Source organism: Manis pentadactyla, chromosome 9 (genome assembly GCF_030020395.1).
Source record: "Manis pentadactyla isolate mManPen7 chromosome 9, mManPen7.hap1, whole genome shotgun sequence".
Lineage (NCBI taxonomy): Eukaryota > Metazoa > Chordata > Mammalia > Pholidota > Manidae > Manis > Manis pentadactyla.
In genome coordinates, this window is record NC_080027.1 from 87154442 (window position 1) to 87666545 (window position 512104).

A 512104-nucleotide genomic window follows, 5' to 3' on the forward strand; every position below is an offset into this window, starting at 1 on the left:
AGAAATTAGGACTCAAGCAATATAGATTTAGGAATCACCTCCACAGAATGAAAAGATGAAATTGTAGCAGTGGATGAGACTAGAGTGGGAGAGTAGGGAGAGATGAGGACAGATCCACAGTATGGGAAGGGCAGAGGAGCCAGTCAGAGCAAAAATGTCCCGGTTACCTTTGAGAAATGGGTTAGGAATATATAGAAATAGTCTTCTTCAGTCATTGGTCATTGGCATACTTACTTTATTTAAATATTACTGAAAATAAACTGAAGATTACATATAAGTAGATGATGGAAACCTGAAATTGCTCAATAAAGGATGTGTGGTATCTGGAGAGTTTTAAAACAAGAAGGCAAAATTGCTCTTTGTCTTACAGGATTTAGGTGCAGCCCTACTAGAAAATGGGCATTAGAGTTCCATTCATTCAACAAATATTTATTGAGCACCTAGTATGTACAGGGACTGTTCTAGCACTTGGGCTAATCAGTGAACAAAATAGACAACAACAAAAATTCATTCTTTTATGGGACTCACATTAGAGTGAGAAAACAGACAATCAACACATAAATAAATTATATAGTATATCAGACAGTATGTGCAATGGGAAAAAAAGAATAAAATGATAAAAGGGATTGGGAAGTAGAGTTGGAAACAATGTAGTTTTATAAAGGGTGGTCAGAACAGGTTTCATAGAGATTACACTTGAGAAAGATTTAAAGAAGGCAAAGGAGTTAGCCAGAATATATCTAGAGGAAGAAAGTGCCAACCAGAGACAAAAACCCTAAATTGGGGGCATGCCTGGCAGGTTTGAGAAACAAAGAGGCCAGTATAGCTGGAGCAAAGTAGTTGGCAGGAGGAGGGCAGTAAGAGACAAGGTCTGATAGTTGGAGGAGGAAAGGGAGTGGCAGATCCTGTAGGGCCTTGTAGAAACCTAATGCCATATCTTGCCCATAGTAGTTATTTAGTAAATGTTCGGCCAGTCATCTTTTGCAATCCAGGATTATCATCAATTAGCATTTATCTTTCTGTTTATTAGAATAATGTGTGCTTACTTTATTGCAGGGGCCTCTCGATAGTTCTGCATAAGAATAGGGTAGCAAAACCCTTGCAGACATTAGAGATCAATATGAACACTGTATTACTGTAAACAGAAACAGGAAACAAATGCCAAACATTGTGGCTGCTGAATGACTGTACTAAACATTTCTGAAAAGCCTGCTAGGGTTGGAATAGCACTCATTCCATCATAATCACAAGCTTCATTCTTGTTGAAGCATCTCTACCGTGGGACATGGATCCATATTTCCAGCTAAAGGGCAGTTTCAATGATTAACTTCCTTCCAATTTTCAGGCCAGGTAGTCCCTGCATTACTCCCTGGAGGTAGCGGTAGTGGCATTAACACAGACCTCAAGTGACTGTGGATTTTAGTGCCTGGACTGGCCTCTGAGACTGCAAACCTATTCCAGCTTGCACTTGGTTGCATTTAATAGGTACTGGTTGAATGAAGGAATGAATAACCCTTTCCAACAGCCCTTAAAATACAGACTGTCCACGAACTATGACCACAGAAACAGCCCCATCAAAGAGGAAGGAGACAGAAGGGAGAGACAGGGATTTCTTTAGCAGGCTGTCAATGGACTTTAAGGGGCTGGAGGAAGAACCACTGACAAGGGAAAGATAAGTAAAGGTTCTTGGCTCTTTGTGTCTTGTAAAATCAAATAAGCAGATTTTGTAGCCTCGGGCTAATTTCAGCCTTGGATTTAAACTCAGACCCTTAATTAGGCTGTCTGGTTCTGTTTGAACATCATGTCAAGTAGTCCAAAGTTGTGAGTTGGAGCCTGACTGGAAATTAAACTGTTTCCTGTGCTGAGCTTTGCTTGGATTCTGCCAGCTGGTTAATGGGAGAATGACCTAGAGAGAAAATAAATGGGTAAGAGAGTGTTTCAAAATAAAGGATGCCTGAAACATCTCCAAACACACAACTTATTAAGCGGATCAGTTGAATCATCTTCACATATGTAGAAAAGATACTTAAAGACTGTTTCTTGCCATCAAAAGGACTCCACCACATTTTAAAAAATCATTATGTCCACAGTAGAAATAACTAAAGCTTACTGGACACTGCTGAATGTCAGCACATTACACTTAGAACCTGGTACACCCTCAGCTCTTGATGCTTTTTCTAAATGCCTATGTCACATGGAGTTCCTCATTTTTGCAGGCCTAGGTTTGGTGACAGATTTAATTCAGCCCATAGACCTCCCTATAGGCCACAGATATCTTTTTATCTTAGGTTCCATAGTCTGTTCATGCAATATAAAAAAAAGGCAGTTACTATATTTTGAACATAATTAATATGCCAAAATATGTCCAGTTTGCTACAATTTGAACAACCATCTCCCTACTTAGTTGCAGGTTTTATATCCAGAGAACCAGACAAGAAATGCTCAACTCTTATTTCATCCCCAAGATTTCTTGGAAGGAACAAAAACAAGTTTCAGGCTAGAAATGACCGTACAATCATCTGGGGATTTTACTGATCAGGAAACTGAAAGCCATGGCATTTGCATTACCTGAGAACAGAGTGCTAGTCCTTGACGCTGTTGCTAGAGTCTCATTTGCTGTCAGCCAAATTCTTATTGAGACCTTGGCCATGAGGCCCAGTTCCATTTTACTTTCCCATTTCCTGCTGACATGACTGGACAGTCACAGGTTAGTGGGACTTCTAATGCCTGATTAAATGGGCTGACATTGTCACATGTCAAAATGGATTCACCAAACTTTGTTCTCCCAGAAACATCATTTTTCAAGTAAATGGTATGTGCTCAATGCATTCATTTTTTTCTTCCCATTTGAAAAGTTCTTCCTGAGTGCCTAGTTCTAATGGTTACTACTCATGGCCTGGCCTGTAACCCTAAAGCTTTGGGAGGGGTCAAATCCTACAGGTATAGAGGCTTATGCTTTAAGCTGGATTTCATTGCTTAAAATGTCCTCCTTTACTCTTGGTTGTGAGTTTTTTCAAAAAAGAATGGCGAAGTGAGGGATGGTTGTCCTTGAGCTATTCTTGTTTTTGTTTTAGCAAACCTATCCCTCACCAAAGCTGCAAGAATTATACACTATAGATTACACTCAGATAGCTTGTTATATAAATATAAGAGGCTTCAGTCTTTCTTGCTTTTTTCTTCTTCTTTTTTCCTTCTTTCTTCTTTTTTTTTTCTGGACTCTAAACTCTGTCAGGCTTGGGCAGTGCTTGGCCTATAGTAGAAGATGAATAAATGAAGGAATGAATGGGAGGACTCTGTACATGGTTTGTGGTTTAGAAAATCAACTATTGAGCTTTGATATCAAATTCTATATAGGGTATTGAGACTTGCATGATTCCCAACCTTCCTTGAGAGCTATCATGTCCAAAGAACCTAATAAGGGATCCCCAACTCCCTGTTCTAGCCTTGAGACCTAGTGGATGAGCTATGAAAAGACAGCTGCTTAAAAATAAAAGGAATCTTAATATTCATTTGATCCATTCTCAGAATAACTATGAAACTTGACTAAGACCAAACAGAGCTAATGACAGATCTGAGACTGGAATTAGCCCTCCTTGTCCCCATTCAAGCATTGTTTTAGTACATCAGACAGTTTTGACAGTGACCACCACTGCAAGGCAAAGTGGAGTTCTGTAACAATGCAGTCCTCATAGACCTAGAACCGAAATAGAAGATACATAGAATACATGCATGACACTTCTTTCTGATGCCCAAAGGAGATATCATTAATGATCATGACACTTTTCCCACTGAATCTAGACAGGTCCTCAGGGACCCACCACTAGCCAATCAGAGTTGGCACTCAGTTTGAAGTCTATCTGCTATCCCTCCTCCAGATGAAATAAAGATTTCATAAGCCAGTGAACTGTCTTCTCAAGATGAGCTGAACCTCTAGCCAGGAACTTTGAATCTTTTATTGCTTATCACTGTCCCCATATCCCCAAAGAACTTTGAGGTGATGTCTGCAAGAAGGTTGGTTTCCAAAGCATGGGTCTGCCAGACAAAGCAGGTGCAGTTATTAGTCATGACTCTAAGCCAGGCCAGGTGATTAAGAAAAGCTAAATTTATATTAAATTATCATAAAATCCTAAAATACTGAACATAGTGGTTAAATAATTCCAGAAAGCCCAGTCTCTCCAGTAACATTAAAACCATTACACATGACTGCAGGAGAATCATTTCCATTAGTTTAGAACAGAGAGATTTTGCTTTTTACATAGTAAATCAGTGCTCAAATAGAGAGTTCTCCAATTATGTCCTTTCTACATTCTGAACAGCTCAAGTGCAATAAGATCCTGCCCCCTTTGCAATCAAGAAAATGTCACTTTTCTCCCCACCACCAGCTGTGGGTCTGAGAACCCACAGGGCTCCTTCCCTTATTGCCCCGACAAGTGTGGAATGTCCTTTCATCCTAGGAGTCACACCCCACCTTTCCCACTTCATGTACTAGAAAAGCCATCTTGGCCTGGCCGTCCTGTGTGGGCCCAGACTTTGGGCTGGCTATTGAGAGCAGGGCTAAGGGCTTGGCACCTGTCTCTAGCAGTCTGAGAACTAACTAGAAAAGGGGTGGTCTTATCCTCCTTTTTCAGTCATGTTTGGCAGCTGATTTCTCAAAACCAGGAGACGTTGCAAATCAGCAACCTTCCCCTAGAAGTCCTCACTAGCATTCTTAGTCCCTGTTGTCTTCTCCTGTCATTTCTAACTCCTGGGTAGAAGAGGTCCGGATCTGTCTTGGGCTAGGAAGGCTCCATCAGTGGCTCTGCCTTTCCATTTCTTGCCTTGACTTTGCATCTTGATTTAGCGCTCCAGGTGCCACAAGGCCATGTCAGAGAAAGCAAATTAGACCAAAAAAATAAAAAACATAAAAATAAAGTAAGAGAAGGAGAGCTAGGTACAAGTTTTCAGACAGCAAAAAGTCTCAACTCCCCTGACACTAGCATGAGTCATGCCCTTTGTGCGAATGGGCACGAACCCAGTGATGTCAGCTCAGCATGGAAAGTGTCACTTAGCTGGGAAGAGAGTTGGAATGGGTACTCCAACACTGCAGAGCCACAGGCTCTCTGTCCACTAACTTAGATCCCTAAGCACTTGAGAGAGAACACAGGAGGTTCAACCTCATGAATACTTCCTTTTAGGCCCTAGTTGTCCCAAGTTTCTAACCCAATTGCCCTTCCTGATCATTTATGAAAACTCCTGACCCTTCTTTGAAAAGTTGTTTCAGGATCTCTACACTCAGAATCCCAGAGAATGAGGAGGGAGAGAGAGGCAGAACATTACAGTTCAGGTGATATGCTATCCTTGGTCTTGGCAGCACTGTTTAGACATTGCAGAGACTCAGCCCTCGGGGCCCCACATTCACTTAAGCCATTGGCTCACAACCTGGTTACTTAGGAGGGAATTTGTATTAGCCAGCTGCCGTGAGATAGGGACCTTCAGCCATCTGAAGGTAGCCAAGGTTCCAGACTTTCAGAAGAACAGCTTGAGCCACACCCAGATCTCAGCATCCGCAGCTGAAAAAAAGTGACTCTTAGGATGAGAACAACATCCATTGCCAGCAATAGACACCCCTAAAAGCTTTTTTATATTGCTAACACACTTGAGGCTGGAGTTTTCCCAGATGCCCATCCCAGCTGGGCTGACTCTTCCTTCTCCTCTCAGCCTCTATCCTTCATCTCTCTTTACCCTTGACTCCCTGCCCCAGTCCCCAGTGGACAAGTTCTCTCAGATAAGTGGTCAGACCAGCTTGGATGAGGGAGAGTGCAGTCTTAAATCATCAACTCTTGGGGGGGCAGGCACTGAGGGTACCAGGGGAAGGGGAGGTGGAGCTCTGTACTGATGAGGAGTCATTACTGAGCCTAGTTTCAGGGGCTCAGGATGGAGCGCAAGAGATGAGGTTCATGGTAATCCAGGTCTAAATTCATGGGATGCATCACCATTTCTCATGCACAGGTAGTTATGGACTCAGGAGGACATAGCTCCCATGGGGGACTTGGGAGCAGTTATGGGATGGGAGGAGGAGGAGAAGTATGAGCACATAGGAAGGGGGCCCGTTATATAAATGAGCACAAGGACTGGAAGTCCATAAAGGAGAAGGAATGGGCAGGGAAGGAAGGGAACATGGGCATTTAGACCTGGCTCTCTGAGGAGAGCTTGTGTTCATGTTTCCAGCCCGTGTCTGGCAGAGAGCCTCGTCTTTCAGGAGTGGCTGTGGTATGGACACTGCTACACTCAGACTGCTCTTCCTGCAACAGCTGCTCCATCTCTGTGTCGTCCAGGGAGCCGGAGCTGGCCTGGATGGATACTGTGTCTGTCTTCATGCACACATGATCCCGAAGAAGGCCCCCCCGTGAGCTGCGCAGCTGCTTCAGGTCATCCCACTCAACATCATCCCCAGACAGGAGGCAGATTCCCTCTACAATCTTGATCTTCTCCTTAGTGTGGTTACGGTCAGGCCCACCCTAGTGTGGAGAGTGAAGAGACATGGTCAGTTGGTTGGCTGTCTATCATGGAGAACTGGAAAAGGAAGTGAATTTGGTTAAGAGTGGCCATGAAGAGTACAACAATCCCACAAACAAATGTGGAAATTTGGTCAGACCAAACATGAGTCTTAACAGGAAAGGAGCAGCTATGATAATTATTACCATTATACAGGGAGGAGGGAGAACCATGGCTTCCAGTCCTGAATCAGCCACTCACTGGCTATGTCACCCTGGGAAAGTTATTTAACACCTCTAAAACTCAGCCTCCACATCTGCAGTGTGGGGAGAAAAACAGTATCCATACTTCATAACCAAGTCCCATGAGGGTTAAATGAGAGGATACATGGAATGCAATTAGTAGGTGCTTGACACTTAAGATGCACTAATCACATTAGTTATTATTACTTTGTTACTGTAGTTTATTAATGGGACATGATGCTGACATACATGATCAAAAGCAATTGACAAAAACAATTAAATGTGTATTTATTCAGGATTTTAAAAAACATCTGTGCTCTTTTACTCTTAATTCTCTTCTTTCTAACTTTGTTAAAGGGAAAACCTTTGGGAGGTAAGACAGAAGGGACCTAGAATATCCTCTTACTTGGATTCTAGGTGGCAATCCACTGGAGTCCTGTAACCTATAACCTTTTTTGGGAGGTTACTCTGGCTCTGCTCCCATGAGCCTTGGGGTCATTCCCAAGCAACCTGGTATCATTCCAAGGACAGCCTTAAGTTCCACTCAGGCTTCTCTTTTTATGGATTCCTCGAAGGGTAGCCTTACTGCTGGATTCTGGGAGAAACCAAACAATCTGCTGCCATTGCCAGGAAAATATGGGTCATGGCTTGGGTTCTGTCCCTAGAATAGGGTTCCTGTCAAGAGCCCTGAAACTGCTGCTCTATTTTAGTAACAATTCAATTCCAGTGATATTTGTTAGCGCCTAACTTAAGCAGAACACTTTCATGATTGCACACTATAAAACATGGTCCTCACCCTCTGGGAGTCACAGCTCCCTCAATCAAGCAGAGAGAGACACAGACAGCAGCACCCAAGTTCACACACATGCACGCACACACACACACCCATTCACTCATCACACTCTCCAGGCTGAAATCAGTGTAATATAAGATGCAGGCCACGCAGAGGCTCCAAAACAGAGACATGCTGGGTAAGTTAGAGAGAGGTGGGGGACATTGCACCAGCAATTTGGGGGACACCTCAACACACATAGCAACAGGTACCTGAAATCAAGAGGAAATCAGAAGAGAAAGGGTGAAAGACTATCAGAGGGGTGAAAGAGCTGCTGAGGAAAAAGCACACAACAAAAGAAAGGTCACATAATTTAAAATTCCAACCTATGGCCCTTATTATGGTTCTTTTCTGGGGCATCAGATGTTTTAGTAACCCTAGAATCATCAAGAGTCTTTCTCTCAAAGATATTAATTGAGAAGGGATCTACCCTGTTATCCCTGCAGGTTCTATTCTGGCTTGTAGTGGGAGCTTTTTTAATATGGGGATTCATGGATTCAGAAAACACATGATGATTACGGAAAATGTACTCATTACACAGGGGAGCCTTGTGGATGTGAAGGCAGGTTCTGACTGTGCTGGACAGGCCAAGTGAGTAGACTGATTAGGGCCTCATAAGGGATAATTTCTGATGAAGGTTACAGGATTTTAGAAAAAACAAGCATCATAACAGACTAGGAAAATCTGAAATCCCAGGCTATAGATCCATTATAAAAATGGGACTATTTTTTTCAGGCCTAAACAGTCAGCAAATAATTTTTTACTGAAGAGACAAAGGAGATGAAGAATTCTAGAGAAATCCCTTAAGACTCTGTGATAAGAGGATTGCAAAAAATAGCCATTCCCAGTCATAGGTACCAAAAATTTGGATCAAAGGTTAGAAAAGGGAGAGTCCAGGAGCTCTTAGGTTTTTGGGTGTTGTCTAAGAGTTTGGGGTTGTTTCAGAGGGGCACAGTGAGGGTTCCCCCTTACTGCAGGGGAATGACAATTCCTGGAGGGAAGAACCTATGAGTTTGGGAAAATATCTCCTGGCAAGGAAATACACAATCACATGCTTGAGACCTAAACCTTCTAGAAACTGCTCTATAACCTTGTTCTCTCAGGCTGGTCCTTCAGAGATTCTAGACCTCTCTAGAAACCCAACTCATATTCAAGTCTTCTACTCAGCATCACTTACTGAATTATTCAGGAAACTGGAGCATAATGCTTCCCCCACACACAAAAAAGAAAGTTGAATATAAATTTGAGTTTTTACCTCTTTCCTATAGCACAGTTGATTGTACATGGCTGGTTTTGGGATTGCTTCAATTTTCACTTCCTGAGTGGAAGTTCGGTAGGAGGGGTTGCTGTAGGTCAGGTTCCCCATTCCAGGATCAGTTAACTTAGATTTTTTGTGTCTTTAGGAGGAAAGGTGATGAGAAATTAGTTCAGATCTTTATGGGATGATACCTAGGGGCACTGTAACCCAAGTGTGGGAGGGAGCCTCCAAGATGGCCCAGTGATCCCTGCCTTCTGGTACTCACATCTTCCGAATCCCTGCACCTTGAGTGTGGGCTGGGTGTGGTGGTTCACTTCTGATGAACAGAATACCCCAAAGTGATGAACACTAGATTAGATTACAAAGAAACTTGTGGCTTCCATCTTAGGTTGCCCTCCCTCCCTCTCTCTTATGTTTGTTCTGGGGGAAGCAAGCTGCCATGTTGTAAGTTGTCCTTTGGAAAGGCCCACAAGGCAAGGAATGGATGAGGGAGACCTATAGCCAACAGCCAGCAAGCTACTGAGACCCTCAGCCTGTGAGGAGGTGATCCTGCCAACAGCTACATGAGTGAGCTTGGAAGGGAATCCTTCCCCAGTCACAAGCCTTGAGACAAGACCACCACCCTGGTTGATACCTGGACTGCAGCCCTGTGAGAGACCTTGAGGCAGAAGTACCCCACTAAGCTGCATTCACATTTCTGACCCACAGGAACTGCGAGATAATAAATGGTTGTCAATTAAGTTGCTAAGTTTTGGAATAATTTGTTATACAGCAATAGATGACTAATACACTGAGCTGTAGAGTCAAGACGGATCTAAGTTTCAATCTCACTTCTGTCCCATACTAGCCTGGATCTTGGTGGACATAATCTAAACTTTATGAGCCTCAGATCCTCATCTGTAAAGTGAGTAATAATAATACCTGTATTATGAGGTTGCTGTGGCATTGATACATACTCATTAAAGGGTTAACAGTTACTATCATCGTTACTGGTTGTTACTAGCAGAAGCTGCAGCAGAATCCTGATGTGTGGGAGAAAATACAGAGGGTCATGAAGAGAGGACTCTACAAGGTGATGACACACTCTGCCTTCCCAGAATGCTCCTTGCCCAGCAAGGATATGTCAACCAGTATTGCAGTAAAGGGTTGTGGTTACGTGAAGAGAAAATCATTCCAACTTCAATGGTTTGAAGCAGTACAGAGTAGTGGAAAAATCAAAGATACCAGAGTCAGTCCCAGCTTTGCCTCTTACCATGTGACCTTGGGTAAAATCAGCTCCCTCAGCATCCTAGTCTTTGCAGAAAATTCCCATGAATGGCTGTGGTCATGAAATGAGGAAACTAATTGGGCTGTGACTGGAGACAAAGAGCCAAAATTCAGGTTTCTACTCTTCCCTCCTGCTGCTCTGCACAGGGACCCAAACCTGATGCGAGGTTAGCTGGTCAGAGGTAGATGAGTGGGCTGTGGAGCTTTAGGAGGCCCCAGACATGCAGGCCTGAAGAGAGGCTGATGTTACCTGTACAGCATCAAAGCTGCAATCACCACCAAAATCAGCAGAACACTAAGGAGTCCACCGATGACATAGCTGACATGAAGTCCTTCCCCTAGGAAGCACAGAGAGACACTAGGCAGGGACTTCTAGCTGGAGTGAGGGGTGGGAAGTCTGAGGATGGCTAGGAGCCTCCCTCTCAGAGAAGAGGCCACGGTGGCTGGGGGAGGGGGCTCAGAAGAAAGTTAGCAATCTGTCAGCAGCTCTAATCCCAATTCCACAATTTACTATGTGACTTAAGGTGAGGTGTTTAACTTTTAAGCTTATGTTTTCTTATCAGCCAAATGTAAATAATAAACTCTCATAGGCTGATGGAGGTTAAACGTATGTGTGCATGCTCACGCATCACATATATATGGCTTAACAAATGCCCAGCATATGAAAAGCACTCCTTAAGTGGCAGCTAATATGATTATTCTTTCTATGGATCTAGTCTATGAGAAGGCTGCATCAACCCCAAAGAGTCCCCATGAAGGTTCTGGAAGACACCAGTGGAGACTTACATCTTGTTTTTCAAAACAGTCGGGTGTTCAGGGCTTACCTGGAGCAGCAGGTATGGCCTCATTGGAAGGTGCACAGAGGCCGAGCTGGGCATCATTTTCGGAGCATCTGTGGGGCACAGAAAACTGAATGTGAAGGTGATTTGCATTTAATAAAGATCTTACTTTTCTCCAAGAAAGGGTTAAAGGCTTGTGAATGGGGCTTTCAGATATGAGACAATACCAGATGGGCAATATCAGAAGCATGGAGAGGGCAGAACCAGGAAATACAGAGAAATCAGTGAGTCACTATCTTCAAGATGCTATATCATGTTTAAATGTATTTTAAAATATGCACTCTTTAAAAAGGAGAAGCAGGTTTGGGAGTGAGCTGAGAGTTTGCTGAAAGAATACTAAGTACATCAATAAAAAAACTACAAGGATGAGCTGGAAGAAGCTATCAACCAGGCAAACCTCTGATTGGATAAAGAGTATCACAAGGCCTAAAAAGACCTCAAAAAAATTTGTTTTTTTCCCCCTTCATTTTTTCACAAGAAAATATGCAAGACATCCAGAGGGAGGGCTCAGAGAACTAACTTGGAGTGCTAAGAAGGTAGCTTCTTTGTGGCACATTATGAGCAGGCAAATTAAAGGCATCTCCTAAAAGGCTAGAGAAAAGCTACTTGCAAGCGCAATTGAAACCAAGATACATTGAGCCTTTAAATAGAATTCTGACATAAAATATCTGAGTAGAGTTCAAAAGTTTTTTTCTAAATAAACCTAAAGAAAATCAGATTAACAATAATTAATAGCACTTAAAAGGTAGTGAGAGAGATATGTTATATCTAAGTGTTTGCTTTTCTATATAAATTCTTCTAAAAAGAAAATGGTGCAAAAAGAATGAATTTGATCATATGAAATCTTAAAGTTAATTTTAGGAATATAAGTCTAGAGTTCTTATTCAGATTATTATTTCTGCTTTGGGAATTGGAATCAAGTGTTAATTATCTTTTAAGCTACAATTGATATTAAAAATAAAGTGACAAGTATATTACAATGAAAAACACTGTTCTGATAGAAAACTGTCTAGAAAAAAAGACATCAAAGTAGTAAAGGCAGCAAATGAAATCACTGTCTTGAAAAGATGTATGTACCCACATAAAAGGCAGCATTATTTACAATAGCCAAGACATGGAAACAACCTAAGTGTCCATCAATAGATGAATGGATAAAGAAAATGTGGTATATGTACATAGTATAATGAAATATTATGCAGCCATAAAAAGGAAATTCTGCTGTGACAACATGGATGGACTTTAAGGGCATTATGCTAAGTGACATAAGTCATACAGAGAAAGACAAATACTGTATGATATCACTTATATGTGGAATCTGAGGGAAAACAAACAAATAGATGCAGAGAACAAATTGATGGTTTACAGAGTAGATGAAATGGATAGAGATACAGAAAACAGACTGGTGGGTGTCAGGGGTGGACAATATGAATAAAGGTGGTCAAAAGGTACAAACTACCAGTTATAAAATAATTCCTAGGAATGTAATACACAGCATAAAGACTATAGTTAACAATACTGCATTGTATATTTGATAGCTGCTAAGAGAATAGATCTTGTAAATTCTCATCACAAGAAAAAAAATTGCAGCTATGTGTGGTGAAGGATATTCATTAAATTTATTGTGGCGATCATTTTACAATATTTACATATATCAAATAAAAACACTAACAGTAATTATATATGGGTATATGGCTACTTACTTCTTCTTTAGTTCTCTCTGTAATTCCAGATTATTTTTTTGCAAAGTATAAATAAAAAAATACAGTTGTAAGAATTCTGTAAGTTGAATGTAACACCATATTTCCTCAATTTTAGGATGTACATTTTCTCTATATTCTAATATCTCTGAAATACAAATCTGTATTATAATTGATGGCATCTCACAATTGCTGTTGGTCATTTTTTTCAGTTTAATCTCTCAAATCAGGGTGTAGCTTAAATTGACAGTACCTTCAATTTTACAAAATACAATATTTTATACAGGTTTGAGAATTATTCATGCTTATGCTTGCTTATTAGTAACAGTGTGTGTGTGTGTGTGTGTATGTACATGTGTACATATATAAGTACATATGTGCTTGAGTGCTACAGGTCATTATAAACTAAGGCTTTCACATCCCTGGGGATATTCCAAGTCATAAAACCATAGCCCAGAGATCAATGACTAGGCGGGGTTTTAAGTAAACTGTTGGACAAGACTACATACTAAACCTGTTACATGAGAGCAAATGCAGAAAGAAAGCAACAAGTAGGAATGCCATGTAGGAAATTCTCTCTAAAGCTGCTCTTAAAGCTTCTTGCCCTCAGAGCTAAAAAGAGAATCATTTGCAACAATCTATAAGTCTAAATGTCATCTCCAGTCCCAAATAGCAGGGGCTGATGGCTAATGATGTGATCTATCTCCATCTGCTCAGAATTACCAAGCTAAGACTGTGGTCCTCTCTGCCGGCAGGGGATGGTGATTTGAACAAAAAAAGGACCTCAATCCCACACTAAATACTTTACCTTCCTTCCAGTTCCTCCAGAGATGTGTGTGTTCTGGTGGTAGAAGAACGCAAGGTGGTAGGTAATGTGTTTCGGAGCAGTGGGTTCCGTTCATTCATGCTGGTAGCCTTGGGAACTGGGGGCACCAGGCCAGGTACTAGAGAGAAAAAGAGGACTGGAGTGGGCCACAGAAGCCACAAATCTCTACATATGGTCCAAGAGGAGCATTTAGAGAACTTGACAAAGCAATGTTAGCTGCCCTAATCCTAGGCATCCTCATTAGAGGCCCTTCTTAATATTGTAAATAAAAAGGATTTGGATTCCAATACTAATAACTCTGGATGGGCTAGCTGGCCCACAAAAGTCACAAAAAGAGTAATGCACAGGCCACAGCAGGGATAAGGGAACCAGGAGACCTGAATTTCATTCCTGTAAATGCCAGAAACCAGATGAACCCAGGTCTGTGCCATCAAAAGCTCAAACTTATTGCTCCCAGTCACTCTGCTATTAAAATGACCCCCTGAGGGGGATGCAACCCAGAAGGACAAAGATGAGGCTGCTCGTCCCCTGCCCTTCCATGGACTCTGCTGTTCCAGGGGGCAGCTCAGTCCAACTCACCAAGGGAGCAGGGTCGGCCATCAGGCTCATCAGGACAGGCACACACAAAGTCCGAGGCTCTAGCAAAGCAGAGGTGGGTGCAGCCACCATTGTTCACGCCACAGGCATTTGTCCCTGGAGGCAAAGCAGATGCGTCTGGTCTGGGACAGAAGCAGGTCTCCCAATCTGATGCTTCTCAAAAAGGAGGGAATCTAGGGCTACCCCACTCCCAGGGACAGTAGATCAGGAGGGATACAACTGCAGGGGCTGAAAAGGTCTAAGAGCTTGAAAAGCGAACCAAAAGGCCTCCTGTGCTTCTAATTGTCCTGGTCATTAACAGTCCTTAGGGTGACTAACCAGCCCTACTGATGGTAAGGAAGCAGGCTCAAGAACCAGGAGCCCACCTGTCTGTCGTTGAGGGGAAACCACGATGATATCCATGAGTCCTTCCACGTTTGCCAATACTGTCTCTTTGCTCCGGCCAGAGTACTTGTCAACACGCTGGACCGACTTGGTCTGCCAGTCTGTCCAGTAGATCCACCTGTCCTGCTACTCAATAGGGAAACCCAAAGAAAAGTAAATATTATTCAACAGTCTGACCCCAGTACAGCTGCTGTGCCTCTGCATGCACCTTCCCTCTGTTGAAATGCCCTTTTTGTCTCTTATTTGCCAGGTCAACTTCTGTGCATTTGCACATAGGACATTGTCCAGGAAATATCCCCCAATCCAACGAGAATCCATCATTCTCTCCTCCATGCTAATGTATACCTTGTCCTCACTTCCATAAGTGAGTTTTGACACTCTACAGTCATTGACATTTGACTCTACAGTCATTTGACAACTACATGTCTGTGCGTTGTGCCAGATTCTTCAAGTTCTTCAAAGATAAGAATGTATTTCATTTATCCCTCAATTTTCAGCACTACCACTTAATCCTCAGTCAGTTGACTAAGTGGCTCAATGAATGAGTTCTCAAACCTAGCATATAGGAATAAATTGGGGGGTTCTTCTAAGGTCCCTATTCTTCAGGGCCCTCCCCTCAGAGTCCTAGCCCAAATCTGCTGGTTACTTCTGAGGGCTGCTGTCTTCTGATGCAGTGATCCTGAGATTCTCAGCTAGGGGTGGGGAGGAGCAACAAAGGTGGTTACCCTACCACCCCTCAGTGTACATCAGAAACCCCAGGGGAAACTTACAGATTGAAAAACCATATTCAATATCCTGGAGTTTTACGTTTGCGGTATGGGGGCAACCTATCATTAAGCAAGCCAAAATCTTATTAGTTGTTAGGATCTAATGCAGAATATAGTTAAGTGGAATACAATATAGATCTATCAGATCTATTACATATAGAATATAGATAAGTCCCTTTGTCAAAACAGGACAAAGATTTTTAAATGACTGACAATTCCTGTTTTGGCCCCAGGCTTGGTACATCTCTTCTTTTACTTCCTTGAATTATTTCACAGTGTTAGAACTCTCAAAAATGACAGCCAGTAAGAATTAAAATGATTAGAAAAAAGTATTGAATACCATGTACTGTGCTAATGCTTTGTGTATATTTCAGGAGTAGACTATTATTAAACTCATTTATCATATAGGTAAGGGAAGCTTAGAGAAGTTCAGTATGTTGTCCAAAGCTGTAGTCACTTGATGACAGAACTTGAATCCACAGAGCTGGTATGTTGAAGGTACTTAATAAATACTTAATGACTGGCTGGCTGCCTTAAAACACTGGCTCTTAGCTATTCCACCCTACTGCCAATAAGTGGGCTGTCTGAGCTTGGATGTTGGGACCACAGCATTAGGATCAACTAGGAAACTTAAAATGCATATTGCTGGGCCTAACACTCATGAGGTAGATTCTTCATATCCAGGACCCAGAAACCTGTCTTTGAGAACGACTCCTTCAAATGCTAGGACATGAAGCGGTGGGGCAGGAGAAGCAGGGCACATGATGGCAAGGCTTCAGGACCCAGGAAATACCCCTAAAGTGAGATTCCATAGTATGCCTGCTGAGTAGCAACTAGGGCTGAGACTGCTAACTTGGAACCCCAAGGAAACACCCCCATCAAGGAGGTTTAGTTACCTCTCTCCTGAGCCAGTACCTGAGTGAGAGCAAAGGGGTGGGATACGTGGCTGACCAAGACCTGCCGTAGCTTCCCATTGAGGTCAGCGCTCTCAATCCGGTCCAGATGTGCATCTACCCAGTAGATCCTGTGAAGGAAAGGAGAGAAGGATGGCTGCTCAAAGTGCCTGCCAAGGAGCCCAGGCCTTTGCCCTAAAGAGCTATCTGTCCCTCCCTGCACTGAATTGGCAGGTGCTGTGAGTGCCAAGAAGCACCCTTGATGGGAGGTCATAGTGAGTCCCTAAGCTTAAGAGAGGAAGTTGGTGACTCAAGTGGGGAAGCCAGCACTCCTCTGGGGAGGGGTAGCAAGTCTAATGACTCAGAGGAGCCACCACCAATTTCATCTACAGCAGCTGATCACCTTTTGACTCCTATCCAAGAATCTAAGCCCACATTCTCATTAACACTCCTCAAGCAGAAAACTCGATTTACAAGGACCTCACTGAGGTTAAATGAAGAGGGTATTCCTCTTCTCCGTTCCAACTCTCCAGGTGACTTTGATTCCTTTCCCTTCCTCTGGAGGCAATAGGGGAACTGACTGCTTCAGAAACCCTTATATCTTCTTACCCTGCCTTCTAGCATTTTCTCTAGACAAGGAGTTGCAAATTCCAGTGTCTGAAGGGATCAGAAGAGTAACAAATTTGAAAAATCAGCCCTTAACTGGATGTGGGGGGGGGGGTAGTAAAACCTGTACTCTAGCCAGAGGACATGCTCTGCTGAAGACACTCAAATTAAAAACATGTAAACTAACAACAAAACCCATCTGAGGGTTGAGGAATGACTCAGGAACCCCTGTTCTAAAAATATGTTCCTGCATACTTCTTACTGCTTTCTCTTCCTTAGCTACCAAGGAGCTTTCTATCTTTTTGTTTCCCTTACCTCAGTCTCAACCATCCTCTCCTCTGCCCACCCAATCTGCAGGAGGCTGTTTGGGACAGGATTCCCACCTGCGAGTATCATAGTCCAGGGTAAGGCCATTGGGCCAACCCAGGTCTGTGTTGATGAGGACCTTCCGTTCAGAGCCGTCCAAATTCGCCCGCTCAATCTTGGCAACGTGGCCCCAATCTGTCCAGAAGAGGTACCTGAGATACAACAGTACCATCATTACCAAAGAATGGTGCCAAGGGAAGACAGCACCCCAATATTGAAAGAATACAGGGGACACACTGGTAACATTAATACATAGGCATCCTCCTAGGGCCTCTTCACCAGGCTTTTTTCCCTGGGTCTCCTTTCTGCTGGCCATAAACTTACCCCTTCCTGGGGAAAACAGCAATGGCCCGAGGCTCATCCAGGCTGTTGTTGATCAGCACTTTGCGGCAGGAACCATCGAGCCTTGATGCTTCAATGGTATTTCGGCCTGTGTCTGTCCAATACAGATTCCTGGCCACCCAGTCCACTGCCAGCCCATCAGTGGTCTTCAGCCCACGCCCAATCACTGTCTCCATATTGCTGCCATTCAGGTCTGCTCGCCTTGGGAACAGAGTTGGATGATTAACCAGATTGAGCAGCAATAGACTGAAACCCCCTTAATCCACATTCCCATAATTGGATCACCACTAGACTCTAAGCTCCATAGGAGCAGAGGCCACACATCTATGAGTACATTCCTCAGCATCCAGCACAGGAGACTCAAACTATTTGCAGAATTAATAAGTTATTGGGAGAACAGTGCTTCCTGCTATAAATAGTGGGTGTTTGGGCCCATGTCTTGCAGAAGACCGGTTAATAATTACTCATATACCTTAGGGAAGAGACAAGGATTGCTAAGTGGTGACTATAAGAAAGGCAGACTTCTCAAAACCTACCTGTGCAATTTTACAGAAGTCTTAGACTAGGGAATTCAACCTCAGGATAGGGAACATATCAGAATCAGGTGGGGGATACCTCCAAACTACATATGCCCACCTGCCCCACCATGAGAGTCTGATACACCCCTCAGAGAGAGCTAAGGGGAATGTCCTTGTCTCCACATGAGAATCTCTGCCATGCTAAACCCATCTTGGTTGTAGCAGGGCATCACATTCTTCAATCGTGTTGGGGTAAAAATTGAAAGAATAATAAAAATTAAAATAAAACAAAAAATATTTAAGAAAAACATGACCTTGTGAACAACTACAAGTCTTGACATTTGGCCAGGGCTCCTGTGTTATAGTATAGATACATGGTTTAACTATATGGCCTACTCATCAATGAGTCTTAGGAATCCTTGGAGTTCCTGAAGGGCCCAATGACAGGAGTAGAAGGCCCCCAGCCTGACTTTATCTGTTTGTTTGTTTTACATACTGGGCTTCATTAATCTTTAAATAAACAAAAAACCAAAAGTTGGTAACTCTGCTGCAAGTAATGATACTATAAAGCAAACAAGTCAGGATCAGAACTCACCATCCATGCTGCCAAATTACTCAGTCCCCTTAGAAGTCAGTGGAGACCATAACCTCACCTGTCAGGGATTGAAGTAAGTCTGTGTTCTCTGGAGATTTTAGATACCTGATAACATCCAGGAACACGTCCGTGTAATACACCTTTCCATCCACACTGTCATAGTCTAGGGAGATAACATTGTTGAGCTCAGGAACAGGTACGTGCACATCTGTGTGGTCGCTGGTGTCCAGGGAGATTCGCCGGATGGAGCCTCGGCTGGAGAAGAGCAGATAGGTCTCAGGAGAGGGATCGCAGGTCTTCCCATCTCCCTTCAGCTGGATGCCAGTAGGGCAGGCACAGGAGAAGCCAGAGGGCCGTGGCAAGCAGAGGTGGGAACAGCCACCGTTTCTCGAGCCACACTTGTTAAAACCTGGTGAAGAGAGAAACATGAGCTTTGACACCCAGCCTGGAATATTGTCTGAATCTTACACAGGCCTAGTTTCTTATGTCTGATTCTCTGCTGCTCTAAATGACAGGATTCAGTGCCTGGCATGAATGAGGTAGAAGGTCAAGGGGCGTTTCCTTCCAGGAGTCCTTTGAAGGTGACAGCAACATGTAGTTGTAGTTCCAGCAATGCCCAGAGGAACACAGCCTAATCCTGCAGGACGCTTAGGCAGGTCCCTGTCTCTGTGATTGTAAAGGAATCTCTGTGCCCTGCATGTATCTCTGATGTTGAGATACCCCCAGAAAGCCAGACGCTCTGGTTCACAGACCTAGAGGGTCTTCTCACCCAGTGGCTGTGCCCGGTCCACAGCCTGGATGTCCATGAGACCTGGCAGGTTGGACCTCACCAGGATGACATTGCTGCCCGTACTCTTGTCGGCACGGTGGATGCTACGGGTCTGCCAGTCAGTCCAGTAGATATAGGATTTGAGCAGGGTGAGGCCATAAGGGTGCTGCACAGGTGACACCAGCGTATGACGATTGGCACCATTCAGGTCGGCAGCCTCAATTCGCTGTAGAGAAAGGAAAGGGTGATGGGTGGCTATCAGTAGATTGGAGCTCTCCGTGGAGATCCTGAACAGTACTCTCCTGTCCTCCCAGGCCTTTGGGACACAGCAGGAGCAGTACTCTCACCTCGGTGTGTGCATCAGCCCAGAGCAATTGGGAGTTGGCCTTGTCCACAGTCAGTCCATTGGGCCATCCCAGGTTGTTGTTTATGAGCACGCTCCGATCTGAGCCATCCATTCCAGATCTCTCTAACTTGGCGTTCTCCCCCCAGTCTGTCCAGTACATGAACCTGGGCAAGGAAGACCACTGGCCAGTTATTCCCACAGCTACTATATACTACAGTACTCACAACAGGCCAGGCACCAAGAAGAGTATTTTACATGCAACAAAAAAAGGGGAGTTGTTTAATGAGTATAGGCTTTCAGATTTGCAAGATGAAAAAATTTGGGAGATCTGTTTCACAACAATGTGAAATACTTAATACTACTGAGTCTTACTCTTAAAATGGCTAAGGGGTCAATTTTATGTTACATTTTACCACAATTTAAAAGTGCTTTCCATGTATATCTCATGTAATTCTCATAAGAGCCATAAGGTATGCATTTTCCCTATTGCCTCCATTTATAAGTGAGGAAGCTCAGACGGATGAAGTACTGAACCCAAACTGATAGATATAGCTAATAAGTGGTGAAGGAATTTGAATCCTGGAATTATGTCTCCAAGGCTCATGCTTTTAAACTCTACACTATACTGCCACCCTGAATTAAGTCATAAGGGAGTGCAGCAGCCCCAGGGAGCTCGGTCTTGGTGCTTCTGCAAAGCATGCTTGCTCTCCATTTTCCCCCTTCACCCCAACCAGATCCCCAGCTGAGCTGGCCTATCCTGCTGCCCACAGCCCCAGAGCTAGCTCTCACCCCATCTCGTGATACAGTACAATGGCCCGGGGGCTGTCAAGGTTCTGCCACACCAACACTTTCCGCATGGAACCATCCAGGTTGCCCACTTCAATCCGGTTGGTTCCAGTGTCTGTCCAGTACACTTTCCGGCCAATGGCATCCACTGCAAGCCCATCTGTGGTCTGCAGCCCTGCAGGCAGGAAGTCAAGAGAGCACACTGGCTGCTGCCTTAAAACAGATGGGATATTGCCCCAGCTCTGTAGCTACACAGGTGGCCCCTGGGCTGGGAGCAAGACCCACCTGTGGTGATGACGTCCTCATGCTGTGAGCCATCCAGATAGGCACAGCTGATCCTATGCAGTGTGCTGTCTGACCAGTACACTTTTCCTAGAAAGGGAGGCTTTGCTTAGCCTGGACCCTCACCTCCCCAGGAGGGGACACACACACAGCTGATTCATGCCCTGAGGCAACAGAGCACCTCAGAGAACCCTATATCCTCTAGCAGAGAAAGTTAATGGACATGCAGAAATATCATAATAGGAGAACTCTTGGCAGAGATGGAGAGGAAGGCCTCAAGTCACACCCTCATAACTAATTAGGAAGTGCTATAGAGAACAGTGCAGGGGCTGGGGCTGTGCCACAGAAAAGGGGGAGGGGGGAGGCTCTTAATAGGAGGCAAAGGTGGTGAGCAAGGAAGGATAGCTGTTGTTGTAGGGCAGGGGCAGAGGGCCAAGAGGGAAGGGAGGGTCACACAGACCTTCCCAGGGATCCACACCAATGGCAATGGTGTTCTTCATGGTGATATTGATAGGTACCACCACATCGGCGAAATAAGGGATGTCCAAGGAGACCATGCGTATATCTATCCTCCTGGCGAAGATGAGGAAACTATTCATGCCTGCCCAGGTTGGGAGAGAAGGAAAGAGGACAGTCACCCTAGAACAGCCACTAAGAGGATTTGAAGTAAGGCAAACTGAAGTACATGCCCTGTCTCTTTTCTCATTGTGTGATGCTGGACAAGTTATTTAAATTGTTTTAGTCTCAGTTCCATCATGTGTAAAAAAGACGATAGCAGGGTGGTTGTAGGATTAAGAGATCATGTACAGAAAGCACTTAGCATGGCTCTGACACATAGTAATAAATGACAGGTCTTTACTTATATTACAGAAGTGACCTCTTTGGAGGACCTTTTACCACAAACTTGAAGAAACTTCATGTTAAGCTGAAAAAGGCTTTTCCTACAATCTGGGAGGTGCAATTCATAGCTCCTTTCTCACTCAAATTCCCTAGGAAGTTAGGGTTCAAATATGGCATACCAGCATCCCCTTCTGACATCTGGGCAGCCAGGTCCTGCTTCTGGGACCTTCCAATTAGGGCTGTCAGATAGGTTGTACCGACTGTACATTGACAAAAGTACCACATCCAACAGGGGTACCATTATAGTGTAGATAGCATATGCCTTAATATTTTATTTTACTGATTTTGGTCAGATAGAACTAAAGTGACTTATTCTAACTGAATCAGTATATTTTGACAATTTTCCATCAGAAGAAAGTGAAGTACAAGACAAAGGAGTATCATTTTCTAATATACATGAATACACCATAAAACTAATGTGGCCCTGGAGATTAAAGATGGTGGTGTGAGAGGTGAGATAGAGAACACTTTCCAAAAGCACATATATTATGAAAATATAGTTAATACAACTAATTCTAAAATAGCAACAGGAAAGAAGGCTGCGCCAGACTGCATATAACCTGGAGAACAGAGAAGATCTCACAGAAAAGGGTAGCATACCAAGGCCTTGATCCGGTGGGCCCCAAGCCCTTCTCCAACCCCAGCTCACCAGTGGGAGGAAGAGAAACTGAGTGGGGAGGGGGTGGAAGCCTAGGACTGCTGAACACCCAGCTCTGGAGATCTGCTTTGGGAGCACAAACCTACATTGTATGCTACTCTGGAGATTAGTGGGATTGGAAAGCTAAGACAGGTGTAAAACTTGGAGAGATTGAGATTCCAGCTGTTTGTGGAGGACAGGCATCTGGCTGCTCTGGGACAAAGGAAAGGGAGGCAGTCTGAGACACTTCCTAGCAGCAAGAGCGTTGCTGAAGGGGCAGAGATTGCCCAGAGCTTGCTGCTCAGGAGAAAGGATAAGTGGACAAGGTCGTCTGGGCGTGTTCTGCCCAAAAGGTTAGGAACTTTCAAGAGCTTCAGGCACTCCATGCCCCTGGCTGGCTACTCAGCCCTAAGGCCTCCACTGTGACACGTAGCCTGCTGTACCTTCCTCCTGGCCTGCTGGCACCAGCGCAAACTGGTAGTCCCTGTCCTGGTATCAGGCCAGCCAGAGGGAGGCCATGCCTACAGTGGCTACAAATGGAAAGCACAGACGCTTACACCTGTATGCCTGGCCCACTGGTTTTGACAGTGGACCCAGGCGCTGCAGCCAGGAAGCAGGAAACAGCTCATTCCTCCCCCCAGGCACCAGCGTCACTCCAGTGCGACCCCCAACATCACTCCAGGGGCTGAGCAGCTTCAGAGAGCAGAGTTTCTGGGCACTAAAGGGTACCACATGCAAATATGAAATGTCCAAGGAACCTGGTTCAATGCAAAATCTCATAAACACCAGAAAAAGCACCAAGTGAAACTGAACTCACCAATCTTCCAGAAAGAGAGTTCAAAATAAAAATCATAAACATGCTCATGTAGGTACAGAAAAATATTCAAGAATTCAGGGATGAATTTGGGATGGAATTTCAATCAAAAAGAAATTCCATATCTGAAATGAAACATACAATGGAGGGATTTAAAAGCAGATTAGATATAGTAAAAGAGATGGTAAATAGAATAGAAATTAGAGAAGAGGAATACAAAGAAGCTGAGGAAAAGAGAGAAAAGAGGATCTCTAGGAATGAAAGAACATTGAGAGAACTGGGTGACTAATCCAAACAGAATAATATTTGCATTATAGGGGTACCAGAAGAAGAGAGAAAAAGGAATAGAAAGTGTCTTTGAGGAGGTAATTGCTGAAAACTTCCCCAATCTGGGGAAGGAGATAGTCTCTCAGGCCATGGAGGTGCACAGATCTCCCAACACAAGGGACCCAAGGAAAACAACACCAAGACATATAATAATTAAAATGGCGAAGATCAAGAATAAGGACAGACTTCCAAAAGCAGCTAGAGAGAGAAAAAAGATCACATGCAAAGAAAAACCCATCAGGCTATCATCAGACTTCCCAACAGAAACCTTTCAGGCCACAAGGGAGTGGCATGATATATTTAATGCAATGAAACAGAAAGGCCTCAAACTAAGAATACTCTACCCGGCAATATTATCATTTAAATTTGAAGGAGGGATTAAACAATTTTCAGGTAAGCAAAAGCTGAGAGAATTTACCTCCCAAACTACCTTTACAGTATATTTTGGAGGGACTGCTACAGATGGAAGTGTTGCTAAGGCTAAACAGCTGTCAACAAGGGAAATATAACCGCAGTAAAGAAAGTACAAGAATTAGTTACTAAGCAGAAGGAAAATCAAACCAACTACCCCCAAAGTCAATCACAGGACAGACAAAGAATACAGAATGTGACACTTAATATATAAAGAAAGGAGGAGGAAGAAAAATGAGGGGAAAAAAAGAACATTTAGGTTGTGTTTGTAATACCATACTAACTGAGTTAAATTAGACCATTAGATAGTAAGGGCATTACCCTTGAACCTTTGGTAACCATGGATCTAAAGCCTGCAATAGCAATAAGTACACATGTATCAACAATCACCTTAAATGCAAATGGTCTGAATGCACCAATCAAAAGACATGCAGTCACTGAATGGATAAAAAAACAAGACCCATCTATATGCTGCCTACAAGAGACTCACTTCAAACCCAAAGACATACACAGACTGAAAATGAAGAGATAGAAAAAGATATTTCATGGAACTAATAGGGAGAAAAAAGCAGGAGTTGCAGTACTTGTATCAGACAAACTAGACTTTAAAACAAAGAAAGTCACAAGAGACAAAGAAGGGCATTACATAATGGTAAATGGGTCAGTCCAACAAGAGGATATAACTATTGTAAATGTCTATGGACCCAACACAGGAGCACCAACATATTTGAAACAAATACTAACAGAATTAAAGGGGGAAATAGAATGCAATGCATTCATTTTGGGAGACTTTAACACACCACTCACTCCAAAGGACAGATCAACCAGACAGAAAATAAGTAAGAAGACAGAGGTACTGAACAATGGTATTAGGCCAGATAGCCCTGATGGACATCTACAGAACACTCCATCCAAAAGCAACAGGATACACATTCTTCTCAAGGGCACACAGAACATTTTCAAGAACAGATCATATACTAGGCTACAAAAAGAACCTCAGTAAATTTTTAAAAATTGAAATTTTACCAACCAGCTTCTCAGACCACAAAGGTATAAAACTAGAAATAAAGTACACAAAGAAATGAAAAAGCTCACAAACACAGGGAGGCTTAATAACATGGTCCTAAATAATCAATGGATCAATGACCAAATAAAAACAGAGATCAAGCAATATTTGGAGACAAATGACAACAATAATTCAACACCCCAAAATCTGTGGGATGCAGTGAAGGCCATGCTAAGAGGGAAGTAAATTGCAATACAGGCCTACCTCAGGAAAGAAGAACAATCCAATATGAACAGTCTAAACTCACAATTAACAAAACTATAAAAGAAGAACAAATGAGGCCCAAAGTAGGCAGAAGGAGGCACATAATAAGGATTAGAGCATAAATAAATAAAATTGAGAAGAATAAAACAATAGAAAGAATCAATGAAAGCAAGAGCTGGTTCTTCGAGAAAATAAATGAAATAGATAAACCCCTAGTCAGACTTATCAAGAAAAAAAGAGTCTATACACATAAACACAATCAGAAATGAGAAAGGGAAAATCACTATGGATTTATGAAAGAATACTATGAAAAATTACATGGTAACAAACTGGATAACTTAGAAGAAATGGACAACTTTCTAGAAAAATACAACCTTCCAAAGGTGATCCAGGAAGAAACAGAAAATCTGAATAGACCAATTACCAGCAATGAAATTGAACTGGTAATCAAAAAACTACCTAAGAACAAAACTCCTGGTCCAGATGGCTTCATTGCTGAATTTTATCAAACATTTAGTGAGGACCTAATACCCATCCTCCTTAAAGTTTTTCAAAAAGTAGAAGAAGAGGGAATAATTCCAAACTCATTCTGTGAGGCCAGCATCACTCTAATACCAAAACCAGGCAAAGACACCACAAAAAAAGAAAATTACAGACCAATATCCCTGATGAACATAGATGCAAAAATATTCCACAAAATATTAGCAAACCGAATTCAAAAATACATCGAAAAGATCATCCATGATCATCAAGTAGGATTTATTCCAGGGATGCAAGGATGGTACAACATTCGAAAATCCATCAGCATCATCCACATTATCAAAAAGAAGGACAAAAACCACATGATAATCTCCAGAGATGCTGAAAAAGCACTCAACAAAATTCAACATCCATTCATGATAAAAACTCTCAACAAAATGGGTATAGAGGGCAAGTACCTCAGCAAAATAAAGGCCATGTATGACAGACCCACAGCCAACATTATACTTAATAACGAGAAGCTGAAAGCTTTTCCTTGGGAACACAAGAAGTATGCCCACTCTCCCCACTTTTATTCAACATAGTTCTGGGGGTCCTAACCACAGCAATCAGACAACACAAGGAAATAAAAGGCCCCCAGATTGGTAAGGAAGAAGTTAAAGTGTCCCTGTTTGCAGATGACATGACATTGTATATAAAAAACCCTAAAGGATCCACTCCAAAACCAGTAGATCTAATATCTGAATTCAGCAATGTTGTAGGATACAAAATTAATACACAGAAATCTGTTGCATTCCTATACACTAATGATGAACTAGAAGAAAAAGAAATCAGAAAAACAATTCCATTCACAATTGCATCAAAAAGAATAAAATACCTAGGAATAAACCTAACCAAAAAGGTGAAAGACCTATGCCTGAAAACTACAAGACACTCTTAAGAGAAATTAAAGAGGACACTAACAAATGGAAATTCATCCCATGCTTTTGGATAGGAAGAATTAATATTGTTAAAATGGCCATCCTGCCTAAAGCAATCTACAGATTCAATGCAATCCCTATCAAAATACCAACAGCATTCTTCAATGAACTAGAGCAAATAGTTCTAAAATTCATATGGAACCACAAAAGACCCCGAATAGCCAAAGCAATTATGAGAAGGGAGAATAAAGTGGGGGAGATTATGCTCCCCGACTTCAAGCTCTACTAAAAAGCCACAGTAATCAAGACAATTTGGTACTGTCATAAGAATAGACCTATGGCCCAGTGGAACAGAGCCCAGATATAAACCCAAACATATATGGTCAATTTAAATTGGATATTTTTATTGGTAAACAATGGGGATATAACAGCCTCTTCAACAGCCTGTGTTGGCAAAACTGGACAGCTACATGCAAGTGAATGAAACTGGACTATTGTCTAACCCCATACACAAAAGTAAACTCAAAATGGATTAAATACCTGAATGTAAGTCATCAAACCATAAAACTCTTAGAAGAAAATGTAGGCAAAATCTCTTGAATATCAACATGAGCAATTTTTTTCCAAACACATCTCCTCAGGCAAGGGAAACAAAATAAAAAATGAACAAATGGGACTACATCAAGCTAAAAGCTTCTGTACAGCAAGGGACACCATCAGCAGAACAAAAATGACATATCTGACAAGGGTTAACATCCAAAATATATAAAGGATTCACATGCCTCAACACCAAAAAAGCAATTAACCCTATTAAAAAATGGGCAGAGGATATGAACACACTTCTCCAAAGAAGAAATTCAGATGGCCAACATGCTCCACATCACTAATTATCAGGGAAATGCAAATTAAAACCACAATGAGATATCACCTCACACCAGTTAGGATGGCCAACATCGAAAACCCTAGGAACAACAAATGCTGGCGAGGATGCAGAGTAAGGGGAACCCTCCTACACTGCTGGTGGGAATGTAAAGTAGTTCAACCATTGCAGAAAGCAATATGGAGGTTCCTCAAAAAACTAAAAACAGAAATACCATTTGACCCAGGAATTCCACGCTTATGAATTTACCCAAAGAAAACAACTTCTAAGATTCAAAAAGACATATGCACCCCTATGTTTACTGCAGCCCTATTTACAATAGCCAAGATATGGAATCAACCTAAGTATTCATCAATAGATGAATGGATAAAGATTTGGTACATATACACAATGGAATACTATTCAGCCATAAGAAAGAAACAAATCCTACCATTTGCAATAACATGGAAGGAGCTACAGGGTATTATGCTCAGTGAAATAAGTCAGGCAGAGAAAGACAAATACCAAATGATTTCCCTCATTTATGGAGTATAACAACGAAGCAAAACTGAAGGAACAAAATAGCAGCAGACTCACAGCTCACAGACTCCAAGAAGGGCCTAGTATCAAAGGGAAGAGACTGGGGAGGACAGGTGGGGAGGGAGGGAGAAGGGGCTTGTTGGGTATCATGATTGGTGCACATGGCATATGTGGGGTCACGGGGAAGACAGTTTAGCTCAGAGAAGAAAAATAGCGGCTCTGTGGCATCTTACTACATTGATGGACAGTGACTGCAATGGGGTATGAGAGGGGACTCGATAATAAGGGTGAATTCAATAACCACATTGATTTTCTTGTTAAACCTTCATAAGAGTGTATATCAATGATACCTTAATAAAAAAAAGTACTATTAAAACAAACAAACAAACAAAAAAACTAATGGGGCCCTGCCTCTAATCCTGTCTGTCTGCTCCCTTGGACCTCTCCTCTTTTCTAAACGTTCTTTGTCTCCCCTAAGCCTCTAAAAGCACCAGGATTTTTGGTTTGTCATACCACACTAGAGTTCATGCAAGATAGGAAGAGAGCCACTGCCCCTTCCAGAGAGGTTCTATTCAGGTCTCTGATGCTTAGACTCACCTGGTGAACATGTCTTGCCATCAGTCATCAGGTTGATACCTGTAGGGCAGGTACAGCTGAAGCCACTTGGATTTGGGGACCGAAGACACAGATGGCTGCAGCCACCATTCTCCAAGGCACATGGTGTGGACACTAGGTAGGGAGGAAAAAAGGGTAAGTGGGGAGGATAACAGCAGAGGAAGCCTAAGGAGAAGCCAGTGCAGAGTAAGGCATGCTCACTTGGGGGCCGCTGTCGGTGGAAGACATGGATGTCCATAAGATTCTCCAAATTCTCCTGTAGGGTTTCCCGGTCCAGCCCTGTCAGCCGGTCAGCACTCTGTATACTCTTGGTCTGCCAGTCAGTCCAATAGATGTGCTCTCCATACAGGGTTAGCCCAAATGGGTGAGGTAGCTGGCTTCCAATCAGCACCTGCCAGGGCCCCAGCACTTGTGTCATCCATTAGCAAGGTCTGACTGTACAGAGCAGCAGCCAAGAGCTCAGGCATGGAGTCAGACTATAGTTCTGCCACTACCACCTGCCGTATGACCTTGAGCAAGAGCTGGTAAATCTCTCTGAGCCTTGGTCTGCCAACCAGTGATACGATCATGCCAGTGCCTGGCTCCAAGGATTGTGTGATGATTGTATTCATTACAAAATGAAAAATAGCAACTTCACAGTGGACACCACTTTATCTACACAAAATTAATCTAATAATGGGACAAACCAATGTCTGTGCCTACTCAAGTAGACACACTGAGAACTCAGAACATGACTCCATTGAATGTAGTATTCCTGCCCCAAACACATAATCTGAATCTAATCACAAGGACACATCAGACAAATTAAGGGACATCCTAAAAAATAACTGGCATTAACTCTTCAAAAACACAAAGTTCAGGAAAGACACAGAAAAGAATTATTTCTTTGACTGGATGGGATAAATAATTCTGAAGAAGTATTCCAGATTAGAGATGAAAGAGTAATCATGTCTCTTTTTGGAGACATGACTAAACATAACTGTGATCTGGGATTGGATCCTAGGCTAAAAAAATTTTTTTAATCTATAAAGTATATTATTGGATAATTGGTGGTGAACTTGAATGTGGATGTGGATTAGACAGTAATGAAGTATCAATGTCAAATTTCCTGATTTTGATAATTGTGTTAGGGTTACATTACACAATTTCTTGTTCTTAGGAAATATGCTCTGGAATAATTTGGGGTCAAGGGCAGGATGTCTCCGAGTTTATCTCAGGTGGTTCATAAAAGTAATAATATGCATGTACATATTGTGTAGATAGAATGAGAATGTTACAACAGTGTGGCAAAATGTTATTGACTCTTTCGACTGTTCTTACAACTTTTCTGTAAACTTGAAATTATACCAGCAAACAATAACAAAAATGGAGAGATCCTGGGTTTAGTATGTAGTTGGTGATTAAATTGTGATGGTTATTAGGGAAGTCTGTGCACTTACACTGCCAGTCCACAATCCACACAAATCCCTAGTTTCCTTTCATCATCAAACAACAAGGCTCCCTGCCCACCCCCCCCAGCCCTGGAGGGTAGTCACAGCACATACCCCATGACAGTCCCATCACCCCTGGGTCTTCCGAGATCCTGTTAGCTGCCAGCCAGGGAGTGTTGCCCTGGAGTTTGGCAGGGTTGTGAGAACAGGCCTCAGTGCCACCATTACCTTCCTCTTGCTGCCATCCAGCCCAGCAAATTCAATTGTCTTCATGCCAGCATCAGCCCAGTAAAGCCTCTGGGACCCGTAGTCAATAGCTAATCCATTAGGCCAGGTCAGATTGGAAGAGATGATGATCTGGCGACCCGAGGCATCCATACCAGCTCGTTCAATCTTGGGGCTTGCACCCCAGTCAGTCCAATACATGTACCTGGGCACAGGTAAGAGAGGTCTTATACAAGTGAACACCCAGTGGGAATTCCGGGTGCCTAGGGTTTCAGGGTTTCTGCTTGCAATAGCTGTCCCAGGCCCCTGCCTCAATTCCCAGCTCTATCCTGGGCTCAGAACTGCCTCTGAAAGTCTTGTATCTTCTATCACTATCAAAGGCACCCCAGAGTTTTAATAAAGGCAGAGCCCAATGGCTCAAGGAATATTTAGCAAATAAGGCCTGTTTGGGAATAAAGAAAGAGGGCAAATTAGGATAGGTAATAAGAAATGCTTCCTTGACCAGATGGATTAAATAATTATGGTACATACATTTAACAGAATTTTATATAGTCACTAAGAAGGACAAAATAGATCTATATTAGCAAATGGAAAGATATCCAAGACACACAGCCAAGTTAAAAAAAAACGCAAGTTACAAAACAGTATGCCATTGCTGTATAACCAAAACCACCACCACAAATAACAAATGTATGTATACATGAAGAAAATCTGGAATACCCTAAATAGTTAACAAACTGTTATTGCTGGAGAGGGAATCTTCACTTTCTACAGATTTATTTATTTTTAAACAATAAGTTACTTTTGTAAGCAGATTTAAAAAAAGGATGAAAAATTAATAGGTTTCCTTGTCTACCAAGGAGACTGAGTTGCCTGTGGTTTCTGCTGCCTTGCTGTCTTTGTGCACCCATAAGATTTGGCCACTCTTGCTAAACTCTAGACTTCTCTCTAGCGCTCAGATCTGGAGGGTGGGTGGAGCTTGTTCCAAAGGGGCAGGTGCTCACCCGCCCATGGGTTCCACCACAATGTCCCGAGGACGATCAAGGTTTTCCCAGAGGAGTACTGTCCTCATGCTGCCATCTGTGTTGGCCACTTCAATCCGATCCGTACCTATCAAGAAGTAAGGGGCAAAGATATTAACTCTAGTTTCAGTCATTCACCCTACTATATTCCATGCCCAGTGCAGAACCTGGCATACAGTGGACTCTCAAGACATTTTGTGAAAGATGTGCAGTGGCTATTTAGTGAATTCAATTTTGAGAAGAAATTTAAGGATGTGATCAGCTCCATTTCTTCAAAGAGCAAATCGTTCTTCACCCAAGCAAACACTCTGTCTTATAAATTAAGACAATGTTTCTCAAACTTTAGTGGGCACTACAATCAGAGGACCTTTTTAAAGCACAGTTTCCTGAACCTAACCCTGAGGATTCTGATTCAGCAGGCCTGGGGTGGGGCCCAAGAATCTGCATCTCCAAGAAGTTTCCAGGCAATGCTCATGCTGCTGGTCCAGGGACCACACTTTGAGTAGCTCTGGTTTAAGGCATTCCACTTGCCTTCCACACTCACCTGGCTAATAGAAATAGTCTGTTTTACTAAGACAGTGATGGAAGGAAAACCACAGTGCAGTTTCCTTAACTGAAAGGCCTCAAAACATTCTTGAACATCATCTCCACAACAGAAGTAGCTGTCATTTGACTGGCAAATGCCAGACCTTCAGATGTGAGCTTCTAGCTTTGCTATGCAGCAGCCCCACCACTCTTGATCTATCTAGGACTTCAGGTTGAGACACAAGTGGTCTCAGAGGGGCACTGGGCTCCTTCCACTAAAGTCTGGGATTTTAATAAGAGGAATCCCAGAGAGCCAGACCATGGCTATCCTGTACATACCTGCATCTGTCCAATACAGCTTGTTGGTGATCCAATCAATGGCCAAGCCTGCTGGGCTCTCCAAACTGGTATCCACTACCACCTGGAAGCAGGAAGCAAAGCTGTACAATCACCTCAGCTCTGCGGCCCAAACCTTACCAATTCTCAAGACTGGCAAAGGTAAGGGAAGCCTTTACCCAGGAAAAGGTTGGATTCTACCCTTCCATCTCTGTTCTCCCTGAGGGCCTGGGCCCCTGCTTGGCTCTACCTCCTGTCCTGTTCCATCCCACTTGGCCCTGCTGATGGTGTCAGTGCTGACATCTGTCCAGTACACGTAGTCATCCCGGGAGTCCCAGTCAAGGGCCACAGCACTGCGCACGTCAGCCAGTGGGATGACATCGTCAGACAGGTCCTCTGTGTCAAAGCTGATCCGACGGATGTCCATCCTTCGGGCAAAAAGCAGGAACTTGTCAAGACCTGATCAAAGGCCGAAAGGGGTCTTCTTTTAATGCTCTACATCCAAAAACAGTGACAGACACAGATGCTCACCTGTGTGATACTTGGTTCAATCACATTTCCTGGGATCTGGTGCCCTCTTTCCCTTACACTTCACACCTCAGACCCTGTTGAGCACTGGGCAGCCCATGTGCACAGCATCAGACTTAGGATCAAATGGAAATAGACTCCACCTGGGGCCCAGAAGTGCATCGTGTTTAAGTGTCTGTCGGTTCCTTCTTTACTTTCCTCTTTCTTTGCTCAGTCTCCTCCAGTGCACTGGCTAGATCAGCCCACACCCCACCTCTCTGACCTCTGATTCAGGACTGCTGCAGCTCCACTTATTATCTAGACCCCTTCCTCTTGCTCTTCTCTTGGCAATGTTGGCCAGTAATGAGGGCACTTCATGCTTTTTATGCCCTGTCTCCTTTACTCTCATAGTGACCCTGTGTGGTCCATAGTATTCTCATTGTCATTTTCTAGATGAGCAACCTTGGGGTTAACCAAGGTCAAGTATCTTGTCCAGGATCCCTGGGTTACAAAGAAGCTGGGACTTGAACTCAGGTCTGACTCCAGAGAAGGAGCTATGGCTACTCCCTATACATGTAGCTTCTTTCTGGCTGGCTCTTCTCTGCCCCTTGACCCTATTCTGGTCTGTCTGAATATTTTCCAGTGTATTTTTCTGACTGGAAAGGCACTTCCTGCCTAACTTTATCACCTGCCTTCCTTTAGGCTCTGGGAAACCCTTAAGGGGAAGTTCCTGGGGAAACCTCTTGACCTCACTAGAACAATAAGAGTTGGGGACAAAACAAAGCAAGGAAACCAGGTTCTCCATCAATGTGTGTTGAATGAATATTGCCCAGTTCCTCTAAATAATTTCCCTAAACTCACTCTCTAGAAAGGAGCCAGATCCCAAGAGACTTGAATTTTATTAGAGATAAGAGGGTCAGTGGGTACACAGTGGTAATTAAGAGCAGCTGCTGATGTGTGACAAATTACTCCTAACCCCTTGCTGGTAGTGCCATATGCCTGGATCACTCCTAGATCTCTGGACTATTTTTAGGAAAAGTTGCCTGTGGCTCTGAGTTAGACAGGGCCACCCTCTCAAGGCACTACTCCTGCAGGAGCTTAAAGGAACCTAAAGTACCAGTTCAGGGAGTAACCAGGAAATCCCATTTCCTTTCACTATTTAGACACATATTTATCCAGGGCCAATGTATACAGAGCATCATGAGTAAACCAAATCTTGGCTCTCTGGTTTAGGGGCTGAAAGAAAATCTTTAACAAGGTATAGCTCAAAGTAAAGAGATAGGAAACCTTTCCCCTGCTTTCCAGAAGGGCCTGGAATCTTCTTGCTGCCTATAGATGAAGCATCCTACCAGGTGAAATGGTACACAGGCTGGTTGCAGCCATTCATACACAACTGGGTGGCATCACTGAGCCTTCAGCAACCACTGCTGAACCCTTAGCCCTCAGACCTTGGCTTTGATACAGGAGCTCTCAGCCTCTTAAGTTCTTCCTCTCCAAGGGTTACCTGGGGAGCCTGACTCTTACCCATGATAGGCAATCCCTTGAATTCCTACCCCCATTGCCTCCCACCCACCTTCACAAGGCACACCCATGAGGCAGGTGCCCCAGACCCACTTACTCTGAGCACAGGCATGGCTGCTGATCTTGCGGAAGCCAGTGGGACAGGCACAGGTGTAGTTCTGGCCACTGGGCAGACACAGGTGGGTGCAGCCTCCATTGTTGTCCCCACAGCGGTTTTTCCCTGCTCAAAGAGCCCAGAGCAAGAGGATCAGGTAAGATCAAAGGTTGGCAGAGGTGGTCCCAAGACTAGTGAGTAGAGGTGTAACTAGGGTGTGAGTGACCTGGAGACACTAACTGTGTCTTATTATATTTTATATCTGCCCCAGCTGTAAGCACTGTGAGTACTTGACACATAGGAGATGCTCTATAAATCTTTGCATGACTTAGAGGGGGATAGTGAAGCAGATTGTCTCAATGTTGTACCACCCTAAAAGTCCAACAGAGAGAGGAATTAGCCCATATCAGTGCTAACCTCAAATTTCCATGCCAGAAACAGTGGCAACTATTGACCCCTGCAGGGAACGTTCTCAGAAGCACCAGAGGTTTACCAGGTGGGTAGTTTTTTACCTGCAGGCTGGCGTTGTGGGTGCAAGGTATGGATGTCCATGGGGAAGTGGAGTTTGTTGCGAATGATCTCCTGGTTCTTGCCAGTAAATTTGTTAGCACTATTGATGCTCTTGGTATGCCAGTCTGTCCAGTATAAGCTGTCTTCAAACACTGTGATGGCAAAAGGATGTGGGAGGCCTGGGGAAAGTCCAGGGAGACCTTGGTTCAGACACAATCCCTGGGCCCAGGCCTGGCAACTGCACAAATCTCACCTTCTGCTAAGGCTCCTAGGGGCCAAGATGAGGTAAAGAGGATGAGAGATGGAGGAGAGTGGAGGAAGGGCCTCACCCTGGCTAATGACAGCCTTGCGGTGACTCCCATCCAGATTGGCCCTCTCAATGACATGGTGCTTAGCATCCACCCAGTACATACGACGCCCGGCATAGTCAATGGTAAGGCCGTTGGGCCAGAAGAGATGTGTATCAGCGATGATGCGGCGTCCAGAGCCATCCATGCTGGAGGCCTCGATGCGAGGAGTGTTGCCCCAGTCTGTCCAATAAATAGTACTAGAAAGGGAGAAAAGGAAATGGAGAGACAAGTAGAAGAGGGAGGGTAGGTAACTGGGATAGTAATCAAGCAGGGGGCTTTTATCCATTTAACCCAGGGGACTCCAACTGGTAGGAGACACATGCTGTTTGGTCCATGGAGTGTTTTTTAAAATGTTTAAGCTTAAATGTTTTTAGACAAGACATTTATTAACAATTTTTTTCTGGTATATATGCTATGAACAGGGCACTCTCTTAGGCATTGGGAGTGCAGCACTGAACAAAATGCAAAAATCCCAACCCTTATGGAATTGACAATACTGTGTAATATTAGTTAGGACACAGGCACTTTTTCTTTGTCACAATCTGTATGATTGTCTTTTGTAATTATACACACACACAAACACACTTTATTTCTAAAACAAGATGACCTACAACTCCTGGATCTTAGAGGACACCCCCCCTCAACTGATACATTAAAAATTTCCAAGCCAGAGGCTAAGAACTTCCAATGCAGGAGACTTTTTTCTAATAATAAAAATTATTATTATTATTAATTAGCTTAATACCATGAACTAATAATAAAAATACTAAACACCTACAACTTCTCTAATGTATATTATGCCATTTAAAATGTGTCTCATTTTGGACAGGTTGAAGGGGGTCAAAAGGTACAAACTTCTAGTTGTAAAATAAATAAGTCATAGGCATATAATGGGCAGCATGGTGACTATAGTTAATAATCCTTTATTGCATATACAAAGGTTAAGAGAGTAGATCTTAAAAGTTCTCACAAGAAAAAAACAGTTTGTAACTATTGTATGCTGATGGATGTTAACTAGATTTATTGTGGTAATCATCTGCAATATAAGCAAATACTGAATCATTATGTTGTATACCTGAAACTAAATATAATTTGTATGTTAATTCACCTCTATTAAAAAATGTGTCTCGTGTAATCTTCATACAACTATGAGGTAGGTATGTTTTCTCATCACCAATTTAGAAGTGAGAAAATGGAAGCAGAAAGGCTAACTAGCCCAAGGCCCCAGTTAGTTTCTATAGAGCGAGGACTCAAAGCAGTGTGTGTCTGGGTGCAGAGCCCATGCTGTTAACACCACACTGTGAGAATGTTTCCAAATAAAGTCCAGGTCGCCTGGGGACTGTCCTTAGAGGTTGCAAGAGGGACTTCGGAGCTTGAGACACAATTCACTCACCCCTCCATGGGGTGCAAGGCAATGGCTCGGGGCTTCTCGAGGTTCTGCCATAGCAGCACCTTCCGGTGAGCTCCATCCAGGTTGGCCACCTCAATCCTTGATGTCCCTGAGTCGGTCCAGAAGAGTTTGTCATGGACCCAATCCACAGCCAGGCCCCCTGGTGAAAAGAGGCAGAGGAAATATGTCAGGGATTTAGCCCAGGCTCCTATGTGTGATAGTAACAAGAGAAAACTCTAGCATGAAGCAGTTTCTTGAGCCAGGCTTTTTCCAACAGTTTTACATTTATTAACTTATTTAATCAGCACAGCCAGTCTGTAGGCTAGACACTATAAACCCCAAGAAGATAAAGAAACAGGCACATAGAAGTCAAAGTGATGTGTGTCCTCCTCTCAGCTAACCATATTCCACTTCCTGAATCCTGGCTCCCTGATCCATATCCAGGGTCCCCCCACTGCACTGGCTCCAGGGATTTGTAAATTAGTTTTGCAGAGCTATTTCAGGATTTCCATAAGCATTTGAATCAAATATGCTCAATACCAAATTCTAACCCACTTAACTGCTTATAGAATGGCCTAAGATTATGAGGTGATTTATTGGTTTTTGTAATCTGTAAACCTTTGGATATATTTATCTGGGTTGATCAGAAAATCCTTAATACTAAGCAATCAAAACAAAATTCAGAATTAAACTGGATGCTAAGGTTGATAGACAATTGTAACTGTCATCCATAAATCTCTGATTTCAAGTGATTACATTTATCAAAACAGTCTCATTCTCACTGAGCTAAAAAATGAGTAAAGGTTATAAATCTGAACCTATAAGATCCAACAAATGTATACCAACAAATGTTTTCTGTATTAGAGTTCCATCCAAGATTTCACTGGAAGAGAAAGATATTCTACTGCCTAATATTTCAAGCCACTAGCCTGTTCCTTTCATGGTCGCTTTGCTCATGGTGTGGCCCTGTCTCTCCCCATGGGCCTGTTCCCTACCTGGGCTCTCAAGCCCTGTAGACACAACCTCCTCTACGTTACTGCCATTGAGGTTGGCACGGAGGATCCGGTCCAGGGTGACATCTGACCAGAAGACAAGCTTGCGCCGGTGGTGGAAATCAAGGGCAATGGCGTTCTCCAGGTTGTTGAGCAGCAGTGTGTACTCAGAGCGGTGCGGCAGCACCTGCCGGATGTCGATGCGATTGGCGAACAGTAGCACAGGCTCCGGCCCTGGGACGTGGCATAGAAATGGGGCCCCCAGTGGGCTCCAGAGCCACCCCTGGTACCCCTCAGCCTGCACTCCCAGTACCTCTGACAGGTGGGGCCCTTGCCCACTAGGGCATGTCCCAAGCTGTCAGCATCAGTATTAGAACAGCAGGAGCCTTCAAGTTATACTCTCCCATCCCAGCCCAGAGGCTTTTTCTTGGGTCCCAGAATGCAACTGCCAGTTCCATTTTACCAAGATAGAAAATCTCTCTACCTCAGCAAATCCTGGATCAGGGAAGAATCTGGCTGTCTCCATGCTCAGCCAAATGCCAACACTCCTTACCCAGAGCCTTGCAGCTGCGCCGGTCGGGCCGGAGTTCATAGCCTGCTTCACACCAGCACTGGAAAGCCCCTTCGGTGTTGGTACAGCCCTGACTGCAATACCCCTCCTCAGCACATTCATTCACATCTGTGGAGATGAGCGGCGTCAGATCTCTGTCCTGCCATCCTCCCAACCCAACTCCCAGGCTGACTAGCTGCTTTCCTTCCCACATACCCATTTACTTTCCCACATACCCATCTAGTGGAAGGCTATATAACAGGTAGGTAAGGGCTTCCGAGGTCATGCAGACCTAGGCTGGAATCTTAACTCTGCTGCTCTGTGGCCTTTAGTAAGTTACATCCCATCTGTGAAGTGGGAGAGATAATCCCCACTTCCTGAGGTTACCGTGATGATGAAATGAGGTCGTGTCTGTCAAATGCCTGACCCATAGGGAATAAACCTGGCTACTGCCCCTGCCCAGATCCTGGCCCTGCTCACCATGGCACATATGCCCATCCTCTGTGAGTCGGTAGCCTGTGTGGCAGGTACACTGCACTGTCCCCCGTACCATCTGGCACTTCTGGGTGCAGCCACCATTGTTCACATTGCAGTTCTCCTCACCCATCCGGGGTCCTGTGCCAGCCAAGCCAGAGATGGGAGTTGAGCCCAGACTCCTCCCCCAGACAGCCAAGTTGGCATTCCACCTGGACCACAAAGAACAGCTCCAGAGGCTGCAGAGTGCCTCAGGAGGATCTCTTTGAACTGAATGGGTGGGGTTCAGCCACAAACCATGGGCCAGGCCTGCCCACTGGGGACACTCACGGCAGTTCTGCTGTGGGTTTTCATCACTGCTGTCACCACAGTCATTGACCCCATTGCACAGCTTCCTTTGCCCAATGCAGCGCCCATTCCAACACAGGAATTGGTCAAGGGCACACTGGGGATTTCCTGGATGGGGAGGAAGGGAAGTGGGGAGGGAGGGAGAGTCAGGTCACAGCAGGGCAGGGCTTGGGTTAACAAAGGATGGAAGCCTGTTATTTTCTAGGGGGAGCTGGAGACAGATGAGACTCAAGGTGGGAGGGTTGGGGTCCTAGACAGGAAACAGCTCAGACAGAGCTGGCTGCATGTCTGCATTCGTTTTCTCTCCATGACAGCACACTAGGAAGATGAGGGATGTGGGACAGAATGAGAGTACACTGTGTGTCTGGCACCCTATGTGGCTAGGGGAGTGGGTGTGGGATCTGCTAGCCACAGACAGCAGTCTTTGCTCACTAGGCCAGAGCCACAGGCACTGCTGTGTGTGAGTTAAGAGTGTAAACGGCAACTGAAACTCACAGCCCTGATATTGTATTCCAGGCCATAGGATGAAGGTCAAAAAGTGCCCCTGGGTTTGACCCTGGTAACTGAGAAGGGTAGGAAAGACCCAGGCCAGGGCAAGATCTACTAAAGCATTGTGTTAGCCCAATTGGACAAGCAGCAACTTTCCACCCCATCCTCCAACCTAACTATGGGTTAAGGGGTAGGGGACACCATGGAAACTACCTGTGTTCTCACAGTTCTCTTCATCGCTGTTGTCTGCACAGTCATTCTCCCCATCACAGCGCCATGACAGGCGGACACAGCGGCCTGACCGACAACGGAACTGTTCTGCTGTACACATTGAGGTGGCTGGACAAAGCAAAAGCCTAATGAAAGGATGGCTCTGTTTTAACTCAAAGCTCCCTCCTGCCACCCAACACTGTACTTTATGCCAGGACCCATGCCGTTCTTCTTGACACCAGTGTCACAGTTGGTCTATCTATGGTATCTTTGCACAAATCAGAAAAAGGTGCCCTTTCCTCAAGACATTTTACTGCCATCTGCTGAGAACTGCCAAGATAAGTATATAAATCTACATAATAAAAGAGTATATAAGTCTATTGTGCTACTGGCATCCCTTTGGACATAGGACTCTGTGCAGTGCTCAACCTATACAACTGTACGTGGTGATCCTGCCCAGTCTGTGTTCAAGCTTTACCGGTGGTGGATTTTTGGCTCCACAACCCCTTTCCCTACTTCCAGCCCAGACCTTTGGCGCCAGACCCCACTCACTGCAGTTGCGCTCATCAGATTGGTCATCACAGTCTGCATCACCATCACAGTGCCAGCCTGCGTTGATGCACAGGCCACTGTCACACATGAACTCCCCAGAGCGGCAGGGCTGGTGGGAGGCTGGGGAAACATGACAGACTTCTGTCTCTAGCCAGTCCACAGCAGACCAAAAAGCCACAGCCCAGCACCCTGGTTCCTCCATCTTTGCCCAAGAGGGACTAAGGTATCCAGAAACTCTTCCCTTGAGCTCATGCCCCAGCTGGCATCTGTGCCTTGCTACTCCAGGAATTCCTCCCAGCCTGGCCTCCCCTCCTCCACCAGCTTGCCAGAGCACTCACAGCAGTCAGATTCGTCCGACCAGTCTCCGCAGTCATCATCGCCATCACAGTGGTAGATATCAAGGATGCAACGGCCGTAGGCACACTGGAACTCCTCCAGGTTGCAGGGGGGCGCTGGCACTGCTGAGGCTGGAAGGAAGGTAAGGGTGGGGAAGGGCTTACACTCGGGCCTGGCAGAGGAGAGGGGCCCTGAGAGATAATCAGGTTAAAAGGGACAAGATAATCAGGTTTCATTTGGGAAAGACCCTATATACTCCCATATTCCAGTGGGCCAAAGGGAGATCTGCCTTCCCACCTGGAGAACCTGCTCCTACCCTAGGAGGAACTGCTTCTTAGGAACTACCCTCCTTGCTCACTGTCCATGTACTCTTCAGTCTGGCCCTCAGCACATGGGATGGAGCCCTCTGCCCCACTGCAGTCCACAAGCCTGAGTTCTGGGGCCACTCACGACAGCTTTCCTCGTCAGAGCCATCTTTGCAGTCAGTGTCACCATCGCAGTACCAGTGCTCAGCAATACAGCTTCCATCACTGCAGCGGAACTCCTTGTCAGAGCACTTGCGCATATCTGTGGGGAAACGATGGGACAGCAATCCTGTAGAAGCCCTGCAGACAAACCCTTGCACTATCCTCCCTGACTCCCACCTGCGCAACCCCTAGGAATCTGACCCAGTCCCTCTTAGACCCCACAGATTCAGTGCAGACTTTCTGGGGAAAGCCGAAGCCCTTGGGAGCCTGGGCCTTGGGCTCCTGTGCTGTAGGTCCAGGGCAAGGGGTCCAGACTGCTCTGCCCCTACTCCCCACCCATGGCCAGGCCATCCAGCGGCCAGCCTGCCTGCCTTCCCGGAGCACCCCTCACCACACTGCTCGTCGCTGTTGTCACCACAGTCATTGTCACCATCGCAGTGCCACAGGCTCCGGATGCAGTAGCCGTTCTGGCAGGGGAATTCATCCTCCTCACACTCCCGGGGGGCTGTTGGCACAGAGTGGTCAGGCACTGCAGGCAGTGGGCCCAGTGCCTGGAAGCCCGACAGAAAGCCTGGGGAGCAGAGCAACCAAGCAGCTCCAATGCTGCCCACCGTCTTTCGGGGGCTTATCTGCCCAGGAGAGCTGGTGAAAGGCCAGGACAAAGAGCCAAAGACCTCAGGGCTGACGTGGGCCTGGGGCATTGTTTTCTGATTGAAAATCCCTTCCCATCCCTGATAGAGCCACCTGGCCCTGCCAGCACTCACGGCAATCCTGTTCATCCGAGTCGTCCTCGCAGTCATTGTCCCCATCACACACCCAGGAGCGGCGGATGCACTTGCCATTGTCACAGTGAAAGTCAAGAGGGGAGCAGGTGGGCAGCACTGAGTCCCGGGAAAAGAAGGCAGAAGGGAGTCTGTCTGGTACACTGGCTCAAGCAGGCTCAACTGGCCAGAAATCCTTTCCCAGCACCTTGTTCCAAGTCTCCCCATCTGAATTGCAGTCTTTCCTCACAGACTCCTCACCTGTCCTCAGCTAATGCAGAAGCTAAGCAGAAAATGCAGCTAGGAAGTGAGAATGTTAACAGAGAATGGTGGTGAGGGGGGTTCACAGGGCAGAACAGCCCAAGGAACTCAAAACCTTTGAGAAAGCAGTAAGAAAAGTATAAGCAAGAAAAAGTGTTCTTTTTTTTTCTTTTACTTTGACACATCTGGGTTCAATTTCCAGTTCTAGAACTCGGTACAGATTCACACTGAGCAAGTCAGCCACCCTCTCTGAGCTGTAGGTTCTTTACACAATGGGGATAATTATATTTAGCCTACTGAGGTCTTTTGAGATAAGGTCTTCCTCACAGACTCCTCACCTGTCCTCAGCTAATGCAGAAGCTAAGCAGAAAATGCAGCTAGGAAGTGAGAATGTTAGCAGAGAATGGTGGTGAGGAGGGTTCACAGGGCAGAACAGCCCAAGGAACTCAAAACCTTTGAGAAAGCAGTTAGAAAAGTATAAGTAAGAAAAGTATAAGAAAAGCAGTAAGAAAAGTATCAGTGCTAGATGCAAGTGAGGCATTTGCCATCATCACAATTAGCTGAACTGGTTAGGGTTAATAATCTTCAGGTTGCAGGTTTATTCTCATGAGACTAATTAGCTACCTTCATATGTAGGTGCTACAGGGTGGAGGTTGCACCCTTAAACCCAGACAACTGGCTCAGCACTGAGATTTCCATATATGCAAGACAAGACACCCTAGCCCCTTGTGCATATGTTGCTACACTAGGGGAAAAGGGAGATTTAAAGAAAAAACAAGATTCTTACAAAGTTTGGGTTATTAAAAAAGGTGTGATTATACAGAACATAAATGGAAGGAACACAAAAATAATCTGTATCTGTACATAGTATGCACATTCAAGAATGCACAAATATGCAATAGTAATTCACAAACACATATTCACCTAAATACAGAGATCTTTTGAGACTACCTGCAGTTTCAAGGATATTTTCTTTTTTACTTGTTTAAAAGTTTATTTTATTGGACATATATGCATGGAAGTACAGAAAACACAGAAGGGTTGGAGCCATATATTGGGAAGAAGCTACCTATCTGTCAGTATCTGTCACCCTCGCTAGAGTCCAACACTCTGCGACTGACACAGCAGATGCACAGACTACTCCCTCAGACTTGTTCTTGCTCCCTTCCCCCAGGTCCCTCTTCCACCACCTCCCGCTGCAGCTGCAGCCTGGTGGGGCGGTTCTTACTACATCCATCCTCATCGCTGTGGTCCCCGCAGTCGTTGTCTCCATCACATTGCCACTGGGAGGGGATACAGGTACACTCGCCGAGGGCACTCACTGCACACGTGAAGTGGTTCCGACCACAAGTACACTCGGGGCTGCCAGCTAGGCCTGGGAGCAGGGAAAAGGTACCAGTGAGTGCTCAGCTCCAGCTCAACAAAAGCCCATTCCAGGGGGCAAGGTAGAGAGGCTAGTCAGGGGCGTTGTCACCCAGGGGACCATGGTGACACTGCAGGGAGATGCATACCGTGTAATCATGCCTTCTCCCTTTTCCAAAGCACAAATGCTCAAAAAGATAGCTGACTTTGGGCTCACAGTCTGGGTACCTCCTCTATGACAGGTTTTTGTGCACAGCACCCTCAAAGGCTCAGAGACAAACGATGCCACTTGAGGAGTTGGTGCTCTTGGGGAAGGGGGGCAGGGGGCAGAAGGAGTGATGCAGGGAGCCTCTATATCCTTCCCTCCAAAGAGAGGTTGAGATAGAGATGCTTTTGCCTCTGTCAAGGACTAGGCTCCCCTCGGCTTTGCATCACACCAGGCAGTGTGACGGATGCTGGCCAGGGAGGGAAAGATATAATACTGGAATTGAAATGCTGGAGCCCCTTTAGCAACACAGGGGAGCACAGGCTGCTGTGAGTCTCCTAGTCAGAACTCACTTTTGATGAGGGGGACAAGGAGCAGTGGGGCCAAGGGGGAAGGGACCAGGCCACTTTAGGGCAAAGTGACTGGGACCAGTTAGGGCCTTCCTGTCTGTGGGACAGGCCACAGCTGGAGGAAGGATGGCAGAAGCAGCCCCTCCCGGCGTCTCAGCAACACGCAGCTGGGCTTCCCTACTGAGCATGAGCTATCTGCCTGGCCAAGTCCCATGACCAGCTGTTATGCCCCCTCCCCAGCATGCCCAGCACGATGCCCTGGGATGGCGTGTGAACGGCTCAGTGCCCCTGCTCTACCCTCAACTGGAACAAAGGGTTCTGCCAGGGTCACTCTCCTCCCTCCCAGCATTCATCTAACCCGCTGGGTTGTAGCAGCTGGGAAGGAAGGGGGCCATCGCTCATTGCTCATCTCTCCCCCTTGCTTTCTTCTCTTCCTCTCCTCAGCTGGGCCCTGCCCTCAGGCTGGGCTGGAACAGGGGAGAAATCAGCTCTCAAATAGCTACTGTCTTCCTTTCCTATTTACTAGACCCAGCCTTTCTCTCAGCTCATTTCCTTAATGTACATCCTCACCTCACATTACTGTTACTCAGCCTAGCTTAGGATTTAGGGCTCAGAATTAAATAGTGTACTGCTATCCCCTCCAAAAGCAAGGAGAGAGCCCTAGACCCCTCCCTCTTCACTTCAATCCCAAGGGTAAGTGTGAGCATAAGGCAGGAGCTCCTAACCTGCAGATGGATGGATGGATGACTGGCTTAGCTGGCCTTTGGGATCTGTGAACCCTTGAAACTACAGGCAAATTGTACATTTCTGGGATGAAGGACTACAGCTTTCATCAAATCTTCAACTGAGGCCTTGCCCTCCCCCTCCAAAGGTTAGGGGAGTCAGCTGCCCTCGAAAAGATGCAGGATTTCCTGCAGAAACCAAGGAAATCTGTTTGAGAGGTGCAGCATCTCTATACCTCACAGGAAGGCCTTACTCCAAGCCCAGCACTCCTGCCCCCACCCCCACCCCTAGCCCCCAGGTCTTTCTGCCAAAGTGCAGGACAGAGGATTCTTCCCCAGAGAACCACTGAAGACCCTGCTGCCCCAGCCGCAGCCCTACCCTCTTGGGCCTGTTCTGAGAGCACTGAGGACAGATGGGGGCTTTTTAACTCACACTTTAAACACCAGAGCCTGGGGAACTTTTGTAGTGGGACTAGCTCATCACAATTACAGGTGCTACTTTAGGGAAATCTGGCTGGATGAAACAGCAAAGCGTAAGAATTCCAGAGGATTCCATGCAATGGGGCTCCTCAACATGCAGATCCCCTTCATGGGAGGACTGGTGAAGAGGAAGGAGAAGGCTAAATCAGTGGTTCTCAACCAGGGATGATTTTCTCCCCAGGAAACATTTGGCAATAGGTGATGATGTTTTGATTGGTGGTACTTCTGGCATCTAGGGAATAAAAGCCAGGGATGCTGTAAAATATCCTATAACGTGTAGGCAAACCTCGTTTTATTGTACTTTGCAGATACTGTGTTTTTTTACAAACTGAAGGTCTGTGGCAGCCCTGCATTTAGCAAGCCTATCAGCACCATTTTTCCAACAGCATTTGCTCACTTCATGTCTCTGTGTCACATTCTGGTAATTCTTGCAATATTTCAAACTTTTTTGTTATATTTGTTATGGTGATCTATGATTAGTAGTTATGACTTGCTGAAAGCTCAGACGATGGTTAACATTTTTTAGCAATAAAGTATTTTAAAATTAAGGTATATACTTTTTTAAAGATAAAATGCCTTTGCACACTTAAAAGACTACAGTATAGTGTAAATATAACTTACAACTTTTATATGCACCAGGAAACCAGAAATTCATTTGACTCACTTTATTGCAATATTCATTGTATTGCAGGGACCTAGAATTGAACCCACAATACCTCCAAGGTATGCCTGTATATGTCAGGCCCCCACAGCAAAGAAATTATCCAGCCCAAAATGTCACTAGAAGTTGAGAAATGCTGCTAGCCATACACAGCAGGCAGGAGCAACCCACAAATGAGAAGTTTGAGGTAAAGGGGGTGACAAGAACAGAGATGAAGTGGGGGAATGGGGGAAAGGGGAGAAGAAAAAGCACAGGACCTGGAGCAGACAGATCTGGGCTCTACTGACCAGCTATGTGGCCTTGTGCAAGTCACTTAGCTTCCTAAGTCTCAGTTTCCTCATCTGTAAAAAGGCCATAAGGATTGGATGAGATAAATGTAGACAAAAGCTAACCCTGAGCTTTGGCACACCAAAGATCCTCAATAAATGCACGATAAGAGTGTGCTGGTGTGGACATGCAGGGGCTGACGTTTTCCAAAAGACTGACTTTATGAACCTGAGTGCCACAATTGGGAGAGTAAGAACAGCAGTATTCTGGCGCTGTGTGCAAGTCAAAAGGCATACAACGGTTAAGAGGATCCTTCCTCCAGGGGGTTTTGGTTGTTGTGGTTTCCTTCAGTTTTTAGGGCTCCACCTCCACCTTTGACTGAGTGATAAAAGAAGTCCTGATTTCCCCAAGCAGACTTCAGGAACAAAGCATTCCATCAGGTGGGCATCAAGTTAGTTGCAGGCGGCTGGAGAGTCACAATTTCCCGCATGTCAGAGCAACATCTGAACATCGTCCTGTGAAGGTCAGGCAGCCACCATCAGGCGACCTCATGGCTTGGGCTTTCATACAGTGAACAGACACATTACACTCCAAAAAGCCAGCTCTTCTGGCCGGCTGCTGCCTCTCTGGGATCCTGGGGAGTGGAAGTTCTGCACTTTTTTCTCAAGTCCTGGCTGTGATCATAAAGAACAGCTTTTAACCATTTTTAACTAAAAGAATGGTGAGTGAAGAAAGGAAACAAATGACTGTGGGTGGCAAAACTCAGTCTTCATTTCAAGAAGTGCTGGGTCAGGACACCCAGCTGTGTCTCTGGCCTTGACAGCTATTTGCCAGCCACACACAGCAAGCTTCCTCAGCCTCAAGGGGCTTCTATTTCACCTGGTGCAATTCAGCAAGGAAAAGAACTCTCCCCAAAGTGTTCACTATCCCCAATCATCAAGTCATCCAGCTTTTGGAATTCATGTTAATGTGCTCATAGGGTCTTCCTGAGAGGTTAACCAAAATCTCGTCATTTATACATCTCATCCCCCTCACCTCAACCACCTTACTAATTTCTCACTGCTTTCTTTTGAAGGAAAGAAGGGCAATATTCATCTGGTATACCAGACACAGCATGGCATGGGAGTAGAGAGCATAGATTCTGAGTCAGAGACTGGAGTTCAAATCACTAACTTTACACCTCTGAGCAAGTTAGTTAATGCCTCTAAGCCTCAGTTTCTTCATCCATCCCATACAAGCGGGAATAATAGTAATGGTTCTACCACAGAGGATTTATAATGAATAAATTGAATAATCCATGTAAATTTAGCACAGAAGGGGTATACAGCAAAAACTCCATATAACACAACCATCATTTACTGAGGTCTCCAGATACTTTTCTAAATGCTTTTCATATGCTATGTCATTGAATGCTCTCAACAACCCTGGGAGGTGGCATTGTTATTATTATCACCTCTTTATAGTTGAGGACACTGAGATACAGGGAGGTAACACAGGCACTGGGGTTAGAGCCAGCATTCACACCTAGGCAGGTTGATCCCAGAGCCACTGTTCTTAATCACTTCATTATACTGCCTCCCATTATGCAGTATTGCTATTATGAGAATTTCCAAAACCCTGAAGTCAAAAAAGGGAATTTACAACACTGGGACTTCTGGGTCCCTGTCCTTTACACATTCTTGATTAGCCAATATGCAGTGAGTTTATGGATCTCAAATAGTGACCTCTCCTTCTGGTTACTGCTAAGGATCAAGACCAATTTCCCTTGCCTTGTATAGTAAAGAAGCAGGGACAGTCTGGAGCCCCTGTCCTTTGAATCAGTGCCTCAGTGTTATGTTGGTCCAGAAAGGAAGAGTTTCTGGCAACAAATAATTTTATTTTGCAGTTTCTCTTTATAGTTTGCAAGCTACTCTTCCATACACACTTGCATTGTCATTTAATCTTTACAAGAACCTGAGTAGTTTCTGCAACACCCATTAATAGATGAGGTCACCTGCTTTGGGCAAGGTCATGGGATAAGTAGAAGGGCCATGATGGCAGTCTTGTTCTGACCCATTGGTATTCTTCTCTTAGTATGATCTCAGAATCTGGACTTTCAATAAGCTTCCCAGGTGACACTGATGCACACTCAAGTTAAAGAGGCACTGCTTTCCATCATCCCAGAGAAAGCTGCACAGTGACCACAGCTGTCACGTGGAGGCCCAAGCTGACAGTGCACATACACAGCTACAGAGCAGCCTTTTCAAGTTGAACCAGAAAGAAGAAGACTTAAGGAGTGTCCTGTGAGTGTAGGGGTATGACAGCTACCCCCGTGTGAGGGATTATAATGGGAAAGGGAGGAATTATCACTCATGTAAGTGAAGGATGTTTTTCTTATACCAAAGCTCACCTCTCTCCTCCTGTCCACTGATGGAAATGGTGAGGTTAGAAACCTTATTTAATGAGTATAAGTTATTTGAAATGACCCTAAACTACATCCAGGCCAATCAAGGGATTAATCCACTGATTTTAGTTTCTTGGACAGCCTACTTGGTAAGTGTCTCCCACTGAAAGAGATGCCCATGTAGCAAGTCAAAATTGATGTAATGAAAGGAGTGGCAGCAAGGAGCCACGTGGAAATGGATGTAACATCATTCAAGAGATACCTGGAATCTGAAGAGACCTGGGTACCAATAAACAGCGGCTATTTGAAAGGATACAGCTTGCAGAGAAAACATCAGAACAAATACCAAAAAAGGTAAGGGCAGGGCAGCAGGAGGCCAAGAAGTGAATCCTTTTCTGATGCTGCCCCACCCCTGGGCCCATGCAGCCCCAGTTGAACTGAAGCCCCTACTCCTAGAGGTCCTTTGTGCCTCCTCTTATGGCATAGATTCAGCCCACTTTGGATCACTGTTCACTTATTAGACCATAAGCCTCTAGGCAGTTGGAATTGTATGATACAGAGCTTTGTATTTATATTTACAGTGCATAGTTCAACATTTGGTATGTAGTGGATGATCAACATAAGTTTGTAAAATGAATGAATGAATGAATGATACATTCCTGTAGAGTCCTGTGAAAGCTGGAATCGGAGGAAAAGAGGCCCAGAACTTCAGAAATAGAAGTAGTTATTTCCTTCCTAACCTGTACTCAGGAAAACAAATCTTTTCAAGATGGCTTTCTATTCTGATCCAGGTTAAGTTCATGCCCTTCCCCTGCAAGGGTTCTCTCACTCGCTTTATTATCAGGCTGTGATACTGACATGCAATGACTCTACTTATTTCTGTCCCTAGATCCCTAGAGGCCAGCCATACCTGGTTTGAAAATCTACCAGGTGAAGTCTTCTCCTAGTGATCCCTCTGAAAAGGGAGACCATCAGACATATGATTACTGGTGTCAGCAAGTTCAGCCCTTTCTTGCCATTCTTAAACACGGAAAAGAAGTTCTTAATGGTCAGCTTCCATAGTTATGAGGCAGAAGAGCATAATGTTAAGAATATGAGAACAAAACTAAACTAATTCCTGGCTGTTTGACCCTTGGCATATTATTTAATCTTTTTATTCTTTAGTTTCTCATCAGGAAAATTAGGATAAGAGCCTCTACCCCATAGGGAGGTTGTGAGAATTAAATTAACTAATTTGCAAAAAGCACTTAGCATACTGTCTGACACATACTAAACTCTCAATAAATGACAGATCTTGCTATTACTATTACAGAATATGACTCACCCAGACTGTCTTATCCAGCCACCACATGATTAAGCCCTACTATTTTAAGGCTTGAGATATCTAAAAACCCTACTCTGTGCCCAGCTGTAGTGCCACCCCCATGGATTAAGTTGATGGCATGAAAGATCGATCACAGGAAGAGGTGGAAGTGGGTATGTGGCAAGAGTCCAGCTTTATTGCCTCTGGAGAAGCTCAAGGCACATAGTATCCTCTATCCTTACCTAATTTACCATCAACCCATTCCTAGGAGGCAAATAAAGGACAGGGCATTCAGAACATAAATTACAGGGCAAATTCAGAAATGGATTAGTTTCCTCATTTGCAAAATAGGGGTAATAACAGTACCTATTTCATAGGGTTGCTGGGAGGTTTAAGGGAAATAATGCATAGCAAGTAAGCAACTATTATTATTACTAACCCCATCATGTTCATCTAGATGTGTCCTCTTACTCAACCAAGTAACATAGCTATGATTACTAGGCTGCTTCCATATAGGTCCTCAAAAGTCCACTTAACCTGCCAGGAGTTCAGTCAACAGATAACACAAATCCAATAGGGCTTGAATGTGGTTGTGCTCTGTGAGGAGCTGCTCAAAATACTGTTCTCCTCTCCCCCTTCATCTCAAAACACAAGGCCCACACAGTGGCACCTGGCTTCAGGGAGCAACAAACCACATCTCCCCTTGTGGGGGCTTTTAAAAGCCTCCTTCCATCAAAAAGCACCTGAAAAGTAACTCTTTACACCTTGGGATTCCCTGAGAAGATGAAAGCTGAAAATAGAAGAGAGGTCAGTCTAAGATAAAATACAGATAGTCCCAACCTAGATCTTCTGGTATAGCTTGGATATAAAATATTTTGTTCTAAGAGGTATAGTATGGGTTAAGGTGTTAACAGCTTAGGCTCTGGGTTCAAATGCTGATATTTTACTCACTTGCTGTGTGACAGCAAACTGCTCAGAACCTTAGTTTCTCATCTGTGAGACAGGGACCTAATAGTTCCTACCTCATAAGGAAACTGTGAGCAGTAACTGTGATAATACATGCTGAAACTTACCACAGTGTCAAGGATAGAGCCAGATTCCAAAATGTTAACTGCCCCAGAAGTACATTTGTATTTTTGAGACCACCAGGTTCCAGACTGAGGGGTAAAAATGGTCACCAGAGATTATTCCCAGAAAAGCAGAAATTCTCATTCTGGGGAGATGTATTTTAGAGCCATTCACTTTTACTGCCTCTTTGAACCTGCAGTTGAAATTTCTTGTTTAAACTGCCTGGGTGGTGGGACAGGGAGAGGTAGAAAGAGGAGAGGGGTACTCCCTTTTCTCATTTGCTAGATTATAACCTGGCTTCTGTTTTTTACTTTCCAGAAGGCTGTAGTAAACCCAACAGGGAAACTATCTCTTGTTCTCATCCATGCCCAAAAGGCAGTGGCAGCTGGGCTCCCAAGGCTGGGGCCAAAGAAGGGAACATTTGGAGCATTTCCCCCACCCCAGCCTTGCAGGCCTGGCAGGATGTGCAGCCCCTCAGCTTGGAGAGATCACTGGAGGCACTTACAACCTCAAGTTTCTTCCATTACCTTACTCTGTACCTGCCTGGCCCTAAACCCAAAAAGGTGCTGCCTGGAGCCAGAAGCTTCCCAGCCCCAGAAAACCTCTGGTGATAAATCATGCAGCAGCACCTTTGTGTTGCTGCCTTTCAGCCAGATGGGAGGTTTGCTCCCAGTCTTTTGTTTCAGGCTTTGCTCACAGCTCTGATCCTCAGTTCTCCACAGGGGCGACGGGGGAGCTCTTGTGGGCCAAGTCAGGGCTTGCAGCAAGTCCCAGCAAGGCTTTCCCCAACTGGGTCTCAAATAGTGTCCTTACCCTCTTCATTCTAACCTTAACAAGCATGGAAGCAGGGTATTAAGGAAGCCTGGTCAACCCACTCAGCTATGAGCAAGGATGGGAATGCCTACGTGCAGTGAAAGAATGAAGTTTGCTCAGCAAGGCGTAAGAGGTGCCCAAGGGCACCCAGTATGTTTGCTTCTTGCTAAATTAAAAATGCAGAACAGAGAATGGAGTCAACTGCTAGAAAAGCTACAGAATCAGCTCTTTTTAACAGCTGCTCTTGGTTACAGTCAACTTTCCACAATCCCCCAAAATATCAAATTACTGGCACCAACTTAGAAAGAAGAAACAAAGAGATGACAGAGTCCAAACTTTGGACTTTGGAGCAGAGGAGCTGGGAACTAGGGGCAAGTAATGGGCTTGAGACCCGCATCAATTGTCCCTGAACACTGACAGGATTCCTGATTAAAGATGGTAGTCATGAAGGAAGGCACCTCCTCAATAGCCCAGCCCTCAAACTGGGGCAATTACTACCTAATAAGCTCTGAGGCCTGACTCCTTTGCCAGGCCAGTGGGAGGAAGAGCTTGGAATTCTAAACTGTTCCAGCTACAAGTGACCTCAGCCAGCACCTCTCACCCCAGGTGACAGCAACCTGAGATGCCTGGCTGCATCCCTGACCCACCTCCCAGGACCTCTCCCAGGAGAACTAAGGCAGAGTGGGCTCCCTAGATTCACAGGATAGCTAAACAGAACTCTTTTCTGGAAGTCTGGCCAGGAAGGAATGATGCTTCAGCTTCACTGGGCTGTCAAGGTGGGAAAAAAGGGGCAAGATCTTTAAAAGAGAAAACAAAAAGCCAGTTGAAATGAATGAGGAGCTGAGCCTCCATTTTAGCACAGGTACTACAATGATTTGTTTACCTGGCTCCTATAGTTCAAAGGCAAAAACTAGCTCGAATCCACTTATGCAAGCTTATTAACAAACAGTTAATATCCATCCATGCCCACAGTAACACAGTAGTTTTCAGACTTTGCGTTGTTGGGTTTGAATATACAACTGTTTAATTTAATTTTTACAATATTCTCATGTGATAATTTATTACAACTCCACTCCTTCCCCACTAACAGATAAGGACCCTGAAGTTCAGGGATATTAAGTATTTTGCACAGGGTCACCAAGAAGTTCTGAAGTCAAGATATAAACCCAGGTCTGCCTGTGCTTCTTAATCACTGAGCTATGTATGTGATGATTAGATTAGTGTTTGACATGTGTGTTTGCTGAATAAAGGAACAAATGGATGAGTGCAGAGCCCAGTTTAGGGAATGCTCCTGAGCATACTGGGGAGGAAGCTTGACCCTGCCAGCTCTAAGCTGAAGGGAGAGTGGCAAGCACAGGAGTTCATCACAGCTATTTATAGGGCCAAACCCAGCTCTGCCAGCCAGCCAGTCAGCAGGAAGTCTTGCCTGGGACACTGAATCCCACCAGGCTGAGAAGGGAAGGGCTTCCAATACTTAAGATGAAATGGTAATCTAGACACAGTCTGGGGCCTAGATGTCCCATGCTCCAGCAACTGTGACAAACTTGTGGGTAAGCTCTATCTAGGAATGTAGAGACTTAGGGCTGGAACAAGCTGACAGACCTAGGCGACCAAGGGCATGGAACCATCTCATAATTATGAGATGCTCCCAATCATTAAAAAAGACAAAACTGCTTCTTGAAGTAGTCCCTGAAATTCTGTTCTTATTCAGGAAGCCCCTAGTATTGAAAGGAGAAGCAACATTATCCAATTTCTCCCATTTTCCTTCTTCCTCCCCATCCCCTAACCTCAGCCCCTCTTTTTCCCTCTTCTTAGGAATCAAGATTAGCAGTCAGTTAGTAGAAAGAGTGAGCAAAGATCTATACAGCACTGCGTCCTTGGTGATTTCCTGTGTTCTTTGCTTGCTCACGTGCTTTGTGTCAGACACAGCAGACTTGGTTCCCTTGCACCTGTCATTCTTAATACCATGTGCCAGTCCCAAAGATGTTATCTGATATTCAACAGGGGACAGAAGAGGAAATCCAAAATCAGTGACAAGCCAAGCATCTTTCACAAGTCCAATAAGATCAGTGACAAGGTGAATCAAACACCATGACAACAGCCAGATGGCAAGGAGACCAGTCCCAGCTCTACTCTTTTACACTCATCCTTAGAAACAATGGCCTACACAAGCACTCCTGGACAAACTTTTCAACTTTTTGCTTACTTGGAAGAGACCTGCAAGGCAAACATGGTTTCTACTCTAAATGGTGGTACTGCCCAAGGCCTTACCGCAACCCTCAGGGGGAAGATACCCAGGACTATTACCAGCAATCGAGTTTCCTTTCAAAATCTTTAAGGTTGGAATATTTTGTAGGCTCAGGCCAAAGCCACAGGCTCTAGGAAATGCCCCAAAGACTAGCTGCATCCAAAAAACAGCTTAAACTTTAGTGTCTTGAATTCACTCCTAGCTGAGGTCAGGTCTGCCTAACTGGTCCACTGTGACACACTGTTCTCTCTCTGAGCCCCTGGAACACAGTGTTAGGGACCCTTATGGTGATATTTTTGGTTGAGCAACTGCTCAGTCTCACTGATGGACCATGAATCTGTCCCCTCCAGACCTCCAAGGATGGCTCAGTTATCAGGCTAGGTGAAGTCTGGATCTTCATGCCACTAAGTGTCCTAACGTATAGGGACAGAAAGCCTCCCATGTTTAGAAGTTTCTATTAAACATTTTGTCCTTAAAAAGAACCCAAATTGGTAGTACCAAGAACGTTCCCATCCTTTTTCTGTGAAGCATTAAATATATACAATTTTCTACCCCCATTCTCAATTCAGTGTAGTGTATGCAGTTTTGACAGCTCTGGAGCAATAAAATCCTCTTGGCCAGTCTCAGCCTGGAACCTTCCAGTTCCCCTTTCCCTAGGGCAGAAGGCGACAATCGCCTCTCTGGCTTTGTTGGTATCCGTTTTAGCCCTTTTTTTCAAGCTATGCCACTTCCCTTGATCTTTTTCAAAACTTCCTCCAGGGGGCCAAGAGGAAAGTTCCATCCTCTTCCTTTGCAGCCTGAAGGGGGAACCCCCCCCCAAAAGCACAACTGTCTCTTTAAGGGGCCCATGTGGTGGGAAGAGCAGCTACATTCCTACCCCAGTAGGGTCGCTGTCCCGACACGCCAAAGCGGCTACAAATAACCTTCTAGGAGAGAGCCCGGGAGGGGCAGAGCACAGTTGCAGAGAGAACGTGGGTTCGCCAGGCTACTACTACTCGGGAAGGGAAAAGCGGAGAGCAGTTAGAAAGAGCTCAGTCGGAGTTAGAGAGGGCATGGAAAAAGTCATTAAAACCCATGGGGAGTTGAAGTAACAGACACGAGAACTCTGTTTTGATTTGGGAGGTAAACCAACCTTTAAAATAAGTGCCCGGGCATCTCCACACCCTGCCAAGAAAGTTCCGAAATCTGTGCTTTTTCCACACGAGCTCCTCTGTGTTAAAGAAAGAACCCGCTCAAGGCCAGGGACCACAGACCCCTCCATTCGGAACGCCACCCCCTTCATCGGGGCTGCGAAGAGAACGGGAAGATTTGGATTCCCCGCCAAGTTGAATAGCGGTGGTTGTGAAGAGTTGGGGTTCAAAGATTTAACTTCTTTGATCTTTGGGCACAAACTAGAGGCAGCTGCTAAATCACCGGGTACACCCACGGTCCTAGGCGGCTGCAGAGAAACAGATTCCACTGGAACCCTAATCACACACAACAGTTGAGTACCGGCACCAAACAAGTTATTAATAAGGAGCAAATAAAGCAGCAGTCCTGCCGCCATCAGTCCAGCTCCCCAGAGGGCCACCGCAAGGACTCCGAGATTGTCTTCTGATGTTCGGTGATACCCGCCCCCTTTCCCTCCCGCCCTACTACCACCGCCAGGAGGGAATTGCAGGAGTCTTCCAGCAGTTTCTTCCCTGTGTCCCCTCCTCTGCCGCTTTTCCAACCCGTTTTTCCCCTCCCCCGCTCCGGGAAGAATCCAGGGCAGGAAGCTGATTGGTCGCAGCCAGGAGAGAGAACCCAAAACACTACTAAGAGGAGATGCTGCGAGCGACCAGTGCCCAAAGACCCTCGGTGGGAGCAAGGTCTGCAGTCCGAGGAACTGTTACTCCGGTAGAGAAAACTCCTGAGCTCAAGTATTCAGATTCCAGTGGGGCCCCTCTCCACGATTCGCCTGAGACCCCCAGCCCAGCCCCTGGAAGGAGGGCTATTTACAATTCATGGTTTAGCGGCCATCCTTCCCCGCCTTCCTTTCTTCACACACATTCATTCGCACCAAGGACACAGAGACCCTGGCCAGAAAGGGAAGAAGCCTTCAGCTCTTCAAAGAGCAGAGAGAGAAGGGGAGCGAACGTCTCGGATCTTCCCCGAGCCCGGCCTAGACCCTAGCCCGGGGGAGCTCCTCCACCGCTGCCCGCTCTCAGACACGAGTAGCTGGGACGCCCCTGTTTCCCTCCCCGGCAGGCAATCTCAGGGCTACTGCTTGGAGTTGGGGCGAGGGGGTCTCAGGCTTCAGCATGCGCGGTCCCGCTCTCGAGAGGTGAGTCCTTCAGCCGCGGGACCCAGGGACAAACTTTCCCAGTGGGTTGGTCGGAGTGGGCGCAGCGCCGCCGCTTACCGTGGGCGCAGAGAAGGACGCCAAGCAACAGCGCGCCCCAGGGCCGCCTCATGGTGCTGCGGCCGTCGCCGGCGCTCCCTGATGGCCTGGGGTCCCGCGGGGTCCCGCAGGCTTCGGCAGGACGCTGCGGCTGAGGGAGTCGGCCGAAGATCCCCGAAGGGAAGCGTCCCGGTCCGTGGCGGCGGGCACGCCCCGCAAGTCGCTCTCCAGCCGCTGCTGCCTCCAGTACTGCAGGAGCCAGAGCCTCCCCGCCAGGGGACCGGGGGAGGGTGTCCCGGGCCGGCCTCAGCTCCCGCCCCCGCCCCTGCGCCTGGTCCCGCCCCCAGCGCCGGTTCGGCCCCTTCCCGCCCTCAGACCCCGCCCCCCGGTCCCAGGACCTCACCGGCTCGCACCTCCTGCTTGTGGCCCCTCTCCTCTTCGGGCGGTCCCCACATTCCTAGCCCTCGAGAGACCTCTCCCCTCCCTGTCCCCATTACTACTTCTCGAAGTCCCTAACTTAAAAAAAATATTCTAGGAGCAACTCTTGGATCTCTCTCATTCTAGTTCCCTGCCAGCTGGGAGCACCCCGGCTGACCCAAGTCGCCTGGACATGACCCTGGACCCCCCTACCGGCCCTAACTCCACACTTTGTTGTTGTCTCAGAATACTCAAGGTTTGCTAATGCATAATCCTCTAGGTCTTTATTTGACATCAAACAAGGGAAATCATGGGGCCTAGAGTGCTGTATCTTAACTAGAATTCTGTCAAAATTCCTTTTCTGAGATTTTCTTCTTGTCCACCACACCCTCCACGCCAGTCCAAGCAGCGTTGTTCTAAGGCTAAATGATACCCCCCTACCTCCCCTGTGCATTTACTCATTTCCTGAGGTGGTTGTCTGTGTCCTGTCGCCCCAGCTCAGACTTCCAGAACAGAAAAACAGTTCCTCCCTGCTGTCTTTGTAAACCAGCCTTGTCAGCCTCTTCACCTTCTTTGACTTTCTGATCCTGGTAAGGAAGTTTGTTCTGTCAGTTGTACTTCCCCAAAGACCTCAGCCTCCTCTCAGCTTCAGTCTGTAGGACTTTCCAGCAATTTAACTTTTGGGTTGCTACATGAAGTTATAGACTCTTCTCTTGTCTTAGCTTTGTGGCCTGTACATCTCCCCAGTGCATATTAATAATATGGGTTAATTTCCATTTCTTTATATTGAATCTTGTCTTGTTACTTTTGTCCAAGTCACCGACTTCCATAGGGTCCTATGTATCACTTTTCCCTCCATGCTGGTATGCCAACATTTCCCAGCTTGGGATCTTCTGTGATTTCATTAAACCACTTTTCCTCTTACTAGTAAACAGGCTCAGGAAGACCCAAACTCCCCCTGTTAGCTGAGGGGAAAGTAATTTGGTATAGTGCAAAGGGGGTATTAGGAGATTTCTCCAATGTATAGGTTGACATTTCATCCTTGCTTGTTTTCAAATATTCAAAGGCTTTCACTTCAAATCATCATCTTTGACCAAAGCTAACATTAACTTTGCAACAGCAACAAAAAAAGTGAGGTGCTAATTCCTTCTTCGCCAGTGCTTCTCTATATTGTTTGCCTGGAATTTTTATGCAGATAATATGTGGTTGAACTAGCATCACTGTGGTAACTAAAACTGAGGCATTTTTCTGTGTGCGTAGTTCTTCTTGCTGACTGAAGGTGGCAGTCGAGTCAGGGCAGGTCAGCATGATCTTACTGCTAGGAAAGACAGTCAACCTTTGTGGCCTGTCACCTTAGCCTAAAATCTGAGGAGAAATAACTGAAAAGTAGAGGCTGATTCTCAACACACACACACTCACCGCCCCCCAACATTTTTGGTGCAGCCTTGGTTAGTCTCAGGATTTCAATATATGCTGCTTATAAAGACTTGCTTTTTGACCCATTGAGAAAGACCTTATGATTCTGGAGAACATATTTTTTCCACATGAAAACTAAGGATATATGGTCTGATGAATACATTTGTTCCAAAAAATCCAGGACAGGAAGTCACCATACGTTCAGTGTCAGGGGATTAAGAATTTATAAACACCTGTATGCAAAGGACAGGTTCCTTTCCAGAAGGTATGATTTGTGTTGTTTTTCTGGGGTTGACGAGGAAGGGGGAGGCTGGCTGTCCCTATGTGACTCAGCCTCGAGAGACTGTTTTCTGTGTGCATCCCAAGTCCTCGTCCTCCATGGGTCAGCCCATTTTTGGTGCGCAGAGCCATCCCTGGCTGCTGTGAGTCACTGGGAATATCAATGGGTAGAAATGAAACTCCGTGCACAGTCCCTGCCTGGGTTGCCCCCTGGGGTGAGTTAAGTCTTGGCTGTCAGAAACTGTTCTTGTGCCAGGAGTGCTAAGCCATATTTATTTTTACCAGGTCTCTCAGGCTTTCTTGTTTGGAGTGAGAGATCCTGAAAAGCATGCCAGAATGGGCCATTTGTCTCTCTTTTATTGTCCTCTGGGACATGCCCCTAGAAAAGTTGTAGGGGACTGCCAATTCCAGAGGGGTCTCAGAGGCACTGGTTTCCTCAGAAACACTATCCCTTTCCTTCATCCTTCTAAGACAGACCAGGGAACTGAATTTCCAAAGTCAGAATATTGCCTTGAATTAGATCATCACTAATGGCCTTTTCAAAGGAAACACAGGGAGTGCTACAGACACAATATATAAATGGGCACTTTTGATCCAGTTGGGTTGGTAGAATTCTCTTATAACCCAGGCATCACTCAATAACCTGAATTTCTAAATGTAATACCCCTAAAAGAATAAAAAGCCTGAAGTTTTACACTTTAAAAAAGTGGTCCTCAATCAGAAGTGATTTGCAGACATAGGGCAATACCTGGAGACAGTTTTGGGAATGGTTGCTCCTGGCAAATAATAGGTAGAGGCCAAGGATAATGCTAATGTTCTTGAGCAGGACATCCTTTCTCACAACAAAGAATTATCCAGCCCAAAATGTGCATAGTGCTGAGGTTGAAAGACTCTACTTTAAAGATTAAGAACATGAGTCTGCAAAGAATTCTCCATCTTTTCTCTAGAATCACACTCTTGTTAAGGCAATGGGAATAGAAGGAAGGAGTTCTTAAAACTGTAGAAGGGAAAACAAGAAAAAGCACAGCTAAAGGAGCTAAAGGAATCCTATACCTACCTGCCTAGGGAGGCCTATTTCCAGTATTCATTCACTTAGTAAATAATTATTAAGGGTATCTTATGTGCCAGGCACTGTAGGGTCAGTGGCAAACAGCTGTATTGGGTCCCTGGAACCTAAGTCTGATGGCTGGGTGGGACCACAAGTATGCAGAGGCATTAAAAGAATGATCCCACAAATTAATTTAAAGTTACAAATGATAAGGACAATCAAGGGTACAGGGTTCTGTGAGAGATTTGATATAGATTTGGGGATTCAAGGGAGACCTGTCAGAGGCATTGACACTTATGCTGAGTAAGAGTCATTAAGCTAAAAGTGAATGGGGTCTTCCAGGCAGAAGGAACAGTATTTGTAAAGGCCCTGAGCCAAGAAAGAGTCCATAGGGTTTCTGGAAAACTATTATTAACCTTTATCAATGGGTACTTTTATCTAAGTCCGAGGGGCTACTACTGGAGACTGGGGGTCAATTAGTATAAGGGAATAGTCTGATTTGCATTTCTGTGCTTTTTTTAAATTGCAAACCCTCTACACCACCATTTCTAGCACCAACCCTTTTCCTGTTCCAGTTCAGCAATGGTACTTGAGTCAGGATCTGGGGTACAATGGCTGATTCAGGACCCTGGCCTAACTTGGGCACACCCTGAAAATTGAGACTTCCTAGCACTTTTTTATCTCCTGAAACTTTGGTATTCACACACCTAGCACATATAAGCAGAGCCTCTGCAGCAAATATCTCAGTATATCTTCCTTATGTCAGCAGCAAAGATAAATTTAGAATGGTGGATAAACAAATGGATCAATGAATAAATATTCATTTAATAACAAACATGAATCAAGCATCTATGTAAATGGTTCTCTCTGTTTCCATACTTGCCGCTTCATAATTCTCTGCACAGCAACCAGAGTAACTTCTTAAAAAACATAAATCAGATCATGTCATTACTAGACTTAAAACCTTCCCATGGCTTCCTTTGCACTTAGAATAATACCCATACTCCTCACATAGCCTTCAAGGTTCTTCATGATCTGGCCTCTGCCTACTTCTTAGACTGCTTTTCCTCTACTCATTCTGCTCTAGCTATACTGGCTTTCAGCTACTCAACATGCTATCATTTCTGACTTCCAACTTTAGCATGAGCAGTTTCCTCTACTTAGACTTAGAATGCTATTTCCCCAGACCTTTATATGACTAGTCTGAGCTCAGTGTTACAGCCTCAGAGAAGCCTCACCCTACTACCCTAAGTTGCCTGTTTTCATTCACTGCCTCTATGCTATTTTATTTAGGAGATTGGATAAAGCTTTATGGAGGTGATGGTGTTTAAGCCTAGATCTTCTAGGATTTGTACGAGTTTACTAGCAGAAAATGCAGGAATGTATATTCTAGGTAGAGAGAAGAGCTAATGCCAAAGAAAGGTATAAAAAGATCTCAGTATGTTTGGGCATAGTAAGTAGGAAAATATGGCTGGAGTATTAAATATAGAGGGAAGAGTGAATGTCAAGGTGGCTGGAAGAGTAGGTTGGGACCAGGACCAGGGTGTGAAGGGATATATATGTCTACACATTAAGGAATTTTGCTATATCCTAGGAATGGTGAGTCAGCAACACTTTTAAAGTAAGTAAGTAACATGGTCAAATTTGAGTTTTAGAAAAATAAACTCTTATAACAATGTAGAGGATGGTTTGGGGGAGAAAAAAAAGACACAGTGACTATAGCTTTTTGTTCTAAGATTCTGAAATTTGGGAACTTCCATTTCATATCCTAAGTATATTTAATGATTCATAATGTATTCCCTCTCATCCTCCTGAACAAATTCTCTTAGCTTGCCTACGTGCAGCATTGTCTCTATGCCTTCTGTTAAGTTAGTTGCTTCTTTTCTGGGCCTATTTGAACATATGGTGATCTGTAACACACAGTATTTAGGTGAAGGAAAGATATGCCAGTGCTTTCTAGTTGATTTTTTAATGCCCTTCTCAATGATGCCTTGCGTTTTGTTGACCTTTTTGTTTAATGAATTTGTTTCATGAATTGGTTCCTGAGGCAATCATAAATCCTATGGATTGGATGGCCTTCATTTTGAAATTTGAAAATTTGAAAATATAAAATTAAAATAAGGTACAAGTCTGTAATCACTTTTGAGCTCCAGTTCAATTTTAACCAGGTCCTCTTAACCACTTCCAGATAATGCATTAGTTAGTCTTAACTGTCCACGAGTTTTGTGAACATTTCTTTTCTTTGCAAATTCTCCCAAATCTCTGGTCTGTTGACATTGGGCAGTCCCAAATGACATGTCTGTAAATAGCATTTTAATTTAAACATGTTAATCCCATACAGTGGCAGCACACTTAGTTTCTGCTTTGTGCTTACGGAAGGTGAGTCTTTTAAAAAGGGTCTACAGGCTTAGCATGAATTTCATGACCTGCATTTCCTAGTAGCTACGTTGCCTTTAGCATCTTTTCTGCTTGATGAGTTGGAAAAGCTTGAAGCTTGTCCTAGTTTCTTGAACCTGTTTTATAGCAATAATTCAGCCTACATATTTTTTCTTTCCTTATTGGTTCTCTGAGCTTTAAAACTATATTGTTACATTCATGCTTGCTTTTCCATAGTTTTCACTTCCAGGGAGGATTTACTTTCTTATCAATAGCTCCTCTGCAAAGCCAGCAATGTCTGTTAATTTTCTCTTTATAACCAAGAATTATATGATTAACTGATGTCTCAATATATCCTCTTTCCTGTGTTTTTCCTGATGTTTTAAGTTTGATATTTCCATTTCTTATGCTGTAGCACTGACTCTAACATCTCATGCCCTCTCTGTAGTCTGATTAATTTCATATCACTTGCTTATGTTCAGGATGGTGGAGTTGTCTTCTGACTTTCTGGTTTACCTGAAGTCAGATGACTGTTTAGGTAAAAATTTCAGGAATATGCTATGATAATTTAAGAACCTGAAAACCCATCTAAGTTGAAGGCTGACATTTTTTTCTTAACATTCAACTCAGTCACAAAGTATGACTTTAACCACTCTTACGTATTTCCACTTTTATGAAGAACTGTGTTGTATGCCTCACTGAAAAATTTCCTCTCCCACTGATGTTTTGCCAAAATCTGTTATCGTGTAATCTATGGCAGAAGAGAAATCCAGAAGTAGTGGTTTCTTTTTGGGAAAAAAACAAACATTATCTGAATGCTCATCACTTCTGCTGTAAAAATGCTTTAAGGATTTTCAAGCCTCATTTGCTCATTTTTGTTTTTTGGCTTGTTTTCAAGTTATAATACATGCCTATGATAGCAAATTTTGAGAATATACTATAAAGAAGAAAACTGTAAACAATCAGTAATTCTACCACCAGTAAGGTTACCTGTTATTTCTGTGCAACCACAAACTTTCTTGAAGCCTTAGTCTAGCAAACTCTTACCCTTTTCTTCCTCTTCAATAGACTGTTCAGGATATTAAGAGTAGAAGACTGATTTTAAATATAAGGGTCCTTAGGATTTCTACAGAAGGGATAGAGCTGTAGGAAAAACCTACAGATTGCTCTGGAGATGACATCTTGTTCTTATTTAGCTTTCTTTGAGTCATTAACAGTCAGGCGCCACTGGTGCTGAAACTTATCATTATTATAACCACAAACGGGTTAATGCCCAAACAAAGCTATATTCTTGGGGCTGGTTCCCAGCTCTACCACACAGACCCCAGCAGCAGCACCCTCTAAGTCCCAGGGTAATGCTCCACAGAATGTCAAATGTTCAGCCTGGACTCAAAATTCTCTTCTTTTATCTGGGAGCTTCCAGTTGCTGGCAGGGTAGAGCAAAAGGAAAAATAAATAAATACAAACCAAGCCAACAAAACCTTAAGAAAAAAAAGAGGCTGTCTGGTTTAGTGGTCAGACCACTAGCCTGGAGGTTGGGATAGCTGAGATCCAGTTCCAGCTCTGCAACTGATTGGCTGGATTGTGCTAGACAAGTCGTTTTCCTGACATGTTCCTCAGCTTCCCTACTTACAAAAGAGAGAAGTGCCTTAGAAAGTTTTTATGAGGACAAATGAAATGTTCTGCAAATAAGGTGGCTTTAGGTGGCTTGGAAATAAAATGAAATTGTAAACCTTAATATAAGATTACTATCCTATTACTTTATTAATAATACAGTAATAAGCCATAGATGTGAAAGTTATGAAACTCCCACACCCTCAAGCTGCATAAGGGGAGGGCAGTGGGAAGTGAAGGTGGAGGAAGAAGGCAAACATATTTTATCAAATTTGCAGTACTTCACATCAATAATGAGTGAGTGAATTCATTACCTCAAAATAATACATGCTGCTCCTAGTTTAGCTCTGTCCCTTTGTCCTTACCACATCCAAACTCAGAATGACTCACAGGAGCCTAGAAATGAGACACATATACAATTTTAAGGAAAAGGAAGAATTAAGAGGTTTGAAGCTCCTGCTGGGTGAGGCTAAGAATAGACCACTCAGAACACAAAGAGCAGAAGCTCTTTTTTCCTTTTCCTCTCAGCGTAGGTGGTCCACTGGTTTCCCAGTCATTTCTTGGATAGCATGATTTTTTTTCTTTTTCTTTCTTTTTTTGTTCCCTTTCTTTTCTTTCTTTGTCTCTTTTCACGAGACCTCACCTTGTGTGTCTGTGAAGGTGCGGGATTTAACTAAAACAAGTGAGGAATTGGCTTTTTCTACTAAGTTTTAACTATGACAAGTGCTACAGAGCACTAACCTGTTGTTTTGAATGTAGAGGAGCAAAAGGAAAAATCTGGAGACCTGGTAACTTAAAAACAAATGAATGCTTTCTCCCCTTAAAGGTGAAGTGAACAGTTAGACATATGAGGAAAAAAAATCCAATAGGTGTTCTCCTTTGTGCCCTCCATCTTCTCAAGAAGTGAAGCGTCTTGGTAGGAAAAAAGACTCTTTGGAAGGGTACTAAATAGTAAGGGATAGGAGTCGAAGGAGGGACTAGAGGTAAAGAGAAATCTGAGAGGAAATGTCAGTGAACTCATAGGGAATTTAATAAGCACTTTCTGTGAGGCCAGCCCTGTCACAGGCAGAAAAGACACGTACATTCCTGACCTCAAGGAGCAACCAAGATAATACGTATGTGAAAGCACTTTGTAGCAATTTAAGATAGTAAATAATAGATTAAAATGGGTAATGGGATATTACATGTTCATAGAAATTTGGGAGTGGAAGCTATTATCGTGAGTTTGGATAACAGCTGTATAAAGCGGAAATAGCTATGAAATTCAGAAATTGCGGATATGGAGAGCTGGCAGTAATCCTTCGACACCGGGAAATATGATGGATTCAAAAGGCCTCTCCACCTCAAATTTTTCTCAAACCAATTCTCCTCAATAATGGGAGTCCTAAGAAACCTCGACCGCGACGAAAAAACTGTTCCCGGAACCGGTGTGGCCAGCGTGGCGTTGCAATACGGAGACTGTTTGCGTGACACCTCCTCTGCCTCCCGCCTCTGCTCCCACAACATGGGTGTCATGGCAACGGAAAGAACTGGCGATCTGGGCCGGAAGCCGGAGAGCTGGAGCTTGGAAGCTACTACAGTAAAAGAATGCTGAGTCCGGAGCGCCTCGCCCTACCGGACCACGAATATCTGGGTAGGAGTTTCCTTCAGTTTAGTGGAAGGAAAGAAGCGCAGATGAAATAAACTAGGGGCTTGGAAGGAGGCGGGGTCGGGGTCTGAGTGGGAACTGGTTGGGGCGCAATAGAGAGGGGCGCGAGCTGGGGGAGCGTTCCTGGGCCTAAATGTGTGGGGCCGAGCTAGGAGGAAGACCACGTCGGGCGAGTAAAGAATGCATTGTACCGGCTTAGGCAGTGTGGATTGTCTGGAAAGTGGGATAGGTCGGAGTTTAGAATTGGGGGCCCTTTTGGGGTATTATTGATATGCTGGTGGCGAACTAACCTCGGAACCTGAAATGACTAGTCAGTCATACTGTTAGAGCCACAACTAACATTTTTGAGTGTTTCTTTTACACTAGGCACTATGCTAAGCATTTTATATATATTCTTTATTGAATATTCACAAGAGCCCTAGGGGGAAAGGCTGGTTTCCTTCCATTTTGCAGAAAAACTGAGGCTGAAGAAATAACTTGCATAAATAAAGCCACACATCCAGAAAATGGTAGAGATCAGAACCTAGTTTGCCCACTTCAGAGTTTGAACTCTTGACTAACAAGGCTGTAATTGTAGTACTTTATTCAGCACCTTCAGTGTGTAAGGCATTTACTGGATGAAAAAAGGATGTATGTATGTGTGTGTATATATAATAATTATATACACACATCGAAGATACTTTTTTTAGAGCAATTTTAAATTTACAGAAAAGCAAGCAGATGTTACAGAGTGTTCCCATATACTCCCTTTCTCCTCTCAGTTTCCTGTTATTGACATCTGATATTACTGTAGTACATTTATTAAAATTGATGAACCAATATTGATATATTATTATTAATTAAAGTCCATAGTTTACATTAGGGCTCACTCTGTTTTGTACAAGTACTATGGCTTTTGACAAAAGCATAATATCATGTATCTGCCATTATAGTATCATGCAGAATAGTTTCACTGCCCTAAATATCTTCTGTGGTCTACCTATTCATCTTTCCCCCTGCCCCCCAACCCTTGGCAACCACTGACCTTTTACTGTCTCTAAAGTTTTACTTTTCCAGAATGTTATATAGTTCGAGTCATAAAAGAATATAAATTTAGGATCCCTCCATGTCTTTTCCTGGCTTAATAGCTCATTTCTTTTTATCACTTTATATCAGAATTGTATGGATATAATTATATATATATATATATATTTTTTTTTTAACTAGAAAAACAATTCCAGTTAAAAATTTTGAATTGATAATAAACTGGATTAAAAAATATAAAGAAATTTATAGTGAGATGTCTTCTCCCATCCCTTTCCCCCCATCTGCCAGTTCCCATCCATCCTCAGCCCCTCATTAGCAACCACTATTACTGGTTTCCAGTGTATTCTTCCAGAGTTTAGTTTATTATGTACATAAGGGAGAATATAGTGCATGGTTTTTTCACTTAATATATCTCAGAGTAATTTCGGTGTCAGTACAGAGCTTCTTCATTCTTTTTTATTTTTCAGCTGTGTAATATTTAAATAATTTAACCAATTTTCTATTGGTAGACAAGTTGTTTTAGCCTTCTGCTATTACTAAAAAGAACCCACTTAATAACCTGCAGTTCTGTTCCTTTACTAGTTAAATCTGTAAGGATAAATTCCACACAGTAGAATTGATGCATCAGGGATATATGCATTTCAAACAGATAGATACTGCCAAATTGTCCTTCGTGGGAGTTGTACCATTTTACACTGCTACTAGAAATGTAAGAGAATGCCTATTTTCCCATAATCTTTCCAACAAAATATATTAAACTTTTGGATATCAACCTGTTAAGTGACAGTTGTCCAAGAGTAGATTTAATGTGCATTTCTTTTATGAAGTTGAGCATCTTTTCACCAAGTTTAAGGGCTGTTTGAAAGTCATGCACACACACACACACACACACGTGTGTGTATATATATACATATAACATATAGAGAAGTGTATACATATTTATACACACATAATGTATATAGAGAGGAATATACATCTATATATGTAGAATATGTATATATATGTGTATAATATACAGGGCGATGCACATTTTTATAGAGATTAATTGACCTCATCCATTAATAGCCAAAAGGGCATAGTTATATCACAGATAGTTCTGCATCCAATGAGTAATAATATCAATGTCTAGTAAAGTCAAGACTTCTGGCAAGGATTTACTGTATTTTATCTTATTTACCCAGTACTAAAATCCATGAAATATTTAAAAGCCTAGTCACTTTCTTGGGTGAAGGCAAAATCTGGTGTGCTAAGACCACCACCCCTTAAGATCCAATCACCAATGACCAGATGGTCACCCAAACCTTAAGATCCAATTACCAACGTAGAACACACCCTACCCATACTCCTTAAAAACTCACTTCCTCACCCACGAGCTGCTGCTCCCTCTCTCTGGGGGCAGCCATTTTCTCTTTCAGATAATAAAATCTCTTTAGTGGGCCCGTGTCTCCTGAGTCGTTCTGGGTTAAGGAGGGTCCCGGCGAGATACACTTTCATTGGTGCCGTGACTCAGATGAGGTTCTCCCATTGACTTTGCTCTTCCTCTGGGAATCTGAGCTGCTTTGGGAACCCTCACTGCCCAATCCTCCTCCACAGGCTCACCGTCCATTTCCCATGTCGCTCGTCTTCTCGCCCAACACCGGCCTTCAGTTTGGTAAGTCTCCCCTTCATGGTCAACTTAAATGTCCCTTTGGAACCTGGGAAGTGACTGTTGAGTGTCCGGCACCCCCAAGGCTCCTCCGGGACAGGGAACCCCCACACATGACTTTCAGAGTCACGGTAGATCCCCATAGTCAACCCCTCCCTGCCTCCCCATGGTGAGAATCCTCATTCACTAAGGCCCGGCCTCCCTTTATCGACTTATAAACTCCTGGTACCAGGTACCAAGCCTCCTCAGCGTTTTTGCCTCGACAGCTTGGTTAAAGGTGGTGACGACACCCTAACTGTGTCTGGTCTTCTCCGTGACCTTCTCAATCACTCTGGGATGCCTCAGCGACTTGGGAATGGTCTCATTCTCACCATGGGATCTGGCCCCTCCATTCCCACAAATTCACTGCTAGGGTGCTTACTCAATAATCTAAAACCCCTCCACCTCACTCCAGACCTCAAACCTTTTAAGCTTATTCGCTACTGTAATGAGATCTGGCCACAATATTCCTTGGACAATCAGTCTAAACAGCCTCCCAATAGCTCTTTAGTCCTAAAATTCTCTGCAACTTATACAACTTCTGTGAGTGCATGGGCAAATGGAAAGAGATCTCATATATCCAGGCTTTCTCCTACCTCTGAACAAAGCCTGCACTTTGTCTCCCTTGCAGTCCTAAACATCTTCTTCTCGCTCTAAAAAACTTCACCCTACCACCTACCAATTCCCACCATGTCCTCTGACTTTGGCCCTGCTGATGAACCTCCTCCCTACCAATCTCAAATCCCTACAGCTTCCCTTCAACCGCCAGTTCCTCTCCTGCCCCAACCTCCTTCTCTGCAAGATCAAAATCCTAACACTCCCAGCTCCCCTAGTGCCATTGCAGGAGCTGCAGCACCTCCTCCTCCTCCACAACCAGTTCCCCTTCCCTCCCTCAGTCCTGCACCAAGCCCTCCAGTCACTCGCTATTGAACCCAGATCCTAGCCACACTATGGGAAGTAGCCAGTACAGAGGGCATCACCACGTCCATGTCCCTTTCTCTCTCTCTGACCTATCTCAAACTGAGAAAAGATGAGGCTCTTTCACCTCCAACCCAGCTACTTACATAAAAGAGTTCCAGTACCTAACTCAGTCATATGATCTTACCTTTCATGATATTCACATGATCCTATCCAACACACTTTGGCCCGAGGAGCGTAGGCGAGTCTGGGAACAGGCTAGGACTCATGACGATGAGGTTCACCAAACTACTCCAGCTCATCCAATTGGTGCTGAGGGGGTTCCTGACCAAGACCCTAACTAGGACTGTAATACAGCAGGGGAGTCACCAGTCGAGATCAATTCATCACCTGCCTCATGGTGGGTCTTAGGAAGTCAGCCAATAAAGCCATTCACTACGAAAAACTCCAAGAGCTTATTCAGGATTAAAATGAGAATCCCTCTATGTTCCTAGACCGCCTCACCAAAGCTCTTTTACCATATACAAACATAGACCCTGAGGCCCCAGATGGGAGACAATTATTAACGACCTACTTCTTCACCCAGAGTTTCCCCGACATTAAGGCTAAACTTAAACATCTAGAGAAGGGACCCTTAACTCCTCAGGCAGAAGTCCTGGCAGTGGCCTTCAAAGTATATAATGGAAGAGATGAAAAGGCCCGTAAACAAAAATATCAAAGTTGGCTAAGGCCTTTCAACCTACCCCAACCACTGGGGCTCGGGTATCCTCACTTCCTAAGAAGCAGCCAGGAAGACCTCCTGGTTCATGCTTCAAATGTGGTCAAACGGGCCATTGGGCCAGAGCCTGCCCAAATCCCCAGAAGCCCCCCGGTCCATGCCCTAAGTGCCATCAGGAGGGACACTGGGCTGTTGACTGTCCTCGCACACCGAGAGGTGGCAGGCCATCCAGCTCTAACAGTCCACACATAGACCTTCTGGGTCTGACAACTGATGATTGAGGGGGCCCGGGACTCCTCCACGCGACCACTACCATCACTGTACAGGAGCCCAGGGTAACTATTGTGGTAGCGGGTAGGCCCATCTCTTTCCTTTTGGACACCGGGGCCACCTACTCAGTCCTGAAGGAGTTTTGGGGACATCACTCCCTCTCAAAGTCCTCTATAGTTGGGGTAGAGAGCACACCTCATCAATCTTTACAAACTCCCATGCTTCACTGCATCTTTAGAGGCATTGCCCTCTCTCAGTCCTTTTTGGTGATTCCCCATTGTCCCATCCCTGTTATGGGAAGGGACCTATTACACAAGGTTGGAGCTTCCATTACTTTCGCTCCCGGACCGCGCCTCAACCCCGACTCGCCTTCAATCCCACTTTTACTCGCCCTCCAACCCGCTGCAAACCCACCTCCCTCTCCCTTTCCTCTGCCACCCCATTTGGTCAACCCTGTAGTCTGGGATACCCTCACCCCCTCTATCGCCACCTGCCCCCCCAGTAATTATCAGACTTAAAGACCCTGCCTCTTTTCCCTCTCAACCTCAGTACCCGCTGCCCCTCAAGAGTTTACTGGCCCTGCGGCCAATTATCCAGGAACTTTTTATACAAACGACCAGCCAATTCCCCTTACAACACCCTGATACTGGCTATCAAACCTAATGGCTCTTATAGGCTAGTTCAAGATTTAAGAATTATCAGTGTGGCTGTTATTCCAATCCATCCAGTAGTCCCTAACCCCTATACTTTATTATCCACTATCCCCACCTCTTCTACTTAATTCTCTGTCCTTGACCTCAAATATGCATTCTTCACTATTCTCTTCCATCCCATTGGGACCACTTACACCTTCAAATCCTCCAGTAATCTACTGTACAACCCAAACAGGACTTCCTTACAGCTGCATAAGGTGGCATATGTGCCCTACTCCAAGAACAATGCTGCTTCTACACCAACAAATCCGGTCTCGTCTGGCATGGTGCAAAACACCTCCGTGAACAAGCCTCCAAACTCCCCTAACAATCTGTTCCTTACCCCTTCAATTGGCTCCTGCCCCTCCCAGCCCCTATTACCTTTATTCTTCTTCTTCTCCTTTTCCTTCCCTGCTTCATTCACCTATTCCAAAAATTCATTCAAAATCAAATTTTGAAAATTTCTAACTATACTGTCAACCAGTTACTCCTCCAGGGCTATCAAGGCCTTTTCACGAAGAATAAAGAAACTAGCTAGATGACATCACGAATCATCTCAAGATGCCCACCTTCTCCAAGTCTACAGCAATGGCCTCGCTAACCCCAGAATCTGCACCCCCTTCCTGCGGGAAGTAGCTAGAGAATGAGATTCTATGGCCAGTTCCCCAGAGGCCCAATTAAGAAAAGAAAAAGATGGGAATGAAGGCAAATTCTGGCGTGCTAAGACCCCCACCCCTTAAGATACAATCACCAACAACCAGATGGTCGCCCACCCCTTAAGATACAATCACCAACGCAGAACACACCCTTCCCGTATTCCTTAAAAACGCGCTTCCTCACCCACAAGCTGCAGCTCCCTCTCTCTGTGGGCAGCCATTTTCTCTTTCAGATAATAAAATCTCTTGCGTGAACCCGTGTCTCCTGAGTCGTTCTGGGGTAAGGAGGGTCGTGGCGAGATACCCTTTCAAGCAGGAAGAAAGGAATGTCGGAAGGGAAAGAAGGGAAGAGATTTTTTTAGCATGTTTATTACAATTTTAAAGTTTTATATATTATAAATCTTGTTTCCAAAGATTTAGGAAGTCAATGTAACATCCATAATATTTTATTTTGTTTCCTTTGACAACCCAGCACTTTAAAGTTCTCAGAAAATTTCTGCTAACTTATTGCAAATAGCAATGTTTCCTGGTGTAGGGTGGGTTTGGGAAGATTCACTAATTGTATTCAAACAAAAATAAGTTTGCTTGTCAGGATTTATCCAAAAGAAGAAAAAAAAAACACAAAAAAAGCGTCTGGCAATAAGACAACTAAATATGTTCTTAACCATGTGCTATGATACCAGCAAATAAAAAAATTAATAAGATTAGTACACTTAAAAGTCTTCCACAAAGAAAGAGTCATATGTCAGAACCTCTGCCAAGGCTAGAAGAAACTGTATTAACCTCATGGCTGGAAGGAACCTTATCAGTGACTGTTGGATATGCAGGTACTCTGCCTAGCTGACACCAAGACAAGATTAGACATGCAAGGGATATACTGGGGGAAATGCCCATAGGAGAAAATAGGGAGGGAGCTGGAGGAGGGTGAGAGAGCTGACAGACCACAATGCAGGGTTGACCATGTAAAGAAGATAGAATGTTAGACTGCAATGCAGCGGGATTCTTTAAGCCAGAGTTGCCATTGGAGGAGTCATACATCTCACAGAAGTGGGTCTGTGTCCCACCCAGTCATTGGCTGGGAGCGACATGTGGAAAGTGTGACCTCAGTGTGAAGGTGTAGGATTCAGCTGGGATTGGGAATTAATTATCCTTCTCTCCACAGAGTAGAAGATCTGACATTTACATGTTTGCCTCAGATGTTAATAAATATTTTTATAAAAGTACAGTAATAGTAGCAGCCAATATTTATTGAGCACCTACTCAGGTGCTATAAAAGGAAAGGTATCTTACTCATTTCTGTGTACCCTCTTTTCACAATGTAGACACAACTGCAGCAGCCAGGCATTACTCTAAAAGTTTACATGTACCAGGATAAGTACTATACCCACATTTTGCCAATAAGGAAACTAAGGTTAAGTAACTTCTTCAAGGTCACACAGCTACCCAAAGTACACATATTACTGTAAATAAAACTCTCCCAAATGGCTTATTTTTAAAAGTTACCTTCCTCATTGCCTAACTCTGAGAGATGAGTCCAGTGGCAAGAGGGAACTGAAATTTTACTATCTTCTGATCCATCCTGATTCCTAGAATGCCCCCTTCCTGGCAGAAATGCTAATTAAGCCCTTGGAGTCACCTGAAATAACTCTAGGATGCATGCAAAGATCTATGTAATAGTTGGAACCTCTTTTTTTGGAGTTGTTCAGGGCATTTATAGATTGAAGTTTAACAATAGGGACTCTAGAGTCAGACTTCTGGATTAGATTTGTGCCTCCACAATTTACTAATTAGTTATTTAATATCTTTGTGCTGCAGTTTTCACATCTGTGAAATGGAGATACCAATTGAAACTATCTTCATATGTAAAGCACTTAAATGTTACCTGGCATAATAAGTACTTAATAAGTCTTAGTTGCTGTTGTTAGCTGTTCACATTTGGGGTATCCTAAAGTCAGATTACCCATATTCAATTTAACATACATGCATGTGTTAAGTATCTACGTTGTGAAAGGCAGGTATGCAACGGTAAGTAAGATACAACTCTTGTTCTCAGAATACTTATCTGCAACTTATGAACAGTTTAAGAGCTCCATCCTTAACAGAAAACCAAAGATTACTGCCCTTTGCAGGCAATATTTTGGTTTGTTTTTATTGTCTTAGTTGAGAGAGAAAAACAGGCTATGAAATCAAGAAACCTGTGTTTGAACCCCTGCTTTGCTATGCATCATCACCTACTTGATTTTGTATAAATATATTAGCCTTTGTAAGTCTCAGTTTCCTTATTTATAAAGTGAGATATTAATTACTAAATGGGACTAATAATACCTACTATGAATAGTGGTTGTAAAATTAAATGAGATAAGGCACAGTGCTATAAAAGCATAAAGTACTCAAAAACTATGGCTTTAAAAAAACTATCCAATTTATTGTGATTCCTCTATAAGTATAGCCTCCAAAGGAGAAAGACCATCTATGATCTCCTGGAGTTAATTTCTTATGCCAACCCACAACCAACATTAGTGAGAGTTTCCATGGAAACAGAAGAGGCAATCTGGAACATGAGTAAAGTATGCACCTCACCAAATTAGGGTGGGGTAAAAATAAACCTCACACCTCATGTTTATACTCAGGTCAGCACGTAGGTGGTGTGTTTTGCAAACCTGGGATCAGAACAGGCTGCCCTTCGGCTCTAGAGAGCTCTCCACACCCAGCCGGAGACACAGACACACCTCAGCCTCTGGCAGAAGCTTCCAATAAGTAGATTTTATAAGGCTGGAAATCTTTCAAAGGTTCTGTACTTACTTCCTTACCAGACTCTCTTCTTTCTGTTCAGGCTTAGGCATTAACACAGTTTCTATCATTACATTCTGATGACTGCAGGCATGAACATCATTGAGCTGATTCTGTAATGATAATCCTAAAATCCTAAACCATTCCAGGACATGATTATAGGTTCCTAATCCACAAAGTCATTTGGGAATGGATCAGTTTAACCAACATAATAAAAGACTGTTTTCTTCACTAATGGTCAAAAGGCAAATATAAGCCCTGGCTAGCAGGTAGAAGGGAAAATCTATAGATATTCACTGAATAGGTATCCCTGTTATTTATACCATAATATTAAAGAGGTCTCAGACACACTAACCAAGGAGTACTAAGCTTTGGCTTTTCCTTTGCACTGAATGCCTAGACTTTTCAAGTCTCTGAAAATTTTTTTCTCTATATTGTATTTTCTTCTCTAGACCAAAACATGTAAGTGACTTTATAATTTTTCTTTTTAAAGGAAGAAAGAAAAATCAAAACCCTCCACAGGAATTTAAAATTTTAAGTCAGGAAAAATTTTATTGAATGAATCTGTAGGGCATGGTTTTAAATGGTTGTTAAATTGAGGATGAATGCTTCAAAACAGCATGTCTCTAAAAGAGACCAAATTGTAATGGCCAGGGATTGTTCTCAACTAAAGACAAATGCATTTCAGCAGACTTACACGGTTTGATGAAACTAAGGAAGCCAGTGAGTGTATGATTCTGGCAAAGGCAGTATGGATGTCTAGATGGTGACTGTGACAGGGAGGTAAGACACCTAAATATGCAACATAGCATGAAGAAATGCTTGTCCAGGGTTCAAGCCCTGGGTGGTTGGACACTGAAGTTTTTTCCACCAACTTGAGATTCTGATTCTCTTTGTAAATTCATTCTCAACATTGCCACTGAATTAATCTACCTCAAAAAGCCACTTATGAAGGAGCCACCAACTTCTACTTATCAAAGCAAGAGTATATTAAATATGTCAAGCCATTGAGGTACATAATTTAAACAACAAACACCCAATGAAAGGGTACCTCGCCACGACCCTCCTTACCCCAGAACGACTCAGGAGACACGGGTTCACGCAAGAGATTTTATTATCTGAAAGAGAAAATGGCTGCCCACAGAGAGAGGGAGCTGCAGCTTGTGGGTGAGGAAGCGTGTTTTTAAGGAGTACAGGAAGGGTATGTTCTGCGTTGGTGATTGTATCTTAAGGGGTGGGGGTCTTAGCACGCCAGAATTTGCCTTCATTCCCATCTTTTTCTTTTCTTAATTGGGCCTCTGGGGAACTGGCCATAGAATCTCATTCTCTAGCTACTTCCCGCAGGAAGGGGGTGCAGATTCTGGGGTTAGCGAGGCCATTGCTGTAGACTTGGAGAAGGGTGGGCATCTTGAGATGATTCGTGATGTCATGTAGCTAGTTTCTTTATTCTTCGTGAAAAGGCCTTGATAGCCCTGGAGGAGTAACTGGTTGACAGTATAGTTAGAAATTTTCAAAATTTGATTTTGAATGAATTTTTGGAATAGGTGAATGAAGCAGGGAAGGAAAAGGAGAAGAAGAAGAATAAAGGTAATAGGGGCTGGGAGGGGCAGGAGCCAATTGAAGGGGTAAGGAACAGATTGTTAGGGGAGTTTGGAGGCTTGTTCACGGAGGTGTTTTGCACCATGCCAGACGAGACCGGATTTGTTGGTGTAGAAGCAGCATTGTTCTTGGAGTAGGGCACATATGCCACCTTATGCAGCTGTAAGGAAGTCCTGTTTGGGTTGTACAGTAGATTACTGGAGGATTTGAAGGTGTAAGTGGTCCCAATGGGATGGAAGAGAATAGTGAAGAATGCATATTTGAGGTCAAGGACAGAGAATTAAGTAGAAGAGGTGGGGATAGTGGATAATAAAGTATAGGGGTTAGGGACTACTGGATGGATTGGAATAACAGCCACACTGATAATTCTTAAATCTTGAACTAGCCTATAAGGGCCATTAGGTTTGATAGCCAGTATCAGGGTGTTGTAAGGGGAATTGGCTGGTCGTTTGTATAAAAAGTTCCTGGATAATTGGCCGCAGGGCCAGTAAACTCTTGAGGGGCAGCGGGTACTGAGGTTGAGAGGGAAAAGAGGCAGGGTCTTTAAGTCTGATAATTACTGGGGGGGCAGGTGGCGATAGAGGGGGTGAGGGTATCCCAGACTACAGGGTTGACCAAATGGGGTGGCAGAGGAAAGGGAGAGGGAGGTGGGTTTGCAGCGGGTTGGAGGGCGAGTAAAAGTGGGATTGAAGGCGAGTCGGGGTTGAGGCGCGGTCCGGGAGCGAAAGTAATGGAAGCTCCAACCTTGTGTAATAGGTCCCTTCCCATAACAGGGATGGGACAATGGGGAATCACCAAAAAGGACTGAGAGAGGGCAATGCCTCTAAAGATGCAGTGAAGCATGGGAGTTTGTAAAGATTGATGAGGTGTGCTCTCTACCCCAACTATAGAGGACTTTGAGAGGGAGTGATGTCCCCAAAACTCCTTCAGGACTGAGTAGGTGGCCCCGGTGTCCAAAAGGAAAGAGATGGGCCTACCCGCTACCACAATAGTTACCCTGGGCTCCTGTACAGTGATGGTAGTGGTCGGGTGGAGGAGTTCCGGGCCCCCTCAATCATCAGTTGTCAGACCCAGAAGGTCTATGTGTGGACTGTTAGAGCTGGATGGCCTGCCACCTCTCGGTGTGCGAGGACAGTCAACAGCCCAGTGTCCCTCCTGATGGCACTTAGGGCATGGACCGGGGGGCTTCTGGGGATTTGGGCAGGCTCTGGCCCAATGGCCCGTTTGACCACATTTGAAGCATGAACCAGGAGGTCTTCCTGGCTGCTTCTTAGGAAGTGAGGATACCCGAGCCCCAGTGGTTGGGGTAGGTTGAAAGGCCTTAGCCAACTTTGATATTTTTGTTTACGGGCCTTTTCATCTCTTCCATTATATACTTTGAAGGCCACTGCCAGGACTTCTGCCTGAGGAGTTAAGGGTCCCTTCTCTAGATGTTTAAGTTTAGCCTTAATGTCGGGGAAACTCTGGGTGAAGAAGTAGGTCGTTAATAATTGTCTCCCATCTGGGGCCTCAGGGTCTATGTTTGTATATGGTAAAAGAGCTTTGGTGAGGCGGTCTAGGAACATAGAGGGATTCTCATTTTAATCCTGAATAAGCTCTTGGAGTTTTTCGTAGTGAATGGCTTTATTGGCTGACTTCCTAAGACCCACCATGAGGCAGGTGATGAATTGATCTCGACTGGTGACTCCCCTGCTGTATTACAGTCCTAGTTAGGGTCTTGGTCAGGAACCCCCTCAGCACCAATTGGATGAGCTGGAGTAGTTTGGTGAACCTCATCGTCATGAGTCCTAGCCTGTTCCCAGACTCGCCTACGCTCCTCGGGCCAAAGTGTGTTGGATAGGATCATGTGAATATCATGAAAGGTAAGATCATATGACTGAGTTAGGTACTGGAACTCTTTTATGTAAGTAGCTGGGTTGGAGGTGAAAGAGCCTCATCTTTTCTCAGTTTGAGATAGGTCAGAGAGAGAGAAAGGGACATGGACGTGGTGATGCCCTCTGTACTGGCTACTTCCCATAGTGTGGCTAGGATCTGGGTTCAATAGCGAGTGACTGGAGGGCTTGGTGCAGGACTGAGGGAGGGAAGGGGAACTGGTTGTGGAGGAGGAGGAGGTGCTGCAGCTCCTGCAATGGCACTAGGGGAGCTGGGAGTGTTAGGATTTTGATCTTGCAGAGAAGGAGGTTGGGGCAGGAGAGGAACTGGCGGTTGAAGGGAAGCTGTAGGGATTTGAGATTGGTAGGGAGGAGGTTCATCAGCAGGGCCAAAGTCAGAGGACATGGTGGGAATTGGTAGGTGGTAGGGTGAAGTTTTTTAGAGCGAGAAGAAGATGTTTAGGACTGCAAGGGAGACAAAGTGCAGGCTTTGTTCAGAGGTAGGAGAAAGCCTGGATATATGAGATCTCTTTCCATTTGCCCATGCACTCACAGAAGTTGTATAAGTTGCAGAGAATTTTAGGACTAAAGAGCTATTGGGAGGCTGTTTAGACTGATTGTCCAAGGAATATTGTGGCCAGATCTCATTACAGTAGCGAATAAGCTTAAAAGGTTTGAGGTCTGGAGTGAGGTGGAGGGGTTTTAGATTATTGAGTAAGCACCCTAGCGGTGAATTTGTGGGAATGGAGGGGCCAGATCCCATGGTGAGAATGAGACCATTCCCAAGTCGCTGAGGCATCCCAGAGTGATTGAGAAGGTCACGGAGAAGACCAGACACAGTTAGGGTGTCGTCACCACCTTTAACCAAGCTGTCGAGGCAAAAACGCTGAGGAGGCTTGGTACCTGGTACCAGGAGTTTATAAGTCGATAAAGGGAGGCCGGGCCTTAGTGAATGAGGATTCTCACCATGGGGAGGCAGGGAGGGGTTGACTATGGGGATCTACCATGACTCTGAAAGTCATGTGTGGGGGTTCCCTGTCCCGGAGGAGCCTTGGGGGTGCCGGACACTCAACAGTCACTTCCCAGGTTCCAAAGGGACATTTAAGTTGACCATGAAGGGGAGACTTACCAAACTGAAGGCCGGTGTTGGGCGAGAAGACGAGCGACATGGGAAATGGACGGTGAGCCTGTGGAGGAGGATTGGGCAGTGAGGGTTCCCAAAGCAGCTCAGATTCCCAGAGGAAGAGCAAAGTCAATGGGAGAACCTCATCTGAGTCACGGCACCAATGAAAGTGTATCTCGCCGGGACCCTCCTTAACCCAGAACGACTCAGGAGACACGGGCCCACTAAAGAGATTTTATTATCTGAAAGAGAAAATGGCTGCCCCTAGAGAGAGGGAACAACATCTTGTGGGTGAGGAAGCATGTTTTTAAGGAGTATGACCATCTGGTCATTGGCGATTGGATCCTAAGGGGTGGGCAACCATCTGGTCATTGGTGATTGGATCTTAAGGGGTGGGGCTCTTAGCGTGCCAGAATTTGCCTTCACTACTTGTTCTTTTCTTCCTTCCTTCCTGAATATATAAAGGAAGGCATTACTATAAAGAGTCCTTCCCCAGAGGAAACTTATGCCCTAGGTGGGAGATGGGACACATTCATAAATTACCATAACACAAAGTGACAGTGTTATAAGTGTGGCTATAGGGTGGGTGAACCATGTATGTATGCAGCCTTTTGGGTGCTTTCCCAATTTGGCCAGCAGCTTCTCGGTCACTGCAGGGGCAGCATTATCCTAGGTTGCCCCATCCTAGGTGGCCTTTGGGAGTTGTTCCTGGAAGTCAGCCTAGACTCTGTTTCTTCTGCCTTTCCAAGGATTATGTAATCTATTTAATGGATGTAACAAATATATTTTTGTTAGGGAAAGAAAGAACAAGTGGGCTCTAAGGAATGTTGTTCTCTACTATCCCCATTTCTCCAAGGTAAGTAAATTACAGGTGATTTCAGTGTTTTTCTAGGGTTTTAGAATAGTTATGTGAGTTTTTTACCTTGCTTATCAAATATATATGTAAATACATATTCAAGTAATCTTAAAATCATTCCTCCAAATGTTGTCTAAAAGTTGGGGATCACACTTATTTGTACAAATACCATGTTTGCTAAATGAGTAATTTTAGGAGGCTAAGTAATGAAATTTAAAAATAATAATAATAGTCAATCCCAAGAGACAAATGAACCATTAGCTTACCTCTGTTTCATACTACTGTTTCTATTCTTCTTACCACTTATCACAGATTTTATTTGTATAGTTGGTTATTGTCTGTTTCTTACTAGAATGTCAGCCATTAAGGTAGGCTTATTCTCTCAGTAACTACAAATAGCACAGTGCTTGGTCCAAATTAAGTGCTCAATGGTCTGCTTTAGGTAACAGAAGAATTTCTTTTTGAAAATGAGAAGGAAATCTAGGTCAACAAGTAGTTATTAAATTCTATTTAACTCCTTCCATTGGTGAAAAAAATGATGACTAATGTGGATAAAGTGAAGGTAACTGTGGCCAGGATTCTCACCTGGCCCTGGTCATTGAGCTCACTACACATGTGTGGTCAATGTGTTGTTATTGACTTTATATAAAGAGCCCTGCCCAGTGTTCTGGGAGACATGGTAGCATGGCTGCAAGGCTACAGGAGAGTAGAGCAGAGGCTGGAGTGGTGGCAGTGTTGAGGACAGAGACTGAAATGGCTGCACGGGTAGAGAGACTCAGAGGCAGAGACCTGCTTGCTGCATGCAGACTTGCTCTGAGTGGATGGGATTCTAGTGGTTGACCTGCCACTGTGGAAATAAAACTGGGTATAACCCTTTTACTCCAAGAATGTTCTACTGTCATTTCTTTGGTCACATTAAATCCATAGTGAACTTGCCTGGGGCTGAAACCCATTGGCAAAACGACTGATTAAAATCTGCCCTAGATCCACCCTTCTGGTTTTAAACTGATTATGCCTCTGGTTAGTTTCTTGGTTGGTACCATAGTTTTTATGCTCCAGTAAGATGTAATCCATTTTTTAAAAAATACTATTTCAAGAAGGAAGGAAATTTTCTACAATGTTGGGGCATCTTCATGAGATCTTGTCCTTTAATTAGGAAGAGTAATATGCTTTGATTTATATTGGAGATACCCTTGTAAACTAATCCCTGGGTCCTCTGTGTTGGGATCACCCTTGTACTGCTTCCCTTAGGGGCCTTAGGAGATAGCTCATTCTATGATTGGAATTTCAAGTCAAAACACATTTATCTGAGCAGAATTTTAATGATTTATCAAAGAGGAGAGGGATTTTCCCAAACACATCTGAACTTACCGAATTACTGATCCCATTAGCTATGATTTTTCTTAAGCACCTTTCTTTGAACAAAGCAATTACTGCTGAAATTATTAAATGTATTTTTCATAAAAGTTTTTGACTAAGTTTTGTTTGATATTGGCTTTTACAGAAGCCCTGTAAAAGTAAATATTGTTTGAGAAGGCACTTCAGAGCCCTTTCCTTTTCTCATTGAATTAGCTTTTTAAAAGTGCTATTCTTTGGAGAGAGTAAAAGCCTTTTTCCAGCTGTCCTATTGTGTAGTTCAAGGTCTATTACTATTATCTGGCCCTGAGATTACAGGTAATTATGATAAAACAAACTTCATGTTTCTGTAGTCTCAGACAGAAATCTGTTTGTGCCTAGGCCTTCATATCAGTTGTTTGTTAAATTCAGACTTCTTTCACCTGGGATAGCTGTGCCAACAGAGGTATCTAGCAGCAATAAGACTGCTTTAGGGCCATTTCTTTTTTAAAATCATGTAGCAGAACTCCACCTGTGGCCAACTTACATATTATGTGTGTCTAAATGGGAAAATTATATATTTTAAAATAGGCATATTTGAAACAATAACTTTTTGCATGCAAAATATACCAAAGGCCACATGTTTTTGGCTTTGCTTGTCAAGTGGAGAGGCTGCCAGAACCATCCGGATCCATGGTTCTCATGCCCCAACGTCCTGCAAATTGACATGTAAGTAGACAACACACAAAGAAGCTCAGCCTGTGAGAAAGTGAGTTTGGGTGCTTGGGCTGGCCTCCTTTCTTTGTGTGTGGAGTTCTTTCCAGCTTTACTTCTTCTATCCCATCTTAGTTTTTCAGAAAGGAGAGAGATTAAGTGTCTGATATTTCAGCATGTTAGCTGCACAGGCAACATGAGGCTAGCACTCAGGCCACTGTTCAGCCTGTCATATGAAAGGAATTGCCTTTCAGGGGAGATTATAATTGTGTATGTAGCCACACAAATGCACATTCTGCCTGGAGGAAAATGCACTGAATGGGAGACCTTATGCTGCCACTCAGGTCTCTTTGTGGAGGGCTGCATAAGATTCCCTTACCTGGCATAGTCAACTCTTTTGGGGTTAATGAGTCATCTTTTTGTATGATGCCTACTTAAAAAAAAAGGAAGAAATGCAACATTCCCCAAGTGAGCTGCTTTTAAGGGCCCTGCAGCTTTGTCTAAGAATTTTGTACATTCCTGATGACATCATTTACAATGCTAGTGCACAGACAGTAAACAAAAAGTGATTTAGCATTCAAGCATTTAGACAAAATTTGAAATGATAATAAGCTTTAAAACCAGTGAGCATTTGAGCTTAAACAAGCATGACTGCAATCCTTTTTGGAATGTTGTGGGGAAGTTGAGTTTCCTATGGCCAGGATCCTCACTGAACTTAAACCACCTGATGATGTAACTGGTCTGTTGCTAGGCTACTGCTTCCACACCTTTAGGCAGGAAGCTATTAGTGTGCTATATAGAGAGCTCGGCCCAGTGCTCTGGGCGGAGGTAGAGACGCTAGTGCTTGACCTGCCGCTGGGAGAACAAGCCGGGTAATAAACCTTTTCACCCCAAAGAACGTTTTGCTGTCAGTTTCTTTGGTCACACTGAATCCATAGAGAACTTGCCCAGGGCTGAAACCCATTGGCCAGACAATTGGCGAAAGTCAGTAGGACTCACTGTAGACCAAAGAAAAAGACAAGCTGCTCTTAGGGAGGGGTACTTCAGCGGGCTGCTCCTGTGAATGGGGAAACAGTGGATCATCCCCTAATGGGTATGTGGTCTGAGGTGGCTTGCCTCCTAGAGGACTGGGCCCCACCCCAGGACTGGAGGCAAGTGGAGGTGACACCTGAGGCAGTAGGGGTGGCTCTTGATATAGTAAGCAGATCCTTTGAGAAGCAGAATGCCAGTGAGTCAGTGGGGACTGTGGGTTGGCTGCTTCTCACAGTCTTAAAAAAGTCTACAGAGGAGACCCAAGAAATGGCACCACGAGAACACGAGCTGCAGACTTCTGTGGATTCCCTGAGGAGGGAAATGGCATTTGGTTGGTCACCGACCCCTTTGGGGGCAAGAATTATGGCAAGATATGGGCCTGTGGTCAGACTAAAATAATTAAAGTATACCATGTGACAGGTCATTTGCCACTGGCATCCCCACGAAATGATGAAGCAGATAAATTGGCCCAGATATGTTGGTTAGAAGGAAAGCCTGCCTCTGATGTTGCCCAATGGCTACATCAGCATTTGTTGCATGTGGGGCAAAAGACAACGTGGGCTGTAGCCCGTTGGTGGGGCTTGCCTTTGACCTTCAAGGAAGTTAGTAGAGCTCGGCAGGAGTGTGTCGTGTGCTCCAAAAGGGACTTACACAGAGTTCCACAGCAACATGGGACAATAGCTAATGGGCCTATACTCCTCGTCAGGTGGCAGATAGACTATATTGGGCCTCTACCTGTGTCAGAAGGATATCGGTATGCGTTCACGTGTGTGGACACAGCTATTGGACTTATGGTTGCTTTTCCTACCTGTTGTGCAGACCAGCAGATGACCAAAAGAGGCCTGGAGCATCTCTTTGCTGCCTATGGCTGACCACAGGTAATTGAGAGTGATCAGGGCATCTATTTTACTGGACATACAGTGCAGGAATGGGTGTGACAGCTGGGAATCAAATGGAAGTTTCATGTGCCATACAATCCTACCACAGCAGGCATGATAGGCACAATGGCTTGTTAAAATCTGGATGAAAGTCAGATACCGATAGTCTGTGGGGATGGTCAGTCCACTTATGGACCGTGCTATGGTGTTTGAATGAGAGACCCCCAAAGGGAGCCCTGAGCCCAGTAGACATGTTAACACATATGGCTGCCTCCCCTATACTGCAAGTACAAACCAAGGAAGAATCACTGAGGCTGAGGTTCAGCCACCAGAATAACATCTTGCTGCCAGCACCAACTGCACTGAACCCTGGAGACTCCATTGAGTGGATGTGGCCTTGGACTTTTCGACACATTGACCAACAATGGCTGGCTCTCCTGGCACCTTGGGGACAAGACCTGGAAGCTGGCCTCCTGTGTATTCCTGGAATAACAACAGAGTGGCTGCCAAAGATCACAGTAGTATATCCTGAATGGCCAGAAGGTAGGAGCATCTTACCAGGGAGTTTTGTTTTATCATTATGGCCAGTGCATGCACCTCCAGTAGCACTATATATAGACCCTTCAGTAACCCCCATGGGGAAAGGACTAAAAGTATGGTATATTAGACCTTGAAGGGACCCCCTTTCTGCTACAGTCCTATCACAGGACCACTCTGTTGCATGCATCCTACCTGATGGACAAGATTTGCATATGTTGGTGGCATTAAAACATGTGTCTTATTGCCCCTAAAGTCTTTGTGGATTGGGAACTTCCTCTGGTTTGAGGTTATTATAATTTTTGTTATTAGGAACCTCCTCTGGCTTGAAGATTATTATAATTTTTGTTACCTGTATCAAAATCTTGCTGTATCTTAATTTTTATTATCTCTAAGTTGTTGTTATCCTCTGTTGCTATTATGGAATCTGGTTCCAGTGCTCCAGCTTTCTCACACAGGGACCATTGCAGAAGATTGGAAGCATGTAGATTGTAAGGTGAGAATCCTGGAGGGGTGGAGTATGAGGAAGCTGGGGTTCCTATGGCCAGGATCCTCACTGAACTTAAACCACCTGATAATGTAACTGGTCTGTTGCTAGGCTACTGCTTCCACACCTTTATGCAGTAAGCTATTATTGTGCTATATAGAGAGCTCGGCCCAGTGCTCTGGGTAGAGGCAGAGATGCTAGTGCTCGACCTACTGCTGAGAGAACAACCGGGTAATAAACCCTTTCACCTCAAAGAATGTTTTGCTGTCAATTTCTTTGGTCACACTGAATCCATAGTGAATTTTCCTGGGGCTGAAACCCATTGGCAAGACTAATGTGATGCATTGAAAGATGACTGTAGAGAAAACTAGAAGCTTAACACTTTTGAATATGTAAAGTTCAGACTTGAGTCCCTGGCCTAGTGTTAATCCCAAGCAGTATGTCTAGTCAGTGGGTAAAATACAGGCTACCATGTGAGTAAGTCAGTTAATTCCTTGAGCCATAAAGCATTTCACCTAAAAGAAAGGAAAAGGTAATATTACCACCTACTTCACAGAAATGTTAGAGATTGAGAAAATAAATGTGGAGCTCTTTATAAGAATTTTTTTTGAAAGTAGAAAACACTATTATGATTTTCCTTGATCAAATTGTCCCCCAAACAGTTAATAAAAGCTACCTTGGTGTGGGGTGGGGGGAGGTGCTCAAGATGGTGGCGTGAGTAGGATGGCAGAAATCTCCTCCCAAAACCTCCCAAAAGCTGTATATTTTGAAAATACAGCAAATACAACAATTCTTAAAAGAGAGACCAGAAGATACAGTACAACAGCCGGCTACATCTACATCTGCGAGAACTCAGGATCTCACAAAAACAGTAAGATACAAAGCTGTGACATGGCAGGACCCGAGCACTTCCCCCACCCAGGTCACTGGCGGGAGGAAAAGAATCAGAGTGGGGAGGGAGTGGAAGCACAGGACTGCTGAATAACCAGACATAGTAATCTGCACCAGAAGCACAGACACACATTGCATGGTGTACTGGATATTAGAGAAACGGAAAAGTAAAATCTGAGATGGAGACTGTGAGTGGGTCCCCACAGCCAGGTGCCCTGGGACAAAGAAAAATGGGCACTTTAAAAGTCTTAAAGGAACAAGGGTTTAACAGGTGGAATTCATCTCCCACAAACCACTTCTACAGGGTATTTTAAAGGGACTGCTCTAGACGAAGTACTCCTATGGCTAAATAGATGTCACCAGAAAAAATAGAATCAGAGCAAAGAAAGCAGATCAACCAAATACTAACTAAGGCAAAAAATAAAATCAGCTATCCACAAAAGGAGCTGAGGTGAGCACAACCGAGTACAGAATAAAATGCCTAACATATAAAGAGTGGAGGAGGAAGAGGAAGAACAGGAAGAGAGAGAAATAAAGAATCATCAGACTGTGTTTATAATAGTATAATAAGTGAGTTAAAGTTAGATAGTAAAGAAGCTACGCTTGAACCTTTGGTAACCACAAATCCAAAGCCTGCAATGGCAATAAGTACATATCTATTGATAATCACCCTAAATGTAAATGGTCTGAATGCACCAATCAAAAGACACAGAGTAATAGAATGGATAAAAAAATCAGGACCCATCTATTTGCTGCCTACAAGAGATTCACCTCAAACCCAAAGACATACACAGACTAAAAGTGAAGGGATGGAAAAAGATATTCCATGCAAACAATAGGGAGAAAAAAGCAGGAGTTGCAGTACTTCTATCACACAAAATAGACTTCAAAACAAAGAAAGTAACAGGAGATAAAGAAGGACATTGCATAATGATAAAGGGGTCAGTTCAACAAGAGGATATAATGATTATAAATATCTGTGCACCCAACACAGGAGCACTGACATGTGAAACAAATACTAAAAGAATCAAAGGTGGAAATAGAATGTAATGCATTCATTTTAGGAGACTTCAACACACCACTCACTCTGAAGGACAGGTCAATTAGACAGAAAATATGTAAGGACAGAGACACTGAACAACACACTAAAACAGATGGACCTAACAGGCATCTACAGAACTCTACACCCAAAAGCAGCAGGGTGCACATTATTCTCAACTGCACATGGAACATTTCCAGAATAGATCACATATTAGGCCACAAAAAGAGCCTCAGTAAATTCAAAAAGATTGAAATTATGCCAACCAACTTCTCAGATCACAAAGGTATAAAACTAGAAATAAATTGTACAAAGAGGACAAAGAGGCTCACAAACACATGAAAGCTTAACAACATGTTCCTAAATGATCAATGGATCAATGACCAAATTAAAACAGAGATCAAGGATTTTGTGGAGACAAATGACAACAACAGCACACTGCTGAATTTTACCAGACATTTAGAGAAGATGTAATACCCATTCTCCTTAAAGTTTTCCAAAAAATAGAAATGGAGGAAATACTTCCAAACTCATTCTATGAAGCCAGCATCAGTCTAATACTAAAAACAGGAAAGACCCCACAAAAAAAGAAAATTATACAGACCAATATCCCTGATGAACATAGATGCAAAAATACTCAGCAAAATACTGGCAAACCAAATTTAAAAATATATCAAGAGGATCATACACCATGACCAAAGGGGATTCATCTCAGGGATGCAAGAATGGTACAACATTTGAAAACCCATCAACATCATCCACCATATCAACAAAAAGGACAAAAGCCACATTATCATCTCCACAGATGCTGAAAAAGCATTTGACAAAATTCAACATCCATTCGTGATAAAAACTCTCAACAAAATGGGTATACAGGGCAAGTACCTCAACATAATAAAGGCCACATATGACAAACCATAGCCAACATCATACTCAACAGCAAGAAGCTGAGAGTTTTTCCCTTAAGGTCAGGAATGAGACAAGGATGCCCACTCTCCCCACTTTTATTCAACATAGGAAGGAAGAAGTCAAACTGTCACTGTTTTCAGATGACATGATATTGCTAAAGACTCCACTCCATAACTACTAGAAAAAATATCTGAATTCTGCAAAGTTGTGGTATTCAAAATTAATAATACACCAAAATCTGTGGCTTTCCTATACACTAATGATGAACTAGCAGAAAGAGAAACCAGGAAAACAATTCCATTCACAATTGCATCAAAAAGAATAAAATACCTAGGAATAAACCTAACCAAGGAAGAGAAAGATCTATGCTCTGAAAACTACAAGACACTCTTAAGAGAAATCAAACAGGACATTAACAAATGGAAGCTCTTGGCTAAGAAGAATTAATATTGTCAAAATGACCATCCTGCCCAAAGCAATCTACAGATTCAATGCAATCCCTATCAAAATACTGACAGCATTCTTCAACGAACTGGAGCAAATAGTTCTAAAATCCATATGGAATCACAAAAGAACCTGATTAGCCAAAGCAATCCTGAGAAGGAAGAATAAAGCAGGGGCAATCTCGCTTCCCAACTTCAGGCTCTAGTACAAAGCCACAGTAATCAAGACAATTTGGTACTGGCACAAGAACAGACCCACAGATCAGTGGAACAGAATAGAGAGTCCATATATGAACCCAAACATATATGATCAATTAATATATGATAAAGGAGCTATGGATATATAATGGGGAAATGACAGCCTCTTCAACAGCTGGTGTTCGCAAAACTGGACAGCTACATGCAAGAATGGAACTGGATTATTTTCTATCCCCATATACAAAAGTAAATTTGAAATGGATCAAAGACCTGAATGTAAGTCATGAAACCATAAAACTCTTAGAAAAAAACATAGGCAAAAATCTCTTGGACATAAGACATGAGCAACTTCTTCATGAACATACATCCCCGGGCAAGGAAAACAAAAGCAAAAATGAACAAGTGGGACTATATCAAGCTGAAAAGTTTCTGTACAGCAAAGGACACCATCTATAGAACAAAAAGGCATCCTACAGTATGACTGAATGTATTCATAAATGACATATCTGATATAGGGTTCACATCCAAAATATATAAAGAACTCATGCACCTCAACAAACAAAAAGCAAATAATCCAATTAAAAAATGGGCAGAGAATCTGAACAGACACTTCTCCAAAGAAATACCTCAGGTGGCCAACAGGCACATGAAAAGATGTTCCACATCGCTAATCATCAGAGAAATGCAAAGTAAAACCACAATGAGATATCACCTCACACGAGTTAGGATGGCCAACATCCAAAAGACAAACAACAACAAATGTTGGTGATGATGTGGAGAAAGGGAAACCCTCCTACACTGCTGGTGGGAATGTAAATTTGTTCAACCATTGTGGAAAACAGTATGGAGTTTTTTTAAAAACTCAAAATAGAAATACCATTTGACCCAGGAATTCCACTCCTAGGAATTTACCCTAAGAATGCAGGAGCCCAGTTTGAAAAAGACATATGCACCCCTATGTTTATTGCAGCACTATTTACAATAGCCAAGAAATGGCAGCAACCTAAGTGTCCATCAGTAGAATGGATAAAGAAGAGGTGGTACATATACACAACGGAATATTATTCAACCATAACAAGAAAACAAATCCTACCATTTGCAACAACATGGATGGAGCTAGAGGGTATTATGCTCAGTGAAAGAAGCCAGTCTGAGAAAGACAAGTATCAAATGATTTCACTCATCTGTGGAATAGAAGAGCAAAGAAAAAACTGAAGGAACGCAATAGCAGCAGACTCACAGAAGCCAAGAATGGACTTAACAGTTACCAAAGGGAAAGGGACTGAGGAGGATGGGTGGGAAGGGAGGGATAAGGGGGAAAAAGGGGCATTACGATTAGCACACATAATGTGGGCGGGGGATTCACAGCGAAGGCAGTACAACACAGAGAATACAAGTAGTGATTGTATAGCATCTTACTATCCTGATGGACAGTGACTGTAATGGGGTATGTGGTGGGGACTTGATAATGGGGTGAGTCTAGTAACCATAATGTTGTTCATGTATTTGTACATTAATGATACTAAAATTTAAAAAAATTTTCTTTGATCGAAAAAAAAAAAGCTACCTCACACGTGGCAGAGAGATTTAATTAATATATAAGTCAGATGTCTTAAAGTATTTAATGAGACCTAAAATTGACTCTCTTTCTTGATAGTCAATAAACCACTAACCCTAATGTTTAGCCCCACGATTTACTTAGAAAATCTTAGATGTGCAGTCAGTCTTTTATTTTATTTTCAAGAATTGGCATGGTAGAGAATGGTGAATACATAGAAAAAAATAGGTTAGGTTTTCAGGAAGAATAACCTTGCCTTTTTGCCTTCAATGTTATGCCCACGAATAGCCTTTGGAGTTTTGCTTATCTTTGTTGCTATGACTGGACATAGAGACTGTTATTTATTTATTTATTTATTGTTCTGTTCTTTTTTTTTTATTAAGGTATCATTGATATACAATCTTACGAAGTTTCACATGAACAACACTGTGGTTACTACAGTCACCCATATTATTAAGTCACCCCCTACACCCCATTGCAGTCACTGTCCAATAGCATAGTAAGATGCTGTAGAGTCACTACTTGTGCTGTACTGCCTTCCCTGTGACCCACCTACATTATGTGTGCTAATCATAATGCTGCTTAATCCCCTTCTCCCTCCCTTTGCACCCACTCTCCCCATCCCCTTCCCTTTGGTAACCCCTAGTCCCTTCTTGGAGTCTGTGAGTCTGCTGCTGTTTTGTTCCTTCAGTTTTGCTTTGTTGTTATACTCCACAAAAGAATGAAATCATTTGGTACTTGTCTTTCATAGAGACTGTTTTGACCTCTGCTCTTCAGTTAATATTTGTTTTTGATATCATATGTTAAAGGAGAAACAAACTTATTTAAGTGTTTGATTTGTCTTACATTGTGAACTTTTTCTTATCGTATTTCCTAGTAGTTAAGAGAAAGTAACTATTGTTGAAGGACCTGACATCAGTCTCCCCAGTTGGAAAGTTCTTAAACTCAGCTAAGTAATAAAAACAGCTTCAATGGTTATTTTTAGAGGGAAAGGGATATTGAAAATAATTTTTATATTTAAATGACAGGTATTACTGATGTCTCTTCTTCCACTTTTTTTTTTTCATATTTTCATAAGATTTTAAGCAAGAAACCTGAGAAGTCCCCTCAGGTAACTTTGCAAGTTTAGAATTTCGTCTTTTGCTTCCAAGTATAGTAACATTTGGATAACTTCACTTTCCAGATACCATTTCTATTAAATGACAGAAAATGGGAAGCGCTGTTTCTTTTAAATCCTAAGCCACTAGGCAAAAATCATTTCTTGTACAGTTTTTTTAAATAACAGAGATAATATTACAACTTCTAAATAGTACAATCCCCCAAATACTGTCTAAAGTGGGAAGTGCATTCAAACAGATGTTTTGCTCTGCCAGCTAGAGTCATTCTCATATTGGGGAGGACTGCAGACAGATAGCAATCTCATTCAGTCCTCACAAGATATTTGTGAGTTAGGCATCAGGCTGATCCCCACTTTTCAAGGAGGAAACTGAGATTTAGGTTATATAACTTGCTCAACAAGGTCACTGAGCCAGTAAATGGGGAGGTGAAGCTCGAATGAAGTTTATCTGACTTTAAAGCCTGTGTTAGCTACGGTGCTTTCTTTTAGGTCCTGTTACTTGTAAAGGCCCTCTTTCCTATTCAGTTCAATAAAGGTTTAAATGTCAGAACTTAATATTTTAACATAAATTTCTATAGAATGTGTGATGTATTCCCTAGATTCTTTGGTATAATATATAAAACATAAGTTAACATTGTCTTGATGGTGTGGTATCATTATTTTAGACATCCTTATATTGTGCTGTAGATATGGTATAATGTTTAGTCATGAGGGTAGATGTTAGGAAATGGGGACTTAGAGAACTTAAGTAAATTTTCCAGTTTATATAGATGGCAGCTGTTGGAGCTAAGATTCGTCTGTAGTTCTTCCAATTCCAAATGTAGTGGCTTAAGTACCACTCAATTAATGCTAGTTAAATCTGACTTTATAGCTATTAATTAATGAAAAGAATTTACCCCTATTTTCACAATTCCCCTCTCTCCAGACTAATGTTTCCTACTGGGTCACTAAGCTGTTGAAGTATACTGAAGTTTTGTACTTTAGGTGATTTTGTGCCCTTGATCTTTCAGGATATTAGGGTGATGGCTGAGTTACTGTTTTAAAAGATCCCTCACCCCAATCCCTCCCTGCAGCACTGCAGTGGCTTATTCAAGAGAGAACTTTATTTCTCTAACCTAACCTGGGTCCAGGACATGGAAAGGAGGATCTGCTCTAAGAAGCCACCATAGGATTTCAGGCAAGCAGGAAAGCCATGCCACTTGAAGCACACATGGTTTTCAAGGATGCCTCAGTTGTAGCCATTTCCAGCCAGTAGAAAGGAAAAGGGGAAGGAATAAGTCTAAGGCAAACATCTTTTGAGCAAGTAAGACAGAAGTCGTTAACATCATTTGTACTCACTTTCATAGGTGAGAATTTAATATAAGGCCCCCACTAATTGCAAAGGAGCCTGGGAAATGATATCTAACCAATCATGTGTGCAAGAAGAACAGGAGCACATATTTTGGGGGGTACAAACAATAATCTGCCGTACCTATGTTATTAATCTGCTATACCTATGCCATACCATGTACAGTGGAACTGTCTCTCCCACTCAGGGTTAGGTATATTGTTGGTAGCTGCTTGCCCTTATTCATAGGCAAAGCATGGATGTACTGATTGGTGTTCGACTTTTTCTCTCCTGTCTCTACATCTCAAAATACCAACTTATTTCATCTCTTGTCCCTTTTCTCCACTCTTCTGCCTTTTGCTATCACTGAGCTTGGCTTTTCCTATGTATTACTATTTTCTTTAACTCTGTGTCTCCTGTCATTCTCTTTTATCCCTGTCTTTGTCCTTTGTAAACATTTCCAACTAATCAGACTCATCCTTTCCTGCACTTTAGCAAGCATATGTAATGTTAAGACGTAAGTTCTTTACAATTGTGTTAGTTGCTGGGTATTGGGGTTACTTTGCTGCCAAATTATTTTGATTGGAAGTTAAAGACACATTGTAGAAACCTAAATCTTGTCTCCAGAGAGCTAGTTTTACAGGAAAAAAGATATTTATCTTCCTAAACTGAGAGAGATTGGTAAAAGATTTTGGAAAAACAAGGAAAAGATGGTACCACAGAAAGTGGGGGAAGAATGAGGTTCAAGATGGAGGGAATGTTCAGTAATTATCAGTTGCCTCAGAGAGGTCAAATAAGATCAGAGCTGCTGAGGAGGACATTTTTAGTGACACTAGGTGAGAAGTTTTAGTGGACTAGTTTTAATGGCCAGATGCCATATTTTCTGGGATGGAAGAGTGAATGGGAAGGGCGACAGAGTTGAGATAATAGGTAGGCTAAGTTCATTTCCAGAAAATTAACTGATTAGGAAAAGAGAAGGAGAGGGGGTGATAGCAGGAGTTCAGGGAGTTTGTTGTCATTTCTAACTTTTTAGATGGGAGAAATTTGAGTACATTTATAGGCTGAAGGAAGGGAAGCCATTTTAGAGGGAAAGAGGGAAGATCCAGAAGAAGGAAAGAATGATTAACTGATGGAATACATTTTTAGAAGGGGTGAGAAGGAATTCTGGGATCAAGGGCAGAGGTGCAGTGTTTTGAAGGTGAAAATCAGGGTCGTACGTATCCATTAGGCACTAATGACATTGACATTGTGCCTAATGCAAAAACTGTTTGGAGATCTTTGAAAATAGTTGATAAAAAATGTTTGACCCTAAAATATGGATAAATATTTAATTATATATTTATAAAACATAATTTAATGCCACTTTTATTGTTACATTTATTATGGGCAAACATTTTACTATATTTGAAAGCAATTTATAGGTAAGATTTTTCTTAATTAGTAGAAATTCCCAAATGAGAAACAGATCCTAAGATGGTCTTAAAATGACTCTATAAGGATATTATTCAGCAATAAAAAAGAAGGAAATTCTGCTGCCATTTGCAACAACATGGATGGAGCTTGAGGGCATTATGCTAAGTGAAATAAGTCAGACAGAGAAAGGCAAACACCATATCACCTTACTAGTATGTGGAATCTAAGAATAAATTAGATTCATAGATACAGAGAATAGATTGGTGTTTGCCAGAGGTGGAGAGTGGGGGTTAGGTGAAGTGAGTGAAGGTAGGAAAAAGAAATTTCCAGTTATACAATAAATAAGTCTTGGGGATGTAATGTGCAGCATGGGGCCTGTAGTTAATAATTGTGTATTGTACATTTGAAAGTTGCTAAGAGAGTAGATTAGATCATAAAAGTTGTCATTACAAGAAAAAAATTTTTACTGTGTGTAATGATGGCTGTTAACTAGACTTATTGTGGTGATCATTTCACAATATATACAAATATCAAATCATGTTATATACCTTATGTCAGTTATAGCTCAATCAAAAAGAAAAAGAAGAAAACCCTGAAATTAAAAAGAATAATTTTGTTTGAACAAAGAGATGGAAAGTAAGGATGGTGAAGGACAGAGGTAAGCTTAGAAACAGAGCTGAAGGCTGATGTTCTTTACCTGGCCAAATCTTCTTTGTCTTTGAAGTAAGAATCAAGGGTATCTCCATAGGGAGGCAGAAGTAAAAGAGAGGAAAGTTGCTGTGGGAAAGAAGAAAGAGCTTGACAAGGAACAGCTACAAGAATTTTGAGCTGCATTAAGACATTTGAAGTAAGGATGCATAAGTAAATCCATTTAACAAAAAAAGCAACAAAGAACATTAGTAGGAACAACTTTGACAATGTAAATTGGTAAAAGAAAAAAACATGAAAGTATTATAAAGTAATAATTAGATGAAACAAGATATCACAAATAGTGGGTAAGGAGAGGCAGGTTTTACATAGAACAAAAGTTTTTTTTAAAATTAATGTTTATTTTTACTAGCCACAGAATTTTATTGTTCAAATAGATATAAGTGTTTTAACAAAACATGGCCATACCATACCCCACAAACTTCTCACCTCTAAGTCCCACTCCTCAGAGGGGACTACTTTAAATTTGTCACCATTTCTTAAATATTTTGCTGCATAGTTTAAAGTAACATGATTAAATGATTCTCCCTGATTTTTCAGTTTTAGATATTATCTAATGACTTCCTATGATGGATATATACCCCCTAAATTTTATACCACCTAACTTCCCTCTGTCTATCCTTCCAGTAAAATTATAATTTTTGATTAAGTCAATATTCAGTACTTATTATGGAAATATTACATAGAAGTTAGTCATGTAGTTTACTATGGTTATGTTTCCCATTTTTCCATAGTTTGTTTTTTTTCTTTTTCCTGGAATTAATAATTGCCTTGTCTTTTGTTTGGTTGTTTTTCTATGAATGTATCTCTAACTTACCCTTAAACTCTTCAACAAAAGGTCAGTCTTCTCTCAGTTCATGCAGACACATCAGGTATTCTCTAAGTTTCTGTTTATTTTCTTTAAGACAACTCTCTTGGAGTACCCCTTTACCTAATTTGTCCTCCTGCTCCAGTCTGGCCTAGTTGCTTTCTAAATCCTTTATCCTTATTATGGGTATTATTTGTCTCTCAAGTTATATTCCATATTTTCTGAAGCCTGGTGTTTTCCTTTTTCCTTATACGCTCCTTCTTTTTGTTAGATTGCATACTCCAGTAGCTTCTGGAGAAAGGGTGCATGCAAAATAAAATTTGGGGGATCTTGTGTCTCTGAAAATGTCTTTATTACTACTCTTATGCTTGATTGATGGTTTGTATGGGTGTACAATTCTATGTTAGAGATAAGCCCTTACCTTTTAGCTTTCCATGTTGCTGTTGAGAAATCTAATGCTATTCTGATTTGTGAAATTTCATAAAGATGTCCATTGGTGAGGATCTTCTTTCATTCATTGTCTTGATACTCTTTCAATGTGAACATTTATATTTTTTAGTTTTGAGAAATTTTCTTGAATTAATTATTTGATATTTTCTTATGTCTGTCTCTGGAACTGTTGTTACTCAGACATTGGACCTTATGGAGTCATGCTCAAATTTTTATATATTTCTCTCCTTTTCCATATTTTTTTGGTTGTACTTTCTGTGAATATCTTCAACCTTCTGATCCTGTTGGATTCTAAAAATATCTAGTATTATATTTTATATTTCTATTCATTAATTTGTTTTGTATTCTGAAGTCATGAGGACAAGGTTTTATCTTGCCCTTCTGAGAATACTAATTATGTTATTTATTTTCTTGTTTTGTTTTGTTCACTTGTGTGTTTGTCTCCTGTATTTTTTCTTTTTTATCTGAGTTTCTTTTTTTCTGTTTATTATTTCTGTTGTGTGTTTCATATAAGAAGCTTTCCTGAAGCTTTTGAGGCTTCTGGAATATCTATTCATGTGCTGAGCCGGGGAGGGTCTTACCAATCAGCATGCAGAATTTAATGTAATAATCCTGCTTTTTAGTAGGGTACATTTACCTTCAACCGATCTTGTCTCCAAAGTCCTAGTGTCTTAATTGAGAATAAACCTTTAATATTATAGCTGGGTAGAGAAAGGGTAGTAACTTTGCTATTCAAGCCTGAGAAGAGAATCTAAAAATATAACTACTTCTTATGTAACATTTTCACCCAAGTATATTAGTTATCTCAGGCTACCACAACAAAAGATCACAGAATACATGACTTAAATAACAGAAAATTAATTTTCTCACAGCCCTGTGTGCTGTGAAGTCCAAGATCCAGCAAGGGTTGGTCTTTGGTAATGACTCTCTTTCTGGTATGCAGACAGTTGCCTTCTTGCTGTGTGCTCACATGACCTTTCTTGGTGTGTACATGTGTATAGAGGGTAGCTATCTAGTGTATCTTCTTATAAGAGCAATAATCCTTTTGGATCAGGGCCCCACCCTTCTCACCTCATTTAACCCTAATTACTTCCTCATTCAAAATACAGCCACGCTGTGGATTAGAACCTCGGCAAGTGTGGGCATGTGAATTTGGGGGATACAACATTAAGTCCATACACCAGCCTTCTGTTTTTACCTTTATCTACACCCATGCCTTCAGAGGTACTTGTACTTACAATTCCTAAGCCTTTCTGGTATTATTTAAGATAGTGGACTTGCTTCTTATCATCTTTCCTTAATATAGCCACTTAATATTTACCTTTTTATAGTCTACTACAATAGTTAGTTCTTATTTATCTTAATTTACATCTTCAAAAATTTTCTTAACATCTTATCTGCTGCTATCTCCAACTCTGTTTTTGAGACTGACTTCTTCTGTTGAGATTAGTTAACATATCAAAACTCACCCTTTTAAAGTATAAAATTTTGTTTTTTAGTGCAAGAAAGTGCAATCACCATTAAGATCTAATTCCAGAACATTCTCATCTCCCCAAAAAGAAACCCCATATTAGTTAGCAGTCATTTCCCATTTCTCACTACCCCTAATCCCTGACAAGCACTAATCTACTTTCTGTCTCTGTGAATTTGCTTATTCTGGACATTTCATATAGAACAGTATCATACAATATGTGACCTTTTGTGTCTGGCTTCTTTGACTTAGCCCATTTTTATGGTTCATCCATGTTATAGTATGTATCAGTACTTCATTTCTTTTCATGACTGAATAATATTTGGTTGTATGGATATACCCCATTTTGTTTATCCATCTATCAGTTGATAGACATTTGGATTGTTACCACCTTTTGGGTACTATGAAGAGTGCTATGAACAACTATGTACAGATTTTTGTTTGAACACCTCTTTTTCTTTTGGGTATATAACTAGGAGTAAAATTGCTAGGTCATATGGTAACTGTGTTTAACTTTTTAAGGAACTGCAAACCTGTTTTCCAAACTGGCTTCTCCATTTTACCTACCAGCAATGTATGAGGGATCCAATTTCTCCACATTATTTCCAAAACTTGTTATTATGTGTCTTTTTGATTGTAGCCATTTTTGCAAATGTGAAGTGGTGTCTTAAAGAGATTTTGGGTTTTATTTCCCTAATGACTAATGATATTGAGCATCTTTTCATGTGTTTTTTGGCCATTAGTGTCTCTTCTTTGAAGAAATGCCTATACAAATCCTTTGCCTATTTTTAATTGGGTTGTCATTTTATTGTTGAATTACAATGGTTCTTTATATATCCTTGATACTAGGCTCTTATTAGGTATATAATTTGCAAATATTTTCTCCCATTCTGTGGGTTGTCTTTTTACTTTCTTGATAGCATCCTTTGGAGCATAAAATTTTTAAATGTTTATGAAGTCCAGTTTATCTGTTTTTTCCCTTTAGTTGCTTATGCTTTAGGTGTTATATCTAAGAAACCTAAACCACAGTCACAAAGATTTACACCTATATTTTAATCCTGAGTTTTATAGTTTTAGCTTTTACATTCAGGTCTTTGATCCACTTTAATTTTTGTGTATAACTTGAGGTAGGGGGTCCAGATTTGTTCTTTTGCATGTAGATAATCCAGTTCTCTCATGACAATATGTTGGAAGGACTCTACTTTCCCCATTGAATAGTCTTGACTATTGTCAAAAATCATTTGACCATATATGTAAGAGTTCGTTTCTGAGCTCTGTATTCTATTCTATTGGTCTTTTGTCTGTACCACACAGTTTTGATTACTATAACTTTGTAGTGAATTTTTAAATCAGGAAATATGAATTTTCCAGCTTTGTTCTTTTTCAACATAGTTTTGGATATCAGAGTCCCTTGAGTTTCCATATGAATATGAGCATGGGCTCCTACTTGTTCAGGTTTCAGCTCAGTTGTCTTCTCCAAATAGCCTTTTTTCATCCTTTCTTTTAGAGTAGGTTTCCATCTTACATGTACATCTTTACCATAGTCCATAGTTCTTACTACACTGTATTGTAATGGATTTGTTTGTCTCCTTAAGGACAAAGTACACTTGTTCTATTATTTTTCATTTTCCCAGTGTCTAGCATATATTAGATGTACAATATAATGTTTGAATGAGTAAGTGGATGAAGCATCAACTTAAACAAAACAAGTGTTATTTTAAATTAAAAAATATTAGATTATAACTGACAGTTTTGTAGTACTTTATTGTTTATAAAGTACACTCAGATATATTATTTTGTCTTAACTAACTTATGAAGAAAGTATGATTAGAAGTATCCCTTTTTGATAAATCTGAATATTACAAATAAAGTAAAATTAATATACTTATAAAAAGGACTAAATGGGAACATTTGGAAGTACAAAAATATGTACCTTCTGCAAATATTTTTAATATATAAAACAAAGAATTTTTCAGTGAATAAAGGACATTAATTATATATACTGTATTCTTTCTTTTTTTAGGAAGGTATCATTGATATATACTCTTATGAAGGTTTCAAATGAAAAACATTGTGATTACAACATTCATATTGTCAAGTCCGCCCCATACCCCATTGAAGTCACTTTCCATCAGTGTATTAATATGCCACAGAGTCACTACTTGTCTTCTCTATGCTACACGGTCTTCCCCATGACCCCCACACACCATGTGTACCACTCATAATACCACTCAATCCCCTTCTCCCTCTCTCCCCCTCACAATCCCCCACCACTCACCTTTCATAACAGGTAGTCCCTTCTTGGAGTCTGTCAGTCTGCTGCTGTTTTGTTCCTTCAGTTTTGCTTTGATGTTATTATACTGCACAAATGAGGGAAATCATTTGGTATTTGTCTTTCCCTGCCTGGCTTATTTCACTGAGCATAATACCCACTAGTTCCATCCATGCTGTTGCAAATGGTAGGATTTGATTTCTTCTCATGGCTGAATAGTATTCCATTGTGCATATGTGCCACATCTATTTTTTTACATTTTGGTATCATGTACAATTACACAAGCAACATTATGGTTACTAGACTACCCCAATTATGAAGTCCGCACCACATACCCCATTATAGTCACTGTCCATCAGCATAGTAAGATGCTATAGAATCATTACTTGTCTTCTCTGTGCTATACGGCCTTCCCCGGGCCCCCCCTACATTGTGTATGCTAATTGTAGTACCCCCTTTCCCGCTTATCCCTCCCTTCTCACCCATCCTCCCCAGTCCCTTTCCCTTTGGTAACTGTTAGTACATTCTTGGCTTTGGTAAGTCTGCTGCTGTTTTGTTCCTTCTGTTTTTTTCTTTGTTCTTATACTCCACAGATGACTGAAACTATTTAATACTTGTCTTTATCTGCCTGGCTTATTTCACTGAGCAATAATAACCTCTAGCTCCAACCATGTTGTTGTAAATGGTATGATTTGTTTTCTTCTTATGGCTGAATAATATTCCATTGTGTATATGTACCACCTCTTCTTTATCCATTCATCTACCGATGGACACTTAGGTTGCTTCCATTTATTGGCTATTGTAAATAGTGCTGCAATAAACAAAGGGGTGCATATGTCTTTTTCAAACTGGGCTCCTGCATTCTTAGGGTAAATTCCTAAGACTGGAATTCCTGAGTCAAATGGTAAATCTATTTTGAGTTTTTTGAAGAACCTCCATACTATTTTCCACAATGGTTTAACTTGTTTACATTCCCACCAGCAGTGTAGGAGAGTTCCCCTTTCTCCACATCCTCCCCAACATTTGTTGTTGTTTGTCTTTTGGATAATGACCATCCGAACTGGTGTGAGGTGATATCTCATTGTGGTTGTAATTTGCATTTCTCTGATGATTAACGATGTGGAGCATCTTTTTATGTGCCTGTTGGTTATCTGAATTTCTTCTTTGGAGAAGTGTCTGTTCAGATCCTCTGCTCATTTTTTAATTGGATTACTTGTTTTTTGTCTGTTGAGGTGCATGAGCTCTTTATATATTTTGGATGACAACCCTTTATCGGATATGTCATTTATGAATAAATTCTGCCATACTGTATGATATCTTTTTGTTCTACTGATAGTGTCCTTTGCTGTACAGAAGATTTTTAGTTTGATATAGTCCCACCTGTTTATTTTTGCTTTTGTTTCCCTTGCCCGGGGATGTATGTTCATGAAGAAGTTGCTCATGTCTTATGTCCAAGAGATTTTTGCCTATGTTTTTTTCTAAGAGTTTTATGGTTTCATGACTTACATTCAGGTCTTTGATCCATTTCGAATTTACTTTTGTGTATGGGGTTAGACAATGATCCAGTTTCATTCTCTTACATGTAGCTGTCCAGTTTTGAAAACACAAGCTGTTGAAGAGGCTGTCATTTCCCCACTGTATATCCATGCATGCTGTCGATATTTTGATAGGGCTTGCATTGAATCTGTAGATTGCTTTAGCCAGGATGGCCATTGTGACAATATTAATTCTTCCTACCCAAGAGCGTTAGTGTCCCCTTTAATTTCTCTTAAGAGTATCTTGTCATTTTCAGGGTATAGATCTTTCACTTCCTTGGTTAGGTTTATTCCTAGGTATTTTATTCTTTTTGATGCAATTGTGAATGGAATTGTTTTCCTGATTTCTCTTTCTGTAAGTTCATCCTTAGTGTATAGGAAAGCAACAGATTTTGGTGTATTAATTTTGTATCATGCAAATTTGCAGAATTCAGATATTTGTTCTTGTAGTTTTGGAGTGGAGTCCTTAGGGTTTTTTATGTACAATACCATGTCCTCTGAAAACAGCGACAGTTTGACCTCTTCCTTACCAATCTGGATGCCTTTTATTTCTTTGTTTTGTGGGATTGCTGTGGCTAGGACCTTCAGTACTATGTTGAATAAAAGCAGGGAGAGTGGGCATCCCTGTCTTGTTCCCGATCTTAAGGGAAAAGCTTTCAGCTTCTCACTGTTGAGTATGATGTTGGCTGTGGTTTGTCATATGTGGCCTTTATTATGTTGAGGTACTTGCCCTCTATCCATTTTGTTGAGAGTTTCTATCATGAATGGATGTTGAATTTTGTCAAATGCTTTTTCAGCATCTACGGAGGTGATCATGTGGTTTTTGTCCTTCTTTTTGTTGATGTGGTGTATGATGTTGATGGATTTTCGAATGTTCTACCATCCTTGAATCCCTGAGATGAATCCCACTTGACCATGGTGTATGATCCTCTTGATATATTTTTGAATTCGGTTTGCTAATATTTTGTTGAGTATTTTTGCATATATGTTTATTAGGGATATTAGTCTGTAAATTTTTTTGTGTGTGGTGTCTTTGCCTGTTTTTGGTATTAGAGTGGTGCTGGCTTCATAGAATGAGTTTGGAAGTATTCCCTCCTCTTCTATTTTTTGGAAAACTTTAAGGAGAATAGGTATTATGTCTTGTCTAAATGTCTAATAAAACTCAGCAGTTAATCCATCTGGCCCAGGAGTTTTGTTCTTGAGTAGTTTTTTTATTACTGATTCAATTTCACTGCTGGTAATTGATCTGTTTGGATTTTCTGTTTCTTCCTTGGTCAGTCTTGGAAGATTGTATTTTTCTAGGAAGTTGTCCATTTCTTCTAGCTTATCCAGTTTGTTAGCATATAGATTTTGATAGTACTCTCTAATAATTCTTTGTATTTCTGTGGTGTCCGTTGTGATTTCTCCTTTGTTGTTTCTGATTCTGTTTATGTGTGTAGACTCTCTTTTTCTCTTAATAAGTCTGGCTAGGGGCTTATCTATTTTGTTTATTTTCTCAAAGAGCATGCTGTTTGTTTCATTGATTTTTTTCTATTGTTTTGTTCTCAATTTTATTTATTTGTTCTCTGATCTTTATTCAGTCCCTCCTTCTGTTGACTTTGGGCCTCATTTGTTCTTCTTTTTCCAGTTTCAATAATTGCGAATTTAGACTTTTCATTTGGGATTGTTCTTCCTTCTTTAAATGTGCCTGGATTGCTATATACTTTCCTCTTAAAACTGCCTTCACTGCATCCCATAGAAGTTGGGGTGTTGTGCTGTTGTTTTCTGTTGTTTCTGTATATTGTTTGATCTCTGTTTTAATTCGGTCACTGATCCATTGATTATTTAGGAGCATGTTGTTAAGTCTCCATGTGTTTGTGAGCCTTTTTGTTTTCTTTGTACAATTTATTTCTAGTTTTATACCTTTGTGATCTGAGAAGTTGGTTGGTACAACTTCAGTCTTTTTGAATTTACTGAAACTCTTTTTGTGGCTTGGTATGTGGTCTCTTCTGTAAAATGTTCCATGTGCACTTGAGAAGAATGTGTATCCTGCTACTTTTGGGTGTGGTGTTCTATAGATGTCTGTTTGGTCCATCTGTTCTAATGTGTTGTTCAGTGCCTCTGTGTCCTTACTTATTTTCTGTCTGGTTAATCTGTTCTTTGGAGTGAGTGATGTGTTGAATTCTCCTAAAATCAAAGCATTGCATTCTATTTCCCCTTTAATTCTGTTAGTATTTGTTTCACATAGTTGGTGCTCCTGTTTTGAGTGCATAGATATTTATAATGGTTATATCCTCTTCTCGAACTGCCCCCTTTGCATTATGTAATGTCCTCCTTTCTCTCTTGTTACTTTCTTTGTTTTGAAATCTATTTTGTCTGGTAAAAGTACTGCAACGCCTGTTTTTTCTCCCTATTATTTGCATGAAATATCTTTTTCCATTCCTCCACTTTTAGTCTGTGTATGTCTTTGGGTTTGAGGTGAGTCTTTTGTAGGCTGTATATATATATATAGATGGGTCTTGCTTTTTTATCCATTCTATTACTCTGTGTCTTCTGATTGGTGCATTTAGTGCATGTACATTTAGGGTGATTATCAATAGATTTGTGCTAATTGCCATTGCAGGCTTCGGATTTGTGGTTACCAAAGGTTCAAGAGTAGCTTCTTTGCTATCTAACCATCTAACTTATTTATTATGCTATTATAAACACCATCTGATGACTCTTTATTTCTCTCCCTTCTTTTTATTCCTCCTCCTCTCTTTATATGTTAGGTGTTTTATTCTGTGCTCTTTTGTGTTTCCCTTGACTGATTTTGTGGAAAGCTGGTTTTATTTTGCATGTTCTGCCACCCTACTCATGCTGCCATCTTGAGAATGTACTGTACCACCTCTCCTTTATCTATTCTTCTATGACACTTAGGTAGCTTCCATATCTTGGCTATTGTAAATAGTGCTGCAGTAAACAAAGGGGTGCTTATGTCTTTTTGAATCTGAGATCTTCCTTTCTTTGGGAAAATTCCTAGGAGTGGAATTCATGGGTCAAATGATATTTCTACTTTTAGTTTTTTGAGGAACCTCCATATTACTTTTCACAATGGTTGAACTAATTTACATTCACACCAGCAGTGTAGGAGTTTTCCGCTTTCTGCTCAGCTTCACCAGCATTTGTTGTTTCTTGTCTTTTGGAAGTTGGCCATCCTAACTGGTCTGAGGTGATATCTCATTGTGGTTTTAATTTGCATTCTCCTGATAATTAGCAATGTGGAGCACCTTTTCATGTACTTGTTGGCCATCTGAATTTCTTTGGAGGATTGTCCATTCATATCCTCCACCCACTTTTTTTTCCTATAATTTCTATTTATTTATGTTTATTTATTCAGGTATTATTGGTATACACTCTTATGAATGTTTCACAGGAAAATAATGTGGTTATAGAGAATCTCAAGATGGCATCATGAGTACGGTAGGGGAAATCTCCTCCCAAAACCATATATATTTTGAAAATAAAGCAAATACAACTTTTCCTAAAAGAGTGACCAGAAGATACAGTACACCAGCCAGGCAACGTGTACATTTCCTAGAACTCAACATCTCACAAAAAGGGTAAGATACAAAGCCATGACGCAGCAGGATGGAGCACTCCCCCAACCCCAGCTCACTGGTGAGAGGAAAAGAATCACAGTGGGGAGGGAGTGGAAGCACAGGACTGCTAAATAACCAGCCCCAGTAGTCTGCACCAGGAGCACAGACACACATTGCATGGTGTACTGGATATTAGAGAAATGGAAAAGCAAAATCCGAGACTAAGACTGGGAACAGGTTCTCACAGCCGGCTGCCCTGGGACGAAAGAAAAGTGGGCACTTTAAAAGTCTTAAAGGGACAAGGGTTTAACAGATGGACAAAATTGTACTTACTGGCACACTCAGCCCAGCAGGCTGGGAACTTTAAGGAACTTCAGGCACCCTAACCCCCTGGGTGGCAACACAGCTCCAAAGTCCCTCACGGCGATAAGCAGCCTGCAGTCCACTTCCCAGCACTGGCACTGCAAGTGAACCGGCTGACCCACCATTGCTGCGGAGCAACCAGGGAGTTGCCCCACCCTCAGTAACCACATAGAAGCTTCTCCCAGCATGTGGCTAACTGGGCCAGACCTTGAGGCTGCCTCCTTCCTGCAGTCAACTGACACAGACAGTAGAGACCGGCACAGAGTCCGGAAGGCACAAAGGGTATTTATTCTCATGGTGAACATGCGCTGCTTGCCTGTAATCCTCACCAGTGGCCTAGGCCATCCCAAGGGCTGCCCAGCCCATGGCAGCTCAGGGGATTAACCCAGACGCTGCCCTCTGCACCCATTTGACTGGCATAGGCTGAAGAAACCAACGCAGAGACCAAGGAGCACATAGGGGCTCTGTTCTTGTGAGGAACACACATTGCTCACCTGCAACCACTGCCAGTGCCCTAGGCCATCCCGATGGCTGCCCCACACATGGCAGCTCAGGGGATCAACCCAGAGGCTGCTCCCTGTGTGCAGTTGCCTGGCACAGAGTCCTGAAAGCATGAAGGGGTGCTGTTCACATGGAAGAAAACATGCCTCATGCCTCTGACCCCTTCAAGTGCCCTAGACCATCCCAAGGGCCGCCCCACCCATGGCAGCTTGGGGGATTAACCCAAAGGCTGCTCCCTGTGTGCGGTTGACTGGCACAGGAAGCAGTGATGGGCAAAGTGAACAGCAAGCAGGAAGGTACTTTCTTCTCCCAAATGACACATGTGCCACTCAGTGGTGACCACTTCATCACCATGAAAAGGCAGAAGAACCTTGTTCAAACCAAAATCCCTCAAACACTGTAGAGACAGCCTGGTGAGACCCAAATCACCAATATTCCTGAAAAATAATTCCAATTAAAAGTGATAAGCATGCAGATGGAGCTATAGAGAAATATGAAAGAGCTAAGGAATGAATTCTGGGGGAAGATAACAGAAATGTAACAATTGATAGAAGGGCTTAAGAGCAGACTGGATGATGTGCAAGAGACTGTTAATGGAATAGAAATCAGAGAACAGAAATACAGAGAAGCTGAGGCAGAGAGAGATAAAAGGATCTCTAGGAATGAAAGAATATTAAGAGAACTGTGTGACCAATCCAGGTGAAACAATATGCATATTATAGGGTTACCAGAAGAAGAAGAGAGAGGAAAAGGGATAGAAAGTGTCTGTGAAGAAATAATTGCTGAAAACTTCCCCAATCTGGGGAAGAAAATAGTCTCTCAGACTATGGAAGTTCACAGATCTCCCAACACAAGGGACCCAAGGAGGACAACACCAAGATATATAATAATCAAAATGGCAAAGATCAAAGAAAAGGACATAGTATTAAAAGCAGCCAGAGAGAGAGAGAAAAAAATCACCTACAAAGGAAAACCCATTAGGCTCTCATCAGACTTCTCAGCAGAAACTTTAAAGGCCAGAAGAGAATGGCATGATACATTCAATGCAATGAAACAGAAGGGCCCCGAACCAAGAATAGTGTGACCAGCAAGATTATCATTTAAATTCTAAGGAAGGATTAAACAATTCCCTGATCAGCAAAAGTTGAGGGAATTTACCTCTCACAAACCATCTGTACTGTGTATTTAAAGGGGACTGCTCTAGATGGAAGTACTCCTAAGGTTAAATAAATGTCAACAGAGAAAATAAAAATACAGCAAAGAAAGTAGACCAACAAAATACTAACTAAATGTAAATAAAACCAGCTATCCAGAAAAGCAATCAAGGGAAATACAAAAGAGTAAAGAATAAAACACCTAACATACAAAGAGTGGAGGAGGAAGAACAAGAAGGGAGAAAAGTAAAGAATTGTTAGACTATATTTATAATAGCATAATAAGTGAGTTGTTAGATGGTTAGATAGTAAAGAAGCTACCCTTGAAACCATTGGTAACCACAAATCCAAATCCTGCAATGGCAATAAGTACATATCTATTGATAATCATCCTAAATGTAAATGGACTGAAGGCACCAATCAAAAGACATAGAGTAATAGAATGGATAAAAAGCAAGACCCGTCTACATGTTGCCTTACAAGAGACTCACCTCAAACCCAAAGACATGCACAGACTAAACGTGAAGGGTTGGAAAAAGACATTTCATGCAAACAATAGGGAGGAAAAAGCGGGTGTTGCAATACCTGTATCAGACAAAACAGACTTCAAAACAAAGAAAGTAACAAGAGACAATAAAGTATATTACATAATGATAAAGGGGTCAGTCCAAGAAGAGGATATAACCATTATAAATATCTATGTACCCCACACAGAGGCACCTACATATATGAAACAAATACTAACAGAATTAAAGGAGGAAATAGAATGTAATGCATTCATTTTCAGAGAATGCAACACACCACTCACTCCAAATGACAGATCAACCAGACAGAAAATAAGGACCCTGAGGCACTCAACAACATGCCAGAACAGATGGACATAACAGATATCTTCAGAATGCTACACCCAAAAGCAGCAGGATACACATTCTTCTCAAGTGCACATGGAGCATTTTACAGAAGAGACCACATACCAGGCCACAAGTGTCTCAGTAAATTCAAAAAGATTGAAATTGTACTAACCAACTTCTCAGATCACAAAGGTATAAAACTAGAAATAAATTGTACAAAGAAAACAAAAAGGCTCACAAACACAAGGAGGCTTAACAACATGCTCCTAAATAATCAATGGATCAATGACTAAGTTAAAACAGAGATCAAGCAACATATGGAGACAAAAGAAAACAGCAGCACAAAACCCCAGCTTCTGTGGGACACAGTGAAGGCAGTTTTAAGAGGAAAGTATATAGCAATCCATGCCAGCATAAAGAAGGAAGAACAATCCCAAATGAATAGTCCAAATTCACAATTATTGAAACTGGAAAAAGAAGAACAAATGAGGCCCAAAGTCAACAGAAGGAGGGACATAATAAAGATCAAAGAACAGATAAATAAAATTGAGAACAAAACAATAGAAAAAAATCAATGAAACAAACAGCATGCTCTTTGAGAAAATAAACAAAATAGATAAGCCCCTAGCCAGACTTATTAAGAGAAAAAGAGAGTCTACACACATAAACAGAATCAGAAACAACAAAGGAGAAATCACAACAGACACCACAGAAATACAAAAAATTATTAGATAATACTATCAAAATCTATATGCTAACAAACTGGATAAGCTAGAAGAAATGGACAACTTTCTAGAAAAATACAACCTCCTAAGACTGACCAAGGAAGAAACAGAAAATCCAAACAGATCAATTACCAGCAATGAAATTGAATCAGTAATAAAAAAAACTACCCAAGAACAAAACTCCTGGACCAGATGGATTCACCAGTGAATTTTACCAGACATCCAGAGAAAACTTAATACCCATTTTCCTTAAAGTTTTCCAAAAAATAGAAGAGGAGAGAATACTTCCAAACTCATTCTATGAAGCCAGCATCACTCTAATATGAAAACCAGGCAAAGACACCACAAGAAAACAAAACTACAGACCAACATCCCTGATGAACATAGATGCAAAAATACTCAACAAAATATTAGCAAACTGAATTCAAAATTACATCAACAGGGTCATACACCATGTTCAAGTGGGATTCCTCTCAGGGATGCAACAATGGTAGAACATTCGAAAATCCATCAACATCATACACCACATCAACAAAAAGAAGGACAAAAACCACATGACCATATCCATAGATGTGGAAAAAGCATTCAACAAAATTCAACATCCATTTATGAGAAAAATCCTCAAAAACTGGGTATATAGGGCAAGTACCTCAACATAATTAAGGCCATATATGACAAACACACATACAATATTATACTTAACAGCGAGAAGCTGAAAGCTTTTCTCCTAATATTGGGAATAAGAAAAGGATTCCCACTCTCCCTGCTTTTATTCAGCATAGTACCGGAGGTCCTAGCCATGACAATCAGAAAAAACAAAGAAAGATAAGGCACCCAGATTGGTTAGGAGGATATCAAACTGTCCCTGTTTGCAGATGACATGATATTGTACATAAAAACCCTAAGGAATCCACCTCAAAACTACTAGAACTAGTATCTGAATTCTGCAAAGTTTCAGGATACAAAATTAATATACAGAAATCTCTTTCATTCCTATACACTAATGATGACCTAGCAGAAAGAGAAATCAGGAAAACAATTCCATTCACAATTGCATCAGAAAGAATAAAATACCTAGGTATAAATGTAACCAAGGAAGAGAAAGATCTATACCCTGAAAACTACAAGACACTCTTAAGAGAAATTAAAGAGGGCCCTAATAAATGGAAATTCATCCCATGCTCTTAGGTAGGATGAATTAATATTGACAAAATACCCATTCTGCCAAAAGCAATCTACAGATTCAATGCAGTCCCTATCAAAGTACCGACAACATTCTTCAATGAACTGGAACAAAGTGTTCTAAAATTCATATTGAACCACAAAAGCCCCTGAATAGCCAAAGCAATCCTGAGAAGGAAGGATAAAGCAGGGAGGATCTGGCTTCCCAATTTCAAGCTCTACTACAAAGCCACAGTAATCAAAACAATTTCATTATGGCACAAGAACAGAGCCACAGACCAGTGGAACAGAATAGAAATCCAGATATTAACCCAAGCATGTATGGTCAATTAATATACGATAAAGGAGCCATGGACGTACAATGGGGGAAATGACAGCCTGTTCAACAGCTGGTGCTGGCAAAAGTAGACAACTACGTGTAAAAGAATGAAACTGGATCATTGTCTAACCCCATATACAAAAGTAAATTCAAAATGGATCAAAGACCTGAATGTAAAGTCATGAAACCACAAAACTCTTAGAAAAAAAACATAGGCAAAAATCTCTTGGACATAAACATGAGCAACTTCTTCATGAACATATCCCCCTGGGCAAAGCAAAAGCCAAAATGAACAAGTGGGACTATATCAACCTAAAAAGCTTCTGTATAGCAAAGGATACTATCAGTAGAACAAAAAGACATCCTACAGTATGGGAGAATATATTCATAATGTCATATCCGATAAATGGTTGACATTGAAAATATATAAAGAGCTCATGCACCTCAACAAACAAAAGGAAAATAATCCAATTAAAAAATCGGCAGAGGATCTGGACAGACATTTTTCCAGTGAAGAAAATCAGATGGCCAACAGGCATATGAAAATGTGCTTCACATCTCTAATCATCAGAGAAGTGCAAATTAAAACTTCAATGAGATATCACCTCACACTGGTTAGGATGGCCACCATCCAAAAGACAAACAACAACAAATGTGGATGATGATGCGGAGATAGGGAAACCCTCCTACATTGCTGGTGGGAATATAAATTAGTTCAACCATTTTGGAAAGTAGTACAGAGGTTCCTCAAAAAACTCAAAGCTGAGAAGAATTCCACTCCTAGGAATTTACCCTAAGAATGCAGGAGTACAGTTTAAAAAGACATATGTACCGCTATGTTTATCGCAGTACTATTTACAATAGCGAAGAAATGGAAGCAACCTAAGAGTCCGTCAGTAGATGAATAAATAAAGAAGATGTGGTACAAATACACAATGGAATATTATTCAGCCATAAGAAGAAAACAAATCCTACCATTCGCAACAACATGGATAGAGCTAGAAGGTATTATGTTCAGTGAAAGAAGCCAGGTGGAGAAAGACAAGTATCAAATGATTTCACTCATCTATGGAGTATAAGAACAAAGAAAAAACTGAAGGAACGAAACAGCAGCAGACTCACAGACCCCAAGAATCGAGTAACAGTTACCAAAGGGAAAGGGACTGCGGAGGATGGGTGGGAACGGATGGATAAGGGGGTAAGGGGGCATTACAATTAGCACACATAATGTATGGAGGGAGGCACGGGGAGGCAGTACAACACAGAGAGGACAAATAGTGATTCTATTGTATCTTAATATGTTGATGGACTGGGGTCTTGGTAATGGGGGGAGTCTCGTAAACATAATGTTGCTCATGTAATTGTGCATTAATGATAACAAAATTTTAAAAAGTAAAAGAATAACAATGTGGTTACTACATTCACCTATATTATCAAGTCCCGACCCATAACCCCATTGCAGTCACTGTCCATCAGTGTACTAAGATGCCACAGAGTCACTATTAGCCTTCTCTGGGCTACACTGTCTTCCCATGATCCCCCACACCATGTGTACTAAACATAATACCCCTCAATCCCCTTCTCCCTTCCTCCCCACCCACCCTCCCACACCCATACCTTTGGTAACTGCTCACCCCGTCTGGGAGTCTGGGAGTCTGGGAGTCTGCTGCTGTTTTGTTCCTTCTGTTTTGCTTTGTTATTATACTCTATAAATGAGGGAAATCATTGGGCACTTATCTTTCTTACACGCCTGGCTTATTTCACTGAGCATAATATCCTCCAGCTTCATCCATGTTGTTGCAAATGGTAGGGTTTGTTTCTTATGTCTGAATAGTATTCCATTGTGTATGTGTACCACTTCTTCATCTATTCATCTACTGATGGACACTTCACTTGCTTCCATGTCTTGGCTATTGTAAGTAGTGCTGTGATAAAAGTAAGGGTGCATATGTCTTTTTGAATCTGAAAAGTTGTATTCTTTAGGTAAATTTCTAGAAATGGGACTCCCAGGTCAAGTGCTATTTCTATTTTTAGTTTTTTGAGCAACCTCCTTATTACTCTCCACAATGGTTGTACTAGCTTACATTCCCACCAGCAACATAGGAGGGTTCCCCTTTCTCCATATCCTCACCCCCTTTGGTTTTTTTTTCAGTCTTTTCAATGCTGGCCATCCTAACTGGAGAGAGGTGATATCTCATTGTGGTTTTAATTTGCATTTCCCTGATGATTAGTGATGTGGAGCATCTTTTCATGTGTCTGTTGATCATTGGAATTTCCTCTTTGGAGAATTGTCTCTTCATATCCTCTGCCCACTTTTTAATACTTTTTTTTACTTTTTGGGTGTTGAGGTGTGTGAGTTCTTTATATTTTTTTGATGTTAACCCCTTGTCAGATATGTCATTTGCAAATATGTTCTCCCATACTGTTGGATACCTTTTTGTTCTGTCGATGATGTCCTTTGCTGTACAGAAGCTTTTTAGTTTGATGTGGTTGCATGAGTTCACTTTTGCTTTTGCTTCCCTTGCTCACGGAGATGTGTTCAGGAAGAATTTGCTCATGTTTACAGTCAGGAGATTTTTGCCTATGTTGTCTTCTAAGAGTTTTATGGTTTTATGACTTACATTCAGGTCTTAGATCCATTTTGAGTTTACTTTTGTGTATGGACTTATACAATAATCCAGTTTCATTCTATTATGTGTAGCTATTCAGTTTTGCCAATACAAGTTGTCGAAGAAGCTGTCGTTTACCCATTTTTTATCTGTGGCTCCTTTATTGTATGTTAATTGACCATATATGCTTGGGTTTATATCTAGGCTATCTATTCTGTTCCATTGATCCATGGGTCTCTTCTCATGCCAGTACCAAATTGTCTTGATTGCTATGGTTTGTAATATAGCTTGAAGTTGGGGAATGTAATCCCCACAGTATTTTTCTTCCTTTTCAGGATTACTTTGGCTATTCGGGGTCTTTTGTGGTTCCATATGAACTGTAGAACTATTTGCTCTAGTTCTTTGAAGAATGCTCTTAGTATTTTGATAGGGATTGCATTGAATCTGTAGATTGCTTTAGGCAGGATGGTCATTTTGAGAATATTAATTCTTCCTATCCATGACCGTGGGATATGTTCCCATTTATTGGTATCTTCTTTAATTTCTCTCATGAGTGTCCTGTGGTTTTCAGAGTATAGGTCTTTCACTTCCTTGGTTAAGTTTATTCCTAGGCACTTTATTCTTTTTTGATGCAATTGTGAATGGAATTGTTATATACTGTATTCTTAAATTACAATACAACAATAATTAGAGATAATGAAAGTGTAGTTTTAAAGAACCTAACCATAAAGATATTTTAAAAATTACTTTCTTTACAAGTGAGTCAGATAATACATTTGAGAAATAGAATACACTATTTTATAGCCTCAGCAAATTTAAATCTATAGGCATTTACCAAAGCAATACTTAGAGAAAATTTTATTATAAATATCTGAATTAATAATAAATTAAAAGATAATTAAGTCTATACTTGAAGAATTTAGAAAAGGAGCAAAGGAGAAAACCAATAAAGTTAAAAATGGACTTAAATAATAAAAATAGGCATCTCTGTGTTTAGCTTGAAAGCTAGTACAACCACAGCAGAACCATCAGTTGTTGCTCACAACCAGGCAAAGTGTTGGCCCCATCCACCAGCATACTGGCAGGGGCTCTGCTGAGAGCCATCTAGGAAGCCATACCTGCACTGGACCTTGCAAACAAATGCAAGTGTAGTAGTCATACCAGTCATAGCTGACAGCCAGACAGAGGCCTGGCCTCACCTACCTGCCCACTTGCAGCAGTCATGGCTCAGCTATAATGGGAGGGTGCACACAGCCCACTCAGGGTACACAGCTAGAGTGCCTGCTCTTGGTGACTGGGGTATTGTGCCTCTAGGCACCCCAGCATACCTTATGTACATAAGGCCATTGCTTTCAAGACCAGAAAACATAACTGACCTATGTGATACACATAAACAAACACAAAGAGCTGTGCAAAATAAGGAGTTAGAGCAATATGTTCCAAATAAAAGAACAAGACAAAATGCCAGAAAAATTGCTAACTGAAATGGAGACAATCATCTACCTGATAAAAATTAAAAGTAGTGCTCACAAAAAAAATGCTCACCAGACAGGAGAGAAGAGTGGGTGAACTCAGGGAGGACCTCAGTGAAGAGACAGAAAATATACAAAAGAACAGTTAGAGCTGAAGAATACAATAACTGAAAAGAATAAATACACTAGAGGGAATCAACAACAGATTAGAGAATGTGGAAGAATGGATCAGTGATTTGGAAGACAGGGCAGTGGAAAGCAACCAAGCTGAACAGCAGAAAGAAAAATGAAACTTAAAAAATGAGAAATTGCTAAATGATCTCTGCAACAACTACAAATGCAACAACATTCATATGATAGATGTCCCCTAAAAAGAAGAAGAGAAAAGGGCAAAAGACTTCCCTAACCTGGGGAAGGAAACAGACATGCAGGTCTAGGAAGGACAGAGGAACCCAAGGAGGTTCACACCAAGACACATAGTGGTTAAAAAGGCAAAGATTGGACAGATTGATTCAAGATGGCGGCGTGAGAGGTGAGACAGAGAACTCCTATGAAAACCACAGTAAGTGCGAAAATATAGTTAATACAACTAACCCTAAAACAGCAACAGGCAAGAAGGCTGAACCAGACTGCATACAGACCTTAGGAACAGAGCAGACCTCACGAAACAGGGTAACGTACCAAAGCCTTGATCTGACGGGATCCAAACCCTACCCCCACCCCAGTTCACCAACACAAGGAAGAGAAATGGAGCAGGGAGGAGGTGGAAGCCTGGGACTGCTGAACACCTAGCCCTGGAGATCTGCTTTGCGGGTAGAACCTACATTGGTGCACTGGAGGATGGGGAGCTGGGACAGGTGGAGTACTTGAGAATCATATTCCAGCCATTTGTGGACGATGGGAACCACACATGGACGCTCTGGGACAAGGGAAAGACAGGCAGTCTAAGAGGCTTCCTAGCAGCGAGAGGGCTGCTGAGGGGGCAGGGTTTGCATGGAGGTTGCTGAACAGGAGAAGGGATAGGGGGACAAGATTGTCTGGGCATGCACTGCCCAGAAGATTGGGAATGTTGAGGAGCTTCAGGCACTCCATCCTTCTGGCTGGCTACTCAGCTCTGATACCCCCCACTGTGATACACAGTCTGCTGAGCCTTCCTCCTGGCTTGACTGCACCGATTCACAAACTGACAGTCACTGCACTGGCATCATGCCACTCAGAGGGAGGCCTCGCCTGCAACAGCTAGAGACACAAAGCACAGAGACTTAGCCCTGTGTGCTTGGCCCACTGTCTCTGATCCTGGAGACAGGCATGGCAGACGGGAATCAGGAAACAGTTCTTTCCTCTCCCCAGGCACCAGCTCCGTTCCCCTACCACACCCAACCTCACTCTAGGGGCTGAGCAGCTCCAGAGACTCGAGCTTCTGGGCACTAGAGGGCACCACACAGAAATAATAAACCTCAAAAGAATATGGTTCAGACCAAAATCTCACAAGCCCCAGAAAAAGGGCCAAGTGAAACTGAACTCACCAATCTTCCTGAAAGACAGTTCAAAATAAAAATCATAATCATGCTTATGGAGGTACAGAAAAATATTCAAGAACTCAGGAATGAATTTAAGATGGAGATTCAGTCATTAAGAAATTTCATATCTGAAATGAACACACAATGGAGGGATTTAAAAGCAGTTGAGATGTAGTAGAAGAGACAGTAAATGCAACAGAAATTAGAGAAGAGGAATACAAAGATGCTGAGGTACAGAGAGAAAAAAGAATCTCTAAGAATGAAAGAATATTGAGAGAACTGTGTGACCAATCTGAACGGAGCAATATTCGCATTATAGGGGTACCAGAAGAAGAAGAGAGAGAAAAAGGGACAGAAAGTGTCATTGAGGAGGCAATTGCTGAAAACTTCTCCAGTGTGGGAAGGAGATAGTCTCTCAAGCCATGGAGGTGCACAGATCTCCCAACACAAGGGATTCCCAAAGACAACATCAACACATATAATAATTAAAATGGCAATGATCAAGGATAAGGACAGACTATTAAAAGCAGCCAGAGAGAGAAATAAGATCACATACAAAGGAAAACCCATCACATGATCATCAGACTTCTCAACAGAAACCTTACAGGCCACAAGGGAGTGGCATGATATAGTTAATGCAAATGAAGCAGAAGGGCCTTGAACCAAGAATACTCTACTCAGCAAGGTTATCAATTAAATTTGAAGGAGGGATTAAACAATTTTCAGATAAGCAAAAGCTGAGAGAAGTTACCTCCCACAAACCACCTCTACAATCATTTTGGAGGGACTCCTATAGATGGAAGTATTCCTAAGGCTAAATAGATGTCACCCAAGGGATAGACAAAGAGTACAGAATATGATTCATAACATGCAAAGAATGGAAGAGGAAGAAAAACGAGGAAGAAAAGAAAGAATATTAAGGTTGTGTTTATAATAGCATATGAAGTGATTAAATTAGACTGTTAGATAGTAAGGGAACTACCCTTGAACCTTTGGTAACCATGAATCTAAAGCTTACAATGACAATAAGTACATACCTATCAATAATCACCCTAAATGTAAATGGTCTGAATGCACCAATCAAAAGACATAGAGTCACCGAATGGATAAAAAACAAGACCCATCTATATGCTGCCTACAAGAGACTCACTTCAAGCCAAAAGACATACACAGACTGAAAGTAAAGGGATAGAAAAAGGTATTTCATGCAACTAATAGGGAGAAAAAAACGGGTGTTGCAGTACTTGTATCAGACAAAATAGACTTCAAAACAAAGAAAGTCACAAGACACAAAGAAGGACATTATATAATGATAAAGTGGTCAGTCCAACAAAAGGACATAACTAATATACATATCTATGCACACAACACAGGATCACCTACACACATGAAACAAAGAATAACAGAATCAAAGGTGGAAATAGAATGCAATGCATTCATTTTAGGAGACTTCAATTCACCACTCACTCCAAAGGACCGATCAACCAGACAGAAAATAAGGAAAGACAGAGGCACTGAAAAATCTATTAGAACACATGGACCTAATGGACATCTAAAGAGCACTCCATCTGAAAGCAACAGGATACACATTCTTCTCAAGTGTACATGGAACATTTTCAAGAATAGATCATATACTATACCACAAAAAGAACTTCAGTAAATTCAAAAAGATTGAAATTGTACCAACCAGCTTCTCAGATCACAAAGGTATGAAACTAGAAATAAATTACATGAAGAAAATGGAAAAGCCCACAAACACAAGGAGGCTTAATAACATGCTCCGAAATAATCAATGGATCAATGACCAAATGTAAACAGAGATCAAGCAATATATGGAGACAAATGACAACAATAATTCAATACCACAAAATCTGTGGGATGCAGCAAAGGCCATGCTAAGAGGGAAATATATTGCAATACAGGCCTACCTCAGGAAAGAAGAACAATCCCATTTGAGCAGTCAAAACTCACAATTAATGAAACTAGAAAAGGAAGAACAAATGAGGCCCAAAGTCAGTAGAAGGAGGGACATAATAAAGATTAAAGTAAAAATAAATAAAATTGAGGAGAATAAAACAATAGAAAGAATCAATGAAAGCAGGAGCTGGTACTTCGAGAAAATAAACAAAGTAGATAAACCCATAGCCAGACTTATCAAGAAAAAAAGAGAGTCTACAGTCATATACAGAAGCAGAAATGAGAAAGGAAATACCACAATGGACAGCACAGAAATACAAAGAATTATGAGAGAATACTATGAAAAATTATATGATAACAAACTGGATAACCTAGAAGAAATGGACAGCTTTCTAGAAAAATACAACCTTCCAAGACTGACCCAGGAAGAAACAGAATATCTGAATAGAACAATTACCATAAAAGAAATTGAACTGGTAATCAAAAAACTATGTAAGAACAAAACCCCTGTACCAGATGGTTTCTTTGCTGAATTTTATCAAACACTTACTAAATACCTAATACCCATCCTTCTTAAAGATTTCCAAAAATAGAAGAGGATGGTATACTCCCAAACTCATTTATGAGGCCAACATCACTTTAATACCAAAACTAGACAAAGACACTACAAAAAAAGAAAATTGCAAACCAATATCCCCGATGAACATAGATGCAAAAATACTCAACTAAGTGTTAGCACACCGAATTCAAAAATCCATCAAAAAGATCATCCATCATGATCAAGTACTATTTATTCCAGGGATGCAAGGATGGAAGAACATTCCAAAATCTATCAACATCATACACCACATCAACAAAAAGGACAAAAACCACATGATCATCTCCATAGACACTGAAAAAGCATTTGACAAAATTCAACATCCATTCATGATAAAAACTCTCAACAAAATGAGTATTGAGGGTAAGTACCACAACATAATAAAGGCCATATATGACAAACCCACAGCCAACATCATACTTAACAATGAGAACCTTAAAGCTTTTCCTTTAAGATCGGGAACAAGAGAAGCATACCCACTCTCCCCACTTTTATTCAACGTAGTACTAGAGGTCCTAGCCATGAACATCAGACAACATAAAGAAAGAAAAGGCGTCCAGATTGGTAAGGAAGAAGTTAAACTGTCCCTATTTACAGGTGACATGATATTGTACATAAAAATCCCTAAAGAATCCACTCCAAAACTACTAGATCTAATATCTGAATTCTGCATAGTTGCAGGATACAAAATTAATACACAGAAGTCTGTTGCATTCCTATACACTAATGATGAACTAGCAGAAAGAGTAATCAGGAAAACAATTCCATTCACGATTGCATCAGAAAGAATAAAATACCTGGGAATAAATCTGACCAAGTAAGTGAAAGACTTACACTCTGTAAAGTACAAGACACTCATGAGAGAAATTAAAGAAGATACCAGCAAATAGGAACACATCCCATGCTCATGGATAGGAAGAATTAATATTCTCAAAATGGCCATCCTGCCTAAAGCAATCTACAGATTCAAAGCAATCCCTGTCAAAATACCAAGAGCATTATTTGATGAACTAGAGCAAATAGTTCTACAATTCATATGGAACCACAAAGGACCCCGAATAGGCAAAGCTATCCTGAGAAGGAAGAATAAAGCTGGGGGGATTATGCTCCCCTACTTCAAGCTCTACTACAAAGCTACATAAAACCAGACAATTAGGTACTGGCACAAGAACAGACCCATAGACAAATGGAACAGACTAGAGAGCCCAGATATAAACCCAACCATATATGGTCAATTAATATATGATAAAGGAGCCATGCATATACAGTGGGGAAATGACTCTTCAACAGCTGGTGTTGGCAAAACTGGACAGCTACATGTAAGAGAATGAAACTGGATCATTGTCTAACCCCATGCACAAAAGTAAATTAAAAATGGATCAAAGACCTGAAGGTAAGTCATGAAACCATAAAACTCTTAGAAAAAAACATAGGCAAAAATCTCTTGGACATAAACATGAGCAACTTCTTCATGAGCATATCTCCCAGGGCAAGGGAAACAAAAGCCAAAATGAACAAGTGGGATATATCAAGCTGAAAAGCTTCTGTACAGCAAAGAACACAATCAGTAGAACAAAAAGACATCCTACACTATGGGAGAACATATTCATAGATGTCATATCCTATAAGTGGTTGACATTCAAATTATATAAAGAGCTCATGCACCTCAACAAACAATAAACAAAAAAGCCAATTAAAAAATGGACCAAGGAGCTGACAGACACTTCTCCAAAGAAGAAATTCAGATGGCCAACAGGCACATGAAATGATGCTCCACATTGCTAATCATCAAAGAAATGCAAATTAAAACCATAATGAGATATCACCTCACACCATTTAGGATGGTCACCATCCAAAAGATAAAGAACAACAAATGTTGGCAAGGATGTGGAGAAAGGGTAATCCTCCTACACTGCTGGTGGGAATGTAAGTTAGTTCAACCATTGTGGAAAATAGTATGGAGGTTCTTAAAAAACAAAATGGAAATACCATTTGACCCAGGAATTCCACTCCTAGGAATTTACCGTGAGAATGCAGGAGTCCAGTTTGAAAAAGACATGCACCCCTATGTTTATCGCAGCATTATTTATAATAGCCAAGAAATGGAAGCAACATAAGTGTTCATCAATAGAATGGATAAAGAAGATGTGGTACATATGGACAATGGAATATGATTCAGCCATAAGAAGAAAACAAATCCTACCATTTGCAACAACATGGATGGTGTTAGAGGGTATTTTGCTCAGTGAAATAAGCCAGGCTGAGAAAGACAAATATCAAATGATTTCACTCATCTGTGGAGTATAAGAACACAGAAAAAACAGAAGGAACAAAACAGCAGAAGACTCACAGAAGCCAAGAATGGACTAATGGTTACCAACGGGAAAGGGACTGGGGAAGATGGGTGGGAAGGGAGGGATAAGGGGAAAAAAGGGATATTATGATTATCTTATATAATGTAGCAGGGCAGGGGACATGGGGAAGGCAGAATAATGTGGAGAAGACAAGTAATGATTCTATAGCATCTTACTACGCTGATGGACAGTGATTGTAATGGTGTATGTGGTGGGGACTTGATAATATGGGGAGTCTAGTAACCATAATGTTGCTCATGTTATTGTACATTAATGATTCCAAAATAAAAATAAATAAATAAATAAAATTTCAGCAGTACAAAGCACCAACTATAATTCTCAGGACCTAGGGATATTGAAGTCAAACAATTTGATACAAAATGAAATCCAAGCCCCTATTTGGAATAATCCTCATTAAGTAATGTTTCAAAACCTTAAAAAAAATAAGGCAAAGATTGGAGATAAAGAGAGAATCCTAAAATCAGGAAGAGAAAAGCAGACAGTTATATACAGTGGACACCCCATAAGGCTATCAGCTGATTTTTCAGCAGAAGCTGCAGTTGAGAAGGGTGTGGCATGATGTGTTCATAGTGCTGAGAGGAAAACATGTACCACCAAGAATACTCTACCTGGCAAGTTTATTATTCAAAATTGTAGGAGAGATAAAGAATTTTCTAGAGAAATAAAAGATAAAGGAGTTCAGATCAATAGGACAGAATAGAGAGCCCAGATATAAACCCACATATATGTGAGCAATTAATATACCATAAAAGAGCCATGGATATACAGTGTGGAAATGACAGCCTCTTCAATGACTGGTGTTTGCAAAATTGGTCAACTATATGTAAGAGAATGAAACTGTATTATTGTCTAACTCCATACACAAAAGTAAGCTAGAAATGGATCAAAGACCTGAATGTAAGTGATGAAACCATAAAACTCTTAGAAGAAATCATAGGCAAAAATGTCTTGAATATAAACATGAGCAACTTTTTCCTGAATGCATCTCCTCAGGCAAGGGAAAGAAAAGCAAAAATGAGTAAATGGGACTACATCAAGATAAAAAGCTTCTGTGCAGCAAAGTATACCATAAGCAGAACAAAAAGGCATCCTACAGTATGGCAGAATATATTTGTAAATGACATATCTGACAAGGGTTAACATTCAAAATATATAAAAAACTCACATGCCTCTACACCCAAAAAGCAAATAACCCTATTAAAAAACAGGCAGAGGATATGAACAGACACTTCTCCAAAGAAATTTATATGACCAACAGGCACATGAAAAGATGATCCATATTGCTAATTATCATGGAAATGCAAATTAAAACCACAATGAGCTATCACCTCATTCCAGTTAGGATGGCCAGAATAGAAAAGACTAGGAACAACAAATGAGGGCTAGGATGTGGAGAAAGGGGAACCCTCCTATACTGCTGGTGGGGATATAAATTAGTTCAGCCATTGTGGAAAGCAATATGGAGGTTCCTCAAAAAACTAAAAATAGAAATACCATTTGACCCAGGAATTTACACAAAGAAAACAACTTCGCAGTTTCAAAAAGACATATGCACCCCTATGTTTATTGCAGCACTATTTACAATAGCCAAGATATGGAAGTAACCTAAGTGTTCATCAGTAGATGAATGGATAAAGAAGATGTGGTACATATACACAATAGAATACTATTCAGCCATAAGAAAGAAACAAATCCTACCATTTGCAACAACATGGATGGAGTTGGAGGATATTATGCTCAGTGAAATAAGCCAGGTGGAAAAAGACAGGTATGAAATGACTTCCTTCATTTGTGGAGTATAACAGTGAAGCAAAACTGAATGAACAAATCAGCAGTGGATTCAGACTTCGAGAAGGGACAGTGGTTACCAAAGGGAATGGTTGTGGGAGGGCAGGTGGGGAGGGAGAAAGAAGAGAATTAAGGGGTATTATGATTGGCAAACATGATGTGGTGGTGATCATGGGGATGATAGTGTAGCACAGAGAAGGCAAATAGTGACTCTCTGGCATCCTTCTACACTGATGGTCAGTGACTGCAATGGGGTGTGGAGGGGACTCAATAATATGGGTGAATGTAGCAACCACATGGTGTTTCATGTGAAACCTTCATAAGAGTGTATATCAATAATACCTTAATAAATAAATAAATAGAATATAATGACAATATTGCTCTTCTAATTAAAAAAAATTAAGGTAGGTGACCTAATAAGATTGCTGTCAGCTCCATGATTTTATAATCTAAAGAAAATGAAAGTAAAGTTTCTTTGTTTTTTCTTTCTCCCACTAACATCATTGAAATTCTACTCAGTTTAATATTTTCCTTAAATTAGGTCCATTAATAAGGCTTTCTACTGGTTCATTTTGTTTTGGGAAGATGAAGTATAAATTCAGAGTAGTAGAAAAGAATGCAGTGATTTCATTCCCATGTTTGTTAAACATTATAAAAGCAAAATGTTCAGGCAGAGAAAGACAAATACCGTATGATATCACTTATTTGTGGAATATAAAAACAAAGCAAATGGAAGGAATAAAAGAGCTTTAGACTCAGGTGTCTAGTGGGTACCAAAAGGGAGGGGAAAGGGAAGAGGCAGGGGCTGGGGCAGGAAGAGGGATAAAAGGGAACAATAGTTCACAATCACAATATAAGTTGATCATGGGACTGTTGAACCACTGTGATGTACATTTGAAACCAACTTAAGATTGTATATTAATGATACTAAAAAAAAAGTAAAATGTTTACTTTTGCTTAATAAGATTTCCAAATAGTTTTGGAGAGTAATGTATCCTTCTCCCCATAATCTAATGGGGAAATTAAATTGAGGGGTTAAACACCTTGCATAATGCCCCAAGGAGTCATCTGTAGGACAAGGAATAGAAACCAGATCTCATTTAAAGAGACTTTCTTGCTTAGGCTATTGAGCCTGGGTACCTCTTTGTGGGATGGCAGTGAGGCTGGGATCAATTCAATGTGTAAGAACTGCACTGAAGATCAATTCACCTTTCCTTGATAAGTCAGATTATTTGAGCAGTATAAATTTTCTAAAGAGGGACTTCTGGAAGCAATTGCAGAAGTGTCTTATACCAACAACAGGAGGAAATGGATAGAATCTTACCTAGGTTGTCCAAAGAGAAGTGACCATTAGAGAGTAGTTCTACTTCCCCTTTGCTACCTCTTACTTCATGTATGGCCCCTCCTCTGTTCACTTTCCTCTCTAGTGCAAAATGTAGGGTCTGAGAAGGAAATGGTGCTGTTATCAGTTCTAAAATACAACAAAATGTTTCCTGAATTAGTAAGTGGAAAAAATAATTTTAAAAAGTTTGATATAAGTTTCATGAAATACAATATTTTGATGTGTGGTCTGTTTTGTGATGATATTTTTATCAATTGATTAGTATTAAACATGGTCATCTTGAATTTTTAACATTTGTCTTAAGAATTATCCTAATTCTTGGAGCTAGAGGGTAATGCTCAGTGAAATAAGCCAGGCAGAGAAAGACAAGTGCCGAATAATTTCCTTCATCTGTGGAGTGTAATGATGAAGCTAAACTGAAGAAACAAAACAAGAGCAGACTCACAGACTCCAAGAAGGGAGTAGTGGTTAACAAAGGAGAGGGGTAGGGGTGGGTGGGGAGGTTGGGAGGGAGAAGGGGATTGAAGGATATTATGATTAGTACACATGGTGTGTGGTGGGGGTCACAAGGAAGACAGTGTAGCACAGAGAAGACAAGTAGTGACTCTGTGGCATCTTACTACACTGATGGACAGTGACTTCAGTGGGGGTGTGGGGGAGACTTGATAATATGGGTGAATGTAGTAACCACATTGTTTTTCATGTGAAACCTTCATAATATATCAATGATACCTTAATAAAAATAAAAATAAAAATTATCCTAATTCTGTGATTCAGTGGAAAATATTGATGCTCATGAGATTAAGGTTCAAGTTTTTGCCTTACCACAGACAAGTATATGACCTTGGGCAATTTCCTTATTTGTAAAATGGAGATAATGGTCCCAGCCTTATCTGACTCCTAGGTTGGTTGCAAGGTTCAATAAGATAACGTATGTGTAAGTATTTTGTAAATTTCCAGGGCCATTACAAATGTTTTTGTTCAATTTATGAAAGTCATTGAGACCTTACCCTGTTTACAAAATGGCAAGCATTGAAGCTAGCAGTACATGTTTTCAGATCTCTTCAGGTGTTAGGTTAGTGTCTGGAAACACTCTATCCTATCCTAGCATGCACTAAACTAGATCCATGAATAGGCCAATAAATATTAGTTTGATCCCTTCACTAATGCTTTTGGGAAAATATGTAGTTGACATTAGCATATAACAGAAAAAACTAAAATAACATGGGTTAAATAATTTAGAAGATTATATCTCTTCTGTGGAAAAGAAGTCTGAAGATAGATAGGCAGTCCACGTATGCTATGCTCTGAGGTATAATCAGAGAATCAGGCTTCTATCTTTTTGCAACAGCATCCTAACCACGAATTCCATCTTTTACCTTATGATCCATAAGGAATGAAGGAGCAATTATCCTCTGGGGTAAATAAGGGACAACTCTCATTTGAATCAATTCCATTTAAATGCTTTGTATAAGACCCACACAATATTGTGCTTATATTTATAGCTTAATCACATGACTGCAGTCTAGCTGCAAGAGATGCTGAGAAATATGACCTTTATATCAGTGGCTGTGGGCCCCCCTAAAACTTGGAGTATATTTCTAAGGAGGAAGAGTTTGCTGGGGTTGGCAACTAGCAGTCTACTGCTACTGGTTCCAAGTTAAGTATGATCAAGAGTGCCCTTAGGGCAATCTGTGGGAAGACCTAAGGGATTTCAAGTCCTGTGAAGAGGAATAGTATGTTCAATGGAAATGTAGGAGGACAAAGAATTTTTGGGTCAGGGGACTTGATGGGTCATCATTGTGAAAGAAAACTGACCAGGTGCTCCTGGGAAGAGAAATGTGGGTTCTGGGTTTTGTTTTGTTTTTTAACATGTAGGCCATGAACTCCCAAGAGCACTATAGATGAGGCTTAGGGGGTTCTTGAGTGCTCTAAAATTGTATACAACTTATTAAATTATATCCATTTTTCTAATAGAAAGTATTTGCAGCTTTAATTAGACTCTTACCATGACTTAACCAAAAAAGCATTCTTTTTTTTTTTTTTTTTTCCACATGAGAAAAATAATGGCATTTTATGATGGGGAAAAAAACAAGCCCTGCTCCAAAATGATCTTGTGTTCCATTAGTTATTTCACAGCTCTATTTTAGGTGGGTACTTTTAGTGGATATGAAAGACGACATCAAATGAAACAGTTGTGTTTTGTCCAATTTTAAGGCAAAATGCAGAAATCCCTTTCAAAAGTAGTATGTACTACAAATCATTTACTCATTCATAGTCGTCCTCACATGGGGGTTTAAGAAAGGCCTTCTTTGTGGAAAGGAAACAGCAAACCACCCTAAGTTTAATAATGTGACCTTCACTACAGGCACAGCAGTTATGGCAAGAAAAGAACTCTTTCTTTCATAAAGGAGACAGGGGTGGTGGCAGCAGGACAGATAAGGAAGGTTCCCTAACTTTGTTTATATAGGTAACCTGGTTACAAAGAATAGCCTAGCCTTGAAGAGTAAGAGAAAACCTACACAGCAGATACCATGTTGCTGAAAGAGGCATGGGAGGAAGGGCTGTCCCCAGGCAGCCTACGTAAATGCCTTGGGGAATGCAGGTCACATACCAGAAATGTCTTAGGCCCCTTTTTTCTTTGTGACAACAATTTTGCCATTGAGGCTCAGCTCAGATAAACCTAAAATTGGGCCTAAAGAATAAAATACAGGGAAAAACTAAAACCATGAAAATACATTTTTAAAAAAAGTTTTCAGGTGTAATACACAAAAACAAATTTATCTTAAAAAAAATCAAGTATCACATCCATAGACTATTCCTAATTATAATTACTTTTTAAAGAAACATTTGCCTTTGTTTACAAATACAGCAGCAGGTGATAAAATCTAATGTCTCAAGCAGATTTCTTACAATTCATAACACAAATGTCTGTCTCAAATCACACCTTAGGCGGTTTAACTTAAAATGCATAGACAATTACATACATTAAATATCATTAAGTCAAATGAAAAAAGTCACAATATCAAGGGGAAAATACAGAAAGTCTTTCCAGGGCACACATTGAGTCAAGTTTCCTTAACACCAGGTCAGTGTCTGCTAAGCAAGCACAGGCAGTGAAAGTGCCTTTAGGAAGGCGGGGGGCAGGTGAGTGAAGAGGAAATTATCCCATTGCTTGAATAGCTGCACTGACAAACACCACAGTCTTGAAAATTCATTTATCTTAAAAAAAGGTATCCCATATTTTACTCTTTAAAATGGCCACAGGCTGGTCTATAATTTCCACCAACAGCAATACTAAAATATGTTTATTTAGGTAAACTAGTAACGGGTTGACCAACGAATTCTCCAATGCCAACCCCACCTAGACCATAACCTCTGGGGAGGCACTCTGTCATCTCTGATCTCTGGCATCTGGCAAACCATCTGGATCAGGGACATTGAAGTGTCTGTTGAATGAATGCAGATTTTCAAATATTTTCAATAGCCAGAAGCTTGCGTGGCATCTCTTTAATACTGATTATTTTATTGGCAATTTTTGTTTCACTTGGCAGAATTCTGAAAATAAAAAGTATCCGTCTTCGCTACTAAATACTGCTTTATGAAGACTAGTCTTCTCTGAAAGGTACCCACCATTCTCTGCGAAGTGCAGTTAATCAATGGATCCATCCCAATCCAGCGTTATGCTTTTCAAAGACTTTACACATGAAAGTCTGTGCTTAGATTTAATTTCTAAAGTTTATGACCCTGACATTTTATAAATCTAGCGCTAGATTATTCAGGTTGAGGAAGAGATTGGCACTAATCATGGAGAAGTATAGGCAACTGACTTATATGCAAACTAGGCACAGTATTTTAATTGAAACTTTGAGTTCTGTTCATCTACACAGTTTCAAATGCTGCATATTTGAGTACAATAGGCAGCACTAATTATTTGTGAGGTAAAATATCATGGGCAAAACTGACTTTTTTCCTAGAAAATATTCCAATATTCATTGTAGTGGTGTGACAAACCAAAGCCAAAAATTATTTCTTTTCTGCCTTTTTATGATTCTCTACTGAAAACAGTAAACAGTAAAACTGACAAAGGAAGAAGCCCTTAGATAACTAAAAAAAAAAGCATTGTCTACTCCTGAATAATCAATATATTACTCTACACAAAACAGGCCCATGGAATCAGAATTGTAAAGACCGATCTTCAAAAGCATGAAAAGCTGCCAGGCCGGGTACTTTACTCCTTTAAGAAGTCCCGATCTTGAGAACTGAGTGTGTGAATGAAGACCTAAGGTCTTGACTTTTTCATTGTCATATTTAGGTTCAATATTTCAGAATCTAAGCCTCCAACTCCAGGAAGATGACTCTTCATTACATCTCAATTATCTCCATCAAACTTATCTTAAAATTCTTGCTCTTAAAGTCTAAACACCAGCATATTCCATACTTCATATTCCCTGAAGACCAAATATCCTAACAAGCATATTCCATAAACCAATTTCAGCCCAGCACTTGTTTTGAAAGTATTCCCTTGAAGAGAAAAAAACCTTCCTACATTTCCTCACTCCTCCACTGAAACAACTGCTTCAAAAAAGCATTCTTAAAAATGAATGATAAAGACTCCAAATGATTAACATGAAGAAAGAGTCACATTTTAGTGGTCGTGCAGTGGGTGAATTTTCAGACCAAGCTAGGTTTCAATCAAGGCAGAAGTAGGGGTGAGAAAAATGTTTAGAGTGAAAGGGACTTGCCATCAGAGAAAGTTATAAGTATTGGTTTGCCATTACTAGCTGTGTGACCTTGGGCAAGTTAATAACTTCTCTAAGCCTCAGTTTCCTCAGCTTTAAAATGGGGATAATAAATATCCTAAATGGTAGTTATGGAGATGATGAGATGAGATAATGCAGGCTGAACATATAATACCATCATGCTTGGCATATAGGAGATATTTGGTGAACTTCTCCCCTCACAAGGTTTTAGATTTTCTATATTTATTTTGAGGCTTTTACTGTATATTTCACCTTGAGGGATTGTCCTCAGTAAGTCCATCTTCAGAGAACTGTTCAGTGATAACCACACTCAAGATCATATCTTATTAAGTGGTTAGTTTAGAAGTTCTTTCCCATGTAGATTTGCAAGCAGGGTGTATACAAAGCACACAGTGGACTTGTTGCCTGGCAGCACGTGCCCCTGAGTGGCAGTACATGGCTTGCATTGTAATGTTGTTGGTGCAGGGGCCAGCTGGCAGAACATGTACTACCACATGGGCTAGGGACTCCATTCCTCAACAGAACAGCAGCCAGCACTAGGGTTAACAGAAAATGACAAACCAAGCATGGATGAGGGAGGCGCCAGCAGAGCAGCGGGATGTCCTTTGATTTGCTTCTGTTATTTGCATGTCTTTCTTCTGATGTCTGTGAAATGTTCAGAATGACAAAGTTTTTAAAAGACCTGGTGACTCTGCCTGAAAAATGTGAAAAACCTTCCATTTAAAGACCTATTATGTCCAGCTAGCCTGCATTTTCTATATCTTTTTCTTCATTTTTTATTAATGCAAACATTTGCATGAAGACAGAACCTTTGTTTCTTTAAGAGTTCATCTGCTGCTGCTGCTTACTGGCCCTGCCATGCAAGAGTACAACAGAATCTTTGTTATGCTTTCAGCAAAGCTGTTTATGAAGGGTGGCTTACTGAGGACTGCTTCCTGTGCTTCCATTTTGTCTACAAAGAAAAAAAGAAAATAGTTCTTAGGAGTGCAAAGAATTTGGACTTTCTTTTCATTCAAGTCTTGGATGTTGAAATGACAAGTAGCCCCCAAATTTGTGAGGAGCTGGTAATTGCATCAAATGCATTTTTTCACTTTACTTTGAACATAATGAGGCTTTTAATAACAATAGAAGGAACAAGTGCTTTCTCACTAGAATAGAGAGAAGGAACAATAAAAAGGCAACAGAGAGGTTGAGAACAGGACAAAAGTGGCTTCCTGTAAGGACCCTAATATTGTAACAGAATGTGTTTTGCTACTTAATGTTTCCCACCTGGGAGGCACAGTCTTGAAATGAATGAGTCAAAAAAGAATAGCACCACGATGTATAAATAATGATACAGCTTATGTATTCATTCAGTAAATATTTGAGTGACTGGTATGCGGAAGACACTGAATGGTCTTGAGTTTTAAAGGGAATAAAAGATAAACAAGTCATGGTACCTATTTAAGAAGTAATGTGTCTAACAAAGAAGACAACACGTGTGTAACAGGAATAACTCAGTATCAGGTAGAAAGTACTATTGAAAATATAGAATATAGGTGTTTATGGTGTTCAGGAAAGGGAAGATTGCTTCTGGCTGGGAGAAAGTCAGGGAAAGCTTCATGAAGAAGGTGGCATTGAACTGAGCCTGTTAGGAAAGGTAGGCTTGGACATTGCAACATTCCTGAGTGATGAGTCAAAAATTATGTTGATCAGGTAAAATAGATAGATCCAAAGTATATTTTTATAGGGTATTTGGTGTTTTACACTATTAATTTAGATGATATGTTAAGTATTGGCATGAGTTTCCTATGTAAAGCAAATTAGGGCCTCTCTCTCTAGCCTATGCTCTTCCAATCATTTACCCCACATGACTTGTATGTACTGTGGCCTAGGCCTCTGGGGGATCTAAAAATATCTACAATGGCATCCTTTACTTTCATAACAAAAATAGAAACTCAGAAGGATTATTGAGCATTATTACAGCCATGTCTCATAAGCAGGGTATAAACATAATTCTGGGTGGGAATTTGACATGTGAGATTCATTTGAAAAAGAATTCCCACCTTCTTACAGAGGCAATATTAACCAGGAGAAAAAATATCAGGAATTCTAAGCCCATGAGTTTTTAGCTGCTTTAAATTAGTACTCTGCTGTTTCTTTCTGCCATTAGGTTTAAATGAGATCCTACTATTATTATATAGGTTGTGTTGTGAGTGCCAACTAATTTTATGAAATAGTTTGAATGTAAAATGCCAAGTAAATGATGTTATTGCATTGGTACCTTGTTGTATTAATATCATTTATTTGTATACTCATAGGTAAATTGCATATTACCAAATATAGTTGCTGATAATCTGAAAATGGTTTGCCCCAAAGGCTACAACCTTTAATGACTATATAGCACAATTGATTTTCACCCTGTGACTTTACTTCTCTGCCTGACATAACATGAGTGGCACATGATTTACTCCATGCTTGTCAGTTTATAGAGTTTTTTGGAAATTAGTTTTATGAATGTTTATGGAGTTGATGTAACTATCTGCTCTATGATTAACTTTTTGCAAAGCTATTGTCATGACAGTTTTTACTTGGGTTCTTCATGTGTCCCATAGATTGTAACTGTGGGAAATTTAAGTGCTACTTTAGAACTCTCTAGTATTCAGGCAGTACACTTTATTGTGGTCAACTAGCTGAGTGCTTCATAAAAGTTTAGACATCTGTAAAAGACTCCTTGAGAAAAAAAAAAGATTTCTGTAGCTTCTTGCACTTGAAATTACAAGATTCCAACATACTAATTCTTTATTATGAGATTCAGGCTGAAAATACTGAAGCAATAAAATTTAAGTACTTAACCTTAATTGACATCCCCAAAATATTTTTAAAATCATCAGTTTTAGGAAGAAGGGAAGAGGGAAGAGGGAAGGATTCATGGTTGACTAGAGACTGTTTGAATGTCAAGGCACTCAGCTTTGCACAGCTGTTGACTTGTACAGTACCTCTATTGGTGGAGGAAAGTAGACTTTAGTTTTTCATCCTCTACTTTACATAAAGATCGTTAGTCACCTCTTGTTTTCTGGTTGTCACAGGTGATGTTAACATATGTGCAATGCTTTGTTTGCCCCTGGCATGTCTTTTAGTATTTGAGTTTGTCTAGCTGTGTAGCAGCACTGTGGTGGTTTGGATACCCAAATGTAATGTATTAGTTTTGTCTGTTTTATAATTAACTATTAATATAAAAGGCCTTTCCTTAATTTGTAAATTTGTTCTTAGAAAATTCATAAGATATATGTCATGCTGCAGAGCTATTTAAGGGCTGCAATATAGTGCAGTGCACACCAAGAGCCTGGATTCAAATCCTGTCTGTGATGCTTACTAGCCCTTTAACCTTTAGGTAAATTATGTATCTGAATCTTAAAAGTACCCATCTCATAGGATTGTTAGGAGAATTAAATTAATACTCAGAATATGCTATCTTGCACAGAAAGCTTAATAAATGTTGGCTTCCATTATTATTATATTTGTCAGTTAAATTACCCTTACACAGACCCTGTAATGATCAAAAGCTATTACAGGAGGGGGCCTCCTGCATTCATATTAAGGATGTTTCTCAGGATATTGATCTGCAAGGTGTGTTTTCATTTAGTTATTTTCTGAGGGCCAAAAGTTAAACTTGACACACAGCTGTTTTATATTAAGAGCTAGTTAGTGTTCAGAGAGGCCTGATTTTGGGTTAACACTTCTACATTATTTTTCTCTACTGCAAGTTTTAAATTTCTTTTTTTGTATTATACTCACTGTGTTAATTGTGAACTCAGGATTTTGGTGGGACATTAGCTTAAACTAAAAATCGTACTAGAGCAAAATATGGGATAATAGATTTGTACACTTGGAGTAGAGAAGACCTGTTTGAACAAGACAAAAAGCACAAAAGCTACAGATAAATACTTCAATTATATCAACATTTAAAACTTATGCACAATGAAAGATACCACAAACAAGTTAAAAGAAAAGTTATACAGCAGATGTATATATTTGCAGTAAAAGTAGAATTAGAAAAAACTACAAATCAACAAGAAGAAAAAAGAAAAAAGATAACCAGAGGGAAAAGTGGGCAAAGGATAATAGTGGATTGTAAACGGAAGACAAATAAACAAGAAAATATGCTTAATTTTATTTATAATTAAGAAAACTAAACTGTAAGAAGCTATTTTATACTGTTAAATTGACAAGATTACGAAGTATTAGACCAACGATAGTAAAAACATATATTCTTTTGGCTGGGATGAATGTAAATTGGAATAACCCTTTGTAAAGCAATTGTGTATATTTAAGAAAACATGAAGATGTGGAGAAAATGGAATCCTTGTGCACTGCTGGTAGGATTGTAAATTGGTACAGTCACTATGGAAAATAGTATGGAGAATCCTCAAAAAATTAAAAATAGAACTACCATATGTTCCAGCAATTGCAGTTCTGGGAATATGTCTAAAGGAAACAAAAACACTAACTCAAAAAAAAATCTGCCAGGCTTTCACTTTCTCCTTGCATTATAGCTTTTACCTTAGCCAAATTGGTGGGGTGGCGTGCCGCCGCTCGGGGACCTGCCATAAGAGTCTGGCGGTAGACTCGGAGCCGCTCCCTACCTTATGCGTTCCCAAAGCCCCAATCTGGTCTATTCAGGGGGAAGCGCTCGTTGATCAGGTTCGGCAAGGTTGTCACCCATCCGTTGTCGCTGGGGACATTCTTTCTGGCCTCAGTGAGGATTCGCTTGCACTCTTCAGTAGTGAACAAGGTCTTAAGGAGCTGCTGACAATCTTCCCAGGTGGGGTTATGTGTATGCATGACAGACTCAAATAGGTCAATTAGACCCCTTGGATCTTCAGAAAAGGGGGGGTTCTGAGCCTTCCAGTTATACAGATCACTACTTGAAAAGGGCCAATAGTGGTAAGATCGCTCCCCATCTGGGCCAGTACCTCCCAGGGCCCGTACGGGTAGAACGGGTGCCCCAGCTGAGGTGGAGGAGAATGGCTCCTCTTCTGGGGTCTCTTCCCAGTGCCTGCGGGGCCTTAATCCCCTTGCTGGGTTGGGGCTGGGGGGCTGACGGGGAGACAGATAAGGGGGCTAGGGAGGGGCGGCCGCCTCAGGTTGGAGCGGTGCCACAGGCACATATGGTGGGGTCGGGCAGATTCTTTAAGATCTAGGTCTATCAGGGAGGGGTACAGGTCCGACTCTTCCTGTAAGACAGGTTTCTTGGACAGGTCCCCCAGGAGTTCTGAGCGGGCCGTAAGAGTGGACGCAGTCAGGTGGTTGGGGGCCTGAGAGATGGCCAGTACCTGGGGGGGAATCCTCCAGCTTCTTGGGGACAAATGGTTTTAGCTAGGAGGGAGGACTTTCCACGAAAGCCTGCCACATCAAAAATATAGGGATATTGGTCCGGGTGGCCCTGTAATCTGGGCCGGCTGATCACACCTTGGACTTTCTTAATAATGTCCAGGGAAAAGGTCCCCTGGGGTGGCCAGCCCACTTTAAAAGTAGGCCATTCTGCAGAGCAGAGGATATCAAACTTACCTTTTTTTACTTCCACATCATAATTGTGAGCCTTGGTGTGGATCTCAGGGAAGTGGTTCAGGAGCAGGGTCTTAGGTGTTACTTGAGCCTCCCATTATTATTACAAAAAGAAGCCAGGAAAAAACAAGGGACACAAAGCAAGCAAACATACAAATTTGAACTGAGTTTTCAAACACCCACTGGCTGGTCAGCCACACTACATCCACAGGCGCCGTCTCAATCACAACCCTCAGAATCCTTACCTAGCTGTCCAAACGGCATCCACTACAGACATCATTCAGGCACCATCTCATCGGGGACGTCTCCCATGACTTTCAGTAATGGAGCCTCCAGGGTCATAACCCGCTCCTTCCTTTCTGTGAGAATTCTCAATTGGGACTGGGCAGAGACCTGTTTCAGTTTCTCCGGTCGAGGACCTGTTTCAGTCCTCCCCTCTTGGAGGTGGCCAAACCTCCTTCTGCGGCTTCTGAGCAAACCTCGGTATTAGAGGGTCGTCTGTCTCCCTGAGGAGGGGTCCACCGATCCTGGACGAGCACCCAATTGTTAGGGTCCAGAGTCGACCACCTCTCAAATAGACAGAAGACACTCATGATAATGCAAGTCACACAGCGAGGTTTTTTTCCAGCTAGCTGGGGTCCAAGTGTCTGCCCGATGCAGCGGGTTTCAACAAGGACCCAGAGCACTCAAAGCCAGGGGTTTATATGGCATTTTCAAAAAGCACTTACTCACGGTAATTTTCCATAATTTTTGGCTTGTGCCACATCCTGGGGGTTAAGCAAGAGCAAGATAAGACCACTCCTCAAGTGTTAGGGTGGTTTCGCAAGATAAGCTGACCAGTGTCACAGCCACCCAGAACCTGGTGTCCATGATTAGCTTGTTCTTCAAAACCTGTTTTATCAAGCCTTACCCAGTTCCTCTTCTCCTGAGTCATGCACTCAGAAATGGCTTCTTGGCCCTTAAGATGGCCATTTACAGGTCAAAGTCAGAGGATGTAGTGGTGTCTGATTTGTTGGAGGGTGAGGACTTTAAGGCGAGTAGGTGTTCAGAATTGCAGGGGAGACAGAGAGAGGACTTTGTTCAGAGGTAGGAGAAAGCCTAGATATATGGGATCTCTTTCCATTTGCCCGTGTGCTCACAGAAATTGTGTAAGTCGTGGATAATTTTAGAATCTAAAGAGCCATTGGGAGACAATTTAGACTGATTGTCCAAGGGATAAAGTAGCAAATAAACTTAAAAGGTTTGAGGTCTGGAGTGAGGTGGAGGGGCTTTAGATTATTGAGTGAGCACCGTAGCGGTGAATCTGTGGGAATGGAGGGGCCAGATCTCATGGTGAGAATGAGACTGTTCACAAGTCACTGAGGCATCCCAGAGCGACTGAGAAGGTCATGGAGAAGACCAGACACAGTTAGGGGGTCGTCACCATCTCTAACCGAGTGGTCAATGCAAAAACACCAGGGAGGCTCGGTACCTGGTACCAGGAGTTTATGAGTAGATAAAGGGAGACCGAGCCTCAGTGAATGAGGATTCTCACCATGGGGAGGCAGAGAAGGGTCCACTATGAGGATCACCCGTGGCCATGAAGGCCATGGCTAGGGGTTCCCCTGCCCCAGAGGAGCCCTTGGCAGTGCCAGACACTCAACAGTCACTTCCCAGGTTCCAAAGGGACATTTAAGTGGACCATGAAGGGGAGACTTACCAAATTGAAGGCCGGTGTTGGGCGAGAAGACGAGCAACTGGGGAAATGGATGGTGAGCCCGTGGAGGAGGATCGGGCAGTGAGGGTTCCCAAAGCAGCTCAGATTCCTGGAGGAAGAGCAAAGTCAATGGGAGAACCTCATCTGAGTCATGGCACCAATGAAAGGGTATCTCACCATGACCCTCCTTACCCCAGAACGACTCAGCAGACATGGGCCCCCACAAGAGATTTTATTATCTGAAGGAGAAAATGGCTGCTCCCAGAGAGAGCAGCTTCATGGTGCAGAGCGTTGTGCCTTTTATGGGGACAGAGTGGAAATGTACCGCTTGGCTTGTTACCTTGGGGGCAGGTTGGAATGTTTAGAGATAAGGTGAGGCAAGTTCCGGCAAGTCTAGACATGATTTTCACTGGCCTACATGCTTGGGACCATGGGGTAAATGGAGGATAATGCACTCACTATATTCTTATACAGAGGGTGTAAATAATTAAGTTCAGAAGTCTGTTAACTTTTTAAGCCATTACGCTATCTATTTGTAGTTCACAAGATCAAATTCTATATCATGATAGTGATTTATAAATGATATTCAAGTTGAAGCTTTTAAACACTTTTACATGACAGTTTGTGGCTTAACAGGGTTACTTTTCTTATCTCAGAGAACAGCCTTATTTTAATTTAATTCAGTATTTGTGTCAGTGAGCATCTGAATCTCAAGAGGCTTCTAAGACTAAAATATGTCCCAAAAGGACTCTGGCAAGGGAGGAAAAAGTCAGATTTCAATTTGAAAATATGTATATACTCTGCTTTTCACTTACACTGCTATTGCTCTAGTGTGTATCCATTAATATCACATAGAGTATTCATGTGAATATTTTTCCAGTGTGACTTGTTTATTCTAGTTTAGAAACTGTGAATTAAGTAATAATAATAAAATGAATTGCCTCACTAATGTAGATGGAAATTCTAGGCCCCGAGCAAAAATTTCCAAATGGAACCTTTTATCATTTAATTGCAAAACAAACAGCTAATATCTTGAGGGTATTTATGTTTGGGAAGAGAGTAAAATGAAATAATTTTGGACTTTCCCCATATAAATTAGAGCCTCCTAGAGTAATTAGAGCCTAAATTAGAGTAAATAGCAGTTAGTAAGTGAATGTTTCCTAAAAGTTTTAAGGCTATAGCTGAAATGGGCTTATGATTGTGTGTATTACTATATGTGTAGGGTTTTATAAAGCTCCAGAATCCTTAAAGATAATCTGTAAACATTCTTGGTCAGATGAGCAGAACTTTAAATAAGTGAGTAGAGTGCTATACTAGGTTGGTCTTTTGGTGTTCATTAATGTTGAAACCCTATTGTCTCATGAGTTTGCAATGTCTGGGAGGGGTACATAGTAATAACTAAGAATAACAACAATAATAAAAATGGTAGCTAATATTTATTGCACACTTGGCTATATGCTAAGCACTATGCTAAGATTATTACATATATTATTTTACTTAATCCTAACTACAACCTTAGGTAGTAAGTACTATTCCTCAGTTTTACATAAGAGGACAGAAAGAATAGGTAACTTGCTTGAAGTCACACAGTAAATAAGTGCCAGAGCTAGAATCAAATCTGGGCCAGAGCACATTCTTAACCATTGCAGCAAATTGCTATGTCATTTTAATCTGTAGAATCAATATGTAGGAATAATAATATTATCATTAATATGTTACGTTTTGTATATATAAAATATTTTCTCAAAGAAGTAGTTTATTATTAGAGAAATCATTTTTAGTGTCATACCTATTTTATAGCAGGAGTGACTGGGGTATAAAGAGATTATGCCATCAGCAAGAGGTGATTCAACAGAACCAAGATGTTTCTGACTCACAGTAGCCTTTGTAAAGGAATGCAGGAAACACCCTAGAGCGAGAGCCACCCAGTTTCCATACCCTAAGGGGGACGAAACTCATGACAAGACGTTAAGGGATGTTCGTGCAAAGGTCAGGCAAGCGGCGGGTCCCCGTTTCAACTTTATTGGTTAAAGCATGGGGTGTGTTTTAAATTCATTGGTTGTGGTAATGTATGAGCTTTGGTGTAATGGCTGTGGAAATCCTATATAATCTATACCTAAAGTTGCTTGGGGGTCGACAGCTCAGACTCGACCTGCGTGTCAGGGGAGGTGCTGTCAGCCCCAGCTAGCTGGCTGAATAAAGACTTTGCTTAGATTTACATCTCCGTGCCTGCGTGGCTTGTTCTCTGGAGAAGCCCCGGAGTCCCGAACCCTAACATTTTGGGGGCTCGTCCGGGATCCGAGCGACTTCCCGGAGAACAAGGGATGGCTGGAGGCAAGGTCTGATTGTCCGGACGGGGCAGTGTAATTCGAGGTTCGCCCCCTCGTGTCTGCATAAATCCAGTATAAAGCGGGAGTCGCCATCCCGTGTCTGGTCTCGGGTTAGTGATCCCGAGTAAGGAAGTCCAGGTTGGTAGTCCCGGCCCCCAGGTTAGTGACCCTGGGTGAAGCCCAGGTAACCAATTCTGGCCCTAAGGTCCAAGTGATTCGGCCTTAGGAAGGGAAGTCTGATCGGCAGGAACCTGGTGCCCGAGGAGGAAAGGATCGAGCTCGTCACCCTGTGGCAGTCCGAGTGGACGCCTTTCGGGAGAATCACAAGAGTTTTTGAGGATCCTGAAAGTGGTGAGTGTGGTGCGCACCAGAGTGAGAGAAGGACCGGTCCGAGTGAGTGCGATCAAATGTGGTGTGTGTGTTTGGTGTTATTGTTGATTGTTTTATTGTGTATTGGTTTATATTTCCTTTTGCGCTTTTCCCTTTAAGTTTCTCTTACTCTGAGGCTCTCCTGTTCCTGTTCTCTCCGTTCCTCCTTTCTGCCACTAAATCATTCCCCTGTGGTTACGGGTCGGGCAATTAAGAGCCATTAGGGCGCCCGCCGCTGGAAGACTCCCATGACAGAATAAGGGGGTCACAGCTGCGAATCCCAGATAAATTCGCGTCCCCCGCAGAAGAAAAACTGTGCAACGACAGGCACCCGTCCACAAGCACATACACCAGTCATCATCTTGTTTAAAGGGGCACTTCTACTTTTCGCCTTTTGTCTTCCTTGCATTATTCACCATGGGCCAGACTCAGGCTACTCCTAAAGGTCTGATCCTTTCCCACTTTCCAAAGGTCAAGGAACAGGCCCTAAATATGAGTCTTAGTATCAAGAAAAGTAAGCTTGATACCTTTTGTTCAGCCGAGTGGCCCTCCTTTGGAGTAGGCTGGCCGACCCAGGGGTCTCTTTCCCTAGACCTTATTGGCAAGGTCAAGGCAGTCATCTCCCAGCCAGACCCTGAGGGCCACCCTGACCAGCTTCCCTATGTTCTTGTCTGGGAAAATTTGGCCAAGAATCCCCCTTCCTGACTGAGGCCTTTTTTGGTGAGGAAATTTCACACTGACCCACTAAAAACCTCTGTCTTAGTTGCCCCTGTCATAGAGGAAGATCTAAAACCCCCTGATCATAGGGCCAGAAACCCTGTGCGCCCGAGTGCGCCGCCTGTTCTCCCTGACAGTTCCCCCCTCTACCCCCCTCTGCCGATTGAGCGGCTACCCCCGTATGTAGGAGAAGGGGGTGAAGCTGCCGGAGGGGTAGAGAACGAGGTTGGGGAGCCCAGCAGGGATCTGGTGGCCACAGCTTCCCCAGACTCTTCAGCAGGAGAAGGCAGGAGACTGGAAAGAGCTTCCTCACGCTCTCCCGCCCTGGCTCCACGCTGGGCACCAGGTAGAGTGGGAGGAATGCAGTTGAGGCCTCGAGGGGTGAGGGAGCAAGAAGGGGAGGGCCCCTCCTCCACCTCAGAAGAAGCAGTACCAGTTCTGCCCGTGCGTGCCATCAGTGCAGGCGGTCCAGGCGGAGCTCAGCAATATCAGTATTGACCCTTTTCATCTAGTGACCTTTATAATTAGAGGACTCAGAACCCTCCCTTCTCAGAAGACCCCAAGTGTCTTATAGGTCTGGTAGAGTCCATTATGTTCACCCATTGTCCCACTTGGGACGACTGCCAGCAGTTGCTCCGCACCCTCTTCACAACAGAAGAGCGAGAGCGCATCCTCAATGAGGCCAGGAAAAATGTCCTCGGAGAAAATGGAAGACCTACTACCCTCCAGCCCATCATTGACGAGGCGTTTCCACTTACACGCCCAAACTGGGACTTCGGGACTGCAGAAAGTAGGGAGCGTCTCCGGGTCTACTGCCAGACTCTGATGATTGGTCTCCAGGCGGCCACCAGACGGCCCACTAACCTAGCTAAGGTAAAAACTATTGTTCAGAGAGAAAAAGAAAGCCCGGCCACGTATCTGGAGAGGCTGTTTGATGCTTACAGGCAATATACCCCCATAAACCCAGAGGCAGAGGAACACAGATCAGCTGTAGTCCTCTCATTCATCAACCAGGCAGCCCCTGATATCCGGAGGAAACTCCACAAGCGAGATGACTTAGGAGAGATCTCTATTAGAGAAATGCTGCAGCAAGCGGAGAAAGTCTTCAATGCTAGAGAGACTCCGGAAGATAGGGAAGAAAGGCTGAAGAAAGAGAAATGGGAAGTGCAAGAGAGAAATAGGAAGGAAGACAGAGAATTTCAGAAGAGGGAGAACAAGAAGCAGAAAGAGGAGATGACTAAGATATTCTTAGCTAGAGTAGAGGGGAGCCCTAGATCTCCTAGAAGAAAGGGACCCCGCCCATCCTGGCTAGGACGAGATCAGTGCGCCCTGTGTAAGGGGTATGGGCACTGGAAAAGAGAGTGCCCCAAAAGGAAGGAACAAGGAGGAGGGAACCCTGTTAAGACCCTGCACCTAGGAGAGGAGAATTGACGGGGACGGGACTTGGCACCCCTCCCCAAGTCCTGGGTAACCGTGTGTGTGGAGGGGACTCCTATTGGGTTCATGGTAGATACGGGGGCACAGTATTCAGTTCTCAACCAAGCCCATGGTCCCCTAAACCCAAGATGCACAAGTGTAGTCCAGGGAGTAACAGGGTCCAAGAAATGTGCCTGGACTACTAATAGAAAAGTAGACCTAGAAAGACATCAAGTCTCTCACTCATTCCTGGTTGTACCCGAAAGCCCCGCACCGTTACTGGGCAGAGACTTATTGACCAAGGTCGGGGCGCGCATTCATTTTGAACCCGAAGGGATAAAGATCATGGACAGAGAAGGGCAGTCCTTACAACCGGTGCATGTGCTAACCCTAACCCTAGCCAACGAGCATCGCTTGTTTCAGGCAGATCAAGAAAAGGGGGGCCAGGAAGAAATAGACTCTTGGTTGCAGAAGTTCCCTTCTGCATGGGCCGAAACCGGAGGAATTGGTCTAAGCTCTCCTCCGGGCCCCGGCCTTATCTTTGCCAGACCCAGAAAAACCCTTCATCCTGTTTGTAGATGAAAAGAAAGGAGTGGCTAAAAGAGTCCTGGCTCAGCAGCTAGGCCCATGGAAAAGACCTGTGGCCTATTTGTCCAAGCGACTAGACCCCGTGGCCTCCAGATGGCCACCTTGTCTGCGTATCCTAGCAGCCATTGCTCTACTGGTAAAAGAGGCAGACAAGCTCACTTTTGGCCAGAACTTGAGAGTAACAGCCCCACATACTGTGGAGGGGATCCTCAGGCATCCTCCAGGAAAATGGATGACGAATACAAGACTCACCCACTACCAAGGGCTCCTACTAGATTCTCCACGAATTGCCTTCTCCGACCCTGTGACCTTAAATCCTGCCACCCTTCTGCCGGACCCAGATCTGTCGACCCCCATCCATGACTGTAGAGACATCCTCTCCGGAATTATCCAGATGCGAGCAGACTTGAAAGACACACCATTACCAAACTGTGAGCTAAATTGGTACACAGATGAGAGCAGCTTTGTGCAGGAAAGAGTCAGGAGAGCAGGGGCAGCGGTGGTGACCCATGAGAGGGAAGTAGTCTGGAGCGCAGCCCTGCCCCCTGGCACCTCAGCACAGAAGGCGGAACTTATTGCTCTTGCTGAGGCCCTGGAGAGAGCAGAAGGCAAGCGGGCCAACATCTACACAGATAGCAGATATGCCTTTGGCACTGTCCATGTCCACGGTGCCATTTACCGGGAAAGAGGATTCCGCTCCGCAGAAGGAAAGGAGCTGAGGAATCTACAAGAAGTCCAAAGATTACTGGCTGCTATCGAAAAACCGAAGGCAGTAGCAGTTATACATGTACCGGGCCACCAATCAAAGAAGACGCCTGAGGCCATCGGCAACAAACATTCTGATGCGGAAGCTAAGAGGGCGGCGCTCTCGGACTCCCTTGTACTTGCAGCCCTCAAGGTACCCATACCTGAACTGCCCATCTTGCCACCCAAACCTGAGTATTCCCCTCAGGATCTTGAGTGGATTAGGAAACAAGTCTCGGGTAAAATGTTAGAAGAGAGAAATTGGAGTAGGGACCAAGAAGGTAGATTGATCCTGCCAGAAGCATTAGGACAGTACATGCTTGCTAATCTGCATAAGTCCACCCATCTAGGCTAGAAAAAACTGCTCAGCCTTTTCCACTCTGCGCAGTTGGTGTTTCCCCACCAGAATGAGGCAGCTCGTCAGATCACGAGAGAATGCAGCAGCTGTGCAATGCTGAAACCAGCCCCAAGAGAGCCCCACCCGACAGGTACTCGAGAAAGGGAGAGGGCTCCCGGGAGGAGCTGAGAAATAGACTTCACCGAAGTAAAACCAGGGAAGTATGGGTACAAGTATTTGCTAGTTATAGTAGACACCTTCTCAGGGTGGGTAGAGGCTTTTCCAACCAAGCATGAGACAAGCCAGGTAGTAGCAAAAAGATTAATTGAAGAAATTATCCCCCGATATAGGGTCCCTGAAGCCATAGGTTCAGATAACAGCCCGGCTTTCGTTAGCAAGATCCTGTAGGGACTAGCCCAGGCTTTAGGGGTAGATTAGAAGTTACATTGTGCTTATAACCCTCAAAGCTCTGGGCAGGTAGAGAGAATGAATCGGACCTTGAAGGAGACCCTTTCTAAATTAGTATTAGAGACTGGCGGGGACTGGGTGACCCTCCTTCCCTTAGCCATCTTCCGTGCTCGAAACTCCCCCTATGTACATGGTTTAACTCCATTTGAGATAATGTATGGGGCTTCTCCACCCATAACTCGGCGAGTACAGCTTTCCGGGGCAGGGGACCCGGCCCCTGACTACCTGAATGTGTTGCAAGCTCTCGCTAAAATGCAACAAGAAATCTGGCCCCTGATTAGAGCATATTATGAAGGCGGGAAGATTCCGAGCCCGGAACATGGCATAGTCCCAGGGGACATGGTGTGGGTCAAGAGACACCGAGTGAGGACACTTGAGCCCAGGTAGAAGAGACCTTACGTTGTATTGTTTACCACCCCCACTGCCCTCAAAGTAGATGGTATCGCTCCCTGGGTGCATCACACCCACGTTCGGAAGGTCCTGCCTCATAAGGATCCAAGAGCCCGCGAGGAGGAGTAGAAGGTGCGGCAGCATCCTGCGAATCCTCTAAAACTACACCTAAGCCGAAGATGAAAGGGATCCTGCTGATAAGCGCCTTAATATGGACTTTCGAGGGAACCACATCTGTGAAGCTGATTCCAGAACCCGCAGGAAGACTGGGTTTGGGTCCGTCCGAGTTAGATAACCCCTTGTGGGAGATGGTGCAAGCAGTAGCAGAAACTCTGAACCACCCCACTCCCTCCTTCACTGATCCCTGTTGGTTATGCTACCCAGGTTCACCCCCCTTCTATGAGGCAGTCGGGATAAATGGCTCCTACACTATCAATGACTCCTATCCCACTCCTTGGGACAGGGGACCAAAGAGACTTACGATCGCTCAGGTCTCAATCGCTGGTACATGTGTAGGCACAGTCCCTACGGCCCAGAGTCAGTTATGCTCCTCCTATAATAACACCACGTGGGAGCCAGAAAAGTGGATTATACCCTCCTCGGGTTAGTGGCTCTGTTCAAAGGCAGGCCTCACCCCGGCCCTATCCACCCTTGTGTTCAATGCTAGCAGTGAGTTTTGTGTGCTCGTGGCCATTCTACCTCGCCTAATATATCGTTCTCATGAATCCCTCCTTTCTTTTTGGGAAGAAGTGCCGAGCCCCCACCGGAGAAAGAGGGAGCCTGTTACTGCCCTGACAATTGGGGCCCTCTTCTCCCTAGGGATAGCAGGGGCAGGCGCTGGGGTCACAGCTCTTGTAACTTGGGAACAGTGGCTTACAGCCCTGAGGCTGGCAATTGATAGGGACCTAGAACAACTCCGACAGACAATGTCAGACCTGGAGCAATCCCTCACTTCCTTGTCGGAGGTGGTTCTACAGAACCGAAGAGGCCTGGACCTCCTGTTCTTAAGAGAAAGTGGGCTGTGCGCAGCCTTAAAGGAAGAATGTTGTTTCTATGTAGACAAAACAGGTGCAGTAAAAGACTCCCTGGCCAAACTGAAGAAAGATCTAGAGAAGAGACGTAGAGAATATGAAAGTAGTGAAATCTAGTTTGAGTCTTGGTTCAAATACAAACCTTGGTTCGCTACCCTCCTCTCGGCCATTGCAGGGCCACTGGTCATCCTGCTGTTGCTGCTTACGATTAGCCCATGCATAATTAACAAGCTTGTTAAGTTTGTGCGGGAAAAGATTGACACTGTCCAACTTTTAGTCCTTCATCAAAGGTATCAGGCCCTAGATGCCGCTGTGGAAGATTCCTCAGTTTAGTCAAGAAAAGGGGGGAATGTAAAGGAATGCAGGAAACACCCTAGAGCGAGAGCCACCCAGTTTCCATACCCTAAGGGGGACGAAACTCATGACAAGACGTTAAGGGATGCTCGTGCAAAGGTCAGGCAAGCGGCGGGTCCCCGTTTCAACTTTATTGGTTAAAGCATGGGGTGTGTTTTAAATTCATTGGTTGTGGTAATGTATGAGCTTTGGTGTAATGGCTGTGGAAATCCTATATAATCTATACCTAAAGTTTCTTGGGGGTAGACAGCTCGGACTCGACCTGCGTGTCAGGGGAGGTGCTGTCGGCCCCAGCTAGCTGGCTGAATAAAGACTTTGCTTAGATTTACATCTCCGTGCCTGCGTGGCTTGTTGTCTAGAGAAGCCCTGGAGTCCCGAACCCTAACAGCCTTCACTTGTGTGATTCATACAAAGAATATGCAGTGTTTACTTATATTTTACTTAGATTGTTCAGTTCAGCATGTTGAAGTTATAAGTGCTTATCTTGGACAGTGATGCTATATGAGCAAGACATGGACACTTAGGCCTTAGTGTGAATTTCAGAACAGTACAGCCTTATGGGTACATGTTAGAAAACTTAATCCAGGTCTTGTATGGAAACCAAGGCAAAGCATAAGAGAAAAAATCAGCCTGAAATGGTTTTCCTTTTCCAGAGGGCAGCTAAGGTGCCGAGATATCTTTGCCTTCCGGGGGCACAGGTGTGCAGTTTTTTTCCTTTAATCACCCACATAAATTAAAGCCTATTCCTTCACATTTAAAAAATAATATAAAACAACACTCTCCATGTTTTATTGCCAGGCAAGAGCTTTGAACTTCTGTCTCACTGAAGTTTGATAAACTGCAAGGATTTTCCAGGATTGGGTGGTGCCCTTAACCACGGAGGGAACATTGAACTGATAAGAGCTGCAGGTGAAGGAAACCACCAGAGAGAAGCAATTAGAGAGAGCTCTTCTTACAAAGCTTGTGTGAAATTCTTTGCAGGGACAAACTTCTCCCTGCTTTCTGCTGGTTCTTTTAGCTCCTTCCTTTCACCCACAGATAAAAAGAGCACCAGGGCTTTCTGTTTCCACTTTGTGAACTAGGAATGGTGGGGTGGTTCTTTGTAAAAAAACCTTGACATTTGGGGACAAGTTCTGACTTCACACAAATGCTGATTTGCCTGCAGATGGGGACAGGGCACACGTACACATACACATTCACACACTCATGAATTCACATAGGCACAAATGGACCACATCTCATGATTTTTCTGTCAACATACTCCTCTGCCTTTGTACTCTGTATAAAATAGAGATCACATTTACTTCCAAAACCAATTATAAGAATGTCAGTGATGAGGCAGTGTGGTATAGTGCAAACAGCATGGGTTCTTTGTATGATACAAAACCGTGGTTTGAGTCTTAGTTTCTCTTCTTACTGGTTGTATGATCTTCAGCAAGTTATTTTAACTCTTTAAATCTCTGTTCGCCCTTTTGTAAAATGGAAGTAATCAAAATACCTATCATAGAAATGTTGTGAAGATGAAAAATAACACATGTAAAGACATTTCTTTTTCTTTTTTCTTTGCTTACCACCCCCCCTTTTTTTGGTGCAGAGTTTGTCTTCCAGAAAATCCTCCTTTTTTCCAAGAAAGACAAAAGTACTTTGATTCTAACTACTCTGAAAACTTTTTTCCCTTAAAGGACTTTCACATTGATTTTTAGTCCCTGGAGGTAGGGAGGAGAAGCAGCAGGAAGTAGAGTTCTTTCATGTCTACCTCAAAAAACAAAACAAAACAAACAAACCAATCCTGTCGTAACTAGGTTTATTTAAATCGTAAAAGCACTTATCATCTAAGGAAGAGATACTTTTGTAAGATCAAGATGAGTGGAAGGAGCAAAGGAAAATACAGAAATGAAAATATAGCTGATTTTAATATTAGTTTGGCCATTTTTCTTCCCAGTTTAACAAATACTTAACTATAAAACAATTGACGCCAGAGATTGGTGTGTACTGTCTCAAAACTTCACTCTCAGTTTTTACTCTCAGTTTTGGCCATTATTTAGAGAAATTGTTTTACAGTTGGATGAAATGTTGATGAAAGACTGATTTTGTTCTCACATGTTTTTGTTGATAGGTGGTTGGAGAATGTTTGCAGTTGTTGATAGTTGTTAGCTTTTGGAAGCACTCGTATCAATAAAATAAGTCATGGAATGTAAACAGATCATTCATCTGGACTTTAGGTTGGTGCAAATGTGATGAAACCTTAGGTCACCACTGTCAAATGAAGAAGACTCTTGCATACAGCTTGGGTAGATAGACTCTGTTGATTTATAATTTTCACTAGGCAGTCAGGACAATTGGAATAGTTTTTTGAAGTACCCATTTTTATAAATTTTTAATAACTCCTCCATATTTTTCTGAGGGATGAAACTATGAAAGAGACAAATGTCCATCTTAATAGCAACTTTATGGAATTGCCTTTTGGCAAGGATATTCACTACTTTTGTTTTGTTTTGTTCTTACTACTCCAGAAGAAAGTTTTGTTTGTTTGGTTGGTTTTTTAAGAATTTTGGATGGTAAATGAAAACACTAAATTGGAAGTTTCTATGTGAAGGTGCCAGGATAGGATACCATTGTTATACCTAGAGATAAAATTCAAGGAAGGAGAACAAAAGCATTTGAATACCTACTATATTAGAAACTCTAGCCCATGTCATTTACTGAAGTAACCTACCTCTCCATAACCCTTTGAAGTAGGCTTTTAAGAAAATACATTATCAGCAAACCAGACACTGGTGTTTTACAAGCATTATCTTATTTAATTCTCATAACCCTATGATGTAGGAACTAATAGAATTATTATTACAAATAGTAGTAGTATTATTATCCACATTTCACCATGAAGAAATAGTCTTGAACTGTAATTTGCTCAACATCACACAGCTAGGAATTGGTTTGGCTGAGAATGGAACTCTGATCTCTCTGAATTCCAAAGCCCAACTTAATCTCATAGTATTTAAGCACCAAGGGAACATGTTAAAAATCACTGGGCTCCAGTTACAAATTTAAGGTCATTAAGTCTGGGATGGTGCCAGATTATAAATCTGCATTTTTACAGAATACCTCAAGTGATTCAGATCAAGAAGTTGGTTGACCATACTTTGAGAAAGAGTTAAATTATGTTTCCATACTTCATGAACAAGAAAACTGATGCAGATTAAATAACGATCCAACATTAAGCTACCAATGACAGTCATGATTCAAACACAGATCTGTCTAATTCTAGTTTTAATAATCCTTTATTACAAGTTTATTAAACAATGATTAAGTCACATTTATGTCAATAAATGCAGAAAACATTGATAAATTGAGTCCAAGAGATCCCTTTTTAATTTATTGAATATAGTAGATATACAATATAATACTGGTTTCAGATTTACAACATAGTGATTAGACAATTATTTACATTACTAAATGCTCACCATGATAAGTGTAGTTACCATCTGTCAACATACAAAAAAATTACAGTATTATTGGCTGTATTGTCTGTGTGGTACTTCCATCCCTGTGACTAGTCTATTTTATAATTTGAAGTATGAATCTCTTTTTTTAAATTCATTTTATTATCATTAATCTACAGTTACATGAAGAACATTATGGGTACTAGACTCCCCCTTTCACCAAGTCCCCCCAAACAAACCCCATTACAGTCACTGTCTATCAGCATATTAAGATGCTGTAGACTCACTACTTATCTTCTCTGTGTTGCACATCCCTCCTTATGCCCCTCCCACATTATACATGCTAATTGAAAGGCCCCCTTACTTTTTCCCTGCCCTTATCCCTCCCTTCTCATCCCTCCTGCCCAGTCCCTTTCCCTTTGGTAACCATTAGTCCATTCTTGGGTTCTGTGATCCTGATACTTTTTTGTTCCTTCAGTTTTTCTTTGTTCTTATACTCCACATATGAGTGAAATCATTTGGTACTTGTCTTTCTACGCCTGGCTTATTTCACTGAGCATAATACCCTCTAGCTCCATCCATGTTGTTGCAAATGGTAGGATTTGTTTCCTTCTTATGGCTGAATAATATTCCATTGTGTATATGTACCACATCTTCTTTATCCATTCATCTATTGATGGACAGTTAGATTGCTTCCATTTCTTGGCTATTGTAAATAAAGCTGCGATAAACATAGGGATGCATCTGTCTTTTTCAAACTGGGCTGCTGCATTCTTAGGGTAAATTCCCAGAAGTTAAATTCCTGGGTCAAATGGTATTTCTATTTTGAGCTTTTTGAGGAACCTCCATACTGCTTTCCACAATGGTTGAACTAATTTGCATTCCCACCAGCAGTGTAGGAGTGTTCCCCTTTCTCCACAACCTCGCCAACATTTGTTGTTGTTTGTCTTTTGGATGGTGGCGATCCTTACTGGTGGGAGGTTATATCTCATTGTGGTTTTAATTTGCATTTCTCTGATAACAAGCGATGTGGAGTATCTTTTCATGAGTCTGGTGTCCATCTGAATTTCTTCTTTGGAGAAGTGTCTGTTCATATCCTCTGCCCATTTTTAAATTGGATTGTTCACTTTTTGTTTGTTGAGGTGCATGAGCTCTTTATATATTTTGGATGTCATCCCCTTATCGGATCTGTCATTTATGAATATATTCTCCCATACTGTAGGGTACCTTTTTGTTCTACTGATGGTGTCCTTTGCTGTACAGAAGGTTTTCAACTTGACATAGTCCCACTTGTTCATTTTTGCTTTTCTTTTCCTTGCCCGGGTAGATATGTTCATGAAGAAGTCACTCATGTTCATGTCCAAGAGGTTTTTGCCTATGTTTTTTTCTAAGAGTTTTATGGTTTGATGACTTACATTCAGATCTTTGATCCATTTTGAATTTACTTTTGTGTATGGGGTTAGACAGTGATCCAGTTTCATTCTCTTACATATAGCTGTCCAGTTTTGCCAGCACCATCTGTTGAAGAGACTGTCATTTCTCCATTGTATGTCCATGGCTCCTTTATCATATATTAATTGACCATATATGTTTGGGTTAATATCTGGGGTCTCTATTCTGTCCCACTGGTCTGTGTCTCTGTTCTTGTGCCAGTACCAAATTGTCTTGATTACTGTGGCTTTGTAGTAGAGCTTGAAGTTGGGGAGTGAGATCCGCCCCATTTTATTCTTCCTTCTCAGAATTGCTTTCACTATTCAGGGTCTTTGGTGTTTCCATATGAATTTTTGAACTATTTGTTCTAGTTCGTTGAAGAATGTTGTTGGTAATTTGATAGGGATTGCATCAAATCTGTATATTGCTTTGGGCAGGACGGCCATTTTGACTATATTAATTCTTCCTAGCCAAGAGCATGGGATGAGTTTCCTTTTGTTAGTGTCCTCTTTAATTTCTCTTAAGAGTGTCTTATAGTTTTCGGGGCATAGGTCTTTCACTTCTTTGGTTAGGTTTATTCCTAGGTATTTTATTATTTTTGATGCAGTTGTGAATGTAATTGTTTTCCTGATTTCTCTTTCTATTAGTTCATTGTTAGTGTATAGGAAAGCCACAGATTTCTGTGTGTTAATTTTGTATCCTGCAACTTTGCTGCATTCTGATATCAGTTCTAGTAGTTTTGGGGTGGAGTCTTTAGGGTTTTTCATGTACAATATCATGTCATCTGCAAATAGTGACAGTTTAACTTCCTCTTCACCAATCTGGATTTCTTGTATTTCTTTGTTTTGTCTAATTGCCATGGCTAGGACCTCCAGTACTATGTTGAATAACAGTGGGGAGAGTGGGCCTCCCTGTCTTGTTCCTGATCTCAGAGGAAAAGCTTTCAGCTTATCACTGTTCTGTATGATTTTAGTTGTGGTTTTATCATATATGGCCTTTATTATGTTTAGGTACCTGCCCTCTATACCCATTTTGTTGAGAGGTTTTATCATGAATGGATGTTCAATTTTGCCAAATGCTTTTTCACCATCTATGGAGATGATCATGTGGTTTTTGTCCTTCTTTTTGTTTATGTGGTGGATGATGTTGATGGATTTTTAAATGTTGTACCATCCTTGCATCCCTGGGATGAATCCCACTTGGTCATGGTGTATCCTTTTGATGTATTTTTGAATTCGGTTTGTTAATATTTTGTTGAGTATTTTTGCATCTACGTTCATCAGGGATATTGGTCTGTAATTTTCTTTTTGGGTGGGGTCTTTGCCTGGTTTTGGTATTAGGGTGATGTTGGCTTCATAGAATGAGTTTGGGAGTATTCCCTCCTCTTCTATTTTTTGGAAAACTTTAAGGAGAATGGATATTATATTGTATGTCTAATAAAATTCTGAGGTAAATCCATCTGGCCTGGGTTTTTGTTTCTTGGGTAGTTTTTGATTACTGCTTCAATTTCTTTGCTCGTAATTGGTTTGTTTAGATTTTGTGTTTCTTCCTTGGTCAGTGTTGGAAGGTTGTATTTTTCTACAAAGTTGTCCACTTCTTCTAGGTTTTCCAGCTTCTTAGCATATAGGTTTTCATAGTAGTCTCTAATAATTCTTTGTATTTCTGTTGGGTCCGTCGTGATGTTTCCTTTCTCATTTCTGATTCTGTTGATGTGTGTTGATTCTCTTTTTCTCTCAATAAGTCTGGCTAGAGGCTTATCTATTTTGTTTATTTTCTCAAAGCACCAGATCCTGGTTTCATTGATTTTTTTTCTATTGTTTTATTCTTCTCAATTTTATTTATTTCTTCTCTGATCTTTATTATGTTCCTCCTTCTGCTGACTTTAGGCCTCATTTGTTCTTCTTTTTCCAATTTTGATAATTGTGTCTTTAGACTATTCATTTGGGTTTGTTCTTCCATCTTTAAATATGCCTGGATTGCTATATACCTACCTCTTAAGACTGCTTTTGCTGCATCCCACAGAAGTTGGGGCTTTGTGTTGTTGTCATTTATTTCCGTATATTACAGGATCTCCATTTTAATTTGGTTGTTGATCCATTGACTATTTAGGAATGTGTTGTTAAGCCTCCATGTGTTTGTGAGCCGTTTTGCTTTCTTTGTACAATTTATATCTAGTTTTATACCTTTGTGGTCTGAAAAGTTGGTTGGTAGAATTTCAGTCTTTTGGAATTTACTGAGGCTCTTTTTGTGGCCTAGTATGTGGTCTATTCTGGAGAATGTTCCATGTGCACTTGAGAAGAATGTGTATCCTGTTGCTTTTGGGTGTAGAGTTCTATAGATATCTATTAGGTCCATCTGTTCTAGTGTGTTGTTCAGTGCCTCTGTGTCTTTACTTATTTTCTGTCTGGTGGATCTGTCCTTTGAAGTGAATGGTGTGTTGAAGTCTCCTAAAATGAATGCATTGCATTCTATTTCCTCCTTTAATTCTGTTAGTATTTGTTTCACATATGCTGGTGCTCCTGTGTTGGGTGCATATATATTTATAATGGTTATATCCTCTTGTTGGACTGAGCCCTTTATCATTATGCAACATCCTTCTTTATCTCTTGTTAGTTTCTTTGTTTTGAAGTCTATTTTGTCTGATACTAGTACTGCAACACCTGCTTTTTTCTCCTATTGTTTGTATAAAATATCGTTTTCTGTCACTTGACTTTTAGTCTGTGCATGTCTTTGGGTTTGAGGTGCGTCTTTTGTAAGCAGCATATAGATGGGTCTTGGTTTTTTTTATCCATTCAGTTACTCTATGTCTTTTGATTGGTGCATTCAGTCCATTTACATTTAGGGTGATTATCTATAGGTATGTACTTATTGCAATTTCAGGCTTTAGATTCGTGGTTACCAAAGGTTCCAGGTTACTTTCCTTACTATCTAAGAGTCTGACTTAACTCCCTTAGTATGCTGTTACAAACACAATCTAAAGGTTCTTTTGTATTTCTCCTCCTTTTTCTTCCTCCTTCATTCTTTATATATTAGGTATCAAATTCTGTACTTTTTGTCTATCCCTTGATTGACTTTGAGGATAGTTAATTTAATTTTGCATTTGTGCCATAATTAGCTGTTCTACTTCCTTTGCTGTGGTTTTATTACCTCTGGTGACAGCTATTCAACCTTAGGAACACTTCCATCTATAGCAGTCCCTCCAAAATAGACTGTAGAGATGGTTTGTGGGAGGTAAATTCTCTCAGCTTTTGCTTATCTGGAAATTGTTTAATCCCTCCTTCAAATTTAAATGACAATCTTTCCAGATAAAGTAATCTTGGATCCAAGCCCTTCTGCTTCATGGCATTAAATACATGATGCCACTCCCTTCTGGCCTGTAAGGTTTCTGCTGAGAAGTCTGATGTTAGCCTGATGGGCTTTCCTTTGTATGTGATCTTATTTCTGCCTCTGGCTGCTTTTAACAGTCTGTCCTTATCCTTGATCTTTCCCATTTTAATTACTATGTGTCTTTGTGGTGTCTTCCTTGGGTCCCTTGTGTTGGGAGATCTGTAGATCTCCATGGCCTGAGAGACTATCTCCTTCCCCAGATTAGGGAAGTTTTCAGCAATTACCTCCTCAAGGACACGTTCTATCCCTTTTTCTCTGTTCTTCTTCTTCTGGTATCCCTGTAATGTGAATATTGTTCCACTTGGATTGGTCACACAGTTCTCTCAATATTCTTTCATTTTTAGAGATTCTTTTTTCTCTCTGTGCCTCAGTGTCTTTGTATTCATCTTCTCTAGTTTCTATTTCATTTATTGTCTCCTCCACCATATCCAACCTGCTTTTAATACCCTCCATCGTGCTCTTTGACAATTGGATCTCCATCCTGAATTCATTCCTGAGTTCTTGGATGTCTTTCCTTACCTCCATTAGAATGTTGATGATTTTTATTTTGAACTCCCTTTCAGGAAGAGTCACGAGGTCCATATCATTTAAGTCTTTCTTGGTAGTTGTATTAATAATTTTACTCTGGACAAGGTTCCTTTGGCATTTCATGTTTGTATGTGGCGCCCTCTAGTGTCCAGAAGCTCTATTCTGGAGTTGCTCAGCCCCTGAAGCAATGTTGGTGGTCGCAGGGAAGCGGTACTGGTGCCTGGGGGGAAGAAAGAGGTGTTCCCCGCCTCCCGGCTGCTGTGCCTGTGTCCACTGCCTGGGCCAGTGAGCCCATCACAGAGGTATAAGTTTTTGTCCCAAAGCAGCCGGATATGGATCCCTGTATTCCACAAGCAGCCGGAATCCCAGTCTCACCAGGAACTCTGCCTGTATTAACTTTCCAACCTGGTAGTCGTGCGAGTCTCATGAAAGCACCATGAAATGTAGGTTTGTGCTCCCAGAGCAGATCTCCGAGCTAGGTATTCAGCAGTCCCAAGCCTTCCACTCCCTCCTTGCTCTGTTTCTCTTCCTCCTGGTGGTGAGCTTGGGTGGGGGAAGGTCTCTCGTCCCATGGAGCCACAGCTCTGGTACGTTACCCCGTTTGGTGAGGTCTGCTCTTTTCTCCAGGTGTATGCTGTCTGATGCCATCCTCTTTCCTGTTGCTCTCTCAGGATTAGTTGTGCCAACTATATTTTTTAACTGTATCCAGTTTTAGGAGGAAGCCTCTGTCTCTCCTCTCATGCCACCATCTGTAATGAAGTATCCCATGTTCTTTTTTTTTATTAAGGTATCAGTGATATACACTCTTATGAAGGTTTCACATAATCAACATTGTGGTTACCATATTCACCCATATTATCAAGTCTCCCCCACACCCCATTGCAGTCACTGTCCAACGTAGTAAGATGCCACAGTCACTACTTATCTTCTCTGTGCTACACTGTCTTCCCCATGACTCCCCCACACACAGCATGTGTGCCTATCATAACGCCCCTCAATCCCCTTCTCCCTCCCTCCCCATTCATCCTCCCCTGCCCCTGCTCTTTGGTAACCACTAGTCCCTTCTTGGAGTCTGTGAGTCTGCTGCTATTTTGTTCCTTCAGTTTTGCTTTGTTATTATACTCCACAAATGAATGAAGTCATTTGTTACTTATCTTTCTCTGCCTGGCTTATTTCACTGAGCATAATACCCTCTAGATCCATCCATGCTGTTGCTAATAGTAGGATTTGTTTTCTTCTTATGGCTGAATAATATTCCATTGTATGTATGTACGACCTCTTCTTTATCCATTCATCTACTGATGGACACTTAGGTTGCTTCCATTTCTTGACTATTGTAAATAGTGCTGCGATAAGCATAGGTGTGCATATGCCTTTTTGAAACTGGGCTCCTGCATTCTTAGGGTAAATTCCTAGAAGTGGAATTCCTGGGTCAAATGGTATTTCTATTTTTAGTTCTTTGAGGAACCTCCATATTGCTTTGCACAATGGTTAAATAATTTACATTCCTACCAGCAGTGTAGGAGTGTGCCCCTTTCTCCACATCCTCACCAGCATTTGTTGTTGCTTGTCTTTTGGATGTTGGCCATCCTAACTGGTGTGAGGTGATATCTCATTTACATTTCCCTGATAATTAACAATGTGCAGCATCTTTTCCTGTGCCTGTTGGCCATCTGAATTTCTTCTTTGGGGAAGTGTCTGTTCATATCCTCTGCCCATTTTTTTTGTTATCATTAATCTGCAATTACATGAAGAACATTATGTTTACTAGGCTCTCCCCTACACCAAGTCCCCCCCACAAACCCCATTACAGTCACTGTCCATCCCTCTGCCCATTTTTTAATTGGGTTATTTGCTTTTTGGGTGTTGAGGCATATGTGTTCTTTATGTATTTTGGATGTTAACCTCTTGTCGTATATGTCATTACAAATATATTCTCCCACCCATGTTCTTATTATTTACCAAGGTTGATTACTTATAACACCATTAACTGAAATTTTCATGGTCCTTAAACTTTTCCAGTGACTTTTAAATATTAAATAAATACAGTTTTTGGTTTTTTGGGGTTTTTCTGCAGTCCCATCATCCACACTTTAGGCATGGAATAAAAACTTCCTGTGATAAGTTTCTGAAACATTCAGATGTGGGAGAGGGTAGGAGGAGGTGGGAAGGAAAGAATTTACAGGTGTATCTGTTAAGTGGTTCTAAAGCTCCACATCCCCATCACTGAAAGAGAAGGGTTGATGTTACTGCCAGTTAGATGGCAGTAAGTCACATTCTGCACTGCCTCCCATTCTACCTTTTGAGACAATAGCTGTTAGGGCCAGCAGGTTTGGCTTGTTATCCTGCCTGAGGGTTTTAACCCCAGGCAAGTTCACTATGGATTCAGTGAGAATGAAAAATGACAATGAAACATTCTTGTGGTAAAAGGGTTTATACCTGGCTTTTCTCTCACAGCAGTTGGTCAAGCACTAGAATCATGTCTGCATCCAGCAGTCTACAGGTCCATAATCCACCTCCATCTCTGCCTCAGCACAGAGCACTGGGTTGAGCTCTTTATATAGTGACTCAGTCAATAATAGCTTATTGCCTACAGGTGTGGAAGTATTAGCCTAACAGTAGGCCAATTACATCATCAAGTAGTTTAGGGTCAGGTGAGAATCCTGGTCAGAGGAACTTCAATTTTCTCCACATTTGCCCATTCTAGTCTACTTGTTGGGGCTGAACCAACACCTTGATTAACTTTTATGGCTTCCTACTGAGCTTGGGAGGGCTTTTATTTAATTAATTAAAGTATCATTGATATACAGTCTTATGAAGGTTTCACATGAACAACATTGTGGTTTCAACATTCACCCATATTATCAAGTCCTTAGCCGCCCCATTGCAGTCACTGTCTGTCAGTGTAGTAGGATTCTATAAAGTCATTACTTGTCTTCTCCATGCTCTACTGCCTTCCCCATGACCTACCTATATTGTGATTGCTAATTATAGTGCCACTTAATCCCCTTCTCCCTCCCTCCACATCCACCCTCCCCAGTCCCTTCAGGAGGGCTTTTATTTTATTTTATTGTCTCTCACTTTCTCTCTTTCTGTTTTTGCAGCCCAGCAACATGTCCTCACATACATGGAGGATGCAGTGTGCCAACTTCTAGAGAACAAGGAAGATATTAGCCAGCATGGCATTGCCAGGTTCTTTACTGAATAGTAAGTACATGAGTGCTTTGCTAATAATGCAAGCCCAGAGGAGGTACTTGGAAGCAGACACGGTACAGGAAGAATCAAGCAGGGACAATGCTGATTATGTAGTGGCAGTGACTTAGTTTTGGTAGTTTGGAAGAAGGCTGCCCAAACATGTTTTGCAACATGCCTTTAGTGAAGCTAATTTTGTCCACTGATAAGTCTCATGAATGGTCATGACTACGGTCTCTCAACAACTGCCTCTTTGATCTATTAGATCGTTTTTAGGTCCCTCTTATACTTTTTAACTTTATCCATTATTCAGAATATTCACTCGGACTTCCTTTAGTCAGTGTTCCTTTAACCTGTGTTTTACATAGCTGGCTTTTCTCATAGAAATCCTTACGAGTATCATCCTGCACAGTTTTCTTTCTGCAGGCTGCTGTGTCAATCTTTTAATGATTAAGGGTATTTATGCAGGCAGGTCTTTCATAGATTATATCTTTGAAGAGTCATGTTTCTTTTTAAAATATGCCTAGAGTGTGTAAAAATCATGATGATTACTACTTTTTTTATATCACAGAACTATTTTTAGGCTGAATGAGATAATCAATTTAAAACACATTGTAATGATAAAAGGATGTACTAAATAAATACAAAACATTTTTATTACCAAAATGGCATCACATATTTATATAATCATTTTGATTCTCTTTTTTTTCCCCCTGGTATTAGGAGCATTCTAAGAAAGGATGAGTAGCCTTTTACAGGCTTCTGTTTAAGGTGAACCATAAATTCAAGTCCATCCTCTTTGAAAATGGATTGTTTTTCTTTCTGTTCTCCAGAGGTTCCTTGAAAATTAGGCAGTTAGTCCAATGGCTTAAAGTTGTTTTGCTATTAGAGGAATTCTTGACTCCCCAGCTCTTTTGCTGAGCTATATAGTCTTAAGAATAAAGTCTAGATTTCTTATGGCTTGGCTTGGAATTTCAAGTTCCTGAGGAAAAAAGGCTTTCTATGAGCAGAGCAGCTCCCTTCTCCCAGTCTTGTAAAGGAAGAAGAAATAGAGAAAGGAATCTTACAAGCTGAAGCAAATGAGTTAGGCAGAAAATAAAGACAAATTGGATAGTCTTGCTTGCTTTTAGAACTGACAGCCCAAAGGGTCAAATTTCTAGGCCATTCAATCTGTACCAATTATCTTGAGGCTCCTTGTCAAGTGAAATATTATTCTTCTGGGGGCAATACTATTCTGGCTTTTCTCATTTTATTCCACCCCACCCCCTCCATCTCCTTTATAAGTTTTTTCCTCCTGTAACTGGTTCCTTAAGGGTAGGCATCATTTCTTATTCATCTTTGTACTTATTAACACTAAAGAGATGTTAGGTAAATGTTTATTGAATCTACAACTGTATCTGTATTTTAAGTTATTGCATACTATCTACTCTTTTTTTTCTTTTTATTAAGGTGTCATTGATATACACTCTTATGAAGGTATAACATGAAAAACATTGTGGTTACTATATTCACCCATATTATCAAGCCCCCCCACCATAGCCCATTGAAGTCACTGCCCATCAGTGTAGTAAGATGCCACAGAGTCACTACTTGTCTTCTCTGTGCCACACTGTCTTCCCCATGATCCCCGCCACACCAGTTGTGCCAATCATAATACCCCTCAATCCCCTTCTTCCTCCCTCCCAACCCAGCCTCCCCTACCCCTCCCCTTTGGTAACCACTAGTCCCTTCTTGGAGTCTGTGAGTCCACTGCTGATTTGGTCCTTCAGACTTGCTTCGTTGTTATACTCCGCAAATGAGGGAAATCATTTGGTATTTGTCTTTCTCTGCCTGACTTAGTTCACTAAGCATAATACCCTCTAGCTCCATCCATGTTGTTGCAAATGGTAGGATTTGTTCTCTTTGTTATGGCTGAATAGTATTCCATTGTGCATATATACCACATCTTCTTTATCCATTTATATACTGATGGACACTTAGGTAACTTCCGTATCTTGGCTATTGTAAATAGTGCTGTGATAAACATAGGGGTACATATGACCTTTTGAATTTAAGAACTTGTTTTCTTTCAGTAAATTCCTTGGAGTGAAATTCCTGGGTCAAATGGTATTTCTATTTTGAGTTTTTTGAGGAACCTCCATATTGCTTTCCATAATGGTTGAACTAGTTTACATTCCCACTAGCAGTGTAGGAGAGTTCCCCTTTCTCCACATCCTTGCTAGCATTTGTTCTTCCTAGTGTTTCTGATGTTGGCCATCCTAACTAGACTGAGGTGATATCTCATTGTGGTTTTAATTTCCATTTCCCTGATAGTGATATGGAGCATCTTTTCATGTGCCTGTTGGCGATCTGAATTTCTTCTTTGGACAAGTGTCTGCCCATTTTTTAATAGGGTTATTTGGTTTTTGGTGTTGACGTGTGTGAGTTCTTTATATATTTTGGATGTTAACCCCTTGTCGGACATGTCATTTACAAATACATTCTCCCATACTGTAGGATGCCTTTTTGTTTTGTTTATGGTGTCCTTTGCTGTACAGAGGCTTTTTAGCTTGATGTATTCCCATTTGTTCATTTTTTATTTTGTTTCCCTTACCCAAGGAGAAGCATTCAGAAAAAAGTTGCTCGTGTTTATATTCAATAGATTTTTGCCGATGTTTTCTTTTAAGAGTTTTATAGTTTCATGACTTACATTCAGGTCTTTGATCCATTTCTAGTTTACTTTTGTGTATTGGGTTAGACAATAATCCAGTTTCATTTTCTTGCATGTAGCTGTCCAGTTTTGCCAACACCAGTTGTTGTTCATACTATCTACTCTTATTCTTGATCTTGTTACTAATAAGGATACTATCTTCTGTCTTTTTTGTTGATTCTTTCTGATAAAGCTCTATATTCTGCCATTTAAGAAGCTGTGTACTAGCAGAGGACACCATCAGCAGAACAAGAAGACATCTTACAGTGCGGGAGAATATATTTGTAAATGACATATTTAATAAGGGGTTAACATCCAAAATACATAAAGAACTCACACACCTCAACATCTAAGAAGCAAATAACCCGATTAAAAAATGGGCAGAGGATATGAACAAACACTTGTCCAAAGAAGAAATTCAGATGGCTAACAGACACATGAAAAGATGCTCCACATTGCTAATTATCAGGGAAGTGCAAATTAAAACCACAATGAGATATCACCTCACACCAGTTAGTATGGCCAACATAGAAAAGAGTAGGAACAACAAGTGCTGGTGAGAATATAGAGAAAGGGGAACCCTCCTACACTGCTGGTGGAAATGTAAACTAGTTCAACCATTATGGAAAGCAATACGGATGTTCCTCAAAAAAACTAAAAACAGAAATACCACTTGATGCAGGAATTCCACTCCTAGGAATTTACCCAAAGAAAATAACTTCTCAGATTCAAAAAGACATATGCACCCCCTGTGTTTTCACAGCACTATTTATAATAGCCAAGATATGGAAGCAACCTGTGTCCATCAGTAGATGAATGGGTAAAGAAGATGTGATACATATACACAATGAAATACTATTCGGCCATAAGAAAGAAACAAATCCTATCAATTGCAACAACTTGGATGGAGCTAGAGGGTATTATGCTCAGTGAACTAAGTCAGGCAGAGAAAGACAAATACCAAATGATTTCCCTCATTTCTGGAGTATAACAACAAAGCAAAACTGAAGGAACAAAATAGCAGCAGACTCACAGACTCCAAGAAGGGACTAGTGGTTATCAAAGGGGAGGGGTGGGGAAGAATGGGTGGGGAGGGAGGGAGAAGGGGGTTTTGGGGTATCATGATTGGTGCACATGGTGTGTGGGGGGTCACGGAGAAGATGGTGTAGCCCAGAGAAGACAAATAGGGACTCTGTGGCATCTTACTACATTGATGGACAGTGACTGCAATTGGGTATGGGGGGGACTCAATAATAAGGGTGAATGTAATAACCACATTGTTTTTCTTGTGAAACCTTCATAAGAGTGTATATCAATGATACTTTAATTTAAAAAATAGAAAATATAAAAAAAGAAGCTGTGTTCCTAATTACAACCCTTAAATAGAATTCGTGCCTCATATCAAATTTACCAAGTATCATAATTCTTCCAAGTGGTAAAGATACCTCAAGACAAATGCTGGGCATAGAAGCCACAGGGCATAAATATGCAAAGAAGTAAAAAGCTAACCTTTTCAAACAATAAGGCTTCTTACTCACTTACCAACTTTACATTTCCCTGTATGGCCCTGGAAGATGACTGGTTAGCCAGAGACGGGTAAGATTCCTCAAGGGAGGAACAACCTAAGACAGGCAGTCGCAGGGGGGCCATCAGGTGAGAAATTGGGGATCAACAGAGGTGAGGCTTAGAACCTCACCCCCCCTGTTCTGAGAGAAATCTTCTGCATACGTGGATGTTTTATTGCCCTTGTCTAGCTTGGATTAACACATAGTCTACAGGCACACACCTGATCATCTACATTTGCTCTCTTACAACACTAAGTTTTCTACCTTTATCTTACATCTACCTACCACTTCAGCATTTTATTAAAAATAATAATAATAAAGAGAGAAATTTATATGTATCCACATATAAATCAAGTATAAAAATCAAATGAGTATTCATATTTGAACTGTTTATAGTTCATAATGCATGAGCAAAACCAAAAGTTTCTGTGATGACTGCCCTTGTACTGTTCACCATGTAACTTATTCACTATGTAAGAATTTGTTCTCCATGTAAGAACTTGTTCGTTATGCTTCAGAAGATTGGAGACTGACGAAAATTAGGCTTGGAGTGGATTAATGATTGTGCATTGAGCATTGACTCCCCTATACAGAATTTTATTGTTGTTAACAACCATTTGATCAATAAATATGAGAGATGCCCTCACAAAAACAAACAAAAAAAAGTACACACTTCCAATTGTAAAATAAATAAGTAACCGGGATGTAATGTATAGCATAAGGAATATAGTCAAAATATTGTAAAACTTGGTATGGTGATAGCTGGTACCTAGAATTATCATGTATATAAATGTTGAATCACTGTGTTGTACACCTGAAACTAATGTAATGTAATACTGTGTGTCAACTACCCTTCAATAAAAAATAATTATCTACAAAAAAAAAGAAGCTGTGTACCATGTATGTAACACCTCAAAAGTGAACCTCATTGGTCTATGTAACTAATACTGAACTCTAGAGTTCCAGTGATTAGAGATTATGACTATTTCAGAATGTTATCAAATGCTGTTGATTATAGCTTTTATCTACCAATGCATTGTTGAAAAAAATCAAGATTTTCCACAGTGCTGATAGAAATTTCTTGCCAAGTGAGCTGTTCTTGAAATTACATTACATATGTGAGTGGCATATACCTGACACTTCTATAACTCTAAGACACCATATTGGCCTGAACCAAATTATTTTGAGGTGAACTAGCATCAAAGCTCCAAAATCCTTTAAAAAAAAGTGTTTGAAATATGTATGTATAATAGAATGGGAAATAGTTTTCCATGGACATGAATGGTAGAAGCTCCTGATTTTACTTTGTGAATTTTATTAATCTAGTGAAAATTCTTCTTTCTCAGGCCTCAGGTTTATATTGATTTACACAGCATAAGAAAAAGAGCACTGCCGTAGAAAGAAGAGTTCCTTATTGTTAGAAGTTCTCATTTGGTTTCTCAAAAACTAAAAATAGAAATACCCTATGACCCAGTAATTCCACTTCTAGGAATGTACCCAAAGAAAACAAAATCACTGATTTGAAAAGACACACGCACCACTATGTTTACTGCTGCATTATTTACAATAGCCAAGATATGGAAACTACCTAAGTGTCTATCAATAAATGAAGGGATAAAGAAAATGTGGTACATATACTCAATGGAATATTATTCAGCCATAAATTTTAAAAAATCCTGCCATTTGCAACAGCATAGACCTAGAGGGTACTATGCTAAGTAAAATAAACCTGGCAGAGAAAGACAAATACCATATGACTTCACTTATATGTGGAATCTAAAAAAAAAAATGAATAGAGTCATAGACCAGAGAAGAAACTGATGGTTCCTATCGTGGAGGTTGGGGGGAAATAGGTGAAGGGGATAAAGAGGCACAAAATTCCAATTATAATTAGTCACAGGGATAAAATTCAGCATAGGGAATACAGTCAATGATATTGTAATATCTTTGTATGTAGGTAGATAGTAACTACACTTATCTGGGTGAGCATTTAATAAGTAGATAGTGTCAAAGCACTATGTTGTATGACTGAAACCAATATAGTATTGTATATCAACTATACTTCAATTTTTTAAAAAGGACATCCTCACTCTACAATCTTAGGGAAATTTCTGAAATTTTCTGGGTTTCAGTTGCCTCATCTATAAAATGGGTATAATAAAGCCTATGTGCTAATGTGGGATAATTATACAATAAGCAATTTTTATCAAACTCATACTCTGTCTCAGCCACTATAATTCTTTAGAATAGATATTATTATTATGTCTGTTTTATAGATAAGGAAACTGAAGCTCAGAAGTTAAAATAACTTCTCTAAGTAAACAAACTAGTAAGTGAGAGTAAGGAATCAAGCCTTGTCTGCAACATTTCAAAGGCCACTATTATGTACCATCTCCAAATCACTGTACTGCTAAATGTTCCTGGAGTCCTAATCAGAAAATACTTTGAGTTCTCTTCTAGCTATAATTTCTAAATTCTTTGAAATTTCCTTATGACCTGTATACCACAAAGCTTTTCACATAACCCTATGGTGACTTCAGTTCATTGCCATTTATATGTTTAGCATTGGCCTTTCTGAGGGATACAATTGGAGCTGTCTCTAAAAAATAGGAAACATGATTTTTAAAAAATACATTTCCTGTGTACTTCCAGCTCTCAGTTTCAAGTTCATACATTGAGATTTTTCATACATTTCATGATGGATGATTTACATTTACACAGGATATAAGTCCTCACTGAAATTGTTTTTGGAAGGCCTTTCTGCTGATTTTCTTCTATGGATCTGCTTGCCTTTTCACCTATGCTGTCACTCCTTTGTTGTTGGTGTTTTCCAACAAATCCATGATTGTTCCAGCAAATCTGAATAAGCTGTAAACATGAGTAGCTAAACTGTACTTATCATGTATGTCTGCTAGACTGTCAGATCTTTAGATTATATTCCTCTGGACACTCTTGAAAGAAGGATACTAAATCCCAGAGGATTTTCTTTTATGTTATATGCAATCTCTACATGTGAATGTTGTCTTTCAAACAGTGGAAGCTAAAAGGAATGAATATTTAGAGGTGCTACTCTAAGAATACACCAAGTCACGGGGAAGGCAGTATAGCACAGAGAAGACAAGTAGTGACTCTAGAGCATCTTACTATGCTGATGGACGGTGATGCAATGGGGGAATCTAGTAACCACAATGTTGCCCATGTGATTTTATATTAATGATACCAAAAAAAAAAAAAAGAATACACCAAGTGTCACCACATGGTCAGGACTTCTGAAGAAGTACATACAGGAAAATTAGGCTGGAGTGAATGTAACTGAGAAACTGCAGGAGAGTGTGACCAGGTTCTTATGGTAAAGATAAAATGAGAAATGTGATTTTTCTAAAGAGATATTGGAAAATAATGATGAGAGAAAAACAGCCTGGAATCTGAGAATTCCTATCAGAATTGGGAACCTTTCTTCACAGGCTAATTTCATAGCTACAGCACTGTGGAAATGAGGGAGCTAGAACTCCATGTACTAATATAGAAAAGAATGATAATCTGTGGTCTTGTTTGGCCCAGGAAAGCTCACTCTTATGATCAAGTGTCTTTTTTTTTTTTTTTTAATGACAGTTTTTAGCTTCTTGGATAAATTTTCCTAATGACCGTCTTAGTTGCAAGTGATGCTGATTACCATCATTGATGGAGACTTATTTTAAGAATATGTGAGAATACATGCTAAGAGGAAGTATATTGCAATACAGTCTTACCTCAGGAAAGAAGAATAATCCCAATCGAACAGACTAAACTCACAGCCAATTAAATGAGAAAAAAAAGAAAAAATGAGGCCCAAAGTCAGTAGAAAGAGGGATATAATAAAGATTAGAGCAGAAATAAATAAAATTGAAAAGAACAAAACAATAGAAAGAATCAATGAAAGTGGGAGCTGGTTTTTAGAGAAAATAAACAAAACAGATAACCCCCTAGCCAGACTTATTAAGAAAAAAAGAGAGTGTACACACATAGACAGAATCAGAAATGAGAAAGGAAAAATCACAACGGACACCACAGTAATACAAAGAATTATGAGAGAATACTATGAAAAATTTTATGCTAACAAACTGGATAACCGAGGAGAAATGGACAGCTTTCTAGAAAAATACAACCATCCAAGACTGACCCAGGAAGAAACAGAAAATCTGAATAGACCAATTACCAGCAAGGAAATTGAATTGGTAATTAAAAAACTACCTAAGAACAAAACGCCTGAACCAGATGGCTTCACTGCTGAATTTTATCAAACATTTAGTAAAGACCTAATACCCATCCTCCTTAAAGTTTTCCAAAAAGTAGAAGAGGAGGGAATACTCCCAAACTCATTTTACAAGGCCAGCATCCCTCTAATATCAAAACCAGGCAAAGACACCACAAAAAGGAAAATTACAGACCAATGTCCCTGATGAACATAGATGCAAAAATGCTCAACAAAATATTAGCAAACCAAATTCAAAAATACATCAAAAAGATCATCCATCATGATCAAGTACAATTTATTCCAGGGGTGCAAGGATGGAACAACAATCGAAAATCTACCAACATCATCCACCACATAAACAAAAAGAAGGACAAAAACCACATGGTCATCTCCATAGATGCTGAAAAAGCATTTGACAAAATTCAACATCCATTCATGATAAAAACTCTCAGTAAAATGGGTATAGAGAGCAAGTACCTCAACATAATAAAGGCCATATATGACATACCCACAGCCAACATCATACTTAACAGCAAGAAGCTGGAAGCTTTTCCATTAAGATTGGGAAGGATGCACACTCTCCCCACTTTTATTCAACATAGTTCTGGAAGTCCTAGCCATGGCAATCAGACAACATAAAGAAATAAAAGGCATCCAGAAGGACGTTAAAGGAAGAAGTTAAAGTGTCCTTTTTTGCAGATGACATTATATTGTACATAAAAAACCCTAAAGAATCCACTTCAAAATGACTAGATCCAATATCTGAATTCTGCAAAGTTGCAGGATACAAAATTAATACACTGAAATCTGTTGCATTCCTATACACTAATGATGAACTAGCAGAAATAGAAATCAGGAAAACAATTCCATTCACAATTGCATCAAAAAGAATAAAATACCAGGAATAAACATAACTAAGGAAGTGAAAGACCTATACTCTGAAATCTACAAGGCACTCATGAGAGAAATTAAAGAAGATACCAATAAATGGAAACAAATCCCATGCTCATGGATAGGAAGAATTAATATTGTCAAAATGACATTCCTGCAATCTACAGATTCAATGCAACCCCTATGAAAATACCAACAGCATTCTTCAATGAACTAGAGCAAATAGTTGTAAAATACATATGGAACCACAAAAGACCCCGAATAGCCAAAGCAATCCTGAGAAGGAAGAAAAAGTTGGGGGGATTTCGCTCCCAAACTTCAAGCTCTTCTACAAAGCCACAGTAATCAAGACAATTTGGTACTGGCACAAGAACAGACCCATCGACCAATGGAACAGACTAGAGAGTCCAGATGTAAACCCAACCATATATTGTCAATTAATATAGGATAAAGGAGCCATGGATATACAATGGGGAAATGACAAACCCTTCAACAACTGGTGTTGGCAAAACTGGACAGCTACATGCAAGAGAATGAAACCAGATTATTGTCGAACCCAATACACAAAAGCAAACTCCAAATGAATCAAAGTTCTGAATGTAAGTCATGAAACCATAAAACTATTAGAAGAAAACATAGGCAAAAATCTCCTAAATTTAAACAGGAGCAACTTTCTCCTGAACACATCTCCTCGGGCAAGGGAAACAAAATAAAAAATGAACAAATGGGACTACATCAAACTGAAAAGCTTCTGTACAGCAAAGGACACCATCAGCAGAACAAAAAGGCATCCTACAGTGTGGGAGAATATATTTGTAAATAACATGTCCGACAAGGGGGTAACATCCAAAATACATAAAGAACTCATACACCTCAACACCCAAAAAACAAATAAACCAATTAAAAAATGGGCAGATGATATGAACAGACACTTGTCCAAAGAAGAAATTCAGATCACCAACAGGCACATGAAAAGATGCTCCACATCACTAATTATCAGGGAAATGCAAATTAAAACCACAATGAGATATCACCTCACACCAGTTAGGATGGCCAACATCCAAAAGACAAAGAACAATAAGTATTGGCAAGGAATTGGAGAAAGAGTAACCCTCCTACACTGCTGGTGGGAATGTAAACTAGTTCAACCATCGTGGAAAGCAGTGTGGAGGTTCCTCAAAAAACTAAAAATAGAAATACCATTTGACCCAGGAATTCCACTCCTAGGAATTTACCCTAACAATGCAGCAGTTCAGTTTGAAAAAGACATATGTACCTCTGTGTTTATTGCAGCACTATTTACAATTGCCAAGAAATGGAAGCATCCTAAGTGTCCATCAGTAGATGAATGAATAAAGAAGATGTGGTACATATACATAATGGAATATTATTCAGCCATAAGATGAAAACATATCCTACCATTTGCAACAACATGGATGGAGCTAGAGGGTATTATGCTCAGTGAAATAAGCCAGGTGGAGAAAGACAAGTACCGAATGATTTCCCTCATCTGTGGAGCATAAGAACAAAACAAAAACTGAAGGAATAAAACAGCAGCAGACTCACAGACCTCAAGAATGGACTAACAGTTACAAAAGGGAAAGAGACTGGGGAGGGTAGGTGGGAAGGGAGGGAAAAATGGAATAAGGAGCATTAAGATTAGTACACATAACATGGGGGGCAGGGCACGGGGAAGGTAGTATAGCACAGAGAAGACAAATAGTAACTCTATAACATCTTACTATGCTGATGGACAGTGACTGTGATGGGGTATGTGCTGGGGACTTGATAATGGCGGAATGTAATAACCACAATGCTGCTCATGTGATTGTATATTAATGGTACCCAAATAAAAAATAAATAAATAAATAAATAAAGGTAATTTTCAGTAAGTAGAAAAAAAAAGAAAAAGAATGTGAGAATATAAAACAGTATTCATTCTTGTGAATTCCTTCATTCAGTAATTATTTTTGAGCACTTACTAGGTACCTGTGTGAACCAGGCAACAGAGATACAATGGTGAACCTGACAAATAAGGTAGTTACCATCCTTAACCTAGAGGTTTAGTGAGAGAGGTAATCAACAAGTGAACTGATGGTGATGACAATACATAATAGTTAATAAATAGTTCCTATGTGCCAGACACTGTTCTAAGCATGTAACGTGTTATTGCCTCATTTAATTCTGGGTGGTATATTAGTATTCTCTTTATTTTACACATTAGGATATTTAGGCAAACAAGAGCAACATTCCCAAGGTTACACAGTTGATAACTGTAACAAGATAAATAACAGAGAAATAACTTTGGGTAATGTAACACATAGTATGGCCAGGAAGGCCTCTTAGAGGAGTTGGCATTTGAGGGCTTATTTGCATAGAATGATTGGCTCATTCCATCAGAAAGCGAAGTTATCTTGGCTCAGGTAACTGGCCTTCTCTTCGTCTATCTTTATTACCTAGGCTTTCTGTGCCAAAAATAGATAATTTGACTGATTTTATTTGCTGCTATTCAAAGTAGAATACCCTTAAATAGGCAGTGGTCTTAGAATGCCATCTTACAGGAAATTATCTGCTCCCATACACTGCTCATATAATAAGTGAAAGCAATGAAATAATCAGTCACAAAAATTATGTTATCTAATATATAGGTCATCACAATTCAATTAGGAATTTGTATACCTTTTTAATACACTCTTGTAGTAAAAGGTACCAGCATTAAATTTCTTTTTTCTTGTTTTGATTAGAATAAATCATAAATTGTGAATATGAATTATGAACTTCACTCTTCAAGAAAAAAAGATTCCAATAGTGCATATTCCTAAATCACTTATGATGTGATTCTAATGAAAATAATCCATGTTTATAAAGTATGTTATTTCTTCTTTTTTTTAAACAGGTACTCTAAACCCGGTGAAAGATTGACCCACTTCTGTCCTAAGTAATCTAGCACAATAAGAGTGTAAACTTTCAATTCTAAAGTCAGCAGATCATTTTAGGATCATCCAGCATCTAGCATCTACGTGATGTTTTGGGTTCTTCTTGTGACCATGGTATCACAGGAGCAGATGTGGAGCAACAAGAAACATATCAGAACAAACCAGGACATCACTAATTTCCAGGCTCATAGCTTTGAATGAGGAATGAACTTAGACTTCTCTGAGCCATGTCTGCACCATGTTTTCCCTATTTATTGTTGTTAAAATTGAACCAAAATGTGGTGTGGTGAAGTAATGTTGACTAATCCTATTATAGGCTGCTTCAAAAGAGGGAATGCTTCTCCCTGCCCCCACTCTCCTCATCTTTATTCCACAGTTTAGTTCTTAGCTGGAGTTGACACATAGTAACAGAAAATTACCCATTTTTCATTGTCAGCATCTGGATTCTCACAGACTCAGATAATTGCCAGAAATAGATTTTGCCTTGAGCTAAAGCAATCCTATCCTCGCTGTTATTGGTCCAGGCACTTTTGTTAAGCTGTCATTTGTGAAATCTGTAGAGGATTCTGGTTCTTTTCTATATTACCAGAGGTACCCTATAGCAAAAGGATTCCAGGGAGACAGAGTGGTGAGTTTAGAGTCATCAAAATCTATTGAAACTTAAAAATCCAAGTTTGTTGAGGATATAAGAAACTGCTTATTTTCTTGGAATCTAGCTCACTTCTTCAGTCCCTTTATGTTTTGATTACAGGAAACCATCCAGCAGCACTTGACCTGCTAACTGAGGAAGCCTTTCACAGCCCACTGGTCTCCTGACTCATTTAGAAATCAGAGTTGAGGTTATGGACATAATAATTGGGACCAGATTCTCCCTGTCAGGAAAGACCTTACTTCCCTGCCATCTCCCTTGTACAAGTTAGGAAAAATTCCAATAGAGAACAGAACTCCATCCTTGGCTGAAGTATTCTCAAGACCCAGTGATATTTTTGTTTCATCGGAGCTGCTTTTACAGCTAGCTAGTATAAAACTTAGGTGTAATTCTTCACACTAAAATACTTCCCTTTAGAGACATTACTTGATTTATTTTAATCTGTAAATAATATCAAGAATCTTTACTTGGTCCAATCTAAGCCCTGATATTTCTTATTCCACTACTCTTGTAGTTCCCTGATGACTCCTCTGGCAATCAGGTAGACACACACAGATCTGAATTAACAGATCAGTAGTGCTAATAGTAAGGTAAAATAGCTCACCAGAAGTTAAGAAACTTTATTTCATCAACAATAGAACAATTTAAATTCATCAGTGTTTTTAATTTCTTCCATGATTTGCTCAGAACTCTAGAAGATCTGTGGTGCTGGTGGCACAGGACTGGCACAAGAACAGGAAAGAATGACACAATCTGGCACCTTTAACTAGGTCTTTAATGAACTGGGTTGGGGAGCCGGGGCAAGGGTAGGGGAAGGAGGGGACATAGTTAGGATTTTGGCAGATGCACAGAGGTTCTTCTTCCATGAGAAAAGTGAAATGAAAGTCAAATGATGCTTCTGTTATTATGATTTGCTAAAATGTTTGTCTGTCTTTTAGTTTCCAGCCCCATGGCAGGTATATGCATTTTTATAGTCAATGACTTCCCCACAAAACCTGAGCCAGTCAAGTCTATCCAACAAAACAAATTGTTTCTCAGGATCCCTCAAGAGGGGTCATGTCCAACCAATTTCCTGTCTGAGGCCATAACTGTGATTCCTTTCTTTAACAATCAGATGTGGTTATGACCAGTATAGTGGAAACTATCTTAACAGGAAATGCCATGAGCATGTAAATTAATTTTAGAACACGTTGATCCAGGATTGCTGAGTTCTGGGGCTGCAACAGTAGGCAATGCTGTTTCCTGAGTGGCCATAGAAGCATCCTTGAATTCATCCCTTTGTCATTAAATAACATCAAAAACAAATGTCTGCTAATGTCCTTGTGTTACATTTTTCGAGTCAAGATCATTGCTAGGGATAATAAAAACTATCCCATAGGGTTGTAGTACAAATCAAGTGAAATGACATGTGTAAAATGTCTGGCTATATATAATTCATTTTCATTATATCTCATTCCCCTTTAGCTCTAGTTTTCTGGGAGTCTTGCTTCTCTCTCACTTCATGAATCTCTTAGAAAGTGATAGTCTTCCTCTTCTTTCTCTTTAAATGGTATCAGAGTTGAAGATCTTCAGGACTTTTTAGTTTCTCTTTTTTTCTGTAATATTTTTTGCTTACCCTGAATTTTGTATATATATTTTTTGAGATTAAAGACTTTGGATGGTTCCCTGCATGACTATTAACTGTTTAGTGTTAGCCACTTCACTCATCATTTAGTTCATTCAGAGAATAGCCTAAGAAAGCTTTTCTATCCTTTCCCCCCACCCCCACCTATATGCCATTTCCTCACTTCCCATCTTTATATTCTTTTCTGTGGCTCCAAGATTTAAAAATTCAATGTGTAATGGGAAACCTGAGCCAGTCAAGTCTATCCAACTTGTATTTTCCTACTCTTAGCTCTAGCGATACAGTGATGTGCTCAGGGTAATAAAAAGCAGACATTCTCTGCTGAGGTCAGTGCTCCTCACACCGGCAGCCTGCTCCAGGAAGCTGTTTATCTGTACTTTTTGAGCCAAGCTTCAGCCTCCAAACAGTTGGAATGTATTGAGAAACTACAGAACCCAAAGAGAGAATGTTAGGAGGTTCCGGACAGAGAGAGTGTATTTACACCACACAAGCTGCAGTTTATATGTGTAGGGATAATTGTTCATCTGCACACTCTCATACTTCACCTTCTCTGCAATATATATGCCCTCTCAAGAGGCTTTAAACAAAAAAACTGTACTGCTGTGTCCAAATTGCCCTGAACATCCACTAACTTGCCATAAGGAAAAAAAGCTATCACAGAAAATTTGATGTAAAAACCAACTTTTTAAGGTAGTGTTTTTATGAATCAAATCTGATGTTTAAAAATCTTAAACCATACATACAGGCCTGATGGCTAAAGCATCCCAAAACACTTTTCCTTGCATGGTTTTCCCAACTAAAATTTTTTCTTCATGTCTTCACCAAAATTCCAAGTATCATTGTACAGCCTCAAATGTAGCCTATAGCAATAGGAATATAAGATATGGTCACTTGCATATAAGAGGATGTAATCTGGTTGATGAGATAGTGCTTATTGATTAACAAACAATTAGAGAACAATTCAAGACCTTACATCATAATAACATTAGGTTGTGCTCTGAGATCTGAGAATAAGGAGAAATAATGGGTAAAGACATCATAGAGGAATTTGTCTTTAACTTGTGTGATTATTAATTTTATGTGTCCACTTGATCAGGCTAAGGTATGCCCAGATAGTTGGTAAAACATTATTTCTGGGTGTGTCTGTGAATGTGTTTTCAAAAAGAGATTAGCATTTGAAGTAGTAGACTGAGTAAAGATTTTCCTTCACCAGTGTGAGTGGGCATAATCCACTTTGCTGGAGGCCTGAATAGAGCAAAAAGGTGGAGGAAGGATGAAGTTGTTCTTTTTGCTTGAGCTGGGACATCCATTTTTTCTTGCCCTTGAACATTGGCCTTCCTGGTTCTTGGCTTTCAGAGTTGGACTAGAAGTTATGCCATTGTGCCCTCTGATTCTTGGGCCTTTGGACATGGACCAGGACCATTGACTCCCCTGGCTCTTAGGCCTTCAGACTTAAATTAATTATGACACTGATTTTCCTGCTGGTTCTCCAGATTGCAGATGGCAGATCATGGGACTTCTTGGTCTCCATAATTACAAGCCAATGCCATAAATCACATAAGCTAAATTTCCTCTCGTGTATATATATGTATATATACATATACACTAATGTATATACTATTGGTTCTTTTTCTCTAGAGAACACTAACACAATCCAGAAAGGTGAGTAAAATTTTGGATAAGCAAAAAAGAAAGAAGTATTTTTAATTTTTATATGGCATGAAAGCACTCTAGCATGGTGGTTAAGAACACAGACTTTATAGAGTCAGATCTATGAGGTCCTGCCACTTACTAGCATGTGATCTTGGACAGGTTGCTTAGCCTCATCTATAAAATAGGGAGACTCATATAAAATATACAATTTCATGTTACATGATTATCAGAATGATATGAATGTAAACATAATGAATATAAAGTGCTTGGTATTCTACCTGAGATATACTAAGTGTTGAATAAATAGCTATTGCTACTGTTCATTCTTTCAACAAATATTTACTGAGTACCTTCGTGTTAGTTAGTGAGCTAGTCTACTAAGGGACACAGCAGTGAATAAAACTGACAAGAAATCCCAGCCTTCATGGAGTTTACAGTCTCAAATTAGCTTTCATTCTGAAACTGTATTACCTTTTTTTCCTATTGTAATTTTATACTTTCAAAAAAATTGCAAAAATAATATAGCATTCCCATATTCCTTGCACCCAGCTTCCACTAATGTTAACATTCTGTGTAAATAGTATAATAATGAAAATAAGTTAATTGAAAACTATTAACTAGAGGCTTTATTTGAATTTTCACCTTCATTTTTGAAATGCAATTTTTTTCTGGTATAAATTCTAGGTGGACAGTTATTTCTTTTTTTTTTTTTTTTTAAATAATTATTTTTTATTGAAGGGTAGTTGATGCACAGTATTACATTACATTAGTTTCAAGTGTACAACACAGTGGTAGAACATTTATATACATAACTCGAGGTTCCAGCTATCACCCTACCAAGCTGTTACAATATCTTGACTATATTCCTTATGCTATACATTACATCCCGGTTACTTATTTATTTTACCATTGTAAGTCTGTCCTTTTTTTTTTTTTTTTTTTTTGTGAGGGCATCTCTCATATTTATTGATCAAATGGTTGTTAACGACAATAAAATTCTGTATAGGGGAGTCAATGCTCAATGCACAATCATTAATCCACCCCAAGCCTAATTTTCGTCAGTCTCCAATCTTCTGAGGCATAACAAACAAGTTCTTACATGGAGAACAAATTCTTACATAATGAATAAGTTACATAGTGAACAGTACAAGGGCAGTCATCACAGAAACTTTCAGTTTTGCTCATGCATTATGAACTCTAAACAGTCAGTTCAAATATGAATACTCATTTGGTTTTTATACTTGATTTATATGTGGATACCACATTTCTCTCTTTATTATTATTATTTTTAATAAAATGCTGAAGTGGTAGGTAGATACAAGATAAAGGTAGAAAACATAGTTTAGTGTTGTAAGAGAGCAAATGTAGATGATCAGGTGTGTGCCTGTAGACTATGTGTTAATCCAAGCTAGACAAGGGCAATAAAACATCCACGTATGCAGAAGATTTCTCTCAGAACAGGGGGGGTGAGGTTCTAAGCCTCACCTCTGTTGATCCCCAATTTCTCACCTGATGGCCCCCCTGCGACTGTGCCTGTCTTAGGTTGTTCCTCCCTTGAGGAATCTTACCCGTCTCTGGCTAACCAGTCATCTTCCGGGGCCATACAGGGAAATGTGAAGTTGGTAAGTGAGAGGGAAGCCTTATTGTTTGAAAAGGTTAGCTTTTTACTTCTTTGCATATTTATGCCCTGTGGCTTCTATGCCCAGCATTTGTCTTGAGGTATCTTTACCACTTGGAAGAATTATGATACTCGGTAAATTTGATACGAGGCACGAATTCTATTTAAGGGTTGTAATTAGGAAGGAAGAAGAGAAGCTATAGAAGTAGCAGGCGGAAGAAAACATGGGAAGATTGATTATTTCTTTGGCATATCTTCTTGTAGAGTACTTCAGCATGAATAGGTTTTAAGCTACTACTTAAATTGCGCACACACATTAACATAATAGGAGTATAGTTACATAACCAAAGCATATCTGTAATTACCAGCCATCTCCAGTGAAACCAAGAAAACCAGTTAGGCACCTTAGGCATTTGTGAAAACTTATCTATGACATGGTGGATATTGTCCAACTGAACTTGAACAGTCTGAGAGAAATCAGACAAATTAAAACAACCCATTCCTGGTGAATGTTCACATCCCTTATGTTCTTTTAACAGTAAATAGTCTGTAGTTGTAAGATTTTGGAGTGCTACAATTTGCACTTCTCCTAATTCTTGATTGAGTTCCAACAGTATAGATCCAGTCAAATTTGTTGTTTTACTGTATGCACAGGCCAGCTTAGATATCTCCTTCCTCATTCCCATGGCAAGTCCAGGAACTGGTGGGATGAGTGCATCTACAGCTGTAGCAGTGCGTGGATCTTTGTTGGGGTTTTTTGATGATCATCTTCTGGCATGAGTCTTCCAGAGAGTGCAGATGTTGGACAGTTATTTCTTTTAGCACTTGGAGATGCCATTCCATTATCTTTTGATTCCCAATGTTTCTGTTGAGAAGTCAACTATCAGTCTTACTCTTAAACCTTGGGAAAATAATCTCTCCTTCATCTCTGGCTACTTTTTGGCTATTTTTCCTTGGCCTTTTTTGGTAATTTTACTATAATATGCCTAGCTTTGCTTTTCTTTATACTTAAGCTATTTGGGGTACCTTGATGTCTTTTATCAGTTTTGGAGAGTTCTCAATTTTTACCTTCTCAAATTTGTTTCTATTCCACTCTCTTCACTCCTTCTCAGATTCCAATTACACAGACACTGCAGTTTTTCATAGTATCTTCTGTCTCATGCACTATTCCACATATTCATCATTTTGTCTTTTATGCTTCATTCTGGATATTTTTTGTATATTCTATGCTTCATCTGGATATTTATCATTCTGGATATTTCTTTTCCAATTCATTATTTCTCTTTTCATTTACATTTAATTTGCTATTAAACCCATCTACTGAGTTCTTAACTGCAATTAGTTTTGCTTTTTTCTGTTTTGTGTATTTATTACCCTGGCACTTTTAATCAGTCTGTTTTAAGTACAAAAAAAGGAAAACAGAAATTGTGCCTTGGGGAAACCATGAATGATTGAAAATTAGTTTAAAGAAACCATAGAATTTGTTTACTAGTATTTCTCATATTTCTCTTAGTCTTGCCCCACACAGTTCATCTTCATTCTTTCCTATTTTTATTCCCAGTGGCAAAGATTTTTATTAGCTTTACTTTCTATAGTTTATTCCTATAATTTATTGTGAAAACCTTACATAGTAGTTTAAATATGCTTTTTTAATTTGTTTTTTAAATAGTTAATTTTTTTAGAGCAGTTTTAGGTTCATAACAAAATCGAGAAGAAGGTAGAGATTTCCCATATATCCCCTCCCCTCAAAAGTGCATAGCGTCCCTCATTATCAACATCCCACACCAGAGTGGTACATTTGTTATAGTCAGTAAACCTACACTGACAATCATAAATCACCCAAATGTAGTTTACCTTAGGGTTCAATCTTGGTGTTGCATAGTCTGTGGGTTTGACAGATAACATATATCCATCATTAAAGTATCATTCATGAATTATCATTGCTCTAAAAATCCTGTGCTCTGCCTTTTTATCCTTCCTTCCCATCTTAACCCCCAGAAACCACTGATCTTATCACTTACTGTGTTCATAGTTTTACCTTTTCCAGAATGTCATACAGTTGGGGTCACACAGCATGTAGCCTTCTCCAATTATTGTATTTTTTGTTCAAGAATTGCTATTTAGGATTTTTTTTACTGGTTCTCTTCATTAGGAGATCTTACCTTTCATTTACTTGAACACAGTAAATCATAGTTATTAAAAAGTCCATAATTTATTATCTGGATTCCCTATGGGTCTATATCGATCATCTAGTCTATCTCTTGTTTTTTAACTCCATTGTCTTATCTTATACTATACTTTTTTTTCTTCTTTAGATGAGTGTCATACATTGTATACAAAAAATTATAGAGACATGAGCCCTGAAATGATATTAGCTTTCTTCAGAGAGGATTTATGTTTGCTTCTGGCAGATTAGCCTAAATACTAGCAATCTGGATTACCTCAGTCCAGTCAGGAGCTGAAATCATTTTAAGCTAGGCTTAAGTATCACTGAGGGCTAGTATTTCCAGGTGTGGTGTTTACCAGAGCCTTAAGGATTTTACAGAGTCCTCTTCCCGAACCTGGGTGGGTCCTCAAGTCCAGTTTTTTGAACACCAAGCTTCAAAAATCATTTGAAAACTCAAGAACTTAACATTTATTCAAAATTATCACCTGCTTCACCTAACAGCTGCCTCTTTAGGGACTGGCAGAAGCCCTTGGAACTACTAGTGAGTGTAATAAAACTTTGTTTTTGATGTGGTGATGAGTATAAATGATATTATGAGATACCTGGAACAACTTTAATGTGATATAAAAATATCTGATATTTCTGTTGTTGACAAAAATCATAAGTACAGCTAATTCTACTATGTTTACATTCATAATTGAAGGAAATACTAAATTTCAGTTAGGGGTTAATGAATATAAAGATGTAAATTTTTTCCTATCCAGGTTTGTGGGTCCCTTGAATTCAATTCATGAATTCTTCTGTTTAAAATTCCTGTTCATTGGGAAAAGTGGCACCAAATGCTGGGCTCACCTTTTTGGGTTTTATTCTCCTAAACTGGCTTTGACATTCTTCATTGCCTTGGTGGCTCTTTGATGATTTCAAACTTCTTTTTAATAATTCATCCAATTTTTATTATCCAGGAAACTTAGTCTAAATATCCTAGTCTACTAATGTAAAAGGAAGTATTTTGGAACTTTCATTCTAGTGGAATATAATGGTATTAGATGAAGTAGAAAATATCATATACTGCAAGGGGTCATAAAGGAGTCTAAGTAGTCTATGTTGAAAACCAACAAGCAGGAAATATATCATAAAAATAGGACCAGTCTGTGGAAGGCTCAATTATGTTGGAATAAGGAAAAAGAAAAAGTAGAAAAATCATACCTTGATAAAGGCTGAGAAATAAACTCAGTGCTTGGTTTTCTCTTAATTTTAAAAACTCAGTAACCATTTATTAAGCACCTACTATATGCCAATCACTGTGCCAGACATGGTTCCACAAGGAATTCACTGTCATTCTCATGGGAGGTAGAGATAATAACTGTTTACACACCAGAAAAACACCATTATACTACACTGCTTGTGGACCTACTATATGCTAGACATTATACTAGTGAAGGATATAAGATGAAGAAGCCAATTGAACTCTTGGAACTTATAAACTCAAGAAGAAAACCAGACATAAGTATAACTATTAAGATGCGGTTAAATAAATGCCAAGAAGAATTTCAGGCAACATGTTTTGAGATAAGTGGAAGGAGAGATTTATTCTGACTACAAATTTTGAGGAAAGCTTCTTGGAATATGTAGTTCCTCAAATGGTCCTTAGAAGATGAATGATGGAGAATGGGAACTGAGTTGGGAAGGGGGAGCATATCTAGCCAAGGGAAGAGCATGAGCAAGGGCACAGAGGTTTGATATTCTCCAAGAATGACAAAAGGTCTATAGTCAGTGCTGTAGACCTCTTGAGCTGTGTAACTCTGGGTGAAAAATTCCAGGGAAAAATACCTCTAAAACCGAAATCAGTCAAAGGGAGAAATAAAGTTGAGAAACTCTTTTATGACAAGTACCAAATGATTTCCCTCATTTGTGGAGTATAACAAAGAAGCATAACTGAGGCAACAAAACAGCAGCAGACTCACAAACTCCAAGAAGGGACTAGTGGTTACCAAAGGGGAGGGGTGAGGGAGGGCAAGTGGGGAGAGAGGAAGAAAGATAATATCATTCCAGGGCTCATGTCTCTATAATTTTTTGTATACAATGTATGACACTCATCTAAAGAAGAAAAAAGTATAGTATAAGATAAGACAATGGAGTTAAAAAAAACAAGAGATAGACTAGATAATAGATATAGACCCATAGGGAATCCAGATAATGAATTATGGACTTTTTAATAACTATGATTTACTGTGTTCAAGTAAATGAAAGGCAAGACCTCCTAAAGAAAAGAACCAGTAAAAAAAAAATCCTAAATAGCAATTCTTGAATAAAAAATGCAATAATTGGAGAAGGCTACATGCTGTGTGACCCCAACTATATGAATTCTGGAAAAGGTAAAAAATGTATTCTGTTAACTTCCAGGACTCTAAAGCAAGTACACTAATATTTGTATGTATTCATTCTCTCTGTTTTGCCTTTTTAAAGAAGTCTCTCCCAAAATCTTCTGACTTGTTTTGTCAGTATCATTCTACTGCTTTCTATGCCTGCTTACAGCAGTTATCTAAAGGTCTTTAGACTTTCACCATTACTCTCGTGATTCCCTATCTTCTGTTTTATTTTTTATTAAGGTATCACTGACAATCTTATGAAGGTTTCACATGAGCAATATTGTGGTTACTATGTTCACCCATATTATCAAGTCCCTTCCGCCGTACCCCATTGCAGTCACTGCCCATCAGCATAGTAAGATGCTATAGAGTCACTACTTGTCTTCTCTGTGCTTTATTGACTTCCCCATGCCCCTCCCCCACATTATATGTGTTAATCATAATGCCCTTTAATCCATTTCTGCCTTCCTCCCCACCCACCCTCCCCAAACCCTTCCCTTTGGTAACTGCTAGTCTCTTCTTGGAGTCTGTGAATCTGCTGCTATTTTGTTCCTTCAGCTTTTCTTTGTTATTATACTCCATAAATGAGTGAAATCATTTGGTACTTGTCTTTCTCTGCCTGGCTTATTTCACTGAGTATAATACCCTCTAGCTCCATCCATGTTATTGCAAATGGTAGGATTTGTTTTCTTCTTATGGCTGAGTAATATTCCATTATGTATATATACCACCTCTTCTTTATCCATTCATCTGTTGATGGACACTTAGGTTGTTTCCATTTCTTGGCTATTGTAAATAATGCTGCGATAAACATAGGGGTGCATCTGTCTTTTTAAAACTGGACTCCTGCATTCTTATGGTAAATTCCTAGGAGTGGAATTCTTGGGTCAAATGATATTTCTATTTTTAGTTTTTTGAGGAACATCCATATTGCTTTCTGCAATGGCTGAACTAATTTACACTCCCACCAACAGTGTAGGAGGGTTCCCCTTTATCCGCATCCTCGCCAGCATTTGTTGTTCCTTGTATTTTCTCTGTTGGCAATCCAAACTAGTGGGAGGTGATATCTCATTGTGGTTTTAATTTGCATTTCCCTGATGATAGTGATGTGGAGCATCTTTTCATGCACCTGTTGGCCATCTGAATTTCTTCTTTGGAGAAAAGTCTGTTCATATCCTCTGCCCATTTTTTAATCGGGTTATTTGCTTTTTGGGTGTTGAGGTGTGTGATTATTTATATATTTTGGATGTTAACCCCTTATTGGATATGTCATTTATGAATATATTCTCCCATACTATAGGATGCCTTTTTGTTCTACTGATGGTGCCCTTTGCCATACAGAAATTTTTTAGTTTGGTGTAGTCCCATTTGTTCATTTTTTACTTTGTTTCCCTTGCTTGAGAAGATGTGTTCAGGAAAAAGTTGCTCATTTTTATATTTAAGAGATTTTTGCCTATGTTTTCTTCTAAGAGTTTTATGGTTTAATGACTTACATTCAGGTCTTTGATCCATTTTGAGTTTACTTTTGTGTATGGAGTTAGACAGTAATCCAGCTTCATTCTCTTACATGTAGCTGTCCAGTTTTGCCAACACCAGTTGTTGAAGAGGCTGTCATTTCCCCACTGTATATGCATGGCTCCTTTAACATATATTAATTGGCCATATATGTGTGGGTTTATATCTGGCTCTCTGTTCTGTTCCATTGATCTATAGGTTTGTTCTTGTGCCAGTTCCATATTGTTCTGATACTTAGTACCAAAGCTAGTTTTGACACTAGCTTGTAGTATAGCTTGAATTCAGGGAGCATAATCCCCCTCAGGTTTGTTCTTCTTCCTCAGGATTGCTTTAGCTATTCAGGATCTTTTGTGGTTCCATATGAATTTTAGAACTATTTGTTCTACTTCATTGAAGAATGCTGTCAGTATTTTGATAGGGATTTCATTGAATCTGGGGATTGCTTTAGGCAGGATGGCCATTTGTTGATGGATTTTTGAATATTGTACCATCCTTGCATCCCTGGAGTAAATACCACTTGATCATGATGGATAATCTTTTCAATGTACTTTTGAATTCCGTTTGCTAATATTTTGTTGAGTATTTTTTGCATCTATGTTTGTCAGGGATATTGGTCTGTAATTTTCTTTTTCGTGGTATCTTTGCCTGGTTTTGGTATTAGAGTAACGCTGGCCTTGTGGAATGAGTTTGGAAGTATTCCATTCTCTTCTACTTTTTGGAAAACTTTAAGGAGGATGGGTATTAGGTCTTCTCTAAATGTTTGATAATATTCAGCAGTGAAGCCATCTAGTCCAGGTGTTTTGTTCTTACATAGTTTTTTGATTACCAAATCAATTTCATTGCTGGTAATTGGTCTGTTCAGATTTTCTGTATCTTCCTGGGTCAGTCCTGGAAGGTTGTATTTTTCTAGAAAGTTGTCCATTTCATCTAGATTATCCAATTTGTTAGCATATAATTTTTCATAGTACTCTGTAATAATTCTTTGTATTTCTGTGGTGTGAGTTATGATTTTTCCTTTCTCATTTCTGATTCTGTTTATGTGTGTAGACTCTCTTTTTTTCTTGATTAGTCTGGCTACGGGTTTATCAGTTTTGTTTATTTTCTCAAGGAACCCTCTCCTGCTTTCATTCTGCCATTGTTTTTTTCCTCTCAGTTTTATTTATTTCTTCTCTGATCTTTATTATGTCCCTCCTTCTTCTGACTTTGTTATTCATTTGTTATTCTTTTTCTAGTTTCATTAATTGTGAGTTTAGACTGTTCCTTTGGTATTGTTCTTCTTTTCTTGAGTTAAACCTGTATTGCTATATACTTTCCTCTTAGAACTGCCTTTGCTGTGTCCCACAGAAGTTGGTGTGTTGAGCTGTAGTTTTCATTTGTCTCCATATACTGCTTGATTTCTGTTTTTATTTGGTCATTGATTCTTGATTATTTAGGAGTATGTTGTTAAGCTGTCATGTGTTTGTGGACTTTTTTGTTTTCTTGCACAGTTTATTTCTTGTTTCATACTTTTGTGGTTTGGGAAGTTGGTTGGTAGAATTTCAGTCCTTCTGAATTTACTGAGGTTCTTTTTATGGCCTAGTATGTAATCTATTCTGGAAAATATTCAATGTGCACTTGAGAAGAATGTGTATCCTGCTGCTTTTGGGTGGAGTGTTCTGTAGATATCTGTTAGGTCCATCTGTTCTAATTTGTTGTTCTGTGTCTCTATGTCCTTACTTATTTTCTCTCTAGTTGATCTGTCCTTTGGAGTGAGTGGTATATTGAAGTCTCCTAAAATGAATGCATTGCTTTCTATTCCCCCCTTTAATTCTGTTAGTATTTGTTTCATAATGTCCTTCTTTGTCTCTTGTTACTTTCTTTGTATTGCAACTCCTTTTCTCTCCCTATTATTTGCATGAAATATCTTTTTCCATCCCTTCACTTTTAGTCTGTGTATGTCTTTGGGTTTGAAGTGAGTCTCTTGTAGGCTGCATATAGATGGTTCTCGCTTTTTTATCCATTCTGTAACTCTATGTCTGTTGGTGCATTCAGTCCATTTACATTTAGGGGGATTATTGATAGGTATATACTTTTTGCCTTGAAGCCCTTAAATTCATGGTTACCAAAGGTTGAAGGGCAGTGTCTTTACTATCTGACACTTAAATCACTTATTACCCTATTACAAACACAATTTAATGGTTGTTTTATTTTTCTCCCTTTTTTCCTTCCTACTCCACTCTATTTGTTAGGTGTTAATTACTGTAATCTTTGTGTATCCCTTGACTGGCTTTTTGGGTAGCTGATTTAATTTCCCATTTCCTTAGTAATTAATTTGTCTACTTCCTTTCTGTGATTTTATTTTCTCTGGTGACAGCTATTTAGCCTTAGGAGCACTTCCATCTAGAGCACTCCCTTTAAAGAACACTGTAGAGATGGTTTGTAGGAAGTAAATTCCCATGTCTTTTGTTTATCTGGAAATTGTTTAATCCCTGCTTCAAATTTAAATGATTATCTTGCCATGTACAGTATACTTGGTTGGAAGCCCTTCTGTTTCATATCATTAAATATATCATGCCACCGCCTTCTGGCCTGTAAGGTTTCTGATGAGAAGTCTGATGATAGCCTGATGGGCTTTCTTTTGTATGTGATCTTTTTTCTCTCTCTGGCTGCTTTTAATACTCTGTGCTTATCCTTGATCTTTGCCATTTTGATTATTATATGTCTTGATGTTGTCTTCCTTGGGTCCCTTGTGTTGGGAGATCTGTGCATGTCCATGGCCTGAGAGACTATCTCCTTTCCCACATTGGGGAAGTTTTCAGCAATTACCTCCTCAAAGACACTTTCTATCTCTTTTTCTCTTTCTTCTTCTTCTTCTGGTACCCCTATAATGCGAATATTGGTCTGTTTGGATTGCTCACACAGGTTTCTCAATATTCTTTCATTCTTAGAGATCCTTTTTTCTCTCTGTGCCTCAGCTTCTTTGTATGCCTCTTCTCTAATTTCTATTTCATTTACTATCTCCTCTACTTTATCTAATATGCTTTTAAATCCCTCTACTGTATGTTTCATTTCAGATACTGTATTTTTCAAAGTTTCTATCCTCTCTGAAGTCCTCCCTGAGATCTTGAATATTTTTCTGTAGCTCAGTGAGCATGTTTATGATTTTTATTTTGATATTTTTATCAAGAAGATTGGTGATTTCAGTTTCACTGAGCCCTCTTTCTGGTGTTTGAAGGATTTTGGATTGAACAAGGTTCTTTTGCCACTTCATATTCCTACTGAATAATATGGAATAATAATTTTGTGTAGGCAGTGTCCTCTAGTGCCCATGAGCTCTACACTCTGGAGCTGCCCAGCACCTGGAGTAATGGCGGGGGTCACAGGTGAGTCACACCAGTGCCTGCCAGGAGGACAGAGCTCTTTCCTGCTTCCTGGCTTCAGTGCCTTCCTCCACTGCCAGGGCCAGTGGGCTGCCCATGTAGGGGGCAGCCTCTTTGTTATACCCCTGTAGCTGCCATAGGTAGGGCTGCCCTCTGGCTGTCCTGGCACAATGGCAGGGCAGCAGGTTTGTGATCCAGTGCCAGCTGGGAGGAAGGAGCAGCCATCTGCATATCGCAATGGGGGGCCTTGGGGTTGCATTGCCAGCCAGGGGGATTGAGGGTCTGTATCTTCTGAAAGTTCCCAACCTGCTGGGCTGAGTGCACCAGGATGATTTTGTCCACCTGTCCTTTTTCCTGAGCAGCAAGCTCTGTGTAATTCTTGCCCATTTAGCAGCCCTCTCACTGTTGGGAAGTGTTTAAAAGGCCCACTTTTCTTTTGTCACAGAGTGGCCAGTTGTGGGTACCTGTTCTTTACTAGCATCTGGAATCTGAGTCTCTCTGAGTATTCCACCTGTCTTTGCTTTCCAACCCCTGTAATCTCCAGACCACCATGTAATGTGGGTTTGTGCCTCCAGAGTAGATCTCCAGGGGCGGGTATTTAGCTTTCCTGGGCTTTTACTCCCTCCCCATTCCATTTCTCTTCCTCCTGCCAGTGAGCTGGGGTGGAGGTAGAGCCTGGGTCCCACCGGCTCATGGCTTTGCTACTTTACCCTTTTCCATGAGGCCTTCTCTCTTTCCCAGATGTAAGCCATCTGTTGCAATGTTCTTTCTGATCACTTTTCAGGATTAGTTGTATTTGCTGTATTTTTGTGTTATGTCTGGTTTTGGGAGGAGATTTCTGCCTCACTTCTCATGCCACTATCTCTTCTGGGCCCTTCCCCTGTCTTATTTCATCATCAATATGGTGTAGTGATTTTAAAACAGGACCCACACTATTTGATACTCTTACCTTTGAGAAGTGGGGTCTGTGTGCCCTCACCTAGAATATGAATTATGATAAAAGTAATACTAATACTATGTGACTCCCAAGGCTAGGTCACAAAAGGCCATGTAGATTCTGTCTTGGTCTCTGGAAACTCTGTTTTCAGACTTTCTCTCACAGGGATCCCACTCTTACCAACCAGTTGCTATGCTATAAGAAACCTAGCCCTATGTCTGGTCTTCAAGTCATCCAAATCTAGGGACCTGACAGGCAAGTAGAGAAGCCTCCAGATGTTTCTATCCCCAACCATTTGAGTCAACCTCAGCCATTCATGTCTTCCCAGTTCTGGTTCAGATATCATAGAGAAGAGACAAATCATCTCTGCTACATTCTGCATAATTCTTTACCTACTAAACCCATAAACACAACAGAATTGATATTTTTATGCCACTAAGTTTGGTTGAGGTTTGTTATGTAACAATAGATGATTGGAACAAAAATTGTTACTGGCAGTAACGTGCTTCAGTAACAAAAACCTAAAACATATATCACTGACTTTGAGTCCAGGCAGGAGGCAGAAACCCAAAGGTCATTGTGTAGACTCTTAGTGGAAGTCTGATAGACCTTAAGAAGTCCATCAATGAAGGCTTAAGAGAGTAAGGAAAATGTTATTGGAAGCTGGAAGAAAGAGGACCCTAGTTATGTAATAACAGGAAATTTGGCAATACTGTCATTTTGGTACTGTGAAAAATAGGAAAGGTACCTAGTGAACACAGTGATCTGGCTGCAGAGATCTCTGAGCTGCCTGCCTTTTACTAGCTTCCTACAGTAAAAATGGGAGAGAAATGAACTAAAGAATGAAATATAGTGCTCAGGACAATCTTTCTAACCAGGAAAAATTATTCAAAGTTAAAAAGTGCCTCAGGACAAAAATCAAATCCAGAGTGCTGACAGGGAAATATAGTCTAAGGATAAAGATGAACCCTTTGTTAAGACCTCAGAAAGATGTCAAGGTAGAGCATCATAGATTTTTTCAGACACACAAAAGGCCTAAGGATCTTAAAGGTATTGTTCCACAGCAGCCTCATAGGGAGCTGAAATAGAGAAGTGCCTAACTCTTCAACCCAGCCCAAGAGGATCCTCAATACATGGAATTCCCAATTTCCTCCAGTGGACTTTTGCCTGGAACAGACCCCAACTTGGCCTTTTCCTCTATAAAAGATTTTTCCTTTCTTTTGTTCTTCAAACATGCCTATGGTTTTGCTGTAGTTTGCATGTCCTGGATTGCAATTCTCTGGTATTCCTGAATAAACTTGTTTTTGTTGGTAAATTAACTGTTTTATTTTGAGGTTAACATTACTCAGCTGTAAACTGAGGCTGTGTTTTATGGAAATAAAAGTATGAATTGGAAGTTAAATCCAAATATCCACAGTCAAAAGCCATGGAAAATCATTACCAGGGCACAAATCAAGGAAGTATGTGTACCTGGATGGATTTCAGAATTGCAGTGAACCAATGATTACTATATTACTTCCCATTCTCTCTCTTTTTGAATGGAAGTCTATTGTGGTTATCTATCTCTGTCTTACCATTGTACATACCAGGTGTGTGGGAGCATATAACTTGTCTCATTAGTTTATAGTTGTTCCAAATGAAGAACTATTCTTGAGGAGCTATACCCAAGAAATTGCACTTGAGGAACTTCATCTGTACCTGGACTTAATTTATATGACAAGATCCTGGTGTTTTGGTTGACGCTGAAATGGAATTGGATTTGGAGATATAACAAGGCAGGGTGTTTTTTGCATTTGGGAGGAATCTAAATTGTTGTGGCTGCAGGGCAACTGTGGCAGATTATATTTTCCAAACATAGCTGTACAATATCTTATCTCCTATTCTATATGATCTTCTAAAAAGTGATCTTGCCATGCCCCCAGTAAAAGGTGGAGTTAAATTTTTCACAATGATGTGCCTTGGTGCATACTATATTTATTCACTGTGCTAGGCTTTTAAGGATCCTTTCAGTCTGGGAACTCATGCCTTTCAGTTCTGAGAAATTTTCCTCAATTTTTTTTCTTCCCTCCATTTTCTCTGTTCTTTCAAACATTCTTGTTTGCTTACATATACACTCATAAATATGTAGTTTTATATAAATGGTTCATACTACACATGCTATTCTGTATAATGAATTTAATTTTCAAATTATATAGGCTGTATATCTTTAAGATTTATCAAATAATATGACATTTAATGTTTATCAATTAATGTATTTAAACATACCCAGTCACCATATATATAAAATCTTTAGGCTTATTCTTATACCTTCAATTGGCCCACATACCAAATAAAAACTTTTCAACTAAGTGTTCGATTTGAACTTCTGAAAATATGGTCACCATATGCTAAAGCACAAATTGGGGAATGAGCATAGTGTTTGGTACTCTCCTTTGCTAATCCTTCCCTTACTACATGATGACCCCACATGCAGTAGAAGTCTACATACTGGAGAGTAGTTTAGAATTACAATATTTTATGGAAATAATTATCTGTAATAACTTTTGTAAAAATAATAAATATATTATTTTGGAGTTTTAAGCCTAGTGGTGATGCCTATTTCTTTCTTAGAAATCCAGATCTTCCCTTTCAGTCAGCAAAACCTTTTAATTTGCTAAAGATGAATTTTGTGCCCTGTTGACCACTCCGTGGAACAAACAAGTGTTAGAAATCCTTTACATTTTTTCTTTAGTTGTAAATTCTGTCAAGCTAGTCCATTTATTGCAGTGGATAGAACTGAAGAGCTGTTTCATTTGGCAATTAGCAAAGGGTGGTGGAGAAAATAAATATATCTTTCTGATATTTTTGCTTAGGAATTTGCAAATTCAGAATTTAGTTATAAACAACTAGGTTAATGTGTATAAATACCTTGAATCACTCTTAAATCATTCCTTGTTTTGTAACATACTAACAAGATCTTAGAGATAGCTAAAACAGTTGTTGGGAAATTCTCTGTGGATTTAAGATTCTTCAAAATCAGCAACTGCTAATGGGCAGTGTTTGGGTGATAGATAAGCAAACCATGGGTTACCTAATAGAGTTAAGAAGTTCTGTGTGCTGTGGTTATCTCTCTGTGTCTGAAGAGGGGTATAGTTTGTAGGCAAGAGGCATTATCTTTGGGGGCCACTGTCTGTTTTGCAGGGTTTAATTTTTTTTTAATCCCATCCTAGAGAAAACAAGAAATTTTAGTGACACTAGATGGTATTCGTCAGGAGGTTAGGATGTTGACATGTGAGGTTGTTTAAAACAAGGCAGAAGGGATTACTTTTTGCCAGCTGCATCATTCTCAGCAAGGGCTTACTACTTTGCTGCTTGTTGTTTGTTGTTGTTAATTAGATAAATTAGATAAATTAACCACTATATTTGTTCCAGCCAAATCTTTGTCGTCATTGGCCCTAAAAACCTCTTCAGGCCCAAAGTGTACCTGGCTATTCTGAAAACCTCTGTCCTCAGTGATTGATGCTTATCTCTGCAATCTCCCCAAAGCCCTCCTCCCTTTTTCCTGAAGCACCTTCAAGCATTTCTACATGGCTACCCACTCACTCTCCTCTGTTATACCTCCTCCTCCGGCCTTACTGAATACTGGATTTCCCAGCTCACAACTCTTAAGAAGGAGCTTTATTTCAGAGTAGAAAGGGGCCCCCATATGTGGCCTATTATATCCATATCAACTTGCTTACCCTTTTCAAACAGCTATTATCTTTTAATAGGGTGCTGCCTGGCAGAGGGAGTCTTTAATTCCTGCCATATAAGAATGGGCAGCTTGAGTTACAGCAGACTACAGTTTGGTGCTCTGATCAAAAGGTCTCTGTTGTATATAGGAACCCCCCCCCCCTCTCTTTTTCTATATCCTGGGATAATAATTCAGCACAGCAAGGTCATTACAGGCTTTGAATTGAGAACTGAGAGTGTTAAATTACTGCCATAGAATAAAAAAGATCTGGGGGGCTCTCAAGAAAGATAAAGGGATTCTGGCTAGTAAAGTGCAAGCCCAGCAACCAAACTTCTTAACAATATTATTATTTTTTTAATCCTCTCTGTCTCCAAAAGTCTCTTCTGGGACAAGGAAAGATCTCCTGCCAGAGAAATTAAGATAGAAACTCAACAACATCTGAGAATTGTGGATAAGGTGCTAGCAGTTTATAGGCCCCTGTGTTGCTGTCCTTTTTGTCTCCTCATCTTGTCAATAGTTCAATCTCTTCCACTTTACTTCTCAGCTAAAATTTGGTTCTTTATCATATAAGTCAAATATATTTGTGATATTTCAGCTGAAAGATCATATCCCGCACAGGGTTTTCAGATGTTAAAAACGTATCATTTAGGCCCCAAAATATCCTTAATATATGACATTGTCTCATTAAAGCTTCTTCCATTCCATTTATATTTTGTAAATAATGTTTGGTACTCTTATACTGTAACAAGAAAAAAATTTTTCCATTGTGAATGAATATGACACTTCTACTCTACTATATTAGCTTTTCCTACTTTGCCAAAAGTATTATCTCCCATATATCCATTTGCACAATTATGTCTTAAAGCCAGGCACCCTTCATATTCACTGGAAAATATTAACTTCCTAGATCTACTGTTTTTAGAAAAGTTCCTGAAATCAACGTTCACAGATTTTCTGCACAACAAAGTAATAATAATAACTAAGAGTCCCTGAATGTGCCAGGCATTATACAGCAAGCATTATTATCACATTTAATCTTTGGCAACCTTATGTAGTGAGCATTCTTGTTATCAATATTTTGCAGATAAAAAATAATTGAGGCATGCACACTTGAGAAGAATATGTATCCTGTTGCTTTTGGATGTAGAGTTCTATAGATGTCTATTAGGTCCATCTGTTCTAGTGTGCTGTTCAGTGCCTCTGTGTCCTTACTTATTTTCTGTCTGGTGGATCTGTTCTTTGGAGTGAATGGTGTGTTGAAGTCTCCTAAAATGAATGCATTGCATTCTATTTCCTCCTTTAGTTCTGTTAGCATTTGTTTCACATATGCTGGTGCTCCTGTGTTGGGTGCATATATATTTAGAATGGTTATATCCTCTTGTTGGACTGAGCCCTTTATCATTATGTAGCATCCTTCTTTATCTCTTGTTAGTTTCTTTGTTTTGAAGTCTATTTTGTCTGATACTAGTACTGCAACACCTGCTTTTTTCTCCCTATTGTTTGTATGAAATATCGTTTTCTGTCGCTTGACTTTTAGTCTGTGCCTGTCTTTGGGTTTGAGGTGTGTCTCTTGTAAGCAGCTCGGAGCTAGAGGGTATTATGCTCAGTGAAATAAGCCAGGCGGAGAAAGACAAGTATTAAATGATTTCACTCATATGTGAAGTATAAGAAAAAAGAAAAACTGAAGGAACAAAACAGCAGCAGAATCGCAGAACCCAAGAGTGGACTAACAGTTACCAAAGGGAAAGGGACTAGGGAGGATGGGTGGGAAGGGAGGGATAAGGGTGGGGGAAAAAGGGGGTATTACAATTAGCATGTATAATTAGCATGTGGGGGGGCATGGGGAGGGCTGTGCCACACAGTGAAGACAAGTAGTGATTCTACAGCATCTTACTACGCTATGGACAGTGACTGTAATGGGGTGTGTGGGAGGGACTTGGTGAAAGGGGGAGTCTAGTAAACATAATATTCTTCATGTAATTGTAGATTAATGATAACAAAATAAATAATAATAATAATAATTTAGGCATAGATAGCTAAAATAAAAAATAATTGAGGCATAAATAATACCTGGTCCAGAGTCACAAAACTAAGATTTGTCCCAGACTAGTGTTTCCCAAACTTTAATATGCATGTGAATCTCCTGGAGTTCTTATTAAAATGCAGAATTGGATTTAGTAGGTCTGGGATGAGGCCTACAGTTCTGATTTCTAACAGGCTTCTAAGTGATGCCAGTGCTGCTCTTCTTGGTCCACACTTTCAGTAGCAAGGCCATAGTCATGCTTATTTCAGAACCACCCTAAAAAAATGTATTATTTATTTATTTATTAATTTTTTTAGATAATTATTTTTTTATTGAAGGGTAGTTGACACACAGTATTACATTACATTAGTTTCAGGTGTACAACATAGTGATTCAACATTTATATACATGAAAATTCTAGGTACCAGCTATCACCATACCAAGCTGTTACAATATCTTCACTATATTCCTTATGCTATACATTACATCCCGATTACTTATTTATTTTACCATTGGAAGTGTGTACTTTTTTTTTTGTGAGGGCATCTCTCATATTTATTGATCAAATAGTTGTTAACAACAATAAAATTCTGTATAGGGGAGTCTATGCTCAATGCACAATCATTAATCCACCCCAAGCCTAATTTTCGTCAGTCTCCAATCTTCTGAGGCATAACAAACAAGTTCTTACATGGAGAACAAATTCTTACGTAGTGAATAAGTTACATGGTGAACAGTACAAGGGCAGTCCTCACAGAAACTTTTGGTTTTGCTCATGCATTATGAACTATAAACAGTTAGTTCAAATATGAATACTCATTTGATTTTTATACTTGATTTATATGTGGATACCACATTTCTCTCTTTATTATTATTATTTTTAATAAAATGCTGAAGTGGTAGGTAGATACAAGATAAACGTAGAAAACATAGTTTAGTGTTGGGAAGATTGATTATTTCTTTGACATATCTTCTTATAGAGTAACTTCAGCATGTATAGGTTTTAAGCTACTACTTAAATTGTGCACACACATTAACATAATAGGAGTATAGTTACATAACCAAAGCATATCTGTAATTACCAGCCATCTCCAGTGAAACCAAGAAAACCAGTTAGGCACCTTAGGCATTTGTGAAAACTTATCTATGATATGGTGGATATTGTCCAACTGAACTTGAACAGTCTGAGAGAAATCAGACAAATTAAAACAACCCATTCCTGGTGAATGTTCACATCCCTTATGTTCTTTTAACAGTAAATAGTCTGTAGTTGTAAGATTTTGGAGCACTACAATTTGCACTTCTCCTAATTCTTGATTGAGTTCCAACAGTATAGATCCAGTCAAATTTGTTGTTTTACTGTATGCACAGGCCAGCTTAGATATCTCCTTCCTCATTCCCATGGCAAGTCCAGGAACTGGTGGGATGAGTGCATCTACAGCTGTAGCAGTGCATGGATCTTTGTTGGGGTTTTTTGATGATCATCTTCTGGCATGAGTCTTCCAGAGAGTGCTGATGTTGGAAGTTCTTTTTCATATCATATCTTAGTTCATTTTCGGGGTAGCCCAGTTAGGCTTTGATGCTCTGTATAAACACAAACAGACCCTTTGCCTACACTTTTATATGCCCTTTATACTCTCGTGTAGAACTCATTGGAGGTTACCACACAGGAACTGCCCTTTTTTTTTTTTTGGTATCACTAATCTACACTTACATGAAGAATATTATGTTTACTAGGCTCTCCCCTATACCAGGTCCCCCCTATCAATCCCTTTACAGTCACTGTCCATCAGCATAGCAAAATGTTGTAGAATCACTACTTGCCTCTCTGTGTTATACAGCCCTCCCTTTTCTCCTACCGCCCCCCATGCATGCTAATCTTAATACCCCCTACTTCTCCCCCACCTTATCCCTCCCTACCCACCCATCCTCCCCAGTCCCTTTCCCTTTGGTACCTGTTAGTCCATTCTTGAGTTCTGTGATTCTGCTGCTGTTTTGTTCCTTCAGATTTTCCTTTGTTCTTATACTCCACAGATGAGTGAAATCATTTGGTATTTCTCTTCCTCTGCTTGGCTTGTTTCACTGAGCATAATACCCTCCAGCTCCATCCATGTTGCTGCAAATGGTAGGATATGCCCTTTTCTTATGGCTGAGTAGTATTCCATTGTGTATATGTACCACATCTTCTTTATCCATTCATCTATCGATGGACATTTAGGTTGCTTCCAATTCTTGGCCATTGTAAATAGTGCTGCGATAAACATAGGGGTACATTTTTCTTTCTCATACTTCATTGCTGCATTCTTAGGGTAAATTCCTAGGAGTGCAATTCCTGGGTCAAATGGTATGTCTGTTTTGAGCATTTTGATGTACCTCCATACTGCTTTCCACAATGGTTGAACTAATTTACATTCCCACCAGCAGTGTAGGAGGGTTCCCCTTTCTCCACAGCCTCGCCAACATTTGTTGTTGTTTGTCTTTTGGATGGCAGCCATCCTTATTGGTGTGAGGTGATACCTCATTGTAGTTTTAATTTGCATTTCTCTGATAATTAGCGATGTGGAGCATCTTTTCATGTGTCTGTTGGCCATCTGTATTTCTTTTTTGGAGAACTGTCTGTTCAGTTCCTCTGCCCATTTTTTAATTGGGTTATTTGTTTTTTGTTTGTTGAGGCGTGTGAGCTCTTTATATATTCTGGACGTCAAGCCTTTATCGGATGTGTCATTTACAAATATATTCTCCCATACTGTAGGGTTCCTTTTTGTTCTATTGATGGTGTCTTTTGCTGTACAGAAGCTTTTCAGTTTAATATAGTCCCACTTGTTCATTTTTGCTGTTGTTTTCCTTGCCCGGGGAGATATGTTCAAGAAGAGGTCACTCATGTTTATGTCTAAGAGGTTTTTGCCTATGTTTTCTTCCAAGAGTTTAATGGTTTCATGACTTACATTCAGGTCTTTGATCCATTTTGAGTTTACTTTTGTATATGGGGTTAGACAATGGTCCAGTTTCATTCCCCTACATGTAGCTGTCCAGTTTTGCCAGCACCATCTGTTGAAGAGACTGTCATTTCCCCATTGTATGTCCATGGCTCCTTTATCAAATATTAATTGACCATATACGTCTGGGTTAATGTCTGGATTGTCTTGTCTGTTCCATTGGTCTGTGGCTCTGCTCTTGTGCCAGTACTAAATTGTCTTGATTACTATGGCTTTATAGTAGAGCTTGAAGTTGGGGAGTGAGATCCCCCCTACTTTATTCTTCTTTCTCAGGATTGCTTTGGCTATTCGGGGTCTTTGGTGTTTCCATATGAATTTTTGAATTATTTGTTCCAGTTCATTGAAGAATGTTGCTGGTAGTTTCATAGGGATTGCATCAAATCTGTATATTGCTTTGGGCAGGATGGCCATTTTGACGATATTAATTCTTCCTAGCCACGAGCATGGGATGAGTTTCCATCTGTTAGTGTCCCCTTTAATTTCTCTTAAGAGTGACTTGTAGTTTTCAGAGTATAAGTCTTTCACTTCCTTGGTTAGTTTTATTCCTAGGTATTTTATTTTCTTTGATGCATTTGTGAATGGAGTTGTTTTCCTGATTTCTCTTTCTGTTGGTTCATGGTTAGTGTATAGGAAAGCCACAGATTTCTGTGTATTGATTTTGTATCCTGCAACTTTGCTGTATTCCGATATCAGTTCTAGTAGTTTTGGGGTGGAGTTTTGGGGTGGAGTCTTTAGGGTTTTTTATGTACAGTATTATGTCATCTGCAAATAGTGACAGTTTAACTTCTTCTTTACCAATCTGGATTCCTTGTATGTTTTTGTTTTGTCTGATTGCCGTGGCTAGGACCTCCAGTACTATGTTAAATATCAGTGGGGAGAGTGGGCATCCCTGTCTAGTTCCCGATCTCAGAGGAAATGTTTTCAGCTTCTCGCTGTTCAATATAATGTTGGCTGTGGGTTTATCATAGATGGCCTTTATTTTGTTGAGGTACTTGCCCTCTATTCCCATTTTGCTGAGAGTTTTTATCATGAATGGATGTTGAACTTTGTCAAATGCTTTTTCAGCATCTATGGAGATGATCATGTGGTTTTTGTCTTTCTTTTTGTTTATGTGGTGGATGATGTTGATGGACTTTCGAATGTTGTACCATCCTTGCATCCCTGGGATGAATCCCACTTGGTCATGGTGTATGATCCTTTTGATGTTTTTTTGAATTCGGTTTGCTAATATATTGTTGAGTATTTTTGCATCTACATTCATCAGGGATATTTGTCTGTCGTTTTCTTTTTTGGTGGGATCTTTGCCTGGTTTTGGTATTAGGGTGATGTTAGCTTCATAGAATGAGTTTGGGAGTATCCCCTCCTCCTCTATTTTTTGGAAAACTCTAAGGAAAATGGGTATTATGTCTTCCCTGTATGTCTGATAAAATTCCGAGGTAAATCCATCTGGCCCGGGGGTTTTGTTCTTTGGTAGTTTTTTGATTACCGCTTCAATTTCGTTGCTGGTAATTGGTCTGTTTAGATTTTCTGTTTCTTTCTGGGTCAATCTTGGATGGTTGTATTTTTCTAGGAAGTTGTCCATTTCTCCTAGGTTTCCCAGCTTGTTAGCATATAGGTTTTCATAGTATTCTGTAATAATTCTTTGTACTTCTGTGGGGTCCGTCGTGATTTTTCCTTTCTCGTTTCTGATACTGTTGATTTGTGTTGACTCTCTTTTCTTCTTAATAAGTCTGGCTAGAGGCTTATTTATTTTGTTTATTTTCTCAAAGAACCAGCTCTTGGTTTCATTGATTTTTGCTATTATTTTATTCTTCTCAATTTTATTTATTTCTTCCCTGATCTTTATTATGTCCCTCCTTCTGCTGATCTTAGGCCTCATTTGTTCTTCTTTTTCCAATTTCGATAATTGTGACATTAGACCATTCATTTGGGATTGCTCTTCCTTTTTTAAATATGCTTGGATTGCTATATACTTTCCTCTTAAGACTGCTTTTGCTGCGTCCCACAGAAGTTGGGGCTTAGTGTTGTTGTTGTCATTTGTTTCCATATATTGCTGGATCTCCATTTTGATTTGGTCATTGATCCATTGATTATTTAGGAGCATGTTGTTAAGCCTCCATGTGTTTGTGAGCCTCTTTACTTTCTTTGTACAGTTTATTTCTAGTTTTATGCCTTTGTGGTCTGAAAAGTTGGTTGGTATGATTTCAATCTTTTGGAATTTTCTGAGGCTCTTGTTGTGGCCTAGTATGTAGTCTATTCTGGAGAATGTTCCATGTGCACTTGAGAAGAATGTATATCCTGTTGCTTTTGGATGTAGAGTTCTATAGATGTGTATTAGGTCCATCTGCTCTACTGTGTTGTTCAGTGCTTCTGTGTCCTTACTTATTTTCTGCCCAGTGGATCTATCCTTTGCGGTGAGTTGTGTGTTGAAGTCTCCTAGAATGAATGCATTGCAGTCTATTTCCCCCTTTAGTTCTGTTAGTATTTGTTTCACATATGCTGGTGCTCCTGTGTTGGGTGCATATATATTTAGAATGGTTATATCCTCTTGTTGGACTGAGCCCTTTATCATTATGTAGTGTCCTTCTTTATCTCTTGTGACTTTCTTTGTTTTGAAGTCTATTTTGTCTGACATTAGTACTGCAACCCCTGCTTTCTTCTCACTGTTGTTTGCTTGAAATATGTTTTTCCATCCCTTGACTTTTAGTCTGTACATGTCTTTGGGTTTGAGGTGAGTTTCTTGTAAGCAGCATATAAATGGGTCTTGCTTTTTTATCCATTCTATTACTCTATGTCTTTTGATTGGTGCATTCAGCCCACTAACATTTAGGGTGACTATTGAAAGATATGTACTTATTGCCATTGCAGGCTTTAAATTCGTGGTTACCAAAGGTTCAAGGTTTCCTCTTTAGTATCTTACTGCCTAACTTAGCTCGCTTATTGAGCTGTTATATACACTGTCTGGAGATTCTTTTCTTCTCTTCCTTCTTATTCCTCCTCTTCGATTCTTCATATGTTGGGTGTTTTGTGCTGTGCTCTTTCTAGGAGTGCTCCCATCTAGAGCAGTCCCTGTAAGAAGTTCTGTAGAGGTGGTTTGTGGGAAGCAAATTCCCTCAGCTTTTGTTTGTCTGGGAATTGTTTAATCCCACCGTCATATTCGAATGATAGTCGTGCTGGATACAGTATCCTTGGTTCAAGGCCCTTCTGTTTCACTGTATTAAATATGTCATGCCATTCTCTTCTGGCCTGTAGGGTTTCTGTTGAGAAGTCTGATGTTAGCCTGATGGGTTTTCCTTTATAGGTGACCTTTTTGTCTCTGGCTGCCTTTAAAACTCTTTCTTTGTCCTTGATCTTTGCCATTTTAATTATTATGTGTCTTGGTGTTGTCCTCCTTGGATCCTTTCTGTTGGGGGTTCTGTGTATTTCTGTGGTCTGTTCAATTATTTCCTCCACCAGTTTGGGGAAGTTTTCAGCAATTATTTCTTCTAAGATACTTTCCATCTCTTTTCCTCTCTCTTCTTCTTCTGGAACCCCTATAATACAGATATTATTCCTTTTGGATTGGTCACACAGTTCTCTTAATATTGTTTCTTTCCTGTAGATCCTTTTATCTCTCTCTATGTCAGTTTCTATGCGTTCCTGTTCTCTGGTTTCAATTCCATCCGTGGCCTCTTGAGTCTTATTCATTCTGCTTATAAACCCTTCCAGAGTTTGTTTCATTTCTGTAATCTCCTTTCTGGCATCTGTGATCTCCCTCTGGACTTCATCCCATATCTCTTGCGTATTTCTCTGCATCTCTGTCAGCAGGTTTATGATTTTTATTTTGAATTCTTTGTCAGGAACACTGGTTAGGTCTGTCTCCTTCTCTGGTGTTGTCTCTGTGATCTTTGTCTGCCTGTAGTTTTGCCTTTTCATGGTGATAGGAATAATTTGCAGAGCTGGGACGAGTGACGGCTGGAAGAACTTCCCTTTTTGTTGGTTTGTGGCCTTCCTCTCCTGGGAGAACAGCGACCTCTAGTGGCTTGTGCTGTGCAGCTGCGCGCAGAGTGGGCTTCTGCTTCCTGTCCGGCTGCTATGGAGTTTATCTCCGCTGTTGCTGTGGGTGTGGCCTGGCTCGGGCTGCTGCTCCAAAGTGGTGGAGTCGCATTGGAGGGGAGCGGCCTGGAGGCTATTTATGTCCGTAAGGGGCCTCCCTGCTCCCTGCAGCCCAGTGGTTAGGGTGCCCAGAGAACCCCGGATTCCCTACCTCTGGATTAAGTGTCCCGCCCTGCCCCTTTAAGACTTCCAAAAAGCACCCGCCAAAACAAAACACGACCACAAAAAAAAAAAAAAAAAAAAAATTTAAATTAAAAAAAAAATTTTTTTTTAGTTAAAAAAAAAAGGTGGCCACTTGTTTTTCTTTATTCTCCGGCGCCAGCCTCAGGCATCTGCTCACCGGTCTTGCTGCCCTGTTTCGCTAGTATTGGGGTCCCTATCCCTTTAAGACTTCAAAAAAGCACTTGCCAAAACAAAACAGCAAATAAAATAAAATAAAATAAAAATGGTCGCTCGCTTTTCTGGTGTCCTCCAGTGCCAGGTCTCCAGTGCCCGCTCACTGTTCTTGCTGCCCTGTTTTCCTAGTATCCAGGGCCCTGCACTCTGGCCCGGATGGCTTGGGCTGGGTGTTCGGCAGTCCTGGGCTCCGTCTCCCTCCCGCTCTGCCTGCTCTTCTCCCGCCGGGAGCTGGGGGGAGGGGCGCTCGGCTCCCGCGGGGCCGGGGCTTGTATCTTACCCCCTTCACGAGGCGCTGGGTTCTCTCAGGTGCGGATGTGGTCTGGATATTGCCCTGTGTCCTCTGGTCTTTATTCTAGGAAGGGTTGTCTTTGTTATATTTTCATAGATATATGTGGTTTTGGGAGGAGATTTCTGCTGCTCTACTCACGCCACCATCTTCCACCCATCCTCAAAAATGTATTATTTATAGCATCCAATTATTCATTCTATCAGGCAATTCTATATATATATACATACTGGTTATTTGACAACAATATCTTAATTTATTTTTTATTAAGGTTAAATATATATAACATTAAATTTAACATTTTAACCTTTTTTAAGTGTACAGTTCTATGGCATTAGGTACATTCACATTGTTCTACAACTGTCACCACCATTCAGCTCTAGAAGCTTTTCATCTTCCCAAACTGAAACTCAGTACCCATTAAACACTAACTCCCCAATGGTACCAAGTAAATAGAGAGGAAGTTTCAGATATAAAAAGAAGAAAAGGACAGAATGTACCCTGTAGTACTGAACTGGAATTGAATCAGTAAACTCATAGGTTTTATATATGTATATAGTTAGATATATAGAAATGAATATAGAGATGTGTGTGTATGCACACACACACACACACACACACACATATATATGCATGTATTTTTTTTCTTAACCCTGTCCTCTGAGAGAGCCCAGAATCAATGACATATTGACAGCAATAAGCACATCCAGCACTTACCTAGAGATCGGCTTCTAAACACTGTTCTCTACTAAAAGAAACTTGGGATTCTTGGAGAAATGCCTTGTTTCAGGATGGGGTAGAAAAAAAACAAGATCAGCATGGAATATGTTATTCTTTCAAAAAGTAAAGAAGTGATCAAAGAATTATGTGGACATATAATGTAGGGGGGGCATGGGGAGGGCTGTACAACACAGAGAAGACAAGTAGTGATTCTACAGCATCTTACTATGCTGATGGACAGTGACTGTAATGGGGATTGTGGGGGGGACTTGGTGAAGGGGGAGCCTAGTAGACATAATGTTCTGCATGTAATTGTAGATTAATGATAACAAAAAAAGACATAGAAGACAGCTTTTAGGGGTTTTCATAGCCAAATCTCAGATAATTTGAGCATTAAAATAAACAATAATAAAGGATTATAACCTGTTGAATGAAGTAAGAATTTGAGTCCAGACCAGTATAAATGAATGGATAAGAAGGGTAATCTCTTCTTTATTATAGAAAGCCAACTTATAATGTAGATGAAATGGTGTAATTAGAGGGGGGAATTGCCATTTGGCAAAACTATAGTTGTTATTACTTCTGGCAAGAATTATCAATAGATGGTGGATTTGTAAATGAAAGTTTAAAGAGTAAAAGTATATTTCCACAGCCTCAAAATATCTACTCACAAGGTACTTATTAATTACAAAAGATAACTTTATAGTGGGTACACCCAACAGACTTTAACCATATGATCAAAGTTAACATCATCAGTAACTAGACCAATCAACAGGAAGTACCCCTTGATTTAATGCATTGAGAAGAACTCAACAACACTTCTGCCAAAAGGGTATAATCTGAATCTAGTCATGATGAAACATCAGACAAAACCAAATTGAAGTACATTCTACAAAGTCACCTGTACTCTTTAAAATGTCAGTATCATGAAATACAAAAAAAAGATTCAGGAACTGCTTCAGATTAAAGGATTTTAAAGAGTCATGGCAAATGAATGAAATGTATAACCTTGAATTCTCTTTCCCTATAAAGGGGGTGCTACTGGGACAAGTGGTGTAATATTAATAAGGCCTATAGATTAAATAATAGTATTGATTCAATTTTAATTTACTGATATCGATCATTATCGTGATTGTGTAAGAATTCATTAATTTTTCGGAAATATGCTGTATTCAGCGGAAAAAGGAGACTTGGGTCTCCCAGTTTTAAACAATTCAGAAAAATAGTAATACGCACGTATGCGTGTGTGTGTGGAAGAGAGAGATTAAGGGAAAAAGCATTTGATTGAGCGCAAATGTAGTAAAACATTTACATTTGAGTAATCTAGGTGAAGGATATTCAGGAATTCTTTGTGCTATTCTCACAAGTTTTCTGTACATTTGAAATTATGCCAAAATTTATCAAGGGAATAAAAACAGCAACTTGAAGAATGAAAGAATTTGCTTATTGAAGTCTGAATAATAGTTTTAGAGAAATCTGTTTGAGGTGAATACATAGTATACATCTGTGTGGCCTGTAAGAAATGTTTTTGTAATTTTTTATTAAATTATTATTGATATACACTCTTATGAAGGTTTCACATGAAGAAACGATGTGGTTACTACATTAAGCCATATTATCAAGTCCCCACCCATACCCCAATGCAGTCACTGTCCATCAGTGTAGTAAGATGCCACAGATTCACTATTTGCCTCCTCTGTGATGCACTGTCTTCCCCGTAATCCACCACACCATGTGTACTAAACATAATACCCCTCAATCCACTACTCCCTCCCTCCCCACATGCCCTCCCACACCCTTCTCCTTTCATAACCACTAGTTCCTTCTTGGAGTCTCTGAGTCTACCGCTATTTTGTTCCTTCAGTTTTGCTTCGTTGTTACACTCCACGAATGAGGGAAATCATTTGGCACTTGTCTTTCTCCACCTGGCTTATTTCATTGAGCATAATGTCCTCTAGCTCCATCCATATTGTTGCAAATGGTAGGATTTGTTTCTTTCTTATGGCTGAATAGTATTCCATTGTGTATATGTACCACCTCTTCTTTATCCATTCATCTACTGATGGACACTTAGGTTGCTTCCATATCTTGGCTATTGTAAAAAGTGCTGCAATAAACATAGGGGTGCATATATCTTTTTGAACCTGAGAAGTTGTATTCTTTGGGTGAATTCCAAGGAGTGGGATTCCTGGGTCAAATGGTATTTCTATTTTTAGTTTTTTGAGGAAACTCCATATTGCTTTCCACAATGGTTGAACTAGCTTACATTCCCACCAGCAGTGTAGGAGGGTTTCCCTTTCTCTGCATCCTCTCCAGCATTTGTCGTTCTTAGTCTTTTCGATGCTGACCATCCTTATTGGTATGAGGTGATATCTCATTGTGGTTTTAATTTGCATTTCCCTGAGGATTAATGATGTGGAGCATCTTTTCATGTGCTGTTGGTCATCCGAATTTCTTCTTTGGAGAACTGTCTCTTCATATCCTCTGCCCATTTTTTAATCGGGTTATTTACTTTTTGGGTGTTGATGCGTGTAAGTTCTTTATATATTTTGGATGTTAACCCCTTGTCGGATATGTCATTTATGAATATATTCTCCCATACTGTAGGATGCCTTTTTGTTCTGTTGATGGTGTCCTTTGCTGTACAGAAACTTTTTAGTTTGATGTAGTCCCATGTGTTCATTTTTGCTTTTGATTCCCTTGCTCAAGAAGGTGCATTCAGGAAGAAGTTGCTCATGCTTATATTCACGAGGTTTTTGCCAATGTTGTCTTCTAAGAGTTTATGGTTTCATGACTTACATTCAGGTCTTTGATCCATTTTGAATTTACTTTTGTGTGTGGGGTTAAACAATAATCCAGGTTCATTCTCTTGCATGGGGCTGTCCAGTTTTGCCAACACCAGCTGTTGAAGAGGCTGTCATTTCCCCATTGTATGTCCATGGCTCCTTTATCATATATTAATTGACCATATATGGTTGGGTTTATATCAGGGCTCTCTAGTCTGTTCCATTGGACTATATGTCTGTTCTTGTGCCAGTTCCAAATTGTCTTGATTACTGTGGCTTTGTAGTAGAGCTTGAAGTTGGTAAGCATCATCACCCCCTGTTTTATTCTTCCTTCTTAGGATTGCTTTGGCTATTCAGGGTGTTTTGTGGTCCCATATGAATTTTAGAACGATTTTCTCTTGTTGTGAAGCCTCCATGTGTTTGTGGGGGTTTTCATTTTCTCTGTGTAATTTATTTCTAGTTTCATACCTTTATGGTCTGAGAAACTGGTTGGTACTATTTCAATCTTTTTTAATTTACTGAGGGTTTTTTGTGCCCTAGTATGTGATCTATTCTTGAAAATGTTCCATGTGTACTCGAGAAGAGTGTGTATTCTGCTGCTTTTGGGTGTAGCTTTCTGTAGATGTCTGTTAGGTCCATCTATTCTAATGTATTGTTCAGTTCCTCTGTCTCCTTACTTATATTCTGTCTGGTTGATCTGTCTTTCATAGTTAGGGGAGTGTTAAAGTCTCCTAGAATGAATGCATTGCATTTAATTTCCCCTTTTAATTCTGTTAGTATTTGTTTCACATATGTAGGTGATCCTGTGTTGGGAGCATAGATATTTATAACGGTTGTATCTTCTTGTTGGATTGACCCCTTTATCATTATGTAATATCCTTCTTTGTCTCTTGTTACTTTGTTTTGAAGTCTATTTTCTCTGATACAAGTACTGCAACTCCTGCTTTTTTCTCCTTATTAGTTGCATGAAATATCTTTTTCCATCCCTTTGCTTTTAGTCTGTGTATGTCTTTGGCTTTAAAGTGAGTATCCTGTAGGCAGCATATAGATGGGTCTTGTTTTTTTTTTCATCCATTCGGTGACTCTATATCTTTTGATTGGTGCATTCAGTCCATTTACATTTTGGGTGATTATTGATAGGTATGTACTTATTGCCATTGCAGGTTTTAGATTCATAGTTACCAAAGGTTCAAGGTTAACTTCCTTACTATCTAAGAGTCTAACTTAACTCACTTAATATGCTATTGCCTGTAAGATATTTTAAAGAAATTTTTTGTTTGATTTTTAGAGGTAACACTGGTGTCTGTCAAATAATGTTTTAGTTTAATTAAATACAATGAAAAACTAGCAAGAATGTGCATTTTTGTGCAGGTAGAAATTTGTTTGGGATTTCCAATCATAATGACTCACAGATTTTATGATTTCACCCTCCTCTCCATTCCAAACACATGATAGTGATACATAAAGTTTTCTGAAAAGAAAATGTAAGAAGCCATGTGTAAAATCAATATAAATTCATTTATGGACCAGGAACTAAACAAAACCACAATGCTAAAGAATCTAAAACTAAAACCACAGGCCTCCTACCCTTTGTTCAGAAGCAAGCACAGGTGAGTAATAGCTCATTTCTTGTGGAATAATAGAGATTAAAAGTGTCACACACAGGGCAGGAGACTCACAAAAGGTTATCATTGGTATGTGGAAAATGGCTTATATAAAACCTAGGAATATGAGAGAAAGCAGACAGCCTTAAAGCCAGGACTTAGTGATATTCAGTGAAAATCTTTATGATATCCCCAATATCATTCGGAATAGAGTTTTATGTCATCCTATATAAGAACTGCTTCTGGACTAGGATCTGTCCTCAGGAGAGAGTAAGGGAGTAATCAAATGGAGACAGTGAAAATCTCCTGCTTAAGATGAATCTGCACACTGAAATTTCAAAATACATGAGGAAAACTAATGTTAAGAAAGCCAATAAAGCCAACAATTGAAATAAAAATTTGCTCAAGAGAACATAAGACTAATTATTTTTAATTGACTTTGATGTAAAGTTTAGTATCCTTGGGGAAATAAGGGAAGGAATGGTAGTTATTTAAAAAGAGAACAAAAGTTGGGAAACAAAAACAGGCAATATGAAACAAAACTATGTATATTCTTTAATACACCAACTAAAAGTTCTAGAAATAAAAAAGTTACTGAAATTCAAAAAATGCAACAGAAAAATAAACTTTAGACTAGACATAATAGAATAGAGAATTCTAAGTATATTATTCTAAAATAATACTAAGTGAAACACAAAGATAAGGAGATGAAAACTATGAAAGGGTAGATAGGAAACATTGAGAGACTTAAATGTTATCTAATAGGAGATTCAGAAGAAAAGGATAGATAAGAAAGCAATGAGGCAAAATCTGAGACTTATCTAGAATTGACAAAAGATATAGGTCAAATGAAAGTGTTGAGCAGATAAATAAAACTACACCTACATAGTAGACACATTGTAGAATCTGCAGAACATTAATGATGAATAAAATAACTTATATGAATGATAAGAATAATTAACTCCAATAAGAATGGCAGGAGTTTGACAGCTGGCTTCCTGACAACAGTGACAGATGCTAGATGACAATGGAGTAGTATCTTTGAAGTGCTGAAGGAAGGTAAATGGCAACCTAGAATTCTACACTCTGTTAAACCATCACTCCAGAGGGTAAAAATGAAAAGATTCTTAAGATGAATGCTGAGAGCATTTACCACCCACAAGCTTTTATGAAAACAACAGGTTTATGAATATTCAGAAATTCAGTTCAAAACAAAAAAAGCTTAGAAAAGCCAAGTTTTTTGGCAAGTTTTCAGTAAACTCATTTGAGGGCAAACTTGATCTGGACTAGTTTTTTTGGTCATTATTTGTCCTACTTAGTATAAGTATACACTTTACTGTGAAAATTTTAATTTGTTTGTCACTGGGCCACTACCCAAGCCACACTGGAGGTATCATATCATATCTGGTTTGTGCAACATACTGCCTTTATAAAATCCAAAAATGTGTCAATTCCAAAACAGGTTGGTCCAGTATGAAAAGTGACTGTGGAGCTTACTTAAAGGATGTACTTGAGCAAGAAAATAATTGAACCAAGAGGGAAAAAGCAGAATGAAAGAAACAGTAGTGAGATTAAAAATTGGTATATTTTGGTAAAGTTAATTAACTATTGATCTTTAAAAGTAATGAGCATTAAATTTTAAAATGAGAAGTCAAAAGAAATAAAAGACATTCCAATTGGAAAGGAAAAAGTAAAATTATCACTATTTGCTGGTGACATGATTCTATGTATAGTAAATTCCAAGGAATCCACAAAAAAAGCTACTATAAACAAATTCAACAAAGGTGAAGGATACAAAATCAACACACAAAAATCAACTGTATTTTTATGTACCAGCAATCAACAATCATAAAGGAAATTAAGAAAGCAATTCTAAATTGTAGCATCTAAAAAAATTAAATTTTTAGGGATAAATCTAACCAAGGAAGTGAAGGACTTGCATACTGAACACTATAAAACACTGCTGAATGAAACTAAAGAAGACCTATATAAATGGAAAGATATCCTATGTTCATGCATAGGTAGGCTTCACATTGTTAAGATGTCAATACTACCTAAAGCAATCCACAGATTCAACACAATCTCTATCAAAATTAAAGCAGATTTTTTTCACAGTAATGGAGTAGCCAATCCTCAAATTCATGTGAAATTGCAAGGTGCCCCCAAATAGCCAGGACAATCTTGAAAAAAAAAAAGAATATAGTTGAAAGGCTCAAACTTTGCAACTTTGAAACTCAATACAAAGCCACAATAATTAAAAAAGTATGTTACTGGCAGAAAAAAAGTCATACAGATCGCTGGAATGGAATAGAGAGCCCAGAAATAAACCCTTACTTGTACAGTCAATTGATTTTCAACAAGGGTGCCAAGGGTATCATTTATTGGGGGAAAGGACTGTTCTAGACTTTTCAAAAAGTGGTGCTAAGAAAACTGGGTATCCACATGCAAAAGAAGAAAGTTTGACCTTTACCTTGTACCTTATACAAAACTCAAAGTGAATCAAACACCTAAACTTAAGAGCTAAAACTAAAACTCTTAGAAGAAAACAATCTATTGTCTTTATGGTTTCAAATATGACACCAAAAGCATAGGGAACAAAAGAAAAAAATCGGTAAATTGGACTTCATCAAAATTAAGAACTTTTGTGCATTAAAGGATGCTATCAAGAAAGTGGGAAGATAAAAGGTAGTACAGCATGGAGAATATAGTCAGTGATTCTGTAACATCCTTCTACATTGATAGATAGTAACCACACTAGATGGGGTGAGGATTTAATAATATGGGTAACTGTTGAACCACTATGTTGTACATTTGAAACCAATATGAAATTGTATATCAATGATACTTCAATAAAGGAAATAAAAGAAAGTGAGAAGACAGCCTACAGAATGAGAGAAAATATTTACAACTCTTATGTCTGATAAGGGATTCATATCCAAAATATATAAAGAACTCCTACAACTTCACAAAAAAGAACATTATTCAGAAATAGGCAAAATACTTAATAGACATTTCTCCAAAGAAGATATATAAATGGCCAATAAGCACATGAGAAGATGTTCAATGTAATTACTCACTGGAGAAATGCAAATCAAAACCACAATGAGATATCACTTTACAATTACCAGGATGGCATTAAAAAAAAGTGAACTAACATGTTGGTAAGGATGAGGGGAATTGGAACCCTTGTGAATTGCTGGTGAGAATGTAAAATGATGCAGCCAATATTGCATATACTTTGGTGGTTTGTGGTTTTCAAAAGATTAAACATAGAACTACTACATGACTTCCACATATATACCCAAAAGAACTGATATTCCAAAATGCAGGATATTTGAAGAAGAGACATTTGCATGTCAGTGTTAACAAGCATTATTCACAATAGCCAAGAGGAGGTAACAACCCATGTATGTGTTCAACAGATGAATGGACAAACAAAATGTGGTATATACATACAATGGAATATTATTCAGCTTTAAAAAGGAATACAATCTGATATAAGCCACAACCTGGATGGACCTTGAAAACTTACTGAAAATAAGCCAGACATGCAAAGACAGAGATTGTACGATTCACTTATAAGAGGTACCTAGACTAGGCAAATTCGTGGAAAAAGAAAGTAGAATAGAGGTTACCAGAGATGGAGAGAAAGGTGGAAGGGGGAGTTACTGTTTAATTGATATAGTTTTTTGGTGGGGATGATGATAAAATTCTGGGTATAGATAGTGTTGATGGTTACACAGCATTATGAATGTATTTAAGCCACTGAATTATACACTTGATGGTTACACAGCATTATGAATGTATTTAAGCCACTGAATTATACACTTATTAAAATGATAAATATTACATTATATGTACTTTACCACAGTAAAAGTTTTGGACCAAAAAATCAAATTCTAGACAATAATATCAGAAGATAAGACTGCTTGTAGTTATTTAAAGTGTGTGTTGATCCTTGTCTTGCTTAGGAGAGTGATAAAGATAATGAGTGATATAGATTTTTTAAAAATATGCAGCTAAATATATATGTTGAATTTTTAAGAGGAATACTAAAAGATTATAGATTCTGTCATAGCTTCCAGTATCATCAAGGGAGGAGAAAAGAATTTCTTTAAAAACGCTACTAAAGCAGGAAAGGAAAAAAAGTCAAAGAAAAATAGTTCATAGAAAAGGCAAACAAAGATGGAGGAAATTAATAAAGAACTCAGTTATTGAAATACAGACATTGTAAAGTTGGATAAAAAACAAAATCCAGCTATATACGACTTACAAAAGATATACCTAAAACAAAATGACCCAGAACAATTGAAATTAAAGCATAGAAAAACATTCCAGGCAGGTACTAATCAAAACAAAGCTCGTATTGCAATATTACAATACTAATGTCAGATGAAAAACCTGGACTTTTAAAAAGTTTATAAAACGTAGACTTCCAATACACCCAATATTTGTAGCTAGCCACAAATATATGTCCTGGTACTTGCTACCTGGTATTACTTATCTATTTTCTCTTCTCTTTCTAAATCAACTACAACAAGCCTTTATGGAGTATTATCTACTATGTGTTAAGTAACATAATAGAGATAAAGATGAGTATGACTGTAGAACATACAGTCTATTAGGAGAAATAAGTCCTGTAACTTTAAAACAAGGCAGCAAGTTGGGAGTACCAGTAGAGAGTTATAAGTGAGATATGATGGAAATTGGTTATGGGGCCACACAATCAGGAAAAAACTTCATGCAAAACATGGCATTTGAGATGGTCCTGAAAGGTTGGATAATGGAAGTAGGGAAAAGATATTTCAGGTTGAAGAGAAACTTTCAGCATTGTAAAACTTTCAGCATTGTTACAATTTCTGCTTCTTCATTATATCTAAAAGGATTTTCACTGATTACATTAAAATGTCTATTCTCTCTTTAGGTGAGGTGCTTATCATCTCCATACTGACCAGCTGCCACCCTAATCAAACATTGCTAATTATTTTTATTTTTAATTAAATGTGAATTTTACTGGTAGAGATTATCTAAATGCAGTAATGTAAATACAATGATAAATCTTTTTGTATTCAAAATATTCTATGCTCTTGCCCTATCAGTTTATTTTATAAAATTATTTTATAAATCATATATAAATTCTTCCTTATCTGTACAATGAGACTCAGTCACATTCTTTAGTTCATAAATTATTCCCAGGTTTTTTTTGGTATCATTAATCTACAATTACATGAAGAACATTATGGTTACTAGACACCCCCCTTCACCAAGTCCCCCACACATACCCCATCAGTCACTGTCCATCTGCATAGTAAGATGCTGTAAAATCATTACTTGTCTACTCTGTGTTGCAAAGCCCTCCCAGCGCCACCCCCGCACACACAATATGCATGACAATCGTAAGGCTCCCTTTCTTCTCCCCCGCCTTTCTCTCTCCCATCCCACCCATCCTTCCCAGTCCCTTTCCCCTTGGCAACTGCCATTCCTTTCTTGAGTTCTGTGATCCTGCTGCTGTTCTGTTCCTTCAGTTTTTCCTTTGCTCCCACACTCCACAGATGAGTGAAATAATTCCGTTACTTGTCTTTCTCTGCCTGGCCCATTTCACTGAGCATAATACCCTCTAGCTGCATCCATGTTGTTGCAAATGGTAGGATTTGTTTTCTTCTTATGGCTGAATAATATTCCATTGTGTATATGTACCACCTCTTCTTTATCCATTCATCTACTGATGGACACTTAGGTTGCTTCCATTTTTTGGCTATTGTAAATAGTGCTGCGATAAACATAGGGGTGCATATATCTTTTTCGGACTGAGCTCCTGCATTTTTAGGGTAAATTCCTAGGAGTGGAATTCCTGGGTCAAATGGTATTTCTATTTTTATTTTTTTGAGGAACCTCCATACTGCTTTCCACAAAGGTTGAACTTATTTACATTCACACCAGCAGTGTAGTAGGGTTCCCCTTTGTCCACATCCTCGACAACATTTATTGTTGTTTGTCATTTGGATGTTGGTCATCCTAACTAGTGTGAGTTGATATCTCATTGTGGTTTTAATTTGCATTTCTCTGATGATTAATGATGTGGAGCATCTTTTCATGTGCCTGTTGGCCATCTGTATTTCTTCTTTGGAGAAGTGTCTATTCAGATCCTATCCCCATTTTTTTTTCTTTTTTTTATATCTTGATATCATTAATCTATAATTACATGAAGAACATTATGACTACTAGGCTCCCCCTTCACCAAATTCCCCCCACATACCTCTTCAAAGTCACTGTCCATCAGCATAGTAAGATGCTGTAAAATCACTACTTGTCTTCTCTGTGTTGCACAGCCCTCCCTGTGCCCCCCCACACTATACATGCTAATCGTAATGCCCCCTTTCTTTTTTCCCACCCTTGTCCCTCCCTTCCCACCCATCCTCCCCGGTCTCTTTCCCTTTGGCAACTATTAGTCCATTCTTGGGTTCTGTGCTTCTGCTGCTGTTTTGTTCCTTCAGTTTTCCTTTGTTCTTATACTCCATATATGAGTGAAATCATTTGTTACTTGTCTTTCTCTACCTGGCTTATTTCACTGAGCATAATATCCTCTAGCTCCGTCCATGTTGTTACAGATGGTAGGATCTGTTTTTTTCTTATGGCTGAGTAATATTTCATTGTGTATGTGTACCACGTCTTTATCCATTCATCTACTGATGGACATTTAGGTTGCTTCCATATCTTGGCTATTGTAAATAGTGCAGCGATAAACATAGGGGTGCATCTGTCTTTTTCAAACTGGAGTGCTGCATTCTTAGGGTAAATTCCTAGAAGTGGAATTCCTGGGTCAAATGGTATTTCTATTTTTAGTTTTTTGAGGAACCTCCATACTGCTTTCCACAATGGTTGAACTAATTTACATTCCCACCAGCAGTGTAGTAGGGTTCCCCTTTCTCCACATCCTCGACAACATTTGTTGGTGTTTGTCATTTGGATGTTGGTCATCCTAGCTAGTGTGAGGTGATATCTCATTGTGGTTTTAATTTGCATTTCTCTGATGCTTAGCGATGTGGAGCATCTTTTCATGTGTCTGTTGGCCACCTGAATTTCTTCTTTGGAGAAGTGTCTATTCAGATCCTATCCCCATTTTTTTATTTGGGTTATTTGCTTTTTGTTTGTTGAGGTGCATGAGCTTTGTATATTTTGGATGTCAACCCCTCATCGGATCTGTCATTTATGAATATGTTCTCCCATACTGTAGGATGCCTTTTTGTTCTACTGATCGCATCCTTTGCTGTACAGAAGCTTCTTTATTTGATATAGTCCAACATGTTCATTTTTGCTTTTGTTTCCCCTGCCTGGGGAGATATGTTCATGAAGAAGTTGCTCATGTTATAGTCAAGAGAGTTTTGCCTATATTTTCTTCTAAGAGTTTCATGGTTTCATGACTTACATTCAGGTCCTTGATCCATTTTGAGTTTACTTTTCTGTATGGAGTTAGACAGTAATCCAGTTTCATTCTCTTATATATAGCTGCCCAGTTTTGCCAACCTCAGCTGTTGAAGAGGCTCTCATTTCCCCATTGTATATCCATGGCTCCTTTATCATATATTAATTGACCATATATGTTTGGGTTAATATATAGACTCTCTATTCTGTTCCACTTGTCTATGGGTCTGTTCTTGTGCCAGCACCAAATTGTCTTGATTACTGTGGCTTTGTAGTAGAGCTTGAAGTTGATGAGTGAGATCATCCCTGCTTTATTCTTCCTTCTCAGGATTGCTTTGACTATTCAGGGTCTTTCTGTGGTTCCACATGAATTTTAGAACTGTTTGTTCCAGTTCATTGAAGAATGCTGTTGGTATTTTGATAGGGATTGCACTAAATCTGTAGACTGCTTTAGACAGGATTGCCATTTTGACAATATTAATTCTTCCTACCCGAGAACATGGGATGAATGTCCATTTATTAATATCCTCTTTAATTTCTCTCATGAGTGTCTTGTAGTTTTCAGGGTGCAGATCTTTCACTTCCTTGCTTAGGTTTATTCCTAGGTATTTTATTATTTATGATGCAATTGTGAATGGAATTGTTTCCTAATTTCTCTTTCTGCTAGTTCATTGTTAGTGTATAGGAAAGCAACAGATTTCTGTGTATTAATTTTGTATCCTGCAACTTTGCTGAGTTCAGGTATTTGTTCTGGTAGTTTTGGAGTGGATTCTTTAGGGTTTTTTATGTACAATATCATGTCATCTGAAACAGTGACAGTTTGACTTCTTCCTTACCTATCTGGATGCCTTGTGTTTCTTTGTGTTGTCTGATTGCCATGGCTAGGACCTCTAGTACTATGTTGAATAACAGTGGGGAGAGTGGGCATCCTTAGCTTGTTCTCAATCTTAGAGGAAATGCTTTCAGCTTCTCACTATTAAGTATGATGTTCAATGTGGGTTTGTCATACATGGCCTTTATTATGTTGAGGTACTTGCCCTCTAAACCCATTTTGTTCAGAGTTTTTATCATAAATGGATGTTGAATTTTGTCTAATGCTTTTCCAGCATCTATGGAAATTATCATGTTGTTTTTGTCCTTATTTTTGTTGATGTGGTGGATGATGTTGATGGATTTTCAAATGTTGTTCCATCCTTCCATCCCTGAGAGGAATCCCACTTGGTCATGGTGTATGATCTTCTTGATGTATTTTTGAATTTGGTTTGCTAATATTTTGTTGAGTATTTTTGCATCCATGTTCATCAGGGATGGTGGTCTTTTGTTTGCCTTTTTTGTGGTGTCTTTGCCTGGTTTTGGTAGTAGAGTGATGCTTGCTTCATAGAATGAGTCTGGAAGTATCCCCTCCTCTTCCATTTTTTTGGAAAACTTTAAGGAGGGTGGGTATTATCTTAAGCTGTGAATCTATCAGGCCCAGCAGTTTTGTTCTTGTGTAGTTATTTGTGTACCAATTCAATTTCATTGCTGGTAATTGGCTTGTTTAGATTTTCTGTTCCTTTCTTGGTCAGCCTTGGATGGTTGTATTTTTCTAGAAAGTTGTCCATTTCTTCTAGGTTATCCAGTTTTTTAGCATATATATTTTCATAGTATTCTCCAGTAATTCTTTGTATTTCTATGGTTTCCATGATGATTTTTCCTTTTCATTTCTGATTCTGTTTATGTGTGTAGATTCTCTTTTTTTTTCATAAAAAGTCTGGCTAGGGGTTTATCTATTTTGTTAATTTTTTCAAAGAACTAGATCTTGGTTTCATTAACTTTTTCTATTGTTTTATTCTTCTCAATTTTATTTATTTATTCTCTGATCTTTATTATGTCCCTCCTTCTGCTGACTGTGGGCTTCATTTGTTCTTCTTTTCCAATTTCAATAATTGTGAATTTAAACTATTCATTTCGGATTGTTATTCCTTCTTTAAATAGGCCCAGATTGCTATAACCTCCCTCTTAGAACTGCCTTTGCTGTGTCCCACAGAAGTTGGGGCATTGTGCTGTTGTTTTCATTTGTCTCCATATATTGCTTGATCTCTGTTTTAATTTGGTGATTGATCCATTGATTATTTAGGAGCATGTTGTTAAGCCTCCATGTGTTTGTGAGCCTTTTTTTTTCTTTGTACAATTTATTTCTAGTTTTATACCCTTGTGATCTGAGAAGTTGGTTGGTACAATTTCAATCTTTTTGAATTTACTGAGGCTCTTTTTGTGGCCTAGTATGTGGTCTATTCTGGAGAATGTTCCATGTGCACTTGAAAAGAATGTGTATTCTGCTGGTTTGGGTGGAGAGTTCTGTAGATGTCTGTTAGTTCCATCTGTTCTAATGTATTGTTCAATGTCTCTGTGTCCTTACTTATTTTCTGTCTGCTTGATCAGTCCTTCGGAGTAAGTGGAGTGTTGAATTCTCCTAAAATCAATGCATTAGATTCTATATCCCCTTTAATTCTGTTAGGATTTGTTTCACATATGTAGGTGCTCCTGTGTTGGGTGCATAGATACTTATAATGGTTATATCCTCTTGTTGGATTGACCCCTTTATCATTATGTAATGTCCTTCTTTCTCTCCTATGACTTTCTTTATTTTCAAGTCTATTTTGTCTGATGCAAGTGCTGCAACTCCCGCTTTTTTCTCCCTATTACTTGCATGAAATATCTTTTTCTATCCCTTTGCTTTTAGTCTGTGTATGTCTTTGGGTTTAAAGTGATTCTCTTGTAGGCAGCATATGGGTCTTGTTTTTATCCATTCAGTGACTCTGTGTCTTTTGATTGGTGCATTCAGACCATTTACATTTAGGGTGATTATTGAAAGATATTTACTTATTGCCATTGCAGACTTTAGATTCATGTTTACCAAAGGTTCAAGGGTAATTTCCTTACTATCTAAGAGTCTAACTTAACTCACTTAATATGCTATTATGAACACAATCTAAAGGTTCTTTTTTTCCCCCTTATTTTCTTCCTCCTCCATTCTTTATTAATTAGGTATCATATTCTGTACTCTTTGTCTATCCCTTTATATTACCTCTGGTGAGAGCTATTTAACCTTAGAAACACTTCCATCTATAGCAGTCCCTCCAAAATACACTGTAGAGATGGTTTGTGGGAGGTAAATTGCCTCAGCTTCTGCTTATCTGGAAGTTGTTTAATCCCTCCTTCAAATTTAAATGATAATCTTGTCAGATAAAGTGTTCTTGGTTCACAGCCCTTCTGCTTCATGGCATTAAATACATCATGCCACTCCCTTCTGACCTGTAAGGTTTCTGCTGAGAAGTCTGATGACAGCCTGATGGGTTTTCCTTTGTATGTGATCTTATTTCTTTCTCTGGCTGATTTTAATAGTCTGTCCTTATCCTTGATCTTTGCCATTTTAATTATTATATGTCTTGGTATTGTCTTCCTTGGGTCCCTTGCTTTGGAAGATCTGTGCACCTCCATGGCTGAGAGACTATCTCCTTCCACAGATTGAGGAAGTTTTCAGCAGTTACTTTCTCCAAGACACTTTCTCTTTTTCTCTCTCTTCTTCTTCTGGTACCCCTGTAATACAAATATTGTTCCATTTGGATTGGTCACACAGTTCGCTCAGTATTCTTTCATTCCTAAAGATTCTTTTTTCTCTCACCTCAGCTTCTTTGTATTCCTCTTCCCTAATTTATATTTCATTTATCATCTCCTCCACCATATCTTATCTGCTTTTAATACCCTCCACCATTGTGTTCTTCAATGATTGGATCTCCATCCTAAATTCATTCCTGAGTTGTTGAATACTTTTTTGTATCTCCATGAGCATGTTAATGATTTTTATTTTAAAATCTCTTTCAGGAAGTTTCATGAGGTCGATTTCTTTTGGATCTTTCTCATATGTATTCATAATTTTGCTTTGAACCAGGTACCTTTGACATTTCATAATTTGTCTGTGGTGCCCTCTAGTGCCCATAAGCTCTACTCTCTGGAGCTGCTCAGCCCGTGTAGCAATGTCAGGCATTGCAGGTGAGTGGTTTTGTTGCTTGGGGGTAGGAAAGAGCTATTCCCTGCTTCCCAGCTGCTATGCCTGTCTCCACTGCCAGAACCACTGGGCTGAACCCACAGGTGTAAGCCTCTATGCATTGTGTTTGTAGCTGCCATAGGCAGGCCTTCCCTCTGGCTGGCCTGATGCCAGGGCAGGGGTTGCTGGTTTGAGAGCCTGAGCCAGGTTCAGGCTAGCTAGGAGGAAGACACAGCAGGCTGCGTATCATGGTTGGGGGCCTTGGAGCTGCATAGCCAGTCAGGGAGATGGAGCGCCTGAAGATTGTGAAAGTTCCCAACCTGCTGGGCAGAGTGCATCTGGACAATTTTGTCTACCTGTCCTTTCTCCTCAGCAGTGAGCTCTATGTAATCCTTGCCCCTTTAGCATCCCTCTCATTTTTAGGAAGTCTCTCAGACTGCCCACCCAGATCTTCCAGATATGAATCCCTGTCTTCCACAGGCAGCTGGAATCTCCATCTCTCCAGGTATTCTGCCTGTCTTAGCTTTCCAACTGCACTAAATCACCAGAGCACCATGAAATGTAGGTTTATGCTCCCAGAGCATATTTCCAGGGCTAGGTGTTCAGCAGTCCCTGACCCATGCCCTCCCCACTGTTTCTCTTCCTCCCACTGGTGAGCTGGGGTGGGGCAAGGGCTTGGGCCTCACTGGGTCACACCTTTGGTATGTTACCCTGGTCCATGAGATCTGCTCTTTTCTCCAGGTGTATGCAGTCTGGTGCAGCCTTCTTTCCTGTTGTTCTTTCAGGATTAGTTGTATTAAATTATATTTCCTTATTATATTTGGTTTTAGGAGGAGGTCTCTGTCCCACCTCTCATGCCACCATCTTTAATCCAATCTGAAGTTAACACTTTCATTGCTTTTTCAAAATCTCTCTTTTAATCCAATTCTTTGCCAGATATTGTCCTCATATTTCTTGGAGTGTCTTGCAAGTAGATTTCTGTGCTAGTTTTCCATGCTGGGGGAGAAGGGTATGTAATTCACTTTTTCATGCAGTGTCATTAACATTAACAGGAAGAGGTTAATTTCATTCTCATTCATAATACAGTTTGTATTAAATGCAGGTTAGACACTTCCCTCTTAACTTGGTTAGGGAAAAGGAAAATGGAATAGATGGCTCCTGAAATTTTTTCCTGTTCAGTTCAGCGATTCAGATTTACCCCAGATTAAATGGTCAACAAATGAAAATTGGCATTTGGAATTCCAACTGTCACTCTATTGCTTGCCATCCTCAGTTTATCATGTTTCTCTACAATGATCAGTGCATTTTCCACTCATGATTTACTTGTCAGGGAATTTAGGAGTTTTCTGGAGCCTGAAGTCTGCCTTTGGTAATGATGATTACTGGATAATTACCTATTCTCTGGTGGAATATCCATTTTTAGATTACACCAGGCTCTACAGACTTTATATATTTGGCAGAAGAACTCAAAGGCTGTAGAGTGTATTTGTTCTCCTTCCCCAGCTCAGTGTAAACAATGACTCTCTTGGACTCTGGGGATTTGCTTTGTACTCTCATTCAAGGGCCACTTTCTACCATTGTTCTTCTCATTTATCTTAGTGTTCTGTTTGAAATCTTTTATATCATAGGCACATGTATTTGATTCTGAGGTTATTGTCAAATTGGCGTACATCATCACCTCCAAACTGGAAACAGATAATCCAGTTATGTTCCCATAAGTTATGTTGTTCTTATGGAAGCTGATAAAGGTCAAAAAGCATACAGAAAGAATATCTTTAAGGAAATATAATTCCAAATGGGGTACAGAAGTATTACCCAAAAAGATATAAGTACCAATGTCATCCAGTTAAAGACTGAAAGATTTCCCTCTGTATGAGATATTCCAGTGACTGATTAAAACTCCCTCAGTTCATATATGTGGGAGGTGGGAAGCACTCAGAGGAACTGTACTCCAAGAGTTTTCAGAAGGATATGATTGTGTAAAGAGACTTCCTCACAAAAGGACTTGGTTCTAATCTATAAATCAGATTTTTGTTGGAGAAAAAATGAATTTCCCTTCTTTTTGGCAGTGGTTCTATCTAGTCTTTATTCTGATTCCAGCCTTACATAACTATCTATTTAATGATGATCTCTTGATTTTTTCATTGCAGTTTCAACAGTGTATGTCAGGGAACTCATGTTCTCTTTCGGGAATTCAACTTCATCCAAGCTACTCCTCACAACAGGGCATCATTCTTAAAGGCCTTCTGGAGATGCTTCCGAACTGTGGGCAAAAATGGTGGTAAGTCTTCCCAAATTATTTTCTTGCCTTCCTTTCTTCATTCCAAACTTCTGTCTTCCTTTTATTCTTATAATACAGTTTGTGTAAATGCTATTCAAGGTTCTAGGAACACCTTCCATTTAATAAGCTATCTCTCTTGTGTCAGAGATACCACCACCATTATTACCACCAACACCATCACTAATGATACTAAAAGCCAAACACAGTTCTGAGCACCTTACATGCAGTAATTAATTTACTCTTCACAGTAGCTCTCTGTGATAGATACTATAATCCCTATTTTACAACCAGTGAATCTGAGGATCAGAGGAAATAAATAACTTGGCAAGGTCACACAGTAGATGCTGAAGCCAGATTCATACCCAAGCAGTCTGGCTCCAGAGCATTGGCTCTCAGTAGATATTAAAATACCATGCAGTAAATTCAAGAAGTGATGAATACAAAGGAGGAAACTCTTAAGTCAGGGTGGAGATGGGGGTAAGATAGGAATCCTATAGTCAGAGAAGGGAGATTAGAGAAGGTTTTCCTTAGAACTAGCCATTCAATCTAAGTTGGGAAAGAAGAGGAGGAGTTAGCCACATGGATAAAGGAGAAGAGGACATTCCAGGTAGAGCATGAGCTATGGTGTAGAAGCATAAAATAACCTGGAGTATTTAAGAAACTGAGAAGATTAGAATGGCTAATTTGTGAAGGAGGCTAAGGAATATAAGCCTGTGAAGGAATAAAGAATGAAGTCCTGAAAGACCATTTCTTGCCATAGAAAAGAAGTTGGATTTTATTCTGTAGGTTCTATTTGAAGAATTTTAGGCAGAAGAGAAGTGTGATGATATCTACATTCTGGAAAGGTCATTCTAAAGGCAGTGTAGAAATGGCACACAGGGTGAGACTGGAGGCAGAAAGCTTAGGAAACTACCTGTAGTTGAGGAAAGAGCAAGATCCACAACTAAGACAGTATCCATGGAGATGAAAGAGACAGTTCTAGAGATAGAATCCATAGGATTTGGTGATTGGGTTTGGCATGTAAAGTGAATGAGAAGACCAGTAATATATTTCCAAGTAAGCATACAGTTCCTTAGCATTAAGTATACTCACAATATTCTGAAACTATCACTACTTTCCATCTCCAGAACTTTTTCAGCTTCCCAAACTGAAACTCCATACCTGTTAAACAATATATCCCTATTCTCCTCTTCCCCTGCCATTGGCGACTACTATTGTACTTTCTGTCTCTATGAACTGAACTCAAATGACCTCCTATTAGTAGATTCATATAATATTTATATGTTTGTGAATGACTTATTTCATTTAACATAATATCTTCCAAATTCATGTATGTTGTGGCATGTGTCAGACTTTCCTTTCTTTTTAATGCTGAATAATATTCCATCATATGTGTATAATTTTTAAATTAAAGTATTGATATACAATATTTATTAGTTTCAAGCATACAACATAATAGTTCAGCAGTTACCCATATTATTAAATCCTCATCCCCACTTGTGCAGTTACTGTCAACACAGGAAGATGTTACAGAACTATTGACTATATTCTCCATGCTGTACTACCATCTCTATGACCGACCTATATTATAATGGAGAATTTTTGTGCTCCTTTATCCCCTGTCACTCTCCTCACCCACCTACCCCAACTTACCCCATGGTAAAACCACCAGTCAACTTTTCAGTGTCTATGAGTCTACTGCTATTTTGTTCATTTTGTTTTGTTTTGTTTTTATATTCCATAACTAAGTGAAATAATACGGTGTTTGTCTTTCTCCACCTGGCTATTTCACTGAGCATAATGCCCTCTAGCTCCATCCACGTTGTTGCAAATGACAGGATTTCTTTTCTTTTTATGGCTGAATAATATTCCATGTGAACATGTACCAAATCATTATCCATTCACCTATTGATGGACACTTAGGTTGGTTCCATATCTTGGCTATTGTAAATAATGTGGCAATAAACAAAGAGGTGCATATATCCTTTTGAACCAGGGATTTTGTTTTCTAAAGACAAATTCCTAGAAATGGAATTACTGGGTTGAATGGTTTTTTTTTTCATTTTTGTAGACTGAGTTAACTTTATATTTTTATCTCATTTTGGTATCATTAATAAACAATTACATGAGAAACATTGTGGTTACTAGATTCTCTACATTATCAAGTACCCCCCACATACCCCATTACAGTCACTGTCCATCAATGTCATAAGATGCTATAGAATCACTACTTGTCTGCTCTGTGCTATACTGCCCTCCCCACGCCACACCCCATGAATGGTTTTCTGTATTTAGTTTTAGTGTTTTGAGGAACCTCCATACTGTTTTCCACAGTGACTGCACCAATACACATTCCCACCAACAGTGCAGGAAGGTTCCCTTTGTTCCACATCCTCTCCAGCACCACTTACTTCTTGTCTTTTAGATAGTTGCCATTCTGACTGGTGTGAGGTGATATCTCATTGCGGCTTTCATTTGCATTTCCCCGAAGATTAGCGATGTGGAGGATCTTTTCGTGTGACTGTTGGTCATTTGTATTTTTCTTTAGAAAAATGTCTGTTCAGGTCCTCCACCAATTTTTTTTTTGGTATCATTAATCTACAATTACATGAGGGACATTATGTTTACTAGACTCCCCTTTTCACCAAGTCCTCAACCCACAAACCCCATTACAGTCACTGTCCATCAGCGCAGTAAGATGCTGTAAAATCACTACATGTCTTCTCTGTGTTGCACGGCCCTCCCCGTGCCCCCGCCGACACACATGCTAATTGTAATGCCCCCTTTCTTTACCCCACCCCCTTATCCCTCCCTTACCACCCATCATCCCCAGTTCCTTTCCCTTTGGTAACTGTTAGTCCATTCTTGGGTTCTGTAAGTCTGCTACTGTTTTGTTCCTTCAGTTTTTTCTTTGTTCTTATACTCCACAAATGAGTGAAATCATTTGGCACTTGTATTTCCTCGCCTGGCTTATTTCACTGAGCATAATACCCTCTAGCTCCATCCATTTTGTTGTAAATGGTAGGATTTGTTTTCTTCTTATGGCTGAATAATATTCCATTGTGTATATGTACCACCTCTTCTTTATCCATTCATCTACTGATGGACCCTTAGGTTGCTTCCATTTCTCAGCTATTGTAAATAGTGCTGCGATAAACATAGGGGTGCATATAACTTTTTCAGACTGGGCTCCTGCATTCTTAGGGTAAATTCCTAGAGGTGGAATTCCTGGGTCAAATGGTATTTCTATTTTGAGCTTTTTGAGGAACCTCCACACTGCTTTCCACAATGGTTGAACTAATTTACATTCCCACCAGCAGTGTAGGAGGGTTCCCCGTTCTCCACAACCTCACCAACATTTGTTGTTGTTTGTCTTTAGGATGGTGGCTATCCTTACTGGTGTAAGGTAATATCTCATTGTGGTTTTAATTTGCATTTCTCTGATGACTAGCGATGTGGGGCATCTTCTCATGTGTCTGTTGGCCACCTGAATTTCTTCTTTGGAGAACTGTCTGTTCAGCTCCTCTGCCCATTTTTTAATTGGGTTATTTGCTTTTTCTTTGTTGAGGTGCCTGAGCTCTTTCTATTTTTTGGATGTCAACTCTTTATTGGATCTGTCATTTATGAATATATTCTTCCATACTTAGGTTACCTTTTTGTTCTATTGATGGTGTCCCTTACTGTACAGAAGCTTTTCAGCTTGATGTAGTTCCACTTGTTCATTTTTGCTTTTGTTTTCCTTGCCTGGGGAGATATGTTCATGAAGAAGTTGCTCATGTTTATGTGCAAGGGATTTTTGCCTATGTTTTTTTCTAAGAGTTTTATGGTTTAATGACTTATACTCAGGTCTTTTATCCATTTTGAACTTGCTTTTGTGTATGGGGTTAGACAGTGATCCAGTTTCATTCTCTTACATGTAGCTGTCCAGGTTTGCCAACACCAGCTGTTGAAGAGGCTATCATTTCCCCATTGTATGTCCATGGCTCATTTATTGTATATTAATTCACCATATATGTTTGGGTTAATGTCTGGAGTCTCTATTCTGTTCGACTCATCTGTGGGTCTGTTCTTGTGCCAGTACAAAATTGCCTTGATTACTGTGGCTTTGTAGTAGAGCTTGAAGTTGGGGAGCGAGATCCCTCCCACTTTATTCTTCCTTCTCAGGATTGCTTTGGCTATTCAGCATCTTTGGTGTTTCCATGTGAATTTTAAAACTATTTGTTGCAGTTCGTTGAAGAATGCTGTTGGTAATTTGATAGAGATTGAATTGAATCTGTAGATTGCTTTGGGCAGGATGGCCATTTTGACAATATTAATTCTTCCTAGCCAAAAGCATGGGATGAGTTTCCATTTGTTAGTGTCCTCTTTAATTTCTCTTAAGAGTGTCTTGTAGTTTTCAGGCATAGGTCTTTCACCTTTTTGGTTAGGTTTATTCCTAGGTATTTTATTCTTTTTGATGCAATTGTGAATGGAATTGTTTTCCTGATTTCTCTTTCTGCTAGTTCATCATTAGTGTATAGGAAAGCTTCAGATTTCTGTGTATTAATTTTGTATCCTGCAACTTTGCTGAATTCTGATATTAGTTCTAGGGGTTTTGGAGTGGAGTCTTTAGAGTTTTTATGTGCAATATCATGTCATCTGCAAATAGTAACAGTTTAACTTCTTCTTTACCAATCTGGATTTCTTGTATTTCTTTGTTTCATTGCCATGGCTAGGACCTCCAGTACTATGTTGAATAACAGTGGTTTGTTCCTGTTCCCTGTCTTGTTCCCGATCTTAGAGGAAAAGCTTTCACTTTCTCACTGTTAAGTATGATGTTGGCTGTGGGTTTATCATATATGGCCTTTATTATGTTGCAGTACTTGCTCTCTATACCCATTTTGTCAAGAACTTTTATCATGAATGGATGTTGAATTTTGTTGAATGCTTTTTCAGCGTCTATGGAGATGATCATGTTGTTTTTCTCCTTTTTGTTGATATGGTGGATGACGTTGATGGATTTTCGAATGTTGTACCATTCTTGCATCCCTGAGATGAATCCCACTTGGTCATGGTTTATGATCCTCTTGATGTATTTTTGAATTCGGTTTCCTAATATTTTGTTGAGTATTTTTGCATCTATGCTCATCAGGGATATTGGCCTGCAATTTTCCTTTATGGCTCCACCAATTTTTTAATCAGGTTATTTGTTTTCCAGGTGTTGGGGAGTATGGGTTCTTTATATACCGTGGATATTAACCCCCTATCAGATAAATCATTTATGAATAAATCCTCCCATACTGTAGGTTGCCTTTTTGTTCTACTGATGGTGTCCTTTGCTGTACAGAAGTTTTTAGTTTGATGTAGTCCCACTTTTTCAGTTTTTTATTTTGTTTCCCTAGCCTGAGGAGATGTGTTCAGGAAAAAATTTCTCATACTTATGTTCAAGAGATTTTTGACTGTTTTCTTCTAAGAGTTTTATGGCTTCATGTCTTATATTTAGGTCTTTGATCCATTTTGAGTTTATGTTCATATATGCAGTTAGACAGTAATCCAGTTTCATTCTCTGGCATGTAAGCTGTCCAGTTTTGCCAATATCAGTTGTTGAAGAGGCTGTTATTTCCCCATTGTATATCGTGGCTCCTTTATTTATTGACCATTTATGTGTGCGTTTATATCTGCTTCTCTATTCTGTTGCATTGATAAATGGGTCTGTTCTTCTGCCAGTTCCATATTGTTCTGATACTTAGTACCAAAGCTACTTTTGATACTAGCTTGTAGTAATAGCTTGAAGTCAGGGAACAAACCCTGAGGTTTGTTCTTCTTTGTCAGGATTACTTTGGCTATTTAGGGACTGTGGTGGTTGCATATGAATTTTAGGATTATTTGCTCTAAGTTTACTGAAAAATTCTGGTGGTATTTTGATGTGGACTGCATGGCATTTGCAAATTGCTTTTGGTGGTGTGCCATTTTGAGAATATTAATTATTCCTATCCATGACCATGAGATAGATTTCCATTTATTTGCATCTTGTTTAATTTTTCTCATCAGTGTGTTACACTTTTAAGACTACAGGTCTTTCACGTCCTTGGTTAGGTTTATTCCTAGGTATTTGATTCTTTCTTTTTTTATTAAGGTATCATTGATATGCACTCTTATGAAGGTTTCACATGAAAAATTTTGTGATTACTACATTCACCCATATTATCAAGTCCCCCCCCCATACCCCATTGCAGTCACTGTCCATCAGTGTAGTAAGATGCCACAGAGTCACTACTTGTCTTCTCTGTACTACACTGTTTTCGCCATGACCCAACACACACCATGTGTACTAATCATAATACCCCTCAATCCCCTTCTCCCTCTCTCCCCACACTCCTCCTCCACCCCACACTTTGGTAACTGCCAGTCCCTTCTTGGAGTCTGTGAGTCTGCTGCTATTTTGTTCCTTCAGTTTTGCTTCATTGTTACACTCCACAAATAAGGGAAATCATTTGGTACTTGTCTTTCTCCACATGGCTTATTGCACTGAGCATAATACCCTCTAGCTCCATCTATGTTGTTCCAAATGGTAGGATTTGTTTTCTTCCTATGGCTGAATAGTACTCCATTTTGTATATGTACCAACTCTTCTTTATCCGTTCTTCTACTGATGAACACTTAAGTTGCTTCCATATCTTGTCTATTGTGAATAGTGCTGTAGTAAGCATAGGGATACATATGTCTTTTTGAAACTGGTTTCTTACATTCTTAGGGTAAATTCCTAGGAGTGGAATTCCTGGGTCAAATGGTGTTTCTATTTTGAGTTTTTTGAGGAATCTCTATATTGCTTTCCACAATGGTTGAACTAATTTACATTCCCACCAGCAGTGTAGGAGCATTCTCCACTTCCTCACCAGCATTTGTTCTTCCTACTCTGGAACTGGTGTGAGGTGTTATCTTGTGGTTTAATTTGCATTTCCAGGAAAATTAGCAATATGGAGGATTTTTTCATGTGCCTGATGGGCATCTGAACTTCTTCTTTGGAGATGTGTTGTTCATATACTCAGTCCATTTTTTAATAAGGTTATTTGATTTTTGGGTGTTGAGGCATGTGAGTTCTTTATATATTTTGGATGTTAACCCTTTGTGAGATATGTCAATTACACACATCCCATACTGTACGATGCCTTTTTGTTCTACAGATGGTGTTCTTTGCTGTACAGAAGGTTTTTAATTTGATGCAGTCCCATTTGTTCATTTTTGCTTTTGTTTCCCTTGCCCAAGGAAATGCTTTCAGGAAAAAGTTGCTCATGTTTTTATTCAAGAGATTTTTGCCTACGTTTTCCTCTAAGAGTTTAATGGTTTCATGACTTACATTCAGGTCTTTGATCCATTTGGAGTGTACTTTTGTGTATGGGTTTAGACAATAATCCAGTTTCATTCTCTGGAATGAAATTTAGACAATGTCCAGTTTTGCCAGCACCAATTGTTGAAGAGGCTGTCATTTCCCATTGTATATCCATGGCTCCTTTATCGTATATTAATTGACCATATATGCTTGGGTATGTATCTGGGCTCTCTCTTCTGTTCCATTGATCTATGGGTCTGTTCTCATGCCAGTAGTACCAAATTGTCTTGATTACTGTAGCTTTGTAGTACAACTTAAGGTTGGGGAGTGTAATCCCCCCAGGTTTATTCTTCCTTCTCAAGATTGCTTTGGCTATCCAGAGTCTTTTGTGGTTCCATATGAATTTTAGAACTATTTTCTCTAATTCATTGAAGAATGCTGTTGATATTTTGATAGGGATTGCATTGAATCTGTGGATTGCTTTAGGCAGGATGCCCATTTTGACAAAAAAAATTTTTTTGGTGTCATTAATATACATTCACATGAGCAACATTGTGATTTCTAGATTCCCCCCATGACCAAGTCCCCTCCACATAACCCATTACAGTCACTGTGTATCAGCATAATAAGATGCTATAGAGTCACTACTTGTCTTCTATGTTCTATACTGCCTTCCCCATGCAAACCCCCTGCACTATGTGTGCTAATCATAATGCCCCTTATTACCCCTCTCTCTCCCTTCTCACCCACCCTCCCCAGTTCCTTTCCCTTTGGCACCTGTTAGTCCATATTTGGGTTCTGTGAGTCTTCTGCTGTTTTGTTCCTTCAGTTTTTCTTTTGTTCTTATGCTCCACAGATGAGTGAAATCATTTCATATTTGTCTTTGTCTGCCTGGCTCATTTCACTGAGCATAATACCCTCTAGCTCCAACCATGTTGTTGCAAATGGTAAGATTTGTTTTCTTCTTATGGCTGAATATTCCACCACATCTTCTTTATCCATTCATCTACTGATGGACATGTAGGCTGCTTCCATGTCTTGGCTAGTATAATAGCGCTGCAATAAACATAGGGGTGCCTATGTTATTTTGAAACTGAGATCCTGCATTCTTAGGGTAAATTCCTAGGAGTGGAATTCCTGGCTCAAATGGTATTTCTATTTTTAGTTTTTTGAGTGACATCCATTTTGCTTTCCACAATGGTTGAGCTGGTTTACATTCCCACCAGGAGTGTAGGAGGATTCCCCTGTCTCCGCATCCTCACCAATATTTGTTGTTCCTACTCTTTTTGATGTTGGCCACCCTCACTGGTGTGAGGTGATATCTTATTGTGGTTTTAAATTGCATTTCCCTGATAATTAGCCATGTGGAGCATCTTTTCATGTGCCTGTTGGTGATCTGACTTTTACAGCTATTTGCTCAAGTTCATTGAAGAATGCTTTTGGTATTTTGGTAGGGATTGCATTGAATCTGTACATTACTTTAGGTAGGCTGGCCATTTTGACATTAGTTCTTCCTATCCATGAGCCTGGGGTGTATTTACATTTATTGGTATCTTCTTTAATTTCTCTCATGAGTGTCTTTTAGTTTTCAGGGCATAGGTCTTTCACCTCCTTGGTTAGGTTTATTCCTAGGTATTTTATTCTTTTTAATGCAGTTGTGAATGAATTTGTTTTCCTGATTTCTCTTTCTGCTAGTTCATTGTTAGTATATAGGAATGCAACAGATTCCTGTGTATTAATTTTGTATCCTGCAACTTTGCTGAATTCAGATATTAGCTCTAGTAGTTTTGGAGTGGATTCTCTAGGGATTTTTATGTACAGTATCATGTGACCAGCAAACAGTGACAGTTTAACTTCTTCCTTACCAATCTGGGTGCCTTTTATTTCCTTGTGTTGTCTGATTACTGTGGCTAGGACCTCCAGAACTATGTTGAATAAAAGTGAGGAGAGTGGGCATCCTTGTCTTGTTCCCAATCTTAAAGGAAAACTTTCAGATTCTCACTGTTCAGTATGAAGTTGGATGTCGGTTTGTCATATATGGCCTTTATTATGTTGAGGTACTTGCCCTCTATACCCATTTTGTTGAGAGTTTTTATCATGAATGGATGTTGAATTTTGTCAAATGCTTTTTCAACATCTATGGAAATGATCATGTAGTTTTTGTCCTTCTTTTTGTTGATGTGGTGTATGATGTTGATGGATTTTCAAATATGGTACCATCCTTGCATCCCTGGAAAAAAATCCAACTTTATCCTGATGGATGATTTTTTTTGCTGTATTTTAAAATTTGGTTTGCTAATATTTTGTTGAGTATTTTTGCATCTATGTTCATCAAGGATATTGGTCTGTAATTTTCTTTTTTTTGTTGTATCTTTGTCTGATTTTGGTATTAGAGTGATGCTGGCCTCATAGAATGACTGTGAAAGTATTCCCTCATTTCCTACTTTTTGGAAAATTTTAAAGAGGATGGGTATTAGGTCTTCTCTAAATGTTTGATAAAATTCAGCAGTGAAACCATCTGCTCCAGGGGTTTTGGTCTTAGGTAGTTTTTTGATTACCAATTCAATTTCATTGCTGGTAATTGGTCTGTTTAGATTTTCTGTTTCTTCCTGTGTCAGTCTTGGAAGGCTGTATTTTTTAGAAAGTTGTCTGTTTCTTCTGGTTATCCAGTTTGTTACCATATAATTTTTCATAGTATTCTCTATTAATTCTTTGTACTTCTGTGGTGTCCATTGTGATTTTTTCCTTTCTTATTTCTGATTTTGTGCATATGAGTAGAGTCTCTCTTTTTTTTTTTTAAGAAGTCTGGCTAGGGTCTCATGTATTTTGTTTATTTTTCACAGAACCAGCTCCTGCTTTCATTGATTCTTTCTGTGGTTTTATTCATCTCAATTTTATTTATTTATTCTCTAATATTTATTATGTCCCTCCTTCTACTGATTTTAGGTCTCATTTGTTCTTCTGTTCCTAGTTGCATTAATTGGAGGTTTAGACTGTTCATATGGGATTGTTCTTTTTTCCTGAGTTAGGCCTGTATTGCAATATATTTACCTCTTAGCACAACTTTTGCTGTGTCCCACAGATTTTGCAGTGTTGAATTATTGTTGTCATTTGTCTCCATATATTGCTTGATCTCTGTTTTTATTTGGTCACTGATCCATTGATTATTTAGGAGCATGTTGTTAAGCCCCCACATATTTGTGGGCTTTTTTGTTTTCTTTCATAATTTATTTCTTGTTTCATACCTTTGTGGTCTGAGAAGGTGGGTTGTACAATTGCAATCTTTTTAAATTTACTGAGGCTCTTTTTGTAGCCTAGTATACAGTCTATTTTTGAAAATGTTCCATGTGCACTCGAGAAGAATTTGTATCCTGTTGCTTTTGGATGGAGTGTTCTGTAGATATCCATTAGGTCCTTCTGGTCTAATACATTGTTCAATGTCTCTGCTACTTGCTTATTTTCTGTCTGGTTGATTTGTCCTTTGGAGTGAGTGGTGTGTTGAAGTCTCCTAAAATGAATGCATTGCATTCTATTTCCCCCTTTAATTCTGTTAGTATTTGCTTCATATATGTAGGTGCTCCTGTGTTGGGTGCATTAGATATTTAGAATGTTTATATCCTCTTGTTGGACTGAAGCCCTTTATTATTATGTAATATCCTTCTTTGTCTCTTGTTACTTTCTTTGTTTTGAAGTCTATTCTGTCTGATAGAAGTATTGAGACTCCTGCTTTTTTTCTCCCTTTAGTTGTGTGAAATATTTTCCATCCCTTCACTTTTAGTCTGTATATATCTTTGGGTTTGAAGTGAGTCTCTTCTAGGCAGCATATACATGGGTCTTGTTTTTTTATCCATTAACTGACTCTATACTTTTAATTGGTGCATTTAGACCATTTAGTTTTAGGGTGATTATTGATAGCTGTGTGCTTATTGCTATTGCATGGTTTAGATTCATGATTACCAAAGGTTCAAAGGTAACTTCCTTACTATCTAACAGTCTAATTAAACTCACTTAGTATGCTATTACAAACAATCTAAAGGATTTTTTTCCTCCGTTTTCTTCCTCCTCCATTCTTTATATATTAGGTATCATATTCTGTACTCTTTGTCTTTCCGTTGACTGACTTTGGGGGTGGTTGATTTGATTTTTCATCTGTTTACAAATTAATTGGTCTGCATTCTTTACTATGGTTTCATTTCTTCTGGTTAAAGCTATTTAGCCTTAGGAATACTTCAATCTATTAGAGTCCCTCCAAAATGCAGTGTAGTGGTGGTTTGTGGGAGGTAAATTCCCTCAGGTTTTGCTTATCTGGAAATTGTTTAATCCTTCCTTCAAATTTAAATTATAATCTTCTAGGTAGAGTATTCTTGATTCGATGCTCTTCTGCTTCATTGCATTAAATATATCATGCCACTCCCTTCTGCATCGAAAGGTTTCCGTTGAGAGGTCTGATCATAGCCTAATGGGTTTTCCTTTGTATGAGATCTTTTTTTCTCTCTGGCTGCTTTTAATATTCTGTATTAATCCTTTATCTTTGCCATTTTAATTATTATATGCCTTGGTGTTGTCTTCCTTGGGTCCCTTGTGTTGGGAGATCTGTGCACCTCCATGGCCTGAGAGACTATCTCATTCCCCAGATTGAGGAAGTTTTCAGCAATTACCCCCTCAAAGACGTTTTCTATCCTGTTTTCTCTCTCTTCTTATTCTGGTGTACCTGTAATGTGAATATTGTTCCCTTTGGATTGGTCACACAGTTCTCTCAATATTCTTTCATTCCTAGAGATCCTTTTTTCTCTCTGTGCCTCATCTTCTTTGTATTCCTGTTCTCTAATTTCTGTTTTATTTACTGTCTCTTCTACTTCATCTAGTCTGCTTTTAAATCCCTCCATTGTATGTTTCATCTCAGATATTGTATTATTGAATGTTTGTATCTCATTCCTGAATTCATCCCTTATGTCTTGAATATTTTTCTGTAGCTCCATGAGCATGTTTATGATTTTTATTTTGAACTGTCTTTCAGGAAGATTGATAAGTTCAGTTTCACTTGGCCCTATTTCTGGTGTTTGTGGGATTTGGGTTTGAATCCGGTTCCTTTGATGTTTCATATTTGTAGGTGGCAACATCTAGTGCCCAGAAGCTCTACTATCTGGAGCTGCTCACCCCCTGGAGTGATTGTGGGGGCCACAAGGGTGTGACACTTGTGCCTGTTGGGAGGAAGGGGGTCCTTCCTGCTTCCTGGCTGCAGAGCCTGTCTCCACTGCCAGGGCCAGTGGCCTAAGCATGCAGGGAGAAGCCTCTATGCTTTGCACTGTAGCTGCCTTAGTGGGGGCTGCCATGTGGCTGGAGGGGGCAGCTGGTTTGTGAGCCATTGCTAGCCAGCAGGAAGGCTCATCATGATGTGTATCATAGTTTGGGGCCTCTGAAGTGTGTAGACAGCCAGGGGGATGGAGCACCTGAAGCTCCTGAAAGTTCCCAACCTGCTGGACAGAGTGAGCCTAGACAATTTTGTCCACCTGTCCTTTCTCCTGGGGAGCAAGCTCTGTGCAATCCTTGCCCCTTTAGCAGCTCTCTCACTGTTAAGAAATCTCTCAGACTTGCTGCCTTTCTTTAGTTTCAGAGCAGCCAATATGGATCCCTGTTTTCCACAAGCAGCTGGAATCTCAGTCTCTCCAAGTATTCTGCCTGTGTAAACTTTCTAACCCCACTAATCTCCAGAGCACCATGTAATGCAGGTTTGTGCTCCCCAAGCATATCTCCAGGGCTGGGAGTTCAGTCCTAGGCCTCCATCCCCTAACCATTCCGTTTCTCTTCCTTGGACCATTAAGCTGGGGTGGGGGAAGGGCTTGGATCCCTCTGGATCATGGTTTTGGTATGTTACCCTTTTCCTTGAGGTCTGCTCGTTTCCCTGGTGTAGACCGTCTGCCCCAGCCTTCTTTCCTGTTGCTCTTTCAGGATTTGATGTATTTTCTGTATTTTCTTATTATATGTAGTTTTTGGAGGAGATTTCTGTCTCACCTCTCATACTGCCATCTTTAATCCCCACCCCCTAGGTATTTTGTTCTTTTTGATGCAATTGTGAATGGAATTCTTTTCCTGATTTCTCTTTCTGCTATTTTATTGTTATTAATAGGAACACAACAGATTTCTGTATATTAATTTTGTATCTCACAACTTTGCTGAATCCACTTATTAGATCCAATATTTTTTTGGTGGAGTCTTTAAGGGTTTTCTTTGTATAGTGTCATGTCATCTGCAAATAGTGACAGTTTAACTTCTTCCTTACCAATTTGATGCCTTTTTTCTTTATCTTTTCTGATTACTGTGACTAGGATCTCCAGAACTATACTGAATAAAAGTGGTGAGAGTGACATACTTGTCTTGTTCCTGATCTTAGAGGAAAGGCTTGCAGCTTTTTGTGATTAAGTATGATGTTAGCTGTTGGTTTGTCATATACGGCCTTTATGTTGAGGTACATACCCTCTACACCCATTTTGTTGAGAGTTTTTATTGTGAATGGATGTTGAATTTTGTCAAATGCTTTCTCAGCATCTATTGAGATGATCCTGTGGTTTATCCTTCTTTTTGTTAGTGTAGTTTATAATATTGGTTGATTTATGAATATTATACCATCCATGCATCCCTGGGATAAATCCCACTTGTTTGTGATGGATGATTCTTTTTATGTATTTTTGAATTCGGTTTGCTAATATTTTGTTGAGGATTTTTGCATCTATATTCTTCAGGGATATTGGTCTGTAATTTGTGTGTGTGTGTGTGTGTGTGTGTGTGTGTGTGTGTGGTATGTGCCTGGTTTTGGTATTAGAGTGATGCTGGCTTCATAGAATGAGTTTGGAAGTATTCCCTCCTCTTCCACTTTTTGGAAAACTTTGAGGAGGATGTGTATTAGGTCTTCTGTAAATGTTTGATAAAATTCAGCAGTGAAGCCATCTGGTATGGATATTTTGTTCTTAGGTAATTTTTGATTACCAATTCAACTTCATTGCTGGTAATTGGTCTGTTCAGATTTTCTGTCTCTTCCTGGGTCAGCCTTGGAAAGTTGTATTTTTCTAGAAAGTTGTCCCATTTCTTCCAGATTATCAAATTTGTTGGCATATAATTTTACATAGTGTTCTCTATTAATTCTTTGTATTTCTGTGGTGTCTGTAGTGATTTTTCCTTTCTCTTTTCTGCTTCTGTTTTGTGGGTATTCTCTTTTTTTCTTAATAAATCTGGCTAGGGGTTTATCAATTTTGTTTATTTTGCATGATAATCTTGCTACATAGAGGATCCTTGGTTGAAATTCCTTCTGTTTCAATATATTAAATATTTTGTGCCACTCATTTCTGGCCTGTAAAGTTTCTGCTGAGAAGTCTGCTGCTGGCAGCCTGATGGGGTTTCCCTTATAAGTATTCTTTTTTCTTTCTCTGGTTGCTTTCAGTACTCTTTCCTTATACTTAATCTTTGTCATGTTAGTTACTATATGTGTTGGTGTTGTCTTCCTGGTGTTCCTTTTGTTAGGGGCTCTGTACTTCCATGAACTGGATGTCTATTTCTTTCCCCATATTGGGGACATTTTCCCTCTTGTTGAGGAAATAAAAAATAATAATTCTTTCCTCAATGACACTTTCTATCCCTTTGTCTCTCCGTGCTCCTTCTGGTATCCCTATTATGTGAATACTATTTCGTTTGAAGTTGTTGTCACACAGCTGTCTTACCTTTCTTTGATTCCTAGAGATTGTTTTTTGTCTCTGTTCCTCAGCTTTGTTGTGCTCCTGTTCTCTAATTTCCATCTAATTGATTGTCTCCTCTACTTGTAGCAACCTATTATTCATTCCTTCCATTGTATATTTCATTTCAGTTATTGTATTCTTCATTTCTGTGTGGCTCTTTTTCAACTCTTCTTTTTGTTGAAGTCCTCCCTGAGATCTTCAATACTTTCTGCAGATTGGTGATCATATTTAAGTCTTTATCAAGAAGATTGGTGATCTCCATTTCACTTAGCCCTCTTTCTGGTGTCATCCTGTAATTTTGTTTGGAACATATTCCTCTGCCTTCTCATTTTGTCAGGGTTTCTGTGTTTTTTCCTTTGTATTGGATGGGTCTGCTATGGTTCGTAGTCTAGAGAGTAATGGCTTTATGAAGACATCATCCTGTGGTTCCCAGAAGCTCAAAACTGTTTACTCTCCAGTGCCTGGTTCTCCTTTGCCATGGAGCCCCAATTGCTGTTGATGGGCTTTGGGCAGGGCTGCCTTTCTGACTGCTGGCAATGGCCTGTCTCAGTCTGCCTCAGCCCACCCTTCATGAGCTGAGCAGTCCATGGATCTGCTGGGATTATTGCAGGCAGCAAGGGGCTCACCATGCGTGCTTGTTAGGCAGCAGAACATCCCTTGGCACTGGGCTGGGCTGCTGGTGAGGTGGAAGAAGGAGCACTCAGACTGGCTCCTGCAGGCACCTCCCTAGTTGGACTGAGACAGGGATGAGAAAGCTCTGAAATCTCCTTCTGTCAGCCAGTCAGCAAAGTCTGGCACTATTGGGCCAAGTGGGCAAGTGGGCAGGAAGTGAAAGGAAGTTCCTTGGGGCTAAGCCACCAGTGTTGGGATGGAGCATTTGGGTCTCTGGAGAGTGCCCACCTGTTGGGCCAAGGGAGGGCTGGGGGTAAGTTGTCCACCTGCCCTTTCTCCTGCAGAAACAGCTCAATTCAATCTTCACCCCTCTGACACCCCTTCCGTTGCTGGCAAATCCGTCCAACTCCCGTTTCTGTTTTGAGTTTCAGTGGGACTGGTGGAGCATGACTTTCCTCCACAAAAGGCTGGAGTCTCAGCTTCCCAGAGTCCTCCAACTCTCCCTAATCCAACTAGTCCAGCCCGATTAGTATCAAAACCCAATGCAATGTGGACTCATCTTCCCAGAGCAGATCTCCAAGGCTGCATGTACAGAGTTCCTGAGGGCCTATCCCCTGCCCACTCCATTCCTCTTCCTCCCATGTGTGGGCTGGAATGGGGGAAAGGCTGGGATTATGATTGATCATGGCTCTTCCATTTTACCCTTCTCTCTGTGGTCTTCTGTTCTTCACCAGGTGTAGGTAGTCTGTTCTGCAGTCTTCAGTTTATTTTGAGGGTTAGCTGTATTTGTTGTGGTTGTTTCCTTGATGTGTAAGTGGGAGATTTCCACCTTGCCTTCCTACTTTGCTATATTTTTCTTCTTCCATTTAGTATAATTTGTTTATCCATTCATCTGTCAATGGACACTTGGGTTGCTTCCACATTTTGCCTAATGTGAATAATGTGATATGTTAAGGTTTTGAAAAGTTGAAATATCTTTGGGACACAGTTAAAAAGCTTCATTAAGCAGCAGGAAATATAGGTCAGGTTCTAGAAATACAGATTTAGGGAAGTAGAATGAATTTTACTGAAGTCAGATTTTCATTTTGCCTTAAAATCCTTGAGAGAAGAACTATGTGCAGTGGCATATGCAAGTTATTTTTATATACTATTGGTTTGGCACTTTATGATTATATTCCAAGGAAAATACTAAGAAAAACACTGATTGAAAATGTCTTCATTGGAACTTTATCTTGGTGAGGTCATTTTAAGTGAGCTACATCATAAAATTAACCCCATTTGTCTCTACATATCAAAAACTGGGAGCTATGAGTGTATAGGTGAAGCTTGTATTATTTCATCAGAACCTGTCTTTCCCAATCCTTCCCAATTGCTGACTTAATCAGTCAGCAAATGTTATTGAATATTCACTGTATTGAAGAATGGTGCATAACAGCTGGAGTTGGAAGTTTCTGTGAAGTAGCACCTGGAGATAACTATGGAAAACAGTCTTTAGATATCCTTAATTCTTTTCCTGATTTAGAAGTGGGACCTCTTCAAGAATTTATTTATTATCACAAGGGATCCATATAGCACTTGGACTCTGAGCAGATGAGGGTTTCTTTATCTTTCTTGTAGCAGCTGCCAATGATTCATCCAGCTGCTAAGAGGAAGCAGCTCCAAGTTCTCCCTGTTTCTCCTGTGCCATAAACAAGACCTAGATTTTATGCTGGATGGTTGTTGTTATGCTTCTTAATAAGGCAGCCTCTGATTTCTTAAAAACCAAATGCAACATTTGTGTCTAGGCAATCCTAAAATCTTTGGTGAAAAGGTTTTATATATTCTAAAGGAAACTTTAGAACATCTTTAAGTCCCAGAATGTGTCAGTTCCCATTTTAATCGAGAATGAGCAAAAATAGAGACAAGGTTCTAAAAATAAGTATTAAGCCCCATTTTTTCAATTAGAATGCCAAATACCAAACTCCTACTCAGTGGAACTGATACTGTATTGTTCTCCTACAGGTAACTTCCTTAGAACATCATGTACATATTTTAACATTATCAAGAAGAAACTAACTCTTCTGGAGGTAGCAAAAGAAGAGCAGCGTTCCAGCATAATATATCTAAAAATGAAACCACCTATAGAAAACTAAGAGCCTGATCCCTTCTGGAAAAAAAAAACAAAAAACGTTTATCCCAGTTTTTAGCAAATACATGGATGCAGTATTATTTCTATATGGCTAAATATTGAATGATGCTAATTTTCCTGTGTCTGAATTTCAAATAATTTCATAAAGACTTTAGTGAACTTCTTGCTATCTAGGCAACATTAGATAGACTCATGGAAGCAAAAAAGATCTATTCAAATGTAATAAGCTTTTAAAATTCAACTTCTTATTGTGGTATTTATTTTAATGTATGAAAATTAATCTGAATTTTCCAAGTCTGGCAAGGATTAAAATTCTGTTGAAGTAAACCTTCACTTCTGTTTAGGGTTATTAGCTAAATAGAGCTTTTGTCCACAGTTTGTTTTCACAGTTTATTAAAATTTGATTTTGAGCTTTGTATTTTTACCAATGAATAAATGTGTGTGTGTGTGTGTGTGTGTGTGTGTGTGTGTGTGTGATAGGTACTTCCTCTTCTACCCATGAAGAAGGGAATTTTTCTCCTGCTTATAAGCAACTAGAAAATCAGACAAAGTATCTAAAACAACTCTTTCAGACATTGGATAGCAGTCAGTGTAGGACTGTGATTCCTGAGAGGCAGTTGCCATGTGACAGTACAAGAAGGGAGATCATCAAAGAGCCCAGAAGTCTTACTGAGTTGAGGAGGCCGAGATTTGGATTTAAGAAGGCCAAGGTGGTCAGAATTTGCAGGGCAAAGTACCAGAAAGGAGGTAGTTGCTCAGTAAGCTCAGGAGAGCTACAAGCAGGTATTTGAGTCTTTGCCTGCAAACTCTGCACATGCGTAGGCTGGAAAAAGAACCACCAGAAAACAGTAGGCCATACAATTTCTGAGGTATACACAGGGCGAGGCATTGTTCATACTTCTACCATCCAGAGTGGAGACACCTCAAAATACCCAGGCCATTGGCATTGGATAGCGTTCACAGGAGCTTAAAAACAAAAAGGATTAAGCTGATCTGCAAATAATACCAGAATAAAGTTCAATGCTCCTTGAAGAAATTCAGTAAAATCTAGTACTCAAAAACATAAAATTCACAATGTTCTGGCACCCAATTAAAAATTACCAAACATCAACCGAAACAGAAAGATATGACCGATAACTAAGAGAAAAATCAATCAATAGAAACACAGACTCAGAAATGACAGATGATAGAATTAGCTAACAATGACCTTTAAACAGTTATTTTTAATCTTATACATATACCCAAGTATGTAAAGGAAAACACAAACATAGGAGTTAAATGGAAGATACTTAAAAGATCCAAATGGAATTTCTGGACATAAAAAATACAGTATCAGAAATGAACATAATGAGAATAATAGCAATGACATCTATGACATACTTCCTATGTAGATTATCTCATTTTTCTTCACAACAGTCTTATGTGTTAGGTAAATACTTTTCTTATCTCCTTCAGACAGAAAATGAAACAGATTTACAGAGTTAAATAACTTGTTCTGTGTCACACAGCTCATAAGTGAAAAAGCCAATGTCAAGCCAGAAAGCTGAGTAGAGAGATTATTTTTTTAATGTGTTCTCCATCAGGTAGTGTATGAGATGCTTGAAATACGAATAAATAAATGACAGGACTTCACCTCAAGGAGCTCACATTCCAGAAGACATGGAGTAGTCTAAAAATAGTTTCCATAGAGTAGAAGTAATTATTAGAGTCATGTATGAGATTCAGGGATATTACAAGGGAGGAGTAGTTCTTCCTGTGTAAGTTGGAGAAGTCTATAAAGGAGCTAAGACAGTTGGGATGGATTTTGGAGTAGTAGAAAGCTGTTAACCAAATAGGAGTCCATTCTAAAAAGGAAAAACAAGATTTTTGAAAGTATGATGACATGAAACATGTTTCCTTTGGGAAATGTAAGAGTTCATTCTGGCTGGTGCTTAGCACATAAGAAGAAAACATCATCACAGTCAATCGTAGAACTGTATGAATTCACGTGTTATTGTCACACATGACACTAGCAAAAGTATGGAAAATAGATTGGAGGGCAGGCAGTAAGACTGAAGACAGACTACTTAGGAGCCTATTACAACAGAATAGGCAGTGGCGGGGAGATGAAGAGGTATTGAAGGAACTGGTTTGACAGGACTTGCTGATAGATTGGGTATGAGGGTGGGTGGGAGAGAAGAGTCAAGAAATGAATGCCGGAATCTAAAGTATTGCTAGTTTCATCCCTCTCTTCCTTTTTCCTTTCTTTTTTTCTTTCACCTTTCATGTTTTATTCTGAATTCCTGTGGTTTTGTCTTCATAGTTTAGGTATATTCACTCATTCAGCACACATTTATGTCTCAATTGCTAGTGATAAAACAGTGAGTGGAACAAACAGAAACTCCTGCTTTCATGGAGTTTGTGGTCTGATAATCAAAGATATGAAAAAAAAATCCCTGCTCTTATGAAATGAGCTTGCATTCTAGGAATCAAGGAATTGCGTGGGTCTGTGTAATCATATGATAAAAACTATTACCTTTTCCTTAACTATCTAATGTTATGGTGGGTGATGTGATCTCAAGGGAAAATGCAGACAGTTTAGGCTGAAATATCGCTTTTGATATGACTTCTTTTTGTAATTGCCTCAAACTTCCACTTGATTTTGCTTGTTACTAATCCTCATCCTTACCACTAAAAACCAGTCCGTGAGGATTAACAGTACTTACTTCAAGAATGGGGTGTCTTTCTTGTTTGAAATATTAAAGAACATTTGTTACTTTTGTAATTTTTAAACAAACACAAAAACATCCTTCCATGTAATCTCTTTACTCTTACTGTCTCCTCTAGTCATCATTTTTACCTGCTCCCCCAATCCCCACAGTTACTTCAAATGATGTTTCCCAGAACCTGGCCGGTAAACAACTTCTTCAACCTCAAGGGCCAGTTTACTACCTCCCATTTACTTATGTCTTCTCAGTTCCTAATTTTCTCTTCTTCTTCATTTTTACTTGCTTCATCAAAATCTTTCCTCCAGGGAATGATTCTATTGAACATTTGATGTCCCCTCAAATCTTTCAGCTCAGTATTTTCAATAACTTTAATTCTTTCCCTCCACTTAATTTTTTCCCTTTTCTCTTTTCAGTTATTTGGGGCTGTCACACAAGTCACACAAGATTTCCTGGAATGCTTTTGGCACCACCTCCTCTCCCACCCAACCCTCCTCACCCTACACACAAAATACCTTAGGTTGCTTACCTCTCTTTATCCTCTGAGGTCTTAATTCAAAGGTCAACTCCTTAAACACACCTTCTCTCTGACTTCCTCATCTGAATTAGATCCTTCATTTTTTTTTCAAAATTATCCTGTAATTTTTAGTTATATCATTTATTACAGTTTCTAATTAATATGTTTTTGATGACCCTTAATGTCCATCTCCCATAGTAAATTGTAAGCTTTATGAAGGTAAGAACCTTGTTTGTTTTGCCAATAACTGTATTCCTAGCACCTAACATATGTAAATGATTTCTTTTTTGTTATTTAATAGGAAGGCTCACCATTTACCAATCATTTTACAGAGGACAGATTATTGGATGGACTATATTATCATCTCTTATTAGAGGGTAGGTTAGTTTTGAAAATCTGTTTTACACTAACTTATCAATATTGTCTAGGAATCTTGATCTAAAATAATGAGCTACAATTTAGTGAACACCTACTATATTCAAGAAACTAAACTTCATGTTCAAATAGCCCCATTAAAAACTGGCCCATTCATACCATTTGCCCCAGAAATTCCACACCTAGGCATTTACTCTAGGAATGCAGGAGCCCAGTTTCAAAAAGACATGTGCACCCCTATGTTTATAACAGCACTATTTACAATAGCCAAGAAATGGAAGCAACCTAAGTGTCCATCAGTAGATGAATGGATAAAGAAGATGTGGTACATATACACGATGGAATATTATTCAGCTATAGCAAGAAAACTAATCCTACCATTTGCAACAACATGGATGGAGCTAGAGGGTATTATGCTCAGTGAAATAAGCCAGGCAGAAAAAGACAAGTACCAAATGATTTCACTCATCTGTGGAGTGTAAGAACAAAGGAAAAACTGAAGGAACAAAACAGCAGCAGACTCACAGAACCCAAGAATGGACTAACAGTTGCCAAAGGGAAAGGGACTGGGGAGGATGGGTGTGAAGGGAGGGATAAGGGGAATAAGGGGCATTATAATTAGCACACATAACATAGGGGTGAGCACAGGGAAGGCAGTATAGCACAGAGAAGGCAAGTAGTGACTCCACAGCATCTTACTATACTGATGGACAGTGACTGTAATGGGGTATGTGGTGGAGACTTGATAATGGGAGGAGTCTAATAACTACAATGTTGCTCATATGATTGTATATTAATGATACCTAAATAAATAAATAATCTGGCCCATTCAAAGCTACACTGTATGAAATGACACTTAAATTAAAATAATATTCAGTACCCACTCATACTTCCAAACAAAGATTAGAAAATTGATATCACAATCTGTATGTAAACTTTAAACATTGTTAAGGGTCTGATCAGTACTACCTCCTTTCCTTTTTTTGTATTCTGGGTTCAGCCTTTATACTACAAAGGAGATCACAAGGTAGTGGTCAACCGACTACACGTGCCTTAACCTGCAGATATGTTTTCTTTGGCTTACAATGTTAATAATAATATTTAAAAATTAGATTGTAACATTTAACATAAAAATCTCAATTCAATTTCATGTAAAGCATGGAAAATCATCCCAAAATGATGCCCACATTTCAACAGGGAGAGTCAGTTCACCAGAGCAGAGGTGTGGTTACTTATTTTAGACAGGGCCGGTGACCTTGGATTACCTACCGCCATCCCCCTGCCTTGCTTCACCTGCTTACGTTTCCTGCCTGGCTGCAGTAGACATTTGAGTTTGCTACTGTTGCTAGGAATTCTTGGTCCATTTGTAACCACTTGAGAGGTAGGGTTACACTCTTCATTCAGAATGAGGTGTCAGGAGTTTATCCTCAGCCAGATTCTCTTACTCTTTTCTCCTTGTAATCATGATGTTGTGAAAAATTTTAGAATTAGAAAGGATCTTAAAGTCATCTCATCTTGAAACTAAGTCTACATTTTTTTGTATGTATACTTATCTCTTTAATGTGATAAAGTATATGTAACATAAAACTTACCATTTTAACTACTTTTTAGGTTGAGATTCTTTTTTTGGTGGTAAAATATAAATAACAGAATTTACTGTTTTAACCATTTTTGAGAAAGCATTTTCACAAATTTTTAAAAATCATTTTTAAGTGTACAATTCAGTACACTTGAACTACATTTACATTGTTGTGCAACCATCATCACCATCCATCTCCCTAACTTTCTTCATCTTTCTGAACTGAAACATTTTACCCATTAAAATATAACTCCCCATTTCTCTGTCTTCCAGCCCCTGATATCCACTGTTTTATTTTCTGTCTCTAGGTGTTTGACTATTCTAGGTACTTAATATAAGTGGAATCAGACAATATTTGTCCATTTGTGTCTGGCTTATCTCACTAAGCATGATGTTTTCACAGTTGATCCTATGTTATATCATGTATCAAAATTTCATTCCTTTCTATGGCTGAGCAGTATCCCATTGTGTGTATATATCGCAGTTGTTCATTCACTCATCAATAGACAGACACTGGGTTGTTGCAGCCTCTCGGCTACTGTGAGTAATACTGCGATCGACGTGGACATACAAATGTCTGCTTGGGTCTTTGTCTTTCATTCTTGGGTATATACTTAGGAGTGGAATTGGTGAATCATATGATAATTCTATGTTTAACTTTTAAAGGAATTGCCATACTGTTTTCCACAGTGGCTATACTATTTTACATTCTCACCAGCAATGCACAAGGATTCCAGTTTTTCCAGATCCTCACCAACACTTGCTTGTTTTGATAACAGGCATCCAAATGAGTGTAAAGGGGTATCTTATTGTGGTTTTGATTTGCATTTCCTTATTGACTAATAATGTTGAATATCTTTTTATGTGTTTATTCGCCATTTATATATCTTCTTTGGAGAAAGCCTATTTGAGTTATTTGCCCTTTTTTTTTTTTAGATAATTATTTTTTATTGAAGGGTAGTTGACACACAGTATTACATTAGTTTCAGGTGTACAACACAGTGATTCAACATTTATATACATGATAATTCTAGGTACCAGCTATCACCATACCAAGTTGTTACAATATTTTGACTATATTCCTTATGCTATACATTACATCCCGGTTACTTATTTATTTTACAATTGGAAGTGTGCATATACATATATATATATTTGTGTGTGTGTGTGTGTCTGAGGGCCTCTCTCATATTTATTGATCAAATGGTTGTTAACAACAATAAAATTCTGTATAGGGGGGTCAATGCTCAATGCACAATCATTAATCCACCCCAAGCCTAAATTTAATCAGTCTCCAATCTTCTGAGGCATAACAAACAAGTTCTTACATGGAGAACAAATTCTTACATAGTGAATAAGTTACATGGTGAACCTTACAAGGGCAGTCATCACAGAAACTTTCAGTTTTGCTCATGCATTATGAACTCTAAACAGTCAGTTCAAATATGAATACTCATTTGGTTTTTATACTTGATTTATATGTGGATACCACATTTCTCTCTTTATTATTATTATTTTTAATAAAATGCTGAAGTGGTAGGTAGATACAAGATAAAGGTAGAAAACATAGTTTAGTGTTGTAAGAGAGCAAATGTAGATGATCAGGTGTGTGCCTGTAGACTATGTGTTAATCCAAGCTAGACAAAGGCAATAAAACATCCATGTATGCAGAAGATTTCTCTCAGAATGGGGGGGGTGAGGTTCTAAGCCTCACCTCTGTTGATCCCCAATTTCTCACCTGATGATCCCCCTGCGACTGTGCCTGTCTTAGGTTGTTCCTCCCTTGAGGAATCTTACCCGTCTCTGGCTAACCAGTCATCTTCCGAGGCCATACAGGGAAATGTTAAGTTGGTAAGTGAGAGAGAAGCCTTATTGTTTGAAAAGGTTAGCTTTTTACTTCTTTTATTTGCCCATTTTTGAATGGAGTTGTTCAGTTTTTTGTTTTTGAGCTGTAGGAATTCATATATTCTGGATATGAATCTCTTATCAGATGTGTGATTTGCAAATATTTTCTCTCATTCTGTAGGTGGTCCTCTCACTTTCTTGGTAGTATCCTTTGTACAAAAGTTCTTAGCTTTGATAAGGTCCAATTTCTCCATTTTTTTCTTTTGTTCCCTGTGCTTTTGGTGTCATATCTGAAATTATTGCCAAATCCAATGTCATAAAGACAATGGATTGTTTTCTTCAATGAGTTTTATAGTTTTAGCTCTTAAGTTTAAGCTTTTGATCCATTTTGAGTTCAGTTTTGTATAAGGTGTAAGTTAAGTGTCCAGCTTCCTCAGCACCACTTGTTGAAAGACTTGTTGAACACTCCTTTCTCTTTTCAAGTTGAATACTAGCCTTGGCAACTTTGTTGAAAATCTATTGACATGTATGAGAGGGTCTATTTCTGAACTCTCTTCTGTTCAACATGCGGCCTTCAGTCCCCACCTGGTCCCCCAAGGACCCTCCCCTCAGTCAAACCATATTGCCTAATCATCTGTGCAGATCCAGGTGAGGCCACCTCACTCTCCAGCAGGAAGTCTTGCAGGCACACAGGCTGGACTTGTGACTCTGTCTCTGGTTTTCATTTATGGTCTTCAGTGGCCGAAACTACTGCTCCAGCTTCATTTGTTGCCAGAGCTCCAGTAAGATTTTATTTGACCTCCCATCTAATTTCTCTTTGTCTGCTCCTGCCTTTATCAAATCAACCAACATCTGGATCCTCATGATCTTCATAGGGCCCTTTAGACCCTTCCTCTCAGTAGCATACCACACTCCCTTCTGTGCCTGCATTGCTTCAGCCTCTCCCAAATCTGCCACAGTATGGGTAACTTATTTTATGGACTGCCCTAAGTGAGGGGCAAGAATGGCCCCTAGGGGCCCAAAGAGTGATGAGGGAGCCATTTACAGCACCATGTCCATGATCTCTGCAGTAAACAGCTCATCTGGGTCATAATTTACTGGGTTATAAATGGCTTTTTTCATTCCCAAATCCTGTAACAACTGTTGGATCTCAGCACACATCTACCATCTAGTGGGAGAAGATGATAAGTCGTCCTGGTTGGGCCATACAGTGCGAAGTGCAGCCATTACCCCTTAAGAAGTGAATGATTCTCTGTAATCAGGTAAATTAGGGTCAGGTGAGGATTCTGGACATAGGCACTTCCATTTTTTCCTATAGTGACACATTTACAAGCTCAAATATATATATTTGTAGTACAGTAGAAGCTCCACAATGCATTAACTTGAGAACCCAGGTCTGTAGTGTCTCTATATTAAAATTTACTGTGTATTATATTGAAGGTACATTTTGTTTTCTCATAGATTTTAAATAAAGATATTTGTTTAATAAGAAAAGTATTAAAATTAAATATTTGTAGAACTTTACAAATGCCTCTGAAAAATTCTAGGCCTTGGATTTGAAAACTACTGATGTACTTCAATCCTTCTCCCATCTTGTTGATATACAATAGAGATGTGTGGCCTCCCAGTCAATTGATAAATTCAGGTCTTCTGACTCTCAGCTAAGTGCTCTTGCCTTGATACTGAGTGAAAATATATATATTTTATGTCATTTAATCTCTGATATCAATATATAATTCCCTAACCCAAAATGTAATCAGAGTAGTTAAGGCAAAAGAATATATTGCAATTATCCATAATTTTATATCTCCTTTCATTGCTTTACAGATGGAGAAAAAGTAGATACAAGTTCTTTAATAGTAAGTTCCATTTTACCTGCCTTCAGGAGAAAAAATTAAGTTATTCCATATTTTATTTAAAATAAAATAAATCATTATTCTCACTACTGAAGGAAGGATAGTTCTTGCTTTACTGCATATTTCATGCTTTCAAGACATAATCAGAATTTGGAAGTTCTTTGAAAATACAATCAAAGGTTATTTAAAAGTTGGCCGAAGTGAGACTTTACCATAAGATGTTATTAAACCCATTCTGTAAAGTTGTGTCTACCAAAAACCAGAATGATATTTCTTAGACCTGTTAAATGTCTTGCTCTCCTGGTTCTGTTAGAAATGAAAGTAAATGACTAATTAAAGTTTATACACTATGAATCAAAGTAAAACCACCTTAGGTTAAAGATGTCAATTTAGTAAACCATACCCAAACTTGGGGGTTTTTTGGTGGGTTTTTAGCTGAAAGTATATAAAAGCAAGTATACGTACTGTTGAAGAGGTAATCTTTTCCAGTTTTCTGTTGCTTGGCATAACCTACTCATCATTCTCACTGCTACAACCTAGCCCTAATTTAGAATGCTTATTATTTGGAAAGGTTGTCCTAATTAACCCAACATTGGAGAGGTTGTCAAAAAGACAGATTCCTTTATCCCACCTCCAACTTACTGAATCAAGAGTCACCAAGGATGGGACCTGGGATTTAATTTTTTTATGAGCATTTTAGGTGGTTATTATTATTGCTCAAGTGTGAAAATATTGAATAGCTTTTTTCTTTGCTCCAGTCCTTCTCTATATTAGTGTTTTTCAACCTTGGTTGCATATCAGGTTCACTTAAGGAGCTTTTAAAAAATAGTGAATCCCAGGCTCCCTCCAAGACCAATTTAATCAAATCCTTTGGTTGGGCCTATGCATTTTTTTAAGTAAAAAATTGTTGTTATATCTACATATAACATTTTATTTGTATCTAGAATGTTGGGGGTTCTGTATTGCCTACTAATTAAGTATGAATTCCATTACCTTATACTGTAGACCACTCATGATCCAACCTCAACCTTTCCAACCACTACCCTCTTACTCATAGCCTACACTCCCACCATACGAAGACACTTCTGCCCAAACACTCCTTATGCTTTTGCCCTTGCACATCATTGTTTTTGCTTTCTACTGGTGTAGAGGAGCTTTCTAACATTCTGTCACATTTCTTCCCCTCCTCAAGCAGACCCAGCTCAAGTACATCTTGTAAATGTCCTTGTGATTCCCACTTATTTGCCCCCCTTGCCCTCCCTTACCTTCATTCAAAAGTGATTTCTCTTGTTGCTCTTATTCTGTCATACTTTATACTTAGTTATTGGCAAACATAACTTCTCTTTCCTAAAATATCACATGGGATTAAGAATAAATAGATTTTTATGTCTTTCCTATCTCCTCATCTATACTGTAAATTTGTAGTATCCAGCTCCATGTTTGAAGCACTAAAGAGAAATACTTCAAAGTAGCCCTAGGTTCAGGTAGTCCCTTTATTGCATATAGGTGTGTGGCCATGGCCAAGTCACTTTTTCTAGGCCTTAGTTTTCTCCTCTCTAAAATGGAGAATATACTACTTCAGTGTTGTGAAAACAAAATGAGATAAGAGACTGAAACACTTGGTAGTGTTGGCACATAATAACTGCTCCATCAATGCCACTTGCTTGTGTCATTGTGGTAAGTATCACTGTTAGTTTCCTTGAGGGCAAAGGCAGGATATTTTATCTCTGAATCCCCAATCAGTGTCTCTGCTTGTTTTTCATGCTCAGTAAATTCTGGGTCAATAAATTAATGAGTGTCTGCTGGATGATTGGATGGACCATACTTATTTGTAGTCCATTTCCAACAAATTCTAATAAATTCTTGGAAGGAGCAGTTCAAATTTTAACTTAGCCATCAGATCTAGACAGAAAGTAGGGTTTCTGCTAGAAACTTTAAAAGCTGTATAAAAAGGCCAAATCCCCAGTTCAACCATACAACAGCTGCTCTCCTTCTGCTGCCAGGAAATAGGGAAAACCCTCCAAGAGCTATTTGCTGTTTGTTTGTTCATGTTCTGACAAACATGTTGTGACTTGAGTAGAGCACACACTTCCCTTGCAGATAAGCAAGCACAGGTCTGGGAAGTTGCATGTAGCAGCAATAAGGAAGAAATCCCCCAGCCTGTACAGGGACTCAGCTAACCCAATCTGCAGTTTTGCTGAATTATTTACTAAGATGAACAGATTGGGCGTGGCTGGTCTGCTATTGCTCCTGGGAAGTCACTTTAAGAATCTCCTTAACTTCATTGCCCTTCATCTTTGTTCTCTGGCTTTAGTGCAAGGGTGCAGTCCATCGCACCCAGTTGGCTGCTGTTCCCAGCACACTGAATTCTTTGAAGCTGGCTGTTGCAGGCAAGGATTCCCTGCCCTGTTCTTTCACTCTTGCCCTGATTCAAAAAACAGTTCTGGAAATTCTCATTTGGTGTGGAGATTGAGGAGAAGGAAATTTGTGGGTTTCATGCTGTTTTTCTAGATGCATAAGACCAAAAAAGACCTTCAGGGCTTTAAACTATAATTCCTAAAAAACCCAAAGTTGATGAATTTACATGAACAAATTATACAAGGTAGGCTCTGCCATCACCACCTTCATTTAATCTATTTTAGTGCTAAGAGGCTATACAATTGAGACCAATCTAATACTGGAGAGTATTTATCTCATCACCCTATGTCACTTGCAGGAGGAATGTAAAAATGTATTCACTGACTGAAACCTCAGGAAATATGGCTAACAAGACAAAGATTAGTGTGTAGTCCATGAAAATGTTTACCAGGTGACCAGTATCATTTAAAATATGAATAAATAAATGAAGTTAACCATATTGTAATCACAGTGGGTCTAGTGATAAAATTAGTAGTCTCAAAAATAGATAATTCCAGTATTCAAAACTTTATTTGTCATGTTAGTTGGCCAATAATTCCTTGGAAGCACATTTGTACTTCTAAAATAAAACTAAATTCAGGAAGCAAAGACAGACAAGGAAGTTATAAAATTATAGGCAGACACTGAAAATCTAATTTATTGTCTCAACTTACAGAACAGCAGGATGGTATAATGCCATTTATATAAAATTGCATATATATTTTTATGTATGTGTATATATGCGTACAAAAATATTTAGAAAGACGTTCACCAAAAATGTTATTAGTAGTTTTTTCACAGTGCTGGGATTTTGCTTTTTTCTTCACACTTTCCTGTGTTGTTTGAAGGTTTTTTTAATAATGAACATGTAAAATTTTTATAATCACAATAACAATAAAGCTATTTTTATTTTATTTTTTGTTTATTTTTTGTTTTTTTTACTAAGGTGTTATTGATATAAACTGTTATGAATATTTCACATGAAAAACAATGTGGTTACTACATTCACCCATATTATCAAGTCCCCACCCATACCCCATTGCAGTCACTGTCCATCGCTGTAGTAAGATGCCACAGATTCGCTACTTGCCTTCTCTGTGCTACACTGTCTTCCCTGTGACCCCCAACACAATGTGTACTAAACATAATAACCCTCAAGCCCCTTCTCCCTCCCTGCCTGCCCTCCCACACCCCTCCCGTTTGGTAACCGCTTGTCCCTTCTTGGAGTCTATGAGTCTGCTGCTGTTTTGTTCCTTCAGTTCTTCAGTTTTGCTTTATCGTTATACTCCACAAATGAAGGAAATCATTTGACACTGTCTTTCTCCGCCCAGCATATTTCACTGAGCATAATATCCTCCACCTCCATCCATGTTGTTGCAAATGGTAGGATTTGTTTCTTTCTTATGGCTGCCTGAATAGTATTCCATTGTGTATATGTACCAACTCTTCTTTATCCATTCATCTGCTGATGGACACTTAGGTTACTTCCATATCTTGGCTATTGTAAATAGTGCTGTGATAAACATAGGGGGCACATGTCTCTTTGAAGCTTAGAAGTTGTATTCTTTGGGTAATTTCCTAGGAGTGGAATTCCTGGGTCAAATGGTATTTCTATCTTCAGTTTTTTGAGGAACCTCCATATTGCTTTCCACAATGGTTGAACTAGTTTACATTCCCACCAGCAATGCAGGAGAGTTCCCCTTTCTCACCATCCTCGCCAGCATTTGCTATTTTTAGTCTTTTCAATGCTGGCCATCCTAACTGGTGTGAGGTGATATCTCATTGTGGTTTTAATTTGAATTTCCCTGATCATTAGTGATGTGGAGCATCTTTTCATGTGTCTGTTGGCCATCTGAATTTCTTCTTTGGAGAGGTTTCTCTTCATATTGTTTGCCCATTTTTTCATCAGTTATTTGTGTTTTGGGTGTGGAGACATGTGAGTTCTTTCTATATTTTGTATGTTAACCCCTTGTCAGATATGTCATTTACAAATATATTCTCCCATACTGTAGCATGCCTTTTTGTTCTGTTGATAGTGTCCTTTGCCATACAGAAGCTTTTAGTTTGATGTAGTCCCATTTGTTCATTTTTGCTTTTGTTTCCCTCACTCAAGGAAATCATTCAGGAAGAAGTTGCTCATATTCATATTGAGGAGATTTTTGTCTATGTTGAATTCTAAGAGTTTTATGGTTTCAGGATATACATTCAGGTCTTTGACCCATTTCAAGTTTATGTTTGTGTATGGGGTTAAACAATAATCCAGTTTTGTTCTCTGGCATGTAGCTGTCCAGTTTTGCCAACACCAGTTTTTGAAGAGGCTGTCATTTCCCCATTGTATGTCCAAAGCTCCTTTATAGTATATTAATTGACCATATTTTGTTGGGTTTATATCTAGGCTCTCTAGTCTGTTCCATTGGTCTATGGGTCTGTTCTTGTGCCAGTACCTAATTGTCTGGTTTTATGTATCTTTCTGGTCGAGCTTGAAGTAGGGGAGCATAATCCCCCCAGCTTTATTCTTCATTCTCAGGATTGTGTTGGCTATTGGGGTCTTTTGTGGTTCCATATGAATTTTAGAACTATTTGTTCCCATTCATTGAAGAATGCTATCGATATTTTGATAGGGATTGCATTGAATCTATAGATTGCTTTAGGCAGGGTGGCCATTTTAACAATATTAATGCTTCCTACCCAAGAGCATGGGATGTGCTTCCATTTATTGGCATCTTCTTTAAATTCTTTCTTGAGTGTCCTGTAGTTTTCAGAGTATAGGTCTTTCACTTCCTTGGTTAGGTTTATTCCTAAGTATTTTGTTCTTTTTGATGCAATTGTGAATGGAATTGTTTTCCTGATTTCTCTTTCTACTATAGTCCATTGTTAGTGTATAGGAAAGCAACAGATTTCTGTGTATTAATTTTGTATCCTGCAACTTTGCTGAATCATACATTAAATCTAGTAGTTTTGGAGTGGACTCTTTAGGGTTTTTATGTACAATATAATGTCATCTGTAAACAGGGACAGTTTGACTTCTTCCTTACCAGTCTGGATACCTTTTATTTCTTTGTGTTGTCTGATTGCCATGGCTAGGACCTCCAGAACCATGTTGAATAAAAGTGGGGAGAGTGGGCATCCTTGTCTTGTTCCTGATATTAAAGGAAAAGCTTTCAGCTTCTCACTGTTAAGTATGATGTTGGCTGTGAGTTTGTCATATATGGCCTTTATTATGTTGAAATACTTGCCCTCTACACCCATTTTGTTGAGAGTTTTTATCATGAATGGATGTTGAATTTTGTCAAATGCTTTTTCAGCATCTTTGGAGATGATCATGTGGTTTTTGTCCTTCTTTTTGTTGATGTGGTGGATGATGTTGATGGATTTTTTAATGTTGTACCATCCTTGCATCCCTGGAATAAATCCTACTTAATCATGATGGATGATCTTTCTGATGTAGTTTTGAATTTGGTCTGCTAATATTTTGTTGAGTATTTTTGCATCTTTATTCATGAGGGATATTGGTCTGTACTTTTCTTTTTTGTAGTGTCTTTGCCCGGCTTTGGTATTATAGTGATGCTGGCCTCATAGAATGAGTTTGGGAGTATTCCCTCCTCCCTCTTCTACTTTTTGAAAAACTTTAAGGAGGATGGGTATTAGGTCTTCAATAAATGTTTGATAAAATTCAGTAGTGAAACCATCTGGTCCAAGGTTTTATTTCTTAGGTAGTTTTTTATTTACCAACTCAATTTCCTTGCTGGTAATTGGTATATTCAGATTTTCTGTTTCTTCCTGGCCAGCCTTGGAAGGTTGTATTTTTTCTAGAAATTTGTCCATTTCTTCTAGGTTATCCATTTGTTGGCATACAATTTTTCATAGTATCTTCTCATAATTCTTTGTATTTCTGTGGTGTCGGTAGTGTTTTTTCCATTCTCATTTCTGATTCTGTTTGCATGTGTAGACTCTCTTTTTTTCTTAATAATCTTGGCTAGGGGTTTATCTATTTTGTTTATTTTCTTGAAGAACCAGCTCCTGCTTTCATTGATTCTTTTTATTGTTTTATTCTTCTTGATTTTATTTATTTCTGCTCTAATCTTTATTATGTCCCTCCTACTACTGACTTTTGGCCTCATTTGTTCTTTTTATAGTTTCATTAATTGTGAGTTTTGACTGTTCATTTGGGATTGTTCATCCTTCCTGAGTTAGGCATGTATTGCAATATACTTCCCTCATAGCATGGCCTTTGCTGCATTCCACAGATTTTGTGTTGCTGAATTATTGTTGTAATTTGTTTCCATATATTTGCTTGATCTCTGTTTTTATTTGGTCATTGTTCAGTTGATTATTTAGGAGCATGTTATTAAGCCTACATGTGTTTGTGGACTTTTTCATTTTCTTTGTGTAATTAATTTCTAGTTTCATACCGTTGTGATCTGAGAAGCTAGTTGGTACAAATTCAATCTTTCTGTATTTACTGAGACTCTTTTTGTGGCCTAGTATATGATCTATTCTTGAAAATGTTCCATGTGCCCTTGAGAAGAATGTGTTTCCTGTTGCTTTTGGATGGAGTGTTCTGTAGGTGTCCATTAGGTCCATCTGTTCTAATGTGTTGTTCAGTGCCTGTGTCTCTTCACTTATTTTCTGTCTGGTTGATCTTTCCTTTGGAGTGAGTGGTGTGTTGAAGTCTCCTAAAATGAATGCATTGCATTCTATTTCCACCTTTAATTCTGTTAGTATTTGTTCCACATATGGAGGTGATTGTGTGTTCTGTGCATAGATATTTACAATAATTATATCCCCTTGTTGGACTGACCCCTTTATCATTTTGTAATGTCCTTCTTTGTCTCTTGTTACTTTGTTCTGGAGTCTATTTTATCTGACACAAGTACTGCAACTCCTGCTTTTTTCTCCCTATTAGTTCTATGAAATATCTTTTTCCTTTACTTTCAGTCTTTGTATGTCTTTGGATTTAAAGTGAGTCTCTTGTAGGCAGCATATAGTTGGGTCTTGTTTTTTTATTCATTCAGTGACTCTGTGTCTTTTGATTGGTGCATTCAGACAATTTACATTTAGGGTGATTATCAATAGGTATGTACCTATTGCCATTGCAGGCTTTAGATTCATTGTTACCAAACATTCAAGGGTAATTCCCTTACTATCTAACAGTCTAATTTAACTCAGTTAGTATGCTATTACAAACACAACCTAAAGATTCTTTTTTGTTTCTTCTTTTTTCTTCTTCTTCCATTCTTTATATATTAGGTATCATATTCTGCACTCTTTATCTCTCCTGTGATTGACTTTGGATGTAGTTGATTTGATTTTACATCTGCTTAATAATTAATTGTTCTACTTTCTTTACTGTGGTTTTACTTCCCCTGGTGACATCTGTTTAGCCTTAGGAACCTTTCCATCTATAGCAGTTCCTCCAAAATGCACTGTAGCGGTGGTTTGTGGGAAATAAATTCTCTCAGCTTTTGCTTATCTGGATATTCTTTAATCCCTCCTTCAAATTTAAATAATAATCTTTCCAAGTAGAGTATTCTTGGTTTGAGGACCTTCTGTTCCATTGCATTAAATATATCATGCCACTCCTTTGTGGCTTGTAATGTTTCTGTTGAGAAGTCTGATGATAGCCTGATGGGTTTTCCTTTGTACATGATCTTTTTTCTCTCTCTAGCTGCTTTTAAAAGTTTGTCCTTATACTTGATCTTTGCCATTTTAATTATTATATGTCTTGATGTTGTCTTCCTTGGGTCCCTTGTGTTGGGAGATCTGTGTACCTCCATGGCTTGAGAGACTATAACCTTCCCCAGATTGGGGAAATTTTTAGCAATTACCTCTTCGATGACACTTTCTATTCCTTTTTATTTCTCTTGTTCTTCTGGCAGTGCTATAATGCGAATATTGTTCCGTTTGGATTGGTCACACCATTTTCCCAATATTCTTTCATTCCTAGAGATCCTCTTTTCTCTCTGGGCCTCAGCTTCTTTGTGTTGCTCTTCTCTAATTTCTATTCCATTTACCATCTGTTCTACTCCATCTAATCTGCATTTAAATCCTTCCATTGTATGGTTCATTTCAGGTATGGAATTTCTTAATGATTGTATCTCCATCCTAAATTCATCCCTGTGTTCTTGAATATTTTTATGTACCTCCATGATCATGTTCATGATTTTTCTTTTGAACTCTCTTTCAGGAAGATTGGTTTTGTTCAGTTTCACTTCAGCCTTTTTCTGGTATTTGTGGGATTTGGGGTCAAACCAGGTTCCTTTGACATTTCATATTTGTATGTGGCGCCCTGTAGTGCCCAGAAGCTCTAGGATCTGGAACTACTCAGCCCCAGGAATGATATCTGGGGTTGCATGGGAGCAATGCTGGTGCCTGGGGGGAGGAAAGAACTGTTTACTGCTTCCTGGATGCAGTGCCTGTCTCCAGTATCAGTACCAGTGTGCTGAGCACCCAAGTATAAGCCTCTGTGCTTTGTGTTTCGATCTGTCATAGGCGGAACCTCCCTCTGGTTGCCTGACACCAGGGCACTGATTGCCATTTTTTTTGTATCATTAATCTACAATTACATGAGGAACATTATGTTTACTATTCTCCCCCTTCACCAAGTACCCCCAACATACCCCATTACAGTCAGTGTCCATCAGCATAGTAATATGCTGTAGAGTCACTACTTGTCTTCTCCATGTTGCGCAGCCCTCCCATGCCTCCCCCCACATTATACATGCTAGTCATAATGCCACCTTTCTTTCCCCCACCCCCTTATCCCTCCGTTTACCACCCATCCTCCCCAGTCCCTTTCTCTTTGGTAACTATTAGTCCAATCTTGGGTTCTGTGATTCTGCTGCTGTTTTGTTCCTTCAGTTTTTTCTTTGTTCTTATACTCCACCTATGAGTGAAATCATTTGGTACTTGTCTTTCTCCATCTGGCTTATTTCACTGAGTATAATACCCTCTAGCTTGACTGCCATTTTGCAAGCCAGTGCTGGGAGGCCAGGAGAAAGCACAGAAGGCTATATATCACAGTGGTGGACCTCGGATCTGAGTAGCCAGCCAGGGGGATGTAGTGCCTGAAGCACCTCAAAGTTCCCAAGCTGCTGAGCAGAGCATGCCCAGACAACCTTGTCCACCTATCCCTCCTTCCGTGCAGCAATCTTTGTGCAAACCCCACCCCTTCAGAGCCCTCTTGCTGCTAGATAGCCTCTCAGACCATCCACCTTTCTTTGTCCCAGAGCAGCCAAATGTGGATCCCTGTCCTCTACAAATGGCTGGAATCTCTGTCTCTCCAAGTATTCTGCCTGTCTTAGTGCTCCAACCCCACTAATCTCCAGAGCATCATGCAATGTAGGTTTCTTCTCCCAAAGCAGATCTCCAGAGCTGGGTGTTCAGCAGTCCTAGGCTTCTACCCCCTCCCCACTTGTTTTTTCTTCCTCCCACTGGTGATATGGGGTTGGGGAAGGGCTTGGGTCTGGCCAGATCAAGGCTTTGGTATGTTACCCTGTTTCATGAGGTTTGCTGTGTTCTCCAGGTGTATGCACTCTAGCACAGCCTTCTTTCCTGTTGCTCTTTTAGGATTAGTTGTATTAACTATATTTTCATATTACATGTGGTTTTTCAAAGAGTTCTCTGTCTCACCTCTCATGCTGCCATCTTCAATCTCTGGAATCACCATGAACATTTTAATAAAACTAATTCTTCCAACCCATGAACATGGATATCTTTCAATGATCTCTTCAGTTTCTTTCATCAAAATCGTATAGTTTTCAGTGTGCATATCTTTCATCTCCTTGATTAAATTTATTCCTAAATATTGTTTTTGATGCTATTATAAATGGGATTATTGTCCTTATTTATTTTTCAGGTAGATTGCTGTTAGTGTATAGAAATGCAACTGAGTTTGGCATGTTGATTTTGTGTCCTGCAACTTTCCTGACTTCAGGTCAAATGGTTTTTTGGTTAAGTTTTTAAGCTTTTTATATATCTTTTATAAATAAGATCCTATCTTCCAAAAGAGATGGTTTTACTTCTTTCTTTCCAATTCAAATACCTTTTATTTCTTCTTCTTGCCTAGTTGCTCTGGCTAGAACTTCCAGTAAAATGTTGAATAAGAGTGGTAAGAATGTGTATCCTTCTTTTATTCCTAATCTTCCAGGGAGATCTTCCCATCTATCACCATTGAGTATGATGTTATCTCTGGGCTTGTCATATATGGCCTTTATTTTGGTAAGATACGTTCCTTTTCTTTTTGTATCATTAATCTACAATTACATGAGGAACATAATGTTTACAAGACTCCCCAATTCACCAAGTCCCCCCACCACAAACCCCATTATAGTCACTGTCCATCAGCATAGTAAGATGCTGTAGAATCGCTACTTGTTTTCTCTGTGTTGCACAGACCTCCCTGTGCCTTCTCCATTATACATGCTAATCATAATGCCCCCTTTCTTTCCCCCAGCCCCTTATCCCTCCCTTACCACCCATCCTCCCCAGTCCCTTTCCCTTTGGTAACTGTTACTCCATTCTTGGGTTCTGTGAGTCTGCTGCTGTTTTGTTCCTTCAGTTTTCCTTTGTTCTTATACTCCATATATGAGTGAAATCATTTGGTACTTGTATTTCTCCACCTGGCTTATTTCACTGAGTGTAATACCCTCTAGCTGCATCCATGTTGTTGCAAATGGTAGGATTTATTTTCTTGTTATGGCTGAATAATATTCCATTGTGTATAGGTGCCACATCTTCTTTATCCATTCATCTACTGATGGACACTTAGGTTGCTTCCATTTCTTGGCTATTGTAAATAGTGCTGTTATAAACATAGGGGTGCATCTGTCTTTTTCAAAATGGGCTGCTGTATGCTTAGGGTAAATTCCTAGAAGTGGAGTTCCTGGGTCAAATGGTATTTCTATTTTGAGCTTTTTGAGGAACCTCCATACTGCTTTCCACAATGGTTGAACTAATTTACATTCCCACCAGCAGTATAAGAGGGTTCCTCTTTCTCCACAACCTCACCAACATTTGTTGTTGTTTGTCTTTTGGATGGTGGCATTCCTTACTGATGTGAGGTGATATCTCATTGTGGTTTTAATTTGCATTTATCTGATGACTAGCGATATGGAGCATCCTTTCCTCTGTCTGTTGGTCAACTGAATTTCTTCTTTAGAGAACTGTCTGTTCAGCTCCTCTGCCCATTTTTTAATTTGATTATTTGCTTTTTGTTTGTTGAGGTGTGTGAGCTTTCTATATATTTTGGATGTCAACCGTTTATCAGATCTGTCATTTATGAATATATTCTCCCATACTGTAGGATGCCTTTTTGTTCTACTGATGGTGTCCTTTGCTGTACAGAAGCTTTTCAGCTTGTTATAGTTCCACTTGTTCATTTTTGCTTCTGTTTCCCTTGCCCAGGGAAATATGTTCATGAAGAAGTCACTCATGTTTATGTCCAAGAGATTTTTGCCTATGTTTTTTTCTAAGAGTTTTATGGTTTCACGACTTACACTCAGGTCTTTGATCCATTTCGAATTTACTTTTGTGTATGGGATTAGACAATGACCCAGTTTCATTCTCTTACACATAGCTGTCCAGTTTTGCCAACACCAGCTGTTGAAGAGGCTATCATTTCCCCATTGTATGTCCATGGCTCCTTTATCATATATTAATTGACAATATATGTCTGTGTTAATGTCTGGAGTCTCTATTCTGTTCCACTGGTATGTGGGTCTATTCTTGTGGCAGTACCAAATTGTCTTGATTACTCTGGCTTTGTAATAGAGCTTGAAGTTGGTGAGCGTGATACCCCCCACACACACTTTATTCTTCCTTCTCAGGATTGCTTTGGCTATTCGGGGTCTTTGGTAGTTCCATATGAATTTTTTAACTATTTGTTCCAGTTCATTGAAGAATGCTGTTGGTAATTTGATAGAATTGCATTAAATCTGTAGATTGCTTTGGACAGGATAGCCTTTAGACAATATTAATTCTCCCTAGCCAAGAGCATGGGATGAGTTTCCATTTGTTAGTGTCCTCTTTAATTTCTCTTAAGACTGTCTTGTAGTTTTCAGGGTGTAGGTCTTTCACTTCCTTGGTTAGGTTTACTCCTAGTTAATTTATTCTTTTTAATGCAATTGTGAATGGAATTATTTTCCTGATTTATCTTTCTTTTAGTTCATTGTTAATGTATAGGAAAGCTACAGATTTCTGTGTATTAATTTTGTATCCTGCAACTTTGCTGAATTCCGATATTAGTTCTAGTAGTTTTGGAATGGAGTCTTTAGGGTTTTTTATGTACCATACCATGTCATCTGCAAATAGTGACAGTTTGATTTTTCCTTTACCAATCTGGATTCATTGTATTTCTTTGTTTTGTCTAATTGCTGTGGCTAGGACCTCCAGTAATATGTTAAATAACAGTGGGAAGAGTGGGCATCCCTGTCTTGTTCCTGATCTCAGAGAAAAAGCTTTCAGCTTCTCGCTGTTCAGTATGATGTTGGCTGTGGGTTTATCGTATATAGCCTTTATTATGTTAAGGTACTTGCCCTCTATACCCATTTTGCTGAGAGTTTTTATCATGAATGGATCTTGAATTTTCTTAAATGCTTTTTCAGCGTCTATGGAGATGATCATGTTGTTTTTGTCCTTTTTGTTGATGTGGTCAATGATGTTGATGGATTTTCGAATGTTGTACCATCCGTGCATCCCTGAGATGAATCCCACTTGGTCATGGTGTATGATCATCTTGATGTATTTTTGAATTCAGTTTGCAAATATTTTGTTGATCATTTTGCATGTATGTTAATCAGGGATATTGGTCTGTGATTTTTTTTTTGGTGGGGTCATTATCTGGTTTTGGTATTAGGGTGATACTGGCTTCATAGAATGAGTTAGGAAGTATTCCCTCCTTTTATATTTTTTGGAAAACTTTAAGGAGAATGGGTGTTATGTCTTCTCTGTATGTCTGCTAAAATTCCAAGGTAAATCCATCTGGCCTGGGGGTTTTGCTCTTGGGTAGTTTTTTATTACTGCTTCAATTTTGTTGCTGGCAATTGGTCTGTTTAGATTTTCTGTTTCTTCCTTGGTCAGTCTTGGAAGGTTGTATTTTTCTAGGAAGTTGTCCATTTCTCCTAGGTTTTCCAGCTTGTTAGCATATAGGTTTTCATAGTATTCTCTAATAATTCTTTGTATTTCTGTGGGGTCCATCGTGATTCTTCCTTTCTCGTTTCTGATTCTGTTGATGTGTGTTGATTCTCTTTTTCTCTTAATAAGTCTGGCTATGGGATTATCTATTTTGTTTAGTTTCTCAAAGAACCCACTCTTGGTTTCATTGATTTTTTCTATTATTTTATTCTTCTCAATTCTATTTATTTCTTCTCTAATCTTTACCCCTCCTTCTGCTGACTTTAGGCCTCATTTGTTCTTCTTCTTCCAATTTCAATAATTGTGACTTTAGACTATTCATTTGGGATTGTTCTTCCTTCTTTAAATATGCCTGGATTGCTATATACTTTCCTCTTAGAACTGTCTTCGCTGCATCCCACAGAAGTTGGGGCTTTGTGCTCTTGTTGTCATTTGTTTCCATATATTGCTTGATCTCTATTTTAATTTGGTCATTGATCCATTGATTATTTAGGAGCATGTTGTTAAGCCTCCATGTGTTTGTGAGCATTTTTGCCTTCTTTGTGCAATTTATTTCTAGTTTTATCCCTTTGCGGTCCGAGAAGTTATTCGGTAGAATTTCAATCTTTTTGAATTTACTGAGGCTCTTTTTGTGGCCTAGAATGTGGTCTATTCTGGAAAATGTTCCATGTGCACTTGAGAAGAATGTGTATCATGCTGATTTTGGTTGTAGAGTTCTGTAGATGTCTATTAGGTCCATCTGTTCTAGTGTGTTGTTCAGTGCCTCTGTGTCCTTACTTATTTTGTGTCTGGTGGATCTGTCCTTTGGAGTGAGTGGTGTGTTGACATCTCCTGAAATGAATGCATTGCATTCTATTTCCTCCTTTAATTCTGTGAGTGTTTGTTTCACATATGTTGGTGCTCCTGTATTGGGTCTATATATATTTATAATGGTTATATCCTCTTGTTGAACTGAGCCCTTTATCATTGTGTAATGTCCTTCTTTGTATCTTGTTACTTTCTTTATTTTGAAGTTTATTTTGTCTGATACTAGTACTGTAACACCTGCTTTTTTCTCCCTGTTGTTTGCATGAAGTATCTTTTTCCATCCCTTCATTTTTAGTCTGTGTATGTCTTTGGGTTTGAGGTGAGTCTTTTGTAAACAGCGTATAGATGAGTCTTGCTTTTTTATCCATTCTATTACTCTGTGTCTTTTGATTGGTGCATTTAGGCCATTCACATTTAGGGTGATTATTGAAAGATATGTACTTATTGCCATTGTAGGCTTTAGATTTGTGGTTACCAAAGGTTCACGGGTAGCTTCTTTACTATCTGTTTCACTTAACTCACTTACTGAGCTATTATAAACACAGTCTGATGATTCTTTATTTCTCTCCCTTTTTATTCCTCCTCCCCCATTCTTCATATGTTAGGTGATTTATTCTGTGCTCTTTGTGTTTCCTTTGACTGCTTTTGTGAGTAGTTGATTTTATTTTTTGCCTTTAGTAGTATTTGGTTGGTCTGCTTTCTTTTCTGATTTTATTTTCTCTGGTGACATCTATTTAGCCTTAGGAGTGCTTCCATCTAGAGCAGTCCCTCTAAAATACCCTGTAGAGGTGTTTTGTGGGAGCCAAATTCCCTCAACGTTTGCTTGTCTGGGAATTGTTTAATCCCACCTTCATATTTAAATGATAATCGTGCTGGACACAGTATCCTTGGTTCAAGGCCCTTCTGTTTCATTGCATTAAATATATCATGCCATTCTCTTCTGGCCTGTAAGGTTTCTGTTGAGAAGTCTGATGATAGCCTAATGGGTTTTCCTTTGTAGATGACCTTTTTTCTCTCTCTGGCTGCCTTTAATACTCTGTCCTTGTCCTTGGTTTTTGCCATTTTAATTATTGCCAAATAATGTGTCTTGGTGTTGTCCTCCTTGGGTCCCTTGTGTTGGGATTTCTGTGGGCTTCCATGGTCTGAGAGACTATTTCCTCCCCCAGTTTGGGGAAGTTTTCAGCAATTATTTCTTCAAATACACTTTCTATCCATTTTTCTCTCTCTTCTTCTTCTGGTACCCCTATAATGCGGATATTGTTCCATTTCAATTGGTCACACAGTTCTCTTAATATTCTTTCATTCCTGGAGATCGTTTTTTCTCTCTCTGCCTCAGCTTCTCTGGGTTCCTGTTCTCTGATTTCTATTCCATTAACGGCCTCTTGCACCTCATCGAGTCTGCTCTTAAGTCCTTCTAGAGATTGTTTTATTTCTGTATTCTCCCTCCCAACTTTATCCATTACCTCTTGCATATTTCTCTGCAGCTCCATCAGCATGGTTATGACCTTTACTTTGAATTCTTTTTCAGGAAGATTGGTTAAATCTATCTCCCCAGGCTCCTTCTTCAGGATTGTCTGGGTTATTCTTGTCTGGATCAAATTATTCTGCCTTTTCATGGTGATAGAGGTAGTCGTGGCCAGTTGGCACGTGTGTTGGCTGGGAGAACAAAGTTCTTTCTTGCTTGCTCATCACCTTTCTCTCCTGGGAGAACCACAACCCCTAGTGCTTGTCCTGGGCAGCTTCACACTGACAGGGCCTCTGAGTCTAGCCTGGGCAGCTGTGGAGGAGGCTCTGCATGGTTGCTGTGGGCACAGTCACTCTCAGGCTGCTCCCCTGGTATGGCAGGGCCACTCTGCAGGGGGAATGGTTGGGAGGCTGTTTATCGCCCTGAGGAGCCTCAGAGCTGTATTGCCTCCCAGAGGGTTAGGGTGCCTGTTGTTCCCCAGGATTCCCAACTGCTGAGCTGAGTGTGCTGGGATGCTTCCATCCAGCTGTGAGGCCCAGTCCCTTTAACACTTTCAAAAAGCACTCATATTTCTTTTGTCCCAGGGGCGCTGGCTGTGGGGACCCGCTCGCAGATTTTACTGTTCTGTTTCCCTAATATCCAGCACACTACACACTGTGTGTCTGTGCTCCCGGTGCAGATGACTAGAGGTGGTTGTTTAGCAGTCCTGGGCTCCCATTCCCTCCCCGCTCTGACTCCTTTCTTTCTGCCAGGGAGCTGTGTTGAGGCTCTCGGGTCCTGCCTGGCCATGGCTTGTATCTTACCCCCTTAGTGAGGTGCTGAGTTCTCGCAGATGTAAATGTAGCCTGGCTGTTGTCCTGTATCTTCTGGTCTCTCTTATAGGGATAGTTGTATTTGTTTTATTTTCACAAATATATATGGTTTTGGGAGGAGATTTCTGCTGCCCTACTCATGCCGCCATCTTGACTCCTCCCTCCAGATACATTCCTTTTTATACCCAGTTTGTTCAGAGTTTCTATTATGAAAAGATCTGAATTCTGTGGAATTTTGTTTTTATTTCTCTTGGGTGAATATCTAAGGGTGAAATTTCTAACAAACCATTTTCCAAAGCATTTATACTGCTCCACATTCCTACCGGCAGTGTCTGAAAATTCCAGTTGTTACACATCCTTGCTAACATTTGATGTTGTCAGTCTTTTTTTCCCAACTTTTATGAAATATAACTGACATATAACATTGTGTAAGTTTAATGTGTATAATGTGATGATTTGATATATGTATATATTGTGGAATGATTATCACAATACAGTTATTTTTTTAAATATGGAAAACTTTACCAATTTGCACATCCTTGCACGGGGGCCGTGCTACTCTCTGTATTGTACCAATTTTAATATGTGCTGCTAAGCCCAGTCTTTTTAATTCTAGCCTTTCTAGTGGGTATGAATTGATATCTCATTGTGGTTTTAATTTGCATTTCCCTGATAACTAATGATGTTGAACACTTTTTTATTGCTTATTGGCTATTTCCTTTGTGAAGTGCATCTTCAAATCTTTTGATCATTTTTAGTGAGTTGATTATTTTAATTGTGGAGTGGTAGGAGTTCTTTATGTGTTCTGGTTGCAAGTCAGGTGTGTGTATTGTAAATGTGTCTCCCATTCTTTGGGTTGTTCATTTCCTTAATAGTGTCTTTTATGAGCAGAAAAATTTTAAGTCCATTTTATCAATTTTTTCCCTTATAGTTAGGGCCTTTTGGGTCCAGTCTAAAAAATGTTTTGCCTACACTGTTTGTAGTGTAATGATACTACATTTTCTTCTAAAAACATTAGAAATTTAACTTTTATGTTTAGGTCTATAATACATCTTGAATTAATTTTTGTGAGTGGTTTGAGGTTGAAGTCAAGATTCTTTTTATTCCACATGGATAACTAGTTGTTTGTTCCAACACCATTTATTGAAAAATACTTTACTTTTCCCATTTAATTGTTTTTATTCTTTTGTATAAAGAAAAAAATTAATCTACTATATATGTGTAAGTATATTTCTGGATTCTCCACTCCCTTCCACTGATCTATTTGTTGGACTCTAGTCTTGATTATTTTAGCTTTATAGTGAGGTAATGTATATCCTTAACTTTCACTTTTTCAAAACTGTTTTGGTCCTTAGAGGTCCTTTGAATTTCGATATAACTTTCCATAAACTTGTCAGTTTCTCAAAAAAAAAGCCTGACATGAAATTTGAAGTATATACAGTTCAATTTAGGGAACATTGTCATATTTATAATATTGAATCTTTCACTCTATGAACATAGTACATTTCTCAGTTTAATATACTGATCTTACATCTTACTAAATTTATCCCTAAATATTTCACATTTTGTAACATTATTGTAAATATTATTATTTAAAATTTGTTTTCTTTACCAACTTTTCATTGCAAGGATATAGAAATATAATTGCTTTTTGTGTATATAGCTTTTGTATCCTGTGACTTCGCTGAATTCACTTATTAGTTCTCATAGTTTCTTAGTACATTCCTTAGAATATTCTACATACAAAATCATGTCATCTGTAAATAAATGTAGCTTTACTTCTTCCTTTACAGTCTCTGTGTTTTTCTTTTTCTTTCTCTATTGCACAGAGTAGGATCTCATCACATTGTTCAATAGAACTGGTGAGAGCAGATATCCTTGCTTTGTTCCCAATCATGGAGGGAAAGTTTTCAGTTTTTTTAGTTAAATATGAGATTTTATATGGATGCCTTTATTAGGTTGAGGAAGTTTACCTTTATTCTTAGTTTGCTGAGAATTTTTTTGTGAATTCGTACTCAATTTTTAAAAATTATTTTTTGTATCTATTGAGATGGTATATGATTTTCCCCTTTATGCTGTTAGTATGGATAAATCCACCTTAGCCATAATTTATTATAATTTTTATATATCACTGGATTCCCTTTGCTAATATTTTGTTAATGATTTTTCATCTATATGCATGAGGAAGTTTTGGCTGCAGTTTTTTCTTGTAATATCTTCATCTGGTTTTAGTGTCAGGATTATGCTGGCCTTATAAAATGACTGTGGAAGTATTTCTTCCTATCTCTTCTGAAAGAGTCTGTATAAGTTTATATATTTCTTTTTTAAAGTGGCTTCTTCTGAGCCTTTCCTGAACTTTTAAATTAGGTTTAATATGTTCCTTATAAGGTGTTTCACTAACACTTATCACATATATAATTACTTGCTTAAATTCTATCTCCCTCATTAGACTATAAGCTCTATGAGAGCTCTTATCTGTTTTGCTTACCCTTGTATTCTTAGCATCTAGCCAAGTGCCTGGTTCAAAGTACATATAATTGGATATTTGCTGAACTGCGCTTAAAGAGCAAATAAAAGACTAGGAAAATGGAGAGTTGTGGCAAAAACCAAAGACAATATGAAGTCTTCCTTTTCAAAAAATTACGCGGAAGCATAAAGAACTATGAGACCCGGGGTGGGGGGATTAGCATATTAATGAATAAAAGAAAGAAAATAGTATTTGCCTCCTATTTTGTTTTAGTCTTCTCAGTCAAAGAGGATGCTCTTTGGACTGGAAAAAATTTTAAAAACAAAGAAACAAAACCCCCATTCCAGGGAATGGAATCAAACTTAGGTAAGATTATAAACCTTAACTGCTTTAAATGAGCTCAAGTTTCTGGCCTAATTTACATTCTAAGGTACTGTGGCCTAGTAGATAAGCTAACAGAACCACTGCTGGCAATCTTTGAAAAGTGGAAAAATATGCCTGTCAGTGGGGAGAGGATGGGGGGAATGGGCAAGGGGGAGGGAGAGTGGGGGTGAAGAAGAGAAGTTTCAGATTGAAGTCAGGGAATCAATATTCAGAAGGTCATTTCAGCAGACTGGAGGCTGGTGACCTAGACATTAATCTTAGTGGTGTTCTTCAACTATTTATTAAAGAGAATAAATTGTAGATATTAAGAAAAGGAAGTTAAGATCACTGTGAGCCTTCAGAGTTTATTGAAGAAGAGGTGGTGGGGTGAAGACATAAGGGGAGGGGAGAATAGAGCAGAAGGGAGGGGAGGGGAGAGAAGGGGAAGGAAAATAAAAAGATCTCAGGCTTGGTAGTAAAGAAGGCCTAATTTCAACCCCAGCTCTTTTAACTTTTTAGTAAAATGACATTGGGTGAGTTATTTACTCTCTTTAAGCCAAATGTCATTGGTAATATAGAAATAATAATAATAATAATAATATGAGAACCTACTTCATAGGCTAATCATGAGGTTTAAACCAAATAATGTGTGTAAAACATTTTATTTCTTTATTTTTTATTTAAATTGGGAGAAAGCTGTATTTAGTATAGCTATATTTATTATCTTTTTTTCATTTAATTGGATTTCAATAAGACCTTTACAACATCTCCATGATATCTTTGTAAACAAGCAGAAGGGATATAGGTTGTATGATACATAACTGGTTGAACAATCACACCAAAAATGTACTAATTAATGTGTTCACATCAGGCTGAAGGGAAGTTTCCAGAAGTGTAATTTTGAATTCCACCCTTAACTGATCTTTTATTTTACCTAATCCTCTATTTGAATGAGAGCATTGTAGCAGGCTAATCAAAGTTGGGAGAGAGAGAGCTAATAAGCTGCCTAAAAGAAATAGGACCTGAAAAGAGATAGTCTAATATGTGCAAAGAATGTGGGCTTGATATTATGAGTCTACCACTACTAGCTGTGTGGCCTTGAGTAATTTACTTAACCACCTGAAACTTTGTTTCCTCATTTGCATGAAGATAATACCGCTTATTTCATAGTGGTTGTGAGAATAAAAAAGATAGTATATATATATTCCAGTTATCCATTGTTGTATAATAAATTATCCCCAAACTTGAAGGCCTAAAACAATAAACTTTATTATTGCACATAGTTTATGAGGGTCAGGAGTCCAGGAGCAGCTTACTTGGGCAGTTGTAGCTCAAGGTCCCTGTGGAGGTTGAAATCAAGATCTGGACTGGGGCTGCAGTCATCTGAAGGGCTTGAATAGGACTGGAAGATCTTCTGACTTCACATATATCATTGTTAGCGGGAGGCCTCAGTTCCTCACCACATGTTCCTCATGATATCATAATGGTTTACCCAGAAAAAGTAATCTCAGAGAGAGAGAAAGAGCAAGCAGGAAGCCACAGTACCGTATATGACCTAATCTCCGAAGTCACATACTGTCACTTTGATTTTATTCTATTCATTGAAATGAATCATTAAGTTTAGCCCATACTCAAGGGGAAGGGAATTAGGATCCATCTCTTGAAGGGAGAAGAAGCATAGAATTTTGTGGACATATCTTAAAACTACCACAATAAAATTGTACTCTGTACAGTGCTTAGCAGGGACTCCATAAATGATAGTTATTATATTGTTACACATATACAATACATATATTCCTTACTATAAATGGGTGCAACCACTGTGCTCAGCACAAGAAAAACTTACAGTTTTTTCAGATTCCTGGAAAACACAGAGAAAGATGCATTGTATGTCACTTCATACATGTGTTTTGTAAACTAATGAATGGACCATTTTTTACTGCATATATTGCATTAAAAACAGTGCTAATAAAAATAAATTTCTGTAACACTTAATAGGTGTTCCTAAAATATATAATTAACCTGAAAATACCAATGACATGGATAATTTGGCAGTTAATACAAAAATATGTTTTTTATGATTTTGTTAGTAGTTTTATACTTATATCTAAATATGAGTGGTATTGCTCATCTGAGAATTCATCGAATTTTCCCAGTTGTCTTTCTGAATATCTTGTTATCCTTGTCCATTTAAAATGGGCCATAGCTAAGACTGACACAAAGTCCCCAGTCTATAGAAAAGATAAGAAGACTTGCCAATTCACACATCTTCCCTGAGAGCAAGGAGTAATTTTAGGGAGAAGTAAACCAACAGAAAGCACTATATCAACAAAGGGCTCAATTAAGCCAGAAAGTTCATGTTGAGAGTAAAAATTTAGAAGCAAAATTTAATATGTCTAAATCACTGGGTAATCTAGATTTCCTCTGTTTATGTGTACATTTGTAGACATATGGGTACATAATTGTCCATCATTAGCCTCAAGGATTGTTTGATATTAGTTATAAACAAAAACATAAGAACTTTCCAACCCCTATGGTTAGAGTTATTTAGCGGGCCACTTTGGTAAGACAAATCATTAAATTGAAGGTACTGTCACACCTTAAACTGTCTAATTTACTAGAATTTTTATTTTCATTTAAGTTTAGATCCTTAGGCTAGTGTCTGTGCAGTTGAACTCTCTTTAGTATCTCACTAATATAGCAATGAAACTTCTAAGATGTTCAGAACATAATCACCAATTTGAAAGTAAGTAAAAATGGTCTGTGAGGAGCCAGTGTTTACAGAGCTTATATATGTCTTTGCAGAAGAGGTAGGAAAGTCTCCCAAGAGTTTCACAGGGAGCCTCTTCACTTAAAAATGCATAACCTGAAGGGATTCAAGATGGCGGCATGAGAGATGAGATGGGAGAACTCCTCCCAAAAACCCATATAGTACGAAAATATAGTTAATACAACTAACCCTGGAACAGCAACAGGAGGGAAGGCTGCACCAGACTGCGTATAGACCTCAGGAACAGAGCAGACCTCACAAAACAGGGTGATGTACAAAAGCCTTGATCTGGCGGGACCCAGGCCCTTCCCCCACCTCAGCTCACTGGCAGGAGGAAGAGAAACGGAGCGGGGAGGGGGTGGAAGCCTAAGACTGCTGAACACCCAGCTTTGGAGGTCTGCTTTGGAAGACAGACCTACATTGTGTGGTGCTCTAGAGGTTGCTGCCACTGGGGAGCTAGGACAGGGGGAGTGCTTGAGAGACTGAGACTTGACTGTTTGTGAAGGATGGGGATCCACATCCGGCCGCTCTGGGACAAAGGGAAAGGCAGGTGGTCTGAGAGGCTTTCTAGCAGTGAGAGGGCTGCTGAAGGGGTGGGGTTTGCACAGACCTTGCTGCATGGGAGATAGGTGGAAAGTTTGTCTGGGCACACTCTCCCCAGCAGGTTGGGAACTCTACAGCAGCTAGAGACACAAATCACAGAGGCTTACACCTGTGTGCTTGGCCCACTGGCTCTGAAACTGGAGACAGACCCTGCAGCCAAAAAGCAGGGAACAGCTCTTTCCTCCCACCAGGCACCAGCGCTGCTAGCCTGCAACCCCCAACATCACTCCAGGGGCTGAGCAGCTCCAGAGACTAGTGCTTCAGGGGACGAGAGGGAACCTCATAAAAATATGAAATGTCAAAAGAGCCTGGTTCAGACCTATATCTCACAAACCCCAGAAAAAGGGCCAAATGATGCTGAACTCACCAATCATCCTGAAAGAGAGTTCAAAATAAAAATCATAAATGTAAGACTGGAGGTACTGGAGGAAGGGATGGGTCTCACTGGAGGAACCCAACTCAAGCCAAGTAAGGAAGAGAATGGTAAATGTCACTCAAATGATTCAATGGAAGGTCACTAGCCACAGGTCCCACCTAAAATATGCATCACAGTACTCTCTCCCAAGCAACACAGCATGACCAATCATCAGTGATTATGACACCCACACTGGCCATTAGCTCTGTTCACAATACCCTCAGGGCTCTCCCAGCTCCCTTGATAAACCTGTTGCCCCTCCTGCTGGGCACGACTTCCCTGGGCCATAGATACATGGACCAGTGAATCTTGCCGGGGGTTGCACTAATAAATTTTTTTCTGCCTCCTTTGTTGCCGCTTGCACAGTCTAGTTTAGTCTACCTTACAATAAACATGCTCATGGAGGTACAGAGAAATATTCAAAAACTCAGGAACAAATTTAAGATAGAGATTCAATCATTAAGAAATTCTATATCTGAAATGAAACAGACAAGGAAGGGATTTAAAAGCAGGCTGGATGTAGTAGAAGAGATGGTAAATGGAATAGAAATTAGAGAAGAGGAATATAAAGAAGCTGAGGCCCAGAGAGAAAAAAGGATCTCTTAGAATGAAAGAATATTGAGAGAGCTCTGTGACCAATCCAAATGGAACAATATTCACATTATAGGAGTACCAGAAGAAGAGAGAAAAAGGAATAGAAAGTGTCATTGAGAAGGTAATTGCTGAAAACGTCCCCAATCCGGGGAAGGTGATAGTCTCTCAAGCCATGGAGATACACAGATCTCCCAAAACAAGGGACCCAAGGAAGACACCATCAAGACATACAATAATTAAATTGGCAAAGATCAAGGATAAGGACAGACTTTTAAAAGCAACTAGAGAGAGAAAAAAGATCACATACAAAGTAAAACCCATCAGGCTATCATCAGATTTTTCAACAGAAACCTTACGGGACAGAAGGGAGTGGCATGATATATTTAATGCAATGAAGCAGAAGGACCTTGAACCAAGAATACTCTACCCAGCAATCAGAAATGAGAAAGGAAAAATCACTACACACAGCACAGAAATACAAAGAATTATTAGAGAATACAATGAAAAATTATAAGGCAACAAACTGGGTAACCTAGAAGAAATGGACAACTTTCTAGAAAAATACAACCTTATAAGGCTGACCCAGGAGGAGACAGAAATTCTGAATAGACCAATTACCAGCAAGGAAATTGAACTGGCAATCAAAAAACTACCTAAGAACAAAACCCCTGGACCAGATGGTTTCACTGCTGAATTTTATCAAACATTTCATGAAGACCTGATACCCATCCTCCTCAAAGTTTTCTAAAAAGTAGAAGAGGAGGCAATACTCCCATACTCATTCTACCAGGCCAACATCACTCTAATACCAAAACCAGGCAAAGAAACCACAAAAAAAGAAAATTACAGACCAATATCCCTGATGAACATACATGCAAAAATGCGCAACAAAATATTAGCAAACTGAATACAAAAATACATCAAAAAGATTGTTCATCATGATCAAGTGGGATTCGTCCCAGGGATGCAAGGATGGTACAACACTCAAAAATCCATCAACATCATCCACCACATCAACAAAAAGAAGCACAGAAACCACATGATCATCACCATAGACGCTGAAAAAGCATTTGACAAAATTCAACATCCATTCATGATAAAAACTTTCAACAAAATGGGTATAGACGGCAAGTACCACAACATACTAAAGGCCATATGTGACAAACCCACAGCCAACATCATACTCAACAGCGAGAAGCTGAAAGCTTTTCCTTTAAGATTGGGAACAAGACACGGATGCCCACTCTCCCCACTGTTATTCAACATAGTACTGGAGGTCCTAGCCATGGCTATCAGACAACACAAAGATATAAAAGGCATCCGGAATTGCAAGGAAGAAGTCAAACTGTCCCTGTTTGCAGATAACATATTATACATAAAAAACCATAAAGAATCCACTCCAAAACTATTAGATTTAACATCTGAAATCAGCAAAGTTGTAGGATACAAAATTAATACACAGAAATCTGTTGCTTTCCTATACACTAACAATGAACTAGCAGAAAGAGAAACCAGGAAAACAATTCCATTCACAATTGCATCAAAAAGAATAAAATACCTAGGAATAAACCTAACCAAGGAAGAGAAAGACCTATGCTCTGAAAACTACCAAACACTCATGAGAGAAATTAAAGAAGATACCAATAAATGGAAACACATCCTGTGTTCATGTATAAGAAGAATTAATATTGTCAAAATGGCCATCCTGCCTAAAGCAATCTACAGATTCAATGCAATCCCTATGAAAATACCAACAACATTCTTCAATGAATTAGAGCAAATAGTTCTAAAATTCATATGGAACCACAAAAGACCTCAAATAGCCACAGAAATCCAGAGAAAGAAGGATAAAGTTGGGGGGAATTACACACCTTGACTTCAAGCTCTACTACAAAGCCACAGTAATCAAGACAATTTGGTACTGACACAAAAACAGACCTACAGACCAACGGAACAGACTAGAGAGCCCAGATATAAACCCAAGCATATGTGGTCAATTAATACATGATTAAGGAGCCATGGATATACAATGGGGAAATAGCCTCTTCAACAACTGGTGTTGGCAAAACTGGACAGCTACATGTAAGAGAATGAAATTGGATTATTGTCTAAGCCCATACACAAAAATAAATTCCAAATGGATCAAAGATATGAGTGTAAGTCATGAAACCATAAAACTCTTAGAAGAAAATATAGGCAAAAACCTCTTGGACATAAACATGAGCAAATTCTTCATGAACATATCTCCCCAGGCCAGGGAAACAAAAGCTAAAATGAACAAGTGGGACTATATCAAGCTGAAAAGCTTCTGTACAGCAAAGGACACCATCAGTAGAACAAAAAGACATCTTACAGTTATGGGAGAATATATTCATAAATGACATATCCAATAAGGGGTTGACATCTAAATCATATAAAGAGCTTATGCACCTCAACAAGCAAAAAGCAAATAATCCAATTAAAAAATGGGCAGAGGATATGAACAGACACTTGTCCAAAGAAGAAATTCAGGTCATTCAGGTCACCAACAGGTACATGAAAAAATGCTCCACATCACTAATCATCAGAGAAATGCAAATTAAAGCCACAATGAGATATCACCTCATGCCAGTTAAGATAGCCACCACCCAAAAGACAAACAACAACAAATGTTGGTGAGGATGTGGAGAAAGGGGAACCCTGCTACACTGCTGGTGGGAGTGTAAATTAGTTCAACCATTGTGGAAAGCAGTATGGAAGTTCACAAAGCTCAAAATAGACTTACCATTTGACCCAGGAATTCCTCCCCTAGGAATTTACCCTAAGAATGCAGCAGCCCAGTTTGAAAAAGACATATGCACCCCTATGTTTATCATAGCACTATTTACAATAGTGAAGAAATGGAAGCAACCTAAGTGTCCATCAGTAGATGAATGGATAAAGAAGATGTGGTACACATGCACAATGGAATATTATTCAGCCATAACAAGAAAACAAATCCTACCATTTGCAACAACATGGATGGAGCTAGAGGGTGCTCTAGATGGAAACTTTGAGGAGCTTCAGGTGACCCATCCCTCTGGCTGGCTACTGACCTCTGAGGCTCCACACTGTGACACACAGACTGCTGTGCCTTCCTCCTGGCCTGCCAGCACAGGCTTGCAAACCAGCAGTCACTGCAGTGGTGACAGGCGAGCCAGAGGGAGGCACCACCTACAACAGCTAGAGATGCAAAGTACAGAGGCTTACACCTGTGTGCTCTGCTCACTGGCTCTCATACTGGAGACAGGCACTGTGGCCGAGAAGCAGGGAACAGCTCTTTCCTCCCACCAGTCACCAGCGCCATTCCCCTGAGACCCCCAACCTCACTCCAGGGGCTGAGCAGATCCAGAGACTAGAGCTTCTGGGCACTAGAGGGAACCACATAGAAATATGAAACATCAAAGGAATCTGGTTCAGACCAAAATCTCACAAACCCCAGAAAAAGGGCCAAATGAAACTGAACTCATCAATCTTCCTGAAAGAGAGCTCAAAATAAAAATCATAAACATGCTCATGGAGGTACAGAAAAATATTCAAGAACTCAGGAATGAACTTAAGATGGAGATTCAATCATTAAGAAATTCCATATCTGAAATGAACCATACAATGGAGAGAGTTAAAAGCAGATTATATGTAGTAGAACAGATGGTAAATGGAAGAGAAATTAGAGAAGAGGGATACAAATAAACTGAGGCACAGAGAGAAAAAAGGATCTCTAAGAAAGAATATTGAGAGAACTGTGTGACCACTCCAAATGGAACAATATTCACATTATAGGGATACCAGAAGGAGAGAGAAAAGGGGATAGAAAGTGTCATTGAGAAGGTGATTACTAAAAACTTCCATAATCTGGGGAAGGATATAGTCACTCAGGCCATGGAGGAGCACAGATCTTCCAACACAAGGGACCCAAGGAAGACAACATCAAGACATATAATTAAAATGGCAAAGACCAAGGATAGAGACAGACTTTTAAAAGCAGCTACAGAGAGAAAAAAGATCACATACAAAGGAAAACCCATCAGGCTATCATCAGATTTCTCATCAGAAACTTTACAGGCCACAAGGGAGTGGCATGATATGTTTACTGCAATGAAAAACAAGGCCTCAAACCAAGAATACTCTTCCCAGCAAGGTTATTATTTAAATTTGAAGGAGGGATTAAAGTTCCAGATGAGCAAAAGCTGAGAGAATATGCCTCCCACAAACCACTTTTACAGTGCATTTTGGAGGGACTGCTATAGATGGAAGTATTCCTCAAGCTAAATGGCTGTCATCAGGGGATATAAAACCACAGAAAAATAGAAAAATTAATTACTAAGGAAATGCAAAATCAAATCAACTACCCCAAAAGTCAATCAAGGGATAGACAAGGAGAACAGAATATGACATTTAATATATAAAGAATGAAGGAGTAAGAAAAATGAGAGAGAAAAAAAAAGAAGAACCTTTACATTGTGTTTGTTATAGCATACTAAGTGATTTAAATTAGACTGTTAGATAGTAACCCTTGAACCTTTGGTTACCACAAATCTAAAGACAGCAATGGCAATAAGTACATACCTACAGATTATCAACCTAAATGGAAATGGTCTGAATGTACCAACCAAAAGTATAGAGTCACTTAATGGATTAAAAAACAAGACCCATCTATATGCTGCCTAGAAGAGACTCACTTCAAACCCACAGACATATATACAGAGTAAAAGTGAGAGGATGGAAAATATTTCATACAACTAATATGGAGAAAAAACAGGAGTTTCAATACTTGTACCAGACAAAATAGACTTCAAAACAAAGAAAGTAACAAGAGACAAAGAAGGACATTACATAATGACAAAGGGGATCAGTCCAAAAAGAGGATATAAACATTCTAAATATCTAATGCACCCAACACAGGAGAACCTACATAGTGAAACAAATGCTAACAGAACCAGAGGGGGAAATAGAATGCAATGCATTCATTCTAGGAGACTTCAACACTCCACTCACTCCAGAGGACAGATCAACCAGACAGAAAATAAGCAAACAGACAGAGGCACTTAACAACGTATTGGAACAGATGGACCTAACAGACATCTCCAGAACACTCCATCCAAAAGAAACAGGATACACATTCTTCTCAAGTGCACATAGAACATTTTCAAGAATAGATGGTATACTAGGCCACAAAAAAAGCCTCAGAAAATACAAAAAGATTGAAAATGTACCAACCAGCTTCTCAGATTACAAAGGTATATAACAAGAAATAAATTACACAAAGAAAACAAAAAAGCCCACAAACACCTGGAGGCTTAATAACTGCTCCTAAATAATCAATGGATCAATGACCACATAAAAACAGAGATCAGGCAATATATGGAGATAAATGAAAACAATAAGTCAACACCACAAAATCTGTGGGACACAGCAAAGGCCATGCTAAGAGGTAAGTATACTGGTATACAGGACTACTTCAGTAAAGAAGAACAATCTCATGTGAACAGTCTAAGCTCACAATTAACAGAACTAGAAAAGCAAGAACAAATGAGGCCCAAAGTCAGTACAGGAAGGGACATAATAAAGTTACAGCAGAAATAAATAAAATCAAGAAGAATAAAACAATAGAGAGAATCAATGAAAGCAGGAGCTGGTTCTTCAAAAAAATAAACAAAATAAATAAACCCCTAGCAAGACTTATCAAGAAAAATAAAGAGTCTACACACACATTAACAGAATCAGAAATGAGAAAGGAAAAATCACAGTGGACACCACAGAAATACAAAGAATTATAAGAGAATACTATCAAAACCTACATGCTAAAAAACTGGACAATCTAGAAGAAATGGATAACTTTCTAGAAAAATACAACCTTCCAAGACTGACCCAGGAAGAAACAGAAAATCTGAACGGACCAATTACCAGCAATGAAATTGGACTGGTAATCAGAAAACTACCTAAGAATAAAACCCTTCAACCAGATGGCTTCACTGCTGAAATTTTTCTTTTAATGAGGAATGTTTGCTGTACGTTTTATTTATTTATTTATTTATTTTTAATTTTTATTAAGGTACACTTGATACACACTCTTATGAAGGTTTGACATGAAAAAACAATATGGTTACTACATTTACCCATATTATCAAGTCCACACCCATACCCCAATACAGTCACTGTCCATCAGTGCAGCAAGACACCGCAGATTCACTATGTGCCTTCTCTGTGCTACAGTGTTCTCCCTGTGATCCCCCACACCATGTGTACAAAACATAATACCCCTCAATCCCCTGCTCCCTCCCTCCCCACCCACCCTCCCACATCCCTCCCTTTGGAAACCACTAGTTCATTCTTGGAGTCTGCTGCCATTTTGTTCCTTCAGTTTTGCTTCATCGTTATTCTCCACAAATGAGGGAAATCATTTGGCATTTGTCTTTCTCTGCCTGGCTTATTTCACTGAGCATAATGTCCTCCGGCTTCATCCATGTTGTTCCAAAAAGTAGGATTTGTTTCTTTCATATGGCTGAATAGTATTACATTGCATATATGTACCACATCTTTATCCATTCATCTAGTGATGGACACTTAGGTTGCTTCCATATCTTGGCTATTGTAAAATGTGCTGCGATAAACATAGGCGTGCATATGTCTTTTTGAATCTGAGAAGTTGTATTCTTTGGTTAAATTCCAAGGAGTGGGATTCCCGGGTCAAATGGTATTTATATTTTTAGTTTTTTGAGGAACCTCCATATTGCTTTCCACAATGGTTGAACAAGCTTACATTCCCACCAGCAGTGTAAGAGGGTTCCCCTTTCTCCACATCCTCACCAGCATTTGTTGTTAGTTTTTTCCATGCTGGCCATCCTTACTGGTGTGAGGTGATATCTCTTTGTGATTTTAATTTGCATTTCCCTGATGATTAGTGATGTGGAGCATCTTTTCATGTGTCTGTTGAGCCCTAATTTCTTTTATTATTATTATTATTATTATTATTATTATTATTATTATTATTATTTGGTATCACTAATCTACAGTTACATGAAGAACATTATATTTACTAGACTCCCCCATCACCAAGACCCCCCACAAACCCCAATACAGTCACTGTCCATCAGCATAGTAAGATGCTGTAAAATCACTACTTGTCTTCTCGGTGTTGCACAGCACTCCCCATGCCCCCCACAGACACATTATACATGCTAATTGTAATGCTCCCTTTCTTTTTCCCCACCCTTATCCCTCTCTTCCAAGCCATCCACCCCAGTCCCTTTCCCTTTAGTAACTATTAGTCCATTCTTGGGATCTGTGATTCTGCTGCTGTTTTGTTCCTTCAGTATTTCTTTGTTCTTATACACCACATATGAGTGAACTCATTTGGTACTTGTCTTTCTCTGCCTGACTTATTTCACTGAGCATAATACCCTCTAGCTCCATCCATGTTGTTGCAAATGGTAGGATTTGTTTTCTTCTTATGGCTGAATAATATTCCATTGTGCATATGTACCACATCTATTTTTTTTAGATAATTATCTTTTATTGAAGAGTAGTTGACGCACAGTATTACATTACATTAGTTTCAAGTGTACAACACATTGATAAAACATTTATATACATAATTCTAGGTTCCAGCTATCACCCTACCAAGCTGTTGCAATATCTTGACTATATTCCTTATGCTATACATTACATCCCGGTTACTTATTTATTTTACCATTGGAAGTCTGTCCTTTTTATTTTTTCTTGTGAGGGCATCTCTCATATTTATTGATCAAATGGTTGTTAACGACAATAAAATTCTGTATAGGGGAGTCAATGCTCAATGCACAATCATTAATCCACCCCAAGCCAAATTTTCATCAGTGTCCAATCTTCTGAGGCATAACAAACAAGTTCTTACATGGAGAACAAATTCTTACATAATGAATAAGTTACATAGTGAACAGTACAAGGGCAGTCATCACAGAAACTTTCGGTTTTGCTCATGCATTATGAACTATAAACAGTTCAAATATGAATACTCATTTGGTTTTTATACTTGATTTATATGTGGATACCACATTTCTCTCTTTATTATTATTATTTTTAATAAAATGCTGAAGTGGTAGGTAGATACAAGATAAAGGTAGAAAACATAGTTTAGTGTTGTAAGAGAGCAAATGTAGATGATCAGGTGTGTGCCTGTAGACTATGTGTTAATCCAAGCTAGACCAGGGCAATAAAACATCCACGTATGCAGAAGATTTCTCTCAGAACGGGGGGGTGAGGTTCTAAGCCCCTCACCTCTGTTGATCCCCAATTTCTCACCTGATGACCCCCCTGCGACTGTGCCTGTCTTAGGTTGTTCCTCCCTTGAGGAATCTTACCCGTCTCTGGCTAACCAGTCATCTTCCGGGGCCATACAGGGAAATGTAAAGTTGGTAAGTGAGAGAGAAGCCTTATTGTTTGAAATGGTTAGCTTTTTATTTCTTTGCATATTTATGCCCTGTAGCTTCTATGCCCAGCATTTGTCTTGAGGTATCTTTACCACTTGGAAGAATTATGATACTCGGTAAATTTGATATGAGGCACGAATTCTATTTAAGGGTTGTAATTAGGACGGAAGAAGAAAAGCTATAGAAGTAGCAGGCGGAAGAAAACATGGGAAGATTGATTATTTCTTTGACATATCTTCTAGTAGAGTAACTTCAGCATGGATAGGTTTTAAGCTACTACTTAAATTGCACACACACATTAACATAATAGGAGTATAGTTACATAACCAAAGCATACCTGTAATTACCAGCCATCTCCAGTGAAACCAAGAAAACCAGTTAGGCACCTTAGGCATTTGTGAAAACTTATCTATGATATGGTGGATATTGTCCAACTGAACTTGAACAGTCTAAGAGAAATCAGACAAATTAAAACAACCCATTCCTGGGGAATGTTCACATGCCATTTCTTTTAACAGTAAATAGTCTGTAGTTGTAAGATTTTGGAGCGCTACAATTTGCACTTCTCCTAATTCTTGGTTGAGTTCCAACAGTATAGATCCAGTCAAATTTGTTGTTTTACTGTATGCACAGGCCAGCTTAGATATCTCCTTCATTCCCATGGCAAGTCCAGGAGCTGGTGGGATGAGTGCATCTACAGCTGTAGCAGTGCGTGGATCTTTGTTGGGGTTTTTTGATGATCATCTTCTGGCATGAGTCTTCCAGAGAGTGCTGATGTTGGAAGTTCTCTTTCATATCGTATCTTAGTTCATTTTCGGGGTAGCCCAATTAGGCTTTGATCTTCTGTATATACGCAAACAGACCCTTTGCCTACACTTTTATATGCCCTTTATACCCTTGTGCAGAACTCATTGGAGGTCTCCACACAGGAACTGCTTTTTTTTTTTTATCATTAATCTACACTTACATGACGAATATTATGTTTACTAGGCTCTCCCCTATACCAGGTCTCCCCTATAAACCCCTTTACAGTCACTGTCCATCAGCATAGCAAAATGTTGTAGAATCACTACTTGCCTTCTCTGTGTTGTACAGCCCTCCCTTTTCTCCTACCCCCCCATGTATGTTAATCTTAATACCCCCCTACTTCTCCACCCCCGTTATCCCTCCCTACCCACCCATCCTCCCCAGTCCCTTTCCCTTTGGTACCTGTTAGTCCATTCTTGAGTTCTGTGATTCTGCTGCTGTTTTGTTCCTTCAGTTTTTCCTTTGTTCTTATACTCCACAGATAAGTGAAATCATTTGGTATTTCTCTTTCTCCACTTGGCTTGTTTCACTGAGCATAATACCCTCCTGCTCCATCCATGTTGCTGCAAATGATTGGATTTGCCCTTTTCTTATGGCTGAGTAGTATTCCATTGTGTATATGTACCACATCTTCTTTATCCATTCATCTATCGATGGACATTTAGGTTGCTTCCAATTCTTGGCTATTGTAAATGGTGCTGCGATAAACATAGGGGTGCACTGATCTTTCTCATACTTGATTGCTGCATTCTTAGGGTAAATTCCTAGGAGTGCAATTCCTGGGCCAAATGGTAAGTCTATTTTGAGCATTTTGATGTATGTACCTCCATACTGCTTTCCACAATGGTTGAACTAACTTACATTCCCACCAGCAGTGTAGGAGGGTTCCCCTTTCTCCACAGCCTCGCCAACATTTGTTGTTGTTTGTCTTTTGGATGGCAGCCATCCTTACTGGTGTGAGGTGATACCTCATTGTAGTTTTAATTTGCATTTCTCTGATAATTAGCGATGTGGAGCATCTTTTCATGTGTCTGTTGGCCATCTGTATTTCTTTTTTGGAGAACTGTCTATTCAGTTCCTCTGCCCATTTTTTAATTGGGTTATTTGTTTTTTGTTTGTTGAGGCGTGTGAGCTCTTTATATATTCTCGACGTTAAGCCTTTATTGGATGTGTCATTTTCAAATATATTCTCCCATACTGTAGGGATCCTTTTTGTTCTATTGATGGTGTCTTTTGCTGTACAGAAGCTTTTCAGCTTAATATAGTCCCACTTACTCATTTTTGCTGTTGTTTTCCTTGCCCGGGGAGATATATTCAAGAAGAGGTCACCCATGTTTATGTCTAAGAGGTTTTTGCCTATGTTTTCTTCCAAAGTTTAATGGTTTCATGACTTACATTCAGGTCTTTGATCCATTTTGAGTTTACTTTTGTATATGGGGTTAGACAATGGTCCAGTTTCATTCTCCTACATGTAGCTGTCCAGTTTTGCCAGCACCATCTGTTGAAGAGACTGTCATTTCGCCATTGTATTTCCATGGCTCCTTTATCAAATATTAATTGACCATATATGTCTGGGTTAATGTCTGGATTCTCTAGTCTGTTCCAGTGGTCTGTGGCTCTGCTCTTGTGCCAGTACCAAATTGTCTTGATTACTATGGCTTTATAGTAGAGCTTGAAGTTGGGGAGTGAGATCCCCCCTACTTTATTCTTCTTTCTCAGGATTGCTTTGGCTATTCGGGGTCTTTGGTGTTTCCATATGAATTTTTGAATTATTTGTTCCAGTTCATTGAAGAATGTTGCTGGTAGTTTCATAGGGATTGCATCAAATCTGTATATTGCTTTGGGCAGGATGGCCATTTTGACGATATTAATTCTTCCTAGCCATGAGCATGGGATGAGTTTCCATCTGTTAGTGTCCCCTTTAATTTCTCTTAAGAGTGACTTGTAGTTTTCAGAGTATAAGTCTTTCACTTCTTTGGTTTGGTTTATTCCTAGGTATTTTAATTTTTTTGTTGCATTTGTGAATGTAGTTGTTTTCCTGATTTCTCTTTCTGTTAGTTCATTGTTAGTATATAGGAAAGCCACAGATTTCTGTGTATTGATTTTGTATCCTGCAACTTTGTTGTATTCCGATATTAGTTCTAGTAGTTTTGGAATGGAGTCTTTAGGGTTTTTTATGTACAATATCATGTCATCTGCAAATAGTGACAGTTTAACTTCTTCTTTTCCAACCTGGATTCCTTGTATTTCTTTGTTTTTCTAATTGCCATGGCTAGGACCTCCAGTACTATGTTGAATAACAGTGAGGAGAGTGGGCATCCTTGTCTTGTTCGCGATCTTAAAGGAAAAGCTTTCAGCTTTTCACTGTTTAGTATGATTTTGGCTGTGGGTTTTTCATACATGGCCTTTATTATGTTGGTATACATGCCCTCTATAAACATTTTGTTGAGATTTTTCATCATGAATGGATGTTGAATTTTGTCGAATGCTTTTTCAGCATCTATGGAGATGATCATGTGGTTTTTGTCTTTCTTTTTGTTGATGTGGTGGATGATGTTGATGGATTTTTCTAATGTTGTACCATCCTTGCATCCCTCAGATGAATCCCACTTGGTCATGGTGTATGATCATCTTGATGTATCTTTGAATGTAGTTTGCTAATAATTTGTTGAGTATTTTTGCATCTACGTTCATCAGGGATATTGGTCTGTAATTTTCTTTTTTGTTGGGGTCTTTGCCTGGTTTTGATGTTAGGGTGATGTTGGCTTCATAGAATGAGTTTGGGAGTATTCCTTCCTCTTCTATTTTTTGGAAAACTTTAAGGAGAATGGGTATTATGTCTCCTCTGTATGTCTGATAAAATTCCAAGGTAAATCCATCTGGCCTGGAGGTTTTGTTCTTGGGTAGTTTTTTGATTACTGCTTCACTTTTGTTGCTGGTAATTGGTCTGTTTTGATTTTCTGTGTCTTCTTTGGACAGTCTTGGAAGGTTGTATTTTTCTAGGAAGTTGTCCATTTCTTCTAGGTTTTCTAGCTTCTTAGCATGTAGTTTTTCAAAGTCTTCTCTAATAATTCCTTGTATTTCTGTGGGGGCCGTCGTGATTTTTCCTTTCTTGTTTCTGATTCTGTTGATGTGTGTTGATTCTCTTTTTCTCTTAATAAGTCTGGCTAGAGGCTAATCTATTTTGTTTACTTTCTCGAAGAACCAGCTCTTGGTTTCATTGATTTTTTCTATTGTTTTATTCTTTTCAATTTTATTTATTTCTTCTCTGATCTTTATTATGTTCCTCCTTTTGCTGACTTAGGCCTCATTTGTTCTTCTTTTTTCAAATTCGATAACTGTGATTTTAGACTATTCATTTGGGATTGTTCCTCCTTCTTTAAGTATGCCTAGATTACTATATACTTTCCTCTTAAGACTGCTTTCACTGCATCCCACAGAAGTTGGGGCTTTGTGTTGTTGTCATTTGTTTCCATATATTGCTTGATCTCTATTTTACTTTGGTCATTCATCCACTGATTATTTAGGAGCATGTTGTTAAACCTCTATGTGTTTGTGAGCCTTTTTGCTACCTTTGTACAATTTATTTCTAGCTTTATACCTTTGTGGTCTGAAAAGTTGGTTGGTAGAATTTCAATCGTTTGGAATCTACTGAGGCTCTTTTTGTGGCCTAGTATGTGGTCTATTCTGGAGAATGTTCCATGTGCACTTGAAAAGAATGTGTATCCTGTTGCTTTTGGATATAGAGTTCTATAGATATCTATTAGGTCTATCTGTTCTAGTGTGTTGTTCAGTGCCTCTATGTCCTTACTCATTTTCTGTCTGGTGCATCTATCCTTTGGAGTGAGTGGTGTGTTGAAGTCTCCTAAAATTAATGCATTGCATTGTGTTTCCTCCTATAGTTCTGTTAGTATTTGTTTCACATATGTTGGTGCTCCTGTGTTGGGTGCATATATATTTATAATGGTTATAACCTCTTATTGGCCTGAGCCCTTTATCATTGTGTAATGTCCTTCTTTATCTCTTGTTACTTTCTTTGTTTTGAAGTCTATTTTGTCTGATACTAGTACTGCAACACCTCCTTTTTTCTCCCTGTTGTTTGCATGAAACATCTTTTCCCATCCCCTGACTTTTAGTCTGTGCATGTCTTTGGGTTTGAGGTGAGTCTCTTGTAAGAAGCATATAGATGGGTCTTGCTTTTTTATCCAATCTATTACTCTGTGTCTTTTGATCGGTGCATTCAGACCATTTACATTTAGGGTGATTGTTGAAAGATATGTACTTATTGCCATTTCAGGCTTTAGATTCATTGTTACCAAAGGTTCAAGGTTAATTTCCTTACTATCTAAGAGTCTAACTTAACTCACTTAATATGCTGTTACAAACACAATCTTAAGATTATTTTTTTCTCCTTTTTGTTCCTCCTCAATTCTTTATATGTTAGGTATCATATTCTGTATTCTTTGTCTATCCCTTGATTGATGTTGGGGATATTTATTTTATTTTTGTATTTGCTTAGTAATTAGCTGTTCTACTTTCTTTACTGTGGTTTTATTTCCTCTGGTGACAGCTATTACACCTTAGGAACACTTCTATCTATAGCAGTCCCTCTAAAATGTAATGTAGAGATGGTTTATGGGAGGTAAACTCTCTCAGCTTTTGCTTATCTGGAAATTGTTTAATCCCTCCTTCAAATTTAAATGATAACCTTGCTGGGTAAAGTAATCTTGTTTCCAGGCCCTTCTGCTTCGTGGCATTAAATACGACATGCCACTCCCTTCTGACCTGTAAGGTTTCTGCTGAGAAGTCTGATGTTAGCCTGATCAGCTTTCCTTTGTATGTGATCTTACTTCTGCCTCTGGCTGCTTTTAACAGTCTGTCCTTATCCTTGATCTTTCCCGTTTTAATTACTATGTGTCTTGGTGTTGTCTTCCTTGGGTCCCTTGTGTGGGGAGATCTATGGATCTCCATGACCTGAGAGACTATCTCCTTCCCCAAATTGGGGAAGTTTTCAGCAACTACCTCCTCAAAGACACTTTCTATCCCTTTCTCTCTCTTCTTCTTCTTCTGGTATCCCTATAATGCGAATATTGTTCTGCTTGGATTGGTCACACAGTTCTCTCAATATTCTTTCATTTTTAGAGATCCTTTTTTCTCTCTGTGCCTCAGCTTCTTTGTATTCCTCTTCTCTAGTTTCTATTTCATTTATTGTCTCCTCCATCATATCCAACCTTTTAATACCCTCGATTGTGCTCTTCAATGCTTTGATCTCCAACCTGAATTCATTCCTGAGTTCTTGGATGTCTTTCTGTATCTCCATTAGCATGTTGATGATTTTTATTTTTTAACTCCCTTTCAGGAAGAGTCACAAGTTCCATGTCATTTAAATCTTTCTTGGGAGTTTTATTAATAATTTTACTCTGGGCCAGGTTTCTTTGGCCTTTCATATTTGTATATGGCACCCTCTCATGTCCAGAAGCTCAACTCTGGAGTTGCTCAGCCCCTGAAGCAACGTTGGGGGTTGCAAGGGAGCAGTATTGGTGCCTGGGGGGAGGAAAGAGCTCTTTCCTGCTTCCCAGCTGCTATGCCTGTCTCCACTGCCCCAACCAGTTTGTCAAGCACACAGGTATAAGCTGTTGTTCCAGAGCAGCTGGATATGGATCTCTGCTTTCCACAAGTGGCTGGAATCTCAGTCTCTCCAGGAATTCTGTTTTAGCTTTCCAACCCCATAATCACATGAGTATCATGAAAGCACCATGAAACGTAGGTTTGTGCTCCCAGAGCAGATCTCCAGAGCTAGATATTCAGCAGTCCCAGACCTTCCACTACCCCCTGTTCCATTTCTCTTACTCCCGCCAGTGAGCTGGGGTGGGGGAAGGGCTTGGGTCCCACCGGGCCATGGCTCTGGTACGTTACCCTGTTCCGTGAGGTCTCCTCTTTTCTCCAGGTGTGTGCAGTCTGGTGCAGTCCTCTTTCCTGTTGCTCTCTCAGGATTAGTTGCACCAACTATATTTTGTAATTGAATGTGGTTTTAGGAGGAAGCCTCTGTCTCTCCTCTCATGCCGCCATCTTTAATCCCTTCCTTCACTGCTGAATTTTATCAAACATTTCATGAAGACCGAATACCCATCCTCCTCAAAGTTTTCCAAAAAGTAGAGAGAATACTCCCAAACTCATTCTACAAGGCCAGCATCACTCTAATAATAAAACAAGGCAAAGACACCACAAAAAAAGAAAATTACAGACTAATTCATATCCCTGATGAACATAGATGCAAAAATGCCCAACAAGATATTAGCAAACCAAATTCAAAATACATAAAAAACATCACCAATTATGACCAAATAGGATTTATTCCAGGGCTGCAAGGATGGTACAACATTAAAAAATCCATCAACATCATCCACCACATCAACAAAAAAGGACAAAAACCACATGGTCATCTCCATAGATGCTGAAAAAGCATTTGACAAAATTCAACATCCATTCATGATAAAGGGTCTCAACAAAATGGGTATAGAGGGCAAGTGCCTCAACATAATAAGGGCCATATATGACAAACCCACAGCCAACATCATATTTAACAGCAAGAAGCTGTAAGCTTTTCCTTTAAGATCGGGAACAAGACAAGGATGCTCACTCTTCCCACTTTTATTCAACGTAGTTCTGGAAGTCCTAGCCACAGCAATCAGGCAACACAAAGAAATAAAAGGCTTCCACACTGGTAAGGAAGAAGTTAAAGTGTCCCTGATTGCAGATGACATGATACCATACATAAAAAACCCTAAAGAATCCACTCCAAACTACTAGAACTAATATCTGAATTCAGCAAAGTTGCAGTATACAAAATTAATACACAGAAATTCTGTTGCATTCCTAAACACTAATTATGAACTAGCAGAAAGAGAAATCAGGAAAACAATTCCATTCACAATTGCATCAAAAAGAATAAAATAATTGGACTAAACCTAACCAAGGAAGTGAAAGACCTATACCCTGAAAACTATAAGACACTCATGAGAGAAATTAAAGAAGATACCAATAAATGGAAACTCATCCCATGCTCATGGATAGGAAGAATTAATATTGTCAAAATGGCCATCCTGCCTAAAGCAATCTACAGATTCAATGCAATCCCTATCAAAATACCAACAGCATTCTTCAACAAATTAGAGCAAATAGTTCTAAAATTCATATGGAACCTCAAAAGACCCTGAATAGCCAAAGCAATCCTGAGAAGGAAGAATAAAGGTGGGGGTATTACACTCCCCAACTTCAAGCTCTCCTACAAAGCCACAGTAATCAGGACAATTTGGTACTGGCACAAGAACAGAGCCACAGACCAGTGGAACAGAATAGAGACTCCAGACATTAACACAAACATATATGGTCAATTAATATATGATAAAAAAGAGCCATGGATATACAATGGAGAAATGACAGACTCTTCAACAACTGGTATTGGCAAAACTGGACAGCTCCATGCAAGAGAATGAAACTGGATTATTGTCTAACCCCATAAACAAAAGTAAACTGAAAATATATCAATGTCCTGAATGTAAGTCATGAAACCATAAAACTCTTAGAAGACAACATAGAGAAAAATCTCTTGAATATAAACCTGAGCAACTTTTTCTTGAATGCATCTCCTTGGGCAAGGGGAACAAATGGGACTACATCATACTAAAAAGCTTCAGTACAGCAAAGGACACCATCAACAGAAGAGGCATCCTACAGTATGGGAGAATATATTTTTAAATGACATATCCAACAAGGGGTGAACATCCAAAATATATAAAGAACTTACATGGCTCAACACCCAAAATGAAAATAACCCTATTAAAAAATGGACAGAGGATATGAACAGACACTTCTCCAAAGAAGAAATTTAGATGGCCAACAGGCACATGAAAAGATTCTCCACATCGCTAATTAGGGAAATGCAAATTGAAACCACAATGACATATCACCTCACACCAGTTAGAATGGCCAACATAGAAAGAATAGGAACAGCAAATGCTGGTGAGGATGTGGAGAAAGGGGAACCCTCCTACACTTCTGGTTGGGAATGTAAACTAGTTCAACCATTGTGGAAAGCAGTATGGAGGTTCCTCAAAAAACTCAAACTAGAAATACCATTTGACCCAGGAATTCCACTCCTAGGAATTTACCCTAAGAATGCAGCAGCCCAGTTTGAAAAAGACAGATGCACCCCTATGTTTATTGCAGCACTTCACAATAACCAAGAAATGGAAGCAACCTAAGTGTCCATCAGTAGATGAATGGATAAAGAAGAGTTGGTACATATCCACAATGGAATATTATTCAGCCATAAGAATAAAACAAATCCTACCATTTTCAACAACATCGATGGAGCTAGAGGGTATTATACTCAGTGAAATAAGCCAGGCAGAGAAAGACAAGTATCAAATGATTTCATTATCTGTGGAGTATAAGAACAAAGCAAAAACTGAAGGAACAAAACAGCAGCAGACTCACAGAACCCAAGAACGGACTAACAGTTGCCAAAGGGCAAGGGACTTGGAGGGTGTGTGGGAAGGAAGGGAGAAGGGGAATAAGGGGCATTATGATTAGCACACATAATATAGGGGGTGCACGGGGAAGGCAATACCACAAAGAATACAGGTAGTGACTCTATAGCATCTTACTAGGCTGATGGGCAGTGACTATAATGGGGTATGTTGTGGGGACTTGATAATAGGGGGAATCTAGTAACCACAGTGTCGCTGATGTGATTGTATATTAATGATACCAAAATTTTTAAAAATTCAAAAGCAGAAGAATTAGGATTTTTTATTCTCTTTTTATAAAAGGCAGCTACTTCAAGGCACTGCAAGTTTGAAATTTCAAATCATCCTGTCTACAAGATTTAGTACTTGACTGTGGCCTTTTTGGTTTCTTACTGACATCCTAATGAAGCAAGGAATTTCTTCAGTGCTCAACATACTACTCTGTGGAGAAAGTCTCCTTATCTTGTTTAGAGAAGGCCTTCAAACATCTGTTCCAGAGGCCCAAGAAAGATCCACCACTTGGAATGTAGAACAATGACAACAAAGATTGTTTTATTTGAACCAGATTCCTCAAACTTTTAAGGCCATTTATCTGTGACATACTACCTCCACTGCCTGACAGTGTAAGTCTGGCCCATCAGTAATATTGTATGACAATATCTAATTAGGTATGTGTTTAAAATTATGAACAAATTGTACTACCTGTTACTAACTGAAACCTTGCATTATAAAATTGTTTTTGATATCTTTTCCCCTGAGGTTGGACAACTGTATTATGTCAAACCATTGGTCTAATAGGTCTTCCTATTCATTCTTCCTCTTCTCTTCCTTTAACACTTAAAAAAAAAAGTATTCTAGCTTATAATTCCGAAACCTCTAAGAGCTCATCTGATAATCTACATCTATCACTATTTGAAGTTGACCTCTGGATTCTATAACACACTTTGTCACAGACCTACTTTGTAACTTTGAGCAAATTATTTATCTTCAGCACTTAACTTTCCACACCAATTTTCATTGAGCATGAAACCAAGATAATATATCATCTCCAGAAAAAATAATTAGTGAGTGAGTGAGTCTGTTTCCTTATTTATATCTGGCTGGGAAAATGCCTTCTTATTCTTCCCTCTGAAGTCTCCCTTTTGGTCCCTGGCTCAAATGAAGAATTGTTTTTCTTGGCAGCATCCATGGCTGCCAAGAGAAACTTTACAATACTGCCTTTGAAGTGGTGAAGCAAAGCCTTTACCTGGGTGCTTGGAAGATCTGGAACCCAGGAGAATCCTAGGAGTCTCTACCTATACCCTCTTCCGAAGGTTCTTTTCCTAACGTTGTGTTCATGCTTACATAAATATGCAGAGGAAACATCTTTCCTACAAAAAAATTTTCTGTCCCCCCCTACACAGTAAGGGGAATCTGGTGATGGGGAATTAAGAAGTGGATATAATATTGGCAAATATTTTGAGCCTGTCAGATAAAAGTGATAAGTACAGTCTTGTTTATATTGCCTTATTATACTGCTTTGTTGGAGAATGTGTTTTCTTTGGTCACCTTCCAGTGTAAAAGATTAGCCTTTTCCTGAATGGAGGATTGTTTCTTTAACTAGTTATGTTGGTAGAACAAGACAGACAAGCGCTGCTGAAATTAACAAATCAAGATTGGAGAGTGGAGATGCTCATTTTTGCTCACTGCTCTCTCCAATTCATGGACAACTGCTGCAACCAATATGAACTGGGTTTTGAGGGGCTCTCTTTCTCTCCTCATCTAATCGAAGTTGGAGTATATTCAGTTTAGTTCCTTTCCTCTGATGTCCAAGACTTTAAAAGATTTGCTACTCCCCATTTGTTCCTGTTTTACGGGATTCAGTAGAAAATAGTTTTTCATTTAAATACCTGTTTTATAACAGAAGAGTCAAGTTTTAGATTTCCATGCATTGTATCTTAGAGTTTGTGTTTTAGTCCAGAATAGTTAGTTTCATTTTCTTTGAGGCAAAGTGTGAAGTGTTTGTTTTGTTTTATTGCTCTCTCTCAAATTTGTTTCCGGTTTACAGCAAAAGAAGCAGCTAGCATAAACTCTGTATCAGAAACTAGTTGATCCAAATGTATATACTTTGATCTTCATCTTAATGTGTTTGGTTGATCTTGGGTGTATCTTTTGACTCTGGGCATTCTAAATTAAATGTAAAACCTTGAATCCATCTTTAGTTCATCTTCATCTCTTCAAATGAAAATGAAATGGGCTTGTATTGCAGTGTGAAGGACTGAGGTCACACATGGGGGCAAATATATTAGAGATATTATTCAATGTCATACTAGATTCCTAAACAATTGGGCAGAATAGCCCTCCCTGAAGTTCTTTGTTTTGTCTTTAATAGACTAGAGTTTGCCTAAGAGGAATGGATTACATACAGCTCTACTTAAAGGCATGAGATGAACAAGTTAATCTTTTGAAGTCACTTACTCATCAGAACAAATAAACTGTATTTTAACACTGATTTAATTGGGAGAATTAACTGACCCCAAGAATAGTTTGCAGAGAAGAGTGCTTTTAGATAGTATTTTAATTTGGTTTGCAACCACTAGTTCCCCCTTATTTATGCTGAGTTTCAAGTATGGGTAGTTCTAAGATGGTGGTCACTTTCCATGACTGCCAAATAAAATATGAACTTCTCGTGTTACTTGAAGACTCTTTGCGGGAGGTCTTGATTTGGGTCTTTGCATCTCCTGAGGAATACCTGATGGTTTAATATGCCTCATCCAAACCCTACAAAGTTGCTGTTATTCATCTTAGAAAAGAGAAAACTTGCATCCCACCCTGTACAGTGTTCTCTGCTACCTGAGCCATTGTGCTTGAGACAGTAATCTTCAGGACAATAACTTGGGTTCTCCTCTCTCTCCATCAGCCAATTTTTATGTTAGCATCATCTTTTGCTTTTCTGATGTCAGATGGAGAAAAGAGGTTGGCAGAGGCAAACAACCATTATAAACTGTTCTGTAGCAGAGTACCATGATCCTAGATTAAAACAGGAACCAAAAGATATAAGGTCTAGAAATCTTTGGAGTAACCTTGTATGACAGGTAAGATATTTAAATGAAGAAACATCAATCCAGAGAGACAGGATTAAAGATGGCAGTGTGAGAGGAGAGACAGATGCTTCCTCCTAAAACTGGATACAATTAGAAAATTTAATTGGCACAACTAATCCTGAGAGAGCAACTGGAAAGAGGACGGTCTCAGACTGCACACACCTGAAGAAAAGAGCATGCCTCACCAAACAGGGTACCAGTACCGCTCCCCTGCGACTCCCGACATTGCTTCAGGGGCTGAGCAGCTCCAGAATAGAGCTTCTGTACACTAGAGGTCGACATATACAAACATGAAATGCCAAAGGAACCTTGTCCAGAGTAAAATTATTAATACAACTCCCGAGAAAGATTTAAATGATATGGACCTTGTGACTCTTCCTGAAAGGGAGTTCAAAATAAAAATCATCAACATTCTAATGGAGGTAAGGAAAGACATCCAAGAACTAAGGAATGAATTCAGGTAGGAGATCCAATCGCTGAAGAGCACAATGGAGGGTATTAAAAGCAGGCTGGATACGATGGAGGAGACAATAAATGAAATAGAAACTAGAGAAGAGGAATACAAAGAAGCTGAGGCACAGAGAGAAAAAAGGATCTCTAAAAATGAAAGAATATTGAGAAAACTTTGTGACCAATCCAAGCAGAACAATATTCACATTACAGGGATACCAGAAGAAGAAGAAGAGAGAGAAAGGGATAGAAAGTGTCTTTGAGGAGGTAGTTGCTGAAAACTTCCCCAGTTTGGGGAAGGAGATAGTCTCTCAGGCCATGGAGATCCACAGATCTCCCAACACAAGGGACCCAAGGAAGACAACACCAAGACACATAGTAATTAAAATGGGAAAGATCAAGGATAAGGACAGACTGTTAAAAGCAGCCAGAGGCAGAAATAAGATCACATACAAAGGAAAGCCAATCAGGCTAACATCAGACTTCTCAGCAGAAACCTTACAGGTCAGAAGGGAGTGGCATGATGTATTTAATGCCATGAAGCAGAAGGGCCTGGAACCAAGATTACTTTATACAGCAAGATTACCATTTAAATTTGAAGGACGGATTAAACAATTTCCAGATAAGCAAAAGCTGAGAGAGTTTACCTCCCACAAACCATCTCTGCAGTCTATTTTGGAGGGACTGCTATACATGGAAGTCTTCCTAGGGTTGGATAGCTGTCATCAGCGGTAGTAAAACCAAGGTAGGGAGGGTGGAGCAGCTAATTGCAAGGCAAATGCAAAACTAAATTGATGGTCCCCAAAATCAATCAAGGGATAGACAAAAAGTACAGAATTTGATACCTAGCAAATAAAGAATGAAGGAGGAAGAAAAAGGAGGAGAAATAGAAAAGAACCTTTAGATTGTGTTTGTAACAGCATACTAAGTGAGTTAAGTTAGACTCTTAGATAGTAAGGAAAGTAACCTGGAACCTTTGGTAACCACGAATCTAAAGACAGAAATCGCAATAAGTACAAACCTATCGATAATCACCATAAATGTAAATGGACTGAATGCACCAATCAAAAGACATAGAGTCACTGAATGGATAAAAAAACAAGACCCATCTATATGCTGCTTACAAGAAACTCACCTCAAACCCAAAGATATGCACAAACTAAAAGTCAAGGGATGGAAAAAGATATTTCATGCAAACAATAGGAAGAAAAAAGCAGGAGTCACAGTACTAGTATCAGACAAAATAGACTTCAAAACAAAGAAAGCAACAAGAGATAAAGAAGGATGTTACATAATGATAAAGGGCTCAGTCCAACAAGAGAATATAACCATTATAAATATCTATGCACTCAAAACAGGAGCACCAACTATGTGAAACAAATACTAACAGAATTAAAGGAGGAAATAGAATGCAATGCATTCATTTTAGGAGACTTCAACACACCACTCACTCCAAAGGATACATCCACCACACAGAAAATGAGTAAGGACACAGAGGCACTGAACAACACACTAGAAAAGATGGACCTAATAGACATCTATAGAACTCTATATCCAAAAGCAGCATGATACACATTCTTCTAAAGTGCACATGGAACATTTTCCAGAATAGACCACATACTAGGCCACAAAAAGAGCCTCAGTAGATTCCAAACGATTGAAATTCTACCAACCAACTTTTCAGACCACAAAGGCATAAAACTAAAAACAAACTATACAAAGGAAGCAAAAAGGCTCACAAACACATGGAGGTTTAACAACATGCTCCTAAATGATCAGTGGATCAATGACCAAAGTAAAATAGAGATCAAGCAATATATGGAAACAAATGACAACATAAAGCCCCAACTTCTGTGGGATGCAGTGAAAGCAGTCTTAAGAGGAAAGTATATAGTAATCCAGGCATACTTAAAGAAGGAGGAACAATCCCAAAAGAATAGTCTAAAATCACAGTCATTGAAATTGGAAAAAGAAGAACAAATGAGGCCTAAAGTCAGCAGAAAGATGGACATAATAAAGATCAGAGAAGAAATAAACAAAATTGAGAAGAATAAAACAATAGAAAAAATCAATGAAACCAAGAGCTGGTTCTTCGAGAAAGTAAACAAAATAGATTAGCCTCTAGCCAGACTTATTAAGAGAAAAAGAGAATCAACACACATCAACAGAATCAGAAACAAGAAAGGAAAAATCACGACGGCCCCCACAGAAATACAAGGAATTATTAGAGAAGACTTTGAAAAACTACATGCTAAGAAGCTAGAAAACCTAGAAGAAATGGACAACTTCCTAGAAAAATACAACCTTCCAAGACTGTCCAAAGAAGACACAGAAAATCAAAACAGACCAATTACCAGCAACAAAAGTGAAGCAGTAATCAAAAAACTACCCAAGAACAAAACCTCCGGGCCAGATGGATTTACCTCGGAATTTTATCAGACATACAGAGGAGACATAATACCCATTCTCCTTAAAGTTTTCCAAAAAATAGAAGAGGAAGGAATACTCCCAAACTCATTCTATGAAGCCAACATCACCCTAACATCAAAACCAGGCAAAGACCCCAACAAAAAAGAAAATTACAGACCAATATCCCTGATGAACGTAGATGCAAAAATACTCAACAAATTATTAGCAAACTACATTCAAAGATACATCAAGATGATCATACACCATGACCAAGTGGGATTCATCTGAGGGATGCAAGGATGGTACAACATTAGAAAAATCCATCAACATCATCCACCACATCAACAAAAAGAAAGACAAAAACCACATGATCATCTCCATAGATGCTGAAAAAGCATTCGACAAAATTCAACATCGATTCATGGTAAAAACTCTCAGCAAAATGGGTATAGAGAGCAAGTACCTCAACATAACAAAGGCCATATATACAATAAACCCACAACCAACATCATACTTAACTGCGAGAAGCTGAAAGCTTTTCCTCTGAGATCGGGAACAAGACAGGGATGCCCACTCTCGCCACTGTTATTCAACATAGTACTGGAGGTCCTAGCCACAGCAATTAGACAAAACAAAGAAATACAAGGAATCCAGATTGGTAAAGAAGAAGTTAAACTGTCACTATTTGCAGATGACATGATATTGTACGTAAAAAAACTCTAACGACTCCACTCCAAAACTACTAGAACTGATATCAGACTACAGCAAAGTTTCAGGATACAGAATTAACACACAGAAATCTGTGGCTTTCCTATACACTGACAATGAACCAGTAGAAAGAGAAATCAGGAAAACAATTCCATTCACAGTTGCATCAAAAAGAATAAAATACCTAGGAATAAACCTAACCAAAGAAGTGAAAGAGCTATACCCTGAAAACTATAAGACACTCTTAAGAGAAGTTAAAGAGGACACTAACAAATGGAAACTCATCCCATGCTCTTGGCTAGGAAGAATTAATATAGTCAAAATGGCCATCCTGCCCAAAGCAATATACAGATTTGATGCAATCCCTATCAAATTACCAACAACATTCTTCAACGAACTGGAACAAATAGTTCAAATATTCATATGGAAACACCAAAGACCCCGAATAGCTTAAGCAATCCTGAGAAAGAAGAATAAAGTGAGAGGGGTGGATCTCACTCCCCAACTTCAAGCTCTACTACAAAGCCATAGTAATCAAGACAGTTTGGTACTGGCACAAGAACAGAGCCACCGACCAGTGAAACAGATTAGAGACTCTAGACATTAACCCCAACATATATGGTCAATTAATATTCCATAAAGGAGCCATGGACATACAATGGGGAAATGACAGTCTCTTCAACAGATGGTGCTGGCAAAACTGGACAGCTACATGTAAGAGAATGAAACTGGATCACTGTCTAACCCCATACACAAAAGTAAATTCAAAATGGATCAAAGACCTGAATGTAAGTCATGAAACCATAAAACTCTTAGAAAAAAACATAGGCAAAAATCCCTTGGATGTGAACATTAGTGACTTCTTCATGAACATATCTCCCCGGGCAAGGAAAACAAAAGCAAAAATGAAGAAGTGGGACTATGTCAAGCTGAAAATCTTCTGTACAGCAAAGGACACCATCAATAGAACAAAAAGGTACCCTACAGTATGGGAGAATATTTTCATAAATGACAGATCCAATAAAGGCTTGACATCCAAAATATATAAAGAGCTCATGCTTCTCAACAAACAAAAAGCAAATAATCCAATTTAAAAATGGGCAGAGGAGCTGAACAGACACTTCTCCAAAGAAGAAATTCAGTTGGCCAACAGACACATGAAAAGATGCTCCACATCACTAGTTATCAGAGAAATGAAAATTAAAACCACAATGAGATATCACCTCACACCAGTAAGGATGGCCACCATCCAAAAGACAAACAACAACAAATGTTGGTGAGGTTGTGGAGAAAGGGGAACCCTCCTACACTGCTGGTGGGAATGTAAATTAGTTCAACCATTGTGGAAAGCAGTATGGAGGTTCCCCAAAATGCTCAAAATAGACTTACCATCTGACCCAGGAATTCCACTTCTAGGAATTTACCCCAAGGATGCAGCACTCCAGGTTGAAAAGGACACCCCTATGTTTATCGCAGCCCTATTTACAATAGCCAAGAAATGGAAGCAACCTAAGTGTCCATCAGTAGAAGAATGGATAGAGAAGATGTGGTACATATACACAATGGAATATTATTCAGTCATAAGAAGGAAACAAATCCTACAATTTGCAACAACATGGATGGAGCTAAAGAGTATTATGCTCATTGAAATAAGCTAAGCAGAGAAAGACAAGTATCAAATGATTTCACTCATCTGTGGAGTATAAGAACAAAGGAAAAACTGAAGGAACAAAACAGCAGCAGAATCACAGAACCCAAGAATGGACTAACAGTTACCAAAGGTAAAGAGACTGGGGAGAATGGGAGGGTAGGGAGGGCTAAGGGTGGAGAAGAAGAAAGGGGGTATTATGATTAGCATGTATAATGTGGGGTGTGGGGGAAAGGGGAATACTGCAACACAGAGAAGATAGGTAGTGATTTTACAACATCTTACTATGCTGATGGACAGTGACTGTAATGGGGTTTGTGGGGGGATTTGGGGTAGGGGAGAGCCTAGTAAACATAATGTCCTTCAAAAAAAAAGAAACTTAAATCCCTGTGCCCTAAATTAAACTACCTTATCTTTCAATGCCATAATTCCTCTGTTTCTAAAAGGGGAATAATGATACTAATTACTATCTTCCTCTGGAGTTTGGGAAAAATTTAGGGGGATAATGAAGTCATTTCTCCTCTTACAAGGGATTACATTGTTGATTTTTAGAAGAGTGAACTATTTTAGGGTCTCTGAGGACCTGACAATCTATTATCTCTTCCACCATTCAAATAGAACTACTGTAAAAAGCTAACCCACTGCCAAAATGTAAGCCATTTATTTTATGAGTAGATCAGATCCCATATGAAGAAAAAGGATTTTTTTATCTCTTCTTTTGAAGAGCTGTCACTAGATAGCCACAGAAATAACCTTCCTTTTTTCCTTTTTTAAAATCAGAGAGGAAGTGTAATTGTGTCTGATGGTTTACTTTGGGAGAATGTTACGTTCAATCCTGGAACACATTAAATCAGATGACAGAGTTTTAAAATGTTTCTAGAACATGTGCTCTCAATGGGAACAATATTACTTTCAGGGGAATAAATACTGGTTCTTTGAGAGGCAAAAAAAAAATCAGGTATTATGATTAAAGATGATGGCATGAGTATAGAGACAGAGGCTTCCTCCTAAACCTGGATACAATTAGAAAATTAAATTGGTGCAACTAATCCTGAGAGAGCAACAGGAAAGAGGACATGTCAGACTGCACACACCTGGAGAAAAGAGCAGACCTCAGCGAAAGGGGTAACGTACCAGAGCTGTGGCTCCATGGGACCCGAGCCCCTCCCCCACCCCAGTTCACCGGCGGGAGGAAGAGAAACGAAGCAGGGAGGGAGTGGAAGGCTTGGGACTGCTGAATACCTAGCTCCGGAGATCTGCGCTGGGAGCACAAACCTACATTTTCACGGTGCTTTCATGAGACACGCATGACTACCAGGTTGGAAAGTTAATACAGATAGAGTTCCTGGGGAGACTGGGATTCTGGCCACTTCTGGAAAGCAGGGATCCATATCTGGCTGCTCTGGGACAAAAACTTATACCTGTGTGCCCGGCCCATTGCCTCAGGCAGTGGAGACAGGCACAACAGCCGGGAGGCAGGGAACAGCTCTTTCCTACCCCCAGTACCGCTCCCCTGTGACCCCTGACATTGCTTCAGGGGCTCAGCGACACCAGAATAGAGCTTCTGGACACTAGAGGGCGTCATATACAAACATGAAACGCAAATGGAACCTTCTCCAGAGTAAAATTCCTAATACAACTCCTGAGAAAGATTTAAATGATATGGACCTCATGACTCTTCCTGAAAGGGAGTTCAAAATAAAAATAATCAACATCCTAACTGAGGTATGGAAAAACATCCAAGAACTCAGGAATGAATTCAAGTCAGAGATCCAGTTGTTAAAGAATACGATGGAGGGTATTAAAAGCAGTTTGGATACAGTGAAGGAGACAATAAATGAAATAGAAACTAGAGAAGAGGAATACAAAGAAGCTGAGGCACAGAGAGAAAAAAGGATCTCTAAAAATGAAAGAATATTGAGAGAACTGTGTGACCAATCCAAGCAGAACAATATTCGCATTATAGGGATACCAGAAGAGGAAGAGAGAGAAAAAGGGATAGAAAGCATCTTTGAGGAGGTAGTTGCTGAAAACGTCCCCAATCTGGGGAAGGAGATAGCCTCTCAGGCCATGGAGATCCACAGATCTCCCAACACAAGGGACCCAAGGAAGACAACACCAAGACACATAGTAATTAAAATGGGAAAGATCAAGGATAAGGACAGACTGTTAAAAGCAGCCAGAGGCAGAAATAAGATCACATACAAAGGAAAGCCAATATCAGGCTAACAGCAGACTTCTCAGCAGAAACCTTACAGGTCAGAAGGGAGTGGCATGATGTATTTAATGCCATGAAGCAGAAGGGCCTGGAACCAAGATTACTTTATCCAACGAGATTATCATTTAAATTTGAAGGAGGGATTAAACAATTTCCAGATAAGCAAAAGCTGAGAGAGTTTACCTCCCACAAACCATCTCTGCAGTCTATTTTGGAGGGACTGCTATACATGGAAGTCTTCCTAGGGTTGGATAGCTGTCACCAGAGGTAGTAAAGTCCTGGTACGGAGGGTGGAGCAGCTGATTGTGAGGCAAATGCAAAATTAAATTGACTATCCCCAAAGCCAATCAAGGGATAGAGAAAAAGTATAGAATCTGATACCTAGCAAATAAAGAATGAAGGAGGAAGAAAAAGGAGGAGAAATAGAAAAGAACCTTTAGATTGTGTTTGTAACAGCATACTAAGTGAGTTAAGTTAGACTCTTAGATAGTAAGGAAAGTAACCTGGAACCTTTGGTAACCATGAATCTAAAGCCTGAAATCACAATAAGTACATACCTATCGATGATCACCCTAAATGTAAATGGACTGAATGCACCAATCAAAAGACATAGAGTCACTGAATGGATTAAAAAACAAGACCCATCTATATGCTGCTTATAAGAGACTCACCTCAAACCCAAAGACATGCACAGACTAAAAGTCAAGGGATGGAAAAATATATTTCATGCAAACAATAGGGAGAAAAAAGCAGGAGTCACAGTACTAGTATCAGACAAAATAGACTTCAAAACAAAGAAAGCAACAAGAGATAAAGAAGGATGTTACATAATGATAAAGGGCTCAGTCCAACAAGAGGATATAACCATTATAAATATATATGCACCCAACACAGGAGCACCAGCATATGTGAAACAAATATTAACAGAACTAAAGGAGGAAATAGACTGCAATGCATTCATTTTAGGAGACTTCAGCACACCATTCACTCCAAAGGACAGATCCACTGGACAGAAAATAAGTAAGGACACAGAGGCACTGAACAACACACTAGAACAGATGGACCTAATAGACATCTATAGAACTCTACATCCAAAAGCAACAGCATACACATTCTTCTCAAGTGCACATGGAACATTCTCCAGAATAGACCACATACTAGGCCACAAAAAGAGCCTCAGTAAATTCAAAAAGATTGAAATCCTACCAACCAACTGTTCAGACCACAAAGGTATAAAACTAGAAATAAATTGTACCAAGAAAGCAAAAAGGCTCACAAACACATGGAGGCTTAACAACACACTTCTAAATAGTCAATGGATCAACGACCAAATTAAAATGGGGATCCAGCAATGTATGGAAATAAATGACAACAACAACACAAAGCCCAACTTCTGTGGGATGCAGCAAAAGCAGTCTTAAGAGGAAAGTATATAGTAATCCAGGCATACTTAAAGAAGGAAGAACAAAACCAAATGAATAGTCTAATGTCACAGTTATCAAAATTGGAAAAAGAAGGATATGAGGCCTAAAGTCAGCAGAAGGAGGGACATAATAAAAATCAGAGAAGAAATAAACAAAATTGAGAAGAGTAAAACAATAGAAAAAAATCAATGAAACCAAGAGCTGGTTCTTTGAGAAAATAAACAAAATAGATAAGCCTCTAGCCAGACTTATTAAAAGAATAAGAGAATCAACACACATCAACAGAATCAGAAATGAGAAAGGAAACATTATGACGGACCCAACAGAAATACAAAGAATTATTAGAGACTACTATGAAAACCTATATGCTAAGAAGCTGGAAAACCTAGAAGAAATGGACAACTTCCTAGAAAAATACAACCTTCCAAGACTGACCAAGGAAGAAACACAAAATCTAAACAAACCAATTACCAGCAGAGAAATTGAAGTGGTAATCAAAAAACTACCCAAGAAAAAAACCCATGGGCCAGATGGATTTACCTCGGAATTTTATCAGACATACAGAGAAGATATAATACCCATTCTCCTTAAAGTTTTCCAAAAAATAGAAGAGGAGGGAATACTCCCAAACTCATTCTATGAAGCCAACATCACCCTAATAACAAAACCAGGCAAAGACCCCAACAAAAAAGAAAATTACAGACCAATATCCCTGATGAACGTAGATGCAAAAATCCTCAATAAAATATTAGCAAACCGAATTCAAAAATTTATCAAAAGGATCATACACCACAACCAAGTGGGATTCATCCCAGGGATGCAAGGATGGTACAACATTCGAAAATCCATCAACATCATCCACCACATCAACAAAAAGAAAGACAAAAACCACATGATCATCTCCATAGATACCAAAAAAGCATTCGACAAAATTCAACATCCATTCATGATAAAAACTCTCAGCAAAATGGGTATAGAGAGCAAGTACCTCAACATAATAAAGGCCATATACAATAAACCCACAACCAACATCATACTTAACTGCGAGAAGCTGAAAGCTTTTCCTCTGAGATCGGGAACAAGACAGGGATGTTCACTCTCCCCACTGTTATTCAACATAGTACTGGAGGTCCTAGCCACGGCAGTTAGACAAAACAAAGAAATACAAGGAATCCAGATTGGTAAAGAAGAAGTTAAACTGTCACTATTTGCAGATGACATGATATTGTACATAAAAAATCCTAAAGACTCCACTCCAAAACTACTAGAACTGATATCATAATACAGCAAAGTTTCAGGATACAAAATTAACACACAGAAATCTGTGGCTTTCCTATACACTAAAAGGGAGCCAATAGAAAGAGAAATCAGGAAAACAATTCCATTCACAGTTGCATCAAAAAGAATAAAATACCTAGGAATAAACCTAACCAAAGAAGTGAAAGAGCTATACCCTGAAAACTATAAGACACTCTTAAGAGAAGTTAGAGAGGACACTAACAAATGGAAACTCATCCCATGCTCTTGGCTAGGAAGAATTAATATAGTCAAAATGGCCATCCTGCCCAAAGCAATATACAGATTTGATGCAATCCCTATCAAATTACCAACAACATTCTTCAACGAACTGGAACAAATAGTTCAAAAATTCATATGGAAACACCAAAGACCCCGAATAGCCAAAGCAATCCTGAGAAAGAAGAATAAAGTGAGAGGGGTGGATCTCACTCCCCAACTTCAAACTCTACTACAAAGCCATAGTAATCAAGACAATTTGGTACTGGCACAAGAACAGAGCCACAGACCAGTGAAACAGATTAGAGACTCCAGACATTAACCCAAACATATATGGTCAATTAATATTCCATAAAGGAGCCATGGACATACAATGAGAAAATGACAGTCTCTTCAACAGATGGTGCTGGCAAAACTGGACAGCTACATGTAAGAGAATGAAACTGGGTCACTGTCTAACCCCATACACAAAAGTAAATTCAAAATGGATCAAAGACCTGAATGTAAGTCATGAAACCATAAAACTCCTAGAAGAAAACATAGGCAAAAATCTCTTGGATTTGAACATTAGCGACTTCTTCATGAACATATCTCCCCGGGCAAGGAAAACAAAAGCAAAAATGAGCAAGTGGTACTATGTCAAGCTGAAAATCTTCTGTACAGCAAAGGACACCATCAATAGAACAAAAAAGGTACCCTACAGTATGGGAGAATATTTTCATAAATGACAGATCCAATAAAGGCTTGACATCCAAAGTATATAAAGAGCTCATGCTTCTCAACAAACAAAAAGCAAATAATCCAATTAAAAAATGGGCATAGGAGCTGAACAGACACTTCTCCAAAGAAGAAATTCAGATGGCCAACAGACACATGAAAAGATGCTCCACATCACTAGTTATCAGAGAAATGAAAATTAAAACCACAATGAGATATCACCTCACACCAGTAAGGATGGCCACCATCCAAAAGACAAACAACAACAAATGTTGGCGAGGTTGTGGAGAAAGGGGAACCCTCCTACACTGCTGGTGGGAATGTAAATTAGTTCAACCATTGTGGAAAGCAGTATGGAGGTTCCTCAAAATGCTCAAAATTGACTTACCATTTGACCCAGGAATTCCACTTCTAGGAATTTACCCTAAGAATGCAGCACTCCAGGTTGAAAAAGACAGATGTACCCCTATGTTTATTGCAGCACTATTTACAATAGCCAAGAAATGGAAGCAACCTAAGTGTCCATCAGTAGAAGAATGGATAGAGAAGATGTGGTACATATACACAATGGAATATTATTCAGCCATAAGAAGAAAACAAATCCTACCATTTGCAACAACATGGATGGAGCTAGAGGGTATTATGCTCAGTGAAATAAGCCAAGCAGAAAAAAACAAATACCAAATGATTTCACTCATCTGTGGAGTATAAGAACAAAGGAAAAACTGAAGGAACAAAACAGCAGCAGAATCACAGAACCCAAGAATGGACTAACAGTTACCAAAGAGAAAGAGACTGGGGAGAATGGGAGGGTAGGGAGGGCTAAGGGTGGGGAAGAAGAAAGGGGGTATTATGATTAGCATGTATAATGGGGGGGTGGGATAAAGGGGAGGGCTTTGCAACACAGAGAAGGCAAGTAGTGATTCTACAACATCTTACTATGCTGATGGACAGTGACTGTAATGGGGTTTGTGGGGGGTACTTGGAGTTGGGGAGAGCCTAGTAAACATAAAATTCTTCAAAATAATATAAATAAATGAATAAATAAATAAATCAGGTATTGCAATGCTTTGTAGCCTTCCACTACAAGGAAAAAGATATGTAGTATATGTATGGTATTAAAATTTCACAGGGACTTGGTGAAGGGGGTAGCCTAGTAAACATAATGTTCTTCATGTAATTGTAGATTAATGATACAATTTCACAGGGGGTGGACACTTGGAAAAAAATGTCCAAAAGGCCTGGAGAGGTCAATAATGAAAAAAAAGTTGAGAAATACTGTTGTAGTCTAGAAAAAGCATATAGTTGTCAATTACTCTTCTAGACATGTCTGTCCCTAACCATAGGTGAGCTACAGATTGTCAAAGTGAATGCAGATTGCTGTTGATTCCTTTAGTCCAACAGGAACTTCATAGAAAACTTCAAAGAGATGAAATTCATACCCTTAAGGGATAATGATCTCAGACAAACAATTGAAACAAAAAAATCTACTCTTTATACCTAGTACTTTGCACTCAAATAAATGTTAAATCTTTAAGGTTAGAGATTCCTTTTTTCTCCTGCCCCTTTAGTCCTTCAGAAAAGCACATCAAGAGTAGAAACGATCTTCAAAATACTTCACAGAAAAAGCCAGATTGGGAGAAAGGAGAGGGTGTGGACCCCAGAGTCAGGAAAGAAATGAATGATTGTCTATAGAAGTGTAAAGTGCAAAGCAGAAAAGACAAGAAATACAGTGGGAATTGACATTTAAGTATTTAAGAAATTTTAAGTTAGATGTTGCTGCTGATATTAATAAACATTTATATACCCAAAGCATTTTACCTTCCTTACCCCTCATATGTCTTACTATATAGTTCTTTTATACCTTTTAAATAGATGGAATGACCCCAACTGACTTGCTGCATACTGTGAAATCTGGGGGGGGCCTTGTGTTTTGTTAGGCTTAGCAGCCTGAAACAATAGAATGAGCATATTTCTTTAAATTAAAGTATCAATGATATACAATCTTATAAAGGTTTCACATGAACAACATTCTGGTTACAGCATTTACCCGCATTATCAAGTCCCCGCCACACACACCCCATTGCAGTCACTGTCCATCAGCATAGTAAGATGCTATAGAGTCACTACTTGAAATAAGCATATTTAAAAAACATATTTTCCCCAGTCTCTGACTCCTCCTTACTTAATCTTCCTATTCTTTGACATATGTAACTGTAACTTAGCAGAAGGAGAAACAGTGATTATTCCTTTCTGCTTACCCATTTCACAGTGATGCTCTGGACAGTGAGTACTCTATCTCAAAGCCAAGCATTTGCTAAGCTTTAGTTGCTGTGGGCATTTAGCTGCCATATAGAAAAATACCCCAATCCTGTTTATTGATTTCCTGGATTGTAGAAGAAAATGACATGAATTGGTAAGAGACCTTCAAGGCCCCTTATGGAGCCCCTCTTCTCCACCCCCTGATCCCATTTGCAAAATCTAACATATTGTCCCTTCCATAGTTCCACAGCCCTGCCCTTCCACTTCTCTTTGTTATGCACTGGATGGGTGTAACCAAACCCCAGCCACACTGTGGCCCCAGCAGCTGGGCTTCTCTCTCCTCAGCACATTGCAGACATTCCTTTCACATCATTTTGTCCTTTCTGCGGCATTCCCTCCATTGGCATCATTCCCTCTGTACAAACTTATGTTTCAAGGGACAGAAGTTTGCCAAGGAGATGCTGGCAAAGAAGGTCCAGTTCTCTCCTTTCTATCTGAAGAGCCCAGTGTCACTCATTAGCATATGAGAAGAATGGCTGTAAATAAACAGCAAATGAGGTTAATGAGCTGCAGCTTATCAATATTAATGAAGTCCACCTCACAGCCTTGGAGAGAGGTGCTGATAGCTTTAATCACAAGAAGCAGTTTCTTAAGGCCCCCTGTTACAGGACAGGAAGAGTTTGATTCAGCTTTCTGGAATGTTTGTCATTTTGCAACCCCAGGAATGCTGCAGAGAAAGGCTGTCTGATACCAGATCTGTGTTTGTATGGCCCCTCTTGTGTTCAGATTACATCTATTTGTCTCAACAGGTGGAAGCCTAGAGAAGAAGGCTGTATCTGATAAGCTAGACCCTAGGGTGGGAAAACTCCAGGTCAGTCTGCAGTTCCTAAACCAAAAATGAGGTCCCTGGAATACTAGGATTACCCTTTCATCAGTAACCCTGTGGAACTCAAACTCTTGCTTCCAATGCACTGACAGAGGATCTGGAGACCTTCAAAGTTCAGCCTAATAAAGAAGAAACTCCCAATTCATGTAGCTCATATGCCAATTGCCAGTTAGGTCCCTTCACAAAGCCATGTTTGATTCCTGTGCCTATATTTAGAAGATTTGAATAGTAATATGTACATCTATCATTTCTTGAGCACTTACCAGTCCCAGGCACTACATTAAGCATTTTTGAAATGTTATATAATCCTCACACTAATCCCACGAGAGTAATTCCCATCTCACAGGTGAGGAAATTGAAGCTTGATGATGTATGCATCATGTCTAAGATCACACATGTAGCAAGTGGCAGTACAAGGCCCATGCTTTTAATCACTGCACTCTGTGGCATCCCAGTCATGTCAAGTATGTGAGCTTTTGTGCTGTATTCTTTTGTAAGATGCATGCCCTTTCTTCTCCAGTTCAAGAAACCAAACACTAAGTAGTTCTCTGAAAGTAGGATCAGAAGACTTTAGAATTAATTTTTTTAATCAAAGCACTTCTTTGAAATTATTTTCAGAAAGAAAACTTTCACTAGATGTGTTTTCCTTTGTATATAAATTTGTGGTCAGTGGGATATGTGCTTTAAAGTTGTGTGTGTGTGTGTGTGTGTGTGTGTGTGTGTGTGTGTGTGTGTGTGTGTGTGTGTAGCAGCAATACTGATTTACCCACCTCATCAGGCCAGTTCCTTTTATGATTAAGCAAACACCTTGGGTGAGGTCAGTGACTATGGAGCACAAAGAAGCCGCCTGGCTCTTATGATTTGAGCCTATGATCCTAGCCTCAATTACACTGTTTCAACAATTGAACCCTAGTTTATTCCTTGAAGTTCATACTATAAGCTTCTTTATCTATGATTTCCTTGGGGTTTGGAAGGAGAACCTGATGCTTCATCAAGTAGTTATCACAAAAGCTACACTTGACTGTTCATTTAAAGAACAATTCATAGTGAAAGGATCTGAGAGTGAAACAGCCCCTTATCCTTTTTCTCCTTTCCTCCTTGAAAGCTCAGGGACTTTACTTGGTAATTTTTACTTAGGCAAAATGCCCAGGAATCTTTCCATAGAATGGCACCCAAAGCCCACTCATGCAGGAGCCCTTCCTGCCACCAAGGTAACCAAGACTGGGAAGCAATTGAAACTGGGCCTTCCTTTCCCAGGCCTGTGGCTGTCAACTTGGCTCAGAAAGAGGCAGACTGATGACTTTGTCTCCTCACCCAGTCACACTACCACACAGTTCTCATTTGAGCCTGAAGTCACATGGTTATGCTGCTTATGGCCAAACACGGATGTGCTGTTTTCAGTTCTTTGCACTCTGGGTTTGGCCTGGGCGTCCTTAGTTGAAACCATCAGGGCCCCCAAACCCTGAAGCTTTTCCAGGAACAAATTGCATGCAGTGGTGGAGAGGAGGAGCTGAGCAGTGTAGTAGTGGAGCAGCAGGCTGTGTGCAGCCGGGATGTGTGCAAGAACCAAGGGGTTAGTTCATGCAGCTTTTTTTACTCAGGCACACCAGAAAACGCAGATTAATAGGCTGTTTATTCTTCAGCATGTTCCTTGAATCAATGGCTCTGGATGGTTTTATTGAAGGGTGTTTGTGAGAGCGCCTGGAACACTCCTCCCAGGCTCCCCTCACTGAGGAGGAACGCTTAAGTCTTTCATTTCCTGGGCAGCAGCCCTCACACTCATTGCTCACTGTAGTATAAAGGTCTGCAGAACCTTTATTCTACCTTTATGAGGGCCCGTTACCTACAGCACCTTGGGCTGTTAGAACCTAATTATTTAATGTTCTTGTCTTTGAGCTACCTGAACCTAGTGAATGCAGTCTACTCTATGGCAGAGAGTTTTTTTAATTTGGGTTTTGGGGATTCTTTTTGGTGTGGGTTTGGGGATTTTTGTTTGTTTGGGCTTTTTTGCTCCTTTTGGCACCAGTTCTCTGTTTGGGCAGTATTGTCATCTGTTTTTCATGGCCATTTAAAGGATTTTGCCAAGAAGAAAAACATCCACCTGAACCCTATTTTGTGTAGCAAGTGAAGATTTTTTTTCTTTTGGCTATCAGAAGATTCCTCTGAATAGTTATGAAGTTTCTTCAGACTTTGAAATTCAGAGTATATTGGCTCATAAAAGAGTTACTTCCTCCACAACCACCCACTGCAGTAGAGACTTAAACTAGAGAAGGTCAAAAAATTAGGAGGGAAACTGCTTCTTCACTCCCCATCCCAACTCTGTTTCAGCAGCAGCATGCTGTCATGTGAATGATGCTGTACCCTGTTTCCTCTGACAGTTATACTTTTCCTGTGGCCTGCAAAATATTGTACTTCAGACCTTCCACAACTTTTGTGGGCACACACACACACACAAATGGAACCACACCCATCACGGGTGTGCCTTTAACACAGAGGCATCCAGTATATTACAAAGGTGCTCAGAGCTCACTAATCACTATAGACAGTGCAAACACTCAGCGCATTATGGGCACCTCTATATATTAAACAAACCCAGTACAAATCACAAGTGATAGTTTTAAATCTGGCACAACCCTTAGTTACCACAGCCAGAGGCCAGAAAATGAAGCTGGGTCATCTATCTCAGATTAGAATTCTAGAAACCATCTGGCATCCTGTAGCCCAAGGTCCCTCCAGGGAGGTGCACCTTGGAGCAATGGGAGTCCTCTCATCCAGAAGATACTGTCCCCTCACTTCCCTCCAAAACCAGCACAGCTGTGTGGATGAGAACAATTTGCCACAAATACACTGAGACCAAGATATATATACACACCCTGGCATTTCGCCTGATTCCTTCCATGAAGTCTATCTGTTTATCCAGTTCCAAATCCCAGAAGGCAGTCACCAAAAAGTAAATAGTGAGAAGGGACAGGATTTTTTTCTTCCTTTCTAGATAAACATGTTCCAATGAACAAAACAGACTTTGCAAACACATTCCATCTAGTAAATCTTACCTAACAGCTGTGTGAGAAGGGCTTGGAGAAGAGAGATGGGTCTTGGGACTTGATTAGGAGAATTAGAAAGTTCTGAAATCCACAAGGCAGGGGCAATTCAGTACTATCCACTTTTTGTTACTGGAAATTTGCTTATTTCCTTCATTTTAAACCTGGGGTCTGTGGTAGGCTTACCAAAGATAAAGATCTGGCTGCAGATACCAGCTTCTTCAGTTGAAAAACCAATCTATCAAAACTTTAGAGGTTATGTCCTGAGTTTCTGAGGGTCCCCTCTAACCCTCCCCCTCCCTCTGACCCTGCTCTCATCCCCTCCAGCTGTAAAGCTCCTCTGGAGTCAGTCAGTGGAATATTACCCTAGAGCAGCCCATCCAACCTGTCTCTGCTTCATATCTACTTTTTTGGCTAGGAAAATGAGGAACTGAGTGTAGATCAAGAACTTGGATTCTGAAGATCAGGGACAAGCACAAGAAATTGACCTTTTGCCTCAGAGGTGGCTGGATATTTGTGCCTCAGAGGTGGCTGGATATCTCTGTTCGATGTCAAATTGGCCCACTCTATCATTCAGGAGTTGTTTTTTAAAAATGTTCTCTCCACTTCTCATTTGTGGGTCAGATGCTTTGGATAATCCAGTAGAATTCTCTCTGCTTCACTGTTAGTTGCTGCCAGACACAGAGCTAAATCCTATCAGTTGGTGACTTAAAATGATGATGTGTGAAACAGTGCTGCGATTTGGACATCCTGCATGCATTCACACAGACTGCTTTGCCAATTAACCATAGCAGTGAAATGCAGCAACAAAGGGGAAAACTTCAGTTTCTACAGCTTGTGTATTATCTTGCTCTGGGATCAGAGTACCTATTTTATGCTTCTACCCTCCCCATGTGTCTCCAGTAATCAGTAAGCCTTGAAGTTGTTTCATTCAATTTTATTCCTTTCCCAGGTCTCATACAGCAGTTTCTTTAACAGATTATAACATGGCAGTGACAGAGAAATAGCATTTGTGTGCAAAATAGGGAAGTGGAAAACAAAGCAGCCTTGCTGCTATTTCTCATTTCCTGGCCTTTGCATTTGCTGTTCCTTCCTTCCCCAGATTGCATGTCTGACTCCTCATCTGTTTAGGTCTCAGCTCAGATGACACCTTCTCAAAGTAGCCACACTTGGCCACCTCATCTACTGTCTCACCCTCAGTCACTTCATACCACACAACCCTGTTTTACTTATATTGCTCTCATCACTTTCTCCAGATATCTTATTGTCTACTTGTTTGTTGTCTCTCCACCCCCATACACATACTAGAATGTAATTCCATGAAAATAGGGATTTTTGTCCATCTTATATCCATTGGTATTTCCACAGAATCTAGGGTAGCCCCTGGAACACAGTTGGCACTTAATATTTACTAACTGAATAACCAGGTAGAAATGTAGTAATTAAGAATTCCCAAAGCAAAATATATGGTTACTATCTGGAGGTGGTAAAAGCAGACAAATATTTTGAGGAATGAAATTAAAATACAAGGTTCCTCATGTTGGTTTTCATAATAGTTTTAATTATAAATTGAATGTATTGAATCAAAGATCACATAAACTGAGTTGCCCTTTATTTCTTCTGATTCAGACTAAACTGTTCCCTATTGAGTAGGTTAAGTCAGGGTCATGGAGACCAAGTATTGCACTTTTCCTTGCCAAGCTGGCATAACTGAGGCCACAAAGGATGCCTACTTCTAGATTTCCACTGGACAGTGCCTGGCTTTGCTTTCCCTAGGGCAGGTGACAGAAGAAACTGGCACAACAGTTTAAAGCAGTTTAAAGCCCAGCCTGGGTATCTTCATCCAGCCTTTATTACATTTTTGCCTGCCTCCAGTTCTCAAAGAGACCACATTCCTCTTCCCAGTTCAAGGGCCCTGCCGTTCTTCCCATTGAGAAAACCTTGGAGAGTTGGTGGGTGTGGCTTGGCTCCATCCCGCCCACTCCTGAGACAGTATGACTGAGAGATCAGCTCCCATCAGCCCGTCAGACACTGGGCACTCACCTCCTCAGGAGTCCTTTGCCCACGTGAGCAGTATTAGCTTCTCAGAAGTTATCCCTTCTCTTGTTGGGTCAAGATCAATGCCTAGGGTGGAGAGAGAAAGATTAAAGAGCCTCCACCAGGAAAGGGGATAGTTTTGCCTGAGTCTCTAATTTGTTTTTCCCCGTACAAGCGCATTCATGCTGCTGGGCTCCCGGCTTCCTCCCCGGGGGCCAGTGGTCATGATTCTCACGGCTCTGTGGTCTCATTGGTATCAGAATGTGTTTGACTGTTGTCGGTGATGCTTCCACACTCCACTGCTTTGTTTCTCACTTTGCTAACAGCTCTTCTGTTGGTTTCAGCCTTCAGCCAAGCTTACCACATCCATACCCCACTCTTTCTCTGACTTTTACTGATGCTATATTGACTTTGTATGTCTGTTAGTTCTTTTTTCTGAGCACCTGTGGAGAATTAACCGTCTCTACTGCTAGTGATCATGCAAGCCTTTGATCTTTGTGATTTCTATACTTTTGGAAGTGTTGAAGGACTCTATAACCCCACCAAAGTACATAAAAGGTGCTATAATCCCTGCAGCCTGACCTTCCAGACTAGCTCTGCTTAGAGGCCCGAAGATATTAATGTAAGTACAGATGTAGATACCTTCCATTAATATTTACTATGTACCATATACTGTTTTAAGCACTTAGCGTGACTCTTATTTCATCCTTACTTGTAGATCTAAAAGGCCATTCATGAACTGGCCCCAGTTACTTCTCTAACCTCATCTCTTACTCCTTTCCTCCTCATTTCTCTTAGCTCCAACTACACTAGCCTCTCTGCTGTCTTCCATATCCAATAGGCATCCTCCCTTCATAAGCTCTTTGCAGTGGCTGTTCCTCCTGCCTGGAATGTGCTTCCCTCAGATGTCTGCCTAGGTTACTTCTTAACCTCCTTCAAATCTTTCGCTAAGTGTTCCCTTCTCTATTAAAGTTATCTAGGCTACTCTATAAAATTGTACCATCACTACCACTCCACACTCCCTATCTGACTTGCTCTATTCTATTTTTTTCCATTATACTTACCACTAATTTACTATATAGTTCCCTTTTTTATTTTGCTTATTATTATCTGTCTTCTCCAATATAAGGTAAGCTTCATGAAGGCAAGCATCTTGTCTGTTCCCTAATGTATCTTAAGCACATAAAAAACAATATCTAGCATATAGTAGATGTTCCATAATTCCTGGTGAATGAATGAACTTCATCCCTTAAAAAACCCTTAAAAAAGATAGGTGTTTCTGTTCCCCCTTTTAAAGATGATGGAATTAAAACTCAAAGACTTTACGTAACTAACTTGCTCCAGATCACTAAGAGAGCATTCTGATTCTGATTCCATAGGTCTGAAATAGAGATGATCCATAAGTCTTACTTAGAGATACATTGGGATATACTATATTGATTTTAAGAATTTTTGATCTACATAGAGAGGCAGTCCATCGAACATTTTTTGAGTGACTAATATGTATCAGTCCCTGTAGCATATAAAAGCAAGTGATATAGAGTCCTTATTCTCAAGACTGAGTCTGTCAGTGGTTATGGGACAGACACATATATCATAATTAGACCCTCAATAAATCCTAGAGTAGTTAATTAATATGTAACGATTTTGTATGGTAATTAAATTTATCGTGTTGATCACTTGGTAATATATATAAATGTTGACTATGTTGTATGCTCAAATCTGATATAAAATTGTATGTCAACTACAGTTTAACTTTATAAATAAATAAATAAATAATGGAATGCTTAAAAGCACATGCTTTGGATTCAGGCAGATTGTTGGTTCAAATCCTGAATGTACTACCTGCTAGCTATGTAACTGGACAAATTACTTAACCTCCCTGTGTCTGCCAATAAAATGACAACAACAATATTTACCCAATAGAACTATTATGAGGGATTAAATGAGGTAGTGGCTATACAGCAATCAGGAAAGTAGTAGCTTAAAAACAGATAATACCAGGACACACTGTATATAAAGTGATAAATAAATGTCTTAGAGACAGGAAATATGGAAAATAAACTCAGAAGAATTTTACAATTTTATGGCCTATTGTTTTATAAAGTTTGGGTACCAAGTCCTTTTGTTGTTTTCAATATAATTTACATGGAAATCTTTTCAAGATATATTTAAATATACATGTAATACCCTCCCTGCATTCGTAAATATAACAAGTTATCTTGGCACTTAAGTATCATCTTTATAAACATAAATTATTTTATTATGCTCGAAAACACTGTTACCTTCAGAGCTTAATGAAGTATACCCTAAATGCATCTATATTGTATTTTAAATACTTTTTCCTGCTTCTCTGTTTCTATCATACTGTTAATGCCTAATTTCTCACTGCTGTCCTTGCACCTGCCTTTTATAGTTCCTTTTCCCCTCCTTGTTTACTTTGTCTAGGCTTAGAAATTAGGTGGCTAAGCTTATTAAAACTGTGAATATAGTCAGAGCATATCTAGGGATCCTGTAAATTAACCACATAAGCTTTAGCATATGAACTTTGTGACATCTGTTTTGACTACTTAGAGACTTATTGGCATTTAGATATTTGAGATTGCCAATTAGTTAAGTTTTAAATGCATTAGGAATTGAGTAGGGTTCAGACACCCAGAAAAACCATTTTCATTTTTCTCAGCATTGGAAGTTAGTCCATCTTGTGGTTCCAAAACTTAAAAAGTCTTGGAAATCACAGTACCATGGATCTGGCCCTCTGCTCTCAAGTAGATGATTATTGTATTCATTTTACAGAAGAAACTAAGGCTTAGAAGAAACTAAACTAAGGTTTAGAAGAAACTAAAGAGTAGTTTACTCAAGTGAGGTAATCCGGCAAAGCCGAGGCAGGATTCCAGATGTCCTGAGGCTTCCCTTCTGCTGAGACACACTGTTCCCAGGAGGAAACAATCATTTCAGGCTGTAGAAAGGATAGTAAACCATCTACAAATATGACTTAAGATTATAAAAATGGATAGGTGGAGTCAAGGTGGTGGCGTGAGTAGAGCAGTGGAAATCTCCTCCCAGAACCACATATATCTATGAAAATATAACAAAGACAACTCTTCCTAGAATAAAGACCAGAGGACATAGGACAACATCCAGACCACATCCACACCTGCAAGAACCCAGCACCTCATGAAGGGGGTAAAATACAAGCTCTGGCCAGGCGGGACCCGAGCGCCCCTCCCCGCAGCTCCTGGCGGGAGAAGAGGAGGCAGAGCGGGAGGGAGAGGGAGCCCAGGACTGCTGAACACCCAGCCCCAGCCATCCGGACCAGAGCGCAGACACAGTGCGTGCACAGGGCCCTAGATACTAGGGAAACAGGGCAGCAGGAACAGTAAGTGGGTACCGGAGGCCTGGCGCCCGAGGACATAAGAAAAGCAAGAGGCCATATTTTTTTTTTTTCTGTTTTCTTTTGGCGAGCACTTTTTGGAAGTCTTAAAGGGATACGGACCCCAATACTAGGGAAACAGGGCAGCAAGACCGGTGAGCAGATGCCTGAGGCTGGCGCAGGAGAATAAAGAAAAACGAGAAGCCATTTTTTACCTTTTTTTTTTTTTAATTAAAAAAAAATTTTTTTTTTTTGTGGTCATTGTTTTGTTTTGGCAGGTGCTTTTTGGAAGACTTAAAGGGGCAGGACGGAACACATAATCCAGACATAGGGAATCTGGGGATCTCTGGGCACCCTAATCCCCTTACAGAGATAAATAGCCTCCCGGCAGCTCCTGCTCCAACGCGAATCCACCACTTTGGAGCAGCAGCCCGAGCCAGGCCACACCCACAGCAACAGCGGAGATAAACTCCATAGCAGCTGGACAGGAAGCAGAAGCCCTGTCTGCATGCAGCTACCCAGCACAAGCCACTAGAGGTCGCTGTTCTCCCAGGAGAGGAAGGCCACAAACCAACAACAAGGGAAGTTCTTCCAGCCGTCACTCATCTCAGCTCTGCAAATTATTCCTATCACCATGAAAAGGCAAAACTACAGGCAGACAAAGATCACAGAGACAACACCAGAGAAGGAGACAGACCTAACCAGTCTTCCTGACAAAGTATTCAAAATAAAAATCATAAACCTGCTGACAGAGATGCACAGAAATATGCAAGAGATATGGGATGAAGTCCAGAGGGAGATCACAGATGCCAGAAAGGAGATTACAGAAATGAAACAAACTCTGGAAGGGTTTATAAACAGAATGAATAGGACTCAAGAGGCCATTGATGGAATTGAAACCAGAGAACAGGAACGCATAGAAGCTGACATAGAGAGAGATAAAAGGATCTACAGGAAAGAAACAATATTAAGAGAACTGTGTGACCAATCCAAAAGGAACAATATCCGTATTATAGGGGTACCAGAAGAAGAAGAGAGAGGAAAAGGTATGGAAAGCATCCTGGAAGAAACAATTGCTGAAAACTTCCCCAAACTGGGGGAGGAAATAATCGAACAGACCATGGAAATACACAGAATCCTCAACAGAAAGGATCCAAGGAGGACAACACCAAGACACATAATAATTAAAATGGCAAAGATCAAGGACAAGGAAAGAGTTTTAAAGGCAGCAAGAGAGAAAAAGGTCACCTATAAAGGAAAACCCATCAGGCTAACATCAGACTTCTCGACAGAAACCCTACAGGCCAGAAGAGAATGGCATGATATATTTAATGCAATGAAACAGAAGGGCCTTGAACCAAGGATACTGTATCCAGCACGATTATCATTTAAATATGATGGTGGGAATAAACAATTCCCAGACAAGCAAAAGTTGAGGGAATTTGCTTCCCACAAACCACCTCTACAGGACATCTTACAGGGACTGCTCTAGATGGGAGCACTCCTAGAAAGAGCACAGAACAAAACACCCAACATACGAAGAATGGAGGAGGAGGAATAAGAAGGGAGAGAAGAAAAGACTCTCCAGACAGTGTATATAACAGCTCAATAAGCGAGTTAAGTAAGGCAGTAAGACACTAAAGAGGCGAAACTTGAACCTTTGGTAACCACAAATTTAAAGCCTGCAATGGCAATAAGTACATATCTTTCAATAGTCACCCTAAATGTAAATGGACTGATTGCACCAATCAAAAGACACAGAGTAATAGAATGGATAAAAAGGCAAGACCCATCTATATGCTGCTTACAAGAAACTTACCTCAAACCCAAAGATATGTACAGACTAAAAGTCAAGGGATGGAAAAACATATTTCAGGCAAACAACAGCGAGAAGAAAGCAGGGGTTGCAGCACTAATATCAGACAAAATAGACTTCAAAACAAAGAAAATAAAAAGAGATAAAGAAGGACACTACATAATGATACAGGGCTCACTCCAACAAGAGGATATAACCATTCTAAATATATATGCACCCAACACAGGAGCACCAGCATATGTGAAACAAATACTAACAGAACTAAAGGGGGAAATAGACTGCAATGCATTCATTCTAGGAGACTTCAACACACCACTCACCCCAAAGGATAGATCCACCGGGCAGAAAACAAGTAAGGACACGGAAGCACTGAACAACACAGTAGAGCAGATGGACCTAATAGACATCTATAGAACTCTACATCCAAAAGCAACAGGATATACATTCTTCTCAAGTGCACATGGAACATCCTCCAGAATAGACCACATACTAGCCCACAAAAAGAGCCTCAGCAAAATCCAAAATATTGAAATTCTTCCAACCAACTTTTCAGACCACAAAGGTATAAAACTAGAAATAAATTCTACAAAGAAAACAAAAAGGCTCACAAACACATGGAGGCTTAACAACATGCTCCTAAATAATCAATGGATCAACGAACAAATTAAAATAAAGATCAAGGAATATATAGAAACAAATGACAACAATAACACAAAGACCCAACTTCTGTGGGATGCAGCGAAAGCAGTCTTAAGAGGAAAGTATATAGCAATCGAGGCACACTTGAAGAAGCAAGAACAATCCCAAATGAATAGTCTAACATCACAATTATCGAAATTGGAAAAAGAAGAACAAATGAGGCCTAAAGTCAGCAGAAGGACAGACATAATAAAGATCAGAGAAAAAATAAACAAAATTGAGAAGAATAAAACAATAGCAAAAATCAATTAAACCAAAAGCTGGTTCTTTGAGAAAATAAACAAAATAGATAAGCCTCTAGCCAAACTTATTAAGAGAAAAAGAGAATCAACACACATCAACAGAATCACAAATGAGAATGGAAAAATCACGACAGACTCCACAGAAATACAAAGAATTATTAAAGACTACTATGAAAATCTATATACCAACAAGCTGGAAAACCTAGAAGAAATGGACAACTTCCTAGAAAAATACAACCTTCCAAGACTGACCAAGGAAGAAACACAAAAGTTAAACAAACCAATTACGAGCAAAGAAATTGAAATGGTAATCAAAAAACTACCCAAAAACAAAACACCCAGACTGGACAGATTTACCTCGGAATTTTATCAGACACACAGAGAAGACATAATACCCATTCTCCTTAAAGTTTTCCAAAACACAGAAGAGGAGGGAATACTCCCAAACTCATTCTATGAAGCCAACATCACCCTAATACCAAAACCAGGCAAAGACCCGGCCAAAAAAGAAAATTACAGACCAATATCCCTGATGAATGTAGATGCAAAAATATTTAATAAAATATTAGCAAACCGAATACAAAAGTATATCAAAAGGATCATACACCATGACCAAGTGGGATTCATCCCAGGGATGCAAGGATGGTACAACATTCGAAAATCCATCAACTTCATCCACCACATCAACAAAAAGAAAGACAAAAACCACATGATCATCTCCATAGATGCTGAAAAAGCATTTGACAAAATTCAGCATCCATTCATGATAAAAACTCTCAGCAAAATGGGAATAGAGGGCAAGTACCTCAACATAATAAAGGCCATATATATTAACCCACAGCCAACATTATACTGAACAGTGAGAAGCTGAAAGCTTTTCCTCTGAGATCGGGAACTAGACAGGGATGCCCACTCTCCCCACTGCTATTTAACATAGTAGGGGAGGTCCTAGCCGTGGCAGTCAGACAAAACAAAGAAATACAAGGAATCCAGATTGGTAAAGAAGAAGTTAAACTGTCACTATTTGCAGATGACATGATATTGTACATAAAAAACCCTAAAGACTCCACCCCAAAACTACTAGAACTGATATCAGAATACAGCAAAGTTGCAGGATACAAAATTAACATGGAGAAATCTGTAGCTTTCCTATACACTAACAATGAACTAATAGAAAGAGAAATCAGGAAAACAATTCCATTCACAATTGCATCAAAAAGAATAAAATACCTAGGAATAAATCTAACCAAAGAAGTGAATGACCTATACTCTGAAAACTACAAGTCACTCTTAAGATAAATTAAAGGGGACACTAACAAATGGAAACTCATCCCATGCTCATGGCTAGGAAGAATTAATATCATCAAAATGGCCATCCTGCCCAAAGCAATATACAGATTTGATGCAATCCCTTTCAAATTACCAGCAACCTTCTTCAATGAACTGGAACAAATAATTCAAAAATTCATATGGAAACACCAAAGACCCTGAATAGCCAAAGCAATCCTGAGAAAGAAGAATAAAGTAGGGGAGATCTCACTCCCCAATTTCAAGCTCTACTATAAAGCCATAGTAATCAAGACAATTTGGTACTGGCACAAGAACAGAGCCACAGACCACTGGAACTTGGAGATTAGAATCTGGAGATTAGAGACTCCAGTCATTAACCCAAACATATATGGTCAAATAATATTTGATAAAGGAGCCATGGAAATACAATGGCGAAATAACAGTCTCTTCAACAGATGGTGCTGGCAAAACTGGACAGCTACATGTAGGAGAATGAAACTGGACCATTGTCTAACCCCATATACAAAAGTAAATTCAAAATGGATCAAAGACCTGAATGTAAGCCATGAAACCATTAAACTCGTGGAAAAAAACATAGGCAAAAACCTCTTAGACATAAACATGAGCAACCTCTTCTTGAACATATCTCCCCGGGCAAGGAAAACAACAGCAAAAATGAACATGTGGGACTATATTAAGCTGAAAAGCTTCTGTACAGCAAAAGACACCATCAATAGAACAAAAAGGAACCCTACAGTATGGGAGAATATATTTGTAAATGACACATCCAATAAAGGTTTGACGTCCAAAATATATAAAGAGCTCACACGCCTCAACAAACAAAAATCAAATAATCCAATTAAAAAATGGGCAGAGGAACTGAACAGACAGTTCTCCAAAAAAGAAATACAGATGGCCAACAGACACATGAAAAGATGCTCCACATCACTAATTATCAGAGAAATGCAAATTAAAACTACAATGAGGTATCACCTCACACCAGTAAGGATGGCTGCCATCCAAAAGACAAACAACAACAAATGTTGGCGAGGCTGTGGAGAAAGGGGAACCCTCCTACACTGCTGGTGGGAATGTAAACTAGTTCAACCATTGTGGAAAGCATTATGGAGGTTCATCAAAATGCTCAAAACAGACTTACCATTTGACCCAGGAATTGCACTCCTAGGAATTTACCCTAAGAACGCAGCAATCAAGTTTGAGAAAGACCAATGCACCCCTATGTTTATCGCAGCACTATTTACAATAGCCAAGAATTGGAAACAACCTAAATGTCTATCGGTAGATGAATGGATAAAGAAGATGTGGTACATATACACAATGGAATACTACTCAGCCTTAAGAAGAGGGCAAATCCTACCATTTGCAGCAACATGGATGGAGCTGGAGGGTATTATGCTCAGTGAAATAAGCCAAGTGGAGAAAGAGAAATACCAAATGGTTTCACTCATCTGTGGAGTATAAGAACAAAGGAAAAACTGAAGGAACAAAACAGCAGCAGAATCACAGAACCCAAGAATGGACTAACAGGTACCAAAGGGAAAGGGACTGGGGAGGATGGGTGGGTAGGGAGGAATAAGGGAGGTGGAGGAAGAAGGGGAGTATTAAGGTCAGCATGCATGGGGGGGTGGGAGAAAGGGGAGGGCTGTACAACACAGAGAAGACAAGTAGTGATTCTACAACATTTAGCTATGCTGATGGACAGTGACTGTAAAGGGGTTTCTAGCGGGGACCTGGTATAAGGGAGAGCCTAGTAAACATAATATTCTTCATGTAAGTGTAGATTAAAGATAACAAAAAAAAAGAAAGGAAAGGGGGATTACTCCATGATAGGATAAAACTAACTGTAAATCAACGATTAATGCATGCTTTAAATATCCTTAACTTTGATCACTTAAAGGATGTCAGATGATTGGCTATGGAGGTACACTTTTCTGATAATATTCTTTTCTCTTAAAAAAAAAAAGCAGTTCCTGTGTGGTGACCTCCAATGAGTTCCACACAATGGTATAAAGGGCAGATCAAAGTGTTGGCAAAGGGTCTGTTTGTATTTATACAGAGGATCAAAGCCTAATTTGGCTACCCAGAAAATGAACTACGATACGATATGAAGAAGAACTTCCAACATCAGCACTCTCTGGAAGAGTCATACCAGAAGATGATCATCAAAAAACCTCAACAAAGATCCAGGCGATGCTGCAGTTGTAGCTGCATTCATCCCACCGGTTCCTGGACTTGCCATTGGAATGAAGAAGGAGATATCTAAGCTGGCCTGTGCATACAGTAAAACAACAAATTTGACTGGATCTATACTGTTGGAACTCAACCAAGAATTAGGAGAAGTGCAAGTTGTAGCGCTCCAAAATCTTACAACTACAGACTATCTACTGTTAAAAGAACATATGGGATGTGAACAGTTCCCAGGAATGGGCTGTTTTAATTTGTCTGATTTCTCTCAGACTGTTCAAGTTCAGTTGGACAATATCCATCATATCATAGACAAATTTTCACAAATGCCTAGGGTGCCTAACTGGTTTTCTTGGCCTCACTGGAGATGGCTGGTAATTATAGATCTGCTTTGGTTATGTAGCTCTGTATTCCTGTTATGTTAATGTGTGTGTGCAATTTAATTAGTAGTTTAAAACCTATACATGCTTAAATTACTCTACAAGAAGATAGATCAAAGAAATAATCAATCTCCCCATGTTTTCTTCCATCTGCTACCTCTATAGCTTTTCTTCTTCCTTCCTAATTACAACCCTTAAATAGAATTCGTGCCTCATATCGAATTTTCTGAGTATCATAATTCCTCCAAGTGCTAAAGATACCTCAAGACAAATGCTGGGCATAGAAGCCACAGGGCATAAATCTGCAAAGAAGTAAAAAGCTAACCTTTTCAAACAATATGGCTTCTCTCTCACTTACCAACTTTACATCTCCCTGTATGGCCCCGGAAGATGACTGGTTAGCCAGAGACGGGTAAGATTCTTCAAGGGAGGAACAACCTAAGACAGGCACAGTCGCAGGGGGGTCATCAGGTGATAAATTGGGTATCAACAGAGGTGAGGCTTAGAACCTCTTCCCCCTGTTTTGAGAGAAATCTTCTGCATCTGTGGATGTTTTATTGCCCTTGTCTAGCTTGGATTAACACATAGTCTACAGGCACACACCTGATCATCTACATTTGCTCTCTTACAACACTAAACTAAGTTTTCTACCTTTATCTTACATCTACCTACCACTTCAGCATTTTATTAAAAAAAATAATAATAATAATAATAATAGTAATAAAGGGAGAAATGTGGAATCCACATATAAATAAGTATAAAAATCAAACTAATATTCATATTTGACCTGATTGTTTATGGTTCATAATGCGTGATCAAAACCGAAAGTTTCTGTGATGACTGTTCTTGCACTGTTCACCATGTAAGAACTTATTCATTATACTTTAAAAGATTGGAGACTGTTGAGAATTAGGCTTGGGGTTGATTAATGATTGTGCATTGAGTCCCCTATACAGAATTTTATTGTTGTTAACAACCATTTGATCAATAAATATAAGATATGCCCTCTCAAAAAAATATATATATATATATATAAAGGAACAAAGTATTGATACATGCTACAACACAGATGAACCTAGAGAACATGCTAAGTGAAAGAAGTCAGTCACTAAGGACCACATACTGTATGACTATATTTATATGAAATGTCAAAAACTGATCTGTAAAGAGAGAAAGTAGATCAGTATTTTCCTAGGGCTAGAATGGGTGTGGGTGGGTATGGGGAGTTAATAGTTAAGAAATTTATTGAGATGATAAAAATGTTCTAAAACTAGATATGGTGATGCTTATACAACTCTGTAAACAACAAAAACCAGTGAATTACACACTTTAAATGAGTGAATTCTATGGTATGTAAATTATATCACAATAAATCTGTTAAATAATTAAAAATAAATAAATAAATAAATAATTCAAAAAATTTTTTTAAAGATTATAAAAATGAAATCTGATTAGTACTGTAACTAATCACCTTTAGTGCTGACTCTGTTTTTCTTCCATCCCTGCCCTCATTTGAAGGTATGTAGAACCTGGCTGTGTCCCCAGTGAGCCTAAACAGTGAGCATGTGTAAGAAGGGCCTAAGGGGCATTTTAACAAGATTGAGAAGCATATAAGGATTATAAAAAATCCATGTATCAATTTTACACACTCATCATGGGCAAAACAAGGGGATTTAGAGAGGGAAGATAGAGCCACTGCCATTAGGGACATGGCAGTAGGTTTCTGAAGAAAGGTTAAACTTAACAGTTTCTCTGGGTGGTTTGCTTTCTTGCTTGCTTGCATGCTTCCTTCCACAGCTTTATTGAGATATAATTTTCATACCATAAATGTGGTGAGTTTTAAGAAATAAATTTTATTCTTCTGATTGCAAGAAAACACAAATTACCCTTAATCCCCAATCCCAGAGTTAACCACCATCACTAGCACTTCGGTGTCTTCATTGTTTTTTCTATGGAAATTTATATCCTTTTCTGTTTTTCTTTTTTCTTTTTTTTCTTTTGGTATCATTAATCTACAATTACATGAGGAACATTATGTTTACTAGACTACCTCCATCACCAAGTCCCCCCACAAACCCCACTACATTCACTGTCCATCAGCGTACTAAGATGCTGTAGAATCACTACTTATCTTCTCTGTGTTGCACAGCCATCCCCGTGCCCCCTCCCATTACACATGCTAATCATAATGCCCCTTTTCTTTTTCCCCCCCTTATCCATACCTCCCACACATCCTCCCAGTCCCTTTCCCTTTGGTAACTGTTAGTTCATTCTTGGGTTCTGTGAGTCTGCTGCTGTTTTGTTCCTTCAGTTTTTCCTTTGTTTTTATACTCCATGTATGAGTGAAATCATTTGGTACTTGTCTTTCTCTGCCTGCCTTATTTCACTAAGCATAATACCCTCTAGCTCCATCCATGTTGTTGCAAATGGTAGGATTTGTTTTCTTCTTATGGCTGAATAATATTCCATTGTGTATATATATCACATCTTCTTTATCCATTCATCTACTGATGGACACTTAGGTTGCTTCCATTTCTTGGCTATTGTAAATAGTGCTGCGATAAACATAGGGGTGCATCTGTCTTTTTCAAACTAGGCTGCTGCATTCTTAGGGTAAATTCCTAGAACTGGAATTCCAGGGTCAAATGGTGTGTCTATTTTGAGCTTTTTGAGGAACCTCCATACTGCTTTCCACAATGTTTGAACTAATTTACATTCCCACCAGCAGTGTAGGAGGGTTCCTCTTTCTCCACAACCTCGCCAACATTTGTTGTTGTTTGTCTTTTGGATGGTGGCAATCCTTACTGATGTGAGGTGATATCTCACTGTGGTTTTAATTTGCATTTCTCTGATGACTAGTGATGTAGAGCACCTTTTCATGTGTCCATTGGCCATCTGAATTTCTTCTTTGGAGAAGTGTCTGTTCAGCTCCTCTGCCCATTTTTTTATTGGATTATTTGCTTTTTGTTTGTTGAGGTGTGTGAGCTCTTTATATATTTTGGATATCAACCTTTTATCGGATATGTCATTTATGAATATATTCTCCCATACTGTAGGATGCCTTTTTGTTCTATTGATGGTGTCCTTTGCTGTACAGAAGCTTTTCAGCTTGATATAGTCCCACTTCTTCATTTTTGCTTTTGTTTGCCTTACCCAGGGAGATATGTTCATGAAGAAGTCTCTCATATTTATGTCCAAGAAATTTTTGCCTATGTTTTTTTCTAAGAGTTTTATGGTTTCATGACTTATATTCAGGTCTTTGATCCATTCTAAATTTACTTTTGTGTATAGGGTTAGACAATGATCCAGTTTCATTCTCTTTATGTAGCTGTCCAGTTTGGCCAGCAACAGCTGTTGAAGAGGATATCATTTCCCCATTGTATGTTCATGGCTCCTTTATCATATATTAATTAATCACATATGTTTGGGTTAATATCTGGAGTCTCTATTCTGTTCCACTGGTATGTGTGTCTATTCTTGTGGCAGTACCAAATTGTCTTGATTACAGTGGCTTTGTAGTAGAACTTGAAGTTCGGAAGCTAGATACCCCCTGCTTTATTTTTCCTTCTCAGTATTGCTTTGGCTATTCAGGGTCTTTGGTGGTTCCATATGAATTTTAGAACTATTAGTTCCAGCTCGTTGAAGAATGCTGTTGGTATTTTGATAGGGATTGCATTGAATCTGTAGATTGCTTTAGGCAGGATGGCCATATTGACAATTAATTCTTCCTAGCCAAGAGCATGGGATGAGTTTCCATTTGTTAGTGTCCTCTTTAATTTCTCTTAAGAGTGTCTTGTAGTTTTCAGGGTATAGTTCTTTTGCTTCCTTGGCTAGGTTTATTCCTAGGTATTTTATTCTTTTTGATGCAATTGTTAATGGAATTGTTTTCCTGATTTCTCTTTCTGCTAGTTCATTGTTAGTGTACAGGAAAGCAACCGATTTCTGTTTATTAATTTTGTATCCTGCAACTTTGCTGAATTCAGATATTAGTTCTAGCAGTTTTGGAGTGGAGTCTTTAGGGTTTCTTATGTACAGTATCATGTCATCTGCAAATAGTGACAGTTTGACCTCGTCCTTATGAATCTGGATTCCTTGTATTTCTTTGTTTTGTCTGATTGCCATGGCTTGGACCTCCAGTACTATATTGAATAACAGTGGGGAGAGTGGGCATCCCTGTCTTGTGCCCTATCTCAGAGGAAAAGCTTTCAGCCTCTTGCTGTTCAGTATGATGTTGGCTGTGGTTTTATCATATATGGCCTTTATTATGTTGAGGTACTTGCCCTCTATACCCATTTTGTTGAGAGTTTTTATCACGAATGGATGTTGAATTTTGTCAAATGCTTTTTCAGCATCTATGGAGATGATCATGTGGTTTTTGTCCTTTTTTTTGTTGATGTGGTGGATGATGTTGATGGATTCTCGAGTGTTGTACCATCCTTGCATCCCTGTGAGGAATCCCAATTGATCATGGTGTATGATCCTCTTGATGTATTTCTGAATTTGGTTTGCTAATATTTTGTTGAGTATTTTTGCATCTATGTTCATCAGGGATGTTGGTCTGTAGTTTGCTTTTTTTGTGTGGTGTCTTTGCCTGGTTTTGGTATTAGAGTGATGTTGGCTTCATAGAATGAGTTAGGAAGTATTCCCCCCTCTTGTATTTTTTAGAAAACTTTAAGGACTATGGGTATTATGTCTTCTCTGTATGTCTGATAGATTTCTGCAGTAAATCCATTTGGCCCAGGGGTTTTGCTCTTGAGTAGTTTTTTGATTACCGCTTCAATTTCGTTGCTGGTAATTGGTCTGTTTAGATTTTCTCTTTCTTCCTTGGTCAATCTTGGAAGGTTGTATTTTTCTAGGAAGTTGTCCAGTCCTTTTAGGTTATCCAGCTTGTTAGCATATAAGTTTTCATAGTATTCTCTAATAATTCTTTGTATTTCTGTGGGGTTCATCGTGATTTTTCCTTTCTCGTTTCTGATTCTGTTGATGTGTGTTGACTTTCTTTTTCTCTTAATAAGTCTGGCTAGAGGCTTATCTATTTTGTTTATTTTCTCAGAGAACCAACTCTTGGTTTCATTGATTTTTTTCTATTGTTTTAGTCTTCTCAATTTCATTTATTTCTTCTCTCATCTTCATTATATCCCTCCTTCTGCTGACTTTAGGCCTCATTTGTTCTTCTTTTTCCAATTTCGATAATTGTGACAGACTATTCATTTGGGATTGTTCTTCCTTCTTTAAATATGCCTCGATTGCTATATACTTTCCTCTTAAGACTGCTTTCGCTGCATCCCACAGAAGTTAGGGCTTTTTGTTATTATTGTCATTTGTTTCCATATATTGCTGGATCTCCATTTTAATTTGGTCATTGATCCATTGATTATTTAGGAGCATGTTGTTAAGCCTCCATGTGTTTGTGAGCCTTTTTGCTTTCTTTGTACAGTTTATTTCTAGTTTTTTTATACCTTTGTGGTCTGAGAAGTTGGTTGGTAGAATTTCAATCTTTTTGAATTTACTGAGGCTCTTTTTGTGGCCTAGTATGTGGTCTATTCTGGAGAATGTTTCGTGTGCACTTGAGAAGACTGTGTATGCTGTTGCTTTTGGATGTAGAATTCTATAGATATCTATTAGGTCCATCTGTTCTAGTGTGTTGTTCAGTGCCTCTGTGTCCTTACTTATTTTGTGTCTGGTGGATCTGTCCTTTGGAGTGATTGGTGTGTTAAAGTCTCCCAAAATGAATGCATTGCATTCTATTTCCTCCTTTAATTATGTATTTGTTTCACATATATTGGTGCTCCTGTATTGGGAGCATATATGTTTATAATGGTTATATCCTCTTGTTGGACTGAGCCCTCTATCATTATGTAATGTCCTTCTTTATCTCTTGTTACTTTCTTTGTTTTGAAGTCTATTTTGTCTGATACTACTATTGCAACACCTGCTTTTTTCTCCCTGTTGTTTGCATGAAGTATCTTTTTCCATCCCTTGACTTTAAGTCTGTGCATGTCTTTGGGTTTGAGGTGAGTCTATTTTAAGCAGCATATAGATGGGTCTTGCTTTTTTATCCATTCTATCACTCTGTCTTTTGTTTGGTACATTCAGTCCATTTACATTTAGGGTGATTATTGAAAGATATGTACTTACTGCCATTGCAGGCTTTAGATTCGTGGTTACCAAAGGTTCAAGGTTAGCTTCTTTACTACCTTACTGTCTAACTTAACTCACTTATTAAACTATTATAAACACAGTCTGATGATTCTTTATTTCTCTCCCTTCTTATTCCTCCTCCTCTATTCTTTATATGTTAGGTGTTTTATACTGTACCCTTTTGTGTTTCCTTTGACTGCTTTTGTGAGTAGTTTATTTTATTTTTTGCCTTTAGTTAGTATTTGGTTGGACTGCTTTCTTTACTGTGATTTTATTTTCTCTGGTGACATCTATTTAGCCTTAGGAGTACTTCCGTCTAGAGCAGTCCCTCTAAAATATCCTGTAGAGGTGGTTTGTGGGAGGCAAATTCCCTCAACTTTTGCTTGTCTGGGAATTGTTTAATCCCTCCTTCATATTTAAATGATAAACATGCTGGATACAGTATTCTTGGTTCTAGGCCCTTCTGTTTCATTGCATTAAATATATCATGTCATTCTCTTCTGGCCTGTAAGGTTCCTGTTGAGAAGTCTGATGATAGCCTGATGGATTTTCCTTTGTAGGTGACCTTTTTTCTCTCTCTGGCTGCCTTTCATACTCTGTCCTTGTCCTTGATCTTTGCCATTTTAATTATTATGTGTCTTGGTGTTGTCCTTCTTGGGTCCCTTGTGTTGGGAGTTCTTTAGGCTTCCATGGTCTGAGAGGCTATTTCCTCCCCCAGTTTGGGGAAGTTTTCAGCAATTATTTCTTCAAAGACACTTTCTATCCCTTTTTCTCTCTTCTTCTTCTTCTGGTACCCCTATAATGCAGATATTTTTCCATTTGGATTAGTCACACAGTTCTCTTAATGTTCTTTCATTCCTGGAGATCCTTTTATCTCCCTCTGCCTCAGTTTCTCTGTGTTCCTGTTCTCTGATTTCTATTCCATTAACAGCCTCTTGCACCTCATCCAGTCTACTCTTAAGTCCTTCCAGAGACTGTTTTATTTCTGTATTCTCCCTCCTAACTCAATCCTTTAGCTCTTGCATATTTCTCTGCAGGTCCATCAGCATGGTTATGACCTTTATTTTGAATTCTTTTTCAGGAAGATTGGTTAAATCTATCTCCGCAGGCTCCCTCTCAGGGGTTGTCTGGGTAATTCTGGACTGGATCAAATTCTTCTGCCTTTTCATGGCAATAGAGGTAGTTGTAGGCAGTTGGCATGTGTGTCAGCTGGGAGAACAATGTCCTACACACAGGGAGCAGCTTCCAGTTTTATATCCTGAGCAGCTGTGGGTGGGGCAGCCGTCTGGGCAGCCCAGAGCCCCATGGGGTGAGGCAGGCCCACCGGGTGTGCTCTCCTTCAAGAACGGCGACTTTTCACACCTGTCCCAGCTTCCTCTGTCTGTGCTGGGCTGCCATGCAATGGCGGGGCCTCTGAGTCTGGCCTGGGAGGCTGCAGAGGAGATTCTTGGTGGTTTCTGTGGTCGCGGCCGCTCCCGCAACCACTTCCCTGCTATGGTGAGGCCGCAACCGAGGGGAATGGACGGGAGGCTGTTTATCACTGTGAGGGGCTTCAGAGCTGCACTGTCGCCCAGGGTGTTAGGTTGCCTGGAGTTCCCCAGGATTCCCAGTGCTAGGCTGAGTGTGCCAGGATGCTGCTGTCAAGTTGTGAGGCCCCTGTCCCTTTAAGACTTTCAAAAAGCACTCACTTTTCTTTTGTCCCAGGGGCGCCAGCTGCGGGGATGCACTTGCAGATTTTACTGTTCCATTTCCCTAATATCCAGCACACCACACAATGTGTGTCTGCGCTCCCAGTGCGGATGACTAGGGCTGGGTGTTTAGCAGTCCTCGGCTCCCACTCCCTCCCAGCTCCAACTCCTCTCCTCCCACTGGTGGGCTGGGGTGGGAGGCACACTCGGGTCCCACCAGGCCGTGGCTTGTATTTTACCCTCTTCATGAGGTGCTGAGTTCTTGCAGATGTAGATGTAACCTCACTGTTGAACTGTATCTTCTGGTCTGTCTTTTAGGACTAGTTGTATTTGTTGTATTTTCAAAAATATATATGGTTTTGGGAGGAGATTTCTGTTGCCCTACTCACCCCACCATCTTGGCTCCTCCCTCCTATATCCTTTTCTTTTTAAAGCAGATATGAAATTATACAATAATTTTTATCTTGCTCTTTCCCTTTAATATTATGAGGTCATTCAGTTTCTTTCTTTTCATCTTAAACTCATTTAGTCAGATGAATTGAATCTTTATTGTAAAAATGTTTCCAGAAAGAAATCCTACATCTGGAATTGAAAATTCAGATGCCTGCAGTGACCAGACTATGAATGTAAGAAGCACAGGTGTTATCAGTGGGATTCAAGGGCATGCTCTGCCTCAGTTCAGCTGATTGTTGTCATGTAGAACAGCTGGCCCTGATTTTTTTTTTTAAAGAGATCTGAAATCTAGATTGTATTGTGGGAAATGTCTGCATTTTTTGTTTTAATTCAAAATTTAAAAAGTACAGTTCAAACCAAACAAAACCAGTCTGTGAGCCATATTCTGTCTCAGTGAATGCTAAGAACTTCACGAGCCTTATTTCACTTAATCATCACTGCACTCTTACTCCTCTAACAATTACTTTTTGAGAAAAAACAGTGAGTAAAAGAGTCCAAATCTTAGCCCTTTTGGAGCTTACATTCTAGTAAGGAAACAAGTAATATGATTAAAAAATGTACAGTAGATCATATATAGTGATAAGTACTATGAAGCAAAATAAAGCAGGAAAAGGAGACAGGAAGTAGAGGGAGAGTTGCTGTATTAAATGCTATGACCATGGAAGGCCTTACTGCTACCAAGGCATCTGCGCAGAGACCTGAAGGAGGTAGGAGCTATGCAGGTATCTAGGGGCAGAGGAGACAGCAGGACAAAACAAAAGCCTGAGACAAGAGCATGCTTGACATATTCAAGGAACAGCAAAGCCACTATGGCTGGAATGGTCTGACAAGGGGTGAATAGAAGGAAATACAATTAGGGCAATAGCAGGGGTCCCCATTATGTAGAATCTGAGAAGGAAGAAGTATTATCCTCTTTTTAGAGAAACAAATGAGAAAACTGGTACTCAGACAATTTTGTTCATGTCATATAGGTAGGAAATAACAGAGGTATTTTGAACCCAATTACAAATTACAAATTTTTATTTTTTTATTACAGTTCTTATGTTCTTAACTACTGTGTGTGCCACATGAGAAATCAGTAACATGGGTTTCATAACATTCGCACTCTTCTAGAAAGCTATGTGTTATCTGGATTCAAATCATGTCCTACCTGTTCTTTATGCTACTGCCTCAACCACAGAGAATTCCAATGAAAGAATCCTAGAATGTTAGACCCAAATAGACCCTAAAGATTATTCAAACAAAAAGTTGCACTTTGTTTATAGTTCTGAATCGTTTTGTTTTTTTTAAGACCTGTTGTGTTCCCACTGCTCATATTTTTGTTTTCATAGTTTTTTGAATGAGTTATACATGAACGTGACAAAAGTCAATGTGTAAAAAGGGTACATGATCATCTTCCTATGTTGACAGATAGTAACCGCTCTAGTGTGGGTGAGGACTTAATAATATGGTAGCTGTTGAATCACTGTGTTATACATTTGAAACCAATATAAGATTGAGGCAAAAAAAATTGGCACCCAATTGAAGGCAACCTGTCAATGGGGAAACCAGGTATCTTATCCAAACCCCAATGAGTAAGACCAGACTTGGTCTTTTAGAATACTGTGTATAAAAAAATAGGTGGTTCATCCTTTGATGCCACTGGGGTATTTGTCGTCTTTTTCCTTTCTTTTTGTATGCCTGCCAGTCCCACTGAAAGATAAGGATCAGGGTTCAGAAAGCCTGACCATTGTATTGTTTCCCAGGATGGGAAGCTAGTATCATTTGGTTCACATTTTTATTAAAATAAGATGAGTGATTCATTCACATTACAGAAAAATAATCTTTTACTAGGAAAACCATACTTTGAAAAACAAAGCTGATAGCTTTAAGGAACAGTAACTGCTATCATCGATTTCCTTTCCCATCCAGTCCCAAAAAAGTCAGACACTCTTCTGTCTCTAGTTGCCTCTTTCTCTTACCCACACACACACATATAATTATAGGCATGGTACACTATATGCCCACAAAAGACAGAAAACATCAGGAAAGACAAAGGTCTTTTCAAATAAAATCATTTGAAGAGATGTATTTAACTATATCTAACCCTCTTTCTGGTTCCTGCTGTTTTTGTTTCTTAAGTCTATTTTTTTAGTTGATGGGTTGCCATAAATCCACCATCACTGGTGGAAGTTAGTGGAGTCTGACGAGAGAGTGGGCTGTGGTCTTTATAAACATGCCTACATGCTGACAACAGCCTTTCCCTACTCACACAATCATCAAGAATCAGGAAACTTAGATTATTTTTTTATCTTTAGTCTTTCTTGGTTCAACTTAGCCTCAAGAGTAACTCCTTTAGTCACTGCTCTTTTTATATTTATTGAGAAAAGAAGGAAAATGCATTTAAGCAAATCAAATATATAATCTGTTTCACTTCTTATTTATTCTATGGCTACTTTGGACAGTAGAAAGCCAGAGAAATAATAACTTTTTTTGGTTTTTGTTTTCTGTGGCTTGCTTTCTCAGACAAGTCTTCATCAGACAGTTTTACTGATAGCTTATAAAATTCCATCCCAACTATCAGCCTGATTTTAAATTGGAAAGGAAAAATATACAATTATTTTTTATACATTAAATATACTTTTCTCTTTCTAATTTGTGTCTAGAACTGTTTAAATTACAGATACAGGTTTATAATGGCTTCAAATGTATATTATTTTTATTATCCCTTCCTTATTACAGAGCTTAGCAGCAAGTCACATAAAATAAAAAGGGTCTGTCGGTTTATTTTGGGGGGCAGCAAGGAAGCCACAAGCCCGTTAGAGACTACATCTGGCCCTGGAGCCAGCCTAGGAGAAGGGTGATGGAAAGAGATGGAATAGCTGGTGGCACATTTAAATATTAATAGTAATAATAGCAGTTACAGCTAAAATTTCCTTCATTTTCATTATGGAATTTACTAGGCTAGGTGTTTTTCATCCATAGAAGGAATAAAAGCCGGCCAAGATCCCAGGGTCCTAGAGACCACGGGTTATAAAAGAAAAGGACATGATAGGGAATAGGCCTGTGTAGTAGAAAGAAGCCTTGCCCTGGAATGAGAAGACTTTATTTGATCCTGGATCTACCATTGATTTGGTTTGTCTCCTGCTGAGGCTCATTTTCTTTGTCTACAAAAATGGGACTAATACCATTATTTTCTCCCTTCCCCACAAGATTCTTATGGGAATCAGAAATGATGGTGCATATGAAAATGGCTTGCATAATTATACAGTCTCTCTATAAATATGACTCATCAGCACTTTTAATAGTGAAGTGATAGAGGATTGGCAGTGCAGTGACTATCAAGTAAAGTGGTGTGCACCAGCCTTGAGGCTGGAAGTCTGTTACTCAACATCAGTAAGAACAAAGGCAAGACAAAATAATTATGAAATGAGGAATAAGATTGTTTTAGCCACCCACTGGCTTTAGCTGGAGAACTGCATGAATTGTGCTTTTTGTTATGCAGGCCCCATCCCACCTGTGTGCCTCAAATACAGGCGAGTAGTAACAAGAGCAGGTACTGTTTATTGAATGCTTACCCTGGGCCATATATTAGCACTTTAAATTTGCTATCTCTCTCTTTTTTAAAATCGTCTCTTTTAATCCTCTCAAATGATTAGTATGAGTATTCACATTATTCATACTCATATTATCATTAGCATTAGTATTAGCATTCACTCTCATTTCTAATTGGTTTGTCCGGGTCACATGACTAGTTAGCTAAAGAATCAGGATTTGTATCCTGGTTGGCTGATCCAGGAGCCTTCACTCTTAACCATGTACTATATATAAGAACCACTTAAGGATTAGAACGAGGGGTTTTTAACTGTCCTCTATACAGCCCTAGAGTTTTAAAGCAATGCCTTCTCTCCCAGCCACCTCATTCCCTGAACCTCTAGCTTAGATGAGGGCTATTGAAGAGAAAGTTGGGTAAGTCTTTGTTTTTAATCTATATTATACATTGAGGTTTCTTATAAGATTTCCATTGGAAAAAAAATGTCTACTTAAAAATGTTTTTCAACCTTCACAAACACAACTTCTTTATTTTGCAGGTAAGAAAATGGAGACCCAGAAAAGTTGTAATTAGTTCTTTGCAGAATTCAGATCAAGTTCCTTTCTCTATGTTGTGATGTATCTCTGTGGGAGAACAGACTTTTTACCCCCTAAACAACATGAAAACTCTCATTCTGGCCATAAAAACCCATAAGAAAATTTAAAATACTTCTTTTTCAAAGACTGAGTGGGGTTTTCCAAACATCCCATTAAGAGGGCAGGGTGTTTCCTCTCACCTTTAGTTGCCATGAGGAGAGACCAAAGTTCAGTCTCCACCTTTACTTTTGTGCCTGTTTAACCACTTCTGTTCATTTAAGAACAGACGTGGGTCACTGGAGTTTGTGATAGCATCTGCTTCTTCCTAGATGAGAATTACACCTTGGCTCTGCAGTTTCTACTTCAGAGGGCACACCCTCTCCTTCTATTTCCAAACAAAAATACGAAATAACAATACCTGGTAGAGCTGGACTAGTTGGTCTCTGGATTAGAATGGGAATGGTTGTGCAAATGCTAGGCTTAAAGTAACTTCCTTGATGGGCTGCTGTGCCCTTCAGGAGCTTAAGGTACCAAGATCCTCCTCTACATTTTGGTGTCCAAAGTTGCCTCCCACTTTCTCAATAAATTATCAGGAGACTGTGCCCATGCCAGAGTGGCTAGCCCTGTTGCTACTGGAAAGAGACTTTTTCTCCTGGCACTGGGGCTTCCTTCCACAATGTCATATGGCTGCCCACTCTGGATATGTGCAGCCTGTTTATTTCATGTCGTCACAGCTGTCTTAAGAAGTGTCCTCCTCAAAGGGGAATAAGGGTCATTACGATTAGCAGACATAATGTAGCGGGGTGGGGGACGGGGAAGGCAGTATAGCATAGAGAAGACAAGTAGTGATTCTACAGCATCTTACACTGATGGACAGCGACTGTAATGGGGTATGTGGTGGAGACTTGATAATGGGAATCTAGTAACCACAATGTTGCTCGTGTGATTGTATATTAATAATACCAAAAAAAAAAAAGACAGTGTCCTCCTCCAGAAACAAGCCTTGTCCTGGTCCTCCAACTCTTAACAGTCCCATCATCATGGACAGAAAAGAGGGCAACATCTCAAGGGTCTGATGCAGTGTAAATGGTTCTTATCATATCAGACCAGGCCTCTGGTTCAGCCCCATCTTGCTGGCTAAAGATGACCATGGTTAGTCTAAAAACCTGATTCGGTTGTTATAATATGCCATACATGATCCCTGAGGAAGAATTTTCAGACCCTGATTAGAAATGCTCACATTTCTTTAAATCTTTGTATCATATATGTAGTTCCGGGGAGTTTCTTTTGTTCATGCTAAAAATTGCCAAGAAATTGTTACTATATCTGATTAATACTTTGACTAGAACATATACACTGGTCAAATAAAAACAGTTACTTGATTTTGGTCATAGACATAATAAAGTATAAAACTAAAGAGTCTGGCTTTCTGCCCCTATTTGAACACATTAAACATGCTCTGGGGAATAAAGAGTTGGCAAAGGATAATATTATCTCAAGTACTTTACCCCATAGGTGTCATTGGAAGCCATTGCTTCTCATTCATTTTGTAAAATAATTTCTCTTTCAGTAAACTAATTATCATTTCCCTCCATTTATAATATAAAACAACAGTGTTATCAAAGAGGATAAAATTTAAGAACACAGACTGCTCTTCTTCTGGGGAATTGCTTGACAGGAACATGGCCCTAGGACGTTAACAATCTTCTTGTGACTTCCTGTGGCCAAGTGCTACATGGGCAGTGAAGCTATCAGATGTCTTGCCTCCTTCCTCTCCCTCCACCTCCCCACACTCTTTCTGACTCCCTTCCCCCTCCTTGCAAAACAGCACTGAGAATTATTTACTCAGCTGTGAACTGGTACCAAAGCCTCAAGTGCCCTAAGGATAGGAAAGGTGGTATGGTCATGCCCCCAAATGATCCATGTCCTTCCGAGCATCTCTTGGCAGAGCACCCTGGTTGAGGACAAGTGTCACTTAGAGTGAGCCTTCACAACCCCTGTATAAAAGAACATAAAAACAATTGCAACTGAAAATTTGAGAACCCACTCATGGGCTGTGGTGTTCTCTGGCCTTTGTGGTAGTTCCTATTGAGATCATGCAGCCAACCAACGAGGATGTTCAAGTCCTCTGGGAATCCCCAAGCATTTCATTATCTCTAGCTCTTGCCCCAGCACTAACTCGCCCAGCCATCAACATGTAGGCACTCACACAAATGAATTTAGACTAAGCCCCATTGTATTCCCCCATACTTTCGAAACTAAAAATCCTTGATTCAGGCTTTGGGAAGGGCTTTCTCTGAGTAAGGGACAAAAGCTATGACCCTAGTTCCTCTCCATTAGTCTTTAATGATACCACTCTGACCCTAGAAAAGGCACCATTTCTCAGGAAGAGCAGAGGCATCTGAGTCTACATCTACACACCACTTCAGTTCTTCTGAGCAAATGTGTGGGCACACATGGTGGTACCTGAGAAGAATGTAGAGATGACTAAGGTGCCCCACAGAGCTTCAGAGACAAGAATTTCCACACCAAGAAGGCAGACCAGATGTACAAAAGACATGAGAAGATCTTCATCCTTCTTTTCTAAGAAAGGAGAAAGAGAACAAGTTAGCCCTTGAATACAATGTGCATCAGTAATTTCTGACTAGGTTAATTTTCTTAGCCAAAGTAACCTCATCTATCACTCTTTAGGATTAGAGTAGAGATAATCAACAGAAGAATATTTTGAGTTGGGGACTGGTTATCTTGAAAACTACAGTACTCACTCATAGAGTTGTAACATAGCCAAAGTGAATCACTGTGAAGTAAACCCTAGGCTTCCTCTGATTTTCCTGGTAGAAGTTAGTGATATATTCCCATGGAAATAAACTCAAGCTGATTAGATTGAGCACTTGATAAGAAGGTGCTAGGAGTCAACAAGCCCATGAAACTTAGTACACCTGCTGTGATTTACTGTGTTCATTGACAGTTGTAGTATCTACCAAACAGGACATTTTCCATTTTCAGCACTTCACAATTCCTAGCATCTCCTCACACCCAACCCTCCAGTCTATAGACGGGTCTCCTCTGCCTGGAGATTCCCCATCTCTGTGTCCACACAGTGACCAGAAATTTGTCTCTCCAGATTTTCATTTGGGTCTCTATGAAATGCATGTTTTTATTCATTCATTCCTTCAACAGGTATTTACAACTATATGCCAGGCATTGTGCTGAGGGCTGTTAGTAAAGTCCAAAGATTCCTTTATTTCAGGACTTCAAGTTTTAATCATTAATACTGCAACTGGCTCTGCAATTTACCAGGTATGCAACCTTAGGCAAATTGCTCAGTCTCTCTAAATCTCAGCTTCTTATCTGTAAAATGGGAATGATGATACCTACCTTTCAGGATTGAAGCCAAGATTAAATGAGATGATGTCTATAAAAGACTCAGCAGAATGTCTAGAATATAATAACACCGAACAATGGGAGCTATTTTAGTTCTGTTTTTAAATCCTGGAGGCAAAGACAGGAGAGGAGAGGGGGAAGGTGTTTCTTGCTGAGTTTAAATGCTTAAACACTGTCTTGCTGATGGGTTTCAGCCAGGGACAAGTTTACTATGGATTCAATGAGACCAAAGAAATGACAATGGAATATTCTTGGGGTGAATGGGTTTATACCCAAATTTATTCCCACAGTGGCAGGTCAGTCACTAGAATCACACACACTCAGAGTGAGTCTGCATGCAGCAAGCCAGTCTCTGCCTCTGGGGCTCTCTACCCCCAATAGCCATCTCGGTCTCTGTCCTCGGCACTGCCACCACTCCAGTCTTGTCTCTGCTCTCCTGCAGCCTTGCAGTCGTGCCACCGTGTTGCCCAGAGCACTGGGCGGAGCTCTTTATATAGAGTCAATGACAACGTGTTGCGCACACCTGTGTAGTGAACAAGCCAACCAGGGCCAGGTGAGAATCCTGGCCATAGCAACCTTCACTTTATCCACACTATGGTACCTACCTAATGGAATTGTTGTAAAAATCAAATAAGGTAATTTATATGTAACGCAATTTTCTGAAAATTTAGCAAAGTGCTCAATAAATGGTAGTATTATTTTAATACTTTAATACTTTATTCCTGCCAGAAAGCACTCCTCTCTATACTGGAAGCTCTGGCATGAGATTCAGTGGCTTTTCTCCCTTCCCTTTGTCTTTACTGTCCCTCAACCCAAATCTGTGAGAGAGACCATGAGTGGCTATTACTCCTTTCCTTGAAGAGCAAAACCTCCTACCATGCTGTGCTGAAGGTCAGGCTAGTGAAGAGAGGAAAGTGCACACCCTGCTGTGGCCAGGATGAAGGCCACAAAAACCATCTTGATCCTTTGACCTACATTGACGTTGAGTCTGTTGCTTTGGTGTCCCTGACTTTAGTAGTGTGGTTAGTCAGACTCTCTGCCCTGATCTTGAATTGAGCTTTGATGAAAAAGTAGTAGGAACCCAGGCCTGTCCCCTGGGGATTTGGGGTTTATGTCTTGGAAAAGCATCAACCAAACTAGCAAGGGCTGGAAATCTGGATTCCTGTGGTTTGAGCTAACTTAGGTCCAAAGAAACCAAGTGCCTGTGATCGTCATCTTCATTCCCCAAATGTGGCTATGCCTTCTGGATTCCTTTCCTCACTCATTCTCCCAGTGAGGATGGCTTCCAGGTTGCTCACTCTTGGTTTACCATTAGCATGTCCTTCCATATCTAAAATGCTTTGATATATGGAATACTTGCAGATTGCTGCTGCCTGACTGATCTACAATCTTTCAGCTTTGGCACACAAAGTAACAAGACAACTTGAAAGCACCAGTGCACTGCCTCCCCTCTGGGACCCTGTGAAGCTCCCTCAGAGTTGCCCCTCTGGGTTTTCTGCTGGGCCACAGAGCCTCATCCTGGCTCCTCTCTCCCAAAGCACTGCTTCTGCACATCAGGAGCCATTTGATTGCCTTGACTGTATATCTTGGACCTTTGTCTTGACTTCATATAATAGGAAAACCAGATTTGTGTACAGGCTTGGTCCAAAAGAAACCAGGCTGCACAATACTGGCTGACAGTGTTAAGGTCTGTGTGCTGCTTTGCTGTATTCTTCTCCTTCATATATTGCAAGACTGTATTTGCCTTACTACTGCTTCCAGAGAGTCTGTAGATGGTCTTTGGACATGTTACCATGCCAGAGAATTTCAGCAGATTTAACCAGCTTTGAAATAACTCATTCTTGAGGAATTTTAAACACAAGGAAAACCAAAGAAGGTTGAAAACAGTACCCCTCTTGTTCCTTCTCATCTGACCATTTTTTAAACAAATGAAGTGTGTTGAGCCAAAATGTTGTGGCTGATATCTCCCACACAGGAAAAACTTTGTAGAAATATTGATCTTAAAATCTCACCCCTGGAGGTGAATGGCTAGCAAACCCTTAACATTGACTCATCTTTAAAAGAGCAGCTCTATCAAGACTAGGTTTGAAATCCATGAAATGACCAAAAAGAGAGTAATGACTTCATATGCAGAGACCTGATATGTTCCTCTCCATTTCCACTTCAGATTTGCTGACCATGAGAGAATATCACTGTTTGCTGCAATTGCTGTGCCCAGATTTCCCACTGGAGCTCACTCAGAAAGCAGCCAGGTATGTCTCCTGGACTCCGGAAGCCAACTCAGTCCTCTGTGGGCTAGGGCTTCTTAGAGAAACCTGAAATATATACAAACAGTCAGGGAAAAATAAAACCATTAGGAAAGAGACTCGCATTTGGAAAGGGGTCTATATGAGATTTGCCCAAAAAATAATACTTTCTGCATTTCCAAAGGGAAGCCAAATGATCTTTTGTGGTTTCTGTGGGGAGCCTTAGGGTCTACACATCAAGTTGTGGGGCAGTGAGAGGAAGAGGCAAACACACACAAACACATGTACATGCACATACACATGCAAAACCCCTAGAAGATATTCTGAGATAATGAGGCAAGTGTTGGCAGTGACTTGTGATTAAGTGGGTTGAGTTTGGAGACTGGAAAGGCATGAAGGTGATAAAGCCCAGTTGAGGGAAGGATAAGTTGTATTATTTATGCTAAAATAAGGCTTTTAAGATTATTCCAGAACCAGGAAGACTTGGCAGAAATAGTTAGAACCCCCTAATTGCTGTGTGTGGTTTCAATGTCATTCACATATTTAACCAAATGAGGTAGTTGGACTATGCCTCAGTTAACTTTTGTCTGACATGAAATCTGAGGTAAAGTGGCAAACAGAAGTATATCAAAGACTTGTTTACTGAAAAATGCCAGAAGAGAGGGTTTTTAGAAAAACACTCTCTATCCTACCATACATGATGGATACATGTCATTAAACAGTTATCCAAACCCACTGAATGTACAACACTGGGAAGGAATCCTAATGTAAACTATGGTCTCTGGGTGATGCTGTGTCACTTTAGGCTCATGGATTGTAATGAATGTACTACCCTGGTGAGGGGTGTTGATAATAGGGAGGGGCTGTGCATGTGTGGGGGCAGGGGGTTCATGGGAAATCTCTGTACCTTTCCCTTAATTTTTCTGTGAAGCTAAACTGCTCTAAAAAAGTGAAGTCTTACTAATAATTTGTTAATGCCCATCTTCCCTAAATCATAATAAATGCATTTACCTTCATTGTTTCATTTAAATTCATTTACCTTAATTATATCATGTGATCTTTATAAAAAATGTTTTATAACTGTTTAACTGAAGAGGAAACTGATATATCTCAATTTTAAAAAAAAAAAGGAAACTGAAGCTCAAAGAGGTAAGCCAGTTGCCTGAACTTCTTGATAACTTGTATTTAGCTCAGGCACAGTTTGAAACCAGGGCTGCTCTGAACCTCATGCTCCAATCTCCCTGTGTCATGAGATCATTTCTGCATGGTGTTTAGACCCACTGAAACCAGAGATGCATTGGCTGCACTGCACCAAGAACCACCTCAATCCTTCCGAAAGGAGCCAACCATCTCCTCCACTAACTAGAAAGATGGGAAATCAACTGCTGCCAGCAGTAGACACTAGCCTTGCACTGGGGCAAGCTGGTTTTCAGTTCACAGCTCATGAACTAATTCTTGCTGGTCCTGTGCAAAACCTGTTTAGTGATCACACACCCAAAATTTTGTAGGCTTTGCCCACCCTCATTGTTCAGCAGATTCTTAACAAAAAAACAGTGGCAACTGGCCACTGGTAAAAGCTGCAGTTCAGGTTTTATAATTTTAACTTATCTGTTTTCCAAAAAAGATTTAGATTTTCCTTTCTTTCTTAATTGGAAAAAAAATATGGGAGATTATCTCTTGTAATTTAAAAGCAACCAAGGGAAGTTAGCTTCAAACTTCCAATGATAGTTCCTCTTCAGAGTCAGATAATTTTAAGGAAAATTCAGCCTCAAAAGTTTCTGAGGGATTAAAGATGGCAGCGTGAGAGGAGAGACAGAGGCTTCCTCCTAAAACTGGATACAATTAGAAAATATAGTTGGTGCAACTAATCCTGAGAGAGCAACAGGGCAGAGGACAGCACCAGATGGCATACATCTGGAGAAAAGAGCAGACCTCACAGAGCTGTGGCTCCGCGGGACCCGAGCCCTTCCCCCACCCCAGCTCACCAGTGGGAGGAAGAGAAACGGAGCAGGGAGGGAGTGGAAGGCCTGGGACTGCTGAATACCTAGCTCCAGAGATCTGCTCTGGGAGCACAAACCTGCATTTCATGGTGCTTTCATGAGACTCGCATGACTACCGGCTTGGAAAGTTAATACAGGCAGAATTCCTTGGGAGACTGGGATTCTGGCCACTTGTGGAAAGCAGGGATCCATATCCAGCTGCTCTGGGACAAAAACTTATACCTGTGTGCCTGGCCCACTGGCTCAGGCAGTGGAGAAAGGCACAGCAGCCGGGAGGTGGGGAACAGCTCTTTCCTCCCCCCAGGCACCAGTACCACTCCCCTGTGACCCCCGACATTGCTTCAGGGGCTGAGCAACTCCAGAATAGAGCTTCTGGACACTAGAGGGCGCCATATACAAACATGAAAAGCCAAAGGAACCTTGTCCAGAGTAAAATTGTTAATACAACTCCCGAGAAAGATTTAAATGATAAGGACCTCGTGACTCTTCCTGAAAGGGAGTTCAAAATAAAAATCATCAACATCCTAATGGAGGTACGGAAAGACATCCAAGAACTCAGGAATGAATTCAGGTCAGAAATCCAATCATTAAAGAACATGATGGAGGGTATTAAAAGCAGGTTGGATACGGTGGAGGACACAATAAATGAAATAGAAACTAGAGAAGAGGAATACAAACAAGCTGAGGGAAAGAGAGAAAAAACGATCTCTAAAAATGAAAGAATATTGAGAGAACTGTGTGACCAATCCAAGCAGAACAATATACGCCTCATAGGGATACCAGAAGAAGAAAAAGAGAGAGAAAGGAATAGAAAGTGTCTTTGAGGAGGTAGTTGCTGAAAACTTCCCCAACTCTGGGGAAGGACATAGTCTGTCAGGCCATGGAGATCCACAGATCCCCCAACACAAGGGACCCAAGGAAGACAACAGCAAGACACACAGTAATTAAAATGGGAAAGATCAAGGATAAGAACAGACTGTTAAAAGCAGCCAGAGGCAGAAATAAGATCACATACAAAGGAAAGCCCATCAGACTAACATCAGACTTCTCAGCAGAAACCTTACAGGCCAGAAGGAAGTGGCATGATGTATAAAATGTCATGAAGCAGAAGGGCCTGGAACCAAGATTACTTTATCCAGCAAGATTATCATTTAAATTCAAAGGAGGGATTAAACAATTTCCAGATAAGCAAAAGCTAAGAGAGTTTACCTCCCACAAACCATCTCTGCAGTCTATTTTGGAGGGAATGCTATAGATGGAAGTGTTCCTAGGATTGGATAGCTGTCATCAGAGGTAGTAAAATCATGGTAGGGAGGGTGGAGCAGCTCATTGTGAGACTAAGAACGACAAATGCTGGAGAGGGTGCAGAGAAAGGGAAACCCTCCTACACTGCTGGTGGGAATGTAAGCTAGTTCAACCATTGTGGAAAGCAATATGGAGTTTCCTCAAAAAACTAAAAATAGAAATACCATTTGACCCAGGAATCCCACTCCTTGGAATTCACCCAAAGAATACAACTTCTCAGGTTCAAAAAGATATATGCACCCCTATGTTTATTGCAGCACTTTTTACAATAGCCAAGATATGGAAGCAACCTAAGTGTCCATCAGTAGATGAATGGATAAAGAAGAGGTGGTACATATACACAATGGAATACTATTCAGCCATAAGAAATAAACAAATCCTACCATTTGCAACAGGATGGAGCTGGAAGATATTATGCTCTGTGAAATAAACCAGGCGGAGAAAGACAAGTGCCAAATGATTTCCCTCATTTGTGGAGTATAACGACGAAGCAAAACTGAACGAACAAAACAGCAGCAGACTCAGAGACTCCAAGAAGGAACCAGTGGTTACCAAAGGGGAGGGGTGTGGGAGGGCAAGTGGGGAAGGAGGGAGAAGGGGATTGAGGGGTATTATGTCTAGTACACATGGTGTGGGGGTTCGCAGGGGAAAGAGTGTAGCACAGAGAGGACACATAGTGAATCTGGCATCTTGCTGCACTGATAAGACAGTGACTGCATTGGGGTATGGGTGGGGACTTGATAATATGGGTAAATGTAGTAACCACATTGTTTTTTCATGTGAAACCTTCATAAGAGTCTATATCAATAATACCTTAATAAAAAATTTTTTTTTTAAATGAAAAATTCTTGGGTTCCCGCAGACACTGATTCCTGGCCTTTTTTCACTTCATAACACTCATCAAATTATACATATAACAAAAAGTCAGGTAAGGGCAGGACTTCCTTTGATTAGCCTGTAGGCTCTGGCCTCCTCCCAGCCAGGCCAAGAGGAACAACACACCTGTAACCCACTCAAGACCCAGGTATCACAGAGTCGGAAAGCCCTGCCCCAAGGGTGAAGATTTAAAGCAGGGATTCACAAAATGAAGTGTGCTTCAGAATCACCTGCAGGGCTTATTAAATCAGATGGCCTAGCCCATCCCCAGAGTTCAGTAGATCTAAGGTGGGGCTCAAAAATTCATATTTTGAAAAAGTTCACAAGTGATGCTGATGGTCTGGGACCACACTTTGAGAACCACTGATTTAGAGTGTTGCATGCCAGTTTTATTCTGGCATTTTAGAATTGATTGTATTAAAAGGAAGTACATTTCCTTCTCTCTCTTATCATCTGAAACACTACTTAACTTAATTCTCCCTCACTGAAGGCCAGATTCCCTAGTAATATATATTTAATAGGAAAACTTCTTTTATCATGGTTATGTGCTGAATACGAATAGCGCTTCAAAAACACATACACTCTTAAGGAATCTAGTTTTAGGCATAACAACTCACTGCCATTTACAAGAGCCACATTTCAGCTGGTCCCTGTGTCACGAAAGCAGGATAGCCTAATGGGGAAGGACCCAGGTGCTGGAGTCAGACAGCTCTGGATTCAAATCTCAGCTCTTTCACTTACTGGCTTATGACAAGCCTTAAGTTCTTCATCTGTAAAACGGAAATAATAATAATGCCTGCCTCGTAGCATTGTTTCTGGACTTAATGAGATAATACGTGTGAAATACAGCCTTCAAAAAGATTACCTATTTCTTAAAGTTACAATTAGTGAATGGGAAATGATGCTTCATTCCTGCAGTCATTTTTCAAATGGGTACTGAGCACATACTATCTGCCAGACCTCATACCATACACTGAAGCTATAGCCTTATGCTTTCTTGGTGTTTTCCTTTCTTTATGCCTCTCCCCTGCAATATCTTTCTGCATAGATATGCTGCCCAGATCTGACCTACCATCTAATAGTACCACTGTTGCCCCAAAAGGTCTTTCACCAAAACACACTATCCTTTCCTTCCCCATTCTCTTATTCACCAAATATGTATTGAATGTCTGTCATGTGCCAGTCATTGTGTTTCTGGTGGGACCATAACAGTGAGCAAAACAGACATGGTTCTAGCCCTTGAGGAACTCATAGAGCAGCAGACATCAATAAATGAAGTGCCAAGTGCTATAGGAACATATAAACCTAACCTGGTTCTCATGGAAGGTTTTCCATGAGGAAGAGATGTTGAGTTTGGAACCCAAAGAATTAGAGATGAACTTGCCCTATCAGCTATCAAGCCTAATAAGGCCATCATAACTAAGATAGTATGGTACTACAGTAAGGATAGACAAATGGATCATTCTAGACAGGTCAGAACAGACCCAAGCATTCACAAAAACTTGATATAAAAAAGGTAGTATCACAGAGTACTGGGGAAAAGGATGATTCAGTAAGTACTGGTAGGGCAGTTGGTGGTCCACACTGATCCCCACTTTATACCATATTCAGAAGTCAGTTTCACATAGATTATAGAGCTAAGTGTGAAATGCAAAACTATAATACTCTTAAAAGAGAGTAGAGGAAAATGCTTTTATGGCCACCAGGTAGTAAAAGAATTCTTAAACAGCATACAGAAGGCCCAAGCCCAGTGGATGAGACTGACAAACTTGAGCACAAACAAAATTACATTCATTTATTCAGTCATCAGTCAGTGTTCATTTGGAGTGCCTTCGAAGTGCTGAGTATAGAGCAGTGAACAAAACTAAGTCCTTGTCTTCATGGAGCTGACATTCCAGAGAGAGGAGAAATACCAGCTAAGAAGCAAGAATTCCCTGATGGCAAATTGAACTCTGGCCACTGCAGTGAAAGTACCAAGCCCCAAACCACTGGACCACTAGGGAATTAAGAACTAAAATGTTCTATGCATTATGGTATTCAGATATACCATAAACAAAGTTGAAAGGCAAGTCAGAGACTGGAAGAGGATATTTCTTGTGAATATAACTAACAACAGATTGGTCTGCAGAATTTTTTAGTCTCAAGAATTTTTTATAAAGAACTCCTATATGCCAATAAGAAAATAATTAAGAACCTCAGCAGAAAATTAATCCAAAGATATGAACAAGGAATACACAGAAGAAAAACCCTAACAGCTAATTATCATGTGGGCATATTTTCATTCTCAGAATTACCAGAAATGCCAAGTAAATTGAGATACCTCTTCACATCCATCAAATTAGTAAAAATTTAGAAGTCTGAAAACACAGCATCGGTGAGGATGTGGAACAGTGGGAACTCTCATCAGCTACTGGTATATATTGGTACAATCACTTTGAAGCAATTTGGGAAAATCCAAAAAAGTGAAGAGGTATACCTGGTTATAATGAAACATGCAGCATTGCAATAGCTGTCATGGAACAATATGCATGTCCCTCTGCAGAAAAAAATATAAAATGTGGTATCTCCCTACAGTGGAATCTATACAGCAGTTAAAATGAATACAAGTAAATATATATTTTTATATGCATATAAAATATATACATACAGTAATACATCTTAAAATATCAAGTTATAGAATGATACCTAGAGCTTGAAAATAAACAAAACACATTTATATAATGCTGAGAGAACATAGTCATCTGTGTGAGTTAATGTAGTATAAAACCTGTGGAAGGATGCTAAACCCCCAAGTTTCAGTGGTGATCTCTGAGGAAGGGCAGAGGAATGGCATAAGGGAACTGTATATATAATATTCTGCAAATCTTTTAAAAATTAAAGCAAGGATGACATAATGTTAAGGCTAGATGAAGTTAGCTAGTGGGTACACAAGTGTGTGTTAATGTTACTCTATATAATTTATTGAAATTATAAATATTTCCTTTAAAACAAAAAGGATGGGTAGGACTTAGGTAAGGAGCAGTGAGAAGGAAAATCAGTCCAGGAAAAGTAAGCAGCCTAAAAGAAGCCAGATTCTCACCAGTGGTGGTCTAGAGAAACTTCAAGAAGCCAGTGGGCCTGGAGTTTGAGGAGTTTGAGAGCTGGAAGAGGAAAGCAGGGCCTCACAGGCCATGCATTGGATTTGGGAATTTATCCTAAGAGCTAGAACAGTTTGTCCCTGGCTTCTCAGAAGGCATCAGAATAATAGAGGTTAAATGGCTGAGCTGGAGCTTTCAAGCTGTCTGCAGGCAAGAACCAGCTTCCAGGCTAAGCCTGCAGGTCCCCTGGGGGCAGTTGCTATACACTGATAACAAACACCCCAACTGGGAAGAGGGACAGTGCCACCAGCAGGATGGTGTCATTGCCACGAGAGAGCGCAGAACTCACTTTTTCTCACCAGGCACAGCTACAGGTGGTCTAGGCGCTATGATTAGAGTCAGAGAGCTATGTGTTGGAATTACAGGTCTTTCGCTTCTATCTATAACTTTGGTCAAGTTTCCTAATCCTCTGAACCACTGAGTTCTCAGTAAAATCATTCATTAAGCATACCTCATAGGATAAACATAAGAAAATAAAATGATAGGTAGATGTATATACTGACAGAGTAAGCCCCTATGAACATTAATCATTGTTGTTCTTGCCCACACTTTCACAATCAAGCTCTGTAGACACTACGTGGTAGGTGGGCTTTGGGGCATTCTGGAGGTACAGGCTGGAGCCAGGGGAGCAATGGCCTGGACATCGCACACTGCTCTGAGGACATGGCTTGTGAAGCACAAGGGTACCTCCAACACAGTCCAGAGGAGGGACAACTGTAAGGAAGTATCCCAGGAAACCCTGACAGCAGCCTTTTCCTCCCACCTGCAGAAGATAGCCAGAGTATAGTTTTAGTTGCATTCATGGCCCTGACATGGAAACACAACCCACCAAGGTGTACTGTGAGCCCAGACAGACTTAGGGACACACTTTAGCTGTAACCATGAAAGACACTGGTCATGTGACCTCCCACAAGATGTGCAGTCATGAAAAGTAGCTTTTCTTTTTGGCCCTGGCTTCGCCCCAGAATGGACTAGAAACAAGCTAGCTAGCTTCCGCCTGAGAGCCTCTGCCTGGTTGGCTGCTGGTAGCTTACTTCCTCTGAACTATATTTTTACTTGCTATTTTGAGATCTTCCAGCACCTTGAGATAGCCAGAATACACTTACTGAGAGCAACTAACACTTATTTTGAGTGTTTATTATACACTAGTCACAGGACAACATCACACTGACTTTTCACAAGAATCCTGTGAACCAGGAACTATGATTATCTCCTCTTTATAGATGAGGAAACTGAAGCTTAGGGAGAAAATGTAACTTGGCCAGTGAGTAGCAGAGCTGGATTTGATCCCAGGACTGCTGACCCAGCACTGCAGAAAAACGGGTACAACTTGTGCCATTAACCAGGGATGCTGACTCCTAAGGGTGAGTAGGACATTGACAAGTCAGTAGGTTCAGACTGGAAGCTGTGGCTTCTTCGGAACCAACTTCACTGCAGCCAGCCAACCCATCCTAGCTGTTGGAAGTCAGCAAGGGAGGGAGAACAGAACCAGCCCCTTCAGGATCAGCTCGGACCCTGCCAAGTACTCTTTCTTCATTCTAGTCACCTTCCCTGGCCTCCACCCTTCCCATGGTTCTGCTCAGGACCGATAGGAACTGAACTGCCATTACTTCTTCACCAGAGTCCTTTTCTCCAGCCCAAAGGCATGGCCTGAAAGGATCTCTCCATGATCCAATAGGTTTGTACAGACTCTTGTCGGCAAGAGCTCCCTGTTGGCTCTACTTCAAAGCAGGGGCAGCCCGGCTCCTCCAGGTGTCAGAAACAGCTGGCATGTTAGCAGAAGGCCTCTGGCAGGAAGAGGTGTTGAGCTAACTGCCATTAACTGAGAAACAGCACATGTGGATGACTTTGTCTCCAAGAGAGTCCTTCTTGGGCCCTCTGGGGGTCGTGACAAGTTTGAGTTCAGGGTGAAGGAGACGTCTGTGGGATATAGGGTCTACAACCTGGGGTTTTGCCTGTGGCCAAAGGAAAAGACAGACCTGTAGCCTTCTGCCTGCCTATTCCCACAGTTCTACCAGGATTCCACTGCTAGATACCCAGTTTGGAGATGGACAATGCAGCATATGATGTTTTTAAAACCACCTTTCTATAAGTTTCTCAGACTTTTCTGTAGCCACCATCCTCTGAACAGCAAACTTTCCCACAAGAACAGCACTAAAAGGAAAAGCTATTGGTCTGTCCACCACTGGGATCACACTCTGTCAGAAGCGGAAGAAGCTCTTTCATACTTTTGAAGAGTATGAGCCTCCAGCCTTCTGCTTGACTATTTCCAGTAACAAGCAGCCCACCCTTTCATAAAGCAGCCATAATCCAAGAACTGGGCAGCTTGAAATACTTTTCTAGAGCCAAACTCCAGATCCCTGTAACATCTCCCTCAGAGGCAGCCCTTCAAGAGTCCGGACTCAGCCCTCACCTCCTCCTTAGTCTTCTCTTCCAAGCTAAAAGATCTAAATGGAGCCATGTGTCTGATATCACGGTTTGTGGACTCTCTACCACTCTGAACCCCTATTCCATGACTCTAGTTTATTCTCTTAAATGGACTTTCAAGAGCTGAATGTAGTATCCAGATGTTACCTGGCCAGGGAAAAAGAAAAGAGTACTGTGGCTTCTCTTATTCATTTGTTCATATTTTCCTTCATTCCACAAATATTTACTCGGTGCCTACCATGTGGATCCTGCACCATGCTGCAACCTGGAATCAAGCAACAAACAGAAGGACAGAGATGTCACCAGGTGGATCTTATAGTACTAGGACAAATACAGACATGAACCATGTCAGGAGGTTGCAAAGAACTGTGGAAGCCAGTAGCAGGGAGGCCTATCCTAGCCTGCAAGGGTAGGCTTCCCAAATAAGTGCTGTGTAGGCTCCAACTTGAAGACTTAGCAGGTGTCAGGTAGGTGAGGAGAGGGACATGAAGGGTGAGGAGCTCTGGGAAGAGTGAAGGATCAGTGTGGTTGGCATGTCATGAGGGAAGCAGCCTGTGGCCTCAGTGAGTCCAGAGAGGAGCAGGGAAGCAGAGGGTGGGCTTATAAATCAGGATGAGGTTAGGGAATCATGTTTTAAGGTCAGTGGGAAGCCAGTGAAAGGTTTTAAACAGAGTTGTAAAATGGTCAAATTCACATTTTAAAAAAGAACTTTCTGACTACAGTATGGATACTCAATTTGAAGGAGGCAGGAATGGTCGCAGGAAACCAGGAAGGCCACCCAGTTGTCCAAGAAAAAAAGGTGGAGATGGGCATCATATGGTGGCTCTGGAAGTGGAAAGAAGTAAATGGATTCAAGAAAAATGTCAGGGATAGGATTGCTAGGACTTGGTGATTGACTGCTGTGGGACAGGCAAGGAGGACCCACCCTCTGAATGAGCAGAGTATAGTGGTAGTGTTGCTGTTGATGAAAGCTGAGGTCCAGTTGGCTTTTTTGGCAGTCCATCTCACTGCTTATAATCAAGAAAACCTTTCAGTCCTTTGCAACATGCTGCTGGGATCCAACCACATGTCCTCCAGAAAGAGGTTCCCTGCCACTGTAAGCTTCAGCCCACCAAGGAGCAGGGGTAAAGACCAGAGCACAGTCAGACTGCCCTGCCCCCACAGAGACTGACACACTCACACTGGTGGGTCTCCTGCCCTCCAACAATGTCTGTGCTCTTATTCTTCCCCAGCTGCCCATCTCAAAAGAGTGTTCTAATGTTCACACTCTGTTATGGCCCCTGACAGAAAGCTGTGGACCATTTCCGAAGCTGGAAGGGCAACTTTTGCAGCTTCTAGTCCTATCTGTGGCAGAGAAAGAAAGATGCTTATGGCAGTTGGTTTTAAAGCCCTGGCTCAGAGGCATGCTGATTAGCAAGAATTACAACTTCTGGAATTAGGCAGTGGTGATGGTTGCACAACTTTGTAAATATACTAAAAAATGCTGTCCACTTTTAAAGAGTAAATTTTATAGTATTTGAATTTTGTCACAACCTAAACAATGAATAGATAAAGAAATAGTAAATGGAGATAACACAGGCACTGGGTCCAGGCTGATGATAAACAAGAGAACCCAAGTAACATCCTCAAAAACTTTGGCTCCCCTTCATGGTTTCCTGCTGGGGGATGTTCTCAGTCCTGTGCTCTCCCATAGTAATTAACTTCAGGCTACTCGGGTTCTTAGCTGTCCTAGGAGTAGGACAGAAAGGTCACAGACTTCACTCCTCTGGAGCCTTTTCTTTTGTTGCCGAGGTTGGGATGGCAACACTTTGAGGTGCCGCTCTGAGAGAGCTCGCTCTTTATCTGTAGTTTGGGTGTCTTTAGTAACCCTGTGGTTAAAGACAGCAAGGAGGGCCATCCACTCTACCTGCCCTCTCTCTGCCCTCCGTCGCCTCTCCCTCCACATCCAAGTGTCAGAATCTAGGCTTTGTGCCCTCGCTTTCTTTTTGCCTGCCTGAGTTCTCCTTAGGTTATGAGAAATGGGGGTAACAACTTGGCCTGGGGCGCATCCCTTAAGTCTCCAGAGACACTGATGGAGGAATCAGCGCGCCCTCCTGTGGTCATCAATAGCATTGCTTCTCACCATCTGGCCTTGAATTTTTTTCTAGCTGAAATTTTAATGTTCAACTCTGCTAGTTAGAGCAACGTTTTCTTCCCCAAGGGATACATGAGAAATCGTTAAGGCTTTAATATATAGATAAAGAGAAAGAAGATAAATTATCCACAAAAGATAAGAAATAAAATCTTAGTGTTTATGGTATTTATTTTAAACAAGACAGTGTGACCTAATGGAAAGTACATGGCCTGTAGAGACAAGCAAACTAATCAGCTGTGTAATCTCGGGAAGTTAACTTCTCTGAGACTTAGTCCCTTCACCTGTAAAATGGAAATAATAATAAGACCTACTTCATAGGATTGTTGTGAGATAAAATTTAATTAATATAGGTTAAATACCTTTTACAGTGTATGCCATGAAGTAGGTACTCTGTCTTCAGGGAGATCTGAAACCAAGGCCAGCTGCCTTGCATAATTTCACTCACATCACACGTACCTCCCCCAGAGGTGAGCAGTGTTGATACTCTCTGGGGCTGATCCAGTTGCCAGTTTGGGGCTCCTCTGACACAGGGAGCTGGAGAGAGATTTAGAAAAACACATGAGAGAGCAAAATAAAACTTTTTTTTTTTTTAAAGGAAAGATAAAGCCAGAAGGACCCAGCTCCCCTCTAGTAGATGTTTGGCACCCTGCCTGGCACCTGGATTGAGCCCAGCAGTGCTAATTTCCTTCCCTTCCTGTCCTCTCAGAAGAGGTCTTGAGCAGAGTATGAACTTGGCCTTGGTCTGATCATTTAGTAGTGAAATAGCTTTCTTCCTGTGAGGTTGATGCACAAGGGAAGGACTAGAGAGAGGAAACACCAGGAGGTGGTCAACAAGGACAGCAGGAGAAACAGTGGCTGCCACAGGGTCAGAAAGAAGGTGTGTGGTTTGGCCCTGCCAATGCAGACTCCCCAGCTCCTAACCCTCCTCCCTTGTCTGCCATCACTGTCCCACGGTGAAAGTCCCTGTAGCTGTTCTGGCCCTTGGTAGCTTATTAAATCTCAATACCACTTGCCAAGAGCCCTTTAAAGTTCTTGGCTGTTCTTTTTGCCTTTTCTGATCAGCTGTATTTATTCTGAACTAAGTGGTCCTGCAGGATGAAAGGATTTACTGCTTAATTATATGAAAAGAAATCTTGGCTGCATTACAATTGTACCCTCTCCTTGCTACCTCCTCCCCACTTCTCCCTCTTCATGCTCCCTCCACTAGCTGGTGCCACAGAGACTGAACTGGGAGCCTGCCCTTGGTAGTGTGGTCAGTTCAGTTTGATTGTGGAACGCGGTTGATGGAGAATTGAGGTGACTGGAAGGAGCTTGTTTTGGGGAGCACTCTCCCAAAAGTCTTAATGCCCCTAGGGAGATTGGAGTTCCAGGAGCAGCTCTCGCTCTCTCTTTCACACACACATGCGTGCACACACACACACACACACATTTTCTCTCTTTCCCCCTCAGGATTGTGCTCATGGATGATGCCATGGACTGCTTGATGTCTTTTTCAGATTTCCTTTTTGCATTCCAGATCCAGTTTTACTACTCAGGTGAGAATCTTCCAGGACCCCATGTGGCTCCAGGACCACGTTGCCCTTTCCATCTGTATGCCCAGCACGCACATTTCTCTCCCCTAACTTCCTCTGGTGGAGTGCTTCACTGTGGGTCACAAGAGGAGGTCTGATTCTCCCTAGTAGTCACAGATTCAATCTGCAGAGCTTACTCCCTCTGCCTCCTCATGCCACAGTGCTTCCAGTCAGCAGTACAATACATCAGTTTAAGTGATAATGCCAGTAACAATAACAATACACACTATTGTAACAATGCACAATAAATTCATGACTTACCAAAAACTTACTGTGCTTCAGGAATGGCACTAAAGACTTTAATCTTTACAACAGGCCTAAGAGATAGGTCCTTTAAGAGATAAGCTTACAGAGTTAAGTAGCCGAAGTCACAGAGCTAATAAGTGGTGGAGCCCACACTTGAGCAGAGGGTTCACCAAAGCAAGCTCTCCTAGCCACTCTGCAGTATCAGAGGTCTTTTCCTGGCCCTGATTCACATGTTTGGGCACACATCCTCCCACCCACACAGCTTTTATAGGCACACACCAGTCCTATCTTACACTCCCACCCTGTTCTCCAAGACCCACCAACCACATCCTTAAATCCTTTCTGGAATCAGGTAGAATAAAAATAGAAGAATAAATACAAATGCACACCAGCTCACACACAGCAACATCAACTGGAATGTTGGGTTTAGAAATTGCTGGCTAAGTCCATAAACAAACTTGTTTAAAATGGGCCCTTCCAATAAATAGAAGGCTGTCCTTGGAGACTGGACATGGCCTTCCTGCCAACTGGTGGCCCCAGCCAGCCCCGGACTCATTCAGGCGCCACATTCTGTTTTCTTGATGGCAGCCCCAGGGCCTGGTCAGGCAGGGGCTGGAGCCTGGGGTCTTGCCACCTGCTCTTTGCAGCCCCTGACACTCCTCCAGAGCAGCTCCAGGAAATCCTGGGTTCTACAGAAAGAGCAGTCATGTTTGGGAGAGCCTTTTCCCCTCACTGCCTCCCCAAGCCCTCTTCTCACAACACTCTCAGGATCAGCCAACAGCGTTGGGCCCTGAGCACCACTACCACACAACTGTGTGTCTCAGTCAGCAGTGAGACAGACCATTAGTCACTGCTTACTAACAATGGCTCAACTACTAAAATTTGAAAACAATTCCAAATGTTTAATAGATTAGCAGCTTGCAAGCTTTCTCTTCCACACCGGTATTACAACATGTTTTCTTGAGTCAGAGTTAGGCAGGTGGCCTCACAAGATGTGGCTTACCAACAGGAGCATGCACACATTCACCCTTTTAAAAAATATTTATAGATTTAATATGTGCCAAGCACAGTGGTAGGCTGGGGCAGGAAAGTTGACAAAGCATGATCCCTGCCTTTGTGCAAGGATTTTCAATCCCAGCAGGGAGACAGAGTAAACAAATAATTTCTCAGAAAACTCATTGTTGTATAAATGCTACAAAGAAATCTGTATTTTGTATGTAATAGGGGACTCACCTGGTCTAGGAACAACCAGGGGACATATAAGCTGAAATACTTATTAACATCATCATTCATGAGGGTGGTAGTCACACAAGGCTGAAGACTCCTGCTCCCAGGATACCATTCACTGAGCTCTGAGGTTGGTGAGCTAACAGAGGGGAGGACACAGAGAGGGGACAAAGTATGTCCTCACTGCCTGACCTGTACCCCCTCCACCATGGTTCCCAGAATTCCTGGAGAGTGTGGCTGCCATCTATCAGGACCTGCTGTCAGGCAAGAGCCCCAATACAGTGATTGTGCCAACGTCATCCAGTGGGCAACACCGCCAGCGGCCTCCCTTGGGTGAGGCTAGCATGCTGGAGGGAGTGGAGGCATCACTATTCTTACAGTGCCTGGAGAACTTGTGTGACCGGCACAAGTACAGGTGAGGCATGGGCATGCAGACCCCACCTCAGCCCCAGGGATTGTAGGCTCTGTCTCAGGAACAGATGTCTAGAAGGAAGCTGTGATTGGTCCAGGGCTTCCAAGGCCCTTGATGGTCACAGAATAAATTAGAGCAATGCTATTTGCCCCCAGACCAGGCTATTGACTGAAAGGGTTCCCGGGTGGCTCACTTAGAGAGGACTGCTCTCACTTGGGCAAGAACACTGTAGATTACCAGCTTGACCCCCTTCTCCTTGCCAGGAGATAAATTGGCCTTACTTTTTTAGAGACAAGGAAAAAGCATTCACTGTACAAAAAATTCACTCTAAAGAGGGGGAGGGTTAAACTGTCCTGTGTGGCACAAAATCTCCTCTAGGGGAGAGCAGCCAATTTTGGTCTCCTCTAAGAGAAGGTTGTCACTATTGCCATTTCCCCCTCTCCTACTTCCTGCTTCCCCCCAGTGAAAGCATGAGTTAGTGAACATGTCAGCTTTTTCTGCCCATAGTCAAGGCCTTGCTCCTGGAGGTCTGCTATGCTCCCCCACATCTTAGGGTCCCTGGGGCAGTAGGTTTCTCCTCAGTCTTGGTTTTGGACATCCTCTTAAGCCTGAAGGTATGAACGAAAAGATGGCATTGCAGACTTTGAATCTGACATCTGTTTTCTCCCTTCCAGCTGTCCACCCTTAGCACTTGTCAAAGAAGTACTGAGCAACGTTCAGAGACTGACCTTCTATGGATTCCTTGTGGCTCTCTCGAAACACCATGGCATCAACCAAGCCCTAGGTAAGCCAGAACTAGCTGTGGCCATCCTCTTCTACCCCTACAATGCAAAGCCATATAGGAGCTGACCTCCATTGGCAGACAGTCCTATGCGAGAGAGGGCATCACCATCTCTGCCTTGACTTCTCAGGGCCAGACTGAGCCTACAGAGTCGGAATGTGTACAACACAAGATTATGCCCTCTTAGGCCTCTTACACTACCACGTTAGGGGACAGCCTTCCCCTCCCAAGGCCCTGCCCTGACATGAGGCAGCCTCTGTGGCAGAGGCATGTCCAGCCCCTCCCCATAGAATCCCCAGTTCTGCTTTGGGGAGCGGCCTGCAGGTTGGACAGACACAGGACTATTTACTCAGTGAGTCTAGAGATTACATATCAAAAAGACCTGAATCCCATTTGTAAGCAGGGCAAAGGAAGGTCTGCAGGTCTTTTTTCCCAGCTGGAAAAAAATCTGATTAATCTGAAAGGGAGCAAAAAAAGGGGGAGAGGTTCCACTGACCCATTTTTTTCCTGTCATTGCTTTATTCACACTGGTTGGCCTTCTCCACCTACCCTCCTCTTACTCCTCCCGCACTCACTGCTCTCCTAGGGGAAGAGCCTCCAGGCCACCATCTACTGGAGTTGACAGGCTCTTATTTGTCTCTCTCCTTAAGAGATAGCCAGGTGTGTTTGGGATCCCAGTTCCCTGAGTCTCAAAGAAGAGACACACAGCCCTTCTTTGAGACTCAGCTGAGGGAATAGGGTCAAAGGAAGGAAATTTAACATTCTTTGAATGCCTGCCACAGTACACCAAGTACTGGCGTAGATAATTTGGATCTTACATGATACAGCACCTGCCGGGGATGCTCTGGGGTACACAGGAGCACAAACTGCAGCAGGACCGACCGAGAGCTCTCTCAGGCATGATGCCACCTGGCAGCCTAATTCTGAACTGATGCTTGGGGCAGGCACAGATCTGGGGACCTGCCAACTAAGTGAATGATGTTGGTAGCCAAGGTCACTGGCTGGATGAGGAGTAGAAAGGAGGCAAACCGGAGTCAGAAGTCAAGTGTAAGGGGGTAGTGGGGGAGGATTTGCTTGGGATTTTTTGTTTCTTCACACTCCTAGGTAACTTACTGCCCTCCCTTCCTTTCCACCCACCAGCCGCTAGGAAGGAAAAGGGAGAACTAACTAGCATCTGGTTCTCAGCCTGGACTAACCTCATGCCCTCACTTTTTCTAAGGCCTTTAAAAACGATCAGTCAACCAGTTTTACAGAACACTAATCTAGGTCGAGTGGGCGATGGACAGAAGCATATGGTCTCTGTCCTCACCTGCATCTTCAGTGTATGAAACAGAGATCTGGAGATACCCTGGGTGCAGCCAGTTGTCAGGCAGTTGTGGAGTGGTTGTCCTGTTCCCTTAGTCCTCAAGGCACCCCCACACATATAAAATGAGAGGGTTCCGTGGGACATCATTTGAGAACCACCAACTTAGAGTAAAAGGGGCCAAGAGCCATCATTTGAGAGAGCTTTGAAGTCAGAAATTGACCTAGAGCTGGATGGGTAATTTTAAGATTGAAACGTTCAAAGACCAGCACTGTTAACTACCAAATCTAGGTTCTGACCACCACTGAGCTTTTTTCTCAACAATTTGCTGGTGAGAATCTTTCTATCTATAAATTTCAACTTCACCTTCTCTCCCATTGTTAACAGCTCCAGGAAAATCCAAAACTCTCACCTTTCCCCAAAATCAAGGAATTACTTCCCTTAGTTTAAAGCTGAGGAAACCAGCTCAGAAAGATTTGTGGCAGAGCGGAGATGGGACGGCTCCCCTCCTAGCAGCTTCTGGCTGTGCAAGAGTTTGGTCTGATCCTGAACCAGCCTTCTCATTTCAACTGAAACCCTCCCTCGAGGAGCTGAGGCAGCATTTTTGACCACCTGTCCAAAGTGGGGTAAACCCTGATTTGGGGGCACAAAACTAGGCAATTTCTGGTCTTTGGGGTTAGTTTGACCATATCATGCATCTCTGGTTCCTTTTCAGCCCAGGTTCTGGGGCCCCAAGAAAGGATTAAACCCCCAGCACCTGGTCGCCAGGTCACAAACCACCATCCAGTCTTGGATGGGAGTTGCCTTGTTTGTGCAGTGACCTTGAGGTCACGTACCTAGGGTCTCTGCCCCAAGTCAGAGAGGGTCGGCAATGGGGCTCACTGAATTTATCCAGTTCCCAAGACTTCCTGCCCCCATAGCAGTCCTCTTAAACTTCTCTTAGGGACTCTTCCCCAAATCTGTTAGATCAGACCTACCAGGGTCAACCCCATAAGACATGGAGGGACATGGAGGCATCTGCTAGGAATGGGGCTGTCTGGTTGGAGCCTGGCTGATGGACCCTCAGATTAAATTTTGTGCCCCCCAATTCTCTCTTAGGAGCTTTGCCTGACAAAGGGGACCTGATGCATGACCCAGCCATGGATGAGGAGCTGGAACGGTTGTAAGTGTCAGGTGGGAAGTGTTAGGCTGCCCCCTTGTGGGGCCAAGCCTGTCAGACATGGTAATGCCCTATCCTGGGTCATAGAGCACTTGTCCCAACACCCCCCACCATAGGTCAGGGAAGGGTTTGGGGGATCAGCAGAGGCCCGAGGTGTCCCCTCTTTGTTTCCTTGGGAATAGTCCATGGTTTCATCCAAATGCAAGAGTGAATGTGGAGGTCCTGGTCTCTGGACCACAGGCACCTCGCTGCCCTCTGGGCATCTTCCCTCCTTCAGGCTGGCCCAGATCCCAGGCCCAGTCAACTCAGTCACTGCCAATTCAGAGGCCAGCTGCCTGCCTTCCCGGACCCCTCTCTGGGTTGGCTCCCCCTGGAGACCCCTCCATCATGCCCGCAAAGCGGATGCAGAGAGTGATGGTTCTGCTGAAGAGACAGATGAGTCTGAGACTTGAGTCTGAAGGGTCCTGTCTCCAAGGCCCTGGGCCCTGCTCCCACCAGCCCCTGGGACTCCCAGCCAACCTCCTCTCCCATGCCCATGCCATGCTGCCCTCTGCTGGTGGAAAAGCCAATTAACGGCCCAAGCGCAAAAGACCTGCCAGAGGGGTCCCAGTTCTCAGCCAAGCCAAGCAATGACCATAAAAAGATAACAGCTTGCTCTCCCTGGCCTGTTGCGCTTTAGTCAGGGCCCAAATTGACAGCAGATTGAGCTGAGGCCACCAGGAAAGCCACTTGACCTAGGCCTTTTGGTGACAGTCCCTACATTATCGTCATCTCACAGCAACTCCAGGGAGATACCATGAATAACCATGCAGAGCCTTGCATAGTCAAGAGTGATACCAGTGATGCAATTATTAGGATATAACGATAGTGGCCTTCTGCTGGAGTGACCACTAGCCATAAAAGGATGAAGGGTAGGCAAGAAGGTTAATTTCACTTTCAAAAACTGCTTCAACTCTCCTGTGTCTTAAATACGTGAAATGAATAAAGCCCCTTGTGTCTGGTAAGTGGTGAGTCTAAAGCCACTAGACTAAGGAGGGGATGAAGGGAAGGGGCAAGTTTGGGTTTTTGATGTGGAGTCCCAGCTTTATTGGCTGGACTCTGAAGTGGGGGCCAGAGGGCACTCAAGCCTGGAGAGCTGCCTCAGGGAATGAGCAAAAAGGGGGTTAACCTCCTGCCCTTGACAGCAGCCTTTCAAAGGAAAGATGTTCACAACTGGATTGGGCCTCCAGGAAACAAGCTCAGAGGGTTCAAGGCCAGGTTCCCCTAGCTTTAAAAACCCTGGCCATAAAGGGTTAACCCTGAAGCCTTCTAACCAAAGTTTCATTAAACATTTGCCAACCACCAGCTCAGTGAGGGCAGTAGGACTGCAGTTGTTAAGACAGTACTGAGAGACACAAGTTTCCAGCTAAGACTGGAGGAAAGTAAGACAGGTGGTTTCCAACATCCTTGAATTGGATGGGGGTTGTCCTGAAAGCAAAATCCACCCAGGAATCTGAGCAGAGCAGACCAGGAGTCACCACCACTGGACACATATTTTCCTGGGCTCATCCCTGCCCAGTCCAGCCCCCTAGATGGTTACAAGACTGGCTTCCAAAGCCCTGCATTGCCAGGCCAGGACTGGAACTTCCAGTCCTACGAAGTTCCAGGCCACATGGTTAGCATTCCCAGCCCACAGTCATCTCCAGGCTCCATCTCTGATTGTAGTATGTTTGAAAAATCCTGATGTGCATCAGAATCACTTGGGAGTTTGGTTGCAGTGCAAGATGCCAAGCTTCAGCTTAGGGAGTGCACAGAAATTGGTTCCCTAACTTTAAGGACTCCAGGTAATTCCAAAGCTGCAGATCCCCACTTTGGAAATCAATGGCTGCAAGCCCCACGGCTCCCATCCTTTATAATCATTCATCTCCCAAAGCAGTGGTTTACAACTGTACCTTTCAGACCCCTCAGGTAGCATAGATGTTCCAGGAGCCCCCAGGGAGAGAGTTGCCAAGCCAGGGGTATACACACACACACAAAATCCTTTCTTCTTGGATTTCAAAAGGTTCCATTAAGGCCTTTATATTTTTAAACTCCACTGAGAAACACACCCCTCCTCACCTGTCCACAGCCATATAGCTCAGTGGATGAATTAAAAGGCTAACTAATACCAGCTCTTTCCTCCACATGCAACAGTGGTGGGGTCGAGGCTGCACCAGAACAGGGCCAAGGAGCCAGGGGCCTTTGGCTTTCAGAGAAGAGACAAGCTGGAGGCCCTGGAGAGAGTGCCCTCAGCTTCAGCACCAACACCCTACCCATATTGGTGGGAGCCCAGAGAGTGAGGCAAGGGTTCTGCCCTGGGCAGGGAGGTAGGATCCAGAGAGGGCACTACTTCACTCAGACCAACCACAGCCCAGGGCCCCACCAGGGCTTTATTTCACACCACTTTGTTGTAACACAAATAGTTCAGAAACAAAGTCAAGTCCCTTTGGGGGAGGGAGCGGGACAGAGTGGTCTGTGTTGCTTGGGAGCCCAAGCCTCAAACCACAGGGGTAGAGGAGGCCCAAACTGCCAACAGGGCAGGCGATGATGGCACCAAGGATAACACAGTGATCCCCTGCAGGCAAGGCGTGAGGCCTGCAGCTGTGTAGGTACCCCAGGCTCTCACTAGGGTGGGGTGCTGTCCAGGCTCCCTTATGACCAGGATGATGCAGAGGAAGGTTGAGCTGCAGGAGCTTGCATCTGTCCCTCATGCCCTCTGCTTCCTTGGCCAGCATTATGCTCGCAGCATCCAGAGCACAGCACAGGGCAGACGAGACCCATCACGGCCACCAAGCAGGGGAGGAAGGGACAGTCTCAGGAGAGGACAGACAGAAGGTCCTGTGGCCTGCAATGCGGGGTTTGGAAGGACACCCAGACACACCAGAGGAAAGTAATCCTCCAAGTGATCACTGCAGAAAGGCGGCCATGAGAAAGGAGATGATCACTCAGGCCTCCAGTCTGATCCCAAAGGAAACCTTCAGGTACCAGGTGAAGTTTCTAGCCCTTAGTGTGACCCAGATGAAGGTCTTACCCCAACCCTGCCCTCTCCTGGCACCCAGAAGAGGCCACTGGAACAGCCCTAGCCTCCCTCCCCTATAGCAGAAATCAGTTTTTTGACCTCCCCACTGGTTCCAGAGGCTGGTGACCCAACCCCCGGGTGGCCTGGAAGGATCCTACAGCCAGCACAGAAGCCTTCCCCTTTTCACTTTCCCTACTCAGGGACAGGCTGGACCCAGAACAAGCCATCCTGAAGGAACTGCCTCCCCTTACTCCCAGCGTGGCAGAACAAGTGAGCAGGAGCTTTGGAGGCAGGACTGGAAGGACAATGATCTAACACAGGGGAGGGGGATATGATCAGAGGAGAATAAAGGGCTCAGTCTACAGGCAGAGGTCAAGGACTGGTACGGGCCCATCCCCTCATCCTAGATCCTCAAAGTCCACCCCACTCACACACCACACACATGAAGTAACAACTCCCCCCAGCTCCCACAAGGCAAGCATCCCGGGGTCAGAATCAGGGGGGTTTTTTGCAGCTGTCAACACCCAATGCTTGCGCCACAGAGCCTGCATCAGTAGGAACCATAGCGATCCTAGGGACAAAGGAAGAAAAAACAAAGTCAGTGTGTAACCTGTGGCTGCTTCCCAGCACACACACCCTCCCTCAACACCGCCTGCAGGACTAGGGTACTCGGCAGGGGGGTGCCAATCTCACCATGACAGACTTATATTTTATTGTGACCCAGGAGAGAAGTTGTGGCCAAAACCCAAGGGGGAAGCCCGGTGTGATCTCACAGAAGGTGGGGAGGGAGGAGAAAGAGTGGTACAGGTGGAAAACTTGGAGAAGATCAGTAAAGACATGGCATCTTCTAAACGAGAGGCCCAGCCTGCTACTAGCTCAAAGGAAGGAAGCTTCCCCTTCAGGAAAAGAAAATGCTCTCTCTTAAGGGTTGAGGGGCTACCCAGCAGCAGTGTACAGGTGCAGTGAAGAAGGCCAACCTCTACGCACCCCTCTTTAGGCCCCTCCTACCCCAGGTCAAACAGCTCTAGCCTCACCTGCAAAGAATTCATCACACCATTGGCCAGCACAGCCATCTTCCCAGCCACAGACTTGACACCCTGCTTAAACTGGGCAATGTCAGCTGTAGGTAGCACATTCCCCAGAGATACACTACCTGTAAGAGCAAGGAAAAGGGTGATCCAGAGCCCTGCAGGAAGCCCTTCCCAGCCCACAGGGCCCTCCAGCTACGCTCACAGCCCTCACTTGGTGCCTATACTATACCACCAGAGCCCTTACCTGCTCCATGAGCTCCATCCATGTCGCCAAAGAGATCTGAAGAGCTGATGGCACTACTGCCTGAGAGCTGCTGTAGCCGATATCTGGCTTCATACTGTGATGAAAAAAAGGCAAGGCCTGGGTAACGTTTGGCTGATGACCCAAGAACTCACACACGCCAAGACACCCTGGTGCTAAAGCCCAAAGCAGTGGCAGGAAGGAAGCTCTTATTTCTACCTGCTGCCTCCAGGCTCAGGATAGAAAATTACTTACCCCAGTATCCACCTCCCGTCCAAAGAAGATATCAGATGAGATGGCTTTGGCTCCTGCAAATTTCTGACATGCTTCACTGGACTCGAGGCCAGAGCTCCGGCTTTCCACTTCCCTCCGGTTTGTGACTCTGAGGAGTAGATATGAGACACCTCTGACCCTTTCCATTAATATGAGAATATAGCATTACTGTCATATTAATATTCATTACTATCAGAGGCCAAAAAAAGCACCTCTGGCCTTCTGGGGATGCTTACCAATGCCCTATCTGGCTGGAGCTCTGAGACTCATCAGCCACCTCCCCTGGGTGAGCCCCTCACTTATCCACATTGAAACCAAGGCACAGAGAGCTCGTCATCTCCACTGGGGAGTGTGAAAATTTAAGGTTTGGAAGGGCCTAGGCTTCTGGCCCAAACTACTGCAGCTCCATCAAGGTCCAAGACAACATAATGTCACTATTGTTGCTCTGCTCCTAGTCACAGCTGGCTTATCACTAGGGTGACCACATGTCTTGGTTTGCCTGGGTTTATACCTCCCCTTTTACTCTACAAAGCATTCCAGTGTGAGTAAAAAGGTGTATGGTTACTCCTACCCAGCAATGATATGCAGAAACACTGGGCTGTTTTATTTCACTCCTTCCAGTGGCTCTGTGAAGTCATTACTTATGTCCCCATTTTAAAATGGATTATTTATAGATAATTTATCAAACACTACCCAAGTTAACATGGAATAAGCTTTTTTAAAAAATGAGTAAGATGACCCTTGAAGGGTCAGGACTGAAGCACAAAATCAGGCCCCTCCTGTCGGAGAAACAGACTTTAAGCAGAGGTGGTTACTAGGCCTTCTGTGATGATAAAGCACAGGTCAAACCAAAGCCTGCTTTCTGCAGTGTCTAACCTACTAGCCACCAGCTACATGTGGCTATTTAAATTCATTAAATTAGAATTTCAGTTCTTCAGTTGCATTAGCCACATTTTAAGGGCTCAGTAGCCATATAGTTAGTGGCTACCATACCAGACACCAGACTCTGCAGATACAGAACATTTCCATCATCACAAAAAGTTCTACCAGACAATGCTGCCCTCATCCATGCCACCTTTCTGATACAGGCCGGATGCTTGAGATGGTCACTTCTGGTTCCTTCTCCTCCATCCTGTCCACACCCCAGGTGGCATCTGCATCCCAGTGGGAACCAAAGCTTTCCCCAAGGGAAAAGGGGTTGTCCTTGTACCTAGGGTACAAGGGGAAAAGGGAAACAGAGTGGCTCAGAAAGGCTGATGAGGAAAATGGTGGACACGTCTTTGACCCAACAACAATCTTACTTTGGGGGTCCAGAGGCAAAAGTACCAACATCTTCAAACAAGTCCAGCTGTGAGTGGGAAGATTTTGCACTCACTGGGGTTTCCTGCTCAATCACCTGCATCTCAGACAGAATGGAGTGGGAGACCGAGCTGTGAAGAAAAGCAGAGCCAGGGCATGAGAGCAGTGATGAGCATTAGTGTCACCACAAAAGAGAAGATGCCCAGCTGCTGGCATAAACTGGGTTCTCCTTCACCAGGCACCAACCACCCAGAGCTTCTTCCCTCAACCTGTGCACAGGGCCAGGCCACTCAGCAGGAGTGCTGGGAACTGTGCTGAACTGGGGAGCACACCTTCAGCTGTCACACATCATCCTTTTTTTTCCTCAAAAGTAGGCTTTCCCTGGCAAATGACCATTTGCCTGTTTTAATTTTAATAATAATGTACACTGAGACAGTACTCTCTGCCCTAAAAACTCAGACTTGCTACACCATAAGCCATATCCTTCACATAACACACAAAAAAGAAAAATGCCCCAGAACTAGGGAGATGAGTCTAAGAGCATCAAAAGATGAGTTCTTAATTATCCCAACTTTTTTTTTTAATCAAGAAAGTATTTCAAAATACAGAGCAGTGCCCAGGAGAGTAAGAGCATTTCTCTGACCCACCCTGGAGCTGAGCCTCACCTTCGTGATATCAAGCCCATGCCCAAACGCTCTGCCTGCTCTCGCTTCTTTCCTTTCAGATTCTGTAGTTTCTTCTCCTCCTTCTTACAGTCAATTTGGAGCTCCTGGTAAGCCAGACGCATGGAGATAACCCTTGAAGGGAACAAACGTGTCAGAGGCTGGCACCCATCCTGACCACCCCACCTCACATGAGCCAGGGGTCCTCTGGCAAATACTCACATGGACTCCTCGGCCTGCTTCTTGGCATCAGACACCTGCTGTTCACGGAGCTTTTCTGCCACCTGAGCCTGCCGCTCAATCTCACTGAAGCTCTGGCTGCTAACTTTCTGGGCCCCTAGGCCTTTCTTCACACCCAGCTGGAAAGAAAATCATGTGATGGGGGCCTTGCCAACCACAATGTCCTCCATTACCTCCCGGGCATGGGTACTGCAGCCACACCCTCAATTTGGAATCAGGAAAAGGGTTCCTTCTTAAAGTTTAGGGTAAAAAGAGGAACCTAGTCAGCACGGTTGAGAGGGAGAACAGTGGTTTTGCTGGGACTGGGCATGAGCTGGCTCACATAACCCTAGAAGAGGTCTCAAGAACTAAGGACAGCAGCTAATGCTGACTGGGCCCACTATGTGCCAAGTATCCAAGGTGCACTACCTTACTGACTTCTCTCAGAAGCCCCCTGAAGACAGTCATCTCGACAGCCCTTTCACAGATAAGGTTCAGAAGTTAAGTACCTTTACCAAAATCACATAGCCACAAACTGGTAGGGTCAAGGGGTGAACCCAGGCAATCTAACTTAGCTCCTCACCACTCTATTACTGCCCCTCCCCACTTACCCCTTTCTTAGCTGCTGCTGGCTTCTTCTTGCCAATGAGGGAGGTTTTCAGTTCTGTGTGAGAAGGTAGGGCATAAGCACAGAAAAGGGAGAACAGAGGTAGCAGTTCAGTCCACACCATGCAGCTTCCCGGCAAGGACAGCCTCCAACAGGGGAAGGCAAACCTGCCATCCCCAGTTCCAAACAACACCATCAGATAGGCCAGGCCAAAGAAGGACAAGTTTAAAGAAGGTCGCTGGCTCCCCCCAGAGAGAGATAAGAACCTAGCACTGAAGCATCAGTGACAGTCAAAATCCCTGAACCAAAATGAGGACTGCTAGGCGAGGGCAGACGCCAAACACTAGCCTCAGCTCCTACAGCAGGAAGCCAGCGTACCAGGGGTCAGGCTCCCCAAGCAGCTGTCGGTTACCTCTGGCAGGAAGGACCCCTTTAAGTGACAGACACACAGACCCTGGAAAGAGACAGACTTATGGCTAACAAGGGGCCCACCCAGAGCCTCCATACAGCTCCTGAGCCCAGAGGTCAAAGTTATTCCCAAAGGCCTCTACAGAGACTCACTTTAGATCAAGCCATGCCAGTCTTCTCCTGGACTCAGTTTGACAATCATTCTGCTGGCCTCTTGCCCCAACCCCAAGGGTCAACAGAACAAACTGAGGTCAGCAAGTGTTCACTCCATTCACTCTGAACCAAGTCTAAAGGACACTAAGGAAAGAATACAAATGAGCTGAAAGGCCAGGAACTGGCTGAGAAAGAACAATGTCACCTCCAGCCACAGCAGCTCAGAGCTGTCCCTCCATCCCATGAAATGGACCTGACAGGCCAATCCTGCCTCAGACCCCAGGGTCAGGTACCAGTCTCATGCTAGCCTACCGACACTCTGACTAGATCCAGCCCCACAACCAGAGGAAGCCCCCAAGCCTTGCTAATCAGCCCACCAAGGTTTGATTCAAAGAGTCTTGCAGTCAGTGTTGCAGTCACAAATTATTATCCTACCCCCACTCCAGAGAGGTCAGAAGCTCAGTGTCCTGGGGCCTCAGTCCACATGAGCAAGCAGCAGCAGATCTGAAAAGAGCCTCGTGGCTCACCCTCCCCTAGTCACCCTACACCTGCCAGGTGGCATACTGACCCAGTATGGTTTTGGGTGAAGTGCCAAGGTCTATGTTGGGGCCATGCTTTGACTGTGTGGATGCAATGGAGGAAGTTAGGTGTAAGGCTCAAAGCTCCCTGTGACCCCCCCTTAAGGGCAATGATGAGACAAGAGTAAGGGGCACTGGCTTTTCTCACCTTGCTAAGGCCACTAAAAGATAAAAGTTGAAATGAATCCCAACACACCCAGAAAGACAGAAGACCTCTTTCTCCTATTCCCTTGGCCCAGTGTCACCATCCTAAACCCAAGTCCTCTGCCAGGACCAGGGCACTTGGTTGGAATTTGGGCTGAACTCACGTGCCAGGCCACTGCTCTCTGCAGATGGGGCTGGCTGCTGGGTCTCTGCTGGGTTGGTGGCTGGTGCATTCCAGGCAGGGGGCTAAAAAAAAAGGCCAGGTCACAGAAACCTTGATAAGCTACTCCTGCTGACAAGAAGTACTAAGAGCCTGTAAGTACCTTGTGAGTCCAAGGCCCTATCCCAAGCCCATGAGGAAATGAGACTGGAGGTTAGTGAGTGAAATTATAGTTGCTATTCACCACAGAAGAATGAAGCAGGGAACTAGAGCCACCTCCACCCCCCACCCCATTATTTACTTAGAGCCAGAGCCCATTCACCTAATATCATAACTAACAACTACTGTCTACTTACCATGTGCCAGGCACAAGTCTAAGGACTTTTCACATATAAATGCATTTAATTATCACAACCAACCCCATGAGGTACATACATCTTCATCTTAGAGACTTAAGTTTTGACAGGTCAGGTGACTTAGCTACTATCCTAGAAATGCTGAGTAAAGGAGCAGGTATTCACACTGAGAGAATCTGACTTCAGCACCCAGTGCCAGCAGAAGGGAACCCTCCTCCCAGTGGTTAGTTGCTAGAATGGATTTTTTTCATTGTCCCCAGTGCCTTTCTTGTAGGGGAAGAATCCAGGAAGAGTGGTCTAGGGCTCCTGACAACTCTTGAGCCTTCAAGAATATTCTCCTCCTCCCTGTCACCCCAGTTTAAAAAGATCCACTCAGAGGGCCACATTGCACCCCTACAGGATTAAACACCGGTGAGCCCCAAACATTCCTTGTCTGAGGAATGAGGTATCACACTAAGGCTAAAGAACGCCAAGCTCATAATCACACAAGGTCTTGGCCTTGTAAGTAAACCACCTGTCAAGAACAATCGTGAGAAACATCCCTTGTAAACACTCACTTGTGTGTGTTCCATGAAGAAATCAGAGTCCTTCTTCTCTGGGGAGTGACTGGAAACACTACTCATACTGTCTATCCAAAGCTAAAAGGGAGAAGACACCCTTGAAACATAGGGCTCTGTATATTTCCACTCACCCCACTACCCCAACCCCAGGGAACAGGCACTTACATTGGTGCCATGCCTAGCAAGGGCTGCACTCCCCAGCTGCCGGATCTTTTCCCGGTACATCTGGGCAGCTCGGCTATTATATTTGGTGTTTGCATCACTGGCTGTGCAACCATGTTGGCGAAAAAAAGCTGTCTGGAGAGCAAAGAAGAGGAGAACCTGCTATAGGTGACTCTCTCCTAAGCAAAAGAAGCACCTCCTTATAAAAACCCAGTAATTAATCATATAGAATGATACACTCTACTGAAACCACCAGCTTTTCATAGAGGTACAGTTCTTTAGAAATTCCTGCAAAAAACAAGCCTCCCATCCTCTAAGATGACTGATTGAAGCCCAGTCCTCACTCAACTGTGCCTGAGGAAGCATGCCATACCCACTCTCCCCGACCTTCACCAAGGCCCACAGGACCTGGACTGTGGAGACCCCCAATTCCCTCAGCCTTTCTCCAAGAAAGTTGTCCAATTTAGTTCAAATCTGAAGCCCCTCTGAGAAGGGTGACCTATTTCCAAGTTTAGAAAATAGTGTACAAGTGTTCTTATAGACCAGAAATCCTCTAAAAGGAGAAACTAAGAGATCCTCCTAGAAAGTCACTGTAGAGTTAGTACCCACACAAAAGAATGGGGTTGGGAGGGGTGGTAAGAAGTTTACCGCATTGGCATTCCCGCCGACCTGCATACACCTCAGCTGTAACCAGCTCCAGTGGGAATCCAACTCTGTGGACCTGCGTGCAAGGGCTGTGTGTCACACCAGCAGATACCAGAAGACGCTTCCCTGGCAGGCCCACTCTTGACATTTGGCCTTGGGCTGCAGTAGGCGCCAAGGAAAATTAATCAGCTACTGCTCTATTTCCTGTGCATGAAAGTTTTGCTCTTCATTCATCTAGTCAAAAGAGTACTAATTTTCCAGATGCAAAAGGAGGTCGACACCTCAGGCACTCAAGCTTGGGTTTGGCTTTCTCTTACGAAATGGCCACAGTCTCACCTCAGACACACTCGACCACTATTACCAGTAAAATAACAACAAGGTCAATGCAGCTAACATTTCCCCGAAACTAACGCTCGGAGTCTCCGTTTGACCGCCAGGAAAGAAATAAGTTTTGACCCAGACGGCTCAAACTGCCTGTTGAGGGGCCCACACAGGCGGTTCCCTCCCGTGGGAGGCTACCGGTCCCCGAGCCGGGAGGTTTCTGAACACCGATTCAGGGCGGTCCGAGTCGAGGCAGCTACTCTCCCTTGGTCAGCACACAGCCCCGGTCGGCCGGGTAGAAGCACAGGAGGCGCAAGAAGACCCCACCTGATGAAACTGAGATGGACGCCGAGGGAGCGGTGCACTCCGGAGCAGTCAATGCACAAGAAAACGCCGTACGTGATGCTGGCCCAACTCGGATTCTTGGCGCCACAGTCGAAGCAGGCCTGGGTGGAGGAAGTGATGAGCTAATGGTCAGGGGCCGGGAGTGGAGGCTGGGCGCTGACACCCCCAAGAAAACAATCCACGTCCGCCCCTGTCCCTCCCTCACACCCCAAGGAAACCTAGAGTCCCCCTCGGCCAACGCCCGACACCGCGCGCCTCCGGCTCATCCACCTTGTTCGTCGGAATTGCGCGAAGTCTCTTAAAAATAGTCTGGATTTCGGTCTTGCTCGGTTCCGCAGCCATTTTCTCTCCTTCCCAGACACCAGCGCGACCGAAGGGTGCTGTCATGGGCCAATCCGCGGCCCGGAAGGCGGGGTTACCGCGGCGGCCCGCCCAGTCCCCGGTCAGCCGAGGGGTGGGTAATTTGTCTCCATCTGGACCAATGAGCGGCTGGCAGGCCTGGAGCCCAGTTGTCAGAAGCCGTGTCTACCACGGTCGCCCTAATCCACGCAGCGCCTCGCAGGGGCCAATCCGCAGCCAGAGATTAGCGACGGCTCGCCGGCTGGCCCAAACCTCGCTGGGAGAGTTTGCTGGAGCCACCTCCCAGAAGGCGTGGGCCGTAAACCAAGGGACCTGGGTCTCAGGGAGGGCCAGTGCCGGATGGGTGAGTAGTGATAGCAGTCCTACCAAGCATTCACGGTCCCCTCGGCCTAAAGGGGGAGACAACTGGCTGGGCTCTCCCTGCCCAGTTTAGAATTCATCAACCAACCTCCAGCCTTGGCCGGCTCCCACATCAAGCCTGATACACAGCCGTTTCCACCCCTAGTTAGGGTCCTGAAGTTCCAGAACAGGTACCAAGCTGGCAAACCTTTGCCCAAGCCCTGCCCCCATAACATGTCTGATGCCTGAGGACCTTCCCTCAGTGGCTCTCTCAAGAAGCCCCCTGCAGCCTGGCAAGGGTGGAGTATCAAAAAAGATGCACACAAGCCTGACAGTGCTTTTTTCCCCAAGTTTAATACACACTAGAACAAGCCACACAAGAGACTGATGTTAGCTCAGAACTACACTCACCCCCAAGCCCACCCCAGGAACCCCAAAACACCGACTGGGAACTGGGTCCACTGCTCTGGAGAGACCCCACTCTTGGGGATGCCCAGACACCCCTGAGCCCTTCGGTCACCTCCTGACCTCCCCATCTTCCCCTCACCCTAGACTCAGTTGCCCCTTCCCTACCCGTCTCTTCCTGGATGCACCCCTCTGCCCATCCAAGGACTTCCTCCCTACTTAAAAGGACAGGGGCAGCAGGGGCACTATGGTTCAGGGCCCTCAGGTCCAGCTGTCCAGAAGCTGGGCTCTGACTCAGGATGAAGAAACGTTGCAGAAGGGGTGTCAGATTATGTCAGGCCCCCACACACTCCACGTAATTGGCAGGGTACAGGCCGATTCGGCCACTCTGCAACTGGCCTTGGCACCAGCCCTGCTCATCCTCATCACTCATCTTCAGCAGCTCCTCCCCTGGAGGGGAAGAGGGATTAGTCACTGCCAACTGTCCTGGCCCAGCCCTGTTCCTGTAGTTGGATCAAGGACAGAGGGGGAGGGAGTAGTTCAAGAACCCAGATAGAAGAGGCATGGCTCAGGCAGAAGGATGTCAAGGTCAGCAAGCCTCTCCACACCAGACCCTGAATACAGCTATCAGCCCCAGCTGTGAGGAAGGTGAGGGTTCGGAGCAGATACCCTGATCCCTGGGGTCTGGAGGCAGAGGAGCCTTAAGGGTCAGGCCTTGAGAAATGAGTGTCTGGCTTCCTTTTTCTACACCCTTGCTCAGGCTAGTAAAGGGGGTGGGGAAAGGGCTGAAGCCTGCAAAGGAACAGGAAAGGGGTCCCAGGGTACCTGCGCGGAAGCTCAGCTCATCGGCTTCCTGGCCAGCATAGTCGTAGAGTGCCCGCACCCGTACCCCACTGGTAGCCTTCCAGGGACTCTCCTCATCCGACCACTCCTCACCCTGCCCACTGCTAGAGAGGGAAGGCAGAAGGAGGCAGGCTCAGGGCACAAGGAACACCTTGAGCAAGAGTGCCTACAACTCAGGGACAAGGGCCCACCCCCTGGAGGAACCCTGGGAGAGGGAGATGGGGAAAAACTGGAAGACTGTAATTTCTGCCACACATGCCTGTAAGCTCAGTGCACTCCTGGCACATAGAGCTGCTATGAGCAGTAAATGAAAGGGAATGTGGGAAAACTGGCATCACTGCAACTGCTGAGTCCTAAGGTAGTCTGGCACCAATTTTCAACCCACTTCAGGCATGAAGGGAATGAAGGGAAAGAGACAGAGGAAAGGCAGGCAGGGCAGGAGGCAGAGCTGTTTCCTTCCTACAGCCAGGCTCCTGGCTCTCACCCTGGGGACCCCACGGGCTGGGGTGGAGGTGCAGCGCCATCTCTTGTGGGCACGATGCTGGTCAGAGTAATCTCATCAGGGTCCCAGCCACTCTTCTCCTTCTGGTTGATAGTCCTCTGTATGTCCAGGGACCACTCCTATGGAGACAGTGCTTAGGGTCAGCCTGGGCTGCAGGCTGTGATGGCAACAAGGGCCATCCAGACCACTTTCACCTACTTCACCCCAAGCCTGAGCCTCCCTCCTGAGGTCTAGGCTGAGCTCAGAAGAACCTACCCCACCTCCTGGAACCTTGCCCCAGCAAGCCTAGAACACACCTCGAACTGTGGCCAGTTCATGGCCATGCCTGGCCCATGGGTGCCACGCCACCAGCGCAGGTCCTCTTCATCACTGGCTGCCTCAATGGCCTGATGCAAGTCTCGGTGGAGTTCAAGGAACCTGTACTCAAAGGTGCAACCCTCAGATTACCAAGCCCTGGCCCCTGAACCCCACAATCTCATTCAGCCTGGCCAGAAGCAGGGGGTGAAGGAGACAAAGCATCACCCAGATCGCCACACCCACCCCACAGGTCATACTTCTCATTGCTGGAGAGGTCGAGGTGCTGATGTAAAGTGAGCAGCATATCCTTGAAGAAGAGAAGCCGCTGGCGTTCAGCAGCCTGGCAGGTCTCGAAGGCCTGCTCCATGTCCTCCATGTAGCGTGGGGTGTAGCGATGCAGCTCTGCCAGCATCTGCTCATACTGGGTTTTCATCTAGGTGGGAGAGGACGGGGGCTGGTAAAAGGAAGACCTTCTTCTACTCAGGACTCCACTAGGATTTCCTGAGCACCTGTCATGGGCATCTAGATCCTGGATTAGGTACCACGGGCAATGTGTCCCAAGACCCAGCTCCTGCCCTCTACAACTGCAGCAGCCTAACAAGGGAGGTGAAATTTGGGGACCAGCTTTATGAGTCTGGAATGAGCAGATACCAAGAGTGAGACAGAGAAAGTGAGATGGGGCCAATCTACGGGGAGGAGTGGAAAAAATCAGACAAGCTTTCATGGAGGAGGTGGGCACTGAGCAGCAGCACCTCAGAGGACAGGGAGAATGTGGGTATGCAGAGCTGGCAACCTAACAACTTGTCCTAGGTGGCACACTGTGAAAGGAAAGGAGCTGGAAGGCGTTCATCCCACTACCTAAAATGGCACCATTTCTGTCCCTGAGTAAAGCATCTTTTCTCCAGTTCCTCCTTTAAATGATAATCTAGAGAGGGTGGCAGATGTGAATAAGAGCAGTAAGAGTGCTGGGACGTGGAAAAGGCCTTCAGGAAGCCCTGAGCTGGGGCCCAGTCATGCCGTAGATACCTTCTCGGCCTCCTTGGTGCAGCGCTCCATCCGCTCTTGCAGCTTACGCAGCTGCTCCTGGGAGACAGCACTGTCTGCTTTCGCGTGGCTCTCCCGAGTCTGAGCTGTCTTCTCCTCCTTCCGGGTTGTGTGGTAGCTCTTCTTGGAAGCCTCAACCTGGCATACACGGGGAGCACTCTGGATCCTGTGTGCCATGCCCCAGTCCCCTCTAGTCCTGGGCAGACCCAGGAAGTGGCATGCTTCTGATGCCCATCCATCCCAGGCTCACCTCCTTCAGCCTCTTTAGCCAGGGCTTCTGGGCCTTGCGGAAGCCTTCCTCAGCAGCCCGGCTCTCCCGGAAGCCACCCAGCACAGGTCTGTGGAAGGCTCCCCGCTGCCAGGTGCGCACACGCTCACTGTCCTGCCCCTGAAGCTTCTCCCGCACCTCCAGGTGCAGCGTGCTCAGTCGCTCAGCTGCTGTGAAGAAGGCGTGCCAGGCCTTCTCCAGCGTGCCGTACTGGGGGCCTGTGGGGAGGGATGGGGCTTGGGCCAGGCAATGGTCAATGCTGGAATCAATTCTACCCCCCACTCCTTGGTTGCTGCTCCGGCTGTCAGGCACACAGGAGGAGGCACTGATGAACAACATCAGCTAATATTTACAGAACACTTACTCTGTGCTTGACATACAAGATCTCACTGAATCCTGCCTCATCCACCACAGTGAAGACAATGTCACGATCAACTTTAACGGTGAAAAGACAACAGCCCAGAGAAGCAAAGTTAAATGCCCAAAGCATTACAGCTACAAGTGGAGTTGAGATTCAAACCCAGGTCTGTGGCATAAACCACTACACTCTAGTGCCTCAGAGAGAAGAATCTGTCCATCCTGGAGGAAGGCAGCTTGTTAGGGTAGAAAGATCCCAAGCTCCTGAGACAGAAGGCCTGGGTTCAAGCTTCAGCTCTTCCTAGCTATGTGACTTAAGGCAAGACACTTAGCCACTCTTACCTTCTGAATTGTCCTCTAGAAAATGGTCAGAATGACTGTCTCTATGGTAGGGTTGTTAGGAATATCAAAATAACTCATGACCATGAGTTTACTTTGCAAACTCTGTAAAAGCACAACTGTGAGAATAACCGAGACAATCTTCCCTCTTTAAAGGGAAGGCAGATGTGGAAGCCTCAATCTTTTCACAAGAGGGGCAAAAAGAAGCTGTCCTGCCCGGTCTCCCTGCTTCCTCCTAGGCCCAAGCACTGGCTCACCTTTCTCCACAACGCCTCTCCACTTGCGGGCCCAGTCAGCCAGCTGCTGGGCATAGGCCTTCTCAATGCGGGCACGCTCCTGGAAGCAGCTGATCAGGTCCCCGCACAACCGATGCCCATCCTCCACCCGCTGCACCGTCCACCTGTAGTTGCCAGCCTAGGGTGTATACAGGATGGGCAGTGTCATCGGGGAGAGACCCCCTCAAGATCTGGGGCTGACAGCTAGGCTCCTCTGGACATGTAGCTGGGTCCAGAGAGGTATAGGAATTTTGGTGCCTTCCACGCCAAACCTGGAACCCAGATGCTCACCTCCCAGAAACTGCCCTCTAGGGCCTTCCCTCCAGCGTCTTCCTCTGGAGCCATGGTGTCCCCGCAGCACAGAATGGTGGCAGATTGGGGCTGTGGAGGGCAGAGGGGTAAGCAGGGAAGCCACACATATGCTTTTGGGGATAGGAAAAGCCACTCTCTTCTCCTTGGGCTTTGCCTCTACTGCCATCCCCACCACCCAAGGAGCTGCCAGAGCTAGGACTTAGCAGACAGGAGTCTGGAAGTACCCAGGAGGGGCCGGGACAGGAGCCGGGACGGCAGTTTCAAAGCTCCTTCTCTCGCCCCAGGTCTGCCCTTCCCACCCTTCACCCCACTCCATGTACCTGGGGCCTAGAAATTACTTCAGGAGCCTGTGTGTCCAACTCTCAAAGCTGTCGCTGTGATTCTGCCTTGATGCTAACAGGACCAAAGCAGGGGGTGAGAACGGGAACCTAGAGTGTCCAGGGCAGTGCCCTGCTCCCCCGATATAGCAACTGCTGTCAGAAGCACAAGATTCCAGCCAGAAGAATGCCAGGCAAGTCACACGATCCAGCCGGGGATTATACAGCAGGCTGGAGTGGGCGGGCAGAAGGCCCCACTCCCCTGACTACAGATGACAGAGGAGGATGTCTGCCCAAGCCAGAGCCCTGTTGCCTTCTTGCCTTTCCTTGAACAAGGTGGCACTTCCCCAGACCAGGCCAAGTCAGAGGGTGCCCAGCCATACCCCCAGCAGCCATAAGCTGCTGGGGGTATGGCTGTCCTCTTCCAAGGGAGGGCATTTTATGGTCCTCTTCTAAGGAAGCCTTAGCTCCCTCCTAAGATGGAAGTTCCACCTCCCGGTCTGCTTCTGTGCCAGGCCTGGTATAAGACTCAAACCAAGCAATGAACAAAAAATGTCAGGGGCCCAACAGTCACAAGGGACAGTATTCCTATTCCATGGCATCCACGAAGGTCCCACAGGGCTCTGCGGATAATAAGTAACTCAGTCCTGCCCTCAAAAAGCCAAGTCTGGGACAGCATGGGGGAGTCAGACAGGTGATCAACCAGATGTAAGAGTTTCTCCAGAATTGTAGAAAAGGGCAAGGCAGATTCCAACCCCAGAACCACCAGCCCAGAGACTAGAGGATCCAGTGGCACACAGCCACTCCCCTCCTGCCTCTGGGCAGGGTATCAGCTGTCCTCAGTACCAACTCAAGCCCAGTAGACACACCAGGCCCAGGAGGATGAGTGCGTGCCCGCTGCCTCCAAAGCAGGGCTCTACAACAATATTCCCATCAGTTTACTCCAAACTGATGAACTCCTAACCATCCTTCAAAACTCAAATTAAGGCATTTTCTCCATATTCCTCCAACCCCAACCCCAAAACCCCTTGTGACCCTTCAGGCAGAGTATACATTCCACTGGGTATGACTGACAGGGCAGGATGTGTCCCCAGTCATTGGTAGAGACTTCCATGGGGCAGTGCAATTAGCAGTTGAATGAAAAGAAATGACATTCACCTGATGACCAGAAAACCCACTGGCTAGAGCAGCTGTAAGAAAGCTTGAGTGGGCTTCCACCCTTCTGCTAAGAAGAGGGTGGACTCAGGCCTGCCATGGAGGTGCCTGGGCATAGAGCAGAAGAGGGGCAGAGCAGCTGGCCCCACCAGGGTCCTCAGGGTTTCACCTGGCTTCCTCTTGAGTCTGTCTGCCCAGAAAGGACTTGCCAACCAGATGGGGAGAAATAGAGCAGCAGCTGTAAATCACAGGGCCTTGAGAGCTGTCCCAGTCAAGAATCCAGGGGCCTTGGCCTCCTGCCTGCTCCAGCCTCCAGGCTCCTGGGAGAGCTGCCCCCCACCATTCCCTCTCTCTGACCCAGAACAGAGTAAGCTGTGTGTGCAGGCTGGCACTGCTCCCTCTGGCGTCCCGGAGCAAACACAAGCCCAAGCCCCAGACAGCCAGGCCCCACAGTCTCAGCTTCATCTAACTGTGGGGGTAGGCCTTGTGCCTTAGCCCCTGCTGAGGAAGGCCAGCACCCTGTGCCTCCTGAGCTCAGCAGAGACTCAGATTAGTCCCCAGAACACACTCTGCCATGGCCAAGAGCTCAGCAAGCAGATTATGGATGCTTCCCAGTCCAGGAGCCAGCACCAAGGGGTTGGGAGAAGTCTGCCAGCACTTGGCAGGGTCTCTTCATAGCTGCCTGGGCCAAGGCAGAGAATACTGAGGTTCAGGGAAGAACCCACTCTCCCTACCTAAGGCCAGTAGCTATCCCAGCCACCTGCCCATCCCCAGACCAGCTACCACCCTTTCCAGCAGCTGGGGTCAGGAGGGAGCACTGCCGTTCCTGCCCTGCCCATCCTCTGTCCTGAGTCACCAGTTGAGCCCAATAGCTTCTTCTCCCAGCAGCCATTCCAGCTGCCGGCAGCCTGAGGATTTCAAGGCACAGGAGAGGGTGGTCGAATGCTCCAGGGAAGGGTACCTAGGCTGGCTCGGCTAGAATCAGCAGCCAGAGCGGCCGGGAGGCTGGGGGAGGGGTGGCACGGGCAAAGGGAGGAGGCAGGGCCAGGGAGGGGCCTAACAAAGGGGCACTTCTGGAAACCCGACCTGCCTCCTGCAGTGCCTGCGCCCCAGTGACGCACGCCAAACCCAGAGCCTACACGCCAAACCTCGGAGCCCAGGGGCTGCCCTCTCCGGCCTCAACTCTTAAGGACCGCGCCCTTTGGCCCCTCTTGCCAGCCCCGCACTGCGCAACTCGGAGCCCACGCGGAGCGGCCCAGCCAGGCCTAACCATGGAGGTTCTAGGAATTCTTGGTCAAACTTGTTGAACTTGGTCGGCGTGGGTGGGGCCAGCCGATCACCGCTGAGGGGAGGGGGTGCACCCTGCCTGGGTCGGTCCAGAGGTGGCCTCCAGATGGTGGTCCAGGGCAGTGGCCCCAGGTATTGGGGTTCAATGCTGAGGGCGAAGGGTCGTCGGGGAGTGAGGCCTCTCTTGGGGCCCCAGGGTGGTTTGGGGCTTCTGGGGGACCCCAGGAGATGTGTGGTCGTCCAGCCCCGAAGCCCCCCTCTCCCCGGCCGGCCTGGGGAGTTGTGACGCGCGCCACGCCTATGAGACACCCCCTCGGCTTGGCGGCAGCTCTTCCCGTCCTTGTGCAGAGATTGGGTGGCCGGGGGCTCTCGGGGGGGAGAGGGGGAGTAGGTCCCATTGCAAACTTCAGGAGCTGAAGAGGAGAGGGCGGGCTCGAGTTGCAGCTCCCGCCGCCGTCTCCCCGAGGTTCCCGCCCAGGCAGCACTCACCGCGTTTCTCCGTGGGCGCCTCGCCGGGTGGGGTTCGGGCCGCATTCCGGCCCGTGTCCTGCCTCTCCCGGGTCGCGACCGCCGCCTCCCAGAGCACGCCGGATCCTCCCCCAGGAAGCCCGGCCCCCGGCCCCGCCCTCTCTTCACCGCAGCTGACCCAACCCCACCAGCCAGAGTCCGGGGCGCGGGGGCTGTAGGCATCCTGGCACTCAACGGTTCCCCAGCAGAGGGCCTTGGGGTCTCGTTTCCAGCAAGAGCAGCGCCTGGGCGGACACCCCAGGGTGGCGCCGCGCCGCTATAGAGAGTCAGATTTCGACTTTGCCCTCCTTGGCCTTTACAGAGTCTGTGAGACTGGTGGAAGCGGGACGGGATTGGCCTGGGGGCCTGTACGGCCACCACTTGGAGAGAGGCCAGGGGGCTACACTATTTTTTTTTTTTTTTTTACCCGAGCACAGCTTTCTTAGAAGTTAGCTCCGGCAGGGCTCACAACCATCCCTTTGTAAGCATTAAGATTCCCATTGTAGAGATACGGAAACTGAGGCTCAGAGGCCTTCAGCAACTTGCATAGATCTGACGTCAGGGAGGACCTGGAGTCCAAAGCCGTGCCCTCTCTGTGCACAGCCTTCTTGCCAATTTCGGGGTCCACTCTGAGGCAGACTAGCGGTAGCGAGAGGTGGGGAGGATAAGCCCCTCCCCCTCCTTGTTCTCATTCCCATATTTTGTATCACGAATCATTCTTAAATCCCTTCTCCCCTCTACCCCTTTTTCAGTCACCAGCATTGGTAGATTTTATCAGATGTCACTGCACCCCACATCTTAATAAATCTCTGCTTCCTCACCCCCTTACCATCCACCCCGGGATTTTTCGGAGCCTGCCCGTTTGTTATTTATATTCATCCACTGGAGCGGTCCAAGAATGTTCCGAGGCTGACCTAATCGCCACCTGCTCTGGATCCTCTCCTCTCCCGCTCTCTCCTGGGCAGGGTGACCCAGAGGCTGAGCCCTCCGCCCAGCAGGCGAGAGGGAGCGCGGGGCGGCGGAGTCCGACGACCGCAGCGCTCAGAGGATCCAGACCGCGCAAATTCGCTCGGGGTTGGAGAGCCCCAAGCGCGCGCTGGGAGGAGTGCGACCCCAGGGGACAGAGCTGCGCTCTGGGAAGCCAAGGGCCAAGCAGTTCTTTCTCCAGGACTTACTCTTCGTCCCCACCCCTTATCGCTACCCCGCCACCCACCCACTCACCCCATTCCCTGAGTGTATGTGTGCGTGGACTTCTAAATAACAAAATTATGTTTCTAAATCCCGGAGGAATCACTGGCGCATTCTTTATGTAGATAAATACGCTCATAAAATGGAAAAGGGGGCCTGAAGACAATGAATGGGGATAATTACAGGTGGTATGTTAGCTGCTGAAGGCTGACTTGCTCCGCAGTGTCCTAGTGGGAGGGTAAAACCGCCTGAAGACGCATTTGGCAAATCATACCTGAGTAGTGGATTCTGGCTGTGGCGCTCACAGGGTGTGGTATCCAGCAGGATGTGGCTTCTGAAACCAGTTTCAACACCCACTCTTTTGGGGCTTAGACTAGTACCTTTCCTCCATATCTCTGCTTCTACCTCTATGAAATATGACAGGTGACAGGGCTGACCTCCCCAACGGGGCCATGTGCCCCAACTAATTAGTGATTGTATAACAACTGCAAATGAGACCAGGGGTAATATCTAATGACAGCTATACTGTTTGTATTATTTTAAATCATTTAACATCCCACCTAGTGCCTGAGGGCATTCAGGCACCCAGACAGAAAGTGCAAAAACACAAGGATGAAATTAATTAGAGGAGTCACCTATTAAAACCCTGTTATATAAAAGGCTGAAAGCCAAGCTCTGGGATCCAGGGAAGCCAGGCCATAGAGAGACTCAGAAAATAGAGCTGTTCCTCAGACCACAAGGAGAAGGAGATGCTGAGTGGAAAACATCTGGCTTCCCTTGGGTTGGAATCTGGAAGCAGAAATGTTGCAGCTGATTTTAATTGCCCCTAAGGTACTGTAGAGAGAAAAAATTAACCAACCAGAACATACAAAGCTGCTTCAGAGGTGAAAGGGGACAGAGCTGCCCTTGGCAAGCCAGTCATTTGCTAGGACTGCCCCCAGGGCTCAGAGCCCCTACACACTCACACGGCTCCATCAGTACAGTACCCAACTTGAACAGAGTTCAAGAAGAGATGCCTGAGGTCGGAGGGCTGGACAAACAAAAAGAGAGAGGCAGCTTGGCTCGGGGCACCAGGTGGCAGGCTGGTCCAAAGCCCAAGCTCACAACACAGACTCACTCACCTTGAGCTTCTGGAATGTCCTAACCACTGTGCCTTCATATGTTTATTTATTTACTCATTCATTCATCCAGTCAAGAAAACATTTTGATTTTTGCTCTATGTTAAGCCCTGTGCTAGGAATTGAGAATACAAAAATAAATAAGAGCCCTAAGTGTACAATAATGATACAATGTGGATGCAAAGTTCTACAGGAAAACAAGCAGAAGAGACCCCCCTTTCACCAGGTGATGACACTTGATTGGTCTGATTGATGAGCAGGTATGAGTCATGTGGAGAAGCATTCTAGGCGGGAGCAACAGGGTATGCCAAACTCCAGAGGTGTTAGCATAGGACTTGGTGACCCAGCAATTCCACTTTTTGCCCTCTACCCTTGACAAACACATGTACCAGTCAGAAAAGGGTACAAGGATGTTTGCATAAGTATTGTTTGCAATAAGGGAAAGCTGGAAACAATTGTCCATCAAGAGGCTGCTTGCTAGCCAGTGGATCACCAAGGTGAACAGGCCAGACAGTGCCCAGAGGCCTAGCCCAGGGACTCCCTCCAGGGGCAGAATGGTCAGAACCCAGGCTCTGCCACTCAGAGTGGCCCACTGACCAAGTCAACCTGGCTGTATTATCCTGTGCATACAACCAGAGATTTGGAAATAATAAAACACCAAAGTGCAGGAGAAAAAAAAAGGCTGAATAACCTAAAGTTTATTCATGCTGTGGATTGCTCCACAATAATAAAGCACAAGGTAGACATGTGATCTTTCATAAAGACCTCCAAAACACTGTTGAATTAAGAAAGTAAAATGCAGAGCACAAAATATTCAGAGAGAATATATACCAAACTGATTTTGGTGGTTATCTCTAGGGAGAGGTCTAGAATTGGTAAAGGAGATTTTTGTAACATTAGAACATTAACAATGAGAACTATTATGTGTAAATTGTATCATTAAAATAGTTTCTTTAGCAGATAAAGTCTAAGACAGTGCTTTCCAAATAGCATTTCTGCAGTGATGGAAATGTTCTAGAGCTGCTCTGTCCAGTACAGTAGCCACTAGCCGCATGTGGCTATTGAGCACTTGAAACCTAGCAAGTGAGACTGAAGGAAGTGAATTTATTTAAGTTAACTTAAATTTTAAAAGCCACATGTGACTAGTTGCAGCCATATTGGACAGGCCTGGTCTAGAATATCTATAATATGAGTTCAGAATTGGGTGGAGGCACACAATAGATAAGGCTAGAAAGATGGTTTGGGATTGCATGGGGGATTTGAAAGGTGGCCTAAAGAGTTTGGACTTTATCCTTAAGCAGGGGGAAATACGAATAGGAGTGACTAGATCAAATTTAGCCTTTTAAAAGATAAAACTCTGGCAGCCCTGGGGAGGGTAGATTAGAGCAGGCAGAAGGCTACAAACAGGATTTGTTTCCCCAGAAGCCTGCCATGGCCTCTGGACATTGCCCCAGCATTCCTGACCCACAGCTGAGTAAAGTATTCTGATTCAACTACATTTTTAAGATCTCAGGCAACCCCAGGTGGAAAAACTGGTCCAAGTTATTGAGAGGGTTAACCTCAGTGGTGGAGGCTGGTTCTGGGTTAAAACTGCAGGAAGAAGAGCCAATGGATGGAATTAGAGTGAAAATGCAAAGCAGGTTTCAGAGTGGGGCCTACAGAGAAAGCTGTTCAGGGGTCAGGATTGCCAGGGGCAGATTCTTTGGTTGGCTCTGTGGAGTTCCCCTTGGGTAGTCCCACTTAGGGAGGCTGGGAAAGCCTGCTCAAGAAGGCTGCCCTGGTTCATTTGCACCCTTCCCTAAAGCCCACCAGGGGCCTTTTCACTGGTGAAAGAGTTCCAGGGGAGAAGCTACTAGTTTAGCTGCCTTTCAAGGCACACCTACTGTGCCAAATGCCATGATGGGTGATTGGTCCACAATTCCTGATTTCATGGAGTTTTCCACTAAAATCAAATAGGCCTGACGATAATAAATTATGACAAGTGTTTTAAAGAAACAAAAAAATACAGTGCTATGAGAGAATAATAGGGGGAGAACAACTTCAATACAGGGAGGGTTAGAGAAGACCCTCAGGAATTTTAAGCTTCTCAACTCCAAAAGGCCCAAAACACCCAAAAGACAAATAGAGTTTGCTTGGTGAAGAAGGAACCTAGGAGAAAGCATTCCAGGTGGAAGGGCTGATGGGTACAAAGGCCCTGAAATGGCAGCTTGACCTGGGAAAGAGGAGTAGAGAGGGTAGGTGTGGTAGATGATAGGGTGAGAGGGCCAGAGTGAGGTAAGCCAGGGTGGGCCACACCCAGACACTGCAAGCTTTGTTTTATCCTGAGTGTGGAATTTAAGCAGAAGAGAGACCTGAATGTCTTCCTGCATATTGTGTGAGGAATGGATTAGAGCAAACTGTAGCCCAGAAGGCTCACAAGCTAATAATGGGCTTGACATTTTTAAATAGTTGAAAAGAATCAAAAGAATGATAGTTTGCGGTACATGAAGGTTACAAGGAATTCGAATTTCAGTATCCATACATAAAGTTTTACTGGAACACAGCCGTGCTCATTTGTTTACAAATTATCTGTGGCTGGCTGCTTTTGCACACCAGTGGCAGAGCTGCATAGTTAAGCGGAGATTATATAGCCTGCAAAGCCTAAAATATTCTCTATCAAGCCCTTTTCACAAAAGCTTTGCCACCCTGGATTAGAGGAAGACTGATTAGGAGGTCACTGCAGTCCTCCAGGTGCAAGATGATAAGGGATTGTTCTAGGGTGGCAGCCATGGAGGTGCTCAGTGCAAGGACTGAAGCAGCATTTGAGGGAAGGAATCAGTAGAACTTGCTGATGAGTTAAAAGTGGATGGCAGGGGAGAAGTACATTTCAAAATGATTCCCAGCCTGTTATCTGGGATTGGATTTTGGAGTAGGACATTAGAGGGCACTAGGCAAAATCTGAATAAACTAAATTAAATGACTGTTTTAGTGCTAACTTCCCCTTTGTAATCATTGTATTGTGGTTATGTATGATGTTACATTTGGGGAATTAGGGAAGCATATGTTAATTCTTTGTAACCTTTTTGCCATCTTTGTAACTCTGAAGTTATTTCAAAATGGAAAGTTTAAAAATAAAGCAAAGTAAAGATGACTCCTAGGTATTTGCTTGAGTATCTACATAGGAGTGCTATTTACTGAGATGGAAGAAAATGGGAAAGAGCCAGGAGAAGAGTGGAAGATCAAGACTTCACTTTTGGACATGTTAGGTTTTAAATGCCGATGGGATGGCCTAGTGGATATACCAAGAAGGTAGGGCCAGGCACTGTTATGGGCATCACTGATGAGTAATGAGAGGGAGGCCCAGGGGAGGGTTTAGACACCATGCAGCTCAACCTCGGAATGGGAGCTCTGTGCCAGAGGTGAGGTGGACTGGGGTGGGGGATAGGGGGCACCGTGGGACCAAAAATTCATCTAGTGTCTGATATAGCAGGCATTCTGCTCAGCATTTTGTCCCTTGAGCCTCAGGCCAGTTGCATCCTAGAGGATTTATTCTTAACCAGTTTACAAAGGAGGAAACAGACTCAGAGAGGTGCTAAGATTTGCTCAAGGATTCAGCTAGGAAGTGGAAATATGAGAGCTGTCTGACCCCAGCATCAGTGAGTGATTTTCCTACTTGGTGATACTGAGGCCCCAAAGCAGAGACTGGATATATTAGATTCCTAGGGCTGCTGTAACAAATTACTATGGGTGGCTTCAAACAACAATTTCTTCTCTTACAGTTCTGGAGACTAAAATCCAAAATCAAAGTGTTGGCAGGACCACACTCCCTCCCCAGGCTCTGGGGGAGAATCTTTCCTTGCTGTTCTCCTGGCTTCCAGGGCTGCCAACCATCTGGCAGTCTTGGGCATCCTTTGGTGTAGAACAGTATCCCCCATTCTCTGCCTCTGTTTTCACATCATTTTCTCTTGTGTGTGTCTTTCCACAACGGTGCCTTCTCTCCCTCTGCCTCACTCTTATACGGACAATTACCCCTGGACATAAAGCCTATTGGATAATCCTGGATGATCTCCTCATCTTAAAATCCTTAAGTGCACAGATTGTCTTTCTAAATAAGTAACATGCACAGGTTCTGGGAATTATATATATCTTCTCAGGGACAACCATTCAACCCACTGCACCAGGCTAGAGGAAGGTTCAGCTGTTAGTCTTGTAAATCTAGTAAAATACTTCTTAAAACTGAAAAAGCAGGCTGCCTTCCAGGTTTTCTTCATCCGTCTCACCAATGTGCCTCTTTGCAGAATAGAATAGCAGCTTTAATTTGCCAACACAAATACGGCTTGGTTTTCTAGATTGCCTATAATTATGATGAAATTCTGGGGGCTTATGAAAGAGGGATAGTCGAGCACAAAGGGGAATGTCTGCAAGGATACCTATTCAGAGTCTGGAGTGTTGGGGAGGATGTGTGTGGACTTCTACCGAGACCTCCCCCGACCAACCAGGCTATTGGCTTCACCAGTAAGAACCACAGCTACCCAGGTAGCTCACTGCCTTCCTCTACAGGGAAAGACTTAGCTGCACTTCCTTGGGACAGTTTTTTGTCACATGCTCCTGGAGTTACAATGTCACAGGGACAGGAGCCAAGGCAGGGCAGTGGAGAGGAGAGTGGAAAGAGGAGAGTGTAAAGGGATGAAAATATAGTTACCTGGTTCCACTAGCGTGTGACTCATCCACTCATAGGGAACTGGCTTGGGTCTAATACATGGAGAATAACTTTTCTTTCTGTCACTTGGGATTTCTGCAGTCCTTGGAAGAGACCTCTGGCATCAGAAGAGTGAGTAGAAGGCACTACCAGAACTTGAACCCCAGGTTTCTGATTCTCTGGTTCCCACTCTTTCCATGATGGCTACCTAACTGGTGAGAACTTGAAAGGAGAACTGGTGGGAACTGCAAAGAGTTTCTTCACTGCCTTTATCAGACCTTATCAGTAAATAACATACTGTTGGGAGATTATCTAACAACTTCTATTTGTAGAACGCTTTACAGTTTGCAAAGCACTTTCACATATATTATTTCAGCACCCTGGCAATTACCCTGTAAATCTGGCTGCCTAGAGAAGCTTCCTGGCATCCTGCACCTGTGGTATTTCATGACAGAATATTTAGTGTGTGGTTGGTGCCTTATCCCCCAAGAAAAGACAGAAAGTGGGTTTTTTGTCATTTACACAGTTTTCTTACACTTCTAAAGCTACTTACAATTGTGTTCTTGAAAATGGATGCAATCCACAGAGGGTAGGAGTCATGCCTTTGTTTAGCATTATTGTGCATTTATTCATATTTGGGTATCTAAATATGTATTGGAGATTCCAAGCAACAAGAATTCTGGATGCTGTATTCAGTCTGTTTCCAATCCTTGGAGGAATTTAAATTTCAGTTCCCTGCAAGTTCTGCAGAATCCCTGAAGCTGTCATTTGCAAATCACTGGATGTAGTAACTGTGTGTGAGAAGTCTGCACTCACCATCCACATGGATTATGGAAGCTTTTGCAGACTCAGCAGAGCATTTAGATCTATAGCCAGCTTGATAAGAATCAGAGTCTGTATCGCCTGCACCAGGAAAATTATTCCTACTGGATGGAAACTTCCCACAGGGAGGCCGGAGTTGTAAACAGTCACTGGTTTCTGTTACTTTAATAGCAATTCACAGGATCACAGATTTTATTTATTTATTTTTCTGATTTATTTATTTATTTATTTTTAAATCTTGGTATCATTAATCTACAATTACATGAAGGACATTATGCTTACTAGGCTCCCCCTTCACTAGGTCCCCCCCACATACCCCTTCATAGTCACTGTCCATCAGCGTAGTAAGATGCTGCAAAATCACTACTTGTCTTCTCTGTGTTGCACAGCCCTCTCCATGCCCCCCCACACACTATACATGCTAATCATAATGCCCCCTTTCTTTTTCTCCGCCCTTATCTCTCTCTTCCAACCATCCTCCCCAGTCCCTTTCCCTTTGGTAACTGTTAGTCCATTCTTGGGTCCTGTGATTCTGCTGCTGTTTTGTTCCTTCAGTTTTCCTTTGTTCTTATACTCCACATATGAGTGGAATCATTTGGTACTTGTCTTTCTCCGCCTGGATTAGTTCACTGAGCATAATACCCTCTAGTTCCATCCAAGTTGTTGCAAATGGTAGGAACTGTTTTTTTCTTATGGCTGAGTAATATTCCATTGTGTATATGTAGCACATCTTCTTTATCCATTCATCTACTGATGGACATTTAGGTTGCTTCCATATCTTGGCTATTGTAAATAGTGCTGCAATAAACATAGGGGTGCATCTGTCTTTTTCAAACTGGAGTGCTGCATTCTTAGGGTAAATTCCTAGAAGTGGAATTCCTGGGTCAAAGGGTATTTCTATTTTGAATATTTTGAGGAACCTCCATACTGCTTTCCACAATGGTTGAACTAATTTACATTCCCACCAGCAGCGTAAGAGGGTTCCCCTTTCTCCACATCCTCACCAACATTTGTTGTTGTCTTTGGGATGGTGGCCATCCTTACTGGTGTGAGGTGATATCTCATTGTGGTTTTAATTTGCATTTCTCTGATGACAAGTGATGTGGAGCATCTTTTCATGCGTCTGTTGGCCATCTGAATTTCTTCTTTAGAGAACTGTCTATTCAGCTCCTCTGCCCATTTTTTAATTGGATTATTTGCTTTTTGTTTGTTGAGGTGTGTGGGCTCTTTATATATTTTGGATGTCAACCCTTTATCGGATCTGTCATTTATTGATATATTCTCCCATACTGTAGGATACCTTTTTGTTCTATTGATGGTGTCCTTTGCTGTACAGAAGCTTTTCAGCTTGATATAGTCCCACTTGTTCATTTTTGCTTTTGTTTCCCTTGCCCAGGGAGATATGTTCAAGAACAGGTCACTCGTGTTTATGTCTAAGGAATTTTTGCCTATGTTTTTTTCTAAGAGTTTTATGGTTTTATGACTTACTTTCAAGTCTTTGATCCATTTCGAATTTACTTTTGTGTATGGGGTTAGACAGTGATCCAGTTTCATTCTCTTACATGTAGCTGTCCAGTTTTTGCAGCACCATCTGTTGAAGAGACTGTCATTTCCCCATTGTATCTCCATGGCTCCTTTATCGAATATTAATTGACCATATATGTTTGGGTTAATGTTTGGAGTCTCTATTCTGTTCCATTGGTCTGTGGCTCTGTTCTTGTGCCAGTACCAAATTGTCTTGATTATTGTGGCTTTGTAGTAGAGCTTGAAGTTGGGGAGTGAGATCCCCCCCACTTTATTCTTCCTTCTCAGGATTGCTTTAGCTATTCGGGGTCTTTGGTGTTTCCATATGAATTTTTTAACTATTTGATCCAGTTCGTTGAAGAATGCTGTTAGTAATTTGATAGGGATTGCATCAAATCTGTATATTGTTTTGGGCAGGATGGCCATTTTGACAATATTAATTCTTCCTAGCCAGGAGCATGGGATGAGTTTTCATTTGTTAGTGACCTCTTTAATTTCTCTTAAGAGTGTCTTACAGTTTTCAGGGTCTTTCACTTCCTTGGTTAGGTTTATTCCTAGGTATTTTATTCTTTTTGATGCTATTGTGAGTGGAATTGTTTTCCTGATTTCTCTTTCTATTAGCTCATTGTTGGTGTATAGGAAAGCCAGAGATTTGTGTGTGTTAATTTTGTATCCTGCAACTCTCCTGAATTCCGATATTAGTTCTAGTAGTTTTGCAGTGGAGTCTTTAGGGTTTTCTATGTACAATATCATGTCATCAGCAAATAGTGACAGTTTAACTTCTTTACCAATCTGGATTCTTTGTATTTCTTTGTTTTGTCTGATTGCCGTGGCTAGGACCTCCAGTACTCTGTTGAATAACAGTGGGGAGAGTGGGCATCCCTGTCTTGTTCCCGATCTCAGAGGAAAAGCTTTCAGCTTCTCACTGTTGAATATGATGTTGGCTGTGGGTTTATCATATACGGCCTTTATCATGTTGAGGTACTTGCCCTCTATACCCATTTTGTTGAGAGTTTTTATCATGAATGGATGTTGAATTTTGTCGAATGCTTTTTCAGCATCTATGGAGATGATCATGTGGTTTTTGTCCTTTTTGTTGATGTGGTGGATGATGTTGATGGATTTTCGAAAGTTGTGGCATCTTTGCATCTCTGGGATGAATCCCACTTGGTCATGGTGTATGATCCTTTGATGTATTTTTGTATTCGGTTTGCTAATATTTTGTTGAGTATTTTTGCATCTATGTTCATCAAGGATATTGGTCTGTAGTTTTCTTTTTTGGTGGGGTCTTTGCCTGGTTTTGGTATTAGGGTGATGTTGGCTTCATAGAATGAATTTGGGAGTATTCCCTCCTCTTCTATTTTTTGGAAAACTTTAAGGAGAATGGGTATTATGTCTTCTCTGTATGTCTGATAAAATTCCGAGGTAAATCCATCTGGCCCAGGGGTTTTTTTCTTGGGTAGTTTTTGATTACTGCTTCAATTTCATTGCTGGTAATTGGTCTGTTTAGATTTTCTGTTTCTTTCTGGGTCAGTCTTCGAAGGTTGTATTTTTCTAGGAAGTTGTCTATTTCTCCTAGGTTTTCCAGCTTGTTAGCATATAGGTTTTCATAGTATTCTCTAATAATTCTTTGTATTTCTGTGGGGTCCATCGTGATTTTTCCTTTCTCATTTCTGATTCTGTTTATGTATGTAGACTCTCTTTTTTTCTTAATAAGTCTGGCTAGAGGCTTATCTATTTTGTTTATTCTTTTGAAGAACCAGCTCTTGGTTTTGTTGATTCTTTCTATTGTTTTAGTCTTCTTAATTTTATTTATTTCTTCTCTGATCTTTATTATGTCCCTCCTTCTGCTGACCTTAGGTCTCATTTGTTCTTCTTTTTCCAATTTCGATAATTGTGACATTAGACTATTCATTTGGGATTGTTCTTCCTTCTTTAAATATGCCTGGATTGCTATATACTTTCCTCTTAAGACTGCTTTCACTGCATCCCACAGTAGTTGGGGCTTTGTGTTGTTGTTGTCATTTGTTTCCATATATTGCTGGATCTCCATTTTAATTTGGTCATTGATCCATTGATTATTTAGGAGTATGTTGTTAAGCCTCCATGTGTTTGTGAGCCTTTTTGCTTTCTTTGTACAATTTATTTCTAGTTTTATACCTTTGTGGTCTGAAAAGTTGGTTGGTAGGATTTCAATCTTTTTGAATTTACTGAGGCTCTTTTTGTGGCCTAGTATGTGGTCTATTCTGGAGAATGTTCCATGTGCACTTGAGAAGAATGTGTATGCTGTTGCTTTTGGATGTAGAGTTCTATAGATGTCTATTAGGTCCATCTGTTCTAGTGTGTTGTTCAGTGCCTCTGTGTCCTTACCTATTTTCTGTCTGGTGGATCTGTCCTTTGGAGTGAGTGGTGTGTTGAAGTCTCCCAAAATGAATGCATTGCATTCTATTTCCTCCTTTAATTCTGTTAGTATTTGTTTCACACATGTTGGTGCTCCTGTATTGGGTGCATATATATTTATAATGGTTATATCCTCCTGTTGGACTGAGCCCTTTATCATTATGTAATGTCCTTCTTTATCTCTTGTGACTTTCTTTGTGTTGAAGTCTATTTTGTCTGATACTAGTATTGCAACACCTGCTTTTTTCTCACTGTTGTTTGCATGAAACATCTTTTCCCATCACTTGACTTTTAATCTGTGCATGTCTTTGGGTTTGAGGTGAGTCTCTTGTAAGCAGCATATAGATGGGTCTTGCTTTTTTATCCATTCTATTACTCTGTGTCTTTTGATTGGTGCATTCAGACCATTTACATTTAGGGTGATTATTGAAAGATATGTACTTATTGCCATTGCAGGCTTTAGATTCGTGGTTACCAAAGGTTCAAGTTAGCTTCTTTAGTACCTTACTGTCTAACTTAACTCACTTATTGAGCTATTATAAACACAGTCTGATGATTCTTTATTTCTCTCCCTTCTTATTCCTCCTCCTCCATTCTTCATATGTTGGGTGTTTTGTTCTGTGCTCTTTTTAGGAGTGTTCCCATCTAGAGCAGTCCCTCTAAGATACCCTGTAGAGGTGGTTTGTGGGAGGCAAATTCCCTCAACTTTTGCTTGTCTGGGAATTGTTTAATCCCTCTTTCATAGTTAAATGATAATCGTGCTGGATACAGTATTCTTGGTTCAAGGCCCTTCTGTTTCATTGCATTAAATATATCATGCCATTCTCTTCTGGCCTATAAGGTTTCTGTTGAGAAGTCTGATGAGAAGTTTCTGTTGAGAAGGCCTGATGGGTTTTCCTTTGTAGGTGACCTTTTTTTTTCTCTCTGGCTGCCTTTAATACTCTGTCCTTGTCTTTGATCTTTGCCATTTTAATTATTATGTGTCTTGGTGTTGCCCTCCTTGGGTCCCTTGTCATGGGAGTTCTGTGTGCTTCTGTGGTCTGAGAGGCCATTTCCTCCCCCAGTTTGGGGAAGTTTTCAGCAATTATTTCTTCAAAGATACTTTCTATCCCTTTTTCTCTCTTCTTCTTCTTCTGGTGCTCCTATGATGCGAATATTGTTTGGTTTAGATTGGTCACACATTTCTCTTAATGTTCTTTCATTCCTGGAGATCCTTTTATCTCTCTCTGCGTCAGCTTCTCTGAGTTCCTGTTCTCTGATTTCTAGTTCATTAATGGTCTCTTGCATCTCATCCATTCTGCTTTGCAGTCCTTCCAGAGATTGTTTTATTTCTGTATTCTCCCTCCTTAGTTCTTGCATATTTCTCTGCAAGTCCATCAGCATGGTTACGACTTTTGTTTTGAATTCTTTTTCAGGAAGATTTGTTAAATCTATCTACCCAGATTCCTTCTCAGGGGAGGATGTCTGGGTTAGTCTGGTCTGTATCAAATTTTTTTGCCTTTTCATGTTGATAGATGCAGCGGTGTGCTGTTGACTCATCTGTCAGCTGGGAGAGCCAAGACCCTTTCCACTTGCTCCTGGCTTTTCTTTACTGGGACAACAGTGACCCCCCCAGCGGCTTGTGTTGGGCAGTTGTGTGTAGACTGGGTCTCTGTTTCTTGCCCGGCCGCTATGGAGGAAGCTCCCTTGCTGTGGGCTTGGCCAGCCTCAGGCTGCTGCTCTGCTGCGGGGTCATGCCGGAGGGGGACTGGGAGGGGGGCTGTTTATTGCCATGAGGGGTCTCAGAGCTGCTGCCCAAGGGGTTAGTGTGCCCAGAGTTCCCTGGGATTCCCAGCTGCTGGGCTAAGTGTCCCGGGATGCTTCCGTCCAGCGGTGGGGTCCCTGTCCCTTTAAGACTTTCAAAAAGTACTGGCTTTTCTTTGTCCCTGGGGCACTGGCTGCGGGGACCTGCTTACAAGTCTTACTGTCCTGTTTCCCTAGTTTCCAGCACCCCACACACGCACTGTGTCTGTGCTCTGGGTGCAGATGGCTAGGGCTGAGTATTTAGCAGTCCTGGGCTCCCTCTCCTTCCCTGCTCCAACTCCTCTTCTCCCACTGGGAGCTGGGGTGAGGGGCGCACGGGTCCCACCAGGCTGGGGCTTGTATCTTACCCCGTTCGCCAGGCGCTGGGTTCTCGCGGGTGTGGATGTAGTCTGGCTGTTGTCCTGTATTTTCTGGTCTCTCTTTTAGGATTGGTTGTATTTGTTGTATTTTCAAAAATATATATGTTTTGGGGAGGAGATTCCCACTGTTCTACTCACGCCGCCATCTTAGCTCTGCCCCAGGATCACAGATTTTAAACTGCAAGCTGAGAGACCACTTAGCCCCTCCCTTCCCTTTTATGAGGAGGAAACTTAAGCATAGAGAAGTGAAATAATGAACCCAAGATCACATAGTCTAAGTACAATGCTCTTTCCACTGTGCTATATTATTTGTTCCAGAAAACACTTAAGGCACATGTTATTTTGCAGATCAAAGAAACTGGTATTATTTAGGGTCATGTTCATGGTCTGCACAACTTCTAGTATGAACACAAGACCTCAATTTGCTATTATCAGCAGCTTTTGGATGAATTGCCTTTGGATGGGACCAAAATATCTGTCAACGGGTGCTCCTGCACAGCCTCTTTGTGGCATGAAACCAGAGCAGTGCTGCACCACTCACCTCATTATCAAATTTACAGCATCAGAAAATACATAGAAAATGCTTTTGTCCACCCTGTACCTGATGGCTCATCAGCTGGGAACAGATGACTTCAAGTCCCGAGGTGGCTGTTTTGCTGTACGACAAAGGGAGTCAAAGCAAAGCCCAGGCCAAGGACTTTGCCCCAAAGCACAGCATGCCACGCCGCAGAGCATTTCACTGGTAGGTGCGAGGCAGGCTTCCTTACTCCCTTTAACCCACCAATCCTAAAGACAGAACCTGGGAAAACCTGGCATTAAGCAGGACATTTCCTTTGCTCAGGAACCCATCATGGCTAGTATAGACCCCCTGCCTTTCCATTTCCTATTTCCTCTGCCTGGAAAGCCCTCCTCCTCCCCCCTTCCTAACTCGTAGGAGATTCAGCTTAAGTGTCAGTTTCTATGGGAAGACTTCCTTGACACTATCCCTCCTTTACCCTACTCTAGGCTGAGTTAAATGGTCCTTTCTCTATGCCCTCCACCCCACCAGAACTTAGTGCTTCCTCTCCCACTAAGCTGATATTTTACTGTAGCTGTGGGAAATCTCTCTCCACACTCTATGGGGGGCAAAAAGAGTTCTTCTTTCAGCTTCTCTTTGATTGTAATAGTGTTGGGAACAGAGTAGGTTTTTGATAAATGTCAGTGGAATGAATGAAATTTGAATTCTTCTGCCTGTCATTCTGAGACAGGGACTGTGGGTGTAGTCAGAGTAGGGTGAGGGCCTCTGGAAAAAGACCCCTACCAAAACTCCATATTAAACAATTAAACAAAGACAGAGTCACATTAATTCTCTAAAGGTAAAATATTGAACTAGGAATATAAGCATTCTTCAGTGAAGATTAGTTAAAACTAAAATGCCAGGAATAACCTGGCCAGGAATGTTTGAACATCCCCCAGATAAGAAAATATCTCAGCATAGCCCATGTCTTGTTTGTGTCAATTAAATGAGGCTATTGTAAAATTTACTGTAGCCTGCTAAAAGGCCCAGTTTATCTTTAACTTTACCCAGATGCTGCTTTTCCTCCTCCAGCCCTAATCAAGTCAATAACTCAGCTCACCTTGAAAACAAAACAAGCAGCCTTGACTGATATACTCCCAAACCAAGAAACTGTTATTCTGAGAAAGGATCAAAACAGTAAATTTCTTATGTTATCTCCACAAAATAGTCTGGAAAACTGATAAGAAACTTAGTGTCTCTTTAAAAATAAACACTTAGAGACCATCTGGTGGATCCACCTTCCTAACTCTTGGTCTCTCAACTGCCTATAAAACCTCCTAGACAACACACCACCAGGACTCTCCTGCCCCTCCTGGCATAAGCCGGGAGCTCTGTTCTTTCACTTTATCTCTAAATAAAAGCCTTTACCTTGCTCTCCTACCTTGAGTGTTTGTGAAGCTCATTCTTCGGCTTCGTGAACAAGAACCCCGGCATTGATTCAACCTCTGCCTTCATCTTCCAAAGGATGGATCCTCAGTATGATCAGCTTTCTCCTCTTCATGCTTCTTGTACCCTACACAACAACGTCAATGCCCGCAAGCCAAACACCATCAAGAACATTCTGGTAGTTGAACTTTGGGTTTATTGTTCACTACAACAGAGAATGAATATGGTGGGACATCTCTGTCAGGTATTAGAAAGGACATATAGGATTTAGCTTGTGTTGTATTATTTGGATAAGGGTTCAAGTAAGTGGGGCTTTGCTCTGGATTGAAGGCTAACAAGCAATGGGGGGTAATTCTATGATTGGGTTTCAATAAATCTTATCTGTAAGGTGGGAGGGAGGAAGCAAAGCTAAAGCTGTGAATGGCAAAGAAGCTGCATTCATATTAGCCAAACTAATAGGGAAATGTTGGGACATTTTTGTGGTTTGGACAATGTTCAAACTTTTGCCTGTGTTCAGACAGAATAATCATGCTTTTGCATGGATCTATCATAGTCACAGAGTGGCCTTGTCTGGTGTTGATGTTTTGTGAAATTATTTATTTCAACAAAACACCCAAGCCCAGCTGACAGTATACCAGGCCAGCTCCCAGATGCCAGGAGCTGCTTATCTCATAACCCATACTCATTCCTAACTTTTACTAAGCTATCCCTCTGCCTAGGATGCTCTTCTCCTCCACCTAAACCCTACTTAAATTCAGGTTGAACTCCATAAAATCCCATGTTCCCCGCGAGACTTTCCTGAATACTTTTCTCCATTGGATTATCCTTTCTAAATGCATCTAAGGTCTTGGTTGATATAGCACTCCACTGTTTCTATCTTGAACTGTTTAACTTGTTTCACATGTATTTTTCTTCTCAGTAGGTTGTAAATCTTTTAGGGGCAGGTCGTTTCTTATATTTCAATATTCCCAGAACTGAGCAACCTGCTGAGGTGAAACTAACACCCGGACTGAGTAAAGGGGGCCAGCTTGCTTCTGTGACACAGCTCTGAAAGTGCAGCAAAGAACCGGCAGAGGAGAAGCCAGCAGCTTGCCCTTTTCCCTAGTGGTTGCTGTTTCTAACTCTCTGAGCTTATTTTCCCATCAGGAAATCATCTTCGAATTTTTTTTTTTTGAAGCATTCATTTCTTTTCAAGAGTTATTTTTGGAAACGTCTTCTGTCCCAACCTATCCTTGAGTGCAGGACCTACTGTTAGTACATTTTTGTCTCCTCTCACCCTCCCAAAGCACCTGGCATCTGGCTTAGCTGGTGGAATGAAAGGCCCAGCAGTCCCCCACTAACTGCAGCTCCTGCCTGACTCGTTGCAAAAAGTGGGTTGCATCCAACTGTCTTTTCTCGGGTTGGGTGAGAGAGCGTAGCCTCACGCACGAGGCTCATTGCCTTAGATTTTGGCTGAAGGCACAAGACCTAAAGCCGGGTTAGCCGGCATGCCCTACAGCCCTTCACTGCCCCAGTCTGCTCGCTAGGTGGACTCTCAGCAGGTCTGGGGAAATCTTAGATAAAGCTGCGAGTTTCAACTACACTCCGCAGAGAAGCTGAGTTTCGATGGAGGCACAGAGATTTACGTACTCGACACAGACGCCAAAGCTGGAGGGCAGGACAAACAGTTTATATTGCAACAAAGTGGCTAGCTTATCACGAGGCTGTCTCTCCACTGATTGGATCAGCCAATCCTAGAGCCGGGGCTCATAGTCACCAATTAAAAGGCAGGGAAGGAGGAGCCAAAGTCTTGATTAGCACCTAGTCTCCCGAGGGCAATCCTAGGCGCGGCAACGCCGCTTCTGAAGAGGCTTCAGGTTGGGTGGTCTAGCCCTGGCGGCCATCTTTACTGCTGGCAGGCCAGCTGACTGGGACTGGGTCAGGCCAACACGTAGACCACAACCCCTTCCCGAGGGAGTCCGTGAGTCTCCGCCGCTCTCACTCTTCCCAGGTCTCCGAGCGTGCCCCCGCCTTACCGGAGGGGCGGGGCCTCCACGAGAGGGGCGGGGCCTGAGCTAGAAGCCAATGGGAAAGTGGTGAGAGTGTTTGGCGGGAAGTTGGCTTAGTTCCTTGGTTCCCGCGTTGCTTCTCCCTACTCTTCTCAGTCTTCTCGTCAAGATCTTGGCATAGGGCATATACTCACAGCACTGAGGACGCGATGGCTCCCAGGAAACGCCCAGAAACCCAGAGGACCTCCGAGGTGGTTCTGCGCACCAGGAACAGGAGGAGCAGAAGCCCCCTGGAGCTGGACCCCGAGGCCAAGCAGCTCCATGTGAATGGCCCCGGTACTGGCTGCGCCTGCTGCTTTAGTAATTCTGCCATTTGGGGTTCTCACGCAGAAGGCTGGAGTGGGGGATGGGTGCTAACAGGTTCCCGAGGCTGTCCCAAGTTTCCGATGCTTTCTGTCTGCATTTTGACAAAAGGCTGTGCGTTTTGTCTGCAGTTCCTTTGACACCATAGAGCTTGGGCTTAAACACCCTCAGGTGACAGAAAGGCAGATGAGCTCCATTACATCAGACTTAAGGGACTTTTCAATGTCCTTGTTTGTATCAGGGTTTTTTACACACTGACCACTGCTTAAAGTGATTCTACCTTGACTGGTGGTGTGTGCGCTGAGTGTCCATAGTCATGATTATTAGCTGTATGTCCTTGCTTTCAGCTGTGAACGCCCTTAGTTTCCTTAAAATACTCATTCTGAGCCTTATCGGGAGTTGAGCCTATGAGGAGTATGGTGGCAGAGACTCAAAAGATGAGCAGAGGGTTGTTGCTGAGATGTTTTTGTCCATGAGAAGAAAGAAAGAATTGGTTATCAAGAGACAGATTCATAGAAATCAGATCCTCAAATACATCTTTATTCTTATTCTGAGTGGATCTACCTCCCCAAAAGTAGTGTAGTTAATTTAGAACCATGCCAGACACTCTGGATCCTGCTGGTTTCCAGGAGAACAGATTGGACTTGGGGCCAGCAACTGGTCACCTTTAGATTATTTTAATATGGAATTGAAAGACTTCTTTTCTCAAACCATCACTCTATCTACTATGCTGTCCTAAAATCTTCTTAGTGTGTTGTAAGTGATTTCAAAATTGTCACCCAACTCTATCATGAGTTTTCCAACCCAAACTGGGAAGAGTTCTGCATATACTTTATTCTTGTGTGTTTCTTCGGCTCAGCTCTCAGGAACCTTGCAAGATCATATTTAATTTCACTTCATAATTATTATTTGGGAGAAGGGTCTGAGTCTCCTATGCATTATTTATTTCTTATACTGGGTGAGACGGACCAGACCACATGGAAAGGCCTTAGAAGTGATGCAAGAGATTGGCTATGCCAAATAAAACAACAAGGATTTCTGGGGTTTCAGCAGAAAACCCTTTCTTGAGTGAGATTGGAAAGGACAGGATGTGTCTGTTATGCTTGGCAGGTTCTAGCAGAAGGTTTGACTCAGGCTGCCTTTGGGCAGGGCTGGCTAGCCTGCAGGCCCTGCTTCAGGGCCCTCCACCACCATAAACTGGGCAAAGCTGCCTGGCCATCAATATAGCAGGTGAGGCATTCCCCAGCTGAAGTGCTCAGTGGTTTGCATGGTGCCTTTTAACTATTGGCTGCTCCAAAATTAGATGCTGAGTTGGCTCAGAGGGTTGTCAGAATGGTTGACAACCCACTCAGCCAGGTAGAAGTCTTGTGCTGTAAAGGTCCCAGCTGAGATGCACTCTGCCCCCTTGCTTTCCAAGATTACTTCATGTCCATTGCCAATGTGTTCCATGCGCAGAACCGGGCAGTTCGTTTCCCTGTGGTGGGAGGACTTGGCCCTAGGGCTCATCTATGGAAGAGGCAGAGGTTGGCAGTTTACCCAGGGCTTGGGTTTTAATTCAGATTAATTATTTTCTCTTTGTGTCAGGGTCTCCAGAAGTCCTTTTTGCACTCTCTGGCTTCTTACCGGATATTCCAAAAGGCTGCCCCCTTTGACAGGAGGGCCACATCCTTGGCATGGCACCCAGCTCACCCCAGCACCCTGGCTGTGGGCTCCAAAGGGGGAGATATCATGCTCTGGAACTTCTGCATAAAGGACAAACCCATCTTCATTAAAGGGGTGAGCAGTCCCTGTGCCAGACAATAGTGCTGAAGAACTATTTGTTGAAGGAATGAAGTCATCCATTAACAAGATGATTGGGACCAAAGTATTTTCAAACAAGTAAATGGTGATGATACTCGAATCTTTGTTGAGTGCCTGCCCTTAAAATGTTAGAAAGTATAAAATATTGACTCCCCTCTACCCTGCCCCAGTAAGTCACCACTAGAATCGAATCTAAGCCCCTCCTTATCTCTTGACCTCACCTTGTACCACTTTTCCTCACTTTCTATGCTTTAACCACACTAGTGATTTCTATGCTGGTAGCAGGGTCTTTGTACTTGCTATTCCCTTTGACTGGATGGAGTGCTCTTGCCCGTGGTTTTCTCATGGCTGGCTCCCTCTTCCCAATCAGGTCTCAGCTCATACTCTTCTTCAAAGAGCTTTCACTGCCCACTGTCTATAAAGTAGTCTCTACCACATCCAGTCACTCCCTTTCTCATCCCTCTGCTCCACTTTCCCCCACAGTGTTTATCAATGTCTGAAAGTTTTACTCATTCATATTTCTTTGCCCACTGGAAGGTAAGCTCCATGAAGAAGGGCAAGGACCTTGTCTTTCTGGTGTCCTCAGTGCCTAGAGCAATGTTTGGCCTAGAGTAATTGCTTTATATTTGTTGAATGGATGAGGGGCTTGAAGTGTAACTGGGTAGATGGCATGCATACATACAAGATAACTGTAGCATTTTGCTACAGGACATGAGAAGGAAGAACCTCTTGCAAATTAAGTGTCGACAGAGAAGGCTCCCTGGATGAGTGAGGAGTGAGGAAGAACAGTATTCAGATAAATGGAGAGAAGAAGAAAAAAGGCAATGTGTGTTTGGGGCAAGGCTTGGCATAGAGCCTTTTAGGGAGGGATGGTCTTAATTGTGCTACTGTTTATTGCCAATTGCTGAGGGGAAAGGCTGTTGGCCCCTTCATCCAAGAAAAGACCCTTAGCTTGCCCATCTGGGAGCTGATGTTGGAGGGTTGTACTGTGAAAAGTGATGCTCTCCATTCAATAGAGAGCTCTCCATTCAAGCTCTTTGTTTCTCCATTCATCTGTCTGGGTTAAGTGTAGGAACCACAAACTCACACGCCTAAGGAAGCCAAACAGATAAAAGAATGATGTAAGGTGCTTGGGTCAGTAGCAAACTAGAAATGTTGATGTACAAGAATCTAGGTCTCATGATATCAGAGTTTCTTTATCTGTAAAAAAACAGTTTCTTTACACTGTTGTGGAGATTGGTGTGGGCACTTGAACTTTGTGACTAGCAGGGAGCTAGGTTGGAGCAGAAGGCTGTGGTGATCTGGAGAACTGTTTTTACTCCCAGATACCGACAGCTGAAAGTTGATTTGAGACCAGTGACCGGAGATGCAGCAGAGCCTCATGTTGCTTTAGTCATCTGATTTTGGCTCTGACCTCTACATCTATCAAGCCCTTGGCAAGGGAACACATACTACATTTTCAAAATAAAGACAATTTTTAAAATTCTCATTATAAAAATGATCTATGCTTATCATAAGACATGCAAACGATGCAGAAAAAAGTATAAAGAATAAAGTATTACCTGAAATCCCCATTTTGGGCATCCTTCTGTATACACTGTGACACATGCCCATACTTCTACTTAGATTATTACATAAGTATTCTATCCTAGAATCTGTTGTATTTTACTTATTATATTAGATATTATTCTAGTTTAATCATATCATACCAGATAATGACCACTTAATATCCTATAATTTCCATTTTTGTAATGCCTTTGGTTTTGATATCAGAGTATTGCAGAGCTCATAAAAAGAATGGGAAAGTATTCCTTCTTCTTGTATTTTCTGGAATAATTTGTGTAGAATTGGTACTATTTCTTCCTTAAAATTTTCATAGGACCCACAAGTGAAACCATCTGGGGCTGGACTTTTTTTGTTGGAAGGTTTTTAACTATATATTCAAATTTTTAAATCAATACAGGTCAATTTAGGTTATTTTTTTCTTCTTGTATAAGCTTGGTAGTTTGTCTTCCAAGTAATTTGTCTAAGTTGTCCATTTTATCTAATTTATTGAATTTAGTGTTATAAAGTTTTTCATAGTATTCCATTTTATTATCGTTATTATTTTAATGTCTTTAGGATCTATAGTGATATCCTCCTCACATTCTTGATATTGGTAATTTGTGTCTTCTCTCTTTTTCCTGATCAATCTTCTGTTTATCAATTTTATTGATATTTTCAATGAACCAGCTTTTAGTTTCACTGATTTTCTCTGTTGGTTTTTTTTTTTTTTCATTGACCTTGCTGTATTTTTTTCTTCCCTATGTCTACCTTGGGTTTAACTTGCTCTTCTTTTTCTAGTTCCAAAGGTGGAATCTTAGATTATTTGATACCTTTCTTCTTTTTTGATATAACGAATGCAATAAATTTCCCTCTAAGTATTTCTTTAACTGCATCTCCCAGGTTTTGTTTTTATTTTCATTCAGTTCAAATTATTTTCCAAAACCTTTATGATATCTTCTTTGACCTATGGGGTATTCTGAAAAGTGTTGAATTTCCAAATATTTGGGGATTGTTGAGGTATCTCTATTACTGATTTCTAGTTCAGTTGTGAACAGAAAACAATATGATTCCAGTTCTTTTACATTTTAAACCTGTTTTATGGCCCAGCATGTAGACTTAGAGAATGTTCCATGTGCAATGAAAATAACTGTATTCTGCTGATTTGGGGTGGATTATTCTCTAAATGTCAGTTAGGTTAAGTTGGTCGATAGTATTGTTCAAATATTCTATATCCTTACTGATTTTTTGTCTTTTATCACTTATTGTGAGAAAAGAATATTGGATCTCCTATTAAAAGGATGGCTCTATTTTCCTTTAGTTCTTACTTCAAGCATTTGGAAACTGTTCTGAGGTGCTGTCATGTTTAGAATTATGTCCTTTTGATGAACCGACCCCTTTGTCTTTGTGAGATGTGTCTTTTTATCCCTGGTAATATTTCTTGTTCTGAAATCTTCTTTGATAGTAATATAGGCGCTCCAGCTGCCTTTTGCTTAGTGGTTGCATGGTATGTCTTTTACCAACCTTTTATTTTTAACCTATTTGTGTATTTATATATAAAATGAGTTTCCTATAAACAGCATTAAAAAAAAATCCAACCTGACAATCTCTGCCTTTTAATTGGAGTGACCATTTAAATTTAATATGATTATACATATGATTCTGTTTAAATCTAGCATCTTGTTATTTTGATCTTTCTCTGTGTCATCTCTTTGTTCCACTTTCCTTTTTATTTTGCCTTCTTTTTGGTTGCGTACTTTTTATAGCTCCATTTTATCTTCACTGTTGGATTATTGGTTATACTTTTCTCTTAGTGATTGCTCTTAGGTTTACAATATACTTCTTTAACTTATCATAATGAACCTTCAAATAATATTATACCACTTCAGGTGTACTGTAACAATCTTACAACTATATATTTACCTCCATTTCCTTCCTTCTCTCCTAGGTCTACATTTTACTTCTAACTATGTTATAAACCCCACAATATATTATTAAATTTGCTTTATACAGTCAGTTGTCTTTTTGCTTTGTTAAATCTCTATTAAGAGATCATTGATGTATGATAAACTGCCCAGAGTTAAGGTGTACAATTTTGATGAGTTTTGACCCATGTATACTGAAAGGAAGGGAGCAACACACAGCAGCAATTCACCGGAGAATTCTGCTTTATTGGGGAAAGGTGCTGGGTTATATAGGAAGGGGCATGGGGTGATTGTGGTGTTACTTCTACGGGGCTGGTGGCTATTGGCTAGGTGCTGGGAGTGGCAGTGGGGAGAGAGGTGATTGGTCTTTAGGTGGCGCCGTCGGGAACTGAGGACCCGGAAGAGAAGCCGGAAGTTCGCCATCTTACTGGTGGGGGCCCTTCATTCCCCCCTTTCTCCTCTATGGGGTTGTGGACGTTGCTTTCTTTCTGACTGCTTCCTGCTGAACGGGGGCGGAGAAGGGAGTGACGGCTTGAGGATTGGGGGGAAAGGGTTGATAGGACTCCCCACAGTAAGGACGAGTAGATGTGGGCTTTTTCAGGTTGGAAATCAATGAAGGTTCCCTGTAACCATAGGTCGAGGACTTGTTGATTCCAATGGTGCCAAGAGGATATGGGTGCCAGAAGCTAGGCGTCTGTGGCCATTGTTTCCAGGAACAGCTTCCAGCGGAGAGAGGGGTCCATCTCAGCGTGTGGTGAGGAGGATACGTGAGGGTGAGGGATCTTCTGTGGCCAGAAGCTGATGGTTCCTGAGTAAAAGCTGGTTGAAAGTTTGATTAGAGATTTTTCCGATTTGGGATTTGATGAACTTTATTATACAGGGTAAGAAGAGACAGGCAAGAAGAATGATTATTATGGGGCCTGCAATGGGCCAGAGCCAGGTAAGGAGGGGGTTTGTTAGTATTGAAGAGAATGGGTTGGAATTGGAAGCAGAGTGGAGGCTGGAGCAAGGTCGGTGAGTTTGGTAATGTCAGTTTCCACAATGCCGGATTCATTCATGTAATAGCAGCACTCTTCTTCGAAGGAAGACACAGGTGCCGCCCTTTTCGGCTGTAAGCAGATCTAAGGCCCGCCGGTTTTGAAGGGTGACCTTAGCTAGCGAAGTGACCTGTCTTTGGAGAGAGGCCAGGGAATCGGCAATGGATGTCAGGGCTCCCTCAAGTTTGGCGTTGAGATCTTTAATTGCCCATAGAGAGTGACCCAAGGCTTCTCCCGAAAACCCTGCCCCAATGGCTGAGGTGGTCAAAGAGATACCGACCATGATGGGAAGGAAAGCAGCCCCTTTTGTGCGTGAGGGCAAGGGAGGTTGGAGCTCAAGAAATTCTGCCATGCTGTAAAGTGTAAGCTGTGGGATTAGGGTGACGAGAATGCAGGGTATATTGGAGTTGGGAGGCAGTGAGTTGAAAAGACTGCCATTACACTAAAAGAAGTGTCCCGATTGAGTGAAAGTCTTAGAGCCGGAGGTAGGGGTGTAGATAGAGAGGCAGTGAAGTGCGCTGGAGGGGGGTGGAGCTGGGCCTACACAGTGATGGATGGTGAGATTATCTGCGTATTCTGGTTCTCATAGGGGTATGTCTGCCAGGGGGCGGAGGGGTTGTCCTTCTGCATGGAAGGAGTAGTTGGAAATATTAAGGGGCACGGTGGCCAGCAATGGGCGCTGTAGTGATGCGCACAAGAAACAATTGGTGGTGTTGAGGGTGTGGTTGAGAAAGATGGTGGTGTCTTGAATAAGCTGTAACTAAGAGTAGGAGAAATAAGAAGATGAAGAAGTGCCATCAAGAGTTTGGATAATGACTTCTTCAGAATGTCCGATATCTGATGCAACTTGAGAGATCTGGGAGTGAGAGGGAACATACTCTTGAGAGATGTGAAGGGTACCGTGGGGGGTCAAGGACCCCCCATAGTAAACTGAGGCTGTGACCCCGGCGGCCCATCGAGAGTCCCAGGGATCTGGGATTGATAAGGAGAATGAGCCGTTGGGGTATTTCATGAAATGGTTGGAGGAGTAATACTGTGGGTACTGGGAGTTACTCATGTAGTGAATGGCGCAAGACCTGTAGGGACATCCCCCGTAGGTGTCTTGCTATCGCCTGCAATAGGCTTGTTTTTGGTCATAGAGGAAGCAGAGGTAGGGAGAATAAAGGTAGCTGCTAGTGAACATTTCGGTGGAGGGAGGAAAGAGGACAGTAAGGTCAGGAGTCTGGAGGGAGGGAGAGTCTGTAAACTTTTGTAGGTTAAGAGATCTTTTAGGTGATGTGGGGACAGAATGGTAAGGGGCGCCCCGAATGTCAGTTTATGAGCTTCTTTCTGCAAGAGCTGTCCAGCGGCTAATGCCCATAGGCAGGGGGCCCATCCCCGAACTGTGGGGTCTAATTGCTTGGAAAGATAAGCTACTGGGGAAAAGGATGGGCCATAATATTGGCTTAGGACTCTTAGAGCTTGACTGGACTTCTCATGAATGTATAATGAGAAGGGCTTCGACAAATCAGGAAGATGGAGAGCTGGGGCTTCCACAAGGGCTCGACGGAACTTAATGAAGGAGTGTTGGGGTGAGGAGGATAATGGTTCTTCAGGGGGGCCCTTGCTGAGGTCGTATAGGGGTCTTGCCAACAGGGAGAAGTTAGGGATCCACGCTCTAAAATACCCAGCCAGACCTAGAAAGGAAAGGATTTCTGTCTTGGTTTTGGGAACGGGCAGGTCAGAGAGGAGCCGTTTTCTGTCTAAGGTAATGGACTTTCTTTGTTGAGATAGAAGAAATCGGAGGTAAGTGACAGAAGGGGAAGAGATTTGAGCTTTGACGGGGGATACTCGGTAACCTCTGGAAGCTAGAAGGTTAAGTAGGGAGGCAGTGTCAAGTTGAGACTGTTCCCACGAGGGACTGCAGAGTAGAAGATCGTCCACGTATTGTAATAAGGTGGACTCAGAAGCCTTGTGACAAAACTGTCCAAGTGAGTTGTTCAGAATGTCTTGTGTATGGGTCCGTCCAGGATAAGGCGAAAAAATCTTGGGAGGAGGGGTCTCGGGAGGCCAAGGCAGGGCAGCGATAAAAGGGTGTATGGATTTGGGACTAAGGGATGGATAGGGACGATGGCCATGTTGATGAGGCGAAGGTCTTGGACGAGGTGGAAAGATCTGTTGGTTTTTTTGAACAGCTAATATGGGGGTATTAAATGGGGAGTGAGTGGGTCTGAGGTAATTTTGTTTAAAAGATCTTGAATGATGGGTTGGAGGCTTATGAGGGCTGAAGTGGTTAGGGGGTATTGGGCCTGACAGATATACTGAGAGGGGTTACGTAATTTGATAGAGGCAGGAGGACATAGAGCTACGGAGGGGCTTGTAATGGAGTAATGGCAGGCGTGGTAGGGCCCCGGTATTCCCGCAAGACTGAGAAGGTGGCTCCTGTATCTAGGAGGAAGGAGATGGGGTGACCGTCTACTATTAATGTAACCCTGGGCTCCTGTTTGGTGATGGAAATGGTCAGGCGAGAAGCCCCCGGGCCCCGTCAATCTTCTTCTGCCAGCCCCACTACAGAGGGCTTAGGATGGGGGTTGTTCGTCCAGCCTCCCCTTTGGGTGGCTGGGCAATCAGACCCCCAGTAGCCCTTTCTGTGGCATCTGGGGCATGGGGTGGTAGCCCTTGACCAATGTCCTTCTTGTCCGCACTTGAAAAAAGCTCCTGTGGCGGGGCTTGTTTGTAGAAGAGTGCCCAGGTTGTGGTTTTATCAGCTGGGCCAACATTTGGAAATTGGCCTGATCAGCCTTTTGTTTACGGCATTCTTTCTCCTTCTCCCGGTTATGGAAGACTTTAAAGGCCACTGTTAGGATCTCAGCCTGTGGGGTAGCGGGGCCCTATTCTAACTTTTTGAGTTTAGCTTTAATGTCGGGGTAGCTTTGAGCTAGGAAGTATGTCATAAGGACATGTCTCTCGTCAGGCGTTTCTGGGTCCAGGCTGGTATACTGTAATAGGGCTTGAGTGAGTCTGTCTAAGAACTCGGAGGGAGCTTTTGAAAATTGACTGTTTACGAGCTGCTTTTTTCAGACCTGCTATTAAGCAGCAGGCGAAGATATCTTGAGAGCGGAGACTCACAGTGGTGTTATAATCTCAGTGTGGGTCTTGTTCGGGGACAGCAGTGGGGTCAGGGGAAAGGTGGGGTCAGTCCTGTGGGTTTAGGTGGCGTGCGTTGGGCGAGGTCTCAAACTCGTCTATGCTCTTCAGGAAGGAGGGTATTGGCCAGGAGCATGAAAATGTCATGATGTGTGAGGCTGTATGACTGGAGGGTCTATTGAAACTCTCTGATATATGTTGTGGGATCAGTGGAAAAGGAACTTAGGCGTTTCTCAAGTTGGGCTAAATCTCTTAAGGAGAAAGGGACGTGAACGCGCATGATGCCTTCAGATCCTGCTACCTCTCGGGGGGGGGCGATAATTTTGGGAGGCCCTCGGGACTGAGTCTGAGGAGGACTGAAGGGTTCTGGCTCAGTCTGTGGGGGAGAAACAAGTGATGGGGGCAAAGACAGAGGAGGCTCTTGGAACTTAGTTAGAGGGGGGCTGAAAGGCTCAGGCTTGAACTGCAAGGGGGTGAGGTGGGGGAGGAGATGGTGGTGGAGGAAGGGGGAGGGGCTGTTGTAGGAGAGGAGGGGGAAGGGAGTGAACGGGAGGCTTTTGCGGGGGAGACGGCTTGCAGGCTAGGAGAACTTGGGGGGTGCGGGGGGAGGAGGCGGAAAGTATAGGGAATCTCCTTCCAGTTTTTCAGGTGCTGGCAGTAAAGAGATCGCGAGTGATGTTAGGATCAAGAGCTCCCCCTGCGGGCCATTGGTTGTTATTGTCTGGGGGGTATGTCGGCCAATCTTGGGAGCAGTATTTATGGAGAAGTTTTGGTTTTATATCAGGTGTCAGGGAGAGGGTAGTTAGATGCTTGAGCAGGCATTCAAGAGGTGAACTTTCAGGGAGGGATGAGGAGGCTCCCATGGCTAAAGGACAGAGAAGGAGACAAACAGGGGAAGACGAACGGAGATCCTCGGATTGGGAAACAGACCGCAAGGAGACAAAGGGCGTCCCCGATGATCCTTGGGGGTCTGCGGAAACTCGTATATGAGTCGGTTTCTTAGGAAGTGTGGGTCGTCACCCAGGCTTCTCTAAGAAGGCAGAGTGCCGGAGTCCGAGGTACCTAGTACTAGGAGTTTTCGGCGGACGGAACGGATTTCGGCAGGTAGAACAGAAGGAGGAAGTGGACAAGGGAGCGTTCTCATCCACAAAGGAGTCACTTCGTTTATGGCTGTTGGAGGAGGGGCCTGAGGGTCTGCTGCAGCCATGAAGGCCAGAGGTGGCAATTTATGGCTGTTGGAGGGGGGCCTGAGGGTCTGCAGCAGCCGTGAAGGCCGGAGGTGGGGAGAGTTCCTTCTTCGTCCTCGTGCATCAGGGCCTTGCCAGAAGATCACGGTCAATGGTGCTGCGATAGCTCGGGGAAGAGCAGCCTGCTCTGGGGGAAAACTTACCAAAGGCCAAAGAGGAGTGGTGAGTGTGAGGAGCCAGCGCCGGAAAAAGAGGACGAGGGCAAGCTGCTGCTGGTGTCGGGGGAAGACGGGGCCCAGTTGGGATGTCCCGTCTCCTGGGTTTCAGCACCAATGAAAGGAAGGGAGCGACACACAGCAGCAATTCACTGGAGAATTCCGCTTTATTGGGGAAAGGTGCTGGGTTATATAGGAAGGGGCATGGGGTGATTGTGGTGTTACTTCTACGGGGCTGGTGGCTACTGGCTAGGTGCTGGGAGTGGGAGTGGGGAGAGAGGTGATTGGTCTTTAGGTGGCGCCGTCGGGAACTGAGGACCTGGACGAGAAGCCGGAAGTTCACCATCTTACTGGTGGGGGCCCTTCATATACAACTGTGAAACCATCAAAATTAAAATTTTGAGCATATCCATGACCCCCACATGCCCCTTTGCAATTCATCCCTTTCTACCCTCTGTTCTATATCCTAGAAACCAGTGATCCAACAAAATGGGCATAGAGGGCAAGTACCTCAACATAATAAAGGCCATATATGATAAACCCACAGCTAACATCATACTGAACAGCAAGAGGCTGAAAGCTTTTCCTCTGAGATCGGGTACAAGACAGGGATGCCCACTCTCCCCACTGTTATTCAACATAGTACTGGAGGTCCTAGCCATGGCAGTTAGAAAAAACAAAGAATACAAGGAATCCAGATTGGTAAAGAAGAAGTTAAACTGTCACTATTTGCAGATGACATGATATTGTACATAAAAACCCTAAAGACTCCAATCCAAAATGACTAGAACTAATATCGGAATTCAGCAAAGTAGCAGGATACAAAATTAACACACAGAAATCTGTGGTTTGCCTATACACTAACAATGAACTAATAGAAAGAGAAATCAGGAAAACAATTCCATACATAATAGCATCAAAAATAATAAAATACCTAGGAATAAACCTAACCAAGGAAGTAAAAGACCTATACCCTGAAAACTATAAGACACTCTTAAGAGAAATTAAAGAGGACACTAACAAATGGAAACTCATCCCATGCTCCTGCCTAGGAAGAATTAATATCATCAAAATGGCCATCCTGCCCAAAGCAATATACAGATTCAATGCAATCCCTATCAATTACCAACAGCATTCTTCAATGAACTGGAACAAATAGTTCTAAAATTCATATGGAACCACCAAAGACCCCGAATAGCCAAAGCAATCCTGAGCAGGAAGAATAAAGCGGGGGGGGGGGGGTTCTCGCTCCCCAACTTCAAGCTCTACTACAAAGCCACAGTAATCAAGAAAAATTTGGTACTGGCACAAGAACAGAGCCACAGACCAGTGGAACAGAATATTCCAGACATTAACCCAAACATATACAGTCAATTAATAGATGATAAAGGAGCCATGGACATACGATGGGGAAATGACAGCCTCTTCAACAGTTGGTGTTGGCAAAACGACAGCTACATGTAAGAGAATGAAACTGGATCATTGTCTAACCCCATACACAAAAGTAAATTCGAAATGGATCAAAGACCTGAATGTAAGTCATGAAACCATAAAACTCTTGGAGGAAAACAGGCAAAAATCTCTTGGACATAAACATGAGTGACTTCTTCATGAACATATTTCACCGGCAAGGGAAACAAAAGCAAAAATGAACAAGTGGGACTATATCAAGCTGAAAAGCTTCTGTACAGCAAAGGACACCACCAAGAGAACAAAAAGGCATCCAATAGTATGGGAGAATATATTCATAAATGAAAGGTCCAATAAAGGGTTGACATCCAAAATCTATAAGGAGCTCACACACCTCAACAAACAAAAAGCAAAAAATCCAATTAAAAAATGGGCATAGGAGCTGAACAGACACTTCTCCAAAGAAGAAATTCAGTAGGCCAACAGACACATGAAAAGATGCTCCACATCACTAATCATCAGAGAAATGCAAATTGAAACCACAATGAGATATCACCTCACACCAGTAAAGATCACTACCATCCTAAAGACAAACAACAACAAATGTTGGCGAGGTTGTGGAGAAACAGGTACCCTCCTACACTGCTGGTGGGAATGTAAACTAGTTCAACCACTGTGGAAAGCAGTATGGAGGTTCCTCAAAAAGCTCAAAATAGACATAACATTTTACCCAGGAATTCCACTTCTAGGAATTTACCCTAAGAATGCAGCACTCCAGTTTGAAAAAGACAGATGCACGCCTAGGTTTATCACAGCACTATTTACCATAGCCAAGAAATGGAAGCAACCTGTGTCCATCAGTAAATGAATGGATAAAGAAGATGTGGTACATGTACACAATGGAATATTATTCAGCCATAAGAAGAAAACAAATCCTAGCATTTGCAACAACATGGATGGAGCTAGAAGGAGTATTATGCTCAGTGAAATAAGCCAGGCAGAGAAAGACAAATACCAAATGATTTCACTCGTATGTGGAGTATAAGAACAAAGAAAAAACTGAAGGAACAAAACAACAGCAGAAACACAGAACCCAAGAATGGACTAACAGTTACCAAAGGGAAAGGGACTGGGGAGGATGAGTGGGAAGGGAGGGATAAATGTGGGGGAAGGAGGGAGGCATTACGAATAGCATGTATAATGTGTGGCAAGGCACAGGGAGGGCTGTGCAACACAGAGAAGACAGGTAATGATTCTACAGCATCTTACTATGCTGATGAACAGTGACTGTAAAGGGGTTTGTGGAGGGGTCTTGGTGATGGGGGGAGTCTAGTAAACAATGTTCCTGATGTAACTATAGATTAATTAGACCTATATAAATAAATGAATGGATAGATTGAGATAGATAGATAGATAGAGAAATAGAGAGAGAGAGAGATAGATAAAAAGAACAAACACAACTAACCCTTGGTTAGCATAGATCTCAGCTGGTTGAAAATTATCTTATTAGCAGCAAGCGTTTGGCCGACCATGGGCACCATGTTTTATGGAGGGAATGACAAGTGCCAGTTAGTATGTTGCGTGAGTTAAGCAGTTGTGTAAGAGACCTTACAGAGGTCCTTGAGACTGGGGTAGCAGCCTGTGAAATAAGGAGGAGCCCTAGAAGATATAAAGTTTTTCAAACAATGCCAGTAAGCACTTAATAAGATTGTATTATTGTGTTACCATGATTATTTTCATCATTATTGTCTGAGAGGAGTAGGAAGGAACTCAGATATGACTCCTGCCCTCCTATTCCTGCCACTGTTCCAAGCTGAAACTCTTCTGACAAGAGCACATACAATAAACAAACAGTGGTACATACACACAGTGGAATACTCAGCAATAAATGGGATGAGCTGCACATACACACAGCAACTTGGATGACTCTCAGGGGCATTATGCTGAATGAAATGAAAAAAGCCAGTCTCAAAAGACTGTATACCATATGACTCATTTATATGATAGTCTATCAAAGGCAAAGCCATAGTGATGGAGATCAGTGGCCTCCAGGGGGCTAGGAATGGGGAGAGAGCATGACCACACCGGGAGAGCATGGGGGTGTTTTTTGTGGGGTTGGAACTGGTCTGCATCCTGATTTTGGTGGTGGTTATTCACATCTGTATATTATGTGCTAAAATTCACAGAATTGTATACTAAAAACAACCAAATGTATATTAATTCAAAAAAATTTAAATTAGAACTAAAACTTGAAGAAATAAAGAGCACTGTGGAGAGCCACTTAGTGTCTAGGCATCTAAGCTGGCCGGGCCCAAGTGCTGCTGGATGGCCTTTCTGTTCATGCAGAGTAAATGAGCCCAGGCCTCATCCTCTTCCTGGGCCACCACTCACTGGCTTTTCTCTTCCTGTGTTAGATTGGAGCTGGAGGGAGGAGCATCACTGGGCTGAAGTCTAACCCTCTCAATACCAACCTGTTCTTCACCTCCTCAATGGAGGGAACAACTTAGCTGCAGGACTCTACAGACAACACTATCTGAGTTTTTGCCAGCTCAGGCACCTACAAGTGAGTAGCTTAACTAGTAGGGGAAAAGGCTTCTAGGCTCTTGGTGTAGCTCTGGCGAGAACATTTCTTTTACCCAAACCTGGCACAGGGAGGAAAGGAAAGGTGTTAGCCACTTTGCACCCTTCCATCTCTTTCTCAACTCTCCAGCTGCTTACTCTGGTCCAGGTAGGTTACTGCTTTGGGGAGGTGCTCTGGAGCCTCGGCTCTTCTCAGCAAGAAAAGGTTTTCAGCAAGTCATTCCTATATTAGGTTAGACCTTGATTCTCACTGGACAAGTCAACATGGAGATGGCTGAGAAAGCCACTTAAAAGTCTGAAACAGAAACTAAGAAGTTAAGGCTTCATTCCCTACATTCGCTGGAGTGTAATGGCCAGACCAGCCCCCTGATGGAAGTTTAAGGATAGAACTGTGTCCATAAAGCACTCTGGACTCCCAAATGGCAAGTAGCTGGAGAAATTACAAAATGCTTGTCATTTCTAGCCAGAGACATGATGCTAACTGTTCCATAAGGAATCAAGGGTATGGGGGTCTGACTAGCACTGGATGTTACCCTGGGCTGCCCCACAGGGATGAGATACACAGGTAGGACAGGTAACGGGATAGACTCAGCTCCATGTTATTCTTCTACAGGAAGCTCTCTGAAAGATATTTATAGGAGATGCAGAAGGCAGTACACCAAAGATTCAAGGATTTGAGGGAAAAAATGTGAATCTGAGCTCCTCTGGCTGGGTAATGGGTTCCCTGAAGCACCTCTTGTACCCAATCCCTTCATCCTCGTGTAGCCTCAGGAAAAAAAGAGCAAGCAGAGCTGGGTATGTATGCTGCTTTCCCTCATGCTCAGAAGGGGGCAGAAGCTCCTTCCCAGCCAGCCCTGAGGAACACAGTGGGCAGTCCCTGTTCGTCTGTCATCTCCTTTGGCCCAAAGGATGGACAGTAAAGGGAGAGAGCAATACACGAGTCTTCCTCAGAACCCAGGACTGTGGGGACTTGCCTTATGGTTGAGCTGCTTCAGGGGTTCTCAGGAGCTGAGGAACCCGGGCCCAGCAGTACAAACTTAGGGGCCCCATCACTCCCATACTGTCTGGATTGTAGACAAGTCTGAGTGTTCCTCACTGGGGGGAAAGGGGTGGTCCACGGCAGGACAGTTATTCATTCAACAAATACTGATTAGACATCTATGTTGCCTCTGTCCCCAAGAATCTTACAGCACAGTCTCTCCCTTCAGCATCTGGTTTTGCAGCCTGGATGTGTCAGCCAGAAGCCAAGTGCTGGTCACCAGAGACAATGTGGGCCATGTGATCCTGCTGAACATGGATGGCAGGGAGGTGTGTTCTCTGGAGCCCAGGCCCTTCCATCCCTTTCCTTACCACCAGCCTTGGTTCTGCACCCCACATGAATTGAACCCTTCTCTGCAGTTTTGGAATCTAAGGATGCACAAGAAGAAAGTGATGCACATGGCCCTGAACCCATGCTGTGATTGGCTCCTGGCCACAGCCCCTGTAGATCGAACAGTGAAAATCTGGGACCTGTGCCAGGTTAGAGGAAAATCCAGCTTCCTCCACTCACTGCCACGTGGTCATCCTGTCAATGCAGGTGTGATACATTAGACCTCATCCTTACTGCAGACTCTGCCTACCCAACTGCTTCTGGGGTTTTCCCTTCTAGTTTAGAAGCCACTAGGTCAAACCTTCACCTTGATAGCATCAACCAAGTTAGTATCTTGGGATCTGTTACTCTAGCTGCCCTGATCAGCTGCTTTATTTCTAGAATGTTTTTGTTCACAGCCCAGATTTACCTCCTCTCTTCCACCCTGTGTAGAAAGGAGGGTGCCCCAGCAAGAGGCCTGTGACAGCCAGGACAACTGGGGGGCCTGTGGCTCCTTCAGCTCAGGGGCTTTTCCCTTGCCAGCTTACTTCAGTCCTGATGGAACCCAGCTTCTGACCACTGACCATAAGAGGTTCGAGTTTACTCTGCCTCCCAATGGGACTGCCCTCCAAGCCTGATCCCGCACCCTCACCGACACTTCCAGCACCTGACACCCATCAAGGTAGGTGATGGAGGGAAGGAAGCTGTGATCTTGGGGATAGATCGGGTCTGCCCAGGGAGAGGGCAGGTATGGCAGCTTTTGATCCCATATGTCTTCCTGCACTGAAACAAAGTACTCTCATCCCCTGGCTCTCTCTGCTCCTTCTGTCCCACTTCTGCAATCGCATTTTGCTGGGTCTTAGGTCTGTGATAAGCTGTTTTCCTGAGTCTTTTTTGGCCCAGCCCTCACTGTGGGCATTTTCTAAGATCCTGACACTATTCCAGGTACCTGTGTGCTGTTTATCCATGAGCAAACTGTGGCCTTCTTAATGATGTCTAGCCTCAGTCCCTAAGTCTTGTGATTCCTTCCTGCCCTTGCCCCCAAGCGGCCTGAACTCTGTCAGTTCTGCTGCTGCCTTATGTTCTCATCTCAAACCACAGGCCCTCTTCACACCTCCAGGTTTCCTGCCTGTACTTCTCTGGTCAGTATAGCATAGAGGTGGGGACACCAGCTTCAGGCAGGCAGACCACTGAGATAGAATCCTTGAGCGATTATTTACATTTTGGATCTTTATTTCCTCCTCTATAAAGAGAGAATAGTAGCTACCTGACAGGGTTGTAAGGATGTGTCAGTACACCAAAAACACAGGGTTGTAAGGATGAGTCAGTACACCGAAAGCGAGCACCATGCCTAGCGTCTGGTAAACTCGGTATCCAGTGATGATTTAGAATTAGAGTGGCTCCCATTTACTTCAGGTCAAATCCAAGCCCTTAATAACATCAAGGGTCCTTCTCCAGTTAGTGTTGTCATTGACCCATCTGTCCTCTTCTCCCACTTGATATCCAGCCAGGACAATTTAGCTTCCCAGGTGTGACTTGTGACTTATTTCCAAGACATTACATGTACCACTCTTTCCTTCCTACTAACCATGTCTTTCCTCTGTCAAAACTTCCTTGAGAAGTTTTCTTAGGAAAATCCCATCTAGTTCTGTCATTCCAATAACTGCCAGATTTGTGAGTGGAGTAATCTGGGGACATAGGTTTCCTCCCCTTTTTCAGACAAGGGCCATTCTCTACTCAACTCTTCATCATCCATGTTGATGGAGGAGGATAGTAGCAGACTCACTTCATAACTTATGTCCCGTTTGGTTTTGATTACCAGAGGCCTTTTACTGGTAACTTGTAGGCTTAGGTTGACGTTAAAACATTTATTAGTTGATATAATCTCAGGAAATGCAAAAGAGAGAAAAGGCCTGAAGGTGTGTGTCCTAAGGGCCAAGGAGTCCAGCTGGGGATTAAACATTTGCAATGGTGGGCACATATGCAAGTGATGGCTATTATAGTTTCATGTGGGTCTTACCTCTGTTATTAAGCAGTTGACAACTATAGTAACCATTTTTGTTGGAGGCAAAGAATGATTTTGGGGTCTCTCTTGAGAGTGTTCTGCATTTATTTTTGTGACCAGCCTTTCCATCTCCTAGGCAACCTGGCATCGGTGCAACCTCATCATTGTGGGCCGATACCCAGATCTTAATTTCAAAAGTTGTACATCCCATGAATTAAGGACAATCGATGTGTTTGATGGAAGCTCAGGGAAGATGATGTATCAGCTCTATGACCCAGAATCTTCTGGTATTATTTCAGTAAGGCTTGGGCCCTCAAATGATGATGGGAAGAAGCAGGGATTCAACCTACTTTATTGACCAAAAATGACCAGAAATTAAGTCCTCTGTACCCTTTTCCCAGTATCTTCACCCCTCCCTCATGCTTATCCCCTTATCTCTGCAGCTCAATGAATTCAATTCCATGGGGGACATGCTGGCTTGCGTGAAGTAGGTTGCATCTCAGACTGGCCAAGCCCAACCCTACTCCCAAAGGTTCAGTGCAGGCTAATCTCAGCTTAGCCCTGCCACAGTCACCCCAGGGTAGTAGTCAGTCAAGAAGACAGCCAGGAGACTGTGAACCCTTCAGCCTGGGCCCTCTATCCCTCCTACTTTATCCTGTTCATGGCAATGCCTGCTGTTGTCCAGTCTCCTGGTATTTCTTTCCCGAGTCCCAGGTTCCCTGAGCCAGCCTCAAGCTCTCAGAGACTGATAATGGAAGATGCAAGTCAGACTGGTCTCACTCCTCCTAGGTTATCACATTCTCATTTGGAGCCAGGAAGAAGCTGGGATGCAGAAATGAGACACTCCTGAAGGTGTGGGCCAAGCGAGGGTTTGGAACCACATGCCAACAAGTCCCATGAGAAGACGCAGCTATGTGTAAAGGGCCAAAGGTATCCAAGTCTTAGGGTTGGAGCAGGAACACCAGGGCACGTGACACTATGGGGCTGGGACACATTACTGCTCTGGACTTAGCTCCAGAAACCTGCATAGCTGGTGACCCAGCTGCCCCAAGGGTCCCTTCTGTATCTAGCCTGAAGCCAAGCTTCTCCTGGAGCCAAGGTACTTTTCTCCTGTCTGACGTGCAGTGGCAGAGTGATCAGGTAGTGGTTTTTGATATGTGCTCACTACTGACATGGCCAATAAAACTACCCAACTGAGCTTGTGAGTGCATCTTCTAGCATTGACCTGGTCAAAGGGCTCCTTGGAGCCGCCAAGTGAAGAGGCACGGAAACAGCACTAGAAGTCCAAAACTTACATTTTCTGGATGCTTCCTTATTCCTGTTCTGGACCACAGTTAAGACCTATCCAGCTCTCAACCTGTTTTTACCTCAGGTGCCTGGAGGCCCCAGCCCAGCTGAGGGATTGTAGTTTCATGACTGTGTCCCACAATTCACTTCCCTATCATCTACCCCCCATCCCCTCCCAAGTACAACCCCTCTTCTGGTCTGCTCAAGCTGCAGGGGTGACAGATACCCAAAGCAGTATGTCTGATGCTGACAGTGGCTTCAGCTGGACAAAGGAAAACTTGGCTGACTGGGTGTTGGGTGATCTGGGTCCTTGGTGCTGATGTTCGTACCCTGAATGTTGTGCAATTTTTCCCACTAAAATAAACACTGAGAAGCCAGACTGTGCCCTCTGAGCCTTTGCCAAATACTCCTTGCTGAAAGAGAAAGAGCAGGGTTTGATGGGGTATGAGGCAGGTAAAGTACCAGATCCTTCATTTTTATCCTAGGTCCTCAGTGAAACTTGAATACTTGTCTATACTTTGGGTCCTGAGGAGACATGGAGGAGGCAAATTCTGTTTGGAGAAAGCCAGTGTCCAACACAGTACTTGGTAAACACAAGGCACATTAATGCTGAGTGATAAGGTGCCATGGGCCAAGCCAAGCCCCACTTGTTCATCTAGGTTGGGATAATCAGAGGCAGGCCCAGCCCAGGGTCTCCTGTCCATGTGCCTGGAGCAGCAACAGTCAGGAGCAAAGGCCATTTCACCTCCCCTAGGAGGCAGAAGGAAGGGGACTGAGTGGTTGTCAGGCATGATCCTCCCGATCTGTGACGTGGTGGTAGCCAGGAGGCTGGGCCTGCATCCGGAAGAGGACAGTGAGGAGCAGCACTATGAGAAGGAAGAGGATGGAGCCACACACAGCCAAGGCCACAATCACCTCTGGGCATGGGGCAGGAGGGAGAGAGAGAGGTCATGTCAGTGTTCATTCAATATTTGAATACCTGCCATATAGCAGGTGCTCTTCTTACAATGGGACATACATGGGTTAGTGACAGATGGTATAAAGAGAAACAAAGCAAGGAAAGGGGAAAAGAATGAGAAGCAGCTCAGTCAGGGAAGGCATCTGGGGAAGTGACAGTTTGCACAGAGATCTGGAATCAGAGTGAGACATACAAAGATCTGAGAGAAGAGTGTTCTGGGGCAAGGGCAGAGAGGATGGGTATGCAGGAAGCAAGTACCAAAGGCTCTGGTGTGGGTAAAAGTTTGGCGTGTTCTCAGATCAGCGAGAAAGTACGGCCAGAGCGGAGTAAGGAAGGGGCAAGTAGGAGATGAGAGCAGAGGCCCAGACCATGCAGGGCCTGGAAGGCCATGGTGACCAACTTGGATTTCTTTCCTGGTGTGATGGGGAGCAATTAGAAGATTCGGAGAAGGGTAGCAATGCAAACTGATTAATGTTTTTAAAAAATTCACTCTGCTATGCTGAGAGACTGGTAGAGACAAGAAGAGAATCAAAAAGAATGTTAGGAAGCTTTTTGGTACTTCAGGTATGAAATGAGGTAGATTGGACCAGGGAGGTGAGAGCGTGTGCTTTAGAGGTTGAGCTGGTAGCATCCGCTAGCCAAACGGATGTGGGCTCTGAGAAAGAGGGATTCATGGTAACTCAGGGTTATCCTATGCCACTAGGTGATGAATGCGACATTTACTAAGATGGGGAAACCTTGAAGAAGAGCATATTTAGGAGGAAGAGCATTTGTTTTCAGATACATCAACTCGGGGATGTCTTGGTTGACATCCATGTAGAGACCCCAAGTTGGCAGCTAAATATGTGAGTCTGTAGCTCAGAGAAAAGGTCATGAATCTGCAGGTCCTACAAAGACAGAATTTAACACAGAGATGGTATACGACACTAAGATCACCTTGGGAGTGAGCATAGACAGGGAATGGGCCAGGATGAGCCCTGTGCCATCCACTGTTCAGTGGCGGGGAGGAGGAGCCAGGTAGGAAGCTCCCTATAAGGGGAAAAACCAGAGCGGCCAAGACTGTGTTTCAAGAAGAAGCGACCAGATGTGCACTGCTGCTAAGAGGGAACAGGTGCTAAGAACTGGCCACTGATTTTAGTAAGGGAATCATTGGTCCTTAACAAAAGCGGCTTCAAAGTACTGTCAAGGGTAAGTCTGAGAGAACGTGCAGCCAGAAAGCAAAACCAGGGTCCTGGCAACTCTGAAGGGTTCTGCTCTAAAAGGGAACAGATGGAAAGGTAGCTGGGAAAAGATGGGGCCTGAGAGGTTCTGTTGGGCTTCTGAGATGGGACGGATCCAGTAGAGAGAAAACAGAGACATCAGAGGCAGAGGTCCCTGTGGAGGTGAGAAGAGATGGCCCCTCAGTGAAGAGCTTGGCCTTAAGCAGCAGTTTATACCTGCAAGTAAGCAGGAAGAGGTGGTGGTGAGAGAATGAGACAGTACCCTCCTGGTTGCTTCTTTTGGTCAGTGATATAGGAAGGGAGGGGCATCTCCTGAGGGTGAGGAGTAGGCAGAAGGTGGAAGACGGTCTCAGCATGGGGAAGGATCTAGGGGAGAAGTCCCAGTCTAGGGGATGCAGGAAGGAGGCTGCAAGTATGACAGCTCTCTTGAGACTTGTGGATCTGAAAGTTGTTCTAGGACATGACTAGCACAGAGGCAGGCAGCAGCTCACCTGTGTCTGCAGGACTGCTCACCAGCTGGCACTCCTGCTGCCAATCCTGGGGCACAACAGGCTCCGTGAGGCGAAGGAAGTCCTCCAGCGGGCAGCGGTGAGGGCAGCCGGGTAGGATCAGTGGCCAGGGTGCCTTGTTACTCTCATTCCGGAAGTACATCTCCACTGAGAAATTCCTGAGAGTTGACAGGAGACAAGATGCGAGCTGCTCGTCAGGCCTGCAACTGTGTCCTTGGGCTACTCACAGCCACCACACAAGAGCCTGTCCAGAGGACACAGTGGTAGCTCTACTCACCCATTATCTTCCTGGTACAGTTCAAATATGTGGCAGGAGGCATAGGGGGCTTGTTCACCATTGTAGACATCCAGTGCCGTTTGAAGAGCAACCAGTGTGGTGTCGTGCTGTCAGGGAGATGGACTCCCCATCAGCAGTGCTCCCCTGCACCCCCAGGCACTGAAGACAGAAGTCCAGCTCATTGCTTGTCATTAGCACACAGGGGAGTAGGGGAGCTTACCGCAGAATAAACCAGCAGCTTGGGGAGTTGGGAGGAGGTCGCCATCAGGGTCAGGTTCTTCCGTATCTGAGCCAGCAGGACTCCTGAAGGAAAGAATCCCCAGTGTCAGCAGCAGCAGCCATCACTGGCTTAGGATCAGACCTATCGGTCCTCTCGACCTCTGCAAGTCCAGGTCTGATCAGTAGCACAGAGAACTCTTCAGGCACAAGATAGAATGAGATATCTATACATATCTCAGCACAGATGTAGAAACCTGTCCATTTATAAATGAGCTATGAAGCCCTACCCACGTTTGAGGAATTACTTCAGTCTGGAATAAATATAAACTTAAGATAGTAGGTCTAGGCTAGGGTGGCTCTGAAAACCACTGAGATGCCAAAGGTCTGTTGGCGGCACTCCCACAGGTGCTCCCGCCAGAACACAACATGTGCACTTCTCTCAGCCTTCAGAGGGACCCCAGCAGTTCTCTGGAGGTAGGTATTCATTTAGGGTACAGAGGGTCTTCTGACATGGGTGAAACTTAAGAATATGATGGCAGAAAAGCATGACAACCTGGCCATCTGTACAGTGACAAACGTGCTAAGTACCTGAAGAACTGGAGAGACTTTGGTGACTAATGGGGGTCTGGTTCTGAAAGAGCAGAGAACATTTCAGGTGGAGAAGTGTGAGAAGCCCTCAATAGCAGATTTTTAATGCTGTAGGGTCCTGAGGAGGGGAGCGACATGCTGCTCTTGTCACTCACCCCCCTGAAGCCGGGCCTTCTCTGCCTGCTTGTAGATCCCGAAGAGGAAGCGGAAGCTGAAGTCCTTTAGCTGGCTCAGGCGCTGCATGGCTTGGGGTGAGGCCCAGGGCGGCAGGACCAGCCCGTGTGTTTGCTGTGTGTCGCAGCAGCGGGCAGGTTAGCTTTCCGGGCCTAAGCCAGAGCCTCTCCAGGCAGCTCAGGCATAAAAAGATGCCTCAGCAGAACGGAGTCAGCTACCACGAGAGCTCGGGGTGGAGGGGGTAAGAACTGCTGACACACAATAAACCATTTCCCACTCTGAGGTTCTTGGTCACCCACGAAGGAAGTTCCCTTGTTTCACAAGTGGCTTGCCTGGGCCTCCCCAGTGGGAATGGCATCCAGGCTCCATGTCCTACTTGTCGTGGTCGCCTCAGCTTGCTGAGGTGTGAGAGAAGGATGCTCAACTGGGGACCCTGAGCGGGCTCACCTCACAGAAGAGTGTGTCATAGACATTCCAGATGGTCTCCAGTGTCAGGTCTGTAAGCCCTGTCTCGTTGGACACCATATCCAGAAATTGCTAAGAAAAATGGATCAGGGGATCAGTGCTACCCCGGAGGAAAGGACTGTATGCTGATTTCCACCTCAGCCCCACTCACTGCATTCTGAATCCTCTCATTCTGATACTCCAGTGTCTGCCGGGTCTCGTTCTGTAGCTGTTCATATCGGGGACAGGGACCCAATGGGAACTTCAGCAGCTGCAGGCCAAAGAGAGGAAACAGAGGCCAAGAAGGAGTCATGGATAGCAGGCCCATGGCCAGAGTTTCCCCTCACCCCTCTGGGGAAGGACTGGCCAATCTTACCCTGTCCTCAGTGATGGGTACAGTGTGGACCGGGATAGGCTGCCAAGAGATGTTTGGGTTGAAACGTTGCCTCCCATTGGGAGGGAAGAGTCCAGCCAAGTTGGCTTCAGCGCTCATGAGAGTACGGTCAAAGTCTGTGCTCCGCACATACACCTGCAGAGGTGATGACACAAGCACCACCTGTGGAGAGTGGTGGAGGAGCACTGGGCCTTCGGTGGGGCCCCAGGGGGAGAACCTGTTTTTGACGGTTATCCAGCAAATTTTAAACCCACCATGACTCTGTCCCTCCCCCATCTCTGACCTTCCTCGTCCCTCTTCCCAGCAGACCCAAACACACAGCTGGCGGTTAGCTGTCATCATTCTGTGAAGAACTGTGGGAATGGCTTTCATTCAACCACCCCTTCCAGTCCAAAGTGCTCAGTCAGTAAGGCTATCAGGTCTTGGTTTTATAACACCACCTGTCTCCCTATTTAGATGAGGGTTCTTGAGGGCAGAAACTGTCTCCCATCACACTCCCTTTATAAACTGGCTTAGGAACCAGGGAGAGGAAAGAAGATGCAGAACAGCTATAATTGCTTGTGAAAAGGGAGGAGGAAGCTGTGGGTAAGGGCAAGACCAGGCTAGAGCTGGCCCTCAAGGGAATAACATCCAGAGTCTCTTGAAACAGCTGTGGCTGACAATGGTAACCAGAGGAACAGATATCTGCATCCCAGGGGTGGATAGAAGGCTATAATGAGCCAGCACACTTGCCCATCTTCCCTGGCATGCCCTTTCTATGCATAGCTTCCCTGTCATTTATTGCTTGTGGGTTTATCGTTGGTCACCCTCAGTACCTTCTAAACTCCACAAAGACAGAGATCATATCTGGGTGGTACATCAGTTATATTCACAGTGCTAGGCCCTTGGTAGGTACTCAGTAAGTGTCTTGGATGGCAAGTTCAGAAACTACTTTGCCAGGCCCTTCCCTAAGTCTGAGCTTGGATACTTGATCAGTTTTGCCTCTTCCCAGTCAAGCAGGGGCAACTCAGCCTCTAAGGGCTTTGTTCTAGATGGCTCTTGGATATCTTATCCTACAGTTGCAGTTGTAACCAAAAATGCATGGAAGGAGACCAGAGTCCCCAGCCTCACCCTAGGCTCCCTGAGGACAGTGTACCCCATTCCCCCTGCCTCTTGAGCTCCCAGCCTTGCCTCTTGAGCTCCCAGCCTTACCTCTTGCCGGTGGTAAGAGGCATTCAGAAAGCCCTGGTAGCGCTGCCGCAGAGCCTGGCCCAGCTCCCAGTGCTGTAGCATTCCCTCCTGTGATCAAAGCCAAGGGTCAAGAGGATCCAGAGGGAAGGGATGGCTCACAAATCCCACAGGGCTTAGGCACTATTGTTTTCCAAGTTTACCCATGGCTGGAAGTAGGAATGGGTTAATCTGACCCCAGAAGTCATTTAAGTGGCCAGTTGTGGCTGGCACTGTCCTGGACAGAGAGAAAAGTAATATTTTTGGTTAAGAAATCTGGTCAAAGTCAGCACCCACATGGGAAATGGCAGTTTGGTGGGGCTGCAAGTTCTGTAGAACTCTAGAGATCACTCATTCTTCGGGTCACCCTGGGGAAGGGCTGGCTTCTGACCCACCTTGGTCAGCTGACCAAACCCCTGGGGCCACTCATCTTCCTGATGGGGGTCCCTGGGATATGTTTTCACTGGCGAACGGTCTCCATGTCGGTACAGCTGAGGAAAGAAAGTGATTTGCTTACAGGTTGGAAAGGTCCTTGATGGGGACACAGAATTCATCTCTGCCCCATGTGGGGTTAAGAAGCCTCACTCCTTCTGGGAAGCCTTAATCCTACCCACTGCAAAAGACTCCAACTAAGAAGCCAGTGATTTCTTCCAGGTTGTAGAGATTCTAACTTGGCTAAGCAATGCCACTGGAGACCACAGGCAAAGCCAAAGGTACAGGTGGGAAGGAAAGAGAAATAAAGCAATGCAGATGGTGGGGGAAATGGAAAAATCGATCACTAAAGGCTTCCTGAGGGGTGAATCTGTTAACTGTTGGACAACATCTCTGTCCCAGGTCAGACTCACCAGACCTACCCATTAGTATAAAACACCTCACATCCTACCCACCCCAAATAACCCAGGGCTCCACAGCGATTCCGCACTAGCGACCCAACCCTCCAAGCCAACTGCCTCCTCCTAAACCAGCTCCTCCTCCTCCAGACCCCCGAGCCCGGCACAAGCCCCGCTCCCCCTCCACCCGCAGGCCTGTGCCCTTCTAGCTGTGGCGAGTCTTTTGGCGACCCCATTTCTCATTACCAAGGTGATAAAACGCAGACTCCGAGCCTGGGTAGATGGCATCACCATCATGTTCACGCCAAGAAGGAGCTGGAGAAGAGTCGCCCGGCTCCAGCCACACCGTCCGCCCGCCATCACCGCGGCAGTCTATGCTGCAAGGAGGTTGGAACCCATTGGGCGGCACCTGCAGCAGCCGCCCGGACTCACCCGTACGGACACCGCCGGAAGCGCTCTCGCCGCCATCTTGCTAAAGGAGGGGCAGAGATGGTGGAGGTGGAGACGTCTGGGTCGGAATGCGTATAGGAGGTTCGCGGTCCGGCCGGGGCGGTGGGCCGTGGGGATATAGCTTGACTGCGTGCGGCAGAAGAGGTTTAGAGACCTCGTCTTGGTAAAGAGATCCCTGAACTCGGGTTTGCCTGTCACGTTAGAGACCCCGTATCAAGGTGGCGCCTGCTCTGGGCCAGACGGTAGGCAGAGCGAGCGCCCCTGCGGGCCGGAGTGCTGCCGGACTTGACTCCAGAGCCAGAGGATGCAAAATTGGGGCGAGGGATGGGAAGTAGATCTCCACGTTCCTGCCTTCTGGTGGAATTTGAGCCTTGGCCCTGGCTCAGTACCCTGAGAGCGGTCCAGTTTGATGTAGGCGACAGCAGCCCTGTGGACTCCCTGTGCCCTTGAGGTTGGTCCCGGTCTAGCCTACTGCAGTCAGCAAAACTTGAGAAGACATCTAACTTCCCCTTCCAGTCATTTCCCTGCCCTTCCACCCATTTACTTACAAGTTTTAGATGCCTTCCGAGATGTCGTGCCTCTTTTGAAAGGAGTTGGGTTGCACACACGTTCAGACTGCAAAACCAAAGCAGTGAATCCCTATGGGAAGAATTTAAGACCAATGGAGAGACATATAGGGACAAGGGGCAGCAGCATGCTCCAGTGGGAGCATGTGGATTTTCCAAAGAATCAAAGGCCCTCTTGGCATTGACCATTAGGACCCAGGAGCAGGCAGTTTGGCCTCAGGGCTTTGACTGAGCTTGAAGTGACTCACAGTGCCAGGAGGTCAGATCCAAAGCATTTGGGATTCTTTGATTCAGATCTGTCCACCAAAAGCAAATTACTCACATCCCTGGGGAATTAAAACCTGATCAGAACTTTATGGGAGAAAGTGAGGTCATCTTGCCCTAGGACTCCACATTCAGTTATTTATATGTAAACTTTGTTTGCAGGGTTATTATTGGTGAATAGAAATCGAAAGCTGAAGGCTGGGTAGTCCAATAGTTCTTAACCTTATTTAGTTGCAAGCCCCTTTATGAATCAGATGAAAATTTAGTCCCCTCTCCAGAAAAATGACCACACAACATAAATGGATTTTTGCATCTAATCCCAAGAGATTTATGAAGACCATCCATATGTTTCATAAATCAGCATCTCTGAATCCCTGATCCAACCTAGTTTCCTTACTTTACAGTAAGAAAACAAACCCAGGGAAAGGAAGTGACTTGTCCAAGGTCACACAGTTTAGGAGACTGGATTAATACTCAAGTTTTCTGATTCTCAGTCAAATACTCTATAAAGGGCTATTTCGTGCAGGCTGCTTTGCTAAACTATTTGGTGGCCCCCAAAATACCTTCAGTTAAGAGCTTTCTAACAAAGGAAACCTTTTCATATTGGTGGGGTTGAATGGGGTATGGCTAATTGGTAAGATTTTGCACACTAGTAGGAGTTTTGTAGGGTTTTGTTTTAATATGCCCCTCACGGTCCTTGAAAACTAGCCAGACTTGTGATTTTAGAATGCATATCTTGGGCTCACTAAATTTTGGCAAGTAGAACAAAAATCCCTCAAATCCATCTTTTGCTTTCCTTCCCACTTACTCAAGTATTTGTACCTCCAAGTATCCCATGTGAGAGGGATTAATAGATCAAATTATTTCAATTTTTGTAATAAGAAACATCCAATAAGGGTGAGAATTACACAAGTACAAGATAGATCCAAGAGATGAGCCCTGGTTTCTTGGCCCCCAGCTTCTGAATGTTTTCTAACCAGGATGACTCTGTGGTCCCTGCCCCTTGGTTCCTAACTACAGAAGCAAAAAAAGAAAAAAAACATGTAAATGGATCAATAGATGGATCCCTGATGGGCCTACCCCAAATCAAATAAATCAGAATTTCTGAAAATGAGGCCAGGTTTGGGAACCACTGCTCCACCCTGTGTTGGCAGAAATCAACCTAAATCCAGGTGAGTTAACCATTTTTCCCATCTGGGGAGGCAGTTTTGTGTAATGAAGTGAGGTATGTTTTGTCTCTTTAACTTTGAGCTTTTGAGTCAATTTATACCTGTGTTCAGATGTTGCCTTGCTAGTAACTATCTCCTATCATTTTATATATGAAGATAAATAAAATAATACTTGTAAAGATAAATATATGTAGTAGGGCCTACATAAGTGTTACTTTTTTTCTTTCCTTTCTGCCCTCTATATCATCTCTGAACTCATAGGCCTGGGAAGCAGGAATTCCTGGGTTCTCTATCTTGTGATTGAGAGATTGGGCAGGATAACCTACACACTGTGTGCCTTTCCCGAATGGTGAAGAAGGGGGCAAGAAACAGTTGCCCCTGTCCACCTGGCAAACCATACCTAGTAGCCTGCTTCATGGGAATTTGAGTGCTTTCTGGGGAGGTACCCATAGTGCATATGACTGTGGGCTGGAGTGCACCTATTTTTGCTTAAAGTTTCCCCTTGTGCAAGGAGAAGCCACTGGAGGTTCTGGGGATTAGAAATGTGACTTGGGAGATCCCTGAACATGTTCCTAGGCATGTTGCCTCCTCTAGGAGCCAAGGAAACAGGAAAGGCCATGGGACTGGGAGGATTTGCACCTAACACCTACTGTGGGCCAGTGGGACTGTGCGGTTGTGGGGGTCTGGCAAAGTAGAACATGTGAGTCTAGCTGTCAATCATCTGACTGCTTGCCCTGGCTTGGGGGAACTTCTGGTGGTTGGTATCCAGAAACTGTGGAGATACTGCCAACAGATCTTAGCCTTCCCCCATTTTTCTCAACCTTCCCTTCATTTCGGGGAGGCTCCTGAACCCCTGTAAGCTTGGGGGAATTGCTCTGGCAGTAAAGCAATGGTAATGCTTCCTCCTCCTGCCCTTGAGGTGAGACTGAGGCTGCCTCCCTGGCTTGTGGGAGATGGCACCCTGACATGCTTGCTCAGCATCTGGCTCACCCTGGGTCAGAGGGCTCCATATGAGGCTTGTGTGTGGTCCTGGGCTGTGGGGAGACTAGGGTATCAGGAAGGAGTTGAGGACCAGGAGTGGATGAGAGAGGCTTTTCCCAACTCCCAGAAGACAGGTGATCAGGCGGCAGACCAGTGTTACATCCCCACTTCATGGTTACATGCCCACTGTTTCCATGACATCTCTGACTTTGCATCTGTGCTGGAGCTTCTGGGGATGGGGAAAGGTGGAGGAGGGAGTGGGATCAGTGATGTGGGTGCTGGGAGAGAACAGTTCCAGTTTCCCAGGGGCTAGAGTCCCTGCTTTCTGTTTTTCCAGGACAGCTGGGGCCTTGTGAAAATAGGGGAAGGAACACACATAAAAGGAATGGAGAACCTTGTGCTCATGACTCAGATGCCCAGGCTAGGGTGGGGGCCTTACTAGGGGATGGCCTTGTGATGAGAGGGAACAAGAGCAAAAGCTGGAGGCAGAACTTTGAGAGGGAGGTGCCAGAGGGGCTTTTCTGAAATGTGAAAATGAATACATGGGCAGATTTTGCAATGCCACCCAGCCTGTCTTCTCAAGTGTCTGCTCCCAGCCCTGGCCTGTTTCCCCTGCCCCACCCAGTGCTTCCTCTCCTCTTTCACTAAGCTCTTGTTGTATTTCTGCTTTCCCTGGCCTTCTCCCATCCTATTCCCCCACACTCCTCTCTTCTCCTCCCTGCTGCCCAGTTCATCTGTTTCCATCCCTCTGGCTGCTGGCCCTGACCCCCTGTCCTTCTATGCTTTAATGGGGGACCTATGGGAACTGGAGTTCACAGCAAAACAGGAAGAGCCTGTGAGCAGGAAACTGGGAGTAGGGCAGGGGGGTGAACAACCAGCAGTAACCTCAGCTCCTTGCCTCCTACATCTGGACTGAAGCATCCCCAGGGCTCTTGGCCTCTCCCACTACAGCCCATTAGCCCCAGCTCCTTCTGTCTCAACACTTCACAGGTCTAGCTGACCTGAGAGGTAACAAGACGAGAGAATCCCGGACCCTGACACAGGGGAAAGGAAGAGTACGGGGCATCTGATCTGGAGTGAAGACATTGATCACAGTGTGGCCACTAACTGTGTGAGGTCTTGGAAGAGGCTTTCCCATGAGCTCAGTGTTCTCTGAATAATGACACTTTTGTTATTTACCTCCTTCCTTCCTGGGGCTGCTCTAGGGGCCAAAAGAGATAGTGGGTTTGTATGTGGTAACAAGCACTAGACGGTTAACAATGTTCAGATTCAAGGTGATGGGAAGACCCATAGCTGAGAGGATTGGGCAGCTGATGATAACTGCCACCATTCTTGAACACTTACGTACTATGTGCCACACATTGTGCTATGATATACAGGCATACTTTGGAGACATTGCCGGTTCAGTTCCAGACCACCACTAAAAAGCAAATACCACGATAAAGTGAATTAAATGAATTTCTTGGCTTCCAAGTGCAAATAACAGTTACTTTTACACTATACTGTAGCCTAGTAAGCATGCCATAGCATTATTCCTGAAAAAATATACATACCTCAACTTAAAAATATTTTATTGCTAAAAAATGCTAAACATTGTCTGATTTTTCTCAAACTATTCAAATTCAGTTAGACAATATCCATCATATCATTGATAAGTTTTCACAAATGCCTAGGGTGCCTAACTGGTTTTCTTGGTTTCACTGGATATAGCTGGTAATTGTAGGTCTGCTTTGGTTATGTAGCTGTATTCCTATTATGTTAATGTGTGCACGCAATTTAATTAGTAGTTTAAAACCTATACATGCTTATGTTACACTACAAGAAGATGTCAGAGAACTAATCAATCTTCCTATGTTTTCTTCCGTCTGCTACTTCTATAGCTTTTCTTCTTCCTTCCTAATTACAACCCTTAAGTAGAATTCGTGCCTCATATCGAAATTACCGAGTATCATAATTCTTCCAAGTGGTAAAGATACCTCAAGACAAATGCTGGGCATAGAAGCCACAGGGCATAAATCTGCAAAGAAGTAAAAAGCTAACCTTTTCAAACAATATTGCTTCTCTCTCACTTACCAACTTTACATTTCCCTGTATGGCCCCGGAAGATGACTGGTTAACCAGAGACGGGTAAGATTCCTCAAGGGAGGAACAACCTAAGACAGGCACAGTCGCAGGGGGGCCATCAGGTGAGAAATTGGGGATCAACAGAGGTGAGGCTTAGAACCTCACCCCCCCTGTTTTGAGAGAAATCTTCTGCATCCGTGGATGTTTTGTTGCCCTTGTCTAGCTCGGATTAATACTTAGTCTATAGGCACACACCTGATCATCTACATTTGCCCTCTTATAGCACTAAACTATGTTTTCTACCTTTATCTTGCATCTACCTACCACTACAGCATTTTATTAAAAATAAAAATAATAATAATAAGGGAGAAATGTGGGATTCACATATAAATCAAGTATAAAAATCAAACGAATAATCATATTTGACCTGATTGTTTATAGTTCATGATGCGTGATCAAAACTGAAAGTTTCTGTGATATGACTGCCCTTGCACTGTTCACCATGTAAGAACTTATTCACTATGTAAGAACTTGTTCACCATGTAAGAACTTGTTTGTTATGCTTTAGAAGATTGGAGACTGTTGAGAATTAGGCTTGGGGTTGATTAATGATTGTGCATTGAGTCCCCTATACAGAATTTTATTGTTGTTAACAACCATCTGATCAATAAATATGAGAGATGTCCTCTCAAAAAAAGTAATAAAAATAAATAAATAAATAAATAAAAATGACTGATACCTGAAAAAAAAAAAGCTAAACATCACCTGTAATCTTTTTGCTGGTGAGATATGTTGATGGTTGCTGACTGATGAGGGTGGTGGTTGCTGGAGGTTAGGGTGGCTGTAGCAATTTCTTTTTTCTTTTTCTTTCTGTCTAAAAAAAGATAATGAAGTTTGCTGCATCGATGGACTCTTCCTTTCATGAGTGATTTCTCTGTAGCATGTGATGCTCTTTGATAGCATTTTACCTACAGTTGAACTTCTTTCAGTATTGGGGTCAGTCCTCTCAGAGTCTGCTTCATGTAATATTCTAAATCCTTTGTTATCATTTCAACAACTTTCACAGCATCTTCACCTGGTGTAGATTCTATTTTAAGAAATCACTTTCTTTGCTCATTCATAAGAAACAGCTACTCATCTGTTAAAAGTTTTATCCTGAGATTGCAGCAATTCAGCCACACCTTCAGGCTCCACTTCTAATTCTAGTTCTCTTCCACCACATCTGGAGTCAGAACACACAACATTTATTAAGTTTTTCCATCTTATATGGGCACGTTTCCCTGGTGCCCCCAATTATAATAGGAATATCAAAGATCACTGATCATAGATCATATTAACAAATGTAATAATAATGAAAAAGTCTGAAATATTGTGAGAGCTACCAAAATGGTCACAGGGGCACAAAGTGAGCAAATACTGTCTTATTATTATTATTATTAAGGTATCACTGATATACATTCTTATGAAGGTTTCACATAAAAAACATTGTGGTTACTACACTCACCCATATTATCAAGTCCCTCCCATACTCCACCAAAGTCACTGTCCGTCAGTATAGTAAGATGTCACAGAGTCACTATTTGTCTTCTCTGTGCTACACTGTCTTTCCAGTGACTCCACACACACACGCACCATGTGTACCAATCATAATACCCCTCAATCCCCTTCTCCCTCCCTCCCCACCCACCCTCCCCCACCCCTCCCCTTTGGTAACCACTAGTCCCTTCTTGGAGTTTGTGAGTCTGTTGCTGTTTTGTTCCTTCAGTTTTGCTTTGTTGTTATACTCCACAAATGGGGGAAATCAGAGCAAATATGTTACTAAAATGACTGATAGAATTGCTTAGGGTTGCCACAAATCTTCAATTTGTAAAAAACAGTATCTGCAAATAGCAATAAAGCAAAACATAATAAAATGAGATATGCCTGTATTGTCTAATTCTCACAACAAACTTAGGTGGCAGAAACCAATATCATCCCCATTTTAAAGATACGGAAACAGAGCTTCACAGACATTAAGTAACTTGGTTAATCAAGATCACACAGCTAATAAAAGGCAGCGGTAAAGCCAGGATTTGAACCCAAGATCTGAGCCCAGAGCCCAAATGTTAAATCAACTAGATGAAATTGACTAGAGTTAACAGGTATAGAAGATAATCATATTTTTGTTTACTAACTCATTTAACAAACAGCAATATAGTATCACTCTGTTGCCTACTCTATGCCAGGCCCTGTTCCATGGGCTACAGAGGAGATAAAATTAATAAAACATTTTGTTTGCCTACAGGGATGGATCTCACGTTTTGCGCAATAGGGCAGGAAGGCTATGTCAGTAGTCTCAGTAGCTGCTGAATAGACATTGCCATCACTTCAGATGGAACCATTCCCCAGATAAGGGACACTGCACACCTTCCCACCTCCATCCTGGGCTGGCACCTGGGTCACCTGCCATCCCCACCCCCATCCCCATTCCAGGCCTGCCATTGCACCTCTCTTGGCTTCTTACCCTCTTGATGTCCTCTGCAGGTATTCCTTGAAAGTCCAGCACCTGCCTCTATTCACCGCTGGAGTTCTACCAGAGTGGGTGAGGCCTGGAGCTAGTGGGGAGCCTCTTGGCCCCTTCCCAGGGTAGGGGAGAGAGAGAGGGAGGCTGGGAAAACAGGCTGGGGCTCAGTGTTGTAACTCTGGGCAGTGCTGGGACCTTTGCTCCACGAGGTGTCTATAGAGGGGAGGGAATGCCAGCTCTGGAGGCTGCCAGGATTGGGGTGGGGGTGTCTGGGAGGCAGTCCTACAAGAGCAACTAACAGCCACTGGGGTGAGAGAAGAAGGCAGAGTCATGGAACTGGGCTGGTCTGCAGAGAAATGTGACTGTCACAGTTGGGAGTAGGGGTTCAGAGGTAGTGCTGGGCTGAGGGGAGCCAGCTGGGGAGGAGTCATCCTGGGGGGAAGCTGCCCCGTGGGCGGGTGGCGGGAGGAGGCCAGGGCTCCGTAGGTCAGTTGTCTCCATCCGCCTGGCAGAAAGGAGAAGTGGCCCGACCCCTTGGCAGTCCCTCCTCTCAGCCATTCCCCACATTACTTCTCCAGGGTTCCGGGCCCCTCTCTTGCTCAGCTCTGACTCCTGGCTCCTCCGGTGGAAGCCTCTGGACAGGGGACTGCACTGTCCTCCTCTCTCAGCAAGGGGGCTCCAGAGACTGCCCAGCCCAGGAGTCTGGCGGCCTCGGGATTCGGTGGGTCCGCTCCTCAGCACTGGTGGGGGCTCTGTGTGTGTGTGTGTTTAGGGTTGGGGGGGGGTCCTGTGGCTCTTAGAAAGGGGTCTGTGGGGAGAAGTGAAGAATGATGTGTGTGAGAAGCTCTGGCAGAGACAGGATTCTATTTAGGTCCGAGAATAACTCCTGAGGGGGTCTGGGAAAGGACATCCTGTATGTGAATTGAGGCAAACCTTGGAGGCAAGAGGCTTGCTTGTGCTGGGACCCTGGAAAGTGGCAGGAGTGAGGTGGTTTCACTGGGTGAAGTGAGCCTCAATCCCATGTCCTGGTCCTGGCCGACTTTGGCTATCCCCAATGTTGGAGTGAGGCAGAAGGGGCCCTGTTGTGCCCAAACATTCCCTGATGCCCTGGAGGGATCCTTGGGGAGAAACAGTCTCCTGATGGCCAAGAGCTCAGACTTTGGAGTCAGAGAGACCAGAGTTGGAGTCTTGGCTCTACCACTGTCTAACTGTGTGGCCGCAGGCAATTTACTTGATCTCTTTGAACCTCAGTTTCCTCATTTGTAAATGGGTTTAAGAATAGTACAGACCTCACAGAGAAACTGTGAGGAAGGCATGTAAACCCTTAGCATAGGCTGACAGACATATATGGCAGGTTAATGTTACTTGATAGGTTAGTACTGATGAAAGGCAGAATAAGGAGAAGACTGCTGAGGCCAGAAAAGAGCCCAGTTCTGAGAGAGTGTAACCTGGGCTGTTCCTGCAGGCCAGTCCCTTGGTAATGTCCAGGGCTCTAGGAGGAGATGTCCTTGTGGCTGGAGGCCTACCTGTGCCTGACATTTCTTCTGGTAAGCTGCTTCACTCCAGCCCTTTCCCTGGAGCCCAGGCCCAGCCCTCTATGGGTAGAAATAAGTTTGCAGTTTCCCAGAAGGACCCTGGGAAAGTGAGCAGGGTAGGCCCTGAGACCCCCCTTACGCCTCTCTTTCTGGGCTCAGACTCTGCAGTGGAGCTGTGGGAGCCACATGTGCAAGATGCAAGCGGCCAGGCACTGGGAGGCAGGACCTGCATCCTTAGGGGGGAAGCTAGCAGGCCCCAGTCCACTGGGGGCACTTTGGGAGTGGGGCTGGAGGCAGCAGAGCCTGCAGCTCTGCTCCCTGGAGAGGATGCCCTTCCAGAGTCCACAGGTGAGGAGCTGCTGGGTTTGGAGGAGGTAGGCACTCCTTGGATCTGGGAGGGGTACCTTAGGGCTGTTTACCTCATAAGGTCATGGTTAAGTCTAAACGCTTTGGAATCAACTAGACCTGAGTGATCTGAATGTGAATTTTGTCTCTGAGTTAGGCCTTTCTGAGTTTCCTTATTTGTAAAATGGAAATAATAATAGTACCTGTCTCTTATGATTGTTCTAAGGATCAATGCATAGAAAGGGATCAGACAGTGCCTAGGACATAATAGCACTTGCCATATGGGAACCACTTTCTTACAATAGACTAGGCTGTGTATAATGAAGGGAATGAAGGCACTGAGTGCTCAGGGCAGTGGCCAACTGAGCACCAAGCCTTTTCCTTGGAGATGAACATTAAGGCTCTTCCCTGTATCCAGAGTTCCATCCACAAAAGCGAAAAAAGGGGCCAGCCCCCAAAATGCTGGGGAACGAGCTGTGCAGTGTGTGTGGGGACAAGGCCTCCGGCTTCCACTACAATGTGCTGAGCTGTGAGGGCTGCAAGGGATTCTTCCGCCGCAGTGTCATCAAAGGGGCACGCTATGTCTGCCACAGCGGGGGCCACTGCCCCATGGACACCTACATGCGTCGCAAGTGCCAGGAGTGTCGCCTTCGCAAATGCCGCCAGGCTGGCATGCGGGAGGAATGTGAGTGTCTGGGGATGGGAGTGCAGAGAGAGACTGAAGGGAAAGGGATCATGTGGCCTCAGGGTATGAGGATAGACAGGCAGCTGAGTCTCCAGGGCCTTTCTACACAGCCCCTAAGTATGGATTAATGAAATCTTTACCTTGTCCTTAGACACATTCTCTGCATTTCTGGAGCCTCAAACTACCCCTTCTGCCCTGTCCTTGCTTCCTGTCTCTCCCTCTTCTCCCCTCTTATGTCTGGCCTATTCTTAGGCGTCCTGTCAGAAGAACAGATCCGCCTGAAGAAACTGAAGCGGCAAGAGGAGGAACAGGCTCAGACCACATCAGTGCCCCCAAGCGCATCCTCACCTCCCCAAGTCTTGCCCCAGCTCAGCCCAGAGCAACTGGGCATGATTGAGAAACTGGTGGCTGCCCAGCAACAGTGTAACAGACGCTCCTTTTCTGACCGGCTCCGAGTCACGGTATCTGGAGGAACTGGGGACGGGAGGCTGTGCCTGGAGCTCCTGTGGGCTTCTTGATACCCAACTCAGACGGGTTTGTTTTTCCCTCATTGCTTCCTGGGTAGCCTTGGCCCATGGCACCCGATCCCCAGAGCCGGGAGGCCCGTCAGCAGCGCTTTGCCCACTTCACTGAGCTGGCCATCATCTCTGTGCAGGAGATCGTTGATTTTGCCAAACAGCTGCCTGGCTTCCTGCAGCTCAGCCGGGAGGACCAGATCGCCCTGCTGAAGACCTCTGCGATTGAGGTGGCTGGCAAGGGGTGGGGCAAAGGGACAGTCAGAGTGAGACTGTTCGTGGGAGGGGCCTCCAGACAGCCAGACAGCCATGGAGCTAAATCTCTGGGGTTTTCAGGGCTAGACCTTCCCTTCAAGGTGCCCTATGCCAGGCCTAGCCCACTGAGCACCTGTGCGAGGTCGGCTCCCTGTGTGCAGGTGATGCTTCTGGAGACAGCTCGGAGGTACAACCCTGGGAGCGAGAGTATCACCTTCCTCAAGGATTTCAGTTACAATCGGGAGGACTTTGCCAAAGCAGGTGAGAACTGAGATTACACAAGGATTGGGCTGGATGGACAGATGCTTTTTGTCATGGGACCCCCAGTGACTACAGAGCACAGAACCAAGGCTGTGTATGTGTTTCCAAGACAGTAAGTTAGAATGCTGATAGGCTTTTCTCGGTTGCTCCAAATACCTACCTGTTCTCTGTTGCATTAGCCAGTGGTTCTCAAACTGTGTTCCAAAGAACCTGAAGTGGGGGGTTGGTTCCATGGAAGTGTTACCTTAGAGTAGAAACATAGAGAAACAGGAATATCTTTAATACATAAGCCAAACAAGAAGCTCCATTAATTCTGCATTATATATTACTCTTCTGCATACTGTTTTGCTTGAAAAAAGATTTTACAGCTAGGATAAAAAGTCTGAAAACCATAGCACCAAGCCTTTTTAGTAGTTAATAATGAACAAATCTTAATTGTGCTCTTATTAAGGACTGTGTGAACTTATTTCCCCCACTCGTTTGCAATTGCTCTTTCTGGTAAGCCATGGAACTGGAGCTGAAACATGGCAAATGTGCCCAGTTGGAACAGTTTTAGGATACAAGTAAACACTTCTATTTCTTCCCTATACCTGGAGTATGTTCTCCAAGAGTTAGTTCACTGTGCTCCTCTCTCTGTTATTTGCTTGCAGGCTCAGCAGGGTTAGTTTCCTCAAATTCAGTTGCTGGCAATGTTTGTGTTGTGGGAGTGGGGTTGGTAAAGGATGGAAGGTTGAGGGTGTTTTGGAAGGATGGGAACTGTGGCTCAACAGGAGACTGAGTAGTTTAGCATCTGAATGTGTGGCTCATTCTGTGACTTCATTCTTGGGGCTGGTAGGTCCTGGTTTCCATGGCAGAGCTCATAAAGTATTTTTTGGTTTCTGGTGACTGGCCAGCTCAAATGCATCTTGTCCCAACACAGGCCACCCTACCCAGTGAGCTCTCTAGGAAGACATCCCTTAACTGTAGGCATGGGAGAAATATGTTGGCACCTCCTGCCTTCTGTGGTCTCTGGCATGCTGTCTGAAATGTGCAGGCATCTAAAGGGATGATTTGATGACTTTTTCTAGCTTGAAAAGCCCATCCCTGCCCCCTTTCTCTACCAGACCACCTTTTTCTCCAAATGGTTATTATCCCAGTCCTTCTTAACCATGGCCTCCTTCACAACATCTTCCCTTCCGAACCCTTCCCAGTTCTCATGTCAGAGTGTTCCTTCAGCACTTGTGGACTTGTGCTCTCTGAATCTGAACCTGTTTATAGCTTTGCTTATGTAAGCAATTTTGATGTCATGTTTGCCTTTCATTTCTCACATTGTCAGTGAGGTCTTGGGCAGAAGGAACTGGAGCTGTCTTTTGTCAGATCGCCTTCCCCCTCTACTTCCACTACCATATGCGGCACGGGTGGATGACTGATGATGTGGGCTGATCATAGTGGAGGCATTCATTCAGGGAGCATCATCAGACCCTGCCGAGTGCATGACCCAACACTACAGTCTCCTTGCCCTCTTGGTACAAAGGGGCTGTCCAGCACAACTTGAGGCTCAGCACCTCACCAAGAAATGCTTTATAAAATGGGTATTTCCATTAAATGGATCAACACACACTTGATAAACATCAAGGTGAAAGTACAGGAAGTGACTAATCAAGAGCCTGGAATGGAAAAGTTAGCAGATGGTTGCTAAAGAACTCTGAGAAAGCTTCAGGGACAGGGAGGGACAGGGAGACTGACGGACTGTGTGGGGGAGAACTGTTTTTTAAATCTCATGACTTTAGGTCATGGTTTGTTCAACTTTAGTCTCCTCAGCAAGAAGACTGATTCTATTTTTTTAATGTATTTTTTATTTAACAAACACATAGTAATTACTTTATGAGCCACACATTATTCTAAGGATCCATTATGAGGCAGGCTTATTATATCTATTTTACAGATGGGAAAACCAAGGTCCAGAGAGCTTAAATAACTCACTGAAGATCACACAGCCCAGATATGGTAGAGCCAGGACTCAAACCTAGGCAGTCTAGTGTCAGAGTCCACAATCTCAACCACATTGCTATGTTCCCACCGAGATGTGAAACATGAACTGTATCTCTAGGATTCAGACAATTAAGGCCAATTGCCAGTGAAAAATTTTCTGTATAAACAAAAATAGGAGTTGCCTCTAATTTTTATAATGTAAGGCCCTCAAAAATTCTAATAAGAAATACAGAATTATTATCATTCAATTCAGCACCTCCCATGTGCCAGGCCCACTGCCAAGTACTCCGCATGCTCTTTACCATTTCACCATCACAACAGTCTTGTAAATTCCAATATGATTCCCATATTTGGGATGAGGCTTAGAGAGCTTAAGAAAGTTGTCCAGCAGAGCCCTGGAGACTTCTTACCAAGTTCCTGGTAGTTCCCTAATTTGAGAAGTTGAAGGAGAGAAGGAAGTTTCTAATCTTGTGCCACATGCCCCAGCCCCGCTGAGACAGGGACCATGGGCTTAGACAGAGTAGGGTGAGGGCCTCCTTAAAAAACAAAGCAAGATAATCCATTGTGAGATTTTCTTTGGCCTGCTGGGGGGCCCAGTTTATGTTTCTGACTTTACCCAGGTGCTGCTTTTCTTCCTCCAGCCCTAATCAGGTGATTTGAAACCTGGGCAATTTAATAAGCAAGCCCAAAACAACATAGTAAAAACAGGAAGGATTCCATCTTGAAAATAAAATTGCATTTTAAAACCCAGTTAGTTAAAAAGTAAGTTTCTTAACATACTATTTAACAAACAGACAATAACTGAGCCCACCTTGCGAGCAAAGCAGGCAGTCTTCAGTGATAGGCTCCCAGACCAGGAAGCTGCTCTCCTAGGAGGAAATCAGAGCAGTAAATAACCCGTAAGACTAATAAGAAACTTAATGTCTCTTCAAAGATAAACATTTTGGGACCACTTAGCAGGTGTGCATCCCTAGCCCTTTGTCTTTCAACTGCCTATAAATCCCCTAGACAACGCACCACCTCCGGACTCTCTTGTCCCCTCCTGGCAGGAGCCAGCAGCTCTGTCCTCCCGCTTTATCTCTAAATAAAAGCCTCTCCCTGGCTCTCCTACCTTGAGTGTTTGCAAAGTTCATTCTTCGACTCTGTGAACAAGAACCCCGGCATCACCACTTCTTCCTCCCCAGGACTGCAGGTGGAGTTTATCAACCCCATCTTCGAGTTCTCCAGAGCCATGAATGAGCTGCAACTCAATGATGCTGAGTTCGCTTTGCTCATTGCCATCAGCATCTTCTCTGCAGGTGCGGAGGAGGGGCAAGAGGGAAACTGAACAAGAGGCTTGCACCCAAGAGGGCTGCAGGCCCCACAGGGCAGGAATCGTGGAGGGGTGCAGAGGCCCTTGCTGTGTTCTTTTGGGATGGAAGAGGCTGGGTGCAGCATATCCCTATATTTTGGTTGTGATTTGGGGTATGCAACTAGAACCCTGGTCAGACCTGCTCCTCAACTCTCCTGGTAACCTATAGACCGGCCCAACGTGCAGGACCAGCTCCAGGTAGAGAGGCTGCAACACACTTACGTGGAGGCCCTGCATGCCTACGTCTCCATCCATCACCCCCATGTGAGTCTCCCCATGGTGCCCTTTTTCCTCCCTTCCAAGGCTCATTCTCCGACACACCTATTTTCCTTTCAAGAGTCCTTCCCTGATTTAATAATGCACAGACAATTCTCTACCTCTCTCACAACTCCATTACCCTTGCCCCACTTCCCTGGGGAGAGACAAAGGCTGTACTTTTCCTCTCTTTCCCCCAGGACCGGCTGATGTTCCCACGGATGCTAATGAAACTGGTGAGCCTCCGAACACTGAGCAGTGTCCACTCAGAGCAAGTGTTTGCACTGCGCCTGCAGGACAAAAAGCTTCCCCCGCTGCTCTCTGAGATCTGGGACGTGCACGAATGACTGTTCTTCCTCCATGTCTTCTGTTTTCTGGGCTGAATGGCTGAGGCCCTGTGGTTGTTTTCCTAGAGGTGGGGCAGACTGAGAGGGGTAAACATTCCTGGGAGCTGGGCAAAGTATATCATCATGTGGCATTAAAAGAGAGTCAAAGGGTTGGTAGTTTTGTGGCTGCTGGGCAGTGGGAGTCTTGCTAAAGCTGTGTTCCATTTGAAGACTCTTCTGACCCAACCAAATGGGTGAACCTGGGGGACACTTTGCACAAGGTTCTCCAGGGCCCAGCCCATCCTGCCTCCACCACTTCCTGTTTTCTGCACAGGGCCCCTAGAGAAACTCTCCACTGTCACTCTGCAGCTTGGCCATAAATGCCTTGGGGCTGCCTCACTGATAGGTCAGGCAGTGTTTGTACAGGAAGACCAAAATGAATACAGAATGAGAGAAACCACTTCTGGATTGCGGGTAGGGGCACGGCAATAGTGGAGCGAAGGCTGCGTCCTTTAGGATCCGCTTCCAGACTCAGTAGAGGAGACTAGTCCAAGTGACAGCTTTAGCAGCAAGGGGACTCCCTTTTACTAGCCGGTGCCACGAGGGTAAATGAAATGCTGAGGCTTAGATGCCTCCTTCCCTTTTAATGATCCAAGTGGGGCTGTGATGTCTTTCTGTCGGGTGGGTGGGGGGAGGAAGTTTGGATGTTCAGAACTAATGCTTCAGTCATGTACCCTTACTCGCGGGCGCACGTATGCCTCCCTTTTTTCGTTGGCATCTGAAGAAGAGGGCACAACAATCCCTCCTTTCGGCCCTTAGGCCTTGTGGGACAGGAAGAAAAGTCCCCTGAGGCCAGGGGTAGGCTGCCCTGTCTTGGGCCTCTCCGGTGGGTGGACTCCATTTCCCAGCGGGCTCCGCGGCCCCGCTCACGCCCCCTTTCCGTGGAGCTCACCCTGTGTAGGTGATACCGCGGCCGCGCCTTCCGGCCTCAAGTACCCGCGCTGCCCCAGAATTGGAAGGTTCCCCTGCTGGGGCTGCAGGCTTTCCTGCCCAGGCGGCTGGGCACTTCCAAGCCGCGTGCGGGGGGAGGGAGGGAGATGAGGAGGACTGTCAGAAAGTCTTAGGGGCGGTTCATGTTGAGAAGTCGCTTCCTGATTTATGCACATTTCGTCGAAACGGGCGCTATTACCATATCGAATAAAAATCTGTTTGCGCAACCTAAACAAAACGTATTCCTTTGGGTCCTCCCCTTGGCTGTAGCAATGCTGGGCTGGCCCAGCGCGCCCCATCACGTTCCACTCCCGCACGGATAGGTGTGTGCGTAGCCGCCTCTCTCCCGAGTTTGGCTCCACCCTTCAGTGATCGGGTTGGTGTAGCCCCGTCCCCCCGGAGGTGAATGGTACGGACCACGGGCCCCGTCAACCTTCCCTTTCCAACCCTGCTCGAGTGGTGCGCGACCCCTGGTGCAGATGTGAAGTGGCGCGCGCGGCGGCGCTCGCGCCGGGGAGCCATTGACCGTCGGCTGCCGGGGGACATCGAGCCCTGCCTGGCCGGTCCCCCGGGGCGTGGGAGGTAGGAAGGCCTGGACCACTCCGGTCCCTAGAAGGGTATCTGGGACCGGGCTCTATAGGGATGGCCAGACATCAGGTGGCCAGAGTGTGAGGAGGCACGGGGTCTGGAGGAGGAGTGGGGGACCGTAGGGAATAGGGCGGGGCTAGAAGTGGGGGCGCTCCGGGCCGCCGAGGGGTTAGGGGCTGCGGGCCTGGGCGCAGCTGCTGTTGCTGGGCTCGGTTCCTGCAGGGCTGGCGGATGGCGTTGGTTCCGGGGTCGGGGAGAACTGTCCAGCAGGTGAGAGGGCGGGCAGAGCTGTCCAGCCCGAGGCCCTGGCTGGGATAAGCACCTGGCATGCGAGCGTGGAGTGTGTGTGTATGCACGCGCGTGCGCGCGCTCATTTTTTGTTAGGGTTTGGAGAACCACGTTTGGTTCTTAAAATTTTTTTTTCTGCAGTTGGTGTTTCATAGTTGGCTTGTTGGGCAGTGGGGACACCATTATAATCTTTCCTGCAACTGCTTCCCCTTCCGTCCTCGTACATATTTAAATACTTTATTTTCCTGCGCTCCTTTCTTCACCAACCCTACCTATTGCCTGCTTCTTTGCTCTCGTTCTGATCCACGCTGGACTAGTCTGTACTGTAGCGCTTGCAAGGTCACTGCCTGGGGAGGGAGAGGAGGAGAGGGAGCCTCCCGTTGTGCTCACGTCAGCAAAGATGTCATATCGCTCTCCAGTTCCTGTGGTTTTGCTATGACATCCTGCCCCAAAGGAGGGCGAACCCAAAGGATTGATTAGCGTGGTCATTTGTAGGCTGAAAACATAGATACAGCTTAAAGGTTTGTGTATTCTGAATCTGCATCTGGATGGAGTAGATAGTGATGTAGTACATCAGCAGATAGGTGTACTTTTTGAGCTTGATGCCTTTGGAATACAGGAGACAGGAACCAGGCGCTCTGAGTTACTAAATATGGTTGAGGAAGGAGGCAGTCTGAGCCTAAGTGAATAATGAAGACAGAGTATGAGTTATAGGTAATGTTAGAAGACTTAGAGTCTATGAGAAGGGGAGGGGGTAATGGAAAAAGCCTTAATTATCATTGCAATTGGAATGACCAAAGGCGATGGTTGTTGATGGGATACGAATTGTGACTAAAATCTACCCTATCACTAGTTGTTAGAACAGTCACAAGATCTCAGGGTCTTGTGGTTCTGGAGGGAGATGAACATTGTGGAGTATGACAATGACTCGAGTTTTATCAAATGATTGTCAGTGGAGAGGGGCTGGAATCCCCACCAAGGCTTGAGGCCTGATAGCTGATATGTTAGTAGATGCTTCAGGTGTGATCTTTGAGATTTTGGTAAAAAGAGTTCCTGGTTTTCAGTGTAAAAATAGATTTCAAGGCTTAGCCTTGAGCTTTGGTACTGCAAATTTTGTTTTATTTTAAGATACTTTGGCTCTCACCCTAGGCATTTTCCACATACTTCTTTATAGAACAGATAATGCTTTATTCCTCCCCATTTTGTTTCTGTATTCCCCTCCCCTTCTCATTGTGCTTGGGAAGTCCTAGCTCAGCTCTTTAACATGCCCCACCTTCTGCAGCATGCTCATAACTCTATAGTAGTGGAGGACTTCTTTGAGTGGTAATATACCTAGAAATGAGGATATGGCATGCTTGGGAGCTTGGTGTTGGTTGTGTGGAAAGGAGATATCACTATCAAAATCCAGAATTAGGACAAAGTGCAAACTAAAGGCACATGGGGGTGAAGGTAACCTAATAATTAGCAGGTGCTGTTGATGGAAGAGATGTCTCCAGATTTAAGGAGAATGAGTTGTTATGGGCCCTGTTATGACCACACAGTGCTTGTAGCAGCTCCTAGCACTGTGTGGTCACCAAGTGGGGGAGGGGCTGTGGCTATTCTATAAATAGTGCTGGCAGCCAGAGTCGCTGTGGAGACAAAACTGAATCCTATTACCTGCAAATCCTATATTGGGAGCAAGAGAAAGGAGAGAACGGTATTTTGATGATTTGAGAAGTTGTTGCAGATAGGTCTTTTTTATTATTAAGTAGGGGAGAAAAAAGACTTGTCATTATTTAAATCAAATTGGGCCTTAAGCATAAACGGAGTGTGTATGTCTATATGTATGAGAGTGCTCACAGCAGCAAAGAGTGGTGTGTGAGTGGTTGTGTAGTGTAATGAGATTCTCTTTGTATGTCTATAGTGAATGAGGTCTTAGTGTGGCCATGTGGGGAGCACAGAGGTAGAATCCTGAAAGCACTGAAAATAGGCTTGTAGTGGCATGAAACATTTATTTAAAGAAGTCTTTGGAGACCCAACAGGAAATGAATTATGATTAAGACCATGTAAGCTTTTCCTAATTTTTGGACTATGGTTCAGAAAGTCCCCTGAACATCTCTCTCTGTCCTTGCAGAAATCCTGTTATTCATGCATCAAATTCTTAATTTCTGTAAAATAGAGAAAGACGAGGCCTCATCTGTTAGTATTATATTACTGATTCTAATCCTGGGACGAGAATAGAGAGAAAGACTATGATTCAGCACCAAGGGCAGAGCTATAACAGTAACCACTGGGCCCCTTTCTTGCTGGAAGAGAGGAGGAAAATGGTTTCCATGAAGCAAATGGGACATAGATGTTCTTCATTTCAGATCACATGGGGTAAAGTAGCCAGCTGTTGTTATTGTCTGAGTGTAACTAACTATATAAGGTTCGTTTCACATCAAGCTGATTACAGAATGTTGGATCAGAGAATAATTAGGTTTCCATCTAGAGATAGGAGTGCAGACTAGTACTGATTAGAGAGTCTGGCTTGATCCTGCTCCATCCTGGAGCAGTCCTAAAAGTGACTTAATTTTTGTTATCATAATGACTGAGTCCAGATTAGACTAACTGGGTCTGTTTTTCAGAAAAAGAACCCCAGGGGTGAGGATGGTTTGTAGGGATGGGGGGAGGTGAGCCATTATTTATCTTGTTTCTTGACATTTGACTCTCTGAGCTCATAAGCCCAGCTCGAGCTCTTGGCTAGGAGAAGTGTCCCTTCTATCTTTAGTACTAAAATGGAACACCTTCTGACCAGTGCCCTAAGAGGGATGAATCCCTTTGGCACAACAAAGGATCTTAGCAGTACTTTTTCCCTATTAGACTTGGATCTTCAGATAATACCAGAATTCATCCTGGGAACTTTGACTCCTTGCTTGGCGCCTTGAAGTTTCTGTGAGATGAACTGATGAATAGGAACCATGGTACAGAAGAAGAAGTTCTGCCCCCGGGCACTGGATTACCTCGTGATCGTAGGGGCCAGGTAACCAGAGAGACTGGTTTTTTTGTCTTGTCATCTGGGACAGCCGCACAACTGTAATTATTCCTTTCTCCATTTCCACCTTGCTCTGTGTATCTCATGCTCCTGTTTTACCCTGATAGGAACCTTGATGCCACTGTTAGGTGGATAGGGAGTACTGGCCTGGAGGAACAGAGATAGAGCAAAACTCTGCTCTTAACTGGCATCTTTGTGATCTTGAGCAGATATGCTCTATATACCCTGGTTTCCTTATTTGGTAAAAACAAGAAGTACATAGTGCTCCTTCTCTACCTACATATATTGTTTTGGTGATTCATTAGCTAATAGACCTTGAAAGGTGTTACTCATCTTGTTAGTGATGATTTTATTGTTGCACTTTCCCTTTCATTTCAGGATAGGTGTTGTCATGGCAGTGCAGACCTCAGTTAGCCTACCAGCTAAATGTCTCAAGCAGTACCCATGGCCCTAATGTTAGCTTACTTTATCCAGTGGCATTTTGAGCTTAATTTCTGGACTGTGGTTAAAATTTGAAAGAGCATCCTAGCCTCAGGCTGCTGAATTTGTCTTTATATTCTTCAGGCACCCGAGCAGTGACAGTGTGGCCCAGACTCCTGAATTGCTACGGCGATACCCATTAGAGGATCATGCTGAGTTTCCCCTGCCCCCAGATGTAGTGTTCTTTTGCCAGCCCGAGGGCTGTCTGAGTGTGCGGCAGCGGCGCATGAGCCTACGGGATGACACCTCTTTTGTCTTCACACTCACTGACAAGGACACTGGAGTCACACGTTATGGCATCTGCGTTAACTTCTACCGGTCCTTCCAAAAGCGAATGCCTAAGGAAAAGGGGGAAGGTGGAGCAGGGTCTCATGGGAAGGAAGGACCCTGTGCCACCCGCACCTCAGAAGAGGTTGGCACTGAGAGCTCGGAGAGTGGCTCGTCCTTGCAGCCTCCCAGTGCTGATGCCACCCCTGATGTGAACCAGTCTCCTCGGGGTAAATGCAGGGCCAAGTCAGGCAACCGATCCCGCAACAGTACTCTGACCTCCCTGTGTGTGCTGAGCCACTACCCCTTCTTCTCCACCTTCCGACAATGTCTGTATACCCTCAAACGTCTGGTGGACTGCTGTAGTGAGAGACTGCTGGGCAAGAAACTGGGCATCCCTCGAGGCATACAGAGGTATGGCTTGCTGCATTTAGAAATAAGGTATAATTGGTCCAGGAAGAGAGCAGGAAATTTACACTAAAGCCTGAGGTCCTCAGACCTACTGAAGTGTATTATGTTAGTCCTTACTAAGAAAAAGACTGCTGTAGAGTTGGACTTCATCCTATCATAACTGTGTTTGGACTGGTGCTGATGAGTTTGATGTGTACAATAAGCCCTGCTATGTGCATGTTTTTACACTTGTTCTCACCCTTGTGTATACCTATGAGTCCTAACTGAGCCCAGTGGGTGGGCTTTTCCAATCGCCATCATTATGCCCTCTGTGGTCACACTGCATTGCAGTGGGGTGTCAGCCCCTGGTGCTCATGTGTCTGCTTCCTGCTGTCTACTCCTCAGGGACACCATGTGGCGCATCTTTACTGGATCATTGCAGGTGGAGGAGAAGTCGAGTGTCCTTCTGCAGGACCTTCGAGAGATCGAGGCCTGGATCTATCGATTGCTGCGCTCCCCAGTACCTGTCTCTGGGCAGAAGCGAGTAGACATTGAGGTCCTACCCCAGGAGCTCCAGCAAGCTCTGACCTTTGCTCTTCCGGACCCCTCTCGATTCACATTAGTGGATTTCCCTCTGCACCTTCCCTTGGAACTTCTGGGTGTGGATGCCTGTCTTCAGGTGCTAACCTGCATTCTGTTAGAGCACAAGGTGAGCTTTCTAGATGTCTCTAGGGAAAGGGCTTGAAATATGGCAGAAGCTAGACCATAAGCTCTTTAGGGACAAGTACTACATCTTTTTCATTGTTTTGTCTCCAGGAGGTAACACGATGTCAAGTATAGAACAGGTACTCAGTAGGTATGGATTGAATGAAGGTACTGGTATCAGCGAGACATGTTCAGAAGGTCCAAACTCAGTTGAATTATCCTTAACTGTACCTAATTCTCTGGGAATATCAGTAGTTGTGTTCCGATGAGTGGTCCTGGGATTGGGAGTATAAGAACTAGGAAGGCAAGGGAGTAATTTGAAGGAAGATTACTACAGTGCTTGGGTTGGGAGGTGGCGAGCAGGGTGGGGGCAGTAATAATTGTGGAAAATGCCCTAGGCATGATGAAATGGAAATTAAATTATCTTGTTGGAAGCTGTTTTCTTGTGAACTTTATTTATGCTGTTGAGTGATCCTTATGACATATGGCAGGTGGTGCTACAGTCTCGAGACTACAATGCACTGTCTATGTCTGTGATGGCATTTGTGGCAATGATCTACCCCCTGGAGTATATGTTTCCTGTAATCCCACTGCTGCCCACCTGCATGGCATCAGCAGAGCAGGTGGGTCTCCAGGTGTTTTCTGGCTTTGTCACATCTATTTTCCAACTCTGTCCAGCTCCGAGGGAAGCTTAATGCCCAAAGAAGTTGTAAATCAGTAGTGGTCCTCAATCCCATAGCATAACTTATTTGCCTGTAGAGTATGACCTTACTTGAACTGATCTGGTGGCAAAACCTATGCTATTTATGGTTTGTATTTATCACATTAATGATTAGAGGCTACTGGGTACACTGCTGCAGGTGTCAACGTAATGTACAGGATATGCACTACATATACATGTGTATATGCATATCTTATACATATGTGTGTATGTAACATATGAAACACATCTGCCCTCAAAGTTCTTGGAAAAGGGGTTGTAGACCTGCATTTCTTTGTCTAGAAAAATTCTGACTTGTTAAGTGATCACGGTAGGTTTAGTTTCTGTTTCTTATCCTCTTTATCCTTTCTGCAGCTATTGTTGGCTCCAACCCCGTACATCATCGGGGTCCCTGCCAGCTTCTTCCTCTACAAACTGGACTTCAAAATACCTGATGATGTATGGCTAGTGGATCTGGACAGTAATCGGGTGAGGGTCTTGGCTAAGGCATTGTAGGGTCTAGAATGAGGACTGTGTTCTGTTTTTCTAGATTACTCCCACAGAGGTCTTAAATTGGTGGGTGATTTGTGTTGTGTAAGTCTGACACAATTTTTAAAAATGTTGCTTCTACTTTATTGGCTTAAGAGGATCTGGATTATGACTTGAAGAATTACAAGATTTAGTTTTGTCAGAATTAAGTGCTCCTCCATATCTGAGCAGTAGGGCACTTGTGGCTACAGGACCATTACATATGGTGTAGATCATCTAATGGTTTTCTTGGAGAATAGTTTCTAGTAAGAAACTGTCTTTTGATTAAGACTTTTTAAAAATGTGTATTAATATTCTTTATATTCAAACTTCAATAGAAAGGCCTTACATAAAACTTTAGAAAATACAAAAAAGTATAAAGAAGTAAATAAAAACTATAATCTTATTATCTAGAGATAGTCACCAATAACATTTAAGTTTCTTTCTTTTCAGGTGTGTGTGTGTGTATCATATATGTGTATATGCATATCTTATGTATGTGTGTGTATGTAATGCATGAGTTCACATATACATGATGATGCTGTCTATACAGCTTCCTATTTTGGTCCCTACCTCTATGTAAGAGGAACTCCTGAGCAGTTACTTCTAAGGTCATGCCTTTTCTCTGTTTTCTGGTGCAGGTGATTGCCCCCACCAATGCAGAAGTGCTCCCTGTCCTGCCAGAACCGGAATCATTAGAGCTGAAAAAACATTTAAAGCAAGTAGGTGAAGACTGAACAAAAGGAAGGGGAGCAGTAGCTGCTTAGGGCCAATGTAGGCAGACAGCTGCTGTTAGAGCCAGTTTCCTCCCAGACTTCAAGTGAAGTTGGCTTTGTTAGCCTTGGGTGGGCTTGAGAAGAGGTGTATCCCATTTCTGGGTGGCAGGGTGAATCTTAAAAACGGCTTTTTGGATTCCTTCTAACTCATCGTATGCCCTCCAACCCTCTAAAACTTACGTTGTGTAAAACTACCCTTCATTTTCTGTTTCTTGTCACAGCTGCCATTCTTCATGGCCTTGGAACATTTGCCCAGTCTTGTAAGAAAGGAGTTAATAGCTTGGACAATCTGGTTTCTATTATATTTTCCTCTTGAATTGATTCCTAAGTCCCTATAGAATGCTTTCTTCAAAAATTCCTCTTTGAGTAATCCTTTAGGTGCATTTTTCTTTTTTTTTTTATTTTGTTATCATTAATCTACAATTACATGAAGAACATTATGTTTACTAGGCTCCCCCCTCCACCAAGTCCCCCACACAAACCCCATTACAGTCACTGTCCATCAGCATAGTAAGATGCTGTAGAATCACTACTTGTCTTCACTGTGTTGCACAGCCCTCTCATGCCTCCCTACATTATACATGCTAATCATAATGCCCCCTTTCTTTTTCCCCGCCTTATCCCTCCCTTTCCACCCATCCTCCTCAGTCCCTTTCCCTTTGATAACTGTTAGTCCATTCTTGGGCTCTGTGATTCTGCTGCTGTTTTGTTCCTTCAGTTTTTTCTTTGTTCTTATACTCCACATATGAGTGAAATCATTTGATACTGGCTGGCTATTTCACTGAGCATAATACCCTCTAGCTCCATCCATGTTGTTGCAAATGGTAGGATTTGTTTTCTTCTTATGGCTGAATAATATTCCATTGTGTATATATACCACATCTTCTTTATCAGTTCATCTACTGATGGACACTTAGGTTGCTTCCATTTCTTGGCTATTGTAAATAGTGCTGTGATAAACATAGGGGTGCATCTGTCTTTTTCAAACTGCGTTGCTGCATTCCTAGGGTAAATTCCTAGAAGTGGAATTCCTGGGTAAAATGGTATGTCTATTTTAAGCTTTTCGAGGAACCTCCATACTGCTTTCCACAATGGTTGAACTAATTTACATTCCCACCAGCAGTGTAGGAGGGTTCCCCTTTCTTAACAACCTCACCAACATTTGTTGTTGTTTGTCTTTTGGATGGTGGCGATCCTTACTGGTGTGAGGTGATATCTCATGGTGGTTTTAATTTGCATTTCTCTGATGATTAGCGATGTGGAGCATCTTTTCATGTGTCTGTTGGCCATCTGAATTTCTTTGGAGAAGTGTCTGTTCAGCTCCTCTGCCCATTTTTTAATTGGATTGTTTGCTTTTTGTTTGTTGAGGTGCGTGAGCTCTTTATATATTTTGGATGTCAACCCTTTATCGGATCTGTCATTTATGAATATATTCTCCCATACCGTAGGGTACCTTTTTGTTCTATTGATGGTGTCCTTTGCTGTACAGAAGCTTTTCAGCTTGATATAGTCCCACTTGTTCATTTTTGCTTTTGTTTCCCTTGCCCGGGGAGATATGTTCATGAAGAAGTCACTCATGTTTATGTCCAAGAGATTTTTGCCTATGTTTTCCTCCAAGAGTTTTATGGTTTCATGACTTACATTCAGGTCTTTGATCCATTTTGAATTTACTTTTGTGTATGGGTTTAGACAGTGATCCAGTTTCATTCTCTTACATGTAGCTGTCTAGTTCTGCCAGCACCATCTGTTAAAGAGACTGTCATTTCCCCATTGTATGTCCATGGCTCCTTTATCATATATTAATTGACCATATATGTTCGGGTTAATGTCTGGAGTCTCTATTCTGTTCCACTGGTCTGTGGCTCTGTTCTTGTGTCGGTACCAAATTTTCTTGATTACTGTGACTTTGTAGCAGAGCTTGAAGTTGGGGAGCGAGATTCTCCCCACTTTATTCTTCCTTCTGAGGATTGCTTTGGCTATTCAGGGTCTTTGGTGTTTCCATATGAACTTTAGAACTATTTGTTCCAGTTCGTTGAAGAATGTTGTTGGTAATTTGATAGGGATTGCATCAAATCTGTATATTGCTTTGGGCAGGATGGCCATTTTGACAATATTAATTCTTCCTAGCCAAGAGCATGGGATGAGTTTCCATTTGCTAGTGTCCTCTTTGATTTCTCTTAAGAGTGTCTTATAGTTTTCAGGGGTGCATTTTTCATTGATTGATTTTCTTCTTCTCCTGCATGCTGAACATAGTACCTGCAGGTAAAACATGAAAGGGCCCCATTCCTTTGCCCCGGTGTATGTGTTATTGTAGGACCGCCAGTAGATACCTCTGTATTTCTTTTTAGGAATCCTTGCTGTTATTTGTAGAGTCTTCAGGAATATCTCTCTCTGTTGTCTAGGTTATGTAGCATTATCTCTAGATGATTTCTGTCTGGATTTAAAGGGACCATTTTGTGACATCCCTCTCACTCTCACTCCATCACTGTTGATGTAATATGATATCTTGTGCAGAGTTTGCTGAGGATTGCAGGTTCAGGAAGTTTGTCTCCCCTTGCTGTTTTCATTCTTGATGATTGCTTTAGTATGACTAGAGATGGAGAGGCTGGTATATGAAATACTACTTTAAGTGTTTGTAAGAGCTAAGATCCTTGGATTCATTGATCCCATATTCTTTTTTTTTAATTAAGGTATTGATACACACTCTTAAGAAGATTTCACATGAAAAACAATGTGGTTACTACATTCACCCATATTACCAAGTCCCCCCCATACCCCATTGCAGTAACTGTCCATCAATGTAGGAAGATGCCACAGAGTCACTACTTGTCTTCTCTGTGTTACACTGTCTTTCCCATGATCCATCCACACCATGCGTGCCAATCATAATACCCCTCAATCCCCTTCTCTCTCAGTCCCCACCTGCCCTCCAACACCCCTCCCCTTTCGTAACTACTAGTCCCTTCTTGGAGTCTGTGAGTCTGCGGCTGTTTTGTTCCTTCAGTTTTGCTTCGTTGTTAGACTCCACAGATGAGGGAAATCATTTGGCACTTGTTTTTCTCCACCTGGCTTATTTCACTGAGTATAATATCCTCCATCTCCATCCATGTTGTTGCAAATGGTAGGATTTGTTTCTTTCTTATGGCTGAATAGTATTCCATTGTGTATATGTACCACATCTTCTTTATCCATTCATCTACTGATGGACACTTAGGTTTCTTCCATATCTTGGCTATTGTAAAAAGTGCTGCAATAAACAGGGGTGCATATGTCTTTTTGAATCTGAGAACTTGTATTCTTTGTGTAAATTCCTAAGAGTGGGATTCCCAGGTCATATGGTATTTCTATTTTTAGTTTTTTGAGGAACCTCCATATTGCTTTCCACAGTGGTTGAACTAACTTACATTCCCACCAGCAGTGTAGGAGGGTTCCCCTTTCTCAGCATCCTCACCAGCATTTGTTCTTAGTCTTTTCCATGCTGGCCATCCTAACTGGTGTAGGGTGATATCTCATTGTGGTTTTTATTTGCATTTCCCTGATGATTAGTGATGTGGAAGCATCTTTTCATGTGTGTCTTGGCCATCTAAATTTCTTCTTTGGAGAAGTGTCTCTTCATATCCTCTGCCCATTTTTTAATAGGATTATTTGCTTTTTGGGTGTTGAGGCATGTGAGTTCTTTATCTATTTTGGATGTCAACCCCTTGTCGGATATGTCGTTTACAAATATATTCTCCCATACCCATATTGTAAAATGCCTTTTTGTTCTGTTGATGGGGTCCTTTGCTGTACAGAAGCTTTTTAGTTTGATGTAGTTGCATGTGTTCGTTTTTGCTTTTGTTTCCCTTGCTCGAGGAGATGTGTTCAGTAAGAAGTTGCTCGAGTTTATATTCAGGAGATTTTTGCCTATGTTGTCTTCTAAGACTTTTATGGTTTCATGCCTTACATTCAGGTCTTTGATCCATTTCGAGTTTACTTTTGTGTATGGGGTTAAACAATAATCCAGTTTCATTCTCTCACATGTAGCTGTCCAGTTTTGCCAGCACCAGCCGTTGAAGAGGCTGTCATTTCCCCATTGTATGTCCATAGCTCCTTAATCATGTATTTATTGACCATATATGGTTGGGTTTATATCAGGGCTCTCTAGTCTGTTCCATTGGTCTATGGGTCTGTTCTTGTGCCAGTACCAAATTTTCTTGATTACTGTGACTTTGTAGTAGAGCGTGAAGTTGGGGACCGTAATACCCCCAGCTTTATTCTTCCTTCTCAGGATTGCTTTGGGTATTCGGGGTCTTTTGTGGTTCCATATGAATTTTAGAATGATTTTCTTTAGTTTGTTGAAGAATGCTATTGGTATTTTGATAGGGATTGCATTGAATCTGTAGATTGGTTTAGGCAGGATGGCCATTTTGACAATATCAATTCTTCCTATCCATGAGCACAGGATGTGTTTCCATTTATTGATATCTTCTTTAATTTCTCTCATGAGTGTCTTGTAGTTTTCAGGGTATAGGTGTTTCACTTCCTTGGTTAGGTTTATTCCTAGGTATTTTATTCTTTTTGATGCGATTGTGAATGGAATTGTTTTCCTGATTTCTCTTTCTGCTAGTTCATCGTTAGCGTATAGGAATGCAACAGATTTCTGTGTATTAATTTTGTATCCTGCAACTTTGCTGAATTCAGATAATAGATCTTGTAGTTTTGGAGTGGATTCTTTTGATCCTGTATTCTTACACCGCGACTCAGTGTTTGGACTGGCTGCATTACTGTCCCCTGGACTTGTTGGAGGTGCAGAATCACTGCAGACATGCTGAATTAGAATCTGCATTTTAATATCCTAGGTAATTCCTGTGTTTATTACCATTTAAGAAGCACTGCTGGTCTAGACCAGTAGTTTTCAAACTGCTCCTGGGGCATCTTAGGGGCTGATTCAGGTTGGGAGCACTGAGCATGTGAGGCTCTGGGTTCCTCATGTCCTTCAAGAAGCTTTACTTTCTTTTTTTTTTTTTATTAAGGTATCGCTGATATACACTCTTATGGAAGTTTCACCTGAAAAACATTGTGGTTACTACATTCACCCATATTATCAAGTTCCCCCCATATCCCACTGTAGTCACTGTCCATCAGCATAGTAAGATGCCACAGAGTCACTACTTGTCTCAGAGAAGCTTTACTTTTACATGCTTCAATTGTTTATATTTCCACATAGATTTCAATTGAAAAACAAGATTTCATGGCTAAAATATGTTTGAAAACTAATGCCCTGGACTTGACTTCAGATTTGATTAAGTTGCCTTAACCCAAGTTGACTTAAGCTGAAGGTCTATATACACATTATTTTCTAAAGGTCCAAATATTTGGATTCTTATTTCAAAGTTGAGGGCTCTTTCCTAGGAAATGAGGTTGGCTAGTCAACCAGGAATCTGCCTTCTATGGAGAATTTCTTATTGCTCCACAGGCCCTTGCCAGCATGAGTCTCAACACCCAGCCCATCCTCAATCTGGAGAAATTCCATGAGGGCCAGGAAATTCCTCTTCTCTTGGGAAGGCCTTCTAGTGACCTGCAGTCCACACCATCCACGGAATTCAATCCACTCATCTATGGCAATGACGTGGATTCTGTGGATGTTGCGACCAGGTATGATCAAGTTGACTAGGCAATCAATGAGCTCTTGGATTGGCTTCTGCTCTCCAGGCAGCCTAGAGGCAGACTGCTTCCCTGAGCCTGAGTTCCTTTATAAACATGTATAATATTTGTTCATATTTGCTTCCTTAGTAAAAGCAAAGAGAAGAAACTCTTTTTGTTCAGCACACTCAGAGGCCTTTGAAGCCTTGAGTGAAAAAGGGGACTGATGATTCTTTAAGATACCTCTCCCTTTAATGTTGGAAGCCTGTGAAGTGGTGCTTTGGGAGGCAGTCTGAAACTATGATCGTAGGAACCCTCCCAGCCCGAGCTGGAGACTGGACTGCCTTGCTGCCCCCTTCTTCCCCAGAGTGGCCATGGTCCGTTTCTTCAACTCCCCCAACATGCTGCGGGGCCTTCAGATGCACACACGCACCCTGCGGCTCTTCCCTCGGCCCGTGGTTGCTTTCCAAGTGGGCTCCTTTCTAGCCTCACGCCCTCGGCAGACACCTTTTGCTGAAAAATTGGCCAGGACTCAGGCTGTGGAGTATTTTGGGGAATGGATCCTTAACCCCACCAACTATGCCTTTCAGAGAATTCACAACAGTGAGTCCACCTACCCTCTGCTCGGCCCCACCTTCTGCCTTTGTCCTCCTGATGGCCCTTCCCTCTCCTTTTTCCCTTTCTGATCTTTTACCTGCCCCTTCCATTCCTATTTTGCTTTAGACTTTTTGCTACCTTTCTTTTACATGTTGCTTGCTTTTTCCCCCTTGTTGCTAACTCTGTCCTTTTTTCTCTTTGGGTAGACATGTTTGATCCGGCCCTGATTGGGGACAAGCCAAAGTGGTACGCTCATCAGCTGCAGCCCATTCATTATCGAGTCTATGATGGCAGTTCCCAGCTGGCTGAGGCGCTGCGTGTGCCCCTAGAGCATGACTCTGACTCAGACCCTCCTGATGACAGGTGAGCAGTCCCTTATGGAGGTAAAATAGTTTTTAAAGGAGAAGAGGCTCTCACTAGCCCTTGTTTAGCACAATGGCAAAATGTCACAGGACTTACTTAACAGTCTTTGAAGCCTTGAGTTATATTTTGATTAATTGTTTTATATTTGCTTCTTTATCTTAAGAATGCTCCTCTTTTTAATATTCCTAGTGCTGATTGCTGATTCTTTTCCCTGCTCCTCCTTTCTGTTTGATTTCTATTTTTATGTTTGTGCTCTTCACTCTGTAGTGGCAGTGATAGTATGGATTATGATGACTCAAGCTCTTCTTACTCCTCCCTTGGTGACTTTGTCAGTGAAATGATGAAATGTGACATCAATGGTGATACTCCCAGTAAGTGTCCTTGGGGAGAGTGGCCAGCTCTGGGCAGGGTTTGGGGTTCTGGGCTTGTATAGTCTGTACTTGCCACCTGTGGGTTTTGGCAGATGTGGATCCACTGACACATGCAGCGCTGGGGGATGCCAGTGAGGTGGAGATCGATGAGCTGCTGACCCAGAAGGAAGCAGAGGAACCTGGCCCAGACAGCGGGACCTCTCAGGAAAACCCCCCACTGTGCTCTAGCTCCAGCACCCCCACCAGCAACAGTCCCAGCACCGTCACCCAGGGAGCCTGTTCTGTACGTGGGGCTACTGCTTGGGATGTGGGCCTCATCTGTATTAAAGTTCAGATAAAGCTCCTTATTTGCTCCTTTCTTCACAAGCTCCCTATCTTCCTCTACATAGGCCCCATAGCTTACAGTCTCTGACACAGTTTTGATTCCAGAAGGAGCTCATCAGGCTTTGTTCAAGATTCAGCTAAGATTTCCCCTTGCATAGTTTGTGGGGACAGAATGGGGGTGTTGCAGAGATCTTTTCTCACATATTCCTCAGGATAGGAATTTGACAAGCCTAGATCATCCCTGCCAAGCTGAAAACAAGGAAAGGCATCACTGGGTACCAGGCAACCACTTTTTATTTTATATGGTTTAGGAACTGGCTGACTCAACAGAGATGGATGCTAAGGCAGCAGCAGGCGTCTCCAAGTCCCTCCCGCCCGCACCTCCCAGCATGGGCAAGTGGAACGTGGACAGGCGTCAGACAGAAATTGGAGTGGGGTCAGTGTGCCAGCAAACCTATGACAGTCCATACTTCAAGCCACAGTATGGCTTTCCCCCTGAGGAAGATGACGATGAGCAGGGGGAAAGTTACACTCCCCGATTCAGCCAACATGTCAATGGCAATCGGTGAGAGCCTGGGGACACCACTAGAAGGGTGACTTGAAGACCTCACTGCAGTGGAGCCTGGGTGAGGGTTAATCAGGAGGCCGGAGAAGTCTGAATGCCCTTGTGGTCCTGCCATCCCTAGAGGGTGGTGCTTTGATGTAGGCATTTAGGAATTGCGGGAAGGGAAGAGTGTCTGCAATGTAGTGTAAGGGCCACACACCCATGAGTAGGTACCTGTGCCTGGGGCTCATAGGTGCCACTGTGCATTCAAGGGCTCAAAAGCTGCTGCGGCCCAACAGCTTGAAACTGGCAAGCGACTCAGATGCAGAGTCAGACTCCCGAGCGAGCTCCCCCACCTCCACCATCTCCAACAACAGCAGCGAGGGCTTCGGGGGCATCGTGTCTTTTGCCAGTAAGTGCCTTCAACCCTCTCATGGTTCTCTCCCATTTTCCCTCCAGTAGGGCCTGAGTGTGGCAGGTGCTGCTTAGAACTTCAGATACAGGCCTGGGTTGGTGTTACCAACCCCCAGTTCAGGTCATTTGAGCGATAATGAATGAGATATTTTTAAGGAAGATCAATAAAGGACAGGGACAGAGATCTTACTATGCTTATACTTGGAGGTTTCCATCTATTTCAGGTAAGACAGCTTGTCAACTGGCAAATAATCATTACACTTAAAAGCATACACTTGTACTTATATTTTGTGGAAATATTCTGGTCAGATTTTATTTAGGTATATAATATCTGGTGAAGAGCATTTTCATGAACATGTATTGAAATCTATATGACGCTGACTTTTGTGCTTAAAGAATATTTCCAGAAATGAGGGAGGGTATCAGTTAAAGACTGAAGACAGACTAGGGATCAGAGAAAGCCAACATATGGGATGATTGTGATTGTGAGTTTTTTCAGAAGCTGGGGAGGGACAGCACCAACTTCAGACCTGAAGTGCACTAACTGCTGGCTTTTGTGCCCAATCAGCAACAGATGAGCAACTCGGATATCGTCATGAGAGGTGGTCGGAGAAAGCTGTTGTTGGGTTTTGAGCAGTCCTGGCAGTGGCCCCTTTTTGTTTGTCCCGAGTTAGACTTAGTCTTTTCTAAGATAGAGCAGAGGCCCTGGGATTGTGTCTGAAAAGGAGGAAGGTGAAGATGACACAGTCGTTGGAGTGTGATGCTTTGATTCTTTATCCCCCAACTCATTGCTCTCACACTGTCCCTTTGATAGGCAGCCTGTATCGGAACCACAGTACAAGCTTCAGTCTTTCAAACCTCACACTGCCCAGCAAGGGTGCCCGGGAGAAGATCACACCCTTCCCTAGTCTGAAAGGTAACTGTGGCCCTCCTTCTGCCCAACCAGGATTTTCTGGGAAATATTTCAGGCCTGTGGGTGCTTGTCAGGAGCCCTGTGTGTGATGAATCATTTGATCTGGCTATTGCCCCTCCTATCGCTTCTCATGGCTTTTATTGCACATTGTGGGCTTTTGCTGGTTTTCAGTTGGAAACTATCTTGGTAGGTAAAGAGAAAGCTCTGTTACCTCATTTACCATAATGGCAACTGTGGGATTACTGCTGCCTCTGGGGGAACTTGTCAGGGGTACATAATTAAACTTGGTATTATCAGCTGCCACTGGTCACCTACCCGGTTCCTACTGCATGGACTTAGCAGCTGGCCCGCCAGGGATGGTTGTGAAGAGCCTGGCAGTGTTCATGGAGTCAGGAAGCCTATTACTTTGGCTTCAAGTCAACACAGGGCCTGTGGGTGAGCCAAGTAATATTGGTTGGCTTCTGGGGGGCAGTTAAGACCTTATTTGATTTTCATCAAGAGACCTTATTTGATCTCTGACAGTTTTCAGGGTTCTTCTGAGTTTACTCTGACTCTGATTGTTTCCTCTGGATGTGGTGCTGAAATAGTTAATCACAGTAGAAAAGCACAGTGGGAAGCAGCTCCATATGTTTTTACTGACCTCTCTTTGCAGTGATTAAAAATGTCAGGAATAGAAGGAATGTTCTTTGGTGGGGTTGGAAACATAGGGTACATGGGCAGCAGGGCATCATAGCTGGTAGTGCAGGGAACTAACTGGCGCTGTAGAATCCGTACATGGCTTGGCAGGTTAGGGATGGAAAAGTGTTAGTTTACCAGCTTTAATTTGGTGCGGTTGCAGAGGAGAACAATCAAAATGCTTTCATTGCATGCTGATGCTTCACCGCATTTGCTGCACTTGTCACTTCCATCCACCACTGCCATCCTCTCACCTTCATCCCCCTTCCCACGGCAGCGTCTGCAAGATAGGTCTCTTCCCTCTACATACTTGCAGGCCCTCTGGACCCCTGTGCTGGGTGTGTTAGAAACCCATGGCCCTCCTGTTGTGCATGTGCCTCTTTAGTCCCTGAAGGCTCCTGTGTCATTTACCCTGCCCCTGGCTTTGAGAGGCCATAGTCTTAAAGATGGTCTTTCCTGGAGCTGTGGTTGTCTCCTGGTCACCTGGCTTCCAGCTCTGAGGTGCCTAAACACCAAGGTTATGTACACTAAGCTTCGGGAGAATGTTCAGATGATCTGACTTTCAGTTCCATTGAGGGGTTTAGGGGTTTGGTATTGTGGTGCACCTACTAATTGTGTATTTTGTGTCCCAGTATTTGGGCTAAATACTCTAATGGAGATTGTTACTGAAGCCGGCCCTGGGAGTGGTGAAGGTGGGTCTTGCCCGTGAGCTGTGCATGATCTTTTTTTCCTAGCATCTTCTGTGCCTGCTTGAGGGCCGTCCTCCTCATGGAGCAAGCAATATCACATGTGTGACCTGCCTGGCTCCATGCCCCTAGGTGCCCGTGCTTGCCCATGGGGCGTGCTGCTGGTGCATGTGGAGTGACCCAAGTCTCCATCCCCACCTCCTACACACTGCCACAGCTGGTCTCCCTGTGTGATGCCCTGGTGCTGCCCTCACCCAGTCTTCTGGGGAACGGTTGTGGACATGGCTACCTAGGGCTGTGCTGATCCTGCCTCCAGACCACAACAGTGACGCCTCTCTCTCATTCCTGCCCTCCCTGTCAGCAGGAAACAGGAGGGCCCTAGTAGACCAGAAGCCGTCTGTCATCAAACACAGCCCAACAGTGAAAAAAGAGCCGCTGTCACCCCAGGGTCGATCGAGCAACTCTAGGTAATAAATAGCAGGGCTATTTTGAAAGTTCTCTCATAGAGGTACATTCCTGTACCAAACGTTAGGGATGCTCAAGAGTGGGAGAGAAGCTCTCAGTCGGGGAGATGAAACCATTGTTGCCAGCACTCCCAGTGGGTCATAGCTCCCATACAAGGGTCATAGCTCAGAGTGCTGAGGAGAGTGAAACGGCCCTGGTGGGTCCTTGCACCAACCAGGTGATCTGGGGAGAGGGGGAATTCAGTGGGCTTGGCCCCTGGAGGCAAGCATCTAGGCTGCTGAAGGGTGGGCTGCTCTGCAAAGAAGCTGGAGACCACAAAAGTGGTGTGTGGACCCCATAGTGCGAGCCAGCAGTTCTTGAAGGAGGTGGTGCACAGCGTGCTGGATGGCCAGGGCGTTGGCTGGCTCAGTGTGAAGAAGGTGCGACGGCTGTTGGAGAGTGAGCAGCTGCGTGTCTTTGTCCTGAGCAAGCTGAACCGCACAGTGCAGTCAGAGGATGAGGCCCGGCAGGATGTCATCCCAGATGTGGTCAGTGTTGGGAGTTGGAATCAACTGGGAAGAGGGGCCTGGACACCAGGGGTGGTTTTGCCAACTCTCGGCCTGGGCTGTTGTTGCAGGAGATCAGTCGGAAGGTATACAAGGGGATGTTAGACCTGCTCAAATGCACCGTGCTCAGTCTGGAGCAGTCCTATGCCCACGCAGGTTTGGGGGGCATGGCCAGCATCTTTGGGCTTCTGGAGATCGCCCAGACCCACTACTATAATAAAGGTAGGGAAAGAATGTGAATCCATCCGCTTGACAAGTTTCCCAGTGCCAAGCTGCTGCCCATCAGGCTTGGAATTTTATTTCTAGTGCATGTTTATGTGTACTAGGTATTTTCCTGTCATAAGATGTCAGCTTTTCTTTCCTTGCACTTCTTCCATTCCATATCCTCCTGTGTCCTTGCTTCTCCTACCTCATTTCCTTATCTTGATTCCCGAGCACTGTTTCTTTTGACCTCCTCCTATACTCTTTTTCTCAGAACCAGACAAGCGGAAGAAAAGTCCAACAGAGAGTATAAATACACCAGTTGGCAAGGATCCTGGCCTGGCTGGGCAGGAGGACCCAAAGGCTATGGCACAGCTGAGAGTTCCCCAGCTGGGACCTCGGACACCAAGTGCCACAGGAAAGGGTCCTAAGGAACTAGACACCAGAAGCTTGAAGGAAGAGAATTTTGTAGCATCTGTCGGTATGTGTCACTGTGGCATGGTGGAAGGGCTCTGCCTTCTTTCAGGCTGTCCAGAACCCCACCTTCCTTTTCCCCATGCTTTGCTTCATAGAGAGGGAGATAGGCCTGTGTCCACTTCTAAAGGTCTTTCTTTATACTTTGCTTTCCCTTACGTTTTATATACAGCCACCCCTCAACTACACCTTAAAGGAAGAGTGGAAGTTTTACTTAGAGGACCCAGTGAGGCTTAGGGACCCTGAGCCATACTCCTGGTCCTTCTTTTTATTTACGCCTGGATTTCTTCACATATGGAGAGATCACATGAGTTCCTGGAAGCTCTCAGGAAGTTTATGGGCTATAGCATCTTTGGGCTATAAAACCTTGATCATCTGGGTCTCTAAACCAGTTTTTCCCTAACCAGCCGTTATCATGCTCCTCTGGGGTGTATCAGGCAATCCCATTTCCCTGGGTTCTGAACCTTCAGGTGTAGATTTCTGAGCCAGCTTTTCTTTAAATCTTTCCTTACTGGACTTGGTTAAGGGCTTGTTTACCTTTGGCGTTTCTCCATCCTCTCTTAAGGCAGTGCCTTAGTGAGCTCTCTGGGTGTCACCTCTGTTGACTCACTCCCCACTTGACCTTGAGTCTCTAGGTTGTGTCTTTCTTTTTCTGGTTCTGGATCCCTAGGCAGTATGCTTCTAGCAGATGCCTCTCTGTCACAAGTGTTAGCAGTTGCCTTCTGCTTCCATAAAGGGTAATGAGGAATCTGTTTCCTTTTTAGGGAAGCTACACTTCTCTAGCCTGCAGAATGTTGTCCAAGAGGCATTCATTCCTGCCTTTTCTCCTGCCTAGTAGTGGTCTAGGAAAAGTACTGACCTGCAAGTCTGGAGGTCTAGAGTTTTAATCCTGTATCTGCCCCCATCTAGGAATTCAAGTGTGAGCAAATCCCTTCCCCTCTCAGGGTCTCTGTGTCCTCATCTGGGAAAGGAGGAGAATAGACTAAATAGACTTTGAAGTTCTTCCAGGAAAAGAATTGTGATGATCAGTATTCTCTCTCCTCTCTTCCTACTAAGATGCTGTTCTTGACCACTTAATGTTCTCTGTCACCTCTACTTCTCTGGAAGTATTTTCCAGATGATTGGCTAAGAATGGGTCTCCTGGGACAGGTGCTGATTCTGAGGGTGAGTTAGGTTATTTGGTAGCCACGAGGAAGAATGCTAATTGCCTGCATGAGTGGCCTCTGTCCAATCCAGTGAATCAAACAGATTTGTGCTCATGCTTCTGAAACCCATTGGCTGCTAGAGGTGATCATCAGTCTTACCTGGAATCTTTAAAAATTGCTGTTGCCCAGTTCATTGGGCAGGGAGAGCATGGTGTGGGGGAAGTTTAAGTTGATCCTGAGTTCTGTGATCTCGAGCAAGTGCTCCAGCCTCTTTAGGATGGTCTTCCTCATGCCAAAATGAAGGAGCTGCTTAAAGGCTCTTCCAGCTCTAACATTCTGCAGAGTTTTTACTGCTGCATTGACATTAGGGTTAAGAATTTGGAGTCTGCTTCATGGGGGGAAGGTGTGAGATCTCTTGATTTTTAATCCCCCAAAGAGAAGATCTCTTTTTATCTCTTCATTTGTAATCCTGTGCTTGAGGCTGAATCAAGTTGGGTGGGTGGGTTTCCATTTTGTCTGTCTGACCAGCCTTTGACTCTGTCTGTCTTTCTTTCCTGCTTACATTGCATCTGGGGTAGAATTGTGGAACAAGCACCAGGAAGTGAAAAAGCAAAAAGCTTTGGAAAAACAGAGTAAGGAACAAATGCCCCTTCCTATTCCCAAGTCTCCCATACCTGCCAACTCCACAGGCCCAGCTGGGGCAGGCTTCCTTTGTCAGCCCCACTCCAAATTTGCCTTGGGGGGTATTTGGAATGAAAGCAGGTAGGTAGTATGTGATTCATAGGTATGTGGCTTGTAGGCTGCTTCTTTCCCCCTCCTCCCATAGCAATCAGGCTGCAGTCAGGGTGTTGAGTAAAATCCCTTAGAACTTTGTTCTCTGTTGCATCAGAGTTGGTGGGGAGAACATTTGCCTATCTCAGTGCCCTTCATTGGCTGATCTCTCCCTCACCCATTAGAAGGCCTGTGGGCACAGTTGGCAGAGATGGTTGCTGTCCCTCTGTGTTGAGTCTGTAGCTTCCAACTTTCTCCGGTGGCTTGCCTAGGCATGCTTTCTTGCTTTCTGTCATTCTGTCCTTCTGCCATACCATTGTGTGTGGGTGGGGAAAACGGATGGCTTTGATCTCAAATGTAGAAGTTGTAGGGTGGGGGTAGGTGGTGTCCACAGAAACAGCTGATGTTTCTCAGGCTCATTGGCCCCACCTTTTCTAGCCCCTTTAGACACATTTGTTTGGGAAGCCCTGAGTGACCTGGCTTCACACACCAGTGAAACTCTGACTCTAAGTGCAGTGGAATGTGGTTTAGACGTGTGTTTGTGGAGCTTCCCATTTTAGGATGATTCCCCCAGAATTTTCTCAGGTTGAGAAGATGGCTGCAGAACCCCTTGAGACCAGGTTTAATTTGTCCCACTTGGTTCTTGAGGCATCTGGGGGTTTCTTCCAGTGGGTCCTGGATGGGGCTAGTTGCTGGAAAGGTGCCTGGAACATGTCAACTAGGTCTGGGGCCAGGCTGTGCTGCTGTCCCACCCCCTTCCCCAGCCTGTCCCAGCCTCTGTGTGCTGAATGACAGTCTTCCCCCGCTCAGGGCCTGAAATAGTCAAGCCTGTCTTTGACCTTGGTGAGACAGAGGAGAAGTCCCAGATCAGCGCAGACAGTGGTGTGAGCCTGACCTCTGGTTCCCAGGTTTGTGACAACCTTGTTGAGACTTGCGGGCATTAAAATTTCTATCTCAGAATACTTGTGGAAGTTAAAAAAAAAAATGACAACCATGAAACAACATGAATATCCAAAATAGGGGAATAATGAAATAAGTATAATATATCCATGTAATATAATCTTGGTATCCATTAAAGACTGTATTTTCAAAAATTTAGTGACATGGCAAAATGTCTATATGCAATATGATTCCAATTTTGTTTTTAAGTGTATATAGAAGAAACTGAAAGGAAATAAACTAAAAACTTCACATGATTTATGTAGATAGGTTTATGGCTTATTTTTGTTTCTTTAATCTTTCATATTTTTTCCAAGTGACAATGTATTTCTTTAATGTTTATTATTCTCTTTATTATGTAAATCACATAATTTTATATTCAGGAAAAAAAATAATTTCTCATGCCCTGTCCAGCAATAAAAGTAGAAGGGTGGAGAAGGGGAGAAGGAAGGAGATATGGTATTTCTTAGGGAAACTGAGAGTAGATTGGACAATCTCCCCTAATGTGTCTGAGTCCCTGTGTCTCATTTCAGAGGGCTGATCCAGGCTCTGTCATTGGTGTGAGTCCAGCTGTTATGATCCGAAGCTCAAGTCAGGATTCTGAAGTCAGCACCGTGGTAGGGGAACACCATACTGGCATCGTGGTGGGGGTGGGGGGTGAGTTCCCCTTTGGAAAAGGGGGTTGTTTTCTTCTCTGGAGGCTGCTCTTAGTCCCAGGTCAGCTCAGTCCTCACGGTGGAGATGTTACGTGTTAAGGTCTGTGTACGTGGGTCAGACCCTGAGATTCATCCAGGGCTCCTCCTCATCTTTAAAAGAAGGTATTTTCAGAGGCTGTCTGACACACCTTTGAAATCTTTTACTTCTTTATGGCAGTAGAGAGCTCTAATAGCGTGGCATTTCTGGGACCCTACACTTGTGAATATCCCTTATGACCTTTTTTTGTTTCCAGGTGAGTGATAGTTCTGGAGAGACCCTTGGAGCAGACAGTGAGCTGAGTAGCACCGCAGGTGATGGGCCCAGTGGTGAGGGCAGCACCCGCTTGGCGAGCTCTCGGGGTACTTTGTCTGACAGTGAAATTGAGACCAACTCTGCTACCAGTGCCATCTTTGTAAGCTATGTTTACTAACAAAAGGAGACCATTTAGAAATGAATGCAAAGTTAGGAGGCAAGTAGAAGGAAAAGAGGAATTAAGGAATGGATAATCCCCATGTATTTGGCTTTAAAGAAAATGTTCCTAAAGGCTTTTTTCAGCATCACTTGGCTTTTGGGATCTTCGTCTGAATCACTGACAAGTTAGGCTCCCCTGCCAGTCAAGTAAGAGCTTCAAATCCTGTGTAAAAATAACCCCATGTTTAAAATAGACATAGTGACACCTTTGTGACAGGGCAATTAAAGCTCTCATTTTGCCCTACTCTGCCTATTTCTATGGACGAGTCTAGTTTAATTTTGGTCAATACTCTATTTATTTGGCACCTTAAAATAGTATTTCATTTTAGTATGTTCCTAACTGATTTGAAGTTTTCATTTGATTAATAAACATCTGTTAAGTGATTTACTAAGAGCCAGATTCTATACTAAAGAAACAGGGATGAATAAGGCGTGATTCCCACTCTCAAGAAGTTTGCAATTCAGTATGCTGTTTTGACTAATCTCTTTTGACAGGTAAGGGGAAGCCTAAGGGAGAAAGGAACTTGCCCTGGGTCACACAGTAAGCCAGTAGTCAGTTGGAATTAATTCTTTTTAGTCCTTGCCTTTAGACACTGCTTTTCAGTGTCTGTATGCCTCTTTAGACAGCATTGAGCACTCTGATGTATTTGCCACTTCATTAGACAGTTGAAAATGGATATTCTCTACAGGAGCTCATAAGTCCTCATCTTTGGTGTGTGGGGTCAATGGAAGATGAGATTTAAATGAAATGAGTTACTTCACACTGGTGATCATTCCTACCTCCTTTTGTGTATGTATTTCTAAAAGAGCAAGTGACATCCCAGATGAAAGTAAGGAATAGGATTGAGAGTTAGCAGAGCCATTCAAGTTAATGGACCTTAACTCACTCTGAGTCTAAACAGACCATTTTAATAAAAGTACTTTAAATCCTCCCAGTGTGTTTCCATTCTGGAGGTTAAGAGGGACACTGTGGAGTAGTAGTCTTGCAAAGAAGCCATTCAGCTCTGTGCTGCCTCTCCTGGCACCTTCCTGGGATAAATTCTTACTTGTCCCATCCTGATAGACAAGGGCTGTTTTTACAGTTGAGTTGCTGAGGGCAGTGCCTAAATTTCTTGGCTCTCAGAAGGCTGTTTTAGCAAGAACTAAATTATATTGTCAGTATTTTCCATTGAACAAAGTGTTCGGCTGAGACCCAGGACACTGGCATTCAGACATACTAATTAGGTGCTGCCTGGTAACTTCTGATCAGCTGTTGCTCTGCTTCTGTTGCACTTGTTGTGAAATGGGCATGAAGCATATCTCTTACCTGGTTGAAAGTCTTTTCTGAGTAAATAGAAGTCTGATGTTGTAGAAGTGACAGGTAAAGTTAGTGATATTTCTAAGGGATGATAGGAAAGAGGAAATAAACGTATCTTGAATACCATTCATGTGCCAGGCACTGTTAAGTGCTTTACATGGATTTTACAATTTAATTTTTATAATAGTCATATGAGATAGGTATATCATAACATTTCTTTTACAGGTAAGGAAAATTAGACTCAGAGAAGCTAAGTTTCGTGCCTAAGGTTACACAGTTCTAAGAGTTAGAGATCTGAACTTTGGTCGGTCTGACTTTAAATCCAATGTGCTTTCTACTGCATCATGCTGCTGCAGAGAATTTAACTAATTTTTTTTAGAGTCAAGAGTCTTTTAGAGACCAAAGGGTAAAGGTAAGTCAAAATTTAAAAAACTTTATTCCATGTTTTAGGAGGCAGTAACAGAAAGCAGGATTATCAGGTTGACTTCTGTCAAATCCTTGAGGTGACCAGAGTAGCAAAAGGAGGACTTACTGGGGTATATGTCACTAATGGATGGTGACTGGCAACTGTGTAGGCTTCTTAAAGAGCTGCTTAGTTTCGTGTACCATATTCACTGGTACTTGGGTAGCTGACTACGACCTCTTCTCTGTAGGGTAAATCACACAGTTTGAAGCCAAGTGTAAAGCAGAAGCTGGTGGGCAGCCCAGTTCGCTCTTCTGAAGATGCAAGCCAGCGAGTGTATCTCTACGAGGGACTCCTAGGTGAGAGACAGCTGGGGGAGGCCCCTTGCACTGGATGAAAGATGGATGCAGCCAGGGAAGAGAGGAGCACTGGATGAATAGCTGCTTGGCTTTTTGTTGATCCCAATGCTGATGTTAGAGGGCATTTTTATATCTGAAGCAGGCAACCTACTGGGTCTTGAAAAAGCAATGGTTGAGCACTAGAAGAGACTGCTTTTTGGTATTAATTAACAGCCTCTGTCTTCCTGTCTTTCTTTCCTTTCTTGCTACCATGGTCCTTCCTGCTCACAAATTGGCAGGAAGGGACAAAGGATCCATGTGGGACCAGTTAGAGGATGCTGCTATGGAGACCTTTTCTATAAGTAACCACCTTTCTTTGTGTGCTGTGTTCATCCCTCTTCCTTGAGGGACTGGGCCTCACATGGAGGCAGCTGGGGCTGGTGGCAAGAATGTCAGATTCAAGGTGCAAAGGCTCATGTTTCCTTTGTCCTGGAATTTGTCATGACTCCATTTTATCTGAAGTTTGCCCTTTATTTTGGTTTGGCAACTGTATTCTTTATATGTTAAATAAGCCCTAAAAAAATTCTATTCTACACAGGCAAAGAGCGTTCTACCTTATGGGACCAAATGCAGTTCTGGGAAGATGCGTTCTTAGATGCTGTGATGCTGGAGAGAGAAGGGATGGGTATGGACCAGGGTCCCCAGGAAATGATCGACAGGTATGAGGCTTAGGAAACCCTTAGGAAATAATAGAAATTCAGCATCTTCACAGTTAGTTCTGTGGTCTCCTACCTGAGGGCTGATTTATCCCTGGTTTCCTGCTTAGGTACCTATCCCTGGGAGAACATGACCGGAAGCGCCTAGAAGATGATGAAGATCGTTTGCTGGCCACACTTTTGCACAACCTCATCTCCTATATGCTGCTGATGAAAGTAATGCCTATTTTGCTTATATCCAGCTACTGCTGATGATAGAAGAGCAAGGCTTGTTCCTGTCACCTAAATTCTGGGGCAGTTGGGAAGTTGTCAGAGCATCTTACTAGGGCTGTCTTCCTGACTGAAAGTCTGAGGCCTCCCTGCAGCTTCACACATGATCTGTTTGTCTGAAGCAGTCAGGCTCTTGTGCTAAGGAATGTTGTAAAGATGATCGGTGATTCCATAACCTTTGTTTATTTTGAATTTTAAATAGGTTTCCTTTGCTAAGTAGTTTTAGGATGATGCCAGTAAAGCTCTCCACAGAATACAATGAATTAAAAGAACCTTAAGTTGTAGGTTCTAAAACCTTAAAAAGGTGCTCAGAATTCGCTTTTCAGCACTAGTGCTTTATCATATAGAATTTTCCATAGATGTAAAAAGTTACCCATTAAAAAATTAATGGTAGGTTCTAGTTTAACTTGGTTGTACTTGGTTTTTATAGCTATGGAAGAAGTATGTTATCAAATAGAAGAGCCCTGCTCTAAAAGGAAAACATAAGTTTGGGGGTGGTGAGTAGAAGAGAGTTGTTTTGAGAATGAGCCCCTGAATTTCTCCTCCTGTTCTCCCATCCTCTTGAAATGTGAAGGTCTTAGTTGATCAAATGCAGAGAGAGCCCTACAGGCCCACTTGGTCTGTTCCACTTGCTTTGTAAGGTTCACTCTGCTCTGTTGAACTCCAGGGGTTCCAGTTAACTCTGGTTGGGAAAGGGTGGTGGGTGGTCCTTAACCCTTGGAAGGGGTCTCAGCTATAGCTGAGTCCAGAATGTTGCTACTCTTGGTCGATGTTCTGAATTATAGTCTGAGGAGTGCAGGGGTGTTTAGGCCCCTTAGTCATGAATGTTACGGCATTGGTTGGGGATAGGGAGGAAGTATCTGCTTGAACCAGAACTGCTCCAAAAGTCCCTTTTCTGCAGAAGCCTCCCAGAGGCAGGACCAGGGCTTTTCTTCCCAGCCTAGGGGCAGAATATGCAGTTGAATATTTTCTCTAACTTTCAGTGATGTGGACTTCCCAAATTCTAGTTCTCTCAAATAGTAGGAAACTTATTTACACATTCTATCTATCTCAGTGGAGAGAAGAGCAGATCTTTTGTTAAGACTCCATTTTGGCTTTCCAGGTAAATAAGAATGACATCCGGAAGAAAGTGAGGCGCCTAATGGGAAAGTCCCATATTGGGCTTGTGTACAGCCAGCAAATCAATGAAGTACTTGATCAGCTGGCAAACCTGGTAAGCAGAGCTGGGCCATCCCTGAGGCTCCACTTCCACTATACTTGTCAGCCTCCCAGGCTTGAGCCCTGTGGCCAAATGCAGAGGTTTCCCCATGGGTCCTTTCTTGGCTCGTATTTTAAAACTATGTGTTTGAAAATAGGGCTTTGACTCTAGATGAGGCTTTAGCCCTTCTGCTCCATGATAGGGTACTCTACTTCACCCGTCCTAGTGCAGCCATTTCATTGTATAGTCTGTGGCCCCTGAGGACCCATGAGGGAAAAACTGTTTTCACAGTAACACTGGAATGTTACTTGCTTTTCTTCCTGAGCTGACATTTGCACAGATGGTGCAAAAGCAGTGGTGGGTACAACCACTGGCACCTCCTGGTAGCCATTGTCACCCTCTGTACCCTCAGTTTACAAAACATAACAGAACAGTTTCAGTATGCATGTCCTTGCGAAGCAGCCAAGATCATTAATTTATTTAAATCTGATCATCGATTATACATCTTCTTAATATTCTGGGTGGCAAAATGAGAAATAGACACAAAGCATGTCTGCTGTAAACCAAAATACCATGATTTTTTCATGGAAAAGCAGTTTGTGACTGTGTATACTGCAAGGTGAACTGGCAGCTTTGTTCCTGGGACATCATTTTTACTTGAAAGAATGACTAATAAACTTTGGTTATTCAGAGTTGGGTATTTGGCAGACTTTGAACATGAAGCTTCTTAACGACTTTTCTACTGAGATTGATTATGATATTAGTGAATATGATTTCTTTGATAATGTGTCATGAAATATGTCAACATTTGGAAGGGATGCTTAACATAGAGAACCAGTGTTTTCCACATGACCACTGTGCGTTGGTACAGTGGGTAAAAAGATGCACTCAAAATTAAGGCAGACAAATAGATTTTTTTAAGGTATGATTGATATACACTCTTACAAACATTTCACATGAAAAAACAATGTGGTTACTACATTTACCCATATTTTCAAGTCCCCACCCATACCCCACTGCAGTCACTGTCCATCAGAGCAGCAAGATGCCACAGATCCACTGTGTGCCTTCTCTGTTCTCCCCGTGATCCCCCACACCATGTGTACTAAACATAAAAGCCCTCAATCCCCTTCTCCCTCCCTCCCCACCTGCCCTCCCACACCCCTCCCCTTTGGTAACCACTAGTCCATTCTTGGAGTCTCTGAGTCTGCTGCTGTTTTGTTCCTTCAGTTTTTCTTTGTTGTTACACTCCACAAATGAGGGAAATTATTTGGCATTTGTCTTTCTCCACCTGGCTTATTTCACTGAGCACAATGTCTTCCAGCTCCATCCATGTTGTTGCAAATGGTAGGATTTGTTTGTTTCTTATGGCCGAACTCCATTGTGTACTCCATTGTGTACAGGCCACAGTACTCCATTGTGTACCACATCTTCTTTATCCATTCATCTACTTATGGACACTTAGGTTGCTTCCATATCTTGGCTATTGTAAAAAGTGCTGCAATAAACATAGGGGTGCATATATCTTTTTGAATCTGAGAAGTTGTATTCTTTGGGTAAATTCCAAGGAGTGGGATTCCAGGGTCAAATGGTATTTCTATTTTTAGTTTTTTGAGGAACCTCCATACTGCTTTCCACAATGGTTGAACTAGCTTACATTCCCACCAGGAGTGTATGAGGGTTCCCCTTTCTCCACATTCTCACTAACATTTGTTGTTCTTAGTCTTTTCGATACTAGCCATCCCTACTGGTGTGAGGTGATATCTCATTGTGGTTTTAATTTGCATTTCCCTGATGATTAGTGATGTGGAGCATCTTTTCATGTGTCTGTTGGCCATCTGAATTTCTTTTTTGGAGAACTCTCTCTTCATATCCTCTGCCCATTTGTGAATCAGGTTATTTGCTTTTTGGGTGTTGAAGTGTCTAATTTCTTTATGTATTTTGGATGTCAACCCCTTGTCAGATATATCATTTACAAATATATTTTCCCATATTGTAGAATGCCTTTTTGTTCTGTTGATGGTGTCCTTTACCATACAGAAACTTTTTGGTTTGATATAGTCCCATGAGTTCATTTTTGCTTTTGTTTCCCTTTCTCGAGGAGATGCGTTCAGGAAGAACTTGCTCATACTTATATTCAGGAGATCTTTGCCTATGTTGTCTTCTAAGAGGTTTATGGTTTCATGACTTACATTCAGGTTCTTTGATCCATTTTGAGTTTACTTTTGTGTATGGGGTTAAACAATAATCCGGTTTCACTCTCTTGCATATAGCTGTCCAGTTTTGCCAACACCAGTTGAAGAGGCTGTCATTTCCTCATTGTATGTCCATAGCTCCTTTATCATATATTAATTGACCATATATGATTGGGTTTATATCAGGGCTCTCTAGTCTGTTCCATTGGTCTCTGGGTCTGTTCTTGTACCAGTACCAAATTGTCTTGATTACTGTGACTTTGTAGTAGAGCTTGAAGTTGGGGAGCATAATCCTCCAGCTTTATTCTTCCTTCTCAGAATTGCTTTGGCTATTCAAAGTCTTTTGTGGTTCCATATGAATTTTAGAACGATTTTCTCTAGTGCTTTGGAGAATGCTGTTGGTATTTTGATAGGAATTGCATTGAATCTGTAGGTTGCTTTAGGCAGGATCGCCATTTTGACAATATTAATTCTTCCTATCCATGAGCACGGGATGTGTTTCCATTTATTGATATCTTCTTTAATTTCTCTCATGAGTGTCTTCTAGTTTTCAGGTTATAGGTCTTTCACTTCCTTGATTAGGTTTATTCCTAGGTATTTTATTCTTTTTGATGCAACTGTGAATGAAATTGTTTTCCCGATTTCTCTCTCTGTTAGTTCATTGATAGTGTATAGGAATGCCACAGATTTCTGTGTATTAATTTTGTATCCTGCAACTTTGCTGAATTCAGATATTAGCTCTAGTAGTTTTGGAGTGGATTCTTTATGTTTTTTTATGTACAATATCATGTCATCTGCAAACAGAGACAGTTTAACCTCTTCCTTGCCAATTTGGATGTCTTTTATTTTTTTGTGTTGTCTGATTGCTGTGGCTAGGACCTCCAATACTATGTTGAATAGATGTGGCGAAAATGGGCATCATTGTCTTGTTCCTGATCTTAAAGGAAAAGCTTTCAGCTTCTCGCTGTTAACTATGATGTTGGCTGTGGGTTTGTCATATATGGCCTTTATTATGTTGAGATACTTGCCCTCTATACCCATTTTGTTAAGAGTTTTTATCATGAATGGATGTTGAATTTTGTCAAATGCTTTTTCAGCATCTATGGAGATGATCATATAGTTTTTGTTCTTTTTGTTAATGTGGTGGATGATGTTGATGGATTTTCGAATGTTGTACCATCCTTGCATCCCTGGAATAAATCCTACTTGATCATGATGGATGATCCTTTTGATGTATTTTTTTAATTTGGTTTCCTAATATTTTGTTGAGTATTTTTGCATCTGTGTTCATGAGGGATATTCGTCTGTAATTTTCTTTTTTTTGTGGTGTCTTTGCCTGGTTTTGGTATTGGAGTGATGCTGGCCTCATAGAATGAGTTTAGAAGTATTCTGTCTTCTACTCTTTGGAAAACTTTAAGGAGGATGGGTGTTAGGTCTTTACTAAATGTTTGATAAAATTCAGTGGTGAAGCCATCTAGTCAAGGGGTTTTGTTCTTAGCTGGGTTTTTGATTACCAGTTCAATTTTGTTGCTGGTAATTGGTCTGTTCAGATTTTCTGTTCTTCCTTGGTCGGCCTTGGAGATTGTATTTTTTTAGAAAGTTGTCCATTTCTTCTAGGTTATCCAGTTTCTTAGCATATAATTTTTCATAGTATTCTCTCATAATTCTTTGTATTTCTATGGTGTCCATAGTGATTTTCCCTTTCTCATTTCTGATTCCGTTTATGTGTGTAGACTCTCTTTTCTTCTTGATCAGTCTGGCTTGGGGTTTATCAATTTTGTTAATTTTCTCAAAGAACTAGCTCCTGCTTTCATTGATTTTTCCTATTGTTTTATTCTTCTTGATTTTATTTATTTATGGTCTAATCTTTATTATGTCCCTCCTTCTGCTGACTTTGGGCCTCATTTATTGTTCTTTTTCTAGTTTAGTTAATTGTGAGTTTAGACTGTTCATATGGGATTGTTCTTCTTTCCTGAGGTAGGCCTGTATTGCAATGTACTTTCCTTTTAGCACAGTCTTTGCTGTGTCCCACAGATTTTGTGGTGTTGAATTATTGTTGTCATTTGTCTCCATATATTGCTTGATCCCTGTTTTTATTTGGTCATTGATCCATTGATTATTTAGGAGCATGTTGTGAAGCCTCCATTTGTTTGTGGGATTTTTCATTTTCTTTGTGTAATTAATTTGTAGTTTAATACCTTTGTGGTCTGAGAAACTCATTGGTACAATTGCAATCTTCTTGAATTTACTGAGGCTCTTTTTGTGGCCTAGTATATGATCTATTCTTGAAAATGTTCCATGTACACTTGAGAATAATGTGTATTCTGCTGCTTTTGGGTGTAGAGTTCTGTAGATGTCTGTTAGGTCCAGCTGTTCTAATGTGTTATTCAGTGCCTCTGTGTCCTTACTTCTTTTGTGTCTGGTTGATCTGTCCCTCAGAGTGAGTGGAGTGTTGAAGTCTCCTAGAATGAATGCATTGCATTCTATTTCCCCTTTTAATTCAGTTAGTATTTGTTTCACATATGTAGGTGCTCCTGTGTTGGGAGCATATATATTTATAATGGTTATATCTTCTTGATGGATTGACCCCTTTATCATTATGTAATGTCCTTCTTTGTCTCTTGTTACTTTCTTTGTTTTGAAGTATATTTTGTCTGATACAAGTACTGCAACTCCTGCTTTTTTTCTCCCTATTAGTTGCATGAAATATCTTTTTCCATCCCTTCACTTTTAGTCTGTGTATGTCTTTGGGTTTAAAGTGAGTCTCTTGCAGGCAGCATATGGATGGGTCTTGTTTTTCATCCATTCAGTGACTCTACGTCTTTTGGTTGGTGCATTCAGCCAATTTACATTTAAGGTGATTATCGATAGGTATGTACTTTTTGCCACTGCAGGCTTTAGATTTGTGTTTACCAAAGGTTCAGATTAACTTCCTTACTATCTAGGAGTCTAACTTTACTCACTTAATATGCTATTACAAACACAATCTAAAGGTTCTTTTTTTTGTCCTCCTTTTTCTTCCTCCTCCATTCTTTATATATTAGGTATCATGTTCTGTACTCTTTGTCTATCCTTTGACTGACTTTGGGGATAGTTAATTTAATTCTGCATTTGCTTAGTAATTATCTGTTCTACTTTCTTTACTGTGGTTTTATTACCTCTGGTGACAGCTATTAAACCTTAGGAACACTTCCATCTATAGCAGTCCCTCTAAAATAGACTGTAGAGATTGTTTGTGGGAGGTTAATTCTCTCAGCTTTTGCTTATCTGGAAATTGTTTAATCCCTCCTTCAAATTTAAATGGTAATCTTGCCAGATAAAGTATTCTTGGTTCGAGGTCCTTCTGCTTCATTGCATTAAATACGTCATGCCACTCTCTTCTGGCCTGTAAGATTTCTGCTGAGAAGTCTGATGATAGCCTGATGGGCTTTCCTTTGTATATGATCTTATTTCTCTCTCTGGCTGCTTTTAGTTGTCTGTCCTTATCCTTGGTCTTTGCCATTTTAATTACTGTATGTCTTGGTGTTGTCTTCCTTGGGTCCCTTGTGTTCGGAGATCTGTACACCTCCATGGACTGAGAGACTATCTCCTTCTCCAGATTGGGGAAGTTTTCAGCAAGTACCTCCTCAAAGACACTTTCCATCCCATTTTCTCTTTCTTCTTCTTCTGGTACCTGTATAATGCGAATATTCTTCCTTTTGGATTGGTCTGACATTTCTCTCAATATTCTTTCATTCTTAGAGTTCCTTTTTTCTCTCTGTACCTCAGCTTCTTTGTATTCATCTTCTCTAGTTTCTATTTCATTTATCGTCTCCTCCACCATATCTAATCTGCTTTTAATACCCTCCATTGTGCTCTTCAATAATTGGATCTCTGACCGGAATTCATTCCTGAATTCTTGAGTGTTTTTCTGTACTTCCATGAACGTGTTAGTGATTTTTATTTTGCAATCCGTTTCAGGAATATTCATGAGGTCAGTGTCATTTAAATCTTTCTCAGGAATTGTATTCATAATTTTACTTTGAACCAGGTTCCTTTGGCATTTCATATTTCTATATTGCGCCCTGTAGTGTCTAGAAGCTCTACTGTCTGGAGCTGCTCAGCTCCTGAAGCAATGTGGGGGGTTGCAGGGGAGTGGTATTGGTGCCTGGGGGAAGGAAAGAGCTGTTTCCTACTTACCGGCTGCTATGCCTGTCTCCACTGCCTGAACCAGTGGCGTGAGCGCACACGTATAAGCCTCTGTGCTTTGCGTTTGTAGTTGCGGTATACAGGTCTTTCCTCTGGCTGGCCTAATGCCCGGGTAGGATTTGCCATTTTGCAAGCCAGGTGGGGCTGGCTGGGAGAAAGGCGCAGTAGGCTGCTTATCATGGATGGGGTCCTTGGACCTATGTAGCCAGCCAGAGAGCTGGAGCACCTGAAGATCATGAAAGCTCCCAACCTGCTGGGCAGAGTGCACCTGGACAATTTTGTCTACCTGTTCTTTCTCCTGAGCAGTAAACTCTGTCCAATCCTTGCCCCTTTAGTAGCCCTCTTGCCAAGGGCTTCCTTGTTAGGAAGTCTCTCAGACTGCTCACCTTTCTTTTGTCCCAGAGCAGCCGGATATGGATCCCTGCTTTCCACAAGTGGCTGGAATGTCAGTCTCTCCAGGAATTCTGCCTGTCTTAGCTTTCCAATCCCCTAATCACGGTAGTACATGCAAGCACCATGAAATGTCGGTTTGTGCTCCCAGAGCAGATCTCCGGAGTTAGGTATTCAGCAGTCCCGGGCCTCCACTCCCTCCCCGCTCTGTTTCTCTTCCTCCTGCTGCTGATGAGCTGGGGCGGGAGAAGGGCTTGGGTAACGTACCTCAGCTTTGGTACATTACCCTGTTCTGTGTGGTCTGCTCTTTTCTCCAGGTGTATGCAGTAGGGTTCAGTCCTTTTCCTGTTGCTTTTTCAGGATTAGTTGTATTAATTATATTTTCATATTATATGCGGTTTTAGGAGGAAGCCTCTGTCTCACCTCTCACGCCACCATCTTTAATCCTAGACTAATGGAATTTAATGTAACAAAGTACAAAGTGTTCATTGATGTGTTCTTACATTCCACATTGCAACTAACTTGAAGCAACGTCTTCTCAAGTTGTGGTACAGGCTCAAAAAAGAATGTGCATATTTATCTGGATAGACTATTAAAATACTCCTCCTTTTTCCAATACTTATTTGTTAGACCAGATTTTCTTTATTTACCTTCGCCAAAGCAACGCATCACAGCAGATTGAATGCAGGTGCAGATATGAAAATCCAACTACTTTTTATTAAGCCAAACAGATTTTCATAAGTCTAAAACCATGCCACTCTTATCATTTATTTTTTTGGAAGGAAATACAGTTATTCTATAAAAAATGTGTTATTTATTTATATTACTATATAATAGATTTAGTTAGAATTAGTTACTTTTATATAATTTAATAAGCATTTAAATATTTCAGTTGTAGTTTCTACTATAGCAAGTATCTTCAAATATAACTCACATCAACATAAGCTCTTGGGGTCCTAAGTAATTTTTAAGAGTTATAGGAGTCCTAAACACCAAAAGGTTTGAGAAAATTTTTCTGGTGACTAGTGGCACTGTGCTGAGGAAGCTGATATGAATTTAATTGGTGAATGGGGTGTTCTTGGCCCAGAGTGCTCTGTGAGAGGGATGCTTGAGGTCCCTAAAAGATATCTCTTTCCTCAGAATGGACGTGATCTCTCTATCCGGTCCAGTGGTAGCCGGCACATGAAGAAGCAGACATTTGTGGTGCATGCGGGGACAGACACAAATGGAGATATCTTTTTCATGGAGGTAGGTGCTAGTTCATGCTAGGGGCTGAAAGGAGTATTTGAGAGTCATGAAGAACTTCTAGAACTGATGCCAATATTTTTCCCATTCATATCTCGTTCATCTTCATGGTCCATTAATCATTCAACTGTCAGGCTCTTATGCAAATAAATTAATATAATAGGTGACTCCCATCTTTGTGTGTGTGTGTGTGTGTGTGTGTGTGTGTGTGTGTAAAACAGATAACATAGTCACATTATCAGTAGGTCAGAACATAAAGTAGCATACACTGGGAAGTCCTGCTCTCATTCTTCTACTCAGTTTCCCATCCATCTCACCCCTTCCTCTTGTAGGTAACCACTTTTGTTGGTTCTCTTTGTATCTTCTAGTGTTTTTTTATGTAAACACAATAAAACATGAACAAAAATTCTTATTTTTCTCCTTTCTTACAGAGGGCAGTGCATAATACACAGTGCTCTCTACCTTGCTTTTTTCATTAAACATTTCCCAGAGATCTTCTGTATTAATACAAAAAGAGATGTCTCATCCTTTTATAGCTGCAGAGTATTCCACTGTGTGACTGTGCCACCATTTATTTCACCAGTTGCTATATATGTATCCTTGGTTTTCTTTCAGTATTTTTGCTGTTGCTAATAGTGCTACTATGAATGATGATGTGCCTGCTTCATTTCCTAATGTGCAGGTTTATCTAAGAATATTCAGAAATGGGATTATTGGGTCAAAGGGAAAATGCATTTATAATTTTGGTTGATGTGATTCTGGAGTATTACCTAACATGTAGTAGTCCCCCTCCCACCTTGCCATTCATTTTGTTGAAGACATTTGCCCTGAGCAGTTTCTCACTTTCAAGGTATTTTGCTGATTGCATCTCCTTGGTGTTGTTTAACATGTTTCTGTATCACTTTTATTTCTTACAAACTAGTAGCCCAGTCTAGAGGTTTCATTAGTTTCAGATTCAGTATTTTGGCAAGAACATGTCATAGATGGTGCTGTTTCCTGCTGGCCCCTCTTGTTGTCTCTCTCCTGGAGATCAGTGGGTTCAGGTGTGGGCAGCCTCATCTAGCCACAAAATTTTGCCATGCAGAATTTAAAATTTTTTATGTAGTTGAATTAATCAGTCATTTCTTTTATGGCTTCTGATTTTAAGTCATAAAATAGAAAAACATTTTCTATGAGAAAAGCCCTTCCTTACTCCAGGATCATAACAGGAACGTATTTTCTTCATTTCTGTGGTTTTAATTCTAAAATGGGTGTCCTCTAAGTAAGTTTAGGAACCAAGTACAACTTCCATTTTTTATTAAGGTATTATTGATATACACTCCTATGAAGGTTTCAAATGAAAAAACAATGTGGTTACTACATTTACCCATATTATCAAGTCCGCACCCACACCCCAATGCAGTCACTGTCCATCAGTGTAGTAAGATGCCACAAATTCACTATTTGCCTTCTCTGTGCTACACTGTTTTCCCCATGATCCCCCCACACCATGAGTACTAAACATAATACCCCTCAATCCCCTTCTCCCTCCCCCCACCCCCCACGCCCCCACACCCCTCCCCTATGGTAACCACTAGTCCCTTCTTGGAGTCTCTGAATCTGCTGCTATTTTATTCGTTCAGTTTTGCTTCATTGTTAGACTCCATAAATGAGGGAGATCATTTGGCACTTGTCTTTTTCCGCCTGGCTTATTTCACTGAGCATAATATCCTCTAGCTCCATCCATGTTGAAAATTGTAGGATTTGTTTCTTTCTTATGGCTGAATAGTATTCCACTGTGTATATGTACCACCTCTTTACCATTCATCTACTGATAGACACTTAGTTGCTTCCATATCTTGGCCATTGTAAATAGTGCTGAGATAACCATAGGGGTGCGTATGTCATTTTGAATCTGAGAAGTTGTATTCTTTGGGTAAATTCCAAGTAGTGGGATTCCAGGGTCAAATGGTATTTCTATTTTTAGTGTTTTGAGGAACCTCCATATTGCTTTCCACAGTGGTTGAACTAGCTTACATTCCCACCAGCAGTGTAGGAGGGTTCCCCTTTCTCCGCATACTCATCAGCATTTGTTGTTTTTAGTCTTTTCAATGCTGGCCATCCTTACTGGTGTGAGGTGATAATCTCATTGTGGTTTTAATTTGCATTTCCCTGATGATTAGTGATGTGGATCATCTTTTTTTTTTTTTTTGAGAGGGCATCTCTCATATTTATTGATCAAATGGTTGTTAACAACAGTAAAATTCTGTATAGGAGACTCAATGCACAATCATTAATCAACCCCAAGGCTAATTCTCAACAGTCTCCAATCTTCTGAAGCATAATGAACAAGTTCTTACATGGTGGACAAGTTCTTACATAGTGAATAAGTTCTTACATGGTGAACAGTGCAAGGGCAGTCATATCATAGAAACTTTCAGTTTTGATCACGCATCATGAACTATAAACATTCAAGTCAGATATGATTATTCATTTGATTTTTATACTTGATTTATATGTGAATCCCACATTTCTCCCTTATTTTTCTTTTTTAATAAAATGCTGAAGTGGTAGGTAGATGCAAGATAAAGGTAGAAAACATAATTTAGTGCTGTAAGAGGGCAAATGTAGATGATCAGGTCTGTGCCTATAGACTAAGTATTAATCCAAGCTAGACAAGGGCAACAAAACATCCACAGATGCAGAAGATTTCTCTCAAAACAGGGGTGGTGAGGTTCTAAGCCTCACCTCTGTTGATCCCCAATTTCTCACCTGATGGACCCCCTGCAACTGTGTCTGTCTTAGGTTGTTCCTCTCTTGAGGAATCTTACCCGTTTCTGGCTAACCAGCCATTTTCCGGGGCCATACAGGGAAATGTAAAGTTAGTAAGTGAGAGAGAAGCAATATTGTTTGAAAACGTTAGCTTTTTACTTCTTTGCAGATTTATGCCCTGTGGCTTCTATGCCCAGCATTTGTCTTGAGGTATCTTTACCACTTGGAAGAATTATGATGCTTGGTAATTTTCAATATGAAGCACCAATTCTACTAAAGGGCTGTAATTAGGAAGGAAGAAGAAAACCTATAGAAGTAGCAGACGGAAGAAAACATAGGAAGATTGATTATTTCTTTGACATAACTTCTTGTAGAGTAATATAAGCATGTATAGGCTTTAACAAACTACTAATTAAATTGCGTACACACATTAACAGAATAGGAATACAGATACTTAACAAAAGCAGACCTACAATTACCAGCCATATCCAGTGAAACCAAGAAAACCAGTTAGGTACCCTAGGCATTTGTGAAACTTATCAATAATATGATGGATATTGTCTAACTGAATTTGAATAGTTTGAGAAAAATCAGACAAATTAAAACAACACATTCCTGGGAACTGTTTACATCCCATATGTTCTTTTAACAGTAGATAATCTACTATAGTCGCACGATTTTGGAGCACTGCAACTTGCACTTCTCCTAATACTTGGTTGAGTTCCGACAATATAGATCCAGTCAAATTTGTTGTTTTACTGTATGCACAGGCCAGCTTAGATATCTCCTTCTTCATTCCAATGGCAAGTCCAGGAACCGGCGGGATGAGTGCAGCTACAGCTGCAACAGCGCCAGGCTCTTTGTTGAAGTTTTTTGATGATCATCTGGAATGACTCTTCCAGAGGATGTTGATGTTGGAAGTTCTTCTTCATATCGTATCTTAATTCGTTTTCTGCATAGCCAAATCAGGCTTTGATCCTCTGTATAAACACAAACAAACCCTTTGCCCACACTTTGATATGACCTTTATACCATTGTGAAGAACCTATTGGAGACCACCACACAGGAACTGCTTTTTTTTTTTTTAAGAGAAAGGAATATTATCAGAAAAATGTACTTCCATAGCTGATCATCCAAAACCCTTTAAAAATCAAAATTAAGGATATGTAAAGCATGCATTAATCTTTGGTTTGCAGTTAATTTTATCCTATAAGGGAGTAATTCCCCCCTTTTTTGTTATCATTAATCTACAATTACATGAAGAATATCATGTTTAGTAGGCTCTCCCCTACACCAAGTCCCCCCCCCACAAACCCCATTACAGTCACTGTCCATCAGCATAGTAAGATGCTGTAGAATCACTACTTGTCTTCTCTGTGTTGAACAGCCCTCCCTATGCCCCCGCCCACATTATAGATGCTAACCATAAGGCCCCCTTTCTTCTTCCCTGCCCTTATCCCTCCCTTCCCACCCATCCTCCCCAGTCCCTTTCCCTTTGGTAACTGTTAGTCCATTCTTGAGTTCTGTGATTCTGCTGCTGTTTTGTTCCTTCAGTTTTTTCTTTGTTCTTATACTCCACAAATGAGTGAAATCATTTGGTACTTGTCTTTCTCCACCTGGCTTATCTCACTGAGCATAATACCCTGTAGCTCCATCCATGTTGTTGCAAATAGTAGGATTTGTTTTCTTCTTAGGCTGAATAATATTCCATTGTGTATATGTACCACATCTTCTTTATCCGTTCATCTACTGATGGACACTTAGGTTGCTTCCATTTCTTGGCTATTGTAAATAGTGCTGCGATAAACATAGGGGTGCATCTGTCTTTTTCAAACTGGGCTGCTGCATTCTTAGGGTAAATTCCTAGAAGTGGAATTCCTGGGTCAAATGGTAAGTCTATTTTGAGCATTTTGAGGAACCTCCATACTGCTTTCCACAATGGTTGAACTAATTTACATTCCCACCAGCAGTGTAGGAGGGTTCCCCTTTCTCCACAACCTTGCCAACATTTGTTGTTGTTTGTCTTTTGGATGGTAGCTATCCTTACTGGTGTGAGGTGATATCTCATTGTGGTTTTAATTTGCATTTCTCTGTTAACTAGCGATGTGTAGCATCTTTTCATGTGTCTGTTGGCCATCAGAATTTCTCCTTTGGAGAACTGTCTCTTCATATATCCTCTGCCCATTTGTTAATTGGGTTATTTGCTTTTTGGGTGTTGAGGCGTGTAAGTTCTTTATATATTTTGGATGTTAACCCCTTGTCAGATATGTCCTTTACAAATATATTCTCCCATACTATTGGATGCCTTTTTGTTCTGTTGTTGGTGTCCTTTGCCGTACAGAAACTTTTTGGTTTGATATAGTCCCATGAGTTCATTTTTGCTTTTGTTTCCCTTTCTCGAGGAGATGCATTCAGGAAGAAGTTGCTCATGCTTATATTCAGGAGATTTTTGCCTATGTTGTCCTCTAAAAGTTTTATGGTTTTATAACTTACATTCATATGTTTGATCCATTTTGAGTTTACTTTTGTGTATGGGGTTCAGCAATAATCCAGTTTCATTCTCTTGCATATAGCTGTCCAGTTTTGCAACACCAGCTGTTGAAGAGGCTGTCATTTCTCCATTGTATATCTATGGCTCCTTTATCGTATATTAATAGACCATATATAGTTGGGTTTATATCAGGGCTCTCTAGTCTGTTCCATTGGTCTATGGTTCTGTACTTGTGCTTTTCTTGATTACTGTGGCTTTGTAGTAGATCTTGAAGTTGGGGAGCATAATCAGGATTGCTCTGGCTATTCAAGGTCTTTTGTGGGTCCATATGAATTTTAGAACAATTTTCTCTAGTCCATTGGAGAATGCTGTTGGTATTTTGATAGGAATTGCATTGAATCTGTAGATTGCTTTAGGCAGGATGGCCATTTTGACAATATTAATTCTTCTTATCCATGAGCACAGGATGTGTTTCCATTTATTGGTATCTTCTTTAATTTCTCACATGAGTGTCTTGTAGTTTTCAGAGTATAGGTCTTTCCACTTCCTTGGTTAGATTTATTCCAAATTATTTTATTCTCTTTGCTGCAACTGTGAATGGAATTGTTTTCCTGATTGCTCTCTCTGTTAGTTCATTGTTAGTGTATAGGAATGTCACAATTTCTACGTATTAATTTCGTATCCTTCAACTTTGCTGAATTCAGATATTAGCTCTAGTAGTGGATTGGAGTGGATTTTGGAGTGGATTCTTTATGGTTTTTTATGTACAATATCATGTCATCTGAAAACTGGGACAGTTTAACTTCTTCCTTGCCAATCTGGATTCCTTTTATTTCTTTGTGTTGTCTGATTGCGTGGCTAGGACCTCCAGTACTATGTTGAATAGAAGTGAGGAGAGTGGGCATCCCTGTCTTGTCCCCGATCTTAAAAGGAAAAGCTTTCAACTTCTCGCTGTTAACTATGATGTTGGCTGTGAGTTTTTCGTATATGGCCTTTATTATGTTGAGGTACTTGCCCTCTATACCCATTTTGTTGAGAGTTTTTATCATGAATGGATGTTGAATTTTGTCAAATGCTTTTTCAGCATCTATGGAGATGATCATGTGGTTTTTGTCCTTCTTTTTGTTGATGTGGTGGATGATGTTGATGGATTTTCGAATGTTGTACCATCCTTGCATCCCTGGCATAGATCCAACTTGATCATGATGGATGATCTCTTTGATGTATTTTTGAATTCGGTTTGCTAATATTTTGTTGAATATTTTTGCATCTATGTTCATCAGGGATATTCATCTCTAATTTTCTTTTTTTTGTGTTGTCTTTACCTGGTTTTGGTATTAGAGTGATGCTGGCCTCATAGAATGAGTTTGGAAGTATTCTGTCTTCTTCTACTCTTTGGAAAACTTAAAGGAGGATGGGTGTTAGGTCTTCACTAAATGTTTGATAAAATTCAGTGGTGAAGCCATCTGGTCCAGGGGTTTTGTTCTTAGGTGGGTTTTTGATTACCAGTTCAATTACGTTGCTGGTAATTGGTCTGTTCAGATTTTCTGTTTCCTCCTTGGTCTTTGGAAGATTGTATTTTTTTAGAAAGTTGTCCATTTCTTCTAGGTTAGCCAGTTTGTTAGCATATAATTTTTCATAGTATTCTCTAATAATTCTTTTTATTTCTGTGGTGTCTGTAGTGATTTTTCCTTTCTCATTTCTGATTCTGTTTATGTGTGTAGACTCTTTTTTTCTTAATAAGTCTGGCTAGGGGTTTATCTATTTTGTTTATTTTCTCGAAAAACCAGCTCTTCCTTTCATTGATTCTTTCTATTATTTTATTCTTCTTGATTTTATTTATTTATGCTCTAATCTTTATTATGTCCCTCCTTCTACTAACTTTGTGCCTCATTTGTTGTTCTTTTTCTAGTTTTGTTAATTGTGAGTTTAAACTGTTCATATGGGATTGTTCTTCTTTCCTGAGGTAGGCCTGTATCGCAGTATACTTTTCTCTTAGCACGGCCTTGGCTATGTTCCACAGATTTTGCGGTGTTGAATTATTGTTGTTATTTGTCTCCATATATTACTTGATCTCTGTTTTTATTTGGTCATTGATCCATTGGTTATTTAGGAGCATGTTGTGAAGCCTCCATTTGTTTGTGGGATTTTTCAGTTTCTTTGCGTAATTTATTTGTAGTTTAATAACCTTTGTAGTCTGAGAAACAATTTCAATCTTTTTGAATTTACCAAAGCTCTTTTTCTGCCTTAGTATATGATCTATTCTTGAAAATGTTCCATGTGCACTTGAGAATAATGTGTATTCTGCTGGTTTTGGGTGTAGAGTTCTGTAGATGTCTGTTAGGTCCATGTGTTCTAATGTGTTGTTCAGTGCCCCTGTCTCCTTACTTAATTTCTGTCTGGTTGATCTGTCCTTCAGAATGAGTGGAGTGTTGAAGTCTCCTAGAATGAATGCATTGCATTCTATTTCCCCTTTTAATTCAGTTAGTGTTTCTTTCACATATGTAGGTGCTCCTGTGTTGGGAGCAAAGATGTTTATAATAGTTATATCCTCTTGTTGGATTGACTCCTTTGTTATTATGTAATGTCCTTCTTTGTCTCTTGTTACTTTCTTTGTTTTGAAGTCTGATTTGTCTGATACAAGTACTGCAGTTTCTGCTTTTTTCTCCCTATTAGTTGCATGAAATATCTTTTTCCATCCCTTCACTGTTAGTCTATGTATGTATGTCTTTGGGTCTAAAGTGACTCTCTTGTAGGCAGCATATAGATGGGTCTTGTTTTTTCATCCATTCAGTGACTCTATGTCTTTTTATTGGTGCATTCAGCCCATTTACATTTAGGGTGATTATTGATAGGTATGTACTTTTTGCCACTGCAGGCTTTAGATTTGTGTTTACCAAAGGTTCAGATTAACTTCCTTACTATCTAGGAGTCTAACTTTACTCACTTAATATGCTATTACAAACACAATCTAAAGGTTCTTTTTTTTGTCCTCCTTTTTCTTCCTCCTCCATTCTTTATATATTAGGTATCATGTTCTGTACTCTTTGTCTATCCTTTGACTGACTTTGGGGATAGTTAATTTAATTCTGCATTTGCTTAGTAATTATCTGTTCTACTTTCTTTACTGTGGTTTTATTACCTCTGGTGACAGCTATTAAACCTTAGGAACACTTCCATCTATAGCAGTCCCTCTAAAATAGACTGTAGAGATTGTTTGTGGGAGGTTAATTCTCTCAGCTTTTGCTTATCTGGAAATTGTTTAATCCCTCCTTCAAATTTAAATGGTAATCTTGCCAGATAAAGTATTCTTGGTTCGAGGTCCTTCTGCTTCATTGCATTAAATACGTCATGCCACTCTCTTCTGGCCTGTAAGATTTCTGCTGAGAAGTCTGATGATAGCCTGATGGGCTTTCCTTTGTATATGATCTTATTTCTCTCTCTGGCTGCTTTTAGTTGTCTGTCCTTATCCTTGGTCTTTGCCATTTTAATTACTGTATGTCTTGGTGTTGTCTTCCTTGGGTCCCTTGTGTTCGGAGATCTGTACACCTCCATGGACTGAGAGACTATCTCCTTCTCCAGATTGGGGAAGTTTTCAGCAAGTACCTCCTCAAAGACACTTTCCATCCCATTTTCTCTTTCTTCTTCTTCTGGTACCTGTATAATGCGAATATTCTTCCTTTTGGATTGGTCTGACATTTCTCTCAATATTCTTTCATTCTTAGAGTTCCTTTTTTCTCTCTGTACCTCAGCTTCTTTGTATTCATCTTCTCTAGTTTCTATTTCATTTATCGTCTCCTCCACCATATCTAATCTGCTTTTAATACCCTCCATTGTGCTCTTCAATAATTGGATCTCTGACCGGAATTCATTCCTGAATTCTTGAGTGTTTTTCTGTACTTCCATGAACGTGTTAGTGATTTTTATTTTGCAATCCGTTTCAGGAATATTCATGAGGTCAGTGTCATTTAAATCTTTCTCAGGAATTGTATTCATAATTTTACTTTGAACCAGGTTCCTTTGGCATTTCATATTTCTATATTGCGCCCTGTAGTGTCTAGAAGCTCTACTGTCTGGAGCTGCTCAGCTCCTGAAGCAATGTGGGGGGTTGCAGGGGAGTGGTATTGGTGCCTGGGGGAAGGAAAGAGCTGTTTCCTACTTACCGGCTGCTATGCCTGTCTCCACTGCCTGAACCAGTGGCGTGAGCGCACACGTATAAGCCTCTGTGCTTTGCGTTTGTAGTTGCGGTATACAGGTCTTTCCTCTGGCTGGCCTAATGCCCGGGTAGGATTTGCCATTTTGCAAGCCAGGTGGGGCTGGCTGGGAGAAAGGCGCAGTAGGCTGCTTATCATGGATGGGGTCCTTGGACCTATGTAGCCAGCCAGAGAGCTGGAGCACCTGAAGATCATGAAAGCTCCCAACCTGCTGGGCAGAGTGCACCTGGACAATTTTGTCTACCTGTTCTTTCTCCTGAGCAGTAAACTCTGTCCAATCCTTGCCCCTTTAGTAGCCCTCTTGCCAAGGGCTTCCTTGTTAGGAAGTCTCTCAGACTGCTCACCTTTCTTTTGTCCCAGAGCAGCCGGATATGGATCCCTGCTTTCCACAAGTGGCTGGAATGTCAGTCTCTCCAGGAATTCTGCCTGTCTTAGCTTTCCAATCCCCTAATCACGGTAGTACATGCAAGCACCATGAAATGTCGGTTTGTGCTCCCAGAGCAGATCTCCGGAGTTAGGTATTCAGCAGTCCCGGGCCTCCACTCCCTCCCCGCTCTGTTTCTCTTCCTCCTGCTGCTGATGAGCTGGGGTGGGAGAAGGGCTTGGGTAACGTACCTCAGCTTTGGTACATTACCCTGTTCTGTGTGGTCTGCTCTTTTCTCCAGGTGTATGCAGTAGGGTTCAGTCCTTTTCCTGTTGCTTTTTCAGGATTAGTTGTATTAATTATATTTTCATATTATATGCGGTTTTAGGAGGAAGCCTCTGTCTCACCTCTCAGGTCACCATCTTTAATCCTCCGAAGTACAACTTGTATTTAAAGTAATGAAATGAAATACATTTTACAACTCCTCTGTTTTCTTTTGGTTTAGTTAAATTTGATTTTCACATTCACAGGTTTTTTAAAGTGGCTTATCAAAACCACTCAGGGGCAGGGATTCTGCTCTGAAGCAGAAACATGTATGTTGATATAGCTGAGAAGAGTCCCTTTCATGTCACCTTGAAGTGTTAGAATTTGGCTAGGTGTCTTTTGGAGTGGAGGGCTAACTGAGGGTATCTGCTGCACAGTAGAGATGGCAGGGGTTCCTTTTATTTTTTTATAGTTTTTTATTGTTTTTGGTATCCTTAATCTACAGTTACATGGGGAACATTATGTTTAGTAGACTCTCCCCTTCACTATGTCCTCTCTACAAACCCCACTACAGTCACTGTCCATCAGAGTAGTAAGATGCTGTAGAATCACTACTTATCTTCTCTGTGTTACACATCCCTCCCCATGCCTCCCCCCAGATTATACATGCTAATTGTAATTCCCCCTTTCTTCCCACCCATCCTCCCCAGTCCCTTTCCCTTTGGTAACTGTTAGTCCATTCTTGGGTTCTGTGATTCTGCTGCTGTTTTGTTCCTTCAGTTTTTTCTTTGTCCTTATATTCCACATATGAGTGAAATCATTTGGTGCTTGTCTTTTTACGCCTGGATTAGTTCACTGAGCATAATACCCTTTAGCTCCATCCATGTTGTTGCAAATGGTAGGATTTGTTTTCTTCTTATGGCTGAGTAATATTCCATTGTGTATATGTACCACATCTTCTTTATCCATTCATCTACTGATGGACACTTAGGTTGCTTCCATTTCTTGGCTATTGTAAATAGTGCTGCAATAAACATAGGGGTGCATCTGTCTTTTTCAAACTGGGCTGCTGCATTCTTAGGGTAAATTCCTAGAAGTGGAATTCCTGGGTCAAATGGTAAGTCCATTTTGAGCATTTTGAGGAACCTCCATACTGCTTTCCACAATGGTTGAACTAATTTACATTCCCACCAGCAGTGTAGGAGGGTTCCCCTTTCTCCACAACCTCGCCAACATTTGTTGTTGTTTTTCTTTTGGATGGTGGCGATCCTTACTGGTGTGAGGTGATATCTCATTGTGGTTTTAATTTGCATTTCTCTGATGACTAGCGATGTGGAGCATCTTTTCATGTGTCTTTTGGCCATCTGAGTTTCTTCTTTGGTGAAGTGTCTGTTCAGCTCAGCTCCTCTGCCCATTTTTTAATTGGATTATTTGCTTTTTGTTTGTTGAGGTGTATGAGCTCTTTATATATTTTGGATGTCAAACCTTTATCGGATCTGTCATTTATTAAAATATTCTACCATACTGTATGGTACCTTTTTGTTCTATTGATGGTGTCCTTTGCTGTACAGAAGCTTTTCAGCTTGATATAGTCCCACTTGTTCATTTTTGCTTCTGTTTCCCTTGCCCAGTGAGATATGTTCATGAAGAAGTCACTCATGTTTATGTCCAAGAGATTTTTGCCTATGTTTTCCTCCAAGAGTTTTATGGTTTCATGACTTACATTCAGGTCTTTGATCCATTTTGAATTTTCTTCTATGTATGGGGTTAGACAATGACACAGTTTCATTCTCTTACATGTAGCTATCCAGGTTTCCCAATACCAGCTGTTGAAGTGGCTATCATTTCCCCATTGTATGTCCATGGCTCCTTTATCATATATTAATTGGCCATATATGTTTGGGTTATTGTCTGGGGACTATTCTGTTCCACTGGTCTGTGGCTCTGTTCTTGTGCCAGTACCAAATTGTCTTGATTACTGTGGCTTTGTAGTAGAGCTTGAAGTTGGGGAGCGAGATCCCCCCTCACTGTATTCTTTCTTCTCAGGATTGCTTTGGCTATTCAGGGTCTTTGGTGGTTCCATATGAGTTTAGGACTATTTGTTCCAGTTCGTTGAAGAATGCTTTTGGCAGTTTGATAAGGAATGCATTGAATCTGTAGTTGCTTTGGGAAGGATGGCCATTTTGACAATATTAATTCTTCCTAGCCGAGAGCATGGGATGAGTTTCCATTTGTTAGTGTCCTCTTGAATTTCTCTTAAGAGAGTCTTGTAATTTTCAGTGTCTTTCACTTCCTTGGTTAGGTTTATTCCTAGGTATTTTATTCTTTTTGATACAATTGTGAATGGAATTGTTTTTCTGATTTCTCCTTCTGTCAGTTCATTGTTAGTGTATAGGAATGCCACATATTTGTGTGTGTTAATTTTGTATCCTCCAACTTTGCTGAATTCTGATATTAATTCTAGTAGTTTTGGAGTGGAGTCTTTAGGGTTTTTTATGTACAATATCATGTCATCTGCAAATAGTGACAGTTTGACTTCTTTACCAATCTGAATTCCTTGTATTTCTTTGTTTTGTCTAATTGCCATGGCTATGATCTCCAGTACTATGTTGAATAACAGTGGGGAGAGTGGGCATCCCTGTCTTGTTCCTGATTGTAAAAGGAAAAGCTTTCAACTTCTCGCTGTTAACTATGATGTTGGCTGTCGGTTTATCGTATATGGTCTTTATTATGTTGAGGTACTTGCCCTCTATACCCATTTTGTTGAGAGTTTTTATCATGAATGGATGTTGAATTTTGTCGAATGCTTTTTCAGCATCTATGGAGATGATCATGTGGTTTTTGTCCTTCTTTTTGTTGATGTGGTGGATGATGTTGATGGATTTTCGAATGATGTACCATCCTTGCATCCCTGGGATGAATCCCATTTGGTTATGGTGTATGATCCCCTTGATGTATTTTTGAATTCGGTTTGCTAGTATTTTGTTGAGTATTTTTGCATCTTTGTTCATCAGGGATATTGGTCTGTAATTTTCTTTTTTGGTGGGGTCTTTGCCTGGTTTTGGTATTAGGGTGATGCTGGCTTCATAGAATGAGTTTGGGAGTATTCTCTCCTCTTGTATTTTTTGGAAAACTATAAGGAGAAAGGGTATTATGTCTTCTCTGTATGTCTGATAAAATTCCGCAGTAAATCCATCTGGCCCAGGGGTTTTGCTCTTGGGTGGTTTTTTGATTACTGCTTCAATTTCATTGTTGGTAATTGGTCTGTTTAGATTATCAGTTTCTTCCTTGGTCAGTCTTGGAAGGTTGTATTTTTCTAGGAAATTGTCCATTTCTTCTAGGTTTTATGGTTTGTTAGCATATAGATTTTCATAGTGTTCTCATATAATTCTTTGTGTTTCTGTGGGGTCCGTCATGATTTTTCCTTTCTCATTTCTGATTCTGTTGGTGTGTGTAGATTCTATTTTTCTCTTAATAAGTTATTTTTCTCTTAATAAATCTATTTTGTTTACTTTCTCAAAGAACTGACTCTTGGTTTCATTGATTTTTTCTATTGTTTTATTCCTCTCAGTTTTATTTATTTCTTCTATGTCCCTCCTTCTGCTGAGTTTAGGCCTCATTTGTTCTTCTTTTTCCAATTTCTTCTGCATTTTCATGGTGATATAGGTAGTCATGCAGCAGTTGGCACGTGTGTCAGCTAGGAGAATAAAGTCCCTACTTATTTGTTGGTCACCTTCCTTTCCTACGTGTACAGCAATCCCAGTGGCTTTTGCTGGGCCACTGCGCGGCGACGGGGCCTCTAAGTTTGACCAGGGCATCTGCGGAGGCGGCTCTGCATGTTTACTGTGGCGTGGCTGCTCTCACGCTGCTGCTCCACTATGGCAGGGCTGTGCTGGAGGGGAAATGGGCAGGAGGCTGTTTATCGCCATGAGGGGTCTCAGAGCTGTGCTGCCACCCAGGGGGTTTGGGTGCCAGTAGTTCCCCAGGATTCCCAGCTTCTGGGCTGAGTGTGCCAGTACGCTTCCATCCAGCTGTGAGGCTCCTGTCCCTTTAAGACTTTCAAAAAGCGCTCGCTTTTCTTTTGTCCCAGGGGCGCCGGCTGCGGGGACCTGCTCACAGGTTTTACTGTCCGGTTTCCCTAGTATCCAGCACACCACGCACTGTGTCTGCGCTCCCCGTGCGGATGACATGGGCTTGGTATTAAGCAGTCCTGGGCTCCCTCTCCCTCCCTGCTCTGACTCCTCTACTTCCGCTGGGGAGCTGGGGTGTGGCGCGCTCAGTTCCTGCTGGGCTGCGGCTTGTATCTTACCCCCTTCGTGAGGCACTGGGTTCTCGCAGGTGTGGATGTAGTCTGGCTGTTGGGCTGTATCTTCTGGTCTCTCTTTTAGGACTAGTTGTATTTGTTGTATTTTCAAAAATATATATGGTTTTGGGAGGAGATTTCTGCTGCCCTACTCACGCCGCCATCTTGGCTCCTCCCTGGCCAGGGATTCTTACCCATGTATTTTTCTTATAAAAAAATCAATCTCTCCAGAAGATTCCTTGAAGTTTAGAACTCACTTTCACTACCGTAAAGGGGAGCCTCATACAAAGTTCCCAGAATGGGATGGAGCCGTCACCTCCTAGGCCTCTCCCTTAATGTACTGCCATGTCAAATAGAGTGTACCTTGCTCACTCCATCATCGTTGTCCACTCTGAGGTTATCTGATTTAGCTTTTCTCATCACAGCCTGCTGGCTGCATGTTCAGTTGGATAGCAGTTTATGAAGACTTCAGAAAATCATCTTTGTCTTTTTTTTTTTAGTTACAGAAGCAAAACTATATGCTGTAGAAGTTTCAAACCATTATAAGTAAATAAAGTAAAAAGTAAAAGTTTCCCATTACTTCCTTCCAATGGCATGTCTCAGAGGTAACTGCTGTTTGTGTGAATCCTTTCAGATTTAAAAAATGCGTATTTGTATAAATGCAACTTATATGGAATTTTGTATTAGTGTTTACGAAAGTGGTATCACACTACAAATATTGTTACATAATTTTTTTTCACTTAATGTATCACAGACACTTTTCCATGTCTGTATATCATATAAATCTGTCTCTGTTTTAATAAATGGATGCTTAGCCATTAGGTATATGAATTTATTCAACTAGTCTCTCCCACTGTTTTTTTTTTTTTAAACAATGCTTCATTGAATATATCTTTGCACACTCACATGAGAATTTCTGTACAACAGATTCTTACTGTGAAATTTCCAGGTCAAGTTTATATATATTTAAAATTTCGGTAGATTCTGCCAAATTGCTATCTGAGTATAACACATAATTACCATCATCTCTGTCACCTACAAATCATGTGTTCTCATGAATGCCTGCCCTGCCGTCTCCTTTACATGATGTTCTTAAAAGCTTGTAGAAAGTGGAGTAGTAGTCTCCACTTTCTACATACAGAAAACCAGAGTCAGATTGGGGGAAAAGCTCAAGTTTCTAATTCCTTCTCAGCTTCTTTGGCCCTTTTCTTCATAAGGATTTTAGAACCCAAATAAACTCTAAGGTAGTAGATTGAACCTGCTGGTCTGTGTATTCCTTATTTATTCAGCTAATATTTATAGAGTCTGTATTGTATGCTAGATGCTCAACTGGGTATGGAGTCATAGCAGTGAATAAGGGGACATGGTTTCTGTTGCCTTCAGTGGAGCTGACAAACCACTGGGGAAGTCAAATAATAGAATAGTGCCATGGAGTATGACAAGCACCATGAGAGAAGATGTTCAGGGGTAGGTGTTATGGGAACACACAGCAGGGACTCTCAGCACCACAGTGAGCCCTCAGAAGTGACCTCTGAACTTAGACTTGAAGAAAGAGTAGGATTAACGGCTGGAGCGGGAGAGTGGAGAGTGTTCCAGGGATATTTGAAGTAAACAGATGGGACTGAGCAGCGTAATCCAAGGGAGAGGAAGGAGGCCTGCAGCGCTGTCTGTGGCTTGGGTGGCCGGGTGGGTGGTGATGCTGTTTATTCATGGGACTGAGGAGGAGGACCTGCCCTGGAGGCAATGTTGAGATCAGATTTGGACATGAGGAGTTTGTGGTGCCCGTGAGACATCCCGAGAGAGAGAGGCTCAGGAAGATGGGTCTCATTTGGGGAAAGATTTGAGAACCATCAACATGGTCATAATAATTATTATGTTATATCATAATTATATTGTTGTCATAGCTAACTCTGGAGTACTTCTGTGTGCCTGGCTTTGTTCTAAGATTTTTTTAATGCACATTAACTCATTTAATCTCCACAATAATTCCATGATGTTATTACTGTTACTGTCCTCATCTTACACATGAGGAAACAGATGCAGTGCTCAAAGTGACACAGCTGAGTAATGGTGCTGTAGTGACGCCCATGGTATTTGAAGCTGTACAAACTATGTTCACCTGAGGGAGAATGTTGAACACGAAGGGGATATGAAGGAGGCTTTATCTTTTAACTTACATCATTCTGTATTGTATAATTGTTTTCAATAAGCATTGTCCATGTATCACTTGTGTAATTCATTTTAAAAAGATTTATGCAGAACTAGAGCCAAGCCAGGATCAGAAATGCATTGGTTCCATTTTTTGCTCCTTGGTTAAGTCTGCCATAATCCCCTGCTTTGTTTGGCAATGGAAATGATTCCTAAGGTTGTAAGGTGGAGGCCTGAGGTATCCTCTGAGTACTCTGTCCAGAACATGTAAGCGGTGATAAACATTAAATGAAAAGTGAGCCTCCTTCCTTGCTCATGGGCTCCTGTCAGTGACTCCTTTTCCTTCAGTAAGCCTCCTAGTGGACAAAATGTCCAGTGATGCAGGGTTTGTGTCTTCACCTAAGGAAGACTGTGAGCACAAGGCAGAAAACCTGACCATGGGATGCTCCCAGGACCAGTTGCCCCATCCTGTCCCTGTGGGAAACAGTGTGGTGTGTCCTGGGATGGTAGAGACTCTCAGAGACGAGAGCCACTGAAGCACTCTGTGCACTTCTCCAGGTGTGCGATGACTGTGTGGTGTTACGCAGTAGCATTGGGACGGTGTATGAGCGCTGGTGGTATGAGAAGCTCATCAACATGACCTACTGTCCCAAGACCAAGGTGTTGTGCTTGTGGCGTAGAAATGGCTCTGAGACCCAGCTCAACAAATTCTATACAAAGAAGGTACCCGTGAGCTCTGTTTGGGTTGGGGCATGGGCGTTGAAGGCCAAGTGTTTAGTGTCTTGCAGGGAAGTTAAAATTCCAAATTCCACGTTTGGGGTCCCACTTTTGCCTCTGGCTGTTATGTGGGATTTGTAAAGCTGTCTCTGAGGTCCTGGCATTGCCATTAGAGAGCAGAGTGTGGGCTCTCTGGAAGGCTGGTATGACAGGACAGCTCTCCCCGCTGTGTTGCAGTGTCGGGAGCTGTACTACTGTGTGAAGGATAGCATGGAGCGTGCTGCTGCCCGACAGCAAAGCATCAAACCTGGTGAGAAGAAAAGAAGTCCCTGAGCAAGTCCCTTTGTTTCTTTTTGTCAGTCCTCAGTGTCAGGCCTGACAAGGAAGCCAGGATTCCCCACCTCCCTGGTTAGCTGATCAGCTCCTCCCTCACCATAGGACCTGAACTAGGTGGCGAGTTTCCTGTGCAGGACATGAAGACTGGTGAGGGCGGGTTGCTGCAGGTCACCCTAGAAGGGATCAATCTCAAGTTCATGCACAACCAGGTAGGTGCAAGTGGCAGCACACGCTTCCCAGCCCGGTCGTTCCATCTGCAGTACGGATCAGTGTCCAGGTCCCCAGTGCTGTCCCAGTGAGCATGAGCGCGCCTCTGGGGCTAGTGGGAGAATTAGAGCAGCTGGACTAGAGAGAGGAGGCAGAGGGAGGGCAGTGCCAGCGGTGACCACCTGGAAAGTGCAGCAGGGAGCCTGCACGGGGTAGGGGGTGGTCTGGGGGGAGGGCACCTTGGTGGCCGGGCTGCCTCCATCCCTTAGACTACTCAGCGCAGTGTGAGTGGGAGCGTCTCACTGGACCCTTCTTTGCACAGCGTCTGCCTTCCCTCTTCACAGGGTAATAATGCTTCTGCTTGATGGTTTTGCTTAGAGAGTCTAGACCGGCTGATCTCCTTGCATGTTTCTGGTGTGTGTGAAGCTTGTGGGTGTGCGTGAGTAGCTTGTATCTGTCCTATCTGGAGTGTGTGTTTATTTGCCTTTTTCTCCTGCTGAGTCTCTTCCTGTTCCTTTCCTTCCTCTGAGTGTCCACACTCCATCCCCTGCCCCCTTCCTTTGCCTGGGGAGCATTTGAGGATCAGCTTTCCCTCATTGTGATTCCGTAGGAGCTGCTTTTTCCTTGTGGGCTTTTAACCCAGTATTACTTTTTCTCTCAGTGGACATTCCTTAAGCTAATTCCTTTCTGAGGCCAACGCATCCTCCCAGGCCCGTGCCCAGTTCTGCCACTTCACACATGTGCCTTCCCTGCCCCTCCCTGCTGTACCAGTTCCTCTCCTTGTGGCTCTGAACCACAAAAGAGGGTGGGAAGCACCACAGCCCCTGGCCAGGCAGCAGATACTCAGGAGAGCTGAACAGCTGGACCCTGGCTTTCTCCCTCCACTTCCCGTTTTAGTTCTCTTCTTTCAGGAATCCAGCTGGGCAGCTTTGGTGTGATGGAAAATGGCCGCCCAGGCTTACTGGCAGGATATTTTTCAGCAGTGTATTTACTGTTAGTAACATTGATATATTAAATAAGGTCAGCCCAAAGAAAGGTTTTATTGAGTACTTTTCTGGACCACGAAGGTGCCAGTACTCCTTGGGAGCAGGTTTCTGCCAACATTTCAGTGCTGTGGCCTCCCTGATGCCTCACCTTCTAAAGCAGATGTATCTTTAACCAAACCCCAGATGCCCTTCTCTGGGTCCTACCCTTAGTTTAGCCCCTATGGACCAACCACTTCAAAGCATGTGCAAACTGGTCTGTAGTTTAAAGCTTTGCTGCAGAAGAGAGATCCTACAGAGAGGGGGAGTCAAACCCTGACAGGCAGAGATGACGGCCCTGGTCCCATCTCCTACCACATACCGAATTGCGGAAGCATCAGACCATGGGGCAGAGTTGGGCAGTATGGGGTAACAAATGGGAAAAGCGTGGGCTTTGGAGTCAGGACGGACTTGGATTCAGAGCCCAGCTTCGTTATTCGTAGGTAAATAAGCTTTCTGATCCTCAGTATCTTCATCTTTACAATGAAGATAATACTATATGCTGTATCACATACATGTAAGGATTACAAATCATATTTGTAGAACTCTTAGTAGGTGTTTATAAGTGATAGCTGTTGTTATCACCATGTTCTTCTTGGGAGAGCCTGGATCCTGTTTCAAGGAAGATACCAACACTTCCCACCCCAAGGACAGTGTGAGGGGACCTTTGCACTCGTGCCAGCCCTCTGCGCCGGAGGAGGATGCATGGAAGGGTAGAGAGCTAATGGGCTGAGGGGGGACCCCTGGGGCATAGTGTCCTACAAGTGCTGCCCTGGGCAGAGGGTATAGGCGGCAACCCAGGCCAGCAGAGGGGCCTTTGAGTTGGGTTTGACCATTAAAACTAACTCCTTCATTTCTCTCCCATGCTTTCTCCTCCGGCCAGGAGCGCAAGGTACATGCCCTTTCTGCTATCTTCGCTTCTTAGCACTTTTGAGTTGTGTGTGTGTGGATTCTTTTGTCCTCCCTTTGGGAAATAGGTTTTCTGTATGTGGGTGGGGCTATAGCGGGGAGAGTGGGCTCTGTGGGGCATGGGGAGCCTCTGGGCCTTACCCCACCCTCCCTCCCTCTCTTGCAGGTTTTTATAGAGCTGAATCACATTAAAAAGTGCAATACAGTTCGAGGCGTCTTTGTCCTGGAGGAATTTGGTAATTACACTATTTTGCTCTTAGGTCTGGACTCTACATAGCAGTAACTCAAACCTTGGAGCTCCAGAGGAGGAACTAGATGTAGAGAGAAGAGCCACCTCTGCAGGGAGGTCCGGAGGAGCAGGAGTGAGATGAGGGAAGGAAAAGGAAGAGAGAGAGACAGTGGCTGCTAGGGAATGGGTCACAGAAGAGCAAGTGGCCTTAGACTGGTTTAGAGTTTAGAGGATGGTGCTAAAGAAGCTCAGTGAACTGGTGCAACCTCTCCTTGCTTGGCCAGCTGGTGGTCAGAAAGTTCTGAGGCAGAGCAGACAGGCAGTCCCCAAGCTCTGCTGTGTTCATGTCACCTGCTGCCATCCCTGTAGCAGCCCAGTGCTCCATCCAGCCCCCTGGTGCCACTCTGGTGTCCACCCGGCCTCTGTGCTAAAGGAAGGACATGTGGGGTGGTACAGGCAGACTCACTCTAGAGGGCAGGGAAGCCTAGTGGGCCTCGGGGGCAGACAGGACAGCTGTAGCCAGAGCCAGCCTCCCCCTAGCCAAGGGCTGACAGGTGGTGTAGTGGGTCCTTGCCCTGGGGCTTTGAGTTCCTGCTGTGTTTGTGCTTCATTCTTTTGTGCCCCTCATCGCTGCTATGAAAAGCTTCTTCTCCAGCAGGTAAAGTGACCTCGGCTCGTGCTGCCTCTGCCCAGGCCCTTGCCTTGGGCCATGCAGTGGGTGGGGTGGGCTCCCTTTTACCAAATCAGCTATTCACAGGCCAACTTGTCTCTTACTTCTCTCCCCTCCCTCTTCTTTCCCAGTCTCTCTCCACCCTTGTGCTGGCTCATTGGTTCTGAGTTTTCTCCCCTTGTGTACTCCCATCTCTCTTCTGACAGAGAGATATTTAGGGAAATCTTCCAACTCAGAAGAAGGATCTAGGCTTCCTGCTCTACCTTCAATGAGTTTATTCCCTGTTAATCCTGGGTCCCCCCGAATTCTACTTCCCAGGGTCAGAAGAAGGTGTGGTCAACTCTCATCTCACCTTTTTCGGTCCACAGGGGGATGCCATGCCCCTCTGCTCCCATCCCAGGGGCTCTAGTGATGGCTGAGCCCAGGGGACCTTATCCTTCCTTGAGCCAAGCAGATATCCTGCATGGCTGGGGTGGGAGTGACTCTCGGTCTTGCATTCTGGGCCACGGACTTCTGTGTACCCTGCCTGGCGCTCCCTGTCACCTTCTTCCCTGGGTGCTGCTCTCGCCTGTCCCTCTGCTCCGCGTGTCTGCTCCAGAGCCCTCTGACGCTCTCCCTCACACAGGCAGGCCGGGCGTCTCCTGCCTCTCAGGGAAGGAAACTTACAAGTCTGGTGGGTTTAGTACCATGCCACTTCTTCATGCAGCCTCAAGACCCTCTGTATAGGGGCTAGGAGCACAGAGCCTCGGGCTGGTGGCAGGGATGAGTTCTTGAGCATCTCAGCAAGGTGAGGCACAGGCTAGAGATAACTCCCTTCTCACAGCCAAGATCTAGGAATGCCCCACTGCAGCTCCTCAGGGTGCTGGACAGGAGCAGTAAGCAGCCTAGTGAAAGGCTAGCCTGCTCCATGCAGGGGCTCTCAAAGAAGTGGGTGAAGTTACGGCCATCAAGCAAAGAGCCACTGCAGACCTCAGAGGTCTGGCTTAGGAGTCTGAGGGCAGTGTCCTGTCATCCAGTGGGGGCTGGACACAAGCTGTCATAGCCTAAGCTGCTGCAGTCACTGGGAGAGGCCGCAGAGGGGACGGGGCCCTGGTGCCAGGCGCTGCCACCTGGGGAACTGGCACTACCGCTCTTAGTTTTGAACTTTCTGTTTTGTTTCTTGCCCGTCCGGTTTTAGTTCCTGAAATTAAAGAAGTGGTGAGCCACAAGTACAAGACACCAATGGTGAGTCTGTCACCGAACCCTGACAGGCCTGTCTGCCCAGGGCTCCCTGGGGACCTTCGGACAGGAGTGGGGCGGGCCCTCTAGGAGCACAGGGTGAGGGGGGTTAGGAGTGCCATGAGAGGCAAACTCAGCCTCAATGCCAACAATTTCACTGGAGCCAACACAAGTCTTCACCCCTGGGAGAGACCCATACGGTGGCCCCTTTCCCACCGGCCAGTTCTGAGGCCTGACCCCAGCGTTAGGGCAGGAGTTCCCTGCTTGGTGAAGAACACATCATCCACATGTGAAGGTGTAGGTGTCTCAGTGGTTTTGATCTGTCTGTTTTTCTCTCCCCTCTAGGCCCACGAGATCTGCTACTCTGTGTTGTGTCTCTTCTCGTATGTGGCTGCAGTTCGTAGCAGTGAGGAAGATCTCAGAACCCCACCCAGACCTGTCTCTAGCTGATGAAGAGGGGTTAAGAGCTGGCCAAGCCCAGGGGATGCCCCCTATTCCCAAGCGTGCGATGTTCCTGTGACTGAGGAGTGGGTGCTATGTGTATGTTCTCTGCAAGTCCCTGGCCATGGCTTAGTTGGCGCCCAGTTATATGCCTCTTGTCAGTGTGTCCTCGTGCGTCCATCACAGGGCTGAGCTCGTTCTCCCACCTTCTCCCTCTCTGCTCCAGAAGACCAGCCTACTGTCCTCTGGGCTCTCTACATTCTGTGATAGAGCACAGCAGGGTGCCTGGAGCAGTCCCATTCTGTGGGGTGTGAGGAAAGCTTGAGGCCTGTCCTCACAGACAGGAGGTGGGAACGGAAAGGAGGGAGAGTCCACACAGCAGAGTGAGCAGCAACCTCCCTGCTTGCTTGTGCACTTCCCGAGCTGGCAACCTGCCTGCTGAGGCCTCCTGGCTGCAGTGGGGCAGCCCCCTGGGGCTGATTTATGCTGAGCGTCCATTTCCCTGTGGTTGTGCCTCGCCTTCGGAATGAGAGCACAGAGCAGTTGGGGCGAGGACAGTCCCCGGAATCACTGGCTGACCATGTCCAGGAACCAGGATGGGGTGGGAAAAGGCCAGGTTCAGTATATACATCTGTCTTCAGGCAGTGTCTCCTGGCACTGGGTGCTGGAAGGGAGAGATGGCTGCAGCGGGCAAGAGATGATTGTACATATTTCAGCTCCACATTATTTATAGAAAATGTACAGGTGTGTGAACGTGAAATAAATGTCCTTAACTGTCCTTGGGCTCCTGGCTGCCTTGCATATAGTGACACCTCCTCTCAGCCTACACCTAAGGAGAGCTGCCCCTGAACTCTACAAGGGCACCTTAGGCCTGAGGGAGGGAGAGGAGATGGATGGTACACATCCTACTGGGAGTGCTGGAGCCCCCGCCCCTGGCCCAGCGGGTGCTGTGCTCCAGCCTGGCCATTAGAAGGAGCGAGCGGCCAAGCTGGGCTATGACCCCTGAGCAGATTTTTGATTTAGTAGTGACGGGAGAGCCGAGGCTCTCCCTGCGCCCCTTGCAGGGGTGGGCCAGACATGTGACATGGTTTGACCAGGGCCTCGAGCCTGGTGCTCTTGGCCAGGAGTGTTTGGCGTTGGGTATAACTGAGAAACAACCCCAGGACAGCCCTCCTGGAATCTTTTTTCTAAGCCATGGATGAACCCTCTGGTGCTGCCTGAGCAGAAAAGACCTTCTACACTGTATCAGGGCACCTCTGAGACCTGCTGGATTCCTCCTCCCAGAGTGGAGTAGGGCTCTGTCTGATACACTGTCCTGGTTCCCAATGTCTTGCACTAGACAGGATAGATCTGCTTTGCTAGGGTCTGGATGGGCTGTACACTTTTGTTGTCCAACAGCATCCCAAGTCAGCTTGATGCAGCTCTACTCTAGGCTTTACAAGCCCAGACCACATTGAGGTTCAGCATTGCCCACATCCAGACAAAGATGATACTGAACATGGGACCAGACAGGAGAGCCTTTGGTTTCTCATTCTGTTGCTAATACACTTTTCTCCATCATAGCACCTCAGTTTCCTCATTAGAAGAGTGTACACAGTGGGGGAAAACTGAGGGTCCTCCTTGTGTTAATGTTTTATGACTTTTGGATTCTACTCTGGGCCATGTTTTGCTCATTTGGAAGACAATACCTATGTTCAGTTTGCCCTGAAAATCAAATAAATTTCCCTGTGCCCTTGGTGGAAATAAGCATATTGGACAAGAGTCAGTTTTCTGAGTGCACTGATCTTTTATTGCTCCTATACATTGAGAAGACAGGGCAGGCAGCCCACTATTCACCCAAAGATCTGAGCATCTAGCGGAAGCTCTGACAGTTCAGTCTGCACAGAGCCCACCAGGCCTGCTCACCATAACTATGATGCCCTGTGGATGCCACCCCCACCCAGCTCCAAGATACACGCTTGCATACACACATACAACAGCAGGAAGGTGGCTCATCCAGCTTCCTTTCAGGCTCCTGGCACAGGCGCTGGCATCTGGTTTCACCTGTGACACAGGTTCTCTTTGTGACTGGGATGGGCTGAAACCTTGCTAAGAACCACCTGTACCCCCTTGTCCCAATGGCAGCCCTGGACCAAGGGCCAGAGCTCAGCCTTTGATTTGGGCTGTGGATTTGGGGCGGTGGAGTACATACCTGGCCATCCTGGGGAGCCAGCCTGGTCACTGAGGCACTGCAGGAGAGGAGGAGGCCATGGCACATGTGTGTCTGCCCAGCCTTCTGGAAGGCCAGGGGGACCAGCTCTGGTAGCAGAGCCCAGGAGCCAGTACCCGTGGCTTGGACATGACAGGGTCATTGCTCTCTGCCAGAGCAGCTGAGTCCAAGCCGCTTGCCTGCCTTCTCCACTACCCCAGGCCCTGGCCCAGTGGGTTCCTCACCTCGCACCTCTAGGCGACACTCGCACTGTGCCTCGCCTTGTAAATTGGTGGCCCTGCAGACGTAGACACCCCCATCAAAGGGACAGGGCTTTCTAATCTCCAGGGTCAACACTCCCTGCTTGCTGAACGTACGGAAGCGGGCATCTTCTCGCAGGTCCAGGCCATTCTTGAACCAGGAAATCTTGGGCTATAAGTCAGATAATGGGGAGCAGGAAGACTGTCTCAGGTAGAGAGGGGACCTGGCAGGAAGCTAGGGACACCGGCATTTGCATTTCTGCCCCAGTGGTTCCCTGGAGTCTCGAACTGTGCCCAAGGCTGGGAATGAACCAGGAGCCTGTGGAGGGTGCTGAGGCCCTCTTCAGGGAGAGGAACTTCGTCCTGACACCCAAAAGTAGAGAGAGAGCAGGAGGACAGGCTGGGGAGAGGGCTGATGGAGGTCGGCACCTCTGAACCCTGCCTCCTGAGTCTGCCTAGGCCGGGGCCCTGAGTCCTCTACCTTGGGGCTGCCCCGGACAGCACAGCAGAGGGTGGCGTTGTAGCCAGCAATGACCGAGCGGTTCACCAGGGGGCGGGTGAAGCATGGGGCCTCGGAGAAGTCCAGGGCCTTGTATGTGGGTGGCTCATAAGTGATGCCTGTTGGTGATAGGACTTTGTACCAAGATTGCCATACAAAGAAGGTAGGCTCCTCTCCTTGCTCCCACTGCCTCCCTGTCCCAGCTACCCCCAGGGGTGGAAGTGAGGGTACAGCACCTGGTTTAGGGATAAAGACAGGCTCCTTGGTGGTGGCAGCTCTGTCACTCGCCCCCACCATGTTATGGCTGAAGATCCGGAAGTAGTAGCCATTGCCAATGATGAGCTCTGATACCACACAGTGGGTGCGGCGGTAATTCTCCAAGACAGTGAACCACTCCTGGGGGTGTAAGGAAAGGGACTCTCGGGTCCAGGCCCTGCTCCCTGTCAGGGGCCTCTCGAGTACCCCCAGTATGTATCCCAACTGTGGAACCAGATCAGAGAGGGAGGATAAGAGGCAGGCCCATTCTAAGGGCAGGTGGGGGGAGCAGCTGGGGCCTAGGTCTGCCTGTCCTTGGGGAAGGTGTGCGTGGGTGCCCCAGGAACCCTAGCTCACCATGGTCTTCCTGTCAGCTTTCTGTACTGTGTAGCCCCAGATCTCTGTGTTGCCATCATCTTGAGGTGGCTTCCACTCCAGAGCCACATTGAAACCCCATGCCTCAATGACCCAAATATCCTGGGGAGGACTTGGCTTGTCTGCAGGAAATAGACCCTGTTAGAGCACCATACCTCCTGAAACTTCCTGAGTATTCACAAGGACACCAGGTTCCAGGGGCCCCCTCACCCCTGGGCCTGGCCTGCTGTCTTCTGCAGGGCTCTGAGCATCCCAGAGGAAGGGCCCTAGGCGGGAAGATGTGAAGCTCTGGGCTGGGTCCTCAGGCCTGGTGCTGGGCCTTGGCAGCCCAGCTCAGGGCCTGAAAATGAGCAGGTTCAGGGAGGGCCCAGCACTACGCACCAACGATCTGCAGGACCAGTGTGGCCTTGTCCTCCATGTTCTCAATGCACAGCGTCACCTGGTAGATGCCAGAGTGGGCACGGCGAGCAGCCCGTATGAACAGGATGGTGTTTGTAGGGCTGTTGCGGATGCTCACCTCCTCACCTGCCAGCGGCTGCCCCTCTCTGGTCCAGGTCACCTGAGGTCGGGGCTTGCCCTGTGGGGAAGGACAGCCCACTTCTAGACCCAGCCCTTCCCCAGCCTCACATGTCTGGGTAAGGTGTCAGGGTCTGGTCAGCCCTAAGACCCATGCAGCCACTAAGCATGGACAACACATTGGGGATGGGGAAGGGGCCAGCCCTACCTGGAAAGGGACGAGGAGGTTCACGGGCTCCCCGACCCTCCTCTGGATGGTCTGGCGCAGGTGTCGGGGCAACTGGAGCCGTGGCCGCTCTGTGGGCAGAGTGGGCAGCTCAGTGAGGTGAGCTCAGGCCAGAGGAGCACCACAGCCCCTTTCCTTCTTGCAGTGGGGCCCAGAGAGCTGCAGCTAAGAAAATGCTGCCCCCTGGGCCCTGCCCTGCCTTCAGCATCCCCTACCCCAGCTCCAAAGGGCTTACACAGCCTCTGCTTCAACCCCAGCCTCACCACACTACTATGAGAGGGAGGGGTCAGACAGGACGCACAATTGGTTTGAGATCTCACAGCCGGTAAGTCACAGGCCAGGATGCAAATCTAGGCTTTTCAACCCTATGCCCTGTGCTGTTTCCACCCATTTGCTGGTTCCACTTTGAGAACTAATCTTTACACATTGATCCTTTGTTGGGAGTAAAGGACTGGGCAGTGGATCCCCAATGGGCCAGTCTGACCCAGAGTAGCCTCACTGCTCAGTCCTGAGCACAAGGACACCACCTAGCTGTTGGAGCTGAGAGCCTCATAGAATAGAGCTCAAAGACAATGGTATGACAATCTACCTCTTCTGTTCCAGAACTGGGGGTTGACATGGAAAAGCCAGGAGGGCCCTCTCTACACATTTGCCCTGGGCCTAGGGCCTGGATCAAGACTCCCACTCCTCCTTACCCTGCCCAGCATTTAGTCCCTCTCTCTAGAAGGGTCTCCCTGACTGTCCCCACCTCCAGCGACCTGCAAGAGCTAGGGTATTGGTGAAAGATCTTGAGACTGCAGTGGGCCACTCACGCAGTATCTCCTGCACCGTCACAGGCTCCTTGGTGGTGACAGGGGCTCCGGGCCCTGCCATATTGTGTGCCCGCACACGGAAAAGCAGCCGGGCCCCTGTGGGCAGGTCCTTCACCAGCGTTGATGTGCGCTCTGTCAGCTCCTGGAGGGCAGCCACCCACTCTGAGCCTGGGCATGAGGTGGGGAGGCAGGACTGAGCAGATTGGCCATTGGGGATCCACTGCCCAGTCCTTTACTCCCAACAAAGGATCAATGTGTAAAGATTAGTTCTCAAAGTGGAACCAGCAAATGGGTGGAAACAGCACAGGGCATAGGGTCGAAAAGCCTAGATTTGTATCCTGGCCTGTGACTTACCGGCTATGAGATCTCAACATTGACACCCCACCCTGCTGCACACCCCTCTGGGGGCCATCTGAGGTCTCCACTGCACCTAGGGGCCCAGCAGCATGACAGGTGCCTGGTCTAGGGGGCAGTTCAGAGAAGGGGACCCATGAGGATCCAACAGGCACTCACAGCCCTCCTGGCAGTATTCCACGCTGTAGCCGTCCAGGCCTCCAGCTCCCACACGCTCCGGGGGCCGCCACTTGAGGGAGACACTGGTGTGGGAGGTATCTTCCACTGCCAAGTGAGTGGGCTCACTGGGGGGGCCTGGGCAGAGGGAAAGCCAGAGGAAGGTCTGGGTAAGCCTGCATGGGCAGGGAAGGTGAAAAGCCCTGTCCTAGACCTTGCATGGCTTACTGTGCACACAGAGGCTTCTTTCCCTTCAGCTGGCTCTCAAGCACTCTAGGCAATAGTTCAGCTCCATTAAACATGTCTCTACATAAGCGTAAAAACAAACAGCCACAGCAATACATGAGAGATCTAAATAGGAAAATACCCAAAAGAACACAAACATGCTTAGAAAGAGCCACTTCTGTAAGCATAGGAAATGCTAAAAATGTAATTTAAGGAAAAACTAGGCTAAACCACGAGCATTCCCTGGTGCTGCACGGTCAGGTGAGTTGAGCGAGAGCCAGGCAGACTGGAAATCGGTCCGTCAAGGAAGAGGCCTGGGCCCTTCTCCACACGCAGCACCCCCTTTCCTGCCAGACAAGCTGTGCCCTTTCCTGGGCCAGATGTGGGTGACTGTCCCTGCCCCAGCCAGCCACTGCCACTGCCCAGACTCACACATCCTAGTAGGGACTGGTGTCCCAAGAGCCTGCCACACGCACAGCATCTGGTCTACCCTCTCAACCCCCATTATACAGATGAGGAAACTGAGGCTTCAGGGGAGCCAGTGACTCCAGATGACCCTCCTGGGGATGATGGAGCTGGCTCCACAAACCCCATCTTTGATTCCTGGTCCAGGGCCCTTTCCACAGTCTCCGCTCCACCCACTACCAGCTGGGTGACCTAGAGCAAGTCATTAACTTCTCAGAACCTCACTTGCTTTATCTGTGAAATGCAGAGGATTATCCCAGTTGAAGATTAAAAGACAGTGGATGTAAACTCATAGTGTGGCAACTGCCCACAGAACAGCTGCTATTATTGGGGCCCTTTGCTCAGGGACAGCATGGGGGCAGTGCCAGGCTGGGCAGGCTCACCGATAGGCATGAAGGGCTGGGAGGCAGGGCTGGGCCTAGACATGCCAATGGCGTTGACTGCGTAGACGCGCATCTCATACACCACGCCCTCAATCATGCGCTGCGCCTCATGGCTCAGCCCCCGCAGCAAGTCAAAGTTGAGCCGCATCCACCGGTAGCTCTTCTTCTTCTTGCGCTCCAGGATGTAGCCTGACAAAGGGCAGACAGGGGCTCCAGTCTGAGGCCCCGCAGCACGGCTCCCATGCCCTTGGCTTCCTCTCTCTTGCCGTCGACTCACCCAGGACTGGCTGCCCACCATCGTAGGCAGGTGGCTCCCACTGCACGGTGCAGGAGTCCTCGCCCACGTTGCTGATCTTGGGGGCAGCAGGGGCATCCGGTACATCTGGGGAGGAGGGGGGCTCACGTCAGCCCTGCCCGGGCCCAGGGCCAATGTTGCTGGTCTCCTCTCCACCCAGCCAGTGGCTGCAGGGTAACCCACCACCCCCAGAGTGAGTTTCCAGAATGTAGTTCTGATTGTGTCATCAGCCTGTGACCAACCACTTATGGCCCCTCACTGCTTATATTCGCCCATGTCCTAGCCCCAGTCCTGTCCTCAGATCCGAGCAGGACTCATGATGCCTGCTGAGGGGAGGGAGGGGATGGGTGCAGCCCTGGCGGCCCCCCTTATTTTCCCAGCTGAACCTGGGCTAGCTGGACTCACCAATGACCTTGACTGTAAGGTTGACCTGGTCCTCCCCAACGGGGTTCTTCACTGTGACAATGTAGATGCCCTCATCTTCCTTCTCTGCCCCCTCGACAGTGAAGATGCTGCGGTCCTTGGTGGTCTCCACTCGGACCCGGCCCTCAGTCTCACACAGCAGCTGATGGGGGGTGGGGGGAGGAAGAGCCACAGTCAGACCCCAGAGGCTTCAGCTGCCTCTGTAACGGCCAACAGCCCCAAGACGGGAACCGAGCTAGCAGAAGGGTTGTGGGGGAGACACAGCCCAAGTAGGCACTGCACCCGTGTGGGCACCTGGTCCAAAGATTTTTATTTAGCACCTGCCATGGGCAAAACACTAAGGCAAGGGTCTCAGCATCCACCTTCGCCATGGAGCTTAGATAATCACCTCTCCTCTGTGTGCTGCATTTTCCTCATCCTTTGGGAACAGCATGACCTCACAGAGTGGTTGTGAAGGTCTTGCAAGACCTCAGGCAGGTAGAGGAACTAACAGAGCATGGAGGAGCCAAGCTGACCAGGAGGCAAAGCTACTCCTCCTGGAAAGTGCCAGGGACACCTACTCCCTGGTTGGCAGGAAGCAGAGTCAGGGTTGGCTTGGAAGATGAGAGCCAGGGAGCAGCCCAGTCATACGTACGAAGTGCACCTAACAGAGGCATGAGGACCAATGTACATCCTACCTGGGGCAGGGGTGCAGTGGCCAGATACGACCCCTTCACAGAAGCCTCGCCCAAGGGTAGATGCCACATTGTCAGAAAATGATGGATGGCGAAAGAGCAAAAAAGCACGTCCCACCTTCAGCCCCACTCACCTTCCTTTCAAACACCCACTCGTCACTGGCACTTGCATCCCCTGAGCCATCGGGAGCTGGCCTAGCCGGGACCTTACTCCCCTGAGAACAGAGCAGGCGGGAAGTAGCGGGAAGAGGGGCTGACAGCCTGGAGGGACTGCCTGCCCAGCAGCCCCTCTGTCTCTCCTTTGCCTGTACCCCCTCTGCTGCCCACCCTGTCCGCCTCCTGGCCAGCAAAGCCTCTGTGCTTCAAGTCTGGGGCCAGCTGTAGAGCATGCACATGTGGGCTGGGAGCGGGTCCCCACACTCATTGGCCCCACACACCGTTTTACAGATGGGGAAGAAAGGAAGGTCCCACAGTACCTGTGTGAGGGACTTCTGCCAGATCACAGTGGGAGCAGGGTCCCCGGAGATAGGGACATCCAGGCGTAGCTTGTTCCCAGCCACAACCACGATGGTATCCAGCGTGTGGCCGGGGCAGTCCAGGTGGATCTTGGGAGGCTCTGGGGGAAGATGGCATAGGCCAGAGAAAGGAGAAAGGGCCCAAGACCCATGAAAGGGGGAAACTGGAAAGAGCACATGCCCTTGGCTGGTTTTAAATCAATTTTATTGAGGTGTAATTTATACACAATAAAATGCCAAGATTTAAGCACAGAGCTTGATGTGCTTTGACAAATGTATACACCTGTGTATCTGCCACTCCAATCAAGATCTAGAACATTTCCATCACCCCAAGAAGTTCTTGGGGAGGTTTATAATATCAGATCACCTAGCATACCATTTCTCAAACTGTGTTCTGGGGAATACCAACGTGCTTCCAGGAAAAAGGAAAGAACTGTCCATGGCCAAAGAAATTAGGAAACCTTGGATTAAACAAAATTAATCATGTTTCTTTATTGCAGGATTTTTCAGAGCTTTTGAGATGCTAACGCACCTTCTGAATAAGCAAGAAGTGGAGCAAGAGTTTAGTGTTTCCCAAACTCTTTTCACCATGGAACCCTTTTAAAATGGAATATCATGTTAGGTGAACCCAGTTTGGAAAGCACTGACCTTGAACATGCCTTAGCCTGAACTAGTGTCCTAAAGTTAGAATTCTAAAATGCCTGGTAAAGTTTAATCTAAAAGCAGGAGGGTTACTTCAAATAGCAGAAAAGATTTAATCTCACATCTGTGACAATGTTTGGCAACTCACACACACCATCTTGTCTTCCTACCACCCCATGGAGGAGGTGCTGGATTCCCATTTTAGAGCAGAGGAAACTGAAGCTCAGTGAGGTTACAAATGGCCCGTGGACACAGTGGCAGAGTTGGGTCTGGGTCTCTGAGTGCAGGGGAATGTGGCAGGACAGGGTGCAGGGAGGCGGCACACAGGGGCTCCGAGACTCACCCTGCCTGGGCACAAAGTCAATCTTGACCTCTGCAAGACAAGGTAGACTAAGTGGCACCAGGGCTAAGGCAGGGCCCAGTGGCAGGGGTCCCTACCCCTGACCCAGACACCATCTCACCCATGAAGTGGAGCTTGGCAGACAGATTGCAGGCGAAGCCCTCAGGCACAAAACTGTAGTCAGCCTCGTCTGCGGGCGTGACGTCGTCAATGGTCAGCTTGTGGACCCTACAGGGCAGTGGTGTTCAGGTGACCTGACTGGGCCACACACCCAAGCCTCACCCTAGCCAGGCCTGCAGGGGCTCTTACCCTCACCTAGCTCACTGGTGTTCTGTTATTTTAAATGCTTTTCTTCTCTGTTTTTGAATCTTACAGTTTTCTCACATGTTCTCAGAGGTAGGCCAGGTAGAAGCGTCCCCTTGGCTGGGCCCTTAGAGACTGGGCAGAGGCTAATCTCATTAATCTCCATGACATTGGGCCCAGCACGGGCTGGCCCAGATGCTCAGGGCATGAGTAAGAGAGTGGGAGTGAGGGGCCCTGCCAGAGGCTGCCTCCCTGTGCCTCCTGTGCTGCCCTAGTCATGCGTTGTGGGAGGCCGGGGTTTCCAGCCTGTCTGTCTCTCTCTGCTTCTCCTCTGTCTCTGTCCCCGTCTCTGATGGTCCCTCCTTCTCTGTATGCTCCTGACTCTCCATATCCTCTCTACCTGTCTCTCTATTTCAGTCTCTGTCCTGTCTCTGTGTGTCTCTTTCCGCTCATCTGTCCATCTCTGTCTGTCTTTGTCTCTCTGTGTGTCTGCCCCAGTCCCTGCTGGTCCCACCCTTCTGCTCCCAGCTTTGTTGGGGCTCAGCCCTGCATGCTCACCGTCCAATGTGGGACACCTTGATGCGGCTGTCAGGCACCAGCTCCCTCCCGTTCTTCAGCCACATTCCCCGCACACTCTCATCTGACACCTCACACTTGAACACGGCCTGGTCCTTTGCGCCCACCGTCAAGTCCGCGATGCTCTGGTATACCTCCAGCTTTTTCTCTGGTGGGCAAGGCAGAACCAGTGAGCTAAGGAGGGTGTGTGTGGGCGTAAGCCCCTGTGGAGATCACATGGGCATGTGAGGACACACGTGTGCATGTGTGTGATGCGTGTGTGCATAAGATGGTGCCGTGTACACAGAGAACCTCAGGCGTGTGTGTTGAGGGTATGTGATGCTAACCAGGCCCATCTGACATTCCCAATACCCTCTGAGGTGACCATTTTACAGGTGACAAAGGTAAGGCTCAGGGTGTCAGAGTGATTTGCCCAGGGTCCCACAGGCCTCCATCCCAGGTCTGCCTGATTCCCATCCATGGCTGCGGGTGCCCCAGAGCCCTGAAGCCTAGTGTACTCCCCTACCCACTCTTGTGGACCTCACCCTGCACAATGAGCTCGGCCAGTGTCTGGCCCCCACTGGCATGCAGCGCATAGTGCCCGGCATCCTCCAGCGTCGCCTCATTGATGATCAGGTGGTGTCTCTGCCCGTCCTTCTTGAACCGGTACTTGAAGGTCTCCTCCCGGGTCAGCTCTACCCCGTCCTTCAGCCTGGCCGGGGAAGGGCCAGTAAGTCATGGCCTTCTCTGGGAACGTCTCTAGCCTCCAACCTGCCCCATGTCCGGGTGCTCACCATTTGACCTGGGCCCCCTCCTCAGACACCTCGCACTCAAACTCTACCCGCTGTCCCACCATCACCAGCTGGTCCTCCAGTGGCCGTGTGACCTGCACGGGGGGCTCTGCCAAGGCAGGGAGAGGGTGATGGGCAGGCCCCTCTGTGGCCCTCCCTCCCAGGGCTCCAGGGCCGGGGCCCACCTCTGACAAAGAGCTCAGTGCTGCACTTCTCCCCTCCCACTGCGCACTGGTAGGCAGCATCGTCCACGAGCGAGCACTGGCTGATGGTCAGTGTGCGCTTGGACCCGACAGACTCGAAGATGTACCTGCATGGGGGCAGCAGTGGCATGGCAGGAGAGCTGCTGACCCACCTCCTGGCCGGGCCACCCCACCAGGGCCCCCTGCCCCCACCCCAGGGCTTTCAGGAGCTGGCCTTACTTGCTGTGGAACAGACAGGACATTGGAGTTCCCCGATGGGAGGAGGTGAGACCGGGAGAAAAAGAGTGAGGAGCAGACATGGGCAGAAACAGAGAGATGGGATGTCAGATCCAGTGAGAGAAATGGGGGGAGACAGACTACAAGCTGGCAAAGACAGAGAACACATGTGGAGAGAGGCGGGGAGGGTGGCCCCCTCCACACACCCAGCACCCCAGGCCCACTCTCCACCCAGCCCACACCTGCCACTCATCTGAATCTCCTGTCCATTCTTCAGCCACTTGACCTCAGAGTCGGGGTCGGCCAGCTCTACGGTCAGCCGGATCTTGTGGCCCTTGCTCACCTGGTAGGCTGGCTCCAGCTTCTTCTGAAAGGCTGAGCACCAACCGTCAGCCCCATGCTCCATGTCCCCTGCCCGTCAGGGCTGGCCCTGTACAGAAGGCTCACACCCCTTTCTGTGTCTCCTCTGGGGCTGGGGTTTCTTTGTTTATTAGTCTCTGTGTGTATCTGTCACTTCCTTATCCTTCCCTTTACCCTCCTGTCTTCCATGGGGTTCTCTCCACCCACTCAGCTCCGGGACAGAGTCAGCGCTTCCAGAAAGACAAAAACTTGGCAGGAGAATGGGTGACAGGACAAATGGACATTTTCTTTCTCGACTCTGTTTAACAGCAACCCCCGGTTTTTGTGCCTCTGCTAGGGGCCCCTACCTAGTGGGCAGGCAAGGTCCCTGCTCTCCCAGCCCATTTCCCAGGGTGTCAGTTCTACCCTGTCAGCCACGGATGGGGAATGCTAGCCTGAGCCCTCTCTGTCGGGCTTCCTGGGGTGAGGGAAGCCAACCAGAACCTGAGTATTCTGTTCATTTGTTCGCCTGTAAGGAAGATTAACCAGGTCCCCTCTCCCAGGGTTTGTGTCTCTGGCTCGGCTGGTACCTCCCTTTTTCTTGGGTGCTTTTCAAGGGTGAGACCAGGAAGGAGTGGCCTCCTGGCCTTTACTTGGTGAGGAGGGGAACCTGTGCTCTGTCCTTTTCCCTGCGGTATCTCTGGGCTAACCTGGGCACTCCTGGTTTTTCCTACCCAAGAGTTGGGTTAATCTGGGTCTTTCTCCTTTCCTGGTGTCTCTGGGCTAAACCAGAGTGAGTGAGTGAGTGTGAGTGTGCATGCTAACCTGTGCTCTCGTGCGTGTGTGTGTGTGTGTGGTGGAGGCGCTAACCCGTGCTCTTCCTCTCATCGCGCTTTATGCCCTTGAGCCTCTTGAGCATGCCGCGCAGGTCGGTGACTCCGTGCTGGAAGGCGATGCGCTCGTACTCCGATGGGGACGCCTGACGCAGGATCTCCCAGACATCCTCCTCAGCTGGGGCCTCCAACCTGGAGTCCATGTGACTGCGGTCCATGTGGAGGGACCTCAGGGACCCCCTGTGCCAGGGCGGTACTGCCCTCCCCATCCCCCGGGACCAAGGAGGACCAAGGAGCTGTTAGCTGCCCCTCCCAAGTCTCCCTTCTGGTGAGGAAGCTTGTCCTCAGCCAGTTCCAGAGGATAAGGCTTAAGGTTCAGTATGGGGGTTGGGCCTAGGGAGGGGTTCCTGGTGGAAGTAGGGGGTAATCGAGCACTCACCTCGGGGTCCGATAACTGCTGCTCCAGGTGGGGCAGAAAGGCAGTGGACACATTAGAGATGGGCCACCTCCCTGCAAACACCTGGGGTTGCAGCCCCTGGGCCCTCACCCTCCTCCATTTACAGGACACCTGGAAGGCCCCTGAAGGCACTGCAGGGCGTGCTACACATGTCACTTTGTTTGTTTCTCCTGAGCTCTGGCAGGTGGGATCAGGAGAACCTGAGGCTCAGAGACTCGCCCCAATCAGTGGGGCCCCTCACCCAGGCCTAGCTGATTCCCCAGCCCCATCTCCCACCAACTGGGACAGGGATGGGTACAGGCTCCTTCCAGCACACTGCTTCCCCAAAGCACCCAACCCCAGTGCTTACTCTCTGGGATACAGCAGCATCCGACATAATGCAGGGTCCAGGAGACAGAGGGAGAAGACAGAGGACATGCGTCAGCTGGGCTGGGCTGGCCTGGGCTGGGCAATTCCTGCAACTCTGGTCACCCCCCAGCTTCTTTTGGGTCCCTGGAGCCTACTGAGGTGAGCTGGCATGGGCTCAAGTGGGGAGTGGTTGTTGGGGACACTGTGAGGATGTTAGCTGACAGGACATAATGTCTGCAGACCTCTCTGACTCTTTTCCAACACCAGGATCATCCATGACAGACAAAAATCAACTCAGAGAGGTGCAGCAACCTGGTCACAGCTGAGAGACTGCAGTGTCGGGATTTGAAATGGCCTTACCACATGTCCCAAGAGCTGCTATCCAGAGCCTCACCTCTTCTTCAGCAGTGAGCTGAAGTCCAGAGTCCCAGCATCCTCATGGCTGTCACTGTGGAGATAGAGCCCCAGTGAAGCCGCAGTGGAGCCTATTGGAAGGGGCTCAGGAGAGGCACAGGGCTCCCTGACCATCCCAGACCCTCTGGGTCTATATAGGGGGCAGATAGGGGCTGAGGGGAGGGTACCTGATCCGCCGACCACTTCCGGCCATGCTCCTGTGGGGGTCAGAACCTGTTCCTCACCTGTCTAGGAGAGCTTGCTCCCCCTCATCCCTACCAACTTCAGCCCTTTCCCCACATTGTCCACCAGACCTGATCCCCACATCATCCCCCCTGCCCCCATTACCCCCAGCCCTGAACCCACATATCACCCCTAGTCCTGACCCCGAGGGGCCTCAGACCCCAGCACTGGCCTCCCTCAGGCCCTGAAGAGAAACAGCCACTCACGTGCGGCGGAAAGCTGATCGAAGATCCAAGTCTCCAGAGCCAATGGCCTCTGGGTTCAAAGAGGGAGATGACAGGGGAGGGGGCTTCAGAGGAGCCTTCCCAGAAGCTCTGCCCTGGGATCTCCTGGCATCCCTATGACCTCCTAGCACTCACAACCCCTTGAGAGTGGGCATCTGCCCGAGGACCCCACATTCTGAGTCTTTCTAGGGTTGAGCTGCCCAGGGAGGTGGGGGGGTCCCTGAAAGGTGGTTGATCTCCCACTCATCCCTCAGCACACCCTCACCTGTCACCTGTGTCAGGTGCTTGGGACACCAAGATGATCAAGACCCCAGGCAAGAGCTGGACTTGGCTGCCAGAGCCCACCCCAACCCTGGAAGCCTCTGAGGCCCCCTTTCATACCCCGACATGAGCCACCTTGGCACTGGGTCAGCAGCTGTCTGGCCAGGACTAGGCATCCTCCTTAGTTTTGGGAAATGGAGGCAAACACAGGGGACAGGACCCATGGGGAGCCCCAGCCCAGGACACACTGTAGCCTCCCTCACCGTGGACGGTGAGGCTGAAGTTGCAGCTGTCAAATTTGTCCTTGGTGGACACTTCACAGCGGTAGCCACCAGCAGAGGTGGCCTGGGCATCTGTGATGTGCAGCTCGAACAAGTAGACCTGTGGGGTTAGGTGTCAGGGGAGACCAGGGGCTAGAAGACGAGGCCCTTTACCCCTAAGGAGACTGGGGGCAGCTAACAGCCACCAAACTTCTCACCCTTCAGGGTTTAGTTAACCCTTAAGGTTTTGTGTAAATAGAAACAGGAGCCCCTTCTCTAGAAACATTACTGCCATCTGCTGGCAATGGGTGGTGATAAAATGAAAGTCTGTGGTGGCTGTAAGGCAAATGGCATTCGGGTAAAGAGCAAAGACTTTCGTGCAATATGGCTCATACGGCTGAACTTGTCCACCCTGACCCTGCCAGAGGCCCCCCTGCCTGGGCCAGGACAGTGGAAGAGAAGGAGTAACAGAGGCTAGGAGTCAAAGCACAGGTTCTAGGCCTGGCTCTGAGCGACCTCAGACCAGCAACAGAAACTTCTCAAGTTTTGGTTTACTTCATCTATGTGATGAAAATCGTTCTGGTTGGCCAATGAAGGCCCTTGAGTCTGATACCCTTCCATTCAAGAGCTTTACACCTCGCCAGCTGCCCCCCCCCCCCACCCTGCCCCCGTGCTTCACGCTGTCCCTCAGCCTTCCTCAGTTCCCCGGGCCCCTAAGCCCTTTTATGCCCCCTTAAGACCATCATGCCCTTCAGCTCCCCATAGCCCACAGGTCCCCTGGGCCTCCCCAACAACCCTCCCCAGACCTTCCCATGCTCCCTGTGTATCCGTGGTCCCCCGACCTGCTTCCTGAGCTCTGCAGGCCCCTTCTTCACACTTCCGGTGTGCCTCCAGTCTCAGGCACACCCCTGACTCCCTGTGCCTCCCAGTGACTCTCCCCTTCCCATGTGGCCAGTCTGGAGCCCCACGGCCCCCAGCTCCCCACCCGTGGGCCCTACCTTGCTGGCCCGGTCGTAGCTGTTGTGCAGCTGCAGGTGCTGGCCCACCTTGCTGCTCAGGTCCACCCACTTGCCCTTGAACCACTTGACCACGGGTGGTTTCAGGAGGCTGGCCCCCGCCACACGGGCAGAGAAGGTGATACAGCCTCCTGCAGGACAGGGCAGCAGGCTGTGCTTGGGCAGTGCCCCACTTCCTCTCCACACGCTCCCAGGTGCAGGCGGCCCCACACTCACCAGTGGTCACCTCGCCATCCTGCGGCCGTGTCACAAAGAGGCCAATGTGGTCATCAGCTGCACCAGGGCTGTGGGAGGCTGCCGAGCTTGGTCCTGTGAGCAGAAGCCTTTGAGATCTGCCCTGGGACACCCACCTACTGCCCTGGCCCTCCCTGCCCAGCCCTCTCACCTCCGGGACTTGGGGAACCTCCTTCCACCTCAGCAGCTGAGGCCAGGGCTGCTCCAGGGACTCCAGGGGCCTCTGCAGGGCTGAGAACAGGGCCTAGCACAGGCTCTGCCCTCTCTGGAAGGGATCAGGTAAGGGAGTGGAGTAGCCTCTGGGCAGAGACCCCTGATCCCTGCTCCCTCCTCTGTCTTTGCAGGCTCATTAAAAACTGTAGCACGTGCAGAGCTTGGTCAGGCCTCATCTCGCCTTCTCCTCTCCCTCAGACCATCTGCACCCACAGCCCAGTGGGTCTGCCTGAACAGCTCTGAAGTCCTTCCTCTTCTCCTTCCCCAGGCTCCAGTCTTGGTCCAGTCCCAGCCTGGGCTAGGGCCTCCCTGCCAGCACATACAGCCCGCCAAGTCCCCATAGGTGTGTAGGTGTCCCGTGGGAGGACAGGGTTATGCCTATTTATCTCTAAGCTCCCCCCGCCTTCACAGTGGCTGGAACAAGCCAGAGAGGCCCAGGGGGTGCTCACAGGGAACTTGCTGCAGAAAAGGGGAAAGAGCATTCCTGGCAGAGGGCACAGCCAGAGCAAAGGCAAGAAAGGGGGAGGCACCTCCTGTGGCCTGTGCAGTAGGATCCCCCGTCCCCAAACCTCAGGGAATGATGACCAGTCTCTTACCTGCTTCTATGACCTTGAGGTCAAATTTGACCTTGGAGGAGCCAGCAATGATTGCATAGGGCCCCTGGTCAGCAGGACCCACATCCCGCACTGTCAGCGTGTGCCGTGTGCCTTCAGCTGCCAGGCTGTACTTGCTGTTGGTGCTGATGTCACTGCACCCCCGCTGCCAGCGCACCTTCACTCCTGACCGCTCTGTCTCAGCTTCAAACACAGCAGAGCTGCCAGCGGCCACCTCCGTTGATCGTGGCTTCTTGATGAAGGCTGAAACTGAGGGACCAACAGAGGCTGCAGGGGCCCCTGGCTTGCCCATGCATCCCATGCCTGCAGCCCCTCTTATTCAAAATGTCAATAAGTGCTTTAATGCATCACCTCATTTAATGCTCTGCCATCTCTATGAGGTGGGTGCAGTTATTGTGACCGTTTCGTAGATAACGACACTGAGGCTCAGAGGTTAAGTGACTCAAACAGAATCACATGGCCAGCAGGCGGGAGGCCAGGACTGTGGCCCTAACCTCCACACTCCGCACAAGAATTTTGCTAGGTGTGTCCTTGGATGGATATCCCACCCTTCCTGCCTGCGGAAGCCCAGCCTACCCCCTCCCGCCCCATCTGGGGCCCCTGGCAAAGAACAGACACTGCCCACTTGGATGTGGCTAAATTCGTCTTCCAGAGGCCTCAGTCTGGGAATCAGCAACTGAGATAAAGCTGGCCTGGGAGGGCTGGGCCCTGCCCTGGACAATCTAGGGAAAGGCACAGGCCAGGAGCGGGACCCTGAGCTGTGACTTTCTCTGCCCTTGGCCCAGGCTTAGGGGCCTCTTGGCCATCCTCTCCCACAGCAGAGGGGGCTGCATTACTTCCATATGGTGACCACACCTGGTGTAGGGACCACAGGAATAGAGGCTCATAAAGCAGAGAATCTTACTGCTGGGAGGAACCAACCCAAGCCCTCCTTGTATAGATGGGAAAACTGAGACCCAGAGAGAGAGGGATTTGCCCAAGAGCATTCAGCAAGCCCTTAAGCGACATAAATCCAGACTCAGCTTGGGCTCCTGCCTGCAGTGGTCTTTTCCCAAAAAGCAAGCCTAGGCCTAATCTTGCTGCAGGAGAGATGGGGACAATCCCACATCCCCAAGGGAACTGGAAGAGGCCCCCCTGCCTCCTAAGAGTACAGTGGCAGCCCTGGGGGCTTCATGGTTTGGCTCTTTCCTCTCTTGCCCCTGATCCTGGTTTACCCTCACTGTCATCAAAAGGACAAGGAGAAACCAAGAATCAAAAAAGGACCCAGAAAGACAGTCCCTCCTTAGGAACTTACACCAAGGCCTTCCCCCCAGTTGTAAATGCCCCCAGCTCTCCCTGACCCACATTCAGCCCAACCCCAGACCTGGAGCTACCTGGCTTCTTCCCTGGCTCAGGCATCTTGAGAGAGGTCACACCAGGGACCGAGCAGACACAGGCCACCCAAAGAGGATCTGAGCAGGACCTTGTCTCCCCACGCTATATAGGGACGACCTCCCCCTCCTCAGGCTCTCCTATCTGCCTCCTGCCCAGCCACCTGCTAAATATAGACAAATTCCAAAGAGCAAGGCTCTCCAGGGAGACAGGGTGGCTGCACTGCTCCCGACCGGCCCTGGCCCTGCCCCCTCAGGCTAATGTGATGGCTTCTGCCCCCAACCCTTGGTGAACTTTAGGGGTGCCCTACAGACAAATTGTGCGGTGGGAGCATGCTAGGCCCATAACCCTGAGGCTGACAAATCAAACCAAGCAGTGGTAATACACAAAGATCCTGCAGCCTGGCTTCCCAAGTCCCGGCACCACCACTGCCTTAATCTCAGAGCAGGGCTGGTGAGAGCAGCATGCACAGGATCGGCTTATAAATGAGCATGCTGGAGCAGCATTCCACATAGAAGATGCTGAATGAAGGTTTGCTCTTGTTGTTTGGCCCCTGGAACTGAAGGTCACAGGGCTGAGGGGGCCTCACACTGGAGAGTTCTGGGTGGGCTTAGTCCCAGGCCTGGTGGAGAGAAGGTGATTTGGGGGGCTGGTGTCACCTAATGGGAAAAGTTGGGAAGGCCTGCATGTGAGGGCATGAGGATAAATTCCTAACTGCACCCCAAAGTGGACGTCAGAATAGGAGCTGGCTCTTACCAAAGTCACGAGGATTCACACCAAAATTCCTGCCAGTACATTCTGAATCCCACCTCCCACCATTCTCTGTAACCTTTTGGCCCCTGAGACTACCCCCCACCCTCTCACATCGAGGCATCTGTTGCTACCCAGAAAGAAGCAAACTACACGTGACTACCTCCAAGCAAGACCCAATATCAAGAAACCATTTGTCCCCCATGTTTCTTGGGAGGGAGGAATTCTGTACACAAGCATTGCCATGTAGCGGAAACTTACTATCTCTTTAGACACAGAAATCCATTCTTTACTGCCTCTGTGGAGAGCTTTTACCACTTTTAAACTACATGGCATGCTCCTTAGCTTTCTTTATAAGAGGACTATTTACCCTCCCCTGGGCCTCTGTGGCCCTGTCGAGAGCATCACAGTTGAGCCCCCAGAACAAAGAGGCATTCATCCTTGTGGATAAAGTGAAGGTTCCTATGGCCGGGATTCTCACCTGGCCCTGGTTGGCTAGCTCACTACATATGTGTGAGCAACATGTTGTTATTGACTCTATATAAAGAGCTCCGCCCAGTGCTCTGGGCGACATGGTGGCACAGCTGCAAGGCTGTGCAGAGCAGAGGCTGGAGTGGTGGCAGCAACAAGAACAGAGGCCCAGAGTACGGCTGTGCTGGCCGAGAGGCCCAGAGGCA

At 42.5% G+C, this 512104-nt stretch overlaps 9 protein-coding genes, 1 long non-coding RNA gene and 1 pseudogene across 70 annotated transcripts; 4 read left to right on the forward strand and 7 right to left on the reverse strand.

The window, feature by feature from the left end:
• Window positions 1-218: 218 nt before the first annotated feature.
• On the reverse strand, window positions 219-56273 carry LRP4 (LDL receptor related protein 4). The gene is made up of 38 exons (XM_036891697.2): window positions 56054-56273; window positions 43037-43183; window positions 41551-41667; window positions 41178-41291; window positions 40770-40886; window positions 40322-40450; window positions 39984-40103; window positions 39435-39560; window positions 38715-38840; window positions 38391-38525; window positions 37914-38039; window positions 37364-37594; window positions 36372-36528; window positions 34958-35175; window positions 34631-34807; window positions 34122-34244; window positions 32247-32455; window positions 32000-32081; window positions 31118-31223; window positions 30117-30318; window positions 28660-28849; window positions 28441-28572; window positions 21146-21286; window positions 20689-20775; window positions 20407-20578; window positions 19619-19781; window positions 19272-19497; window positions 18608-18911; window positions 17372-17590; window positions 17065-17199; window positions 16098-16206; window positions 14397-14541; window positions 14014-14127; window positions 13417-13552; window positions 10897-10964; window positions 10323-10410; window positions 8804-8945; window positions 219-6497 (listed from the first exon to the last, which is right to left on the reverse strand). Exons 1-38 carry the CDS (start codon window positions 56103-56105, stop codon window positions 6165-6167), a joined length of 5718 nt encoding a protein of 1905 aa, XP_036747592.2. The 5' UTR covers window positions 56106-56273; the 3' UTR covers window positions 219-6164.
• Window positions 56274-64399: 8126 nt separating this feature from the next.
• CSTPP1 (centriolar satellite-associated tubulin polyglutamylase complex regulator 1) lies at window positions 64400-374046 on the forward strand. 3 transcript variants are annotated; one of them, XM_057507641.1, is made up of 9 exons: window positions 64400-64815; window positions 155075-155177; window positions 215589-215719; window positions 334309-334393; window positions 347716-347801; window positions 349530-349725; window positions 350397-350506; window positions 352905-352968; window positions 373739-374021. In XM_057507641.1, exons 1-9 carry the CDS (start codon window positions 64770-64772, stop codon window positions 374004-374006), a joined length of 1089 nt encoding a protein of 362 aa, XP_057363624.1. In that variant the 5' UTR covers window positions 64400-64769; the 3' UTR covers window positions 374007-374021. The 3 variants fall into 3 exon arrangements, with proteins under 3 accessions (XP_057363624.1, XP_057363622.1, XP_057363623.1); XM_057507639.1 differs by lacking the exon at window positions 64400-64815 and adding an exon at window positions 82934-83535 and having other exon boundaries at window positions 373739-374046; XM_057507640.1 differs by lacking the exons at window positions 64400-64815; window positions 373739-374021 and adding exons at window positions 82934-83535; window positions 353243-353449.
• Window positions 259492-259583, reverse strand: LOC118915787 (U6 spliceosomal RNA; annotated as a pseudogene).
• Window positions 355349-364591, reverse strand: ARFGAP2 (ADP ribosylation factor GTPase activating protein 2). 2 transcript variants are annotated; one of them, XM_036891995.2, is made up of 16 exons: window positions 364437-364591; window positions 364149-364267; window positions 363504-363576; window positions 362859-362990; window positions 362691-362771; window positions 361782-361863; window positions 361464-361517; window positions 360339-360391; window positions 359731-359867; window positions 359512-359643; window positions 358849-358977; window positions 358623-358757; window positions 357530-357656; window positions 357278-357371; window positions 357037-357155; window positions 355349-356573 (listed from the first exon to the last, which is right to left on the reverse strand). In XM_036891995.2, exons 1-16 carry the CDS (start codon window positions 364551-364553, stop codon window positions 356553-356555), a joined length of 1605 nt encoding a protein of 534 aa, XP_036747890.2. In that variant the 5' UTR covers window positions 364554-364591; the 3' UTR covers window positions 355349-356552. The 2 variants fall into 2 exon arrangements, with proteins under 2 accessions (XP_036747890.2, XP_036747891.2); XM_036891996.2 differs by lacking the exon at window positions 361464-361517 and having other exon boundaries at window positions 364437-364590.
• PACSIN3 (protein kinase C and casein kinase substrate in neurons 3) lies at window positions 365201-372885 on the reverse strand. Of its 3 annotated transcripts, XM_036892020.2 has the most exons (11): window positions 372756-372885; window positions 369828-369900; window positions 369487-369576; window positions 369178-369334; window positions 368207-368442; window positions 367939-368094; window positions 367170-367345; window positions 366912-367032; window positions 366598-366734; window positions 366096-366217; window positions 365201-365720 (listed from the first exon to the last, which is right to left on the reverse strand). In XM_036892020.2, exons 3-11 carry the CDS (start codon window positions 369538-369540, stop codon window positions 365605-365607), a joined length of 1275 nt encoding a protein of 424 aa, XP_036747915.1. In that variant the 5' UTR covers window positions 369541-369576; window positions 369828-369900; window positions 372756-372885; the 3' UTR covers window positions 365201-365604. The 3 variants fall into 3 exon arrangements, with proteins under 3 accessions (XP_036747915.1, XP_036747914.1, XP_036747916.1); XM_036892019.2 differs by lacking the exon at window positions 369828-369900 and having other exon boundaries at window positions 372756-372868; XM_036892021.2 differs by lacking the exons at window positions 366096-366217; window positions 369828-369900 and having other exon boundaries at window positions 372756-372868.
• A 16470-nt stretch (window positions 374047-390516) lies between the features above and the next one.
• DDB2 (damage specific DNA binding protein 2) lies at window positions 390517-409972 on the forward strand. The gene is given in 12 exon segments (XM_057507696.1): window positions 390517-390931; window positions 392069-392117; window positions 392119-392188; window positions 392543-392734; window positions 405615-405763; window positions 406989-407088; window positions 407179-407356; window positions 407672-407713; window positions 407716-407810; window positions 409270-409431; window positions 409577-409620; window positions 409903-409972. Coding segments are annotated over 12 exon segments (1278 nt in total). The 5' UTR covers window positions 390517-390804.
• Window positions 408982-417700, reverse strand: ACP2 (acid phosphatase 2, lysosomal). 7 transcript variants are annotated; one of them, XM_036892023.2, is made up of 11 exons: window positions 417486-417698; window positions 416805-416900; window positions 416395-416481; window positions 415186-415365; window positions 414982-415080; window positions 414813-414902; window positions 414347-414479; window positions 413605-413687; window positions 413385-413491; window positions 413090-413265; window positions 408982-411337 (listed from the first exon to the last, which is right to left on the reverse strand). In XM_036892023.2, the coding sequence occupies exons 1-11, from the start codon at window positions 417597-417599 to the stop codon at window positions 411204-411206; spliced, it is 1299 nt and encodes a 432-aa protein (XP_036747918.1). In that variant the 5' UTR covers window positions 417600-417698; the 3' UTR covers window positions 408982-411203. The 7 variants fall into 7 exon arrangements, with proteins under 7 accessions (XP_036747918.1, XP_036747920.1, XP_036747921.1 ...); XM_036892025.2 differs by having other exon boundaries at window positions 415186-415338; window positions 417486-417694; XM_036892026.2 differs by lacking the exon at window positions 416805-416900 and having other exon boundaries at window positions 417486-417700.
• A 4523-nt stretch (window positions 417701-422223) lies between these two features.
• Window positions 422224-423724, reverse strand: LOC130684920 (uncharacterized). Its single transcript, XR_008999290.1, has 2 exons — window positions 423499-423724; window positions 422224-422266 (listed from the first exon to the last, which is right to left on the reverse strand). It is a non-coding gene; the product is annotated as an uncharacterized LOC130684920 (long non-coding RNA).
• Window positions 423725-426738: 3014 nt separating this feature from the next.
• NR1H3 (nuclear receptor subfamily 1 group H member 3) lies at window positions 426739-432908 on the forward strand. The gene is given in 10 exon segments (XM_036892013.2): window positions 426739-426759; window positions 426762-426783; window positions 426931-427119; window positions 427535-427801; window positions 428054-428262; window positions 428367-428546; window positions 428733-428832; window positions 431988-432101; window positions 432324-432418; window positions 432610-432908. Coding segments are annotated over 10 exon segments (1344 nt in total). The 3' UTR covers window positions 432757-432908.
• A 1083-nt stretch (window positions 432909-433991) lies between these two features.
• On the forward strand, window positions 433992-492978 carry MADD (MAP kinase activating death domain). 50 transcript variants are annotated; one of them, XM_057507642.1, is made up of 36 exons: window positions 433993-434134; window positions 437443-437602; window positions 438179-438775; window positions 439157-439460; window positions 439948-440079; window positions 440532-440645; window positions 441326-441406; window positions 446916-447094; window positions 447450-447685; window positions 447886-448042; window positions 448310-448413; window positions 448506-448696; window positions 449049-449302; window positions 449554-449693; window positions 450510-450611; window positions 451916-451975; window positions 452334-452436; window positions 452775-452961; window positions 453051-453201; window positions 453455-453661; window positions 455378-455431; window positions 456381-456478; window positions 457043-457126; window positions 457459-457617; window positions 459627-459735; window positions 460014-460076; window positions 460313-460433; window positions 460541-460646; window positions 461803-461913; window positions 469812-469919; window positions 487010-487174; window positions 487406-487478; window positions 487607-487713; window positions 489809-489878; window positions 491719-491765; window positions 492105-492978. In XM_057507642.1, the coding sequence occupies exons 2-36, from the start codon at window positions 437541-437543 to the stop codon at window positions 492207-492209; spliced, it is 4941 nt and encodes a 1646-aa protein (XP_057363625.1). In that variant the 5' UTR covers window positions 433993-434134; window positions 437443-437540; the 3' UTR covers window positions 492210-492978. The 50 variants fall into 50 exon arrangements, with proteins under 50 accessions (XP_057363649.1, XP_057363651.1, XP_057363652.1 ...); XM_057507643.1 differs by having other exon boundaries at window positions 457043-457123; XM_057507644.1 differs by having other exon boundaries at window positions 457043-457114.
• Window positions 492979-493962: 984 nt separating this feature from the next.
• Window positions 493963-510774, reverse strand: MYBPC3 (myosin binding protein C3). Its single transcript, XM_057507695.1, has 33 exons — window positions 510680-510774; window positions 509289-509555; window positions 508631-508744; window positions 508462-508554; window positions 508228-508376; window positions 507233-507350; window positions 506691-506739; window positions 506430-506459; window positions 506243-506296; window positions 505483-505503; window positions 505081-505250; window positions 504114-504246; window positions 503638-503762; window positions 503456-503561; window positions 503207-503373; window positions 502665-502830; window positions 501925-502031; window positions 501807-501836; window positions 500783-500922; window positions 500441-500521; window positions 499615-499774; window positions 499192-499296; window positions 498915-499103; window positions 497845-497979; window positions 497332-497499; window positions 496502-496590; window positions 496159-496354; window positions 495760-495899; window positions 495384-495543; window positions 495130-495266; window positions 494634-494820; window positions 494392-494531; window positions 493963-494243 (listed from the first exon to the last, which is right to left on the reverse strand). The coding sequence occupies exons 1-33, from the start codon at window positions 510702-510704 to the stop codon at window positions 494073-494075; spliced, it is 4122 nt and encodes a 1373-aa protein (XP_057363678.1). The 5' UTR covers window positions 510705-510774; the 3' UTR covers window positions 493963-494072.
• Between the last annotated feature and the right edge of the window lie 1330 nt (window positions 510775-512104).

Coding starts and splice junctions, on each gene's coding strand:
- LRP4 (XM_036891697.2), bottom strand. CDS start 56,105: ATGAGGCGGCCCTGGGGCGCGCTGTTGCTTGGCGTCCTTCTCTGCGCC. Junction 43,184..56,053: donor CGTCCTTCTCTGCGCCCACG/GTAAGCGGCGGC, acceptor CCCTGCTCCCAG/GCCTAGCTGGCAGCCCCGAG. Junction 17,200..17,371: donor GCTGTTTTCCCCAGGAAGGG/GTAAGTTTATGG, acceptor GTTGTATCTCAG/GTACCTCTTCTGGACAGATT.
- CSTPP1 (XM_057507639.1), top strand. CDS start 83,244: ATGTTAACACATATGGCTGCCTCCCCTATACTGCAAGTACAAACCAAG. Junction 155,178..215,588: donor GCCAGGTTCTTTACTGAATA/GTAAGTACATGA, acceptor TTTTCATTGCAG/TTTCAACAGTGTATGTCAGG. Junction 334,394..347,715: donor CTCACTCAGAAAGCAGCCAG/GTATGTCTCCTG, acceptor TTTCCCCCTCAG/GATTGTGCTCATGGATGATG.
- ARFGAP2 (XM_036891995.2), bottom strand. CDS start 364,553: ATGACAGCACCCTTCGGTCGCGCTGGTGTCTGGGAAGGAGAGAAAATG. Junction 361,864..362,690: donor TCTTCATGGAACACACACAA/GTGAGTGTTTAC, acceptor CTTTTTTTTTAG/CCCCCTGCCTGGAATGCACC. Junction 357,657..358,622: donor ATCCGGCCTGTATCAGAAAG/GTGGCATGGATG, acceptor TCTACTCCTCAG/AGTCACAAACCGGAGGGAAG.
- PACSIN3 (XM_036892019.2), bottom strand. CDS start 372,800: ATGCGGCCCGAACCCCACCCGGCGAGGCGCCCACGGAGAAACGCG. Junction 367,033..367,169: donor GACCTCTCCAGCAATGAGAA/GTATGACCTGTG, acceptor CTTTGAGTACAG/GTTCCTTGAACTCCACCGAG. Junction 366,735..366,911: donor TGAACTGGCCACAGTTCGAG/GTGTGTTCTAGG, acceptor CTGTCTCCATAG/GAGTGGTCCCTGGACATACA.
- ACP2 (XM_036892023.2), bottom strand. CDS start 417,599: ATGGCGGGCGGACGGTGTGGCTGGAGCCGGGCGACTCTTCTCCAGCTC. Junction 415,081..415,185: donor TACCCATCACTGAGGACAGG/GTAAGATTGGCC, acceptor TTTGGCCTGCAG/CTGCTGAAGTTCCCATTGGG. Junction 414,480..414,812: donor ATGACACACTCTTCTGTGAG/GTGAGCCCGCTC, acceptor TGCGACACACAG/CAAACACACGGGCTGGTCCT.
- MADD (XM_057507642.1), top strand. CDS start 437,541: ATGGTACAGAAGAAGAAGTTCTGCCCCCGGGCACTGGATTACCTCGTG. Junction 448,414..448,505: donor CATCAATGGTGATACTCCCA/GTAAGTGTCCTT, acceptor GGGTTTTGGCAG/ATGTGGATCCACTGACACAT. Junction 453,202..453,454: donor GACCCACTACTATAATAAAG/GTAGGGAAAGAA, acceptor TCTTTTTCTCAG/AACCAGACAAGCGGAAGAAA.
- MYBPC3 (XM_057507695.1), bottom strand. CDS start 510,704: ATGCCTGAGCCAGGGAAGAAGCCAG. Junction 504,247..505,080: donor CGATGAGAGGAAGAGCACGG/GTTAGCGCCTCC, acceptor GTTGGTGCTCAG/CCTTTCAGAAGAAGCTGGAG. Junction 495,544..495,759: donor AAGCTGACAGGAAGACCATG/GTGAGCTAGGGT, acceptor TTACACCCCCAG/GAGTGGTTCACTGTCTTGGA.